At 43.6% G+C, this 425836-nt stretch overlaps 1 protein-coding gene across 1 annotated transcript; it reads left to right on the forward strand.

The window, feature by feature from the left end:
* The first annotated feature begins 120613 nt into the window (after window positions 1-120613).
* LOC132335970 (receptor-type tyrosine-protein phosphatase T-like) lies at window positions 120614-356731 on the forward strand. Its single transcript, XM_059863005.1, has 8 exons — window positions 120614-120773; window positions 251540-251665; window positions 302050-302321; window positions 306958-307039; window positions 310103-310218; window positions 312923-313097; window positions 356249-356542; window positions 356652-356731. The coding sequence occupies exons 1-8, from the start codon at window positions 120704-120706 to the stop codon at window positions 356729-356731; spliced, it is 1215 nt and encodes a 404-aa protein (XP_059718988.1). The 5' UTR covers window positions 120614-120703.
* Window positions 356732-425836: the final 69105 nt, after the last annotated feature.

The raw sequence follows: 425836 nt of genomic DNA on the forward strand, positions 1-425836 counted from the left end.
TGATCCATCTCCTTCCCCTTGTCTTGATTTGTGTGGCATTTTCCAGCATTGCTCTTTGTTTAATGAAGGATTTATTCTGCTGCTTTTGTGAGGATGTTTTGGAGAAGCTGATAGTGCTGTTTGAAGCCTCTCACACACTCTCTGGATGACCTCACCTACCCTGACTTTAGGTTCATTTACCTGGAAACTGGCAGAGGCTGGTGCTGCTCGATAACATCCTGCAGGAAGATGTGAGACCTGTAAATCAAAGCCTTGTAGCAGCTGATTTATTCTTCAGTTCAAATTGAAATTGATCCTGTGCTTGTCTTACAGCTTTCACTGTCAGTCTGGTTAATGAATTAGGATTTTATTTGGGTCTGTAGTTTAGTCCCATACCTTTCCATGCAAATTCTGGTTCCCTCTCCCCTCACTCAGTCCATACCAGTGGTGGCAGTGCAGCTGCAGCTGATAGTGGGGTAAATGTCACCAATCTCTCACCGTTTGCATTTTCATAATCAGCTATTTGATTGCTTTTCCTCACACTGCTTGATTTTTCTCAGCAGAAATCTCCCATTGTTTAGAGGAAGTCATGCCTGGGTTTTCATTAGAGTCTGGAGACACCTACAGACCTGACCCTGCCTCCCCTCCCCATGGCTCCTTGTAGGTGTGTGATGCTGGATAAATTACAATCAGCTCTCTGGAAACCTGGCTATAAGCAATTCTTCTGACATGCAAATTGCTGAAAATTATTGGTTGTGCTCTCCTAACACCAAAGCATCCACATGACCTAAACATTTAAAACTCAGTGCAAACTGCTGCAGGGGCATTGCTGCTTCCAGCAGGGCTGTGCTGCTGGAAAGGAGTGCAGCAACAGATATATTCTATTTATTGTTTTATGGATCTTAAGGCTCAGCATAGGTCCTGTAAGTTTATCCAGTGCAACTTCCTTGGTATTTTCCTGCCTGCTGGGATCACAGGAATTGTGCCTCTCCCTGGGATGTCTCTCACTTCACGTTCTCCTTGGTGGTGTCTCCAGAGCTCAGGCAGCTCCACACCTCCAGCTGGGAGGTCTAGTTTGTCTGTTTAGCCCTTGCAAGAGTCTCAAGAACTGAACCTGTGACACAAACCTTTAAAATTCTCCACAATCAAAGACATTCTTTCTGTGACTTCATGAATTCTCAGGAGGAATTGCTGCCTAAAATAACCTAGCCAGGAGCACATAGTACAAATCAAGTCTCATTACCTCATGTTAGAGGAATAGAATGAATTCCAGAAGGGTTTGGGTTGGAAGGGACCTTAAAGCCCAACTCATTCTACCCCATGCCATGGGCAGGGATGCCTTTCACATCCCAGGCTGCTCCAAACCCTGTCCAGCCTGGCCTTGGGCACTTCCAGGGAACCAGGAGCAGCCACAGCTTCTCTGGGCACCCTCACAGGGAAGGATTTCCTTCTAATATTTAATCTATTTTCAGTTTGAAGCCATTCCCCTTGTCCTTTAACTACCTGTAGAAAAAACCACTCTCCCTCTTTATGGCCTTCAGGGAAACTCAGTCATCTACAGAAACTGTAAAGCAGAGGCAATGTCCTAAAAGAGTTATAAAAAAAGGGTGAAAGCTGAAAGTTGTGTTGGGATTGATACTGAAACTTGCTAACTTCTGTTTTGCTCTGGGGCCAAAGTTCCACAATGAGCTGGTGAGGATGTTGGATTTCCTGCAGATTTCCAGTAAACATCCACAGGGAAGAGCAGCATCCTTGTCAGCCTCCTCCTTCAGAGCACTGATTGAAAGGCTAAAATGGACCAAGTATGGGGCTGTTCCCAGGGGTCCCAGGACGAGGGAAGAGATGAGAATCTTGACTCCATATTTCAGAAGGCTGAATTATTATTTTATGATATATATTATATTAAAAGAAAATGATAAATTAAATTATACTAAAGAACAGAAGAAAGGAGACATCACAAGGCTTGAAAAGAAAAGGAATGGAATGATAATAAAATCTTGTGACTGACCAGAGTCCGAGACAGCCGGACTGAGATTGGCCATTAATTAAAAACAACCACATGAGACAAAGCAAAGATTCACCTGTTGCATTCCACAGCAGCAGATAATTATTGTTTACATTTAATTTCTGAGGCCTCTCAGCTTCTCAGGAGAAAAATCCTGTCAAAAGGATTTTTCATAAAATATGTCTGTGACAGACTGAGTCTAAGGGTGGACCAAGGCTAAGGGTGGACCAGGTCTAAGGGTGGACCAAGGCTAAGGATGGACCAGGTCTAAGGGTGGACCAGGTCTAAGGGTGGACCAAGGCTAAGAGTGGACCAAGGCTAAGGGTGGACCAAGTCTAAGGGTGGACCAAGGCTAAGGATGGACCAAGGCTAAGGGTGGACCAAGGCTAAGGGTGGACCAAGGCTAAGGGTGGACCAGGTCTAAGGGTGGACCAAGGCTAAGGGTGGACCAAGGCTAAGGATGGACCAAGGCTAAGGATGGACCAAGGCTAAGGGTGGACCAAGGCTAAGGGTGGACCAAGGCTAAGGGTGGACCAAGGCTAAGGGTGGACCAGGTCTAAGGGTGGACCAAGGCTAAGGGTGGACCAGGTCTAAGGGTGGACCAAGGCTAAGGGTGGACCCGCTGCTGAACCTCAGTGTCAGATGCTGTAAGAGCAGCAGAAAGGCTTTACCTGGCTGCCTGTGCTGCAGCCCTTCTGCTGGTAATTTTCTTTCCCACAGTTTTGGAAGTGCCCCCTTCCCCCAGCCCTCCCTGAGTGTTAAATCCTGACATTGCAGCTGAAGCTGTGTGTGCAGCATCTGCTCTCCTCCCCCTTGGATCACATGCACGGCCTCTATTTATAGCAGGAACAAAGTTTTGTTCTTATGCATCATTCCAGCCAGAAGAAAGCAAAACAGAAGGAGAAGCTGATGCAGGAAAATGTTCCCTCAAGTCAGATTTTCAACAGAGAAAGGAGCAACAGCCTCCTGCCCTTTGCAGTGCCCTCACAGCCCAGAGTGTCCATCCAGGATCCCCCACTGGCCACTGTGCCTTGGCCAGGTTCCTCCTGGAGGCCACCACACCACAGTAATGAGCACATTCAAATGGAGCCAAGTGTATTTAGTTTTTAGAAGACTGGCATAAGTCATCTTTATTGAATATAATTTAGTTTTAACAGATTGCTCTGTGCTTGAGTTATTATCTTCACTGTGCTTGGAGAAATAAATTACATTGAAGCCTTTATTTTTGACCTGTGACATCAATACATGCCATGGACAGATTCCAAAATCTTATCAGCTTTGGCATGGCTATTAAATTACAGTGGTGAACAAACCTCTTTAGAAATGAAAAATGCTTTTGGAGCTTTGACCTTTTACATTTCAATTCGTAAAGAGCCCAGTGCAAATGGGAAATGCTGATCAAAATCCAGTTACTTTAATCTTCCGGGGTGTCCTTTCTGCAGAAGAAAAGAACAAAATGTATCTTCTTGCTTTGTAGCCCTTCAGATCTTGACACCAAACTTTGCCTGCATCTCTGAGATTTGGTGTTGGAAGCAGAGCTTGAAAGCACAGAACATGGCAAATCAGCCAGAGTCACAGAATTTCCACAAAGAAACCTACTGCAAGATAAAGATATTAATAAAAATTGGACAAAGGCACACAGCTGTTCTGCTGCACAAGGGCTGTGTTTGTTGGTGTTCCAAGAGGATGTGTGAGGATCTGCAATATTTTTACCTCTGCTCCTCTTCCCTGAGAATGCACCGAGGCTTTGCCTGCCTGAAAGATGAGGAATTGTACCCAAACTGGTATTTTATGTACTCTTAACCCAAGTATTTCAGCATTCTGAAGCCAGCACACCAAGATTTGGGCTGTTTTCTCACTTCTCCCACTGTCTGCACAGAGCCCTTTTCCATTTTTTAAAAAGTTCTGCCTGGTCCTTGTGCAGCACATGGTAATGCCCAGTGGGACAGGGAGGGACACTGGGGTCCAAGGACACATTTTAGGAGCAATATTGCAGAGCTCTGGGTCTCACTTGGCTGAGGGAGATGTAGGGACAGGTCTATAGTAAAATAAAGCAGGTTACAGAAATATTATTCACCTTCCCCACGGTTTTTACCTTCCCTTGCTCTTTTCCACATGAAGCACAAGGTTTGGCTGCCTGTGCTCATGGGGGAAGGATGAGGGGGTTCCCAAATCTCCACAGTGCAAGTGGAGATTTAACCCAAGTATTTCAGCATTCTGAAGCCAGCACACCAAGATTTGGGCTGTTTTCTCACCTCTCCCACTGTCTGCACAGAGCCCTTTTCCATTTTTCAAAAAGTTCTGCCTGGTCCTTGTGCAGCACATGGTGATGCCCAGTGGGATGGGGAGGGACACTGAGGTCCAAGGACACATTTTAGGAGCAATATTACAGAGCTCTGGGTCTCACTTGGCTGAGGGAGCTGTAGGGACAGATCTATAACAAAATAAAGCAGGTTACAGAAAAGTAATTCACATTCCCCACGGTTTTTACCTTCCCTTGAGGGTTTGGCTGCCTGTGCTCATGGGGGAAGGATGAGGGGGTTCCCAAATCTCCACAGTGCACAGCTCTGAGGCAGCTTCAGGGTGGTGAAAATTCATTCCTTTCTCATCAGTCCTCTGGCTGTGCTTGCTTTCAGTGTTATTTAACAGGGCTTTCTGTATTTCTTACAGCTTTTGGAGAGAGATATTTTTTCCAGTGCTGATGAGAACAAAACCACAAGTTACACTGAAATTAATGAATACAGCTGGACAAAGACCCAGTTGCTCCTTATTAAGCTTTAATTAAGCTGCAGCATTATGGAGAGGCAGAGGAGTTTCTGGGTTGTTTGTGATGTTTCAAGTGAGTAATTCCACCCTAGGACATCCATCAGCAATGCTCATTTAAATTCCACTTTAATCCTACACTACCTTTTCAGAGCCAGGGAAAATCTTGACATCCCAAAGAAGAGACAAGCCAGTTTCTTTTATTGAATCAGAAAACAAGGATGGCCCCAACAGCCTGGGGCACAGAAAGGTCCCTAGAGTTGGGAACACAGAGAAGATAATTGAGTTTACTGATGCACCAAATGGGATTTACATTTCTAAATGAGTAATTATGGTCAGTAAATTCACCAGGAGCAAGATGATGTTAATTTTTTGGTTTTGCTATGTTCTAGGTACCATGTTGGACCTAAATTATGGACAGCAAGTGGTTAACAAGTCTGCAAGGCTGGTCTGTTGGACAGAGAGCTAAAATAAAGCACCGTGCTGCAGGAAAAACCTAATGTATGTAAATTGAATGCCAATTGATTAAACATATTCATTGAGGTTTCACATCTAGGTCATAAGTAATGTATCTATTACATACTTGTTAAACCTCATTAAATAATTGCCTAGTGGTATTTAACATGCAATAAGTATCCCCTGAAATTCAGCTAAAATGTATTCCTGCATTTGCTTAGGAACTTGCACGAGTGAATTGATTGGAGATTTGAATAAAAGGGATCTGCTGAGTGGTGGGGTGAGATATCCCAGTAAATCTGCTAGGAGACACACAATATCTGCACAATTATCCATGTAATTCCATGCAGAGGGAAGGATTAGTCTCTACAAAGCTGAGCTCAGGGGTGGAGAGCTGGAGCCTGCAGGACAGAAGCAGAACAGGAGACCTTGGAAGAGTTTTCCAGGGTATATGGACTTGGAGCTGCAAATTTTACTTTTATTTTCATAGGTGAAAAATGTTTGCTACAAATCTAAATGTTTATGCCCAGGTACAGGGCTCACTTGTTGCTGGTGAATTATTAGCAACGTTACAGGCTCTGGAGCAAAGCAGCTCCAGTCACCTCACCAACATAAATTAAAGACTCATGGGGTCTGTGGGAGGCAGCCACTTTATATCATCCATTGCTCATCGAAGGCATAAGCAAACTCAGGCACTGAGTTTAAATTATTTGCTCAGGCTGTCTCAGGAAAATCGATGGGGAACATCGGGCAGAAAATTCAGACACATCTGCCTCTCACCTAGGGCTGTGCCAGGTAACCCCAGTGGGTGCTTCAGCCTGGCTGTGCAAATCCTCTGCCCCTGCTCCTGCAGAACAGCCTGGAAACCTCCCCTTCCCCTCAGCCCAATGCACCTGGGCTCCTCTGCACACAGAACTAATCATGAGCAGCAAAATAAAAACAAAAATAAAGCAAAAAATCCCCCCAAACCAACAAAAGTAAAAAGATGTTTATCAGCTACAGCCTAATTTTTGATGGATCACTGAGATGTCTGTCTGCTTGTGGCACAAATGACCAGCCTGTGCAATGGATGGTCCTTCCATCCTGCTCAGGATGTTGGCCAGGCCCTTGGCAGGATTATTCTTCACAGGGTCTTCCTGGAGAGCCCCACCGAGCCCCAAGGAAAGGGGAAAATTCCCCTTTTCCTCCTCACTCCTCTGAGCTCTTTCCAGTCACCAGAGAGTCCTGGGGACATCCAGCTGGAGATGAATTCCCATTAGCACCTCTCCCATCCCACACAGACCCGATCTTGTAATTAAACCACTTTAATCATCCCGTGGAGCAATTCAGACTGATTCCTGGGAGACCAGAGAGACAGAAGTGTGACAATGACTAAGAATCTTAAATATCTAAGTTGCTTTTTCTTTTTTTTTCTGTGATATTTTATAGACATGAGTTAGAAATGTTGCTGAAACCTGCTGATTTTGCCCCCTACAGCTTTATCTAATTTTTTTAAGCTTGTAGGGAATTTCTAGCCAAAACTCTAGGAGAAGGATGAGAGCAAACACACGGGGGAGCACTTAGACTGTAACATCTGGAGTCCTCCATACACCCAGCTCGTGTACCTGAAATGCCCATTTCAGTGGAAAACCTGCCTTTTCAAAACCCCCCATTTGTTCTGAAGAGTTCACATTTCCCAGAAACCAAAAGCACCACGTGGAATTTTCTAAATGCCAGGACCACAGGGTGACCCACTCTGTCTCTCTGTGCAAGCAAGGAGGAGCATTTTTACAAAGTCTCAGTATCCTCAACAACAAAGAAATGCTGAATTTTGAAGCCTGTTTCCACTAAATGCCTATTTAAAAAAAAAAAAAAAAATTTACTCTCAGCTCTATAGCTGGAAATGTCTTTCAACAAGCTTTGCATTTATATTGGGTTGCCAGTTTGCCTAATCTTTAATGTCCAGCTCAGCAAACTCCTCTGTTTGGAAAGGTATCTCCCAAAATGCAGATTTGAGACTTAAAAGAGGGTATTTAGTGCGTCCACCATGAGTGAAGCACTTGGCCCCCACAATAAATTCCCTGCATTTGCAGAATTTTTGTCATGTTTGCACAGCAAACATTTGTGAAATCGATTTAATGGTTTAATTTTTCCAGGGCTTGTGAAGATAGGTACTTCAGGAACATTGCTTAATACACAGCCAAAGCATAAACCCAGCCACTAAACAGTATTATATAATTAAATTTCTATTTAATGGTGTTTATGCTTCTGTTTGGAAGCTGGAAATGTGATATATGCACACACTTCATAACAGGTGTGTTGCAATGTTATTAGCAGGTGATGATGCTAACGCTCCGAGTTCCTTTAATTTGTGCATTATTAAAGAATCCTTGCCTCATTCTCACATAACAAATTCCAGAATTACCTTCACAGAGGTAAATACCACAATGCTGGAATAACTATTGCCTCTTTGCAGCCATCAGCTGTGCCACAAAGCTCTCTGTAAGACACAGATGTGGCACTTCTCCATCCTCCCCAGCCTTGCCCACAACTCAGTTTGGGTTTAACAGGACCCAAGAGAGAGAAGAGATGTGGAAAAAAAGGGGTTTTATGCACATACTCATAAATACAGCAAGGAAATAGCACAGGAAATAACATTCCTCTGGCTCTTTCCTGGAACAACAAAGGAAGAGTGTGGCTGAAGGGAGAGGAAGGCAGGCATTTTTATTACCTGGGACAGTGAGGAGTTAATTGAAAGGAGCAACACATTTCTATTATTTATATATTAGGTTGTATTTTAATGTTAATATGTTTGGTAACACTCCAGAAATGGGATAAACATCTTATAGAGAGCAACCTCAGGCACCAGGGACATAGAACTTTTAGCATATGTAGGATTATGCAGGTGATGAGTTCTGGGCTCCTTGGAATCATGGAATATTGTGGTGGAAAAAGCCCTCTGAGATCACCAGGTCCATCCACTGACCCTGCACTGCCATGTTCACACATCTGTTGAACACTTCCTTGGAAGTCCACAGGCAGGCTCTTGTGTTTCAACACCTCTGGATGCTCCTAAAGCTGTGTTTATGAAGGTTTCCAAATGGAAAATAAAAATATCTCTCTTTCTTTGCGCTGATGCTTATTTACAGTCAGCAGGGTTAATGGAAAATTGTTATCGTGATGATTTAAGAATGGATTTTACAGAAAAACAGAAAGATCTGGTGGCTTTTTCATCACATGGTTAGAGAAAAAGATCTTTACATTATTTCTGCTGTGGATGGGTTCAATATCCTTAACAAAACAAGGTCGATATCGTGATCTGCATTTTTAAAATGTGGAAACAGAGGCAAAGTGTGCTGCTTCTCTGGGGTTATGTACACTGCAGTGCCACGGGCTGCTGATGGGGTGGAAGGTACATCACAGGTGTAAATTTCTCCTTAGGAAATACCTGGAAAGCAAAGAGAAATGGTACTCACTTTAATCAAATAAATGAGCTAAAAATATGGTGAGGATAAAATGCTGCTTAATCTGATCTCATGGACAAAACTGCTCCGTGCTGTAAAAAATAATAATCATTTCTCTCCAGCCTATTACACTTCTTTGTGTTCCTGCAGCAGAGCGGAGAGAGCAGGAGCTTTCAAAAATTTCCATCTGCAAGGAAGTTTTAAATAGTCTCATGCAAACCCTTCCTGCAGAGCAGGGGCAGAGGTCCCTTGTGAGGGGAAGGGGAATAACACAGACAGGGCAGGGCTGGAGGTGGGATGCTCCAGGACCAGCGAGCCAAAATAAGGATTTCAACAGGCAAAGGCGTCAGTGGAATGATAAATCATTTCAGGAGTCTCTAAAAGAGCTGGGTGGAGTGCATTCCAGGGATCAGCTCAGCTCAAGTAAGCAGAAGGTGAAGCGTAGTGAAAGGAAAAAGGAAACAATTTAAACTGCTCACGTGTGGTAAATTAACTGTAGGGAGGCAGGAGAGCAACAAGGTGTCACTGCCAACAAGGCATCCCTTCAGTGAGCAGTGGTGGCCAGAAAAGCAAACAAAACGTTTGTTTGCATTAAGAAAAAGCTCGAGGAAAGCACAGAATTATTCCCTATCTGTAATATGAAGTGACACCACACTATGGATCCTTTGCTCAGCTTTGCTCTCCAGTCTTACGGAAGGAGAGAGCAGAAATAAAGCAGGTCTGGGGAAGGCAATGAAAATGATTAAGTGAACAGAAAGTTGAAGTGTGTGGAAAGATTAAAATATTAGAACTATATATCTTAGACATTAGAGGAATAAGGGGCCATGACAGAGAGAAATAAAAAAATAGCAAAGTGATGATAGAGATATAAAAAATAGCAGAAGGTTTAAAAAAGGTAAGTCAAGCACTCCTCTTCCTTGAGCAGGAGGTGTATAAGATGAAACTAAAAATCAATAGTTTAGACCTTCTTTACACACTGAGTGATGCTCAGGAGAAGACTGATGTGGTATTTTTGGGGTCCCCTATTGTGGGGAGGAAAGATGGATCTGACTCCATGTTCTTAGAAGGCTAATTTATTATTATATTCTATTAATTCTATTAATTCTATTCTATTCTATTCCATTCTATTAATTATATTATATTATATTATATTATATTATATTATATTATATTATATTATATTATATTATATTATATTATATTATATTATATTATATTCTATTCTATTCCATTCTATTAATTATATTATATTATATTATATTATATTATATTATATTATATTATATTATATTATATTATATTATATTATATTAATTATATTTTATTTTATTTTATTTTATTTATTTTATTTTATTTTATTTTATTTATTATATTTTATTATATTATTCTATACTAAAGAATAGAGAGAGGATACTTACAGAAGGCTACAAAGAATGATAATTAAAAACTCGTGACCAATTCAGAGTCTGATGCAGCTGGCTGTGATTGGTCATTAAGTCAAAACAATCCACATGTTGGATAAACAATCTCCAAACCACATTCCAAAGCAGCAAAACACAGGAGAAGCATATCAGATCATTATTGTTTTCATTTTTCTCTGAGGCTTCTCAGTTTCCCAGGAGAAGAATCCTGGGCAAAGGGATTTTTCAGAAAACGTGACAGTGACAGACTGACATCTGTATAAATGGTGTCCAAGTGTACATTTGGACAGTAACCTGGAACAGGTAAGAACCCTCACGGTCCTGGGCTCAGCCCAGCTGGGGGTTCCTGAATTCTGAATGATCAGAAGGCGTCTTAGCTCATGAATGGATTTACTGCCTCTGCCCCTGGATCAGCAGGCAGAATGAATTTCAGAGAAAAATACAATATTATGTATCTCTGCACTGAGATAGAGATCAGGGTTGGTGTTTTTTTTATTCTTTGGAATTAATGAAGTAGAAACCTCTCTGTGTGAAATCTGCAGCAACAGGAATTATGCTCAGTGCGTGAGCCAGTAGATATCTGAGACATGTCCCAGACAGACACCACACCTTTCCCAGCAGACTGTTCTAAATGCTACAAGATAACAAAGAGCAGATTTCTAAAACACTCCAGAGCTGTCCAGAGCAAAATCAAATGGCTGTGTGTGGATCAGTGCTGGGAGAGGTGAGCTCACATCACAACCGGTACCCCGGCCAGGATCTGAGCCAGGAGAAGCCTTGGCTTCCCAGGAACACCACAGGAAATCCTGCGCTCAGCCTCATCCCAAAGGCCCTGGCAGCTGCCCTGACTCTTTGGCATGATGAAAGAGAGATAGGAGACCGATGGGAGGCACTGCCATTATCTCAGAATGTCCTGGTCCTACTCTTTGGCATTTATTGCAAAGTGTATTTCACTGCACCAATAGTGCTCTGGGCTGGGCATTTCCAGGGAATTGTTGCACTTCTCCAATGGTTAATCACTTGGTCTTTGGCCTCCTGCCTTATAACTCTGTTTGACATGTCCTATAATTACTACTTGGAGAGTTTTATTACTTAATTATGCAATCAGCTATTGCTATTTAACATGCCATCAATCCCTCCCCATAAGCCCCCAAACAAGTTTTCCCTTTTCAATCCCATTTCTCAAATATTTTCCAAAAAGCAATGAACTACTGAATTTGGGCTTTGATGAATAAGGTGTAAGATTTTCCCATGCACAAAATCCTTGCTGATTTTCAGTCCTCTCCCACTCCTCCACTCCTGAGCCCTTTGATTTCAGGCTGTGATAATATATGTAGTCACATTTACCAATGCTGGCAGAAAGCAGAAAGAGCACCTCATCCTTTTTACTACATCTCCTAAAAACAAATTAAGACTCCACCAGACCAGCTGTTGGCATGTGTGAACATCTGCCTGGCACTTCGTGGGCTGCTTGCAGAACAATCCCAACCCCTGAACTGTGTCCTCTCACTGGTTGGTGGCCCAGCTCTTTCCACCCAGGGCACGTTTGCTGCATGAACCATTCCAGCACACTTTATAGACCAGGTTTGCTGCTGTTGTGTCACTGGAAGAAGAAGAGAACGTTGCCATGCCATTTAGGAGGGTTTGGATTTGGGGAAGAGCTCTCAGCCACTCCTTATTCCATGGTCCTCCCATCAGCAGAAGCAAGGCTGAGGTTCTGCAGTGGTTCCTGGAGGCAAAAAAACCACACTGAAAAATAATTTTAAACCAACTTGGTTGTCATGCCCAGTCCCCAGTGCAGGGTGTGCTGATTTATGACAACCTCCCAAAGCTGCCCCCAGACTGTTTGACAGCCCAGACAGACAGAGATTCTTAATAGCAGGAAGGGCAGACCCGTCCCCTTCCACCTCCAACATCTCCCCTGCACCAGGACCTCAGCTCCACATAAATCTGCCGTGTCTGTGCCAGGGGAATTGTCTCCTGGCCTCCTGCAGCTTGTAAGGGCTGTTTCAGGAGATAGAATTAGTACCTTGATGCTTGGTATTGATCTCTGTTTGATTTATATTCCCCTGATCTGATTTTCTCCCCGGCGTCATGAGTATAAATCAAAAGTAATGCCCACAAGAGTCAGAAGTTATGCTGGCTTTAGACTTGTGCAAGTGAAATTGAGGTTCCTCAACTCCAGGCTGTTCTGGTGAAAAGGGAGGGCAGCGTAAAAAGATCAGCTGCCTGACTCATGGGAACACAAAACAGCCAGTCAGTGTAGGGTATAGTCTTCAGCCATTCCTTTATTTTACTTCCTGAACCTGGATTTCAGGTGAAAGAATTCCTGGAGTTTTTTTCCTGTCCTAGTTTGGACACATCCTTGTCTGCAATAGCCAGCAATCCTTCCTTTTGGACCTCCCTATGGGAGCTGAGTTAAAATTCCTTGTGGGATGTGAGGAGGGATCCAAGGAGAGACAAGAAATGTCCCTTTGCAGTGTGATTTCCAATGTGTGACCATTTTGTGTTGTGTCACTTGGATAAAAACCTACAAAGACACCAAAACTCTGTCATCATTTTTATTTCCAAGGCAGTCTTTGATGCTCATTCATGGTCATATCCAAGGGACTGGAGACTCTCTCTACAAAATTTGATGCATCTTTCTAAGACCACTCTTCAGATGTCCTAAAATATCCATTAATTCATCCTGAAGCTCTCCCTTACGTGCTGAAGAGCTGCTGAGTAATGGAAAAAGGAGGAAGAGTGGTCTGCATACACTATAATTCTTCATTGTGGCAGGTGCAGAGAGGGTTGAGAGAGGTCTGGGGGGATCAGGCTGCACCCTCACAGAGTGAAAGTCCACTCCAGGTAATAGAACTGGTGTGAAAAATTTATAAAGCAGAAAGCTTCCAGGGGGTCCCCTGGCAGCAGCCCGCAGGTTCTGATGTGACTGATGGAAAAGTAAATGTATCTGAGCAAAGGCCAGGGACCATAAAAGGCTTTGTAGAGAAAATGGACCCTCTTAATTAAGTTCTCTGTGTGTTTTTGCATAGCTGGAGGCAGAAGTGCTGGACTGTCAGGAGGAGCCATACAACCTCCTCCTCTTTATTTCTCCTTCATGCCCAGGTATTCTTCAGCACCTTCCTCTCAGCCCTGTCTGACAAGGCACAGAGTGAAATTTTAGTAGAAGCATTGAAAGGTTTTTTTAAAAATTTTATTTATTTTTAAACCCAACAGTTAAGAAGCAAGTACCTGTGGGTGTAGAGCCAATTATTCATATAGGATCAGTATTGCCATAGCTTGCTTAAATTTAATTTAAATATAAATGGTCTACATGTACAATACTTGCTTGGGGAATAATCCCAGCCTCTTTCAGTCCTTTGCCTTTAAATTATTGACTGTCATGCTTTGGCCTCAAGTGAAGGAATAAAGCTGTTAAAGGAATGCATTTGCATGCCAATGGTCTGAGACTACATCAAACCCAGCTCAACAGATTATTCTGAGGTTTTGTCTGATTTTATATTTGTTACACCACGCTTTGAGAGAGCCCTGCTGTTGGGCTTCAACACGCCCTGGGGGAAGGCTCTCGACACTCAAAGATCACCTCGGGGCAGGAGGCAGCAAACCAGGGAGCACCTGCACGAGATTTTTGCAATATAATGCTGCAAGTATCATCTCATAGCCTTGGGGAGAGAGAAGGGAATCAATGCAGGCAAAGCAATGCCTTCTCTGTTTGTTGTCAACACCCTGCCAGCTCTTTCTTGTACTCCCTGTCTCCTGTTAATGACAAAGGGAAAGGGAAGTGATGAGGGATGGGGTGTTTTGGGTTTAAGCCTTGCTGCAGCTCCTGTGAGCAAACACACACACACAGAGCACTGCGAGAGGGGCGTCAGCAATGGGATCTTTCATTTCAACGAGGCCTCATTTCTTAGGGTAAACAAGAAACACGTCTGGTGAAATTCCAAAGAGCTTCTGGGATTAGCTGTAGTCTCTGCTGGGAAACCAATTACTCTCAAGCTCCAAAGCTGTTTCAGATTGCCACACTTGCTAAATTGGGTTCAGGGAGTGCTGGGTGGACACAAAGGTGTGTGTTTTTGTTATTCTATATCAGAGTGCTGGGTGGACACAAAGGTGTGTGGTTTTGTTATTCCATATCAGAGTGCTGGGTGGACACAAAGGTGTGTGGTTTTGTTATTCCATATCAGAGTGCTGGGTGGACACAAAGGTGTGTGGTTTTGTTATTCCATATCAGAGTGCTGGGTGGACACAAAGGTGTGTGGTTTTGTTATTCCATATCAGAGTGCTCCTGTGCGGGTTCTGTCCCTGACATATTTTATGAAAATCTTTTCATTAGGATTTTTCTCCTGAGCAGCTGAGAAGCCTCAGAAAAGAAATGTAAACAATAACTATCTGATGGCTGTGGAATGTGGTCTGGAGATGGTTTACCAACAGGTGCATCTCTGATTGGTTCCATGTGGATTGTTTTTGCTTGATGACCAGTCTTGGTCCAGCTGTGTCAGAGTCTCTGGCCAGTCACGAGATTTTATTTTTCATTCCTTTCTGGCTTTCTGATGGCTTCTTTCTCTTTCTTTAGTATAGTTTTACTGTAGCATTTCTAATATAATATAATATCATAAAATAATAAATCAGCCTTCTGAAACATGGAGTCAAGATTCTCATCTCTTCCCTCCTCCTGGGGACCCTCAAACACCACCACAGTGTTCAAACAAAGAGGGGGGGACAGAAAAAAGCCATTTCCCTCCAAACACCAGCCTCCATCTCCGAGTGACATCAGGCAGAACAGAAAGAGATCCAGGGACTGGAGGAGATTTGAGATGAGTTTGGCTCGTGGCTGCAGGATGGAAACAGGAACAGCTGCCTTTGATTAATGTATGCCCAAGGTCACACATGCAACTGGAGCAGTCAATAGCAATCAGATTAGTGTAATGTATTATTCAGTGTTTATGATGGTGAATTTGTATAGCGCCCGTGAGGCGGCTTTGATCCCCTTGAAATGTTTCCTGAATGCCATTTGGGAATGCCACAGAGCCCAGGCAGCTGTGTGGCCTCTCCAGCTCACCTTCCTCCTGTCAGCAATGCAGAATTACCCACCCCTGCTGCTCCTGCGTGGACACACACTCACAGTTAATTGGTCTGCAGTTGGTTACCTGTAAGAGCCTAAGTGAAGGATATGGGACTCCAGGGGCTCTCCAAAATGCAGTTTATTCCATCCAAGAGTTACAGCAGTCCAGGGCTGTGGGTGACAGAGCTGGGCCTACAGCTGTCAGCTCCAGCTGCAGGCAGGCCTGGAGACCCTTTGGTTTTGGTCACAATGCATTATATACTTTTCTTTGCTGAGCATCTTCATACAGTAGCACCAATCTATCCCTTAGCTATTATCTATAGCCTATCATAACTACTGTAATCACCATATTCATGGTACCATTCTCCAATCACTACAAGTCAGTACATTACAGTTTAAGCTAGAAATTGTTTTTCAGTTTTCTTGCAGTGGAAAGTTCTGAGACCTTTTTTCTACTTGCAACATCAGCAGGCTTGTTTGCCTGTGCTATCTTCCTGCTTGGCAAAAACATCTTCTTGTTTGAGGTGGGTTTATCCTTTCCTCTAAGTCATAAAACCCCCTCTAACTAACACACCCTTTGGCTCCTTGGTTATCCAGTAAAGCTGGCTCAGCAATTCTTTTCTTCTATATCAAAACTTGCTTCCATCTCTATTCCTTCATCAGACTCACATTTAAAAATGTTTCTGCCAAGCATACATATCTGTGAGACTTTCTTGTCAAACTTTCATCCTTCCCAACAGTTACCAGCCTGACTTTTTTTTTTTTTTTTGTTTTTTGCCCCTAGGTGTTAGGGAAATAAGGGAAATAATAAAAAGTAATGCATTTAATTGAAGGTCCCAAGTGCTTTCCAAATACTGCTCCATTAGGCTTTGCTATAAATTGGTGATAGATTTATCCATATGCAGTCCTGGCCCATGGATGAGCATGCAGTGCCCTGTGGGATGCAGCACCACTCTGTGGGATAGGTAGATAATGGAGCATAATTTATACTCTGTTTATCAATCTTGCTCTATGGAGTCTTGAAATCATTTTCAGCTCCCTCCATATTTTGAAAAGATTTTTCTGAACGATTCTACAAATAATTTTTTGGGTTGTTTTGTTCTGTTTTTCTCAGTTCTTTGCAAAGGGATTGAGGAACTGAAGAGAATTTACTCACATATAGGACATCTCTTTGAAAACGAACACCAACATTTTGACAGAAATACCTTGTTAGTGAGCAAATTGTTGGGGAGTGGGATGTAAGGCTCGTTCTGTTCAGTTTTATTGCACTCAGTCCACCTCAGGACTGAACCAAATCTGGTGGTGTGGATGCACCATTGGGGTGGCTTTGCCATAGGCTGGGCTGCACTTCTGCAGGAGAAACCCAGCATTGCCCTTCAGCCAAAAGTGCTGCTGCTCCCAGATAGACCAGACAGGGCAGGATGCTGACAGGAATGGGAAATCTTGAAAAGACCTGGTAGGAGCTGGCATTCCCTCTGGAAGGGATTTGGAATTATTTGGTTGTTATGATCTTTCCAACCCAAAGCATTTTGTGATTCATTCAGGTAAATGATGCCCAGTCCATAAAGGGACCTGCATAAATCCCAGAGGAGAGAAGGATACAGAAGGGAGAGCAGCTGATGTTTCTAACTGAAAGGAGCTTGTTGGGTTAGTTGTTTTATTAAATTTGGATGTCAAACCTTTATTTTGTCATTTTGGACTCCAGTAAATAATTTTATAGAGTGATTTACAAACCCTTACTCAAAAACCAGCTCGGTCTAATTCCTTGGAGTCATTCCACATGGGTTGAGCATTCCCAGGAAGCTGTTAGCTGTGCCACATCAGCCTGCAAGGCCTAGCTAGGGGAAGCTGTGCTAAGGCTACCTCAGGGACTCCTATTATGTCCAGTCTTGCTCTAATTCACAGTTACTGACCTGGAAAAGCAGGCAGAAAACACAGTAATTGAATTCCCAGGTGATGCCCAAATGGGAAGGCATAGCTAACAACAATGGGAAAACCATTCTGGGGAAAACACCGAGGGACCAAGAGAGAAAAGAAATGAGGCAAGGTGCAGTGAGATGAATCCAGTGGAGGGATGGGTTGTAGGTGGGATTGACTGGTGTTGGTAGGTGGGACACTCTCAGCAGGGGGAGGAAATATGGAAACCCCAAATATCTGAAATTTCAGAATATGTTTTTGGCAATGTAGCACAGCTGCAAATAAGGCCACCAGACAGTTAGGTCTGAAAGAGCTGAGGCTTGAAAGGGAGGAAAGATGTGAATATTGTCCATAAAAGAGCAGCTGGGTATATGTAGAAAATTGTACTCTGTTATGACCACTTCAACACCAGGAAGAAGCCAACAAATGAGAAGCAATTAAGAAGGAGTGACAGAGAGTTATGTGATAAATAAAAGCTGTATTATGGCAGTGTTGCTGAGCTAAAATTTGAATGGAGGAGGGAGAATTTTAGTGAGCAACAAGTATTTAAGATGTAGATAGAAGCATTAGCATGTAGATAGAGAAAAAGGAGATATTTCTGGTGGCAGCCAGATAGTGCCCACTGGGGAGCAGAGGGAAATATTGGCTGAACATCAGCATCAGTTCCCTATTATCTGAGTAATTAGTCCTGTGGGATGAGCTCTGGAGAAAAGTGCTGACTGATTTTAAACTGGTACAGTCAGAACTGGAAAACAAACCAGCCAGCAGCAAACAGCCTTCCACTGGCACAGGGATTCAAAAAATCCTCCTTTCCTAGAAGTTTTGTTCCCAGCTCTTGACAGTTAAACCATCCTGACATCCAACATTGTGACTGTGAAGAGCAAGGTGAGTAAAAGAGTGTAAAGAGTGGTAAAGAGTGCTACTGAGCAAGGACTGGAAAGAGTGGTAAAGAGCAAGGACTTTGCTCTTTGCCACTTTTATTTTAACACATAGGAGGGCAGCAGTTAATAAGGAAAAACCTCCCAGAGTGGATGAAGGACCTTTCCTATTCATTTTTGGTAAAACAATATGAACTGAAGATTAAACCAACTTTCATCTAACTTTGTGATGCTCTGAGTTGGTGGGGACATTTCTGCAGCTCCCTGGTGTCCTGCTGCCATCCCCTGCAGCCCAGGCACCCCTGGGATTATTTGTTATAAAGCTGCAGGACAAAGCAAGACATATTTCAGCTGACTCTTGTCAGTCTTTGGTTAAAATGACATAAAAATGGTGCCTACTTGCTATGCAGAGTGAAACTATGGTGTAAGATATTCCTTTGTGAAAAGGGAGAAGGGTTTCTCCAGCTCTCCTTTTTGTTCCCTCCCAGGGATTACGAAAAACTGAGCACTTAAATCAAGCCCTATGTCTTGTTTCAGCAGGAGGAGATGCTAGGTGCTGAAAATGGGGACTTCAAATGGGGATATATTTGTGTGGAAAGAGTCAGCTGTGAATGCAACACCCATTTTCAGAGCTGCAGGAGAGAAAAGGCTGGTTAGATACAGGAACAGCTTTTAGCCTGAGACAGAACAGAGCCAGATAATAAGGTCCTGGAGCTCATGCAAATTTGCTTCTTTTTGAATTTGTGCTTTGAAGCTAGCCCAGCTGTGAGAAGTGGGTTGGACAGGGTGACCTCTAAAGTCTCTTCCAACCTGAATTATTCTGGATTTGTCATTGTAATTCTGCACTTTCATCTCACAAAGAAGTGTCTGCCTGCCCAAGGAGGATCGGGACTGCTCCCAAAGCATGTCCTGCTGACCATCTCATGCTGGGGAAAGGACAAATCTGCTCCTGAGGCTTCCAGACATTTTTAGGGAGCTCATTATGTTCTAGATAAATTCACAGCATTTAGCATTCGTCTGCCAGTGCAATCTGTTGGGTTTGGATCGGAATGAGAATTTGACCAAAATGAAACTTGGAGTTTCATGAGAACATTCACAAGTGAGTGTTAAGATCTGCCTGCTGATGCAAGGCTCAGACTTCCCAGCACCAATCCTGCCCTGAAGGCTGGATCAGGGTGCTGAACCACAGACTGGTGCTTCCAGCCACCCACAAGCCACGGAACCGCCTTGCACAGGGCAGGTGTGTGCCCAGCCTCTGGCCAGCCCCTCCTGCCCTCCATGTGCCACCCACTGTCCCCATCCAGGGCTGCTCCCTCCCCCAGGACTGGTGCTGGACCAAGTGTCAGCGAGCACCAGCAGCAAGAAGTGCTCCTGCAATCATTTCATTGCTTACACAATGATTGTACTGCTCTGCAGGATGAAAAGGTTCTTTCATATCCAGTGCAGGAGCCAACCTCAATCCCTATTGTACCTTCTCACTCACTTTATTAAGTTTACTTCATTTCTGCTCTGCCTCTGTACCTCTGTGCCCTCTGCTGTGTGTACCAAATCTTATTGACATTTTAATATTAAATTATTATGACAAGAAGATATTCCACTTGCTAAGTAATTTGTTTTATTCGGAGGAAAATTGGAAGCTGCAGAAAAACCATTATGAAAGATTAAGACAATGGAGTGATACTGACTGATACAATATAAATTATTATTTTGTCGGCAGCACACCCAAAACCTCTACTAAAATTTTAAGCAATAAAGCCAACAAGTTAGAAAATTAAATTTGGAGGATGAAAAGAATACTATGCACACAGACAGAAAAAAAACCCAAAAAAACAACCAAAACATCAGACAGACATTATAGAAAAACACATCCCAGAGAAATCTGCAGGAGCCAGAAGGGAATCAAGAGATGAGCCCCTGGCCTGAACTGGGCTCATCCAGGCTGGGGTTGTTGGAATTGCCACTGACTTTGGGAGACAATGGATTTTCACAAAAACAGATTACTAAGGATAAGGAATTTCCTTAAGGGATTGTTGAAAGGTGTATCTTTGTTCTGTCATCCCCCCTTGTCCTGCTGAGGGCCTGAGCATCGGCCCTGATGGAGGAACCTGCAGTTCCTGCCCCTTATTTCTCTCTGTCTTCCATCTCCAAAAGCTCTTGAGATGCTCCAAGAGCTAAAATAAGCTCTTGCCTCCTGCACTGGGACAGTCAAACATCAAATATTGGAAAGGAGGTGACTTCAAAAGTGCCATGTCATGGTTCACAGGCAGCCTGGGGAGTGCAGCACATGTCCTGTTCCTGTGCTCCCTGCTCAGCAAGGGAAGCAGCTGGCAGGGATCATGCTCTGGCACTAAGCAAAGCTCCTGACTCTTGGAAATGCCTTCCTGCTTCTGGGGTAGACCCAAGCTCACAGGAAATCTGGGAAATAAGGAACCAGGGAACATGGCTGTTAAAGAAGGGATAATTTTACATGCAACTTGTGGTCCTGCACCTGGGGTTTCAGTTAAGATGTGCCACCTTTTGGGTGAACAACAATCAACCAAAAAATTGCTCCCACCTGACAATTAACCTCAAAAGCAGTAGAACTGTGATTTAAAGAAATATAACTCGTTCTTTGTCATGATATTTTCTAGAGTGAGGTTGCTGTTGGCTTTCTGGACACTCCTGATTTGACATCACCACGTGTGTTCAGCTTAGATACATTTTCCTTTGTTTGAGCAACCTTGATAACACACGAGGGGAGCAGAGGTTTTTTATGACTGTGTGAAATGATTGTGCATTGCAGACACACCCAGGAATGAAATGCCAGGACTCTTCCCACCTCTCAGGGGTCTGGGATGGGTAAAACTGGAAAAGCCTCTGACCTTGTACAGAAGCCAATGTTGTGGTGTTGTGAGGGTCCCCAGGATGAGGTGAGAGATGAGAATTTGACTGCAAGTTCTCAGAAGGCTGATTTATTATTTTATGATATTATATTAAAAGAAATTATATACTAAAACTATACTAAAGAAAGAGGAAGGAGATATCAGAAGGCTTAACAAGAATGAATAATAAAATCCTGTGAGTGACCAGAATCCTAACACAGCTGGACTGGGATTGGTCATTAAGTTAAAACAATTCACATGCTGGGTAAACAATTCTCCAAATCACATTCCAGAGGAGCAAAACAGGGAGAAGCTGAGGCTTCTCATCTTGCCAGGAGGAGAAATCCTGGTGAAGGGAATTTTTCAGAAAATACCAAGGTGACAAGCCAAGGATACATATCCTCCTGATGTAACTTTGGCTGGGGAAGCCTAAAGGCTGTAGGTTTTCAGGGCAGCCAGTGGAGCAGGCTGGGGAGAGACAAACATCAGCCCCTAAATCCAGTCAGGCTTGTACTGGAAATCAGAACAAGCTGCAGAGCTCAGTGCCTGTGTGGGTATCACTGTCCCACACAGCCTAGTGTTCCACACCTCCAGAGAAACCTGAGGATTACCTGTACACAGCTGCTCAAAGAATGGCCTATAAAAAGCCTTCCCAGAGGGCACAAGTTAAGGCAGATACATTTTTTGAACCCAACAGGTCATGGCTCACGTGGCTGCAGTCTGTTCAAGGAGGGTGAGCTGATACCAGAGCCATGACCTGACTCCTGGCTCTGCTGGGATTTATTTTTTCAGATGACTGCAGCAGCTATGTGACTACAGGTCAGTGCATAAGCAGCTTTATCCTCTACTAGCTGGATTTGTTCATAAACTCACTCCAGATTAGAAATGAGCCCTCACTACTCACACTCACTGTCTGGAGGTTTGTTTATTCAAAACCAATGGAAACATTCCTGCTGCAAATCTGAGAAGGATGGGGCTGTGCAGAATTTTTGGGTCTCTGGAGTGTTTCATTCCAGGGTTTACTTGCTAGCTAGAGAAAAGTAACTATTGCTTGGGAAGTAATCAGTTCTTTAGCTAGAAAAGAGGAGCTGCTGCCAAACTGGAATTGTGGCCAGTATGCTTCCAAACTGGAAGTGTGTCCTTTCTTGTGAGAGAGCTGAGGCCCTGGCACAGGGTGCCCAGAGCAGCTGGGGCTGCCCCTGGATCCCTGGAAGTGCCCAAGGCCAGGCTGGACTGGGCTTGGGACACCCTGGGATGGTGGAAGGTGTCCCTGCCCTTGGCAGGGGGTGGGTGATCTTTAAGGTCCCTTCCATCCCAAACCATCCTGTGATTTTATGATTCTTTAAGCTCTTCAGAGTTTGTGGTGCAAGATTTTACCTTGCATTATGTCAAGACACCAGAAAGGAGGTTGTGGATGGAGCTCTCTCAGTTCCCAAAATGAGCCTCGTGTCTGAGAGCAGAACTTGATGTCACCTCCCCTAGGGAAGGAAGACCACCCAACAGCTGGAGCTGCCTCCTTCCACCTCTGCTTCTTGGAACACCAGGGCTTGCACCAGGGTAAGGTGACATTTTCACACTGAGTCACTTTGGCATCTTGTTCTTCTTTCCTCTGGGCAGCTTGGAGTTGTAGCATTCTCCCTTCCTTTGCTGTTTAAGGCAGGAGGAGAAAAGGCAAAGTCGTGATTTGTTGGGAAATATAAATTTTTACAGCAGCTGTAAAACAGGGGAAGGATTTGGATCATGGGCCTCTCGTAGGTAATATCAGACTCTGAGCATGTGAAGTATTTGACTGACATTTGGAAAAAAAAAGATTCATTAACTAACTGGGAAGTTGATGTATTTCTTGAAGATCTTTCAGAAATTCCTATTATAAGGACAGCATTCTCATGTACTAGACATGGAGTCCCTAGACACTTAACAGATGGAATTAGATCACAGTCTCTTTTTAATCTTTCAATGATGACCTCAATTGCAAAGGTACTGCTTCTCATCTTGTCCTGGCACTGATCTGGCTCCTCCTAGCATTTCACACTTGATGCTCAGTGGTACTGAATATAAGCTGAAGAGAAAATAGAGAATTAAAAGTGTTAGCTCATTTTTTAGGAGCACCATCACTGCCAGTGGGAGACAGCGAGGGAATTCAGGAATCCCTGTGTCCATAAAGTATTGTTATCTTACTGAAGGCTAACTTTTGTAGGTCTGTGCTGATCAAGTTTTGAAGATAAAAGATTGGCCTGTAGAAATTACATTATAGAACAGACATTAAATATTAATCTTTGGGTATCAGAGAGATTTCAGATTAAAATTTATGATCTAGGAACATCTCCCTGTTCCCTCCACATAAAAACACCGATTGTCTTGGTAAATGCAATATTTTAGAGGAGAGAAAACGATCCAGGTTGAGAGCCAAGCCAAACATCTCCGTGCAAAGCCAGGGATTCTTAGTCGAGTACCAGTGACTGTGGTCATGGCATGTCCACGGGAGGGCAGCAGGGAAACGTCCTCATCTCCTCTCTGGATTTTCCACCGGGATCCCTGGGCTCTGCCAAAGTCAAGGTGGGACTGCCTCTGATGGGGACAGCCTGCTGGGGAGCAGGGAGGGACTCAGAGGAGCTGCTTCTGCTCTGCAGGCGCTCTGAGATGTCTTAAGACACAAAAGCTGTAGAATAGGTGATTTCTTGGCTGAGTTTGCAAAGTGGAGCAGAATAATCATCTGGGGTGAAGCTGTAATTAAAGGTGTGCCTGTGTTCTCAGTGAATGAGAGCAGAGGAAAAAACATCACTTTGGGCTGGAAGGTTAATTTAAATGCCAAGTTTCCCTTCATCTTTTGAAATAAAATTGGAATTAATCTGGAGATTAAATGTCACTTTGAGTACGTGTTAAAAAATGAGCCAAACTTGCCACTGCTATTGTGTAACTGAGCCAGTGCTTTCAGAGTGGTTTGCTCTGCCCTTGGTTGGTTTTTATTATGGCCATTTTTCCCAAGTAAAACCTGGATTCCTGGGTTATTCCTGGAATATTCCTGGCTTCTGTAAACTCCCCATGAATCAGGAGCATGAGAGCACCTGGAGCACCATTCCAAACCCAGCCCCTGCTGGTTTCTCTCTCAAAGCCTTGCCTGGGTCAGTACCTGCACATGGCACAATTGTCCCCTGTCCCCTCCCAGGGTGGGGACCCCTCATGGAGCCCCAGTTCCATGTGCAGGGAAGGTGCTGCAGGCACAGCCCTGCTGACTGGCAGGCAGTCTCCTGGGGTAAGTGTCAGACCCTTCCAGGCAGCAGCTCTGAGCAGAGCTGAAGCAGGAGGAGAGCTTTCCAGAAGTGACAGAAGCTTGGCAATTAGGCACGAGGGCTGAGTGGAGAGAGATGTTCAATAGGGCTCCAGTGGAACAGAAATCATGGGCCATATGAATATTATTTTTTTCATTTTATATCGATCTCAAAGCTTCCACCCAGAAAAAAAAAAAAATAAAAAAGAGACTGCAGACTTAACAATAACTTAGCCTTATCTTAATTGAACATTAGGAGATGCTCCTGTGGCCAGCTCGGGGCTTCTGCTGGTTCAGCACTCAGGATGGTATCTCCCAATTACTGCCATTAGCACTGTACTTAAGAGAAACGTTTTAACCTTTCCCAGGGAGGCTGAGCACCTGGAGGTGTCAGTGTGGATGAGCGAGGCTGCAGAACTGCAATTTGTACTCCTCTATTTTAAGTGCCCTTGTACCGGCTTTTAACCTCTCCTAAATGCGATGTAGCTCACTTTTATTTTATTTTTTTTTTTAATCTGTCGAGTAAAATGCGTGAAATTCCTTCAGAGAAAACCGCAGGATTAGAGATTCTTTATTGAGGAGGGGGGAGAGGTTCTGGCACAGGTTGCCCAGAGAAGCTGTGGCTGCCCATGGATCCCTGGAAGTCTCCCAGGCCAGGCTGGACAGGGCTTGGAGCATCCTGGCATAGTGGAAGGTATCCCTGCCCATGGAAGGGAAGTGGAACTGGTTGAGTTTTAAGATCCTTCCAACCCAAACCATTCTGGGATCCTGTGGTTCTGTGTGCAGGCAGCCTCTTAAGTTACTATGGAGAAGAGAGCAGCTGTAAATTCACAGCCACTGGGGCTGCCGTGGTGGCTGCACTACTGAGAGCCAGCAGGCTCAGGAGTGATTTTCTGCAGGCAATTTCTGGCTATTTGCACACAGGAGTTTTGCTGGTTTATTGATTTACCCATTTCTTCCAGCCAGATTCATTCCAATACCAGAAATCCTGTTTGTCACATTACAATTTTCCCTTCAGAAATGATTTGTGACAAGAGCACTACAAAAGTATATATTGACTGCAGGGTTGTAAAATTATAGAATGGTTTGGGTTTGAAGGAACCTGAAATCTCCTCTTATTCCAACCCCACCTCAGTTTGCCCAGTGCCCCATCTACCCAGGCCTTGAACAGTGCCTGGGAAACATCTGTTTAAAAATATGGATTTTTTCACCATCCAGAGCTTAGAGAGATGATTTTTCATTCATCCTCTCCCTTCCCTGCTGGTGGAAGTGCAGTGGTACCGGAGATGTCTTACATTATGCACAGACTTGAGGAAAGCAACACGTACATTTTCCTGGTAACTTCACCCTTCTTTCTGGGTTTTTGGGGATGTTCCAGTGTGTAGTAACTCTCTCCAGCTTTGTTTTCAGAATGCAGACTGCTCCAGATGAAGTTTGGAGTGTGCTGCAGGGAGTTTCTGCTGCCAGGTTACGCCGTGCAGAGCCGCAGAGATTTTTGTTTATCGTGTGCTTTCTTTACCAAAACACCCAAGATCGTGTTTTTCTCACTTCTCTTCCAAAGACATCACAAAGTGAGAGATGATTGTCGTTTTGCATAGCTGATTGCTATCCCAGGGCCTCAAGTGATTGCTGGAGCTTTTTGGAGAGCTCTGCCAGCCATCGCTGCCTGGGCGAGCAGAGTGACACGTCTCAGAGGAAAGTTGAACATGACAGAGGAGAAAATGCCCCTAAAGTCCTTCCAGGAAGGACATGAGAATGTAGGAAGCAAGAAAAAAACCAAAATCCTTTTTATTTTTAATCTGGGTTTCCCCAACACCCAGGAACAGGCAGTGCAGGCTTTGCTGGGAGATCTCAGGGGAGGGAGCTCTTTCCTCTGTCAAGTGTTCTGCAGGCAGAGCCAACTTGGTGCTAATTATATGGTGTTCATCTACCACCAGGGCCAAGAGTTATCCAAGGAGACTTTTTATCCTGTTGTTCAGCTTTAATTGACTGTGCCTAACTGAAATTTGCCTTTGGAAGCCTCTCCATGCTTCCAGTGTCTTGGAAACAGAACCTTTTCAAGGAAGAAGCCTAATAATATATTTTCCTTTTCCCAGCCAGAACTTAGCTTAACAGACAAAAATTATTAACATCCAAGTTCTAAGCATTTACAATCAGTCAAGATGTGGAAGCTGTTCCAATACAAGTTTTGTGTGTCTTTTTGCTTTTACACAAATTCCCTCTGCTCTCTCTCCAGACTTTAAAGATTTAAGCAATCAAGTTCCCTGTTTTCTCTTAATGCTCTGCATTTTTAGGCACCAATAACTCTGGATCGTGCTTTCCCAGCAAATGTTTCCAAGAATAGAAATAGTTATAATTTTAATTATGGGGAAAAAAGGGCTGAGTTGCTTAAGGAAAATGAATGGAAGCAATTTATCCTGTGATTCCAACAGAGGTTGGTATGGCCCATGCTCATGGAGTATTGGACAAATATTGAGTTCCTGAACAGCTTCTCTTGTTCTGTTTTAATTTTCAATTAGAGCTGAACACAGGTGGCAGAAGAGAAGAGGAAACACTTGGAGTTTGAAAGGATCTGTTCCCATCAGAAATCTCTCTACTCTTCCTTTCCTTCCACTGACAGCATTCCTCATGCTGATGAGGAGCTGCATAAATCCCTCCCAGCTCTCTTCCTTATTTTCAGGTAATTCCAGTTTTGCTGGAACTTTTCTGCCATTCCCATCTTCCATTTGGGATATTTTCCTTAGTTTCTCTTCACACCTGGTATTGTGCAGTATTCAATAATCTCTCAGGGTCCCAAACATTTCAAACATATTGTCTGTATGCACTGCCACGTGCAACTGCTTCTGTTTCAAGGAGCATGAATTTCCCCAGCATGTTCAAATCCCTGTTTCTGAGAACCTTTCATAGTTACAGTCCCCAGTGCTGTAGTTTCTGCCTTTAATAATTGTCTTTCTCCATTTTTATGGTGGGGAGTTCTTTTTAAGGCTCTCCTGGGGGGAACAAAAAGGCCATAAAATTCTTTAGTCTCAGGGTCATTTCAGATCAGGTACAAATTTTGTAGGCACCAGACTGGTGCCTTATTGCTCCATCTGCAGAAATTCACTGAGGTAATGGGAATAGCTCAGCCTGTCCCCATGAGATCAGCTGAATGTCCTACAGAGCTCTGTGTGACACTGCCAGGAGGAGCTGGGAGCTGGCCATGGGGTGGCAAAGCTGCCCTGCATCCATCCCATCCCCTCTGGGCTGCTGCAGGTACAGCCCCAGCCGCCTCCCTGGGCTCTGCTGGGATTGCTGAGGTCATTCCAGAGGCTGGGATGACACAAGAGGTGGGAGGTGCTGGTCACCACCTGGCTGCCCTGGGGCTCAGATCCCTTGTGCTCCCTCCCCAGTGCAGCTCCCAGGGAGGGACAGCTTGGCTTTGCTCCCTGTGAGCTCTCCATGGAGCAAGAACCAGCACAGGGCATCTGGGATCCCCTGATGGAACCCAAATTATTCATCCATGACTTCTGGAGGCCACAGGGCTGGTGAATCCAGGCTGTGAGGGAGCTGAGAGAATCACAGAAACACTGAATGGTTTGGGATGAAAGGAACCTCAAAGCTGATCCAGTTCCTCCTCCTGCCATGGCAGGGACACCTTTCACTATCCCAGGGTGCTCCAAGCCCTGTCCAGCCTGGCCTTGGGCCCTTCCAGGGATGGAGATAAACCATTCATTGCATTCCAGCTGCCTTCTTTGTGCCTTTAACAAAGCCTCATCCTTGGAAATAGCTTCCACCCCTGAATCCTCACAAAGCTCTGGTTGCACACAGGGTTTTATCCAGCAGAGCTGGAGAGCCAGACAGTCTCTTGCCTTGCTCTGCATGGGCTTGGGAGTAATGGAATGAGTCATCAGCTGGGAGCTTAAAATTATGATGTGTGGCACCGCTTGTGAAAACCTGAAGAGATTAATATTAAAAAAAAAAAAAAACGGATCCAGTTCACTCAGTGCTGTAATGAAGAGGTATTATACACACCAGGCACCTGTGTGAAGGTATCCCTGTAACAATCTATTACCATTTGAATGCAGACAGATTAAATACACACTAGAAACTGAGCACTGGGGAATTTATAATGTTTTCTCCAGGATTGCACCGTGAGAGAGAAGAAGCAGCAAGGAAAAATGTAAAAAAAACCCCAAAATGCTTAAAAGGATATTGCTGCCCTATATTTTGTGTCTCCCTGCTGCTCTCAGCACCAGGAATTTTCATGTAAAAACCAAAATACTTATGCCAGTAGGAGTTGGGTCCAGAGTCCTCCTTGCACATGCAGGGACTGTTTCTAATGATCCTTAATGGAGATGCTCCCAAATGAATTTCCAAAATCCTTCTCCATATCACTGATGGTCATGTTTTGTTGGAAACAGCATTCAGAAGGGAGTTCTGTAACAAATAAATGGCTGCCAAACTCCATGAAACCAATACTTCACACACAAAGTCATCTTAGCACACACTTTCAAGCAAGTACTTCACTTGCATTTTCCTTCCCATCACTGCTGATAAATAAAATAATGTTACTTTTATCTGCTGCCTTTGTGAAGTGCTGCACATGTTATTTGTGCAAGGGGAATGCCAATGAACTCATTCTTTTTTCCTTTACTTTCATGAGAATAAAGCTCAATTTCTCAATAGAGGCAGCATCAGATTTCCAGTTGCTAGATGAGGCAGACCAGATTTTTTTGTTGTTGTTTTTTAATTTCTTTACTTAAAATTTAGCAGAGCTGAATTTTCTAACACCAAACAACAAAGCTTTTGGGACAGATCAGTGACCTAAGGGAGTGCTGCCATTCCTCAAGTGCCCTGCAGACCCCCCACAGTCCCACTACTCCCCCACATATTGATGTACCTGCAGCTCAAAATAGGTTTTACTGGTGGTTCTTTAGGTTCTGCTTCTGTTGGTGTTGTGCCTGACCCACCAGAAGGTATTTCAAAGGAAGCTCTTGGTGCCTTTAATGTGTTTGTCCTACCTGATGCTCCTTTGACTGCCAAATTATAGGGGGGTCATCTCTGGAGCACAAAAAATTTTGTCACATCTCTGTTTTGCTTAGAAGCTGTGGATGCCAATCCAAGCTGAACTGTGGCACTAGGTGAGGCAGAAGCTTGGGCTCACAGCTATTTCTTGACCCCTTCTACACCTCTACTTTCTTTTATGCCCCCTTGTCTCGAGTTCTCTTTGTACAGCAGAGTTTTATCAGGATATCCCCAAGCTCTCCTGCAGGTTTGATTTGTTGCTTTATTTTCATCAAGAAAAATGGGTGGGTGAAGAGGGAGGATGTTGATTTCTCCTGCATTAAAGCTGGCAAAGAAAAGCAGAAAGGATCTGAAACCTAAGGAAATTGCACCACTAATCATATTTTCGTAAAGCCGTCCTCTGTAGCATTACAGTCACAGAGTATATTTATAATTTGGTTTATATGAGCAACAGTTTAAGTTAAGGGAAATTGGTTTCCTTTTCAAAATGTCATGTTTCTCATTTCCCCACCGAATCTTGGGCTGCTCTGAGCTCGTATCAGACTTTAAATCATTCAAAACCACACTCCATAATTAAAACGCCGTAAATCCTCATTAATCAATTTAGCGGGTTTGGTTTGCTCTAAAACACATTCAAACCAAGCTGAAAGCTCACTAAAATTCTGGGTAGCACATACACAAGTGCAAAGCAAAGGAAAGCTAAATCCACCACTACAGGAAGGCTGCACAGTGGTGGGATTGGATTTGGAATTTTTTTATGCTCTGTCCTGACTAACCCTGGGTTAAAGGCTTCAGTTCTCAACTTTGTGGGGTTTGTTTTGCTTTGGAATTGAGCTTTTCTTTCTGGAATATTTAATGCTTTCTGTAGCACTCACAGTGTCCAAGCACTCTCCTGACTCCTCAAATTTCCCCGTGGACCATATTTTAGTCCCTATTTCAATCAAAACCTTTGTCTTGATGGTTGAGGGCTCTGGGATTCTTTGTTGGGTGGAAATGGATCCAGTTCTGCCACAGGTCACAGATGTGAAATAGATATTTTGGATGTGAGAGCCAGAAACAAATCACTGATTAACACAAGAATCTTGCACAGCCTTGTGACATTTGGTCTGGGGTTTGGACTTGTCCCGTTAGTAATTATAAGAATGTGATAAAATCACAGCATATGAGAAGACATGGAGACAAAAATCCGTTGATTCATGGATCAAAAATTCTGAGTTTCACATTGCAGTGTTGGTCAGCTGCCTCTTCCTTAAACCTGCTTTATGTGAAAATGAAAATAGGTGGGTTTACAGTGTTATAGAAGTCCCTGCTGAGGCTATATCCAACTACTGGTAATGGTATTTAGATTTATTCAACCAGAATAGTTGCCTTCAGATCTCCATAAGTGTTAGAGTAAAGGAAAATAAATTAAAATTAAACCAAAGAGAAATGAAATAGGAAAGAACTGACCCCTGGGCCCAGGAACATATTTGCTCACTGCAGGCCTCATTGCAGAGGCAGGTACAGTAACAAACTGGTTGCATTAGAAACAGCAAATAAAGGTGCCACCCTAGAGGGAACAAACATTAATATTTCAGAAAGGGTATCTCCAGAAAAAAAAATGATATTGGGCCTTTTTGTTCAGAGTTTTCACCTTTGTTGTTAATGCAGGTAGAGCCAAAGCCAATAATTACACCTCATGTAAAGATTTAATGCTTTTGCTAGAAATTTAACATCAAGAAAATGTGGCAAGGGAGAAGCAGGTTGTTGAGGATGAACACTATTAATACAACACTTCACGGAAGAGAAAAATGAAGTTTTCTTGGAAAGGCAGGGAGATCAGGGTCCTTATATGTTTCTATTAAACAGTGATGAAGCCCTGCTCTCCCAGGTTGTGGGACTTTGGCAGGCTCCTTGCATATAGATTTCCCTTTTCCTGCCAGCACTCAGCTGGATGAAAGCCCAGCAGTGCATTCTGTTAAGGAGCTTATTCATACAATTAAGTTTAATTGTCAGCAGTTTTGATACTTCAAAGTAAAATGAAACCTGGCTCCCTTTCTGCAGCTTAGATTCACCTGCAGCCTGGGAGAATTCTGATGGTATTAGAATTAGAGTCTTGTATTGCTAAAATACCAGCCAGCTGCAGGGATGAATTCTGAACAAACAGGTTGTTTCCTCCCAGGCCTGGGGAACAGAGCAGCAGGTCTTCAACAGAGTCTATTTATTTTTCTTAAGCAACAGTTTCTCAGGTGCTGGAGCACAGGGAGGGTGTCTTCCCTGCTCATGTTGGCTGTGTGGTCCTTGGTCCTCCCCCAGCCCCAAGGGCTTCAGGACAGGTTTTTAAAAGATAGTCATACAGACCATATTTCATCTTTTCCACAGGCTGAAGGATGTGACCTCCTGCCATTATCACCAGACTCATCACAATGTGCTAATGAGCCTGAACCTCTGCTCTGCCCCAGAGTAGAACAGAAAATCTGAGGAATGCTCTACTTCTGCTGTTGCTTCCTCTGACACTTGACCTTCCTGATCTCTAACTCAAGAATTCCTGTGCTTTGTTTCTCTCTCATACCTGAAAGTGTTCCAGGCCAGGTTGGACAGGGCTTGGAGCAACCTGGGATAGTTAAAGATGTCCCTGCCCATGGCAGGGGGTGGAACGAGGTGGTCTTTAAAGTCCTTTTCAATCCAAATGATTTGGGGATTCTGTGTTTCTGCGATTCCTTTTAAATCAGGGTCACAACAAATCAATGTCTGTGGTTCTCCAATGTCAGTTTTTGCTTTAGGAATCTTGCTTGTGCACATTCTGAGCTGCCTGGGATGAGGATTTTGCACTGTTAAAAACAGTCCTGGCTCCCACGCCAAAACAAGTGGGTGTGGTGACACCATCTAAGCTTTACTTTCATGGAGGCATCAGGGAATTCATTATCTAGCCTGGCCTGGGTCTAGGGTGAGGTTGTGACCATGACTGGGCTGTTTGGCCTGGAGGATAAAAGCTGACTTAGATGTTCTTTATTTGAACATTGATTTGAACCAAAATGCACTTTCTGTACATGAGTGCCCAGCCCCCAGGCTGGAGCCATGGATGGTGAGAGGCACAGAACTGTGGCACAGGGTTTGTCAGTCTCATGACTGGGATACTCATAAAAAGCAGGATTCTTTGGGTAAAATTGCTGCCTTAAGACGGCGCAAAGGAGGATTTGAGCCTGAAATTCTGCAATTTTGGATGAGGCTTTTATTTGGTATGTAAGACAAGGAGAGTTGCATTCTACTTTCCCTCCTGCTTTGTAAATGGTGGCAAGGTCCTTTTCTAGCTCCACCACTCTCCTTCTATTTTTCCTTCACCTTTTAAAGTACTCAAAATCAAAACACGGTATTTTGCTTCATTTAAATCAGTTTCACATGTTCATACAAATTGCTTTAAATGCTGTCTCCAGGTGATCTTAATGGACTGTTCCCTTTTTCCCCAGATCTCTCATTACAATCACCTACCACAGCAGTGATCGTTTCCTTGTGCTTTACTCAACATCCACAGGAATACTTCAAAGAGCAAGAGTTTGGTGCACAGCCCAAGCCATGTTTCTGTGACATGAGCAGTGATTTGCAGAAGCAGGATAGCCACAACAAATCACATTTTGCAATTCATGGAAATTGTGACATTACTTAATTAGCTGCTGCCACAAACACCAAAACCTCTGTCCTCTTTTAGAAACCAAATTACATGAGAAGGAATTTCATCCGAGCTTTACCTGTCTGTTACAGTGCTGCTGGATCATTAGAGAGAGTAATTAAACATCAAGCAGAAATAATTATTGTAATTATAGGACGTTTGAGATTTCATTTGCTTTCATGAAATATGAGTTACATAAACCAATTCCTTTTGTAAGGTCCTCTCATAATAGCAGTGAATGTCCAAACAGCTCCAGTCTTTGCCTGCTGATTTTGGCAGCACTATTGGGCCAACCTTATAGCAGCTTTTAAAAACTCAAAAATTACCAACTATTATGATACCAGGATAGCCAAATGGCCTCTGTGTAGTTAGAAAATAGGAAATTACCATAGTAATTGTACTCGTTCTTTCTGTTCCTGCTTTCAGAGTGAGAAACTCTGGGAACAGTCCAGTATTTTCTCTACCACACTGATTACAACAGAAAATGTTCAGTTCCTGATGGCAACAGCCACTGCTAATTTTTTTCTTTATATATTGTATTTTATAATTTGTTTACAGCTGGAATTTGGTGCTGTTGTGACTTTGTGAGGGTACTGAGCTAATTCAGCACCCAAGCCCTGCAGCATCCTCTCCTCTGCCTCCTCAGGAGCAGCTTGCTCTCAGACTCTAGCTGAGCTGTCTTCACTCCAGGATCTTGGCCAGCATGGCTGAGGCAATCTAAAGCAGCACCACTGAAATATTTGACAGTGAAATACTCCTTCCTGGTGAAGGTTTTGAGAGAAGTGACCTGGCTCCTAGTGAAGTGCAGGGCAGCTTCCTGAGGGACTCTCATGAGCATGTTCTTCTGCAGCTAATCATGAGATGGCTCTGACATGCTGGACTAGCTTGAAAGCAAACCAGTGAGAGATTCCAAGTCAGAACTATGATTTAATAGGAAAATTAAAATTAAGGCAGAAAATACTGGCTTAAACTGACAGAGTCAGGATACAACCTGGCACCCTGTGGGTCAGGGTGGAGGCAGCAGTCCCATTAAATGGTGGCTGCAGCCCTGTTGGAGTGATAGATGTGGGTCTGTTGCAGCAGGCATCCTGGAGAAGGGTTGGGTCTTCCTCTGAAGGTCCAGTGGTGGTTATGTGGTTCTTGCCCTCTGGGAATCCAGTGGCTGCCCATGGTGTTCCAAACTTCAGATTATATCCAGGAAGGAATGCTTGGCCCCTCCCTCTGGGCGGTGCATCTCCCAATGAGATGATGGAATTTCATCAGTCATGCAGTGAGAACTGATGGCCCATTAGCAGAATATATCCCCTGGGGGTGTTATCAGGGATGAGTCATGGAGGAGATAAAGATCACTGCCCCAGCTGTTTTTAACAGCTTGTGAAGATGGTGACAGGATACATAGTTTTGGGTACATCTTACGTTGAAACCTAAGACACACGTGTACAGAAAAATAGAGATTTTGCCAAAAGACTGCAAAGTTAGGTCTGGGCACTCACACTTAAACATGTTACTTATCTCTCTATTTACTTCATACACCAGGTGATGATGTACTGGACCAGGCATCTCATTCACAGAGCCCTGCCCTATAAGGGCACTCCTGGTGCAATAGCAAGGGGTGTGTGTAGTAACAAAAAGTGGAAGAAGTCATACGAATATCAAAACCACCATTTTAATGCTATCTTATAATTGAATTTCTCCAACAAACAGAATATGTCAGATTAGTGGGGCAATGTAAATGATAGAAATAACCCAGAGAGATTGCATTTATGAAAAAAGGTTCAAATAGGGCTGTGTCTTGGCTAAACAAATGCTTTGGACCTACATCCAGAGCACTTGCAAGCAGACATTGCAATTATTTCCTTTAAACCCCCCTCCATCAGTTTGTGACTGGCAAGTATTTTACATTCAGGGTACAGGGAGAAAGACACCAGCTTGAAAAAACAGCCAGAAAACACCACCAGCAACAAGGTAAAGTGACTTTATGTTGTTTAATTTCTGCTGGACACATTTGCAGCAAATGTCCCCAAACTCTGCAGGATTTCCTTCCTAATTTTGAAGCAGCAGAGCAGAGCTCCAGGGCAGGAGTAAAGGTGTCTCCCCGTGAGCTGTGGCAAACTGGGCAGGCTGGGCAGTGCCAGGGGGCACAGCTGGGGATGCAGGAGGTTTTCTCTTCCCTCCTCCCCCTCACCCACGAGCCTGGATACCTGGAATGCATTTTCAGTTTGAACCAGCTTTCCCACCTCTTCCCTTTTTTCCTTTTTATGACCGAAACTCAAACCAGCCGTGGCCACCCCACGGAGCTGCTCCAGCCAGGACTTGCACCAGCTGCCCTTTCAAATGGAAATGAGTACAGAGTGGCCTGAGAATACAGACTTCTTGAAAAGGTTCCAGGATTACATTAAAGTGGGCGATTTGGGCACAGAAGATCAAAAAGAAAGTCACAGCCAAAGTTTACCCAGGTTTCCAGGGACCAACCTAATAAAGAAAAATGAATAATACCCAACGAGAGGCTATGACTCCTATTAATTCATTTGTTTGCTCAGCTCCCAGAGAGGTTCCTGCCACATTATCCTGCAAAGGAGGCTCAGGTGGCTTTCTATTTGCTTATTTAAACACCTTCCCCACCTTGTGCCAAGTCCCAGTGGGTTGTGACTATTCCAGGCTGATTCTGCTACTGTTAGTCCCTGGAGTGTCTGAGTTTATTCAGTTCTCCACGGGATTATCAGGCAAGGAAGGAGATAACAAAGAGATCTATTGTCTACCGGTAGGAGAAGAGACACATTTGAAATGAATCCAGCATCTCCACAAAAATATTTGGCTAAATGTATTCCTTCCCCTCACATAATGAAACAGGAATTAGAAATCATCATTGAAAAACCAAATCAATGCAACAAGTTACTGTTAATGCATAAACTCAGCAAGCTATTTGCCTTGTTTCCTCTATTCAGTTTCAAATGTACGCAATTAATTATTGCACTTAATTTCTGTTCTCCCTCCAGTCTGCAGCATCAAACCAGCACTTGTTGGTGTCAAAGCTGATGTCAACCTGAGGAAAAAAATACATGAGACCTTGCTGTTCAGCTTCTAGAACTCTTTGGTATAGCAATTAAGATGTAAATGGAAGGGAATTAATTGATATAGGTAAGTTATTATAATCACCATCGATTAAGTATAATCAAAGTCAGTGTCTACACGAGCTATTGATTGCCACTTGCTTTTGTAAGTGTAATTGTTGCATGAATTTTCTGTGCATGGCTGGGCCTTTCACTGTTGTAAATATCCAGGCAATGCAAGAGAATAAATTCTGTACAAGCTCTGAAGCACCTGCTCTAAGTGTGAAACCTTTGCTTTCATTCGTTTCCGTGAAGATTTCAATAGAGTATGAAGGAATAGTTTTCAGTTCCTTCAATTGGATTACAGGTCTTGTCACATTTGTGTAAGGATAACAATCTCTAGGCTGTGAGGTAGCTTTATAACCAGACCCAAACCAGTCTGCAGTCCCTCAGGCCAAATCTGGCATTGTCCACCAGCCTGGGCTGCTACAGAGGAAGCCAATTCTGAAAAACAGATGGGCAATGGCATATGCAAAATTTAACTTCTTGTGAATATCCTCCAATTTGACCACAGGATTTATCCGATTTCTAATACAGTAGGATTTCAGTCCAGTAAATTTGGAAGTGCTTCAAGTGCAAAATCACTGCATTTCATTGTTGCTTATGGCACATTTTGGCAGCTGTGATCAGTATTGAGCCTTTTCAGTCACGTTACTTGAAAATCTGACTCTGTGTCTCATCTGGGGTATTTATGCCATGAGGAAAACAAAGACCTGATTGTGCTGATTCACCCCTTTGAAGGCAATACCAAGAATTCTGATATAAATAGCAGAATACAGTAGGTGATCACAATGGTTGATTAGAAAAATTACCTAATTACACTTTTTTTTTTTCTAATTTGTTATTTAATATCTGCTTCTGCTTTTCCTGCTTTGCACGCAGTGTGGGGCCTTGCTTTACTTTCCCTTTGCAAACTCCATGAGAGGATGGGAAGAAGTGGGGGCTGGCAGTTTTAGGTGGGTTTTCAGTACCAGATTATAATCTGGAATTATTCCAGCGTGACCAAAGGCTCCATAATTCCATGGCTGAGCTGCTCCACTTCACCCAACCACTGAGCCACATTCTGCAGTGAGAAAATTAGGAGCAAATATCAGGATTCCAGACAGGTAACATCGCTCTCAGATGGTTTATTAGCCACACTAGAAGATAATTTTGGAACCTTTTATCTTCAGTATTGGTTTTCAAATGACAGCTGAAGTTCACTGGAGAGGCAAGGCAAGGAAATCTGCCCAGCTCCTGTGGGTGCTGCCTGCTCTGTGCATGGGGGATTTCATTCTCCTGCTCCACCACTGCTCAATCCTCCTGCTTAATTTTAATTAAACTAACTTTAGGTACTTATTTGCCTTGATGATGTTGCTCTTATCCATAGCTAGTACCAGAGAGGCAATCATTTAAGCTGGAAGGGGATGGACACTTGTTTTTAACTTTTTTTTGGGGTGCTGGTTCCTGTCAGTCCAAGCTGGACTGAGCTTCACAAGCAAAGAACAAATGTAGGTTGTCTGAGAAGGGTTTCCAAAGCTGTTTCTTCACCCTCATCAGCAAATTTAGAAAGAAATTTGAACCGAATGTGCTCAGCTCTGGGAGTTGCCATGGTTGCAACACAGACGATCTAAATGTGGGAGATTATATAATCAGACAGAATGACTATTTATACAAAGAGTTTAATTTAAACAAAAAAAAAGGGAGAGAAAAGCAAATGTGCTGCACAATACCTGACTCTGTCCCTATACCAGGGCTGCAGGAGCACCAAGGTGTTAAATCCCAGTGCTCACACTCCCCTTCTTGGCAAGGTGTTTGTAATGTGCACTAAATCTAAAATAAAAACAAGGAAAGCATGAAGCAAAAGTAGTGTAAATTACAAAGATCCATCCAGGCCAGAAGGAAGCTGTTTATTACACCTGGGTCAAAGGCAGTATCTTCTTTATGGAAAGTCCTGTAAGGTTTTAAAGCACAGTGGTGTGGATCTCCTCCTTTGGAAGGATTATCCTGTGTAATTCTGTAAATCTGAGGGAGTGATTTACCTTCCCTAGAAGTGATTAAACACATGGGAGCAGACTCTGTGGCTCATTAGATGTTACCTATATGTGGTCATGTAATTCTTTCTGGGTCAGCCCTTGTGCTGCTCCCTCAAGGCTTCTTCCTTGCAATTCCCTCTCCTGCACATCCTGGGTTCATCCCCACATCACAGACTGGCTGGAGTGGGATTTCCCCCTATAGATTTCATTTTAAACAGATCCTTGGGCTCTACAGAAATGCTGGAGCTCAGTGGGGATGTCCCCACACTGTGCTGTTACCCACAGTGAGGTGAGGAGCAAGGTGATAATCAACATTAACTGCAGGCAGTGAGGGCAAAGAGCTGCAGCCCAGGTGTGAGGAGAGTTGTTTTCCTGGAGCTCAGTCTCACCTTTGCTGGTTACAGATTAGACAGATGGGAACAGATTGCTTTCATATTTTAACATTATAGGACAAGTGCTCCCACAAGATCCCCCTAATGCCCACTGATGGGAGGCTGGAAGGAGAGTGTATTTATAAAATAACTTTTTGGAGTGGGGGAACTTTCTGCCCAGTGACAGCAAATGCTGAAGCAACCAAACCAAGCTGATGCTGCATTCTGGCATCAATCAGCTGAGCCATTAGTCTTTACAGTGGGTGTTTCTCCTCCCTGCCTTTTACTTTCTGTGATGATAAACTTTCCATGGAAGTTTAGTTCTGCTCAAATGACAATGAGAAATGGGCTGGGGAACTGCAGGGAGCAAGGACAGAAGAAAATCTCTATTGCAGACACAAAAATGTTAAGGTTGCACAAGTAAATCCAGTAAGAGGAGAGAGATATACAGCAGAACCCATCTGTTCATCAGACCATGGAGGAAAGGGCAGATCTTTTTTCATCTTTTACTGATTTTCCAGGTTTTTAATTACCTTGTAGTGTAGTGTGGATATACAAAGACTGTGGTTTGAGTATGAATTGAACTCTTTTCAGTTTTTTGGTGTGGTTGGCTGATCCCAAAACCCAGTTCTGGGGCTGACATAACTTCCCATGATGGGCAGTACTGAGCTCTGGCTTGCAGAGGGAGGGTTGAGCTCCCCATGGGTGCAGGGAAGGTGACAACTTCTGTCACTGCAGGGGTCTCTGGGGAGATGGCTCTGAGGGGAACACACAGTCCTGCAAGGTAAACAACATTGGTGTCAGGCAGTTTTCTCTCATGACTTGGGCTGTTGTGGGAGCTGGATCTTGTCTCACTGCTGAGAGAGACCTTGGGTGGCTGCAGAGTACAGAACACACACAGTCCCTTTGGTGGTACACCCTGCTTTTTTCTCTTCACTTCAAATCCCATAGTGTGTGTCTCTTACCATTGTAGGGCTCACCTCTTCCATCTTCCAGAGTGAAAAAAGGCTTGCCTACGTTGGCCCACTTCTGGGAAATTCTTTATTTTCATTTTAGAGGAGTAGAAAGAGAAAACTTATATTTATAAATCAAACAGTGCTCTGTGCTTCTAAACTGAAAGCAAGGTGTGAGAGAGGCCTTGCAGCAGCCTGGAGCAGGTTCCTGCTGCTCTGCTATAAATCTCAGCAAACAGGGATGCTGCAGCCAGAGCTCTGCTTTTGCACAGGTTGTTGTCACTAGAAAATATGCAGATTTTTCAAAGGTCATTAATGCTGCTCTCCCACACCCTAAGGAGCCCCCATCCTGCTGCCTGCAAGGCTCATTCCAAAGGAGGGGATAGGTGAGAGCTGGAGGAGGTTCTCAGGGGAGCGGGGCACAAGCATCTTCCCATGGTCAGAGAGCTGGAGGTGTGCAGAACCCCTGTCCAAGTTAAATATCTGCTGCTTTCATCTCCTGTGGAGACTCTTAGCTGAGAGCTTTAAACACTGCTGCTGCAGGGCTCTGCCCACCCTTCTGCCACCTCCTTCTGGGTGGATAGCCATGGGCCACCATAAATGTGAGAACTGGGCTTTCAGAGAGGTGGAAAGGGTGTGGGAAGCATTTCCCATTCACTTTTGTCTCTTGGGCCTCTTAACTCTCAGTCTGGACACAGTCAGAGGAGAATGTCCTTGCTGTGTGTGCTCTCTGGTCACAGTCTGCATGGGGATGGTTTTGTGTTGCTGTGTCTCTGTACATCCTGAAGCACAGACAGCCCCTGCTTCCTGCAAACCCTGTCTTACAGGAGGATGACTCTGGTGCTGCTCCTCTGCCTTCCAGCCTCTCTTGAACAGCAGCTATGGCTCTAGAAAGGGGAAAGGACAGATGAGACAGTTTTAAAACTCAGGGAGGCTTGTGAGCTTGTCCCACCTCCTGTTCAGATCCCTATGGTCTTTGACAAGGAGTGGGATGGTCATTTGGGGGGATCCCCCCTCTGAGCTTCAGAGTCCTTTTGCATCTTCCTGGACTGAGTGAGCCCTGGTTCCCTAGGGAGGATTGGGTGCTTTTCCAGGCTGATTCACCTCTCTGCTGTGTTAGCACCCTAAAAATAATTATTTCTTTCCCTTGACTTCGAGGTGGCTCACAGAAATGGAGACATTTACTTTTTGGCAAAGAGTCCTACCCTGATGATCCACAGGTCCCTGAATCTGATCTGTGAGTGTCAGAAATTTACACACTGAGATCCCAGGTTCAGTTATTTGAAGGTGTTTTGGTATGGAGATCTAAGGCAGTAGGCCTGGCATTGATTTAATTTCAGGCATTCTTTTTCATTGGGAATCTTCCCTACAAGCTGTCATGTTTATTTCACCACTCCCTAAATCCTATTCACTTATACATGTTTCCTTAGTGGCATTTCTGGGATGACATGGGATTGTACTGAGGCCTTAAAAGGTCTTTTTTCATCTAGCCTTTTATCTTTCTAAAGCTCCATGTTTTCTGAGAAGTACTTCAAACTGAATCTCACTGTCCTCTCATGTCTTCTAAGTAAAAAGTATGAAATAAGCTTAGTCCAAATCTCTGGGGGAATTTTTTTCTGATTGACAAGTCCTTGCAAATATGTCCTGGGACCTGTCTGTTCTGCCTAATAAATCATCATTAACTCTCAGCAGATGAAGAGAGATTCTCATCATCTGACAGGGTATCAATTCACTTGCCTTAATGTATGGAAGGTTTTAGGTCTCTCCCCCAGCGCTCTCCAAGAGAGGCTTTCTGTCAAGTGAAAAAATGGGATCTGGGCAGCAGAACTGAGCTGCCAGGTTTGCCAGTGATGGACGAGGCAGGTGGGAATGAGGCTCTTTCCTCCTCTGCTTTATTGATCCTGTGGCTCTGGCCAGTGTAGCAAAGTTTCCACAGCACTAAAACCAAGCAGGAAATGAAGAAGGGAGAGATGATGGCCTGGAGTCAGAGTCAAAGGCTGGCTGCCCTTGGGGAGAGCTTTTGGGAGCCCATCAGCAATGTCACCTCTGACCTGGCCCACTGCATGACTCACAGGACAGAAAGTGGCAGTCTGGCACCAGCCTGTTGCAGTAGGACATGAAATGAATGATACGCACAAGCTGGAATGTCTAAGGTAAAAATAACACAGTTTATTTTTGAACTCTAATATTTATAGACTTTTGTCTTGGTTTGGAAAGCCAGGTGCCTGCTAAGGAAGGCAGGAGCCTCCCCTGAAATGGAGAAAATGAACCCGTCCCCCCTTCGAATTGCTATAAATTTTAAATTAAGGGGCTCTCAGGCAAAAATATGGGAGCAGGAAATAACAGTTCTTTATTAGGGAAGAAAATAAAAGGATAAAATAAACAATGCAGTAAACTAAAATAATACTGACAGAACTCAACCTGACACCCTGTGGGTCAGGGTGCTGGCAGCAGTCCCATTGGGATTGTGGCTCAGCCCTCCTGCAGTGCCAGGGGTGGTTCTGCTGGAGCAGGGATCCTGCAGAAAGGTGCAGTCTTCCTCTGAAGATCCAGGGGAAGAAGAGGCAGCTGCTGTTCCTCTGGGAAATCCAGTGGAGAAGCTGTGCTGGTGTTCCAGAACCTCCAGATTATATCCAGGTAGGAATGCTTGGCTCCTCCCTCTGGGCTCACATCTCCCAGTGGGATGCTGTAGTTCTTATCAGCCATGCAGGGACATTCAATAGCCTGTTATCAGCAGGGGTCTCCCTGAGGGAGGAGTGGGTGTGATCTCTCAGAGAGAGATAAGGAAAACTGCCCCCTGAACAGAAGACAGCTGCCATACAGATGGCAAAGAGAACACAGCTTGTCTTGCAATCTGGAACAACTTTTCAAAGCGACCGTGGATTGGAGGATCAAACTGCCGCTTCTCCAGCTACACTAGTCAAACTAACAGTCTATTAATTTTCTCTTCCACTAGAAAGGAATGCAATAATTATTTACATGAAAAGTGCATGAGAAACAATAATTATTTACATGAAAAGTGCATGAGAAACAATAATTATTTACATGAAAAGTGCATGAGAAACTCCATCACAGAAATGTAAACATCAGAAGGCTTAGAAGAACTTAGAACAGGGTGACACCATCCCACTGATGGCAACGCCACGTGGAAAGCAGTTTTCCATTTTCTTGATCATCATCTTATTTAGGCACATCAACAAAGAGCTTTTCACAGGCAAATAAAGAAACTAAAATATGCCAGGCAAGCCATGGTTTCAGTGTCCAGTGTTGGCCAAACCTTCTCATGCTGGAATTGAGAGGCTTGCTCTGGTTGAAGGGATGTGCTTCACTTTATTTGCCATTCTCTCCTGGACTTCCTCACTTCTGCTGTCCAAAGCTAAAAAAAAACCTAAAACCCCAACCCATCACATTACCCTCCTCTGCCTTGGCCATTATTCTGAGGGAGACTTTTTTATGTGCTAATAAATTGGAAGTAATCCCCCAAATGTGCTGGGGTTTTATTTATTATAAAATATTTTATTTATTATGAAATGTACTATAGAATAATAAAAACTAGAATAGTTACAGAGTGCACAAATTCCTGCTAACATTAAACACAATCCAGTATTTCACTAAGGCCTTCGTTTTCTTTCCTTATCTTTCTCTTTCTTAGCTATTTGTAGATTAAAAAAAATACTGCTATGTATAACTGCAGCTTATATTCTTCTGCATTTTTCCACATAAATACCAAGATTTAAAAAAAGAGAAAGATTTAAGGATTTTTTAGCTAATCTTTTCCCTGCAAGAGCTCAGCTATAAAGAAATACACCAGACTGAAGTGTTTTAATGCACTCAGAGAAGTGGCAGTACTGAAATCTCTGCAGTTTTTTAGTCATTGTGTTTAAATACCAGGATCCTGCTTAGGAAAAAAAGCAGTTTATTGTCTTTTGTTGGCTGAGTTGCTGTGGCAGAGAGTTCAACATGAGTGGCTCTGTGGGGAGGCAAACACCTCCTGGTATCTGAGACTGGGCTGTGGCCCTGGAGGAACACAACAGGGTTTGTGCTGCCCATCAAAGGAGTTGTGCAGGGAATATTCTAAAAGAGTCCAGGGCATTCCCAGCATTCCAATATCCCAGCAGAATGTTAGTGCTCCCAGATCCACCATGAGGGCACCAGGGAAGTCTGATAAACATGCTGAGGTTGTTGAAATGAATTGTCTGGAATCAAGTAGACACAAGTCTGTGTCTTTGCCCAGCTGGGGGAAGAAGTTGGGGTGGGGAACAAAATTCCAAAGAAACATGTAGCAGATGCCACCTACCAGCTGAAGGAAAGAGGAAGAAAGGAAAATTATTGTGGTTGAGGCTGTTATGAAAACAGTCTGAGTGTCCAGATAAAGGAATGTACTGAAAAGTAAAAATCCCAGAATAGTTGGGATTGGAATGGACCTTAAAGATCATCTCCTTCTCAACCTCTGTCATGGCCAGAGGGACTTTTCACCAGAGCAGGTTTCTCCAAGCCCTGTCCAACCTGGCCTTGGAATAAGTAGTTTTGTTCTGTTAATCACTAAAGTTTGTGTCATAGATTGCAAACAAGGTAAAAATATCTACTCAAATATTTCCACTCTGAATATGCAACTATTTAAAAAGTCACCTTCTTAAGATTGTCCTAGAGGTGAATCAGGTCCTTTTAAATACACAGCTTGCTTTTCTGTCTTCTCCATTCCACAGGAAAGCTGAACTTTTGAGTCTGTTCTCCTTCGCAGCCTTGACTCTATAAAAAAAGAAGATTATTTTTGTTGTCTGGTCCAAATTTTCAAGTTTTTGACAAGGCTTTTGAAAATAACACAGAAAAGAATAGTAAAACACCTATAGCCCTCAAGATTTTGCCCTGTGTTTAAGTCGTGAGAGCACAACCATGTGAAGGTGGCATCTGGGAACTGCCTCTGGGGAATTGAAGGAAAAACAGGGGTTGGGGCATGGAGCAAAAGACCAAAATGTGCAGCAGAAGAAAAGATGAAGGAAGGAAAAATCAGCTACTCATGTGGTTTAGGCTGTGCTACAAAGAGTCTGGGTGCCCAGACAAAGGAGACATCAATGGAAAGTTAAAATAAGCAGTAGAATCAGCCATCACTAAAGCATCAGTGTCAAGAGGCACCAAACAAAGAGCAGAGTCCTTTTCTTTCTGATGTCTGGCAAGGAAAGGAGGTGTTGGATTATAAAAAGGAAATTTCTTAGAATGCCTTCCAGCACTCAGCCCTGAACCACTCAGTGCTTGGCACTCCTGCAGCACCTCTCACCTGGGGAAACACTGAGGGAGAGAACTTGCAAGACTTTTGTGGTGTGAGGTAAATCACATCATCCTGGACATCATGAGCGTGCCCCTCGTGTTGGATGGACTCCGAGCTGCTGGAGTGCCAGAGCACTGGGGTTGATTCAACTCCTCAGTCAGAAAAAGCAGAAGGAAACAACCCTGTGGAATAGGAAATCTGGAGTTCTGCTGCTTTTTTTCTTTATTATGGCATGTGTCATAAATTTACAAAGGGTTCCCAACACCACAAGCACTGTCAGGCTTGTTACAGCATCAGGGTTTGTTTATGGCTTGGTTAACTTCACACACACATAAAAATCTACCACAGTTGTGTGGAATCCACAGCAGAAACTGACATTAGTTGCCTCGTGAGCTTTGGTTTATTGTGATCCTAAATTCGGCCTCTTTCTGTGGGTAAGTAATATTGAGTAATTTGCAGTGTTCTGGAAGAGGTTAACCAAGTGTTGGTGTGTCAGTGCAAGCAGGGGCTGTGTTTTCTCATGGCCTGTTACTGAAATCCTGCATCTGTTACCTTTCTGTTGATGGCAAATTCAGAAAACCTGGCCAGTTTCCAGAGCAGTGCCTTTTTTTCATCACTGTCAACTTCTGTCAGTTCATCTCTCAGTCATAAAATTTTTAAAACAAAGTCTACTGTCTGTTGTCTAATATTCCTTCCATTAGCCATGCCCTGCACTTTCATTGCAGGCATCTGACATTAACTTTTGGCACAGACAGTGTTTCACAAATCTAAAATACCTTGCTGACACTACCTGACCCTCTGAGCACGCTTAGGAAATTGCCATAACTATCTCTATTTTATAGAAAAGCTTGAAAGGAGTCTCAGACAGAAGTGATACCACAATTTTCGTTCAGGGACGGTAATTTAGGTGTCTTGTTAGTTGTGCTCTCAGCACTTCAGCCTGAATTTCACTGCTGTTAAATAATCAGCTCTAACAGGATATGTGTTTGGTTTATTCTCCTGGAAACAAGGCATTGTGAGCAGAATGCCCTAAAAGGATGTGCACACAATAGACATTTTAGCCCCTTTAAAAACTGAAGTTTCTGTCTTGAACAATAGACAAGGACTTAAGGAGCCTTGCAGATCTTCTGCAGGAATTTCAATGTGCTTACAACTTCTTTATTATCTGGCCTTCATTTTTTTTCCCCCTGTCCTTCATCTGTGCTGTTTTCCTGCAGTAATTTCACGACTTTCTGTTGAGGTATGATGTGTCCCAGCTAGTGGAGGTCTTGTTCCTTGGTGTTGACTGTGCTGCATTACTGGAAACCTGTGGTTCAGTTTATAACCCACCATATTGTCCCTGGTTCTCTCCAGAGGAAAAGTGCTTCTGATTAATTTTATTAGTGGGTTTATTTCAGTTCAAAATGAGGCGTGGGTTTCCAAGTGACAGAAAATAGTCCTTTTCTTAGAGTATAACAATGTAGTTCAGAGAGGTATTATCCAGAGAAAATGAGAAGATTTTAAAGGTTTCTTTAAAAGAAGAAAATTTCAGGCTTGATTAAAAACAGAACTAAAGGGGGAAAGAAAGGTTCAGCAGTAATTTCTAAACAGGAGTTGCAAAGATTTCTGCCATGGGTGACTGCTGTCATCTATTACCCTCACAGCAACACAGTGCTGAACACTGGGTGGCAAAATTTTCATTAGGCTAGGAGCTAGTGCACAAAATTTAGAAATTTCCAGATAAAAGAAAGGGACTGACTGAGGAACTAAACCTTAATACAAGAAGAAAAGGGAGGAACCACAAATTGTGTGTCAGTCTCTGGATCCAAAGGCACCAAATGAGGTGGATTTCATGACCTTTTCATGAGTAAGATTATTTGTCTTAATTTCTTCCCCTTGGCTTGCAAATATCTGATGCAACTGATAGACAATGACCAGTTCTGGAATTCTCTCTTGTTCTCCCAAGACAGGCAGCATTCTTCCTCCACTGAGGACCACGTTCTTCACAAAACATTTCCTGGTTTTTATTCCAGCTTCCCACCTTTACAGCCGAGCTCCTTTCTCACCTGTGAATCATCTGCCTTGCCTCTTGATACCAGAAGTGAAGTGAATACTACATTTTGCTTAAATCCAATGATCTTCTCTCCCAGCCCATCTCTTTTTAAAGCATTCATCAAGCACATTATGGAGTCTCGAGAGAATGAAGCCTTCCTGTTCAACTCTTTCCTCCCATTTAAAGCAGTGAAGGCAGGGAGCAGAAATTAATGTAACTTTTGTCTCTGCCTTGACTTGAGAGCTCTTTGAACAGAGCATTTCCTTTTATTAAAAGCTCTCTCCAAGGTGGGGCTCACTTGTTCAGAGCCTGTGTGCATTCATCTTCCCCCATGCTTCATTAATCACACAGGGGAGGTCTGTTGGGAGGATCCTGGCTGAAATTCCACCTGTGTTCTGGTTTAAACTGGGGGTTAATGGTTTGTAGAACAAGACCCTGTGGTGCTCTGGGAGGACTGGGAGCTCAGCCCATGGTTGTTGACTCTTCTCACCCCTTCCCACTGGGGCTTTCCAGTTGAGTTTTTCAGTGTTAGAAAGTCCAGCATTGCTTGATTCTAATGTCCTTTATTGTGCCAACAGCAGTGACTTACTTTTCCTGGCTGACATTTCTATACTTTTGTAAATGAGTGATTGCACTGCCTGGTGCATGGTTATGCACTTGTTGACAGCTACAAGTTTGACTTCATTTTTATGAGTTATTTACAAGGGCAGAGTTAATTACAATTGCTTTTTACCCAGTTTGCATAGAGAGTACATACAATTCATATGAAATATTTGAGATATCTGTGATTTTTTTCCTGGAATGGCAAAGGCTGAACTATTGCAGAACATTAAAACCAAACAAGTAACCCCTTTCCCCAGGAGCTCTAATTTAGAATAAGCTTCCAGCCCAGCACTTACAAATCAAATAAAGATTTGTTGTGACAGTATTTTGTACTTCCAGGTGTCTTTATATTCCTGGTATGCCCATTTCCCCTGTATAAGATATTCAAATTTTCATCCTTTACGTAAAAGCCATTTCATTTTACGTCACTTGTTGTGGCACAGAGTAAATCTACAGAGGTTGATGGTTTTTAGCAAATTTATTTATCCTGTAAGTCTCCTCAGCAGATCATTGGTGAGCCAACATATCAAGACACACCTTGAAAAGCAGAAGGAGAAATTGAGAAAAGGAGAGGAAGATAATTAGGTTCAGAGCTGGTCATGGTTTAAAAAGGTTTGAAAGCACTGAAAGGAAAAGGAGAGGCTGATGGAATTCCAGAGCTGGCACAAAGATAGGCCTTGCTCCACCTTACCCCACTACCCATGGAAAGGAATAATGCAAATCCTCAGTGCTGAAAAATTACTTTGAGTCAGTCCCAAATAAGGAGAAGTCTGACCTCATCATGAGACATTCTGTGTTCTCATTTCTTTTGGTTTTAATTTTTTAGGATCCAGAATGCAAACCTTCTTAACACAGGCTAACAGACAGAAATTCCATCTGTGAACTCCAGTTGAATTGGAAGTCATTGGGAGTGGCCCAATTATTTTCCTTGAAAAGAGGGCTGAAATAAGGATGTCAGCATGACCCTCACAGTATTGCACACTAACTACTTACACACACATTTGGGATTTGAATTAGTAGACCCCAGGCTCCTTAATCCCATGGCAACAATCAGCCTTAAGGATCTTACAACCTGTCATTGCAGATATAGGGAAAAGAAAAAGTAGTTAAAGAATGGAAGATGTTAGGTAGGAAGTAAGGTTTTCATTTTAACAATATTCCTTAATCCTTTTTCCTTTAGCTCTTTCTAAGGACAAGTCAGGTTTGGATACTTTCAGGTGGTGCAAGAAAAACCCCCCCAAACCCCCCCCCCAAAAAAAAAAAACCCAGAGATATATTTAGGAGAAAAGAGCCCTTAGTGGAGATAAGGGAGCTGATGTTACTGCTGCTGCTATTGTTCCTGTTGAAATCTAATTCTAATGCCTGAGGGGAAAAAAAAAAAAAAAAAAAAAAAAGGAAAAAACCCGAGATACTCACACCAGGAGCAAGAAGAGATTAGCAAATAAAAGATGCATCCTCTGTCTTTTGTGGGACAGATTGTCCCTGGCAGTGATACTTGTAGAGAAGCAGAGAGAGCCTGTGATCTGATCAGCTTCTCCAGCACTGATTGTGGTACTGAAACTTTGCTTTTAGCTTCATTTCCAGCAGCAAACAGCCGTGTTGCAAAGAGATAGTGAAGTCTTGCCTGGCTGACCCTGCCTTCTTTGTTCTAATAGAAGAAGAAAATAGAGGAGGAGAATAGAAAATATAAGTAGATCTGTGAGGAGTACAAATTACTGAAGCCTTGTTTTCTACAGATGTGTGTCCAGTGGCTGACTGGATTTCCTCCCTGAGAAGATCACAGTGGAAATTCTTGTCCCCTTATCTTGGGGCTCTGAGCAACCTGGTCCAGTGGGAAGTTTCCCTGCCCATGGCAGGGGGGTGGAATAAGATTTAAAGTTCCTTCCAACCCAAACCATTCTGTGACCTACAGGTACTGCCTACTGTCAGAACTCAGGACATTCCTCTGGCTGCCCGGGGTGATTCCAGACCCTGGCAGGGGCTCAGAGACCTTGGCATGGAGTCAAAGACACCTGTGCCTTCCATTTTAGTCCATGGAAACAATTCCCAACTTTGTGTGAGGAGTTACAAGCCACGAGATTTTAAGTGGAATGATAGTTAGTTTGTCACAAGGTAGAAAAGTAGAATTTTGGGGATTTAGAATGGGGGTTCAAGAGGGAAGAGGGAGGAATCTGGGTGTGCCTTGTCCTTCTTTTTTCTTCTTCTTGTCCTCCATCTTCTGCTGTGATTGTGGCACTTCTGGATTGGTTTAGAGTAGAGACAGACTGTCTAACATAGGTGATAGGTATTGGAAAATGATTGTAAATAAAGTACACGTAGTTCTTAGTATAAAAAGCTAACACCACCTCAAGGGCAGGGACTGTGCCACAACCTGACCTGCTGGACAGATCTCAGCAGGGCAGAGAGAGAATGTGAGAGATAAGAGAGAATAAACAACCTTGAAAACCACAGCTGAGGAATCCTGACTCCTCCTTCAATCTCGGGGCTGTGTAAAAAGAGACTTTCCAACACCTTGGTGTCATCTCGACCACAGAGACTCCGAGAGCCTTCCATTCCTAGGGGCATTATTGTGTTTGTATTTCTCCTTGCCCCTCTCCCAGCTGCCCATCCTCAGCACACTCGTGAGGATCCAGTTGTCTTTGAGCTTTCCACTGTCAGCTCTGCTCAAGACAGAGCTGCAGGCTGAGGAGCTGTGTGTGAGGTGAAGGGATGAGAAAGACAGCAGGATCACATGAGCCTTGTTTCCATAGTAAATGAGGCTGAGAAGGTGGAGGAAGAAAGAGGAGCCATATGGCAAGTGGTGATGGCAGGAACCAGAGCTCTCTTCTGAGGGTGGCTTCAGGGTTTAGTCATGTGTTGGAGCCAGAGATATAATTTCTCTCAATCAGCCAAGATGCTTTAGAGGATCACATGGAGTTGCAAGAGCATCAGGGATCCAGGAAATAAGATTTGTTGTTATGGTAAACACAGTTCTTCTTCTTCATGTCCTTCTATCCAATGTCACAATAGTTGGTCGCATTCCCTTTTAGACTATTTATTTGTTTATTCATTTTATTTGACTAAATACCCAAATTCTGATGGCTCACATTGGTTTCAGGCCATTTTTTCCCTTCTACTAGGCCTGGTTTCTTCTACCTAGCCTGGCAGGAGCCTCTGTTGGGGGCTCCCCAGATCCCACCACATCTCTTAGAGCTGGCAGTTTCCATCTTATCTGTAATTCCTGACTCCTCTACATCCATCCCCAGCATCAGCTCAGACCAGGGGGCATGTGGAGCTGGTGCCAATTAATAGAACAAGAGGAAAGGGCAGGAACTAATGCACAGCAAGTTCTACCTAAGCATGAGGAAAAACTTCTTTGCTGTGAGGGCTGGAAGAGATTTTCCAGAGAGGATGTGGAGTCTCCCTTCATGCCTTGGGTTTTAGCTTTGATATTTTTCAGATTCTCTGCTGCCTGGTATGTAACTCTGAAACTTCATATTAGGTGTTACAGGGTAGTTAGACAAAACAATCCTTTCCCAGCTGGAGAATCAAGGACAGCCTTTACCCAAAGAGCACAAACAATGCAAAGACAGGGGGGCAAGGCAGGGGGCCGAGACTTCATGACCTGGAACTGCAATTGGACAATATGCAGATGAACCACAAATGGTAAAAGTGTAAAAACTCCTGACAATGATCCATCTTAAATTCAGTCTGGGTGCAGCCCTGGCCAGGCTCCTCTGCTGCCCAAGGTGTGTCCTTTTAAGGCCTTTCAATAAATACCTAGCTTGTCCATTTAGCTCTGTCTAGTCTCTGTTGCAGATCAGTCTCTCAAGACATCACCCTCACTGGAGACATTCCAGACCCATCTGGACCCAGTCCTGTGCTCTGAGCAGTGAGTTTGGCCTAAGTGACACACCGAGGTCCCTTCCATGCTAAGCCATTCTGGGATTCTGCAATCCTGGGGTGGAAGAATTCAGTGGCACCTTCCCCACGTGCTTGGAAGGCCATCAGCTCAGGAGGTGTGCTCTTGGTAGGACAGGCAGAGTCCCCAGCAGTGGTGACAACATCACCGTGGCTCCTTCAAAGCAGCTGCACGTGATCCTCGTGCCAGGAATTGTGCCACCGCCTCTGGATGGCTGATTGAATGCAACTTGTTTGCCTCTGCCTGTCTCCTTCCCTCGTGCTCTGAATGATTCACTGTCAGAGTGAGGATGAAAGAAAGCAGATCACAAAGGCACCTTTGTCTGCATCCCTGCTCTCCGCGGAGCGCGGCCGTGCGGGGACCCAGCTCCGCGCTCCAGCCTGGAAGATGCTGCTCTGGGGGGCTGCTGGAAATTGGGGGCACTTCTGCACCTTATGTTGGGTCAAATCCAAGCTGTCCTTGTCCCCTTGGGCTGTGCTCAGCCCCTGGGCTGCAGGGCAGAGAGGGAGGGCGAGGCTGTCCTTTGCCAAAGTGGCAAAGAGTGAATTAACGCAGCGGGTGACGTTTCGTTGCTTTTAAGTAATTGTCAAACATAATGGCAGTTACCTGCCTGTTTTCTTGAGGGATTTGTACTGAACAAGGGGAAGAGCTGCTAACAGGATCCCAGGGTTGAGGAGAGATTTGAGAGGAAGGATCAGAAGAATTAAATATGTGACATGTAGCGAGGAAAGATGATAATGAATGGGTATATCTGCCTGTGCTGCTCAGTGCCAGCCACTTGAATGAATTTATTTAGGGAACAGAAGCAAAATAGCTGAATTGCCATGGTTCTCCATCCAGAAACATCCTTTTTTTCCCCTCAAAAATGTCAGCTTAAGGAAAACCTTCTTTCCAGTCGCATGGGGCTGAATTGTTCCCATAGGCACATTTTTTGGGATGATCCAATTGCCATTCAAATCTATGGAAACCCTTTCTTGGACCAAGATTTTAAATCCAGCTGTTTGAGGAGGAAGGGATGTGATAGAGCTCTGTATATTTTGGAGGCTCTAAATGCTGAGGTGAGAGGAAGGGGTTATTTCATGTAGCACAAAGAGATCTATTTAAGCACAGAGTTGCACTAAAATAGGAATTTTTATATGAGCCATAAGAGTGTCAGATGGCTCAGATAATAATAATATCACATAAAATAAAGTAATTGTATTGTATAAAGGTTGTCAGTTTATTTGCAACACATCTAGTCATAAAGCTGATCATTTTCTGTTAAATTAAAGTTGCACAACTTGCCTCTGAGCAAGAAATAAAGGCCTGGTGCTCTTTATTCCATTTTTGTAATTTGGCTTGCTCTGTTTATTGGATTTTTTTAGTCATTAAGTGAAAGAGGGCCAGACATCGACTCACTCAGATCTAGTCCATTTCAAGTGAAAAAGTGAAGTCAGCCTTGGAATATTGCTTTTATAAAAGCACTTGGATGATGGAGAGTGTCTCTAGGAAGGCAAAATGAGCATCAGGACTCGGCAGGGTTAAACCAGGCAGGACAGGGCAGCAGGAGAATGTTGCATTGAGTGCACTCAGGAGCATGGACTGGAACCTAATGGGGATCTTACCTTGCCTGGAAACCACTTGTAGCAGAAAACTCTCTGTTGCAGAAAAGCACAGGGTAGGAAAAATTAGGATGGAAGCTCAGGTTTTTATGAAGAGTGCCAAAGTGGTTCCAATTCTGTATTCTCAGCAGCAAGTCTTGTACATCTTCCATCACAGGGCATCAGTTTGGTGGCCTGCATTAAGTGGCACAGCAAATAGCACTCATATTTTATTTACTCTCTGGAATGGGACATATATAATTGTCAAAACTCATCATAAAACCCCTTTTTTTTTGGTCCTTGATAAATGAGTTTAAAACTCCAACCCTTCAGATCAGTGAGTAAGGAAGATGAAGTAGTAAAGCAGAGAAGATACTTATTGCCAAATGGATTAGGAATTTGAGAACTCCCTCTATATAGGCTATAAGTCCCAAATCAGATTTGATAAATCAAGTGATATTAGAAGAGATCTTCAGGGCTCAGTAGACTTAAATATTGCAAGGAACTATTACTGTCATATCCATCTCAACACACAACAGTGCTGTATATTAAATGACAATGGATCAGCTTCCCTCTGCCTCTTAAATATTCCAAAGACAATAGATCAGTAACTTAATTAAATAATATAAAAAAAGAGGTCCAAGTGGAACTGCATGAAGGATGATTTCTGGCTATCAATTTATTTGCACATTACTTCTGTGCAGCAAAATATGCTTCCCCTCCATGGGGGCAGTACAGCCACAGCTGGATATACCAGAGACGTGGCTCAGATCTCTCAGGCTTGAATGTGATTTTCAATTTTTTATTAAACTTATTCCAGCTAGCAGTGAAAACAGGGTTAGAGAGTGGTCTCCACCTCTTACATGTTTGGACAGCACAGTCAGGGAATTTACACTAGACTTTTAATCCCTTCTGTTCCTGAGCCACATCCCAGTTCTGTCCAGAGTCATGATGAACAGTTTGCTAGGAGTCCAACTCCTTTTGCTGGTGGAGAGTCCCTTCAGGTCCAGGTCAGTTCAAGAGTGGCACAGGTGCTGTATAAGGAGCTCCTGGGTGTCTGACATGCTGTACTAAAAGGACAAACCCTGGGAAAATGACTCAGTTAAGGTACCAAGGTGCTGTTCCAACACACTCAGAGTTTACAACACACAGCCTATTGTATTTGCTGGGAATGTCCCAATGAAGGCAGGAATGGTGAATCTGACTCCATGTTCTCAGAAGGCTCATTTATTACTTTATGATACTATATTATATTAAAGAATACTATACTACACTAAAGAATACAGAAAGGATACAGACAGAAGGCTAAAAAGATAACAATGGAAACTGGTGACTCTCTCCAGAGCCCTGACACAGCTCGGCCCTGACTGGCCAAAGAGTGAAAACAACTCCCAGCAGAATGCAATGGAACAATCACCTGTGGGTAAACAATCTCCAAACACATTCCACATGTGAGCACAACACAGGAGAAGCAAATGGGATAAGAATTGTTTTCCTTTTCTCTGAGGCTTCTCAGCTTCCCAGGAGAAAATCCTGGGCAAAGGGATTTTCTGGAGAATGTGAATGCCACAACAGCTCTAGTTTAACATGCTCTGGGTAAGACTTTGGAGCAGTAGGGAAGGCATCTTTGTTCTCACCTGGTTTAGTGTCTGGTGCTTCACAGAAATAAACCAAGTTTCATAAATCTGCTGTGCTTTGTGCCAGCCTGTCACCTCCAGGGCTGGAGGCAGCAGCTGAGCAGGGGAACAAAGGGTGCCTCCAAGGGATCCACCTGTGCCAGGACATTCCCCTAGCACAGCAGAGCTCACCTGCTCTGTCCATCAGCTGGTGCTGTTCAGGACATTCTCCCCTCACATGAACTGATGAGATAACCCAGGCCAGCTCACTAGTCTCACGAGGAAGTCCTCATAGGCTACTGAGTTATTTCTCTCTCTGGTGCCAGGGGTGGAATTCCCAATAAACAACTGGCCCTGAGAACAAGATATGGGGCAATAAGCTGGAACTTCTGACCGAGAGACACGACTTTTACAAACTATAGAAACTACACAAACTTTCATGAAGACAGAAGCCTCCTACACACATCCAGAAAACATGTAGGACTTCTCCTGTGGAGTTTGGGCACAAATTCTGTGGATACTTTCCTGGGAGCTGAGTGAAAGAATTCTATGTGTACTCCATAAATTTGGTGGTAAATTACATTGAATCCTCATCTATACTATTTCTTCACTAGCTGTAATATAAGTATCTTTATTTTCTGTAATTTCTCAACAGTATTTTACCTACTAGTAGTTATTTTTGTTTTATCCTGTGCAGTGAGTAGTCTGTTCAAAGTCTCTTTGTCTAATTAATAAATAATTCATTTTGCAATAGACCTAATCAGCCATTATAAAAAACTTGTGAATGAGAGCAATCTGGGGCACAAGCTGCCTCAAACAGAGCTGCTGCCAGAAATCTGAGTCAAGTCTTGCCCAAGCTCTCATCTCCATTTTTAACACCACATCCATATCTCTGCACTCCTCCTGCCCTCAGCTGCCATGTGACCTCACTCCTGGGGAGCTCCTGGAGAGCCCAGGAATGTCATTCAGCTGCTGGGGATGGCACGAGCCAGCACAGAGACAGAGCTGAGCCCAAGCACCTGCCACGTGTGATGGGTTCCTCTCCCACAGAAGCACTTCCACAAGGTGGAAGTTCCTTCCCAGCCACCAGGCTTCTTCCAGAAGATTTTGAATCAATGCAAAAGTCTTTCAGAGCAAGTAAAGGGAAATGGGTAATTTTGAGGACATTAATGAGGTTTGTAGAATAGTTACTCAGAGCAGTTCTCTGCAGGTGTCTCTCGGTTTGGAAAGCCAGGAGTCTGCTAAGGAAGACAGGAGCCTCCCCTGAAATGGAAAATGCAAACCCCCTCCCTCTGAATTGTTATATATTTTAAATTAAGGGGCTCTCAGGCAAAAAAATATGTGAGCAGGAATAAAAGTTCTTTATTAGGGAAGAAAATAAAAGGATAAAATAAACAATGCAGTAAACTAAACCAACACTGCCAGAGTCAGAACACAACCTGACACCCTGTGGGTCAGGGTGCTGGCAGCAGTCCCATTGGAATTGTGGCTCAGCCCTCCTGCAGTGCCAGGGGTGGTTCTGCTGGAGCAGGGATCCTGCAGAAAGGTGAAGTCTGCCTCTGGAGATCCAGGGGAAGAGGCAGCTGCTGTTCCTCTGGGAAATGCAGGGGAGAAGCTGTGCTGGTGTTCCAGAACCTCCAGATTATATCCAGGTAGGAATGCTTGACTCCTCCCTCTGGGCTCACATCTCCCAATGGGATGCTGTAGTTCTTATCAGCCATGCAGGCACATTCAATAGCCTGTTATCAGCAGGTGTCTACCTGAGGGAGGAGTGGGTGTGGAAGGGATAAGGAAAACTGCCCCCTGAGCAGAAGACAGCTGCCATACAGATGGCAAAGAGAACAAATTTGCTTGGCCATCCAGGACAAGGTGTCCACATTTCTTGGTAGGCAGATTGGTGCTCTAAATTTCAGCTGGGGTACCCACAGAGTGCTAAAGCTGTGGCTGTTAATACCATTCTATTTTCTGTGTCTTCACAGCCAGTTCACTTTTTCCTTTAACTGGGGTCTGACAGCTCCAGTCCTGGTAACTCCTGTACAGATATCAAAATAATAGTACTTATCCCTGAAAAACTGAGGATTATTTCACATCCACTTTTTTTTTTTTTTTTTTCTTCCAGCCTCCTGTGAAGTGTAAAAGTGGCTGCTAGGGAGTCAGCTCAAAAAAAAAAAAAAAAAAAGAGGTAAAACCACTTCTTTCATTGACTTACTCTATAACCTACCTTAAAAGGCTGGGTTGAATTCCACAGACAGAATATTTCTCCCTGGTAATTATGGTCATTTTTCATTATTATCACAACCAGGATCCATTTAATAGAAGAGATTCTCTTTAGTAATTCCTTTTCATGCTATTTGCCAGTGCTCATGCATTGCCAGCACCTATTTTTGCATGTCCAGGTTATGGAATGACAAGCAGAGATTGGCCAGGTGCAAAATAGGTGTGTGTGCAAAAAGGTGAATTACTCAGATTTGGAAAGGAACCCTCCATAAAATCATCTGAGACAGGGAGATGGTGGTGTGATGTCCAATATAATTGAGCAGTAGGGCTGGAAGGGCTTGTCAGAGGACTTGGATGAGGCTCCAAGGGAAGGGAATTCTGTCCAATTGGACAGGCACCCTTGGCTCTGAAAATCAGGCCTGGACGTGTACAAATGTGTAGATTTGATGAGCCTATTTAAAGGGAAACTAATTAGAAATATAGACAATCCACCTTTCTTAGATGGAGTTATTGTAGTCTCTGATCCATAAATCTGACATTTATACACATTTATATGCTATTGCTTAATGAATACCTGATTAAGGAATACAGCTGCCAAGTGAATAAATTTGTTGTTAATCAAATGATCCCGTAAAGACAGATCATCAGACCTATTAGAATACATTCATTTGGCAGATAAATCTGCTTGCTGCAGCCTGTTAGTGCAATGTGTAATGCAAATCAAATTGTTCTTTAGAGCTAAACCTTCATCTTTGCCAGAATAAAAAAGACTTTGCACGGAGCAGATGAGATGAAATCCTATATTTTTATGGAGGGTGTGAAAGCCCTTGGCATTATGTCTTGTATTGAAAGTAAATTTCACCCTAATTGAACACTAAAGACTGAGAAATGCTTAAGACTGTGCACTGAAGATTTTACTGTGGTATATAATTGCCTCCCTCTTTTGTTGCTGTATCTAATTCAGCAGTATAAATTACCAGCTTAATTTTTGTCTTATTGTGTGATGTACTTATACTATTATTTTGTACTACCAAGAATTAGCAACTGGCATTTGTGTTTATAGATCCTTTCATCCAGGGAAAATCTAATAACAACATTGGTCTAAATATTACATTAAAGGGCTGAAGCATGTTGGAGATGAAAAGATAGCCTGAGGTAACTGTGAAATGGCCACAGTGTTTACAGGGATCTGTCAAAACACTACAGTGACTCTCAGCAGCTTTGCAATGGTGGCACGTTTTTGAATGCAGATTTGAAGTGCTGTTTGCAGGGCTGGATTTCATGCTGAACCATGAAAAGTGTATTTATGTTTCAGCTATGAAAGGAGGGCAGACACAGGGCCTCTGGTGTGTGCTGGGAGCTGCCCACCCTCCTCCAGCAGGCACCGATTCTCTCAGAGTCAGCTCGAGGAGCTGTCTGTGAATTCCCCTCATAAGGAACCTGCTGATGCCTTTCCTCCAGCCCCTTGCCAAGGCTGGGCAATATTTTGAAGGGAAATGCTGCACCTGCACACACCTGAAGTGTTCAGGGCAGGTTTATATCCAGCCCAACCCTTTTTACCCTGATCAACATGCAAAACTCCTGCCTTGAATAAAACACTGAATCAGACACTTGCTCCGTTTTTCCACCTCCAGCCAAGTTTTACTGCCCCAGCTACTTCTCCTCTTCAGCCTACTTTTCACCTGAGGAGTATTTGCTGGTGATAGTAAATATAATAGTTCATGTTCAGTTGAAATTATTCCTACTAGGTTCATTAGTGTCTGTGAAGGAATAAAGGACATGAGCAAAAAGTTCAAGAAGAAGGGGAAAACTTTTTGAGAGGTTCTGGTTTGGGATTACTTGGTCCAGACTGTCATTTCCCCATATTGTTTTGCTTCCTCTTGCTGTGGATAACTTGCTGGGAAAGTGGAAGAGCAGGAGGAGGCTGGGCTGCAGTTTCCCCCCAGGCCACTACCAAAGGAGCTGGGCTGAGGCAAGGCAGAGGCAAGAGAAGACAGTGTGTCCAGGGAAAGGCTGTCCTTATCCTGGAGCTAACTCCAGAGCAGAGGAAAGGAAAGCACCACGACTGCCCCTTGTTTGCTGGTTGGCTCCTGGCACAGAACAGCTTCCCACTCTATCTACTGAAGATTGCATGTCAAAATGTGCAAGATTGAATGTCAAAATCTAATCTAGTGCCTTATTAATTACATTTATTGTGTACTTTGACCATCTCACAGGAAACTTACCCATTAATTTGTCTCTGATGGCTTGACTTGCTCTTAAGGAGCCTTTGGAGCTGCTTTAGAAAATGTTTTTCCAGACAGATATTCTGGGTAATTTCTGTTTAAAACCCAATTAAATCTCCTCAGGCTGCTCCAAGCATGGCCAGTGTAAGTGTATGGAATGCAGCTCAGTCTGCTTGTTTGTGCTGGGAATGTTGTCCTGGGCATGGACTAGCCAGTGGGCAAACACAACTAGTCAGGAATGCAGAGCTTGAGCCAAATGATCCAAAAAATGCAACAAAGAAAATGAAGACTCAAGTGGAATGGAGATTTGTCCTTTATTTGCATTGTTACCCTTGTTTACAGATGTGTACAGATGTGTGCACGCTGCAGTGCTTGGAGCTGCTCCTGGTGGTTTCCTGCTTTTGGTGGGGAATGGTGTGCCCAGAAAGATGTGGATGCTCAAACCCTGGAAGTGTCCAAGGCCAGGTTGGATGGTGTTGCCCTGATTTTTTAAGATTTTCTAAGCCTTCTAATGTTTACATTCTTGTAATGAACTTTCTCACAGGTTTTCTGTAAATAACTGATTGTTTTGCATTCTTTTATGGAGGAAGAGAAATTTGATGGACTGTTGGTTTGTCCAGTGCCACTGGAGACGTGGCACTGTCACCCTCCAATCCACTGTCACTTTTGGAAATCTGTAAATGTTGGAGTCAGAAATTAAAAGCCCCTTTTTTACCTTAAAAAGAGCAGCGAGTCCGTGTTGTGCTGTTTTGTGTCCTATAGCGACAGGACAGGGCTTGGAGCACCCTGGGACAGTGGAAGATGTCCCTGCCCATGGCAGGGGTGGCAGTGGATGAGTGGGATCAGATGAGATTTATGGTTCCTTCCAACCCAAGCCATTCCACAATTCCATAATTCTATGATTTCTCATTCTACTCCCAAGCAAACTCCATGTCCATAACTAAGCAGCTTCCCAGTGTGATTAATGGGCCAGATGAAGGCCTCAGATATTCCCTTTCTTCCTAACACACAGTGTATTATTCTTTCCTCTAGTATGAGTTCAGAAGGAGTCTTGATGGTTTTTATTCTGGAATTTTTGTACAGAATTTTTCTTCACTGTGAGAAGTCTCAAGTGAAGTTTCAACTGAGATTTTTGCACTCATCAGCATTTCTCAGGTTTGTCTTGAATAACTGAAATGTTGCTGAGAACAACAAATATTGGTTTTGACAGAGTCCCAGAAGTTTTGCACACAGTGGAATCCACGCTTATGTCTCAGTTGTGTCAAAAGGTCATTTAAAATTATTTTTTAAAATGTTTTTTGAAGTTGACAAAACAAACTGAGCACACAGAGACTCAGCAGTAAGAAATTTGGAAGTCTATGTTGAGAAGCAACAAATGTGCATAACCCTAGAAAAAAATGAGGATTCACCTGAAAGTAGTAAGACACAATGGGATAAGGGGATAAGTGTGACTTTTTTTTTCTTTTCTGTTTTGCAGGTTGCATATCAGGAGGGAGAGATTGGTAAAAATACCTATTCAATTCAGAACAGACAGCAGAGGAAAGATTAAGCAGTGATTTTAAGCATGCTGTCTGAAGAATCAGGTCGTGCATATGCTTAGGGTATGCACAGCTCTGTCATCCCACATCACTCCCATCCATTTCCCTTCCTGTTTGTTCCCTTCCTTTGTGTCATCCAGAGCTAAATGGCAGGAAATCTGTGAAAAGGTCTGTCTGCCTTGCATTTATATAGCAACCAATGCAAAGGGTTTCAATAGTGACAAGTTTCTGAATAGTGCTGTAATAGAAGCTCAGCCCTCCTTCTCCCTGTCCCAGAGTCAATATGCATAGAGATGAGTGCTCCAGCTCTTCACCAAAGCACACACACTCTGAGAGGTTTGATAATTCAATTTTCAATTTCATTTCAGTCCTTGTCAGAGGGTCCTTTGCGCTGAGCAGGGCTATTGTATTTGTTGAGAAATGTCCTGACAAAGGCAGGAAGGATGCATCTGACTCCATGTTCTCAGAAGGCTAATTTATTACTATTCTATTCTATTCTATTCTATTCTATTCTATTCTATTCTATTCTACTAAACTAAACTAAACTAAACTAAACTAAACTAAACTAAACTAAACTAAACTAAACTAAACTACACTAGAGAATACAGAAGGGATTCTTACAGAAGGCTAAAAAGATAACAATGAAAACTGGTGACTCTCTCCAGAGCCCTGACACAGCTTGGCCCTGACTGGCCAAAGAGTGAAAACAACTCCCAGCAGAATGCAATGGAACAATCACCTGTGGGTGAACAATCTCCAAACACATTGCACATGTGAGCACAGCACAGGAGAAGCAAATGGGATCAGAATTGTTTTCCTTTTCTCTGAGGCTCCTCAGCTTCCCAGGAGAAAAGCCCTGGGTGAAGGGATTTTTGCAGAGAATGTGAGTGCCACACAGGGCAGATCAGGAGCTGGGCAGGGATTTGTAGCAGCTGGTGCAGGTCCTGGCTGGGCAGAGCAGGTGCCCTGCTTCATTTAGCCCAGCTCCTCAAGGCTGTCCCCATCCATCCCACCCCAAGGTCAAAGCAGTGCTGTCCCTTTCTGCCTCACTTGGACAAGAAGGATGTGTGGAAAAGCCTCTGAAACTGCACCAGCAGCGAGTTGGAGGGGATGATTGAACCCACAGTGATGGTAATTGTAGATTTAGCCAAGTGACTGGAATTAATGCACCATCTGAACAGCTCTGTGAGGTCTGCCTTGATGTTCCTCATTTCAAATGAATCTCTCCAGACCTGAAGGCTGTTTGAACACAGCTGATGGTGCCCATAATGAGGATTCCAATCTTCAAGTCTCCAAACTGAAATTAGACATATGTCCTGACATGTTGACATTAATTTGAGCTGTTATAGCTATAATGGGTTTATTTGACTGGCATTTTTAATAGAATTTCAAGGGAGACAGGCTTTGCTTCATGAGTCAGGTTGGGGAAAGGCCATGAGCAGCCATAATTTCAAAGGTTAATTTGAAAATGCTTTTCTCAACAGGACTTTTCTGAATTGCAAGGTTACTTGAAAATGTGGTATCATAATAGCTGGCGCTATGGCTGGAAAAAACAGGCTGGGGAATTTCCAGTGGGAATTTCCAGGTATCAGTTTTCAATCCCATTTTGACTCAAAGTGAAAGGCAATAATAAGTAAATGCAATAGAGTAAAAGTGATAGATTCTATTTCCTGTATACAGTATTGAGGTACAGACCACGAAGCCACCACCAAACTTGAGGTTTCTACTATGAAAGTTTGTGTTGGCTGGAATAAACTGGCTGAATGTGTTCACCCCACACAGGAGGGCTCTGTGCCTGGTTTATGTGATTTTTTTAAACCCATGAAGTAGCTGGGTGGGGCTCTGAGCAGCCAGGAGGTGCCCATGGCAGGGGGTTGGATGGGGATGATCTCTCAGGTCACTTCCAACCCCACCCAGTGTGGGACTCCCTGGTGGTTATCTGGGGTGGTTATCACCTCTGTGAGGTGACAGGCCATGGTGACCCTTGTCTCCTGCAGGCAGCAGGGCTGAGTAGAGATGATGATGATGAGGGGCTTTTGGAGGCCATGGAGGGCAGAGGTGTGTGTACCCCCATGGGGACAGTCATCCTGTGGGCACCTCAGTCCCACAGCTCTGTCACCAACCACCTCAGCTTCCCCAGGGCAGTCACTTCCAAACACCAGCTGCTTTGGGCAAAACTGCAGATGAGAGGCAAATTCAGGCATGAACAAGGCTGAGTTCAAGCTCTGTGTTTGAATTCAGGTGAAATGGAGACGTTTTCTGGGCTGTGATGCTCTGGGGCTGGCAAATAATTGCTCACTTGAGACAGAATGTTTTAGTGATCTCATGTGCAGCAGCAGGGGTGGAGGAGAAGGCCCATCAGGGAGGGAGAACCCTTGTCCTCTGACAGTTTCCTTTGGGCAGAACTGTTCTGCCTCCTCCACAAACCCCCCTCCCACTGCAGGGACCCCCACAGTGATGGTGAGCCCATCTGCCGCCCCACACCCCACAGAATGTCCCACAATGAGCCACAGCTGAGCCAAAATTATTTGGTTTATTAGATCTCATTGAAATCTCACAGTCTTTCCAAGGCCATTCTGTGGAGGGGCTGTCTGCCACCATTAAAAGAAACTCCATTTAGGAGAATGCTGGTTTTGAAGGGTAAAATGTCACTGATGGCAGATTTTTTAACTCAGTGCAATTTAGCAGATATTCAATACTTTTATTTCCTTCTGCTGACTTTATACAGTGGAACAGGAGGCAATTTGCAGAGATTAAACAATATTCTGCTCACAAATTAAAATCAATAACTTATTTATAGGGCTGCTGATGCTCCCAGAACAAAACAGGCCTGCCAAGAGGCTGTGAAAGTCCTGAATCAAATGTCATGTACCTCCAGCCCATCTACACACTTGGCTGTCTGTGGCTGCAGATATAACACAACCCACCCAGCCATTCCATCACTTGATAATCACAGTACATAAATAAATATCATTCCTGAACCAAGCAGCGCTGGTGGTTGCTTTCAGATCTATACACTGCCTGGTTATTTCTCCCATATATCATTGATAAATTTAATATTATTCAGTGGGATTTTTCAGGAATCCATTTCTTTTCATCAAAGGGGGTTGGCCAGATGCTACACTGGGTTTTAAATTTCTGTGGAAGCTCAAAAGAGCAAATCACACAGTGATAAAAAGGGAGCATGACAGAAGATCGAAGCTCTATAATTATTTTATTCCTATTCCTTTCAGCAAACCACATTCGTGTGACTTGACACTGAGTCCCTAATTCATTATTTTGCATGTTATTTCTGGTGACCATTCCTTTTCCTCGGGGTGCTTTGGCTCAGAGTGATCTTTGTTGGGTCACTGGCACCTCTGGGAGTGTTCACCACAAATCTGCTGGGGCTCTGGCCTCTGAAGGCAAATCGTTACATCAGAATTGTTTGGAACAATTTTGTCTCTGAGCTGTGACAGGAATACCTTGGAAAGGGGAGCTGTGTCTTCAGAGAAGCTGTTTCAAATAAGAATCATATATTGAGGTGATGCTCTGTATGGGCTTGATGAGATTTTTATACCTGCAAAAAGTTCATATTTCTTAAAGACAGAAATCTGTGTTTTATTGGCCTGAAGAAGTGATAAGTGCTTGAGCATGCAGGCTGTGGTGGGATATAAAAGTCCAAGATTTTAAACTTTTTCTCCCTCTTTCAGTCTGGAACCCCCATAGCCAACACTTTCTGTGAGTTGTAGCTGAAGTAGGCACATATGCAGGTTCTTGTGCATCAGTCTTTTATTCCCTTTATCTCTGAATATATGAGACCTTCAGGTTCACAAGTCTGTTCAGAGACTGGTAAAATAGAGTCATTTTCCCATCCTGTTTTCTGCAGAGCCCTGCAGGTTTCTGCCCTTTCCTTTACTCCTTTGGAGCACTGGGCAGCCCTGGCACCCTCTCCTTCAGCAGCAGCAGGGCAGGGATGCAGAAATCTCCCTTCTCCTACTGAGAAAATCGAGGGAAAGGGAATGGGAGGAGAGGTGGAAATAGATGCGACGCAAATTGTCATTTTGCAAAATGGCTTTTTACACAGGCACTGCTCTGAATGCACAGTGACACTGTACAGATGATTCTTGGCCTGTTAAATAACAGTTTTTCCCATATTTATTGCTCTCGAGCTGTGCCTGACAGCTTTATTGCATGCAGGCTGGCACATTATGAAAAGAAAAGTAAATAGGTCTGTGCAATCATGGCTGCAGTATTCCTGTTTAAGGGGAAAACAACTCTTTGGTTTTACATGTTTGAAAAGAGGAGACAGCTCTCCCTCAGTGTTTTATGGCAGCTCCCCCTCTCGCCTCCCCCTTCTACCTTAAACAGTCTGGGTTTGTTTTGCTTGTATAATTAGGCAATAGCAGCTGATTGGCTTGGAATCCATGGCATTATATCATCCCAGGATGCCTCAAGTGATGGACAAGAGAGGCAACAGTCTGTTTGCTTGCGAAGGCTCCAAACGGGCCTGCCTGAGCCATGCACACAGGGAAGTGCATTAGTGCAGCTTTTTAAGAATTCTTTGAGAGCAGATCTACTGCTAAGGCACTTGAACTCTATTATGATGTCAAGCTTCTGCTATTTTCTATTATCCTTAGAAAGAAAGCAGAAGAAATCCCCTGTATGGTTTCATGAAAGAGAGTCTATAATTTGTGAATAATTGTGCCCACAGCCCTTAATGCACCGTCCAACCTATACAAATTAAAAGAACCATTATCGAAGTCAGTGCAGTATTTATACACTCAACCCTCTCTTTGCTAAATAATTGCAATAATGGTGCACAGCAGCAGTGCTGAAAATGTGTTTTACTGACTTATTTCCTTCCTGCAAGAAAAGATACAGCTATCTTCTTCTATCAGCCAAGATTTGGATTTAATGACTTGCCCTCTTTCCTCCCAGCCTTCTCTGTCTGGTCAGTTAAGAGCTGCAACTCTTATTTCCCATATATCCCACCCTATTTTTGCCCTCAATTGCTTGTCATTATCTCCTGCTGGGAACATTTTCTGCATAAAGTTGCTTGGTACAGCTGGCACTGTGAGGCACCCCAAGGATGGCTGTACGTGAGGATGCTAAAAAACCCAGGGGGGAAATATCCCACAGAGCCAGGAGTTTTTTCACTGATTTAATTGAGACTTTGAGACTTCACTGGTTGCCTGTAAAGCTGTGCTTGCTAGTTCAACCATACCCTTTCCAGCAAAGTAGTTTAAATTTTCTGCAGTAACTCCTGTGGAATTAGAGTTGAATAATTCCATGAGTGCTGATTCAGATTAGAAATTAGAAAGAAGTTGTTCCCTGTGAGGGTGGGCAGGCCCTGGCACAGGGTGCCCAGAGAAGCTGGGGCTGCCCCTGGATCCCTGGGAGTGTCCAAGGCCAGCCTAGACCTGGTCTAGTGGACAGGGCCTGGAACTGGGTGATTTTTAAAGTCTCTTCCAACCCAAACCATTCCGTACTTCTATGACTCCGTGATATTTGCACAACAGGACATAAACTAATGTACCCATGCATTTGTTCCCAGCCAGATCAATTTGCCACCATACTTCAAAACCTCTCCTTCCTTTTGAAGTGGAAAAGTAAAATGGAGTTTTCCTGGTGCCTAAGCACTACCACAAATGTTTCAGTGTCCCTGCAGCCTTGTATTGAGTCCCTCTGTGGTTTGGTGACAGGGCAGTGAGGGTGGCCTGAGCTCCCACCAGCCCTGGTGGCCCAGGAGGGGCAGCTCAGGCTCTCCTGGTGAGGATCCCCTGGTGCCTGACAGGAACTGAACTCCAGATGCTTCAGCCTCAGTTGAGCTGCTTGGGGATGCATTTCCTCACCCTGACTCCCTGTCTTCATGTATGATTTAGGAACTAATGGGAGCTTGTCCCCCTGGGTGAGGTGGTCGAAGGTCTTGAAAGGTTGGGTGTGGGGAGGGGTCAGTGCTGGACAGGAGGATCACAGGAACTTGTTTGCTTAAGCACCTCTCCTGGAAACAGGAGTCTCAGAATCTTTGCTGGTCAGAGTGAGCTTGAGATGCATTGGAAAGTCTCTTTTCTTAGCTTGGCAGTCGAAGAAGGAGTCAGAGCTCTTCTATTTTCATTCTTAGGGTTGTTTATTGTTTCTTATCTATACAATTCTTTCTTTGACTTGCTGAGGTCTGTCTGGCAGGTCGGGTTGAGCCACACTGGCCGCCCCCAGGGCAGTGTTATCTTTTTATACTAAAAACTACGTGTACACTATTTGCCATAACTTCCCAATACCTATCACCTATGGTAGACAGTGAACTTCTACTCTAAACCAATCCAGAAGTGCCAACAGCACCCAGAACATGGAGGTGACGAAGAAGAAAGAGGAAGCACAGGGCACACCCAAATTCCTCCATCTTGGGACCCCAAGCCCCCATTCTAAAAACTTCAAAAATCTATTTTTCACCCCATGAAAAACTAACTTATTCTACTTAAACTCTCTTGATTTGTAACTCTTCATATAAAGGTGGTAATTTGCTCCATGGGTCGAAATCAAAGTCACAGGTGCCTTGGGCTCTGTGCCAAGGTCTCTGAGCCCCCTGGGCAGGGTCTCGAGTCCTCCAGGGCAGCCAAAGGAATGTCCTGGGTTCTGACACAGGAGAACTGAAAACTCCTGAAAACTTCTCTCCTCCCTTTGATTCTCCTTGCTCTTCTATCTGTTGTGCAGCCACCCAGGAGCTGAAATGAGACAAGGCATGAAATGTGTATTTGAATGAAAATTTCTGTAGCCACTCAAGTGCCACAGGTCGCTGTGGTTCCCACCTTCAAAGGCTGCTCAGGTCTCTATTAAAAAGCAGTTTATTTGCCTCTCAGAAGATACTTTTAGCCCCATCTGAGGCAGCAGAGCTGTGCAGGCTGTGCTGGGAAGGGGCTGCAGGGCTCTGCTGGCTGCTGTGTCTCGGAGCAGGGACAGAGCTGATGGAGAGAGATGTGCAGGAAGATTAAATTTCCTTGGGAGAAGCTGTGCCTGGCCTGGCTGGGGCTCTCAGGCTCATTTTCATAAATACCAGATTTATTGTGACATTACAGGGAGTATTTTTCTCTTGCCTGAGATGGGGGAATGAACCAAAGAGCAGCACTTGGCTAAACAGGTCCTTTCCACTCAGCTGTGTAAAAGGTGCCTGCCTTTTACACTTGTAAATATGAGAGAGAAAATGGTGTCATCAGCTTGTAATAAAGTATTCCAGTCTCAGATTGCCATCTGTCAATGATATTTTAGCTCATTTTCTTTCAGAGAAGAAAGTGAGCTTGTTTTCTTTAATCTCCTGTTAAAATTCCAGTTATTTACAGCATTGGATTTTCCTAAAAAAAAAAAAAAAAACTATGCTGCAGCCAAGGGAGTTATTTGACCAAATAGGTTTTTTGCCTTTGTTTCACTGCATTAGTTTATTTCAAAGGAGGAAAGAAAAGCTTAGTTGGTGCTTTGTGGAGGCTGCTAAAAGTTTTTTACTTGCCAGCTCTTCTGTCTCTGCAAAGAAACCCACAAAACAACAAACCCATGATACAGAATTATCAAGCTCACACCCTTTAGAAGTTATAAAACCCAGACAACCCAGGACTGATTTTTTTTTAAAGTTAATTTTTACACCATGTTTTCAGGCTTTTATTTGCTCTCTGCTTTGAGCCTCAGCTCATTGAAAATGCTCTGTCATTGGGATGCCATCAGGATGGAAACTTTCTGAGGGAAAACAGAGCTTTGCTATCACCTCCAAGAACAGAGACTCCAAATGAACCCTTGAGCAGGTACCAGTGATGGTCCTGGCTTTGGGACAGATGCCAGGAACAGGAGTGGAGAAAGGAAAAGCAGTTATGGGGAAGAAGAGGGATCCTATTTTGCCTTCTGATGGTCAGGGATCTCAGCAAGTGACAAGGGGGGTGTGAGTAAATAAAAACATGTGGAGTGGGCACATTCCTGTCCATCATTTCCAAGCCCTTCTCAAGGAGGGTGATCCTCACCCCACACACACAACCTGCTTTTAGCCAGCTGAGGCAGGAGCAGGAATTCAGCATTTTAATTAAACTCCAGGGACTCTGGTGAGATCAAATCCCATCTCCTGGAAGGAGGCAGGGAATGCACCTGGGGGCAGCCACGCGCAGCTACTGATGTGCAGATTTGAAAAGTGGGAAACAGTTCCCCCTGGAATCACTCTTTCCTAAATATTGCAAATTCCATTTACTAAAGCAGCTGGTGCTGGAAAGAATTGGCTCTAAAGCCCATTATTCTTTTCACTACCAGCTAATGAATTTTCCCTCTGCCCTTCTACATCAGTTTTCTTTTAGCAAGAGACTTTTTTTTCATATTACTTTCAGCTGTCTCTGGTGTTGGAGCTTTGATATCTCGTTAGTACAATCTGTAAATACGACTCTGCAGACATTGCTCAAGGGCAGACTTTGACCCTGAGCACTCCAGCAGCTCCTGCTTTAGAAAATCCATCTACAAAGAGCTGCTTAAAGCTGGGGCTGCAGCAAAGAGTTAAATGTGAGAAGTGAGAAGTGGAATGTGATGGTGGCCAAGTTTATCCCTGTCACACACAGTTGTTTTGGCATAAAAATACTCTATTATGTCAAAGTGTTGCCAACTCTTGCAGTTTTAATACGGTTCACACGTTATATTTGTTTGGGCTTTTTCCCTCAAAGTCCTGGTTCCTGGAGTTCTGCCAGCACAAGAAATTCAGCTTTTTTTCCCCCTAAAAGTAAGTTTCTACTTCATGGTGAAGAACAAAGCCTTGAAAAGATGATTTAAATTCATTTCAACGACTCAGAAAAGCAGAAGATAAATAACTGAACACATAATATTTTTCTGAAAGATAATACCTCATGTTTTTGTGAGGGCTGACTTTTAAATACCGCTGGCTGGCAGCACTGTTGTTATAATTTATGACTAAGTTTGATTTTTTTTGGTTTTGTTGTTGTAATCAGTCATATCTATGTCTACATACTATATACATCCTAAAATAAATGCATGTAATCCATGTTAGTGCTGCAGGAAGGGGTTTCTGTTTACCTGTGTAGAGAGATATATAGTTCATGGAATAATTAACATTGGAAAAGGTCAACCACATCCAAACTTTGGCCATCCAAGACCATCACATCCAAACTTTGGCTGAGTTCTACAGTGTTCACTGAACCATGTTGGGAAGTGCCACATCTCCTTGTTTTGTGAACAATTCCAGGGATTGTGACTCCACCACTGCTTGGTTTTTGAACAATTCCAGGGATTGTGACTCCACCACTGCTTGGTTTTTGAACAATTCCAGGGATTGTGACTCCACCACTGCTTGGTTTTTGAACAATTCCAGGGATTGTGACTCCACCACTTCCCTGGGCAGCTTGTTCCCAATTTCCACCACTTTTTCAGTGAAGAAATTGTTCCCAATACCCAACTTGAGTCTCCCCTGATGCAGCTTGAGGCTGTTTCCTCTTGTCCTACCACTTGGGAGAAAAGACATCCCCCACCTGGCTCCAACCTCCCTTCAGGTGATTGTAGAGGGTGATAAGGACCACCTGAGCCTCCTTTTCTCCAAGGTAAACAACCCCACTTCCCTCAACTTCTCCTCATAGCTCTTATGCTCCATAAAATATCCAGATATATCCCAATATCCAGTCCAGATACAGTGTGAATTTCAGGAAGAGTTAAAAACAGCACAACAGAGGTGCAGTTTTGATTTGAGAGTGGTGTCTCTGTAAGTGTGTGGAAAAGATGGGAGACCCAGCAAACATCTTGCTCCTCCCCACATCAAGCTGATCTATTTCACACTTGCCAAGGGGGGTTTTGGCCCTCCTCATAGTAATTTAAAGATTTACCTCATTTGGAGTTGGGGATGTGCTCGTGCAGAAGGGATGCCCCCTCTGGCACACACCAGGGGCTGATGAGCAGCTCTGGAAAAAGCAGGCAGAGCTCCTCAGTCTGTCACTGTAGGACACAAAATAACATGACATGGACATGCAGCTCTCCCAAGGTAAAAAGAGAATTTTTAATTTCTGACCCCAAGATTTATAGATTTTCAAAAGAGGCAGTGGATTGGAGGGTGACAGTGCCACCTCTCCAATGACACTGGACAAACCAACAGCCCATCAAATTTCTCCTCCTCCATAAAAGAATGTAAAACCATGAGTTATTTACAGAAAGTGTGAGAGAAAGTTACAAGAATGTAAACATCAGAAGGGTTAGAGAATCTTAAAAAATCAGGGCAACATCAGTCCCAACATCTACCTCCAGGACTGGGTGTTCTTACACTTTTTAAAAATTAAATTACCTTGTAAAATCAGGTGTTGTGCTGAAGGAGGTGCCTTCATTATAAAACCTAACTCTTGATATTCTCTGCTCCAGGCCAGGTTGGGCAGGGCTTGGAGCAACCTGGTCTGGTGGAAGGTTCCCTGCTCATGGCAGGGGGTGGAATGAGATGAACTTTAGGATCCTTTCCCACCCAAAGCAGTCTTGGATGCTAAGATTATAGGGTTGCTTTAGCCTTAACTGCCCCAATCCCCAGGCAGCCATTCCAGAGGGATGGTGCTGCAGGGGTGTCACCCTGATTTTTTAAGATTTTCTAAGCCTTCTGATGTTTACATTCTTGTAACAAACTTTCTCACACACTTTCTGTAAATAACTGATTGTTTTGCATTCTTTTATGGAGGAGGAAAAATTTGATGGGCTGTTGGTTTGTCCAGTGTCATTGGAGAGATGGCACTGTCACCCTCCAATCCACTGTCACTTTTGGAAATCTGTAAATGTTGGAGTCAGAAAATAAACTTCCCTTTTTCTCTTCACCTTGAGAACAGTGGTGTGTGCCTGTGTTCTTTCGTGTCCTATAGAGACAGAGGGGTCTCTGGTTTGGGAAACCCTCCCTGCTCAGGCTCCACTCCTCCTGCCATCCTGGCTGAAAAGGCACCCAAACAAGAGAGTTGGTAGAAGAAAAATAGGATTCAGTCTTGGTTTTCCATTTCTCAGCTTCTCCTTCGTTCAGCTCCAGGAACTTCCCTCCTCCCCTTAAAAAATCCCAAACAAACCCAAATGTATCATTGACATATTTATTTACTGATGCTACTGCAAAGCAGGACATTCTATAATAAAATATATTCCAGAAAATTGCATTCTGAGCAGGATGTTTAACACAGAGTCTCTTCCATGCTGAAAATGAAGATTTCCTGTGTGAGTGAATCTCTTGCTCAATACAACACTTTAGTGAGGGGCTTGATTTCAGCAAAGCCTTGGCATTGCAGCAAAAATCTACCCAGGAATCTGTTCAGTGAGCAAAACCCATTCAGGAAGCACAAGAAAATGTATAGAAATAGGAACATCTTACCCCCAAACATGCTGAACAGGCAGGGCAAAGCAGCATTTATCTCACTGAGAACTTTCTGTGAGTGGCCACAGGGAGAATAAAATGGCTACAGAAAGTCCCTTGGCCCAGGATATTTCACCCTGCCCACCCCAGCAGTCCCAATTTCAGGTGGGACCAGGCTGGGAAACGGCTTGGAGTGTGTCTTACAGACCCACTCTGCAATTAGCCCCTTGTTGTATTTTCTAATCACACAGCTCTCAGTCACACCTTCCATTTTCAGGGCTCCTTCCTGCAGCTCAACTCCAATATTTGCCTGGCTTTCAAATCTCCTGAGAGTGCCCCCTTTCCAACCCTGCTGGCACGTGATCCATCAGCTCTCCACGTGCTCCTCAAACAGGGAGCTGGTCCAGTGCTAATAAACACCCTGCAAGAGCCAGGAGAGGCTGTTGGAGTGCCTGCAGAAATAATATTGGAAATTTGATTTACAGTTTTCAGAGCCTCCTAAGGATTACGTCTCAAAATTAAGAAGGGAAAACTTATTTTTAACATCTTGGAGGATGAATAGAAGGCAGGGAGTGCTTGCTTTTGCTGCTTAACTTACACCTTTGCTCCTCTCTGTCTAAACATAGGCTTGGTACTTCATTATTTCAGCCTGGAAAATTCCTGAAGGTGGACTAGCTGGAAAAATCTGGGGTAACATTTAGTTTAAGCTTTCAGACTGAAAGGTATTTGCATTGATTTCATCCTACACAAGTAACACACTTTTCACTGATGCTCTTCCTTTGTTTTGCTAAAACTGCACAAATTTAACCTGTCTGTATGTAAAATTTGGGGCCAATAAAGAATGATTTCAATTAAGTCATTTCCTCATTTTCCCATTAGAGGCATTTGGGTTTTGTTTTCTTTTTTTTCAGATTTATTTTCATGTAAACATCTCGATAAAAAGTGTTACATAATGTCAGTCCTGAAAGGTAAAAAGGAATTATGTTAATTGTGTTTCAGTCCTGGAGACCCCCATGAAAGAACCAGAGCTGGTTCCCTACATCAAACACCCAGCTGGAAAATCAATGTACAGGCTGCCCAACATAAATATTTGCACTTTAGCTGTTTTCTTTGAGGGTTTTATTTTTAAGAAATGTTAAAAATTTTAAGAGTCTTAAGGACTGTTGGTCTGCTGGTGTTAAAAGCATAAAACCAGAGACTCAGGCCCTTTATTTGTCTGATAGGATCTGTAATACATGTGTGAATACTGAAGGTAAGTAACTGTGTCCAGCTCCATTCCAAGAGAAATTCATTGCTGCAGCAAAGGTTTTCCATCATATTGCTGTGATTTGATAATTTCAGTGCTGCTGGTCAGGGAGTCTGAGGCAAAAAGCTCAGAGAATTATCAGCTAATAGCTCCTGAAGGCCTGCAGCTGATATTAAACTTGAACTTTTATGAAACCGGATTTTCTGCTACAGAGAGGCAAAAAGCACATTGAATCTGGGCTAAATGAGAAAACATTTTTTCCTCTTTGCCCGGGGAGGAGGTGATTCCCTGCTGCCACACTTGCCCTGGGCCAGCAACAAGCAGTGCTTGGCCAGTCCAGATTGCAGAGCTGGTGCTGCTGAGGCTGTGTGAGGTGAGGAGAGGGGGGAACCTCTGTGCTTGGCTTCCTAACTGGTGGATGCAACCAGGAAATCCCAGAATTATTTGCATTAGAGAAAAAATATAAAAGACATTTCTCCACCCCTGCCATGGGCAAGGACACCTTCCACCATCCCAGGGTGCTCCAAGCCCTGTCCAACCTGGCCTTGGGCACTGCCAGGGATCCAGGGGAAGCCCCAGCTGCTCTGGGTGTGGGTGTCAGGGTGGCTGAATAGAAAAAGTTCTGGAAAAAATGTGACATCTACAAGTGCTGTGGGCCAGAGTTAAAATTAGTAATGGTGTACCCACAGTGGCTGAGGGGAAAAGAAATTCTTGGAACACAGAGCCTCAATTCAAGGTTTGTAGATGTGAATGAGAGGTTTATCACTTCTTGCAGAAGGCTCAAGGGCAGAACTTGTAATAATAAACAATTTAATAAAGAAATGACAATTGGGCAAGCATGGAGAAATAAAGAGGGTAAGGAAATATTCAAGAAGTAAAAAGCTGATGGTTTATGACCTGCACTGGCACATTCTTGCACTGAGCAGACAGTGGGAACAGAGAGAGGAACTCCAGCCAATGTCTTGTGGGGTACATAGAACCGTGGGATGGTTTGGGTTAAAAGAGACCTTAAAGCCCATCCAGTGCCACCCCTGCCATGGCAGGGACACATTTCACTGTCCCAGGCTGCTCCAAGCCCTGTCCAGCCTGGCCTTGGGCACTGCCAGGGATCCAGGGGCAGCCCCAGCTGCTCTGGGCACCCTGTGCCAGGGCCTGCCCAGCCTCACAGGGAACAATTCCTGTGTAAATCAAACCTAAATTTCACCAGTCTCAGTCTGAACCCATGTCCCTGTCCTGTCCCAGCAGCTCCTGGTGCAGGGTCCCTCTCCAGCCTCCTTGGAAGGCTGCTCTGAGGCCTCCACACAACCTTCTCTCCTCCAGGCTTGAGACTGAGGCAAAGAAAAAGTGACATTCTTGCTATCTTTTAGGCAAACCTGAATTTCTGAGAACCCACCCAAAACCAGGTGAGAAATAATAATGGATGTTTTGACTGACCTTTTTAAATATATCTGTGGTATGTGAAAGGCTGCTTCATGGAAGTGTCCCACTGCAAACTCGATTATTTCAGTGCCACAGTTGTGCCCACTGGCATTTTGTGCTCTCTCTGTGGCTGGCACGAGGAGGATAAATCACACCCCACACGAGCCTCTAATCACCCACATTGTCCAGAAGAGCTCCTAGCCAGGCAAATGAAGCACAGTGACCAGGATTTTAGCCTGCTCAGCCTGCAGGTAGGTGCTGGAGTGAGAGAGTTTGAGTGCAGAATGAGCAAATCTGGACCAGCTGCCTGCAGAACCTCCACCTCACCCTGTCCTGTGGGGACTCCCAGGTCCTGGAAGTGGGGAGTGACCCTGAATTTGCAGTATTTGCTCCCAGGAGACAAAGCTTCAAGGAGTAAATTTAGATGGCAAAGTGTGGGCATTCTGGCAGCAGGGTCCAAAAATCTAATAAAATATGAGTATGAAATAAAAATATGACCGTAAAATAAAATATGACTATAAAATAAAGTAGGAATAAAATAAAACATTACTCAAAAATAAATTATTGTATTATATTTTTGAAATATGACTATAAAGTAGAATTTATATTATATTATATTATATTATATTATATTGCATTATATTATATTATATTGCATTATATTATATTATATTGCATTATATTATATTATATGTCATTATATGACAATATATTATATTATATTATATTATATTATATTATATTATATTATATTATATTATATTATATTATATTATATTATATTATATTATATTATATTAACAAAATATGACTAGTAAATAAAATATTATATTTATTAATGATCATGTGTTTGTCCACTCTGTTCAAAAATACAATTAAAAGCACAGTCAGGAAATCCCCAGAGTGCCATGAACCAAGAGGCATCTGAGGACTGGAAAACACCTGGTTTGTCAGTCTGCAGAGCAGAGGAAGGAGGAGGAAACCTCCCAGGTTTGCTGCTTTCTGAAAGGTCTGTGTGAATAAAAAGGGAAATTCTGTGAGTGAGGGCAGAGCTTTGTGGACAGAAGCAATGGCCTCTATTATCCATTTATGTCCCAATTAATGTGCTTGTGTAAAAAGGCCTGGTGAGATGTTAATTAAGCAGAGAGGCCTTTAGGGTGAGATGATGTCTCAGGATGCAGCCCTTTCACAGGGTGGCCATTATCCCCCAGCACCTGGGATGTTTTCTCTCAGAAATCCCAGTTAACCAAAGCAGTTTGAGGGCTGCAGGTTGCAGCAATGTCATGGCACACCTCTCTTGTGGTTTACAGATAATCTCTTAATTGCTCCCAGGCAGAGAAGAGAAACTCAGAAGCTTTCAGTTGTGGTTAGAAAAAAACTATTGGATTATATAAAAGACAAATTAGGCTCATATTTTTTCTTAATGTATTAGCTTTTTTCTTAAGTTTCTCTGATTGCTGTGAAAAAAATAAAATAAAAAAAGAAACAAATCCTCTTGTTGTCTTGCTTGTGTTTCTGAAGAGTGCCAGGTGGATTATAGGGACCAGCTGGGCAGGGCTGGGGGAGGCAGTTTGCAGGGTGCAGAGAGGGAATTGGATTCAGGTGAGAGCAGGAGCCAAGTGTTTGTGATTATGGAAACAATAAATTCCCAGAGGGGTGGGCACTGTGTGGATTTGGTTGTAGGAGCTTTGGGAGGAGGACTCACCTGGCTGAGCAGGGGAAGCTGGTGAGGAAATATCTAAAATTTGCTAAAATTCTGGATTTAGTTTGATATTTTGTGTTTTTTCTGTTGTAAGAAAGTTAATTAGTCTGACTTCCCTGCTGCTGAAACCTGCCTCTTTCAGCTCAAAAGCTGGTTTAGTTTTGTGTGGTGCCCTGCTCCAAGGGAGAGGTGTAGGCAAGTTTGCCTCAAAGCCATGAGGATTCCTCATCCTGGGTAGCCCTCCCTACCTTTGTGGGCATGTACCTGGTGGTATTTGCCCTTCTATTCTTTGAATTTTATCAAAAGGAAAGAGTGCTGGAAGGAAATTAAGGATAATTGAACTTACTCCAGGTCGGCTTGGTTAATTAAAGAGAAAATCCAGCCTGCAGCAGAGTCCAGTGGGGTCTAAAGCACAGAGAACAAGGTAAGAAATAGATTTAAAAATAACATTTTCTGATCATCACAAAGTTCCTGTTTTCAAGTGAAATCTTTTTGTCTGCCTCCCCAAACAAATCCTGCCACTTCCTGGGGGGTTTGGAGCTGCTGGGACAGGGGGTGCTTCCCTGCCTGCCTGGTTGGGTGGTGCTGCCTGGGGTTTGGGCTCTTTGCTCTTAGGGCAGAGGGAACCCCTTGGACAAAGGGAGGGGATGTTCTGCACAGGGTGGGCAGGGGAAGGTGCTGAGATGAGGCTCAAAAAGTGCTTCTCCAGGAGGTGTGGGGACTGTGTGGGGTCGGCAGCAACACAGAAACTTCTTAACCAGGATTTTTCACGGAAGGGGGCTGGAAGTGGCTGATCTTTAAGGTCCCACCCAAACCATTCTGAGATTCTCTGATAAAAGCAAACTTGCAAAGACCTTGGGGGGGGGGGGGGGGGAAGTGGTAGGAAAGAGGCCTCTCTCAAAATCTCCTCTCAGTTCTGTTGCTTTTGTTTCCTCTCTTTTACATTTGTGTCTGTGTAGTGTTTGCTCAAAGAAAAGGTGTTGTTTTTCTTTTAAGCTTCAATCCTCTCAGGGGATCTAGGTGCATCTACCTGAAAGCTGTGCCTCACCACAAATCCTACTGTGTCTGTTTTGTTGGGAAGGTGATTCTGAGCCTTGTTAGTCATGAAAAAACAGAGTTGGCTAAAAAAAATACAAAAATATCGAAGTTATCCTTTGAACTCGTGTTTTGACTTGAGGGATTTCTTCTTCCTTCTAAGCCTGCTTGCTGTTTTTTTTCTTCATTTCTGATGATCTTTCTAGTAATGAGAATGCAAGTTATTCCAAAGGGTTTATAAAGGTTGACAGTGAATTATTATTGGTCCATTGGGTGTTTAAATTGCAAATATTATACTCAAAATCAAGCTTTAGAAGCAAGCTCTTCTTGAAAGATTTATGGCTACAGTCACAGAGGGTGTGATAAATTTAACATGGCATACAAAGCTGTATCAGTCATGGCTTTCCTTACTGGATTCCTCCTTGCATTGGATGTGATAGCTGTTCTTGTGTGCTCAGCAAAAGTGTGAGTGCATGACCCTGGCAGGAAAAGCCTTTGGGATGCTGTGGAAATCATCACCTGCTGTAGGAAGAGAGAAAAATGATATCTGTGTGTCTGGGGCTCTGCTGGTGGCAGCAGCTCTCCTCTGTGCCCACCCAAAGGGGTGAAGTCAGAAGGGAGTTCCATCCCTGAGAAATCAGGAAGGTTGGAGAAGACATCCAGGATCATCAAGTCCAACCTCTTAATGGTGCCCTTCACACCTGCTCCCAGTTACACTTATGGCAGCAAAACCAGAGAGAAAACTAATCCCACCTCCAACTAATGCAAGCTCCATTATCAGCTGTGTGGGTGGCAATTTATTTTTACTACAAACTGCTGTGCTTTTGGGGCTGTGCTTTTCAGGACTTGGTTGAATTTGCTAAATGTTCCTCACCTGGAATTCATTGCTCCTTGTGATTTTCTTGATGCTGCGGTGGCAGGGGCTGAAACTTGCTGCAGCTGAAACTTGTTCCACACCCCATCCAAATCCTGAACTACCTAAAATCCCACCTGCCCTGAGTCAGTGGCTCAGTAGAGATACACTTCATATGTTCCATTATTCATACAGAGCAAAAGTAATCAAAGTTACCTTTCCATCCCTTTGGTTTTGTGCATTTTGAGGTGTCATTTACAACACATCTCTGGTGCTCTGCTCCTCTCTGAAATAATTAGGAGATTATTTTGGTCAATATGACTGAATGATGATTTAGTGCTTTTCAATGGTGAGCTGCCTTAGTGACTCTTTAAGGATTAGAGGCTTAATGAAATGCACACATCAGGGTGGTGATTTAATCTTTTTCTCATAAAAATCTTCACAACAAGATAATAAACCGTAAGAATAAAAATCATTTTGACAAACCTGTCTAGCTTCCAGGCTGTGAAAAGTCTGAGTTAATTACCTGTGGGCCCCTTCTGTTATACTGAGGATTATTGAAAGGGCATCTTCCAGGAAAGGTGTAAAGTTCCCAGGTAGGCAATTGCAGTTCCAGGCTGGGAATGGAGGGCAGGAAATCTCCTTTCCTTCCCCACCAAGGCGTGGATCCTTAAATGTATCCCTGGGTGTGTTTGCCAGCAAGTGATTTGAAATTTTCTGGTGTTTAATTTTAAAAGAAATCCTCAAATGTTGTACTGGAAGCCATCTCTTTATGGATCGAGTAACTTTCCAAAATTTAACAGGACAGCTGCTCATTAGCAGCTTGTCTGGGCTGGCAACTCTTGTTTTTTGAGACAGTCTTGTCTTGTTTGTTGGTCAAAATTTCTCTCTCTGGGTTATCAAGCTGAGCTTCTCCAAGGCTGGCAGAGCAGTGGAAGGTTTGAGTTTGACAGCTGCCCAAAGGCCTGGGTGAAAAGTTTGGTGTCTCAGTCCAGTTTGCAGCACACAGAGGTATTTTTGTCCTGGGCATGGGTTTTTAGCTTTGTGCCTGCACTGGGAGCCCTTTTTTTTCTCCCCCTTGAGTGGGGGACACAGCTAAATGATGGAGAACATCCCTCTTGGAAGGAACCAATTCCTGAATGGTGCTGGAGAAGGAACACACGAAAAAAGGAAATAAATATAGTGTTACTCATTTTTAACTTGAAAAAAAATTCTGAACTCAGGCAGGTACTCCTGTGCTGATCTCTTGCAAGCTGTGCTGTCCCACTCCTGGTTTTCCCCCTTCTCCCTCATCCCCCCTTTCATTTGGTGTAGAGGGGGTTGGTCTCCCATTTCCATAAGAAATGCCAGCAGCTCCCCAGAATATCCTTCAGGTAAGGTAGGGAAATGGCTGGAGACATTGCAGCCATGGCTTACACTGGGTTTGGAAGCACAGAAGAAAAAGATATTCCAGTACAAATGTAAATGCTTCATTGTGTGTAGCAAAGTGGAATTTAAATGCAACAAACTTTCAATTTCTTAGAAATAGACTCAAAGAGGAATAGGAGCATAGCTGAGGTTTTTTCCTCATTAAATAATGTTCTGTGCTTTTCATATTGTCACTTTTTTCCTTTGAGGGTTTTTTGAGAGCCAATGAATTGCTTTGTAAATGGTTACAAAGTGGAAAGTGCCCCTTAAATGGGAAGATTCTTGCCAGAAGTAACACAGCCCAGTGGCTTAGGGTGAGCACAGTAAGCTTCTATAATTCCATCTCTTTTGTCTATCTCTTGTTCTCCCCCTCCCCAGCTCTAAAATTTTGGGGTGGCACAGGGAGCAGCATCTCCTCTGTTAGATTTAAATAACTGCTCAGGGAGGAACAGAATCTGCACAGGGGAAATCTCATTTTTCAGTGGCACTGCTTCTAAACTTGGACTTCTAAGACAGATGTGAGGAGGATGAACAAGACTCCAGGGAGGTTGAAATGTATTTTCTTAGGGATAATGGCAAGTCTTCCTAGAGAACTCTCTCTTGTTTCTGTAGACTGCATGCCCTGGAGCTGCTATCCTGACACCTCTCTCCATATTTCTGTCTTCCTGGTAATCAAAGCTGAAATGATTCTCAGAATTACTACATTTAAATGAACTGCTTGCTGGTACTGTGATTCAAGGATGATTTAAAAAAAATAGTAATTTTGAGGCTGAAGTCTGTTCTGGGCTGGAGTGTAATATGAAATAATCTGCTGGCTATCCAAGTAAATTCTTGTTCATTATTTAAACATTTACTTGGCTTTGATTTTGTGGCTAAAACTAAGATAATCAGGTTTTGAAATCTGATTTAGAAAAGGCAAAATATTTTTTGGTATCATTTGAAAGCAGACAGAACATGAATAGACCCCTTTTATCAGAGATCTGTACCAAAGCAAAAAAAACTCAGGGGCTGTTTTTCAACTCTGCTGCCATAAAAAGCAAATGCCACTGCTTGTTTAATGTTTTCTTACTAATGAACCCAAATGTTGTGACCTGGGTCTGTGAATGTGCTTGATTTGTAATCAACTTCATCTGACAAGCTGTACTGCTGCCTTTTTTGTTGTTTATTTTTGAGGGGATGGGATGCTTGAAATGGTTCTTTTCATCTTTGGGAGACTCCCAGCAACTGTGTGTGCTCTGCTAAGGAGCCAGGCTGCCCCTGCCTCTGTGTGTGCTCACTCCAGAGCTGCCAGCCTGATGTATGGAGCAGAGCAGCCACCTCCAAGGGTGCTCTGAGCCCAAATCCGTGCCTTGGGTGGGAACTGAAGGGTTGCACGGATGGGATCTGATGAACAGGCAGGATGACAAGGATGCTGAAGTGATGCCATGTGGTCTGGGAAGGGTAGGGAGCAGTGTGGTGTTTTCTGAGACCCCCATTGAGGGGAGGAATGAGTGAATCTGACTCCATGTTTTTAGAAGGCTCATTTATTATTTTTTGATATTATATAAAAGAATGCAGAACTATACTAAAGAATACAGAAAGGATACAGATAGAAGGTCAGAAAGATAATAATGGGAACTCATGACTCTCTCCAGAGTCTGACACAGCTTGAGTGTTTATTCAACATGTGAATTGTTTTTACTTATTGGTCAATGACAATCTCCAACTGCATTCCAAAGCAGCAAAACACAGGAGAAGCAAATGAGATAAGAATTGTTTTCCTTTTACTCTGATGCTTCTCAGCTTCCCAGGAGAGAAATCCTGGGCAAAGGGATTTTTCAGAAATTGTGGTGACAGAGGGAGAGGCAAGAGGATGATGTTTTTTACATTTGTGGTATGATCAATAGCCAATGAAGCTGCTGGTAATGAGGAAAACCCAGCCATGGGAGAATCCTGATCTCAGTGTGGCTTGGTTATCAGGAGTGGGTAATCACCTGCTGCTTTAGTCTCAGGTTGCTGGAGAAGGAAATAATGACAAACAGAAATGAGCTTTTCCTCAGCACGTCTGGCAATAAAAGCTGTTTCCTCTTCAGAAGTGCAGCAACCCCAGACATCAGGAGATGAAAGTGCAGACCTGTGAAGGATCTTGAGAGCAGTGCCTGACTGACAGGCTGCACTGGGGGATGTTTCAGGTCTGGTTTCAGGTGAGCAGGCAAGGGGAGACCGAAGCTCTGTGTGCAGGGGAGTTTATTTAAAGAGTAGCAGCACAAATCTAATTATGGGGGGAGCTGCAGGATAGACCCATCTGTGGCATTAATAATGAAAATTCAGAGGTGATTGCTGGCAGAAAGCAACTTTGTGCCACAAGTACTGAAGAAATTCATTCCAGCAGAAGCAAAAAAATCTTGAGCAAGGCTTATGAATAGACAGAATTTAATAAGCTAAAAGTGCCCCTTAAAAGGTGCTCGAGTTCCTAGGGGGAGTTTGCAGTGTCATAAGATTTTAGTGATCTTTTCTCACCAACCTGAGAAGCTGTAAGAGGCCTGGTGCTATAAATACTTCCAAATTGGACACTTGTAAAAGCCAAAACTTTGCATTTTCAAATTAATGCAAATAAGCTGGAAGTGAAAAGAAAAGAGAATAGTTTGCCTTGGAGGCAGGTGGACTCCTGTGAAGGGGGAGTATAAAGGGTTGGTATGGGGACTTCCCTTGCTGAAATGAGGTAATGCACTTTGCAGGGCTGCAGAGCAGAGCTGAACACCCTGGTGAGTGCAGGGCTGTGTGTGCCAGCAGAGGATAAGCCACAGCTGGTCCCTGTGGAGAGGATTTAGCACTGACAAAAGAAACAAATTGCTGAGTCTGATGGTCCTGGGCCAAAGACAAAGTCTGGTTACAAGGAACTAAAACTGCTGTTGGGAAAAGCTTTACAAACAGGTTGCAGCCAAATGCCAGGGCTTTAGGAACCCTTGGCTTCCAACCAGGCACTTATAAAGCAAGTTTGCTGTATTTAGCAACTACTTCATGGCTAAGATAAAGATCCACAGTGGGAGTTTGGAGGTAAAATCCTAGAAAGGAGAACATTCCAGATCTGCAGGGAATGCTGAGAGTTAAGGATGTCTGAAATTGAGGGCAGAGTGTCTTAGCAGAAGAGTTTGCTGAATGAATAATTGATAGATCATCTGCTGATGGATGATTGATAGATGTGACTTGGAATGTAGGGATGTGGAGGAAGATCCCCTCTGTTGATGCAGGGACTAAATTATTTTGTCTGCTTAAAAAGGTAAAAAGCCTAGAAGTTAGTCTCCCAGTTTGGTGCAAAGGACACCTCATGGGACCTTTGGTACTTCACTTCAGACCTAGGGTTACCCAAATGGACAGAGGCCAAGAGGTCCCACCTAGGTAATTCACTAGAAAAAGAAGAGACCAAAGGGAATAAGGACTTTTGTGGGGTGTTTTAGCAGGAGCAAGACCTCCTGCCCCTGACTCAGTTTTTCTCTGTGGGAGCTTTGTTATTTTGTCTTCTATTAAACTTTCTCCTGTTTCCCACACTACCTCAGAAGCCATCCTGCTAACTTGGAGCCATTTGGGGCAGCTGGGCTATCTCAGGTGTGATAGGTTCTCTGAGAGCTCATGTCACCGACATGTTTTATGAAAAATCCTTTCCTTGGGATTTTTTCCTCCTGAGGAGCTGAGAGGCCTCAGGAACAAACTGCAAACAAGGATTCTCTGCTGCTGTGGGATGCACCAGGTGGATCTGGGATTGGTCTCACCTGGTTGTTTCTCATTAATGGCCAATCCCAGCCCAGCTGTCCAGACTGTCTCAGTCAGAGACAAACCTTTGTTATTCATTCCTTTTCTATTCTTAGCTAAGCCTTCTGATGAAATCCTTTCTTCTGCTCTTTTAGTATAGTTTTAACATAGTATATATCATAAAATAATAAATCAAGCCTTCTAAACATAGAGTTGAGATTCTCATCTCTTCCCTCATCCTGGAACCCCTGTGAACATTGTCACAAGCTCATAACACCTGGCTTGAGGAGAAATCCATCAGGGTGGTAAAACTATGAATGAATTTCTCATTTGAAATAATTCCTCTGCTCTGTACAGACCTGGCTTGCTGTTTGTGCTGTGCATTGGTGTCTGTGTGGCTGGGGGAAGGATCTGGTGGTCAGGTGAACACCTCCCATGTGAGCAGCAGGACAGGGATAATGGAGGTTAAATGCTATAAGTGAGGTGGCTTTTCCTAGAGGAAGCCTGGACTTTTCTGAGATGAGCAAAATTTGTTGAAAGACACATTTTTGTAGTGAGGATTGACAGGCTTTCCATACTGCAGGAAATAAACCTGAACACTTGTCAGTGTTGGAAAAGGTGTTTCAAAGTGTGTTTTTGCTGCCTCTTTTCCTCCTGGAGCCAGCTGTGAGATGTTTGAGATGGGAAGGGTGTGTTTGGTGAGAAAATGATGGGTAGTGGATGTGTTACCCTGAGTGCCAGTGTCCCACAGGTTTGTCAGGCACAGCTGGGCTGTTATTGCAGATTTCTGCTCCATTTTCAACATGTTCAGCATGGGTGGTGCCTCATGTTGAGCAAAGAGGATTTGCCCAAAATCTGAAGCTTTTAAGGTCCCTGGAACTGTTGGGGCAGTTCTTTGTCAGCATCATGTTGATGCCAACCAAGATCTCAGGTGAAGCAGCTTCCTTTTTCTCCCAGAAAGTGAAATTTATTGGCAAACACTCAACTTGCTGCATATGCATCAAGGTCAGCCCCCACAGAGGAACAGGCTGTCTCCTAGCTCTTACAATAAACACTTTTTTCTTTTGTTTTAATTTATATGCCAGTAATACTCATCTGGAAAGCTTTTTATTTTTCTATCAGAAATTGTGCAGATAACAAAGAACAGCTTCAACAACTTCATTTCTTAAAAAGCCTAAAATGCATGAAAAAACAAAGCTCTTTTTTTTTTAATTAAAAGAAAACAAACACGAAAATGAAAATGGAAGAATCAAATGGCCTGTGAAATTAAGTAAATGAGAGGAAGTTTGAGAGGAGGAGGTGCCTGACCAAAGAACACAACCAACCTAGCATGTCTCAATGTTTTTACTGTGGTGCAGAGCTCCCACAAATAACTTGGAGGAGGTGTCATTGAGGTTATTTTGTCACCCATCCCTTGCAAGAGGGTTGTATTGAGAAGTTTTGTTATATTTGGGAAGGGCCCTGACTCTCCACACGTGGCTTTGCCCTTGCTGTGTGCTCCAGCACTTGCTCTGATATGGAGAAGAATTTTTCCTGTGCATTCCCTTCCTTCAGGACAATGACTAAAAAAGTTTTGTACATTGATTGATTTCTCTGCTCTGAGACATTGATTTGGTTTGTGGAAAATGGTCAAATAAAATCAAGCAGTGTTTGGTGCAGACTGAAAACCATCTTTTCCAGGCTCTTAGTGATTAGATCACACTGGGCTTTTTTCTTTGCACATCCTGCTCTGGCTGGCACTAAAAGCCCTTGTGACAGTTTGGCTGCAAGACCTCAGTAAATAGCAGTTGTGTTTCTGAAGGTCTTTAAAACAAACAAAAATCTTCCTGTTCAACAAAGAAGGTGACCTGACCCTTTGTTCATCCTACTTCTGGCAGGTGAGACTGACAGTTTTCAGGCAAATTTAACTCAATGTCCCAGATATTAAGGGCTGTGAATTTATTTTTCTTCTACCAAAAATCTCCTCAAACCCCCAACAAAAAAATCCCTCCCCCTCAAACAAAAAAAATCTCCTAAAAACAACAAAATTTCCCCCCGACAGACCCCTTGTACTTTTATTTTAGCTGTGCAGCTGGTTACTGTCATCACTGGAGATCAGAATTTTGATAAGAATTCCTGACCTGCCAGATGAATTGTGTTAATGCCTTTCAGTTTATTAAATTGAATTTGGCAACTTGAAAGAATTCCACAAAACCTGAAGAAGTCAAACTGAAACCCAAACCCTGTTCAGCCTGACAGAGAGGAAGTTTAGGTTGGATCTACAGAAGGGGAATCCCTCCCTGTGAGGGTGGGCAGGCCCTGGCACAGGGTGCCCAGAGCAGCTGGGGCTGCCCCTGGATCCCTGGGAGTGCCCAAGGCCAGGCTGGACAGGGCTTGGAGCACCCTGGGATGGTGGAAGGTGTCCCTGCCATGGCAGGGGTGGGATGGGATGAGATTTAAGGTCCCTTCCTACCCAAACCATCCCGTGGTTCTGTGATTGTCTCTGGACACCTCTGAAGGCTACAAGAATTTCAAACTCAGCGTGGCAAAATTTTCTTCCCCAGGAACGTGGCCATACAACCCCTCCTGATACACCAAGAGCCTTTTTGGAGCCAACTTCTGGGGTCTGAAAGCCCCAAGAGAAGCTGGGCAGTGACACCCAGGGAGGGAAGGCTGGCAGCTCCAGGTGATACATGGTCAGGCACTTGGGGCTTGTCTGCAGAGAGCACCAGGTGAGGGGCTGTTGGGGAAGATGAAACTGGAAAACCTTATATTGTCTGGCAAAAGATTTTGAGAATATGGAAACTATAAGTGAGATTGAAATGAAAGCAGCTTTGAGATCCCTCAGTTACTGAACAACTGGAAAACAATGGCATGGCCAGCTGAAGGCAATCCCCTTTGGATCAAACGACACCCTCTGCTTGCAGGCAGCTCCAAGGGTCAGAGCAGACCCTGCTGGCTTGGCAGAAGGGCCCAAAGAGGAGTTTTTGGGGTTTAAAATGTAACACAGTGTGGTGATGTAATGATTCTTACAGGCTGTATGTAAATGCTGTAGGATTTGTATCTTGTATTAGATTGGCTGCTGAGAATTAGAATATTCAGCACAGAAGATTTATGGCATTGTAACAGGAACCTCGTGCTCTTACGCTCTTATCCTCTCATCCTTTCTCTTTCTCTCTCATCCTCTTTACCTCTCTCTCCCTCTTTGGGGCTGCTCTGAGCTGTGGCTGGCAGCTCCCAGCAGGTCCCTGCCCCCAGGCCCTTTGCAGTGAACCCCAAGTTCCTGACCTGCCTTCAGAGATCTCTCGTGTCCGTCTGTCCCCACCATCTTACCCCTGGTGCTCCTACAGGGGGTGAAGCAACACTTGGCTCCTGAAGGGCACTGCAGGACAAGGGAGAAATGGGGAATGATGGAAAATGTTTTTATCTGCTGGTCAAAGCACTGAGAGGAGCAAGAGCTCACACTGGAGGACTCTTTTTTTTCCTCTGAGGGGCAGAGGGAAGGTTTAAATAACTTTGTTGATGGCAGCTGTGCCCTCTGTGCTGGGGGCCACTTCCTCAGGGCAGAACTCAGAGTGCACTGAGCAGCCCTGAAGCCTGCCCTTGCCTCCTAAGACTTTGGAGGGCCTGTGATGCCCCTCATGCTGCTCCACAGGAACCTTGGGCAGTGAGTGCTCTTACCCTTGTTGTCCCTGCTGGCTGCAGGTGATGTTCCTGCCACTCCAGTCCCATTTATTTTGTGCCTGCCCATTTGGAGCCAGGAATTTCAGTCATTGTCTAAGACATGAATGGTTCTTCTGCTGCACTGTCAGCTCAGTGACTCCTGCTCTGTTCCTTCCTTGCTTCAATGTAAGAAAACCTCTTAAGGGGATTAAAGATTTATTATAGGACCAGTTGATTTGGCTCTCACTATAACATTAAATGCACTTATTCTGTGTTCTGTGAAATAATTTGTTTCCTTTTGTTGTCTGCTGAAAGTATTTCAACAACTTGGTGGAAGAATAAACAGACACAATTTCAAAATAACTCCAAGTAGAAAGAATTTTTTTAAAATTAAGAGGAGAAAACAGGTGGGGGGGAAGCTATTATTTAACACTTTGCTGCAATGATGAATTGCCTGCTTCTGATGTTTTTATTGCTGCTCATGTGACATCAGCTTGCTTCCTGAAGTCACCAGGTGAAAGAAAAATGAGGGTTCCTTATGAATCACGTAGTAATCTCTGCTTCATGTAATATAAACTACTTTGGTCAGTGCATTAGCATTGAAAAAAATGAGTAGATTTAAAGCAAGGCTATGTTTAATTTGGAAGCTTTAGTCCTGAATGCTTCTCTGTGGAGCAGAGTAATTTCTATGTTGTAAGCATGAATGTCAGTGGTCAGCACATGGTGCTGCCACAACTCTGTCAGAAAACAATTGTTTTATTCAGCACTGCTGTAGGAATGCTTGAGTTTCTGTGGGTAAAAGGTGGAGGGATGCAGATGTGATCCAAACAGAGAATGCTTGCTAAATGTGGTTGTTTAGCTTTGTCCTAACAACGGGAGAATTGCTAATGCCAGTGTCCTTGGTGCTGCAATCACTCTTCAGATCCAAGGAGCTCGTGGAAAGAGAAACAGGAGTTCTTACATCAGACAGAAATATACATCAGAAAAATATCAGTGCTGGAGAGAAACCCCTGGTGGGCTGTTGGGCTGGGTGGGCTGGAAAAAGAGTTGTGTGTTCACCTCTTATGCCCCATCAAGGCAAAAAGGAGCACAGGAATAACCAGTTGAACATTGTTATTCCCATCTTCAGGCATCCCCTTATCGAAATGCTGCCTCTGAACAGCCATAAATGCTGAGATTTTTCCTGGATAGTTGGTTCTGCTCTGGCTCCCTATGGCTGCACTTTGATCTGCTCCTGGATCATGTGTGATGTATTAGGAAGCAACTTCCCAGCCCTGATTTTTCAGAGTTTTCATTCTGTGGTTTGTTTTATTGGGGTTTTTAAGTCTGTAGGAGCAGGACTTAAATATTGCCACAGCAGTTTGTGGGTGAGCTAAATCATATTTTCAGAGCGTGCTTAGAATTTTTTTGAACTTAATTATTTTTAAAAATTATTAATTAGCCCAGCTTCCCTAAGGCAGAATTCAAGGTAAATTAATTACTTCACATGTGGATTAAGGTACCTTGGGAGCTACAGGTTGGGCAGGAGCTCCTCACTACATTTTGGCACCTGCTGCCACTTTGCACTTCTGGTGTGTGAGGTGCAGGTTCTGCATGAGGAACTCCTGTGGCAAATGCAGCCCTGTGCTCTGGAATGTGGCTTTAGCTGATAACCCATTTTCTCCTGGATCCTTTGCTTCACCCCAGGCTGTGGAATTAAATGGATTGATGGGTGCCAACCAACTGGGCTGCAGGTCTGTCCACAGCTGTGCTGAAAAAATGGGGCAGGTAGAAAACATCAGAAAATCTAGGTGGGAGAGCACTATAAATAATCCATGTGAGTGCTTTTGGTAGGGCTGTTGAGATAGATGGAGCTGTACTTTGTGCAAGTATCTCTTGGTGTATTTTCTCATTGTAGGGCTCTTCTAAGTATTGCTAAAGTGCTGTTTCCCTGCTATAAATTTCTGGAGTGAAAACCAGGGAAGCAGGCAGAGCCACCTCTCCAAGAGACCCTGTAATTACATTTTTGACGACTCAAGGCTGGTGTTTGTCTTTTTGTTTGATGCTGGCAGGAGCTGTGTAGCAAAAAGCCTTTTGAAGTTAATACCTAATTAAGATGGATGGGGAAGGTCACAGCCCCTGGTAGTGCTGCTGGTTCAGGCTGTTGGCTGCCTCAGGAAGGCATCAGCAGGGAGATTTACTGGGAGCCATTCTGTGCATCCAGGTTGGGAAATGTTATTTAAAAATCAATGGGTAAACAGGAGTTCTGCACACAGACAGAGAGGGAATTTTGTCAGATGGGGGAACTGAGATACTTAACTCACTTTGCTGTCAGAACATCCTTGATTCTCCTCTGATTGAACACAACAGGAGAGGGGTTGGAGTCACATGGAGGAACTGGAAGTGCTGGGGCTCAGTCCCTGGGGTGGGATGTTGTCACCATGATATTTTCTGAAAAATCCCTTCGCCAGGATTTCTTCTCCTGGGAAGCTGAGAAGCCTCAGCTTCTCCATGTTTTGCTCCTCTGGAATGTGGTCTGGAGACTGTCTGTTTATCCAAACATGTGAATTGTTTTTAAATAATGGCCAATCCCAGCTAGCTGTGTTGGACTCTGAGGAGTCAGTCATGAGCTTTCATGATCATTCTTGTCCAGCCTTCTGATTTCTCCTTTCTCTTTCTTTAGGATAGTTTTAGTATATAATTTCTTTTATTATAATACCATAAAATAATAAATCAGCCTTCTGAGAACATGGAATCAGATTCTCATCTCTCACCTCATCCTGGGGACCTCACAAGCACCACAAGATGTAGCTGCACCCAGGGTTTGGTTGTCAGGCTGGAAATGGAGCTGTGGCTGCTGTGTGATCTGCAGCACTGCTGGTTCTCATGGCAGTACCACACTGCATCTAACTGCAGGATGTGAGCACCAAAATAAGGATTTGGGATGAGTTCTTAAGAATGCTCCCAATCCTGAGCTGATGCTGGTGTTTCAGTGTAGGAGCATACAGTGAAAAACCAAGTGAAACCAAAAAGGGAATGAACCTCAGACCCCACTGCACAGGGGCAAGGGAAGCAAGACAAAGTTTGGATGACACTGAACTAGTTCACAGATCTCAGAGCCCAGCCCTATTCATTGTGCTCTGTAGATTTGGGACTCTGAGAGAGATGCTGAGATTATTTGATCTGTTTTACAATAACAACAAGTGAACAAGCCAGCCAGATCAATTCCTAAAGGTGTTTTGTGTGACTAAAGCAGACACGGCCTAACGAGTGCCTGAGTTAAGGCAATTCCCACTGCTGCTAGGCTGGATGCAGAAAAGCAAATTAAAATGTAGCCTCTTTAAGTCTGCTGTGTGCACCTCTGAGTTTTGGAGAGCAAAAGTCTACCCAGTCTTCTTTCTGACTGGAGTCCCAGCTTGGTTATGTTTGCAGCCTTGCTGCTCTTTATTTGCTGCCTCTGCTCAGCCAGCTGAAGGCTTTTCCAGCCTCAGATGAGGTGTTGTTGCTAAATTACAGAAATCTGGCCTGATGGTGAAAAGCTAGAAAGGAGGTGGTGCTGTTAGGTAAGCCATAATTTAGTGTATTCACACAGGCCCCAGTAAATGTTTTGCCCTACTTGAAAATTCAGGATGTCTGGTGAGAAAGGACTGTTGGATAATAACAATACAGAAACTAGCTTCATCCTGGATCATTTCTGCCAGCTGGAAATGAGGCCTTGCTGGTGGCTGCTGAAGAATAAAAGCACTTTTCAGCAGAGCTCTGCTAACCCAGATTCAAGCCCCCTTTGCACAGCGTGGCTTGGTCATGACAGAGGGATGGGAGGCATATCTGGTGGTGGGTGGGGTGGCACGTTAGATCAGAGAGAAACCCCCCAGACTTCTCCACAGAGCTCCATTTGTTCCAGCTCCAGCCTTATTTCTTCGTGTCAGTTTGTGACTGCTGCCTCCTACACGTTCCTCAGCACGCTGGCCCTGCCGTGGTCCCTCCTGCTGCTTCAGAGTTGGGAAAATGTCTCCTCGTGCCTGCACTCAGAGTATGAGGATGAGCAGGGGGGCTTTGGAGGTGTGTTTGTAAAAGATGGCTGGCTGAACTGTGTGAAGGTGTGTGGGGGTTATAATTGGGCTCTGTACCAGCTCAGGTAGCTCAGAATGGGTGTTTTCTGCAGATAATTTCAATTAAATTTACTTTGTCTCACTGTCCAAGGAAATGGTTACCACAGGAAAAAGGCAAGATTGGTTTGTTGCATATATTTCTTGTTAAAAGCTAATGAAGAAGCTGTTCAGTAGCTCTGAAAGGGAAAAAAAGGGAAAAAGGTGATAATAATAATGGTTCAATAATGTTGTAAGTATTACTAATTTTGGAGGAATTTCAGCTAGGATTAAATTAGTCCCTTTGTTTTAATTAGTCCCTTTGTTTTACTTAGTCCAGCAGCACCTTGGATTAATTATGGGGAGAAAAATTGCAATTTGGCTGTGCTAGAAAAGATTACTAAATATCTAGATCAGTAGACCACCAGAGCAGAGATAAGTGGAGAGCAAAAATCTGAGTGTTTCAATAACCATTAGGGATGCATCGTTTCTTTAGTTTTCTGAGGCTCTTTAGGGATGGGAGCTCAGCCTCAAGTGACACAGGGAGAAGACCCCTGGTCTAATGGCATTAATGGTTGGGTGTGTTTAAAAGTCTGTGCCACAGGCCAGTGGCACTTTGGAAACATTTTAAAGGAATTATTTGCAGCAGATCTGAGGATTTCCTCCAGTTTGAAGTCCTGGGAAACAGTGCTGAGGGCTCCTGTGCCTGCCTAGTTTTTGCTGAGCTGACCACCTTGGCATCAGAGCTGCAGATGAGTGGGAGGGGATGCCTGTGGGGACCTGGGGAGAATATTGCATCTATTGCCCTGTGTGCTCAGCTGGGGAAGCTGCCAGGAGGCCAGGGAGGGAGGAGGAGGAGGGTCTTTGGGATCAGCACCCAGGGAATATGTTGGTTTTCTGCTAGCTGCTTCGGGGGATGGATCATTGTTGCCTCCATCTGCTGCACTGAATGCTCAGCTCTTGCCCTATATTTTTTCCCTCCTTTCCCCACGAGTGCTGCTGATTCATTTGGAGAGCAGGGAGCCACACATATGTCAGCACTCAGAAAAGGCAGTGGGAGTGTTTGCTGAGATTGCTTTGGACATTTAACCTTCCAGGTGAAGCTGTTGGCAGCTTGCTGAAGAGTGAGAGCACCTCCTCTGGCCCGTCATCCTTCTCCTCCTTTTCCACCTTCCAAGCACACACCCTGTGTCTATCCACCCAGGGCACTCCTTAGGCCTGAGATGATTGCTCTGCCCCTGCTGTGTTAATTGGGAATTAATCTCAGACCAGTGATGGTTATTGGAAGTGGATATTAAATATTTGGTGATGACTCTGGAGTGCTGCAGAGGAGTGATGTCTGTCAGGGTGTTGTGAAGTTTGCAGGGAGTATCTGAGTGAATGCTGGGGTGGGAGAATTGTTTGTTTATTCTGAGATGAGTCAGGATGTGGCAGGGTCAGGCCACCAGAGAAATGTCTGGGGGTGACTGAGAACATGTAGGAATAAAGTAGGCTGTGAAGAAGAAACAGAACTAGGAGATTCTGGAGGGCTAAGGAACAGAAGAATTTAAGGGAGAAGACAGAATGGAGTTGAAAAGTGTGTGAGGAAGAAGAGTGGAGGAAAGTGTTTTGGAGCAAAAATAACATTTGCTAAACTGCTTAAGAATTAAAATTATGTGGAGTGACTGAAGAAGCTGCTATAAAACTAAGCAGTCATGAAATTGAGGAAGTAGTTACCACAAATATCATACAAAGGCAGCCATGGAGGGCTTGAGGACTTGGGAAGATGTTATTTGGCAAGAATTTTCCTTAAATTTAATCATGTGTGTAATATTTCCCACAGGAGTGATGAAATCTTTATGTTCCCGGGCTGAGGAGTCTCTTGAGGACTTGGGCATCCCTGGTGAGGGATGAGGCAGAGCTCTGTCTCGGAGCTCCCCTGAGCCCTGATGTGTGCCAGAGCTGGGTTTGGGGGCAGGAGGAGCTGTGGGGCTGAGGCTGTTTGTGTCTCCTCCTGCTGCCATGGATTTGGGGTGGCTGGAGGAGAGTTCCTGAAGTGTTCAGCCTGCTGTAAAAGAAGTTGTTTTTCAGCTGGTCCAGTGTAGTTGTCCAATGGCCTCATGTTGAGCAATGGGATAACTTGAGCTTAGGGTCATTGTTCTTGATACTCACCTTGCCTTTAGAGCCTTCTCAGTTTGAAATAGTTATTTTTAATCAGGTTATTCCTTGGGATGTTTATCACCTCTGTGTGGTCTTTTGCTTTGCTGTTTGTAGCTTAAGCAGGAAGGTTGTTTCTGCATTTGGTCAGAGGATACCACATGGTCACAATCCTCTGCCTAACACCCCTCCAACCAGGCATAAATGAGATGTGAATTGCTGATATTTATGAGCATGCTGCACTACAAAGTACTTTATAGCCTTTCTGTCATATGTTTCAAATGATTCCACTTCAACCAAACAAATTGTCCCAGCTTAATTTCCAAGAAATCATTGTCAAAATTGCTGAACCAGTTTAATTCTAAAGCACATATTTATACTGAGCTGCACAAAGCACGCCACCATGTGAGATTACAAATGGCAGAGAGGAGAGTGTAATCAGAAATGAGATTAAATTTGAAAATGTGGAGTGTTAGTGATTGCTGCTGAGGCTCAGACAGGGTGTAAAGCCATAGATTTTTCTTAGCAGGGCTCAGAATAGCACACTTGAGGAAGCTGAGGAGCACATATGCCCTGGTGCTGACAGTGGAAGAACGTGGAGCTGGCCTCAGAGCAGGGGGCTGGGGTTGGGAGTGGGGTGCTGCAATGTTGTGTTGTGAAATGAGGTGGAAGAAGGAGGAAGAAAACCCAAGTGGAGATGGGAGACAGGAAATAAATGAGTTGGTGTGACCTGCCTGGCACCAGCACCTCTGAGGGGCTGGGAGCACCAACCCTGTGAGGAACCCCTGAGGGAGCTGGGGGTGCTCAGCCTGGAGAAAAGGAGACTCAGGGCTGCCCTCATCACTCTCACAGCTCCTGAAAGGTGCCTGTGCTCACCTGGGGCTGGGCTCTGTCTCCAGCAGCACTGACACAACCAGAGCTCACAGCCTCAGGCTGCACCAAGGGAAATACAGGCTGGAGATTGGGAAAAAGTTCTTTCCAGAAAGAGTGATAAAGTTGTGGAATGGCTGCCCAGGGAGGTGGTGGAGTCCCCATCCCTGGGTGTGTTTAACAAAGCCTGGATGTGGCACTGGGTGCCAGGGTTGAGTTGAGCTGTTGGGGCTGGGTTTTACTGGATGATCCTGGAGGTCTCTCCCAACCCGGTGGTTCTGTCCTGGCTGTGAGGGCAGCTGGTTTGTCTTGAGTTTTTGGGCAAGCTCTGTGTGTTTGAGAGGAGGTTTCTAAGGCTGCATTTCCCCATGGATGCAGGGTCTCCCCTGTGCTCTGGCAGTGAATGCCATGGTGCCTGTTGATACCAGGGTCAGTTTAAAATGCTGCCCACCCCAGCCTGCTCCAAAAGTGGGCTCTTTGTGCCATTCCTTATTGCATTACAGTTGGATGGAGTGTCCCTGATCGGACAGAAAAGACTTGTGTAAATGTTATGTTTGTATCCAGAGCTGTTGTCCTGCACCTCCAAGCCCTGGCTCTCTGTATGAAGGAGCACTGGTTGGGTGTGTGGAGGAGCAGGAGGAGACACAGTGTTGTCTGAATCTGTTTTTCAGGAAAATGTGCACTTGGCACAACTTCCCTCTTTTTGTATTGCAGGATGAACGTTTCATGCTGATCATTTCAGCTGTAGGAGGAATTCTGAACCTCAAAATGGGATGTTTTGCCTTGGGGAAAGTTTTTTTTTTAATTTAAACACTTTGGTAGTTTGTATTTTTTTTTTTTTTTTTTTGAGTCATCCCTTGAGCACTCCTAAATAGGGAAGTATGGTACAAACCTGCTGTTGTTGCCACATTCCCCCTACAGAAATCTGAAAAAAATCCCCTCATTGAGAAGTGAGCAGATCCCTGCCCCCCAACACTTAGAGATTATGTGCTGTTTTATAATCACTACAGGGAGAAGCAAGGCATAGTAACTTTTGTTACAGATGAGCCAGGATGTGCTCAGCAATCTCCCAGGCCTGTATTAAATCTGGGCCACCTCTCCAAATTGCAGGTTGATGAGAAGTACAGCCCAGGAGCAGCGTTCATGTTTTGATGTGTAACACAGATTACAGCAGCTGCTCAGATGCTTGTGTTCCCTGCACTCTGAAGTGCACATCTCCAGGCCACCAAGGGGGTCCTGATTGTCCTTATTTATTTTTTATAAAGCACTAATGAGACAATTTAAGCCTTGCATTTCTGTGACCAGTTATTTCTCAGCTCTGTCCGTACTACCTTCTGTTTTTTCTTGTAGCTCTTTAGTTTTGTGTTTCCTTCTAAAATTTATTCGATGGATAGTTCTTTTTTGCTGATCCATATTTTAGTGTACAACAGGGTTTAAATTGGAGGTGGTGGTTGGGTTAAAAAGCTTATGACCCTTGTTTAGGGGATCTAACTAGCACCAAGGACTGTTGACTGTTTGTGGTGCACACTTGCTTTGAGGGGAGAATGGGGAGGGATTTATTCTTTGTTGAACAATGTCCTCATGGAATACTGACCCAAAAGTGCCAAATGGCACCAACACAGAGAGGGCATAAATCATAGGAGAGACCTTGATGACTTACCTGGATTAACATGTCAGGGGTGACAAATTCTGTGCCCCTGTGTAAGGAGTGATGGTGAATAATCCACCTAAGGAACAGCCTACCTTGAGTTTTAGCATTCAAAACTCTTCTGCTTTTGCATTATCTCTGAAGCTGACTGAATATACACTGCATAAAAGTATTTGTCCTGAGAATGGGGTGGAACACCCTAGGAACTGGGAGAAAAGCTCGAGCTCCTCTTCATGCTTCTCTGGTGCCTTGAAGGATGTGGTGTTGCTGGGTCTGTGGCTGCAGGTGGGATTTCATTTGCAGGTGCTGTGGCAGTGTTTCAAGAACTAGAAAACTGTGGGGGCTGGAAGCCAGGTTCTCAGCAGGTGCTGCAGAGATGCCCATAATGTGGTGCTCAATTGGTTAAGAAAAGGTCAGGAATTATAGTGTTATAATTCAAGAATATCAATGTTTTGCATGGAGGCATGGCCAGTTTTCTGAAATGTCTCCCTTTTGCAAGAATTGTGTGAGCTGATAGTCAAAATTTTTAAAGAAATCATAAAGCAAAAGCTCCACAAAACTTCCTGACATGCCAACACCTGACTAACTCGCTTCATATTCTGATTTTACTTCATTTAGTCTGTGTCAATCAACAACAAATTAGATTGTACTGCTGCTATTAAGAGCAAGTGTTGTGTTTTGGTCTTTAAAATGCTGGACAAGCACTTTAAAAACCTTTACTGAATTTCAAATATGGCCATGGTAAAATTGGACCAAGGATTATATTGTCACCTCTCCCTAATATAGAATTATTAAAGCACATGAAGAGAGGAGCAGAGCTGGAGGCCAATACATCATGTGATAGACTTTGTGTCAGGCACTGAGGGAATGCTGCTCACGGAGGATGGGGCAGAAGTGTTCCCTCCCAAGGAAACAAACTGGGCAAAGTGGCAGAAAACTGGGCAGGAATTAAAGAGTGGCCTCCAATTAGGGCAGAGGTTTGGTGGCTGCCAGCAAAGGGAGCTGGCAGCACAGCACAGCACCAGCCATGGGGAGGGGAGGGCTGTGCTGATGAAATAACAACTTTGTGCTGTGGAGAAATCCATGAGCATCCCAAGGGACCCATTAGGGCAGTAAACAGTGGATGTGTCCTGCCCTGGGAGGGCTGTGGGGAGTGGGGGATGGAGAACACAAGGGGGGTTAAGCTGTTCTACAGAATGTCCTTAAGTGTAATGATTGCTGCAGTGCCAAAATGCCATGAATAAAATGGGATCTGATGCACTGAATGCATTTTCTGTGTAACTCTTAAGAGGTGGCTTTGTCTGTGTATAACTAGAAAATGAAAATGTCAAGAAACATTTCGAGTGCCATTGCTTCTTAGGGAAATTATTAGCTTTGCATTGACTGAAAGGAGAGTTCTTCACCTGCCTGAGCCTGGATCCTCTCCTTGGGTTTATGTGGTGCCTTCCAGGAGCTCCAGAGCAGCAAGGTACACATTTATCTGTAACCTGAGCTGGGGCTTTTACACCAGGAGTGAGCCTGAGTCATTTGTGTAGTGCCAGCACAGACTGAAGGGTCTGAAAGAGCTGGGCTGCACGTGGGTGAACAGAGCCATCAAAGCACAGCTTTTTGTTGTGCTGCAAGCATCCTAAGAAGGACACTTATTCAATTATTTTCTTTCCCTCCACTCTCCCCTGGAGGAGGGATACAAAAGGAAACAAAGACTGAAGAGTGAGACTATAATTTTGTGGCATTACAAGGACACTTACTTTGTTCAATTCCTTGCTTTTTTCTCCTCATATTGTTTCACACTACTTTTATTTCGAGTTGGTGCTTTAGCTCCGTGCAGATTGCAGCCCTGAAAGGCTGACCTGGGTGAGTTGTGTGTAGTATGAGTTAAATATGGCAATCAGCAAGAAGCAAACTCTGCCAAGAGACGGAAAACTTTGCCTGCACACACCAAGTTTATGAAAAGTCCACATGAAAAAATAGCACTTGGATCTCAAGAGTTTTATCAACTATTGGAGGAATTATCCTTATTCCAAGCACAGGAATTGGTGACAGAGACAACAGCTGCCTGACAGCTGCTGGGGAGTGTGTGTGAGCCAGTCCTGTAGTCAGGAAACCGAAGGTGTGGGGACTGATTTGAAGCCCCCAGAGGAAGCTGTTACAGTTTTTAGCCTATAAATCAGTGTGACACTGGGTTGTTCTGCCTTAAAGGACACGGTGCCAAACAGATCCTGTAGAGTTCTGAACTCACAGCCCCATCAAGGGTGCTCTTTAAAAAGGAGTCCACCTGACCAAGGCTTGGGACTTCTGCTGCTCACAGTGACCCCCAGATGAGTTAGAAAGTCTCTTTTCCCAGCCTGGCTGTCAGAGAAGGAGTCAGAACTCTTCAGTTCTCGTTCTCAAGGTTGTTTATTGTTTCTTATCTATAAAATTCTTTCTCTGGCTGCTGAGGTCCGTTCAGCAGGTCAGACAGAGGCACTCTGCCTGCCCCCAGAGCAGTGTTATCTTTTTATACTAAAAACTACGTGTACAATATTTACCATAACTCCCCAATACCTATCACCTGTGTTAGACAGTGAGCTTCTACTCTAAACCAATCTAAAAGTGCCAACATCACCCAGAAGATGGAGGCCAAGAAGAAGGAGAAAGGCTGGACATGCCCAGATTCCTCCATCTTGCCCCCTGAACCCCCATTCTAAAAACACCAAAAATCTATTTTTCACCCCATGACAAACTAACTATTATTCTACTTAGACTTGTGTGGCTCATATAAGCTTGGTAACTTGCTCCATGGGCCATAATCAAAGTCACAGGTGTCTTGGGCTCTGTGCCAGGGTCTCTGAGCCCCCTGGCAGGGGTCCTGGCAATCCAGGACAGCCAGAGGGATGGCCTGAATTCTGACAACTCAGCAGCAAGCATGAGGGCAGTCAGCTTAGTGTGAGTTACCACCTGACTCCTATGGAGAGATGTGGGTTTGTGGTGCAGATTCTTGCTGGCTTCTGCCAGCCAGCCAGAAGTGGATTATTCTGGAGGAGCAAGAGACAGACCCTGGCCTTTGTCAGCTGCAGGGCTGTTTTTCTCTGGTTGGCAGCCAGCAACTTGCTGTGCTCCTATCCTGTTCCTCAGACAAATGAAACAGCAGTGATGGTGGAGAAAGAAGTGTCAGCAGCACTGGAAGGAGATGCCCCTCAGATTCACATTTGCTTGGTGAGCCAGAAGATCCTGCAGAGTCTTCTGGGGATGGAAGTGGCAGTGCTTAGCTCTGCCATGACAGGAGATGCATTCCCTCCTTTCTGTGGCGTCTGAAGTGGGAGCTGGGCTGTGTGCCAGACCTCTAGCCTGTGGCATTGGGCTGAAGAGATAAGAATTCACAGAAATGTAGAGCACCATAAAGTGTACGAGAAAAATCGAAATGACAAAGTTCTTCCAGTAGAACTTCCATAACTGGAAGCATTTCAAACTGTTCCATCCTCCCCGATAACTGCAGGCAGCTTTCATGCTCCCTTATCTTCTCCTGCCATGTACACAATTATCAGAAGTGTTTGTTGGAAAAACTTCCCTTGGTTGGGTTTTCTGTTCTGTGTGAAATCCTTACAGCCAAACTGAGTGTGCACATGGGTGTTTTCTCCCAGAGGTTTGAGCACTGATGCCTCCTGTCTCCATATCAAACACTGGCTGTAAATGGAGCAAGGTTTGGGGTTTACAGGCACCCAGAGGCCAGGCAAGCTGTGGTCAGTGTGCACCCACAAAAGCCACACAGTTGGTCTAAAAAGCAAGATATTGCTTGTTTGCAAATGCCTGATGCAGAGTTTTGCATATGCAAAGTGTTTTTGAAGGCATTCTGTCCTGCTGAAGAACAGCTTGGGTGCTGAAATACAGCTACTACTTTGTTGGCAGAGTTTTCTGATGTATGAGGAAAACTTAAGACGAGCTGGGAAAACATCATTTGCCTCCTGTGATCCTCCCCCCATGCTTGCTTTTCATGGTATCATTCTGTCTTGTAGTGAGCTGAGCATTTTGGGGCAGGAAGTGGCACAGAGAGGTCCTGAATCCTTCAGTGGGGCCGTTGTGACTTCAGCAGGGATGAGGATTTAGGATTTCCCTGGTACCCAGCAAGAGGGATGGTGCTGCTTGGCTGTGGTGCTGTGGCACTCCTGCTGCTCAGGAGCCAAACCTCTAGATTTGTACTCTTTGAAAGCCATCAGTTGCTCCCCTTTGCCAATGGATAAGTTATTTGACTTATTAGGCCATTAAAAATGATCTTAGTGTCATTTGTCACAATTTTGAAAGAGCACTGCTAATCAACAGGCCCTTCCTTCAAAATTTACCTGTCTAAGCAGCAGGAGGGATGACCAAGGTGTGATCTTCACCCTAGCACCATATATCATAATTCTCATTCCTTCTTCCCATTCCTAGACAGCAGGATCGTTGTTCACAACCAGAATTTGGGGATGTGTTGCTGGAACAGAATCAAATTTCTATGACAATCCTTTTACCACAGTTTTTCTTGTTCTTGATGCTGTGGGTAGGATAAGAGGAGCTTGGGAGTAAATGTGTGTGTGTGTGTCTGCTCTCCATCCCTCCTCGTGCTCCTCTGCCAGCAGAAGGAAAGAAAAAGGATGAAGCATAAATTTGCCAGATCAGGCTGATCTGATGAGTGTCATCAAGCTGACAGAGCTCTTCAGGACAATTCAATAGGTGGAATGGGTTCAGTAAATTTTCCAAGCCCTGTAGTTCAGAATGCATTCTACACTCCTCTGGTGCTGGACTTGGGCATTGTGGCACTGCCAGCTGGGGAAGCCTGAGCAGCTCTGTAATTTCCATTCCATGGAGGTGTGTCACTGTCATGTTTTCTGAAAAACCCCTTCACCAGGATTTCTTCTCCTGGGAAGATGAGAAGCCACAGAGAAATAATATTATCTTATTTGCTGCTCCCTGTTTTGCTGCTTTGGAATGTGGCTGGAGATTGTTTACCAACAGGTGCATGTTTGATTGGATTCATGTGAATTGTTTTAAATTAATGACCAATCCCAGCCAGCTGTGTCAGACTCTGAGGAGTCAGTCATGTGTTTTCATGATTATTCTTGTTAAGCCTTCTGTTTTTATCTTTTCTCTTTCTTTAGTATAGTTTTAGTATAGCATTCTTTTATACCACTAGATGATAAAATAATAAATTAGCCTTCTAAGAACATGGAGTCAGCTTCTCAATTCCTCCTTCATCCTGGGGACCCTAGCAAATACCTCAGTGGTGGGATTTACATTCCCAGGTGTAAGTGGTGTATCTGTTAGAAACACAATGCAATTTTTTGTTTTTATTCTGTAATAGGAATAAATCTAACCCTCACAAAGACTTCTGTATTACACATGGCCTGTTTTCTATAATGTATGCATGCACACTGGTGTGTTTTTCCTTTGCACTGCAGGATGTTAGAGGACTCTGCCTTATTTAAGTCTCCAGCAGTAGAAAAATCACACTAGGTTCATTAGGAAAGGCCATAAATATACTTTTTTTTGGAGTGGGGATGCAAAGGGATGCGGAAGAATGGGAGGGTGAAACAACGTTGACATTTATGAGTGAATGGATGGTAATAAATGAATGTTGTAGCAAGAGCCAGAGTGATACATTTCTCTTCTTACTGACATTCTGTGATGCTTTGAAGACAGCAGGAAGCTTTGCTTTGAAACCTGAGCATATCAAAATTAGATAATTTAAATTTATTTTTTTATAGATTTACCTTATCCTGGAGCAGTTTTTATTAAAGATGCTAATTGCCCAGACCCTGACTAATTCAGGCTGCACTGTGCTGCTAGATTATTCTCCTCTGTGCCTTCTGAAACAAGGCAAGGCAAAAATGAAAGCAGGAGATGTAAGTACCCTTTTAGTGCTTTAATACTGCAAATGCCATTGCAAGTGGAATTTAGCCTGAAGCCAGGGCACCATGGGCAGCTTGCACAGAGCTCTATTCCCTATTAGCACATCTGAACCAACCGTGGTGGACACAACATCCTTCATCAAGGGTATTGTGTCCACAAAGACTGCAACTTTTTGTTCTGTCTGGAACAGATGTGGAGCTGCACACTGGATTTTATAGATGGGTATCTGTATGTGTGAACTGGGTCACGATATCCTGGCATCATTGATCGATCAGCTTTATTAATGACATAATTAATGGCAGAGTATGGGCTGGGGTTGCTGTCCTGCAGCTGATGGCTGTGTGTTTGTGCCCTTCACATTTGTGGGGATGATGCCTCCAGCCCATCCCACAGCAGCAGCTGTTTGGCCATGTCAGTGTTGCATCTGGGATAAAAGGGACTTGAAAGTCTCAGTGACAGCCTGCTGCACGCTTCCTCCTTTGTTGCTTCAAGGCAGCCTTCAGTTTTTCCTTTTAATTTTCTTGCATAAATCGAACGTCTTAAAATATCAACACTTCCTAATGACTTTTTTTTTTTCCTCAAACTGAGCCTTATTTCCCTCTAACCATTTTTAAAAATCCTCATACTTGTCAGATTTATCTCTTTCAAGTATTTAGATGCCTCTTTAATAGATTAACTGTTTGACTATTTTCTTTTATGCTTCCTTTATTGGTGAGGAAAGAAACTATAGTTTTGTTTTTTTTTTTTCCCAGGCAAAAATAAGTCTATGGGGCAGCAGTGTTGATGCTGGATGAGAGCCTGGGAATCTTAACTGCTTTCTTCACAGACTGTAAGCACAACCAACTTAATGTCTCTTTATGGATTACATTGAATTGTAACTCCTCAGTGTTCCTGATGCTTATTTAGATGGTTTTTTTAAGGATGCTGAATGATTCCGTGTACCATGCACGGTATATTTTCATTGTCCTTATAATTTATATTTTAATGTACTTTTACTTTTTATAAGCTCTGCCAGTTTAACTGATGACTTATCTTGCTGCTTTTTATGTGGGGAGAAAAATTAAAGATGCAGCAGCTCTGGTGGAGCCCTGAGTCTTGCCCACATTGCACAGAGAGATTTTTCTCCCTGGATTCACCCAGCATTCCCATTTTACTGTTGTGCCCCCTGAATCCTGTATTTGCTGGCTGTTTCTTTGCTGGCACAGGGGTGACCTGGGAGAAGCAGACTGTGTGCAGTGTCCTTTGCTGGGTTTTCCAGAAGGAGCAGCTGGCTCTGGAAGGATCCTGCTTGCCCTGGCTGGTGGGACTGTGTGAATCCATCACTGGGCTCAATCAGATTAAACTCGGCTCAAGTGGGAGCTCAGGAAGTCAGCACAAGTTCGGGTGGCTGGGCTTTATCCCAGAATAATTGTCTGTCTCATCCTCCTCTAATTCAATCGTTTACTGCTCATCTTTCAAGGTTCAGGGCCAGACCAGCGGTTTTAAGGGAGTGTCCCTCAACTTGCTGAGCTCAGGCACAGCTCTGGCTCCAAGAAGGTTTGGAAGGAGTGCTTTCACTCACAGCACCTTAGCTCTGGGTGCTGGGAGTGGTGAGGGTGTCTGAAATGCAAATTTTCAGAGGAAATGGGATCACTCAAGTACTGACCAAAGTGCAAATTTGCTTCCCAGAGCAATTGGAAATGTGAATTGGCTTTTCTAAGGCAATTACTGTTAATTTGGGTGGCTTAAATGGCTAATGGCAAGCAGAACTTTTTGTACCCCTGGTGAGGTGAGTAGCTGTTGAAAGAGTGGTGGATTTTTATGGGGTTCTAAAAAGAATTCAGAAATATTATTTTTATTTCTTGACTGTACATTGAAGTGTACCATACTCAAGTCTAAGTGCCTGAGCTGCCACAGGGACTGTTCCCATGTTTGTCACTAATTTGCCAGGTATTTTAACTTATATATCTGTCACCTCTTGCAGTAGCAGTGCCTGTGATAGCAGGCATGTTAAACTGTGTTTTAGAGATGCATCTGAAATACTCTGTGGCTCTGGAGAGCCCCACAAAGCAGCTGGAAACCAAATTGTTCCTCACTGGTGATTCCAGCTCTGTGGAAAGCAGGGGCCTTACAGGTGCAGGCTCAGGTGTTTGCACGTTGTTTTTAAAGAGTTTTTAGGAATGAATCAAGTCTCTGCAGGTCAGTGCTGACATTCTGGGAACTTTCTTCAGCAATAAAAACTGTTGGGTCTCACCGACATTAATGACTTGCCCTTACCTGGAACTTGGTTTGTGCAACATCCCAGCTGAAGGCAGAGAGAGAGAGAGAGAGGAAGGAATGATTGATCAAGGCTCAGTTCTGGTGAGAGGAGCTTGTATCCTGCCAAAATGTGTTCCTAGAATTGCAATCTCTTTCCTCAGTCCCGGTTTGAATAGAGGGAATTTGGAGAACAAAGGTACATTAATGGCTATCTCTGGGCTTATTCATTGCCATTTATCTTGAGTCTTTCAGATGAAAGATGCTGTGAAAGACTCAAAATACCCTGTAAAATAAAACAAGACCTGCCTGGAAGATGTAACAGACCTAAGTGAGTTAACATGTGCTCTACGGGCTCAGCTGAAGCCTCCAGGGCAGATCTCAGCTCCCAGAAAGCTGAGCTGGCTTTGGGGGAGATGGGTGAGGGGAAGCAGAGCTGTGCAGGCTCTGCAGTGAGCCAGGTGAGCACTGAGGAGTGAGCTTTTATGTTCTGGTTGCTCTTTATCACCTGCCATTTCTGGGGAGCCTTCCCACTGGGTTGGTATCAGCTGTATAAAATATGTCTGTCACATTCCCATTCTCTGAAAAATCCCTTTGCCCAGGACTTTCCCCTGGGAAGCTGAGAAGCCTCAGAGAAAAGGAAAACAATTCTGATCTCATTTGCTTCTCCTGTGCTGTGCTCACATGTGCAATGTGTTTGGAGATTGTTCACCCACAGGTGATTGTTCCATTGCATTCTGCTGGGAGTTGTTTTCACTCTTTGGCCAATCAGGGCCAAGCTGTGTCAGGGCTCTGGAGAGAGACACCAGTTTTCATTGTTATCTTTTTAGCCTTCTGTAAGTATCCTTTCTGCATTCTTTAGTATAGTTTATTATTCTTTAATATAATATAGAATTATAAAGCAATAAATGAGCCTTCTGAGAACATGGAGTCAGATTCATCATTCCTTCATCTGGGGGCAACACAAATACAATCTATGTCTTCAGGAAGGTGTAGAAATGTCATGGGCTCCTTTTGGTTTTGCCTCTGAGAAAGCTGCATACTGGGCAAGGGAAGACAAGGAAGTGTGTGCTTACAAACTGTGGCAGAGAAGAGAATAAACCCATATACAGAATTAAAAGATCCTGTTTAGCTTCTTAAGAGAAAATTATTTGTGGTAATCAAGGTGACACGCCCTGTGCTGTCATTTTTGTGGCACTGTTTCAGTAGACAGGTGTCACTGTCATATTTTCTGGAAAAATCCCCTTGCCCAGGATTCTTTTCCTGGGAACCTGAGAAGCCTCAGAGAAAAAGGAAAACAATATTATCTCATTTGCTTCTCCTGTGTTTTGCTGCTTTGGAATGTGGTTGGAGATTGTTTATCCAAGATGTGAATTGTTTTGACTTAGTGACCAATCTCCATCCAGCTGTTCTGGGCTCTGGAAGGAGTCACAAGTTTTCATTATTATCTTTTTGCCTTCTGTCTGTATCCTGTACCTATTCTTTAGTATAGTTTAGTATAGCATTCTTTAATACAATATAGATCATAAAATAATAAATTAGCCTTCTGAGAACGTGGAGTCAGATTGATCACTTCCTCCCCCTGACAGGGGTCTCAGAAAACACCACAGACAGGTATCTTTATAAATTCAGCACTATGCCATATTCAAGAGCTCAGCCATGTGAGTTTGGTCTTCAGCATCCCCAGTGATTATTTCACTGCTTCGTGTGGTGTAACTTTTTATTAAGGGTGGTGGTAATAGAAATCATGTTGCTGAGGTTTTGTGGTTTGCTTCATTTTTTTTTTTTCTCCTCATTGTGGTTGGGCAGAGGAGAAAACTTGCCAAGTTCTTCAGCTTGTCTGGTTTAGCCTTGCAGACATTGCTCCTTGTTTTGCTGTTCTCTATTACATTAAGAAGCTCTTTAGGAGCTGGTATCTTTTCCCCAAGGACACACTCATCCTCAAGTCCTTTTCAATCTTTTTGATAAAATAACCAGAGTGATCTTTTGCCTACTCTCCGTTATGAGACACTTTCTGGCCCTAAAACAAATATTCTTCTGCTTTCCATAGCATCTTGACTTCTCTTTACTGTTTTTTCCAATATTGTCAGTGAATGTGAGCATTGGTTTTAAAGGTACCAGTATCTGTCATGTGCAGTGGTGGGAAGAGCTGCTGTTCCTGTCTCATAAATCCAAGAAAGCCTTAAAATTGCACAGGTCATTAGTGCTTTATTACTGGTTTTGTGCTTCATTATTGGTATTGTTACTGAGAGTATGAACCATTAATCTCCCTTGACTTCTCTCCTTAACAAAATTTCCCAATCCACAAATAGCCCTGCCCTTTCTAGAGCAGCCCTGCCTGGAATTGCACTGAAATCCCTGTTGTGGGAGTGGATGTGTCCCTGTGGAAGCCCTCCAGGCTGCTGGGTGGGACAGACCTTGCTGATCAGCATCTCCCAGTTCACAAAACCCTAGTGCTGGAGGTGCTGAGCTTCACCCCAGCTGCTGATAAACACGGTGATATCTGATACACTGAGCTGCTCCTTGCTGGAGAGCTCATGACAAAACTCAGATCACAGCTCCTGACCACCACTGTGGAGCAGTCAACTCCCTGTTCCTTACTCTGCTTTAATTTCCTTATAGCTTACAGTATCTATTAGGGAATTGTGTGCATTATTAAATCAAACACCTTAAAGCCCTCAAAACCTCACATCTACCAAGGTCAGCCTGATGAAGGGATATCAACCCAACCTTCTATAAATTCCTGCCCCTTAATTTTCCCTCAATCACATAGCTGGACATGTTTTTTTTCCTTTTTTGCCTAAGATTTAGCCCAGAGCAAACCAGTGTTTGTGCAGCTGAGTCACTTCCCTTGCCTTGCATGGATATTGGTATGATATTATCAGTCTTCAGAGATGTATTAAAATTAGCACCAGCATGTCAACCATGTCCCAGGGTGCTTTCAGCGAGTTCCTGTTGTTATCCTTTGAGTTGCTCTTGATTGCAGCTGCAGCATGAAGTACTTTGTCTTTCTCAAGTGATACAAGTATATCCTCCTCCTTCACTCAAAATGCAAATGCAAAAATATTTGTTGAACTTTTCTGTCATTATTAATAATTCTGCCCTTCTTCTGCAGCAATGGGCCCATGCCAATGATAAAAATCTCATGACACTTTAAAACAACACCTCTTTGTCATCCTTAGCCCTTCTGCTGTGGGTTTTCCCTGGTGCCTTTTGATTGTTCTATCAGTTATTCTCCATTTTACAGTCTCGTGTCCATTGACTGTCCTCTATTAGTTTGTAATAATCTGAGTTTCCCATCTCCTGCTGTGGGGAATGTTGGCTCCTTGTTAACCCCATCAGAGGTGATAAGGATGAACCTCCTCAGATACCTGAGCATTGGAGCAGCTCTGGGACTGACCTATTGCATGTGAGCCACCTGTGGTTCAGCCAATGAAATCTGATGCTTATTTTAGAGCAAATCAACTTTTAAATTTTTTTTCTAGTGCCTCCTAAGGGAATTAATTTTAAATTCACTGGGATTTATTGGAAGCTTAATGCTACCTTTGAGTCTCTTTAAACTCCCAGCCTGATTTCTTTTTTTTCTGAGTGTCATGAATATATGTGTAAGTGCTCTTGACTTTGTAAGAGAAACTGCCTTTGGTATTTCTAACAAGATTGTAACAATCCACTAATAGAAATTGTTGGGTTTTGGTGCTGAAGTGGAATTGTGTAACACCCAACACCATGGAGCACAAAACGTGTGCCAGGCAGAACAGGATTTGTTCTAGGCCTGATGCTGTGTCCTTCTTATTTTCAGGGACATGGTTATTTAGGATTTGGAGGGGGACAGACAGTAAATATTGCAGAGAGCTCAGGTTGCACCAACCTGTGGTCACTGGCAGTGCTTAATTTGATGTTCTTGCTGAGTGAACTGGATTTTTATAAACTTTGCTATGGTTGTGCCCTCAAGTTCAGAGGAAATCTTGTCTGTTTATCTGCAGAGGGAAGCAGAGCTGAAGACTTCTGCCTTGTATCAGCTGTGCTGTTGCTGTATGACATGGACAGTGAAATTTAATCTTTGCTTTGCCTAAGCTTTAAAGCTAAAAGTAGTTCACCTGTCATGTAAGGGACACTTCAATAGTATCAGCCAGTACCTGGGGAAGGCTGTGGGAGGGTGTAATGGGAGTGTCATGTACATGAGTGCTGGACTACATCCACCTGCATTTCATTTTTTCCCCCATTTCCCCAGGACAGCTCTGCTTAGAGGGCTGAAGGAGGGAAATTCCAGTCCTGGCCCAAGCAACGAGGGTGAGGAGAAACACTTCCTAACTGGAAGCCACTTGTCTTGCAGTTAGTAAACCCTTCCCATGTGAGATTTCCCTGATTACAAAGATTTTGGAAGTTGTGCTTTTACAATTTCACTTCTTAAGCTATTGCTTTTACTGCAGACTGAGCAGGTTTATTTCTGGCCCTAGCAGAAAGCAATTATTGCAGCTACAAAAACATTGAGTATTGAACTAGAATTCTCAGCCTGAGAATTTTTGGACCAATCTTTTTTTACTTCTGGTGAAGCAGACTTTGGTGGTGCTACACCAAGAGGAATTGGATAGATGCTGTTTTGATTTTAAAACAACAAAAAGCACCCCTAAATTCCCCAGCCCTATAAAAATCTAAACTATGGTTTGAGATTTAATGCATATCAAGGTGGGTTTTGTTGGTATGGTGGTTTTTTGTGATATGTTTTTATGATCTTGATTTTAGTAAAATGGTGTCTTACATTGATTTTTTTTTTTTTTTAAATATATGAGGGCTGGCTGGAGATTTGGTGGTAGGCTTCTTTATTTTAAATTAAAAGTGAGGTGAAATCTTGGCTGAGGATGTTTCCTGTCTAGGTGCCAGTCTGAATTCAGTCCTGCATCCACCCAAGCTGGTGGCAATCCTGTGTCAGCTTCCTGGGCTCAGAACTGGGGGGCTTCAAACAGCAGCATAGCCTTTGGTTGCTTACAGGAATAGAAAAAGAGCAACAAACACTGAATGAATTCTCAAATCTTTGTGCAAACACTGATTTTTATATGTATTTGTGGAGTTCTTGCCTCCATTTAGCTCCTTTATGTGCCTCTGGTTCTGTGGGGTTTCCAAGGGTTTTGTTTAGTGAGATATTTCAGCGGGGCATGGCTATCTCAGATAAACCTGAATGAGCTGGTTTCATGCAATTCTTGCTCAGGGCTAATGGAAAGCCAATTTTGGCACTGCAGTCTGGGTGGTTTGAAGCCAGGGTGGGCATCCAGCTCTGGAATAAACTCCTCCTGGGAGGTGGCAGGAGTGCTGCACAAACCCATTGCTGTAGCAAGTGAATCAAGCACCTGGGACTCTGTCTGAAGCTGGTTTAAACAAATACTTGAAACTTTTCCATCTATTTTTACTAAAAGCTGGGCTTTTGAAAAGAAGCTCTGATTATTCACTAAGTTTCCCATCCATGGGTTTTGTTTGACTGCTGTAAGCCATAAGGATACTGATAACAGGGCATTAATTCCATGGTTTAGTTCTAAAACTAGTTCTGCTCTGCACCTCTTCAGTGTGTTGGCAGAACCTGACCCCTGTTTTCCTGTCTGTCAAATGAAGATAAAGATGCTGCTCTGTTCAGCCCAGTTGGCATGAGGTACTTGAATGCTGAGGTCTCTGGTGTCGAGATGACCCCAAGGTGTCAGAAAGTCTCTTTTTTCCCAGCCCCACAACCAAAGAAGAAGACAGGATTCCTTGGCTCTCATTCTCATGGTTGCTTATTTTCTCTTATCCATCACACTCTTTCTCTGACCTGCTGAGATCAGTCCAGCAGGTCAGGCTGTGGCACAGTCCCTGTCCCTGGGGTAGTGTTGGCTTTTTATACTAAGAACTACGTGTACTTTATTTACAATAATTTTCCAATGCCTATCACCTGTGTTAGACAGTCTGTCTCTGCTCTAAACCAATCCAGAAGTGTCACCATCACAGCAGAAGATGGAGGACAAGAAGAAGAAGAGGACACGCCCAGATTCCTCCATCTTCCCTCTTGAACCCCCATTCTAAACCCCAAAAATCTACATTTTCACCCTGTGACCAATTCACTATTATTCTACTCAAACTCTTGTGGCTTTTACATCTTCATACAAAGCTGGTAGTTTTTTCCATGGGTTAAAATCAAAGGCACAGGTGTCTTTGACTCCGTGCCAAGGTCTCTGAGCCCCTGCCAAGGTCTGGAATCACCCAGGGCAGCCAGAGGAATGTCCTGGGTTCTGACACTTCAATATGTACAAAAAGATGGCAGCTGAAAAAGAAGCTTTAAAAAGTTTAGGTGTGCCTACATGTCCTGTAGATAGTCAGGAGAGTTTGTGCACTTGGTTTGAGTGGGAGTGTGATAGCCACACCTGCCATAGCAGGAGGGCTGGAATGAGGTGAGTTCTCTGCTTTCAGAGAGTTCTCTCAAGTGCTGTTTTCTATTAGGTGGTACAGCTGATGGTTTGGGCACTGAGAGCCTTGCCAGGTTCCCAGTAGGGGACTGATTCTTCACACAGCTTTGAGTGCACAGCCACTTAGTAACTTCCCAGGCTAAAATGCTTTCTCCCATCAAAAGCTTAGAGCTTTGTGTTGTTGGTTTTTTTTTTAATTTTTTTTTTTTTAAGAGACTCTGTGTAAGTGAGCTGGAAATATCATCAGTAGCTGTGATTCAAGTGAAATTCCTGCTGCTAATTACACAGGCTTTTTGCTAAAGGTAGTAAATAGAAATCATTCATGGGTCCTTAGAGGCCTCAAAATCATTCAGTATTCAGGGTAAATATATCAGGGAGCTTCATAAGAGAATAATTTTAAAACAAAGCCTGGTCAGCTCTTTAATAATTTACTGATTGTGATAGGAAGGAGAATATCTAATAACCAGCAAGATTGGCTTTCAAGTAGAAAATAAATTAGTGTTAGAGGAGCGTTTTTTCAAAGAATCATAATTACTATTAGAGAAACATTTGGTTATCATATCAGTGCTTGATTGCTTTACAAGCACTTACCGAGGCAAAGGCACTTTCTGTGATTGTTTAGGAAGCTGCAAAGACAGATTTATTCACATGACACTGGTCTGAAACAGGGAGCTCTCAGCAGCCTTATCAAGGCCAGTCTTAAAATACTGCGAGGGGTGCTCTGAAAGGTTTTGGTATCTGATGGCCACCTCTGCTCACTGGTCTGCCATGGGACACTCCTGGACTCACTAAGATGCTCCAAGGACTGAAACACCTCTGCTATGAGGCCTGGGGTCACTCAGTCTGAACAAGAGAAGGTTCCAGAAGCCATCAGAGCCCCTCTGGTGTCTAAGGGGGCTCCAAGAGAGCTGGAGAGGGGCTCTGGAGGGACAGGACAAGGGGGAATGGCTTAAACTGAAAGAAGTTAGATTTAGATGGAATACTGGGAAGGAATTCCTCCCTGGGAGGGTGCTGAGGCCCTGGCACAGGGTGTCCAGAGCAGCTGTGGCTGCCCCTGGATCCCTGGCAGTGCCCAAGGCCAGGCTGGATGTGGCTGAGAGCACCCTGGTGTTGCTATAGACACGAAATAAAATGACACAGACACTGAAACCTCCAGGGTAAAAAGAAGGGCAGTGTAATTTCTGACTCCAACATTTATAGATTTGTAAAGGTGACAGTGGATTGGAGGGTGACAGTGCCACCTCTCCAATGACACTGGACAAACCAAGGGTCCATCAAATTTCTCCTCCTTCATAAAAGAATGTAAAACAGTAATTATTTACATAAAAGTGTGTGAGAAACTTTGTTACAAGAATGTAAACATCAGAAGGCTTAGAAAAACTTGGAAGAACAGGGCTTGGAGCACCCTGGGACAGTGGAAGGTGTCCCTGCCCATGGCAAGGGGATGGAATGAGATGAACTGTAAGTTTCCTTCCATCCCAAACCATTCTGGGATTCTGTGACTTTGGCCAGCTGTCAGCTATTGAGTTTTATTTCTAAAAGCTGAATTTAGGATAGCCATAGGAATTCAGTGGGGAATGCAGGCTTGCACAGAAAGGCAAGTCCTTGCTGTAGGATATCTTGCACCTGCTGATGGTGCTGACTATGGCAAACCCAGATTACAGCCTGCAGGAGAAGGTTAATGGAAGAGAGGAATAGGAGCAGTCCCTGCCTCTACCCCCCCAGGCTTTGGGTCTGTTTTGGTCCAAGGGGCCCAAGGGGTTGGCCACTGAAATGGCAGGGCCAGGGGGGTTGGTGAACTTGGCTTTGTGGGAGGTTTCAGGCTCCTGAATAGGGAAGATGAAGAACCATCATGTGGGAAATGTAGAGGTGTCACAACATGACACAAAATGAAGGACACTCACACTGAGATGTCCAAGGTTAAAAAAGGCACATTTATTTCCAGACCTCGATATTTATAGGACTCCAAAAGTGACCATGGATTGGAGGATGACAGTGCCACCTCCCCAACCACACTGGTCAAACCAACAGTCCATCAGTTCTCTCCTCCTCCAGAAAGGAATGCAAAACAATCATTATTTACATGACAAGTGTGTGAGAAACTCCATTACAAAAATGTAAATATCAGCAGGCTTAGAAGAACTTCAGAGGAACAGGGTGACATGGAGGGGAGGCCTTGCACCCTTATGCAAGTCTTGAGGGTGTCTACAAATGTTAATTGTTCACCTAAACACTTTTAGATGGACTGTGCCATGGGATGTCAAAGGAGGAGGGAAATTTGAATGAAATAGTGGAGGAAGGAGTGGCTGGGTTTTGTTTTCTACAAGCCCTTTGTCCCTAGCACCACCTTGGCCTGAGGAGGAGATTGCTCCTTTGCTCCCCAAGCTGCTGGAGCTCTGCTGTGTGACTCTGTGTTCCTGCCTCCTCTGCTAATGACTGCTAATGACACAGCACTGAGAGGAAAATATGGCCTTAATGAACCCTGATGAATGGCTGTGTCTTAAAGAGGAATTAAGTGATATTTTTTGAGGGGGGGGGGAGAGTGAAGATACATTAATTCTAATTACTTTTATTTTATGGCACTCTATATTTTTCCAAATAACTGATAAAGTTTATGCTTGGCTGTAACACTGCAGCAAATTCCTAGCAAAAAATATTTGCTATCATTATGTTACCTTATAAATTTCTCTGTAGATTTTATTAGATAAGCTTCATGAGCAATCCATTAAAAATGGGAGTTGTGGAATTTGCAAGTTTTCCATGGAGTTTACTTGAAAACATCCACGTTTTCCTGAATGAGGAGTGCATAATGGATGTGACTCTTTAGTCACAAGTCCTTGGCACATTGCAGGGGCTGTTGCTCTGTGTGCTGTGCAGGAAGAAGAAAGGTTTCCACCTCCTGCCAATGCTCAGCTGCTTCCTTTATGTGGGCTCAAATCCCCTGGGTACAGCTCAGAGAAAATAGGGGGACAATTTATGGTTTACTCTGAGCTAATGCACCTTGTCATAAAATTTAACAGAACTGGTTTGCTTTTAAAGTGATTCCCAATGTTCTAGGCCTCCTGCACTTTCTGGAGAAGTTGCAATCACTGAATTGCTGAGGTTGGAGGTGACCTTTAAAGGTTATAAAGTCCAACTGTGTCACCACAGCAGCACCACCACCTTCAACTAATCCTCATCCTCAGAGCCACATCCACGGGGGTTTGGGGCACTTGCAGGGATGGTGACTCCCAACGTCCTGGGCAGCCCTTCCAGTGCCTGGTGACCCAATCAATGTAGACATTTTTCCTGCTTATCTCTAATCTACCTCCGGGGTACATCCATGTAGTGACAGGTTGGGATTTTTTTTTTTTGTTTGGTTTTTTTTTTTTTTTGGGGGGGGGGGGTGAGGGGTTGGGGTTTTTGAGTTTTATTTTGATTTTTGGGTGGGTTTTTTTTAATTTATTTTATTTTTTAGGTTTTAGATTTTTAGGGTTTTTTGTTTGTTTGTTTTCTGGTTTTTTCCTTGATTTTTGTGAGGTTTTTTGTGGGTTTTTTTGGGGTTATTTTATTTGGGATTTTTTTGGTGGTGGTTTTTTTTTTTGGTGGTTTTTTTTTATTTTTGGTGGTGGTTTTTTGTGGGTTTTTTTGTGTTTTTTTGTGGTAGTGGGTTTTTTTGTTTGGGGTTTTTTGTTTTTTTGTTTTTTGGTTTTTTTTTTTTTTTTTTTTTTTTTTTTTTTGTGGTGTTTTTTTTTGTGTGAAATATACATTGTAGCACCTTAGCTTCCCAATCAGGATCCTGCAATTTCTGGGAAGGAAGACAGAGTGAGGCAGTGCAAGAAGTGTCTGTGATCTGTCATACTGTCCTTGATGTATGTGAGGAAAAATTTACTTTTAGATATACTAGCTGGAGTTAAACTTGTCATGGTTGTTTATTCTTCCTTCTACCCCCTAAAAAGAAATCAAGAGACTTCTGAAAGTTTTTAGAATTAGTCATTTTCTCATTCATGCTATTGCCTGTTCCAGAAGCTGGGCTTGGAGTAATCTTTAACTGGAATGCTCCCTTTTTTAGAGCTGTCAAATACAGCAGCTATTTCTGAACCCCAGTAGACACAAAGACAGAACATCACTTGCAGCTGTTCCACTGAATTTCCTATTGCAAGAGGAATCTCTGAGTTAGGTAGCAACAAATTCATGTCCCCTGCCTGGAGGAGCTGTCCTGCTCCTTGTGGCTGTTGCAAAGGCCCTTGGCTCCTTTTTCCCTGGCAGCATCCTCTGGAAAGCTGTGCAGAGCCCCTGCTTGATGATGCAAATGTCATCCAGATCCCCACTTCACAGTGTTAATTCAGGTTAATTTTATATCAAACAAAACTTGAGTGGAAGCTTTCAATGAGAAAAGTGAGCACTAGAACCTGGGATGTGTCATGGTACATGATGGCACTTGGGTGAAACAGGAATTTTACCTGCTCAGTGAGCCCAGAGGGGGAATTGTGGGAATCCATAAAATCAGAGGGTTTTGGGAAAGCTGCAAAAGGCAGGCTCAGAGACAGCAGAACTGTGGTTAGAGCTGAGCAGTGGCCATGAGATAGGTCAGCAGAAAAATTATGTAAGAAGTAGAAAAACAAGGACAAATAGAACAATGGTCTGTGTATTAACGCTTGTCTAGAATAACTCCCTGAACTGCAGAAAAGTTTATCTAGTGAGATATTAGGGAGTTCTAAGCTTGATACTGGAGCTCTGTGCATTGTGTTTAAGGCTCACAAGCAGGTGTTGGATTTGAAATAAGCAAGCATTGTTTAACCAAAGGTACCTGTGCTTACAGTGGTGGGATGGAACCACTGTCAGTGTGCTTCTGCTGTGTGTGATTGGTCAGAAAACTTATAAAGTGAGCTGTAACATTGAGTTCTTGGTCTGCTGCCTGGGATGTGAGCTGCTGGCATCTTCCCATTGTCATAACCATGTACTGAGAGTGATGCTGGGAAACCAAACAGCCCAAGGCACGTTCCCAGCAGTCCTGTCCCATTTGTGATTTGTACAGAGACCCCAGGCAGCAATATGTACATGAGGGAACATGGGTAAAGCACAAGGTTTACCTGCTCAGTGCTTTGGAAGCAGCTAAAAAGGATAGGATTAGTGGGGAAATATTCCATGCAGGGAAATGCACTTGAGGTCTCAGTGAGTCAGAAGGTGGCAGCAATGACACTGACATCCCTCTGTTGTGCTTTGCCTTGACAATAACTTACAGCTGGCACTGCAAGAACTGCAAACTTTGGATAATGGTGAAGAGCTCAGAGTGATCTTAAAAATACTGAATAAAAATAAAAGGTTGGCTAAGCAATCTGTCCGTGCCCAGCCTGTCCTCTCATGGAACAGCACAGTGCAAACTCTGCACCAGCCATTCCTGCTGCTCAGAAAATCCTCTCTGCTCCTCCAAGGCCTGCAGTGGATCTGCAGTGCTGCTGGCCCAGGCTCCCTTCTGGCTGGCTCTGGTTTCTCTGTCCCTGCCATCTCAGGCTGCACATGAGAGCTTTCCCCACGGAGCACAATCAGGTGTTTTCCAGAGGGAATATCCCCTCTCCCAGGGCTGGTTCCACCCACCCTGAGCCTGCAGCCAGCCCAGGGAGCCAGGTGCTGCCCCTTCTGCTCTTCAGCCAGCTGTAGTGAAGCAGAGCCAGGCAAGCTAAACACTGGGTGTTACAGTTGTCTCTGGAATTTCATTAATTGTGATCCATCAATTCAGCTACACCCATGGAAAGCTGGGCTTTCTTTTAGAAAAGTGTTTATCAAGGTCCTCTGACTCTTATTCTGTTATATGGCAAGATAAAGTTTAAATACAAGATTTGCTGCTAATGAAGAGCAACTGCTGGGCTGTTTGACATTTTCAGACTGTTTTGATGCTGCCTCCTTGCTGTACCTTTCTATTTACATGTATCTGCCTATGGTATTAATAGATTGCTTTTCCATGATCCAGCATTGTTCAAATAAACTGCTGGATCCAGGGCCTTTTAGCATTTCCCAGAAGGTGTCATTGTGCTTGTGTCTAAAGGTGAACTTGTATTTCTGAATAATTGATGGCTGGTAGTTAATTTCTTTATCTTCAGAAAGGAGGAAACTTATTAATGAGGATAATGCATGAGAGATCAATGCCAATGTGTGTGACATCGATTAATGATTTCAACTTGTAACCAGGTTAGGAAAAGCAGCTGGGCTCTGTATTTGAGCACATAATTATCTGTAATTGTGCTGATTACTTGGTGGGGGTGGGAAAACAGCTAAGGCACCACTTACAGGGCACAGAGAACTGGGCAGAGGTCTTCTCCCTGATGCTTACTGAGCTGGCTTATTATTAACTCCTCATTGGTGAAGTTTATGCACAGATGTGGTGTGGGTTTGTTTTTCCTGTGGTGATGGCATGTCTGGATGTGCACACAAATATCTATAAAAGTGGATGAATCTGCACAAAGAAGTGAAACTAGTACTAGAGAGACAGTTTGTTTCTAATAATAAAAAATTGTAATCAGGAAGGCAGATGGTGAAGTTGCAAATGGTATCAGGAGAATGACCTGAGGTGTTAAGTTTTCTTTCTTTAACACCATGACAACAAAAGCTCAACAGATCATATTCTAGACCCAAACTTTCAGTGTATAATAGAAGGAAGTGAAAACTTTTAATCTACCCGTTGAAGTTTACCCAAAACTTTCACCCATCAATCCTGTTTTTTAACCAGATGCTGCCTAATAGGAAGCTCTGTAATGAAAGCTGTAAGTTGTGTGAGTATTTATTTGCAAGTACATATTTACTGCTTGCCTCTGGGGAGAAAAGAGAGTTTGCTGTATTGAGCTGACTGATCTTGGTGTGTATTGAACTTGTCAAAGCTGAGGTTCTCTTTAAGCACCCACGGGTGTGTGGAATGAAGCTTCTCCTGCACCTCTAGGACTCTGCCTAGAGCCAGACTTGAGTGAAAGCTGTGTTTGGGGACCTGTGTACCCTCAAAGAATCCTGCAGAACTGTGAAAAGATATTTTCCTACCCTTCAAAAAAAGCACATGGGCTGTGGAGTACTCATTTCCAGGCAGAGGAGCTGTGGTGTCTGGAGCAGAGGCAGGCTGGCTCTGGTCTGTGAGTCAGCTTTCTGCTGGAGCTGTGGGATGCTGTACACACTGCAGGGGACTGGAGGAGTTCCTCTAACTTCCCATTCCAGCCTGGTAGTAGGACTGGGTATTTACACACTAACTTTTTTTGTTACATACTTCAAAAACATATGTATTGATTCAGTTTGGTGAGCTGATCTTGTTTAATGTGTTTCCTTGATTAAATACATCTGCTGTCCTAACGTGACAGTGCCTTCAGTTGTTTAGCAATTCATTTGCCCCACCACAAATAGTACAGATTGTCCCTGGAAACCAAAGAATTTCATTTTTTTTGTCTCATCTGACCCAGTGAGGGAACAGTTTTACAGAGTCAAGAAGCCTCAAGCAACAAGCTCAAGAAAACTTCAGAGTATGTCAATGTTTTCTTTTTTAAGCCACTTGAGAGTTATTAGTAACAGCAAAATCAGCTGTGGTGTTGTACACCAGGATGAGATCAGGCTTAGAACTTTTCTTTACCATTTTCAGAAAATAATATAATGTAATACATACTAGCCTTGAAATGCAGATGTCTAACAAATTCCTTTTGTAGGGGTTTTAATTCTTCATGCCAGCTCCAAAGCCACCTATTATAAAAGCTTTTGTGTGCATTACTGCTTTGTGAACACCTGAGTTGTAGAGCACAACTTGTCCCTGTCTTGCTTGATGGTTTATGAACCAACATTATGGCTCTGTTTGAATTTCAGGAGCTCCCTTAGCTGTAAATGAGTTATACTGATGGCATGGCTCTTTATTTTTAAATTACACATTCCTTATCTGCAGCATGTTTTCTCATTTCCCTTCTCCAGCCTTACAACTTCTTTTAATAGCTGGATTTCATCCCACCACTATATATCTAGTCCTCAAAGATGTTGTTGTTTGTCTGGAAGACTATTTCAATCCTCCTGGGTTACAAATATCTATTGACTTTGCCATTAGCTGAAATAATTTCAGACTTTGGGATTTTGTGCTTACATCTGCCTAATTTTAGTTTATCCTGCTCTTGCTGCAGTCATCCTGCACCTTATATTTTTTGTTTTCCTTTCTCACAAGACTTTTTGAGTTCAGACAATCCTTCATAAGGTTTTAGCCTGATTTTAGTTCAGCCTAATGTTTGCCTTTGCACTATTTGATGTCCAAGACAGTTGTCTCTCGTCAGGTTTTTTCCTAGATTCTTGCAGGCAATTTATTTCTAACCTTTCTTCTCTATCTAGATCTTCCCTCCCACCCTTCACCTCGCTTATGATGCAGGCTTCTTGGTTTGAAAAGCTCCCCTGTAAGGAGTATTAACTTTCTCTCCTTTTCACTCCCTGAGCTCCTTGGACCTCAGGAAGTCATTTAGTCTGCCAATTTTTTGTCATTCTGAACATGAATGCCAGACTTGCTTCTGTTTCTTCCCTTTTCTTTAGCTTATATGAAAACAACTTAATTTAGAGTTTGTTTTTTACAGCTGTTCTTTGCTACTGTTTTATTCACTTCTCACCAGCACCATCCCTGTGTTTCAAGATTTTCTGTTCTTATTGCCCAGGCAATTTGCACTGATCTAAGAATTATTCCAGTGGTTTCTATGTCTGCTGTGCTGGCTGGATCCTTTCTGCTGCCTAGCAGATTTAGTGAGCTTTTCTTCCTGTTGTTCTATTCTCTGCATCTACAGTTGTACTGGTTTGTGATTGTCCTTGTGCTGAATGAAAGATAGAGGCATGCCTTAATTCCTGAAGTGATGCTGACACCTAAAGAGAGGGTCACACATCACTGATTGTGGGGGCGTTTTAGGGCTGGGCATAGGATTTGGTTCTCAGGGAAGCCATGGCTGCCCCTGGATCCCTGGAAGTGTCTGAGGCCAGGCTTGGAGCCCCCTGGGACAGTGGAAGGTGTCCCTGCCCATGGCAAGGGGGCCACTGGATGATCTGTTAGGTCCTTCCAACCCAAACCTTTCTCTGTTGAGATACAGGGACCTCTCAAGCTCATTTCTGGCTCAGGCTGTGAACAGCTGAGGGGAATATTTGCTGTATAGCAAGCTGATGCTGTCTCTGTTGGCTCCCAGGGTGGTGCTCCTGCAGTCAAGGACTGCAATGTGCAATTCTTCAGTGGTTACTCCAGAACCATAGCACAGTTCAGGATGGAAAAGACCTCTAAGATCATTAACCCAGCAGTGCCAAGCCCACCACCAACCCATGCCCCAAGTGCCACATCCACCTGCCTTTTAAATCCCCCAAGCCAACCTCCTCCAGTGCTTGACCACTCTTTCAGTGAAGAAATTTCTGATTATCCCACCAGGCTGGCACCTAAGAAACTTCCATACACTGTGGGATTCACATTCTCTGAACCTGAGAGGAGCAGGAAAAGAAGGATCAAAACAGTTCTTATCTCATTGGCTGCTCCTGTGTTGTGCCAAAGCAGAATGCAAGGTGGAGATTGTTTGCCCAGAGTGAGGGTGTTTGGTTTCCTTGGCCTGTCAGTGCCAGGTGTGTGCAGACTGTGGGTCAGCAGGCACTCATCAGATTTTGGGCAGCTGAGTTGGGTGCTTGTGCAGATTCAGTTTAGATGTAGTGTAATATAGCATAGAATAATATAGTATAATAAAGTAATTATTAGCCTTCTGATTATCAACGGAGTCAGATGCATCATTCCTCCCGGACGTCGGGCAAAAATATCACCGATACTAGTCCCATCATTCTAAGTCTCCGGCGCTCCCGCAGTGTCTGAAATGAATCGCCAGGCGCTTGTTTTAAACGCACAGCGGTGCTCCTGCCGTGGTTGGGAGCGGGAGCGCCGTCCGCGCCCGGGGCAGCCCCGGGAGCGCCGCGGCCGCCGCCGGTCCAACACCGCCCCCTTCGGGCCCGGCAGCGCCGGAGCCGCCAGCGGGGCCGGGCAGGAGCGGCGGGAGGGAGAGGGAACGGGAGGGAGCAGGGCTCGGCTGCCGCCGGCAGTGACAGCCCGCCCGCCCCGCTGCCATCCCCGCTGCAGTCCCTGCCCAAGGCTGGCCGCACAGGTGCTCTGTCCGGGTGGTCACTGCTCTCCTTTTCCTGTGCGAATCCAGCCCCTGTGCCTGATCCAGACTGATCGGATCCCTATTTAGGGCCTTGGGTTTCATCTCACCCCCCCCCCCCCCCCCCCCGAAATTTTGGGTCAAGAAGTTAACTGTGAACAGCAATTCTTAGAATTGTGCCCGGAATTGTCTCCCTGCCTGCGCCTAAGCCCTAGGAGTGCCCAGGGCGCGGTGTGACTCGCTGCTCAGCAGTGAACTCCCGAAAGTAAAGTGAATAAGGATGGAAATGACTATTTTTCATCTGTAGGTGCCCGTGAGCTGCTCGTAGCGGCTGCCCCATCAAACAGCAGGGCTCGGGGGGCCTATCTCCTCCTTGGCTCCAGCAGAGGGTCGCTCCCTCCAACCCATCCCATCCCATCCCCGCGCCGCTCCCGGCCCCAATCCCACCCCCAATCCCAGCCCTCCGTTTAGCGCCAGCCCCTCGCTGCTCGCCATCCCCGCCGGAGCCAGGGCAGTGGCAGCAAACCTGCCTGCGCCGCGCGATGCTGCGCTCCAGCCGCTACCGCGGGGCGCTGTGCGTGCGCGCAGCCGGCCTTGAATAAGCACCGAGCACCCCGAACCCTGCGCTCCGCTCGGCTGCCGCTCCCCCGGCGGTGCCCGCGGGGCAGCGGGGCCGGCTCTGCGCGGGCGCGGCCGGCGCTGGGCTCGGGGGGCACCTCCCGCCCGCCCCCCGCCCGCCCCGCTGCGCTCCCCGCCCGCCGCCGCTCCGAGCAGCACCGCGGCTCCGGCTGCCGGGGCCGCCGCCGCGCACGGCCACCAATGCGGGGAATAGCGGCGGGCAGGCAGCGGCTCCGCGGCAGCGGGGAGGGCAGGTGAACTCCGGGGAAGGATGACCGGCGTGGCCGCGATCGTCTTTTTCTTGCAGCTCTTGCTCAGGGCGGACGGACAGGTCTTCCCAGGTGAGTGATGCCCGCCCGGCCGGTGCCCCGTTCTTGCATCCCCCCGGTACCCCCGGCGGTGGGCGGCTCTCCCAGCAGCCCGAACTCCGCGCCTCGTCCGTGCCTCCAGCCCCGCGGCCTCGCAGGGAGCTCCCGGTGCCACCCGGGGAGCGGCAGGGGATGGAGGCGCCTCGGAAGGCGCTGGCCAGCGGCAGCGAGCAGCCTCGGTACCCGCCGGTACCCGCGGAGGCGCCGGGGAAGGGATGCGAGGGGCTCTGCCCGGCCGTGCAGGGGTCCCGCCGGGGCTGGGGCCGGGGGAGACTCGCTCCTGCCAAAGTTGCGTGTGGCAAGAGGTGACAGCATCGCCTGTACTCTGGGATTCGCGACACGCGAGGCGTTTTTTGGTGGTTTGCGAGCCCAAGGCAGGAGCCGGCTCCTGCGGGATGTGCGGCGCGGGGGGAGCCGCTGCCTTTCCCCTCCGGTCAGGGGAAGGGGTCTGGGCTTGCTCTGGGAAGTTTAGGGGCAGCTGTTTCAGCACTTGCATGTCACAGCTCCGGGAACTTTCTCGGGGGGCTCAGCCACTCGGGTCGGCTCCTTCCCAATTGTCACTTTGTCTGTCGCTGATGTTTAGGAGTACTTTGCTCCCTGGCATGTGTACAGTAATAGTAGCCGGCTGTTTTCCCACTCCTACGAGTTCCTTTAGGCATAGTTTGAATTACTTGAAGATGGCAGGTGCTTATAGAGCTGGCTTTCTCCTTCTTGTGCTATTCTGTAGGTAATCCAAAGCTACATGGGTCTTGTTTTTCTCCTGGATCTTGCAATACATTAATTTTCTCACTGCAGTTTGTGCTCATGCTAAAATATAAGCAGTTATAGCTTTCTTCTCTCTTGACTTGGGAAAAAAAAAGTATTTTAAAACTACCTGTATGTTTAAGACGAGTAAAATTTCCCTGTGTTGTGTGGCTTAACATAGGGATACATCTCATTGCCCGTGACTTAGGCATGCTGGAGGCACGAAACTAAGTTGAGTTCATCTCAAACACAAGAAGGTTTTTGTGACTCGAAGCAGCAGCTCGGATGACTCCGTCTCGCTGTTTTAAAGCAGCAGTAGTGGCGTGTCGGAGGTGCTGAACACCGAGCCCACCTTCCCCCGAGCCCCTGGGCACAGGCTGGGCTCAGGCACGGGGCTGGCTGGCAAGGGCCGGGCAGACCCTCGCCCGAGGAGGTGTTGTCACCAACCCGGCTGGCTTTGACACCACCGGGATCGTGTTTACATTGCTAGGCAACTGCACAAAGCTCAGATTTATTAGAGAGGCTGGGAAATCTAACCTAGTTAAATAACTGCTTCCTTGAGTAAGCAATATGTGGAGCTATTTATTTCCCCCCCTTCTTCTCTCTCCCTTCCAACTGTTTTCGTGTTCTTGACACTTGTCATATCAATTGTGATTAGATCCCGGGCTTTTGATGAATCATTTAGCCAGATGCTTGGAAAGAAGAGTGTTCTGGGAAAATAGCAAAGTTTCAAGGGGGCAGAAGACACTTTGTGTTTGAGGGAGATAACGTAATATAAGCTAAATGCATGAAAATTTAACATATTTCAATTATTTTTAGGAATGCCATGAAATATTTTAATTATCAGTTAAGTGGAAATAGTAACTGTGAGGGTTTTTAAAAAATCATTAGAATCCCCTTCTCCCTCCTTTTTGAGCGTGCATCCTACCATCCAAAGTAAGAGGCACCGATTTTAATAACTGTTTTCTGAGCTGCTTGTGGTACTGAAATTAGAGAAAAGCTTTCTACTCTTAAAATAAATATCTGCTGTGAAGTGTACCGGTCTGGACTGTGTCCCTGTGGCTGATTTTTTTTTTTTTTTTTTTTTTTTTTTTGAATGGTAAAAAGCAAAATTTTGCAGGTGCACTTAGTACCTGAAAATTCCGTGAAGTTTGGAGTGGCTCCAGTTAAAGCCGTCGGTGTCTTTCCGCATCTTCCATCAGGTGGTGCTCTCTCCATAACTTTTAGGATGCAAATACCTCCCGTCTCCGATTATTTTTTCAAAGACTACTGCGTTTATACAGCAGCCTTTTGTTAAACATCCCGAAAAATCACTGTGCAAGTTGTTGGCTGTTACTTATTTTTTTTTTTAAACTTATTTTCTTAAGTGATCGCTGGACTAGGAAACAGGAAAGGCACAAGTCAAGAGGAAATGTAGTCGGTTCCTCTCCGATTTGCACAGCTGCTGCTGCTTTGTGTTATTCCCAATGTAAAATTAGGAATACTACAAAGAGACAGCAGAATGCTCATGGCTTCTCCCTGGCATACCTCACTTCATCCTGAGGGAGCTGGCTACCACTCATTTCTTTATGTAATTTCTCTATCACTCTATTTATAACCCTTCTCCCCAGCAATTACTTCCCCTTCCCTGCAGTCTCCGTATTTATTTGTAACTCAACATATGCTTTTCGAGGTTCTAAACTTTTTGTCGGCTCTAGGGTCAGCTGCTAATTAAATGCTTTACTTTTCCGTGCCAGACACAGAAGTAGCACCAGGTAATGATAGCGGTACCCAGTTCTTTCAGGATTTTGGAACAGCATTACTTAGAGAGAAGTTCTTCTCCTGAAAGTCCGTGTGTGTTTTTTCTCCCACCAGAACATGTGGGGTATTCCTGCAGTTGCCGCACACTTTGCTATTGTCTGTTTTGTGAGGATTTTTAGCACGACAGGGGGATAAATAGAGATATTAAAGTCATTTGCAGCTGTGAAAAAGCATCGGGGGCGGGGGGGAAGTAGGACAGAGGGTTTACATGGGAGCTGTTGACCTGAACATCAGATTATTTAACACTTGTTTTTCTTCTGATGGCAGTGCTTAATTTAATTTTCCCCCTGTCCTGCTCCTCGTTGTGCTGGCAGAGCTCGAACGCTCCCAAGGGCTGCTGCCACAGCGCGAAGTTGCGGCAGCTGAGAGTTCATTACACAAGGCTCGTCCAGCCAGGAGAGAAGATGAAAAGGGAGCAAACTGCAAGGAAATTTTTGGGGGAAGCCTTAATTTAGTAGGAGTTCATTGGCTCAGGTTTTGCTGTCAGTAAATTGGCGGTGAAAAACGGGCCTTTCTGAGCGAGCTGCTCTGTGTGGCAGTTGTTAACAATGCAGCCATTTAACTCAATAATCACTTTTCTCTCCCTCTGGGGAGCTGTTAGCGCCACAATTCCACTTTCTTTTTATCCCCGGCTGGCTCGATTTGTTTTCTAATACATAAACAATTAATCCTAAGAAGGTGATGTTGTGAAACTGCCTCTTTCGACAGCGGCAACGAAAGGTCACTGTGTGTATGAAGGCGTTTGTGAATCTCCGAGGGATAATCCTTCTCTTTTACAAATGCAGAGCCCTTTTTAACCATCCACCCTCCTGCAAGTCCCTGAGCTCTGCTTCTCTTGTTTAATTGCACTTTTAAAGTCTGTTATGCTCTGCGTGCAGGCCCACGTGCTCCAGTTTTCATTAATATTACGGGAGTGATTTGGGGCACTTACTGCAGAATATTAAAGTATATTTTTTTTCAGAAGGCACCACCATCTGTTGCCATGGAAACCCGAATAGTAGTCAAGATGTAGGTCTGAGGCTTTGAACCTCGAAAGCCACGGACAAGGGTTGTTTCTTATAGGAACAATTACTTTTGTACATGAAATCCAGTTAAGTGGGGAGAAGAAAGAGAAATAAATTGATCTGTTCAGCATTGCTCTGACAATCCTCTTGAATAACATTCAGCACAGAAGGATCAGTGTCTCTGATTCTCTCGGTGTGTATGGTGTGGGTTTTTTCAAGCTCATTATTTATCATAATAGTTGTTTTATGCCTCTGGTAATTTTCACTGTGATTTTATAAGTGAGGTGCACGAATGTGTATTGGCAGGTATTGTTCTTTGCTTGAATGGGAAGCACTGAATGTACAATGGAGAGGTGTGCATTGGAACTTAAATATTTTGGCAGTGGGAAGATTTGAGACTGATTTACCGTGGCCCTAATTAAGAAAAAGAATAAAAATAGCAGATGTTGTCTGAAATCCACCGACCAAAATCTGATTGTATACATGGGTTTGCTCAGTGATGAGAGTGATAACACTTCTGCTTTGCCACAGCAATCCTGCAGCCTGGTTGACATCCCCAGGAACCCTTACGGTGTTTGGGTGACGAGCAGCAGGATGTGTGTGTGTGTGCATTGCTATATAAAGCCCTCTGTCTTTCTAGAGAGACATCCCTTAATTTTTTATGGAAACTGCTGCAGTCTGTTTCCTCGATGTCTTGTAAGGCACAGATTAAAAATGTAGCTGAGCTTCCAAAAAAATGCTCATAGGAACATCCAGAGATGAGACTTTGCTTACATGTATTTGAAATAGCAGCAGCATGCAGGGGTGAACCTGCACCTGCTGCTGTGAACAAGTTGTAGTCCAGGTTCCCATCTGTGAAGGAGGAAACCTTCTGTGTCTCCCCTTGCCCCAGTAGCAGAGGGCTCCACTCCCCTGAGGAAGGGCTTGTGGGTTGCCATTCCTTGGCACTGTGCTCATATTCTTGATAAGAAGGTGGTATATGGCTCTTCTGGTATTTCTGGAAGGTTTTATGGAGCAGCATTACTTGGCTCATTGAAGCCAATGTATTTGGCCTGGAGTCACTTTTTTCATACCACTCACAGTTCCTGGTTTTCTTATTTTTCTTTAGCTGGTGCTCTCCCCTGTTTGTGCTGGATGGTACTACTTGGATGTACCTTCATTTAGAGGGTCTCTGCTTTTTTTTGAGACATCCTTACCTACCTCCTACCCTGCCACCTTCCTGGCCTGGTGCTGTCCCTTACTTTGAATGCCATTGCAAGCAAAAGCAGAGAAAAAGAGCAGGCACATAAAGGTGGTGGATGTTGTTGATAGCATCAATGAGGACTTCTCACAGCCTGGTCCTATTTTTCTGTGCACTTGTCATTACATAACAAAAAGGGGTTCATTATTGTGAGCTCTAAAGATCATACATCTTCATGGTAAAGGAGACAATTACTGTCTTAATCAGACTATGCATCATTTAATCAGTCCTGCTTGTTTTTTAATATCCAATAAATACATCCCATCTATCACTGCAGTTCAGAGATGTCAAATGCTTCGTAAACTGGATGGCAGGACATTGCACGTTCCAGAGGAAAATGCTAATAGGAAATAAATTTCAGCTAAAGAACACAAGGATCTCTGGAGAAAGGAGGCTGTTAAGGTGTTGTTTAATGCCCCAGTTAAAGATGATGTAATTCTAGGAAGTCCTGGTAAAACAGGACAAGAAACCCCAGGAAGAAAGAACCTACTTAGTGCTTGGTCTCCTCTGGTTATCTTGTTTTCTTTTAAGTAGTGCTTGTAAATCAATCCAAGGCCAGTTGCTTGATTTCTTTTCTCCAGCTGGATCCCCCTGGGAGTGCAGCCTTGGGAATTCAAACCGACTTGGTGAATTCTGCTGCCGTTTGAAGCCGTGCTGCTGATGTAGTTGAAGAATGATTGAGCTGCTTATGAATTTTGGGAGGATGGGACCTGGCTCTTATTCCTTGATATTTTTGAGTTCATCTCTCAGGAAGGCTGTGGGGTTTGACAGCTGATGATGTTGTGTGGGCACAGATCAGTGCTGCAGCCTGAGCAACCTCCGGTTACGCAAAGCTCTTTGTTCAGCCATGCTGCTCCCTTTGTGCTGGAAGTGCTCAAAGTGTCCCATATCTCATGTTTTCTTTGCTGAAACGGCTTCAGATCTGGCTTTACAGAGGAAACAGAGTTTATCACTTTTTTTTCCACATATATCCTTGTCAATCTCAGCTTCGTTCCCGGTAGTGACTGTGTTGAATCACTGGGAAGCAGCTCCTGGCTGTGAATTCAGCTGTGGAGTGAAGGAGGGCTGCTCCACTCTTCTCCTCTGCCATGCTGTAAAGAACAACAAAATCAAGAGTATTGCCACTTCAGCCAGAGTTTATCCTTTTTTTTTTTTTTTTTTTTTTTTTTTTTTTTTTTTTTGTTGAGAATCAATCCTTCCCTCTTTGAATTTGAAGAAAGTATCATTACCTGTGTGAGCAGAAGTAGGGCTTCAGGCTGTGCTGGGGATGTTATTGGAATATTGTGCTTTGACTCCAGCACTGCAGAATTCTTTCTGCTACCTTAATCTGAACATGTGTGAATCTTCCTCCCCTCAGTACTGATTCAAAGATCAGCCTTCAATAGCAGAGAGGAGAAAATAAATCCTAAATAGGCAAATATACCAACTTTGAAGTAAGCTTTCAGGGTCTTTTATTTAATGACAAAGTGTGGAGTCGGGGATGGTAATGGTGCCACGTGGTTTTGTTTATTTGAAAAGATAATGATGATTTGTAGGAGTCAAAAGCAGTGTGTGATTGTGACCAACTAGTAGAAGTAGGGCACAAAGCAGGGGAGGAAGAAGGGAATTAAAGCAGTCTGCTCTATAATGGGCCTTTCTTCCTTTAGAAATGTTTACTGGAAGTGCAGGAGCATTTGCTGGATAAGCAGAAGAGCACTTCTGTCAGCAGGATGGGAAGCTGCTGAGCTTGATGGTTCGTTTCTCCAGAAAAGGGATTTGCTGTCAACATGTACCCACTTAGGTGGGGGCAGCCCAAATCTCATTCTGCATTCCTAGGTGGGAATTCAGTGCTCTAATGGGAACAGTTGTTGCTGAAAGGGTAAAGTGCAGTGTATTTCTACCACAGTCAGTCATTCTCAGGGAAATATTTTGTAGTTTTGATGTTTCTGCAGAGGTCTGTGGCTGAGAGGTAGATTTAAAAAGCCCCAACCAGTTGAGGCAAGAGGCTGTCTGTGTAACTCTGCCACTGCTTTCAGCTGCTACCAAGAATTTTTTAGTAACTTGTTCTTAAGAAAAGCAGCAAGATAAACAAGAATGAGCTATTTCTGGTGTTTTCCATTCACACCCACCTGTTTAAAAGGGGTGAATCTCTCTAGAAAGGCTGTTCCGGGCTGTCTCTGGTCTCTGGCTTGGGTGTGATTGTCAAGTGGCTGGGCAGAAGTGCTTGTGACCTCCTCATTGTTTCTCCTTGTTACCTTCTCATCCCGGACTCCAGAGGCAATTGCCAGTTTTGCAATGGTTACCAACTCCTCTCCTAATGAGCCTCTTTAATAGAAACTCCCTTTCCCCTCTCAGTTGTTTATTAAACCTGAAGGGATGGCTTTGTTGTGTAGTAACTTTGGAATGCTTGAAGAGCCAGCTGCTAACTGCTTTAGAGGCACAAATTGCTGGGGCTTTTTGATGTCCTGAAGAATGTTTTCTCTGCCGTTGTATCAGGGGGAAACAGAAACAGCAGCAGAAACATGAGCAGTGCCACAGTCAAGCAAGAAGGGTGGCAGCTGACAGGATCCTGGTGTCGGGTGGGATTAGTGATGGAGATTGTGATGGGAAGGACAATGGCAAATTTATAGCAGAAGGAAGAGAAATAGAAAAGGGGACTTTGCCAGAACAGAAACAGTGAGGAAGCAGACATAAAGTAAAGTTCTGAAGTGGGCTGCTGGATGCTCTCAGGCTGGGAGGGTGGCTGGCACTGATAGAATCTCCCTTTCTTTCAGCTAAATGTCCACCAGAGTCATTGTGAGATAGCTCATGGCTGCAAATTTTGCTCCTTAGCCTGAAATGTGGGGTACAGCACCTAGCTCTTATCTTTAATTTCAGTGATTGAGCATCTCCCTTCACAAACCAAACTGATGTGCATATTTTGAATTTACCAGCCACCCATTCTAGGTTTGCTTAGAAAAGCATCTATTTATCTGTTATATTTGCCAGTTGCTAATATTTTAAGAGCCTTAACCATGCCAGCAGCAGTTCTCCCTGGTGTTCCTCCAGCTCAGCTGGTATCTCACAGCTCTGCTCGTGTGCTCACACGACAGTTGCACACTGTTTATTCCAGAAATGGGAAGGAATAAGCATGTGAGAGGAAAAGCCTGTTATATTTACACTCTGCAGAACACTGCTGCTGTACCTCAGTGGCTGATCACTGTGGCATTCACATTCCCTGGACATGATTCCTTTGCCCAGGGTTTTTCTCCTGGGAAGCTGAAGGGCACAGAGAGGCCTCAGAGAAAAGGAAAACAATTCTGATCTCATTTGCTTCTCCTGTGCTGTGCTCACATGTGCAATGTGTTTGGAGATTGTTCACCCACAGGTGATTGTTCCATTGCATTCTGTGTGAGTTGTTTTCACTCTTTGGCCAATCAGGGCCAGGCTGTGTCAGGACTCTGGAGAGAGTCACCAGTTTTCATTGTTATCTTTTAGCACTCAGTCGGTATCCTTTCTGTATTCTTTAGTGTAGTATAGCATTCTTTAATATAATATAGTATCATAAAGTAATAAATGAGCCTTCTGAGAAGGTGGAGTCAGATTCATCATTCCTGCCTTCATCAGTGGCCCTGCACTTACAATAGATCAGGATATTTTGGGTACCTCAGTGGACCTCTGGGCCTGGGTCAGAGCCTGTGCCAGACAGCCCAGATGTGCTTCAATTTGTGCAGCAGCCAACCCTAATTAAACATCCAGGAGCCATCACCCACCTACATAAAACCAGTCACTCATCTTTGCCCCTTCTCTTCAAAGATCTGGTTTTGAGCCTTTCACCTGAGACTGATTTTTTGTGTTGCCTTGCTGGCTCTGGCTGCTCAGGGCACAATCAGCTGATGGATTTGACTTTCAGAGGGGTGGCTGGGAGCTCCTGTGGTCTGGCTGCTGGGCCAGCACTGACTCATTCCCTCTCTGGAAGGTGCCCTGGAGCCTCTGCTGCTCTCCTGCCTGGCAAGGCAGGTACAGAGAGCAGGGCTGGATGGCTGCCAGCACTCCCCTGACTCCATGGCACAAGCAGTGCATTTGGAACTTACCAGGGATGCTGCATTGCACCCACTGTTTCATTTTGGGTAGTGGGAATTTACTTGTTTGTATAAATTAAATCTAGGCCCACTTGGACTTTGCAATAAATACAATCTGAATAATTATTTTGTTGAAAAAATAGCTGCTCTAAACCAGGCACTTCGCTGCAGTTCTTGAGGTTCAAACATTCCACCAGGGAGCATGAATCCATGTGATCCAGTAAAAAATAATAGGTTTCAGAAAAAAAAAAAATAAATCTCATTTTAAAAGAGATTTTTGCTATGCAAATGTTGGTCAAAACATTTCCCCATCTTCCTGAATAAATTTTTTGTTGGCCAAAGGGTTTCCTACGCAAACAGTAAATATTTTTATGATTAAAACATGGGAGATGCTGTATGTACTAACAGCTATCAGCACGTGGCAGGAATGATCAGAGAAGTGGAAAGCTTGGAAATAAACACAGTGTCTCTGTTGGCACAGGGATAACCCTGGAGACTGCCAAGGCCAGAGCCTGCAAAAATATGAAAGTATAATTAATTGTCCTTAAATGAACTTACCAAGCAAAAATAACCCTTTTAAAGTAAACACCCAACTTTGCATCTTTTGTAATAAAGCTTTTCCATGTGCATAAGATTTCCATGTTCTATAAGGTGTTTATTAAGATTTCTGTGCTTGTTTATTGTAAAAGAAAATCAACAAACAGAGTACAGCTGCACTGGACATCTGCTTTACACTTGCACTTTGATTTTCTAGTAATAATACAAAACCATTTCTGATAATGGCTGGGAAGAAATGTTTTGGAATGTTACTTGGTGATTTCTGAAGGTCACTTGGCACTTCTCTATACTGAATCACTCCTGGGTTTTGGTGTGATTTTTTTGGTGTGGGTTTTTTTGATGGTGTGGTTTTGGTTGGTTTTTTTTTCAGTTTTGTGGGGTTTTTTGTTGGTTTTTTTTCTGGGTTTTTGTTTGTTTGTTTGTTTCTTGTTTAGTTTTGTTTGAGTTTTTAAAGAGGTTTTGCTTCCATGCTGACGAGCTGCTCCTGCTAACAGAATGCTCAATAAATGAGCATTTCAGTGAAAGAAATATTAAATTTCCTTGTGTCCTTTAGTGTAATTCCCAGTGGTCATTGACTTCAGGGTGACTTGCAGATCTATAAAACATGAAACAGCAGCAGCATTAAAATACATAACCCCCAAAACTGTAACATCCTGCTTGCCAGTGTAATTCATGCTAGAATTGCTGCAGAAAATACAGGAGAGTTTTTGGATTATTCACTTTGGATTACCCACAGAGTTCTTCCTCATAGGGGATGGCAGGGGGATCACTCATCACATTCAGACTTCAGATGCAATTTCCATTCAAGTTGAGAACATTTAGAAGTAGTTCCTTTACAAGTTTTTGCTTAGTGATGGTAAACTTTCACATTTTTGGTTCTTATAAAAAAAGCCAGAGTTGAGCATCTCAAACAGAAATTTAGCAGAAATCCTGAGTAGTATTACAATGTAAATCCAGAGTGAAGGTGCATACAAAGTGATTTTTGAGTGGAGGAGAGAGCTCTGGGGGTGATTAATGCTGAGATGGTTGAGAGGACTGACTGGCAATTGGTGCCATATTTGCATCAAACTGAACGTGGGTTTGAAAAGCAGCAAGTGCACAAGGGCAGAATGTGCCACCTGCTGTGCTTGTATTTTAAAAAGTATATGTCAGGGTGTTTTTTCTGCCTGGAATATTCCCCCTGAGCATCCTCTTATTTCCAGGAGTGACAAATTAACATATTGAGGGTACACACAAGTGACAGCAATTTCTCCTCTTTTGAACAGAGATTTACAGTATCTAAATCCATTTAATTTCTGGATCTCTAGCTGAGAATGGAGCTGTGAAGGGGAGAGTACCTCAGAGGGAAGGAAGGGGAATAAGGGAGAAATATTTAATGTACAGTGAAAGGAATAGAATGAGATAAAAACAAGCAAATAATTACTTTGGGCATTATGAAAATCTTACTGCAGATCCACGAGGCTGTGGAATTGTCCCAGAGGAAATGGTGGGAACTCTGTCTGAGTCACTTTAATTTAGACAGGACAAAAAAATTGAACAATCCACTGCTGGCTTTTTTTCCTCTAAGACTTCTGACTTTATTATAATGCTGTTGAAGAGGGAACAGAAGAGGAGGTAGAGTGAGGAAAAAAAAAAGGTGTGATAATGCTGTATTTAGCATAAGTGATAACACTTACTAATGCTTCTCTGCTGTTTCTTAATTAATCTGATTATCTGTTAAATATCAACAGCACCATGGTGAAGGCAAGATTGTATCATGTGCCCCTCCAAATCCCCCTCACCCCCAAATCTGCATTTAGATTCACCTAACCTGGGGCAAATAGTGAGTGTGGGATTAAAAAGCCCAACCAGCAGAGCACACCACAAACAAACAAACAACCCCACCAAAAGCCTCACCCAAACCCCCCAAGCAAACAGAAAACCAGCCCAAACAAAACCCAATTAGAAGTGCAATATATCGTTTGTAGGTGCTGAAGAAGCACATAATGTACCAGTCAGAGAGAGGAGGAGTGTTAAGCATGTGATGCTTTATTTCTGTAGCAGAATTCCTGAGTGCTCGTGGGTGAGTTTTGGAGAGCTGAGGCAGGGGAGCATCAGCTCTTACCCTGGGGGGCTGAGGTGGGACCCCAAAAAGGGCTCTAGATGTCACATCACAGCTGCACTCAGTGCTGCTGTGTGAGGGGTCCATGCAGGACCCTGAGCACCCTAAAAATCCCTGAGCTGCCAATGGGGAATGTGAAAAATGCTTATTTTATGATTGGCTTTTCTCAAATATTAAAATGAATATTATATGTGTTATGTTAGAAAGTTATGCTATGTTAATTCTCTTAAGTAGTGTGTCAAATATAGTTTTAGGTTATAACATAAGTTTAAAATAGAAACTATGCTATGTAAGATACTTTTTTTAAAGAAAGGACTCCAAGATAGCAGCCACAGGACACCTGAATCTTTGAGATAAAGAATTTATTGCTCTCTTGTCGAGTACTTCCTGCCTTGCTCAGCCCTGCAGACGCCGTCAGGATTCAGAGGAAGAAGCTGACACTGCCCAGACAGAATCCTGTGTGTGAATGGAATTGATGCATCATGGATGAGGTGTATGAATATGCAACAGGCTGTTGCTTTTAAGGCTTAATCCTCTGTTAAAGTGAGGCCTTTTTTGGGCTTATTTTGCCCAGGAAAAAGGTACCAGGACCATCCATAACTCTTTGTTTGTATTGCCTTGTATTGTCCTAATCCAAATTGTCCAAATTATTATTACTCTAATTATATTACTTTTCATAACCATTTTATTACTATTAAACTTTTAAAATTTTAAAAACAAGTGATTGGCATTTTTCACAATGGGAACATCACATTATGTTAATGTGGGTTAATCCTCAATCTCTGAGTGCCTGAAAGGACAGGGTTGAACACAGAGCTCTGAGGTGGGCTGGTGAGTGTGTCTGAATGCTGGTCAAAGTCCAGAAATGCTATAGCTGTGGAGAAACCTGAGAGGAAATTAATAATTCTCTCTGTGGAGCTCAGTTTGCATAGTGTGCAGTAAATAATTCATGGGCCCACGGAGCTAACAGTAAGAATAAAACAAAATATTGAGTAGCTGCCCCTCCAGTCAGGGCCATCCATCTTTTGCACAAACAACTAAAGGTCCCGTGGCAGAAGTGTGTGCTCAGGAGATTTTTTTCAGTCAAACCTGCAAGAAGACTGGCACAGGTTTTTGTGGGTAACCTTTTACTATTGCAGCTAATACCCTTGGGAAAGGTTGATTATTTATTGATGGTAATATTTCTCTTTTCTTAGTGTGCATTTGTGGCAGGCAAGCCCATCACCTGAGTGGTCAGGAGTTTGTTGGCTTCTCTTTTTGGCTGCATGGATGTACAGAGGGGTTTGCTGCTCTGTGTGTAACTCTGCAACACCCTCAACTTTTTTTATATCACCCCAGAACTGATAAAGCAGGGATATGAACAGAAGTTTGGGCATTTGGGCAGAGCAAAGCACTTTTCCAGTCTAAACAATTTGTGGTTCTATGTTGTGAAAGAAGCTCTTGACAAGCCACTGGAATCTTAGGGAAATGTGTTGGAATTAATAGATTTGCTTTTTGCTGTCATAGATTTAAATTCCACTGGCACCTAATTCATGCAGGAAGGCAGAGCTGTCACTTCTCAGGCTCTGTCTGTGTCAGGATGGTGGCTTAGATAATTGTTCAGAACTAGATGGCACTGGAAATTTTTCTTTTATGAGAATTCAGGACAAAATGGGAGCCTGGAAACTTAACCTGTATTTTATTGGTAGTACAGGTCCATAGAGCTGTGCAGGCAGCTCCTCTGTGAGGTGATCATGAGGGGCTGCCAGGAATTTTACTGTGGTTTACACTTGCAAGGAGGCAGTTGGACTGCAATGAATTGGGATTTGAGCCTCTGTGGGTTTGTTTAAATTTGTATTTGCCACGTGGTGCACTCATACTTCTTGTTTGAACCAAAATCAGCATCATGTACACAATTAAGGTCACCCTGTGCTTCACTGGAGTATGGAAAGCTGGGTGGGGAAACCAGTGCTGTTGCAATTAAATGGAATCATTTGAATCCCATTAAAGACAAAAAGGAGGAGAGAAATCACTGTTATTTATCAGTCAACTTGAGGGAATTAATATCTTCTGAAAATTAGCTTCAACCCTGTTTTTTTTTTTGCTATTGTTCTCAGCATTGATATTACTGTAGAGTTAAAGAGAACAAATTATAATGAGTTTTTTCCAAACTTTCCCTTTTCTTTGTGCCCCTAGGTTTCCAATCCATTTTCCTTACTCTGCTCTCTCCTTTTGCAAGGCATTTAGTGGCTGTTCATTCCTGCTGTGCTCCTGCAATGCCCATCCATGTTAAATGATATTCTAGGAATTTAGAGAGGCACAGCAGCAGGTGTTTGTCTGTGTGCTCATAGTGTGTGCCCAGTAAATCTGCAGATCCTTTCCTGTTCTGAGCCTGTCAGGGTGACTGGAGTTATTTAGGAAACCTCTAGATCTTCCCCTGTGACAACTCTGTCAAGAGAAGTGAAAAGGTAAAAGATAGCAGTGGTTGAAAATGTTTTAGCAGGTTTTTCTTAGTCTTTGGTCTTGAGTTTGACTTTCACCCATGTTTGCTAGATGGAGGGAAGGCAGGAGAATGGTCTCCTGGTTCTTGGCATGAACTTGGTTCATGCCAAGCTGCTGGTGCAGGGAGGGAAGCCCTGCTGGAGGGGATCTTCCTGTGCTGCTGGGCTCTGCTTTTCTCCTCCTTGGGCTCATCCCACCCAGCCACCAGTGCTTCACCTCACTTCTCCAGGGCTGCTGCCTGCTGGGGAGTTGTGTTGAGAATGCAACGCTCAGCAAGGGTCTGGAAACCTCTGAAAAGTCCAGCAGGACCAGGGCAGGGATTGTCCCCCTGTGCTGGGCACTGGGGAGACCCCACCTCGAATCCCAGGGTCGGTTCTGGGACCTCGTGACAAAGACCTGGAGGGACTGGAGAGCGTCCAGGGAAGGGTCTGGAGCTCCAGGAGGGGCTGAGGGAGCTGGAGAGGGGCTCAGCCTGGAGAAAAGGAGGCTCAGGGGGGACCTTGTGGTTTTGCACAACTCCTGCCAGGAGGGGACAGCCAGGTGTGGGTTGGGCTGTGCTCCAGGGAACAGGGACAGGAGGAGAGGGAACATTCTCAGGCTGGGCCAGGGGAGGTTTGGGTTGGATATTAAGGAAAATTTCTTCATAGAATGGGTTGTCAAACACTGGCACAGCTGCCAAGGGCAGTGGTGGAGTCACCACCCACGGGGGAAATTAAAAGGTGTGTGGATGTGGCATCTGGGGACATGGTTTAGACATGGCTTGGTCAGTGCTGGGTTAACAGTCTGACTCAGTGATTTTAGAGGTATTTTCCAGCCTAAACAATTCCATGATTCAGCATTGTGGGAGAAGCTTGTGGCAAGTTGCAAAAATCTGGGAGAAGCATGGTGGAATTAAGAAGTTTGCTTTTTGCAAAATTGCAATTTTCTCTTTGTCATGGAGAGAGATTCTAGTGGCATGGAATTCATGCAGGAGGAATTCATGCCACTTCCTAGCCTGTCTGTCAGAACAGGAATTTAGCTAATTGTTCAGGAATAGATGGAACTTGGAATTTCTCTTTTATGGGAACTCAGTACGAAATAAAAGCCTGGAAACTTAAACTGCAGTTTACTGGCAGTGCATGTCCTTAGGACACAGTAATAAAAGAGTACAAAGTAATGGAAGCAGGAATTGCATCTCCAAGCTAAATATTTATGTATGAATTGACCTTGGCTCTTTCTACTCCCTTCCTTGCACTTTAATATTTTAAAGAGGAAGTAAATGCCAATTGAAAATTATTTGTTGTATTGAATACTGTTCCCCTGGATACCTCTCATCAGATGATAACTTTGATTCCAAAGATATTAGGGAGGAGGAAAATGTTTATGTTGCTGTTTTACAGCAAGGCAAATCGAGTACAAGAACATTATCTGTAATATATGAGTAATTGCACAAGGAAATGATTTAAAGAAAATGTATTTAAAGATGAACATGAATCAAGGTTTCCCTCCCCCAGCCCCTTATGATACTGCACTGTTAATTAATTCTTTCAGACTCAAGGATATCACAGCTCTCTGTCTGCTCCTGGTTTACCAGGAAAATCAAAGTACTCTGACTCACCACTCTTGTATTTGGTAATCTCACAGGTGAGAATGAGATCTTGCCTATTTTAGCTAACTTCAGCTTTCCTAGGGGGCAAAGCAGCCCAGTGAATGTTGCACTGAAATCGTGCAGCCTGTGAGAGCTGGGCTCCCTTCACAGCACTCTTCATGCTCCATCAGGGAGCAGGTGGAGCTTTGGTATTGTGTTACTGTCATATTTTTTGAAAAATACCTTTGTCAGGATTTTTTCTCTTGGGAAGCTGAGAAGCCTCAGAGAAAATGAAACCAATAATTATTTGATTGCTTCTCTTGTGTTTTGTTGCTTTAGAATGTAGTTGGAGACTCTTTATTCAACATGGGAATTGTTTTTCCTTGATGACCAGTCACAGCCAGCTGTGTCAGACTCTGAGGAGTCAGTCAGGAGTTTTTCATTAGTAACTTGTTAAGCCTTCAGTCTGTATCCTTTCTGTGTTCTTTAGTATAGTTTAGTATAGCATTAAATATAACATAACATTAACATACCATAATGCAATGCAATGCAATGCAATGCAATATAATATAATATAATATAATATAATATAATATAATATAATATAATATAATATAATATAATATAATATAATATAATATAATATAATATAATATAATATAATATAATATAATATAATATGCAATATTATGCAATATAATATAATATAATATAATATAATATAATATAATTAATATATTCCTTCTAAGAACATGGAGTCAGATTCATAATTTCCTCCCTCCCACAGGAGACCCCAAAATACCACATGTTTAGATCAGGGATTTGGAGGCTCAGCTTCCCTGGTCCAAACTCTGTCCCCATCTTGTTTGATAACCTCAAGCAAGTGAATTGTTTCCATGTCTCACATGAGTCTGTTGTAAGGAGCATCCTTGGTTCTTTTCCATCTCTCAGGAGTTTGGGGGTGTTTAATGAGCACTGGGGAGTTATTTGAAGGTCTCCTGATGGAAGGTGCCACGGGGGTGTGTGTTTTCAGGTTAGCTGCTATTTCTCAGTAGTACCAAAGGATAACCTCTCAAGAAGGTTTGTTTGGATCTTGGCTGTCAGCCATGAACACGTGTTCAATAAAATCAGTGGAGCTACTTCTTGTTCACCTTCCAAAAACCTCAAGAACACTGCGTGGTGCCAGCTCTTCCTTGGAGGAAGAGATCATGGAATCATGGAATGGTTTGGGTTGGAAGGGGCCTTAAAGACCTCATCCCACCCCTGCCATGGCAGGGACACCTTCCACTGCCCCAGGGTGCTCCAAGCCCTGCCCAGCCTGGCCTTGGGCAATGCCAGGGATCCAGGGGCAGCCATGGCTGCTCTGGGTATCTCCTTTACTCCTTCCCATGGACATGGATAATCCACATGAACCTTCCTGAGGCTGAGCTTTCCCAGCTCTCCTTGTGTGTCATCTGCTGCAATCCCTTCATTGTTGCCTTCTGCTGGATTTGCACCAGGCCATCATGTAATAATTGTGTCTGTGTGTCTGCTTTAATCCTCTCTGCACACATCAACCCTAATGCAAAACCTCTTTGTACTGTCACATTTTCCTCTGTGTGTATTTTACACATACATGTATATTTTAGGGTTTATTTGGAGGTAGCTGATGCACAGGGTAGGATTTCCCAGGTGATTCTAGCTTGATTAAATTTCAGTGTGTGCTTGCTCAAATATTTGGCTTTGCTGAATAAATTGGTGTATTATGTTCATCCTGATTTACTGTCTCAGTGCTGTCCACTTGGTACAGAAAGCTAATAATCAGAGTGTCAGCAGCTGTTATATTTTCATTTAAGGGAAAACATACTAATTCTTTTTGGAGACAATGTACAAGAGGAGAAATTTATTTTTTGTGTCACATTGACTTGTCTATAATTTTTTTTGCTAGATGCTGAGTTTTTTTTTTTTTTTTTTTTTAAGAGCTTCTTGAACAATTTATTTGGTTCTTTTGGAGAGCTGAAAATGCTTCTAGTACTTGGCCTCATTAAAGTGTGGATATCCCTGATGTCTTGTGGCTTGGGCACTAGGACTAAACCTAGCTAAGAAGCAAGCTAAAGTGTGTTTTAACTTTGTAAATTATAAAAAACCAAGTCGGTTTTGTCTCCTGTGGTGGGTTGGGTGGCTGGGGCTGTTTGTGGTTTAACTCACATTCATAGGGAGTGGTTTGTGGTTTAACTCACATTCATAGGGAGTGGTGCTACCAAGTGTAGTGCTGCATATTTGACACCTCCAAAATCCCTTTTCTGCCAGCACTCTCTTTGAGAATTATTTTTGATCACATCTTAATATAGCAGAGCAGTCTTTGTAGGAGAAAGAGGGCTGTTTCTTTTTTCATTGATGGAGCTGAAGTAGAGAGAGCTCTCAGTGGAGGCAGACTCCTGCTGTGCTGTGGGTGAGGGCTGTGTGCCCAAACCACCCTGGCTAGCCTGGCTTTGCTCCTGTGGCTCCACTGGCACCTCTAGTTCCCATTACAGCTTTGACAGCCCTGCTGTCTGTCTGCTTGGAGCAGTCTTGTTAAATTTAATGATTTCTGAACTCTTCCCCTGCCTGCCTGTGGTAGTGTGTGAACTGCAAGCACTGCAAGTATTCCTGGAAAAAAAGCAGGTTGGAGAGTATTTTAAATGTGTGTATTAAACAGAGTAAGGGAGAGCTCCTGTGCTCTGAACCCCCCTGTTTTGGTGAGGAAAGGTGTGGGCATTTGTCTGGACTTGTGCACGTCCACGAGCTCAGCAGCGTGGTTGGTGTAGCTCTCACCTTGCCTGAGTCTGAAGGAACTCCTAAATTGTTCTTAACAGATGGAAAGGATGGTTTAGGATGAGGCTTTGCTGTCTGAGCTGATTGCTGAGGCTGTGCAGACTCCTGTGGCTGCAGAGAGCCTTTGGTTGGTGTTGGAGAGCCCCCAAGGAGACAGGGTGAGCCTCAGTCCTGTCTGCAGCTGTGCAAGTGGGGGCAAAACTAGCTCATTTACCTCTATCCCAGCAGTGTCAGCAAGACAGGAAGAAAATGTGTCAGTTTTCACTGTATTCTTGCAGCATTGCTTACTTTTTGGGGGGAAATTTTCAAGTTTTATATTACACGATGTAGGAATTGCAATGGAGTAATTTATTGATGAGTGAAATCAAAATCAATACTCCAGCACTTGTTGAGGAGCAATCCTTGGCAGAAAGCATGGAAACTCTGCTTCAGTTCAGAACAAAACAGTCCTTTGGAATGAACAATTAAAATCTATTGATTTTTAACTTGGAGGTATTAAAGGAGGGAAGTTTAGTGTCAGCTGCTAAATTGCTTTCTTTGAGCACTGTTTCCTCACCCAGATAAAGCCTTGCATGTAGAGCTGACTGCTTCTTTCCTTTCCCCCTGGCACCTTCCTCCAAATCTCTTTCCACATCTGTGCTGAGCTGTGGATAAGCACGGGCTGAAAATTGTCAGAATTACCAATGGGAGTAGAAATATTTCTGAATTGGGTTGTAAAACAAGTGTTTTTGTGAAACCTCTGCTGGCTGTGGGAACCAGGTGAACTTTGGCAGGATGTTTTTCAGGTTTCCCTGCTCCATGTGTGTCCCATCCCTGCCCTGTGCATTTTGTACTGGGCAAAAATGCTAAATTGTGAATTCTCTCCCAAACCAGACGTTGAGTCAAATGATTCTCTTGGGGTTTTTCTATGAGTTAAAGGATACCAGTCTGCACAAAATCTCTCCACACAAGCTGGTGATTCTTAGCAAACCTGGGAATAACCCTCTTGTTCCCACAAATCCATGTGGCAAATATTTTACCTAAAAAAAAGGAACCATATGAACAAATTTTGGGTCTTGGAGTTGATTTTATCCTCCTTCCCCACTCATTTTTTAGGGTTTAACACTCAAAATGATGGAGCTGCCTGTAATTGAAACAGTCTGCTCTGCACTTTTTTATTTTCCTCTAAACGTTGCAGATTCTTATGTCTGTTTTGCAGTCCTAAAGGTTTAAGAGTAGGTATTTATATCCACTTGTGCACATTATTCTTATGCAGAAGAGGGGACAGAGGCTTCAGGGGGGGCCTTGAAGGCAGTTCTATTAATTCTAACAAAGCTGGAAAGTTGATTAGCAGTCCCATAAGCAAATGTTGTGGTTTTGTTTTGTTTGAATTTCTCTGCTGTCAATAATTAAAGGTAAATTACAGTGTTTAAAAAAAAGTTTGTGGAAAGATTGTAATTTGCATATATGGGCCAAAGTCTTCTCAGGTTTGGTAATTTCCAGTGCAGCAGGAAGGGTGCTTAAGGAAAGGCTTGGGGAGGAGATGAAATTCAGATTTGAAAAGGAAAACCCTGGGTGTCTGATGTATCTGACTTTCATTGGTGCTGCTCAGAGATAAAATACAAGCAGCACAATTTTGCCTGTGCCTTCAGCTGTATGGAGGAGACATTAGAGCATTCTTTGAATTGATGTGAAGGTTTGTGCTTTAACAGCTGGGCAGCTGTGCTCAAGGGTCTGCTTCAAAGCCCACGTGTGGGAAAACTCCTGGGCACTCCTTGGAGCTGACCCTTGGCCATCTCCTCCTTCCAGCTTTGCTTGCCCAGATGAATCTGGGGGTTTTTAAGTGATCTTTCTCTGTGAGTGTGGCATCTCTGTTTGCAGACCTCTGACAGGATTATTACCCACACTTCAGCTGGCAGAGGGTTCCCCTCCAGGAGGGGAAGGGGCTCAGCTCAAGTCCCAGCAGGGACAGGGACCTTGACCTTGCTCTGTTCTGACTGAGGATCCTCGTGCTCTGTCAATATTTGGTGGTTCTGCTTCTCATCTGTTGGAATATTGCCCTTCTCAGGAAAGCAAACATTTGCTCTTCCCTCATTTTAATAGTGGGCTGTGAGAGAAAGGTGGTGATTACTGCTTCATACCAGGGGTCTAAAAGGCATCTGAGTGCTGCTGGTTTGTTTTCCTTAAAATGCCAACTTGTTTTTCTGCTTGGATTGCTGAAAACAATGTGTGTGTGTGTGTAGCTGTTGTGTACCATGTGCAGATGGAGGCCCTGACTAACTGTGAGGTTTGGGGAGTATCTTGGCCCTGAATTAGGAAGGGTTAATCACATGTAGGAAGTTATTCCTGTAGTTCCACTTTTGCCAAATTTAAAGCTTCTCTGGCACATGCAGTATCATATTTGGGCTGATGTCCAAAAATAAAAAATGGTCAATAAGGATTGCCAGTTATTCTGGCAAGGAACCAATTATCCCATTCTGTTTGCATCCCTCTGTGCACATGTCAATAAATAATCACTCACCCGTGATCCCAATCAACTCTCTGAATAAACATATGTGTGCTGGAAGCTTGGAAACTCTAAGTGGTAGCAAATATCAAAATGCCTTTACCCATTTGGATTTCTTTCCATCTGTTAAAATACCCATTGAGGCCTTAAATTGTTTGATTACACTTAAGGTTGACTATGGAAAATCAGTTGCCCATTGCATGGACTGATCCATATTGACACAAATACTCATGCACTGTGTGAGCTGTGTGATAGCACTGGGAGAGTGTCTCAGTGCTGAATAATGGGATGCTGGCTGCAGTAATGGGATTTCTGTCCATTTTAGAGCTGCTCAACTTTGAAAGTTGTACAAAGTGACTTTGCAGTTGTCCTTGTTTGTGAGATTTATAATAAGCTGTTCTGCATGTCAATTCTGCAGGCTCAAGACTTTCAGATAGATCCAATATTAGAAGAATTATTTTACAAACAGTCAATAGATGTAGTAATGGGTGCTGAGAGAGAGATATTTTTGAGGCTGGAAGTTCTAGTGGTAGTTCTGTGGGCAGCATGTTCCCAGAGCTGCCTGTGCACTCCCCAGCCTGCAGTGATGCTCCAGAGTAATGCTGACTTTGACCTGGCTCCATATCACCTGCAGCAGGCAGCATCAGATGGGCTCCAGGGCTCTGGAAAAGAGAGAAATTCTGTGCCTGCATGACTTCAAACATCAGTGGGATTTCTGTTTTTCCATGTGCATGGCCTGTACTGCAGGAACACTCAGGGACAGCTCTGGTGACAGCAGTGTGGGTGTTTGCAGGGAGCCCTTGTCCTGGGTCACTGTGGCATTCACATTCTCTGGAAAATCCCTTTGCCCAGGATTTTCTCCTGGGAAGCTGAGAAGCCTCAGAGAAAAGGAAAACAATTCTGATCTCATTTGCTTCTCCTGTGCTGTGCTCACATGTGCAATGTGTTTGGAGATTGTTCACCCACAGGTGATTGTTCCATTGCATTCTGTGTGAGTTGTTTTCACTCTTTGGCCAGTCAGGGCCAAGCTGTGTCAGGGCTCTGGAGAGAGTCACCAGTTTTCATTGTCATCTTTTTAGCACTCAGTGAGTATCCTTTCTGTATTCTTGAGTATAGTATAGTATTCTTTAATATAATATAGTATCATAAAGTAATAAATTTGCCTTCTGAGAACATGGAGTCAGATTCACCATTCCTGCCTTCATCGGGAGGCAGTACAAATACATTAGTTCACCCCTGCTGCACACACACAGAACCACCAGGCAGGGAGAAACCTTCAAGACCATCGAGTCCCACATGCTGGGACATCAAACACTGTGCCACACAGCTTTACTGTTGGTGACAAGTTTTCCTTGAGTGTCCCTTTAGGTTAGGAGTCATCATGTGGATGTTGGGAGTGTCCGAGGCTGAGGCTCTGGAGGCTGAGCCTGAAGTTTGCCAGGAGCACAATATGAAATGAAAATGCAGGGCTGCAGATGGCATCCTTGGGTTTCAGGCACGTGAGTTCAAGCTGCTGCTGAGCTGGGTTTGAATTCTCTGCCACCATGGAAAAGCTGGAGCTGCACGAGTTGGACTTTGGGTTTGTCTTTCTTCAGAGGAGAACAGATTGCTCATTTCATGACTGACAGCATTTTGCACTGAAAAAACCTCAAGTTCTCACAAAGTTCCAGGTGCAAGGTGCCTGGGCTGTGACAGATTTTTCCTGTCTTACTGCTTTGTTTACTTGATTGCAGCCATGTTATATGTCATGCATCAGTAATCCTTTAATTTGTAATGATCCTGCACTTCCATGATCTTTCTATGCTCAACCAAACAAAACCTGTCTCTTTTTCAAAAGAAGTTCTGCTTTCTATTGATTCTCTCAGAAAAAAAAAAAAAAGATATAACTAGCAGTATTCTACCTATTTACATTTAGTTCTTTCTGTTGGATGTGCTGTTTTTTTTTCAGTCCTTGCTCCAAATTGTTGCTGGGCAGCATTAGCAGCTGTTCCTCCTGGCATGTGCTGTTTAGTACAGTATGACACCATCAATTAGTAAACCTTTTACTGGGATGAATAAAAAAATGGTAAATATGAAAGTTACAATATCCTAATTTGATGCTATCTTGAATTTAGTGAAATTCTCTTCCATGCTGCACTACAAGTTAGCTGTTGGTACTTATTTTACTGTCTTTTCTACTGCTTATATAATTGAGGTGAGTTCATATAAATCCATCATTGAGACTGTGTAATGTAGAAATTTCTGGGGTGTAAAAATGCCAAGGGAGGGGTGAAGCTCCTGTGGCAGATTTTCTAGCCCAAACCCCTTGGATCTACATTGTGTGTCACTGACATGTTCTATGAAAAATCCTTTCCTTAGGATTTTTTCCTCCTGAGAAGCTGAGAGGCCTCAGGAACAAAATGCAAACAATGATTCTCTGCTGCTGTGGGATGCACCAGGTGGATCTGGGATTGGTCTCACCTGGTTGTTTCTCATTAATGGCCAATCCCAGCCCAGCTGTCCAGACTGTCTCTGTCAGAGACAAACCTTTGTTATTCATTCCTTTTCTATTCTTAGCCAGCCTTCTGATGAAATCCTTTATTCTGTTCTTTTAGTATAGTTTTAATATAATATATATAATAAAATAATAAACCCAGCCTTCTGAACATGGAGTCAACTTTCTCATTTCTCCCCTCATCCTGGGACCCCTGGGAACATTGTCACAATTGTGCTGTTACTCAGAGATCATTTCCTACAATTTACAGCTCTGTTTAGACCCTGATCTCAATGCCAAGGAAGTTCAGCTCACTTGACTTCAGTAGGAGTGAGCTTGAATATGTAAGTTCTGTGCAAAGTGAGTAATAGTTATCAAATATTATTCAAGGCTCATGTTTCACTATGTATGGTGCCTCCCCTGCTGCTCTTTTCTCTCCGTGTTTCTCCCTCTTTCAATTCATCTGGGGCTCCTGCCTGTGCAGAATTGAAGTTACTTAGGAATAGCCTGGCTGCTTGCAGGTGCTCTCTGCAGATTGGTCTTAGCCTGAGCTGCAGAACCTTTTGATCTGTCTGGCACAGGACACCCTTTTCACTCTAAGAAGCTGCAAAGCATCAGCTTTCACCTTGCCCTGCTGTGCTGCCAGAGCTGAGCAAGGGATCCCTGGGAAGGAGCCCTGCCCCCAGCACCTCTGTGCAGCCAAGGCACAGCTCAATTCCACCCTGGCAGAAAGAATGCATTTAAACTCTGTTTTCTTGTAAAGAATAATTAATTTTCAGTGCCTGGACTCTGAGAACTGGTGTTCAAGTCAGGCTTCCTCACAGGGCACAGTTGTTTCCCCTCTGGTACAAGGGGTGTGTAAGGGCACAAATGTCAGGTGACAAGTGTTGATTCCTTATTACACCAAAAACTTTCTTAGTTACTGCTCTGTTGTTTCTATAGTGAAAACCTTCCACATAACAGAATTTGAGAATAAGAATTTCTAGAAACAACTTTCTTTTATTGGAAGAAGCTAACAGGGCAGCTAGATTTGTGGTTTTGTTCTTTAGCTCCCTGAAAGTTGTTTAGGAGTTCAACAGGAGTTATTTTCAAATTAAGGTTAAGCAAGATGTGTGAATGATTCTTAAAGCCCCCTCTGTGGTTCATAAAGGCATAAAGCATTTTCATGTGTGTCATTTGGCTCCTGAATTTTGCAAACCAACTCCTCTTTTTGGGGTGCTGTGTTTGGGGAGAGTTCACTGGCCATCCTGTGAGACTGGACAAATTGCTGCAGTTCACAAGATGTCCCCAGCCTAACCAGGAGAAATGATTTGTGTGTGCTAGAATGTGTGTGTCCAGAGGGTGATGTACAGAACAGTCAGGAATTCAACTTTTATCACTTTGGGGCAGGTCAGTGGCAGATGTCAGTGCCCTGAGCAGGGAAAATTGCACCATGTGAATGTACTCGGTGCCAAAGGAAACTTGATGGGGCCGTGCATGACATGATCACTAGAAAAAGAAATATGAACAGATCAATACCTTCAGATAGCTCTTCTAATTCAGAGAGAGGCACAGCATTGATTTGCAAAATAAGAGTATGGATGCAGCAGTTAAAGCACCCTGTGTGAGCATGTACTAGATAATAAAATAATGTGCAATGCCCTCAGCCTCAATCAAAGGCAGAGAGTAAATCAGCAGCCCTGTGTCCCCTCTGAAGCAGGAGGCTGTGGAGCATGGAAATGAACAAACTGCCTCAGAGAGGGAAAACTGCACCCACAGAGGATGTTCATCAATCAGGAAGATGAACAGTCCTTGCTGCACGTTGTGCAGTTGTCCTGCAGGATGCCATGAGTGAATTAGAGGTGTCTGGAGGATCCCACAATGTGAAAATCTGCATTTCCTACTCTGGACATCTCTAAATCTCTCACTTTTGGGCTGTTTTGGGAATTAACTTAATATCTAAAATCAAGGAAAATTCATTTTTCTCTGCTGAAGGATCCTGCATCATGCCAATGTAGATATGCAAAGAGAAGTGCTGACTTTACCTGGGACTCATTGATGCACCAAAAATTTTAAGTTTGTTTTGTTCTTACACTTCTGTTTATGGCTGAAGGGCTGTGACCCTTCCTAGCCTCAGTTTCCTAAGTGGGTACCTGTTTTTATGGACAGATGTTGCACATAAATCCCTGTTAGGAGTGTGTGAAGTGGGGAAATCCAACAAGGTGGCAGAATCAGATTCAGTCCAATAACAGCCCAGAGGGGAACAGCAAAAATTCCTCACCTGGATGAGAAAAAGTTACCATTGAACAAAAGTTACCATTAAAGGAATGGCATTGTTAAAAAATACCATTTTTTATCCTGTGTTTTAGACCACTTTTTTCAGTGTCCCTTCCACACTTTTTCCAAGCTTTTACCACTGAGTTTTCCTGTGGCTGTGTTTGAGGTGAGCCTGGCAGCTCTATCATGTGATGAATTACATTCCTTCAGGTTTGGGTGGGTGTAAAGCTAAACTAGCCAGGGTTTGGGTGTGCTATGGGTATGTGCAAAGGTGAGATATGAACTACCTTTATAAATTTCACCTGATTGAAATTGGGTATCTGAGGGCTGTGTGACACAAAATGGCTCAGAATTTAATATTGCAGATTTTCTGGCAGTTCTCATTTCAGGTAGGCAGTGGCAATTAATAATTAAGAGCCATATGTGAAGTTGTGTCTTTAATATTATTACAGTTGCTTTCATTTGTGGTTTTTGAAAGTGGGGGGTTGTCTTCCCAAGTGTGTTGAGCTGAGTGTGCTCCTCACTTGCCTTAGGGAAAGTTTATAATATTAGTGAGAATGAAAAGCTGCAGCTTTCCAGCTCTCCAATGCCTTTGCTGCAGAGGTGGAGGGAAAAACTTTCCTTGAAAGGGCAGATTTTGCACAATCCTTTATTCTCTATCAGAAATGCTGCAAGGTGAGTGACTGCAGGTGTTTGTGCTGCACAGGTGTTGGCTCTGGCTGTGTGCTGGGAGGGGAAACCCTTCAGATGCCAAAATCACATGGATGTAAAGCTTTTCTTGTCCAGCCATGCAGGACCTGTCTGTGTTTAGGCTCAAAGGTCACACAACAGCTGCTGCTATGTTTGTGTAACTTCACAGGACAGAGCAAGCTGCTGAGCTGGGCTCCTCTGTGCAGGCAGGGATGATTTCCTGAGCCTTTGCAGTGGTGGAAATCAGTCTGTAAGTGAGGTCTTTGCAGTGCAAACACCTGTGTGAAACCCCTGGGTGACTCCTCGGAGCAGAAACCCTGCTTGAGGAGTGCCTGTGCTGGGTTGGGAAAGCCTAAAACAAAAGAATCCTTGCAGAACCACTTCTAAATGAGCAGCTTTGGTTCTTCAGCCTTCCTGTGCCTGTGAGTGATGTGTTGTCAGAGATAATGTTGCAGAGAGATGCTGGAGTATTATAAAAATGTTATTGAATTAAAATGTGAGCACGATCCAGCCCAAGCCATTCTATAAATATCTTATTATGAAAGGCTCAGAGATGTTTCTCTTAGCAAATTTAAAATAATCATTAGAATCCTTCAGCAGATTGCCGTTAATTGGATTGAGAATTAAACAGCTTTGTATGAGTGCAAAGTTAATTAATAGCTCATTACTTTTTAATAAGGCAAATTCATTTGGAAATAAAAGAGATGCCATGGAGTTTACCACAGATTTGAGATGAGATTGGGAATATCAGCTATTCTTTGTGAGAGAAAAGATTTCTAATTCTGTTGCCAAGGTTGGCTGGTGGTGAGGGAGGTGGAAGTGAGCAGAGCTGGGATTTGGCTCCTCTGGGAACTGCAGCCCTGGAGGTCCCTTGGGATGGCCTGTGCTGGGGTGGAGCAGCAGCCACAGCCTCCTGACCCTCCATCTCTGGGAAGCTCTGGAGAAGGGAGGCATTGTGGAGCAAGAATCTAAGGATCTAAGGTGTCCCAGAGCATTGTGAAGTTCACTTAAATGTCTGGGGGGAAAAAAAAAAAGTTCTATTCCAAAGTGCCTCCAACATAAAATATTTGTGGCTTTTTTCCCCTTTCCTTTACAGCTATTTACTGTTGCAGTTTTCTGTGTGGAACTTTCTGTCACTTACCTCTGCAACATTTTGGCAAAAAGTTAGATCAATGGAAGTTTGATTCTGAAGGTATAAATATATCTATCTATCTATCTATCTATCTATCTATCTATCTATCTATCTATCTATATCTATATATATATAGATATATATACATAGATAGAAATATATCTATTCATATCTATCTATCTAGATATCTATCTATCTATATCTATATATATAGATATATATACATAGATAGAAATATATCTATTCATATCTATCTATCTAGATATCCATCTATATAGATATATCTATATATCTATGTAGTTATATCTATATATCAATGTAGTTATATCTCTATATATCTAATAGATATAAATATATCTATATCTATCTGGATATATTTCTTAGAAAAGATAAAGATAGCAAAGAGGAATTTGGGATAAAACGAAGAAAAAAACCAAACAGCAGTAAAACCCCAAATATTTTTAAATTACCAGATTATTTTGAAACAATAAAGAAATCATTACAACTTCTTACAATCACAAAATGGTTTGGGCTGGAATCTTCTGATAGATTGAAAGGAAATGGCCTCAAGTGGTAACAGGGAAACAAGTATTTTGTTAAGAAAAATTTCTTGACTGAAAGGGTTATCAAGCACTAGAACAGGGTGACCAGGGAGGTGCTGGAGTCTCCATCCCTCTTCAGTAGAGCCAGCCCCTGGCTGTCCCTGTTGCTCCTTCCTTTCTCATGTCTCACATCCTCTGCCTGCCTCCTGCTGCCCCCCTTGTCCTGTCCATGGAACCCCCCCAGACCTCTCATGGCTCACATCTGCTGGTTTCCCTCCACACCAGCAAACTGGGGCATTCAGGAGCTGCCTCATTTTCTTCTCTGGCTCCTCATGTGTGTGCCTTGTCAGCTGTACCAAGGGGATGTTTTGTGCCAGTGACCCCAGGGGAGGAATGGAAAGCCCAAATTGCTCAGTGTTGGAGAGGGAGAGGATGTCTTCTCCATGAAGGAGATGTGGGAAAGGTCCTGCCCAGTGCTGCTGCAGCAGCTGGTGAATGGAGCAGGTGCCACCTCATGCCAAGGGAAATGCCCCGAGGAAGTTTGGAGTAACCTTATCAGCCCTCCCCCTACTGGCATTCCAGAAGTTTTCATGGAAGGGATCCTGTTACTATATCAAGGGCTGTTATTTCAGTCAACATGGATTTATGGATCAATTAGTTTAATTCTTTATTAATTGATTTCTGTATCAGCTATTCAATTCTTTTTCCTGGGGTTGATGCCAAGCTGATAACTCTGTAGTTGCTCAGGTCATTTAAGTTGTCCTTTAAAACTTAAAAATAAAAAATCCTCCACTGCAAATAAAAATCCCTCCCCTGCACTTCTCCTTTAGGCTAAGTCACAGTATCTGGTTTTACTCAGTGCATAGAAGTAAATAATAACTTCTTTATTTCTCTTCCTCTGCCAACACAGCACAGATTTTGGAGCTCCTTGTGCTCTAGAGCTGTTTCTCCCCCATTCCCCATTTGCAGGGGCAGCAGGGTTCATCCCATTCAGTGGATGAATTTCAGTCTCAGTTTTCTCTATGCATAAATCCAGAACTCTGTTTTTTAACCTCTCTCTTTATTTTCTTGTTTGGCTGCAGTTAGCAAAGTGTCTTCCAGCCATGTGGAAAGAGGATGATATTTTGCACCATTCATTAAACCAGCTTGGTTTTGAAAATCATTCTTTTCCCTTTTTTCCTCTGAGGTCAGGGTACAGTCACCATCTGCTCTCCTCCCTTCCATCTTTTTGCCCTCCCCTATAAAATACTTGGCCAGGTGAGGGTCAGTTACAGGGGCTGTGAAGAAATCTTTGTTTCCTGACACTTCTGAGGGAAGGAGATGCCCTTTGTGTCACTGTGCCATGGCCAGTCCTGCAGGCTGCTGAGCCAGAGCAGCCCCTGGGTTAACAAGGTGCTTTCACAATTACTGGAAATGAATCAACAACAGGAGCTGATTAATTCTGTGGCTTCTTGAACTATGACTTTTGGGATGAGGTGGGGGACTTGATCTGGATTAATAAACCCCAAAGATGGTACCAAGTCTGGGCTGGCCTCACATGGAATCTTTGGGGTGTGCCACAGCTCCTGATAAAAGCTGAGCACTACAGGAGCTTCTTTTAGGGTAAGAACAAGGAAAGTAATTTCAACATTCAGAAGCAGTTTTGTTCCTGAATGTAAGAAAGCTTCACCAGCATCCCCCTGTGACCTGGCGTGCCAGGTAAGGAGTTCCAGCCCCTGGGAAATACCTGCCTGGGCATCTCTGCCTGCATCCATCTCTCAAATCCTCAGCACTTACTGTGCACAGGATGTCCCTTGCAGATGGACCCATCTGTGCACTGACCCCTGTGGGAAACAGTAAAGGTGAGAAGATTTTTAGAAAGTTGGAAAAGTAGGTCTTAGAAAGAGCAGAGAAACTGAGAACTAGCTGTAGTTGCAGAGTCTGAAAGTAGAAAAAATTACAATAGTACAGCAAACAATGAAACAATAGCTTGAGTTTTAGGCTTGGCTAAGATAGACCATAAGACTGCAGGAAAATATGCTTAGCAAGATAGGAGAAGGTTTTTAAGCTTAATAATGAAGGATTGTGAATAATAATAATAATAATAATAATAATAATAATAATAATAATAATAATAATAATAATAATAATAATATGGTAATGGTATTGGTAATAACAATGTAATAATGGTAATGGTGTAACAATGGTATATTGTATGTTAATAGAAGGCATACAAACAAGCACTGTGTGCAGCAGGTGTACATGTGCTTTTAATAATTGGCTAAAACAATTGTCTGTAAGCTTTAGCAATGTGCTTTTGGCTAGAAAGCTTTCAAAATGCTCTATAACAAAGAAATCTTTGGCTGCTGCTGGTTGTAGGTGAGCTTTTGTCATCTTTCTGTTGTCTCAACCCTGTCATGAGGCTGATGCTGCAGTGAAAGCTCAAGGAACAAATCCCAGCAGTTCTGTCCTGTTGGTGGAAAAAAAAACCTCCCCAACAAGCCCAGAGGTCTCCAGAAATCACAAAAGTGATTTGTCTTTTGAAATCTCTGCTGGAAAAAACACCAGGGAATACTCAGGCCCTTGTTCATCCCATCTCAGGTATCTGTTAGTAATGTTTTGAGGAGAGTTATTGAAATCACTGGCTGAGAAATGGAGCTGAGAATTTGCAGTATTACCTGGAGAGAAGGGAGGGGGCAAATACCCCAACCCCCTCTGGGCTTATTTAGAAATAATTAGGTCAGAACAAATGCCTGGAACACACAGCTGATGTTTCAGCTGTTCCTGGGCTGTGGTTTCAGCTGTATCCAGACTTATTCCCAGGACAGAGCACTCTGCTCCTGGGAGCTCTCTAAAGTGATGTGGAGGGTACAGGTGAGGTGATGGTCACTGTGATGGTGACCAGGTGTCCAAGGCCAGGCTGGACAGGGCTTGGAGCACCCTGGCATAGTGGAAGGTGTCCCTGCCTATGGCAGGGATTGGAACAAGATGATCTTTAAGGTCCCTTCCAGCCCAGACCTTTCTGTGGTCCTGTGATCCAGCCAAAATTTCGTGTTAACAAATGCTTTGAGTGGAGAAGTTCTCCTGTTGAACCTGCAGCCTTGTAGGCAGAAATCAGCTTGGCCTGGGTGGCAGCAGGGTTGGGTGGTTTTGCCTTTGACATTGGAATTTCACTGACCTGGGCAGGGTAAATCCTTTTCCATGAGCACTCCCAGCATTTTTCCCTGCCCTCTTTACAGCCAGGAGAGCTGCACTACAGCCTGGGGTGATGATCCACAGCTCTGTGACTGCCATCCAAGGCAGCCCCTTCTGTTTTTACCTCCTGACATGTTGTGGTGCTGCAGTGGTGGGGAGAGATGATAATTCAAAGAATGAGGATGCACCTTCAGGTGTCTAATTAGAGCAGGAAGGAGTTGAGGAGCTGCACTTTGGGATTAAAGAACCCAACGTGATCCTGCTGAGTGCTGCAGGCACTGAGGAGGTGCTTTAGTGCAGCTTTTACCACTTAATCAAGAAAAAGACATTGTCTGGGCATCACTGTCATTGTGGGCTCCCAGAGGCATCAAACCTGGCCTTTCTCTAAGCTTTTTTTTTGTTTGTTTGTTTAATTTCAAGATCTTTTTGAAATAAGGTGAACTGATGCTTTTAGTTCAGATGTTGTGCCCCAAGCTTTAGTGAAGGAATGGTTTTAAAAGGGCCTGAATTAAGGATGTGTTTATCATGATATGGTGAGAAAAATGTGTGTCTTGAGGTGTGTGAAGGCCTTAAAGACCCAGAAGTTTGTTTAATCTAAGAAAACTAATAAATAAAAGTCCCTGAAAACTATGACTGAAGCTATTTGTTAGCAATTATTTCTGGCTTTTCAGAGAAAAAGCCTTTTTTCTGTGTGAGCATCAGGAATGGTAAAAAAAAGACATTCAGGTGTGAAGAAGGCTGAGCATTCTTTGACAGAACAGCCTGGGATTTAAAATTTGGGTTGCCATCCAAATAACCTCTCAGTTTAGAGGTCAACAAGAGTTTTTTTCCTTGGTGATATGTTTTAAAAACCTGGTAAATTCCCAATATATGGAAATAAGTTCCTTTCTCTCCTATTGTGTAGAGTATCTAATATTTGCTGTAGGATTGGGTTTTCCCTGGCTTTTTTGACCTGTTTATTTTCTTTTGTGGTTTTGTGATTTGTGATAAATGTTAAAGTAATGATAAATTTGGCTCATCTTTCATTTTGCAATCTTAATTGCAATTCTTACTACAGGTAGTAGGAACTTAATCCATGTTAAACTCTCTGAAGAACTCAAATTTAAACTATTATTGTAAACTAAACCATTGATCATCCTGCAGGAAAATGAACAGGAATTGCAATAGCAGATGGTTCTGACAAGGAAGAAGAAAAGACTTGTTTTGATTTTATTTTTTTGAAGTTTCTGTAATTTTTGTTACATTTTGAATACAGGCAGCAGCCACGAGTTGTGCATGTAAAATGTGTTTTGCATTGGGTGCAGATAACCCTGCCTTTATTTAACCTTTTTTTTGGAAAATGACACCATCCTGGAACATTTTTCAAGAGGAAGCTGTAACAAATTTGCAATATGTCTCTCTGCCCAAAGCAAGTGTCTCCTGAGGTGATGAAGAGCTGGGAAGATGAAATTTGCACCTTCTGCAGGCTGTTTTCTACCACTTACCTCCAGATGTGTGTAAATCTTCCAGCATTTTCCCCTCCAGCCTTGCTGTGAGATGTCTCAGGGTTTTTTTGGCATTTTCATGATGTTCCAGGAATGCTGGAGAACATTTGTGCTTTATCCTGGTGGATGCAGCCAGGAGATGGGCTTGGCCACTGCTCCCTTCAGGGGTCAGCCTGTGCATTTCTGGTCTTTTCCATAAAATACCAGTTTCCATTCCCTTAAATCTGTATTAAAGAAAATCTGCTCTCATGGATCCCCAGGTCACAAACTTCTTTTTTTGTATGTGGTCAGTCCTGAAGGGAAACTCCAAGTGCAAGACCCAGCTATCCCAGGGAGATGTAGGTGATGCTGGGTGTCAGTTTGGCTTGTCCATAATTTTGGTGGTGTTTGTGTCAAGGTGCCAACCACAGGCTTAATTTCCACAACTTTTTTTTTTTTTTTTTTTATTTTACAGCTTGAAGGTGAAGCACAATCCCTAGTGATGAGTAATATTCATGGTATGAAGCTGGCACTTGAGGTCCATTAGATAATGGGAGCTTAAAGCCATAGAATCTTAAAATATTTCATGTTGGAAGGCAAAAGAGGCTCATCTGTGCTAGAGGATGGTCAAAGGGAGCCCAAATCTGGCCACAGATTGTTGTCTTCCCATTGGAGCTGGGCCAGGGACCACAAATACCACAAATACCAAATCCAGCTGACCAACACCCCTAAATCCCAGGCTGCTTCCAGGGCTGAGCCCCAAGGTGATGTATGGATTTCTTGATTGCTGGGGACTCCCCTGTTGGGGGAGGCCCTCCTGGGGTGGTTCTGTGTCAGGAAAGAGAGACACACTGGATTTTTTTCAGTCTTCAGCTTCTGGTTTATTATTGCCTTATCTAAAGTTTTGCATGCTGCCCACACCAGGCTCAGGAACTGGAAAAGCACCACAAAAATGGCCAACAATCTCTTGTTCCAAGGTCTTTTAAGACTAAACTGTCCAATTAAGAACTGACACCTGGATTATTTCCCTTTTAACCCAATAACTGATCCCACAGAGCTGCAATGGGGACTTTTCTGCCCAATGACAAAATTCCACCCAAACCCATGGAGAAGGAGGAAGAAGAAGCAGGAAGAAGCAGCCCGGGATGACACCCTGTGCCCTCCATCCTGCTTCCATCCACAACACACTAAAAACCCCAAACCCTCAATTTCTCACCCAGTGACACACCTGCACTGCTCTCTATAATCTATTTCACACTTTTGTGGATTCCAGTCTGTCTTGAAGTCTGGGAAACTTTCTCCATGGATGAGAGTCAAAGTCAGTGCTGCCCTGGGGGTCAGGGCACCCCAGAGCAGACAGAGAAATATTGCCAGTGCCCTGGGTTTCCACTGTGATGGGTAGGACAAGGACAGAGTGGGGGAGAGGCAGGAAGTGAGATGAAGGTTTAAGATCTGCTCTTGCCTTCCCATCGAGCCTGCTGTCCAAAAGAGGGAAATAAGATGAATGTTGCTCTCAAAGAGTGATGGTACTGGAGATGTTTTGCCTCAAGCAAATACATTTGAATAGGTGCTGGCTTAAGCAAGTGAATAATTTATTTTGAGAATAAGGCATAACTTTGTGTGTTTCATGTGTATAATTTTAGCCTTTTTCTTATTTGCTTGAATAGTCATAAATTTTTTTTAAAAGGAATTAAAGGCAACATTAGGGTTGGGTAATGCAGTGTTAGTTGTCAAAAGGCTTAATTGATTTCTGCTCTCTATTTATTAGCTCAGATTGTTTTCACACAGGGGCATTTAAAGAAGGAAGCATGAGACAGATACCCACATGCAGTATCAGACTTCAGGTCCTGATTTAAGCATCTGCCCAGCCAATTTATGTTTCTCTTTTGAGATACTTCTGTGTCAAACACTTGTATTTGTGTCGAGTCTTGATGTGTGAGCTTCAGCTCTGTTCTTAAGGGTGTGTATTTAAATAAAATAATGGGTTTCTTGTATTGCTTAGTGTGTTTTGGAGAGGCAAAATGCAAGGCCCTTGATAGCTGCCCCCAAAGAGCAGCAGAATCCCCCCAGCAAATCTGATTCAAAATCACTTTCTCAGGATGAGATTTCCTGGGATGCCCTGGGATTGTGGGTGAGGCATGGTTTGTGCTTTTGGTCAGTCATTGTAGGGAAAAGGGATTGTTTAACATTTTGTGGATGAATTTTGAACAAATAATTGTCTTCTGTGATGCCTGTAACTGCTGCAAGTGCATGGGTATGCAGCAAGAGCACAGAGACAGATTTGGGGGGACAATTCCAGGTATAAATGAACTTTACCTGTGTGCTGGCAGAGCTGCTGCTCTGCTGTGCAGGGCTTCTCCCACTTCCCTTCTGGAATGCTGCACCACTCAGCAGCAGCTGGGATACAGGGATGCTTCAGACCCAGCTGCTGTCATTTCTTTTTTTTATTTATTTTTTAAATTTTGCTGGGCAGGGCAGATAATTGGTGATTCACAGGACAGAAACTGTGCCCTTAAATTTTAAAACAGCAAGATCAGGAGTCAAGGGGCTCATTAAATTTTGCACCAGGATTGAGCAGAGATGCTTCATGAGGAACTTGCACAACTAAAGCAGTTGGTTTTATAAACCAGAGGTTTGGATTCAAAATGTGCAAGGACAAACAGGGGGCAGTGTCCAAGTTGGGAAGGAATGTCACAATTCTTGTGACTCTTGCCCAGATGTGCTGTTTGATGTGACATGTCCTTCTGTCTGTCTCAGGCAGACTGGTGACTTTTTCTTAAGCTGCATTTAGGCATTCAAGGCTGAGAACAAAGCAGATGCTGAACTTATCCCATCTGGAAGGGGAGCTGCTCCCTCCTCCTCCTCCCTGGCTGAGCTCCCCACAGGGCTGTCTCTGCCTGGCTGAACATGTCCATTTATACCTATTTAGCACCACTGATGAGAGCTAACCTGCCTTTGATAGGTTTTTGGCATTTCCATGGCATCTTATTTCCTCTCTGTTGAAGCTTTTAACTGTTTAAAGGGTTTTATTTGCCTCTCCTCTCCGTGCAGAGCAGTTTTATCAGCACTGCTGATGCCCTCTGTGCTGTTGCCCATGGGAACTGTGGTGCCAAAGGCCACAGATCAGCCAGGTGACCAAGGCAGGGTGGCTGGGGTGGGCTGGGTTTGCCAACAGCATCTCAGAAATACTGATTATTGCAGCAGGTTTGATCTCATGATTCCTAAACAGAATGCCTTGGCTGTGCTGCTGCTGTGTGAGTCCTCTCAGCTTTGCAGGAACTTTGGAGAGGGGAGGGGAAGCTCTTGGTCCTGAGCTTGCTCTGCAGCCCACTCCAGTGCCTCACTTGGTGCTGGGTCACTGTAGGACATGAAACAACACCAGTGCACACTGCTGCTCTCACGGTGAAAAAAGGGAAGTTTATTTTCTGACTTTAATATTTCTAGGTTTCCAAAACTGACAGTGGGTGGGAGGGTGACAGCACCACCTCTCCAATGACACTGGACAAAGTAACAATCTATTAATTTTTTTTTTCTTTTATAAAAGAATGCAGACCAATAGGTTATTTACAGAAAGTGTGTGAGAAAGTTCGTTACAAGAATGCAAAATTCAGAAAAATCTTAAAAATCAGGGTGGCAGTGCTGTGTGCCAGAGCTTCCCAAGGAAAAGAGCTGCTGGATCCTCTCCAGTGGCTGCAATGAAGGACATGAGACCTGAGCAGGACCCCTGGGAGGGAGAACTTCCCCAGGACTCTGGTCCTTCCCTCAGACAGCTAAACCCAGCAGCCCAGCCCATCTTTCCTGCTGCTCCTCTCCCACCACTCCACTCTCCTCTCTATCCTAGCCTTGAATTTTTGCTGGGAGCAAAACAGTAGCTGTGCCACAAGAAACATCTCATTGCCACTTGTTGCAGATAATTCAGGAGGGGTGCTCTGCTGAACAGGCTTGTAATGTTCCTTCCCAAATGGCATTTACTGGTTTTGCTTGCACTGGGAAAAGAACCATGAAAAGATTTAGCATAGAGAGCTTGCTGATGTGTGTTAAGGGGCGGGGATTAAATTAATGATCCTAAATTTAAGGATGCTACTTATCTTTCAGCTTCTATTGCAGTCTTCAAATAAATGAAATTCATGAGGTTTATTGGCTCATAGTTATAAAGCATCAATAATGTTCCCCTTGGCAGGCTTTTATATGTGTGTGTGTGTGTGGTGAATAGAGGGAAATGTAATCTCCAAGTTATCAAACTGTTTTACAGTGTTCTCCTGAACTGCAGAAACCCTTGGGAATATTTATGCCTCTCCTGGGTCTTATTACCACAAAAATTATATGTGTATTTTATGGGATAGGAAATATATTGTACTCCTTTCTGATAATAAACAAAACAGAAATATGAGCTCTAACACAGAAAAAAAAAAAAAAGTAGTGGATGCTTTGGGGCTAGTTTCAGTTGTTATATCTCTTTGGGATGCTTTTCCAGGGTTCTGACATCCCTGAAGATGGTTCTTGGGTTCATGTGGCTCCTCCATCTTGGGGCTTCTGCTGCTCGCAGTGACCCCCAGATGAGTTAGAAAGTCTCTTTTCCCAGCCTGGCTGTCAAAGGAGGAGTCAGAACTCTTCAGTTCTCATTCTCAAGGTTGTTTATTGTTTTTTATCTATAAAATTTTTTCTCTGGCTGCCGAGGTCTGTTCAGCAGGTCAGACAGAGGCACTCTGCCTGCCCCTGGGGTGGTGTTATCTTTTTATACTAAAAACTATGTGTACAATATTTACCATAACTCCCCAATGCCTATCACCTATGTTAGACAGTGAGCTTCTTCTCTAAACCAATCCAAAAGTGTCACCATCACAGCAGAAGATGGAGACCAAGAAGAAGAAGGAAAAAGACAGAACACACCCAGATTCCTCCATCTTGTCCCCTGAACCCCCATTCTAAAAACCCCAAAAAATCTATTTTTCACCCCATGACAAACTAATTATTATTCCACTTAGACTTTTGTGGCTTGCAGATCCTCATATAAGATTGGTAACTTGCTCCATGGGCCATAATCAGTCACAGGTGTCCTGGGCTCTGTGCCAGGGTCTCTGAGCCCCCTGGCAGAGGTCCTGGCAATCCAGGACAGCCAGAGGGATGTCCTGAATTCTGATACCTCCCCTTTTAATTCCGTGGTGTGAGCTGGGTGTTGCTGCTCCCAGGCTGTGTGAGCACAGGCAGCTGCCCTGGACCCTCCAAACAAACTCAGGGCTGAGCAGGGTGAGGGTGTCTGTCTGAGACAGACAAAGCCAGATAATGATTTGAGTTTTATTTCTCCTCCAACTAAACTGGTGCAGCACATGGGAAGTGTCTGCAGATCACCTGGACTTCCCTGGGAAGGGAAAATCCTTACTGGGATTCAAGACCAAGCAGTTGTGCCATGCATTTTTTCCTCTGAGCTCCTCCTTGGGTTGTGTTTATGCTGCCTCTGCCTGTGAAAGGATGGTTTCAGGGTGTGAGGCTGCACTGTGGACTGGGCTTCTTGTGCCCTTTTTCACCACCTTATTGCTCAGTCCTGGATAACTGAGGCCTCTTGGATCTGTTGGAAATGTGCTGGGTTCAGGCACCTGTTTATCCTGACAAATGTGAGCCCTGGCTCTTGTGATTTATTTGTAGATTCCCTGAGGGAGCACAGCTCCTCTCTTGTCCAGAGATCCAAGCCAATTAATAAAAGGACTTCATGTGCCCAGGAGTTGCAGAAATGGGCCTACATAATTAATGTAGATGTAGCAGCCTTCTGGCATCCCAGGTGACTCTGAGGACCAGGGTTTGGATGTTTGTGTCTTTGAATTTTATCCCTGTGAGAGTTAAATCCTGTGTGAGGAGTAAGGGCAGGGTAGAAGAAACCTGCTCAAGTGGTTCCTCTCCATCTGCCACAGGCCTTGCCAGGTGTGTGACCACAAAAAGCAGTGGGGTCACTTTCTCCATAAGTAATAAATATGAGCACGTGAAAGGAGGCTTCAAAAATAATATTCTTTTTTTAGCTGTATTTGACCTGCACTCTGCCTTTTCAGAGAGACTCAGAGAATTGTTTTGCCTTAAGATGGTAATTATCAATTGCTCTCAAGACTTGCACTCACTTGGAGGTTAGGAAAAAGTGGAAACAAGGGATGAGCCCTCATAGGCTGAGACCAATTTGCTTTAGATGCACCTTTTATTAAGGAGCTCACTTGGTTTCTGCTCTAATACTGTGCACCAAGGGCTGCTCTTTTTTTTCCTCCCAGCTGAGTTTCTCTATAAATATTGCTGAAACTTCTTTCTTCCCAAGAGACCCTAATTATTTTTAGGAATTTCTCAGTGCTTTCCACACTGGAGGTGCAGCTTCACAGAGTGTGAAATGCAGTTCTTGCTCTGTCAGTGTAGAGCTACTCTGCTTCTACCCTTGTTCCCCCTGCCCTTGGGCTCCCCAGCCAGCTCTGGCTGCTCCTGCTGGTGACAGTGCCATTGAAGTTGCAGGGGAGTGGAGCAGGAATAGTTTGCAGATGCCAATGGGAAATTCAGCAGGGGCCCAGGGCAGAGCTGTTACCCTGAAAATTTGCTGGGGAAGTTTTCTCAGTGACCATCAGAAGGCAGGACTGTTTTATTAAAATTATGGATATTGATCTATTACTGATATCCAAGGGTGACAGACAAAGACTCTCTAACAGTTTAAAGTTAGAAAGTGTGTGTTTATTGTGGGATAACTCCCAAATACACACCACGATTTACAGGTGATTGCAGAATCCTTTTATCCATACAGGTATTGAATACCCAAAATACAAATGTATATCCAGAACTTTGGCACATCCCACTCCCCACTTCCTATGGTAATTAGTTCAAAAGCTTTAAGCATGAGTAGTTTGTTCCTTGAAATGGGTCTGTGGTCCTTTTCATGGGGAGGGGACCCAAAATGAGGAAGTAAATGAAGTCTTCCTCATTCTGACCTTTCTTCCTTTTCAATGCAGATATGACAAATGAACCCTTGGTAGGACTCCCATTCCCTGCCTTCAGTTGGGTTCAGAACAGAGGAGGCCCACAATTGTCTTATGTTCCTGAGAGCTATTTATCAGTTTCTATATTCTTCATTAGAAACCCAGCTAATCAAACATTGTGTTGACACGCAATCAGTTATTAGCTAACTCTTAACTTCATCGAGGCCTACTCATTTATTTTGATTAACTCTAATAAAGCTTATCTCTAGCTAAAACCTCAGTTCCTCTAAAATCTTAACTAAAACCTCAGTTCCTCTAAAATCTCTAAATTCTTTAAAGTTTGTGTCTCAGGACCTTTGCCGAATTTTTCATCAGTTTTGGATTTGCTTTTCCCTTCTGATGGATCCTGCATCCTCTTGCAGCACTCCTGCTCTGTCCCAGCTGCTGTGCTGGCTGTCCTGACCCCTGGTGTCCCCAGCTGTCCCCACAGCCCCTCCTGCCCAGTCCCAGGGGCTGCGTGGCACACGGGGGGCTGTGGGTGTGGGGGAGCTGGATGCAAGTCTGGGAATTCAGCACTAATTAAGCTCCTGGACATGAACTGCTTCACCAGCTCCACTTAGAGGATTTGTCTAATTGACTGAGGAAATAGTTTGAAGTGGAGGAACATTTCTTTCCATTAATGTTCAAATGAGCTGCAAATGACTGAACTTGGAAGCCTCCATATTTATTGAAGATAAAAAGCTTTTTCAAAAATGGGAATTGAACTTTATTTTAAATCAGAAACAGATGCATTTGTATGGGGGGGATGCATTGTAAGTAATTTTCTGCATGAATTATTTGAAAGCTGCTGATGACCAGTAAAGACAGGCTGTAACTGTTCCCAGTCTGAGACTGGGCAATAGTTTTTTTTTTTTTTTTTTCTCTTCTGAAATGGGAAGTGATTGGGAGAGAGCAAAGACTTAGCAAATATCTCATCATCTCAGCTGTCACTGGAGCAGAGTTATTCCCTTTATGCAGCTGCCAAGATTCACAGTATCTAGGATGCACCTTTCTGTCATCATGGAGGAGCAGAATTAAGGAGGGAATTGCAGAACCCAGATGTTTTCCCTCTGGGATGGAATATCAGAAGAGGCTCAGAGTGGGAGGGAGGGGGCAGAAGCACCAGACTAAGCATTTGACTTGAAAACAGAGGCAGGTGGGTGCTGTGGAATTAGTCATGGACTGATGCAAGAGCAGACCACCATCACAACAGGCTCACTTTATTTTCCATGACCTTTTTGCTTCGTGATGGATTAACTCTTGAAAAAGCCCACAAAAACTACTGCTGTTTTCCTGCATTTCCCTTTTAAAAAAATTCAGAATACAGCTGTGGAACATTTTAAGGGGAAATGTTGTTGTTCTACACTAAAGGAACCTTAAGATTGATTCTATGAAAATGCTAAATTTCCAGAGGCTGCAGCACTCTGGAAACCCCTCCCTGCTCTGCTGTAATTATGTAAGGAACAGAACCATTCCTTATAATGTGAGTTTGTCCTAATAATATCCTTGTATTGTTTTCCCCATCTGTTCTGCAGCCATTATATTCCTGAGCAGAGCAGTGCAGGAGGAGCAGAGTTTTTATGCACAGCTAATGTGGGTACTCTGGGGGATATAAATATCATGACTCTTCCTCTGGATAGGGGAGCAGATGGCACCTAGCCACACACACACACTGGGATTTTCTGCACTCTGCTTTGGTGCTGTCTCAGGGGGAAAGGGAAGAAAAGAAACTTTACTATTGAGCCTGATGCCTTTTGGGGCTGCCTAAACACAGAGGTCAGACAAAGTTAAGTGTGAAAAATGCCAAGCACTTGTTTTTAGAGTTTTAAAATAGTAATGAAATTAAAATAGTAATAAAATGGTTATAAAAATAGTAATATAATTAGAGTAATTATAATTTGGACAATTTGGATTAGGACAATATGAGACAATAGCAACAAAGTGTTAGGGACAGTCCGGGTGCCTTTTTCTGGGCAAAATAAGCCCAAAAAAGGACCCACATTAACAGAGGATTAACCCTTAAAAGCAACAGCCTGTTGCATATCCATACACCTCATCCATGATGCATCAATTCCATTCACACACAGGATTCTGTCTGGGCAGTGTCAGCTTCTTCCTCTGAATCCTGATGGAGTCTTCAGGGCTGAGTGAGGCAGGAAGAAGTTCATTTCTTCTGATAATGGAGCAATAAATTCTTTTTGTCTGAAAGATTGAGGTGTCCTGTGGCTGCTATCTCAATATGAGTACCTCATTCCTTTCTTTAAAAAAATATCCCACATACAAAGTTTCTATTTTAACTACAAAAGGTACATTTGACCTACAAAACTACATTTACCACACTATTAAGTGTTCATACAGCACTACTAATCATACAGCATAATACATATAGTAAATATCTGTGTAGAGCCATATAATATGCACTTTTCACACAAAGGGACTAAAAAGCAGGTTTATTTATTGAAGGGCCTTCAGGTACATCCAGGGCAGATGAAACCTCTCAGGGGCTACACCCATAAAATGGATCACAGGTCACAGGTTTCACATTTTTATAAACTTTGGTCCATTTGCATATTGGGGGTTAATCTGCCAATTACAGCTTCAGCTAATGAAGTCATTTACCCCAAGTTTGCTCCCCAGCTCAGTTTTGTTTCCATCTCTGGGCCCTGAGGCAGTGAGGTGTCCTTGACTGCCAGGCCTGGAGAGGAATTGTTGTGTGTGCCCAAACTGGGAAAGCTGCAGCTCACCCTGTGTGTGGGGTTTAGAGTTCTACACTAAAGAACTGCAGGGCTACAAATATATGGAAAATAGAAAATCTCAAGTCCTGAAGCATCAAGCCCTTCTTGCTGCCCTCAGCAGCCAGGGCTGGTGCTGAGCTCTGTGAGCAGGGGCAGGGGTGACAGGGGGGTCCCTGCACAGGTTTTATCTTGGGCAGGGAGGCTGCCCTTGCAGCTCTCATGACCACATCAGCCCTTCCCCAGCCCTAAACCAAAGATGAAAGGTGTTTCCTAGGGAGAGCAGTGATGCAATATTTACTGGGAAGACGGAGATGTAGATAAAAGGAGCTGCTTGGTTCTTCCCCTGCTCAGAGTGATGAGGTTTGTCTTGAAGGATGTTAAAGGAAACTCACTATTCAAAACAAAGCCTAAAGAAGAAAGATAACAGGGATTGGCTTCTGGGGGGTTTCATTCAGCTTCTTACATCTGCATCTCCTTTTTATTATGGCAAAATAATATCTGCTTGGGATGAAGCTAATGCAGATCTACACTCTTAGCTTAATTCTAAATTAAAGCATATTTGATATCCTATCATACATATTTGATCTAGCTTTCAAAATATTTCACTTTGGATGCTAATTCAGGTTTATAACCCTGTTTTTAACCCTGAACCTGGATGTGATCAATAGTCTTTGACCCCAGAGTGTTGCTGGTGGGAGCTGTCCCACCTCTGTGGGAGCTGGTGGAATGGGATGAAAACCTGTGTGCCATTGAAAGAAATTCTGCACATGCTGAAGAAATTCCCTGGTTTAGATTGTAGTTTAAGTTTTCTGAGCATTGAGTAATTCCAGGTAACTGCCATTACTGAAGTTAATCTGCTCTTTTTTATTTTTTCCCAGCCATTTCCCTTTGACCATTTCCTACAGCAGGCTCTGCCTCGTGCTCAGGGTGGGTTTTGTTCAGTTAGGCAGCAATTACAGCTCTTGAAAGCCCTTGCCTGACTCTGTAATGAGGAGCTGGGAGCTCAGAGCCACGGGAGAAGCCCAACAGCACAGATTTTATGTGTATATAGTGCTTAGCAGAGGTAGTTTTAGAGGCTTTTATCATTTGTCAAGGAAGAGTTAGGAAGGAGAAAAACACCTCAGAATGAATGGGTCCTGTCAGAAATGTCTCAGGCTCTGTGGTGAAGAGGATGCATTCAGCATTCCCTGCCATGCAGGGTCAGTGTGATCTGGGATATTTCTCCCCTGGGCCAAAACAATCCCGGGTATGAGGTGGTCTGGGAGGTGTGTGAGGGATAAACTGTGTGTGAGCATTTTCTTGTCAAACTGAGCTGCTGGACAGACCCCAGATGGGCCCCTGGGCTCTCTGGGGTGGATGCAGCCTTGGGCACTGGGGCTGTGCTTCAGCAGCACCCTGGGCTCTGGCAGCTTGGAGCTTGAGTCACTAAACCAGGCTCTGACTCTGCTCTTTTATTTAAACCCTAAATTAGGATTGGAATCAAAACTCTAATTCCAAAGGCTTGGAATTTATTTAGTGCCATGCCTGAGACGTTCTGTAAGAGCATCACTTGGCCAAGAGCAGAGGGGGAGCTGGTGGTGGGAGCCCTTGTGTGGCTGGGGTTTGCAGGGCAATCCCTGTAGGCAGTGATGCCTTGGAGAGGCTGCCTAAAGCAGAGGCTGGACAGAACTAAGAGAATAAAAAGTGGGTATTTATTAAAGTGGTATTTATTAAATTATTTATTAAAGGACTTCAAGAGGTACACCTTGGGCAGTCAAAACCCTCCAAGATGGACCATGATCACAAGTTTTTCATACAGGTTTGGTCCATTTACATATCAGGGGTTAATCCTCCAATTACAGCTGCAGGTTATGAAGTGATTTACCCCCAACTCACTTTTGTTTCCATCTCTCAGGGCCTGAGGCAGTGAGGTGTCCTTGGTTCCCAGGCTACAGAGCAAGTGTTGTGTCTGCCCAAAATGTGAAGTTATTGGTGGTAGTAGGTATATTAGTGCCTGTATTATATTAGACAAGTAGGTACATAGAAGTTATTATCTACCACTGGATATGGAGTTTAGAGTTATACCCTAAAGAATGACAGGATCTGAAAAATATAAAAGCTAAATGCCAAGGCATCAGCAGCAGGGCAGAGTTTGATGCTGAGGAAGGGATCCTGGCTGTCCTCTCTGGGGCTGAAGCACAGCTGAGAGCCCCCAGAGGGTCAGACCTGGCCCCTGCTGGAGATGGAGAACATCCCTTGGCACATCCCTTAGCAGGGTGAGGTGCCACCAGCTCTGCTGTGGAAACTTCTCTTGGAGACTTCTGGGCAGCCCCTAGAGCTCCAGAGGTTACCCAGCCAGCTGGAACATAATGTATAGGGAGCATTCTATTGAAAATTAGTTTTCTTCATGCCTAATGTCCTCAGTTCATTCATCTGTTGAAAGGAAATGATTGCAATAGCAGCTCTAAATGCCTTTAAGAGACTTTTTGTAGTTCCTGTGCAGTCACACACATCTCTCATTTTCCCCTCAAGGCTGCTAAGGAAAAGCCCAAATGACAAATCTGTGAAGACAACTAATGGGAAATTATATTGATTGTTCTTTCAGAGTGTTACTTTTTATGCCTGTGGTCTGTGTGTCAACTGCTCAGGTTGGGGGGGTTTATTTTTTTCAAAAGGTTCTGCTGAGGGACCTTAGGGATGTTTGGAATGGCAGCAGGGTGGGCAGGGAGTTGGTAGGAGCTTGTTTTAATTGACTTTAAATGCCATGTTTGTGAGAAATAACAGATGATATCCAATTCCTGAGTGTCTCATTCCTGCCTGCTAACTATCTCCAGTGTAAGGTTTTTTTCTGGCCCTGAGAGGACAACTTTTAGCACTCCTGATTTCAGCCTTTTGTGTTGATGGAAGGAATATTTTCTGATGAGCAGCTCCTGCACAGCCAAAGCTGTGATATCCATCCATACAGTACAACTCAGAGTAGATTCTGTTGAAAAAAATTCAGCTTTTATTCTGTTTCACTGTGGCTCTTGCATGACACTGACCCCAGCAGGGTGGGCCCAAGGCTCTCTCTGAATTCAGGCTTTGTCAATATGTCACAGTCCTCAGCATGGACAGCTGCTCTCCAGAATAAGTGTGAGAGCTGAAAGTTTGGGTGTAACAACAGCAAATTCCTGCCTTGCACGTTTGCAAATGAATTAAAATAAAACCATATTACACCTTAATAAACCCACTAAATATCTCCTTAGGATTTTCCAGCTGTCACAGCCAGTTTGCAGGGCCATCTGCAGCAGCCCAGCAGCAGTGAGCTGTGCTCCTGATGGCAGCAAGCAGACAGGTTTGATCTCCAGCCTGGCTTGGCTGCACTGCCATCCACAGGTGCCCTTACAGAATTTCCTGTGTGCCTCTAAACCAGCTCCTCCCCTAAACTCATGTTCAGCAGCCTTCATCTACCTCAGATGCAGCCACAATACCAGCAGTAAATGACCTTTTGCTGTATTTTTGTTGCTGCCAATGCACCAGAAAATCCCCAATTTTCCCTACCCTTTGTCAGAGAGTTTCCTAAACTGCTCAAGAAAATATTGTGCTATTGCACAATTAGCATAAATGTGTCCAGGTCTCCTGGAATAGAAATCCTACATCTACTTTCTGGAATAAAAATGAAGTTTGTTGCCACGGGCTGCCCAGAGAGAGTAAATCTCTTCCTGGGAGTGCTGAGAAGAGATCACACAGCACTTTGTTGGCTCCTTGCAATGTCATCTTTAACAAACCCCAGCCCATAACTCCAGATGATGTGCTGTGCAGCCACTAACACTGAAAAGTTGGTGCTTCTTCACAGCCTCAGATGTTTGTCTTGAACATATGTGCTGAGAAAGGAAAAGAAGAAGAAGAAACCCATTTCCCTTCCTCTGCAGGGAAGGAAGAGTCGAGGCTGTTCTGGGTGGGCTGAAGATGTCAGCTTGGTTTCACTTTGGGAAATGTCAGAAGCATTGCTGGAGCGTGGGAGAAGTCACAATATTTGGTTCAGGGTTTTGAGGTGCTTTTTTTTTTCCCCTTCAAATTTCTTCTCCCTTCACCATGTGTTCCTGTGGAAGTGTCAGCTGATGTTATTACACTTGGCATCCTGAACCCTAAGGTTGCTAAAAGAGAAATGTGAAGTGTGCATTTGTTTTCTCTTCAATAAAGCAGAGTTTTTTGATGTTGTAGGATCTTCAGGGCAGGTTCAGCAGTGTTTGCTCACTGCCTGCTACAGGCAGTGCTGCAGCCTTTTCCCTGCCACCAAAATACAAATGCACCACCAGCAGCACATTATTCTGAAGGGGAAAAAAAAACCTGAAAGAAAATCAGTCCAATCTTATGGCTTCCCATGTGCTTGACCTCTGCAGGAGCAGTTTAATTTCTGGTGTCACCTTTTTGCTGTGCTTTGAGACAGGGTCTCACTCTGTTTATTGTGCCATGCACAGCAGTGTGGGTGAGGGCTCAGCCACAGCAGCCCTGGGGCTCTGGCACCCTCTTGGCTCTCTTGGCTCATGCAGGAGACATTCCCTTCCTGCTGGAGCCCTTGGTGCAGCAAGTGGGGAAAATGAGAAATGGGGAAGGGTCTGGAGGGGCTGCACGAGGAGTGGCTGAAGTGTCTGGTTCAGCTGGAGGAGAGGAGCCTGAGCTCAGATCCCAGCAGGGTCTGCAGCTCCTCCTGAGAGGCAGCACCAGTCTCTGCTCTGTGACAGGGACAGGACCCAGGGCATGGCTGGAGCTGTGCCAGGGAGGGTCAGGCTGGAGATCAGGAAAGGTTCTTCCCCAGAGGGTGCTGGCACTGCCCAGGGAATGGGCACGGCCCCGAGGCTGCCAGAGCTCCAGGAGCTGCCAGGGATGCCCAGGGTGGGGCTATTGGGGGGTCTGTGCAGGGCTGGGGCTGCCCTGGGTGATCCTGGGGGTCCCTCCCAGCCCAGGATATTCTGTGAGGCTACAAATATCCATAACCTGCACAATTTGTGTGTGAGCATATCTCTGTCTTTACCCATGTACAGTAACATCTCTGCAAAGGCAGAATGAATTTCAGGGTAAAAAAATGGGTGAATGTTAAACACCTAAAAACAAATTCAAATTGTCTAATTGCCTTAAAAGCCAATGAACCCAGGAACTGAAGGCAGAGGTGCCCTGGAGGGCTGCAGTGTGCAGATGTTGTGGGTGCAGTTGTCTGGCTGGGGCTGGGGGCTGCATCTGGCCGGGGTGGGCTGTGAGAGCCCCAGTGTTCCCCAGCAGGCTGCCCAGACAGGCAGGCTGTGTTCCCAGCCCCAGCTGCTCAATGCCAGCATTGTTGAGGAGGAGCAGTGGCAGGGATCCAGGGGAAACCTTCCTGGGGCAGCCAGAGCTGCTGGGATGGCTCCTGCCAGCCTCCTGCATGCAGCTGGGGGGCACTGGGGGCTGCAGGCTGTGCCCCAGGGGTGCTGTGTGCAGATCCCTGATGCTCTCAGAGGTTTGGGGTGAATGTTCTCATCCTCACTAGATGCAGCATTTCTGTTCTCTGAGTTTAATGGTATGTTGTGTGTGCTTATGGTTTTTTGGTAGTGTGAAAAACGCCAATCACTTGTTTTTAAAATTTTAAAAGTTTAATAGTAATAAAATGGTTATAAAAAGAGTAATATAGTTAGAGTAATAAAAATTTAGGACAATATGAGACAATAGAAACAAAGAGTTATGGATGGTCCTGGTACCTCTCTCTGGGCAAAATAAGCCCGAAAAAGGCCCCACTTTGTGAACAGAGGATTAACCCTTAAAAACAACAGCCTGTTGCATATTCACACACCTCATCCATGATGCATCAGTCCCATTCAAACACAGGATTCTGTCTGGGCAGTGTCAGCTTCTTCCTCTGAATCCTGACTTCGAGGAGGCAGGAAGAAGTTAATTTCTTCTGATAATGGGGCAATAAATTCTCTTTCTCTGAAAGATTTAGGTGTCCTGTGGCTGCTGTCTGGTGTGAGTCCTTTCTTTAAAAAAGTATCTCACATAGCATACTTTCTATTTTAACCTTATGTTATAACCTAAAACTAGATTTAACACACTACTTAAGAAAATTAACACAGCATAACTTTCTAACATAACACATATAATATTCATTTAAATATTTGCAAAAAGCCAATCATAAAATACCCATTTTTCCACAGCAGGGATTTGTTTCTTTTCCTCTTGCCTTGAAACTTCATAACCTTCCTTTTTGTTATGTGGTATCAAACCCCCTCTTTCATTTAAAACTATGAACATAAAGTAATTATAATCTGTTTTATCCCATTACAGATTTGTGAGCGCTATGCTAATGGTGCAGAATGTCCTTTTAATCTCTTGTTTAAAGTTTGAGTTAATCTTCTATTTATATATGTACAGATTCAAAAACCCTAAGCTATTCCAACACCCCTCTCTCTGTAGCAAGCACTGTTGAATTTCTTTTTGCATGCAGCGTGTGTAGCTGCAGATCTGTGTGATCATCACTGCAAAGCAGCTAAATGACTTAAGGGAGGTTTCCTGCCTCAGCAACGTGGGTTTACCTTGTGTGCTGCATAGAGAGAGTGTCTGCCAGCCCTTCCTTCCAGTGCTTCGTGGCTTCTTGTCACAGTTTAACCCCACAGAACAAGCAAGGCCCACACAGATGCTCACTCAGCCACCAGTGGGGTGGGGGAGACACTCAGAATGGGAACTGTGGCAGCTTCTGAGGTAACTGAAGGCAGCTTAATGGGGAAAGCAGAAGGTGTAGACACAAAGCCAACAAGGAGCTCACTCCCATGGCTGGGCAGGTGTTCAGCCCTCCCCATCCAGGGCAGCAGGGTTCCAGCACACTCAGGGGTGACTCCAGATGTCCCCCTCTTCTTTCTTCTTCCCCCAGTTTATCTACAGAGTATGATGTACACAGTCTGGAACATCCCTGGGGTCACTTGTGGTCACCTGTCCTGGCTGTGTCCCCCCCAGCCCCTCCCCAGCATGGCCAGAGGAGGGGCAGGAAAGCCCTTGGCTCTGTGCAAGCCCTGCTCAGCAATAACAAAATCATCTGTAGTTATCAACCTGTCAACAGATATCTGTAATATCTATTTTTACAGATGTTTTACAGAGCAGATGTTTGCAATATCTGCATTATCTCTTTGTTCAGCACAAACCCAAACCCCAGCCCCAAACCAGCCTCTGGGAAGGGAAATAACTCAACCCCAGCTGAGACCAGCACACTTCAGTGTAGGAATCCATCACTGACCATGAGCAGGGTGTGCTCAGCTGTGTTAAACCAGTGACACTGTTAAAGTCAGTGCTTTAATTGGTGCTCCTCTTTCTGCAAAGGATCTGGGCACTGTGTGCTGTGCCCCTGGGTAAGGGGAGGATTTCAGCAGCCTGGGCTTTGGGGTGCTCTTCTTCCTCCTGCTGTAGGATTGCTGTGCCACTCAGTTTATTTCTAGTGGAAACTGTAAAATGGGAATGGGAAAAGATCCTGAGAATAGGCTGGGGAGAGGAGGGAACCTTTGGAGGCAAGGAGAGCTCTCAGGGAGAAGCCAGACATTTTTCCCTGATAAGCTGGCAGGCAGAGGGATGTGCAGTTGTGCATCTGCTGTGCCTCTCAGTCAAGTTGAAGAATTAGCAAGCAGGGGAGCTGTAGGTGATATTTTTTAGCTGACTTGTGAAATGTCTGGTTTTACACCCGGTTTTTGGAACCACGAGAGAGGAGTTTGTAGCAGAGATTGTAGCCTGTGAATGGTTAATCTCATCTCCTTTTAAACTTGAACTTTAAAATTGAAACAGACTGTAATAATGCTGAGATTGGGCTCTGCTGAGTTTATAGCCAAAGTGAGTTAATGATGTAGTCCTTTTCTGCCTCCTCATCACTGCCCTCATTCCCAGAACACTTCATGTGCCTGTTTTGATTTTCTTTCCAAATCAAAGACATCCATACTGGGCGGCACTATGAAGTCTCCACAATAAACAACCACTAAGGGCTGACACAAAGTCATTTTCTGTTGTGAGAAAAGTCAGGGTCCGTAGCAACCTTGTGACAAAAGCAAATCTAGCATCAGCCATTCAATTTAGCAACAGCCAGCAAATTGGAAATGTGCAACAAAAGGAAAAAAAAGGTGACTGACTCTGGCAAGGAGGGTGGGAGCAGAGGAGTAAATGGCAGATGTTAGAGTTGTGGGTTGACAAACATGGGATGGCCTCTGTGCTCCTGGGGATGGCTCCTTTGGAAGTGATGCTTTCCCAAACTGGTGGGATCACCAAGTCACAGGAGGAGAGGAGATGGGAATTGGGCATCCCCACAGCAGAGAGGGGCACAGGGATTTCCCCTGTTACACAGAGAGAGCTCCTGGCTGAAATACTGGTTTGGGTGGAAGTAAACACTTCAGAACACGCAAATCTTGCTGTCTGAGGGGAATTTATCAAGAGCTCTCTGCAGTGTAATCGGGTTGTTAATGTTCAGTGGGTCCTGACACATCAAAGGGACTTGTGTGTCTGAATGCATCTTAGTGCAAAGCAAAGACTTTCCAGGGAAAACTCAACAGGGAAATTCTTCAAAAGGGGGAACGTCAGCCCAGGTCAGCCTGGCACAAACACCCAAGGGTGTTACAGCTTTTCCTGGTCTTGGGCTCAGGTTTTAAGACTTGCATTTCTGCTCTGGCAAGCCAATCATTTGCTTTTAAAATTTTAAAAGTTTAGTAGTAGTAAAATTGTTATAAAAAGAGTAATATAGTTAGAGTAATAAAAATTTAGGACAATACGAGACAATAGAAACAAAGAGTTATGGATGGTCCTGGTACCTCTTTCTGGACAAAATAAGCCTGAAAAAGGACCCACTTTGTTAACAGAGGATTAACCCTTAAAAGGAACAGCCTGTTGCATATTCACACACCTCATCCATGATGCATCAGTTCCATTCACACACAGGATTCTGTCTGGGCAGTGTCAGCTTCTTCCTCTGAATCCTGATGGCATCTTCAGGACTGAGGAGGCAGGAAGAAGTTCATTTCTTCTGATAATGGGGCAATAAATTCTCTTTCTCTGAAAGATTCAGGTGTCCTGTGGCTGCTGTCTCACTGCGAGTCCTCTCTTAAAAAAACTATCTCACATAGCATAGTTTCTATTTTAACCTTATGTTATAACCTAAAACTACATTTAACACACTACTTAAGAAAATTAACGCAGCATAACTTTCTAAAATAACACATATAATATTCATTTAAATATTTGCAAAAAGCCAATCATAAAATACCTGTTTTTCACACCCATCAATGCTGTCATGCTGGGATAAGTCTGTAATATCAGTGAGGTCATGATTTCTCCTGAAAAAAAATCCTGGTTATTCCCTCCCCTTTATTGGGGGGGCTGTGTTGGTTCTCTTGGGGTGGCCCTGTGGGAGTGTGCCAGGAGCTGGGGGAGGCTCCACTGTCCCAGTGTGACATGAAATGAACAACACTTACACACTGAGATGTCTAAGGTGAAAAAGTGGGTTTTTGGTTTTGGACTTTGATGTTTATAGAATTTTAGAAGCAACCATGGATTGGAGGATGAAATTGTTACTTCTCCAACCACGCTGGTCAAACCAACAGTTTATTAATTTTCTCCTCTGCTAGAAAGGAATGTGAAACAATCATTATTTACATGAAAAGTGTGTGAGAAACTCCATTAGAAAAGTGTAAACATCAGAAGGCTTAGAAGAACTTTAGAAGAACAGGGTGACCCTGCAGTGCCCATCTGCTCTGTGGCTCTGGAGCCCCCCTGTTGCAGCTGCTTCCAAAAGTTCCTGAGTGGGTCTCAGGAGGAAGCACTCTGAAAAGGTTTAGTGAGACAAGGGTGGGAGGACAAGTGATCCTCCTGTGGAAGTGGCTTCTTGGCCAGTTCCCTGGAGAGCTCAGGAAGTTGGGCACCAGGGTCTTCCCTGGGGTGAATTGGTGGGAAATCTCACTTTGAGGGGCTCCATGGTGAGGCCTTAGCATTTGAGCTTTTCTATTTTTTATATATTTATAATCCTGCAGTTCTTTAGTGCAGAGCTCTAAACCCCACACACAGGGTGAGCTGCTGCTTTCCCAGTTTGGGCACACACAACAATTCCTCTCCAGGCCTGGCAGTCAAGGACACCTCACTGCCTCAGGGCCAGAGATGGAAACAAAACTGAGCTGGGGGAGCAAACTTGGGGTAAATGACTTCATTAGCTGAAGCTGTAATTGGCAGATTAACCCCCAATATGCAAATGGACCAAACTTATAAAAGTGTGAAACCCGTGACCTGTGATCCATTTTTTGGCTGGACCTGGGGGGGGTTTGTCTGCCTGAAATGCACCTGAAGGCCCTTCAATAAATATATTTGCTTTTTATTCCCTTAATTCTGTCTGGCCTCTGTTTTTAGGTAGTCCCAAAAAGACATCAGTGGTCTTTAGGGTAGAAAAAGTGGGGCTGGAATGGGGTTTTTAAGTTGTTTTTTTTTTATTATAATTAACAGATGGCATTTCTAGGAGAAAGGTTAACAGGAGATAATTTGAGCTTTCTTTTCAAAGGCAGAGAAATCTCATGTCCCACGCAGAATAAGTGCAAGGAAGATGGACAGAAAGATTTAGAAAAGCTTTCACAGCATTAATGTCTGATACATCTATTTATTATGCTTATTACTCGACTTTGTCAAGTGGCAAAGACAGTAAAAATTCTTTATCAAGCATTTCCAGCACACCATTAACTTCTTTAGACCTTGTGAGTGTTGTGCAGCACTTATGGCAGAGCCACTCTGTAAATCACCATAAAAAGAACACTAAGTCTGGAGGTGGATAAGCATGATTATTCAAATAGGAAATAATTTTGGTCAAGTAAAATGCTAAGTTTTTTTTTTTCTTTTTAAGAAACAAATTCTCTAGAGAATATTCTGTCTCCTGTATAAATTTAGCAGAGAAGATTATCAGTTGATTTGCCTCTGCTTCATGCTCAAGTATGCAAAGCTGCTAAAGAGTTTTTGCCTTAAACTTCCTTGGGCTTTTTTGTCCTAATTTTTTCTGTATTTCCAATTAAGCTGCATGTTGGTAAAAAGAAAAGAAGTTGCGTATTTTTCCTTTTTTTTTTTTTTTTTTATTCTGAAAAATAAGTTTCTCTTCTAGTGGAATAAATCCCCAGTGGAATCTTCCTGCAGCCTTTATTGAGACAAAATTACAATCATTTTTCTGGAAGTATTTTTCACTCTGGAGTTAATGTGGCCTCTGCAGATGTCAAGGATACACACTTGATGTGATTATTACAGCATTCTTCTGCCTAAAAATTCAAACGTGGAACACTTACAAGAGTCTAGAGTGTAAGAAAACAATGTATTTATGTTTTATTTTGGATTTGGGGGGTAATTTCACTGCAGTTAAACACAGCTGCAGCACTGGGTGCTGGGTCAGGGTGTAGATGGTTTTCCTCTTGTCAGGAATGACTGGAGAGCAGTGCCCAGCACCCCAAGCAGGCACTGAAGGGCTGTTTGGGGTCAGGGATGGTGTTATCCCTCAGGTCTGGTGCTGCTCTGCAGGATCTCAACATCTCAGTCAATTTGTTGGGTTTTTTCCCTCAACCTGCCATTGACACCAGAACTGCAGGAGCTGGGAAATCACCTCTGAAACAGCTTTATTGCTGATCTCTAGGGCTGAAGAAAGGGTGGATGGAAGGGTTAATTGTGCATCAGTGTCATTATTGAGGAGAAAGTGGGGGTGGACAGGGCTGAGCTGCCTGGACATGGCAGAGGGGCAAGGCTCAAGCTGTGCTTGAACTGAGGAGATTTACCAGGTGATGGTTCCCTGTTCCCCTCCAGGTACAGCTTTAGCTCCCAGGTGTGGGTATTTCCCATAAACCTGGAGTTTATCTGTACCTGGGGATGGTAAAGCTCATCTCTGGCAAGAAAGGAGGAGAACTGCTCTTTTATAATGCACATTTTCAATTTGGCCTGGGCTGCCTGGGTGGCAGGATGGTGAGAGTCCTTCAAAGACTGAGCCAAGGGATATTTTCTCACTGTGGGACTTGTGTCAGCTCTGTCCCCTGGCAGAAACTGCATCATCCTCAGTGTCAGCCCCCCTGCCTGGGTGTCCCTGGGGCTCTCTCTCACCAGCACTCCAGGGTAACCAGAATTTCCCTGCCACCATTGAGCACTTGGATTTTTAGACTCTCAGGCTGGAACTTTTGAACCTCTTGACTGCAATGAGCGTGGGGAAAAGCAGGGCTGCAGTTTCAGGTGTTGGCACCATCAGATTTTTACCTGCAGCCTGCTTTAAGACACATAAGGACACTGCATTTCTATGTTCATGCAACTCCCTAATGTTCTTTTAAGATGCTTTCAAGAGTGTGACAGTAGATATATTTCATTAGCTATCTGCAGCAAACAGTGATTTACATATTACTATCAAACATCAGTATGCAGAGGAAAATTAATTACTGCACACAGCACTTACAGGCAAAGGCAGGGCACTTTCTTGATAATTAGAGTATCACTGCAGAGGAAATGCATCGCTCTTCATCTGACAATGTAATTTATAGCATCTCTGGAGCAGTTTGACTGCTGTACTTCTGTTCCCAGGATGATTTTCCTGGTGCTGAGCAGCTGTGGCTCCTCAGAGCTGTTTGCTCAGAGTCCCTGGAAACCACACCAGCAGTACCTGCAGTTTGTGTTTCTCTTTGATTGATGAGCTCCTGAATTTTGAGAGTTGGGAATAAAGCAAATTTGGGGTTTTTGGTTAAATTCCCTGCTCAGCTGAGAGAGAGAACGACAGACAACATAAAATCCAGAAATAAAACCCCCCAGTGCAAATTTCTGGTGCCAGGTCTTTTGACAGGTTAGTCACAAGAGTCATAAATCTGAACATTTTGGCAGAACCTCTGCTGAGGACACACAGCTTTAGCCTTTCTGCTCTGACAGGATGTGCCATGAGGATTAAATATTAAATGTGCCACTGAAGGAACAATGTCTCTCTCTCTCTGTTTTGGCTGTCCACCCTCTGTCTCTGGCTGGTGCAGTGTCCAGGTCTGCAGCTCCTGAACCTTTTACCAGCCTGTCCCATTGGTGGTCATCAACCTTTGGCTACTAAAGCAACATCAGGAGGGAGCTTGGTGATTGCTTCAGTGCTTAGAAAACAAAAAATTAAAAAAAAAAAAAAAAAATCCAAACAGATGGGACCTTGATCAAAGCTTGAGTGTTTTGGACAAACTTCCATGTTTGTCTGAATTCCTGGGGGAGTTACTTTGCTCTTAGTTTAATTCTCTGCTTTTATAACTCCCACTTTTCTGCTCCTGTTTATCAGGGGCATTACTTTACCAACAAAAATTACCAACTAACCAACCAACCAACCAAAAAATTCCTTCCAAAGCACACTTGATAAGCTTTGTTGGTCAGATCTGTGAAATTTTAAAGTCATGGCACTATTAATTAGTGCCATTAAGATTATGTAGTCTCATCATATTTAAAGCTAAGCCTCAGGTAATAGTTAATGGTGCTGCAAAGTATATTAATAAAATTACTTGTAGTAATTAAGGGAGAAATGGAGGAGTGGGAGAGAGGTTTGGAGTGTTAGGTTGGGAAGGAATGGGAATGCAGCCCAAGGGGCTTCTGGCTGCTGGGCCCATCCTCCCCACTGTGTGTGGCTGGTCAGGGGGGACCCTGGGCTTCTGGAGCTGGGGGGGAGCATCCTCTGCTCCTCACTGTGCTGGGCACAGCATCCTGTGCTCCTCAGTCTGCTGGGAGAGCATCCTGTGCTCCTCACTGTGCTGGGAGAGCATCCTCTGCTCCTCACTGTGCTGGGAGAGCATCCTCTGCTCCTCACTGTGCTGGGAGAGCATCCTCTGCTCCTCACTGTGCTGGGAGAGCATCCTGTGCTCCTCAGTGTGCTGGGAGAGCATCCTGTGCTCCTCAGTGTGCTGGGCACAGCATCCTGTGCTACTCAGTGTGCTGGGAGAGCATCCTGTGCTCCTCACTGTGCTGGGCACAGCATCCTGTGCTACTCAGTGTGCTGGGAGAGCATCCTCTGCTCCTCAGTGTGCTGGGAGAGCATCCTCTGCTCCTCAGTCTGCTGGGAGAGCATCCTCTGCTCCTCAGTGTGCTGGGCACAGCATCCTGTGCTCCTCAGTCTGCTGGGAGAGCATCCTGTGCTCCTCAGTGTGCTGGGAGAGCATCCTGTGCTCCTCAGTGTGCTGGGAGAGCATCCTCTGCTCCTCACTGTGCTGGGAGAGCATCCTGTGCTCCTCAGTGTGCTGGGAGAGCATCCTGTGCTCCTCAGTGTGCTGGGAGAGCATCCTGTGCTCCTCAGTCTGCTGGGAGAGCATCCTGTGCTCCTCAGTGTGCTGGGAGAGCATCCTGTGCTCCTCAGTCTGCTGGGAGAGCATCCTGTGCTCCTCAGTCTGCTGGGAGAGCATCCTGTGCTCCTCAGTGTGCTGGGAGAGCATCCTCTGCTCCTCAGTGTGCTGGGAGAGCATCCTGTGCTCCTCAGTGTGCTGGGCACAGCATCCTCTGCTCCTCAGTGTGCTGGGAGAGCATCCTCTGCTCCTCACTGTGCTGGGAGAGCATCCTCTGCTCCTCACTGTGCTGGGCTGGGAGAGCATCCTGTGCTCCTCAGTGTGCTGGGCTGGGAGAGCATCCTGTGCTCCTCAGTGCCTGTCCTGGGCACAGCATCCTCTGCTCCTCAGTGCCTGAGCTGAGGATGATGCCTTGGTGTGGCTACCTAGAGGCTAGACAGAGTTAAATAATTAAGTAGGTATTTATTGAAGTCTTTCAGAAGATACACCTTGGGCAGTGCAAGAGCCTGGCAGAGGCTACACCCAAAGTGGATAAAAGTCACGAGTTTTTCACACAGATATAAGTTTGGTCTAATTGCATATCAGGGGTTAATTGTCCAATTACAGCTTCAGGTAATGAAGTCACATTCCCTCAGTTTGCTCCCCCCAATTCACTTTTGTTTTTACTTTTTGGGCCTGAGGCTGCAATGATGCCCTTGGTTCCCATCTGGAAAAGCATTGTTCTGTCTGACAGAACAATGTGAAGAGAGCTTACTGACACTCCACATGGAGTTCAGAGTATGACACTAATGCAGGACCTGGAAAATATAAAAGCTAAAAACTTCAGGCATCAGGGAGAGCATCCTCTGCTCCTCACTGCCTGTGCTGGGCACACAGAGGCAGCTCAGGGGTGGACTGACCCCTAAGTGTAAAGAAAGTAAGAAAGGATGGATTTAATGCTCTTCATTAACTCAGAAGAATTAGTCATGGATCATTTGCAGTGCTTCTGCTGCCGTAGAGATGCAGTGTAAAGACCTGAAGATTGATTCCTGCTGCTGCTTTGAAGGAAGCATCTCAAGGAATTGTGTTCTCAAAGCAGCTCCAGGTTTGGACATTTGTGTTATCAGCAACCTCTGGCACCTCAAGTCACACGTGTATGAACTTTGACTTGGAGCACAGCTGACTGTCACTGCTCCATTTTGTGCCCATTCTCCCTTCTGTGCACGCAGTTGGGTGCTCATTTGCAGCTAATCACTGAGATCAAAGGGGTTTTATCGACCATGGCAAGGTTGCACACCTTGCCAGTCTGTTTGTTTATATAATTGATTATATCACATGTAATTTATTGCATCAGCTAAAGGTGGAATTTGGCAGAGTGGAGATGAAAAAACACCTCTGTGCCCTGCTGCCTCCCCTTGTAAAGCCCAAAGCATTCCCTCCCAGCCCTGTGGGCATTTCTGCCCCTTACAAACATCCCTGCACCTGCTCATCCTCCCCTCAGCTCTGAGTGCTGTAAGGAAGAAAAGCTGGTACCTGTTCTGTGCTTTTCTCTCCCTGGCTTCAAGCTGTGGCACTAATTGCACTCCTGTAATTAAAAGTTAATAGAAAAGGTAAAATATTGTCTTAGGCTCTCTCCATTTGAGAGAAAAGGAGAATTGAATGGTGGTTAATGGTTTGAGAAGCTGCATGGCCCCTTTGCAGTCCCCTGCCAAGCACAGGACTGCTAAATACCAAAACCTCAACACTGCAGCTTTTTCCATTCCTTTTGGAAGTCCTTCTCTGTATTTAAATGAATTTGATCTTTCCTCCTGATACAATAGGAGCAGTGAATAAAAGCAAGTCTCCCTGACAGTACATGAATATCTATGCTTGCTGAATTTCCAAGCCAGGTTCCTCTGCTCTGTTGCTTGTTGGTATTTGTAGCTTCTTCAGATAATTTTGTTGTTTTTTTTTTTTTAGCTGTCTGCTTCTGAACAGACAGAAAAAAAACCAACAAAACCAAACCAAACCAAAACAAAACAAAAAAAAACCCCACCCAACCAATCCCAAAAAAAGGTAATTGAAAGGTTAATGACAATTGGAATTAGTTCCAATGCCCCATCAACCACTGCTCAGCCTTAAAGGAACACTAAGGGGAAAAGAAGTTTCAATGAACAGTTCAAATATGAATTAAATCACAGTTTTAAATAAAAACTGTTTGGAAATTATGAATCAATTATTTTATGGCAGAAAGTGTGTTAACTTCTAAGTGGGTTTCTGAGTGGAAATTTGAGGACAAGTTTGAAGACAAGCAAGAAGCTTCCCTCTTGCACTTTAAAGGAAACAGAGGATGCTTTTCTCATGGCCCATAAAAAAATACTGGTACTTGGATTGCAGTGTCTGAACTGTCTTCCAGTGTTTTCCTTTTGAATTGGAGAAATTGTGGCTTTAATTTGCTCTGGACTCCTCCCTGCCTGGGCCTTGGGAAGCTGCTGAGTTTATGGATAAAAGGCTTGAGCTGCATCTCCTGCATTCCCAAATTCTGATGGATCCTCAGAGCTGGAATGGGGCATCCACAAAGGGCTGCTCCTGCCAGGAGAGGGGAGCTCAGGAGAACATTTCTCCATATCAGGCTGACTTGCAGCTTTGAGGACTCAGAGAAGTGATTCTGAAATAGCCAAATGTGTCATTTTGATTAAAAAGATGATCAAAATAGAGCCTGACAAGTCCTATTTCAGAGGTTAAAAGAAATTCAGCTCTTTACTCTGATTTGGAATGCAAATATTTTCATGTTAGAATTTTTTTCTGACCCAGAAATTTTGAACTTAATTCAACTTCTATTATAGCCTGGCAGAAATCTCCAGTGCCTTTGATTCTTCTGTTTGTTACAGCAAAATGTTAAATTAAAATGAGAATGGCTTTGGTTTATCCAAATGAGAAATTCTTCATCAAAGTTTGGTCTCAGAGCAAACCACCAGTGTGAGGGCTTCCCAATATAGATCCATTGCCTCTTTGGAGATGCAGTTAGAGCAGAAAACATCATGCAGATTGTGTTATCCTTCCCCTGCAGTGGGCAGGGAGAGCCTGGCTGCTCAGCAGGCACAGGAGCAGCAGATGGAGAGGCTCTGGGCTGTGTATTCACTTGGGTCCTTGTCTGCCTGATGGCTTTGGGGCAAATAAATCCCTTCGACTTTCTTCATCTGCAGAGTGCAAGGATAGACCTTGGCTCTGAAGTATTTAATGTTTCTGCAGACATTTGCTGCTACCACAGAAAGAGAGAAGGCAGTAATGTGCAAAGCCAGATTTCAGCTTGTTTTCCTTAAGCTTGTTAGTTTTAGGGTGGAATTTAAAAACTACTTGATGTGGTTTAGGTTTTATTTCCCCATGGAAGGCTGTGCCAGCTTGATCCCAACTGGAGCTGAACTTTGCCTGTTAGAAATCTCCACTCTTCATTCCCTTTAGTTACATAAAGAAAAAAAAAGGTATTTAACAAGTAAACAGTAGAAAGCAGTTTCCTTTTGATGTTTCCAGTAGTATTATGTAAGAATAGATGTTAAAAAGAATTATTTCTCCACTTTTTTGGGAGGGCTGACTTGGGCAGTGGGTGGCAGAGGAAGGTCTGTGCATCAGGGGATTGCTGACTGGGCATTTCAGTAGCTGATTCATGGCACTGGGAGAAACATCCATGGTACCTCCTGCAGATAATGCAGGGAGCATGGGAAGGCTGGCCCAGGCAGAGCCTCCTCAGACACCCTGAGTTAACAGGAATTTGTCTGAGATCAGCAGAAAGATGGAAAAAAATTAGAGAAGTGGTGAACAGAGGGATCATTGCTTTCTCTCTGCTCTGCCCACAACTTGTGAGGCTGTTCTTACTGGGCAGAGTAAAGTTTGGGATGAGGATTTCATTAGGAAGGTTAGAAAAATGCCAGTTTGCTGGGTCTCTCCAAAGTGACTGCTATGCATCATAAAGAATGGAAATTAGGAGCCTGCTGCCTCTGTTCCTGCCACCACAGCTGCTCCATGTGCAGAATTACTCTGGATGGAGGAGAGGGCTTCTGGCTTTTAAATTCCAAGTTGCTGTTTTGATCCTGGATAACCTCTGAAAGGTTCTGCCCTCTGCCAGCTCTCCTGTGGTTATGTGGGAATGATTTACTGGCTCCTTTATCCTCATTTCAAAATAAACACACCTGTTCAGTGCAGCCCTGCATTCAGACCTGGGATTTTACCTCTGGAGATGGGCTTTTTGCTTTTCAAAGTGGGTGTTCCACCTTAATTTCCTGCTGTTTCTGCCCCTACAGAGGGATGGCTGTGTTCAGCACAGGCACTTTGTGCTTCTGTGTGGCCACAGGTCTCTTCACAGAGAGCAGCAGGAACAACTTTCCCGAGGACTTCTCCTGGGGAAAGGCAGTGAGAAAACTCAGAAAAGAAGAGAAAACAATTCTTATCTCCATTTTCTGCTCCTGTTGTCTGGCACACGTGGAATGTGTTATGGAGATTATCTATCACCAGCTGGGGGCTCTGTACAAATCACAAATGGGACAGGACTGCTGAGGAACGTGCCTTGAGCTGTTTGGTTTCCCAGCATCAGCCTCAGTACATGGCTATGACAATGGGAAGATGCCAGCAGCTCACATCCCAGGCAGCAGACCAAGAACTCAATGTTACAACTCACTTTATAAGTTCTCTGACCAATCACACACAGCAGAAGCACACTGACAGTGGTTCCATCCCACCACTGTAAGCCCAGGTACCTTTGGTTAAACAATGCCTGCTTATTTCAAATCCAACACCTGCTTGTGAGCCTTAAACACAATGCACAGAGCTCCATTATCAAGCTTAGAACTCCCTAATATCTCACTAGATAAACTTTTCTGCAGTTCAGGGAGTTATTCTAGACAAGCATTAATACACAGACCACTGTTCTATTTGTCCTTTTCTACTTCTTACATAATTTTTCTGCTGACCAATCTCATGGCCACTGCTCAGCTCTAATCACAGTTCTGCTGTCTTTGAGCCTGCCTTTTGCAGCTTTCCCAAACCCCTCTGATTTTATGGATTCCCACAATTGTTCACCCAAAGTGATTTGTTAATTGGACCCTGCTGATGTTTGGATTGATTGGCCACTTGGGTCCAAGCTGTGTCGTGGCTCTCTGCAGACAGTCACGGGTTTGGCTGGAGTATCTTTTTAGTATAGTTCTAATATAATATTAGTGTAATATAAACTGGGTTAATAAAGCAATTGTTCAGCCTTCTGAAATCATGGAGTCAGAGCACTTTATTCCCTACCTTGGGGTCACCTTCTGGAGCCCCATGGAAATCTGTGCCTGGGGCTGCCCTTGGTGCCTGCCAGGCAGCAGGTGACAGCCAGCCCATTCCAGCTCTGGCCAGGGACTTGCAATGACTTTGTGTGGCTGGTTTTTTTTCCTTCAGGTGAAACAAAATGCAGCTGAAGCAGTGAGAAAGGCATTTTTCCTTGTGTGCAGGAGCTAATGCAAACAAGTGGCTGTGTGGTGAGAGTGAGCAGGAGCCATCAGTCTCAGGGAGGAGATGTGGGCTGAGAGACCTGAGCTGAGCTCTGACCTAGCTGGGGTGAGGTGTGAGGTGGAAATATGTCTGTAATGCACCACAGGAAGTTTTCTGTTGCAATTTGCAGCTTGCAAACTTTTTCTTGGATTATTTGGAAGAGGACTAGGCCAGACACTCATTCCAGCTGCTTCTGAGCTCTGAATTTCACTCAAGAGCTCAAAACAACCTTGTGTTTCCTTGAAATCACTGCCCTGTATGGGAATTCACTCCCTCACCAGCATCTCACCAGCTGCCACCAGGAAAATCAGGTTTCAGACACAGGGAATGCCTGCTCTTTATTCTGCTTGCACTTCCAAGAACTTCCCCCTTTTAATGGTCAGCTTGGGCATTATGAGATCCATATGTTTCTGCAGACTGTGTAGGAGCTTTTAGACTTGTGAGGAGAAGCTCATGAGCTAAATGGGGAGCCATTAAACCACAGCTCTTCTCCTGAGAGAAATTTTCGTGAAACAAAAATTGGATTTGATCAAGATGTTCCTGTTTGCATTGCAGCTTTCATTCCCTGGAGGGTTATTTCATTAACATGTGACATCTGCTGTGGATTTGGAGAGGTGATATTGAAAATAGAGGTAAAGGAAATAAGGCAGATATAACATTCCTGTATGGGCTGGGAAGGAATTGGGCATGAAAGGGCTCTAAAAGATGGAGAGGAGCTTGGTGGGGTTACAGTGAGAGAGAGGAAGCAGTTCATGTTTGGAGCATCCTGTACCTGGAAGGCATCTTGAGTCCTTTCCTCTGATTTTGGGACATTGAATTGGGAGGAGCTGGTTTTGAGGGTTCCAAGGTCCTTTCCTTCCAGATGGTTTTGAATAACAGAATTGCTGAGGTTAGATGGTGTCTCTGGAGATCACTAAATGTTTTCTCTGTCCTCAAAGCAGGGTCAGCTGGAGCAGGTTGTTCTGGGCCTTGTCTAATTTTAAATATCTCCAAGGGTGGAAACTCCACAGCTTTTATGGGCAAATCTGCTTTAGAGTTCAATCAAGGTTGTGTAAAATTTAATTTTTATGTTTAATGAGAACAACAGCATTTCACCTTTTCCTCCTCCTGTCCTTTCACAGGACACCAGTGAGGAGAGAGTCCCTCCATCAGCTCTGCTCTCTCTTTTAGGTGAGCCAGCTGTACCTGTGACACTGCTGCTCACACCAGCTCCTGTAGCACAACTTGGCCTCTTCATCCTTTCTTGATATTTTGCCTAAATCTGTCATTTCCCCCCTTAGCTGTTGTCACACTCATGGGCTCTCAGGCTTTCTCTCACCATTAGCTCACCTTTGATTTCTTGCTGCCTGCTGTTGGCACAGGCTCCTCTATCTCCCTCATACACACCCCCTCCTTTTGGTCAAACTGTGGGCAAGCCCCAAAGCAGATTCAAGTAAATCCATGGCAGTTGGCCTGTTAATGACTGAAAGTGTGGGTGGGGATCAGTCACACCTGGATGAAAGTCAGGAGCCAGTTTATAATGGGAATTAAAGGCCATTTTAATGCTGCAACAACAATCAGAGTGGCTGGGATCCTAAAGCTCATCCTTCAGGGAGATAGGAGAGAATTCCCACAGAAGATTTTCTGCTTAACAAAAATCCTTTTATTAGCATCTATGTGAAAAGATTAAAGTTGCATTTTAAATAATAATCCAAATTCAAATCTATATCTCCTTTAGAAGCACTGTCTAAACAAACCTGGCTGTTTTAGAGCTGTGACATTACTGGGTGCATTATCTTGGTAACCTTTGTGAGCTGTTATTAACAGAGCTGCACAGATTCCCAAAGGAGCATCTCCAGTTCAGGGGAGGGTTAAGATGAGGACACAAATCACAGGGCTCCAACCCCTCAGTCAAAATAGGTGGAGATATTTAGAGAGGAATTGGTAAATAAAATAACTACTCAGAACAAAGAAGGAGGGGGAAAGCTCTCCCATCTTTATTTTCACTACAAAGTGCAAAATCAGTGTTTTCTTGCGTGTCACAGCACATCCAAAGCATCTGAGAGTGATTAACCCTTGCTGTCCCTGGCAGGTCAGGAGGCTCAGGAGTGTTTTGTACAGCTAGAAGGGCAGGTTCACACCTCTGACCTGCCAGGTCTAACCTGGGGAATGGCCCAAAAGGGCAGAAGTGCTGCACTTCTGTAGATCCCTTCCTGTGCATGATACACCTATTCCCTGTGAAATCTGGTCCTTCACCAGGATATATAAATTGGTGGTAGAGTAATTTTTATTGGCCAGATGTGCCCAAACAGCTGGAGCTGCCTCACTGCTGCTAAATCAATGCCTTTCCTACTGACTGGGTTTTTTCCCATTTAATATTCCCATTATGGCATATTTTTAGCTTAATTAGCAGCACTCCTAATCTGCCTTTATTTTCTTTTTTTTTCTTAGCATTTTGAGGCTGCAGGGGAGGCATTGGGAAGGGTAATGTGTGCACTGAATAGTCATGGAAAGTAACTCTGTAAATCATTTCCTTTGCTCCTCAGGGCAGGCTTTCCCTATTTTCCAGGTATTTTCTTAGCTGTGCATAGCCTGTGCACTTCTGGAGTCAGGAACAGCAAAATCAACAGACTCCAACTTTGGTAAAAGAAACCTAAATCAAAGACACTGCATTTTCCATCTTGATTTACAGCTGTTACCTGTCATCCTTGGTGCCTTATTTCCAGCTGTGCCCAACACCCAGTCCTTAAGAGAAAGGCAGTGTTCCTCCCACCAAGGTAATTCTTTGGATAAAATAACCCTGGAATGATCTGCTTCCTCCAAGTGCAAGTCTGAGTGTGAATCTGTTTTTCTGTCTATCTACTATGAGAAAAAAAAAATGACAATTATGCCACTCTACTTTGTCAGTGTTAGGTGCAACCAATTATTTCAGCTGATGGATCTGCTTCGTCTCTAGGAGCTCTTTGATATCTAGTGAGAGTATTTGCCACTTTCAGTGCTTTACATCTTCAAAGCACTGCATAAACACTTAATTTAGTACAGAACCCACTAGGGATGGTAAATGAATGAAAAATGTACAAACTTCCACTTAGAGGACTAAAAGGCCTTTCAGGGAGTTGATGGAAAGTTACTCTTGCTCTACACAGTGTGTGGTTTGTGCCAGTGCTGGTTTGCAGCTGCACATTGCCTGCAAGGGACATCTCTGCTCAGATGAGGAGATGAAAACCTCCTCCACCCTCCTTCACCTTATTTTCAGCCATTCCTTTTATCCATGCAAAACCCCACATTGATCCCCTGATCAATAAAGTTATTCCAGGAAGGGATTTTGCTGGCCCACAAAATTCCAGCTGAACCAAGCAGAGCAGCTGGACTTGATGCTTTTAAAGGCTCCTTCCAACCTAAATGATTTTAGGATTCAATGAAAAACCAAATTTTCATCTTTGAAAATTTCCCTGCTGATCTTGTACCCTATTTCATTGTCCTGAGTAACTTTTCCCTGGTTTTTCCAATGCCAAGGAATCTCGTTCATGGGGTTTTGTTCCTGTGCTGAGTGGGAGGTCCTAAGGAGCCTGTGGCTTATTCCCAGTAGATCTCCAGTGCAGAGCAAATACTTTTTCACAGTCAGACCTCAGAGCAAGTCTGGGCATCTGGAGTAACAGTTCTCTCCTGTCCCTGCTTGCCTCTCCTTTGCCCTCAGTCAGTGTTCTCAGCCTTTTCTCAACACTGAGTCTGCTCCACCCAAAACAGAGTTTATTCCAGCTGTTGGTATCATTACTGCTACCAAAGAAATCACAAAGCTTAATAAAGGGGGGGTGATGAATGAGCTTAATTTGTTGCAATTAAAACAGCTGATTCCCAGGCAGTTATGGGGACTGGGAATGTTAAACCAACTCACACTGAACTTCCAGAGAGATTCTTTTATCTTAATCCAAGCAGGGACATGGAGGGGTGGGTCTGTCTCCCATGGCCCAGGATATTTTGTGTGGTGCTCTCTGCTGTGTTTTCAGATCACTTTGGGCCATTTCTCTGCTATAGCTTCCAAGAAATGGATACCCACAGAGGCACAATCAGAGCTGGGGCTCTGGGTGGTCACTGCTGTGTCACAGCACAGCTTTGGTGTCAGCTGGGCTGCCCAGGGATGGCACTCAGAGTCCTGTGAGCTGAAACTCGTCACTGCCTCTCTGCCACTGTCCAGAGGCAGCACTGGCAGCTGCTGAGCACATCCAGCTCCCAGGCACACAGCTGCACTTTAAATCAATGAAAGGCTCAGGGCAAGCAGCTTTGAGCTCGTGCCCAGCAGACATGATACACAGCAGGATATATTTTTGCTTTATGACTTTTGATTCTCAGAGGTGTTTCCATCCTGCTCCAAGTGTTGGGTTTGACATGGTTTAGACATTAGTGTCTCCAAGCAGCTGTTTCCCATTGCTGTGCTCTGCATCCCTCATGGGTTTTGTAGTGAAAATCTAACACAAATTACCTTGCTAATCTGTCTTTTGCAAATACCACTGCAAAAGAGGCAAACTTTGCATTCATGCATCCTTTCATTATTATGATAATTAATTTCAATTTATAACTAATTAATGCTGTTCTATGGCTTACCTGCCCCCTATTGATGGCAGCAAGTGGGAATCAGTGAGTGTATGAATTGCAGAGGCTGGAATTGAGAGGAAAACCCCTGGCAGCAGCCCCTTTGCAGGGGCAGGGATGCTGCAAGGAGCAGCTCTCCCTCCTGTCCCACTTCCCAGTGCTGCAAACCATGATGGATATGCTGGGTTTTCATCTCTGTGAGGTGTGAGGAGGAAGGGGAGAAGTGAGAATGCCTTGTAATTAAAAGTAACAATTTAGCTGACAGTGTGATCAGAAATACAAACCTGTCTGGTGGAGCAAAGAGAGGGGAGGAGGAAATCAAAATCTTTCTGTGCACAGGTGCTCTTTGATCTCAGCTCTAATTCAGAGCAGCCCAGTCCTGCTGCAGGTGGCATTAGATAAGAGGATGAATTCCCTGGGCAGATTTTGCTGGCACTCTGAAGCAATTAACTTTTGCTTGTTTGTAAAGTGAACATAACCAGGTACTCCCCATCTTCCCAAAAAAGGGTTTGAGACATCCCCATCTCCCAAATGGATTAATTATGGTTTCATCTCCCTCCTGGATCAATTATAGAAGTCTATGCTACTGGGTTTGCTAGGGGGGTTTCTTGTTCCCTTTCTTTCTTTCTCTTCTTTTTCTTTTCTCCCCTGAAAGGTGCTCCAGAACTGAAATCCCTCTTAACAGGGATTTCAAAAAGATCAGAAACTCTCTAACATTCAACTGAGACCCAGATAGTTTTAGTTCAAGGGCCAGGAATTTCCTGGCTGGCATGTGATGGCACTCCTGAAGGAATGCAGGAATGGGGCAAGATGCAAGAGTGCCTGGGGGAAGCAGAGCTGCCCTTCAGGGCTGGGATGCTGCACATCCTGCTGGGTGATCCTCTGGTATTTTCCAGGCTGCCTTGATAACAGAATACAAATCTCTGTGGCTGCTTTTCTGCTTTGTCCTAACTTTGTGCCGAATGGCCCCTGCAAGGAATGATGATGGGCACTAGGAGCTGCAGGAGGCTGCTCTGGCTCTGTAGAGCAGGACAGGCAGGTGTGACCCTGCTCAGGAAGGTAAACCTGAAACCCAGGCCCAGAGGGGGCAACGAGGCTGGAGAGGGGCTGGGAGCACAAACCCTGTGAGGAAGCCCTGAGGGAGCTGGGGGTGCTCAGCCTGGAGAAAAGGAGACTCAGGGCTGCCCTCATCACTCTCACAGCTCCTGAAAGGTGCCTGTGCTCAGCTGGGGCTGGGCTCTGTCTCCAGCAGCACTGACACAACCAGAGCACACAGCCTCAGGCTGCACCCAGGGAAATACAGGCTGGAGATTGGGAAAAAGTTCTTTCCAGAAAGAGTGATAGAGTTGTGGAATGGCTGCCCAGGGAGGTGGTGGAGTCCCCATCCCTGGGTGTGTTTAACAAAGCCTGGATGTGGCACTGGGTGCCAGGGTTGATTTGAGGGGCTGGGGCTGGGTTGGACTCAATGATCTTGGAGGTCTCTTCCAAGCCAGTGACTTTGTGATTCTGTGAACCCTGTGCTAAAGCCTCACCTGAACAGGTATTTTCTTGCTGGTGATCTGTAGGCTGGGCTGAACACAGCCTGGGAGGCAGAGGAGAGGTCCCAGTTTGGGAGAGAGATGCTGCTCCATCAGGGATCAGCTCCTAGGGCTGGAGGAAAGCTCCTGCTGCAGCTCCCAAAATGCACATTTTCCACAAAGCTCCTTCCTCTGTGAAGAAACTCATAGGCAAGGAGAGGAGAGAGTTCAGGCTACTTTCTCATCTATTTTGTGCTCATTTGGTACATTTTTCAAGGCAGATCCAAGGACCCTTCTGGAGAGTGCCCTGGGAAGGGCTGGCATTGCATTTGGAGCCATGGCTCACCCCAGTCCTTACCTCCAGCAATTAGTTTAACAAATCAGCTTTCTCAAGATCCTCAGCCATGTGCTGCCTCACAGTGTAATTGTGCGTGACTGTTCCTCATTAGACAGCAATATTTACCTCCAGGGAACGAGGATTTCAGCCTGGGATGAATCAAACTTTGGCAAATGTCACTGCTTTTGTCAGGGCTGAGATAAATGAGCACACGCAGCTTTCAGCACCTGGGTGTTGTGTCAGGGGCTGCCAGGGGGGGAGGCAGGGCAGCTGTGCCAGAGCTGATGCTTGGAGAGCCTGTTCCTTGCCCGTGGAGCAGGAATTCAGAACCTGAGCGAGGCTGGAGAGTGTTTTATTGTGCTCAGTTGGGCTGCACTGGGGACCAATTGGCAGGGAAGCCTTGCTCCTACCAACACTGCACAGGCTGCCAAGCTTGTTAGCAGTTGTGTTTTAGGGGATGCACATCTGTGATCCTGACTGGGATCCAAGCTATTTAGCCTATTTGTGCAGGAATGCAAGAGGTAAATTCCAGCTTTGAGGTCCCAGCTCTCCCTTAGTTTCATCAGGATTGCTTTTGAAATGTTGGGTAACACTCATGGATTGGATGACATTCTTACTGAACTCAGAAGTATGGAACAGTTTTTCTTTCCCTGGGAGGTAAACATTGCTGAGATTATATATATATATATGTATAACAAAATAAGTGCCAGAGAGGTTAAGTAGTCATTTCCAGATTAAAAAAATAACAGCTTGGGTTCAAAGAAGGCAATAAATAAGATTACTCCACCAGCTCCTGCTTTCTGTCTATGAATTCTATTTTCCCCTTAAAAACCTGATACTCTTGCACCCCATCTGTGTGAGTGGTGTCTAGAAAAGACTTTTTTAGGACTGTGTTTTACAAGTAGCTCTCTGCCTGTGGGAGAATTAATATCTAAAAGAATACAGAAAGGAAGGGCTCACCAATCTCAGGGAGTTCTGCTGTCTTTGTGCCCTAGAACATTCTTCAAATAGAGCAAAGCCACATGTGTGAGCTTTCTTTTTCTCCAAGGGAAGGTGGGGATTTCTCTCTGTGTAGGGTTTTACAGAAGGGGGTAAAGCCCTGCTTTCTCACTTTGTCATATCGTATATGGTAATTTTAGTTATCTTTTGTTGCCTTCATGCAAATCTGTTCCAGACAGTGGAGTCTGATCTCCAGGGTCTGAGCACAAGAAGTTAATGAACTGTTTGAACTGCAGCACCCACTGACCTCTGTAAGCTGAATAACCTGGGCTGCAGCTGCCTGAGCTCCCCTGGGTGCTGCACAGGACTGAGGGGCAGGCAAGGAGAGGAGAAAATAAGGGACTTCAGAAAAGCAAACTGGCCTGAAACTTTTTTTTTTTAACTTATTTTACCAGTTGTTCAAACTTCAGGGTTGGTGCCTTGCATGGCAGCAGAAAGCAGGGAAAGCAGAAGAAAATTTGTCCCTACAGGAGGAATTTGTTTTTTTTGAGCTTGGAGGGTATTGATCAGGAGGTGTCAGAATGTGGCTGAGGCTGCCTGGTGACTGCTGGAATTCTTTCTGTAAATCTCTGGACGTGCTGTTTTGGGATAGATCAGGGGCTGGAGTTGCCATGCACAGCCTGGGTGCTCGCTGTGCCTGTGTGCTCCTGGGGATGGGTGCCTGGTGTTGGGGTCAGGCCAGCACAGCCTCTGCCTGCCAGTGCCCTGGCTTTTCTCACAGGCTGCTGCAATTGCCATGCCATTCTCTGCTGTCTGTTTTACATTATCAGCATTAAACAGAAAATGGATTTTTTTCCACATGGACTGGAGGTTTCCAAACACAGAAAAGAGCAGACAGGTATTTCTGTTAGGATACCAAGAGGGCTCAGCCCATGCTCCTTGGTGGTAAAACTTGGGGCAATAAAAACTTCAACTTTGCTGTGGTTATGAGCTAAAAAACCTAAACAAAACACAGCAGAAGAAAAGGAAAAAGGGAACAACAAAACATCAAAACTAAAAAGTACTGAAAAGTTTATTTACAAGAGCATGGCTTCCCACAGCCACAGGGCAGGGATGGATGGGATATTGGGAGGGAATTCTTCCCTGTGAGGGTGGGGAGGCTCTGGAATGGAATTCCCAGAGCAGCTGGGGCTGCCCCTGGATCCCTGGCAGTGCCCAAGGCCAGGTTGGACAGGGCTTGGAGCAGCCTGGGACAGTGGAAGGTGTCCCTGCCATGGCAGGGGTGGAATGAATGAACCTTTAAGCTTCCTTCCAGCCCAAGCCATTCCATGTTTTTGGTGGAGCTCTGTCAGGTCAGGATGGCCAAGCAAAGGGAGTCTGGTCATGGCTGTTCTAAGGATTGAGCTGGTACTCTCAAATTTTGGTCAGATTTCAGTGTATGGGTGGGGTTTGTTTGGCTTCTGGCCCCTGAGGAGTGAGATCCAGCTGTGTGAGGTGTCTGTGTCACTGACAGCTGCCCTGCAGTGATCCCTCAGCTCCCTCTGAGCCTCTGGAGAGGAATGGGTGTTCTCAATCACTGTCATATTTTCTGAAAAATCCCTTCACCACGATTTCTTCTCCTGGCAAGATGAGAAGCCTCAGCTTCTCCATGTTTTGCTGCTTTGGAATGTGATTTGGAGAATTGTGTACCCAGCATGTGAATGTTTTTAATTTAATGACCAATTCCAGTGCAGCTGTGTTGGGACTCTGATCTGTCACAGGTTTTAATTATTTATTCTTGTTTAGCCTTCTGATGTCTCCTTTCTCTTTCTTTAGTGTAGTTTTAGTATATAATTTTCATATAATATAATATAATATAATATAATATAATATAATATAATATAATATAATATAATATAATATAATATAATATAATATAATATAATATAATATAATATAATATAATATAATATAATATAATATAATATAATATATATAATATATAATATAATATAATGATAATATAATAACAAATCAGCCTTCTGAGAACTTGGAGACAAATTCTCATCTCTCACCTCATCCTGGGACCCTCAAAAACACCCCAACAGTTGGTGACCACAATTGGTGACCACACTCAAGGGTGATCCATCTCACCAAGGCATCTCCAGGAGGCTGGGATGAATTCAAAATACAAGGATCTCAGTTTCTCTTCACTGACTGCAAAGAGAGCAGAGCTGATGTGGGTGTCTGTGATAAACATCTGGGATCTGGGCAAATCCCACCTGATGTGATTTCTGCTCCTTGCTGAAGCTGGTGGGACTTTAAACCATTCAGTTTGATGTGAGGGATGTTCAGCCTCACCAAGTCAAGCTTGAACTGCCTGTGTCAGATGTGGAAGCTGTTCCACTTTTGTCCTAAACTTTTCTGGATGGTGAATGTGTCGCTTTCATGTGCCAGGTGAAACACCACTGCTGTTTGAATTATGACAGTAAGGAAAAATCCCCCATATTCTTTTGATCTTTACAATAAAACAGATTGTGGAGATTTGGAATAAGCTACTGTCCAGTGGTATTTGAGCACATCTCACTGTATCAGCTTAAAAGCTGGACAGATCCAGATATTTAGAATTCTCAAAGATCTTACTTTGTTACACTCATTTTAATGCTTTTCCAGGGCACCCCAGTTCATTCTCTTCCTTGCATTTCACATGCAAAGCATCGGGTTTAAATACAAATTAGTCTGAAAACAATCCTCTCTTTACTTTAAATTTTAAAAGCTTGGATTTAGCTTTTAGGCTCATTAATATTCACAAACATTGCTTAGTTAAGCTTGCTTTAATTTTTCTGTGTGCTTTGTTAAAAGGGATTATAGTGATGTTTGCATTCGCATGGGAGACTTTTAGTATTGTGCAAATTTTGGTCATTATTATGGAAAAAAATGTTGAAAATCTGCCTCAGTCTCTCCTGTACTTTCTCTAACTCTTGTACTTCTTGACAGTTTAGTGAGAGTGTTCCTTTCCATATGTATTAGGTGGATTTTGCATTTCTCTTTGAAAGGTGTTTGAGTTTCAGAACCCCGGAGGAGAAGGAGACTTTTGGTCTCCGGGTACGACAGGGGAATGCACCCCTTCAGATTTGGGAAGCCCACCAGCCTTGGGGCAGCCCAGATTTTCACAGCCTTTCCTCAGGCAGTGGCACCCTGTCAGTGTTTGCCACCAGCCTTGGCCAAACGAGCTGGAAAGAACAGCAGCCTCTTCCTGATGGTGTTCTGGAGCCAGGGCCAGCTAAACCCCTGGATCTGCAGTGCTCACAGAAGGATGGAGAATCCCTGCTGCTTTTCTCCCTGCTTGGCTCCAGCCCTGCTCAGAGGTGTTGAGAAGCAGCAGATGAGTGGCTCAAGCAGCTGCAGGGCTGCAGTGCTGGGAGCTGCTCAGCCTGAGCAGCTCTGGCTGCTCCAGGGGAGCCCAGGGCTGCAGCCAGGGGTGGGCAGAGCTCCTGCAGCCCTGGCCAGAGGGGCAGGGAGTGCACAGTTTATTTTCTTCCCCTGTCCTGTCAGCCTGACTTGGAGCAGCTCTGTGGCACAGCTTTCCTGCTAACTTTGGCCTGGATCTTGTAGAGAAGCAGTTTTTGGCAGAGGTTGTCCACAGAGACCTCTCCTTCCTGTATTAATGACCCAGACAGCTCTGTCAGTCTTTGCAGGACCTCAGGTCATGTTTTTTTTGTCACATCTTTGCTAGCAGGAACATCCAGGTGTGTGCCTGACTAACATTCACACAGGCTGCTTCTGGTTTAAGCCATACAGAACAACCAGAGGTTGTGTCAGAGCACCAGGGCAAAGCTGAGCTGAGCAAAGCTGCTCTGCCTTCCTCTGGGCTTTTCAGCTGGAATTGGTGCAAGTGGCTCTTGGAAAGTGTGAGAGATGGGGGAAGAAGAGAATAATTGGCCATGTCCTATAGCCAGCTTCCCTTGCAGAGGAAGGACACAGACTGCTAAACCCTAAAATCTCACAAATCAGCAGCCAAGCGAAATTTGTACACCCAGGAACTAGTCATGCAAGGGGAACTTCTTTTTCTGGCTTGTTTTGTCTGCATCTTGTAATGCTGCATCTTCCCCTGGGATCTTTGATGTTCCCCCAGTCTGTAATTTCATGCACCCCTGTAATTTATCACTCAAATAGTTTTGGCTTGTGTAGCAGGAGATGCAGCAGTATCTATAAATCAAATAAAACCTTACTTTGATCACACAATAAGTGAAACTTTCATTTCATATAATGTCTTCTGTGGCTCTTGGGTGTTTTTTGAGGCGTGCAGGGTGTTAAGGGGAAAAATGGAATGGAATTCCCTGAGAGCACCTTTTGTATTTGGATTTGGCAGGAAAAGATTCATTCATTGAATACCAGCTGTGAGCCCAGCCCCATTGCTGTGGGATGCATCAGAGGAGCATGGAAGAAACACCAGGGCAAAGTCCTGGTGTATCTCTTAGGGATGTTCTCTGTCCCACTTCAGCTAGGAAGGTGCAGAGGGTTAAATGTGTCTTAGGATTTGTTTATTTATTTATTCAAATTCAATCTGATGGATTTAGGGGTTTCTGTTATCCATGCCAATGTCTAATCCTTTGCTGAATCAGTAGTAGAGGGATGCAGCTCTTTGTTTGCTCCAATTTAATAAACCACGGCAAAGGTTGGCAGGGGGGATAACAGTTTTTGTACCTTTGGAGTGCTTCACCCAAAGTCTCATTAAACTAATCTGTCCTGCTCAGAGAACCTGAAGGTAACTGAGAAAATAATAATGCCTTTATTTAGTAGAAATACCAATTAAAACTTAGGTGTTTGACAGTTCCTTTTGTAGTTTTGGACACTCTTCTAAATTTATGCAGGAGATGCACATATGTTTTTCTTGCTCTTGCTAATTTATCTGCTTTATGAAGTCAAGTAATGGTGAATATTACTTTGGAGAGTCTTGTAAATTTGTGTGATATCTGTCCCTCTAAGTGAGGATTGTAAACTTGGGAGGCACACCTTGAAAACTATTGGTTGTTACCAGTTGTTCTCTGTTAAATTTCTTGCTAAGGATTTGCTTTTCTGCTTTTACTCTCTATTTGTTGCTTCCTTAGTGCAGTTCCTGCTGACCCTGACCCCCACCACTGATCACAGCTGGATTTCATGAGGTCTCTGGAGAGCCCTAGTGAATGTGCTCCTACAGACCAGCATGGAGTGGTTTGGGTTAGAAAGGATCTTAAAACTCACCCAGTGCCACCCCTGCCACGGCAGGGACACCTTCCACCATCCCAGGCTGCTCCCAGCCCCATCCAGCCTGGCCTTGGACACTGCCAGGGATCCAGGGGCAGCCCCAGCTGCTCTGGGCACCCTGTGCCAGGCACTCAGCTCCCTCCCAGGGCAGAGTTTCCTCCTCATATCCCATCTAAATCTCTCCTCTTTTAGCTTAAACCCACTCTCCCTTGTGCTATCACTATCAGTCCCTGACAAAGGTCACTCTCCAGCTTTCTAATGAGCTGCCTTTAAGCACTGGGGCCTCAGAGAGGTGTCCCTGGAGCCTTCCCTTCTCTGCACGTGTCACATGGAGTGGGTTTGGGCTGGGATTTGTGTATTCAAGTGGATAAACAGATGCAAAACCCAGTTCTCTGCTTCTATTTCGAGCCATCAAAACTTTTGGGGACAATATTACACTAAGAAATCATTGCTGGCTGTGGTGTTGGAGTTTCTGGCTTTCAGATCCTGATTCATTTGGGGTTTTTTGGTTTAGTTTTGTCACTTGAGTAGCTCCAGCAGAGTAGTGGTTGGAGATCAGTGCTGCAAGAGGCAGAACAATTTATCCTGTCTAATACATGCATGTGTGTTTTTGAGTCCTGCTGACTCAGATCAGAGTGCTTTAGATTACATAAGGGCATATCAATAGAGTTTAAAAGACTTGAATTAAAACAGAGAATTTGTCACTCCAAGATAAAGTAAAATAATGACATTTTGAGATTTAGTTTTAAGTATTAACAAAGTAAGGTTGTTGGAAGTGCAAAATCACAGAGCATCACCAATATGGAAGTAATGGAAGAGGTAGAATCTTTAAATCTTCCACAATTTGTTTTGATGGGGCAAGCCCTGCCTTGCTGGATCAAACTGAAATAAAGGGTGGTCTGAGAAGTGGCTGTTGAGGCTGTGGAAAAACCTTTTTCATGTGTGCTTCATTCCCTTTCCCTGTGCACCCAAAAAAGCTGTTCATATATCTTATCTAAATATAAATTAATCTTCGAATAACTGACAGAAATGTTAACTCCCTTTCATTTAGGGTCAATGAGTCTTTGGATAGTTTTTGTTGTGGCATTATGGGGGTGACAAAAACATCTATATAGTCCCAGTAGTAAGGGATTTAATTACCTGAAACTTCACTGCTGCAGAGATTCTCTTTGTTTTGATTTAAACATTTAAGTTTTATCGAAGCTACAAGGTATTATTTGCATGCAGAACATCTGAACACAGGAATGATTTTGAGCCTGAGGCTTAAGGGATGTTTGTGCTTCTGTGTGAGGCTTAATGTAGCGTTGAGATTTAAGAATTGTTGTGTATGTGACACATTAATTTATTATTGTGAGAGAAAAGCAGGGATCTAAGGAAAAGAGAATAAAGATCCCATAAGAACAATGAAGACATCCAGTTGCACAGATGTGTGAATTGTAAAGCTTAGCACTGGTAAAGATGGGATTATTGTTTCTGGAAACATGTTGCAATTATGCACTCTGCTTTGGAGGCCATAAGTCCTTTCATAGCCTTTCTCACTTTGAGATGAAAACTGCTAAGCAACAGAAGAGTTGAGCTGTGCACTAACAGGATTTCTCTGATTACCTAGAAAGGTAAATGCAAAATCAGGGTTTTTTTTTAAAGGAACAATGATAAAACATCCTTCCAAAGCAAAATCACCACTTTCAAGATTTACTAAAGTTCTGAAATATTTTGCTCTAGCTAAATCTTTTCATTCACATTGTTTAGATCTTCACATTTATGGTATCCCATGCAGGGATCAGTGGTGCCAGACATGTTCTTATGAACCTGGGGTTACTCTGGAGGAGGGGAGATTTAGATATTTAGAAGAAATTCTTCCCCATGAGCCCCTGGCACAGGGTGCCCAGAGCAGCTGTGGCTGCCCCTGGATCCCTGGGAATGTCCAAGGCCAGGCTGGAGCAACCTGGGATAGTGGGAGGTGTCCCTGCCCATGGCAGGGGGTGAAACTGGATTAATTTTAAGGTATCCTCCAACCCAAACCATTTTCTATTTCTACCTTGAACTGGTTTTCTTAAGACAGCTGGGAATACTGGCCAGGTTAGAAATACAAACCTTCAAGCCTAAATTGAACTGGAAATGAGATTCTTGTGTGGATTGTGGTGAAATCTGGAGCTGTGAGATTGAAATGTTTATCTGTTTTCCCCTTGTCTTTGGGTTAAGTTCTTACAGTTCAGGACATTTGAAATGTTGTAGAGCAGACAGAAAAGATTACCCAGTTTATTGAATCCTCTTTGCTTTTTGCCACAGTAATCACTTTTACTTGAAACAAAGCAATAGCTCAAACTATGGATTATTATGCTATCATAAGAAAATGCTTGTTAAGAATGGAAGAATTATGTTATCTAAAGTAAAGCCATTTTAATATTCCATGGCTCTGCAGGCTTGAAATCTGAAGTTATTGCCTTAAAATCCTCTCACATAAACTCCATAATCTCGCTGAAGAAAGGGTTCTTGTTTCAGTCCTCTCAGAAGTGGGTGGCCCCTTGTGCTCCACTCCAGCCTGTCACCATCCTGAGGAAAAGCTTTGGGAGTGAATCATGGATGGGCCATGTCCCACCTCGGGGACCTCACTTTTCTAAGCAGAATAAGTTTTTGCAGAATGATGTGTGAGAACAGTCCCTAAAACTCAGTCACAGGAATTAGGCACAGGAGGGCCCATCCAGTGGTACTGCATCTTCTGGTAGCCAAACTACTGATTTTCACTGATTTTCCTTCTCTCAGAGCCACAAAAAGCACTGCAGCTCTTAGAAAACCTAGCTTATGTTTTGTCTAAATGTGTCTTTAGGAAACTTTTCATCTCAAACATCAAGAAATGGCAGCTCCAATCCTCCCCTTCGCTGTTTGCACCAGTGGTTAATCACCCATATACTGTAAAAAATGTGTCCCTTCCTCCTAATTTGAAATTGTCTGAGAGTCTGTGGAACAGCAGCTGTGAATCTGACAGAACAGTGTTTCATGTTCTTTCCCTGAAGTGATCTAATAATATTTAACATCTGTGGACCACTCGGGCTGCCAGGATGTTAAAAGCCTGCAGTGAGAGAGTTTGCATTATGGAGGACACCCCACTTTTCTATTGCTCTCATACATGCTCACTTGATGACTTTTTTAGTAGCAATTTTGTGGGCTTGCAGGTTTGCTGCACATTTATTGAGCTCTTATCAGTGTAAACATGTATTTGCTGTGTATCTTCATCTTCCATCCCTGGATGCGTTCTGCATTCTCTGTGCTGTCCTAGAAAAAAGAAAACTAGCTTGGGCAGAAATAGTAACTAGGTTTGGGCAAATGTTGGGCATGTTTTTCAGTCCTAGAAAACTCAAAATTAAAACCTGGAGGGTGCACTAGTTTGTGCTTGAATTCAGGACTGGTTTAAAAAACTCCAAACAAATGAACAAATAAAATAAGAGGCTTGTACTCTGAACAAAGATTTGCAGCAGGTATGTTTGTGCTGCTTCATTTTGCTTTTCATAAATGAGAGGTTTGCTGGTACAGGAAATCAGAGCTTGTTTTTTACTGGAACACATGTATTTGGAGGCAGGACAGAGGATTTGTGCCTGGAGGTTCCACCTTGTCTCTTCCTGGGTTTGTGAGATGCCCCAAAGAGCCTGGGAGGCAGCAGAGCTCCTGGGAGAGCAGAGTGGCTCTGGGGAAGTGCTGAGGGATGCGAGCAGTGTCTGAGCTCATCAGCACAAAGCCCTGGGAGCCCCAGAGCTCAGTCAGGGCTGGGATGCTGGAGGAGAGAGCAGGGGATGAGAGCTGGGTACCTGGGCTGCTGCAAAGGCCAATGGGGCTGCTGGCTCCTGTGCTGACCAAATTAATTTCCTCTTTGTGGGGCTTTGCTCTGCTTTGGCAAAACATTGATGTTGGGATGCTCAAGCATGTCCAGAGGGGACAATGAGGCTGGAGAGGGGCTGGGAGCACCAACCCTGTGAGGAACCCCTGAGGGAGCTGGGGGTGCTCAGCCTGGAGAAAAGGAGACTCAGGGCTGCCCTCATCACTCTCACAGCTCCTGAAAGGTGCCTGTGCTCAGCTGGGGCTGGGCTCTGTCTCCAGCAGCACTGACACAACCAGAGCTCACAGCCTCAGGCTGCACCAGGGGAAATACAGGCTGGATATTGGGAAAAAGTTCTTTACAGCAAGAGTGATAAAGTTGTGGAATGGCTGCCCAGGGAGGTGGTGGAGTCCCCATCCCTGGGTGTGTTTAACAAAGCCTGGATTTGGCACTGGGTGCCAGGGTTGAGTAGAGGGGTTGGGGCTGGGTTGGACTGGATGGTCTTGGAGGTCTCTCCCAACCCAGTGATTCTGTGAATTCTGTGAGTTCTGTGCACATCAGATATTGGGGGGTTGTTTTTGTGGGTCACAGCACAGGCTGCTTCAGAATCCCTAAGAATGAAAAGGACAATATTGCTTGCACTGGAAGCTGCTGAGGTTGAGCACTGTGCTCTCTATTTGCCTCTTTAAACTCTTTTTATATACTGGTGTGCTCTCTTGGGTCTCTTGTAACAAGTGTAGGAATGTACTGAGAGCTGGAAATGAGACAAGGTTCCCAGTCCTGGAATTTCACTGCTTGAGAAATTCACATCTCTGCTACTCCTAGGGCTTCCACTTGAACATTAGCTTCTCCTCTAGAGGCTTGACTTCTCTGGGGCTTTCATGTCAGTGGCACAGTGGGCTGGAACAAGAGGTTACAGAGGTCCCTTCTGACCCAAACCATTCTGTGGTTCCATGAAATGCTGAGCATTTGGACTGTGTTGAGCCATCCTTGTCCGGCCAGGTGTCAAAGCTACAACCCAGCACTCATCCCTCGTCTTCTCCAGGCATTTTGGGACAAGAATAAACTACCTTCTGGTCGAGAGCCTGGGTGTAAAGTGTCTGGATTCAGCTCTTTGGTGTCCTCCAGAGGTTTTGTGCAAGTTTGACACAGATTTCCATGGTGTTAAGGACATGGGAGCTACGCAGGAGCCTAATGCCAGTTTGAAAAAGGTGTTAAGTGATTAGTTCCCACTGGTTTTCAGTAGGAGTTATGTGCCTGGCTGCTGCTTTCAGCCTTGCTAATTGCCATCTTACAGCTTTAGGTACATTGCTACACATAAAAGTGCATCCTGTGGTGCTTATATGACAGTTTTTCACTCACACAATAGGGACAATGTTCCTTCCTTTCTCAGTAATGAAGAGCATGTGAAAATTTGTTAGATTCCTGATTTGAGTGGAATCATGGGCTAAACATGTAAATGTTTAAATGTTGCTAATCCTTGATCATAAGCAGTTCACTGCTCATAACCTCAGTCACTTCATTTCTCCGCAACACCTGAAAGATTTTGGTTTTCATTTGAAAGCTGAGTTTTGTCTGAAAAAAATTCCAAGTTTAGTCCTTAGTTTACCTCTGGAGCAAGGGGCTAGGAGCACAAAACACTGGGGCAGAGGGATTGCAGGGAAGTGCAGCTGACACAGAGGATGTTGGAAGGGGAGGGGATGCCTGAGTTAGTTTCCTCTTGTTGCAGAATTCTCAACAGCCTCTGTTCTGCATGGCTGCAATCCCACTGTGCTCCCAGGGGCTTTGGAAGGGATGGGATTAGAGGAGCAGTGATTAAGATTATCCCTTCCTTTTAATGCTGTGTTGTGTCTGTGTTGGAGTAGTCACTGTGATTATCCCCATACCCTGAGATTGACTTCTTGTCCTCAGATGATGGAGTAGGAGTGTGGCTTTTATGCAAACATTCTGTGAGTGTTGAACAAACTCAATATTGGTTCTGAGCTCAGAGGATCTTTCTCTAGGCATTGGTGTGATATAAAATCTTCTTTTACTTTGACTTTACATGAAAGATCTGCCTCTGGCCTTCAAATACAATATTTTGGTCCATTCCTGCTCTGGGCCTCCCGTGGAATTAGTTTTTTTCAGGTTTGAAGTGCTGTTTTGTTGGGTACCAGTCTGTAATGCATTTAGCTTCAAATTATGTTATATTAAAGTTCAGTGAAGCTGAATCTGTTTTTATTTCTCTGCCAGTCAAATCAATATCCTTCATCTATTTGCCAATGAGAGGCAGAAAAAAGAGAATAGTTTATGTGGGTGGCAGTGCCTTGATTGGCACACGAGAGGAACAAACAGAAGCAGAGAAATTGTTTTACATTTTTCGTGTTTCTTTGTTTCCCAAGTTCCAGGGGCTCTTTTCAGGAGGGTTTTAAGCAGCTCTCAAAACGATGGAATTTCAACTTGTGAGGGACACACGCTCTGTCAGTGCAGGGTTTGTTGTCAGCTCTTCCCTAGTGAAATCTTTGAGGACCCACCCATGTGCTGCTGCAGGTGCTCCTCCTGCTGACACAGTTTATTTCCCCAATGACACCTGGATCCTCACTAAAAGGTTGAGTTTACTTGGAAGGACTTCACAGAATGACCAGGTTGGAAGAGACCTTCAAGATCACTGAGTCCAACCCAGCCCCAACCCCTCAACTCAACCCTGGCACCCAGTGCCACATCCAGGCTTTGTTAAACACACCCAGGGATGGGGACTCCACCACCTCCCCGGGCAGCCATTCCACAACTTTATCACTCTTTCTGTAAAGAACTTTTTCCCAATCTCCAGCCTGTATTTCCCTTGGTGCAGCCTGAGGCTGTGTGCTCTGGTTGTGTCAGGGCTGCTGGAGACAGAGCCCAGCCCCAGCTGAGCACAGGCACCTTTCAGGAGCTGTGAGAGTGGTGAGGGCAGCCCTGAGTCTCCTTTTCTCCAGGCTGAGCACCCCCAGCTCCCTCAGGGCTTCCTCACAGGGTTTGTGCTCCCAGCCCCTCTCCAGCCTCGTTGTCCCCTCTGGATGGGCTCAAGCATGAGGGAAAAGCATGAAAAACATGAATATGACCAACTGCTTAAACCCATTCCTACCTGGAAGAAAGGCTAACAAAGTCTCTTTCATTCTTAAAATAGCAGAGTCGTAGCATTTTGTTATTGCTCTTTTTGAGTCAGTTAAAGCTGAAATGCCACTTCAGGAGGCTGTGACCAGAGAGCAGAGATGAGAGAAAGCTGTGCCATGAGTGGTGGCTGCAGCCATGGCACCCAGTGCAAGGATTAGTGCAGGTTAAGGATTTCAGGAACACGCCCATGGTGCCTTGATTCTGCTGCTGCCAGGGTCAGTGGGGAAAGGCTCCCTGGCACCTCTGAGAGCCAGTGTGAGCTGATGAGAGCACTCTGACAACTCCATCCCTGCAAAAACTGCTGGCTGCTCTTGGGCCCTGACATCTCCAAAGTCAGATGACATCTGACATCTCTTGTGCTCGAGTAGCTCTGGAGTGCCTTGGACTTTTGTTGTGTTTTCTGGGACCACTGTCGTTGGGAGGAATGGTGAATCTGACTCCATCTTTTCAGAAGGCTCATTTATTATTTTATGATCTATATTATATTAAAGAATACTAAACTATACTAAAGAATTCAGAAAGGATACAGATAGGAGGCCAGAAAGATAAGAATGAAAACTGGTAACTCTCTCCAGAGTCCAACACAGCTTGGCCCCAGTTGGCCAATAAGTCAAAATTATTCACAGCAGAAGCCAATAAACAATCACCTGTTGGTACACAATGTCCAAACACATTCCAAAGCAGCAAAACACAGGAGAGGCAAATCAGATAATGATTGTTTTCCTTTTTCTCTGAGGCTTCTCATGTTCCCAGGAGAAGAATCCTGGACAAGGGGATTTTTCCAGAAAATATGATGGTGACAGTCTCTTAAGTTTTAATTTAACATTTCAGTTTCTAATAATAGATGTAAAACTGGAAAGCAGGATGTAGCCATATTTTGCTTTTTTTCCTGGTTATTTTCCCAGGTAAAGTTCTCAATGGATGATAAATCCATTTAAAGCTTAATGCAGAGTCTATTCTTAGAGCTGAGTTTTTAGTGCTAAGCCTGCAATGTTTAAGCTATAAACACTTATTTCAGCAGGTTTACAGATGGATGTGGATATGGGTTCTTGGTTTTCTCTATGTTTCTGTCACTGGGTGAATCAAGTGTTATTTTCATTAGGCTTGGCTGTTACTTTTGATTTGTCTGTGTGCATTTGAATTGAAATTGGGAAAAAATGGTGTTTCAGGATGATTAAATACATAAAGCAGTTAAACTTACTGTCTGCAGAAGGAGAAAATAAGCTTATAAGATTTTTTTTTTACATTAAAATTGATTTACTAAAGTAACTTGGTAGATATAAAGTTGAAATGGCTGTAATATGAGCCATGTAGAAACTTCCATTTCCTTGCCTTGAGTGTGACTTAGAAGCAGTGGGGGTGTTTCTGGCTCTCTGGGTGGGAGAAGGCCAAGAAGGAGCAGGAGCTGAGGTTCCTGTGCTGGGCACAGCCCTGCCCTGCCTGGTGCAGGCCATTTCCCTGGACTGAGCAGCTTCATCCTGCTCTGGGATCAAGGGCTGTTTTCCTTTCCACTTCTCTCTCAAGTCACTAAGCTTTTTCCTAGCAAGCCATAATACCTTGCTAGTCCTCTCTGAAATGTTCTTTTGGGTGAATGCACACTCCAGAATTTTACTTAATTCCCACATTTTCACTCTGCTGGCCTCCTGATCACCGCAAATCCTCTTTATCCTGGCGAATTGTGAATATGGAAAACTTCTTTTAAATAATGCTCCCTATGAGCAGGAGATAATTATGTTTATCTATGTCGTGCAAGCCCAGCTTTCACACCACATTAAGTCTGAGAAGTCAAGCATTTAGAAAAGAGCAGCACCACAGCTGAGCAGCAAATCTATGGGCTGTTAGCACCACTTGAGAAGGATGCTCCTGCCAGCTCCCCCTCTCCCTTGCTGCTTCCTGTGATTTTGGTCAGCAGAATTCCTCCAAGGGTGGGATGAAAACTGAAAACTCTCTTTTCCAGCAGGAGCAAAGTTGGCTTCCTTTACTGCAGTGTCTGGACTCTTCCCATTGTTTGGATTCACCTGTGGGGGCTGTTTGAGAGCCAGGGAGTGGGGCTTGCTAACACTTTGCTTTCCAAACCTGTATTTCTGTCTGACTCTGTGCAAACTCCACTTTTTTTTCATTCTGGGTAAATGCAGATGTGCAAATTCTACTTTTTTTTTCATTCTGGGTAAATGCAGAGTTTCGTCAGGCCTTCAAATAAAGCAGAAATATCTATTGGTGAACTTGGCTACTGATCAGGAACAAAATTTATGTGCTTTTTTTATTAACACAAGGCTTAAGATTGCAGCTGCCATGCCATAAATTTTAAGTAAGGCTGCTGAAGTGGATTATTTTATACTTTGTGAAACAGCATAGAATGCAAACACTTGACAAGATTGGACCCAGCAGACACATCAGGCAGCAGCTTTACAGAGCTGGCATGCACACACTGGGGCAAAAATGAACATGGAAAGGCCTGATATGCTTTTGAGACACATAAACCAACACTTTTTCCCAAAATAGGTACCTTCAAGTGTTGGGATGAGCATCCAGACAGGTGTAGGCTGTGCCTGATGAAGAACCTTCATTGATAAATATGCATTTGATAACTCAGTTCACTTCTGTTCCAGAAATCAATCACAAGGTTTTTACTTTTTGGTGACTTCCTGCTCCTTATGAGCAAGGTAGCTCTGCTCTCAGGCCAGGGCTGTAACTCTGGATAAGAATCCTCTCTAACAGTGCTTGGTTTCCACCTGTTCCATGTGGTGATAATTCAGAAAGGTAAATGTGACAGTGTTCACAGGGGTCCCAGGATGAGGGGAGAAATGAGAAAGTTGACTCCATGTTTCAGAAGGCTGGGTTTATTATTTTATGATAAATATTATATTAAAACTATTCTAAAAGAACAGAAGAAAGGATTTCATCAGAAGGCTGGCTAAGAATAGAAAAGGAATGAATAACAAAGGTTTGTCTCTGACCAAGACAGTCTGGACAGCTGGGCTGGGATTGGCCATTAATGAGAAACAACCAGGTGAGACCAATCCCAGATCCACCTGTTGCATCCCACAGCAGCAGAGAATCATTGTTTGCAGTTTGTTCCTGAGGCCTCTCAGCTTCTCAGGAGGGAAAAATCCCAAGGAAAGGATTTTTCATAGAACATGTTGGTGACAGGTAAATTTTGTGATGTGTGATACAAGCACAGTCAAGAGAATCTGTGCCCCAAAGTGGAACGGAGGGTGGGAGAGCCTGTGAGTTCTGATGATGTGCAGAAGGATATTGTGGACCAGAGCTGCTTCAGTGTTGTCTTGGAGGAGGGAATGTGGGGATTGAGACATTCTTTTGGTGTCAGCAGGCCAAATTTTTCCCGCTCTCTGTACAGATGTAAAATCACTGTTTAAAAAAAGCAATTAAAAATGAAGGCACTTGGACTTGTGCTGCTGTGACAAAGTAGAACATTCCTCTCTCCATTCTGTGCACTGACCAGACAGAGGCTCAAACACTTGGAATATTGAAACTGCATTGCTTTTTTCAAGGTGCCCATTTGCTAAAAACTAACAAGGAAAATATGGGAAGTTCTCCTGCCTTTCCATGCATCTCCAGGGGAGAGAATCCATCTTTATGTGCAAGGAGAGCAGCTCAGCTGGGGACTTGGCAGCTCAGTGGAATGTGTCCCTTTCCAAAAGGCTTCCTCTGGACTGGCAGAACTATTGTAATTCATCCTTCTGAAGTCCAAGACTGAGAGCTGCTGCTATTTCTGAGATATTTTTGAAATCTTGCCTCACATTTTGATTTGATCTGATGCACTTAGTTCCATTTTCTCATATGCTGCATTATCAAGGAATAAAGCAGAGTTTGCATTGTGTTCTTTGTCTGCTGTAGGGTTTATTGGAATTCATAATCTAAATTGTGTATTAAAAATAATGGTAAGTGTTGATACAGCATCTTCCCTTTTAATTTCCTGCCTTTTCCCAGGACTTCAGCATCAATTGGTTTTTTTTCAAGCACTGCCACAGCAGCCCTGACCTGAAGACCATTCCAAATGATGTTCCCTCTGTTCTGCCAAGTCAATATTTCCTGTCTGCTCTTCTGTAAATACCTCACGTTATTAAGTCCCTGTCCTTTATTACATCTCACTGTGGCCTCCCTCCTGGGACAGGACAAATATTTGCCTCCTTGGAAATGGAGAGAGAGACAAATACAAAGAAGGATCTGAGGAAGGGATATAAAGTGGTTTTTCCTTGTGCCTAATTAAGGTGACTATTTGGATGTGTGTTTTAAAGCAGTGTAATTGGCCACATCACCCTGCACAACATCAGTTTTTCTGTAATTGTGCAGTTCATCTCTCTGCTGGAGTAGAGCTGTCCTCTTTGGCAGGCTGTTCTTTCTGTGTCTGCTCACTGATGTGCATTTTTTGCTTGTGGCTGAGTGGTTTAGGTGTGTGACAGCATTTGGGCTCCGTTTTTGAGAACATGTGTGTTGTGTGGCATTTCCAGGGTGTATTCCTGCCCTGGAATGAGGATGGACACTGTGGGGATCAGCCCAGGCCAGCTCTTGTATTTACTGGAAGCAGGAGGCAGCAGGAAAGCAGTGCAGACACAGCTGGGCAGGGAAAATGCAATAAAATTACTTCTCCCCACGTCCTTGTTCTGCAGCCTCACCTCTGCTTCCCAACAGGGAATAAATAGAAAGAAATTAAGTATTTGATGTCCTTAAAATGTCAATGCTATTGAAATCTCAGCTCTAATATCAGAGGAGACTCGAGTGAGTTCTGCCATTTTAAGTGGCTTTGTCACCAGGATGCTGAGAACAAACCTTCATTGTCACCTGGTGGCCTCAGCACTGATGGGATCAGGCACCTCTTTCATGGTGCAGCCTACCTGAGCATCTCAGAGCTCACTCCCTGTGAGCCACTGTGAGTTTTAGGTGTCTTGGGGGTGTGACAGATTTCTCTGCTGCTCTGCCCAAATCCAAGGATCCTCCTGGGGATTTGGTGAATATTATTTGCCTTGGTCACAATGTCTGCTCCTTTCTTCTGAGTCAGAGATGGTCTTTGGCTTCCTCTGCCTTTCTTCAGAGGACACAGTCTCACACTCTGTCAGGGAAGGTACAGGCTGGATATTAGGAAGAAATCTTTCACCAAAAGAATAATAATGAAGTACTGGAATGCTCTTCCCAGGGAGGTGGTAGAATCACCATCTGTGGATGTGTTTAAAAACAGACTGGCCATGGCACTGGGTGCTATGGTCTGGTTGAGGTGTGAGGGCACAGGTTGGACTCAGTGATCTTAGAGGTCTCTTCCAACCTCATCATTCTGTGACTCTGAGATTCAGTTATTTTCTGTGCACTCCAAAGACAGAGCAAGGGGGGAAAAAGTTAATTTACAAACTTTTCAACCGAGTTTGAAACCAGCTCCAAAGTTCAAGATGCAATGTTTAACAATTAGCAACAGGTGCTGTGGAACACCTCCTTTCAGAGTAGCTTTGCTGCTGAAGATGTGCTGGGCAATGAATTGTTTGGTTCCCTGATTCCAGTGCACAGATAAAGTTGAACATGGACTTATGGCTATCCTTTAAAGCTTGGTATATCTAAAGCTGGTTCAAAAGGAATTATTAATGTCTATGTTGAGTGGGAGGACTGACCTTTTTTCTTTTTTTTTTAACATAATTTCTATTACCCCCTTTGAAAACCTCAATGTAACTCAGAGTGCAAGACCAAGAATTTCCTTTGGGCAGGCACTAAGGCTCTCCCACTCATGCTGGTTGGAGCTGTCAGCTGCCAAGAGTGGAAGAGACTTCAGGCATTAGCTAAATGCTTTCATATTATTTGATGTGTGGAGCTTCAGCTGAGAGAAATTTGCATATGAACAAAGTTTTACCTTCTGGTTCTTGTGTAGTTTGGGGGTTTCAGAACTTGAATTGGGTTTTTTCCTGGTTTTCCCAGCAGTTTTCTTGTATTTATCAAACATTGATAAGTTTGGTTCGAGTGTGTTTGCTTTGCTGTTTGCTTTGCAGCACTCCAGGTTACAAGTCTGAACCTTTTGGCAGCTTCCTGAGGCAGATGTGTGTAACCAAAGCCATCAAGGATTTCCCTGTGTCTGCTGACACACGGCTGGGCCAGGCCACTGGCTTAGGCAGGGAAAATGATTTTGCACTCAGTTAGCATTTTTCATTTCCTTTTGGTGATTTTTTAAAAGTGGCAGACAGAGCACCCATGACAAAGTCCCACTGTTCATGGGGTGGTCAAGAGAGAGTTTGTGTGGCACTGAGTCAGTGTGGAGAGAAGAGAGCTGCAGGGAGTTCTGCTGGGCCATTGTGCTCTGGGGAGAAGAGTCTGACAAAGGAGAGGAGGACGTGGAGGAGCATTCCTGAATAAAATGTCACCTGTGAAAGTCAGCATTGTCTTCCTGCACTCTGTGGCACAGAACTCTCAGCAGTGTTGGGTGGATGGGAGCTCCCCTGTTAAGTGGACAAGGGAACAGGGGGTTTGTTCCCTTTTAATTATACATAGGACAGAAAAATGTTGTATTCTCATCACTAACTAAAGAACTTGGGTTTTTTTTTAAGTTCCTTGTTCTTTCTCAAGTGAGATTGTACACATCAGCAACTTGTATGTCAATTTTCATACCTCTCATATTTGAATTACAATCATGTCTCTCTTTCTGGACCTGTTCTTGCAGGAACAATTTATTACAAACTACTTGAATCTGATATTCTGAGTTTAGAACTCAGAAGACACTGTGTATTTCTGGGAGTTATCCACCCTATTTGCAGTCACCATCACTCAGTGTTTTTCCCTTGCTTGAGTGCTGGGCATCTGCTGCAAATCTAAACTCCAGCAAGAGCCTTCTCCATCCTGAGCCTGTGGGAGCTGTCCTTGGTCAGCTCCTCAGTGCTGAATTTGAATTGACTTGAGCAATGGGGCTCCTGAACTTTTATCTTAGTGGTGTTACCTTAAAATATGCACTGTTCACTTTCTTAAGCTCTCTGCCTCTTTCCTGATAGTTATATAAAAAGCAAAGCACTGTCTTGGGCAGAATGTGTTTCAAGGTGAAGATGAAAAACTAAAATTCAAGTGACAGGTTTCAGATTTTGGCTGAAATCTCTGCTGGAAACAGAGCTCTGGCAGAGCTGGATGAGACCCCACAACTGCTGACACCCTGCTCATTATCACAGAGGGCTCAAGGAGTGTGCAGGTAATTAATGTCAGCAGAGTGCCTCTGCTCTGATTTACACTGATGTTACTGAGCTAAACACCGTGCCCTTCATCATATTTGAAGTCTGGAAAACTGAGAATTTTTCTTGCAAAGTGTTGTTGTAACACTTAAAGCAAAATCATAAATTTTTCTTGCCCCTGCTGTTCTTGCTGCCCTGTCCTTTCAGGTTTCTTAGGAGCCTGAGGGGGCCCCTTTCATCTCCTAATTGAGGTAAAGGGGGGTACTTTTTCTGCTGAATTCTGGTTTTACTTGCTTAAAAGCTCTTCCTTCAGGCAAGAGGCTGTGCAGCACTCCATTAATGCCAAGTGGCAGGGGTTTTCCTCCCCCTTCACTTGGGAGAAATCACAGAAAAAGGGAAATGAGCAACTTCTGTACAACTCTAGAAGAGAAAGATAACTTTTCCATTTTCATCTAAACCTTGGATGCATGCAGGAATTTCAAAAAAGTTGGGTTTTTTTTGTCTAAATTACAGAGAATTCCAGGGAATTCTGGAGCTGGATGTGTTCCCATGGAGTGGATTTTGTTGTGCCCTCACTGTCCATCTGCTCTCTGCTGCTGTCCCAGGGTGTCAGCAGAGAAACTCAGCAGTTTTAGCTGCTCCCAGGAGATAACTCTAGTTTTCCTTCAAAAAGCCAAAATGCTTTTTTTTCCCCTAAAACTTTAGAGCACTGCGGACTTTAATTTACAGAAATTTCTTTCTTAAACTAATTGAAATCCATGAATTTTGCAGAACTTGGGGAAGTCATAGTGCACAAATAAATCAACAACCCTGAGCTGAAAGAGTTGAATTGAGAGCACCTGGCTGTCTACAGAACTTTTGGGTTCTGGTCTTTTTTGAATGGAATAATTTAGCAGCACAGAGCAGGTTCATATTGAAAGTGCCTTGCTCATGTTCCCTGCTAAATCTCTTTTTATGGATTCAGAAAAGTGTAGATTTCTTCCAATGTGATAGATGGGGAAATGGTGTTGCAAAATTACTTGTTTAAAATTGTAAGGGGCTGATTTACAGTTAATTAAAAATGTGAGTATTTAAAAATTCATTGACCTTGGCTTAGATTTCCAGAAACCAATCTGAAGGGGTGACTGGCATCCTGCCTTGGACTTTGTTGCAAATGCTGTTGTTGATGTCAGTGAATTTTGCACCAGGCCAAAGGGTTTTGTGATCTAATACCTTGAATTTTCATTAGTTTTGCTTTTGAAAATGTATTCTGGAGATGCACAAATGTTTTGTGCCTGTCTGGAAAGGAATTTTTGTATGCAATATCTTCTTGGAAGCTAATTCAGGTAACATTTTTAATAGGAAACAGCTTGGGTTTGCAGTGCTGGTTCTGAGAGCAGTTTTGTACAGATCAGGCCCTGGACATTTCTTGTAACTTTGTGCTGTTACCTAAATGAGGGAGGCAAAAAAGCCCAGGATTTTTCTTCCATAGATGACAGTGGGATTTTTCAAGCTCCTAACAATAAAAAGATCTTAGCACCCTGATCCCTTCTTATAACAGTGGTGTCCTAACCAAACAGAAGATTGTGTGCTGCAGATATTTGTATTCACTTTTATTGCCTGCTCATCATCTTCAGATCCTGTTCCCAGTCTCAGTACAAGAACTTTGAGGAAAAGTAATTTTTTGATCTACAAGTGTCCTTCCACATCCCTGTTTACCTCCCTGTGCTCCTTGTGTTCACCAAGCCTCCTCTCTTCCCTGGTTCTCTTTTCCAAGCTAATTTCTTCTGTGCTTTTTTTAGTGTGCAATTGATCAATTAACTCATCTGGAATGAAAATACAAGTCAGTGATCTTTAATTTTTGTGTCTTGTAATGCACAAAAAATCCATCAGATAGAAAGCAACATCTGTGCAGTTCTTTTTAACAGCTATTTGCCACTCTGGTAATGTGGGAACAAAAGGACATCCAAGAAATTTGGAAGGTAATGTATTTAAAACTGAATAAAAAGGAGCACATATTTTACTTGTGCCACTCTGTCTCGAGGCATTTCAGGAAAACAACTGAGCTGGCTTGGCAAAAGATGAGACGTTCACTTGAAAATCCACAACTAAATTATGTAGGATGAAGTTTTAGAAGAGAGATAAAGCTGTCTGCTTTAAGACATGAGCCAAGCACTCATGGCCTGGGGTTAGGCACTGCCTTCCTCCCCAGGAGCCTTGTTACTGCCTATAATGATCTTTTCTGCTGCTTTTCTGCACCTTCTGTCAGAGCTCGAGCCCTGGACAAGCTGCTTTGCTGTCCCAACCCAAGTTGTTCCTCTTCCTTTAGTTTACCTCAGTGCAAGCAATGAATTGCCCATAAAGTTGGTCAGGCTTTTGCTGACGAGGTGCTGTGAGTGATTGAGGAGCTGCAGGAATGATGTGGCAGGGCTGGGCTCTGCTCTACTCTGTGCTTACACCTCGTGCATAGCAAAGAGCTGAGTGCAGCCATTGGTATTCAAGCAGTGTTGTCCAAACAGAATTAAAAAAAAAATATTTAAAATAATTTAAAAAAATTATTTAAAATAATTTTCTTCCCCTCTTCCCTCGAAGTTTTCCCCTGTGCTGGTTTTGAGGGTGGCACAGGGCTCCCTCCCCCTGCCCCATGTGCTTGGGCTGGCTGCTGCTGTACTGAAGGGAGGCTGGGGCTGTCACAGGGAGGGAGGTTATCAGCTCAGAGCCCTCAGAAACACCAGATCAAACCACTGGGAAGGGATTTAGGTTGGGAGTAAGTGACACAAAGCCCTGTGTTGGTTTTACACGTGTGGGGGGAGATGTAAACAATCAATCTCTCTGTGCTGACAATTAAGTATTTCTTCCTTTTGCTTTACTATGGTATTTCTGTTTCTATAGCAACCAGGGGTTTTTCTAGGCTGGCAAACTCTCCCACAGCAAATCCAAGGAAACAGGTGTTGGCCAAAGCTTTTAGATTTGCCAGTTGAAGTCCCCAGAGGAGGATTTGGCCCCAGGATTTGCTGCTTGCCAGGGATGCTGTGCCACTGCACCCAGAGGTCAGCGCAGCTCACAGTGTGTGAAGGTGGGAATTCCATTATTGGGACTCCACTTTTACAGTATAAGGCCATACAGAAAGGGTCAGAAAGCTTTGACTTGGGTTCCAGTCACACAATCTTGAGGTGTTGTGGTATTTTAAGAAGCTGTTGTTTCTCCCTCAGATTAAATGTGGTCACTGTGGTTGCAAGTTCAGTCACCTTCTCACCTTATGCCCAGGTGGAGCACTGATCCACATTGCTCCAAATAAGCTGCATGAACTAACACATTATCTTTGGTTGCTAAGGAGTGCAAAAACTTGCCTTAATAAATTAGATCCAGAAATTGCCTCTGGAATCAATGGTCTGGGTGAGTAAAGTCAGAACTGTGCCAGTTCCTTTCTGCATGTTCTCTGCTAAGAAAGACAAAGAGGTGTCAGCTTTTCTCAGCCCTGTTTCTGCAGGCAGTGAGATCTTGTACCAGGGGAAGGAGAATTGTAAAATCAGCCCTGTGAACTCGTGTCTCTAAAGGACTTTGAGGTTTCTTTGTCTCTGTCACACATTGGTAAGGAGCTATATTGTATTTATGCTATGATTCCAGTTTTCTGCTCTGCACATGAGTTCCTTACTGCTGGATGTGTTGCTGGAGGAGGGGAACTGGGTGAAAGAAATGTTCATTTTCTTAGTGAGTTTCTGTTGCATTAACAGCAAGAAGTGAGGTGTAAAATAGTCACTAAAGAAAAGGCTGGTTTGGTACAACATGATGCACTTTTCTTGTTGATGAAAGAAGGGAGGATAAAACAACCAGGGACTGGAAATGGTTTGTTTTCCTCCCAGCAGAACAGTCAGTAACAGGAAGGTGTGAGCTGCAAAGCATGAACTGCTGTGTGGAACATTCAGGAAAAGCAGACTTGGCTCCCCCCATGTGCTATCCCCTGTAAAGTGCCTTGGGAGAGACAGGTGAAATTAAGAAATATTGGTTTTTAGTGAGGCATACGAATTGCTAATGTGTGCCCAAATCTCTGTAGGCTTATTCTGGAAGTGCCACTGGACATCAGGCTGCTGAGGCAGGACTGAAAATGCCCTGAACAGCCCTAACAGGTGAATTTGTACATACCTGTGTCAGCTCCTAGGCAGGCTCTGGAGGCAGAGGCCAAGTCTTGGAGGAAACAAGAGACAGAACCTGGAGCTTTAAGGTGTTTGGTAGCAGCTTAGATGTGAGTGCTCTATGCTCATATCTCATGGAAAGGAGAAGCCAAATCTCCAACTACCCAAGTATAAATGTGCTTTACAAGCAAATGTAATGGGGTTTTTATTGAACCCCTTGGGGAAAGTTTTTCTCTCTCACAGCAAGGCTGAGATTGTGAACAGTTTGTACTTCCTGTGGTTCCCTTTAAAGAAGTGCATCTCTCTGGTGACCATGGTGTGGGAGCAGGGTTTATTTCTGCTGGGCTGGGGGAAGGGGCAGGGTGGAATCCCCAGCACTGGGATCTGAGCTCTTTGGACAGGGATGGTTTGATTGTGACCCTTGTGGCTGCTGTCACTCTGCCCGTGCCCCTGGGACAAGGATGGGAGCTGAGGGGCTGGACAAGCTCTGAGCTGAGCCCATGTGCTGCTTGGACAGAGGAGAAGGGGCTGTGGTCTCTCTCTGCTGGGTAGAAAAGAGATTGATGCATGTTCTGTGCTGGGCACTTGCATTCCTCATGCTGTCAAAGATGTAAAGAAATGTTCTTTTCTCCCTGTGCCCTGCAGAGATTCGAGAGTCCCAACATTTACCCAATCTGAGCACTTAGAGTTGCAGGAGGATCCAGTTGCTGGTTTTGCTGGCAAAACCTTGAGTTGATATAATCATAGAACTGTGTAGGAAAATGTCAGAACCCAGGACATTCCTCTGGCTGCCCTGGGTGATTCCAGACCCTGGCAGGGGCTCAGAGACCTTGGCATGGAGTCAAAGACACCTGTACCTTTGATTTTAGCCCATGGAAACAATTACCAACTTTGTGTGAGGATTTACAAGCCACAAGAGTTTGAATAGAATGACAGTGAATTTGTCACAGGGTGAAAATGTAGAATTTTGGGGATTTAGAATGGGGGTTCAAGAAGCAAGATGGAGGAATCTGGGCATGTCCTGTCCTTCTCCTTCTTCTTGTCCTCCATCTTCTGCTGGGATGGTGACACTTTTGGATTGGTTTAGAGACAGACTGTCTAACACAGGTGATAGGTGTTGAAAAATTATTGTAAATAAATTACCCATAGTTCTTAGTATAAAAAGCCAACACCACCCCAAGGGCAGGGACTGTGCCACAACCTGACCTGCTGGACAGATCTCAGCAGGGCAGAGACAGAATGTGAGAGATAAGAGAAAATAAACAACCTTGAAAAGCAGAACCGACAAATCTCGACTCCTTCTTTGGTCATGGAGCTGGGAAAAAAGAGACTTTCTGACACCTCGGGGGTCATCTCAACCACAGAAACCTGAGAGGAAAAGACCTCTAAGATCCTCAAGCCCAGCCATTGACCAGGCACTGCCAAGGCTATCACTTGTGGCATTTAGCCCCTGTGTGGGGAGGCACTGGGGGTGTTACTGACTAGCACTGCTGAAACATTTCTGAGTGATTGGAAAATGAAAGCTGGAAGTTCAGCAAGGCAGTTTCCCAGATTCTCTGACAAAAAAAGTCTGGTGCTGGAGATCCTGTACCTATTGGTCCCTGACTCTCCTTTAAATGAGAGATTTGTCAATATCTTCCTTCTGCTGTGGGTCCTCCACCCCAAGAAAGCACTTCCAGGTGCTTCCAGAGCTTCCAGCATCGTGCTAGGCTGCAGTTTGCTGTGTAGCTCTGATCTTTCATTAGCAATTTGGCTTATTCTTGGGAAATGGATGTTTTTACAAAGTGTTAAATAAAGGGGCATCTCTAAAATGAGACAGTTTCATAAACAGTTTAGAAGTCTGTCTGGTGAGACAGTGACAAAATCCTCACTGGAGTCTAAATATCTAACTTCTGTTATTCCTTGGCTGTGGAAAAAACATTGGATTGATCCATGACAATTGTTGGCTGTTGCTCATTTCCTTGGCATCCCAACAGATAAGGGTGATTTGTCTGTAAGGATGTGCTATTGCTCTGTTGAGGAATTTGAAGTTTAGCCAAACTGGACTGGAATTAGCACTTTTTTTTGTCATGTACCACATTCACCTTTGTATATACTCTAAATTCTCAACAATCCTCTTAATTTTATTGAAAAGAAACAATGAAGCCACCAGTTGTGAGAATTTCATCCAAGTTACAGATATCTGACATTTGTAGAAATCTGTGGATTGTTCAGCTGTCTTCCCCCATGTTTTATCTGTTACCACAATAGTGTTTTCTTACTGGCTTCTGTGGTGTTGCTTCTTTATTTTAGTCCAGGGATTTCTTGACAGGTTTTACAATATTGTTTTAGCAATTTCTGTGCCACTGGCCTGATCTCCATCTGCTCCTGATGGGAGCTCACTGAAGGAATATTGTCCATTTTCAGTGTGTTCAGTCTTCCTGCTTGCACATGAAGTTGTTGGAGAAATTGTGATTCAGTTCCTTTAGTTTCTCAGTGCTGCCCATTTTCTGTGCCATGAAAGGTTGCTTTAAAGAACTGCAAGCTTTCCTCATCTTTCCATTGCTGTTAAATTTGCCCAGAAGATGGAATAAGTTTTGCTAAGCTGTGAGTGCTCTAGATGACATGTGATAACAACATTAGGCAATGAATTTTGGGGAAACTTTCCTCCTGCAGGTGAAATTCTGTAGCCACCTGCCCTCCAAAGAATAAATCTCAAACAGCACCAGTGTACATAAGTGGTTCCTGATGGTGTGGTGTGAGCTAAAATAAGGGAATTTAGCTTTAGGGAGCTGTAAGTGAGGCTGGAATGACTGATGGACTTGGCCCACCATTATCCAGAGCTGGATTTCCAAAATGGAACTGAGGGATTCAACCTAATACAAATGAGAGGAAATGCCCTGCAAATAGTGGGGGTTGGAAATACCTCTCCTGTTTCAGCACTGGCAGAGGTTTCATGAATAAACATTTCTCTCTTACTGATTGAAGTTTAATTTTCTTGGGTTCCTTCCAGAAGGAGCTTGTGCCTTCTGATTCTGGCTCTCTGCACCTCATCCTCACAGGAGAGGAAGCAGCTAATTAAATTTCATGTTCCCACCTAGGAACAACCTCTGCTTTTGGCTGCCACTTGACAAAACCACAGCGAGAGGGTGGGGGGGAGATGAGAGAAAATAGCAATTCAGGAAGATGTTACAACTTCACAAAAAGGAGGGAAGAAATGGGAACACCTTCTTTTCCTCTAATTATTGCTGCAGTGCTTAATGCCTCACTTTTCTGGGGGGCATGCAGCAGCTCTGGGGTACTTGGGGCTTTGATTTCAGGGTAAAGATGAACATCCTTATTCTCAGGAGTGTAGAGCTCTCTGTGCCTTCTCAAGGCAGGGATGGGATATGTGCAGGAAATTTAGAGCTAAAGGTGGAGCACTTCAGGCTGCTTGAGGAGATGGAAGGTATTCAGCTCTATTTTCACCTTTTCCTTCACATAATGGTCCCAGTGTGCTCTTTGATCCTCTGGCAGCTGGGAAGTGAAGCCATTGCTGCCTGTTAAAAGTGACATCTTGGTGGCATTACAGGAAATTCATTTCAATTCTTGGCTGAGAAATAATGAACAGTGAGTTTAGGGAAAACCTGAGTAATAAGAGACCTTAAGCAATGTGGGGTTTTAAAGCTGTGTTATGTACCTTTAATCTTTCTGAAGATTATAGGGTGACAGGATTTTCTGGAAATGGGCAGGCTTGTTAAAACAGTGTGTGGAGATCAGCTGTGAAATAACTACTTTTATCATAACCCCTCAAAGAGATCTCTCTTCGTGCAGTTGGGAGATAAGCGTAGGTTGTACCTGGGAAGTTATAATAAATGCTAATTGTGTTTAAGAACTACTTCTAAAACTGCTGCTTTTTCCATTTCATGGGAGGAAAGAAGGGGAAGAGGGTAGGATGGTGACTCCTTTGAACAGTGACTGAGCTAATTGACAAAACATGTTATTAGACTCTGTGTGTAAAAATATTTTTCTGTGCTTTGTAATGGATTCCTCGAGTTTACAGGAATGCTCTTTGTTTGGGAACAGCTATGGTTACAGTAGAACTTGCCTTACCCACCCACATGGCTGAAAACACAAATACACCACAGTGAGGAAAGTGCCACCACTCTTCATGTCATTGCTTTCACAATACCTGCTGAGGTACACCTTCCCTCTGCTTGCAGCAGGCACCAAACCCCAAATGTGGCTCCTGCTGCCACCCCATATGCACAACTTTCACAGGTCTGCAGTGAGTGACATTGTTCTGGCAGGGGGCTGAGATGTTTTCTCACAACTGACAGTGCAGCTTTGTGGATCTCTGGTGGTGACATCTCAGAATTTTCCTGCTTTTTAATTTGGATCTGGGCAGCAAGATGAGTCTTCTGGCTGACCAGTTGAGGTCTGCTGCCTGAGAAGCTTTGTTCTCTCTCACAGTGATTGGGGTGTGTTGTGAAAAACACCAATCACTTGTTTTTAAAATTGTAAAAGTTTAATAGTAATAAAATGGGTAAAAAAATAGTAATATAATTAGAGTAATAATAATTTGGACAATTAGGATTTAGGACAATATGAGACAATAGAAACAAAGAGTTATGGACAGTCCAGGTACCTTTTTTGGGCAAAATAAGCCCAAAAAAGGCCCCATGTTAACAGAGGATTAACCCTTAAAAGCAACAGCCTGTTGCATATTCCTACACCTCATCCATGATGCATCAATTCCATTCACACACAGGATTCTGTCTGGGCAGTGTCAGCTTCTTCCTCTGAATCCTGATGGTGTCTTCAGGACTGAGGAGGCAGGAAGAAGTTCGTTTCTTCTGATAATGGAGCAATAAATTCTCTTTCTCTGAAAGATTCAGGTGTCTTGTGGCTGCTATCTGGTGGAAGTACCTCACTCCTTTCCTTAAAAAAATATCCCACATGCATACTTTCTATTTTAACCTCATGTCATAACTTAAAACTATGTTTAACACACTACTTAAGAAAATTCACACAGAATAACTTTCTAACAGAACACATACAATATTCATTTTAATATTTGTGAAAAAACAGTCATAAAATAGGCATTTTTCACAGTGTGATGGACATGTAGGATATGTAGACAGACTTGAGAAAGGCATTAAGAAGAATAAAAGTTTGGGTCACCTTGTGACATGAGAGGTCACAGATCAAGGCAATGGCTTGTTCACAAATTCTGTAAGGTTTACAGGACAGCAGCCTGACAGAGTGGCCTGAGGTGCTTTGTCTCAGCCTGCTGTCTTGAAACAGGCTTGTCAGCACAATCCAGAGAAACCTTTGCATTCCTATCCCAGGTCCTCAGCTGGGACACAGCACATCCTCCCTTTCCTAGAACCAAGGTGAGTTTGTCCTTCCCAACGTGCAGCTGAATCTGTTACATCTTTGGGACCCTCAGAGTGTTATGTTGGAGGAATATTTTTGCTGCTTTTTACTTCCTTGGCCCTGTAATTAATTCTGCTCATGAGACACCCAGTGCCAGAACAGAGTATTCAGAATGTAGGTTAGTATTAAGCTGTTGGGAAATTGGTCTCCCTCCTCTCATTTTTTTCAGGCTGGATGGATGTGAGTGCCAGGAACTCTGTCCAAATTCTTACCTTTTGGTTGTGTGGCTTTCCCAGGAGCAGGTCGTGTTCCTGTTCATGCTCTCCCATGCTGGGTGGAGGGAAGGAAAATGCACACTGAAGCCTATTTTGGATGAAAGGAGCAGCATCTATGACAGCTAAATGTTCCCTGTGGGCCTTTCACACTGTCAGGGAGAAAACTGTGTGTTTTTTCATGAAAATTCTACTTCAAGCATGTGCAACATCAATGGTGCTCCTGCTCCTGTCCCTCCCCTGTGTCACTGTGCCATCTGAGGAGCTCAGTGAGGCTGAGATGTGGCTGTCAGCATGCCCAAAGTGGACCTCTGCTGGAGCAGTGATGGCAGGAAAGGGGAGTGTTGCCTGTTTCACTTCCTGTTTGGTGGTTTATTTTACAGATTCACAGAATCACGGGGTTGGAAGAGACCTTCAAGACCATCGAGTCCAACCCAGCCCCAACCCCTCAACTCAACCCTGGCACCCAGTGCCACATCCAGGCTTTGTTAAACACACCCAGGGATGGGGACTCCACCACCTCCCCAGACAGCCATTCCACAACTTTATCACTCTTTCTGTAAAGAACTTTTTCCCAATCTCCATCCTGTATTTCCCCTGGTGCAGCCTGAGGCTGTGAGCTCTGGTTGTGTCAGTGCTGCTGGAGACAGAGCCCAGCCCCAGCTGAGCACAGGCACCTTTCAGGAGCTGTGAGAGTGGTGAGGGCAGCCCTGAGTCTCCTTTTCTCCAGGCTGAGCACCCCCAGCTCCCTCAGGGGTTCCTCACAGGGTTTGTGCTCCCAGCCCCTCTCCAGCCTCGTTGTCCCCTCTGGATGTGCTCCAGCCCCTCAACATCCTTCCCAAACTGAGGGGCCAGAGCTGGACACATCCCCTGGGATTTGTGCTCTTTCTTCACTGCAAGCTGTCCATGACACCTTTGCCCCCAGCACTGGAGCCCCTCTGCAGCTCTCGGTGTCTGCAGGAGCAGTGGTGCCTGTGGAAGGTGAGAGCTGCTGCTGCCTTTGACCTACTTGTGAAACTTGTCTTGGAAATCCATCCCATAGTACTCATTCCCCCGGAGCAGACTTGAAGCAGAATGTCACTGTGCATAAAGCAGCTGCTGGGGAAGGCAGGAAATGTGGTGTGTTGGGGAGTTTTGACTTCTCACCAACAGGACAGAACTGCTGGGATCTGTTCCTCGAGCTTTTATTGCAGCATCAGCCTCATGACAGGATTGAGACAACAGAAAGATGGCAAAAGCTCACCTACAACCAGCAGCTGCCAAAGATTTCTTTGTTACAGAGCATTTTCAAAACTTTCTAGCCAACAGCACATTGCTCAATCTTACAGACAATTCTTCTAGCCAACTCTAAAAGTACATGTACACCTGCTGCACACAGTGCTTGCTTGTCTTCTTTCTAATAACAACACACAATACCTCATTATTAAGCTTAAAACCTTCTCCTATCTTGCTAAGCATATTTTCCTGCAGTCTTATGGTCTATCTCAGCCAAGCCTAAAGCTCAAGCTGTGGTGTCACGTCTTTGCTTGCTGTACTATTGTAACTTTTTCTACTTTCTGACTTTGCAGCTGTAGCTGGTTCTGAGTTCTCTGTTCTTTCTAAGTGTGGAGGGATAGAATGTAAGGGAATAGTGCAGAAGGCAATCTCAGCCCTGAGGAGCTGCAGCTGCACTAATCACCAAAGATTAGGAACAGGGCTGCCCTTAACAGGCCACAGCTGTGTCAAATAAGGACGTGTGCTATAAAAGGGTGGGTTAGCTGGCCCAGTGCTGGGGTCTCTCTTTCTAGCTGGTCAGAGTGACCCCGACTAAAGTTCGAAAGTTTCTTTTCCCAGCTCGGTGCTTGAAGAAAAAGTCAGGGCTCTTCATTTTTTCGGTCTCAAGATTGTTTATTGCATCTTATCTATAAAGTTCTTTCTCCCTGTCCAGCCGAGATCCGTTTGGCAGGACAGCCAGAGGCACTCCCCCCTCCTCCAGGGCGGTGTTATCTTTATATACTACAAACTACGTGTACAATATTTACAGTTATTTTCCAATACCTACCATCTATATTAGACAGTGAGTTTCTACTTTAGACCAATCTAAAAGTGCCAACATCACCAGACAAGATGGAGGTAGAGAAGAAGAAGAAAGGCTAGACACGCCCAAATCCCTCCATCTTGTCACCAGAAACCCCTATACCAAAAATCCTAAAACCTACATTTAGACTCTGTAATTATTTTATTCATACACTATTTACACTATTGTGGCTTTTATCTCTTTCTATAAAGGTGACAAGTTATTCCGTGGTTCATAATCGAACCCACTGGTGTTCTGGGCTGTGTGCCAGGGTCTCCGAGCCCCCTGGCAAGGGTCCCAGGAAACTCCGGACTCCCAAAGGAATGTCCTGAGTTCCGACAGCCCAGGAGGGAGCTGGGGTTTGTGGGTTGTGCTGTGAAGAAGGGGCAGTCAGTGCTGCGAGGAGCTGCCCATGAGAAATCTCTGAGAAGGTATGGAACTTTTGTGATGAGATGACAACATCTAAGCTTTCCCAGCTTTCTGGAACTCTTCTTACCTTTGCTATTTCCCACAATGTGGGGGAGCTGATGTTGATGCACAATGCAAAGTGCCATAGAAATTTCAGTGTGGGGACCTTATCCTGTGCTCCCAGCAGCAGCTCCTGGCTCTGGGCTTGGAAGAGCTGGGTGATTTGTAGGGAATAATCCCTGCCAGCCTGGCCAGGGAGACTGGAAAGTAGAAAGGGAGAACTGGTGGAGTAGAGGTTACAGGCTCCTTTTAGGTGGGGAAGGCTTGAGTTGTTTTGTGAGATAAAAGAAGGAATTACTTAATCTGACTGCTTCATTCTCTGGAAACTGCAAGTGTTTGTCATTTGTGGAAGGGAGGGGATGTTCAAATTGTAGGGCAGCCTTCAAACTTTCTGAACTTGTGCCAGACAAAGAGAGAAATCTTGCAGCAGTAAACATGACTTTATTATTAGTTTGTTGCAGGATTGTTGTTTGGGGTCCTGCTCTGGGCAGTTGCAGCTGCAGCATGTCAGCAGTGCCACCAGTTAATCATGACAGTGGTATCACAGCTCTTACACATCAGAAACCATGAAAATCATCACCATTTAGCAATATCTGTTGTAACTTGCAAGAGCTTTGGTACAGGAACACTCACTCTGTGCAATCCTTTGGGCTTCTGTCTTCTATACTGAGGTCTCCATGGGAAAAAAACCCCAAAACCAACCAACCAAACCAGAAAAAATTGCAGCTGATGAAAGCAGCCATGTTTAGCTGGTGCTTTTTCAATGCAAAAAGGAGAAAAAAAAAAGGGCAAAGTTTTTCAATAAACACATTATTTTGATGCACAGGCTCAGAGTTCATTTGAGCTTTTTAATGTCATTATAGTAGAAATCCTGAGCAGCCCTGACTCTACAAGAGGAAACTACTCATTACTAGCAGGAACACAGAAATACAGCAGGGAAATTCTCTCAGCTCTTGAGAGAAAGATAAGTGGCTTACAGGGAATGTGAGAGAGGGAAGTCCAATTTTCCTGCTTTTTCTCTCTTCCCTGTTCATGTGAAGCAAATAATAGGGCAAAATTCTTCAGATGTAATTCAGAGTGTGCTCTGATGCCCAGAGGGCAGTGGCAACTATGGGACCAGAAATGTAGTGCTTTGAAACCTAGAACCCCTCCAAAAGAAAAAGGGAAATTTGAGACCTCCATATATTCATACTTTGGATACAGCATGTAGAAATAATTTGTGGTTTCACACTTCAAAGCCCCATCCATTTCAGCACACAATGAGAACTATGGCTGTGTTTTGTTCTTCTGCAATCTCAGACATCTTTGCTGTCCCCACTCCCAGCCTGGGGCAGGCAGGGCTGGCAGGGAGCCATGCACTTCTCTGGGGTGCCTTTTGAGGTTTTGGAGAATTTGGGGCAGCTCTGCAGATGCTTTTAGCTGGCCAGATCAGCCTCTGTGACCTACTTGTCATGGCTGGGATCCACACAGAGCCTGTGATCTGCCCTCCTGTTTGCAGTGCAGCTGCTGCTGAAGGGTGCCTGACAGCAATGATGGAAAGCATTTTCAGCCCCAAACTTCTCTTCCTTGCCATGTTATCTTCACTAGCTGCTCTCTGTTCCTTTTCCCTGGTGGTTTTTACAGCAAACAGCCAAATTCAGGTGAATTCCAAGCAGGATTTATTCCTGGGTAACATTTTGCAGGGGTGGAGGGGGAAGTGGGTAGGGAGTAGTACCAGATTTTGTAGTAGGTACCAGGTTAGTGGGCACCCAGCTGGGCTCAGCCCTGCTCTGCCTGGCTCAGGTCAGCAGGAGGGGAGAGGGAGGTGCTGTAGTCAAGTTGTGGGCCTGTGAGGAGATACAAGGAACAACACTTCAGGAAGTTTATTTCTGCTCAATATCATATCAGAGTTCTAGTGGTCAATTGTTGCTGTTTTGGTGTGTTTTAATGATGCCATTTCATTTATATTAATTAACTTTGCTTCACAAAACTTTATTTTATTATAGCACCCCTTTTCACTAAGGCCTTTTTGTGGCAGCAGTCTCCTGGTTCAGCAGCCATGGGTGTGCATTTGTGCTCTTCTATTTCTGTACTTGTTCAGTTCTAAAGAACAGGAAGGTATTTGCCCTGTCCTGGCTTGAAGTCTTAAGTGGCAAACACTTTTTTTACCAGACTCCAAAAGTTTAAGTCTAGCTCTAAAACTGCTTTTATGTCAATGTCCTTTCAAATTCAAGCACTAATTAGCATCCCCTTCAGATGTTTGGCTTCACCTGTGCAGAGGGTTTGAGCAGGGCACACTCATCCTCACCATGGCTTCTACCCAGCTGCTCCAAAAGTTCATTTTGGCTCCAGACTTCAGTTGAAAGTGCTGGTTGTGAGTGTGTGGAGCCAGCAATTTATATTATATAAATAATATATTGTTATATATTATTTTTATTGTATATTATTTGAATCTTTCCAGCACAGAGACCTCCAGCCTGGCTTTGGCTTCCTGACTGAGCAATGCTTGTCTTGACCTATGATTCCTTTTTTGCCTTTATTTAAGGCCATCAAAATTAATGCTGTGGGTGAATTTTTCATACCTGCTGCTTCTCTGAAGTCCTGTTGAACCACGTTAGTATTTGGCATCAGCCAAATTGGGGATAAAGAAATCACCAGAGAACTGCTCTGGGTTATGCTGTGTATTTTGGCTCCCAGCTTCAGCCTGGTGAAGTCTGCTTGAAGTTGGTATTTTTTCAATGGCTTCAGAGAACTATTGCAAAAGAGTCTTTGCTTTCTCTCTCTCATCTGAGTGGAACTGGTTTTGTCAGCTCCTTAAATAGTTTAGTGTTTGTACTTTTTTAGAATTTAGGACTGCTGATGCTGCTTTGGTTTCTGAGATATGGCTTGCCTCTAATAACATGTTTTAAAAACACAGAACACAACACAAACCCCTAGTTCTCTTTTCCTGTCTGTTTTCTACACACAAACAAAAACACCCCAAATAAACAAAACAAACAAAACCCAGCTAAACACCAACAAGTAATTCCAGCTTGAGTTAAGTGCTGTCTGGGTCTCATTAGGATTTCCTTTTACACTTTTGGGTGTGTGTGGTTAGAGACACCTAAATGAGAACAGCTCTGCTTTGACAGCCACATGCTTTGGAACAAACCTAGTTTTAACTTCTGCATTTTTAGCTGTAGTTGTCTACAGGATTTTTGCTTCAGAATATATATATGTTTCCAATCTTGTGCTTATTTGCAATCCTAGATTTGTAAGCAACTGATTATTTCCTACCTGGTTGAAAATCATCCTAGGCAGTCCTACAGATGCAATTTATTTTTTTTTATTGCAAGACAGTGTGCATTTGTGAACATATTTTCAGTGCATATTTGTACACAGAGTTTAATGTTTTCTTTTTACAGAGTGTGTGCCAGGAATTACTGTATTTTTAAATTATACACCTGGCATTGGTGTGATTAGATTGCTTCCCAGTTTTTGAAGGAGTTTTTGCTGTTTGCTGCCTTGTTGCCAAGGTGGCAGTAGCTTTGTCTCTGGAAATTGAGACTGTGCTTTCTTTGTGAGGGCCCTATCAGTGCTAAATTGACTGCTTAGAGTACAGATTGGTTAAAGAGGCAGGTCCAAACATCTTGCACATGTGTTGGGAAGGATGAAAGTTTGACAAGAAAGTCTCACAGATATGTGTGCTTAGCAGAATGATTTTTAAATGTAGAGTCTGATGAAGGAATAGAGATGGGAGCAAGTTTTGATAGAGAAGAAAAGAATTGCTGAGCCAGTCTGACTGGATAACCAAGGAGGCAAAGTGTGTGTTAGTTAGAAGGGGGTTTTATGGCTTAGAGCAAAGGATAAACCCGCCCCAAACAAGAAGATGTTTTTGCCAAGCAGGAAGATAGCACAGGCAAACAAGGCAGCAAATGTGGCAAGTAGAAAAAAGGTCTCAGAATTTTCCACTGCAAGAAAACTGAAAAACAATTTCTAGCTTAAACTGTAATGTACTGACTTGCAGTGATTGGAGAATAGTAACAAGAATATGGTAATTATAGTAGTTATGATAGGCTAGAGATAATAGCTAAGGGATAGATTGGTGCTACTGTATGAAGATTCTCAGCAAAGAAAAGTATATAATGCATTGTGACCAAAACCAAAGGGTCTCCAGGCCTGCCTGCAGCTGGAGCTGACAGCTGTGGGCACAGCTCTGTCACCCACAGCCCTGGACTGCTGTAACTCTTGGATACAATAAACTGCATTTTGGAGAGCCCCTGGAGTCCCACATCCTTCATTTAGGCTCTTACACACATAGAATTGTACAGAATAGTTGTACATAAATAAGTGTTTAATTGATTTGCCAGAAAATTGCTGTACCTGATTTGAAGTCAGTGTTTCAGAATTGTATTATTGGCCATTCAGGGTTTATTTTTCTTTGATTTAAACAAGCAAGGGTAACGAGTGGAGGTCCTGTTGTCATCAGAAGAGCAGAGAGCTGTGTGCTTTTCTCCTGTTCTGTGTGTTAGGCAATAAAGAAAGCCAGAAAATGTTCTCTCCATCCTTTCTGTCCTCCCCCTTCCAGCAGCTGCATCATTTGACTGAAATGGGCCATGTGTCTCCTGGAGGTAACTCATCTCCTGCTTATAGCTCCCATGGAGGAGGTGTTGGGGCAGCTGAGAAGTTTGGGCTGAGTTGAAGGCTGTGGAGTGAGTGTGAAGCAAACCTGCACGTGGCTGCTCGGCCCACTGCTAACACCTTTAGAAGGTTGGGTTTGTGACAGAGGGTGAGGCAGAGCTCAGCTTTGTGTGAAACCTCCACAAGGAAAGTGCTAATTCCTGCCTGGTTGTGATGTGCTAATGATAGCAGTGCTTTTTGCTCTCTTCTGCTGTCAGCTGAGCCTGCAAATCAAGGTCACCTGGGTCGGTGATGTTTTCTGCAGCACTGGGGGAAATGTTCTCAGAAATGTTCTCCTTCCTACTGGCTGTGCCTCAGGGTCTGCTCAGGTCTTCAGAGCTCGAGGGCTTGGCTTGGTTTGCTGTGTGCAAATTAGGAAAAAAACCCCCACCAAGTGATGATACTGATCTGTGCTCGTGGCACTGGTGAATAGGAAGAGTAACATTCATAATGAGACCTCCTCTCCTGTGGAGGATGTTTGAGCAGTAAAGTTCCCGTGAAAGAGAAGAAATTTTCTTTGCTCAACTGCAGTTTTCTTCTTCTGTGTATCATTCTTCACGTAGACAAACGTGAGGAGAAAAGGATCAAAGAAACAATTTAGATAATTTTTTTAGCTAATATAGAAGTACTTTGTGCTTCCAGTAAGACATTTCTCTAATACTAAGGCTTGCAGCACCTATTTATAAGTGGGAAAGTCAGGGACAGAAATCCCCAGTGTCACAAGCATCTAAATGCTCTTTGCTTCCAGGAGTTAATCCTGCAAATACATTTAGTTTGCCTTGTGATTTAAGACAAACTTCAGATTTCTCACACCTTAGATTTTGAGAACCTGAGTATTGTACTCTGATTGCCACTTGGATTCAGTACATGAACCAGCTGATCCCAATTCCCTCCTTTTGCTTTCCACTTGAAGCTGCAGGAGGTTTGGATGGTGATTTTTCTGAATATTGAACATTCTCTAAGTGTTTCAGGGCAGTGAAACAATAGATTTTATGACTCCTGAGTTCACCAGATCTTTACTGGCTTAGAGGCTTTGGAAAAATCATTAAGAATTAAGATTTGATTTGCACTTTCACTTGCAGGGTCACAGCTATGAGTATAAAATTATCAAAGAAAGTTCAATGTGTGCAAAGCTCAGGGCATTCAACAGTAATTCACTATTTGCTCTTGTTTCTCTCTTGCACTGTTGCTTCTTCACATGTAGAAATGTGAACTCAAGTTGTGCTGGGGAGGTTTAGGACAAGTTTGTTGTTTTTTTTTTTTTTTGAAAGGGTTGTCAAGCTCTGGCACAGCTGCCCAGGGCAGCGGTGGGGTTGCCATGCCTGGGGGGATTTAAGAGGTGTGTAGATGTGGCACTTGGGGACATGGGTTAGTGGTGGCCTTGGCAGTGCTGAGGAATGGTTGGATTCAATCATCTTGGATGGCTTTTCCAACCTAAATGAGTCTGACTTTGAGATGGAACATGACTTTGCATTTCAACGTGGGGACCCTTGGATGTCACCCTGTTCCTCTGAAGTTCTTCTAAGCCTTCTGATGTTTGCACTTCTGTGATGGAGTTTCTCACACACTTTTCATGTAAATAATGATTGTTTTGCATTCCTTTCTGGAGGAGGAGCGAATTGATAGACTATTGGTTTGACCAGTGTGGTTGGGGAGGTGGCACTGTCATCCTCCAATCCATGGTCACTTTTGGAATTCTATAAATATCAAAGTCCGGAAATAAATGTGCCTTTTTTACCTTAAACATCTCAGGGTGTGAGTGCTGTTCATTTTGTGTCATGTTGTGACCCTTGGATTTGTGGGAAACATCAGGAAAATGGAGGATTTTCCATTTCCTGCTGGTGGAATTTCCTCCCAGGGAACAACAGTCACAGCAATCTCTGTGTTGTAAAGCAGACATATCTAACTCATCCTCTGAGGGGAACTGATGCTGTTTAATTTGAAAGACAGTTTAAAGTCACTTGTGTTCTTCTAGAACAACCAAACACTCTGAGGAATTCCTAGATTACAAGATCGTGTCATTGCTTGAATGGGCTGAGCAGAAGGATTCTTTGAGGAGCAAAAGCTGCTTGGGTTCCTCTATTGTGTGAATGCAGAAGGGCTCCTGGCTCTCTTAAGTGCAGCTCAGGTAACAGAGAAGGTGATCTGAGTTCCTGATGGGCTTCTCCATGCCTGTGGTGGCTGCAGGAGTGGCTGTGGTTATTTTCCCACCTCGTGTTCTTTTCCAGATGATGCTCAGAGCTGCAGGTGGTGCTGGCATACGGGAAGCTCCCATTGCAAACTGCAGCAAAGCAAATGAGTTTTGCTGCCCTGCTGTTTCCTTCCCTCCCAGTACCCCGTGGTGGTCTGTCTCCAGAGTGCTGCTTGTGAGCAGCAGCTGCTGGTTGGAATTTTTATCAGGCTTTTGGTATCTTAAATTCAAGGATCTTCAGTTATTTGAGGTCTGTTTATAAGGGGAAAAAAAAACCCCACAAAAGCAAGAAACTGAAGAAACAACTCAAAGACCCCAAAATCAGGAATATAGCAGATGCTTGATGCAGGGTGGGATGTGGAGAAAAGAGCATTGAAACTTTCAGTAAACAAATGCTGTGTGAATATCAGAGTCATAAAATAGTTTGGGTTGGAAGGGACCTTAACATTTATCTATTCACAGGGCAGGGACACCTTCCTCTAGCCCAGGGTGCTCCAAGCCCTGTCCAGCCTGGCCTTGGGCACTGCCAGGGACCCAGGGGCAGCCCCAGCTGCTCTGGGCACCCTGTGCCAGTGTCCTTCCACACTCACAGGGAAACATTTCTTCTTAAGATCCCAATATCTGTTTGGAGACTTGATGAGGTGTCTTTAGGACATTTATATTTCTGTTATACTCCCCTGTAGCCCCAAAATTTTCTGTAGTCAGTCCTTGACTGCTCAGCAGGGAGGGCTTTGTGGGGTAACTGTTCAGAGTGGCAGATGGTTTGTTTTCAAGTTACTCCTCAGTAGGGTTAATGTGGAGTTTTTGTGGGCAGGTGCACAAGCAAAAGCTTTCCACTGAGTTCAAGTTTTTGCACCTACTCAAGCTCTGCCATTTAAATTGTGTTTGTGGGAGAGGTTATTGCTGTTCCACAGTGTGCCAGCATTGTCAGAGGGATAAAACCACCAGGAGATCGTGGAACACTGGCACAATGGGATGAAATTGAGTTTGGCACTTCTGGGCTCTCTTTCATGTGGCTGGCAACTGTCTACTGGAGAGCTCTTCATCCTTAGCCATCTTTTATAAAACAATTTACCAAGGGATTAAGTGTGGTGTTTTTGAGGTCTCCCATTGTGGGGAGGAAAGATGAATCTGACCCCATGTTCTTAGAAGGCTGACTTGTTATTTTATAATATATTATATTAAAGAATGTTATACCACAACTATACTAAAGAATAGAGAGAGGGTGTTTACAGAAGGCTTAACAAGATACTAATTAAAAAACCTGTGACTCACCAGAGTCCTGACACAGCTGGCTGTGATTGATTGTTAAGCAAAAACAATTCACATGTTGGGTAAACAATGTCCAAACCACATCCCAAAGCAGCAAGACATGGAGAAGCAAGTGAGAGAATATTGTTTTCCTTTTTCTATGAGGCTCTGAGGCTTCTCAGGAGAAGAATTCCTGGTGAAGGGATTTTTCAGAAAATATGATGATAACAATTAAGTGACATTTCTGCTTGTGCTGGATTAAAGCTGGGGACTTGCAGGGGCTCTCATGCAATGCCATGACAGGTTCAAGTCCCAACATCTCATCAGCTCTGCTGCATGACACTAATTGGAAGCAGGGGACACTGTCTTACATAGTCATGAAAAAATTGCTGTTTGGTTTATTTTGTTTTGGTTCAACCCCTTGCCCCCAGATTTCTGAAACCTCTCAGGTAGAGGTCAAGGGTTTTGCTCTTGGAAGAAGGAGGGAAAGGGTCTATACCAAAAAAAAAAAGCAGGATGCTACATTTTGGATCTGTGAACAGCCCTCATGAGCATTTGTATGGATCAGCAGTGTCAGTGGAAAGGGTGATAAAGCTTGGAAGAGCTCTGGGATGCTTTGATAAGTGAAAGTTGGAAGGGAGGGAGAGAGGGAGCTCACACTGTAGTATTTTGCTTTTTAAGTACCAGCTGTCTTTTCTGCAGCCCTAGAAGATTTATCAAATTAACTCCCCTCTCTCCCCATGCTTAGTTTTAATATGTCCACTTGTACCACAGAAAAAATGCAATTAAACTTTGCTTTCACTCAGGCATTGGTACAGTGAGAACATTTGCTCATTTACAGCGGTGGCAAGGTCATGAGCTGCACACTTATTTCTATCTAATTTTTGTGATTCTGTAGTTGACTTCTTAACTGAGATTTTCAGCTTCATTAATTAAATTTAAGCAGTCTTTTTTTTTTTTTTTTTCCACCTAAGATTATCAGTTAAAAGGGAAAATGAGTGGGGAAAGCACAAACATGGCTTTCTGTTCCTGCACCTTGATTTGAACTCTGTGCTGCTACTGCCGGATGAAAACATGAAAGAGTCAGAGATGAAACCCAGAGCTGCTGGTGACAAAGGAGGGGAGGTCACACAGCTCGTGCCAGGTTTAGTACAGCAGGGGCAGAAAGGAGAGACAATGCAGTTGAGTCAGAGGAAGGCAATCTTTTCAAGCAGCTTTAATTCAACCCAGAGTTTTAAGAGTAGTGTTGAAGTTGTTATTCAGAAAGTCCATTTTCAGAGGCCACTGCTGGAGCTAAACCACATTTTCCTAATAGACTGAGCAGCTGCCAAGTGAGATTTTCAAACCCTTGTGTGTCCTGCTCCTACTTTCATTTTCTTGCCTGGCTAACTCTTCCTGTGTGCAATGTTAGGGAGGTCTGCAAACAAGCCCACATTGAAAGTTTCTCAGTATTTAAGTTTCTTTAGTAAAAGGAATGCAGCATTATCCTTAATGCTAGAAAATTGTATTAGAAGGTCAATAAAGTAACACTTGAACACTTTCTCACATAATCTAAAGTGATGGTGAGTACTGACCTATAAAACATTGTCTTTTCCAGAAATATTGCTTTTTCTGGGAGAGTAATATGATTATTCTTCTATCTAGCTTTCTTTTCCAAGGTAGAATTTGAAAGGGAAATGCTTGACCTGCTAATTGATAGATCTTAGTCATTATTTTAATGCAGTCCCATCAAGATGCATTTGAATTGTTTGTTGATGTGTCTATCCTGCAACCCCACATTAAGAAAGTGTTTTGATGCTGTTTGCCTTTTAGGGAATTTTAAACCTCAGTTGTAGGTGAAGGCTTTACAGTCACTGGTGTTAAGTTTGCTCACTGCTGAGTGTGAGTGTGAGCATGGCAGCAGTGTGTGCCTGGGAATTCCAGCCTGGCATGGGGAATGAGCTCTGCTGCTGCCCCTGTGCTCAGCCTGAGCAGGGCTGGGCTCTCCAAACCAGGGCTTTGTGTGTGTGGAGCCAGAGGAGCTGCTGGGACCCACCTGTCGGGACCCAGGACATTCCTCTGGCTGCCCTGGGTGATTCCAGACCTTGGCACAGAGTCAAAGACACCTGTGCCTTTGATTTTAGCCCATGGAAACAATTACCAACTTTGTGTGAGGAGTTACAAGCCACGAGAGTTTGAGTAGAATAATAATTAATCTGTCACAGGGTGAAAAAGTAGAATTTTGGGGATTTAGAATGCTCCATCTTGCCTCTTGAATCTCCAATCTGAGTGTGTCCTGTCCTTCTTTTGTCCTCCATCTTCTGCTGTGATGGTGACACTTTTGGATTGGTTCAGAGCAGAGACAGACTGTCTAACATAGGTGATAGGCATTGGAAAATTATTGTAAATAAAGTACACGTAGCTCTTAGTATAAAAAGCCAACACCAGCCCAAGGGCAGGGACTGTGGCACAACCTGACCTGCTGGACAGATCTCAGCAGGGCAGAGAAAGAAAGTGATGGATGAGAAAAAATAAAAGCAGAGCTGAGGAATCTCGACTTTTTCTTTGGTCATGGGGCTGGGAAAAAAGAGACTTTCTGACACCTTGGGGGTCATCTCAACCACAGAACCCTGAGATCCACCCAGGGCAGGCTGGCTCTGTGGGGAGCCCAGAGAGGCTGTGAGCAGCTGGCACCTTGCACAGGGAGCTGGGCACAGCTGGGGAGGGACACAGGGGTACACAGTGTGGGAAGGACATGGAGCTGTTGGACAGAGGCCAGAGGAGGGCACCAAACTGATTAAAGGGCTGGAACACCTCTTGGAGACAGGCTGGGAGAGCTGGGTTTGTTCAGCCTGAGCAAAAAAAGCCTCCATGGAGGCCTCAGAGCCCTTCCAGTGCTTGGGGGCTCAAAGAGAGCTGGAGAGGGACTGGGGACAAGGGATGGAGGGACAGGATGAGGGAATGACTACAAACTGAAATCAGTAGTTTTAGATTACATATTAGAGGGAAATTGTTCCCTGTGAGTGTGCTGAGGCCCTGGCACAGGGTGCCCAGAGCAGCTGGGGCTGCCCCTGGATCCCTGGCAGTGTCCAAGGCCAGGATGGACAGGGATGGGAGCAGCCTGGGATGGTGGAAGGTGTCCCTGCCATGGCAGGGATGGAACAAGATGAATTTTTAAGGTCCCTTCTAACTCAAACTATTCCTTGATTCTGGGGTTAACTGCCAGGAAGTTTTGGAGTCTGCAAAAATGCTCACAGGTGGAAATCCCTGCCCTCTTTCTTTCTGCAGAAAAATCCTGTCTGAAATAAAAGTAAACAAATGATACAGGGTCAGAGCATTTGATTTATTTGAATGCTGTGTTTCACATCTCAGGGAGGAAGAAAAGAAACAGCAATTTTTTCCTTAAAAAGTATTTTTTGGATTGAAAATGAGATTTAAACTTTGTTGATGATCTGAGATCTCAGAAGAAATTAGAGATCCATTACTTTGTAGTTTTCCAGGGCAGCACAAGAACAAGCCACCATTCCTGGACACTCTCTCTTTGTAGGGGGTAGGGTGGAGTTGGTGGTTCAGGTTTTCAGTCCAGCTTTTGTTAAGGCTTTTGGATCTTTCAGGCAGAGCAAGTGGGATATTTGGGTGACAGCAGCAGTGTGATTGTTTTGAGGAGTAATAAAAACACCTGATTACATGTTTTCACTTTAATTAGGTAAAGACTGTGTGGTCTCTGTGAGGACAGGAGGTAAAAATGAATTCAAGCCTGAAGATTTCTCTATTTTTCCTAATCTGTAGTTGTCAGTGTCTGTAATGTGCCTTGCAGTGCCATGAAGGAGTCAAGTCAGAAGGAATCAGAGCAAACAGCTGGAATTTAATTTGAATTTAAAAGCTTGTGACCCCTTCCTGAAGGGCAGTGGCTTGCTGGTGAGCTGGCAACTCAGAATTGGATGAATTGATGCCAACTGCTTCTGATTTGCTTAGGAATAAGTAGGTGTAAATTTGGGGGGTTCTCAGATGGGGAATCAAGGTACCAGGCTGTTAAAAGCAGGGCATGGATTACCCCCTGAATGTATCCTGCCAACCTAACTCTTGTGTGTTGGGCTGGAACTGCAGCAGAGAGCTTCTCTGGTATGTGTACCCAAGATTTCCCACAAATCTTTGCATCCCTGTGCTGGAGACACAAGGAAAACTCAAAAAGAAAGCAGAGTTATCTTCAAATGCCTTGGGCATCATTATTGGCCAGTGCAGCTTCTAAGCTGTGTTTTAGGAAACAAATTACAGCAAAAGTTAGATGGTTTATGATCCTGCAGCTTTCCCCTCCAGAGTTCCCCTGTCCCAAGGACTGCTGGCAGTGGCCCTTTGCTCAGGCCCAGGAAAGCAGAGTTTCAGCAGGTAAATCAGGCTGTGCTGCACATCTTGGACTCCTACATTAACCCCAAACTTCTGCTCCCCCAGCATTTTATGATTGCCCTGTTTAATTAGTACCAGCATGTTAGTGCACTGCCAGCATCTCATCCATCCAGGGGATCCATTACTGAGGGCTCCAGAGCATGGAGTGCAACAGAGATCCCCAGGAAGGGAAGGGTTTAGCTCAATAACCTGCATTTGATCACATTCTGGCCCTCTCTCAGGTCTCTGGGGTGCTATGATAATACAAGTAATGGGAAATTGCATATTCAGCTGGGTATATCGTGTTCACCTCTGGCAGAAGGAAAAAGGATGAATATCCTTTCCAGGGGACATTTTTAGGAAAGGCTTGTGATTGATATCTGAGCTAAAGAGATTTAAAACTCTTAGAAAACACTTTATAATTGCCTCAAAATGCTGGTACTGAGTGGCAGCAAATTTAATAATTTAAAGATTAAAATAAGAATATTATAGTTTAATGAAGTCTCTTTATGTGCCTGTGGTGTGTAGGGTTTCAGGCAGATCATGGGTTTGTAAAAGTCACATAGGAAAGGAACATAGTTTAAAAACTTAATAATAATTAAAAAATGTAAAAAAATAGTTCATTCAGTAAACTGCTTCCTGTATTTCCTAGAAACCTTTTCCTGTTGGAGTACCTGAAGTCCACAAAGCTCATTGAAATAAGCAAAGGCTGTTTTTAAGCTCTTGTAGAAAATCATGGATTAATGGATGGAATGATGTGACCTTTGTAGGAGCCTAGAAATTTGCTGAGTTAACTGAAAAATCAAACAATATTTTAAATAAACTAAATTCCTTGGTAGACTGGGAATGGATGTGTTCAGAGCAGCTGGGGCTGCCCCTGGATCCCTGGAAATGTCCAAGGCCAGGTTGGATGGGGTTGGTTGGGGATGGTAGAAGGTGTCCCTGGCATGGCAGGAGTGAGGCTGGATGGGCTTTAAGGTCATTTCCAACCCGATCCATTCTGTGTTTCTATCATTTTCATGTGTTCAGATCTCTTATTTTTGAGAATGAGTAAAGGTATTACAAAATGTTGGGAGGCTGGTGTTTTTTGTTGTTGTTAGTGGTTTTTTTTTGGGTTTTTTTTCTAATTTTTTTATTTTGTTTGTTTTTGTCTGGTGTTTTTTTCCTCTTTTAAAATTTTTTTTATTTTATTAAAATCTGAGCATTCTCTCAGGAAAATTTAAGTTCATTGCTGTGGGTGACATCTCTTTCACTCCAACATAAATACACTGGGCACCAGTAGAGGGAAACAGCCATGGTGCATAAATTAAACTCCTCATTGCCACGTCCCAGTTCAGTCAGTAATCACATCCCTGTTCAATCAGTAATAAGCTTTATGATGGTCTGGTCCAATGGGATTCATCACAATCACCTCAAAAAGGACTTGAGTTATGTTTCTGTGCTTTGACAGCTTTTTTGATCATATCCCAAAGATTGTAGAGCACCACCTTATTGTTCTATAAAACAAGGGACAGACTCAATGCTTTCATCAACTTTCCAGGGCTTCTTTCCTGCCCAAGCACTCTCAGCTGCTGTGCTCAGTGTGAGTTACCTGTTGCCCTCATGTTTGTACACAGATTTTTTGCACTATGAAGGCAAATAACTGTTGGCACCAGGATTCATGCAGATCACCTCCCTGAATGTGGCAGCAGAAAGAGGGTAGGATCTTTCACTAGGTCTGTATATGAATAGACTTGTTATATGTATATAAAAATTAAACTTGCAAAGTCGGGGTAAGAACCAGAATTTCTGCTCAGTGTGTGCTTGGAATTCTCCCAAAATTCAATAAGGCAAAAATCTAACTTTGTAGTAACTAGTAAAGATACTTGTGAGTTACTGATTCTAGTTTATTCAAAATCATATCAGAACAGTAATGGCAAGTTTGGGGAAGTCGAGTGGGTCTTGTTAAATGAAGGGTTTTAGAGCCACTCTTCTTGGTTTTGTGTTTCTCATTTTCACCTTCTCACCTGTGAAACACTGTCAGTTTGCCAGGACTGGAAGTCAGGCTCCATTTTATAATTGCCCTGTTTAATTAGTACCAGCATGTTAGTGCACTGACTTTATCTAAGGTATTAAATCACATAATTGACAATTAAATACTGTAAAGTGTGGAACTGAATCATGGAGGATTGGTCCAACAGGGTATAAATTCTTTTATTCACTACTGAATCTTTTAATGTTGATTACTAAAGCTAGAATGGTTTAAATTAAAGTGTAGGTTTTTGGAAATACTAACACAGATCCTAAAAGACAGACTTTCCAAGGGAACTGGAACATGGATGCTCTGCTGTCCTGGATGATACCAGGAGATTATTTGTGTGCTTGAAATGCAGTGGCCAGGGATGGGCAGCCTGGTTCAGTGGAAGGTGACCCTGCCCAGGGATGCTGGACCTGGATGAGCTTAAAGGTCCCTTTCAACCCAAACCATGCCAGGACTCTGTGACTGGTTTGGAAAACATAGTGTAGCAAATTTAACTCAAGTTTAATAGCAGTGCTACAGACAAATGAGCTGAATGTGTGAGTCTAGGACTACCCTGGGCTTTTTGTATTGTAAGCTTTATTTACACCTTTCCACTGGACCAGGCTGGAGGAATCCTAACTGAGGTTGAATGATGATTTTTGAAATCTTAGTTTATTTCACTGCTGCTCTGAACATAAAAACAAGGAATGTGCTGTTATAGGTAGTCCTCACACACAGCTGGAGGAGGATAAAATTATCAGACAGGAGGAATTAGGATTTTGAAGTGTGATGACATTAAAGAAAAGGGATGTAATTTAGCAGTACAGAATGCAAGGTCATGCATCTCAGGACTAATTAGATTTTTGGTTTAAGATTTGAAATCAGTTGGAAGTGACAAGAAGCTGTTGGAGCAGGAGATTGAGATGAGTCTGAGATGTGCTTCTGCAAAGAGAATGTCTTTGTGTAAGGGCAAGATGGCAAAACAGGAATGTGTTAAATAGATCAGCAAATATTTTATCTGGAATATTCAGTAATACCCATCTGGACAGCACAGGTACTCCTCCAGAGGAGAGATGAGCCCAGCACACCTCTGCCATGGGGAGGCTGGAATCTGTATCTCCCTTAATGCAGCAAAGCAGATCCTGGGAAGTGCAGAGAAGGAAAGCATGGAATGCTCCAGCCACTCCAGGCTGGAAAAGAATGAATTGAGCAGGCTTTCAGTGGCTGTGAGGACCCAGCAATGTCATCACAGGGCTTCTAGTTGCCAAGAATAAATAGCAGAGTGTGCAGGAGCAGGAGGCAGTGGTTGGAACCTTAGCACCCCCTCAGACTGTGTGGTTTGGGTGAGATTTCTGTGCTGTGGGAGCCTCAATCGAGAACAATCAAACTTTTGCTACAGAAACTATGGTTTCACAAACTGCTGGTGCAAAATTGGCATCAAAACTCTTCCAGAATGAAATGATTTTCTTTTCCTAGATAGCAATAAACAGCGCTTCACTTCTGTCCTCACCACAATGTCTTCCAGAGATCTCAAGAAAGCTTTGGTGACATGGGCAAGAAAATAATATTGTCATTGGTCATTTTCCTCTTGAGGACACCTCATTATTGCCTCCATCATTCAATGTAGGTTAAAAAATAAAACCAGATCATTGAGCTGAGGATCTGCTAATAACTGTTGTAGTTGTGACTTGAGGCACCCAGCCTGTGCTGTTGCCAGGAGTTCAGTGCTCCCAGGGCTGCTCTCAGGGCTGGGCAAAGAGGTCACTTTCTAACAGCTCATTTCCTTGTTTTCAGCTTGGAGTGCCATCCAATCCCATGTTTGTGGTAGTTCCTCCTCAGCAGAAGTGCTGTGGCAGTTAGCTGTGGATAGGTGAGGATTCTCCCAGCACAGCTGGCTGGGAGCTCTGGTGCTTGTGTGAGGAGTGGGGCCAGTGAAAGTGTTGGGAAAGTTGGTGCTGTGACTGGGATTTGGGTCAAGTGTGCTCAGAAAGTCTCTGCTCACACTTGTGCTGCAGCTGGGTGGAGATGATCAGTGGTTGTATCATCTCCACCTCTGAGGAAAAAGAATATTAATCCAAAACCTGATTGGCACAACTCTGGTATAATCTTTATATCTGAAACCAAGTCCACTCACTTGGATTGTTTTTAGTCTCTGTGTTAATAAAATTATATCTGCTGGTTAAATAATGCTTTTTTTTTAAAAAAAATCCATATTAATTATAGTCTCTGCTCTGGGAAATTCTATTAGTTTTCGCCACAGATGAGTGTTTTCAGATAAACAACATCTTTATTCCAGCTGGGACTTCATCATCAAGTTTATCTTAATTATCTAATCTTAAAATAGTCTTAAACTGCTAGAAAGGATGCAGTATAGTCAAGTATCACAATTATTTCCTCCCTGTGAGACAGTGCTTTAGAATTGAAAAAAAAAAGAAAACAAACAAACCAAAGCTGATATTGATAGTCTGGTGAGAAGTCTGTCTTGTATGAAGTGAAAATGTGATGGAAAACAGTTGTGCCTCCAGGCACAGTCATTTCCATGGAAAAATAATATCCTGCAGTCCCTGTCTCCTCCCTGGGGTGTTGGTTCAGCACGTGGCAGATGCTCTCTCTGCAGTGTCACTGCCCACGCCAGTCCTGGCACGAGCACCCCTGTCCCTCTGTTTCCAGCTGAGCCCCTGAAGGTGACAGACAGGTGTCAGGCTGTGCCAAAGGTGCACAAGTTATCCTGGGAGATTACAAATTCCACAGAGATCCTGAATGTGTATCAGTGAAGCTGGTCCATGGAATCAGAGAGGATCCTGAGCTGGGAGGGACCCCCAGGATCACCCAGGGCAGCTCCTGGTCCTGCCCAGACCCCCCAAGAGCCCCACCCTGGGCATCCCTGGGGATGGTGTCCAAGCTCTCCTGGAGCTCTGGCAGCCTCAGGGCCATGCCCATTCCCTGGGCAGCCTGGGCAGTGCCAGCACCACTGGAAGGTGGGAAGTTGTTGGAGGCTGGGAATGTGTTCTGAGGAAGATTTTGGGACTCAGTGGGTGCTTATCCTGTTTGTGAGTGTTTCCAGGTAAGCCCTGGTAGGTGTCTGACCTGACCCAGCTGTTCTGGTTTTAAACTGGCTGTGTGGAATTCCCTGTGTTCTTTCCCTTTGCCAGTCACAAGTTTGTGTTGGTGAGGGGACTGGGGGAGGACTCAGGGGTAAAAAAAGGTGGATTGATGCCATGGTTGTTACAACAGGCTACAAAGTGCATAGATAACACAAGGAGATGCCTGATTAGCTCATTTTATTATTGTTTTTATCTTACTTTAGCTTTCAGCTACAAGGCTTAGCACACTGAATAAAGATCAACAGAGAGGCCATAGGACCACGGGATGGTTTGGGTTGGAAGGGATCTTAAAGAGGGAGGGCAGGGACACCTTCCACTGTCCCAGGTTGTTCCAAGCCCCATCCAACCTGGCCTAGACACCTGCAGGGATCCAGGGGCAGCCCCAGCTTCTCTGGGTACCCTGTGCCAGGGCTTCTGGCCATCTGAGTAAAGAATTTCCTCTTAAATGCTAATCTGAATATCTTCCCCTTTATTTTAAAAATGTGCTTTCAAACATTCTTTCACTCCATCTCTCTTACATTTTTGGCTGCAGTGCCTAATGTGCAGTTAGCTCAAGTATCAGTATAATTGCACTCTGGTTATAATTGGATAAGTATATTTAATACCAATTCAGCTGATCAGAAACTGAATCTAATTTCTGAATGACTTAATGTCATGATCATAATCTTTTGAAGAATCATATATTTAATAAATCAGGTTCTCACACAGGCATCTTAAAATTTAAATGACTTGTATAAAAATGGACAATGAATTTATTAGAAATTTTATACTTAGTTAAGCTGCAGAGCTGAAATCTTGAGGAGGACACTTATTAAAAATCTTTGCTGCTGAGTAGCTGCACTTTCACCTGGAGCTCTGGGAATGCATTACATTTTAATGGAGTTTCCTGGGCTGTTAAATACTGTATGCAGCTATGCTCACAAATACCCTTTCATCTGCCAAAATCAAATGGAAAGGTGCTCTACAGGGCATGGCAAGGAGGTGGATAAAGCAATATCATACACAAGGTGTTTGTCTTATTTCTGGAGATGGCATCATTCAATTTCAAGTGTAAAGAGAAGTCTTTAAAGCCAAGACAATTATTTTCTTAAATTGCTGGTAAGACCTTCTTTCCAGATGGAAATATCCAGTAAAGGGGCTTTTTGTGCCTCTGAATAGCACTTAGGAACTTGGACTATTTGAGTCTAAGAACAGCAATAAAGTTTGTCTGCAGTACGACCAAAAGTGTGGGGTTTTACAAAATCCTCCAAGATTCCTGAAAGGAAATATTGATGTACTGCCAGTGAAACAGCTTTGAAGCTTGCTTCAGTTTTAGATTTTTAGGATCTGCCCTTTACTGGGCCATCTCTGCTGCATGTCCATCCTGACTGAACCCCCAAGGGGTGCTGAGGTTGGGATAAAAAGCTCAGAGCTCTTGGTTCACATGTCTCAATGGACCAGGGATTAAAAGCTGATTGAAACCATGGTTCATGTGACAGAAAAGGGCTTCTTATTCCAAGCTGGTCATTCATTATCCTGAGAAGTGATTGCTTTTAGATTTTCACCTTGTGCCTTTCAAGTCTCAGAAAGAAATGTTTTAAGGATTTAATGCTTCCCAGCAGAGTTCAGGTTTGATGCTGCTTAAAAGGAATAGGAGCTGTGGAGTTCAGAAAATCTGTCTTGAAAAATATTTTCCCTTGGAAATGTATTATTCTAAGTTTCAGCCTTAAACTGGAGGTTATCCATAGCAAAGGCAAGAATGAGGCCTTAGATGATGGAATAGGAATATTTTTCTCAGTGTTCATTACTGGTTTTGTATAATGGGGATAGCACTGCCTGAAACTGTTCCAAAGAGAAGTGCAGAGTGAAAATAAGATGTTGAAATTTCATCCATTTTCAAGTTTGGAATTCCTCTAAAATCAAGAACCTCAGCAGATACTGAGCTGTTATTAACAAATCACTTCCCCCATCAGTGGATGCAGACTGCAGTGGCTCGTGGGCACTCCTTCAGCAGCTCGTGGCTGAGGGACATTTTTGGGCTCACCTGTGACTTGTCATGGGCTGCAGGTGGCCAAAGATGTGCCAGGATAACACCCAGGGGGATGAGAGAGGCTGTGATGGCCCCTTAACAAAATCTGAGCTGTCTGTGGAGATAACTGAGCTCGTGCTGAAGTTACTCTGGATTTTCTCCTCTTTGCCACACTGCCCCTCTAACACAGAGTTTGGAATGCTGCAGCTCTGCTGAATGCACAATCTGGGTCAGGGACTGGGAGAGGAAGATTCATGGCTGTAATTAGAGAGGCACTTTGCACATATGCTTATGTAGTAGTAGGAAATTTGGTTAAACAGAAGAGGAGCTCTGTATATTTTCAAGAACTCACAACTGCTGTGAGGCAGAGACCCATTTATTCCTGGCACGTATTTGCTCTGTGTTTTTCTCTTTGGGCAATGAATTTACACAGAGGAGGCTGGAGGATAAAAGCAAGCACATCTTTTTTTTTTTTTTTTTTTTTTTTTTTTTTTTTTTTTCCCCCCTCACGCTGTTTCCAGTGTGCTGCAGAGGACAGAGGGGCTTCCAGGGCTTGGTGTTTGCCCCACTGCACTGGGATTCTGAACAGCATCCTGGGTATTGCACTGCCCTGGTACATCAAGGGAGAAAACGTGGATAAAAACGTAGAGGTAGAATAAATACCCTGAAAAAAAAATTAAAAGTCAGGTTAAAAGTTACTGAAATTCAAATCTGCAGCTGACTGTCAGTGCCTCAGCCATCAGTCAGCTGATGGAACTTTACACTCTTGTGTACAGAGTCCAGGATTTGCCCTCCTGTTCCCAGCCTGACTCCAGGGCAGCTGGAAGCAGAGCAGCTGGAGAGCCACTGTCACTTCTGGGGCTGACTTGCTCCTGACACATAGAATGAAGATCATAGTTTGACTGAAAACAATTTAAAATACATGTCTTTAAATATCCTTGACATTGCACTTTAACTGTAATTTGAGCCAGTAACTGCCAGCAACAAGTGAAAGGGCATTTGGAAGAGAGAACCTTGATCTGAGAGAAGTATGAAGTTGGAGCTATAGGAATTGTTAGAACTCAATAAAAGTTATTTACACAGCCATTCTCTGGGAGTAGCTTCCAATAACAAAGTTATTAAATTTAGCATGATATATCAGTGGCAAGACTCATTGCAAGTTATTACCACTGCATTATTAGCAAATTATTTTTTATTTGCTGATACTCAATAACAGATGCTAGCTGTCCTTTTATCTAAATCTGATATTTAACCAGGCTGAGTTGAGCTAATACTTGTCAAGCACGGTAGCTCAAATATCAAGGAGCTTTTGGAGTCCTGCACAGTGCTGCTTCTTTAATTGCATGTGTTCAGAAGCAATTTAAACAAAACATCAGTACTGTTCATCAAGAATCAACCCACTTCATTAGAATCTTCTCCAGGAAAACATCTAAACTACTGGCAGTTTTTTTTGGAACTGTTTAGAAAGATGGGCTGTGTCTGTGTGTGCACATGGACATTTCTGCCCTTATGAAGACTGTGGGTAGTTTTCTGTGAGTGCAAAAGTAAGATGCATTTTGGAAGTTCAGCACTGAGCTAATTTACTTCCCTTGGCCTCATTTGGGAAGCTAATGGAATGATTATAAAAATGCCAGTCCAATAAAAACTTAAATCCTTCTCTGAAAAGAAGGATCCTTCTCTGCTGTTCTAGTTATATTTGATGGCAGCCAGATTGTGTTTAATTCTATTCTGTGGTGGTGTGGCAAGAAACCAGACTTCCTACCCTTATTTAAGCCAAGCCTTGTGTTTTATGACCATGAACTTCCAATGGAACATCTCTGTTGGGAGGAGATCTTCCTCCAAAACAGGAGCCTGAACAGCAGAACAGGGAAAGGAGAAGGATTGGAGGTTTTGTAGCTGCTGTTGGAATTCCTGGAATGGTGTCTGTTGAGACAAGATTTTATTCATCGCCAAAGATAATGTGAGTCGGTCAACGGCTGCTGCTTGCTTGAAGTTCAAACACATTAATTTGAAGTTTGTATAAAAGCTTATTGAGAATGAGAGGCTTGCTAATGGAATATAAAACAAGTGAGAAACAGCTACTTCCAGGCAGGTTTTTCTGCCTTGTAGAGTAAAAGAAGGGTGTAATTTAAGTGTGCAGCTTGAACAGGTATCCCCGTGACAGATAAATGCTGGAAGGAAGCAGGCCCATAGAGAGCTCTGACTGATCAACTCTCCAGTGGAGCAGCTGAGGTAGAATTTAGTGGAAATGCACTATAAATACAATATTGGACAAGCCTGTTAGGATCCACTGAATAATTAGCCCTAAGAATTTTCAGATACTGGAAGAAAAGAAAAGCAATGTTCCTTTTTATTTTTAAGAAACAATGAACACCCACAAATAGCTTTTACTGACAAATATAACTAAGCACATCTTCAACAGTTGTGGCTAACAATTGAAAGTGAATTTTTGGAATACAAAACAGGATAATTTTAGGAAAGAAAAAAATTCCTGTGACTAAATAAGTGACTTGAAGCAAAGTAAAGGGTTTTTTTATATTCAGTCTACAAGTATAGCAGCAAGTGTGTGCTACAAATCTGTGGTTTTAAAAAGAAATCTTCATTCTGTCATACTATGACTAAAGCAGGAGTCTGCTTCAATGGTGGAAAGCCATTAAATTTATAGATTGAAAGATTATTAGTTAGAATCTTGAGAAGTTGGTGGGGAATGTCTGTTGAAGGATCTTTTATGGGTTTGATAACCTGTGTTAATTTTAAAAGTTTCATTTCCTTGGGACAGGCAAGTCTGAACATTCTTAGCATAAATCTTGGTGTGATGCAGCAGACTGGAACTAACTGAACTTGGAAAGTCAGGGTTCTCTGAAAAGGTGCAGGGTATTAACTGACTGTTTTAGCAGCTTGAAAAAAAAAAAAATTCAATCAGATTAGGGATATGTACAGATCTCTAATATTAAACCTATGCTTAAAGCAATAAAATGTTAATATTGAGCCATTGGAATAGTGACAGCTCAGCTGTCAGTGGCAAAAATGTATTCCTGGTATTAAATAAAGGACATACATTTGTGCAAGGCAAGTTAGATGAGTCATCCTTGATTTGGACATATAAATTGAAACAAATGACATTTAGTGTTAGTTTTAGTCCTGGGATACTTCAAAGTGGTTCCACTGATCCGTGGTGGATTATGAAGCACAGAATTAGTAATGAGTGTTTGAGCAGGGCTGGGGCTCAGTGATGAGACACAGAGGGAAAATTCAGCAAAGAGAAACCTGTACTGAAGAGTTTAAGCTGAAAACTCAGCCTAAACTGACAAGTTCAGGGCATGGAGCTTAAACGCTGTTCCATGCAGGTCAGGATCCACGAGGCTTGCTCTGCTCCACTGGGATTGGGAGCAGAGCTATAAACTCTGTGGGGCTCTGCTGCACATTTGGGACCAACACTTCTGCAGGGAAGTGCTGGGAGAAAAGCTTGTTCTTCCTGGGAGGGCACTTGAGGTGTTCACATGGCAAAGCTTCACCTGTCTGTTACTGCTGATGCTCCTCATGGACACCACGTGTGATCCCTTAAGCAATATTTTGGGTGTAGCAGGGCTCCTGTGCAAGGAACCTCCAGCTATTGATTTTATCCCTGCATGGGGGATGTGTGTGCATGGAAACTGTGCTCAGAGCTGCTTCAAAACATGTGGGAATAGACAGGCAACACTGAACCTGCAAAGACAGCTAGGTCCCAGGGTGTATAATTCCAAAAAGCATTAGAAAATATATAAATATATGCTGGTAGTATGAGTGTCTTCCTTAATGGCTTGATAGCACTTGGAATCTCAATTCCACTTTTGAACCAAGGAGAGCTTTTCTAAACTGCATTCAGGATTTTTAAGGATTACATTGATTTAGGGAAAAACCCCCAAAACCCTATACATATATATTTTAATTCTGAAGATAAATAATTTTCATTGTTGTTTTTAAAAATAAAGACAAGCTTTCTGTATGCTTCCCCTGTAATCTGGATTGCCAGGGTACAGAACATGCAAAAAGAATGAATGAAATTTAGTCAGCTCCAACAGGAATGCTTCAAACCTTGGCCAGGCAGTTGTTACTGCTATCTCAGAGAGCTGTCACCTTCCAGAGCATAGATAAAACATGTAAATTTACATGTAAATTTAGCAAGACTATGTCAAGAGTGAGATGTCAAGGCAAGGAACAGAACTGTCTTGTGGTGGGTGAATCACTCCTTGACCATGGGGACTTGCAGCAGAAACCAAACCAGGTGGGGGATGTATTAGAGAAATCACTGATGGTTGTTTCTGAACCTCAAACTTCTGGGTGCCCAAGAGAAGCCCTTCTGTCAGCACCAGCAGCTGAGAAGCCTGGGAGTTGTGCTTAATGGTTGAGTGACTCACCTGAATCTGTGCAAGGTCAGAGCCCAGCTCTTAAAGAGCTGACATCAGAAAAAGAAGTTATGAATGCTTTACTTCAGAGTTTATTCCTTCTTACACACTGGAGAGTCTATTCCACTTTCTCCTGGTGTGGATCCTCTGTTAGCTAATGAGGCATTAAAATTGATCAAGTTTTCCCTGCAGTTTGAGGAGTCAGAGCATCTTTGTCTCCCCTGTAGAGTCTGAGTTTAAACACACCCTGAACACATGGTGCCCTCTGACTCTGTCAAGATGACTCTTTTTTTTTCTCTGCAGAAACCTGTTCTTTGAAAATCTGTGGCTATAGGACAAACATTTGGCTGGGATAATAAAGTACTCATTGAAATTGGCCAGTTGCAAGAGCAGGTTGATATTCACTTGTCTGGTGTCTGTCTTCATCTTTCTGGAAGGACTAAAATACACATAAAGGACTTACTGCTCTTCCTGAGTGAGGAAATTCCAATGTTCCTTGATTTATCCCATCTTAAACTCAGCACAAGCTTTACATGCACATTTTCATTCTCCATTCTCTCCCACTTCCAGAAGAATATACACTAAGATTTCTCAGGAATTTGCTATATGAATTCTACAGTCTGAAAAATAAGTTACAAATGGATTTTTATACAATAAGTCCCACGCTAGGAGTTACTTTAATGAGCCAAATGCATCTTTTCCAGCCCTGGTAAACAAGAATGTCTCTGGAAGGGATGAGAATGGATGATCAGAAACAGTGGTGGTTTAATTTGTAGAGTTGTATAGTTCATAAGCACTGCCTCATCCTAACAGCATTTTTCTTCCTTTACTTGCTTTGCATTTTGTGGGTTTAAGATGAAAATTGATAGACTAAATCTCAGCTCTCATGAAAGTTTCCAAAGGGATGTTTACTAAAAAGTGTTCATGCTTTCTTAGCTTTTGCCCATTTTGTTGCTGTTTGGGGGTTATTGGTTTTGTTGTTAGTAAATGAGAGAAGTAACTGCTTCTTTTTGTAGGAATGGTGGAGTGGATCAATGAGACTGATGTTCTCATTGTCTCTGTCCCTTTCCCACTCTGGGATTGCTGTAAATGCCTGATCAAATTCTATCTGCTGCTCTGTTTCCTGTGTGTGTTTAGAACCACAGGATAACCAATGAGGCTTCTCACATCACTGTGTTTCTTTATCCCCTTTTAGAAGTATTGTGTTTTTTATCTGGTGAGTCTGTGAGAGTTTGACATTGGATGACTTTATAAAACATTCAACTAATTGGATTTGTTAAAATAAATAAATCAAACACTAATTGGAATGTGCCCTGCCATTATTTTTGCTTACTGAATTAGATATTATGGCGTGAAGTTCTTTTTATCATATTTGTGCACTTATTTAAATGCCCCCCTGGCGCACACTTCTGCAAATTCAATTATATATTCAAAGGAGCCATTCAATTTATGCAAGGCTGGTTTACATATAATCCAGGGGCAAGTCTCAGTAACTGATGATAGGTCTGCTCAAGATTAATTAGCATCACTCAGATGAGCAGTGGCATTGTTACAAGCCCGCAGTGTACAACAAGGGATATTTTATCCTTCTTATGTGAGCCATTATTTGCTTCAATATGACCCTTTTCAGGAAGGGAAAAGCTTTCTTGTTTAGATTTCATTTTGTGAAAAGGGTTTAACACCACCTGTGTTATCCAAAGCCATCTCCATTCCCTCATCAGCCCCACTGAGCAACTGTATTTGTTTAATTTGTAGCCAAGCAGGAACAAGGCTCCTAACATCCCAGTATCTTTCCCAAAAGTCCTCATTCTTGGTAACAATTTATGAAGACCCAGCACCCCACTTTGGTGATTGTGTAAATGTTGTCATTTCCTCCAGCTACTCTGTTTTTGTGACTGAAATGATAACTTGCAGACCTGGTAACTAAATTCATCCAGTGGCTGGTCTTCCTTTCCCTTCAACTAAAGGATCATTTTGTCAAGGTTAATGAATAGCCCTGTTCTGCTCTAAGCAGTCAGATTTCAGCCATGGATGACTTTCTTTGGGGATGGATCTAACTTGTTCCTGTCTGTGTTCCATCCTGTTTGGGTGTAGCTCACATAAAGTATCTGCATGGGTGGGGTGTCTTTGGAATATTGACTATTAAGCTTATGCTGACATCAGTGAAAGCAACATGTCTGCTTGTAACTATTCCTACTTTAGTGAACTCCTAAAATCTCCAATTTTCTGAACCTGGCTGCCTGGAAGGGAAGCTGCAATGTCACACCTGCCAGCTTCTGCAGAAAGTGGGGCCACCACTGCTGTCCTTGCTTGGCCAACATGAACTCAAGTCACTGTGGCTACATGGCTTTACCAAGGACTGGATATAAGGAAGATTTTATTGTGAGGGTGGGCAGGCCCTGGCACAGGTGCCCAGAGCAGCTGTGGCTGCCCCTGGATCCCTGGAAGTGCCCAAGGCCAGGCTGGACAGGGCTGGGAGCAGCCTGGGACAGTGGAAGGTGTCCCTGCCCATGGCAGGGGTGGCACTAGATGATCTTTCAGATACCTTCCAACCCCAACCATCCTGTGACTCTGTGACTGTTGAAGTAACCCCAAAATCTGTGATGTTCTGATATATTGTGCTACTTTCCTGTCACTTCCTGAAGTTTCCTTCCTGTTCCATAATACACAACAGTGTGAAGAGAGGAGTTGTTGATTTTTGGCTCACTGTGGCTCTGGTTCCCAGCTGAGCCTTTATTTCATTTTTAATTCTGCTCTCAGTGGACACAGCAGAGCAAGGAGCTGGTGGGCACTGCCCCCCCCTTGGCACCCAGGATTCACACAGGCAATCTGCTCGTCTGAGCCCTTAAAATCAACTCCAGCTTTTTCTCCTTGTCCTCATTTCCTGCAAATTCACCTCCCCATTCCAATGCTGCTGCCTCTAGTGAATTAATCCTCCTGGCTTATTGCCCTGTCACTCTGTTTGGAGGTTTCTCCCCTAACCTTTTCTTTCTCTGAAATGTAGGTGTCTGGCTGCTGCTGCTTGTAAGGCTCTCCATGGTTTATCCTTTCCTTTCCTATTCAGCTGTACTACAAGGTTAGCTTTGACTTTCAGGCAAGGCCCTTTAAAGCATCCTCAGGTGTTGTCTTGTATCAGCAGATGCTCCCAATTAATTTCCACAAGTTCTCACTGTGTCCCTTTTTAAGCTCCTCACACTCCATCTTGCTCAGAGAGGATAAAACCACCTGTTCAGCTGATTATGCCAGGCTATTGACAATTACATTCCCACTTCAAGGAGCATGGCTGCCCCATATTTTGCTACTTATTGCTTGTTTTTCTTCTGGGACTTTAGCAGCAGCTCCTGTGCCATTTTCTCTGTGTACAGGAGTTGGGCTGGAGCAGAGGAAGTGTTTACAATTCCTCCAAAGGAACAGCTCCCAGACAGCCCCATCCCTGTGTGCTGAGCAGGGGGGTGGGGATGCTTGGTGCCTGAATTAAAGGGAATCCATCAAAATGAGAATGCCCCATGCAGGCTGAGAGCACAGGATTGGATTTTGCCTCTCATTCTGCTTGCTGGGATAAAGATGACTTTGACTGCTCACTCCCACACAGTCCAGGCTGCCTGGATCTTCCCTTAGATAATTTTTAATGAGCCTGTTCAATATTGTAATTTTGAACTTTTCCACCTAAATTAATTAAAAAAAATTAGGGAGACAGGAGACAGTTACACAGATAGGTGTAATCCTGCTTGTTTTGACAGCTGGGAAGGCTTCACAATGCGATAAATTAAAGGCAAGGATTATTTAAATATTATAAAATCATGACAACTCAGAAATGTTTGCAGAAGCTACTGAAACAGGCAAGTTTTCAAGGGTCATAAAATCTATTAACAGATGAAAATATGTAATATATACAAGTTTTAATTTTTTAGGGCAAGCTTGATCTCTTGAAACCTTTTTATTTTCAGCAACACAGTATTTTGGGGTGTCAGGTTCTCTATCCAACAAACCTTCCTAGAATATACTTGACTAGAAATGCTTGGTGAGGTTTTATAGAACCACTTAAAGAACCAGTTGCAGTTGGAGTGGACAGAGCAGAATTTAACAGAGTAAGGAATTGAGAAATACTAATGACATGAAATATATTTGCAATTTGTGAGGAGTACCATAGGAACTGCGATGAAGTTTGGGCTGGAATAATTTGGGTGAAAATTAAAGAAGGCTTTTATGTCTTCAGTGTTGGGTAGCCCTTTATTGCAGAGGAACACAGGTCAGTGATGTGCCAGGTGTTTATTGTGTGAGTGCAGCTGTGGAAGGAGGGAGGATTCAGGAAGATTTCTGTCTGTGCAGCTCTGGTTTGGTGTCAGTGATGCCTTGTGAGGGCTGCCCTAGAGCAGAGGCTGGACAGAGCTAAAGAATAAAGCAGGGATTTATCAAAAGGCCTCCATGGATGCACCTTGGGCAGCACCAGAGCCCAGCCAGGGCTGCACCCAAGATGAACCAAAATGGCCCCAAAATGCACGGCCGGGCACGGGGTCTCTCCCTGGGATCAGCTCTGCTCCATTTGCACCTTGCAGTTCATTGTCCCAGCCCAGCTTTAGCCCAGGCACTCCCACCCTGCTTGTTTTTCTCTCTCCAGCCCACGGGGTTTGTGCTCCTGGGCTGAGATTTGGCTCATTTGTCCTTGGTGCCCAGCTGGAGCAGGAATTGTTTTGTGCACAGAGCTCACCATCCCCTCATATGAAGCCCAGACCTACACACTAAAGCAGCACAGAAACTGAAAAATATAAAAGCTGAACCTGAGGCATCATCAGGAGCCATTGGTGCTTGGCTGGCAGAGCAAGGGAGCATTGCCCTGAGCACTGTGCAGCCCTGGTGTGTCACATGGGCCCAGCTCCTTTGGAGGACTGGGATCTGCAGAGAACAGTGATCCTTTCTTCCCTAGGAGGAAACCAGATATTTATAGACACACCTTGGGCATGATTCAAGTCCAAACTGAGTTACCCAGATCCCTGATCCAGTGGATCCAGTAGTGAAATACTTTGGCAGGCTGGGCTGGGTGCAGGTGAAGGGTGCATGAGATTGTGTTCCAGTGTAGGAACATCCTAGGGAATAAACGATGTCTGTTCCTCTGTGTGACCCAAGTTTCAAAGATCTGTACTGGAATACAACATTTCATTCCACAGTTCCTGAATTTCCCTTGATTCACAGGTGTTCAGGCAGCTGCCAATGTATTTATGAGAGTTAACTTCTTCCAAGTATTTCAGGAATTGAAGTAAAGATCTTTCAGTCAGCAGGCTGGAAGGTGTGAATGCCAGTTGACATCTGCTGCTTCTCATCCTCTTGCTCAGAAACTGCAGGGCCATGCTCAAAAGTATTGATTTGAAAAACTTTGAGGAAACTCTGTGTGTTCATGGACTACACAGAAATTTGTGTTGTTAAGTTTAGGAGATGGTTAAAGCCAGGTTAAATATAATCAAGGCTTAAAAGGAAAAAAGAAGTGAGGCCTTGCTGTAGGAACAGTGATGCTGTGCTTGTTTGTCATTTCTATTCCTCCTTCCTTTTCCTGATTTTTAAATAAATATCTTTCTTGGAGGTTCATGCAAATACTCCTGCACGGGGGAATCCTGTAGAATTGTCCTTGAAAATAACAGGTTGAAATGAAGGGGAGTGATCTTCGAAACAGTAGTGTGGATGGAAGAAAACAAGGGCTTCCAGTGGATATAAATCATGGAAATTACAAAGATATTTTTTGGACATCATCTTTGGAGCTGCATGAAAAACACTATTTAGGAAATTAGTTTTATTTATTTTTATTTCCTGTGTAAGCTTGGGTACAAAATATCTAAATAAATGGCCTACCACAAAGAGAGAGAGAGAAAATTAACCCAGGAATGTTTTCATTTTTCTTGGTTTTAGGTGGTTGCTCATTTGATGAGCACTACAGTAACTGTGGTTACAGCGTCGCCTTGGGAACCAATGGATTTACCTGGGAGCAGATCAACACCTGGGAAAAGCCAACAATGGATCCTGCTGTCCCAACTGGTGAGTGAGGGGCCTCATCAGCAGTGATGAGCTGCAGTTCTTGGAGAGAATCAGATGTTAATGCTGTGTGTGTGTGTGTGCTGGCTCTGGGAACACACAACAGCAGAGCAGGATTTTACTCTGTGGTAAAATGTCAATTTTGTGTTCAAAATATTCTGGCAAGAGAATTCATAGATGTGAGGTGGCTTTTTTGCAACATTTGCTACTGGATGCGTTTGCTGAATTGTTTCATGTTTCTTATTCTTATTTTGTTTCTCATTTAGCAGAGAGGGAATGTTTTGGATATAAAACTCTAAGGTTCAGCCAGCTTTTGGCATGTTTCTGGATGAGAGAGTTATCTGGGGAGGTTCATGTTGGACAGGCCAGAAGTAAAGCCTTGAAATGTGTGGAAATATTGGACATTGCAGTTACCATTTAGCTCTCAACTGCTGGTTTGAAATTCCAATTTTGAGAAAGACAAGAAAGTTCTAGAGAATTAGTTGTGGTAGCTAATGCTTGATTAGGCTGGGACTTGAGACAGGAGAATTTTCATATGCAAGAGAAACATTTCCAGCAGTGAGACTTACCAGAGTTTCTAATTTACTGAAATGTACTGAGTATAGTGTAGACTTCCATGTGATAGTTGGAATATTCTTAGCAGAGCTCACGGTGGTGATAATTTCCAAGTTTTGTTTTCCACTGGAAGTTACCATTAAGCTTTACATGGGAATGAATTCTCTAGCCTTAAATGCTTTGTCTACATTGAAAAAGAACTTGATTTAAGAAAACACTTTAAAGTTCACTAAAAATGCTACTTTGCCCGTGTTGGTTGCCACCTAAAATAGCAGTACAAGTCTCTTTCAGGCACACAGTGGCAAAAAGACTTCATCAGCCAGTTAAGACTTTGATTTCATTCCTAAAAAAAAGAAATATTCGTTGTGGTTAGTGCATTGCACTGTGAGAGCATGAGCTGTGTGGAAGAACAGAATATAATGTCGTTCAAGACATATTCTTATGCCTGTAATTATTGGGATAAGAGACTTGTAATTGCTGGCTGCCTGGAAGGACACGGTGAGGAGCTGGGACAGCAATAGCTCCCTGCCACAGCCACTGACAGACAGCCCAGACCCCAGTCCTGGGGGCCTGTCAGTAAAAAAACAGCTCAGGAGACACCAGCCTGGCTGGGCTTCCTCCAGCACTGAAAGCTGTGTAAGTTCTGTGGGTCCTAAATCATTTATCTTTGGTAGTTGTCCAGAATAGGAGGCTTCAGAGTGTGTCACACCTGGTACTCGTTGGTTTGGCTGTGGCATGCCCAAAGGAGTGAATTGTGGAGGCTGCAGGTTTTTGGTCCTGCCTCTAAGAGAGTATTTCATGATTCTGGGCGTTGTGTTTTAAATGATGGCAATGTTATCTCTGGGGCTCTTCAGATGTTGGTTCGTTGTTGTGTCCTTATTTTGTGTCCTTGCTAAAGACCAAGCTGGAGAGACACAGCAAATCTTTGAGTTAACTGATCCCAGAAGGGAAAATGTAGGAATTTACACAGTTTTGGTGCAGTTAAGAATCTGGAACAAATGGGAAGGTTTATATGGCTTGCACTGGATGAGTTCAATGCTTTGATAACTCCAAATGTCCAAGTTAACCCTTCCTAGCCTCCTTTGGAGGTGTATTGTCATCTGAAATGCCCTGGAACCATGGAGGGGTCAGCAGAAATCCCAGAGCTGGGAAAGGCCTCTGAGGTTATTGACTCCAACCATTATCCCATCCCCAAACCATGCTCCCACATCTCTGTTTTATGGCCACATGTGCCACATCTCCTCATTTTATGAATTCTTCCAGGGCCCTGGGCAGCTGTTCCAGTGCTTGACAGCCCTTCCAACAAAGAAATTTTCCTAATGTCCAATCTAAACAACAAAAGACAAGCAACAGCCTGGAATGGCATGATTTAAAAAAAAAACCAAAAGCAACAAAACTACCCAAAAAGCCCCAACCTCAAACAAACCACTCCATATGCACAAAAAACCCCCCCTGCCAACCCCAGAACATCACAGTGTAGTTTCTCCAAATACTTGTGGTTTCCCCCTTTCCTTGCTATCTGGTACAATGAAAAAAAAATATCTAGAGATACTCCTGCCGCTGCAAATTTAATAAAGGTTAGACCTGAAACAAAAAATGCAGAAAATTTCATTGAAGTTAAAAGGCAAAGGTAAAGCAGCCATCAAGGGGGAATGTGCTGATAAAGAAATACTGTGAAAGAAGTCTTGAAAGAGCACGAGGAGAATTGAGTCAGTTCCTGATGTGACTGATTGATGTCACAGGACTGTTCACACAGAACAAAGGGCAAAATCAGATGGAAGATCATGGACCACAGCAAATGTGTGCAGAAGGGCCTGGTGTAACAAACCCCAGGGTTTCAGGAGCTGTCCCAGTCGTGCTAACCTTGGAGCAAATTGCAGAGTTCAGTCAGACCCCCTGAAGCTGGTGAGACTTGTGGAGCTATTATTGAGAGTCTGTTGCTGGCTAGAATTGTGCTGTTTGTGTTGGTTACTCCTTGAAAAGCTGTTTGGTGGGAATAAAAGCTGTTTACTTAATATTCCTGTGGAGGCAAAGCCAGGTGGCCGAAGTGAAGAACAGCATGTTCCACTCCTACAGGCAGGGACATCTTTAAAGCTGGAGTCCTAGAACATGTGATGATTGACTTCTCATTCCATTGCACTTCTCCACAGCAACTGAGAGAAGCAGGGTGTAAATCTGCTGAGCTGCAGGGTGTAAGAGGTGGTAACAAAGAGGTGTTCACCCCAGAGGCACGACAGAGCACAGGCAGTGGTGGCAGGAGTGCCAGCAGGGCTCTGGGGGACAGTAATGCAGGTTTTTATGTTGGGACTCTATTTTAAACACTGCCTTACTTTTATAGCTGGAAATAGGTTAAAATTGTACATTGTAGAAGTGGTGAAAACAAAAAAGGGAGCAGGAATGAGGTTGGTTCAATGACCCTGAGTCAGCCTGCAGTGCTGGAAGCATGGCCAACCCCCAGCTGCTCAGCCCTTTCCTCTGGAAAACGTTTTGGCTTTCCCAAGTACCAGCAGATCCCTTTGAATTCAACCAAACCACAGAACTGTGTCCTCCTGAATACTAATGATGCTGTCTAGCACTTTTTAAAGTCCTTTTCACTGCTAGATCTCAGAGTGCTCTTCAAAGGAGGTCAGTACCATGAATGAGAGCCCGAGTCCCCAGAGCTGTGTAATTCTCTGCTGACACACTGCTGCAAAGGTCTCTGCCCAGGGATGTCATTCTGGTCTTTATTTTTTTAATTAAAATGTCAAAAAAAGAAAAAAAAAAGCCAATTAAACTGCTCCATTAGCAATGTAGAAGTTTGTAGGCAATTTGTTTTACTCCGTTGCCAGCAAATAAAGTGTTTCCCATGAATTCTGTGATTAATTCCTTAGGGCTAGAAACAGTGTTAATTGGGGGATTAAGAACCAGATGTTTGTTGTTCTGAATAAACGTTTCAAAAAGGCAGAACACATGAATCGTAGGTATCCAACCCCCAGATTTCAGTGGGACTTGGGTTCCACCTCCTTGCACAATAGCAGGAGTGATTATAACAAAATATTCTCTAACAGATGGGTGTTTACTTAAGCCTGAATACCCTCAGTGATGAGTATTCTGCAGCTTTGGGGCTGTTTGTTCCACTGCTTGAATTGTAGAGGTTCTCAAACCTTCATTTTCCTTTCTGTGGCTTCAACTCTTTTTTTTGTTTTTTCCATTTTTGAATAGGGAAAATAATCAGTTGTTGCTCTTATAACCTCTCCTATATAGTAGTATGCAGTTAAATCTTTATTCTGCAGGAATGTGAACCAGTCCTTTTAACCTTTGTTAATTGTCTTGTTTCCTTCCCTGTGCCTTCAGTAATTATTTTCTCACCTTTTGGGGGTATTTGTCTGAAGTTGTGTTGCCAAGCAAGGATTCAGCACTCTGCATGGCAGTGCTGGAAGGCACAAGACCAACCAAGCCAGTCTGGGATCCTGTGAGAGCAGGACTTGGGCTCTTTTGTGGGTCTTCTTTGAGGCAGATGCTTGGTTAGAACAACAAAGAAATATGTTTATATCAACTAGGCAAAAGTACTGCTCTTATTCACTGTGTCACCACTTTGCAGCATGGGACCTGGCTGCTCTGGCAGCAGTTGCAAGAATAATATTAATAATGAAAGTATTTAACATTTAAAGTTCAAAGTATTTTACTATCATTTGCTAATTAACTCCAATGGAGACTTAACCAGGGCTGACTAGACTGAAGTAATTACTTTAATTGTATTAAATATGATTCTATTTGAATGCAAAGGCATCATGGCTTGTGCATTTGTGCAGCTGCAATTTTGCTGCTGGATTTTAATCCCACCTTTACTTTGTGAAATTTTCCTGTTCCAGCTTAGCAGATAAATAATCAGCACACAGAGGCTGAATTTCTGGCCCCATCTGCCTGACTGCTCCCTTGCTTTCATCTCTGTAGCACCTGGAGCAAGTGCTACTTTGCTTTCACAGAAATAAACAATAATTCTTCCAAAAGAAATGGAGTATGTGTGTATATAAACGTAGATCTGCATCTCTGAGTGCTCCACTGTTTTCCAGCTGGGCATTGTCTAGGAAACAGAGTGTGGGTATGAAGAATGTATGGATTAGCAAAATGTTTGGAATAATGATAATATTCAGAATGACATCACTTGTAGGTTATCAAGTGAGTGCAAATGGCCTCACTTTGCATCCTGATTCCACAAAACATCTTCTGCAAAGAGCAACAGGACCTGTTATTGTTGAAGGGTGGTTTTGTGATAGAAATTGGTGCATTTTTACCTCCCATGGAGTAATTTAGGTTGGAAAAGCCCTCTAGGATCATCAAGTCCAACCCTTATCCCAGCACTGCCAAGGCCACCACTAAAGCATGGTCCTGAGCATTCCATGACACATTTTTGAATGTTTCCAGGGATGATGATTCTACTGCTGCCCTGGGTGGCCTGTTCCAATATCTGACCACCATTCCATGACACATTTTTGAATGTTTCCAGGGATGATGATTCTACTGCTGCCCTGGGCGGCCTGTTCTGATATCTGACCACCCTTTTGGTGAAGAAATGTTTCCTGAGAACTGATCTAAACCTCTGTCTAAGTGGTGGGTGTTTTGAGATGGTATTTTCAGGCCCAAATGAGTTCTGGGTGTGGCCGTAGAGAGCCTGCATCCTGTGTCCCTGTGGGTGAGCCCAGCTCAGAGCTGTCCAGGGTGTGCAGGGCATCACCTCCCCTGGATGTGATGGATCCCCCACCATGGCACCACCTCACTGAGAAATCACAGCAGAATCTCTGTCTTTCCTCTTGCAGCAGAGATGAGGGATGGGGGACCCTTCCCACACCTAAATGAGTCTGTTCCTTTGTTCCAGGAGCTGGAGGAGTCTCTGAGCTTCTCACTGGAAGAACAGAAGGGTCATCATCATTAGTGTTGCTCTGTGAAATACTCATTTAGCAGGCAAGCATGGAGATATATCCAGGAATTCCAGATGGCCAAATTCCACTTGGGCTGCCCTGAACTGAGTGAGGTTTTATGGGATTCTAACAGGCCAAATGCTTTCCTGTGTCACCTTTGTCTTTTTGTGAGGGGCACCATGGAGTTAGAGCAGGAATGGATAATTATCCAACAGCTTTCCTTCTGGAAGGTGATAACCCACACTGGATGGGCAGGATGCTTTCATTCTCTTCAGGAGGTGGGAGATGTGAAGCTTCTGCTGACCTCCAGAAAGGCCAGAGACCCTCTGTGCATAGGTCAGGCATTTGTCTCTTCTCCCTGCAGGCCAGAATGGTGCCAGCAGGAATTAGACTCAACACTTGTAAATCTGAAAGGCGAGGCAGTAAAATTAACATTTCCCCCTGTCTGAGTGTATTAATTCTTGCTTACAAGAAAATACAAAAAGAAACTTGTTAAAGGAATAAATTAAAATTCATCTGTGTATATGATGAATCATGATTCAGTTTTGTCTGAGAGGGAGAAAAAAAATTGGCTCAGCTGCCTGTATATTTTTTTTTCCCTCCAAAAATATTTTATGCAGGGGAAATCACTAAGAATGAGTCAAATATGTTTCTCCCCACTCTTTCACTTTCATACAAGTAAATAGATTAGTCTGTGGCTCTTTAATGAGCTCCAAGTAATTTCTCAGCTGTTAGGGTCTAAAGAGAAAGGGATCTCTGAAAAGTTTCTCCAATGCCTTTTTATTTTGCTATTTACCCTGCAGCCTCCTGTCTGTGCTTTGGGATTTTTTTCTTGTAGTTGTAAATAATTCTTCCCCATTTCCAGAATTCCATCCGTGCTTGATGCTAACCTGAGTTTTTTTGGGATTGACTGCAGGTGTTGGGTTTATTTTAGTGGCTGTGCATGCCAATGTTGAGGTTCCCAGAAAAGTGCACACGTTTAACTTATTCATGAATGCAGCTTTGGGAGGAATGTAACCTTGCAAGCAACAAGAGAGAGTTTTTTCTGTCCTTCCAGCCTCCAATTGCTCTGTTTTTTCTCTCTCCAAGCCTGAAGCCACCCCTCAAATTCATTCTGTGATGCTGCTCACAGCCCAGCACCAGGATTTGGGTGTCTCTTGGAGGAATATGTTGTTTCCCATATGTTTTCACTACCTTGTGTTAGGTCTGGGCTGTCAGTAACTAAATCCCACCTGTGAACATGTAGAAAATCTTGCTTATTCAGCAATGAAGACCATGACCATGAACTGATTTCAGACAGGTAGCAATTTAAATCCATGAGTTTTAAGAGTGATTCTTACCAAATATTTGCTCTGTCTCGTGTTCCTGTGTTCTAACACCCAGTAAAACCTTTCCTTTGGGATGGGGTGTACTGCTTTTGGATGAAATAGAAACAGTGGGGAGTCGACTGTTTGACCTAAGTCTGTGGGGAAATTGCAGACCTTTAAGTCTATCACACTTAGCTGACTAAGGACTTGCTTTTAATGATGTAAAAAGTAGATTTCATTAAGAACATTTACCTCTCTAGAAGATTTTTGCTGAGAGGAAGTTACATCCCATGTTTTAATTCTGGGTCATTCCCATTGTAAAGGTGAGAGAGAATTTCTCCTCATGTGCTGTTGTCAGAGGTCAGCAGAACCACTTAGAGGGAGGAGGAGTTTTGGTGCTGAAATCAAGATCAGCAAGGATGTGCAGCCTTCAGTGAGCTCACAGGGTAGAAAGAAATGATACCAAAGAACAGAATGGCTTCTAGGAAGTGTTTTAATAACCCTGAAGGGATTGCTGTCTGCTGGAGCACACACAGTTCTGCACCTTGATGTGCTAAATGGTACATTTGAGCTGTTGTCAGTCTCTTTCTGAGCCTTTCCTGCCAGAGCTTCCCCAAACAGAGCTGTTGGAGTGTCAGGACCTTTCCATTATCACCATTAGTGGGATCATGGCACTGCCACAACATGACTCAGCATCACCCTGGGAGGAAGGACAAGCAAAAGCTGCTGGTGAACTTGTCCCTCCTGCATGGTTTCAGCACAGAAACATTAATTTCTCTCAGCACCTGTTGGCTCTAGCAGGAGCTGATGCCTCTCAGCATCTGAGCACACAGCCTGTATTTTCTGTAATGTGTTATTTGGAGCTCTGGTAGGACATGCTGTCCAGATGCCAACGTGTTAAAACTGGCTTTTGTTTGAGGGAATTTTATAACCACACCAGTGGAAAAATATTTCTCATGAACACCTTCAAAATCTTCAGGAGATGGGAAATAGAAGAAAGAGAGGTTTTTTCCACAGAGATGAAATTTAATATAAGTTCTATTGAAATAAATGTGGTTGCAGGAGTAAACAAGGTGCATATGTAGAATGAGGGATGGAAAAGTCTTTCTGACAAAAATTAAAAACTAAAATTGATAAATGTGAAGTCAGTGGATATTAAGGAAGAAGCAAAGCAGTGAGTAAAGAGGAGCAGAAGTTTGAGGAGGAAGAGATAAATTTGAGTGCTTTTGAAGGAACTGATTAGGGATATTGCAGGTCTAGTGAGGGCTGAGATTTGTAACAACATTTGAAGAGTGAATTTTTGAGTAGACAGGATTCTGCCTTTTGGGTTTTTTCCTCCTCTCAAACTGTGAACCTGCTCTGCATTGGGTATTTTTCCTTTTTTCTGCAAGGTTTGTGAACAGCCTAGAGATGGACAGGTCTAACAGGAAAGAAGTTCCCAAAGAAGAGTGACCTGAGAACCTGCATGGGGCAGGGTCAGACAGACCAGATTTGAAAGAGGGAAGGAGGAGGCCATGAATGAACAGACAAATACTGACAGATGAGGATTTACAAAAGGAAGTTTTGGGGAAATCAGAGGCAAAATTACTCCTCAGCATGATCCAAGAAAGCAACTGAGGCTTAAGTAGGGATTCAAGGCAGAGGGTGAGCAAAATACAGGAAGGGTAGGAAGTATCACTAAGGCTGTTGCTCAGCCCTTCTGAGCCCTGGGAGCTCTGAGGGAATTTTCAGCTTTTTGGAGCTGTTTAACATAGAGTCAGTGGAATTCTCCTGACATCCCTTAAATTTGGTGGGAGCTGGGTGTAATCTCTCAGAGGGACTCTGCTGCAGTGCATTGTCTGGCTAATGCACTTCCCCCCCCATCATTTGTCTCTTTTGCCCAGTGAACTCTCTTCTTTCTTGCTTTTTCCTTTAGTTTGTTGCTTCTGTCACCAACCACCACACCTCTTAACAGACTCCCAGCACCTGAGTACAAAGCTATGGAAGAACATCCAAGATTGCAGTGTTAAGAATTGTTTAACTAATGCAGTTTCTTTACCACAAGCCCTATTCAGTGTACAGTAAACCAACTGTAAGTCTTTCTGCCAGCTTCCAAATAAACAGGATGGAGACTCATAATGAGCAGATTTTCAGATGCTTTACTATTTAATTAGAAGGATACAGATTGTTTGATGGAATGATAATAACCTCTGATCACTGGTTCCAATGAGAACTGTTGCTATTGAGAACTTGTGGGGGAAAGAGTTCATTTTTCATGCTTAGGAAATATTAGCATTTGCTATTGCCAGTATCAGATATTTAGTGTGTGTAATTTGGCACACGAAAAATGCTGGCTTTTAAAAGTCTTTTCCAAAAGTCATTTATATATGTACAAAAGCTAGTTGATAGCAACAATATTAATATATCCTCATGGAGGAAAAAAATAATGTAAGCTTCTCCTACACAGGCAATCCAACCTCCTCCATGTCATTCACCTCCTTTAGAAGGGACTGGAAACTGTTGTGCTTGTGTTCCTTTGAGATGTAAAGTTGTTATATTACAAATTATCACTTGTTTTCAGTATTGACTAGATAAATAAATGCAATTATGTTTATCAATGTTGAAAATTAAGCAACAGAAAGCAATTGTGTGTGTTTGAGGATCTTTTCAAATGAAAAGCTGTATTCACTGAATTCTCATCGGCTCTTTTTCTCCCTGACATGTTTCATGATGTGAGCTCTCAATTGAATGAACAGCTGCAGTAAAAATGGCACCAGCCAAGTCACAGGGAATTCACAGGAAATTGAGATGTTCCAGGCTTCAACATAAGCCACTTGGGCCCTCATTTACCTTGAGAAATGCTTGGCTTTTCCTTAGTAAAATGTCTATAAACATCGAAAGGTGCCAAGCCCTTTGGGTAAACCTCGTATGGCTAGGACAAAGACACTTTGCTGGGTGGGTTTGTCTGTCTTAGGGTGGAAAAAGCTCTTCCTCAGGTCTTCTACTTTGGATTTACTTACAGTGCATGCATGAGGGAGTAATATGAAAGAAATGCCAGTGTTGATGAGAAGGATGCAGTAAGGAAAGCAGAATAAGAAACCCTCATCACAGCTCAGGTGTCTAAGAACCTCCTTGATTAATCTCATTCTTGTAAAACAAGACCACCCTTCATGCTGGAGATCTGAACCCATCCCTTAGATCTTTGGAAATGCCTTGTAGGGATGCTGGCAGAGTCAGGATGCTTTGTCCCAGCTTCCCACCCTGGCCCACACAGCAAAGGTGGCAGCACGAGGAAAGCACCAGCTTGGAGGCAGCAAGTGGCTCAGTGTCCTCAGAGCCATGAAACAGCAGAGCTGTTTCTGATTAATCTTAAATGCTTTAGAACAAATGTTTTATGTCCTCAAAGTTTATGCAGTGCTTCCATTTTTTGATTTACTTCTGTGCCACTCTTGTTTAACAGTAAAGCTTTAAGCAGTGAGATGAACACTGTGGGATAACAGTTCCTGATGCCTCCTCAAGAGTCAGTCTGCCCCATAAATGAACCCACCATTCATAAGCATAAACCCTTCAAAATCTTCCTTTCCCTCCATCCCTCTTGTTTTCCATGTATATGAGACTTGCATTTCTTTTTTTCCTGCAATACCATCTTCATCTTCTAAGTTCCTCTAGTAATGGCACTGAAGATCAAGCTGTGAAGAAATCTGGCAATAAACCCCAAATCACCTTCTCCATCAACGCCAGCCTAATAGGAGATAATCAAAGTATTAAAAACAAACAAACAAGCTATAGGCTAAATTAACTTCTTGCTAAATTTGTTGCAGTCTAGGGTGACTGAGTGAAGATGTGCCATGGATATTGCTGTGCTTTCTCCTGGCCAGTTTTACTACTCCATCTGTCCACAGCAGAAGATTCTCTTTGCCTGTTTCAGTTTTATAGGTCTGAGCTGTTTAGCAGTACAGTTATGGGAATATTCAAAGGAGGAATCATAACCAGAGAGAAGTGGTTTAGCTTAGTTCTCATTAGCTGTTCATCTAGAACAGATTGCCTAGGATGGACTTCTGGAGTGTGTCTGATTGCTGCAGCATGGTGACTTAATGGGGAGAGGTTTTTATCAGCTTAAGTGAGCCTGTGCCAACTGACCTCCCAGCTTGGTGTGCAGTGAACGAGATCTAGAAACTATGGTTTCAGTCTAGGATCTCGTTTGTGTGTCCTCCTTTGAACTTGACTTGCTGTTGTGTATTTGTTTGGTTTGAATTTGCCATCTGACATTGCTGATCTGAGCTAAACCTCCACCATCCATCCATAAACATTTGTTGTTCTTCAGTCCAGCTTTCTAGGCCAAAAAATCCTGCTCCCTACATGTTTCCTTCTGTTTCCTTATGCTCTAAGCCTTTCTTCTGATGTAACATTCCTGTTCCTAATCCTGTTGTTTCTAGAAACTAGGTTTTACTCCTTTACCCAGGAGTGTTTTTACATAGCAACAAACCAAGAAGGTTTCAAGCCTCACTACTGCAGCTCTTATTAAACCATCAGGGCCAGGTTGGATGGGGCTTGGAGCAGCCTGGTCTGGTGGAAGGTGTCCCTGTCCATGGCAGGGGGTGGATTAAGATGAGCTTTAAGGTTCCTTCCAACCCAAACCATTCTGTGATTCTGTGATTTCTGCATGTCTCAATTCCCAAGACTTTGTGTCCATTACCTTTCCCCCTCTGTTCCCTTCTTTGCCTTCCTCCCTCAGGATCTGCCACTCGCAGCCTCAAGCCTGGGGAGAGACAAATCTGCAAAACTCTCTTCCAGCTCACCAGGGGAACAGCACAACCCCACTCCTGCAGCAGAGCTGAACTGGTGCAGAGAGCATTTCTCAGCCTTGTAGCCTTAAAGTGAGAGACAGGATTTCAAAAGCTAATTTGCTTGTTTTCCTAGCGCGATCTTAATTCTACAAGGGAGAGAAGATGATCTAATCTAATTTAATTTTGCTCTTTGAGGAGAAGGGAGATCACTTGGCCAGCTGCTGCTCTGAGCAAACAGGAGCGTGCAGGCTACAAGATAAGCTTTGAACTTTATCAAGTCTCTTGGCAGTATATGCTAATGTGTGCTGTTGGGAGAGTTCTGAAACTTTCGCCTCTGATTGTATTAATTAGTTTGCTGCTCTAAATGAGCCGTATCTCCCTCTAAAATAAGGAGTGTTACACATCAGGCTTTCCCTTTCCCTGATGCTTTAGTGTTTGGGCAGAGTGGACATAATTTCAAAATCAGGCCGAGCCCATGTCCTCACAGCACTGCTGCTGTTTTGATTTCTTTTTGAAACTTGAGGCATAATCTAATCAAGCTGTTCATTTATTACAAGAGGGAAAAGCATGGTCTCCAATCCTGTGTTTGAAGAGGAAGACTTTTCCTCCCCAAGCATTGTAACTTTTCAAACCCGAGGTAAGGAAGCACCTCAGAGCTTCTGTGGTCATTTTGTCTAGACAGTGACAAACTCCTTCAAAAAACCAACCCACTGTGATTTAAAGGTTCTCAAAGTCAATGCTGTCTCTGAAGTGGATTTGTTGCATTCTTAAAGCTGTGGTTTCTAGATGAGTTAAATTTACCAGCATGTTTAGGTATGTTTCCATGTCCATCACTTTTACAACAGCCTGACACCTCCCACCAGCTGGCAGTGCCCCAGACCCTCCAAACCTTCCACTGACTGGGGACTGCCACCTCTGCTTCCACCCCTGCTCTGCATTCCCAGCATGAGCTCTGGCTTCCTGTGAAATCCACAGGGCTCTATCACAAGGGGCAGAGTGCTGGCAGGTGTGTGTTTCAGACAGGTACAGTAATAGAGAAGTCATAAATGCTTTGGAAAAAAATTGGAGTTTTGTTGTGATGATCATCTTAGCTCTTCTTGCTGATGAGCTCATCGAGGTAATTAGCAGTGCCCTGACTCTGATCCTGTATGTCCCAGTATTGTCCCAGGCTGTTTGACAGAGCCATCCCTGTCTTCAGGAAAATAAAACTAACCAGGGGTTCAGTTCCAGGGCTTCTCAATTTTCAGGCTTTCTTGGTGGTACAGCAGAAGTCCATGACTGTTCAAGAGAAGTCAGGGTTCCAGTGCATGGGAGACTTCTCTGCAGCCTGGATAACCTGGGCTGAGAACCAACACCCTGTGAGGTGACACAGAGTGACACAGAGCCCCAAAACTGCTCAGCCAGCCTGGGAGGTCCTGCCTGTCTGAAGCTGGTGACTCCAGCCTGTCTCACCCCCTGCATTCCAGAGGTTCTCCTGTCAGCATGCTCATTTTTACAGCTTTGCTGTCTGTTAGGACTGAAAGCTGAACTTTCTCTTCATTGTATCATCTTAAAGATGATATAATTGCCTCATGCGTGTGGTTTAAGTGAAATAATTGACTTTTTCATGGCTTTTTGTGAGCAAGCACAGGTCCAGCCTACAGCTTCACAGCCAGGCTTGCCTGTTGCTACCCTTGATACACCAAATGCCTGCAGGTTCTTTGTGCTTAGACCCCTCAGCCACCTCTCTAAGCAAAGAGATCTAAACATTTGGCTAAAATCTCACTTTTGGCTCAAAGATAAATGTGAACTGTTCAGAAATCCATTTGGACCAAGGCACAGCTCTGTGAGAGCCTTTCCAACACAGGTAATACACTCCTATCAGCTATCTCTTTAGATTTCTTTTTCCATTTGTCTGAGAAAGACTTAAGGAGTAGATGAATCACCAACATCCTTCTTGTGAAATAGTGCTCATAGCTTCCATAATAATGGTAAAACTTCATCTCAAGTCCTTCATAAAGACTTCCCTCAGTCTCCACATTATTGTGGAAAAAGAGAGGGTACTGATGTTTCTATCTGAAATTAACTCTGCTCAAATTGCAGAGAACCCAGTGATTTTCCCTTAGTTTTAGTTACAGGAATGTGACCAACAGTAGGGGTTTTTTAGGCAGCCTAAAAACTCTGCCTGCCTTTTTATTTCTTTTCTTTTTTTTAGCTCATGAGATAGCAGACTTAATACTCCCACCTGCTTTTCCTGAATACTTTTTCATTATTCCAAAAGCAAAGGCAATAAGCATTATCTCACTCAATGATAGTTATATTTAAAGCTTTCTTAAACTGAGGTCAGATAAAAAACATGAGCAGCACAAGCTGGGGTTGTGAATGTACATTGCAGAGCCTGGATAGGATTCAGTGGGTTGTGCAAATTTTCTACAAGGACAAATTTTTTATTCTGTGCATTTGATATGTGTATTCACATAACTCTACTTGAACTTAAAGAAAGTGATAAAACCCTTCAAACTTCAGCTTGGATGGGGCTTGGAGAGCCTGGGGTAGTGGAAGGTGTCTCTGCCCACGGCAGGGGATGGAACAAGATGAATTTTAAGATTCCTTCCAACCCAAACCATTCTGTGATTCTATAAAGAATTAAGTTTATTCAATATTCTATTTAATAGGGGGGTTTGGGTAGTACTGAGGCATTTTCATTCTGTTTGTAGATATTTATTCCTGGAGACTGGCTGGCTGTGCAGGTGTCTCCTTGCTAGAGGGGAGGGATGGAGCCCTTCCTCTCTGTCCCTCTCTCTGCCAGGTGCTTGGAGCAAGGCTGAGCACCTTCTCCACCTCTGTCCAGGTGTGTTCCTGCAGTGGGATGGGCCTGTCAAATGTGTGCCCCATTTGCTATTAAATGGGGTTTTTTTTCATTATCTCATCCTCCAGCCTGTGATCCAAACACACAACCTGCATTTCCCCCTGCTTATTTACATCCCTGTAACTAATAATGCTTTCACAAACCAATTATGCTTTCCCAAACTGATTATGCTTTTACAAATACATGCATCATCACTGATTGTCTCTAATTGAAAGTTTGCTGCAAAGACTCCATTATCCAGGCCAGTGTAACAATTTCTGTTGGGTTTGTCCTGCTTAGCTGGGGTTGCTGAGGCAGTGCTGTGCTGCCCTCTGCACTGATTTCATTCCAGCGAAATCAGGAAATCCCTGCACACAAATAAAAACTTCTGCATCCTTTCATGTCAGCAGAGCTACAGCTGTGCCAAGAGAGGGCAAGGGCTCAGGTGCATAGGTGAAAGCTGAAGGTTTGGATACCATCTCTACTAATTAGTTCAGGCGTGTAAGATAATTCCGCTAATTTTTGGTTAGTTAAAAGTAAGTGGAGGATGGTGCAGAAGGGAAGGAAATTATTTCAGCTTCAGTTAACACACAGTTAAAACTACCTTTTCCAGCCTTTCCACTGCAGACTTACTTGAGAATATTAACAGTTCAAAGTACTTAGCTCTAAAAATCTCATAATGAACATTAGAATTTTTTTTATTTCAGGATACTGGTCTAACTGCAGCAGCAGTTCAATCAACCTTGCAGTAGTGCAATCTTATTGAATTTCTGCCAGGAATGTAAATGAGAAGCCATTCCTCTTTAAAAGGTTCAGCTAATATAATTAATTGCATTCATTTTCAAGGTGATGTCTTGCTTGTTTGGGCCAGTGAGCAGTGGGGATAAAAAAAAAATGGAAATTTCATCAGTGATTACAAAAGAGATAGTGATTTACTAATTGCCTTTCACCTTTTCCTGACAGTTGGTATCTCTTACCAATCTGCCTCCAGCCACTGGAAGCTGTTCTGTGGTGAGAGATGAGGATAAATACACTGTGAAGAACTCTTTAGTGGTGAATTTGTTTTTCCTTCATGGGGAACTACATTTGTCTCCTGTGCTTTGTAGCAAGTGCAGCCATTTAGCCTGTGACCCCTGTGCTTTAGGTTAAAACGTGTTCCAGCAGAGAGCATTGTACTTTGGAACAATCCTCCTTTGCAGGGTGCTGTGGGCCTTGTTTCCAGCTCCAGAAACATAAAATAAAGAGTGATTTACATCAGTTCACTAAGGTGCCACGGGGTGCTGCAGATGCTGCCCACTTCCTCATATTGCTGCCTTGTCAAAACTCAGTCTCCCACAAATGTCTCAGGTTCTGTGTTGCTGAAATGGCTCCCCAGGTGTCAGAAAGTCTCTTTTTTCCCAGCCCCATGACCAAAGAAGAAGTTGAGATTCCTCAGCTCTGCTTTTCAAGGTTGTTTATTTTCTCTTATCTCTCACATTCTGTCTCTGCCCTGCTGAGATCTGTCCAGCAGGTCAGGCTGTGGCACAGTCCCTGCCCTTGGGCTGGTGTTGGCTTTTTATACTAAGAACTACGTGTACTTTATTTACAATAATTTTCCAATGCCTATCACCTGTGTTAGACAGTCTGTCTCTGCTCTAAACCAATCCAGAAGTGTCACCATCCCAGCAGAAGATGGAGGACAAGAAGGAGAAGGACAGGACACACCCAGATTCCTCCATCTTGCCTCTTGAACCCCCATTCTAAAACCCCAAAATTCTACTTTTTCACCCTGTGACAAATTCACTATCATTCTACTCAAACTCTTGTGGCTTGTAACTCCTCACACAAAGTTGGTAATTGTTTCCATGGACTAAAATGGAAGGCACAGGTGTCTTTGACTCCATGCCAAGGTCCCTGAGCCCCTGCCAGTGTCTCAAGTCCTCCAGGACAGCCAGAGGAATCTCCTGGGTTCTGACAAAATGAAAAGCCCAAAATCAGATTTCACAGCCTGGTGGGGGTGCTGGATATCAAGCAGGGCAGCAGCTCAGCTGCTGGGATCACTCCTGTCCCTTGGTTTCCTGGCTGCTGTGCAGTGCCAGTGTGCAGTGACCTGTGCTGGGGCAAGGTAAGAGCTGCTGACAGGTGTGGAGAAACAGATGTTTTTCTTGCAATCCACGGTTCTAGAGTGATGTGCATTTAAGGAAACATTGCTCTTATATGAATATAAATACAGCTGGATCTCCCCTGCCCCAGTTCAAGGCTGGGAATCTGGCTTAGCTTTTACCAGAAAAAAGTTAAAAAGGAAAAGCTTCAGAGAACCCTGAGAACAGACATGGTAGCACATTGAGGAAACTGTTAAAAGCTATTTAAGCCTTTGATGCAAAATACATTTATACTCCTGACAGTTTCACTTCTTACTCTTCCATTTAAATGTCAGATCTTTCATATCTACAGGAAATCACAGTGATATGGCTCAGGGAACCACCTGCACGAGAAGAAGAGCACCAGAGTTCCATTTGAATCCCACCTGTGTGAGGAAAGGCAGGAGCCATCCACACAGGCTTTGCCAGTGCTGTGGGGCTCAGGGGCTCTGTGGTTCCCAGTTCTAGACAGCAGGATGAGAGGGGACACTCCCAGGAGTTTCTTTATTTCAGACCAAAGGGAAGCCATGGGATGCTCCAGCAAATCCTCTGTTGCTGAAGGAGAACTGGAGAAACCTTGAGTCAAGGTTCAGGGCTGTCAGGTGTGCCCAAATCCATTTGTCTCCTAACAGAAACAGAGCTTCTGTGGCAAAACTGTCTGTGAGCAACGTTTCAAAACAGTTTTAACTCCCCTCATCTGCTCTTAATTTGCAGTTGCAATTTAGACAGATTAAAAAGTATCAATTAGAATTTAGGAAGGTTTTCCCAATCTCTTTTGCTATTACTTATTTGTTTTGTTAAAAGCAGGATTAGAGCTTGTTCCAGCCCAGAGGTTGGCCAGTGTAAGGTTTGGGAGTTGCAGATAAATGGGATTTTGTGGGTCAGGTGGCTGCAGCTGTGCCATGAATGAGGGCAGTGGTTCCTGCAGCCTCCCTGGGCTGCACTCTGGTCCAGCCCTGCTGGCAGCATGCAGAGAGCTCATTAAATCAATCTGTGGAGTGAGATCTGTTTGACTCCGTTTCATTTCCTATTGAATGCAGATGGGATCAGGGAGGTGCCTCCTCTGACAAATCTCTGGGCTGTGCTGGGGTGCCTTGGGGCACTTCCAAGGTTCACTTGCCCATGGAAAAGGTGCCAACTTTGACCCCAGTGAACTGGCAGAACCAAACCCATCAGCCTGTGGATCCAGTGAGGCCGAGCCCCTGCTGGTGCCAGCAGATTCCCATTCCAGGGCTTTAACAAACCACAACTGGAGCCTCCAAAAACCATCAGCAGATAAACAGAGACTATCAGAAGCTGAACAAACACTGAGGGGTTGGACAGCATGGTGAAAAAGATCACAAACAATGTTTGCTGCTTCACTGAGGCTTAAGTAATTCCCCCGTAGCCAGTTCTGTTTGGAAATGCATAAATAAATACTTTGTACTGAAAGAATAGCTGCTTCTCTAGGAAAAACAAGCTGACAGTTGTTCTTGGGTTTTATTCCGAAAATACTTTTGTTCTGGGCAAAATCAATGCAAAAGAGCAGACAAACCTGGAAGTAACAAAAGCAACAAGGTGGTAAAGGCCTGCCTCTCCTATGGCTGTGAATGCAATATCATTCTGTGACTTTTCCTCGTGGCTTTGCACTTATCCTGGAGTACTTTGCCTGCTGGTTCTGGTGTAAATTTCCTTTGTTTACTCCTGGTTTATCTTCCTGAGGGTAAAGCAGGGCAGGGAGGAGTGAAATGGAGTTCTCCTGCTGCCTGTGCAGGATCCCTGTCCCTGCAGGTACAGGTTGTGCATTGCCCATGTAGCCTCAAATGATGGCAGAAACCTTAAAATACTTGAGGCACTCATTGAACTCCGAATTCAGCATTTGCTCCTTTCCACCCCAGCAGTTGTTGCTGGCATTCCAAGCCCCTGGGCCCAGTTGAGTTAACTGTGGTGGCCATCACCCAGTTGTTCTTCTTTCCTGCCTAAATGAGATGTCTCCCCTGAAAATAACACAAGTCTGGCATGCAGGTGGCACAGCTTTCAAATGGTAAACCAGACAGCAATTATCCTGACTTAGTCACTCATTTGCAATACCCCCAAGTTTTGGAGTTGGATTTTTTATTTTTTTTTAAAGCAGTTGTGGTTGCTGTTTGATATTTAAAGGCTTGTTTGCTTTTAACTGGTTGCTAAAGTCATGGACTGCTCTCATACATGGGAAAGGCAGTGAGATGCTCCCAGGCCAGACCTGTGGCACAGAGGGACAGGAGGAACCAAGCTGGAGACTCTCACCTGTTCCCACTCAGAAAATCAGCATTAGTTCCATTTAAATGCTGCATTTGCCATGTATCATATTTCTTTTTTTTTTTTTTTTGGAGCTTTCTTTAAAAAATTGCCTTTAAAGCTGTAACTTAGAATACAAAACAAGGCACGAAACCCTCCAAAAAACTGATTTAACTTCAAGTTATTGAGCCTGAAGAGCCTCTTTGCTCTGGAAATGCCCATCAGAAAGCTTTGGTCCCTCTCCCTCCTCCTGACAGGAGAGACAGTTCTCCAGGTAGATGTGAAGATGCAGAACGACTTTATTTTCATTTTACAGGATTTTAAAACAAAATAACTTTGCATCAATTAGAAGAACAATGTGGATTTTTAAAAATTGAATACTGATTTCAGAAATTTAGAAATGGGGTGATATTGTATAATTTCTGTGTAAGAAAGGAAATGATCTCACCTGGAAAGGGGAAATGTAGGAGAACTTTGCTGCCTCCACAGAATCATTCTGCCTCTTGTAGCTGCTCTTTGATCAGTGTGGAGGGTGGGCTGCAAAGTGGAAAAGAAGTGGTCAGGATTGTTTAGTTTCAGTACCTTCAGGAAGATTGTTTCCAGTCTGTAAAACACATGGGTACTTCTCATACCTTCTGTTTTGTAAATTCAGTTTATGGTTCGTGTCCTGGCACAACCCCTAAGAATCCAGTTGGATTGAGTAGTCAGTGGAAATAAAAAGTGGATTATAACTTGTGAAGAAGGGATAAAAGAATAATGAGTGTGATCTAAAGTAGAAGAAGGGATTGCACCATCCTCCAGAATTAAGGATGACGTTTGTATACATTAAATAAACTAAGGAGACATATTTATCAAGGGAATCTATCAAGGATCCAAAATCTGTGTTTGAGCTGGCCTTAAGTACCTATTATATCCCTTTATGAGGTAGTAAATTGTCAAAATAAAAACTCCTAGAAGTGGCCTGTGGACTTTCTTACAGGAATGAGTGGGAAGTCTATAGCAAGATGTTGAAAATACAAAGTTTAGGGTTTGTATAAAGGTTATTTATAATCAAAGGAATAAAAAAAGTAATAGAATTTGTTCTAGCCCAGGGGTTAAGACAACCTTTGGTTTGGGAGTTGTAAGAAAACATAAGGCAATGAAGCTGTAAAAGCTGAAGAGAAGGGGAATATAAATAATCATACAGTTGAAAGAGAAAAACAAGGCAACAATAGAAAAAAGGGTTTTAAAGGCTAGGGCTGATGCTTTTAATGCATAGCTCAGCAGCATTAAATGCCCAATAAAAAGCAAACAAGTTCTGGACTGAATGAGCAGAGTGAGGGAAAATTGCAGCTGCTGGGGGGGTGGAGCTCCCCTCTCGTGGAAGGGCTGCTCCAAAAGAGATCAGGGCACAGCCAAGGCCAGACTGGGCTGGTCTGGGGTCCTGAGGATGCAACAGGACTATGGGACACTTGAGAAACTGGAGTTTATTAGCCCTTGGTAAGACAGAGGTGGAAAAGGATTAATGGGGGCTCCTTGGTGGATAAAGGTGTTGTTGTGCTGGGAATAAAATGGGAGATGCTCCAGGAATGTCTGAGCTGGTGAGGCCAAGGCACTGAGAACTGGTGAGAGCAAGGGATTGATCAGCATTCCTTGGAATAAAGAGAAGTACACCAGAGGCTTTCAGGGAGAAGAGTGGGATAAAGGCTCTGAGGACTTCTAAAACACATAACTCAGTGGGAGGAGGGAAAGGGAAGCAGCTTTCCACCAGATTTTCTTTGCAAGAGTGTTCTATGCATCCAGACTCTTAGCATGCTGTTGGAGTAGTGCTGGAGAGTGGAGATTATTGAGCTCACGTGGCTACTGGGATCAGTGCTGAAAAGTGAAAGAAGAGGGGAGAGATGCTCTGAAAATTGGGCATTGCTGAGATTTAGCTGTTAAAATGGACCTTCCCCAAAGTGTGTGCCAGTGCTAGAGGTGTAGCATTCTGACATGAATTTATTTCAGTAGATGTGGCATCACCTATTGTACTGCTGTGGTTTTCTAGTCTCTTATCTCTTGGATTGACTGCTTTAATTATACATTAATCATCCATTTAGACTGCAGTCATAGCCAAAACAGTGTGTTTGTACATTCTGTGTTTTCCAAACGTGACATTTGGCCAGGCTCTGTGTTTTTCCAGTGGACAAGTATTTCATGGATTTTCTCTGCTAGTTTTAAGAGACATTCTGTTTATTAGTTTGTCTAGCTGCTTATTGTTTATATGTCAAAATTTTCAACACTTCACTTGTACTGATGATGTTTTTCTGGCTGTGAAGATGTTGCTTTGTCCTGAAGGAATGATTGTTGTTTGTCTTGGTGGATAAGAGTTAACTTCAGTATCTTCATAAACAGTAAATATAACAAAGCCATAAATATTGATTCTTTTATTAAAGAAACATTTAGGTTTTTTACTCTGTTTTTAAACTAGCTCTTGCAGGCAAAAAGGAAACATTTAAGCATTATTTTGGTTCATAAAACTGTAAACTTTCCCAGAAGGTGGGCTTCAGGTTCCTGGGTTGATTTTGACATCTGTACACAAGAATGAAATTACTGCAAAATAAAATTGTCTGGTAATATTTGAAAGCAGAGAAAAACCAGCCCTGTCTATGACCCTGTTCTTTGGTTGCTGGCAATGGGAATCCTTTTCCATCTCTTTGTCCTGCCTCATCCATGTCTGACTGGATATTTTTGCAATTCCCATGAAGTATCTCCAGTGGCAAGCAGACCGTGGCAACACTTCTCATAGGAAGTTGACTTTCCTTTGAGAAAACATTGTACATTATCCAGCACTTTCTTTATTGGATTAGCTGTATCTCTTTGGGAGATTGTTTTACTGAAGGAAATTAAATAATTTCCTGTATCAGGTGATTTTTTTCTCAATGTTATTTACAAATGGCTGCTGTTACCTGGAGCTGTGGAGTTAGAAGAGAGTAGAAGAGGCTCAGTTTGGAGAAGTCTCTTTGCCTTGCAGTGTGTTTCCAGCTGGCCTCCAAAGAGTGTTGTGAGGAGTAACCTGCAGCCTGGTCCCTTGCAGACCTTGTTTCCATGGGCTGTTTCCTCTTCCAGTAAGGGATCCCCTTGGGAAAGGTGGAGATGGTCACCCAGAAACTCTTGGTCATCAGTACAGAGCTGGCTTGGGTGGCTTCTGGTGAAATCCAGGGTAATATTTGAGCCTCTGAGATATTTTTTAAGGAAGAGATGGGTTCTTCACTGTCTCAGGACAATCCTAGCACAAACTTTGCCACATCTATCTGGCATTTGAGGTTTACCCCTTGGGAGAAGATCTTGGATCCCAGTAGCAACTGAGGAATTGCAATTGAGAAACATCAAAGATCTGTGCTGATTTTATGATCTTTGCAAATAACCAAATCACCATTGTCTCCTCGTGCCCAACTAAAGCTAAATGGACCTTTAGGGGCTTTTCTGTCTGGTTTTTGGGGTTTTTATGTGGCATTTCTCTTTCCCATTCCCACATGGTGGACTGAGTTCATCTCTTACCTCTCTCATCTTTCCTGGAGCTTGGCCAGTTTGCAGTAGTTGAGGATTTAATTTTTTTTCTTGAAGGTCTCTCTATCAATTGCAGTTGTTTTCTCAGGGTGGGGAAGTATCTTTTCCCATTCTGCAACCTGTCTTTCTCATTCATGGTGCTTTTCAAGTCATAGTATCTTAGCACATTCCAAATGTCACAAAGGATTTGAATAACTTCAACATATGGTGTGGATCAGCTGTGAATTCCACTACAAACACCAGGAGCAGAAAGCAAACTGCATGAGAGAGGCAAGGCAGAAAGCAAATTAGGTGGGGAAAAAATAAAAGATGTGGAATTAGTGGAACAATGAGATGAATCATACACTCATTTAAAATATTTGGGTAAAATAATGTGCTTCAAATCCAAGGAGAAATTACTGGCTCATCTCATCTATGCCCATATTTATTTAATGTTTTCTGCCTACTTGTAATATCCTTTTAAAAATAATTATCTCCCACATTTGGCATAATTTTAAGTATTGACAGAAATGGGGACTTGCAATTTAAAAGTAAATGCCTTTATTAATTAAGATCCAGAGATGAGCCAGCTTGAACTCGTTTGTGGTCACACAGGGTCTGTAGACAACTCATGAAGGAAGGAGCATTTCCTTTCATGGCCCCAAAAAACCCCATGAAACACAAATTATTTATCAAGATCACCAAGGTCAGAGGGTGACCTGCTACTTAATGGTGTTTTGTGGGAATTTTTTCTTTTTCTTGCAGTCATTTCCAGTTGATGAAGTGCTCCATTATGCATTAGTGTACAGTGAGTATATATATATATATATATATATATATAAATGCTGTGTGTATATATAGTCTTTGCACACTCATGAATAAAATATACATGTGTACAGATATATACAGGCATTTTCTGCTGAGAAGGATGGAACAGGCAGGATTATATTAATGAATTTCCATGTAGGCTGTTCTGAATTCCACTTTTCCTGTTGACTCTGTGGCAGTGGGTGACTCCAGCCTCCCTCAAGTGACCTGGTGTGATTGACTCTCCAGAATCTCCAGTGGCACCCTGCAGGGTTCAGCTGTGCATTCCCAGGCTGCCCCAGTCTTGGCACATGGCTGGATGCCTTTCCAGAGCTGCTGTTTTAAACACAAATTTCTATATCCCAAAATATAAAAAAAAGCAGCTGCAGTGCCCTGGAATAGCATTGAGACAATTTGTGGAGGTAACTTGTAGGAGGTTAATTCTCCTCCACTTCTAACTGAAGTCAGAATCACAGAATGGTGTGGGTTGGAAGGGACTTTAAGCTCATCTCATTCCACTCCCTGCCATGGCAGGGACACCTTCCACTGTCCCAGGGTGCCCCAAGCCCTGTCCAGCCTGGCCTTGGGCAGTGCCAGGGATCCAGGGGCAGCCCCAGCTGCTCTGGGCACCCTGTGCCAGGGCCTCAGCACCCTCACAGAAAATTTATTTTTCCTGATATCCAATCTAACCCTGCCTTCTGTCGATTTGAAGCCATTCCCTCTTGTCCTGTCACTTCAGGCTCTTGTTAACAGTCTCCACCTTCCTTCAGGTGCTGGAAAGCCACAATGGGGTCACCCTGAAGCCTTTTCTTGTCCAGGTGAGCAATGCCAGCTGTGCCAGCCTTTCCTCCCAGCAGAGCTGCTCCATCCCTCTGATCCCCCTGGTGCCTCCCCTGGGCTCTCTCCACAGCTCCAGCTCCTCCCTGTGCTGGGCCAGGGCTGGGGCAGCTCTGCAGGTGGGAAATCACCTGTTGGGGCAGAGGGGCAGGATCCCCCGTCTCCTGCTGCCCTTGCTGGGGCTTAGCCCAGGACAAGCTTTCTTCCTTTTAAAATTCCTTCTTGCAGCACATTCTGCATTCATATGTGAGAGACAAAGCTCATTTTTGGTGTCACCTCATTTTATTCTGTCACCTCGTGTTTGGTGGAAAACCACGGTCCCACTGAGGGCTTTTGATCTCATTGTGTGTTTCTGGTGCAGGGAGTCATGGAGCAAAGGGAATGCCAGGGAATTGCTCTCTGGGATTCTTACATCCCTGTGGAAATGGCTTCATTTAACTTGTGGCTCTTCCTTCTGCTCTGGACTGAGCAATGTTCAATGTTGACTTGTTTGGTTTTGCACAAAAGGCAGAAATACTGTGGGCAGTTTGTCTGCATCACCTCAGGCTTTGACTTCAGCCCTTGGAGCAGCCCCAGCCCCTCGGGGGCTGAAATCCTCCTCCAGCAGCAGAGCTGGGACTCTTTAGAAGGTCACAGTTCATCCCATGCACTTACAATGCATTCTACTTCCCTACATTTAACTGATCTGAGATGCTGTTGGAAGTGTTTGCTGCTGGTGGGTCTCACTTTATTGGTTATCCAAAACAGATAATCTAAAAAGCAAATTAAAGCTGAGTGAGAAAGTGCTGGGAAATGAAGTGTAATAGCAGGCAGATATCACTATATGTTTTACTGAAATAGACCTGTCAGAGGTATTTGTTGGTGACTTTACAGCTGAAATTGAATTTTCTAAACCATGTCAAAAACTAAAAAATGACACAGTGTAAAGACTTAAAGATGTAGATAAACACAGAGCTTCTGTGTGGAAGCACAGAGAGGATCTGTGGTAATTGTAGGAATAAATCCCCTGGTGTGAGTGACTTATGTAACTCCAAAAATCCCCTCACCAGTGACATACATAACTCTAACAGCCTTGTCTTTCTCCTGTCCTCAGCTGTGCTCTCGAGGCACAGGCTGCACCACACTCCTGGAGATTGGAACAGCTATTTAGAAGTCTGTCAGAATTTTTAAAAAAACAAACAAACTTGAGATCCCCATGTTTTGAAACAGCAGCTGCAGTATAGGCTGGCACTTGCTTCCCAATGGTTATTACAGAAAACTTTGGTGTGTGTTTCCATGCCTGGGTGTGGTGGGGTTTGAGGGTCCCAGGACAAGCTGAGAGATGAGAATCTTGACTCCATGTTTCAGAAGGATGATTTATTATTTTGTGATATATATTATATTAAAAGAAAATGATAGATTATACTAAAAGAATAGAAGAAAGGATTTCATCAGAAGGCTTGAAAGGAATAGAAAGGACAGGAATGGAATAATAAAATTTTGTGACTGCTCACAGCCTCAACACAGCTGGCTGTCATTGGTCATCAAGTAAAAACAATTCACATGCTGGGTAAACAATTCTCCAAATCACATTCCAGAGCAGCAAAACATGGAGAAGCTGAAGCTTCTCAGCTTCTCAGGAGAAAAGGTTCTGGCAAAAAGGGTTTTTCATAAAATATGTCGGTGACACCTGGGTGCTCTTTTGTGGCAGCACAAATGTTTTCCATGCCTATGTGAGATGCTGCTGGTGGAGACACTTGCAGTGCAGACCTGCTGCTGTCCCAGACCCCTGTGGATGGTGAGGCACAGCTGAGTGTCCCATCCCAGCCAGCCAGGGGATGATTTGTGAGGTGAACACATTGGTGCAGGATGCCAGCTGAAGCCACGAGCTGTTCTGTGTTATTGCAATGATATTGGGCACCTTCCTGTTCATGCTCCAGTAAGTTCAAGATCATCTCTTTTAACAGGGTAAAATAGGCTTGGAGAGTTCAGCAACAGGACACTTGTGCACCTCTGGGCGATGCCATGGGCTGTGCTGGTGCAAAAAGGTCAGAATAGAATGAAAAGCTGAAGGATTCCTGGGAGGAGCACAGGGCTCAACAGTGCAGTTCAGCCTCCAGCTGAAACATTCCTTAAAAGAAGCTTGGAATTGGGCACTTTAATTAAAGATTTGTTATCAGTGGCATTGAGAACCACAGTGGAAGGTGTCCCATGGGCAGGGACACCTTCCACTGTCCCAGGCTGCTCCAAGCCCTGTCCAGCCTGGCCTTGGACACTTCCAGGGATCCAGGGGCAGCCCCAGCTGCTCTGGGCACCCTGTGCCAGATTTTTTCATTTTCCTTTGTATTTCAGACCCCCCAGTCCATTAAGGACAAATACTTTTAAGGTGATTGATACTGCATCTTTCAAATGCAAAATATTAAGAAGCAAAATAAAATGTTACATTTATTCAATTTTTTTAAAAAATTAAAACTCTTGCAAGGCTTTCCTTTTCCCATATGATGTTTTGGTTGTAGGGTCTTTCCTCCTTGTGTATCCATCAGTAGTTATAGGGTTTTTACAGATTAGTTCTACCACTAAAACCAGATTGGTGTTTCTTTCTGCCACTGAAGGCTCAGCAGTTGGAAAACCAGGTTTTTTATTCTGTAAATACTTCCCCAGCCCCCAAAGCTGCTCAGTTCATTCAAAATCAGTGTATGTGCTCCCTCTGGCACCCTTCTGACCCTGCTGAGGCTGATGGTTCTCATGTCTTTCTGAGGATGTTCATCTTATTCTCTTGATCAAGGACAAATAAAAATTAAATTGGACAGAGCAAGAGAGATATTGGGAAATCAATCACAACGTGAGTAGGTTTGGGGTTTTAGGAGATGGGAAACATAGAAATTTGGGCAAATGGCTATTACTGACAATTTCAGTCTGCCTGGGAAAAATGCATCTGATATTTGCTATTTGTTGTGGGAGCAGTTGTTTCTCACTTGTAAAAGGCTCAGTGATCCAATCCAGGAATAGAAGCAGTGCTTTTGTTGCTTGGAGGCACATGTTGTGATGAGCAGAACTGAATAGTGAGCAACCCATCAGCTGAAAAATGCCACAGCCAGGATTTAGGCTATTACAGAGCCCAAACAATTTCCAAGGTGTCAAGCTGGGGTGGTGAATAATTCATAAATGAGAGAATTGCCCATGTTGCCAGGTAAAGCATTTGTACAGGGTTTTGCTGAGCCCCTTCTCATGGTGGTGACTTATGAGCTTGTGTAATGTTCTCTACACCCCCACAATAAACCTTTTTTATTCCATTTATTTCATAGCTGGATCAGGAATTCAACTGGCATCCCAGCCCCTCTGCCAGAATTTCACAGGGCCCTCAGACATTGCCCTCCATGGCCTTTTCTTCAACAGATGGCCTGGTGGGCTGAAAACCTCCCAGTTTACAGCAGGGTGGCCACCTCCATGACTTCCCCAGGATCCTGCTCCCATGAGAGCAGAACCAGAAATGCAAAGCATGTGCTGGTGCATTCCTTCCAGGGCATGGAAAGCTGATCCTGCATGGAATGCTGGAGTGAAGAGCTGGGTGTTTGCAGTGCTTTTACATTTTTCCTGTGGATTTTTTTCCCTCTCTAAGAGACAGTTCATAGCAGCAAAGTGTGAGAATATCAGTGATTTATTCATTTTGCTGAGCATAACATCACCCTCGCTGAGATGAAATCTTCCAGGGAGTTACAGTTCCATGTTTGTTTGGTTTTTGATGTAGCAATAAGCAGGAAAACTCTGGCCTTAAGGGTGAGGAAGGCAGCTGGCACATGAATGGCAGAAGCAGCTGAACCCCTGAGATGTCTGAATAATTTCCAGTGTATTATCACCTCCTTTTTCATTACTGCATTAGAGTTCATTTAAAAAAATGCTTCTTTGAACTGGCTGACACGGTGTCCACAGAAAAATTTTGCCCAGCTCCCACCACTGGCTTGCATGTTAATAAGTGAAGCTCAAAGTCTGACCCTTGGTTTTGAAATCCTCTGGTGGCATGTCAGGACTGGGGAATAGGCTTGTAATTGGATTTTTAACAGCTACGAGTGTGTTTTAAGCCCTCCTTGAACTCTGTGAGTAGAACTGATGGAATATGCCAGTAAATAGAGAAAAGGCAAGTAAACACAGGATTTGGAGCACAGTGACCACTCTGTATCCCTGAATTTCTGAAGGAATCTCTGGGATGCTCTTTTACCAAGTGCAAATAAAAAAGATCAAACAGCTGCTCTAAATAATACTGATGGTCACTTAAAATGAAGATTCAAGAGAGAGTTAAAGTTATTCTGTGTTTTTTTTTCTTTTCTATTTCATTATTCAGCATAGATAATCAATGTATGTATGCATGCTGCATGCATTAACAAGGTGTTATTTGTAGCACCTGGATGCCTTGAGAGGAAAAAGCCCCAGAGAAAATAAAAAATAAAATTTATGAGTTAATATATTGAGATTAGACAACATCAGCCTTGAAAGGCCTTGTTATGAGTGGAGTAGGGCTTGGCAATTGTTATCCTAATGACTTATTCATTAAAGAGAAGAAAATCTATATGGAAAGAGCAAGAGAAATCCATGTTTCTTCACAAACATATGCCTCAGCACAGACTCCACAAGTGCTCTGGAAGTGTGTACTCCTCCCTGTGCCCATCACAGGGACTGAATTATGCTGCCACTCTCTGTGCTGAGCTATTAGATCTGAGCAATGCTGACTTTAGAACACTAAGGACGTGTGTCTCCATTAATTAGGGAGCACATTTTGTGCTTGCCATTATCCAGGGAAGCTGTGCTGGTCGGGCTCTTTGGGGGAGAAGGACAGACTCTTTCCCTTTCCCACTTTTTGTGTCTGTGCTCAAATTTGAGACTTTTTCAGGGCAGAAAGAGGCAACTCCCCAATGCAGCTGAGATAGCAGGGCAATAAAACATCAGGAACGTGTCTATTGATTTAGGAAGGAAAGGCAGTTCTGAATTTGATGGTGTTGGAGATGCCCTTCAGATCCTTGACTTAAAATTTGTCTTAGCAACAAATTCTCTGGCAGCACATCTTTGGGCAGCAGCAACCCTGCTGTGGTTCTCAGTAGCTGAACAGAATTTGCTTTCCTTGTGATTTTCCTCTGTATAATAAGCCTAAAACATCTTCAGTTTAAAGGTTTCAAGGTTGCTAACTAATTACCCAGACTCAGAAGGCTTTCTCTGGAAGGTGTTGTGCTGCAACTGCTCAGTACAAGATTTCTTGTACTATTTTATTTGAAAGCATAGCTGAATCTAAAGAGAAAATACCAGACTAATTAGTTGCTTATCAAGTGGGATCTGTCAATTTTTATATTCTTTATCTGAAGTAAAACCCACAGTTTCATGCTGGTGAAATATAAAACAATTGGACTAATTTCAGGTTGACCTTATTGTTCACTGTCTTTGCTTTGAAGGAAGAACTGTTCTCCCAGTATTTACATTTATTAGGAAAGTGTTGATTTTAAAGAGTCTCTGGGAGATTTGCAGGATGAGGCAGCAGCAGAACTGATTTTATGGATTAAATCCTGTTTCAGCCTTTGGAGCCACTCCTGGCTCTGCACTGAGAGGCTCGAGGCCAAAGCCAGGTTGTGGTTTATTCTGTGGCCCTCTTGGCTGTGTAAATGGCATTTCACACCTTCTGTCTGGCTGTGATAAATGTGATAAATGTGAGGAATGAGTCCTAAGAATCCTGCCCTGGCTCAGGGAGCCTTGGCTCAGGGAGCCTTGGCTCTGGTTTCACTGGGAGCTTCAGCAAGGGCAAGGTCCAAGCTGGGACAGCTGAGAAGTTCAGTGAAAAAGTGGAATAAAAATAATTTTTCTTGTGATTTGTCCCTGTATAATAAATCTAAAACTTATTCAATTGTGCTTTGTTGTCAGTGTCATCAGCTTTCAGGGCTGCCACGGTGCTGGTCAGAATACTTGGAATTCCATCTGTGTGGTTTGAATGCTTGTGAAGGCTTTGGTTTTTTGGGAGGTGTTTGGCATGGGAAAGATGAGTGAGCAGCTGGTCCCCAACTGGCCAACAGCTCCCTGGAACTGGCTGTTGTCTTGGTTTGAATAGACAGGGGTCTGCTAAGGAAGGCAGGAGCCCCCCCTGAAATGGAAAATGCAAACCCCTTCCCTCTGAATTATTGTTATTTTGAAATTAAGGGGCTCTCAGGCAAAGATATGGGAACAGGAATAACAGTTCTTTACTAGGGAAATTAAAAATACAAATGCAATAGTACAAAAACAAACCACAGCCAAAGTGAGAGCAGGCCCTGGCCCCTGTGTGTCAGGGTGGTGGCACAGTCCCATCCCAGGGGGGCTCAGGGTGGTGGCACAGTCCCATCCCAGGGGGCTCAGCCCTCCTGCAGTGCCAGCTGTGGTTCTGCTGGAGCAGGGATCCTGCACAAGGGGGGAGTTTTCCTCTGCAGCTCCAGGGCTGCTGGAGATGGGCCTGCTCTCCCTCTGGGAATGCAGGGCAGGAGAAAGCTGCTCCTCTGGGAATGCAGTGGGCAAAGGCTGCTGGGCTGTTCCCAGGTCAGATTGGATCCAGGTAGGAATGCTTGGCTCCTCCCCTGGGTGGAGCATCTCCCCATGGGATGCTGGAATTTGATCAGCCCTGCAGGGACACTCAGTGGCCATGGCCAGCAGAGATCTCCTGGAGGGAGGATGGGCTGTGGGAGAGATAAAGAAAACTGCCCCATGGACAGCAGAGAACTGCCCAGCTCTGACAGATAGGGATAGAATGCACAGCCCCAGCCACATCTTGCAGCCTAAGACAATCATGCAGCCCTGAGCATCCTTGTCTGGAAATTCCCCTGGCATGCTGCTTGTGATGCTGAGGAGGGAAACCCAGACACTGTGGCTTGACTTACTGGTGGAACATCTTAGACATCAAAGCTGTGTTGTAATAATGACATCTCTGAGAGCTTGATGAGTAATTAAACTCATTTCAAAGTTACAGGTGAGCAGTGCTTCACATTTTAACACATCCTGTAAGACTTAGGCTGTAAAATTGTGGGGTTGAGTACATGGAATTTTAAAATCATGTAAAGGCTTGGTTTGGAAGGGACCTTAAGGATCATGTAGCTCCAAAAAAAAAAAAAGCCCCAAAACCTATAAAATACTTCAGAACATGGTGCTGTGTGGTGTTTAAGATGCCTTTTGGTGCTTGATTCCTAGCACCACTGTGTATGAAGGAGACTTGTTCAGTAGTTTCCTAAATAACAAATGGTTTAACAATCTTTTACACTGAAGTGTAGGAAAAATATGTCAGTGAAAAACAAGTATGTTAAAGAGCCAGAGAATTCCAGGGGGGTTAAGGATATACTCTTTAGAAATACAGCTCTTAACAAACTGATGGGGAAATGGTTGCATGCTGGGTCTGACTGATTCTGGAAACAGGAAGAAATTACACTCCACTGTTCTTCCCAATTAGTCCCCTTGATAGAGGCTGTATGAGTACAGAATAGAAACTGAGCCAAATGGGGCAAATTATCTTAATTTTTGTTAATTCGTTTATGCGCTGTCACAATAGACTGACTAAAAAAAATCTTGAACTGTTTAAAATGGTGCAATAATAGATCCAATATTTTAGAAGAAAAGAAGGGTAAGATTCCTAAGGATGATTTATTTTTTTTGAGGAAGGATTACATTTAGCATGTGCTACCTATAAAATCAAAATTTCATCAAGATATCTGTGTTTCAAAAGGAAATCTAGGGCATGTTACCAGTTTGTGGTGGAGTATGCTGAGCCTTTGCCTTACAAGGGTGAAATGTATTTGTGTCTCAGGAAAGCACAAGCTGCAAGTGGTACGTGTTCCAAATGGAAAGGTGTGTTTTAAATGGACTGCCTGGAGATTTGGAAATTGGATTCTTCCTTCTAGCATAACTAGGCAAATCTGCAAAGCAGTTGCCAGGTGGCAGGACTGCTCAATCTGGGTTCCTCTGGTGGCTCACATCATGGGGCTCTGTGCTGGAGAGCACTGAACAAATGGAAAGGAGCTTTGTTTTGCCACAGCTAGGTTCTACATTTGCATCCCAATCTGAAGTGTTTCATCTCAGGTACATTTCTTACTCAGCCACTGAAAATGGTGTGTGCAGAACTGGTTTGAGCAGAGCATTAAGCAGACTATCTTAAGATTTTTACTGTTTGTTTTTTTTAACAAAGTGTTTGTTTTAATGTTGCATCTTTCTGGAGTTGGGAAGGAAACAATTCTATGTGTGGAGCAGCACTAAGTTTGAAGCATCAGTGCATCTCAGTACTTTATCAAAAAAAAAAAAAAAAAAAGAAGAAGAGGCAGGCTAAATGCCCTTGCTTTTTTTTTTGGTGGTTTTTTTTTTTTTTAGAGAAATGTTGGTAGCTTGAGAACTACTCAGGTTGTCCAAGATCTGATATCATTGCTCCTGACAAATCAATTATCCTGGCAGTACAGTTGGCTGTGTGTATGCACACTCCCATTTAAAGGAAAGATCCTGGGTTTTGTGAGGTTACTCCTCAGTGAATTTATGATGGCAGTGATCTCTGTGAATGACAGTCATGAGCAACTTCTGCAGGTTGTTCTGGTGGTGTGTCAGCACAACCTCCAAGGCAAAAACTGCTGTTGCCCACCTGTTGTGGCCAAGGAGTTTGGAATGAGATGATCCCTAAGGTCCTTTCCAACACAACCTGTTCTGTGATAAACATGCAGATCATTTTCAGCAGTTGTTTTTCAGGAGTATAGACTTCCTAATTTAGTCTTTATTAGGGTTTAATCTGTGAGTGGAGTGTCATTCTAGCCCTGTGCATGGAGGATGTGCAGCACCAGTAGCAGCCAATCTGTGGAAGGGTCCTCTGGAACGGGAGCTGTAAAAGATCTGTCCCAGGTTTTTGCTGTTAACACTGCTGCATTTTTAGCTGCCTATTTTTTGGACTGTTGCAAGCTTAAGTAATGCTAATAAAGAAGATTTTGTAATGATCTGTTTTATGCTGAACTATTGGAGGAAGAAATCTTATTCATTTTTGCATTTGAAGATGTTTTCTTCTTTCTCCAGTGATTTTTTTTCACCACATCTGTCTGGTTGAGTGCAATCTGAAGGACAACAGGGACACTCAGTTTTCTTTTGGAGTTGCCTTCTTAAGCCAAGATGGTTTAGGTTGAAGTATCCTGCTGATTCTCATGCTACCTGTGTTCTGCACAGATCAGAAAAGAGTTCTGAACACTTACTTGACAAATACTTTGAAGATTTGGGGATGTATCTGTAAAAGATAAAGTTACCAGGGTAGTTTTCTTGCATGAAGAGATCTGAGAGCTTTAATCACTTCAGGGAAGTATCAGCAACTTGTGACTATGACATGCAGAGACACACATGTGTATCAAGAGATATTGCTGAATTTCCTTACAAGCCAGGCATCTCTTTAATGCTTGGTGTGGTATTGTCAAGACAACCAAAGGAATAAGTGACACCAAGTGGCATTTCTAGTGGCAGAAGCACAGTGAATATCTGTCACACTGTGTATGGTTTGGGTAAATCTAATGTACATCCCAAATCACACTATTATTGTCCGTGGATTAAAAACTCTCATGTCCAGTAGAGGCTGACAGGAATCTGGGGTGTGTGTTTGTGTGTCTGTGTGTGGGGGATGGTGTCCAAATTCTATTCTTTCAACTCAGTTGGAGTTTACAAGTGGAAAGCTGAATGAAAAACATTCTGGTTTGCTAGAACTGTTTAAATCAGGTTCTAAAAATGAGCAGGATGTGGATGATGGGAAAATCTCCATCCCCAAATTCATATCAGAACTGTCACCAACTTGTCTTATGAAAAATCCTTTCCTTAGGATTTTTTTCCTCCTGAGAAGCTGAGAGGCCTCAGGAACAAAATGCAAACAATGATTCTCTGCTGCTGTGGGATGCAGCAGGTGGGTCTGGGATTGGTCTCACCTGGTTGTTTCTCATTAATGGCCAATCCCAGTCCAGCTGTCCAGACTGTCTCAGTCAGAGACAAACCTTTGTTATTAATTTCTTTTCTATTCTTAGCTAAGCCTTCTGCTGAAATCCTTTCTTCTGTTCTTTTAGTATAGTTTTTAATATAATATATATCATAAAGTAATAAATCAAGCCTTCTGAACCATGGAGTCAACTTTCTCATCTCTTCCCTCATCCTGGGACCCCTGTGAACACGGTCACAAATGGTGACCCTGAGGAAAGAACCACCACAAGAACAATGTTGATGCTTGGAACTGTCTAGAACACAACTCTTCAGTAAGAGTAGAATTTGATGTATTAAGCTGGGAGGAGTAGGAATATGATCCTGGATTAGATTTGTGTAGCAGAGATTAATGAGAAAACTGCAAGCTTAACTGTGTCTGCATGCTCAGAAGGTCAGGCTGTGTGTAGGAATTTGTGAGCTAACTCAGTGTAAATCCTCCATAAATGCCTTGTTTGTTTGCAAGGCCGTGAGGGGTAATTATTTTTCAGGGACAGATAATCCTACTGAGAAAATGCTTGTTAATAATTTGGCACTGATGCTTATCCTGCTGAGTTCAGGGGGAGGTTCATTTGTCTGGGTCATTTAGAGCAGGATCAGAACCCCAGAGAACTGCTCAAGTGTGTTTTAATTTGAGTTCCTTCTACTCAAGGTGTTTACAACCTATTTCAACTGCAAAGTGTTGGAATTGTAGGATAAGCCTTGCCTGTGGAAAAATCTCAGTTCCCTTTTGAAGTCCTGCCAGGACTGAAGCTGCATTCAGGTTCTAAAACATGACAGAAGTTTCTACTTTACCTCTTGGCCATCTGAAATGCTCTGCTGTAATTGCCTAACATCCAATCAAGCCACAATGTTTTATATTGTTCCAAGATGTTTAATTTAGAATTTTAGTTTTTATTCCTATTTATGCCAGGAACACCTTTTGGTATTCTTTGTCTGTTAATGAGCAAAATGTGTAATCCCCCCAAATGTTTTACACCTGCTTAAATTACAGCAATTTTGATAAATAGAATTAGTGAATTGAAAGTGTGTCAGAGAGCTGCTTTTTTACTGAAGTGTCTGCAGATCTTGCCATTGCTTCCAGTGGAAGAATTAAGATGAGTCTGTACACAGGAAACTACTGCCAGCTGTAGTGTGGATCTGAGTGTGTTTCAAACACAGAATCGTGGTAGTTGGGTTGGTTTGGGTTGGAAGAGACTGCAGAGATCTCATTCCACCCCTTACCAGGGGCAGAGACACCTTCCATTGTCCCAGGCTGCTCCAAGCCCTGTCCAGCCTGGCCTTGGAACTTCCAGGGACCCAGGGGCAGCCCCAGCTGCTCTGGGCACCCTGTGCCAGGGCCTGCCCACCCTCAGAGGGAGGAATTTCCTCCTAAAATCCATCTAACCCTGCCCTCTGACAGTTTAAAACTATTCCCCCTGTTTGCAGGACCCTTTCCAGCTCTCCTGGAGCCCCTTTAGGCTCTGGAAGGGGCTGTAAGGTCCACCTAGGACCTTCTCTTCTCCAGGCTGAGTAGCCCCAAAACTCTCAGCCTTTCAAATAACTGTAAACTTTGAGGATAAAAATGGCATTCAACTCTCCAAAACGATAAGGAGTCTACTAAGAATAATTTCAAATCGTAGTGTAGGGACTTGAAACTGCAGTGAAGAAGAGAGGCTGAGAATAAGAATAGCAGATTCCAGGTTTATTTAAATCTCCTAGTTGCAGGAAATGGGAACTGGTGAGTCAGTGAGAATAGCAGTAATTAGCTGCTTCACTTGGAGAAAATGCACGCTTCAGAGGCTCCAAATGATTGCTTTGCACTGGTGTTAATTCTAGAAATTGCTGTGTCTTTTTGTGGACCTTTCTGGTGGATGTCAGAGTGAGGAAGTGTTGGGCAAACGACTGGTTATCCTTTTGGTGAGGAACAACAAGTCTTGGATCATCTGAGGAGATTTTGGAGGGAAGTGGCTGCTTTGCTGATGTATTTCTTTCATAGCTGTTTAATTGAGCAGTAAATAGAAAAGCAGCGGGAATTTTTTCTTTGAAGAAGAGAAAATGGGGATGATTCCAGGAAGTTTGGAGAGAAAATGATCAAAACAATAATAAAAAGATGGATCCATTTAGGGTGGGTCCAGCACGGCAGACTCACCACCAGAACCTTTGCAGAAGAAAACTCTGACTTTCTATTGTGCAGAAATTACTGTGCCAGTGTAATAATGGATTTAAACTGGATTTATTTCAGAGCTTTTGAAACACCTTTCAGAGTTTATTATCTAAAGCAATCCTCAGGGGAAAAAAACTCACTGTGGGTTTTGAAGGTGAGTGCAGACAGTAAATAGTCAAAAGTGTCAGAGGGTTCACAGCTGATGGCCCAAATGTCCTCCCTAATAAAGCATTAAATTCCATTCTGTGAGAAAACATGAACAATTGGATAACTAGAGTAGCACAGAGAGAAAAAGGTGTGGGGAGCTGTGAGGAGGTCGAGACAGGCTAACAGCTCATCAGCTTGGGGTAGGCTGGGGGCAGTTTTTCCTAAATAACTTCTGATTTTTGGTGAACACCATGAACTCTGCTTACTCCACAAACTCGATGTATTCCTGGCCACCTGAACCAATCATTTGGCTGTGGCAGGAACCACGGGGAAAAGGTGGATTTAGATGGATCAAGGAGCTCAGCAGTTACAATGTTTGAAGCTCCCATCCAAGCAGTGCTATCTGGTCCATCTGCCATGGCCTGCAGAGCTCAGAATGACTCTGGTAGTGTCCTGCCCTGTTGGTTTTCAGCAGGAAAATCTGGACCAGAAAATGTGATTCAGTAGATACCATTAATTTCTAATAAAAATTTAACAACATGCACATAACACTGTTTATTTCTAAATGAACTGCAGTCCACAGGAAATAAATCTCTCTGTAGTTTTGGGCAATTTAGTAAGAAATGTTTACACAGGCATCCAGCTCAAAAAGCACATGGGACTAACAGCCTTTGTAGATATTGGTAATCCTATTTCTGCCTAATATCAAAAAGACCAAGAAGTGAAACATGATAAAATATTGCAAATTATGTGTCCTTTTAGTGTACTGAGGCTATTTGATTAAAACAGGGGCACGTGTGCAGTGGCTCAAAGGCAGCATGTCTCAAGCCACTCCAAAAATTCTTTGTTACTAAACACAAATGTCAAGATATTTGAGCAAAAATACTTGTCAAGTTTCAGTACTATCAGATGTTTCCTTAAATAATGATTAGACTTTGGTGTAGTGATGGATATAGTCAAACAATCTTTAATTATAACTGTGTGTTTTCAGATTTCTTTAAGCACAAATACTGTGTTGTGGTGTGAACCAGTCACCAAATTAATTATTTGATGCAGAAATAGCTGCTATTTGGATTAAATTAGTCTGGTATCACAGAGACTTAGGTACCTTCTGTGAACACCAGGACCAGCCACTGTGGGCAACCAAGCTGCTTCAAGATTTCCTTCTCTCTTTTTTTTTTTGAAACATTCAGCTGGACAATGCCCCCCTGCATGGTACAATCCCCTGGAAAAGAGGGTGCAGGTAGCAGCCCCCTGTTTAGGCTGATGCAGTTCTAACAGGAGTTAGGATAAGCAAACACTGAGTTGAGAAGAAACCTCTGGTGTGATTTAGTTCCCATGGGAATGAGCAAATGCTGGTGATCACAGCTGGGAAAGCCGTGGCTCCTTCCCCTGTGCCAGCACAGCCCCACTGGGGCCTGCACCAGCCTCTGCTCTGGCACTTTGAGCTGCTCCTTTTGACAAACTGCTGTGCTGCCATCCTCTGTGGTGGCTTGTGAGATGGCCTTAATTATTTTTGAGCCCACTCTGCCAAATTCCACCCTTGGCTACGTGGCAGTGCTCCCAGAATAGCAGCAGTGACTTCAGCAGCACCCAGTGCTCAGAAACTGAGCTCATCAAAGTTGCAAATTTGGTGCAGAAATAGCTCAGCCTTTGACCTTTAACATATTCTGAGTTTGGAGCTGTAGTGTTGATTTCTTAGATGTACACAGAAGTGACCATATGGGTAGAGCAGAGTTATGTAAGATTGAAGACACAATTCCTCTTCAGACATCCTTTGCTCTGGTTGCCTTTTGGCATTACATTGAATATGTGCTTTCTGTCACAAATAGAAAAGGTAATAATCCCTCTGCAGTTCCCTAGAAAATGTTACATATACAAAACATATGGAAATGCTAGCTGAGTTGCAGAGAACATAAATGTTGGCTGGCAATGGAGCTGCATGCCTGCTAATGAGACATTTAATTCTGTCTGACATGGAAACCACTCCTAATAGTCTAGAATTATGTAATAAAATATATTTAGCTATTTGTCTTTAATGATTAAGCAAACAGAGAGCCCAGTGTATTGAAAAATAAATATGTGCCTGAGCTGTGGAGCTCAGTGCTGCCCAGGAAAGTGATGTTTGCACCAAAATACTTCTGGCAGCTGCCTGGCTGATGCCAAAGGCAATTCAAGAGTGGTTTCCACAAAGCCTTTGTTGGTTCAACCTTTAGGGTCCAACTGGCCCAGCAGTTTAGATTTGATGTCAGTTTTAATTAACCAGAGCAGCACAAAGATAAGCACAGTTTATTAACTTGCCACGAGCAGGAAGCTCTGGGTAGAGCTGTCTCAGCTGATGGCCTTGCTAGGCTTTGGAGACACACAGGCTTTTTTTAGACACTGGAGCCTGAGAACCTTGAACAACACCAGGGTAACCACCTGAGAGCATTCTCAGGCTTTAGAGTAGCCAAATTAAATAAATTCAATTATGAATTATTATTATAATTGTGATTCCTTGTTGTGAACCTGGAACCATTCATCCATGCACCTCTCACAAACGAGGCTGCAGCCAACAGCTGCTGCATCTTTGGGAGGGGAGAAGGAGGCAGAATGGAGTTTGTAGTCTGTCCTTCATCTTTTAAAGTGTTGTTAGGGGAGAGGATTAGGCAAAAATAAAAGTATGTGTTCAAGAAAAAAACAAGTTGGAAAATAAGAGCAACACAAAATAAAAGTCGAGAACAAAGGCTGCCCTGGCAAAGGACTGTTGTTAAATTTGTCATGGCTTAATTGATCAGCCACTGGATCTGGTGATGCAGAGCAGTCTATGAGGATAATCATGTGTTGTTAGAAGCTGCTTTCTGTGTCTTTTCACCATTACATAAATCAGACCTTCATGGGATAGGGAGCACTGGAAACCTGACTTTTTAATCCAAATTTTGTGCATGTCATGTACATTTAAGCATATCAGATCCTGTTTCTGGAGAGAGGTTTTACACTGGGAAACAACAGATTTTTTTGGCTTGCTGCCCCCTCCAAGGAGAGCTGATGTTTCAGTGGCTGAGAGGCAGTGATTTAATTATTCAGTTGCTTGTAGTCACCAACCTAAAACATGTGTTCTTTGCATCTGTATCCACCTGGTTGGAGAGATTTTTATTTTTAACCATAGGGTTTTGACAGGATACAGAATTTAATTTTTAAAATAAGCACTGTGTTTGAATACAAAGCTGAGGCACGCAGAAAAAGCAGCAATTACTTGTTCAAAAAGCACTGACCATTTCCTCTCAACTCCTCTCCTGTTAGTACTGAGAGAGAGAGGTGCATTTGGCAGCAGGGTATGCCTCAGGTTAAACCAGGTGAGGAAGGGATGGTGAATTCTGCTGAATCCAGAGCCTTCTTGAGCAACATCTGTGGGAGAGCCTTTGAGCAGAGGTTGTGACTCCTGTCCCCACACTGTCTCTGGGGCTTCACTTTCAAGGTTCAGCTGCAATAAAAGCTCTTGGGTGTTAAGAACAGGAATTTTGATGCCATTAAATGAAGATATTATGTTGGATAATGGCTATTAACCCTATTTTTTTATTTGCCAATTTGATTCCATAAATATTATTAGCTGTTTAAATGAATTGCCTGTATTTTACCAAAGTGGTAAGCCAGTGATTGGTAGGATAAGTAGTTGTCAGGCTACTGGAACTGAAAAGCAAATCAACCTCTTCCATTTGCAAGGTTGAGTGTACATTTTCATCAGTTTTGAAAGGCAATCACATACCAAAATTAAATTTGCAGAGAATTCTTGACTGTTGTTCACAGTGAATTGTATGGTTTTTATTACAAATGCCATTACCTGATAGACTGTTGTAACTCCATTGTTAATGGACTCTTCTTTTAAATATCCCTGCCAAACCATTTACACCATGTTTGTAAATAATAGAATAAGGACACTGCTGAATCAAACTACTGCAGTGACCTTTGCAATAGTGAACGCTGGTAATGAGTCTATTAAAAAGGTTTTTCACTGCTGAGATTTATAGAATTGTTTCTGATTCTACAGCACACATAAGTTTTTGCTTCTCAGTGAACCCAGGCTCTCAGCTGTGCCAATTGGGCTTTTATCAAAGAAAAGTTTATAAAATGTGGGAGGAAAATTCTTGAAATAGCAGTGGAGTCCAGAAAGAAGCACGAGATGCATTGTGCATGTGGACACCACATCTCTGGAAGTGTCCAAGGCCAGGCTGGAGGGGGCTTGGAGCAACCTGGGGTAGTGGAAGGGGTCCCTTCCCATGGCAGGGGGTGGAATTAAAGGTTTTTTAAGGTTCCTTCCAACCCAAATTATTCTGGGATTCTCTGACACACAGAAGAGCTGCCCCATGGCTGTAGCTGTAGAGCAGAGCAAAGGTGTTCTCCTGAATTCTCATGGACAATGATTTGTGTGCTGAATAAAAATGTGAGTTTGTTGGTGGAGAGGAAAATGTGATTGGAGTTCTGATGCTATTCTGGCTGCAGCTCTCCATGGTGATTTTCAAGGAGGAAAGGACTGTGCTCTGGAGATGCAGGTGGAAAGCCATGCTGGATCACCTTGCACCACTGAAGTGAGAAATGCTGTCATGAATCTTTGTGATGAACTGTGCAGTGCTTGTTGTAGACTAGAGATGTTTGATGTCAATGCCTTCAGGAGCTCACTGACTCAACAAATGTCCTAAGAACAAATGTCTGGAAGTGCAGTGAAGTATCATTGCTGTGTTTGTGTCCACAGCAATGAGCATTCATTTTTTTGAGCTGATTTTCCACACTGTATCCAACAGGTTTCTGTATTGAGTACAGACTACTGGAGACCACTCTGGCCTGTAGCTGGGGCCAGAAACAGGCAATAGAGAAAGAGCTATTATTTCTTTTCTCTGCCTTGTCACTTCTGAGGTGTTGCAGTCAGTTTTCTTGCACTTCTAGATCATGCCATGGTGAAAACCTGAGGCAATAAGTCCCTCCTGGGCTTAAAAATTTCCTCGTCTCTTCTGTGCTGGACACTCTCACTCTCCCAAGTGCTGCTTTCCATTGCTATTCTTAAGAATTCTGTCTTCATGTTTCAGTTGCATTTTCTTCAGGCCAAAAAAGAATCAAAACCTGTGTCACTGAGGAAATGATGAAGTCAGAACCTGAGTCCTGAACTTTCTTTCTATTGCAAATCTCTCAGTCTGTGTCGTTGGCTGTCCTTGTCAAGGCCACAGAATGATGTTATCAAAAGTTGCACAAAATGTTACACTGCTGGAAGAATGCTTTTAACAACAGAAGCAGCTATTTTTATTATTGATTTAAATAATCTTGCAAGGCTAAAAGAACATCCCATTAACAAATGGAGTCCTTCCCAAGTCCCTGCTTCACAGCCTCTTGCTGGAATCCCATTATCCCCCTTAAAGCCCTCTGCTAATTAGGCATTTGTTGGCTTATTTGTCACTTCATCACCCCTCCCATATGGATTTTGTAGAGGGTGTGGTGACTCTGAACCACCAGAAAGTCATTAAAATGTGATTTTATTTTTTTTTCTTTGTAATCCATGATGTAGTTTTGCCTTGTTCCTTCTGTCAGGGGTAGTTTAATCTTGCCCATGCAGGCTGGTGAAGCCTCTGCAGCAGATGCTCCTTTCTTCAGCATTAACTTCAGGGGGGAATAAAGGGCAGCTGCCACTTGGCTGGAGACAATTCTGATGCTTGAGGTTCTAGCTTTTCTACTTTTCACATTCTGTGCTGCTTTAGTGTGTGGGTCTGAGCTTCACATTATGGGATGGTGAGCTCTCTGCACAGAGCAGGGAGACAAAACAATTCCTGCTCCAGCTGGGCACCAAGGACAAATGATCCAAATCTCAGCCCAGGAGCGCAAACCCCGTGGGCTGGAGAGAGAAAAACGAAAAATCAGACTGCCTGGGCTAAAGCTGGGCTGGGACAATGAACTGCAAGGTGCAAATGGAGCAGAGCTGATCCCAGGGGAGACCCTGTGACCGCTTGTCCATTTTTTGTCCATTTTGGGTTCTTCTTGGGTGTAGCCTTCATAAGGTATCAATTCTGGGTTGTGAGCATCTTTCAGGGTCTGTGGATCACCACGATTCAGGCTTTGGACAGCATTTGTAAGAGGAGTGTGGTTTGATACCAAAGCACTCGTGTCTGTGGGCAGCAGTGTACACACTGAAATGCAGCAGTCATGCATGGCTCAGTCATTCCATGGCTCAGGCCGTGCCATCAGTGGAAAAGTCTGCAGCTGGCATTTATAGACCTGTGGGAAACCTGCTTTTCCTCATTCTGAGCATGGTCCCACAATTCTTTGGTTTTATGTATAAAGCAAAGGCTGTGACCGTGTTCACAGGGGTCCCAGGATGAGGGAAGAGATGAGAAAGTTGACTCCATGGTTCAGAAGGCTGATTTATTATTTTATTATATATATTATATTAAAAACTATACTAAAAGAACAAAAGAAAGGATTTCATCAGAAGGGTTAGCTAAGAATAGAAAAGGAATGAATAACAAAGGTTTGATTCTGACTGAGACAGTCTGGACAGCTGGGCTGGGATTGGCCATTAATGAGAAACAACCAGGTGAGACCAATCCCAGACCCACCTGCTGCATCCCACAGCAGCAGAGAATCATTGTTTGCATTTTGTTCCTGAGGCCTCTCAGCTTCTCAGGAGGAAAAAAATCCTAAGGAAAGGATTTTTCATAAAACATGTCAGTGACAAAAGGCATTGCAAGCTTCTCCCCTCCCAAGGCCTTTTGGAAATGGGCAAAGCAGAGCCCCTTTTGCACTCATCTCAGGGAGGACTGGGAAACTGTTTATGTCACAGTCTTTATTTTAAATATCTACAGCAAATATTTGAGGTAATATGAGACCAGTCTCATTCTGAGAAGATTTTTCTTACAGAAATCCCCCAAAATCATACTTCTTTTCAGAACATTCATTTCCAGAAGAAAAACTTTTTACAAATAGTAGACTGTCACTTTAAAAGATTCTTTCCTATTATCCAACAATTTCCCAAGTGAATGAATTGTCCTCATGAATGATACTGAACTCAACCTGCCATTTATATTCATACTTATCAGCAAATCAAGCAATTTCATAGCTAAATTAATTCAGTATGACTCACATTTAAGAATTAAACCCCATGGGTTTGATTTTGCCCTAATACATGGAAAAGGGATGTGCTTATGAGATTTAGAATTTCTGGGTTTGTACAAACGCTGCTGCCTGTAGTACATCAGTGAGGGGAAGAGATTTCTGAGCCTTTTTCCAGTGCTATGCACAAAAATGGATGTAAAAATGTGGGAAGTGTGCAGCAGGTAGGTATTCATAAATTTCATAAAATAAGAACTACAAATTAACTTACAGAATCTTAAAGTGCATGGAAATATTCATTTATTTTCCCCAGCACAATGTATAATCAAACTCCAGAGCTCATTGACAGAGCCTTACTCCTGACTCAACAAAAATGATGAGGCAAAGATCATTCTGTGGCTAATTAATAAATGGGGTTAATGCAGCTCTTGACTTCAAAAAAAAAAAACCAACAACTTTCTATTACTGATTATCAGAAGATTGGAATGGTAAATTCTGCTTCACAGCACCCTGTGAAGAATTCTTGTATTCTGCTTAAAGTGGCTGCTTTGCCACTGCTGGAAACCTACTGTGGAGGTAGATGGACTTTTGTTTTATTTCCACAAGCATGTTTTGTCATACTTTACATATGGAATGTTCAGGGTCTGTTCTGTGGCCTTCAGAGTGACTTCAGGGTAGTTCAGAGACCCCTTGCTCTGATCTGTGCTTCTGCAGCCATCCCTGTGATAAAGGTGTGAAAAATGGGTATTTTATGATTGGCTTTTTGCAAATATTAAAATGAATATTATCTGTGTTGTGCTAGAAATGTGTATTAATTCTCTTAAGTAGTGTGTTAAATATAGTTTTAGGTTATAAAAAAAATGTTAAAATAGAAACTATGCTATGTGAGATACTTTTTCTAAAGAAAGGACTCGCAGTGAGACAGCAGCCACAGGACACCTGAATCTTTCAGAGAAAAAGAATTTATTGCTCTCTTATCAGAAGAAGTGAACTTGAGGAAGAAGCTGACACTGCCCAGACAGAATCCTGTGTTTGAATGGAATTGATGCATCATGGATGAGGTGTATGAATATGCAACAGGCTGTTGCTTTTAAGGGTTAATCCTCTGTTAATGTGGGGCCTTTTTCAGGCTTGTGCTGCCCAGAAAGAGGTACCCAGACCTGTCCATACCTCTTTGTTTCTATTGTCTCATATTGTCCTAATCCCAATTGTCCAAATTATTATTACTCTAATTGTATTACTATTTTTATAACTACTTTATTACTATTAAGCCTTTAAAATTTTAAAAAACAAGTGATTGGTGTTTTTCACAAAGGGATGGCTAAAGGGAAAGGATCCCATGCTCTGGCTTAGTGTATGAGGTAGTGAAGTGACCCTAGTCCTGTCCCCTGGGAATGGGACACTGGGAAAGGGTCAGAGCACTCCTGCAAAGCAAAGCCTTGCCTCACAAATCCTCTCCTACCAGGAGGGATCAGGAGCACTGAGTTAGTTTGTACCACAGCAGGTGCCTGGAGCATGAGAGACAAAGGATCTCACTGGAAATGAGAGGTTTTGGACTGAATAAAAGGGAAAAAAATATGAGGGTAGTCAAGCAGTGGAGGAGGTTTTCCAGAGGAGATGGACACTCCTCTGGGGAGGGGTGGAAGACTCCATGGTAAGCTCAGGGCTGATCCTGCTTTGAGCAGGGGCTTGGCCTGAGGCCCCTTCAGCCCAGATTATGCCATGTTGCTTTGTTCTGCCTTAACAAGGACAGGTGTCAGACTCACTTTCCGGGAGATAGAGTTGTTCTTTGGCCACAAACACACCAGTGTCTGAAAACAGGCTGGTGCACCTGCTGGAAACCTGCATCGTTGTCTCAGGAGGAGTCTGCTCTTTAAAACAACACCCTACACCTGGGTTGGGTGCTCAGCCTTTTAGAAGCCTCATTTTGCAGTGGAGCATTTTGACAGCTTCTTTTTCAAGTCTTTCCTGGTTGCTGTAATTTGACTTTTGAAGCAGCTCAGCTCTTGAAAGCCAGCAGTGAGACAGCACCAGCCCAGGTCTGCCGGGCCTCGCTCCTTCAGCTGTCATTTGTCAGAGCACACTGGTGTAAACTTAATGAACAATGTGCAAAGCCATTAAAAACTCAATTACAGCCCTCTCTTTCCTGCAGACGTGAGAGAAGGCAAACATAAAGTGCTGATGTGTAAACACAATAGCCACCATCTGCTGCAGAGCGCCGCTTCGGCTCCGCGAGCGGGAGCTGGGCTGCAGATGCATCAATAATAGGACGCTTATCAAGGCATCATTATCCACCAAGCAGGGGAAAAATTGAAATTTATGGCCAGCTAGAGAGCACTTCATGGTTTAATTCCCCAATTTTCAGTGGTATGTTTAATAACTAGGAGAGAGTGGCGTTTTATGTTCCTGCCGTTGGAAAGGATTTTTGAAAATGAATTTATTTACAGTCGCCCTGTCCTCCTTGCTTCTGACTGATCTGAGCATAACACATTCATTTCTACATAGTCAGGATAAAACCAGCAAGATATTAATTAATTTAACCTGTTGATGCAAGAACACCATGTTTAATTGACCTTATGCTCAATTTGCTTGAATGAACTTATACTTTTCTGTCAAATAAGCATAAAAAAGAACTTGTATCCAGCACAGATAATTTTTTCCTCCAAATTTAATTTTTTTTCAGTTTAGTGTAGTGTTGGAAACTTGAACTTTTGTAAGAAAGTACAAAACAATGAAACTCAATGATATTTTTTGTTTCTTTTTTCCCCAATTGGATATGCAACAGTCTAAACAAGAATTTCTCCAAGATGTATTTTCTTTTATTCATATTCTTGCCTGGAGACATTCGGGAGGCTTTCAGTCATCTATTAGTCAATAATTTCCATTTGTGACATGTTAATTCATTCCTTAGTCCTTTGTATGAGTGGAAAGTGTGACAAGTGATTTGTTGGTGCCAGAGCAGGTTTTATCTCTTTTATTTGCACATACAGGCCTATAAATTGAGAATAAGTCCCATCAGCTTCAGCTCTGTGCTCAGCCTAAAGAAGGCTGTCAGACCTTAAATCACAATATGTCAATTTTCATTAAGGATAATGAGGAAAACCACATTTGTCTTTAAAAAGCTTGCTTGTCTTTTATTTCTTTTCTCCTGGTGGGAGCTGTTTTCATGATCTCTCACCTACTCCTAGATGATGGATCTTGCCCACACAAGTTTCATAGATAAATTTGGAAATTTGGAAATAGGACAGTGGGTCTCAGCTGTTGATCTTGGAGCATGGAGAGCAACTTTGGGAAGGCCTTGGAGGATGGGATACCTGTTCAAGTTCACACTGTAAAAATAAAATAAAATAAAATAAAGTCTATTTGGGGTCAATTCATAGGATATAGGGTATCATTTATTCACAGTTGAAATTTATCTTAAATATTATTATATTTATATATTTATAATAAATAACATACATACATACATATACATATATATATATATATATATATATATATATATATATATATATATATATATATATATATATATATATATATGTTATATATTATTGATATCAGTGATTACCTTGATGGAATTACAAGTTGTCAGCCCCTAGGATGGCCAGGCTTGAGGTTTTTCTCTGGATCCTGTGGGGTGAGCTGTGCCTGGGGTACCCCAGGGAAGGGTTTGAGGGGGAAGCTGCCCCTCCAAGGCTCTGCAGAAAGAAAGGACTGTGGCAGAGTTCCTAGGGAATAAATCCCTTTAAACAAGGCTCTTTTCTCTGCAGAGATGCCTCTGTAAGTGTTATTTTTAGTCTTTTCTATTTCCATAAAATAATACCTCTTTTCAGGACTTTTCTTGAGAAAGTTGTGTTTCTTATAGGATTTCCTCCTGTATCTCTACACACATTGAATTAAACAAAATCAGATGGTATAAATAGGAAGCTGGGAATAATTTATCCATGACAATTGTTTGCAAGGTGATTTTTTTAGTAATTAGGACATATTATTTTGATGAGTGCTTTTTGGTGGATAGGTATTCTTCTTGTTGGTGTTGTCAGTTGCTGGATTCGGGTTCCCCACTCTCCCCAGAACTGTCAGCACTTGCACAAAAGGCCATGAATAGCTTGTGATTCATTATTTTGTGGGTGGCAAAAAATAAAATTGTAATTATTGCTTGGAACTTTTTTATAAAAGCTGATGTTTTTTCTCGCAGAGGAAAGCTTGTTATTTTTATATATGGATCTGTAAAAGTGAAATACTCCCTAACTTTTGCTGTCATTGAAGCACTTACCTCCCCCAGTGCAGTTCAGGGCTGCGTTGTGTCAGACACAGCACAGACCAGAGCAGCTCTTTAGGGCAGGATAATCTACATACTGTCCAAATTAAAAAGAGAAAAGTTGAGAGGCATGCCCAGAAGTGGAATGCTGTGCCAGGTGCAGTCAATTATGGTGTAAAAATCCCTTTTCCTGGGTGCCTCCCGGTGTGGGAGGCACTTGGTCCAAATCCTTGTGAATGCACAGGAGCTCTGCTGTTCTTGGAGTGATTCTGGGCTGCACCTGCCTCCTCCAGGGTGGCATCTGGCACGGGGAGAACTTGTCTGCACTGTTCTCCAGTGGCTCTGAACTGCTTCAGGCAGAGCATTTCACAGCAGCTGCTGCACTCCTGCAGACCATGGCGCCCTTACTCTGCAGTTTTACAGGGTCCTCCCTCCCAAATTCTCTGCACAAAAGTGGGTCTTGCAACTCTGTACTGACAGAGATCCTGGAATCCCACAGTGGGTTGGCTTGGAAGGGACCTTAAAGCCAAATCAGTGCCACCCCTGCCATGGCAGGGACACCTCCCACTGTCCCAGGCTGCTCCCAGCCCTGTCCAGCCTGGCCTTGGGCACTGCCAGGGATCCAGGGGCAGCCACAGCTGCTCTGGGCACCCTGTGCCAGGGCCTGCCCACCCTCACAGGGAGCAATTCCTTCCCAGTTTCCAATCGAAATCTCCCCTCCTTCAGCTTAAAGCCATTCCCTGTGTCCTGTCCCTCCATGCCTTGTCCCAAGGCACTCTCCAGCCCTCCTGGAGCCCCTTTAGGCACTGGAAGGTGCTCTGAGGTCTCTCTGGAACCTTCTCTCCTCCAGGCGAGCCCCCCAGCTCTCCCAGCCTGGCTCAGAGCAGAGGGGCTCCAGCCCTGGTGGATCTGTGTCACACTCAGCCTGCCCAAGCCTGGCTGGGTCAGGTTCCCTGTGCTCCCTCTCCAGGCCTGCTGGCACCTGTGGGTGCTGATCTAAATGTTCTCAGCTCACAGGAACTGCACCCAAATTTCAGTTTCTCAAAAGTTTAGTTTAGATGAGTAGATTTTTCAGAGTAGTGTGTGTACATTACATGCTGAAGAAGAGGATTTTATGGCTGACTGGGAGCAGAGCAAGGGGCATTTGTCAGGATCCTAAGTTTTAGACTGAAACCAGAAAGTTTGGATTCAGCTCTAACATTTCTCCAGGTTCTTTCTGAAAATCTGGAATTTTTTGAATTGGGACCATTTTATTTTTTGTTTTTCCTTCATTTCCTCTGAAAGGCAGCATTGCCAGAGACCATCTTGCCTATAAATTTTCTTAGAGTCTCTTCCTTTTCCTGTGCTTGCATTGCACTGGAATTTTCCAAGGTCTTTAGAGTGTATAACTTTAATAATTTTTTTTTTTTTTAAGGATTGACTTCCTCCTGTTGGTCCTTTTCAAAATGAATATATATCATATAAACACAGGGGGAAAAAAATCTTCTGATAGAAAGTTGCTTGTAGCTGTTATAAATTCATAATATATGACTGTTCAGAGCACAGAATTGTTTCAGAGGTTTGCCTGGCTCACCTGAGTCACCAGCTATGGCGAGGAAAAAGGAAAGTCAGTAGGTCAGGAGTGAGACAGGGCTTTTCAAACTCAATCTTCTGTGAACTGCAAGAGGCCAGCAGACAAACACATCTGCAGTGTGGCTTGGCAGCAGCATCAGAGCCAGCAGTGTCAAGAGGGCTGTGTTTGATTAAAAATTATCATGCCTGGCTGCTGACACACAGATTCCCCCTGCCCCATCCCAGTGTTTTCTTTAGCCCTTTCTGAGTGTGTCTGCACCCACATAAAGGAGATCCTGTAACCAGAACTGAATCAAATAACTCTCATCATGTTCTCCCTTATTGCTGACATTTGTCACCTTGATGCATCTGTGAGGAGATGAGTGGAGACACAATGTGCTATAAAATAACTGCTTGATGAATCCAACTGTGAGTTCAACATCGAGTGCCATGGTAAATATGATGCTGACTTCCAGGTTAACAAACTCATAAATTGCCTCAGTATACATTTCCCTCCCTAAATTCAGCCTACCCTTCCCTCCCACCAGAATTATTGTCCTGTTGTATTATTACAAGGAAAGATGTTGCTGTTATGTTGACAGCCCTCACTTGGTTGGGCTCTGAAAATTGGGCTTTTCTCAACATGACCTTCAGATACTCAGATGCCAGGGTTCACAAATATGGACTGGAATTTAGGGTGTTGGTTGATGCAAGCAAATATCAGCTGAGAGCTTGCTCTGTTGTAGTTTTTGTGTTGAATCATAGAATTGTTAAGGTTGGAAATTACTTTTATAGATCATCAAATCCAGCCATCGACCCAACACCACTAAACCACACCCTCAAACACCACATACACACATTCCTTGAAAACTTCCAGCAATGGTTGCTCCTCAGTCCTTTCCAACACTTCCTATGAAGATTTTTTCCCCCTAATATCCAATCTAAACCTCCCCTGCTGCAACTTGGGGCTGTTTCCTCTCATCCCATCACTTGTTACCTGGTACTGAATGTGCCCTTGGGGCATGGTGTGCAGCAGGAGAACCTGGTTGTTGCTTGAAGTGGGAATGTGCTTTTGTTTAGAGTGACTGTGTGATCACAAGGTGATAAAACAATACAAGCAAGCCATTTCTATTTGGATTTGCAAGTTATTTAATTAAAGTGGTTCTAGCTAGCCCTGAATCTACTGGTGTATGTACCCTGCAATTTTAATATCCTTTCTCTCCCTAACAACTGGCCCCAAACAGCTGCTTCCTTCAGAGGAAACTTTGGTTTGTGGCTCACGAGGGACCCGCTGGCTTTTCCAACGGAGCTGTTTATGCCAAAAATCCAAGCATGCAAACCCACTCCTTGTTCTCATTTTCCTTTGCCCTGCAGGCTCCTTCATGATGGTAAACAGCTCTGGGAGAGCATCAGGGCAGAAAGCTCACCTGCTGCTGCCCACTCTGAAGGAGAATGACACCCACTGCATCGACTTCCACTATTACCTGTCCAGCCGCGACCGCTCCAGCCCCGGCTCCCTCAACGTCTACGTCAAGGTCAACGGGGGCCCCCAGGGCAACCCCATCTGGAACGTGTCAGGAGTGGTGACTGAAGGCTGGGTGAAGGCAGAGCTGGCCATCAGCACCTTCTGGCCACATTTCTATCAGGTAGGGGTTTGTAATATTTTTCCCTTTCTCCCCTTTGGATGTGCATTGTTAGTTTTGAAAATTGTCACCTCCCTCGCTGAATTTTTCTCCCAGAATAAATTCACCTATAGTGGATATATAAGCAGCTTGACATATTTCTTTCCTCCTCACTTTTTTCTTTCGTTGTTGGCAAGCCACAGACTGATGGATGGGAGGCAATTATTGACAAGGCCCACTTGTTCATGGTGAAATTGCCACTTGTGTTGGCACTTTCCATGGCACTGTGTAACTGCAAACAAAACAGTTTCTGGATGTGTATCTGTACTCTGCATAAATCTCCCTGGATTATTTTTGGACCTTGGTTGGTTCCATAAGAAGGAACATTTTTTGATTTGGCTTTGTATCTTGTGCCCATACAAGGAGTAAAAGGACATAAGGTACTAATAAATTCTTGTACCATACATGGATATTCTTCACTAGATCCTCAGCTCCTCCTCTTTCTAGCACAGCTTTATTTATTCTGTTAGAAGATAATTTTTTTTTAGAAAAGGACAAAGCCAAGGAAAGTAATGGCTATGCTATTTTTTTGGTTACATTAGTTTCACATCAACTTATTAGTTGTCTTCTTCAAACTTCATGGGGCGACTTTGCAGCCATTGTTTTAATTTCAGCTAGATAATTCACACTCAATGGACTCACATACTGCTTTTTACTGGTTGGAGGGGCACTTTTTTCTTGTTTTATTTTCAAGACACACACCAAAAAAAAAAAGAAAAGAAAGCCTGGGAGGTAATTGCATCCTAAACCTTGCAGGAGATTTGATGTCCATGTGATACTAATAAAAGCCATGAGTAAGACAGGCACTGGGATAGAATGAACTATGAAAAGGCAGCAAATAGTCTGTGTATAAAAACCAGCAGGTAGAAAAGCCTCTCTTTTTCTTGCTTCTAATAACTGGGTAGGAGGTCTGTAAAATCTGAGCTGGAGGAAGATGCTTTAATGTTCTGCCTCAGAAAGAGTTGTGGCTACCAGCAGAATCCACGGAGTGCACCAGGCGGGTGAGAGAGAAGGATAAAGAGATGCAAATGTGTGGAAAATGGTGCTTTAAGGGCAGTGCACAACTTGTGACTGTTCTGAAGGCACACTGGAGTGCTCCTGCTCCATTCATATTAACATGATCCTGGGCATGAAGCAGAATTTGCTTCATCCTTGGTGCTCCACAGAGATAACAGAAATGATCTTTCACCCAGAAAATCGCTGCTTGAAAAACCTGAAAAAGGCAGTCTGATCTCACACTAAGAGGGATCCTGCTCTCAGATATATCAATAGGAGGCTTCCTGAGCCTCACTTAGGTCTTTTACAAGTACTTTGGCAGGTCAAGTTTGCTTTTCTTGAGCAAAAGAATCCTTTAAATCCAACAAGAATTTTCTACTGAAGCACAAACCTGAATGGATTGCAAGGCAGCAGTACCTGCCCAGGAGTAGTTCTTTCCTAGAAAATGCAAGGGCCTTCTTTTTAAATTTGTGATGAGTGAGAGTGATGGTTCCTTCTGGTCATCCTTGTATTTTTGTTCCTTAAGCATGGCTTTTAAAATTTGAGATCTGTCCTGGACATTTTGGGGGTCTAGTAGATTTCAGCCTCTGGCTTTATAAATCATCTTGCTGGTGGTCTGTAGTCCTGTGAGTTTCTACATTTAAGCAAGGTTTAAGAAAAAGTAAAAACAAGAAAAAAAGAGAACTTGAAGCTTCAAAAATTGAAGAGGAAAATTATTGGTATTTGCCAGCCTAAAGTAACACTTCTGCCTAAATAAGTCCAGAGGTGGGAGGATGACAAAACTTGGGTGTGCTGCTGCCTGAGAAGTGTCTTGTTTTTCACACTCATGATCTAGAATGTGCCATTCCAGTGTTATTTAATAAAATCCTAGGAGGGCTTGGGTTGGAAGGGACCCAAAGATCATCTCATTCCATCCTCTGCCATGGGCAGGGACACCTTCCACTGTCCCAGGCTGCTCCAAACCCTGTCCAGCCTGGCCTTGGGCACTTCCAGGGATCCAGGGACAGCCCCAGCTGCTCTGGGCACCCTGTGCCAGGGCCTGCCCACCCTCACACTTGCCATTTCTTTGTCAGCTTTAAATCAAAATTGCATTCCTGGAGAACTGTCTGCACACAAGAAGCCTGACAGCTTGTTCTATATTTTGAAAAGACCATACAAAACTAACATTTTCCCTAAATACTGAACTCTGCATCAGGCAAAATGTCAATGATCCTCCTAATGCACAGAAACCACACCATCCTGGACTGGGCAGGGCACCAAAAATTCAGCCAGGCAGAACAATCTGAAGCTCTCTGCCCTGGTCTGAGGCTTTGTCAAGTGCTTTGAACTTTGGGGATGTGGCTAGTGGAAAACTGGTGTCCAAAGCAGCTGCCAGAGGTCGTGTTTAAGTCTGTGCAAGTGTCATAGGAGTCATCTGGCTGCAGAAGCACTTAGCTGAGATAGAAACATGGGGAGATTTATCATGTCTACCCTGGAGTTACTTGTACTTGGATTCTCAGCTGCAAATGTTTTCCAGCGTAGCGAGCAAAAGCTCTAATGGTTCTTGGAGAAAGGTAATACGTGTAATCTTGAATTACTGCTTGCCATGAGGATGAACTCAGTCCCAGAATGCACCAAGGGCAGCACTAGAGCCTGCCAGGAAGGTGTTTTTTTGATGTATAGCAAGGAATGTTATTGATCCATGCCTGGAGAAAAGTGTTGTAGCACAACAGATGAGCTGGGCAAGGCTGCTAACACAGACATTGTTGGTAAATCACAGCTGCAACGGGGGCTTGTGCAGTGGGAGGGAAACATGAAATGGCTTCGGGTTTGCAGAGCTCAGGAGCATTTAAGAGTGCTCTTTTCAGAGTGAAGGTTTGTGTTTTGTCAACTGTATTAATTTCTGTGGAGTTCTTTAAATGCAAAGCATTATTAATTGCAAAGCATTGCCTGTCTCAACCATCATGCTGCATTTCCAACTGAATTGAAAAGGACATGAGGGACACTGAGCATGAGATTTGCAGAAATGGGCACCATGAACATTTATTCCTGCCTTTGTCCCATGCTGGGTCTCAGCTCCCAGTTTTTAGGAACACCTGGGTGCTTCCATGCTTCTCTCTTTGATAGGGATAAGATGCTTCAAAATACACAAAAAGACAATAATGTGTAACTTTGAGCTGGGAAAGGGCTGGGAATATCTGAGTGTAAAGCAGAACAGAATGAAATAGTCAAACAATATTGCTTGAATTGAGAGGAGTCCTCTACCCAGAGGATTCTGCACCAGTGGACAGGGATTTTTTAGAGGCTGAGTTGGTTGTTATTAAGTCAGACTGTGCTGTATTAAAGACCCTGCACATGCTGGTAATTAACCAAAGCCAATTCTCTCTGTGTTGGTGCTTACTTTTGCCATCCACTCATACCTGATACCAGTGCCTTGGAGAACTTATCAAGTTCTTGACTTGCAGATAATTGAGAGTTACTTTGTTGTGGCTTATGACTTTTCACAAGTGTAAAACTAAAATAAGATTTTGTAGCTGAAATGTTGCACTTGAATTCAGGTCTGAAGGGAGTTGCACTAGAGCCTTGCATGACCTTCCCAGTCAATGTAATTTTTATCATGAATGATATTTAATTGCTAAAGTAATTATAATTTCCACGCTAAAGACTCCTGTTTTATACTCTTTGTTTTTACAGTCCCTAAAAAGCCTGTCAAGGACCTTGATAACATAAAACACTTGCTAATGGTTTTTGGATTATTTTATCTTCCAGTGGTTTTCTTCTTCCTAGTATTTCCTGGGCAGCCCAATTGCTGTCCAGTCCCCTCTGGAGGAGAACTTTGTTTCTGCATTTTATTAGCTCCTGAGCTTTTCTTAGCTTGTCTTTGCCTGGTTTTATGCCTTTTTTTCCTTATGGATGTATTTCAGGAGATCTCACATCTGACTGTGTTTTGAATTGGAGGAAGAGATCTTAGGAAGTCATGAAAACATAAGAAATCATGTTCTGGAAGCCCAAACGCAAAGAGAAATGAACAGTAGCAATTCTGTGGTTAGAAAGGATATTTTTGGTCTATTTTTAATCCAGGGCAATATTTGGACAGTTGAACCTTTTACTGTAATAAATCTTTTGATGAAGGAGATAAAGAAGAGGCTGAACAGTGACAGGCTGGGAATGCCAGCTCTTATTGAGAACAACAAGAACAGTTGAAAACTGGTTTTAAGTAGTTAACTCTGTGTTCTAGTAGTGAATTTTAGAAGTTACTAATGACTGGAATGCATGGTCACTGATTCAGGAAAAGAATTCCTTCTCATGTAGTGCTTTCTCCAATTTTCCAAGGCATACTGAGAACAAGGTATCAAATTTATTTTCCACTTAATGATCTTTTTTGCTTTTCCAAATCAGAGATGCACAGATTGTTTTTAATCCTCTTGAACCTTGCTCTAATCCTTTGTTCTGCTTCCCCTCCAGATTTGGTGCTGCATTCACACACTGAATTGCCCTGGTATCCCTTCATTGTTAATAAAATGCCTTGAATGACTCAGACTTGGAATGACAGCAGAATGTGGCGACTGCTGAAATTACTGATGCAAATGTTCTTTCTCAGAATTCTTTTTCTTTTGTATTTCAGGTGATATTTGAATCTGTCTCTTTGAAAGGACACCCTGGGTACATAGCTGTGGATGAAGTCAGAGTCCTCGCCCATCCCTGCAGTGAGCACTCTTGATTTTTCTGACTCTACCAGTGTGGTGTAGGCCCCAGTTTGTGTCTAAAGGAGAGATTGACCCAGCTGGGTCAGCACTAAAATGTCTTTTCTCCCTCCAAGGCCCCTAAGGACAGTCAGCCTTGCTTAATTACCTACTTTGCAAGTTGTACAAAAGGCCAAGCTGCTCTCAGTTTATGGCTAGTGGAATTCTATCTTCTTTACTTGCTAATAAACTGATGGTTTTATTGTTTCTTAATCTTATTGCAGAAGCAAACAATCTAAAAAGCATCTCGTAATTACTAGTGTGGTTACCTTCTGAAAAGAACAACCAAACAAATTATTTCAGTGTTTCCTTGGTAAGAGGCCTGTCCCAAAGGTTGGTTTCAGCATATTAGATCTGCTCAGAAAGCTGTGCAGAGATTAGAAATTAATCTTATTCAGACTCTGCACTTATACAGGAGTAGAAACTAATGCAGGTTCATTACACTGTTCAAAAATGTTAGTGCTGCATTTCTTCTATTGCAGGCACAACAATAAGCTGAGGTTTATTTACTTTTTTATGTTTAAAGAAACATTGTGCCTCAGTCTTTGAGCCTAAACTTGTTTGGTTCCTTTACCCACCTTCAGTGGGGCTTGAGGACATGGTATATTTTAATGTACAGTTACATGTAAAGATCTTTTTTAACAGCCCTTCCTTCTGGCTCGTGGTTTCAGTAAGTCAGTGACAGCTGCTCACAAATAAAATGATGGACCTTATAGATGGAGTGGAATCAACTGGTTTTGCTGTGATCAGAATGCCAAAAAACATCTGCCATTCAATGTGACAGACATGGTTCTTCTCAAGTTTAACAGGACATTTCTGATAACTGCAGTATGCTTAATTGCTGCTTAAGTAAATTATATTTGCATTTACCATGTGCTCATTGCTCAGGCCTTTGGGTGCATTTACTTCATTAAGGAATACTTACAGTCTGTATTAACCAGATGTTGCTGATATCTGGCAGCATCCAGACAAATCCCCAAATGGTCTGTGCCTTCCACAGTGTGTTGGGTGATTGCTGGTCCCTTCACTGGGATAGAGGCCACTAAACAAACCCTGGGGCAGAGCCTCTACAGAAAAATGAGGGGATTTAAAGCAGTTAGGCAGGATGCTGTGTTGTATCCCTGCTTAATTAAGAAAACTGATTTTGAATCCATTTCTTCAAGTATATACAGGTCCTTGTCAAAATTAAATGTATTCTTGGTGACTCAGCAACCAAATGTTTGAGACAGAGGTGGTTGGTTGGGGTTTTTTCAATGTGTTTGCAACCCCCAGCAAGCAGAGCTCATTGCAAGCTGAAGTTCTCTGCAGTCTCTGTAAATGCTGCTCCTGTCTGGCTCCCAGTGCTGCTCTTGTTGTGCAGCAGTGTCAGTCACCAGGGTGAACATCACCCACATGTTCCCTTCCCTTGCAGAGCCTTTGCCCCTCAGATTCCTTTTACAATTGTTGTAAATCAAAACATGGGGACTCTGAAGCTCCTGGTGACCCTGGAGGTTCCTGAAATCATTGCTCTCATTTCTTCATTTCTGCTTTACCTTCACAGATGACAAAGGCAGGCAAACCAAAGTCAGCAAAAAGCAGTGAAATGCCCCTAATGACACAGTAATACAGAAAAATAAAAGTATTGCTGGTGCTGCCTCTTGCTTTCCTTTGTCCTGTGAAGCAATACACTGGAATATCCATTTTTTTAATGCTGAAAACTCATTGGCTCTGTGTGCATGAGCCTTGCCATCACAGCACAGCCCATGCCCCAGGAGCTGGGCAGACCCAAGGACCAGGATGTTGGCATTGGAGGGACTCTACAACTTTGTAGCTGAATTACAGCTGCACACTTTAGACTGCTGGCACAAATATGAAAATCATCCTGAAATACCCTGTAGACCGTTCTGACTGTCACCCAGAGGGAGTTTGCCTGTAAACCTTGATGCAAACCCCAGAAAGCAGGATGGTACAGAGTCCCTGTCCTTCAGGAGTGTCAGTGAGCTGTGCTGGATGGGGCACAGGAGCAGATAAAAACATTTGACATGGTGTATGAGCACGTGTTCTCTGTTCACATGTCAAACACTTGTACATCAAGTTTCAGCCATGCATGGCCACAGATGCCCACTTCCCTTTAAAGCTGTTTCCTCCAACAGAGGAGAGGTTATATTGTCCTCTAAAATTATGTATTTCAGTGTCTAATCATACTAGAAAATGTGCAGATATTGTTGAGAAACGCTGACCTTTTTAGGTGTTTTTTCAGAGTATCATACTAAAATTTTTCAAATGATGCACAAACCTTTTTCTGCAGGAAAATAGTTCACTTAAAGGTGTTGCATTCGCTGCTGTAATCTTGTTTATACTTTTAGTTAAAAAGAGACCTAACTCAGTCTGATATTTAATCAGAAAGATAATCCTCTCATCTAGTTTCTTTGTGGAAAAAAATGATGTCTGCATTTTTAATATCACTGATTTAATTTGAACTAATGCTGAATTTAGTGTCAGCAAAACATTGATATCAGTGATCTTAAACTAAGCCAGTGATACAATACTGCCAGTTAAATGAATATTTCATTTCATATCTGATTTGATATTGATGATGCATTATTCTAAAGGTCTAGGACATATTTGATAGTCAAGAAAAGAAAAAGAATAAAAGACTCTTGTGAGAATGGGGTTTGGGTCAGTCATGCTTGACAAGCACAAAAGCATTTGACTTTTTTTGACCTTTTTAGAAACACAGTTTTCAGAAAAGAAGAGATGACTCAATTACTCTTTATAGCAGGCATTAAGAAATTGTGCCAGTGACCATGAACTTGTGATTTGATCCAAATCTGTATTTTCAGAGGTTCCAGACCTCTCTGAGATCCCTCAGGTCACCTTTTCCCATCTCCATCCCCACTTCTCCCTGCAAGGAGCAGTTCAACACCCAAGGGCAGCTTTGTTTTGCAAAGCCACTTCTGCATAGGCTTTGCTGGGTGTTTGGGTGGGTGCACCAGGGGGTGGTTCCTGCCTGGCTCTACCCCTGCCATCCTCTGCCTCTTTTGTCAGGAAAAGCCCCCCATTTCCTGCGGCTGCAGAACGTGGAGGTGAACGTGGGGCAGAACGCCACCTTCCAGTGCATCGCCGGGGGGAAGTGGTCACAGCACGACAAGCTCTGGCTCCAGGTAAAGCAGTGGCTTTTTGTGGTCCATCTGGGGCTTTCTGTGCTTTTGCAAGTGAAATAAATAGCTAGAGAAAGATTGGTGGTGAGGCAAAATCTTCTCATCAAGCTGCTTTGAAGAGCTGCCGTAAGTCGCTTATAGGTGAGAGTTGAGGTGACAAAGTATGGAATTAGGAGACAGAAAAAGGGAAAAATGGCCAGGGACAGCAAAATTCTGGTTTCAAACAAATGCCCATGTACCTGTAAACACTCAACCATAAAGCAGAAGAGGGAGGAAGTGGAACAGTTCTCTTCTGCTTTATTATGCCATGTGCTTTCCTTTCACCCTAAAAATGTTCTCAGCCTGGAGTCAGGGACAATTGTTAAGAAGGAAATCTCCAAGGCCTGAAATTGCTTACCTGGGTGGGTAAAATAGGCAAACCCAGTTTGCACCCTGTACCTCTTGCTCCCAGTTTCCCTTGGCTGCACTGACAGCAGATTTGGTCTTGCTCCTTTTAGTCACTCACTGAAAGACCAAAACATCCCTCCCTGGATGTTTTACTTGCAGCCTACTGATCCAACTGGGTCCTGCTTTTGTGGTGGGTGCAGCAAAAACCTTGGGAATTCACTGTCAGTTTTTCAATTGACATCAACCCCAATATCAGCACATGGGGTGTGTGCTTCCCACTGAAGGACACAATAAATTCTCCTGCCCCTTGATTTTCTCTGATACATGGACTCCCAGCATTTCCATTCCAGAAGCTTTTAAAATCATTGAGTTCCTAAATGTTTAATTCCTAAACAGGTCAGGAGGATCCTTGTTGCATGTACACAAGGCCAACATAATTTGGAGAACACTAAAGCCAGTCCAAAAGTTTTATTCTCAGCTTGGAATGATGTGCCAGAGGGTTTGATCACCCCATAGTTGTAACATCTGGGGCAGATAGGAAGGGCCTTTGCAGTCAAATAATTACCAGACTTTATCCAATTTTATAATTGACTTCAGGCATTTTAATAACATTTAAAACTAACATTTTCAAATCTAGCTTAAATCAAGGAATTGGCTTATCTAATCACAAAAATTAAAAATAGTACTGGGAAAAAGGCTTAAGTTGGTGAGACATGTAGTTGGCATTATATAAAAATGATTTTATATTCAGTGACTATGTTCTCATCATGGCTGTACTTCTAAAAATTACATTTTTAACCTAAATTTATTTACCTGTGGTGTATGTCTAGCACCCACTGAGATATATTTTTAACTTATTTTCTCTTTTCTGGGTTCTTTCATTAAAATATTTTCCCAGTTACAATTAGATGTGTGTGAAAACAATTCTGACCTGCAGCAATATGAACTGTGAGAAGCAGAGTTAGGGAGGAAAGAATTGCTATTGTTAATGAAAACCTGCTTTCCATTCTCTGAAACTGCAACATTTAATGAAAATAGCCTTGGAAACACCCCTGAAACTGTTGAGTAGAAACTGCCAAAACAGCAATGTGCTTTTCGTTAAAATTCCTAATAAACTGGACAAATGAGCAAGTTGAGGTGTTTAAACTGTGGAGAACAATTTCCAGCTAATTCTTTGTCTGTCCCTTTTCCAGTTGGAAAAATGTGGTCTGGCATTGGTTGAGAGGTTTATTGGGGAGTGCTGGATATACAAGGATGTCTGCTCATCCAACCAATTTATTTAAATTGGTCCAGAATCATAGTTTTGCATCTGAAAAGGCCAAATTTACAGAGTCTGTTCATTTGTAGCGCTTTCCCAGGTGAACACAAAGCCTTCAGCTGCTGTGTTTTCACATCCAAGCCAGGCTTCTAATTACACTGGGTGGAAGTGCACAGTGGCAGTCAGAGCTGCCCCTCTGCAGCCTTTGCAGGAGCTAACCTTAGAGTCAGAGAATGTCCTGAGTTGGGAGGGACCCCCAGCATCACCCAGCCCAGCCCCAGCCCTGCCCAGACCCCCAACAGCCCCACCCTGGGCATCCCTGGCAGTGCTGTCCCAACGCTCCTGCAGCTCTGGCAGCCTCGGGGCCGTGCCCATTCCCTGGGCAGCCTGGGCAGTGCCAGCACCCTCTGGGGAAGAACCTTTCCCTGATCTCCAGCCTGAGCCTCCCCTGGCACAGCTCCAGCCATGCCCTGGCTCCTGTCCTTGTCACAGAGTTCCTACTCTGACCAAGCCAAGTGTCCTCAGTGTCCTGCCCCTCCTATGGGTTCCCTTCCAGACACTTTACCCTCTTTGTATCCTTAGAACAGACCAAAAGCCCAGATATATCTCAAATATTAAATAGAAATGCAAACTTAAATATATCATAGAATCACAGGTTTGGGTTTGAAAGGGACCTTAAAGTGGTCCACCTTAAAGCTCATCCAGTGCCACACCCTGCCATGGCAGGGACACCTTCCACTATCCCGGGGTGCTCACAGCCCTGTCCAGCCTGGCCTTGGACACTTCCAGGGATCCAGGGGCAGCCCCAGCTGCTCTGGGCACCCTGTGCCAGGGCCTCAGCACCCTCATATTTAGGGCCCAGCTCACACGGCCCTGTGGATTTCCTGAGGGAATGGCTGAATTCTTCCCTTGAGAAGCTGTGCTTGCCCAAAACCTCTCCCAGCAACACGAACACAGAGCTCTGACCGTGTTAATCACCCCAAGGAGCCACTGACACACAGAACACACCAGCACATAACCTACCTGTCTCCATGATGGCATTGTTTCTCTCTGCCTCTGCAGCAGTGGAACGGGAGGGACACAGCCCTGATGGTCACTCGAGTGGTCAACCACAGGCGTTTCTCAGCCACGGTCAGCGTGGCCGACACGTCGCAGCGCAGCATCAGCAAGTACCGCTGCGTCATCCGCTCCGACGGCGGCTCCGGCGTCTCCAACTACGCCGAGCTCATCGTCAAAGGTAGGAGCAGCAAACCCTGTTCCTGCACAAGGAGTGTTTCATCACTCTCTTGTTTTCTGAAAAAATCTCTTGGCCCAGGGTTTCTTCTCCCGGCCGGCTGAGAAACCTCAAAGGAAAATGAAAACTGTAATTGTTTGATTCGCTTCTCCTGTGTTGTGCTGCTTTGGGATGTGGTTTGGATGTTGTTTACCAAGTGGTTGGGTTCATGTGAGTTGGTTTAACTTAATGACCAATCACAGCCAGCTGTGTTCCTTAGACCTCTGTGTCTCCAGGGCTCAGCCAGCCCTGCCTTCACCTGCAGGACGTCCCCATGGTTTTTGCACCTCCACTAGTGTTCCTTAGCCCCAAGAGCACCTTCCCATTTTACCAGCCCGTCCTGTACTGACTCCAGGGGAGTCGACATCCTCCCTAAGATTTCCACCAGTATTTATATTATAATTGTTCAAGCTTCATGCCACTCATTAATCAACCTTGAGCTTTATGCTGGGGCTCTTTCTGTGTGTGAATTTACTCTGAACAAGCAATTCCATCCCCACTCCCCGTGATGGGTGGTCCCAGCCATCCCACAAATCTGGCAGTCCTTTAAGCCCTGCCAACAGGAACATGCCAAGAGAGGTTACACATGTCAAGCAAACTGGAGTGGCCTCATGTTGCTTTGCTGGGCATGCTGGAGCCCATGGCAATGTGCCAGCCCATGGGAGACACCCAGCAAGCCCTGGCACAGGTGGGAAAGGGACTCTGGTGATGCAGGCTGCAATGGAGAGCTGCTGGACCTGGCACTGCTGTATCAGCTGTGTTGAGGCTCTGGTGAGAGTCACAAGTTTTTCATTAGTATCTTGTTAAGCCTTTTTTAAGTATCCTTCCTCTACTCTTTAGTGTAGTTTTAGTATAGCATTCTTTAACATAATATCATAACATAATAAATTAGCCTTCTAAGAACACAGAGTCAGATTCTCAATTCCTCCTCCATCCTGGGAAGCCAGAAAATACCACAGATAACTGTCTACAGACACTGGCATTCTGTTGGACCTTCTTTTGTTTGTGTTAAAATAAGGAAAAAGGGCGAAAGTGACGTGAGTTAAGTCGGTATCTTGGGTATTTGAATTTAAGCTGTGGACACAGCCCTCATTGGAAAGTTTTGTAGTAAAATATGGTGGCTATGGAGGTTTTCACTGTAGTCAGCTGAATAGTTTGGCTGTCAGTCAGCTTCGCAAGCTGCTTTCCTTTCCAGTATTTTATCAGGCAGAAATAATCTTGTGGTGGAGCATTGCATGTCAGCAGAGAGTGTTCAGGGCTGCTGGCAGTAAATGCTGGGATTGATTCTGCTGACGCCCTGAAGTCCAGAGCAGAAGCATCAGTAGTTCTTGAAGGGTGTTTGGATTTTAGCCATGTTAATTACCATGATTCAAGAGCCTGACACATGCAAGGTGTGCCTTAACCTCCCCTTCCTGAGGCAGGGGGTGAAGTGCTATCCTCTATGCTGGATTCTTTTTGAACCTACCTTGAGCTGCACCACAGGAGTGCTCACTGACTCTTAGGTGGAGAGTTGAGAAAGTGGCTGAGTTGGTCCTGAGGTATTCTGTGTTTGGGGTGAGAGGAATTTGAAGTCTGGGTCTGCTCACAGGTATAATTTACTGATCTAAATGGAGGGTATGAAAACAGAGGGCAGCTGTAGGAACGAGATCAGGCTGTCCTCTGTGCTGCTTTCTGCCAACTGATCTGTCCTTTGGTGATCAGATGTCTTTGTTACGCCTTGGAGTGTTGTGTGGTGCAGATGTTTGGACCATACAGATCATGAGGAGAATGCTTGGGCTGGATGCCAAGTGCTTTTCATTCCCACCCAGTGATCTTGTATCTTGTTCAAATCTGGGGGAATTAATTCACAATTAAAAGGGGCTTGAGCTGCCAGGAGTGGCACACCTAGGATTGTACCATAGCTAAATAGAGGGAAGGCAGCCTTCCAGGGCAAGCAGCTATCAGAGCATTCCAGGCTTAGTTAGGTGCCTGGAATTCCCAGAATCACCAGGTTGGAAGAGACCTCCAAGATCATCGAGTCCAACCCAGTCCCAACCCCTCAACTCACCCCTGGCACCCAGTGCCACATCCAGGCTTTGTTAAACACACCCAGGGATGGGGACTCCACCACCTCCCTGGGCAGATATTCCACAACTTCATCACTCTTTCCATGAAAAACTTTTTCCTAATATCCAGCCTGTATTTCCCTTGGTGCAGCTTGAGAACTTCATGTTTATTGATGCAAAAAGGGAAAAAAATTGAAGACTAAATTAAAGCCATGAATGGCTGGGTGTCCAGCAGGAAAGATGCTGATGCCTTCATTGCTGGGTTGCTAAGCAATGCACCCACCTGGAAGGAACTCTAACAGGATCAAATTGTTGTGAGAAGGTCCCATCCTGCTCCTCATCCCTGATTAGGAAGCAGGGGAGGTTAAGTGGCTCATTTGAGGTCAGTTTGGTGCCACCCTGTGACACACTGGGCTTCCAACCAGCCTGACTAATTTTAGTGTGAATAATAGCAAATTTGTAATGCATGTGCACAGGCGGAAATGAAAGCAAATTGGAATTGTTTAATTCTGAAGAGATGATTATTGAATTGTAATAATGTACTTGAGCATACATTCAATTAGCCTGTAATTGAGGTTTTGCTCAGTTGATAGTCCTGCTCCTAAACCAGCTAAATCCAAGGTAAATCTCTGCTTTTCATGTGCTTTCTCTTGATGGGGGGGTCATAAAATCACAGGGTGTTCCTTCCACAAAGATTAAGATTTAAAAGTGTGTCTATGTAATCTTTTTAATTGAAAGATGTGTTTGCTTCCCTATTCATAAGAAGTTTTATTGGAGTATTTAGAACAGAAAGTAGTTTGCATTTCTCAATATTGAATGAAAAAGTTTGGTAGGTACCAGAAGAAAGGTTTTACCTTGAAATGTGCATACTCCTAAAGCCCAAATTGGACAGTAAATACCTGTTTCAGCAAACAGAATGATCAATGAAATTAAACACACCACCTTGATTGTCTCTGGGCACCTTCACTAAGAGCAATGTATTATTGAAAAGAAATTACTGGCAATTTTATACAAAAGAATATAACAGTATTAGTTCCCAAATTATTCCAGTGTGTTTAGTGGCAGGAGATACATTTGTAATCCTGTGAAAATGCTGTCCTCTGGGCAGCTATTTGCTGTACGTGCTAATGCTTCTCTGTCTTCTGGCTTGAATAAATGACAATACATTTATTCTTCTCTTTGTACTCTCCAATCATAATAGCCAGGCCAGAAAAACCTATCGATTCCATCTGCTCCAGTGGAAATAGCTCTTCTCTATTTCTTCTCTCTCACTGGTGCACATACAGTAATTTAATACAATTTTGTACGTGGCAGTTTAAAAAAAACCCCATAGATTCTGTGTCTCACTACACTGCTCACACCTGAATGGAACATTTCCTGCCTGTAATTTTCTTTTGAGTAAAAGCTGTGTGGCCGTTCCTCGCATTCTGAGCAAAATGTAGGCCTTGCTTGTATAAAGATTGTTTAAAATACTGTGGAAATTGGCTAGCATTTTATCATTTAAGGTCTGTATTAATGCTGGTGTCCTTCCAGGACACTTGTCACATTAGGTAAGGCTGTGGATAACATTTTAAACTCTGTGGGGGTGTATGGAGGACTGTTTGCAGCTAGTTTTTTATCCCTTGATCCCTTTCAGGATCTCTGGATGCCCAAATTAATCACTCAATATATGACAGGAACCTGAGCAGAGCTGATAAACAGGGAATATTACAGCATCTATATCCTACTTTTATGGGCCAGTTTTTCTGAGGTTTTCACTCTCCAGAAGCCTCTCAAAATGAGTTTCCTGCTACCTTTTGCTACCTTAACCCCTTTTAAGGCTCCTGAGATTTGTGTAGGGTCTGTTCTGCTCTTACAAGGGTAGGAAGAGCCTGTTGAGCCTCAGCCCAGCCTCTCACAGACCTCCAAGGGGATGTTCTGGCTCTCTTCAATTTTGTCTTAGTGGATTTTCAAAGTGTTTGGCTGGAAAAATAACCTGTCTCTTACCTGAGAGGCTTTCTGCCATCACTGTGGTGTTTGGGACAGCTCACTTTTGCTTTTATCAGGCTTTCATCAGTCACAGGAGGAGCTGATGCCTTGAGTGACACCAGAGGGAGAGGTGGGCTCCCTGTCAGAGTTGTTTATCATTCTCTCTCTGGGTCTCTTCTGGTGTGATGCTCATCACTGTAATTCCACCATCTGTTTATTAACTCACCAGGTACACACTGAAATCTGCTCCAGTGATTGAGTCTCTTCCTAAAAGCAGACACCAGAATTTACCAAATAAAACTAACCCCAAACCACAAAACAAAGGAAAACAACATAGACAAAAGCACTAAGCAATGAAATGAATAATAAAAAAAAACCCTGTCAAATTGTTGGAGTTGAGATACTCAGGTGTGAAAAACATGATAAATACTTTCCCTTTAAAATAAATCCATATATGGAAGCTTCTCCAGTATGAAATACACTGTGAAAGTTTCAGATTTACAGTTCTAAGACAGAATCATCAAGGAAAAGCTCTACAGGTATTTTGCTGTCCCAGTATTTATTACCAGAACTGACTCCAGAGCAGTTTCAGTTAAATATTCAACAGCAGGAAGTCCTACTAGGAGAAAGAATATTCTGCAGCTTTAAAATCATAAGAAATGAAAACATCTTTGCTCTTGAGCTGAGGCTGATCCTGGGCTGGATCAGGTTCTAGAAATGTCACATCAGGCTCTCCACTGATTTCCTTGCAAACACAAAGTTCAGTGTGGGTGTGGAAGTGTGTGATTCATTTGTGTGTAACCCACTCTGGAATGTGTTCCTGGGATGAAGAGATGCTTCCATGGAATCACAGAGGAGACTCACCAACTCCAAAGTTTTTCACTTCCTACAGAGCTGTTATGGAGAGATCTGATGAATGTGAAGACCCTTTAAATATTTCCTGTATTGGTTTCAGTTTTTTGGGATTTTTTTTTTTAATTTTCATGCCTGATACACAGATAGTTCTATACCCTAAGATATGAATGCCAAATGTGCTCATGGAGTAAAATATTGCCCCCTTGCCATCATGGGGTAATGTAACCTCTGCTGGTGATGCTCAGGTCCCCATACTTCACCCAGGAGATGGGGTGTGGATATGAAAAATAGGTTCTGTATGGGAACTGTCCTCTTTTGCCATCAGGGTGGCTGAAAGACCACGTCCCATGTCCTTAGACCATGTCCCATGTCCTTAGAACTCTTTGGAAGACAAGCTCAGCTGTGGAAAATCTGATTTTTATATTTTACTGTTAAAAAAAGCATTTTTTCCATGTGCATTAATAAGCAGCTGGCAGGTGTGCAGATTCCTATCTGAATTTATCAGGTTCATCCAGATCACAGAAGTTTCTGGGCACGTTTGAGTTCATCTGCCTCAGTTCTGCACATTAATCAAGGCCCTCAAAGCTATCAGCTTGTGAGCAGGAGTCAGTCCCTGGCTGGTGCTCCCAGCAGTGTCAGGACACTGATAATGAGGGTTCCCTCAGGCTGCCTGCTCTCTCTTTGCCTGTTTTCTCCCAGTTTATACAAGAAGAGTGACTGTTCAGTGTCCAGGGTGAGAAGCTGAGTACAGATCTGCTAAAACACCTAATGACTGTCCTAGGGTGACGTTGTGATGCTTCCATCCCCAGTCATTGCTCTGTTCATGCTGGATATTATGTTCTGTGCCTTCAAGACTGGCTCTGAAGAGTGAAAGTTTTGTTTTGTTTTGTTATCAGCCGCTCCCCCACGGCTGGTGGGACACAGAGACAGGGCAGTACATAGTGCTGCTTTGGCTTTTGGCTTTGCTCTTGCCCCTGCTCCTGCTCATTAGTCAGTTTAGCCAAGCAATCCGAATTTTCCCTGGACTGTTTTTCCTTTCCCTTTTTTGGAACCACTCGAGCCTGCTCTGGACTGGGACCTGGCAAACACCAAGAGAGAGAGTTTGCACCTTGTGGCTGCAGCAGCTGCCCCAGAGCCAGGGGCTGATAACAGAGCCACCACCCCAGGAGAGACTTTCTGAATTTGTCATCTTTTTCAGAGCGGTGACAGAGTGTTCTCATCTGGTATTGTTCACTTTGTGTGCTGGGGCTGCTGTGCCTGTTAAATAAACAGGTTCTTTCCTCTTCTCTCTGAGGAATCCTTCCTGAACCAGTTGGGGGGAGGGACTGTGTGGGTTTGCTTTCTGGAGGGGCCCCTGTGGAGGGTTTCTCCCAAACCTGCCCTAAACCAGGACACGATGCAGCTCTAAGCACTACACCCAGGCTGGGAGGTGCATGCAGGCTGTTTGTGAGGGTTGTGCTGCTTGTGAAATATCTGAAGGAGGGACAGTGGCTCTGTCATTAATAGAGGCTCTGAAAAAGCCACTTCTTCCTTTATTTCTTTGCAGTCATAGTGGTGTAGGGAATGTAACAATCCCTTTGTTGGTGTTGGCTGGTAATTACCTGTACTTGTCACTGCTCTGTTTAATTCAGTGCAGCTCAGCAGCTGTTACTTTAACTCAGTTTTAATCACGGGGTGGGTGTGTGGTAAGAAAAGAGGAGGTAAAGAAATTACAAGCACTTCAATTTCTCTTCTTTCCACCCAACTTCATATCTGTGAAGCCAATGAAGGAGACGGAAGACAAAGCTGTTGTGATGTAGATGTTCAGTAGTTTGAAACATGAGTCCTCTCAAAAGGAATTATTTCCCTCTCCTTATGTTTAACTTCCAAAACAGAGCTGGGAAATGAAGCCATTTCCTTGAGGAGTGATAAATGTGCAGTTTATAGAAAGGATCCAGTTGTCAACATTGCATCCAGTGCCACACAGACTTGCAGTAGTGGTCCAGAGTTGTTTCCTGGTTTCTCTTGTTTATATTAATCAACAGGGTGTAAACAAACATATTCAGGAGGAATGCAAAGCCACTAGAGGTACAAGACAAGTTCATAAACTAATAATGTATTCTCAATTCAATTTATATTTTCCCCAACTTTTTTTGTTTCTCTCTTCAGCAGCCTTTTTTTTTTTTGTTGTTCCTCTGTAATTTGAGCAGGGAGTACTCAGGGTTTAAACTCAGCCTTGTTTCTAACAACCTGTGAAATGATAACTGCTCTCTATCATACCACTAAATACATGATACACATGCAAACCTTTTAGTTTCTAGTTAGAATTATTAAGGAGGCTTAATGCAACTGCATAGAAATTAGCTCAGGACTGATGATGCTCAGAAAAGAACATACAACACCAAGAACACAGCCCCGTGCCTTTGGTGCCTGGAAGTGTCCTTGCAATGAATGACCACCAAATTTGAGCCATCATCAAACAAACCTGGCAGCTTTTCATTCTTTGTTCCTTTTTAAAGTACAGGGTTTCATGCAGATTGATTGTTAATGATGCTCACGTGACATTAAAATTCAAAATTACACTTTTTTTTTTTTTTTTGCTTATGACTGAACTTAGACTTAGCAGGAGAGATGAGTCACATTCATTGTTAACTCTCTTCTGCTCATCCTTCCTCTGCCTGCTTAATTCTAGGGAAGTTATTAATGGGCTTCTCCTGAAAAATAGGATCTAAAGCTGTTGCTAATTTATCCACCCTGTGGTTAAAATGTTGTTAACTGCTTTCCATTCAAGAAAACTCCCTTGAAATGTCATCTGTCACCATTCGTGGTTGTTGGTGAAGATTTTGGGATGGTTCAGGCAGATTTGGGCACTTATGGGATGTAATTGTGGAGCATGAGCTGTTATCTCAGCAGGGCAGGGATACCCCTTTTGGACCAAAATATATTTATTTTGCAGAAAAACAAAACAAAACACAACAACAACAACAAAAAAAAAACCACCAAAAAAGTAATGTTTTACTTGATGTGAAATGCAAGCTAAGATGCACCAGATTTCTTAGTAAGAATGGATGATTGTTAGTATGAGAATCTTTAATAATAAACCTGCAGAAAAAAAGGGTGTATTTGCAACACAGTGAGACCTGTAGATCCCATGTGTGGGGGAGAAACCAATTAATTTCCAAAGAAAAGAGAAAACTGTTCCTGTAGATGCAAATACCTAAAGCCAATGTGGTTACTGGAACTTTTAAAGATTTTGCAGCACCAGGTGCTGAAGAAGCTCAGGTACTGATCTCTTTCAGACATGCAGTAATTCCTCCAGCTAACAGGCCTGGTACAAAATCCTGCATTTGCTGTAGGACACTGAACTAAGGAGTTGGACATCACCTGTGGAAGGGACAACTGCCCTGAGCCAGGTGCTGATGAATTCCCAGCTGTCTTTGCTTTGGTTTGAGCTTTCATTTTTTGCTGGCAGCATCCTGTGAGTCTGCATAGTGCACAGTTGGTTTTCTTAGGATGTGTGAAACATGTGCCCAGAGTTTATCTTTATTGTTTTTAAACAAACTGCAAGGCAAGATATAAAACAGTTAAAATTATTTGTTGTTTCTTTGCATTGCCCTGACTGACTGAACTCAGATTTCTTTTGTTTTGTACATCTTGGAGCGCTTTGGACTGTGGTGGGGTTTAACCCTTCCTTAAACAATCTCTTCTTGAGGGTGTTCAGCCTTCAGAGATGGCAGGTCTGGTGCCACACACACTCCTCTCCCTCCTTCCAACACCACAGACTCTGCAAGGTTAAGCTCCTCTGCTGGTTTAGAGGTTGGCATTTGCAAGCTGAGCCTCTAATTCTGAAGTAAAAAAGGTTGAAAGTTCATGAGGAAACAAATGATGGAGCGCTGTAAACTCTCGACTGATGATGGGGCTAAGGATGCTGGCATTAGGGCAGCTCCAGAATCTTCTCAGCTTGCAGTCTGGGAGCTGGCAGAAGGCTTTTGGAGTCTGTGAGTGGTGCTGAATGGAGACCATTGCAAGAGTTTGTGTCAGGAATTCAGGTGAATGGGATTTTCAATGTTTGCACAGCATTTAGCTCTGGATGCTGGAGCTGAGCTGGTTTGCTTTTTGAGCCAGTGTGACTGAACTGCAGGGAGCAGCTGATGGTGATGATTGCATTTCTGTCTGAATGAAGAGACTGAAGAGCCTGTTGCAGTGTTAAGGAAAGAATGGTCACCTGGAAGTTAATTCAGTGAGATTGTGAGACCAGGAAAGAGCCAGAACTGCAGTTTGGGGTGGAGATGTTGCAGCCCTCTTTTTCCATCTCTACCCAACTGAAGAATGCTTCATTTTCCAAAGTAAATAATTTCCCAGCATCCATTCTAGCTGCAAGCTGATGAAATACTCTTCTCATAGAACCACCCCCTCAAACCTGTTGCACTGCTTTCCAGCTCTGCTCTGATGTGCTGATTTTCTGCCATGGTAAATTCTTCCTCTGGTACTGGGAGAGTGCTACAGGTCACACCCTCCCCATCACCCCTGTCCAGCTCTTTTTTGTGACTTTTAAAGGTGCTTTAGATCCAAGACCAGAAACCTGCTGAGCAACAGGGTGATGGTTATAGCAAGGCCTGTTACTATTTTATTAATTGGCCTAGGAATTTGAGAAGAAAAACCCGTAATATGATGTTTCCTAGCTCCCAAAAGTCCACACTGCCCATTAACAGCTGCACTGTTACACCTTCAAGGTGAGCAGAAATGGTTTCAAACTAAAAGGGAAGAGATTTAGATTAGGTGCTGGGATGAAATTCTTTACTCAGAATGTGCTGAGGCCCTGGCACAGGGTGCCCAGAGCAGCTGGGGCTGCCCCTGGATCCCTGGCAGTGCCCAAGGCCAGGCTGGGCAGGGCTGGGAGCACCCTGGGATGGTGGAAGGTGTCCCTGCCATGGCTGGGGGTTGGAATGAGGTGAATTTTAAGGTCCTTTCCAACCCAAACCCTCTGTGATTCTGTGATTGTGCTCTGCTCAGGTGCCAAGATACACAAAACCCCTGGCTAAAAAAATTATTCCAGCCCTCTTTCTCCTTTTTTCTTCTTAACAGGTTTCTCTCCAGTGCATCTCTTGCCTCTCTCTCCCTCTTTCTCAGCAGGAAACTTTCCATCAGTGCTTGTTTGCATGTGAGGAAGATGCAAATAGCTGCAAGACTTGGGCTCTCTCTGTTTGGATCCCATAAATCAGACTTTGCATATGCTTTACTGTCCTATTTATTACCCTGCAGCTACTACTGACTTACATGACAGACTACAACTTACAAACTGTTTGTTCCCTCAGCAGGGTACAGACACAAATTAAAATGGAAGAGGTTTGCATTACTTGCTTCTACAATTTTCTCTTCTCTATCCTTCACATTACACAAAACCTTCTTTTGCTGCTGCTGCTGTTCATGACTTTTTGACTGACCCCTGTGAGCACTGCTGACCATATCCTGCTGCCTTTTGATCAGCAGTGGGGTTTTACTGAGTCTTCTGACCCAGATTGCTCATCAAATAGTGATTTATCAGTGTTTCCCATGATTTTGATGTTGAAACTCTAAATATAAACACTTCTGTGCTTGCTCTTACATTGTTTTCTCCCACCTCCCTTTTACTTAACCTGTGCTTCACTTGAGGAGCTTTGTAGATAATTTGTTTTCACTTGTGCCAAGAATGTGGTGCTTCAAGGATGACCCAGGGTTTTGGTACATTGATTTATTTGCATTTTGGTGAGGCCTTTCAGAGCATGCAGCAATCACTCAGCTCGTGGAAGGTTTTATGCTCATTGTTGTAGTCACAAACCCAATTGCCCTTGAGAACTGAAGTTTTGTCAAAAACAAAAAAATTTTATATCAAATTTTATATATATATATATGTAACCACCATATATATATATATATATATATATATATATATATATATAAAACCACCAGGATTCCTTAAGACTGTTTCATTAATTTCTCTTACTGGATTTAAAATTGAATAATTAGGAAAAATACATTTTTTGTCTCCAAGAAAGGACTTTTTCCCCACATTCATGGTCCTCTCAAAGCCTGTCCAGTGAGATTTGATTCAGCATTAGTTGACACTGCATTTAGTCAAGGAGACTAAGGAAAATGATTCTGGTATTGAATTATCCTCAAATTCACCATAATGTCTTTATAGCTCATCTTTATGGAACCACAGTACTGTTAAAGCCTTTAGAGTGGGATTATTGGTGTTTCCTGAGCAAAAAGGGAATTTTAATAGCCTTCATTAGAGCTGTGATAGTTTCAATAGGGACCAGACTATTCTCTCTTCCAGGATTTACCTTCAACAGAGAGGATGAGAATTTTCTGTGCAGCTCAGCCTCAGGTGTAGCAGCTCTGCACTCATAAGGAAGTTTTATTATTTTTCATATATCTCACTTCAATTACAGCTGTCATGACAGGAAGAAAAAAGTGTTTAATCTCATTGGACATTTTGTAAAATGCAGGCCACAGAATTCACAAGTCATTCTTGCATCATGAGCACTGCTGTATAAATAAAGCAGAAGAGTCTTCAAAAAAGATTGTGATTGAAAGGTTTTAAATTATAGAAAATCTCACCAGCCTCAGATAAGCTCTTTAAATACCTAATTATCTTCCCTGTGTATCATCTATACCTTATTTGAGTGGGATGTTTCCAGCTTTTGCAGCTAACAGATCTTAAGCCTTTCTTCCAAATATAATCAGTCTTGAAGTATTGAATGTGAACCCGTATTGATCACAATCTTGGCTTTGTTTGGTTAATTTATGTGTCTTAGGTGTCTCCCCAAGGTCCCTTGTCCTGCTGAAGAACTGCTGTCAGTTCTGGGGAAAATATCTCAATCTGGACTCTTGGGCATTTTGTGAAATATTTTCTTTTGTTTCCACAATGAATACATTTCCTAACCTGCTTTGTTCTCTTTCTGGCTGTGGAATGGGGAAACCTTTAAGCACATGGATTTTATTGATATTTCTTTCCCCAATTCTAAGACAAACCTCTTCAGCAGAGCCAAGGAAAGGCACTATAAACATGTCCTGCATGGTCAAGGAAAAGCACTTGTCCCATGAGCAGTGTTTCATGTGGCAGGAGATCATTGCCTACGTGGTGAACTTCTGCATCAAACAGAAACAAATCATTCATAAATTATTGAGGAAGTCTCCTGGAGACCTCACGAAAAGCTAATGGACACTTGATGATGGAAGTCAAGCTTTCAGTTCAGGTGTGGTTAAATGTAACATTATTTTTAATCTAACACCCTTTTGGTGTCAGTCCCAGAAGAAATCCCCTGAGCCCACCCCAGAAGGGATTTCTGTTTCACAGAAAAGCTTTCACAGCTGGGACATGCAGGATTTTTGTGTCTGCTCCTGCACCACATTTCCAACCCTGCACACACAAGGGCTGAACTTGTTCTGCAGCACCAAAATGTGTTCCCTGGCATGTTAAATTTTGGGTATTTTGAGGGAATATGGGATTCCTGCCGCACCTACTGTGCCAAGCCTCTGGATCAGTAGATGAGTGCCTTGGGAATCCTGTGCTGCTTTATCAACGCTGTCCAGCAAAAATGAAGGGTGAATGAAGGGATATTGTGTGTGACCTTGCTGTTCTGAGAGCTCTGAGCTCCAGCCCTGTCACCTTTGTTCTCAGCTGTGGAGTTCAGGAATTCATCCAGGAGGTGAAACTCCCAGATTTGCAGTGGGATTTCAGTATATTTTTTTTCAGAATTCCTTCTGTTGCTCTCCATATTTGTGTCTTTTAACTCTGTCAGGAATAAAGCACAGAAGGCATTTTGAGGTCTGGCCACCAGACTGTCACCAGCAGTGAGCTGAGCTGGTACTTTGGCCATTATACACATTCTTTTGGAGTAAATGAGTCTCAGATTTTGTTTGGTGCTGTCTCTCCCACCCTTTTCCTTTCCTTTTTTTCAGGAATAATGAATGGTAGTTTCAATCCTCCCCAATTTGTCTCTGGAGAATGCTTTTTGTGAAATCCCAGCACCTATCACCCATCACTGCAGCTCTCAGGGTGAACAGCTCACTGTGCAGCAGATTGGAATTTCTAGCATTTGTTACTGCCTCAAAATGCATTTTGTGAAAAGAGAAAGAGCTGATCTTTTGCTGTAATACTGTGGAGTCTCTCTGAGGGAACAGCCTAAATCAAGAAGTATGTTTCAAGGCTGAGTTTTAAACTGGAAATAAACAGAGATACAGCCCAGGAGAGGGAGAGCTGGAAGGAGTGCTGTGGCCTGCAGGGTATTGTGAAACTCTCTGTGTCATAAAAACCTGAAATAAAAAGAGAAGTATTGAGTGGTAAAGAAAGATTCACCTCAACTATTATCAGGCACTTCTGGTGTGTCTGTCTGCTCTATTACCAGAGCTGCTTGTGCTACTATTGCTGACTTTTTATGGGAGGTGTGGGGGATTTTTGGACCAGATCCTGATGTTTGCTTCATCCATGGGTTTTTTAGTGTGGGCAGGGAGAGGGAGGGCTCCTGTCACCAGAGGTGGCACCAATTATCACTGAAGGGGACAGATACAGGTGGTACAGAGACTCCATCATCAGAAGGCAGGAAAGGGCACTTTATTATTAGAAATTCACACTTCTTATAGAAACAGTGGTGGACCCAAGACCTGATTGGCCTTTAGGAGTCTTCTCTCACCTGTTGGTCAAGAAGGGACAACTCCTTCTTGTAAACATCTTTGACAAACAGAGATTGCCTGCCAGGTGCAGAGATTGAGATAATAATGGTTTTAATTCTTTCTCTGAGCTTTCTCACAGCTTCTGACATCTTCCCAGGAAAATCCTGGGAGAGCTGTGTCTCTCTCTTCTCAGAGGATCTGTGATTACCACAGGCTCCCAGCCAGAGTGATCCCTTCTGGTTAATAGCTTGCATTTCTATTTGGTTTGGTTAAGGGTTTTATACATCCAGAATTTATTGATGCTTAGCAAAGGCTCTGTTTTTATAATTTAAGTTTTATTTCTGTTGCATACATCTCAATAGGTTGCCAGCCTTAGCTGTGAGTTGATTCTTTTTTTTTTCCTGTCAAGTTTGCCTTAATCATTTGGGTAAGTGAACCTACAACCTGACCTTAATGTGAGGGCTTTTTCTGTGCCTCACAGTGCTTGAGACAGAGCCTCCCTGCTTGTTCCAGCTAGAAGATATTCAGATGGAGTGAAACTGGGAGGGGGAAGAGCTGAACAGATGTATTTACTTGGAAAATACAACTTAGTGCTCACCATCCCAGCTGGCATATGAATAGACATATGTAACCACAGAGTGTCTGTGACCTCTAAGCACATGAAAAACACCCCAGAATATTTTTACACTGTGTGCTCATAGGATTTGCTTAACTCTCTGAAGCCTAAGGAGCCTCAGAGCCATCTTTGTGGCAGCTGAACTTACTTTAGGAACCTGCATTTTACTCCTGGCGTTTTTGGGGTGGGGGATGTTGTAGAGGTTTAGCAGAGAGCTCTATTTCTGCTCCAAAAGCAGGAATGAGTGGCACAGATGGATCAGATTTATCTGAGGTGTGAGCAGGAAAAAATAAATTATAGAAATGATAATCAGCAATGCACTTGCTGCTTAGCTGAGCGTGGCTTCCACAATGATGCTGCCAGGAACTACAGGAAAATAAACTTTCCAACACAAAGCATGACCTGAATGCCACGTGAGAGCATGAAGAAACAGCCCCCTGAAGTTCATACTGTGCAGCTGGGGAGGTGTTTCTAATGAAAGCTATTTTGAGTGGCTGTGTACAGTAAATTAGCAGGCTCCTGTATTTACTGCACTCAGTGGTATGTACTCTACTGCCTGCTTGAAAAGCTGTAAAAAAGCAAGGGTTCTGTCTTGGGTAAAACCATTGTAGGTATTTGTGTCAGCTCTGAGGTTTTTATAGGCACCTGTTCCTTGCCTGTCTCATTAGCTGCTCTCCAGGGCAGCAGCTGGAGTGACAGCTCTAACGTTATCCACTCACAGACTCCTCTGCCCACATCAAAATGTTTTGCTGCAGGTGAGGTGATAATTTTCCTTGCATCAATCAAACTTCTGTCAGTAAGATCAGACAAATGGCCCTCTGGTTCCTGCAGCATGTATTTATGCTGTTTTCAATCTGAACAGGAGAAAATACAGCAGGTAATTCTGGTGGAAGGGAATGGAGGAAATGACTAATAATTGGCCAGTAAGACACTTGCACTGATAGGGTTATTCCACAGTAGTGGAGGTTTATTTGCAATCCCAGCAGTGTGAGTCCTTGCAGGGAGGCTGCACTATTGATACCTGTGGCTTTAGATGTGTTTTTGTGGAAAGCAGGAGAGGAAAGGCAGTTTATTTCAAATTTAATGTTAATATTGTATGTAAAACATGTATATTTTTAAATTTGTTTCTTCATTAGGTTACAGTCTCTGCCACGTGCTTTCTCTAACCATTTGTGTCTATAAACCAAACCAATGTTCCAGGCAGCTGTGTCACAAACCAAGAGCAAAAAGAAGTTCAGCTTGTTGTTGGATATGTGAGATACTGTGTTTATATCCTTGGGGAGAAATGGGTCGACTTTTATTATCCAACTGTGAAGTGCTTTGTGACAAAGTGTCTTTAAGTAACACAGCCAAAACAAAGCCCAGCTCTGTACCAGAACAAAGCACAAAAGCACCAGTGTGGCACAACTTTGATTACATCCCCGTGTTCTCCTTGTCCCATTGACCCCTGCAGACACCACCAGGCTTTGCTTCTCCTAGGAGCTCATTTTAGGAGAAAAAGCCAGCTACCCTTGCCACAGCTGGGCAGTGTGTGTAGGGATTGGCTGCTGGAGCTTTGTGCTGGTGAAGGAACAGAACACTGAGCTCTTCCTTCTGTTTTCTCCCAGGTTATCTATATATTGAATAACCTGTGGTTGTTCAAACAAGGCTTGTCTTAGTTAGACTCCTGGTTGGAAAAGCCCCCCAGGGTCATCAAGCCCAGCCTGTGCCCAATCCCACCCCAGAACACTGAATGCCCCATCCAGGATCTCTGAACACTCCAGGGAGGGCTTATAGGGCTTCTGAAAGGAAAAAAATCCTTTTGTGTGCACAGCAGAGACTCAAACTGGGTATTTGCTGAACTCCTGTAAATAGATGGAGATGGGAGACAAACTAAAAGGCAGCAATTATGGCAGTGATTGCAGTTCTCCAAACAAACAGAAATTTGCTGGTTAGTTGGCAGAATGAGACATCCCCCTGCCAGAGCTGAGCAGAGCAGGCCTTCCCTGGAGAACTCCAGACTCCTGCTTTCATTGTCTGTTGAAGTGACTGAGGACTTGCTCTCTGAGGCTACTAAAGGAATGCTCAAAATAGCAGTACTTGAGGTCACTTCATGGGATTATTTCTGATTATTTCTGGAGTGGCTGTAGCTCTGTGCCAGGGTAAACTTTAAATCACAGTGTATTTGCCAGTGGCTGCAGTTACTCAGGGAGATCCTGCCATGCTCTCTGTCATGTGGGAGAGCAAACATGCACTCTAAGCCTGTATTTGTTAACTTTTGTGAAGAACTGAACCCAGGGGACTTAATGTGATATTTAACTAAATGACTGTGATTGAGGCCCTGAGGCCAATGGCATAAAATGTGTCAGTGTGTTAGGATCACTTGCCTGAAATTATACCTCAAACAATTTATGTTAAAGGAATTGTCTGATACCTTGAGAGGGTCTGCAGCCTGCTTTCTATTGCAGGGGTTGGTATGCTCCTGTTTGGAAGCCTCCCTTGGAGAGAGAAAAAAAGAAAAGCATTCAGCAAAACCCTCCTGGATTCCATTTTCAGGAAAATTTAAAACTTCAAATGTAATTAGAGGAATAAAATCATGAAGGATAGGGAGTGGTAAATCTTACCTGAAATCAATGTTCAGGAAGAAAACAATATTTTGTGGGATGTACACAAACATGCTGGTCAAATATCTGCTATATCAAATACAAATACCAAATGCATTGCTCTGTGATCCCAGCAGGTAACCCAGTGCAGCAGCTACACACGTGGATGATTTGCTTGAATATGTGGCTCAGGCACCCCCTACCCCTGTGATAACAGGAAAATTCACTTTTTTGTTTAGTTCTCTGTGGTTCATTTGCACTGAGGGTTGTTTTGGGGTGAGACCTCAATGAATGTCAGAGGACTTGGTTGGATTTCTCAAATTTAGCTGTCAGTGGTCACCTTCTACCATCTGCAGGAGTGGTGGCCATTCCTGTTTCTGTCTGTGCACTTAAATCCACCCTTTCTTGCATTTTTTTTGCCCATTCACCAAAACAGAACTTCCCACTCTACATGTCCTGTCCTGTCCTGTCCTATCCCGTCCCGTCCCATCCCATCCCACCCATCTCTCCTTTGTTTCCCAGTTCTCCCATCCCATCCCATCCCATCCCATCCCACCCCACCCCACCCATCTCTCCTTTGTTTCCCAGTTCATTCCTGCTTCACTGTTTTGATGCTGTTCCCCTATCCAGACCAGGAAATGGGTTTCTAATTCAGGGCTAAAAGGATGAGACTTGGAGCTGAGAGTCCTTGATGTCCTTAGGGAGGAATTGCTCTGTCTGGAGCTTTGTGCAGTCATATGATTAACTGTGTGAGGGAAGAATAAGTTCCTCTCCCCTGGCACAACTTGTGCAAAAATAAGCCATTATATCTCTACCTGAATCCCAAAGTTTCTGTGGAGTGGGTGACCCAAAAGGAGCCATTTTTTCAGTGAAGATTGCTGCCTGTTGAAGTCCCTGTATCATCAAGCCACAGACTAAAACTGCTGGGCTGAAAAGGAGGTTTGTATTCTGTTTTTCCAAGTAAAGGACAGGCAGATGATTAGCACAGTGCCTGGGATATCTATCTGGAGGTCACATCAGTTAGAACCAATTAGTGTTTTATTAATCAGTTGAAAAAAAACCCCAGTGATTTCAAATGTAATTAGTAAACAAAAGCATTTCATGTTCTTTCAACCCCAGGGAGTGCTGGTTTTGGACATGACAAAGCCAGTTCGTTTTTCAGATGATCATTGGGAACATGGCAACAAAGATTATTTTAGTGCAAGACACTTTACTATTCAGTGGTTAAAAAGAAACTTCTTGAAAACAGCTTTTTTTTTGTGGATTTGTGGTGCAAAAGAACCCACAGTAAACACCACTGCCATCTGTTTCAAAGAAGAAATGTTGGGCTATGAATGTCCTTGCAAAAGCTGAAAAGCTTTTTTACTAGCTAAAAATGCATAATTTTAGAATTTTTGTTTGATTTTTCATTGATTTGATTGCATTGAACCAGATGGGTTTTTTTTTATGAAAAGCCTTCACCACATCCATGTGTACAATGCTTTGAGAAAACATATGGCTGGCAAATTTGGAGCTGATGATGAGGAGTGATGCTGTTGAGTCAGGGATGGAATGAAAGGCTCCAGTCTTCAGGTGCATCAGAAGGCTCAAGAAGAATCTTTATTAGCAAGAAGTTTTATAGTCTCACTAGCTAAGTGGGACCTGATTGGTCTCCAAGCAGAAACATCTCACATTATTGGTGACCATGAGTAGCACACTGTGGAGAACCATAACTACAAACAATGGTTACAGAAAGAGAGAGAATAATTGCTTGAATTAAATTGCTTGAATTATTTTGTCTAAGATTCCCAGGCTCAGCCTGGGGAGAAATTGTCTCTGTCCTTTCTTTGACTGAACTGAGGATATCCACAGAGCAGATTTGAAGATGCAGTGTCTCCCAGTTTTCTTAGCACTTGAGGAAGAACGTGAACCTGCTCTCCAACCTATGATGGATGAGCTTGTTTGGCCAAACAGATTTTCTATGTGCAATGCTCATTATTGCATCTGTCCACTCCCTTTCTTGTGTGTTCACAGGAAAGTAAAGGAACTTCACTTGATACCCAAAAGTCTTTTTTTTTCCCCCAGGGAATGGGCACGGCCCCGAGGCTGCCAGAGCTCCAGGAGAGTTTGAGCACCACTCCCAGGGATGCCCAGGGTGGGGTTGTTGGGGTGTCTGGGCAGGGTCAAGAGCTGCCCTGGATGATCCTGTGGGTCCCTTCCACCTCAGGGTATTCTGTGATTCCATAGTTTTTCTCTCTGAAGGAGAATTCCTCACCAAGATTTGCCATGTGAATGGAGCAAAAGCTGTGTATAGGCCAGAGCAAGTGAAACTTCTGCATGAGTTGGGAACTGCAGATATAATCAGGAATGCTTTTATGGATCTGGAAACAGTGTGTTCCTCTAAAAGCTTGCTAATTTTATTTTTAAAAGGGAACATAAATATCTGAGTCACTCTCCCATACGTCTGCTGTTCTTCTATAGAAAATGCCTTTGCTAACAACACTTACATGTGGCTTGTCTTTTTAATGACTAAACAAGGATCTCTGAATAACAACCATCAAGCAAATTAGCAGAGATCATAAACATCCATTTTATTAATCCTGATAAAATATGCTGTGATTTCCCTCTCTGATGCAACCTTTTCTTTTATTGATAATTTCTGAGGAGGCTGTGCTCACAGATCTGCCTGACCTCTCTAATCTTCTCTCCCAGACTGACATGTCACACTCCTTTGGGGAAGGATTTGAGTTCTCATTCTGTGAGGTGGATTAAATAAGTGTCACTGGGTTTCTGAGTTCCTTCCAGGAATTTGAGTGAACCTTAAGTACTCTGTTTGTCAAGAACTGCAGTTCCTGTAGCTGCCAGATTTGGACTCCAGTCCTCCCAGTTGGAGCCTGCCAGTGGCAGGGTTCAGCACTCGTTTATATTCATGGTGCACCTCCAGCCATTGCTCCTCTGAGCAGCACCCCAGGCTCTCCCAAAGCCTTGGGCCAGGTGTGTTCTGCATTGTTCCCTCTGCATTTCATCTGATTTGGCTCCCTGATCCCATTCCTTTATTTGTTTCTTGTCACCAGTTGCCTCCCAAAGTTTGTTCCTGCTTTTCTTGGACCTCCTCCCCCTTGGTAACGTGGAGAGCTGGTTTGTGGGTAGCCCTTAATATTAATTCATACTTGGAGTCAGATGAGGTTGTAAATACACCCAGAAACCACCTTTTCTTTTCTTTTTAAGAGCTATATGTGCCATTATTTAACATGTAAGAAACAATGAAATATTGGGTACTCTCTTGCTGTTACATTAATTTTACCTCAGCATTGTTTTCTGTATAAATAAGGACTGCACCTGGACTTGGAATAGTTTCCTGTCTTATCCCAGTGGCAGAACAATTGGTGCATCTCTTGCTGGCTGCTGACTGGGAACCACACATGGTGATAGTCACAAGCCATCGCTGCTGCTCTCTAATATATCCAGTTCACAGGCAAATAAAATATGCCATCTTTCAGGATTGAATTACAGAATGGAAATGAAAGGAAAAAAAAGATTAGTAAAAAAAGTAATGCCTGAAGAGTAGCCATATTCTTCAGGGAGAAAATAAAATACCTGCTGACAGCTCTTACCTTAATGATGTTCTTGTTTCTGTCAAAACATCAGACGCCCCATCATTTTCACTGGCATTTGCAAGACTCTTTTAAGAGATGCAGAGGAAAGCAGAGTGTTTTGATGGGTGGGTTTTTTTTCAGCTGGAATCCCTTTCCACAGCCAGTTTTTTTTTTTGTGAAAAGAATATTTTATTTTTTTTCCCCATCTGTCCCCTCTCAGGTTGATTTGAGACGGATTTGGGAGCAAGAGGAAGTAAAGGGCAGATAAGGTATAAAATATAGCCAGGGCACAAGTTTGTCTCCTGTAAGGTAATTCATGGTGGGAATTGCTGCTGCACAATATCTGCAATGGGGGCAAAAAGATATGTGTAACATGGGCAAGCTGGCAGTGGGACCTGGGACACTCTGCCAAAACCAAGCACTCTGGTGGGTTGGTATTTACAAGGTATGGGAATAAATTACACACACTCCATTTTCTTCATGGTGGAAAAAGCCCCTTCTTTATTCACATAACTCCTTTTATCCAGTTTTACAGAGCTCGTGTGGGACTCCAGTTGGGTAGGAGCTTTCTTGCTAATTATTTTATAGGTAATTAATGAGTTGTTATTCTGTATTGATTGGTCACTCAAACCCCTGGTGTGTACATGCAGGGAAAGTTGTTTGTGAGAGATATTTTCATTTTTCTATCTAAGGTGCAGTTTATAGAGGTGCTGGTTGCTCTTCACCCAGGAATAGATTGTTCTGTTAATGAACCACTCACACCAGGATTGCTTTCACATGGGAACTTGCAAAGGGCTACCTTGCCAAGGCCAGGGACTGATTCCAGGAGAGCAGGCTTGATTTTGTGAAGCCTTTCTTTGTGATTTTTCTACCTTACTACAACAACAAGGGACTGCAGTTCCCCCTGTGCACAGGTGTAATGTCTTCAAAGAAGACCTTGGAGAAGAAACTTGACCAAAATTTCTCTCTCTTCCTTTATAGAAGCATCACCAAACAGGAGGAGTGGTTGTATCTGTCTTTGAGGGTGCCTCCAACTGCTCTGTTGTGGGACAGGACACCACAGAGAGACACCACAAACCCCTGAGAGCTGGGGATTTATGGAGTGCTGGGGGAAAGGATGGCACACTCACACATTAGTGACCAGTTTGCTTCTTACTGCCTTCAGCAAACACTCTGGCAGTCTGATTTTTCTTTTTTGTCCACTCAGATGACAGAGAGGGGATGAAACCACAGAGAAACAGAATCATGGAGCTTGGGCAGTGGGGATGAAGAAGGGATTCCCTGTGCAATTCCCCTTTTTCCACACAGTCCCTGGGCGTGACTGACAGGCAGGGAGGTGTGGCAAAGATGAGAAGGACTCCTCTGCAGCATTTGGACAGCATTTTCTCTCCTGCAAAGCTTGTTCAGCACTAAGCTGCCTCTCCCAAAGTGGAATCAGTTTGTTCTTTACCTCAGGTGTTCTGTATTGATCTCATCTCCTCCCTCACTGTTCTCCTGTCAGAGTTTGGGAACCAGAAGCATTTAAAATTGATGTGCCATTGAAAGCAGATCTATTCCAGCTGACACAGAGTGGATTCTAACACTGATTTTGATTCATACCCTAGCGTGTGCTGCTTCCCACAGGTAGCATTGCTGCTTTAATTATCTGTCTCTCAGGACCTTGCTGAATCTATTCTGAAAAATTTCAAACTCTGCTGCTGCTGGGAATTAAGATGCTCTCAGCATTCATGTTTCATGGAAAGACAAGATCTTAATGTGAAAATTATCTGCTTCTCTTTTCTTGAGCAAGTTTTCTCTACTGGAGGGTTCATGCAGGGATGTGGTGAACAAACAGCTCATTGTAAGATGTATGGCTCTTGATTCACTCAAAGTTTTCACTTAAATTACAGCTCTATGAAAAGTGCTTTTCTCCTTTAATTGTTTTTTACTTTCTTTCTCTATCTTCTTCCTTGACCAGATGGAGAAAATTCAAATATAGGCAACTCTCCATTCATTCTAAGGGGCTTTTAAAGGAAAAAACAGATCATGAGAAATTATATTCTTCCTCATCTCCACTCCTCAGAGCAGATTTAGATTGCCTCATTACAAGTCCTATTTTCTTTACTCTCAGAAATTTGCCTTCAAAGCTTTGTTTTCCCTTTTAGACCTCTAGAGAGTGGCAGTTGCCTTTCTACTTTTTGCTTTTTTTTGGTATTTTTAACAAGAAAAGTTAATAGGGATGATAATTTAGAATGCACACTTAGGAAATGCATTTGAGAGCTCCTCTGAAAGTAGGAGTCTGTCTAAAACAAGCTTTTCCAACACTTTTTCCTTCTTGTTGTTAAATGAGCAATTTTCAACAGCTGCCCCTCAGCTGAAAATTCTGCCCCATTCTGGAACCCACCTTAAAGGCTGAGGACCTTGATCCTTCAGGCCAGCACCTGTGAAAATATTGATGAAGAACATGTCTTTATGTAAAGACAAAGTTTGCTCCAGCAGAACTATTGGATACTGGAGGAGAACTGTTGCTGCTGCATCAAATTCTGATATTCTGCTCCCACAGCTCCTCTGCTGGTATCTGTTCATCTGATTAAAGGGAATAAAACAAGCAATCCTTTAAGGCACCACATTGTACAAAAGGGACACAGAGCTCTGTCAGACAACCAGAAAAGAAAACCTGATAAGCAAACTGGCCTGCAAACTGCATATTGCAGGCATAAATCCTGGGGGCTCCTGTCACCCCCTAATGCCACAGGTGGAATCACAGGATGCTTTGGGTTGGAAGGGACCTCAAAGGTCATCTTGTTTCAATCCCCTGCTGTGGAAAAATAAATAAAAAAGGAAGGAGTTGTGTTCTTGTGGTGGTCTGTTCAGGTCTTTATGCACTTCTGGTTTCTACCAGCTCTTCCCTGGTTGTATTTGGAAGTCTCTTGTGTGGTGAGCACACGTAGCATAATTTAGGGTGGGTAAATGGCTGTGTTTGTGGCCAGTAAAGCCTAAGCTCTGGCCATCTGTGCTCAGCTGTGAAGTGACTGGGCAGACAGCAGCACACAACCCTTTGGGAAGAGGGGCAGAACAGTTCCTATGGCCCCAGGAATGAGTCCCTGTCCCTTCTGACAACCTTGAAGGGAAAAAGAGAATGGAATCATGTGCTTAATAGAGGTGCAATGAATCATTTAGCAAGGCTGGATCCACTGGACACACTGCCATGGATTAATGAGAAACTCTAAAGTCCAGGTAAGGAGGAACAGCAGAATGTAGATCCCACCAGCTGTGCCCTTCTAGGCTAAAGCACCTCACAGAATTTACCACTGGAAGCAAGTTTGTGTTATCATCCAGTCCTGGTGGTGGAAAAAGAAGGGTTTGTAAGTGTGTTCCATATTCAGTTTGCAGATCTTACTTGTTCCATGGGTGGCTTGTCATCTGAACCACCAGAAATGATCCATGATCCCATTTTCCACTGCTATTCCCAACAAATGAAACAACAGCAGTAAATCCCATAATACAGATAATCTTGGGACAGAGGTAATGAGGAGATATTTTTCCCACTCTGAACCCTGCTGCAGCTCTTTAGTGCTTTCTATGTGTCAGATTACACCTGAGCCACGTTGGAAGGAGTATGTAGGGGGATGGAATATAAGGAAATAAAGATGGTGTAGAAAGTAATCTCACCCCTAAGGAGTTGCAGCTGGGCCAATTAGCAAAGATTAGGAACAGGCCTGACTTTAACAGGCCCCAGCTGTAAGCAATGAGAAGAAGAGTGCTGTAAAAGAGTGGGGTGGCTGGGTGAGAAGGGAACTGGAGTCAGTTGGCTGCTGTGTGAGGAAGAAAGAGTCAGTGCTCTGAGGAGCTGCCCACAAGAAACACCAAGGAGGTGTGGAACATTTGTGATAAGGAGACAGCAGTATGGAGCCCCTGTGATAGGATGACAGCAGGAGTAGGACTGCATTCAGCAGTTGTGCTTGTATGTTGTTCATCAAGATTCTCTGTAAGGTTTGCCATGAGATTGGCCCTGTGTGGGAGAGCTGTGATATCCAAGTGCTGGTTTGAGTGTTTGAGCCCCCTGTGTTCCACGAGGCTGCAGTTAATTCCACTGAAATCTGTTACAGTGACATCCTGAGGGATGTTTTTTAACCAGGAACACAAGAATCCCATAACTGCAAACTGTCTTCTCCTTGTGGGCAGGTACTTATCAGCCATGAAGAGAGACAGGGACTCCTGAGATGGTCAAAGAATCCCAATTTGTTGTGAAGAACAAATGTTTATACAGTATTTTAGGAAGGCTGGTAATGTTTTATCACAAGGATTGGATTAATGGCCACACAAACAAACTTCTGCATTTTAAACACCTCTTGCTTGCTTGTCTGATGCAATTTTCTTTTTCTGGCAAGTCAGTCTGATTGAAGCTTCTTGAAATCTTGACTTAATCCTTGAAGATCTGTTTGCTCTTGCCAAGCCTTTTGTCTATCAAATCTCTTACATTAACCAGGTCCAAAGTCCATCATCTGTCTTGTGTATCCTGATAGGTAGTGAGCATTTTTGTTTGTTTTTGTGTAAGAAGACAATGCCTTTAGATTTATTTCACACCTAATTGTGAGATGCAGGTGCTGCTATCATCCACAAAAATCACTTCTCGTTGAAAAACCTTGTCTGCAAACACAATTGAGTTTAACACCCAGGCACTTCAACTGAGCCAGGAAGAAATATGCCCCAGTGTGACATCAGCTTAAGCAAAAGAATTCATTCTCTCTTAATTCCAGTGAAATTGAACACAAGACAGGCTGCTCAGACACAAATTGGTGCTGCTGCCCTACCTCAGCTCACCTGCAGGAGTTTGTTGTCCTAAAAAAGGGTGAGGTGTGTCTTGGTTGCCATCACTGGGTATTTTGCTGTCTGAACACTACAACTCCTTTAGAAAATGTTGGTTCACAGGCTTAGAATCTACATCTGTACTGTGATTTTTGGGGATAGGAATTGGGTGCAATTCAGAGGCGAATTAATGCAGCTGATTAATTAATCCTGTGAGATGAAACTTCTCAGATCTCCACTTTGGTGTGCCTGTGCTCCTTTCACGTGGTTTCCTTGGGTCTCTGAGGGATCCTGCTGATTGGAGAGGCAGATACTGCTGGTGCTGAACACGTGAAGGAGATTGAACTTAATGAGTCAAAGAAATCAAGGAGTTTGTAACATGCAATTCAAGTGAAAAACCACTTGAAAGATACTTGAAAAGGGCCATGTGGGTCAAGTTAGCTAATTGTGCATGCCAATTTGTGGATTCTCTTCTGGCCACTGAACACAGGCACAGCTGGGGATACCTGTGGGACTGAGCCATGGGAGCAGAGTGTGTGCTGCTCTCTGTTATGCTGCCTGCTGTCTTCACACAATCAAAGCCCTGCAAAAGCCTGTGTGCACCTTATGTTGGTAAGACAAACTGCACCACAGCCTAGTTTTAGTTCTTTCATGTGTTTTCCTTCCTTGTGTTGAATAATGCAAAGTTTTTTTTTTTTTTTTTGTTTGGCATGTTTCTGTTTTGTTTTTTATCTAATGGTTTTTTTCAGGCAGCTGGGGACGTGCTCTTAGTTGTTGAGGGTTCTTTTTGGCAGGTGTTACAGGTAGATCTTTAAAAGTCCAGATCTTTAACAATCAAACCCTTGTTTATGCCTGCAGTGAAAACAGGCTTAAACATATAAGTGTAAATTACAGCAGCAGCTCCGATGAACACGTGCACAAAACCTTTATGAAAATATTGGTTTTCTGATGAAGAGAATCTTCAGTATGCTGCAAGCACAAAATTGACAGTCTGTTTGTGGAACTGCCAGCAACTCCCCCCACCTGCTTTGACCCCTCTCTGGCTTTACAAGGACAGTGTTTCCCTAGTCCTGAGCCTGTTCCAGGCTGCTGTTGAGTACATGAACTTTGGAGCTGTGTGTGTCATCGTGAGCTGAGTGTGCCCTGCAGAGCCCTGGAACCAGCTCCAGAAATTCTGTTCTCAGTGGGCAGAGCTCAGGGAGCACTGAGCTTTGACAGGGTGCTCCTTGGAAATCCAGCAGTTCTCCTGGACCACTCTTCTGTCCAGGACCTTGAACAACCCAAAGTCTCCTTTCCTGGTGCCTGGGGCTGTGATCCTGCTCAGTTCCCTGTTCCTGCCTCTCAGGACCATGAACTACTGGGGGGTATCCAGCTTCACCTACAGCTCTTACAGAGGCATTGTGCTGGATTTCCCAGCTAAAGGATCACTTCTCTCTGCAGCAGGGGACATTGCCTGCTGACCTTCCTCCTGTCCCTGATCACCCTCTGGAATTGTCATTTCAATGAATAAGATGGAAGAGGCAGCAGTATATATTTTTTTTTTCTTGTCTGTTCCTACCTGCTGTGGTAATGCCTCATAAATAAGGGCCTTAAACTCATGGTTAAATTTAATAACTATCTGTAAAAGTCATTTCAGTACTGAAACCCTTTGTTGTGGGACAGAGCTCACTCACAGCCTCTCTTGTGTTTGTGTTTCCTTCACAAAACCCTGGCAGTGTTCCAGCACAAGCACCCCTGATTTGGGAGCTGTGATGAAATGTTAACAAAGTGATTTCCACAGATCCACAAGATTCTCTGAGTGTAAGAACTGGGATCCAGACCTGGTGCCACAGGCAGTTAGGAGCTGTAAGTTAAAATTGCAGGGCTTGGTGTAATGGATTGGCAGTAATGCAGCACTTGGAATTCATTTGGCATTTACATGCTCAGTAAATTCCAAATGAGCTCCTAAGAACCCTATAAAAAGGAAAAAAGGGTGTATGTGAAGCACTTGTTTCTCCCTGTGACATATATCCTCTGTGTTCTAGGTTATACCCTGGCTTTGTATCATTGGGAAGATCTTTTAATTTATACAAAGAGGTGATTTACATTCCTAGATCAAGTCCAGGCATTTCCAATAACATCAGGATAAGTGGACCACTGTTTTCTTTGCAGCTGAAGCTTGGAGATTCTGTGTGAATTCATCTCAGTTTTACTGCCCATGTTTCAGGGCAGCTTGCTTTTATGCAGTGAATATTGGTAGATCTCAAAGAAATATAGCCCCAGATTTTATTGCCAATGAAGGGAATGCCTGCCAGTGGCGTGGCAGATCGTGTTCAACCTGGCAGCTGGTGACAGATGTGGATGTAATAGCTCTAAATCACTGTGTGGACTCACTGTATTCCATATTTTACTCAACTTCCAATAAGAGTCGTGCAAATAAATTAAAGTGCAGCTGTCAAGATCAGCAGCAGAGTTGAAGGCGTATGTATAATATAAAGTATTCAAGAGCTGATGCTTTTTCCTGGAAAAAATGTTGAAATGTGTTTTGTTAGATGAAAGCAGCAGATTTGTTTCCCCTGTTTGTTTTTCTTGTTTTGCTTTTAATAATCAAGAGCACTTGTAATCAAGTTTCAGCTCTCAGAGGGGTTTGTTGCAGTTTTGGGCTGGTTCTGTATCTGTTCCATTACTCCCAGTGCACCCTTTTCTGGTTATTCCATCACTTAAACTCTGCTGGAAATGAGATCCTGTAATGCTCTGCTTAGGGAGCAGAATACCTGTGCATGAACCAACCACAGCTGCTCAGAAGGTGCTGATGGGTTTAGCTCAGTTCTTGCCTATTTCTTAAAACCAGGGGTTTTGGATTCTTATCACAAGCCATCAGCACACAGCTCCATTTAAACCCCTGTTAATCCCTCTGTGCCCCAGAGAGGCCAGCTCTGGGTCTCACCTGGCTGTGCCTGGCAGACTGATGAGCCCCACACAATTCCATTTGTCTCTAGTCACTTTTCTAGTCACCCAGCTGGCACTGCCTGTTTTGTCTGTGAGCTGCTGGCTCTGCTCTTCCCTGGGTTTGAGAGGGATTTGAGGCACACTTGGAGGCAAGGCTTCACTCACCTCACAGCTCCTGTGTTGGCTGAGCAGTTCCTTTCTTGGCTTTTCCATCATTTCCTGATACCCTGGGATCTGATCAAATATTCCTGTTGTGGTGGAAGGTACAGGCAGCCATGCAGAGGTTTCTTTTCCCTCCCCTCCACATTTTGTCCCTGATCCTTGCAGAGTTTTTGGCACCTATCAGTTAATGGAATTAGGACTCTTGGATCTGTGCTCAGATCCACAGAGCTATTGTTGTTTAAACAATTTTAGAAAGCATTAAGTATCTCCACCTTGCATACAGTGCTCTTCCTTCAGCCACCTGTTCAATGAACTATATTAATCAAATCATTTTTAATCATGTTCATTGGACTATGGAGCTGTGCCAGGGTCCTAATAAGCAACAAATGGGTTCAGAGCAGGCAGAGAGCAGATTCTGTTAGAAAATGGTTTCCTGTGGTGCTGGTCCTTATCAGCTTGCCTGTGAAGGATAAGGAATCATCAACATTTCAGATTACTGAAGAACAAAAGAGCAGAAGCTTGGCTTATCTGCATCACAGTGGTAACTCTATTGATTTTGGACTTGTACCAGCATAAACTAGAGAAGAATTTGGCACAGAACCAAATAATCGTTGTATTTCTTAAATAATTAGGTGAATCTACAAGGAGCTAAGCTGGTGAATGGCTAACAAGCTATTCATTAAAGCCAAGCACTGCACCATAACCTGTGTCTGCCTGCTCTTAAATCCAGAGATGTTCTACTGTTCTCAAGGACACCTTGGAAAGAGGAACTCTGAGTCTAGTATGAAGAATTTGGCTTGAAGCAAAAAGAGTTTGTTTTTAGTAGCCTTACAAGCAGCAGAACTCTTTGGTGCAAATATTTTGGGCAAGATTTGACCTACAGTATTTATTATTCCTATGAAGGCAATGATTATGTCTAGCAATTCACTTCTGGAGTTTTGTACTTGAGACCCATGCAGGGAATGCAAATTTACAAGTTGGAGCAGCAAATGGTTTTCTGTGGCATTGAACCAAGGTCTCATCAGGTATTAACTGGAGCTCATTTGGACAATGGAGATTTCTGTGTGTAAAGGCAGGAAATAGGAGAAAAATGGAAGAACTGAACACTTTACTGTGCTTATTTGGGTCAGGTCCTTTCAGACAGTTGCACAAGACTCTTTGAGGTGTTTGTGCTGCTGTTCTTCCCTCAGGTGCTTTGATGCAATGAAAATCTGCAGTCCTGTTCCATGGGGAGATGTGTAGGGATTGAATGTTTCCCCAGGTACCTGACAGGGTGAAGGGTGAATTTTGACCCTATGCTTGATAATTGCATGGTGATAAAATCACTAACAGGCATTCCTGGTGGGAGAAGTGACAGCTGATACAGTGACTCCTCTGCTTAACATTTGCTTTGATCTGCATCAACAGGAATTCCACATGTACAAAGCAATGGTAAAATAAACCCTCATGTCCTAGCTCCATTTTATGTGTGTAACAAACATATAATCAGCTTGTGATAGTTTGCTTCAATGTGAAAGGTGCAGCTCTAGAACTGAAAACAAAGATTTCCACACTGTGGCATTTCCTTGCTGATCTTCCTTATCCATCAGTGCTTAAAGTCACAGAGTAATATAATCAGACATACTGAGTAAACACACACAGTCCTTGTACCCTCCTTCTCCCTTACAAGGGAGAAAAAATAATTTTCTAAATCATGATTTGAAACTCTAATGCAGGAAGAAAACTTCTTGTACCTACTCCTGTGCTGGTCACTTTGCATTTTTGCTGCTGATTCTTCATTTTTGCAGGATGACAAGTTGTTCAGGCTGCTGCTAATTATGTCCTCAGTGTTATGGTAATTGGCATCTCTCAATTTTGTTGTTATGACTACAAAGTCCTTGGTAACAGGCTGGTGATGGAGGAAGGCTGCAGCCTGTCCTGCTGGCTGACACTCATCTCTGCTGCTTTCTGCTCTGCCTGCCCACGTGGGCTGTTACAAACCTGTGCAGAGACTTTGCAGAGTGCTTAGCACCAGAACATCACAGAAATGCAAGTTCTGCAGGTCTGTCCATACATAAACACATTTCATCCATATTTCTCAGTCAGAAGTGACCTTAAATCCCACTCTGCACTCAGTGAAGTGCAGCATAAGGCTTGGCCTTATGCTTAGGTAATCTGCTGTCCTCATTTCACCAGACAACCTGAGCTGCTGTTCCTTGATGAACCTTGACTTGTTTGGGGGCCATCCTTAGGGAGAACAGGTACTGGGAATGGGCAGGTTGTATATCACATCTAGTATCATCCTGAAAGGGTTACCAGTCAGTATGATCTTTATACTGCTATGATTAATATTAAAAAAAAAAAGTTTCCCTTGTGTCCTGGTAGATTTTCCATCTTCTTTTCTCCTGTGTGTTTAGCTTTTGCAGCATATGCAGAATCTCAGGAATTTAGTCAATGTATGCCTCTAGGGGAGCAGACTATGTAAGGAACTCTCAGCTGATTAAATCAGTAAATCCAAATTGAATCTGGACCTTCTCAGGAAAGCCCAGGTTCAATTTGCATTGATTGGGGGAGTGATAATATACTGTGAGCAGAAAGCTCTGCACGGGGAAGTGCTCCAGTGAAGAAACCACCAGCACTCATATATTCAGATATTGCCTGGACATCTGCAGACTCTGCTTTAGGAAGATTTGTGGCACGGTAAATATTTGTTTTGCAGGTCCTTGAAAAAGCCTTTGAACATATAATTTCTACTTTTAGAACATAGATTTTGTAACAGGAGTTTTCTTTGAAGGAACCTGACTCGAGGCTTTGGTGGACCTGCATAAAATTTGGTATTATGGGAATGAAACACAGCTTCTCCTCTAGATGGATAGATTTTTCTTACATAACCCCAAATGCAGGAGGATCCAGACTGTGAAGGACCCAAAGCTGAATTAACACTGGTTTTGAAATAAAGACCCATTAAAAGTCACTTCAGTCCTGTAATTTTAACTCCATCAGCCACGATGCATCTCTTTCAAGCCCTTTGTCTGGTGGTAGATCTTGTTTTTATTAACTGTCCCAGGGGTGAGACAGCAGCAAACAAGAAAGAATAAAGAATTCATTAGCCAACTGCAGATATTCTTGGAAATATTGGCAGTCTTATAAAAAGAAGTAAAACTGGAACCTTCAGAATCCTGGATCTCTGGTGGCCCCTAAGTCTTTAGGGTTAATGGGATCAACTCTGAGGTGGTTTTGCACTTTGATTCAGAAGCAGAAGGTTTGTTCCTTCCATTGGGGAAATAAAGCAGTTGAAATACATCAGCCTAAGTGCAAACATTCCTTTTGGGAGTACATCTCTGTGTAGCAGGCAGGATTTCCCTGGAGATGCTGCTTCCTGCCTTAGAGGTGGAAGAGATCCCTTTGTGTTCTGGGAATTGCCATGGCACTTGAAGTTCTTCCTGGTGTTTAACTACCTGGACAAGGATTGTTTTTGCCACCACAAGCAAAGATTGTTGCCATGCAGACTTTGTGATAAATCCATAGGTTGCTTATGCATGTCTGTATACAGCATGGCTTTTGTGGCAGCAAAACAGTAATTGGTCCTGGACCTGGCTCTTTCTCACACTTTGTTCTCAATAAAAGGAAGGATTATTAGCCTTCATCTTGAATTTCTGGGATGAAATGTGCTGCTTTAGATGTAAACCACAGGACAATTTCTGTAGGTGGTATTTCTGGGAATGTTTTGGAACCTGCATGAGGAACATTTCAATATCCCTGACATCCAGTTATTCAGGTAGTTTCTCCAGGTTTCCAGGGGTGCCCATCTGCTCTTACCCCAGAGAAAGGAGTAAAGTGAGAAAACTTTTAAATTTGAATGAAGCATAGCTGTGATAACAGCAAATCCTGCTCTTCCCTTGGGCTGTGAATGTTCCCAGGTCTGTAATTTCAGCCAGTTAAGGGAGGAGGAATGACTGCCCAAAATGAGCCCTGGGCCAAGTACCTTGGCAAAGAGTCATGTCTGCTTCAGCCAAGCTAACACTGAGATCACAGCTGTGCTCCTGCTCAGGCTGATAGCCAGCAAACCTGCACTCAGGTGAGCACCCACTCTGACACTTGGTGGCCTGGATGTGGAAATGGACAAAGGTGTGCACAAGCTGATTGGTGTCACAGTCCTTTTCATGCTTGTGCCATGTCTGCTTTAGTGGATCCGATGGATGAGCCTGTCAAAGGAGTGGGTTTGGTTCAGAGAAGGGGGAGATGGGGAAACCCAGGGCACTGGGAATATTTCTCTGTCTGCTCTGGGGTGCCCTGACCCCCAGGGCAGCACTGACTTGGACCCTCATCCATGGAGAAAGTTTCCCAGACTTCAAGATAGACTGGAATCCACAAAAGTGTGAAACAGATTGTAGAGAGCAGTGCAGGTGTGTCACTGGGTGAGAAATTGAGGGTTTGGGGTTTTTAGTATGTTGTGGATGGCAGCAAGATGGAGGGCACAGGGTGTCATCCTGGGCTTCTTCTTCATGCTTCTTCCTCCTTCTCCATGGGTTTGGGTGGCATTTTGTGATTGGGCAGAAAAGTCCCCATTGCAGCTCTGTGGGATCAGTTATTGGGTTAAAAGGGGAAATAATCCAGGTGTCCGTTCTTAAAGGGATAGTTTAGCATTAAAAGACCTTGGAACAAGAGACTGTTGGCCATTTTGTGCCTTCTAATGAAAAGCTGCTGAACTCACAGCAGTGAGACTGTTTCACTGATAAGAAACAATAAACATCTGAGTCTGAACATGAACTGCTGTCTCAAGTGCCTTCAGTCCAGACCCAGAGAAAACAACAACTGGGACCCTGGCAACTGAGACCCCCCCACCTGGATAGTTTGCCAGCTGCTGCTTCAGGATATAGAGCTGAAAAGCTGGAAAGTTCCTTGGGGGTGTCTCCCTGAGATCCCTGTTGGCACATTTGTTATTTACAATACCAGCCTCAGCTTTCTTTGTGTTAAATTTGACTTGCCTCCTCATGGTCAAACATGATCCGTGTCTTTCACAGATCTATCACAGGAAAACAAATGCTTAAGTGAGAATGTTTTTCTTTATGGACTGAAAAACCCTAAATTTGTGTGTCAAGCCTGGCACACTCTTCTTTGTAGGAGGTCATAAAGTCTGTAGGCTGGAACACAAGTCTGCATTCAGTCTCTGGCCCTGCAGCCATCCATTAATCATTATTTCCAGTTATAAAATAATATATTCCTATTGTTTCACCAGAGTTTTGTGTGGATTATCTGTGGGCAGAGCCTGGAAGAGCCCTGAGTGGACCCAGCTCTGGGTACAGTTGTGTCTGAGAGAGAAGGGATCAGTGCCACTGCCTGGGGACATGATTGAGTCTGTGACTCACTGTCATGCTACTCTCTCCTGTTTAACTCCAGCCTGGCTGGTTCCTCAGTTTTCTGACTGCTCCCCATCAGTCCTGCACAGCCCAGGGATGTAAAGGACAATGGGATTTTTACTGCCCTGCTTTGCCTCAAATGAAGTGAAGCATCCTGCCTCAGGCTTTTCCTGCAAACCTAGCAGGTTGCTATGGATTAAGCTCCTTAATCAATCCAGGCAAACCATTCCATGCTGCTTCCTGGTGGTCAATACCTCCAATCACTTGCCATTTCAGCAGCTTAGAGACTAATGATCCTTCATTCTGCAGACAGGGATGTGCCAGAAAGCAGAACTTGCTAAATATCCACTCTAGGCAGAGCTATAAAATCCTTTTGCCTCTGTCCTTTCCCACCACCATCAGCTGGTAGCATAGCAACTGTTGAAGCTGCTTGAACTTGAGTTGACCTGAAATTACATGTTTCTCAGTTTACGTGTTTATTAACGCCTTTCTACTTTTTTTGGTGCTTGCTAAGATTACATTTTTCAGTCCCTGTGGGATATTAGCAGCTTGTTCATGCAGAAAGCAGAAATAGACTTAATAACACGTGATGGATGAGCTCAGAGGGACCCTGGGATTAGAAACGTGAGGGAGAGCTGAAGGTGGCCCTGAGCAGTGACTGGTGGAGAGACCCTTGGTTCTGGTAGGATGTGCATGCAGATTTCCATTTAATTGTACAGATTGAGAGGGGCCAGGAGGAGGAGCAGCAGCTCAGAGGCTGTTTTTTCAGACTGTAGAGATGGAGAAGTGGCTGTTCAAGGCAGCAGAGTGAGCTGGAGATCAGCAGAGATTGTAGCACCCTGGGATTTCTCACCTGGGGGAGAGACAACTCAGACACAGGTTCATGAGTAACATGCAGCTTGAAAGATTGTTGGTCCAGGTGCAGTTGCAGCAATTTCTAGAGGAGGAATCAGTGTTTTGATCAGAGTTTCTGCAAAGTTACTATACTTTCATCTCTCTTGTTAAAAGAGAGGAGATGCTTAGTTCTCTTAGTTTTGTAATTACTGTGTTCAGATATGTTAAAGCCTAGCTTGTATTTCTTCATGGGTCATTTGCAGGTTAACATGAAACCTTAGTCCACACTTAGCTGATATGCCTGTCATCAACTCCAAGAAATGAGGGAAGAAGCAAAAACTAAAAATTACTAATTGTAGTGTAAGGAATATACATCAAAGACAAGTCTGGAGAACAGGACTTGGTTCAAGCGTGCTGGACATGCTCCTTCTGGAGCAAAATGGAGCAGTTAGATGCTGCACAGAGGAAGTCATGGTCTCTTTATTTTTACTGGTTTTTTGGTCAAATGAAACCTGAACGATTTTTCTGTGTGTGACACAATCTCAGCAGATGGAAGTAAGATGCTCCATTCTCAGAACAGTTTTAGTAAGAGAATGAAATCCTTTCCCCAGCAGGCACTTTGAGCACTGAATGATTAAATCAAAGAGCATCACTGTCACCAGTGATTCTGTCATCACTGTCACATGTTCTGGCTGCATGGATAAAAGGAAAATGAGTTGGGCTCACCTTTCCCAGAGAAAGGCATCATCATTTATCTTCATGGAATGTGTTTAGACTGCAGCACCTCAGTTCTGCCCTGAGTGAGGGCTTTCAGAGAGGATTCAAGGGGCTTAGAGGTGCTCAGTATTATCTCTTGGCTTTCCCCCTAAGTGACTGATCCAGCACCTCTCTGTGTTTCACACTGAGGGCCATGTGCTGAGAGAATAAAGAGTAAGGAGGTAAAATGCATCTTACCTCTATTTTAATACCACTCAAAAGATGGGGGATCAGGGAGCAATTTATTTTATCTGTCTTAGATATATGCCTTAAGGTGAGCCCATTCTCTCCATTGACAATTAAGGGAACCTGAGATAATTAGTGCAGGCTGGAACATGGAGAAGCTACATAGTGAAAGTCAAGCTAATTGTAATCAGCTCCTGGATGGCCAGGAGTCCTTGTGTTGGGCCTTTCATGTTCCATGAAAGATCCCTGTAAAGAGAGAGGCATCCCTGAACCAACAAGAAGCACTGCTCTTCTCTGTCATGTGCTTTTGTTGCTTTTTTGCTGTTGACAAACTCAGAAAATTAAACATGCTTTAAAACTGAGAGTGATTTGTCTGTCCATGACTGCAGCCCTGGGGATCTTGTCATTCCTGGAGCTTGCCTCCAGAGCCAGCCTGGGCACTCTGCAGGGCAGCACTCCCATCCAGGGGGGAAAGGCTGCCTGCTGGCACTCACCCTGCACAAGGAATAGGTTTTGCTGCAAAAAACTGGAGGCTCCTACACATCAGTAGTGAGAGTCTATGGCCACCTTTTTAGCTCTGTTACAGTGCAAATGATGACTCAAAGAGAAGCATTCAGGTCTAATCTATGCGAGTCCTTGTAATAAGCTTTACAATTAGAGCACAGACTCTTCCACCTAATTCACTTAATTTACACTGGGAAATGAGATACTGTTCAACTAATCCAATGCTATTTTCTTTATTAGAGAATGAAAGCATCCTCTGAGGCTCTGGTGGGATTCAGGCTAAGCTTCTGAGGCACAAATAGTGTGAAATGCTAATGAATTAGCACGCTGCTGTAATTCCCTCTTAGGATCTGGTGCCCCTCTCCTTCAGCCTCTCACACCATTGGAAGGCTTGGCAGGAGGCACTGGCTCTGCACCAGCTCTTGGTGCACTCAGGGTGGCTCTGTAAACGTTTGATAAGATGACCCTGATACAGATGGACCTTCTTCAAGCAGGGTTTGTTCCAGCTGCCTTGCCTGGGGACTGCAGGGCTTTCAGGTGTTGTCTTGATTTTTTAGGTTTTTCTAAGCCTTCTGCTGTTTACATTCTTGTAACTTTCTCCCACGATTTCTGTAAATAACTGATTGTTTTGCATTCTGTTATGGAGGAGGAGAAATTTGGTGGACTGTTGGTTTGTTCAGTGTCATTGGAGAGGTGGCACTGTCACCCTCCAGTCCACTGTCACTTTTGGAAATCTGTAAATGCTGGAGTCAGAAAATAAACTTCCCTTTTTTACCTTGGAAAGATCAGTGAGTCCACATTGTGTTGTTTTGTGTCCGATGGTGACATTCAGGAAAGGGTTCAGAGGTTTTTCTCCTGCTTTGCAGCAGCTCCTGTGAAGGTTGTTGTGTTCTCTTTAATCCCTGACAGCCCAGTTGCTTAGTTCAGAGCACATGTTCAAGTCACTAAAGGGTATTTCCTCTTCTTCTTGAAGGGACAATACAGAAAGAATGTTTTCTCTCTTTTCATCAGGCTGATGGATCAAGTTCTCCCTTCATATCTGTGTACTGCACCTGTGCTGTTGGGAGATGTTGAGGGAATAGCCTGTAGTTTTTGAGTCTGGGGTTTTGAGGGGATGGTAGAAGACAAGCATCCTGCCAGATAATGGGTCTCTTGGTTTCTTTTTTGTTATTGATTGCTGTCCCCTGGGTTCTGCTCATCTCTTCTTTTCATTGTTGTGCTGATTCTGTGACCACTTTGCTCAATATTTCACATTTTCTGGCTCGTTTTTACTTTCTCCTTTGCTTTTTGTACGTTAAATATTGGTGAGTCCCCTGCAGAGAGAAGCAGCAGCTCTTGAGGGAAAAGCAAAAGGGAAAAAGCACATTGTAGTGGCAAATGAGTATTTTATATCACAGAGCACTAAGATCACTTATTTCTGTGTTGGGAAGAAGCACCAGATGCAGAGCAGTGACACAGAGTTTGTCCCAGGATCCAAAGAACAGAGCTCCATCCCACAGTACAGGAATGCCCACAGAGGAGAAGAGGTGGAAAGGTGATGTTTGCCTGCTGGGAATGATCTGTCCATAATGGGTGGTTTGAGTACAAACTCAAACAGTAAATGCTTTTCACATCTGAAATTTATAGATCTATGAAACCATTGCCCCTTGGTGTACGGGCTGTAGAAATCCCAAATCTTCCTCTACTCTCACTTTTCTGGATTTTGGCTTTAATTAAATATTGAGAATTGTTGATTTCAGGATTGGTTCTGGGCACTTTTCCTGGGGCTCAGACAGACCATATCATTCCCTGGTGCAATTTACCTGTCCAGGTGAATTAATGAATCATTTATTGCTGCTGCTGGCACACTCTTATAGCACTTGACACGTGCTGCTGCTGTCAGCCTGTTACAGTACTGAGAGACAGTCCTGGATGTCTCTCCTAGACAAAATCTATTAGTGCAGTGTCAGCACAGTGAAATCTTCCTAGGCTAAATATTGTAAAATCCAGGTGCCTTTTTCCTTCTGTGTAACAAATGGAACTTGAAGTTTGGACCATCACTAGAAAACAAAATTTACCTGCTGCATTTATGACAGTGGTAGGAAGTGTGGGAAAAAGCAATGCCAGTATAAATATTGACATTCAGAGCTCTGAAGGCTCATTGTTATTGTATGAAACTAGAAAAGCTGCCCACAGATGCTGCTCAGACAGTCTGGCTGTTGTGTAGAAAACTATATAATACTTTTTATTCTGTGTTTTCTGCATTAAAAGAGTTTTGAGAAGCTTAAAATTTAGTTTCCTTGCCTTTCAGTCCCATCCTGAACAGTTTGACAAGCACAGTCCACAGCTGCTTGTTAAGAACTTGGTGAGAAAAGCTTTTAGAATTCCCATGAGTAGGGGCATGATCAGGATCATGTTGGAAAACACAAATCCTGCTTGTCAGGGAAAGGTCTTTGTGCAGCAGGTCTCATCTCCACCTTTTCAACCCTCAAAGGATAAAAACCTCTGCATCACTTCTGATCTTATTTTCAGAACCTGTGCTCTGTCCTGTGCATGTGAGAAAACAAAACATGGAATTGCTGCACTTGGTGATACAGCAGATTTGTGACATTAAGGGTTCTTTTTGTCTTAAACAGCCACAGCCCATCCCCTGCCAATGAGAGTTTATGGTCACCTTATCTGTGCAGTTTATCAGATGGTTTTGCTAGGAAAAATTAAAAAAAATCATATAAAATTCATAGTTTAGGAGGTGTATCCAGCTGTTTTAAGATTGTGTTGTCTGTAATGTCTTTCTTTATTGATTATTTCACAGGAGAAAGTGGTAGAAGTTGTTGAGGATTTTTCTCTAGTTTTTCAGTCTTCCCAGTGGCATCCTAAGCATTCATGGAGCCAGTTATTCTTCCATCATGTAAAAATTGCTTAGAAAGCCAAGTAGAGAAATACTCCAGCAGCAGAATAGAAACACTCAGGAATATTTGCCAAAGAGTGAAATAGGTTTGTTTTCCTCAAGAGTTGGAAAGTATCATGTTAATGGTACTAGGAGTGTAAGAGCTGAGGAAGTGTCTGGGTGATGCTCCTTGTCACTGTAGAATCCCAGAATGGTTTGGGTTGGAAGGGACCTTAAAATTCATCTCAACCCACCCCCTGCCATGGCAAGGACACCTTCCACTGTCCCAGGGTCGTGTCCAACCTGGCCTGGGACACTCCCAGGGATCCAGGGGCAGCCCCAGCTGCTCTGGGCACCCTGTGCCAGGGCCTGCCCACCCTCACAGGGAGGAATTTCTAATATCCAATCTATCCCTGTCCTCTGCCAGTTTAAAGCCATCACCCCCTGCCCTGTCTCTGTGGATGATGGAATTTTAGGGGGTCCTGCAAGGAACAGATTTGGACTTGATCCTTGTGGGGCTTGAGATCCTCTGTGATTCTGTTTGGTTTATTCTGGTCCTTCATGTTAATTTTGTTTTCTCACACTCTTTGCATTACTAGAATTCATGTCATTTTCAAGTTGTAACAATGTTCAGCCCTCTGAGCTGCAGACAGGAGCTGTATCTTCTGTTCTAACAGGAGGGGAAAGGCACACCCCAATTCCCTTTGTGTCTGCACAGCTGGACCTGGTTTTAGATGCAATAAAATATTGAATTTTATTTAATATTGAATATGGTCAAAAACTCTCCTTTTTTTTGAGCCTGAACTGCATATATTGTTATTTTGGTTTGGGTTTGTTTGTTGTTTGGTTTTTTGTTTGGTCTTTTTTGTTGTTTTATGGGGGGGGGGTATTTTTGTGGGGTTTTTTGGTTGATTTTTTTTTTTTTGGTGGTGGGTTTTTTTGTGTGGGATTTTTTTTTTTTAGTGAGCACCCATAAGCACATTTTTCCACGTCATTCCCAAGTCTGGAGTTCAGTTGGGTATCCCAGGGGCAGCAATCCAGTTCCAGATGTGCTGGTTGTTGGGGAGCCTTTGGTTTCCTCCTCTCTGGAGGAGGTGGGAGAGTGGCTGAAAGGGAGCACCAGGCCAGGCAAAGCTTTTGATATAAAACAGTGTTGGGATGAAATGGGGCTTAAAATATGGCTGTTCACAATTACATGTGTGAGAGGCCAATCTGTCACCATGTTTGTTTAATCAAGGTCAAACAGAGATTTTAATTAAAATAGTGAGCTCATAACATCAGGCTGGTCATCTGTAACTGGCAAGTGGGTTTTGTAACAGAGAGAAAAAAATGTTCTCATTCATGTGCCAGTTTTGCTAAATAATGGGGAACTTGTTTAGATCACTTGCAGTAATTTGGCACAGAGTGATATTAAAAAAGTAAAAGCTTTTGCTCCAGTTGGTGCTAGTGAGAAATATTTAATTATTTTCAGTGAGGTGGGACTGATTCTTTAAAAACTACTGGAACAGCTGCTTATTCTTAGTTCCTTAAATTCAGAAGCAGGAGCAACAATTTAAATTCCTACTTTTATTACATATTACAGCACCTGTTTTTTCAGTGGTAGAGAAAGGGGAAAAGAAATGGGGGAAAGAAGGGACACCACCCTCACTTTTTTTGGTTTTTTCTTGGTGGGGATGATTTGGATTGGGACAAAAGTAGGGAAGGTGGGCGTGCTGGGTGGCATCATAATTTAAATCAGTTTGGCAACAGTGGTTACTAAACTCACTAGATGAGATCTTCGTGTCTGCCTAGCAGGATAAACTGCTCTATTAATTAAGCTCAATCCTATAAATCTCTTCTAAGTTGCCATGAAATCCCAGAGTAACCTGTATCATGTTGCTATTGAAATCTGCAGCCCAGGAGAATGGAGTTTAATATTTCATTTGTCTTGTGTTCAGCTATGATGTGACTTGTAAGATGTAGCTTTTGCATTGGGAATAAAAAGAACCAAATCTCTCTTTTAATTGCCTTGCACCAAGAAACAAGTAATAAACTGCTTGTGATCTATATTAATTTGATTTTTAATGAAAATGTATCCACACATGTTTCTTGAAAACAATTTTCCTGGAGAAATAACTTTGTAAGTCAAAACATAATCAGCCTGGTATTTCATATCAGAAAAAGATTCTGGCAGGAGTTATGGAATAGTGCAGAATTAAAGCAGAAACAGACATTCCACAGAAAATTTATCTGGCATCACTGATTTTTGTTCACATTGGATACCTGCTGCAATTACAATTCAGATTATTTTTTTCTCTGCACAACTCCTGCAGTCGGTCTCAAGGAGATAGAATGATTTGTTGTAAACAGTTAAAGAAAATTAAATCAAGCACAATTTCAGTTGATCCCTTTGTACAACAGTTTCTTTCTCTTCACTGAGCAGATCTTAACCGGCAAGAATTATCCTGAGGGGAAAATCCAATCTTCCTCCCATCATGTGGTACTCCAAGTCCTTTCTTCCACTTTTCCTTGGGCCCTGGATTCTTCCAGTTCTTTGAGGAATCACCCTCAGGAAAGAGGGGTTTACAATGACTCCCACTGAACTCTACATTTCTTATGTTGTAACATTTATGTGTTTCTTTTCCTGAGACAGAGATCACAGGATGGTTTGGGTTGGAAGGGACCTTGAAGCTCATCTGTTCCACACCTGCCATGGGCAGGGACACCTTCCACTATCCCTGGCTGCTCCAAGCCCCAGTGTCCAGCCTGGCCTTGGGCACTTCCAGGGATGGAGCAGCCACACCATCCCTGGGTACCATGTGCCATTGTTTTAAGCCCCTCTTGATAAAAATCTTTTTTGTCACCTGATTTTCACAAGAGAATAGAGTTTGTGTGCTCTGGGCTGAGGGCAAACCACATTAGAGTGTGGCAGAGGGAAGGCTGGGCAAGATTCAGGAAATTGCTCAGAATCTTGCAGAGTTCAGCTCAGGTTTTCAAAGCCACAAGGTGTATGCTATTCATGTGGTTTCCAGAAGGAAGGGTTATTTACACTGACAGAGAGGGGGAAAAGAATAATAAAAATCAGGCAGGCAGCCAGAGCTCTGTAGATTTTTTTTTTTTTTCTTTTTGGTAGTTCCATCAAAGGGAGCTGCTGAGATGTCTTTTATCAGCTTGCTTTGCTTTTTCTCACAGAGGTGGTACTCAGTAGCTGGTTTCTGCCTCCTTGTACTGCTTCTCAAACACCCAGGCACTCTTCAGGTGTCATGCAGACTTTCTGGAGTACCTTTTCCCATGAAGTTGAGCAAACTTTGCAATCAAACGCCATAGGAGGTGTTGATTCACTGTTGCCTTGGAGTTTTCTTTATTCTGAGCTACCAAGAGCCCCACTCAGAGTCAGTTCCAGGATGGGAGGATCACTGGTGTTTAAATTCGTTAATATTGTCTCAGGCGGTGCTTTGATTAGAAAATCAACATCCTCTTGTTTTTCTCTATTTTTGGGGGGTTAGGATCAGAAAATGAACAAGTGATTTGAGTTTTCCTCTTGCTGCTAATTGTGTCATGTTAAGCATTAGAATTTGGCTGAACCCCACAGCACCAGGACCAGTGACTGGGATATTCTGCTGTGCCAGGGCACAGGGCAGAGGAAGGGCTGTGCTGGAACCCTTTGATTCTTGGTGCATGCTAAGGGCACTCAGTTGTCTTTATTTAGGGTTTCTTGCCCTCACTCTCCAAGATGTTGAGTGCTGTCATTCACATGCTTAAAAGAGGGAAATGAGTATAAACCTCGTGATGAGGTTTATAAATGTTTATGAGGTTTATGAAGGCACTTTTAAACCAGAAAGATGTTTTGTGGTTCCTGTATTTTTACAGGTGTTTCTCAATCAGTAACACAACCTCCAGTGCAAGGGAGCTGAAATTTAGGCACAAAAAACCCAAGCCTGTGGTATTTTGTGAGACCCACGTCGTAGGGAGGAAATTATGAATCTGACTCATGTTCTCAGAAGGCTAATTTATTATTTTATGATTTATATTATATTAAAGAATACTATATTACTAAAGAGTACAGAAAGGATACAGACAAAAGGCTGAAAGATAATAAAGAAAACTTGTGATTCTCTTCTCCAGAGTCTGACACAGCTTGACTGTGATTGGCCATTAAGTCAAAACAATTCACTGCAGAAACCAATGAAACAATCACTGTTGGTAAACAATCTCCAAACACATTCCAAAGCAGCAAAACACAGGAGAAGCAAATCAGATCATTATTGGTTTCATTTTTCTCTGAGGCTTCTCAGCTCCCCAGGAGAAAAATCCTGGGCAAAGAGATTTTTCAGAAAATATGACAGTGACACAAGCCCAATTCTTTCCAGTAACAGATTAAATTCTCATAAAACATTTGGTAAATTAGATGGGGAAATCATGCCTTTGTTAAAAAAGGTTTTGGGATGGAAATTTGTACATTTTCTGACTCCTTGTGCTTTGTTTCTGTCCCCAGAGCCTCCCACCCCGATCGCGCCCCCGGAGCTGCTGGCCGTGGGAGCCACGTACCTGTGGATCAAGCCCAACGCCAACTCCATCATCGGGGACGGGCCCATCATCCTCAAGGAGGTGGAGTACAGGACCACCACGGGCAACTGGGCAGAGACCCACATCGTGGACTCCCCCAACTACAAGCTGTGGCACCTGGACCCCGACGTGGAGTACGAGATCCGCGTGCTGCTGACGCGCCCCGGGGAAGGGGGCACCGGGCCCCCCGGGCCCCCCCTGACCACCAGGACCAAGTGTGCAGGTGAGGGCTCTGCTGCTGCCACTCCCAAACAGGTGCTCTGTCAGTGCAGGGTGTAATTAGCCTCCTCTTGTGTGAGGCATGGGGGGAGCACCTGTGGCTGTGCATGCAGGGGGAAGGAGGGTGAAATGGCTGTACCTGCCACTGGTGACGCTGCAAATGGCATCGATGTACACATGTAGGGGGTATTAACAGAGGATGCAGAAAGGGTGTTGCCATCTTGTGTGGGAAAGGAGGTTTGAGGAAAATGTGCACTATGTTGTGTAGGAATTCCTGAGCACAGTCTCTGAACTGGAGGAAGAACTGTTATAAAAAGTCTTTTGAAAATGGGAAAACATGTGGGTGAATCATGGACTCCAAGATGCAGAAGGATGAACCATTGCTTCATTCTTCTGTCCTATATTATTACTCTATTCTTAAGAAACCCATAACCCCTTCCAGCCTGTCCAACACAGCTTTGACCTCACTGGTCAACCAACCAAAATACCATCACCCTTTGGTAAACAAATCTCCATAACACATTCCACATGTGCCTGGCAACAGGTGCAGCAAGAGGAGATAAGAATTGGTTTCATTCTTTCTCTGAGCTTTCTCACAGCTTCTCACAGCCTTCCCCAGGGAAAATGCCTGGGAATGCCTGTGCCTGCTCTCTGTGGCCAGAAAACTCTGCCACACAGCCCTGCTGCAGGTGCTTCGGCATGGCTCTGAGCTGATACTGGGAATTTGGGAGCATCCCAGAATGTTTTGTTTTGTTCTACAGGCAGATGTTTAAAAACTGTTGGTTTCATGCTTTTGGTTTGTCTGATAAACTCTAGCCACAGCGTGAGCCTGCTTTCTGTTGGAATAGGCAAAGAACTTCTTTTTTCCAACCAGTCCTGCAGTAGGAAAATTGTTCTTAAGACCAGGCTGTGATAACATTTTCAGCCCTAAGTGGACAACAAAATTTATCTTGTTTGATTGTGGATCTGCAGTGGATATTTACAAATTCACACTGTTATCGGTTTGAGTGCTTTGTGGTGAAGGAGGAAATTTTTAAAATAATAATTTCAATTATTATGATTAATTTAATTTAATAATTTCTAAGTAATTTATATTTATTTAATTGTAGTAGTAATTTTTTAAAATACATTTTTGTGTTCCTTTCCCCCCCTCATTTCTGACAAAGGAATGTGTTCAGACACTTGTAGCTCCCTCCTTTTCTCATTCATATTGGAATGGATCAGGGCTGATCCAGGGGCAGAAGTAGTCCATCTTTCTTTCTAAGCCATATTGGACTTCCTGTGAAAAACTGACAGATGATGTTGCTCATGTTTCAGATATATTGGCTATTCATCCTGTTGTCATACATTAATCATTAGCCATTAAGGGAAATCAACCCCTGTGCCTGGCAAGGGGATGAGCAAAGCATTTTTCTTCCTCACAGGCTTTTTTCCACCACACAACTTCATTTTCTAGCATTTCTGTAATTTTAGCAAGGTCCTTCCTGTGGTGGGAACAAAGAACAGGGATTAAAAGGCTTCTCTTCTTTTGCTACAAATCCTCCTTCCTCCCCACAAATTATTGGTTTACAACATGTGAATTTAAGAAGTGAAAACCTTTTAAGAACATTGTTTCCTGTTACTCTTTCTGATCAAACAGCAAATCTGAAATGGGAAGAAGGCATCCAGAACACCCAAAATCCTCCTAGGATGGGATTAAGCAGTACAATTTTAGTGCTCCTAATCCACTTCATGGCAGGAACATTTCCAGCAATATCCTCTTTACCAAGAGAGGAAACCTGGCAGGCTGGCTGTGTTCTGGGTGGCACATTTATTATGAAGGTTGTAAATTAGTGAAGGTTTAGTGCCCCTTTGAGAAGATTTGGTAAAAAATAAATAAATCTGAGCCCTGACATGGAGGTGTTTGCTTGGTTCAGCACCTGTCCTTTGGTAGAACACAGATGTTTTAGGCTTTGCAGCAGCTGTATGGAAAGCATGAGGTGACATGGATGATGTCCTGGTCTGTTTGGGAAGTTGCCACATGTTCTGCTGCTCACCTTCTGTCTTTCTTCTCCTTTCCTAGTGTGGTCAGATTCTCTGACCTCACCAGAAGTCACTGCAGGCCTGGCCTGGGACTGTGCATTTGCAGATGGAAACGTGTCGTGCTCAGATTTGCTCTGGGGTTGATGTGTTGTCACTTTGCAGTGTCACACTCTCTGCAGCAGCCAAACTTGCAAGGCTCTCTGCCTTACCTGTGGAAAATGCTGGGTTTGGCTTAATTCAGGAATTAAGATTAAAAAAACCTTGACTTTGTGCTTACTATTGTCTTGTCCTGTGCCCCAGACTGCTGAGTTTCCTGCCCAGTTCAGGTATTGACTGACTCCGAGAAGGATGACGTGGATAATTTGTTCAAATTGGCAAAGCTGAGGCACTTTCTGCTTTCCATCCTATTTTACTAATGAAAATCTAACTGGAGAAGGTCATTCAGTTAATGTTAGCTGTCATACAGGCCTTGTTGAGATTGATGGTGATGGCATTTATGTTTTGTTTAGGGCACTGGGTAGGAGAAATTGTAATGATCTTGGTCGAAGCGTGGACCAGGAGGAAGGGAGAGATTTAATAGCTAAAGATGTACAATTTCACCAGATGCCAACTGAAATGATAGACAAGAAAATGCAACTCATTATTCCAATTTCCATGCGTCGTGGAACTCCTTCAAAACACCATTTTGAGGGTAATTACACAAAACTTTCACGGTGAAGATTTTCAAAAATGTGCTGAACTGAGAAAACAGCTCTGCTGCCTTGATTTTCCTAAGAGTACCTAATGAATGACATCAGGGAAAATTGAGGGGTTTTAAAATAGTTGAGGGATGAGTGATGTTGATTTTTTTAATGTGAATTTTTTGGTTGTTTTATTATTTGCATTTACTTTTTCTGAGCAAGAGGGGAAGTACCAAACTCCTACACATTAGGATGCAACCAGCAGGTGATTGGAGCAGCCCAGTTTTACTGCACTGTTTGGTGTTGTGCTGTCTTTATTCAGACCACAAATAAAGTAAGAGCAGAGAATATCACCTGTACTGGAGAAGCATTTACTTATTTAAATTTCTAGAAATCAGTGTAACAATAAACAGAAGGTGGCTGCAACCCTCTAAGAGAGGGAAGTCAATATCCCTTGGACTGAATACTCTGCCCAGGCTCTTTTCACATCGAGACTGTATTTTTATAAATTTTTTTTTGTTGTTCTGAGTAAGTGCTGGCCTTCAGTTCAAGCACAAGTTGCAATGAGACTCTTATTTAGAGATGAAAATGAGAAGATTTGGGAAGGACCAGGCTTCTCTTTCACTTCAAGCAGCAGAAGTTCATTTACAAAGTTGCCCTTGCCTGTTTTGTTTCTTGACTGTGAGCTTTGCATCAGAGCAAAAGCGTGGCCAGGATGGTCCAGCATGAGCTCAGACATCAGGAAAACTCTGACAAAATCATCAATAAGTTTCAGATTTTGATCACACTGAATGGAAGGTGTCTATATGGACTTGAAAACTTGAAAGGGCTTTTTTTTTAATTAGATAAGACCAATAATGTGATTAGGGAATGTCCTGCTCTAAATGAGCATAAAGAAGTTTTATTAAACTGGATAATATCTATATTTCTATATCTAAATAGCAGTGTGTGCCCAGGCATGTTACCCCACTGGTGATGCTTTTGGTGTTCTACAGGACAGCATTACATGACTTAATTAATATTTGATCTATAGAAGATAATACTCAAAATTAAATCCCAGCTTACCTTTTTCAAGGGAAAGCCAACTGCCAGAAAATATGGCAAGCCCTGCACAAATGATTTGTTCATTTGTTTTTTGCAGGTTTTGTGTTTTGGATTTGAGTTTGTTTTTCCATGGGCTGTTCTAGGTTGTGACTTGGGACAGGAAAAGATGAAATGACCTTGAGGCATGACCCAGTCCAGTGTCAGTCAGAGGGAGGAGTTGTCAGCAGGGAATGGGGGAAAGAGAGAGATTGGTTAAGGTTAAGACCAGACATGGGGTTGAAGGCTGGCTAAAGGAAAGATAGATATAAAACATTAGTGTTTATCCCCAAAATAATAGGTTGAGGAGATAACAGGATTAGAATAAAGTGTTTGAACACAGTTCCCAATAGTGCCTGGTATTCAGCACTGGTTCTCTAAGTGTGGGGTCCTTTTAGCCATCCTCTGTAGATAAACAGAGCTTTTAAAATCCTTGCTCCATGGCCTTTGTTCACAAGTGTGTGCTTTGGGAAGCTTGAGGCTTATTTTCTTCTCTCTGCTTATTGACTATTCCTCTGCTTTTTTTGGTTTTTTTTTTTTCCTTTCTTCAGTTTCCACAGAAAGGAAGAATAGGGGGAAAGTTGTCTTTAGCTCTGGTGGATGGAAAAAAGGGAAAAGTTTGCCTTTGAGGTCATTATCCTGCAGGGAATCTTATCTGAAAACTGTTTGCTTCTAGTGGGGCAAACTCACATGAAAAACAAGGCCAAAGAGTAATATTTAAATGAATATTAATACAAGGACAGAGTAAATACTTTCTTTATGATCAATACTTACTCCTGATTAAAATATTGTCTGGACAGGCTGCCTTGAACATTTAGCTTCATTAGAACATTGTCTGATCTTCATTAGCTGTTGAGATTAAAGGAAGGGAGCCCCAGGGGGATCTTCTCTCTCTCTAAAACTCCCCAAAAAGAGATTGTGGCCAGGTGGGGATCGGGCTCTGCTCCCAGGGAGCACGCGACAGGAAGAGAGAAAACAGCTTCAGATTGTGTTAGGGGAGGTTAAAATTGGACATTAAGGAAAAACTCCATGCTGAAAGGGTTGTCAGGCATTGACACAGGCTGCTCAGGGCAGTCCTCCATCCCCAAAAGGTATGTGCACATGAACGTGGTGGTGCTGGGGGATCTAAGGGGGCTTTCCCAGCCTCAGTGACTCTATAGTTCTCTGCCTTTTTGGATGGACAACAGGTCACTTTGGGTTAATGGATGGATTCTGATCTTAGAGGGCTTTACCAGCCTTGGTGAGTTCATCATTCTCTGTGTTTTGGCAGAGAGTTGGATGTTGTTGTTGGAACTGTTGTTGGATGATGACAGCAGGTTATAAAATGATTTGTAAAATGGGGATAGTTTTACAGCCTTGAGGCTTGGAAGAAGGAAACTGTTCAGTCTGACAGGAGAATTGTTTGGTAGGGAATGGGAGGGGAGAAAAAGTCCTGAGAAACCCCAACATCTCCCCCAGAAAACACATGGCAGTGGTTCCTCATGGAACAGGCTCGTGTTCATGGGAAGTTTGTCCTCGTGTGAAAAGTCCCGTGGCTCACAGGCAGCCTCTCCCTCCAGATAAACTGATGGAGACTGCCTGAATCACCACAGGGTGATTTAGCTCCTGCAAAAAAGAGCAGTTGTCAAGAACAATGCTCCATTTTTGGTGTAGGCCTAGGGAAATAAAAGTTACTCTTAAATGATGGGGCTGAACTCGATACTGCCTTTAAAAATAGCCCAGATACAGTGGCTGATACAAATGCAAATGACCTGAGCATTCTGAGTTTGATATTGTGCTGCCAAGGAGCTGGAAAAATTTTCCTCTGGTGGTTGTTAACAGGTGACTTTGTTTGCCATGAAATCTAGTGAAGTTTACCAGTACTAAGCAGCTTTTGCCATTTTTTTGTTGGTTTAAGAGAATAGTTTGAAAGCTGTAAAAATATTTCTGGTTTTTGCTCTATTCCAGGTGTTAGAAAAAAGAAAGCATTTGCACACTGTTATGAAATGTATGAACTGAACAACCACGAGCATGTGCACTGAGTATGAGTTCAAAAACATTTCCTTGTGGTTTAATTTTAAGGTGATATCTCCCATTAAATGGGAAACTTCCACGTGTTAATGTGGAAAAATATGATTCAAGGTTGCTACACTGCTGCCTTCATTTTTTTTTCCTCCAGATTATAATAAAAAAAAAAATTAAAACTCGGATCTACGAGTCAAAGCATTGCACAAAAAACCTATCAAGTGACTTGAAAGAGTGTTCTGTGATTTTTTTGGTATTAATGAAATCACTGATTCTCAGACTTATTTAACTTGTAGCTACTCTAAACCTTGTGCTGAAAGACACATTCATTTCCACTATTAATATTAAATTTTAAATCTCGCCTCCAGTCTCCTGTAACTTTAAATGGAGAGGGTGGGGGAAATAGAGGCTTTTTTAGCAAGTGAAGGAAAACATTATCATAGAATTCTAGAATATTCCCGAGCTGGAAGAGACCCACAGGGATCATCCAGCCCTTGGCCCTGCACAGACACCCCAAACCCCCACCCTGGGCATCCCTGGGAGAGGTGTCCAACACTCCTGGAGCTCTGGCAGCCTCAGGGCTGAGGTTGGCTCTGTGCATCCCCCAAACCCATTCCAGGGACATTCCCTACCTTGATGATTGAAGCTCTGATTTCATTCCACCTCAAACAGCCCTTGGCATGTCAGCCAGAGGGATTAAGACTTACAGAAATACAATATTCCTTCATTTTGATCCCCAGTTTGTGCTTGGAACCAGCCTGATAGCATTGCTGAAAGACAGAAGCTTCATCCTAAGGGATTAAATCCCTTTGCGTGCAAGATCATGACCTTTCCCTGCAAAATTGATTAAATAGATAAATATACCTTGATTTTTGTTTTATTCTTTCCCCCTCCTCACTTTTTTTTTTTTTTTGGAGTAGAAAGACAGCATCTACCCTTTGATTAATAAGTGAAAAATGTGGGGGAAAAAGCAGAAGGGGATGTATTTCTGGATGACAAATGTACTGCTGGTTTCTCTCCAAAACTGCTGGTTTCACACCCAGAGGTGTGCCAGGCAAAAAGCATTTCTTTGAGGAACCAGCAGGATCAAGCTATGGCTGTGTTGTTTGTAGCAAGGTGGTTGCCCTGGAAAGCCACCTTTCAAAGAATAGAGGATAGGTTGGATCTGTGAATTATTTCCTGGGAAAGAATTGAAAGAAGGAGCAGCTCTGTTGGCTGTGGTATAACAACAGTGACAACCTGAATGGGACAGGGAGAATCTGGGAGGAGATGGAGTGGTGAAAGGGGAGCAGAGAGCTTTGGTGCCTTTGGGGGGGCCGAGGGAAGGCAGGACTGCTGAAAGCCAGACTGTTGGAGCTGACAGGATCCTTGGCTGTCAGGTACCTGCTGCCAATGCCCCAACTTGTGAGCCTCAGGCTGGGCCCTCCCTGGGGGCTCCCCTGTCAGGAGAAACCCTCCTGGGGTGGTTCTGTGTCAGGAAAGAGAGACACACTGGATTTTTTTCAGTCTTCAGCTTCTGGTTTATTATTGTCATATCAAAAGTTTTGCACACTGCCCACACCAGGCTCAGGAACTGGAAAAGCACCACAAAGTGGCCAACAATCTCTTGTTCCAAGGTCTTTTAAAGCTCAACTATCCAATTAAGAACTGACACTGGATTATTTCCCTTTTAACCCAGTAACTGATCCCACAGAGCTGCAATGTGGATTTTTCCACCCAATTACAAAATGCCACCCAAACCCATGGAGAAGGAGGAAGAAGCATGAAGGAGAAGCCCGGGATGACACCCTGTGCCCTCCGTCTTGCTTCCATCCACAACACACTAAAAACCCCAAACCCTCACTTTCTCACCCAGTGACACACCTGCACTGATCTCTATAATCCATTTCACACTTTTGTGGATTCCAGTCTGTCTTGAAGTCTGGGAAACTTTCTCCATGGATGAGAGTCAAAGTCAGAGCTCCCCTGGGGGTCAGGGCACCCCAGAGCAGACAGAGAAATATTCCCAGTGCCCTGGGTTTCCACACTTGGTTTGGCATGGGGCTGTGATCCATCCAGAGCTCAGGCTCTAAATTCCACATGTGGGAAAGCAGCAACATGCAGAGGCAAGGCTGGGATTTACTGCTGGAGCACATCAGTGTGCTGTAAATCTGATATTTGTTTCCAGCACTGACCAATCCCCAAACACTCCTGAGTCTCCCAAAGCATGCCTCCTATTGCCTTTAACCATGGGACATATGGTGAGGAATTTTCTTTATCCTGATCCTTGCAGAAGATCAGCTTTTTGTCCTGGGGCCTGGGGATTGATTGCCCTTATCTTAGTCTGCATAAATACAGTTCTGAATATAAATCCAGCCACAATACTGCTTTGGTCTGGATTTTTATTTTTTCCAGAGGGATTTTGCTCATGATGGATTTAAATTCTAGGGATTTACTTTTTTTATCTGTGATGGCAGTTTGTTATCCATAAATGTTTTATTTTTATTTTTATTAGGAGGAAGTCTAATTATTCATTTCCACATCACACTGTTTCTGCCTGGTGCTGTTGCTGTTTAATTTAATTTTTTTCCAGAATGTGGTTTGAATTTAGTATTATTTTTGGAGTGGGCAGGCTGGTCAGGAAGATGACAACTTCCAGAAAGGCATAAGGCTCTTATGCCAAGAACTGTTCTCACTAATGGTGGGATTTCACAACTTCTCCCAAAAGCAGGGAACCTTCCCAGCTCTTGCTTTCACACCAGCTGAATTTAGGACACTGTTCTTTTTGATGTCTCTTGTCTCCTGAGTTCTGTCCAGGCTTCCTCCCAAACAGCTATTCTTAATCTGAAGAGGCAAAAATAGAAAAGGAGAGTGGAGAAAACAAAACAGAAAGGCCTAAAACAAAACCAACAGAACCCCATTCTGGTTTTTTTGGACTCAGAGAAATCCTCAAGCACGGCTTGACTTTGTGGTGAGGCAGCTGAACATCTGCTCTTCCAAGGGAAAAGTGGGATTGAATCAAATTTGGAGGGAATACAAACCACCTGGATTGTTGCTGCAGTTTTTCAAGGATGTATTTCTGCAGCTTGAGGTGCTTGAGAGTGTCCAGGGAAGGGGCTGGAGAATACTGAGGGAGCTGGGAAAGGGGCTCAGCCTGGAGAAAAGGAGGCTCAGAGGGAGCTTCTGGCTCTGCACAACTCCTGGCAGGAGGGGGCAGCCAGGTGAGGGTTGGGCTCTGCTCCAGGGAGCAGGGACAGGAGGAGATGGAACAGCCTCAGGCTGGGCCAGGGGAGGGCCAGGTTGGACAGCAGCAGGAGGAATTTCCCCATGGAAAGGATGGTTCAGGCACTGGCAGGGGCTGACCAAGGAGTGGTGGAGTCCCCAGCCCTGGAGGTGTCCAAGGAGCCCCTGGGTGCAGCACTCAGTGCTCTGGACTGGGTGTTGGGGTGGGGGTAAATCACAGGCTGGACTTGATGAACTTGGAGGTCTTTTCCAACCTCGGTTATTTGTGATTCTGTGTGAATATGCTGGGCTCACATGAAGGTTCTGTACGAGGTCACTGACAGGACAGGCCTGTATTGTATTTGCAGGGAACATCCTGACAAAGGCAGGGATGGTGAATCTGACTCCATGTTCTCAGAAGGCTCATTTATTACTTTATAATTCTATATTATATTAAAGAATACTATTCTATACTAAAAAAATACAGAAAGGATACTTACTGAGTGCTAAAAGATAACAGTGAAAACTGGTGACTCTCTCCAGAGCCCTGACACAGCTTGGCCCTGACTGGCCAAAGAGTGAAAACAACTCACACAGAATGCAATGGAACAATCACCTGTGGGTAAACAATTCCCAAACACATTCCTCATGTGAGCACAGCACAGGAGAAGCAAATGAGATCAGTATTGTTTTCCTTTTCTCTGAGGCTTCTCAGCTTCCCAGGAGAAAAATCCTGGGTGAAGGAATTTCCCAGAGAACGGGAATGCCACAGGCCCGTGGATGATTCTGGATACTCAGGACTGCAGTCTGGACACAAGCGGTGCCCAGAGACACCAAACCAAAATTGCCTGAGCTGCTGTGTTACCCAGCCAGCCTGGGTTAAGCAGGGAGCTGGGTTCTTTGTGCACAACACAGTGGTGGCTGAGTTTTCTTGTGTGCTTTTGGATAATTGTGTGATTCCTCTTTTCAGCTCGCTTAACAAAATTGTGCAGGGAGGGAAGCAACATAAGCAGATATTTGATGTGTTAATAACTTCTTCCCTGCTTGCTTGTGCAGCTTCATTTCAGCATTCTCAGTTTAAGGATTTCTCCAGTGTGGGCCCAAAAATGTGACTCCTTGGCTCGGGCAAACCTGGCACTGCTTTGCCCAAGTCAGCATTTCATACCCACCAACAATCTGCCCCACCACTTGCAAAAACAGGCCAAGCATTTTTCCTCAATTGTCACTCAGTCCCCTGCTAAAAGCAATTTTATTTAAATTGCATGGTGTCTTTTAGTCTTCAGTTAAGAGGCATCTTTCATCACCTCTCATCCCTCGTTACCATGTTATTACTGCCTCTGTTGGCTCGCCGAGGGTGCGCGAGATGATCGCTTCCAGCTGTGGCTTTATCCCAGCCTGAAAAGCACAGCCAGGGGAGGGAGCTGGGGAAGGAGGATGCTGTGGATGTGTTCCCATTGAGCTGGGACTCAGGAGGACCAGAGGGAGGTGCCTTAGCCTCCTCTGTGCCATAACTCATCCTGGGAATCGATGACAGCCCCGTCCTTGCAAAGCACCCATTCAGGGCTTGCATAGTCATGATTCCATCTTTGTCCTGGGACAAGTGCTGCTTCCTGCTTGTGTTTCTCTTGTTGCTTTTCCAAAAGCAGCAGAAATATAAATGACTTTCATTTTCTAACATGGTTTTAATACACGCAAGTCTGCATTGAAAAGCACTCAAATAACAAGAGAAGCTGAGACTTTATAGGCTGGAAGTGGCCAATTTTAAACGTTTCAAAGAATAAAATGCACATTAATTGGCTTTCATGGATGCTTTAACATAGAGTACAAAAGCCAGGCAGAGGCAAAATGGAAGAGAGCACTACATTTTTACCATGCTAAAGCTTTTAACCCTGAGGCATTTGCAAGACATTTAGGAACAGAGCTCTTCCTCACACGTTTAGCTGTTCTACATTTTGTCATAAATATTTTACCCTTTTATTTTTCCCCAGTGGACTCTGAAATGTTGAGATGAACATGACTTCTTGTTTACCACTTGGCAGTTCACCCAGATGAGCAGGGGTTCTGCACAGCTGGGCGACAAAAGGAAAAGGCAGCTTGGTGTCTTAAATCGTGATGCAGAACCAGCAGATGGAGCATGAGAGTGCAAAACCCAGATGGCAGTGCTGTGTCTGTCTGTCTGCACCACCACGTTGCACTTTCATATTGTTTGAGCTGGAAAATGGACTTTTAAAAGTGATTTTATCCACCCATTCTGTCTGCAAGCATTTCTGCTGCCTGTTGAAGGCAGTGCCTGAGGATGACAAACCCAGAGCAGAGCTCTCATTCCCTTTGGGGAGTTCTGGGGTCCCTTCACAGCTCCCATTACAGAGGTGAAAAGCAAAGAGCCCCAGTCTGTCCAGGCTGTGGGTTTGTGATCCAGCTGATTGCCATGAGCCTGGATTGAAGTTTTTAGACTTGGCCACCCTTTTAATTATTTGTTATTCAGCTGAGTGTAGTGAGGAAAAGGAAATGCTTTCAACTCCTTTTATTTTTGTTTTTTAGTTTCATAAGCTAAAAGCTTAAAAGCTTTGGACTTTTATTTATTTAATTTGTTTTTCTTTAGTTTGTTTTTTTTTTTTTTAATGTGAAGCAGTGGGATATTTTAGGGCTTCAGAAATAATACTGAAGTACAAACCATAGCTGTGACTGCATCAAAGTACTCCAATATTGCTGGGGAGACTTTAGAGGCCTGAGCATCCAAATCAGCCTGACAGTTGTGATTATAATGTATTTTGCTCAAGATCCACAAATCCTCATTTCAGCTGCCAATAATCCTTCAAATTTCTGAACTAAAATCTTGGTGCAGAGACCATCAGAAGGGGCTGAAAGCGAGACCACGACTCACAAGATAACAAAATCTGAAAGCCTGAACATCATCATTTCCTCCCTGTGGCACTTGGAGATGTTTCCTAGCATTCCCTAGAGAATAAAAAAACAACCAGGAGGGAAGTAGGTCTTACAAATAGATCCAAACCACCAGAAATTGATTTGTCCATTAATGAAGTTTAACAGAAATCTTTGGTGAGCCTGGAAGATTAGATCATATATCAAGGAACTCCACCACTTGGAAGATAAAGCCTTCAAGTGATAACTGTATTTAGGAACATTTTTAATAAGAAGATAAGCTGTTGGCATGAAGTTGGCTGTTTTAACAGAGGAGGGACTGAGGCAGAGGAGTGGGAAGCTGAATTTAGGACAAGAAATGCTGCATCAAATGCAGTGCTATGTATGAACTTCTGCATGTGTACAAAAACAGTTCTTCACAGCTGGTTTTATCCCCTTCAGATGGATTAGTTTTTAACCTATTATAGGGATAAATCTTTCCACTTGCTGTTCTATAGGTCCCTTTGGTAGAGTGTTTATGTTTACATTCATAACACATTCCTCTGTATAAAGATCCACACAATTCTTTTTCCTGGACAGAAAGAATCCTATTTCATTAGAGAAACTGTGCCTGAAAGCAGCTCTAGAGCTGTGATGGTTTTTCATTTCATATGGAATTAAAACTGTCTTTTGGCAGCTCAGACAAAGAAGTTGCTCCTCTAAGATTGCATAAATGTCTTTTGAGTTGTTGTCTGAGAGGTGTCATAGATTAAAATCCATGTCTGAAATGCTGAATTTTCATTCTATAATTTGCTCTGTGGTGATGGAAGGGGTTTCAGGTGATAAGAGTTAAGTTTCTTGTAAACACTGATTCCCATCACATCTCAGAGAGTGCATCTTCTTTTCCTTCAAAATCAGACAAGGCACAAGTTTCAGGTATAAATTCTAGAAATGCCTTTGTGAAAACTCAACTTTTCTGATTGTGCTTTTAATCTTATTCTTCTAAAAAACCCAGCAACCACAGAGTTAAAAGATGAACTTTGCAGTACCTGACATAAAATCTGCAGAGCGAAAATGAATTTTATATCTACTTTTGTTGTTCCCATTTCTGTTCTGAAGCTGTTTTCAATACTTGTTGCTTCCAATTAATGTTGTGTTTGTGAACTCCAGACAGGCACCTTCTGCCAGCCTTCTCCTGTCTAGGAGAGGCAATTCAGAGCTTTCCCCTGATCCAGCTGGCACAGCAGAGCAAATATTTACTTATTTTCAAACAGAAGCAAATAGCTCAGTGTAAAAGAGTTGGAAGCAGGCTCTGTGCAAACAGGTGCTTCATATTCTATTGGTGTGTTCTGCTGCAACCCATCAGGCTTTTAGAGAGAATTTTCCCCTGGCACTCGTGGGATTGAGACTCAGGTTGGTGTCAGCACTCCTGGGCTTTCAGGCTTGGTTAATTAATTTGTATGAGTGATAGTTTCTATGTCCCTATTTGTCTCTGCCTGTCCCAGTGTAAAAGATGCTTATAATGTGAAATAATCTCCAAACTTGTGTGTGGTGGCCTGTGCTAGAGGGAACATTGCCTTGTTCAAGTCCTCTTTAGGTGTAGGAGTGTACCTGTGTGCTGAATGCTCAGTTCTGGCCTTTTGTCTGTCCCAGGGGTGTCCCTTGGCAGTGAAATACTGAGGAGTTCTAAAGACAAGTGCTGGTCACAGAGAGAGGGGAGGGCAGAGCACTGTCTGTGCTCCAGGTGTGTTAAGCAAAGGTAACAGAATTTAAGGTACAATGTCAGAACATAAAAAAAAAAAAGAAGAGGTGGGGTGTTTTTATTCTATAGCAAAATCTCTCAAATTCTTTTCAAGCAGTGCTGTTTGTTGGGGTGTGTGTTTTCTGTTCTAAATTGCTTTAATGCTGTTCAGTTTCTTTGTTTGGGAAAAAAGGTCTGGGTTTTGTGTGGGGTGTTTTTTTGTTGTTGTTTTTCTGATTAGAGCAATTTGGGCTAAAATATTTGCGCTGCATCACCTTAATTTTGAGTAATGAAGAAACATGTTGGTTCTTAAACCACAATATTCCAGCAGCAATCATGTCCTGTGGCCACCTCCTCTTATTTGTACCACAGGACTCTGAAATATCCACCTTTTGCCTTATTTATCACAGGATGGGTTGGGCTGGAAGGGGCCTTAAAGCTCCTCTTATTCCACCCCCTGCTATAGCAGGGACACCTTCCGCTATCCCAGGGTGCTCCAAACCCCATCCAGCCTGGCCCTGGACTCTCCCAGGGATGGGGCAGCCACCAAAAAGACCCAAAAATCCCAGTGTGAATTTGTGTCTGAGAGCTTTGTCCACACACTTCTGGAACTCTGGTGGTCTTTTATTTATTCATATTTATTCACCTTGTCAGGGTTGTGTCTGCCATGAAGAATCTCGAGTGTGACTGGCACAGAATCCTTTTTTTTAATCTTTACACAATGTTCTGTTTTTCATGGCAGCTGTCTAGAGGCTCATCCTCTACAACTGTCCCCTAGAATTTGTTCCACTTAGAAGCTGATGATGTTAAGGGGAAGCAGGAGGAGTTGTAGGAACTCAGAATATACCTGGATCTCAATTTTTCAATGACAAGATAATTATTAGATTCTATATAGGTCCTGTGCAATGTACTCTTTGTCCACCAAAGATAACTGAAGGCTCTCTGACCTGCCTGTGACACAGCCATGCTGAACATTGCTTTTGTGCAAAAATGGAATTTTCTGCTCAGAAGTTCTTTCCTGTGAAGTCATCACTTGATGAGGTTGGTGGGAAAGGGATGAATCTTTATTTAAATTTCAACAGAGTACTCAGGCTCCAGAACCAGCAATATTTGGAAGAACATGTAGAGAGGTTTGTTCTTTTTTTATTTTTTCCCAGCACACTACTCTCATTCATGGTATGAAAAAGGAGCTCACAAATAATTCAGTTTCTTTGTAGAAGGTGTCCCCACCCAAGGCAGGGGGCTGGAGTGAGATGAGTGTTGAGGTCCCTTCCCTCCTAAGCTGTGCTGGGGTCCTTTGCCTCAGCTCTGTAACCTCTGTAAAACAGCTTTTCCTCCCTCTGGGGTGTATTTCCCTCTCTGCAGCACCATCCCCCTGGGTACAATCATTTTTATCCCTTCAACCCTTTCCAACTGGATTGCTCCAATCTTTTCAGTTGTCAGCAAATCCTACCAGTGCCTCCCTTAACCCAGCCATTCCCACCCAGACAGATGTGTTTGTGTGGCCCCACCAGAGGGAAATAACTCAAAGAAGAGGTTAGGTGAGAAAAGCAGGATGGGGTTAAATTACTGCCTGAGTCCCAGACTTAGGGACATCATGTAGAAATGCCTTGTATTCAGCACAGGAGGACAAACCCTGGAGCCTGTGCAGAGATTTGCAGAGGAGTCACAGAGTGGCATTGCCTCTGATCATGCACTTGAACGTGTTGACAGACAGAAATGCTTTTAAACTCAAATGCCTTTAAGACTTTAGGAAACAAATCCTACCTCGGGTTGTCCCCAGGGTTAAGGACCAGGGTACTAATGGTGTGTCACCTTCAGCATTTCCTTCAAATTTGTCTTCCTTGAAGGAGCTGGGCTGCAGTGGCAAAGCGCAGCCTGCAGCACTCCATCTGCTCCCTCCTGAGGGCACCAGGGATGCCCTGGGCCCCTCCAGCCACTGCAGGTTTAATTCCTGTGTATTCAGAGCACAGGAACAGCAGTGAAGTGGTCACATTCTGGACAGCAAAGCTGAGTGATTTCCAGACTGTGCTGACAGGTCTGTCCTTAAAAATCCTTCCTGCTTGGCTTTTGTGATATTTATGAGATGAACAGTGGTGTTGGTCCAAAGAACTGAAAAACCCTGAGTCAGAAGCTAACCCTCTCCCCACTCTGTATTCGTGGACTCTCATGAAATGTGGTCTGGTGTTTTTTGTGTTTTTAAACTTCATCTTGCTTTTCCTTTCATGAGGAAGTGTCAGGCACACATCACTCATTCATTCTCCATGCAAAACTGCAGGCAGTGACCCCCTGCAGTTCCAGGCTGCTGTCTGTGTTCTCCTGTCTGCTGCATCCCTCCTCCTCAGGATGGAAAACCTTTCTGGAGTGCCAAAGCTGGCAGCTTTCCCTGTTACACCCTGGCACAGGAAAATGGGAGTTTATTTTAGCTGGGTGGTGGCTCCATGTCTGCTTCAGGCACCAAGGAGATGAAGGTGGGGGCAGGTTGCTAAAACAACTCTGTGGGATCTGTTCCTTGTTCTCCCTCATGCCCAGCTCCAAGAGAGTCAACAGAGAGTGGAATGTGGAGACAGAGCTTTGAGGCTGGCTGAGAACCTGGCTGGAAGCTGCTGAGAAAGAAGCTGCCCTCACTGTCTGCATTTAGTCTCCTTGCTGTGCTGCAGGGGAGGTGGAAGAATCTCTGGTGCCTCTTCCAGAGGTCCCCATGGAGCACCAGGAATGCCTTTGCTGCTGCAGGAAACACACAGAGCTGTGGCTCCTTCTGCTCACACTTAGCTCAAACAATTCCTCTGAGCTTCCTGGGTTTCTTTCTGAGGTACCCACCAAATCATACAGCTTGCTATAATTTTAGCTTTGCTTACACTAAAATACCACTCTAGACTATCTAGGGAGCCCTGCTCTGTGTTGTCTGCTGGAAGGGAAGCGTGGGAGCCTCAGGATCTGTGCCAGTCTGTGTGATGTGCAGAGCTTTACATGTCCTACACTGCTGAGGATGCACCACGCTGCAGACATCCACCAGGGGAGCTTTGACAGGACTTCCAGCAAGCACTGCTCCCTGGCAGCCTGGTTTTTTGGTGTATGGGGTTTTTTGGGGGGGTTTTCATGTGAACAGCTCAATTTAGAGGGGAGCAGCAGTGGATGTTGGGAATGCTGTCAAGATCACTGTGGATATAGCAGAGCTGGGTTGAGTGCTGTTCAACTTTTACATTATCATCTCTCACTTCTGTTTCCTCTATTTCCTTGAAATGTTATTATCTCTCATCTGGTGAAAAAGCAGTGTTTGCATTTCAGAGCTGAGCTGGTGCTCTGTCCTGTGGGAATAAGAGCTCAGCTTCTCCTCCCTCAAAGCAGAGTCTCAGATCTCTGTTTCCTTGAAGTGCTGTCCCAGCTTTAGCTGTCGAGTGCCTGTTTGCTTTGGACTGGGGTGTGAGGTGGGTGGTGAGTCCTGCTGCCTTCAGATTCTAGGAATTGTCCTAGGAGGATCAGGCACTGTGCAACAGGATTTTTTTCATCCTATAAATTGTGTTGTCTGGGTAAGACTTTTTGGTTTTAATTAATGTTTTTAGAAATTTGCAGGGTGAGTCAAACAAGCCATTTTCAAGCAATAACTCAGCCATGATATCATTCCTTAGACACAATTTCTTCACTGGGGGGAAAATTGCCTGAAGATGTACATTTGAAAAGTTGTTTGTAGGGAGAGGGAAGTAACCTCTGAATAGAATGCATGGCAATTATATCATGAAGTCAGGTCACTTGCTTGGAAGCAGCTTTGAGGAGGGTTTCATTATTTTATCCTATCTAATTTATATTTTATAATAATGTGAGTTGGTGATATTTTGTCTCTGCAGTACCTTGCAGGATGGTTTTAAACTGAAAGAGGACAGGTTTGGTTAGATGCTGAGGAGAAATTCTTCCCTGGAAGTGTCCAAGACCAGGCTGGACAGGGATTGTAGCAACCTGGGATAGTGGAAGGTGCCCCTGCCCATGGCAGGGGGTTGGTATGAGATGGTCTTTGAGGTCCCTTCCAGCCCAAACCATCCTGGGGTTCTATGATTCTAAACACACAAACATGCATTAAACATTTCAAGATCATTGTTTTGTCATTGCAATAAAATCTGGAGGAGAGGATCCAAGCCCCAGATATCACAGTTCACTTCAGCTGCATTTCTAACCCCTGCCTCCTCAGAGAATCACTGTCAAATACATACAGACACTGTGTAAATATTTATTTATTTATGCACTGAAATTGCCAGCTAAAACTGAAGTGTGAAGATGGTTACTGTGTTCAGTGTGGCTGAGGCTGAAGCAGCAGATGAAAGAGGAGGAATCACCTAATTATTGCCTAATTCTAAGCACTGGTGTTCAAGTGGGAAGTGCTACTGTAATTAAAGTGTAGAAGAAGCAGTGCAACTTTGCTATTTTCAAAATGTTCAGCTTGACACACAACGTGGAAAACAGAAGAACTTCTTTAAGCTTTCAAGTTAATCAGTGCTGAGGAGCTATTTTCTTCCTAATACCATCTGCAAGTCTCCATCAATACTGTGCAAGTGTTGATTGTGTGTTACAATACTTCATTTTAATTAGGCTCCATAGGAGATAGCTGAAGGGCTGATGGGGGAAGATATTGTAGCAGTAAATATTATGGCACATTTGGAAATGGAGAGGGGAAGAAGAAGGCGTTGGCTCCAGTGTTGACAGAAGTGACACTCTGCACCCAGGGACACACTCGTCACTGCTGGGGGCTGCAGGTACTCAGTGATACATTGCATTTCAGCCTGGCAAATCTTCCTCAGGGGGCTGCTTTGTCACTGCAACACCCCGTGGGGAGATGCAGCAGCTGTGGCTGTGTTAATCAGCAATTGCTGGGTCACCCTGGCAGGTGAAAAATGGCCATGGCAGGGGAGGGATGGACATGGCAGGGGAGTGGTGGCCATGGCAGAGGAGTGGTGGCCATGGCATGTCAGGTGTGGCCATGGCAGGTGAGGTATGGCCATGGCAGGTGAGGTATGGCCATGGCAGGGAAGGGGTGGCTGTGGCAGGGGAAGTATGGCCATGGCAGGGGAGAGATGGCCATGGCATGTGAGACGTGGCCATGGCAGGGGAGGAATGGCCATGGCAGGTGAGGGGGGGCCATGGCAGGGGAGTGGTGGCCCTGACAGGTGGCTGGTGGCCATGGAAGGTGAGAGGTGGCCCTGGCAGGTGGCTGGTGGCCAGGGCAGGTGAGGGATGGCCCTGGCAGGTGGCTGGTGGCCGTGTGGGTCACAGAGCAGAGCAGACCCAGCTGGATGCTGATCCACAACCCGTACACCTGGATGGGGTCAGGGCTCAGTCTCAACATTCTCTGACTGAGGAGGTTCCTCCCAGAAGGACACGAGGAGCAGCTGGAGGGGACAGCAGAGTCCTCTGCAAAGCAAAGATGCACTCAAGTGACTGTCCCAATCCTCTAGGCCCAGGATCAGGCAGTGATGCTTTTATTGCCATTTTGCTTCTATTTATTGATCAGGCTTTTCTGGCCCAGAGGACCTTTAGCCCTTTGCCTTGCGTTTCATTGAATTCAGAGTTCTTTTTCTGGTTCTTTGGCTGTAACTCATGGCAGGGTCAGCAGGTTGTGGCATTTATTCACCCTAAATACTGAACAGACACTAAAACCTAGTGAGAAAACAGAGCAGCTTCCTCCCTATCCCTTGCACAGGACTGGGAAAGTCATTTCAGGGAAATTAAGTAACCTGGCCTAGCTTCTAAACATAGAGACATAAATAAAACCTGTGGCAAATGTGGATTTCAGTGTGACTCCTGGGCCAAGCAGTAACTATCACATTTCTGATGCAGTGCAGGTTCTCACATGGATTCTCAGTTACTGGTTCTGCCATCACTAGATGAGACAAAATGAGGTTTCCTTGTGTAGTAGGTGGCAGTTTGAAGCATTAACTGCTGTGGAAGAAGATTTGAAAGGCAATTTCCCATCTCAATTTTCTCTTCAGTCATTAAAATTCATCTTCAGTTCTTGAAGTATCCAAATTTCTGTTCTGCTTAGGTATCTGGGTTGGAGATTTTCCTGCACTGAATATCCCTAAAATTTATGGCAAACTTCTCAACAGCATTTTACAAGCCATCCATGATTCTCCAGATTTATCTTTAGAAGAATAATTTTTCCCTCCTCACAAAATTGATGCTAATCTTGCTATGAACCGAGTTTAAAACTATTTAAACCTGAAGTTACTTCTTTGCTCTTTACTTGTGAGAGTTTAGCACTGCTCAGCTCCTTCCTTGCCACTTGTCCACAGGTTGTTGTCATTCTTTGGTTCTTCAGTGTGTTCTCCTGTGGCACTGATCACTGTGGGATCACTCAGGTGAGTGGTGTGAGGAGCTGAGTGTGCTCCTTCCTCCTGCATGCATCAAAAACATCTACTTGGGAAGTGAGGGGGCTCAGTGTTTGTCCTAGAAGTGCACAAGAGGATAAAAATAACCTAATAACTGTGCCACCTTATTTGAATTTAAAATAGCTCTCTTTTTAATTCATAAAAAGAGAGTTGTCAGGCTCTGGGTGACAGAGGGTGATGAATTTGTGTGGGAGTGTGGACTTCCTGCGCTCCCTTTCTTTAGGAAGCTCGTGGAAGGGGAATAACCTTTTGTCATGCTCATGTCACATTTTATTTTGGCTTAAGTCTGATGAGAGGAGAGAAATCTGGCTGTCAAGAACAGCCTGTCTCCTCCGTGTGTCTTTTTTGCTCCTCTGATCCTCAGCTTCTGCTGCTCCTTGGCGTGCAGGGGAGGCAGAGCTCCAGCTAATCCCAGCAGAAGCATCCGTGGGGCTTTTCCTCTGGCCTCTGCTCCATCCCTGAGGGCTTTACTCTCCTCTCTCCTTAGAGCTGGCTCCACTCCACACCTGAGTCTATAATTATGTTTAACTCCACAGCCAGGTTAACTGTGTGCACTCGTGCTGTGTTAAATCACCTGGGATGTGGGAGCTGTGTGGGGCTTTTTTGTCCAGGCAATAACCCTCAGAAATGGCAATTTCAAAGATGGAGGGCTAATTACAACCCTCCTGCCAAAGTGCTCTGATAGAATTGCTGGGGAGGGAAACATGGATACAGAGAGGATTTGTTTCTATCCCAGCCATGATTTTTGGCTCTTCTGGAAGGCACACGAGGGTGTGAGGACGTTCATGTTGTTGTTCTCTGACATTCTGTGGTGTTTAAAGGCAGACACTGAAGAAAAAGGTTAAATGAATGGTGAGAACCTCTTCTTTTTTCCTTATTTTTTTTTCTTTGATTGTGCCCATAATTGTGTGCCAGTCATTAAGTAGCCAAAGGCCTTTTGAAATGTCCTTTCATTTGAGAAAGATGCCAGGCAGAGCTGCTTGTGAAATAATTACAGAAAATGAGTGTTGATGCATGTTTTGACTCTGCTGTAGAAGTAATTCTGTCTTCTCTAGCTGAAGTAATTACATTTGTTTCTAAATAGAAGAAGAGAAATGGCAATTGTAAAAAAAAAAGCATAGATCTCACTTCTACATTTATGTAGTGGCAGATAGATGGGTACCAAAAAATTAATTATGATATTAGAGTAGTCATTATTGTGTGTTATTTATTGAAGTGAGGTACCATTATTAAACACATGGAGTCATGGAAGATTTGTGGGACTTACAGACTCCTTTGCTTGATGGTTACTTTCTTTAGCACTGAGGAGCAGAAACACTTCTGCAGTGTGTTAAGGTAATAATTAATTTAGGATAGATATCTGCAAGGACTCACTAGCTATTAATTACTTTTTGTTTTTTCAGAGAGAAAAGGTTTTCAGTCATTACAATCCAGAGTGCTCACATCAGGGAGAGCTGAGTGCTTGTATTTTATGTATGGGAAGTCTCTCCTCAGTTCAGATGGCCGGGGTGTAAAATTGTGCAGCAGCTGGGATGATGCCTTTGCTGCCTTTGGAGTGGGATGGATCTGCTGTGCCTTGTGTGGATCAGGAAGCAGCCACGAGACACCACCACTGCTGTCATCCCAGGCAGCAAGGACCTGAGAATCTGCCAGTCAATTCCCATTTCACCCTCTTTTATTTTTAGGAAATCAACTTTTGTGTTATGCTGAAAAGGTGACCTTACCTGGAAAGTAACCTTTGCTGAAATTTGGATTAAACATTTTTGGAATAAACCCTGGATACATTCTGGCCCAGAGTACTAAAGTCTTATTGGCCTCTATGTGAAAGCAGAATTTGGCACCTGTGTGCTTATGTGAGTTGTTTGGTGATAGATTATTAATTACTGAGTGTATTGTTAAAGAGAGAAGTGAAAGTGAAAGGAATGAAGTGGAAAGATGTTTTGAGTTCTTGATGAGCTGCCTGATTCTCTGTTTAGTATCAGTTCATCTACATATTTCCTGGAGAGGCTTCTTATCTCTGTCTTCCTAATGCTTTCACTCACCTGACAAGAATAATTTGCATTTCCATTACTTGATATTGAACGGATGTACCTTGATTTCAAACTGAAAGAGCAGAAATTTAGAGTAAATATAGGAAAGAAATTCTTTCCTATAAGGGGAGGTCCTGGCACAGGGTGCCCAGAGCAGCTGTGGCTGGCCCTGCATCCCTGGAAACGTCCAAGGCCAGGTTGGATGGGGTTTGGAGCGCCCTGGGACAGTGGAAGGTGTCCCTACCATGGCAGGGGGTGAATTTAAGATCCCTTGCAACCCAAACTGTTCCATGATTCCATCTCAGTGTGGTGTCATGAGCTCAAGGTTGGTCACAGGTTTGACCTGGCACTTTGGCATTTCTGAGGTCTCTGCTGATTGGGAACATTCTGAATCACTCTGCTGGCCACTGAGCATGGAAAACCTGCCTGTGTGAAACCACTCACAGGGTTCCAGGATTAATCCCACGAGTTTGCTTTGTTTTCCCAAGAGGACAAAGTGTTCAGCTGCAAGCTGCCCTCTGTGTGGTGAAGGGAGCAGCCCCAGAGACAGCAAACCTCTCTGCTCCAAACCAGGCCCATATTAGATTTTAAACAAAAAAATAAAACCTCTCTTAATTCCCAAGGTGTTTTATCATCCTTTGGAATTGAATTCTATTTGCAAGGCAGTTCTTTCAATTTCTAAGGGAGGGCTGTCAAAAAGTGAGTCAAGAACCCTCCCTACTTTTGCAGAGCAGAAGGTCAGAGTCCTGAGAGTTTTGCTTTGGCATAAAAGTTTGATGAGTTGGCCAAACCACTGCGCAGAGTTGCATACAAATTACTCCATAGTGAGTCACAAAATAATACTCCTCTTCCATTTTTTTGTTATTTTTTCTTGCTTGTGCTGGAAAGTCTTGGAAGACACATGATGCTGTCAAGCCTGTCAAAACTTCATACAGGCAATTTCAGGTCTAAAAAAAAAAAAGTTATATAAAAAAATGCAACTTGTGTGAATGGGAACAGGGAGAATCTGGCAATCTCACTGACATCAAGGAATGAGGAGAGTGTTGAGAGATTCCCCCTCTCCAAAATCATGAGCACCATATGTTCAGCTTGGATTCTCTTGGTTTCTTGGGGAGTAAAACAAAAAGGCCATCTTCCCCCCTCCTCCCCCCACATGCCTGTGAAAGAAAACAGAGTATGTTACATTTGTGTGCTAGCACAGCACAAATGAGGAGGAAGGTCTGTCTCTGGCTGGTTTCAGGTCATGGCATAGCACTGGGCTGGGACTGGCAGGTGTGAAGGCTGGTTTGGGGGTCTCCTGGGGGCCTGTGAGTGACTGGAGCTCCTTGGAAAAGCTATTTCCATGCAGAAAGTGAATCACCAGTGCATGGCAGGATCCAAGCACTCCAGGAGCTTTTGGAGTGCAGCAAGAATCCTTGCAGGTTCTGAATGAGCCAAAAAGGGGATTCTCAGCTGGAGCTGCTGCTCCTGAGCACTTTGGACTCTGGAGGGTGGTGGCAGCTTTGGCTGCTGGGACCATGAGATGCTGGGATGTGAGACCCTGAGGGAACTGAGGAGGGTGATGGTTGTGAAAAAGAGGAAGGAGCCACATCATTTTGGAGATGTGTAGTGAGAGCACTAGAGAGAAAATGCATCTGTTTGAGTTTCAGGATTGAATGTAACTTGGAAGCTGGCCTTGCTTTTGGTAGGGAGTTGAATCAGATGACTTGGAAATGTCTCCTCCAACCTGAATTATTCAGTGACTGATTTTACTCATTTGTCATGGCCCTCAGTGGGGTATATCACAGGTTATTGTCTTCCAACAGGAATCTTTCATTGTCTGTACCTCTTCCTCAAAAACCTCATTCTTCTGCCCAGGAGTCTGAGTTCCTTCATCCTTGCTTTTTAAGGCTGCAGTATCAGCTGTTGGTGTGCATTGGAGGGGGAGTGGTGAGGGAAGGAGTTGCAGAATAAATCAAGGATTCTTAGCCAGGGGATGAGGAGAAATGGGGTAAAAACCAGGACTTTATGGTCATCCTGTTAGGGATTGTTGTTCCTAGGGACATCCTGCAGGAAGAACTGCCCCAGAGATATTCATGAAAATACTTTTCTCTAGGCTGTTCTTCATGAACTTCCCCTGTGCAATTTTAACTTTTGGGGACACACATTTTTTATTAATTCTATTGTGCAGCCTTGGTGAACTGCCTGAGCTCCCAGGTGGATCACACACAACTGAGGAGCAGTGTGTGAGGAGTGAGGTCCTTTTACTCAATGGCGAGCTGCATACACTGAATTTTGAAATATTCCATTTAAGGGAAAATAAGAGATCCTCAAAGCTGGCATTTTCCAAGTAAATAGCTCCTTAGCTTTGATATACTTGCTTCATGCTGCCTTGTCAGTGGAGAGGAAAGATGTGCCTTAAATCAAAGAGGACAACTAAGAATGAAAGCTAATAAAATATTACAATAAAAGAAAGGAATCCCTACCACAAAAATCATATAAGACATGGGCTTGTATCCATTGCAGGAAACATTCATAGGAATGAATAGTTTAAGTGTATCCTGGCCTCAGAGACTATTTGTAAAGTTTTATCAGGTTCTTTAAGTTCTGCAGAGGGATGTGAAAAATAATAATAGGAAAGTATCCCCAGCCACTTGGTTTTTCAGTCACCTTGCAGACTTTCCTAATGTTGCCATTAGAAAAGAAGAATCTCTAATGGGATAATATCAGTTTTGCTGAGCAGGCAGCATTCCTTAGCCTTGTATTTCACACCTGAAATCATCCTGACTAATGTTCAGGAGGGCAGTAGCCCACTGACCCTGAGCAGCCCTGCAGAGACCAGTCATCATTACAGACCAGCCGTGCAGGAGGCACCTGCCTGTTGGTATAATTGAGAGCATTCATCACTTTTAAGGAAATTTGAGCTCCTGGACTTGAGGGAGTGTTTCAAATGAGTGGTGGCTGCTGAGAACAGGGTACACCACTTGAGTTTGCTGTAAAACTTTACCATCCTGCTGTCTTTGACAGGCTAAATTGCACCTCCTGTTTCCAGAGAGCTGGGTGTGTTCAGCACTTGCAGGGCTCTTCAAATGGAGTTTGTTCCTTTCCTAATTTCAGTAGTACTGCTGGACCAGGCTTGCATGAGAAAGATTTAGTGTCTCTGCTGCTGATGGCAATTAAAATTATTGAGGAAAGGGAGGAACCAGAAGAGCAAAACCCCAAAGAAAACAAAAAAGAAAAAACAAGGGCAAGAGAAAGGAAAGGTCTTAGTGACCAGCTGGAAGGAGAAGTGATGAAATTCTCCCTCCAATACCTCTGCAGTGAAATTCTACAACACTTTGATAAAGGAACCATGAACTTGCCATCAGGACCTTCTCAAACTCCTGGTGGGTTGCAGCAGCCTGAGTCAGGGCTTGTGCTGGCTGGAGCACGTTTTGGGCAGGGTTGAGCCATGGGAAGCCTCGGGACCACAGGGACTGAGGCACTGGAGACATATCATTGTCACTGCTAGCAGTGAAGGGATGGGACTGGTTTTGGGCTAAGAATGATTTATTGCTCAGATAAACATCAGTCTCAGGGGCTGTGAGATTTTAAAGGAGTAAGAACTTGGCCATAGCTCAGAGTAGTCACAAGTTTTTTTGTTACAAGGCAAAATATAACTTTATAATCCAATGAAGAGATGCCACAAGGTTTATTTTGCTTTTCTGACCTATCACCTTTACTTAATTTTGCTGCACTGTGGATACTTTTGCCCAATAGGCTTGTGTCTCACATGCACACAGAGGGCTCTATTATAACTTCTGAACTCTTAGCTTACTTTATACAATTTCACCTCTACATTATAAACCCTTCACCATCTTATCAATGCAATTTCTCACTTACTTAAGGCATGTTCTTACTTACAACTATAGAAACATAAGTTTATTATTTTTCTGCTTAATGTCTGTGTATTTTACATCAATCCAAGCTTCTTCCACAGCACAAATCAAACTCTTCAGTATCTGTGGAAGTCTCTGTTTTTCCAGAGAAAAACAGAATTCTGCCTGGAGCTGCCTGACCAGCACCTTGTAATAGTTGATTATCACTGCTCCACTTTCCTTTCCAGGAATTCTTCAGGAGAAGGTGGTAGTATGGAAAAATCTTTAAATAACCACGTTATTCTTCCAGATAAACACCTCTGTGCTTTGACAGGGAAAACTGGATGTGCAGTTCTGAAGCAGAAGGCACATAGTACTGTGATGAGTAGGATTTTGGCTGACTCTCAAAATAGTGCTGGTGTTTCTATCTTTTATAGGGAAGAATTGCAACAAGTTTCACTGCTTCAGGCATGGGCCCTGCAACGAAGAAGGATCTGAAAAAGCAGTAAAGCAATAGTACCAGCACATCCCTCTGCCACTAACATCCTGCTGTTGTACACATCCTAGAAAACCATTCTCCCAGTGTGTAAAATCATCAAAGATTTCCAGGGTACTTCATGCCAAACTGCACCAGAACTGAGCTGCTCAGTCCTCTCTGAACGTCACCACTTGTTTTGTTTTCACAGTCAATGTAAATGAATTAGTAATGGTTTGCCACTTACTATAAATAATGCCCTATTTCCTGCCTGTAGCTGTGCAGATCCTGCAGAAAAGGATGTTTTTGACAGCCCATAGGCCTGACAGAGCTGCTTCTCTGCAGACAGTTTGGACTGGTAGCAATGATGTGTGCATGGTTTTAGGCATTGCAGATCTGGGAGCAGCTGGTTTTGACTTCCATTTTTCCTGTGGTATATCCTACTCCATTAAAAAAAAACAACAGTCAAGTGATCAAATTGTGCTTGACAGAGCTTCAGGTCTGGAAAAGTGAAAAGCTTGGAATTTCAACAGGAAATGAACATTGAACAGAGTCTGGGATTCAGCTGATGGGGAAGGGACAGATGGGGGGGTAAAAGGGAGCAGCTTCATTAGGGAGAAATAGCAACAGATGCAACATGATATATGGAAAATATGTTATTTGATGTCAATATTCCTGTTTCTCTCTGTGTATCAGGGGATTTCCCTGAGCAGAAACTTGGCATGAACAGGGTTCTGTCCAAGTCCATGGAGTTCTGTTCAAGTCAGGTTCATGTGATTAGATCCCATGGAAGTTTGAGGTGAAAATCTATAAGGATGGCTTTTAGTAAATTCTGAGCATCACATAAATAATTTCAAATCACAGAATCTATTATAGGTAATGAATCTTTCCTAGAAAGACAGGCAGAGAGACTTGGGGTTGTTCTGCTCTGAGGTGTCTCCAGAGTCACTTCCAGACCTAAAGGGAGCTTATAAAAAGATGGAGAGCAAGTTTTACATAGGTAGATAGTGACAGGACAAGGAGGAATGGCATTGAGTGGAAAGAGGGGAGATTTAGATTATATACTGGAAACTCTTGACTGTGAGGGTGGGCAGGCCCTGGCACAGGTGCCCAGAGCAGCTGTGCCTGCCCCTGGATCCCTGGCAGTGCCCAAGGCCAGGCTGGACACGGCTTGGAGCACCCTGGGATGGTGGAAGGTGTCTCTGCCATGGCAGGGGGTAGGATGAGATGATCTGTAATGTTCCTTTCAAACCAAATCATTCTGGGATTCTCTGCTCATTGTGATGCTGCAAAGCAGTAAAATTGAGCCTACCCAGGATAAAACTGGGGAAATAAACTGTGTCCCTGTTGTGCCTCACTAGTCATCCCTGGCTTGTTAGAGCAGGCAGGGGAAACTCTGCTCTGTGCTGAGAGAGCAGCCTGGCTGAGCAATGGAGACAGCAGCAACACCAGCTCAAGGTGCTCCCACCATCAGAGATTTGCAGGCTCCTGAGCTCTCCTGTGAGAGCAATGAATCACATGGAGTGCAGTGACTCTGGGAGTCACATGGGATTGGGATAACAACCCTGAAACTGCCTCAAGCAGCCCATAACTTCTTAACCTGGCTCTGTGGTGCCTCAAGGTTTATTTTGAGAGGGCTGGATTCACCGGGAGTGATGTGGTGTTTTTAAATCTGTTGTTCTTAGTGTGGAAGGATCTTAAACCAGAGTAGGCTCAGCGCTGCAGCAAACTGTGTGCAGTGATATCTGAGGGAATGTGTGGGTTGTGATGTGTTTGTAAATGTTTTACTTAATTTTAGAAAAAACATGTGGTAGAGAAGAGATAAATAGGGAAAGAGAGGCTGAAGCAGCTATAACAGTCTTTAATGGAAAACTGACAAGTTTAAATGTCAAGGCCATAATAGCAATTAATTGCAAATGCTTAATTATCATTTTATAGCCAAGATTTGATCTACGTTCCACAAAGCCAAATACAAATTAAATTGCCTTCTGCTGAAATATGGCCACTGAGAGACTAAGACCTAGCAAGTGTTTTACTCCAGGAACATTATGTAATGACCCATAATTTTGGTGAAAATGAGGTGGAAATGTCTCTTAAGGCTCTATTTTAGCACACAAAAAGACAACATCTAGGAATATCTCACATTGCTGTGTTTTGTATTGGCCAGAATGGCTCAGGACTCACCTCAGAAATGCTGGATGTCACACTGGGAATGAATTTTTGTGCTTAGCTACGTTTACAGAGGCACACAAATGCTTCCCTGCCCTGGGCTTTCATGTTTTGAGAGAGAAGAGAGTTTGTCAGCAAACAATGCAGCACATTCTGGGAGAGCTGGGAAAGCAATTATCCTCCCTGGCACCCTGGGCTCAGAACCAGGCAATATTGTGGGGCTGGGAGCTAATTGCTCCATCTGCTGCTCGGGGCCTCTCAGAGGGACAGGCTCTGTGCTGCCCAGCACGCTGGACGTGCAGGGCTGTCTGTCCAGAGCAGGCAGCAGCAGGCTCTCTTTGGAAATTTTAAGTGCAATTTCTCCCTTATTCCACTGGCTTTGTGTCTTGGTTTGGAAAGCCAGGTGTCTGCTAAGGAAGGCAGGAGCCTCCCCTGAAATGGAAAATGTGAACCCTCCCCACCCCTCTGAATTACTATAAATTTTAAATTAAGGGGGTCTCAGGCAAAAAATATGTGAGCAGGAATAACAGTTCTTTAATAGGGAAGAAAATTAAAAGATAAAATAAACAATGCAGGACACTAAAACAACCCTGCCAGAGTCAGAACACAACCTGACACCCTGTGGGTCAGGGTGCTGGCAGCAGTCCCACTGGAATTGTGGCTCAGCCCTCCTGCAGTGCCAGGGGTGGTTCTGCTGGAGCAGGGATCCTGCAGAAAGGTGCAGTCTTCCTCTGAAGATCCAGGGGAAGAGGCAGCTGCTGTTCCTCTGGGAAATGCAGTGGAGAAGCTGTGCTGGTGTTCCAGAACCTCCAGATTATATCCAGGCAGGAATGCTTGGCTCCTCCCTCTGGGCTCACATCTCCCAGTGGGATGCTGTAGTTCTTATCAGCCATGCAGGCACATTCAATAGCCTGTTATCAGCAGGTGTCTCCCTGAGGGAGGAGTGGGTGTGGAAGAGATAAGGAAAACTGCCCCCTGAACAGAAGACAGCTGCCATACAGATGGTAATAGATTGCATCTCGCCTTGCAATCTGGGACACTTTGTTACACCCTCAGTGATTTTCAGTGCATTGTTGCAGTAGCCAGAGTCCTTGTGTGCCTGCAATCAATGAGGTTCCTTGTTTGCTACCCCAACTTGTGCTGGGCACATTTTTCTGCCCACTGGTTCAGTAGGAGCCTGATAAAAAGTGGGGAATATCACAGGTTATTGTCTTCTTGTTCAACAGGAATCTTTACTAAAGCTCTTTGTGGTGCAAACTGCTGGGCAAAAATGTATTTTGCTGCCATGGCCCAATATTCCAGCTCCATTTGCAGAGCAGTGAACACCAGTTTGTATTGATGGGCTGCTTTACTTGGTGTGAAAAAGGCCTATTGGCTTTTCCATCCTCAGCCTTTCCTGCAGTGTCTTTATGTCCTTATCCATATGGATGATGTTCTGATACATATTAGCATTGCTTTGTAATCTCACTCTCTGAACTGCTTGGGGATTCTGCAATGGCACTCACAAGATATTTGTGAATAAAAATTACAGACTGAGCTGTTTCCTCCTTCATGCTCTTTGTTGCTGTTCACACTGCAGCTTGAAGAGGAAAAAGGCCTTAATGCACCTCTGTCAGCTCATGTGCAGGCAGTGCTTTGGGCATCTCCTATTATGGTTTTAGGAGCTTAAAATAATAAGGAAAAAAAAAAACTCCAACAAAATTCAAGTCCCAACAGGGAGAATTTTTGATTATTCAGAGTTCATATCAATGTCAGTTGGTAATTTTTACTGATGAGCACCTTCCATTCTATAAAATTCTTATGAGGATAGAATCATAAAATTAGTGAGGTTGGAAAAGAGCTCAGAGAACAAGTCCAGCCCTTGACCCACACTGCAAAGCCCATCACTAATCGATGTTTCTAAGCACCACATTTGGTTTTTCTGAATGCTTTCAGGGATGGTGATTTGGTGATTTCACTACTTCCCTGTTCAGCCTGTTGCAATGCCTAAAAACCCTTTCAGTGGAGAAATTTTTCCTGATATTCTGCTTTAGGTTCCTGCTGTCTCAGGTAATGACTGAAAAGTGATGAGAGGGTGGATTTGTATCACCTGATACAAACAGCATTCATATCTCCATGGCATTCACATTTCTTCCTGGGAGCTTCTTGGTTTGAGAAAAATCATAACACCTAGTTTTGTCCTGTTTATGAATGGCAAAGTTTGTTAGTCACTGCAGAGTGGACAGGAGAGGAATGAGAGGAAATTATTACTATTAAAATATGATTTGCTGCCTGGATGGCTTGGATAGGACAGTGTGAGCTGTGGTTACACACCTCTGGGTGAGTCACCTGGCCAGGTTCAGGTGAAGATGTGTTTAAGCAGATATATCCCAAAAATTCTGGGGGCATGGTAGTGGGACTTCCTTCTCAAAATGACAATGTCTTGTGGCTACGCTTGTAAATATTGGCATTGGCCTGGTTAGGCAGGTTTTATTAAGGAATGTGGCTGGAAGGAAGATCTTCTCAGCCTCTTGGACATGACCAAGGGATGTGGGAGACCTCATTCATTGTAGCAGACTTAGGTCTCTGTGCTGTGTCTCCTGTGAGAAAAGAGAGATCCTGCAGGCTGGAATAATTAATTATGGGCAGAGTGGTGTTGAAAGAAGCAGAGATGCAGAGCCCTGGAAGGGTTGCTCTGCTGCTGACAGTGCTCTCTGCTTTGTGGAGGGAGCTCCTCAGCTGTGCCCTGCTCAGGTTTAGATTAACAGAACAAGGAGGTGCTCACAAGGTGCTTGTAGAGTGTGGTTTTAGTTGCCTTTTGCCTTTGTTTCTTGCATTATGCAAACCCCAAAAACTCGAGTCAATTCTGCTGATTAGCTCATCAAACAGACGAGCTCCTCAGCACCCAACTTTGATCTTTGCTGTGTTAGAGATTTAAATGATAAAGCGAGCCTGTGATTTTCTGTTGAGGAGTCAGAAATAAAAAAAAGTACAAATTTAAAGAGCCCAGGAGGTTTCTTAGCAGTCTAAAATTCTATTTATGGTAATTTATTTTTCAAGATGCTCCACTAAAGCCTCTCTTCTTCTCTACATACCATCACCAAGCCTTCCAGCTGTGGCTGCCCCATCCCTGGGAGTGTCCAAGGCCAGGCTGGACAGGCCTTGCAGCACCCTGGGATAGGGAAAGGTGTCCCTGCCCATGGCAGAGGTGGAACAAAATGATATTTAAGGTCCCCAGACCATCCTATGATACTTCTCTGCCCCTTTCTGGTGGTAGCAGCAACAATTTAAAGAGTGACATTGCACATCTTTGGCTTAAAAGTTCCATGGTCAAAGGCAGCTGAACACAAGGAGCTGTGACCAGCAGGTCCCATGTGTAGGGACATGTCTGCAGCACACCCTGGACTGGGGAAAGGGGCCTGTTGCTAAGAAGAAATCATTTCCCTGAGCCATGTTCAGTGAAGACACTGTGAATCAGGCCATGGTGAAAAGGTGGATTTTGCTTTATTGAACTCCTTCAATTTTTATGGTCTGAGATTGAGAAAAGAATGAGTTCCATTCCTAATTTATGAGGTTAATTTTTAGAATTTATAATTTATGTGAGCGTGCTTTTAGATGGATTTTTGTACTTTTAACTGAAACTTATAAAGATCAAAAACTTAGAGTTGGGGGAGGTTAATTTTCAGTCTAAAGTTAAAAACAACTGAATTGGCTACAGGACAAATACCAGGTTTGCATTTAAGGCTGATTTTTTGAGGGATTGTTGGCTGTAGTAAGTAATATTTATCTGGTTTGGGAGATGCTACAGTTCAGAAAGAGCATGATTTATCCAGTGCCTGGAGCTGCAGTTACACAAACAAAACTATGAAAAATATTTTTTTTTTCTCCTCCTATTTTCAATACCCAGGTACATAACTTAGAGTCATCTGTCCAGCTAAGTGACATGGCTGCAACATCTTGGCCCCTGCAATAGTGGATGCAGGATATTCTCTCCAAAAGTCTCAGACCAACAAGTTCCTGATCATAAATTTGAGTTTGTTTAAAATGTAACAAATATCTACTGCCTGAAATACTAAACAGTCTGCAAGAAAATGTATTTAAACTTAGCCCAAAGCAAGCTAAGTGCCCCAAAGGGTTAAAATATAAAAAAAAACCCCAAACAAACAGGTTTAGGACTCAAAGAACAAAACAAAAAACAATCCAAGTCTGCAGATATTGAGAAAAATTACCTCCCACATGAAAAGAGTTTGATGATTTGGATAGTATTTATGTTTAAAGACCCCTGACTGTGTGTGAACAGAAGGTCCCTGGGGAGCAGGTTCCTGAGGCTGAAATCCCAGGTGCTTTCCAGAGCTGCATCCAAGGAAAGCTGGAGCATCCCACCAAGGCCCGCAGGGCAGAGGAGGGTTTTTGCCAGGATTGTTGCTTTGTTGACACCATTTTCCACAAGAGTCAGAACTGAAGCCTCTCCTGTCACCTCCACAGATCAGAAGAAAGTAAAATCTGGGCAACCACAACCCTTGGTTTGATTTTTGTAGCTCAGCCTAGAGCAAACATGACAGGAACAAGCTTGCTCTCTTTTTTTTTCTTTTAAATCAAACAAAACTTTAAGTGCTTGGGTGTTGTCTGAAGATTTATTTCCTGTGCAATAAGACATCCAACCTAAGGAACCAGGATTCTTGTGGAGCATGGATCACAGGGGAGAGAAACCAGGCAGACACAGGCACAGACAGGGCACCCATGTGGCTTTAGGATTTGGTTTTATAGACATGAAGGTCAATGGCATGGAGTAAATGGGACCTGATAAACTTTAAATAACTTTGTGATTTGCTGGTGTTCCATGTTCATAAATGTGGAAGATTTTAAATGTGGATGATCCAGGCAGAGCAAACCTGACTCTGGGACTGGCTCAGGGAATTTTGCCAGCAAAGGGATAAAGGGAATAGCATAAAGACAATGTTCAGTTCCTGGAAGAGACTTGGATAATATAAAGGTGCAGATAATCTGACATTCATGTATTTTGAATTTTGATTCACTTCTGTGGATGCTCTGTTGATGGAAGTGGGTGTGTGTGTGTGTTCTGTGTATAAAGTGTGAATTTCCAGAGCTTTCAGGGCACCTTGGGCACCAGGCAAACAGGATGAGGGCACAGCCAGGCAGCTCTGGTGGTGAGGAGTTGTGCTCTTGGCTCTCCTTCCTCCCACATCACACCCTGCCTGTCTGCATGGACCTGCAGAAACCTTTCCCCCCTGCTTTTTAGCACTTGTGCACATAATTCCAGGAACAGCATTTTGCCTTTTTTTTAAGTCCCCATATGCACACAGCTTAAAGAATTAGGCCATATTTGCATCTCAGGCCACAGAGGATGCAGAGCAAAATATAGAAATCCTTTTAACAGCAATATTTAACAACAAAACAGCATCTGTTTTGTCATAACCAGACACAGAATAGCAGCTAATTATCTTTCTTAAAAAGAAAATCCTGAATGATCCTGGATCAGTGACCCTGAATCCATGGCTGCTCTTTGAGATCCAGCCTGAGGATTTAAATGGGAAACAAATACAGTGGTAGATGATATGTAGGTAGGTGAAAGAGGATGAAAAAAAAGTGGCAGAAGGACAAAATGTATGTGTCAGTCCAGGCAAATGTACAACTCTGCAGCATTTCTGTAGTGCAGGGATGGGGCTGATGGTAATGGGAATCCACTGAGAAACAAGTCTGGGAGACAGCAGGGGTCTTTTCCACTATTAAGCCAATGAACCTTCAGGCTACTCTCTATTAAGGGCATACAATAAAACACTCTCAGGGGTTTCCAGACCACATTTTATGTCACTGACCACAACAATGTAGTGAAAGCATTGCCTGCGTTTTGTGGAGGCTTCTGGAAGCGTGAAGTACTTGAGAAATATTTTGGAGAAGTGTCTGAAAACACTCTGGGTCTGCCCCCAGGCCACTGCTGTAATGCTGGGCTGCCTTCTTGTATTGTCAGTCTCTCCTCTTTCTGTGCACTGGCTTCCAGGCCAGTCCTGTACAGAAAATCAACCTGTCAGCCATGACAAAGATGTTTGAGGAGTGGCTGTGCTGGCAGGGAGCTGCTGATGGCAGTGGGTGGTGGGAGGTGGGTGCTCACCTCCCTCTCAGCACCACCCTATCTCTGTCACTGAAGATCATCAGTAAAATAAATTTAGCAATACATTTGCCTTCATTCTGTGGGTGGCTGAAGCTGACTGTGTTTTGATGCAGGACTCCAACTGGGCTGCTCTTTAAAAATCCTTCATTGAGCATTTATTTAATTTAATAACAGGTATTTAATTTAATAATGTGTATAATTTAATAGGTATTTAATTGTCCCTGTGGGTGAGTGTTACCACTAATCTTCCCCATCCATGCCTTGAAGTGATTGCTGGATTTTCAGCAAGGTGTCCCTTCTGCCCTAGTGCTGTATATTGAATTATGGGGCCCATTGTGGTCTATCTTCATACCAAGTATTAGGTTTCTTCTGGCAGCTGCATTTCAAACCATACATAACTGAAAGGGGCACATCAAAGGAATTGGCACTGGGTGGGAAAAGAATTTGATGTAAATTCATTGTTTGACAGTTTTGGCCCTTCCTTGCTGTCCTTGTGGCCCCTCAACAAATGCCATAAGTAGTAAATGATTTGTTTTGGCTGAAGAGTCTTCTGCTTCCTAGACATAAACTGAGCACTTTGCATGTTTTTTGAATGTTTGGAAATCTGGTGATTGGATTTGGAAATTTTAAATGCTAAGATGAGCTCCGTTCATTGGACCCTTGTTTTCCTTTGCCCCCAGTAATCCTGGTTTAAAACTGCTATTTGTCATGGAAGTTGATAGCTTTTGATCCCTTGTGATCACAGTATTCATGAAAACAAGATCACTGAAAATGCAATTCCTTCCACATGGTGCAGATCATGAACTTGGATGTTGTTGGAAACAAGATGCAGAGTGACAAACACAATTCCTCAGAGGACTCAAAAAGGACACAATTCAATGCATCATGCCCAAGAACAACTGAACTCTTTCTGAGCATGGGGTAAAATAACTGGCATGAAAAGGTTACAGAACCACAGGATGGTTTGGCTTGGAAGGGACCTTAGAGATCATCTCATCCCACCCCTGCCATGGCAGAGACACCTCCCACTGTCCCAGGCTGTTCCCAGCCCTGTCCAGCCTGGCCTTGGGCACTGCCAGGGATCCAGGGGCAGCCCCAGCTGCTCTGGGCACCCTGAGCCAGTGTCTGGTCACTTTTTTTTTTTGTGGAGTCATTGATATTTATTCAGCCATTGTTGATGGGAAGCAGCATCTCAAGTCTCTTGGTGGAGGGATAATATTTGTTCTGAGAAGCAAAGCTCATTTCACATATTTTTGTGCTGGCTGAAGAAGCTGGAGCTGAACAGCAGCATTGGCTCCTGTTTGTAAATAGAGAAATAATTGAGTGACCCCTGGCAGCTGAACTCAAATTGTTCCACCTCAGAGTGGAAACAAAAGCCAAGCTCTGTATCCTCTGCACGTGCTCAGACAACCTCTGTGAACTATATCTGAAGAATTTATGAAGAATGAAAGCAAAGAGGTCCTGCAGGAATTACTTTTAAAAACCAGTAGAAATTAATAAAGAATTATGTCTAGTCCTAAAGATTTTTAAGGTCTCCCTATAAAATTCTATAGCAGGAATAAAATTAAGTATTAGGTTCTATACAATGGTATGAAAACACTGCATATGGAATGTAATAGAAAATTAAGTATTTTTTAGGATACTTTCTCATAAGGGATGACTAAATAGTCTGCCTGGACCTTTAATCAATACAAAATTCAATTTGAAAAGGGAATAAAAGTGGTGACAACTTTCCTGCAAAAAGAAAATCACAATCTATCACAGTCCTGGGAGCATAAGCAGTTCTGAAGCAGAGCAGAAATGTTTCAGCAGCAGAAAATGACAGGGGAAAATGTCCCCTGAATGGTATTTGCACACCAGGGAAGAGCTGCTGTCACAGTGCTCCTGTGTTTCATGGGGAGACTGAAGTCATGGAGGATACAGAATGTGAAATGAGGGAAGGGCAGGCTCCAGGCTCTGCAGTGTCACACAGAGGTGACTTCATCTCTTCTTTTGTGAATAGCCTCAGTAATTTTACCTGTGTTCTTTACACAGCTGTAGAGCAGTGACTGGAATTCCAGGTGACTGCAGCCAGGCAGAGCTGGGGACAGGTAACAATTCAAATCTCAGAAAGGCTCTGACTGCAGGGGTGGAAGATCCCATTTAAGCACACATTAAAGTTATTTTTTTGTGGAGAAGAACACTGGTTATTTTTGGAGGCCACAGACTGTACCTGTCTGGGTTCTCAGTTACCTCAGCCCATGAGGTGTTATTTTACCTGTTACTGCATAAACCCCAGAAAATGTGTTAGAAACACCATCCAAGTTCATGACCCGTGTTGTGTGGAAGGAATTGCATTTTCAGTGATATTTTCTGTGAAATATTCACCATCAGATGGTTGGTTTCTTCAGCTGCTTTGTGAAATGACCAAAAAAACCTTCCTCTCTTTTGGGCATTTAGTACAAAAACCACTTTTTTTTTTTCAGCTTTCTGACCTTTTCCAGTTCTCTTTACCATAAATGCAGCTAATGTTCGAGTTTCTTTTAGAGTTACAATAAAAAGAAATGTCAATGGCATCTTACAGCTGATTTGATGCTTTAAAAGAGATATATAAGAAAGGAAGAAATAAAGGGGAGAAAACAGATGATTTAATGGGAAAGTGGGCACTTGGAGAGGGGCCTCTTATCTGCACATGTCATTGTAGCACAGCCATACTGATAGATTTTGGTGTTCTGTTTTGCTTGTACTTCATCAGGGACGTGTTAGATGAGATGTATTTACTCCAAGATATTTCAAATCACTTGATCCTATTTTAAAAACTAATTTTTGATGCTGATGCATTGAAACACCACAAAGGTGTTCAAACATAAGGGCTCTCAAATGTCCTTGTGCTATTGACCATATCTTAACAGTACCTCAGGCTTGCCTCGCATCACATTAAAGTCACATAAATCATTTCTGCCTGCACCCTGTCCCTCTCCCATATCAGAAATGAGATTGCTGTGTACCTGCAAGACATTTTTTTCCTTGGAAAATGAAAGCAGAAGGATTCAGTAGCCAGTGCTTCAGAAGGAGCCAGCAGCATGGTTTCAAGTAGTTCTTTTAGATGGAAAGTGACTTCTGAGCAAAATCCACAAGTTTTTAACATTAAGGTCAGTACTGTGAAGTAGAAAATGGCAAAAGAAAAGAAACTATTTTATTCTTTGGGCTGTGTGTGTAGCTGTAAATATTTTATAAAGCCAAGGCTAGCCAACAGGTAAATATTCAGTTTCCCCATTGTGACTAATTAGGAGATATCTGAGCTTTCTGCTGCCACAGTGCCTTCAAACACCAATGGCCAGGAGCACTGCAAAGACATATTCCTTATTGACTGGGGCTGGTTTATGTTTTACCTTGATGCTGTGCTGCTGCAGACAACATCAGATATCTGTCTGCTCAGCCCAAAATCTAATTGAGCTTCCTGCTCTTGTCCTAATAATGTTAGAATGAATGGACTCAAACTTTGGTTTCCCTCCCTGTGTATTTAAAATTAAACAATAAGGAGCAAGCAGAATATCTGTATTTTATGGCTGTAGCTGCTGGCAAGAGCAGTGTTTGTGTCTACAAATTCTGTTTGATATTGTTGGATCTCCTTTGTGACAGCAAGGTTGAAATGAAAGTATTGCTGCAGAGAATCCAGGCAGGAACAACACATCAGCCTAGTGGTGCTCAGATGTGGGAAGGTGGCCACAGCTTGGAAACCAAGAGTTTGTGCTTTGTTTTCCTTTCTCCTTCCTCAAAGACTGGGAAAAACATTTTTGAATGTAACTTGGTTGTTCATGCAACCTTCACCGTGTGGTTTTTTTTCTTTTCCTTCTACAAATAACTTGCTAGAAGAAAGTGTGGCTGGAGAAGATGTTTTTTAGATGCCTTTGAAGATGTAAGAACAGCAAATGGAGCCTGCAGTGGCATAAACTTCAAAGATCAGCCCAAGGAAAATCAAAGCATTTCTTTCAGTATATCAGCTTGCCCAAAAATTGAAATTTTTCAACTCCTGGATGTATCCTCCATAGCGGGCACCTTACTGTTGATTTTGATGCCACCCAAAGATAAAAGGATTTGCAGTACTAAAAATCTGCTTTTTCTGTAGAATTCTACATCTCCATTCTAAAACAGCAGATTTGCTGAACTGTCAAACTTTTTCCCTTAACAGCCCATTTTTAAAAGTTTGGGGGCACAGGCAGCAACCTTCCTGCTGAGAAATGAAGAAACCAGTTGCTGTCATCCCAAAACTGGCATTGGGTGATGATGATTGGAAAACCAAATTGGTTTGGTTGGTTGAATTATATTTATTGGTCTTGGTACTACAACCTTTTGTTATCAAATGTTAAATGGCACTATTCTTACATAGAGGGTGTGTGATATATAATAAATAGTTCAGGATTAAATGCACAGCAGTGGTGCTGAGTCCTCTGGGCTGCTGATTTCTGTTAATGTGCAGCAGATGTGAGCATGGCTTTGCTGAGGGGGGAGAAGGAAAGAGGAATATCCAACCTTGAGCTGGATGTGGTTGTCAATGGCATAAAAATCCACCACTGGGTCCTGTAACTCAGTCTTTGTCTCCTACAGATTTACTCCTGAATCAGGGATTGATTGATTGATTGATGGATGGATGCCAGTGGCACATGCACATTATAGGTTTAGGAACAGAACTTTAGAAAAACACTTTCTTTGCTTTGCTAGGAAAAAAAAAAAGTGTGCACTTTTTTTGTCCTGGTGCAAGAAATAAGACAGAGAAGTGAGAGGTCTTAGGGCCAGAGAGCCTTGAACCATGGGGGTGGATGTGCACATGGGGGCAGAGGAGCCAAATGAACCCAAATCTGCCTCCAGGCCTCTCAGGAGTCTGCAGGGGAGGGTTCAGGGTGTGTAGCAGGTTAATATTGTATCAGAGGTTGCTGAGTTATTTGGTATAGATAAAACCTTCTAAAAGAAGGGCCTTGTTACCCTTAATGGCTCAGGCCTGCTCCTTTGGCTAAGCAGAAAAGGGCTATGAAGAACAAGTTCTAGAACCATCACGGGCTCCCTTCATGGTTTATTGGGGTGGGTTGAATCACATTTGTTGTGCTTAAATGGGATGTAGCTGATTACAGAGTAACTTCTTAGAAAGGCCTGATTTTTGCAATAAAGGGCTCTCCTTGGCACCTGCCTGGGGGCTCTGCATCCTTCTGCTTTGTCACATTCAGTGGAGATTTCTCTGATTTTGTCCTACAAGGGTGGTGCTTTGCTTTCTCACTGTTTTTTCCCTACACCTGTGTTTGCTGTGCTGGGGGGTCCCTGGGGGCTGAACTGGGGTCAGCTCTGGAGCCTCAGTCACAGTGGGGTCACTCACAGGCACAGCAGTGCTTGGCTTAAGCTGCTGCTAGAGCATGACTAAAACACAACTAAAATCTGAAATAGCTGAGGAAGCATCAACTTTTCTAATGACATACATCCACAAGCTCCTCATGAGTGCTGTGTTAACCTGGCATTACAGGCATCCAGCCCTTTTCCACAGCTTCATGTCCAAGGGTATCTCTGCATTTTTGTGCCTGAGGATGGGAAAAGTTCGTGTAAGATTCCATAACTGTTAAATGACAATTAAAAATCTTCCATTCTCTAATTGTATGCCTCATGGCTTGACAGGATTGAAGAATGCAATTTCATATAAGGAAAAAAAAAAGAAAAAAATATTTATTTTTATTGTTTGTGGTGTCTCTGTGTAGGAGAGGTCTTTATATTAGATAGCAGCTGGTCTGCTTTTGAAGTGGGCAAAATACAGCAGGACCCAGTGAGAACTTCTTTTTGTTTTTTCTTTTTTGAATATTCCTGTGTTTTGTCTCTGACCTGGAAGAGGTTGTTTATTGCCAGGTTCCTCTTTTTGTTCTCCTCTTTCTTCCATGAGGGGGAATGTGCATTCACAAATGAATCTGCAGAGATGTGAGTGTCCCTGGCAATGCTCACAACAACCCTCAGTGAAATTCTTGGGGAGAATACAGAGTTTGTGCAAAGCCTGTTTCACAGAATGTCCACTGGGTCAGAAACAAGGGATCACACATCCTAAAGCAGCACAAGGATTACATGTGTGATTGCTGGCAGATCAAACTCACTGTCCTCTATGGCAAAGTGAAACATCTGAGCTGTTCAAAGGGTTCCTTTCTTATCACCCATGCTGGCTGCAGGGCTTTGAACAAAAAACCTCTTTTGAAAAGTCTTTCCCAAGATGACATTTGTTTCACTGTTGCACGTTAAAAATGTGTGTACAGTGTGTTTTGGGAAGAGAGAAGTGTGGAATTAGGAAGGGCACTGTTATTTTAAGGGCAAAACACATTTTATATGCAATTCAAGAGTTGCCTTAATTAAACCATGTCACAAAGATCTTGAAGATCTGTTTCACTGGAAAATATTTGGAAACTCCACCACACGAGTAAGTCCAGGGCTGGTGGAGTTCACTGAGGTTCAGTCAATTTCTCCTGTGCCCTCACAGTCTCTTTAATCTGCTTTTGCAATTACTCTGCCCTGTCACTGCAGAAATACATGTGATGCCACTACTTCAGACAAGACCTTTGGATTTAGGGACCATTTTTGATCACTGGTGCAAGTTCAGAGGTCATTCCATGCAAAATCCAGGTGGTCAGACAATTAATACAATAATACTGGTTTTCTCTCCTCCACAAATGTAAATGTTCTTGGGGTAATTGGCAAAAAAACCCCACACACAAACAGAAAAGGGGAATCTGTGGATGTCACAGCCCCTGGTTTGAGGTGAAAATTGTTGCCCCCAAGGTAACAGCCTCATTTGCAGCTCTCTAGTTCAACTTGCCATAAACTTTGAAGAGAAAATCACTTTTGTTTCCTCAGCAAGTGCAGGCCCTGAAGTATCTGGAGAAAGGAAGGAAGGAATTAAAATGTTTTTTGTAGGCTTTAGACAGTTTGGTTCAGTGTCAAGTTAGAAATTTGAAGTGTAGATGTGGAGATGATTCTTTCTAATGACCTCAGGTGATCTTTTGGGTGGGGCTTGCAGAAGGTTCTGTGTGGCATGGAAGTGCCCTGTTTTGGTTTGCTGGGTCTAGCAGAGATGTGGCATCTTGAACAGGAGGAAATGTGAGTTTCCTGGTGTAATCTGTACCTGTGGTGGCTGAAGGGATGTAGGAGGAGACGAAGGGGCAGTACAAAGGAACTGCATTGATGTCAGGAGTGGATTGGTCACATCCTTCAGGGCTTGGATAAACCCACTGTGATTTATGTCCTCTGAAAAATGCTCCTGCTTCATCCAGCATGTGAAAAAAAGGCTTGGGATTGTTTCTCTCATACAGTGCTGTCAGATATTTGGGTTATTTTCTTTCCAAATGTGTCAACTTCCCATATTTTTGAGCAGTAAAACATTTGTGTTTCTCTTTCATTACAAAGTCCCTGCTCCTTTTTCACTGAGTCTATCATGAATCTTGCAAATATTCCAGAGTGGACCATGACACCACAGACTGAGGGCTGAGGCTCTCCTCTTCCTGCTGCTCTCCTGATATTCCACAGAAACAGCAGTCCCTTCTGACTCATTCTGTGTTGTGGGCCTGCCTTGCTCTGGCTTTGGTTAAATGAGACATTAAATAAATGAGAATCTTATTTCAGTGTCACGTTACCTGGCAGCCCATTCCTTGGAATATGTTCTTTATTCTGTACCTGAAAGTCTGAAATGACCAACCTGAGCTCTCTTTCAGGAGAGAGATCCATTGACAAGGAAGGAAGGAAATGAGCAAAGTGAAAAGCCCCAAAACCAAAGAACTCCACACCCACTGGGTACATTTCTGGCTGTGTGTGCTTTATACAGATTTCTTACAGCAAACTCTTAGAGCTCCTCCAGCAGGTTTCCCCTGCCCTGCCTGGATCTGTGGCTGAGTTAGGTCCTGGAGAGGTGGCCTTGCCCACTGTAGACCATCTTTGGAATGCTCTGTGCAAACCTGGCCTGCAGGTATTTTGGGAACAACACAAACTATAAAATTGACTGAGTGTTCTCCCAAGGTTTTCTCCTTGCCACTGCTGTCCTGTCACTCGTGCTCCAAGGCAAGCTGGAGATGTTCCAATCACTGTTTAAGAGGCTCTGGAAGTGTTGCAGTACAATGAGCCTTGGGTTGAATCTGTCTGGAACGTGCTGAAAGAGAAACTGCCTCTGTCCTCACCCTTTTCACCCAATAAAATGTGTTTCCTGGTGCTCTGGAGGAGGTGTGGCTGAAGAGCTACCAGATCCCTGTATGCTTGGTTGTCCTGTCCTCTGACAGGGAGTTTTGCATTGTTTCAGGTTTTCTTTGGGATGTGAAGCTGTTGAGGAGAGTTTTTCTTAACACAGTTATTCTTGACTGTAATAAGATTTTAGTAATGCTTCAAATGAAGAAGCTAATCCAGTTTTGGACACTGCAGAGTTACATGTGGAAAGCAACAGAAAAAGCCTGAAGGAAAACAGTAAGAGCAACATGGGAGGCAAGATTTAGTCATTACAACAGTTTTGTTGGGATGACAGCACTTAAAGAACATAATATTCTTTAAGAAAGAAGAGAGTAATCTCTTCCTTCTGTCTGTAGCAGACAGGAATAGAAATTAATGGGGTTAAATAGCAGCAAGAAAAATTCAGTTTGGACTTTAAGGAAAAGCTTTTTAACATCAGGACTAGTGAAGCACTCAGCTGGCTTGTGTGAGGAGGTTGTGCCACATCACTGAAGGAGAACTGAGGCAGTCACCTGTCAGGAATGACACAGCTACAGATAATTACAGTGCATGTAACACACCAGGGCTGGTTCCCATCTGTTGTCTCCGTGCCTCTTCTCACACTGTGCTCACAGGCACGTGGAGCCTGTTGATTAATGAAGTGGCAGTTCTTTTGCCAAGTGGGTTGTTTTATAGGAGCTGATAAACCATGGGAGGGGAGGGCTTGAGGGGGCACATCTCACCTGCTCACAGCTGCAGGACAGACCCACATTTCCCTGTGCTTGAGCAGTGACAGCCCAGCTGGTGCAGGACAGAATTCCCAGAATGACCAGGTTGGGAGAGACCTCCAAGATCATCGAGTCCATCCCAGCCCCAACCCCTCAACTCAACCCTGGCCCCCAGTGCCACATCCAGGCTTTGTTAAACACACCCAGGGATGGGGACTCCACCACCTCCCTGGGCAGCCATTCCACAACTTTATCACTCTTGCTGTAAAAGCTTTTCCCAATCTCCAGCCTGTATTTCCCTTGGTGCAGCCTGAGGCTGTGTGCTCTGGTTGTGTCAGTGCTGCTGGAGACAGAGCCCAGCCCCAGCTGAGCACAGGCACCTTTCAGGAGCTGTGAGAGTGGTGAGGGCAGCCCTGAGTCTCCTTTTCTCCAGGCTGAGCACCCCCAGCTCCCTCAGGGCTTCCTCACAGGGTTTGTGCTCCCAGCCCCTCCCCAGCCTCGTTGTCCCCTCTGGATGGGCTCCAGCCCCTCCATGTCCTTCCCAACCTGAGGGGCTCAACACACAGCAGGGGTTTAGAGGAAAGGTTTTCCTTCTCACACCCAAAGAGATTTGGATTTAGCCCCACTGGGCAGGGCTGTGATCACCTTGCTTTGATAAGAGTTGACTTCACAGAAAAACTCCTGGAGGAGAGCTCTGCAATTAGGCCTGGTATTAACACAGGAAAGGCAAAGCTTGGTCTGTAATTTCTGCTGCAACACCCATTTGGCACTTTTAAAACTATGCTCTGAAATATAATTTACTGTCATGCAAGAATTAAATAACATCAGTGGGGAAAAAAGATAAATTATATTCTTTACCTAGGGAAATCTTTTGGTGGTAGTGCTCGGAGATGTGTGTGCCTGTAATTAAATGCCCAATTTAATATGAGCATCTCACCTTGATAATTAAGCAATAAAGTCACATCAGAATGCATTTCTGGGTGCTTAGAACCTGACTTGGGTGGTGCTATAAGGCATGAGGCCAAGGATTAAGTGGCTTAAACCACCTGAGAAATTCATTAATTCCTAGAAATTTGCTGCCTGCAGTGTTTTGTTGCCACTGGGACCCAGACTTGTACATAAAAGGGAGGAAAATGGATGGTGTTACTGGGAACTTCACACAATGGGGCTGAAAGCTTTAGGATTCTTCAGCAGTGGCTATATCAAGTGCTATCAGAGGATCATTTCAGGCTTTAGTGTACTAATTTAGGATGAAAATCTAAAGGGACAGCGCTGCTTTTAAGGGCATGGGAACAATACTGAGTACAACAATTTTTCTCCACTTCACCTTGTTCCATGTGTTCCTTTCTTGTATTTCCCTTCACTTTTTTTTCCAAAACTCAAAGAATTTTGTGTACAATCCACCCAATAATATGCTTCTCATATATAGCAGCAAAATCTAGGTGAGTGCACATGCATTTTATTCCAGTTTTTATCTCTAACTCTATAAAACTTCTCTCAATATACCCCAAGTGAGGGATTTAACCTGGAGCATCACCCAGCTCTGTGCACATGTTGGTGCTCACTTGGAGAGAAGCCTTGGGCAGTGCAGCATCCTGGGCTGGCACTGAGCAGAGGAGAGTGCTGAATGTTTAATTAATGCTTTTGTCATTCTCTGGGTTCACCTCATCAAACAACCAGCTCGAGTCTTTTCTCTGGCATCCAGCTTTCACCAGAGCTCTGAAGGTAATGGATTTACACTGGATTTACAGGCATGTAGGGAATCTAAAAAAAAAAAATCAAGCCATTGGAGTATATTTTGACAAATGAAACCATTATACATTTTGGTGGGGTTTTTTTTTTTTTTCCTCCTTTGATTCATTCAAGATTTATGTTCATTTTCCTCTGTTTCCATGCACATGCCCAGAATATCTCTCTAAAATTTTGTTTTCTGATTACTGCAAGGCAATGGATTCCTAGAACTAGCACACATACCCTTGTACAATTTTATGTCAGTGGGGACTTGATGAGAACTGTAGAGATGATAGTTTTAGCTGTCATCAAAGATGTGATGCCTGTCTGTTTATTTTTGGTTGGATGAGATATAATTGCTCTTCTGGTTGACATTAATAAATGGTGTTGACTGGAGTGCATTCTTCTGATTGCTTCAATGAGTGACACGTATCATGTGCTGATTTTTGACTATGAAACAAATATCAGGAGAAAGGAGAGTATTAGCTTCTTGCAATGATGTGAGAATTAGACCCTATAAAATGGAGTAAAGAAGGGTCTCATGCTCCTTGGTGTTTAGTGAAGTAACATCAACAGGAAACTATTAATTCTCTCTCAATTCATGCTCTCAGGATAGGATATGTGCTTATTTTTAAATTCTAAACAGGTTCTTAAAAACTGAAACTAAGATATAATGTACAACACCACAGGAACTTTTGAATTGAGTCAAATTTATTCAGAAATCTCTGTTCCACTTTTTTTTTTTTTAATGCAAAACTGACATATCTCAGCAGAGATGTGTTTGCAGTTCCAGAATTAGAACTGAGATTTGGGATGCACTAAATGTCTTTGGTTACATTTTGGCCCAAGTTCTGTTTCATTTGAATAAACAAACTTTGGAAGGGCTTGGGGGGAAGTGATTGAAAGGGAGAGATTAGATTTTCCTTCCCATTTGAAAAAAGGAATGTATTCCAGGCTCTCTGTACTTCTGCAGTGTCTGAAACATTCCCCTCTCTCTTGTGGCTCTGCAAATGTTCTGCCTGGCACCCATCTCCTCTCCCTCTGTGTTGGATTTCTAAATTTATTTCCTAATGATTTATTTGTGACATTTTTCTATGCTTACTCATATTCCTATGATGTGATGCCTAAACTTGTGCACTAAAATTCATCTTCAAGTACATTTTGTCAGAGAATTTTGTGATACTGAGTTGAAAATTAGGGCAAATGTCTGTTTCTCAATATAATGCAGTACCTGCTACCTTCCTTTGGAATATAGAGAAATATTTCTCACAGACTCATCTCCTGTGTGTAAAAATTTGCCAAAAGACAGCAAAACCCTTGCTTGATAGGAATTGAGTTTTATCCATCATTTACATAATCTCCCTTAAGTTGTTTTATAACTTATTAAGATGATTTTATGTGTTGCATTTGTTGTACTGCAGGATTTAGGGAATGCTGCAGATCCAATACAATGGTAGTAATCAGGAACAATGCATTTTTTGCCAGCTGATATTTTTCTTGTGCTACTTTTAGAATATTTTTTTCACATTTATTTCACAAATACAACTTCTGGACCCACCCATCTTATGAGTTAGGAGGATTATTTAAGGCTCTGGTTCAAAGCATGGAGAAGGGGAGGAGAAACATTCCTGAGCATATAATCATCATCATCATCATCAGTAATTATCTTTGATGATGAAAAAGTGGAAGGCTTTGAAATAATAGCACTCAGAATGCTCAGGGAAATAAAAGGAGATGCTGTGGGTTTAAATGGATGATGAGACATACAAATTGTTCCTCTACTGGGCAGCATCTGGGCAGAGAGCACAAAATAAGGATGGTAATACAGGCACTTGTAAACACTTAGGGGGAAGAATGCAGGCTGATATAGCAAATATAACTATGAATAGCTGAATGGGAATTCTAAAAGGAAAAAAATGAACTAATTCTATTAAAGCTGGGAAATGTATTAGAATGAGTCTCCTCTTTGCCTGGGGCGTTCTAGCCTGGCATGGAAATTGCAGTGCCAGATCATTTCCTGCAGTGTGCTATCCAAAGGCAGGGGGGATTATCCTAATGATCTGTGGTCCTGAGGCGTTTCTGAGCTCAACCTCCTGGTCCATGTAAACATAATGCTTGGGAGAAGTTGAATGATATTATTTTTCCATCTCCTCTGCTGCTGTTTGTTGCTGTTCAAGGCCCCATAGCAATATGAGTACTTCTGTTGGATAGGATCCCATAAGATTGTGACACCAAAAGGTGTTCCTTTAGGAATTGTGCTGCTGAACCCCTTGCATGGAGGTGTAGTGGGTGGGACACATAATTTGAGCTGTGTGTGGTGACACCTGCCTTTGTTCGTTGAGTAGCTGTACCATCCACTTGAGCTGCTTTAGGTCAGAGCAGCTTTTGAGTTAAAAGTCTTTGGTTAACAGGTGGCCAACAAAAATTCTCAGGAAAAGCTGCATTTAAAGGTAGATGTGTTGTAACCTGTGGTTTGAGGACTGCAGAGCTTGATGTGATTGATCTCACTGGTACCCTTCCCAGGAATTTCCACCTTTAGTCTGATCTCTTCTGGTGCTATCTGTGCTATTGATCTCACAGTACAGGTCGATCACAGATCAGTAGCTGCTGATTTACAGATGTGCTTTCAGCCTCCAGAGCTGCTGCCACACTAAAGAGAAACCCGAGTGTCATTAGTGACTGCACTGCCCAATATCCAAGGCATTGTCCAGGGACCACTGGAAAACAGCCACATCAGTGCCAGCAAACTTCCTTGTGTAACTGCTTGCATGGACTCTGAAGGGCCCTTTTAAAAGGCAATTTTGAATGTATTGCTTCCTCTCTCTGAGGTTTTTTGTTCTTCACTGTGTTTCTGCTGGAACAATCCTGGTACTCTCCTCAGAGTGCACATCTGGGCTACAGAGTTTTCTGCTGCCTTGGGAGAAAAGTGAGACCTTTAGATGCAATCCTTGCTTTAGTTGCTCTGTCTGTTCCAACATGCACCTGTTTGTATTGTTCAGTCTGTAGCATCATGTACCTACAAATTCCTATAACTTGAATGTAGAACGACCTGTGAAAGTAGAGAGAAAAAATATCTTCAGTTTGCATTTGGATGCAGAGGGAAAGCATTCAAGACAAATTCCATGCTGCAGATTGCACACAAGCAATCCAGTTGGAAAGGGAGATTCCAGTGCTTTTGTAGCTGGCTGCCAGAGCAGGGCAATTGCACAGCATCCACCCAGCCCTGAGCCCTGTGCCAGGAGCCTGAGCATGTAATGGAACAGCCACAGGTACACTGACCTGCCACCTGTTTCCTCTCAGGATTACAGAAGGATGTAAATATCACACTTCAGAAAATCTTAAGAACACGTGCAGGTTTTTCCTGACTCATGAAGAATTTATCTCCAAGGTTACCCACCCTGTGCCACAGGTGGAATCAAACACAGGCTAAAATATTTTGTAAATGGTGTGAGAACCTCAGAAAGCTGACAGTGGCTCTCCCTTTGGAGCACAGCATGTGCTTCATCTCTCACACAGGCATTTCCTTCCTCAGGATTCCCTGCCCTGCCCTTCCTCACTGCATATGAAAATCCATCAAGATTGAAGACACCTTACAATGGGCACGTTCAAATCTGAAGGGCTGAAGATACTCAACTTTAAATTTCTTCTTGAGCAGACGAACAGAATGGTTGTCCTCTGAGCTGGGGGTGAAATGTGTTTTCACAGTGAACTATTGAAAAATTGGAGAGCAGCTATTTTGGAAGGAGTTTGCCTCAGTCTGCTTTGTGTCCTAGGACTCTGCTAAAGGGCACACTGGCATTTTTGACAAATGGGACCATTATGCTTTTTGAATAATGCTTCTGAAAACAGCCTTTTAAAAATCTTCCTATCCTATTAAAACCATTTGAGATTTTAAATAGGTCAATATAAATACATCAACATCTGTGATTATCAGCTGACAAAAGCTTTGCCTGCTTTGGACAAAATAACATCTGAAGTTCAGACCTTCCTATTAAAGGAGCAAACTAAACAAACATTTGCTGAAAATTCAAAGGCAACAAAAAGCAATATGGAAGTGCTGAATGATAAGACTACTGTTTTATTAATATAAAGGCTTGCCTTAATCTCAGAATTCAATGGCAAAAACAGAAATATTCAGGGATTTGCAGCAGAGGGCTGCTCCATGAGGGTGGATGAGCTGGGAGCTCTGGCAGAAATTAAGCAGCAACTTCCCTTCCAGTGCAGGATTCCATTCATAAGAACACCCCTTTGAGGACTGACAGAGAGGAGAGCTCCAAATGCCAGTGTCTGTTAATGTTTGTGGCTCTTGTCTACACAGAGAACTTCTGCTGCCTTTCATCAGCATGACATGCTCATCAAAGAAAACTTCTTTTATTCCCATTTGATTACTGTTACAGTTTTGGACTAGGAAAAGCAAGTACAGAGATAAAAGCAGACTGTCAGCAGTGACTGGGAGTTGTTTCCTTCTATTTCTGGCTGGCTGGAGACAGATCTCTGTGAGCACTGATGACAAATTCAATCCATGGGCCAGGCTTGTTGTGTCACTTCATGTTCCTGAACTCAGCTTTGTGGGGCACAAGTTCTTGGGATGGCTCCTGCAGAGGGGCCACTTCATTCCTGCTGTTGCTGTGTAACAATTTTTGGTAAAATTGGAGTTATTCCAGTTCCTGAGTCAGCTCTGGCATGGTTCAGGGCCTGGAAGGGGAGCAGATCCCCCCAGAAATCCAGTGTGCATTCAGGGGTGGGATTTTGCCAATTCCCTGACCTTTCACAGGAATTGTAGATGAAAGAGAAATGCATGAAGTTAGAGCACTTGTGGTGTGAGTTGGAAGCTTCCAAGCATGAAGCAGGGTGGCTGTCTGTAATGCAATGATTACAATATTTATTGTATCAAAGCCAACCCTTTTTTCCTGTTCTACCTGAGGAGCATTTTCCCTACTGGATACAGGTAGAAATTGAAATCTGAGACCATTTAGGTCTTCCCATTTCACATGTCAAGCTCACTTGGTGCTATTGATGGATAGCAGACTTAAGATTTTAGTATTTAGCAGTACTCTGGTTTAAAGTTCTAGGAGAAAAATCAAAACACTCCCCCAACAAAACCAAAACCACCCAAAACCCACAAAACCACACAAAAAACAAACAAGCAAGCAAGCAAACAAACAAAAACCCCATAAAACAAACAAACAAAACCCCCCCCAAAAAAAAACCCAACGGGATGAGGATTTTTACTTTGCTCTCTGTTCTGAGGAAAAAAAATTGTTCTCCAGAGCATCAGCTTCTGAGTGTGCAGCCTTCATCTCTGTCTCTTTACTCTGTACAACTTACTTGGTGTGTTTTTTTATTCTTTTGAAGCGTTAGGCACAAAACGTGGAAAAAAGACAGTTACAGACTTTTTATCTAATATGTTTAGATTTGTGCCTCTATTCAAACCGCAGACATCAATTTTCTTAGTTCCTTTTGCAACAGTGTTTTGTAGGAAAAGTACAGTTATAATTGCAGCAGTTATCTTCCATGGGAGGCTCTTATCATATTAACCTATTGAAGCAGTTCTGATCTGTTTTCTCTCTGAATTCTATGCATCTTTATGCACATGTAATGATTACTTGCATAAGAAAATCCATAGCATTCTTGAATCAGGCTTCAGCTGCTGAGTGCTGCATTTGGTCTGCTTCACCATCAAGTTCCTCACTGTCGGTATATTTGATTTTGGAGCTGGCATCTCAGGAGCCTGGCACTTTCCAGTTTAATTCAGGGCATGGAAGAACAGAATGGTTTGGGTTGGAAGGAACCTTAAAGCACATCCCATCCTACCCCTGCCATGGCAGGGACACCTTCCACCATCCCAGGTTGCTCCAAGCCCCATCCAGCCTGGCCTTAAGCACTTCCAGGGATCCAGGGGCAGCCACAGCTGCTCTGGGCACCCTGTGCCAGGGCCTGCCCACCCTCACAGGGAAGGATTTCTCCCCAATATCCAACTTAAATCTCTGCTCTTTTAGTTTCAAACATGGGGTTTGTTTGTTGGCTCATGCCCCACACTGCAGAAAGAAAGACTCTGCAAAGGTCAAGACTGTTCTACCAAGAAGGCTGAGGAGCTGATGAACATTCCCAGTGCAGAGAGCAGAATGGATTTTATCTACAAAAATTCCCCAGGACAACTTGAGACCACTTGCTTCTTAAACTTTGAGGAACTTCTGGGTTCAAACAAGCAAGCAAACAAAGCCTCAAGAACTGGAATTATTCACCAAAGAATATCAAGTTATTGCACTGCTGTTCAGCTCTATTTTATGACAGAAAGCTGTCATAACTTCCTATTTCCTAATCCCTGTTTGCTGTGGCAGCCTGGGCACATCCTTTTCAGCTCCCTTTTCAGCTCATTAGCATAGCAAAGCAAGCGATCGGCACCCAGCTACCACCTTACAAGAGGAATAGCAGGATTTAATGAAGTCATGGAAGTCTCTCACAAGGGACAGGAGCTGTGTGTACCCCCACAGACTTCCCAGGTCCTCCTCACACAGCCACCTCTGCCTGAGGAGCACCCGCAGCTCCCTCAGAGCATGGACTGGAGTGCCATGAGCACATTCCCTGCAGTCTCTTCCAAAGGGAAAACGATGAAGGAGGTGATAAAGATCATTAACCCTGCAAAGTGTGTTGCTGTTCCATTTCTAAGCTTTCCCACAGAGTCCTACATGGATACATTCTTCTAGGAACTAAAAAATTCATAGGATCACAGAATATCCTGAGTAGAAAGGACCAAAAAGGATCATCCAGTTCAGCTCCTGGCTCCACACAAGACAACCCCAAGGATCCCACCATGTTCCCCTGGAGCTCTGGCAGCCTCGGGGCCATGCCCATTCCCTGGGCAGCTGGGCAGTGCCAGCACCCTCTGGGGAAGAACCTTTCCTGATCTCCAGCCTGACCCTCTGGAGGAGCTGCAGCCCCCAGCGAGGTCTGACCTCAGTCTCATCTTATCCAGAGCCCTTAATAAATTTGGGTCTTGGTTTTAATGAGCACAGCCAGGAAGGTCACCCCTAATGGACCTAAAAGTACACCCAGAGGATTGTTTATATAGCAGAAAACAGTCACAAAATCTTTGAGGTTAGAAAAGCCCTCTAAGATCCTGAAGCCCAACCTTTGACTGAACACCATCATGTCCAATAAATCACATCAGGGAGCCCTGTGACTGCTGATGTTCTCACTTACAGGAATGCAGAGGTTTATTTACAGCCCTGCCTGCTTCCACCATACCCCATAGGCAGGAGCAGGGGAGTGGTTGTCCATCAGCTGGGAAATCTGGATCTGGAATCTGGAAATTTGGATCTGGAAATTTGGATCACCACAGGCACAGAGCTCTGTGTTACTGCACCAAACAACTCCAACACACAGCCACAGCAGCCCATGGAAAGGCTTGGATTACCTGCATGCACATGGATCACAGCTGGATGAAGCTGGATTGACAGGAGGCACTTCTGCACTGCCCTCACCTGTGGCTCATCAAACAGATGATAAAACCACAGTTTACAGTGCTACTTAAAATTACACTGCTAATGAGGACGTTAGTCATGCCCTAAAAGTTAGGGAAAAGCTCATTTGTCCACATCAAGATCTGTTTTAGTTTAGAATGGTTTTTTTCTGCATGAATAGAGTTTCTTCCACTGGCTGTTTCTTACTGTGTATAAATAAATAAATAACTGGAAAGAGCTGAAGTGGAAAAAAAAGCAGTGTGTTCTGTTTTCGGCAGCTATGACTTGATTCTTTGCTGCCATGGCTTCAGCAAGGCTAGAAGGAAGTAGATGGGCATTCATGTGTGAGAAAAAGCCTATGTTTTTAACAGAATTAGGCAGCTGAGCTCATTTCCACCCCATTAGGATCCCTCTATGAGACAGTGCTGCCAATGAAAGTGCCAGAGATTAGTTTTCTCCTCAGTAGCTTAAGCAATGCTCTGGGCACCAAATACAGATCATGACACTTTTCAGGGATATTGCAAAGCTCATGCAGGGAACTGATCCAGATCCTACCTTTCAATTTCTCAGCAAAGCCATTTCCACACAAACACACCACTGTGCCCTGAAAGAGTTTATTTGGAAATGGAAAGAAGAGAAAGGAGCTAGATGCTTATTGGAAATCCATTTGCTGGAAGTGTGTTAAAGAAAGCTAAGGGTTTTAAGAAAAGGTCTGTTAATAGGTTACTGAAACATTCCAATAACTACTGCCACAGCTTGGCACCACAGGTCTGCAAGTTGTAACGACATTTATGGTGAGACACACTTTTTTTTTTCATTTACTATGCCACTGAATTTATATAAAGAGCATATCTTATTCCTAACCTCATTTTCCTCTAATATTCCTACCTACAACAAGTGCTGAAAAAGTCAGTTGGCTTGTTGGTTGTTTTCCAGCTGTTAATGATTTCCTCCTGTTCAGAGTAAAGGGCAAGAAAGAAGGGCAGAGAAAAAAATAATTATTGCTTGGCTATTAAAATAACAATATTCCTACCGGAGATGTGTTAGCATTTGCTCCCTAGGTGGTTATAACTTATCCTGAGAAGAAGATTAGAAATATCCTGGATCTCCAAGTGGTATCCATTCATTTCCACTCAAGATTTACAGATACAACCACTTTCTCTTCCCTCCTCATCTTCAGAAAATCTCCTGTGAAATTTAAAACTCAAGAGCGCCACAGCTGCAAAGTGAAATGGGTCTGGATAAAGTGAAGACAGAACCATTCTGTGAGAACTGTCCGTTTTTCTCAGGATTCAGGAGTAGCAGCCACTCCTTTGGTCACCAGCTGTGGATACTCACAAGGAATCTCTGTAAGATGGGGATGATCTGATTCCCTGGCCATCTGGAGGGATTTGCTCTCTACACCATTTCATATTGGCAGAAAACAATAACAATAATTACAGGAGAAAAAAAACCCCAGCAATAATAATGAAAACCCAGTAACAACAATCCCAAAATCTCCAATTTCTAAGGCTGGAAAATTGCTTAGAGCAACGTAGAAGGTGCCACAACCATAATAATGATAAGGTTAAGCAAATGGGGAGTCCTCAGGAATGTGGTTGGAAATTGAGCAGGGGGAAAAGAGGACAGAGATGCCAACAGGTTCCTTTCCCCAGTTATTGCCTTAACCAGACCAAGAGATATTGAAATTCCTGCAGCTGAACTATGGCTGCAATGCACTCCAGCAACACGTGTTTATGGAGGGTCTAGATAGAATTTATGAGCAGCTGTTTAATTCTAATTTCATGCTCATGTCCTCCTTCCACCAGGGTGTTGCAGTCAGCAGTGCGGTGCCATTAAGGCCATGGATGGTTAGCTCTTATGGGAATGTACATATTTGAACAAATGTGCATTTCCAAATGCTAGAGACACTTGTTGGGGTAGTGGAGGACAGATAAGAGTTTGCTCTGAACAAAATCAATGTCCTGCATTTAGCCCAGTAATTGCCCTTTTCCCAGGATGTGCTTGCATTTTAGCTCAAACAAAATAAACAAAACAATTTTCTGCCCGAGGGAAGTATGAGCAGAGCACAGTGGGAGGGGCAAGGTCAGCACTCCTTTAAGACCATTTTTATCTGATCAGCCTGACACTAAGAAAAGACCCTTAAAGGATTTTAATAGAGGCATTATGTGGGAGAAAATACAAATAAAACAGCTCTTCAGACACATTGTCAAGCCTATAAAAAGTGTAGCTGCTAACCCAGCCAGGGCTCTCAGTGTAATCTGAACATGCAGCAGTGTCAGGATTACAGCAGTCTGGTTAATACCCCCCAGCAGACATTTTTTTAAATCTTTTTGAAATCCAAGCTGTTTTCTCAGTCTATGAATAACTCTTTAAATACAGCAGTCTTTTTTTTAATTATTACTGTTTAAATGCAGCTGGATTAATTGTCTGCTCAGTGTCTCGATACAAACCAATACCAAACTGTTCTTAATACCTGTAATCTCCCTGCTGGATCTCACTGCACATCCACAGGTTTCTATCATCACACACAGAATCATGGGATGGTTTGGGTTGGATGGGACCTTAAAGCACATCCAGTGCCACCCCTTCCATGGGCAGGGACACATTTCACTGTCCCAGGGTGCTCCAAGCCCTGTCCAGCCTGGCCTTGGGCACTGCCAGGGATCCAGGGGCAGCCCCAACTGCTCTGGGCACCCTGTGCCAGGGCCTGCCCACCCTCACAGGGAAGAATTTCTTTAGGCACTGGCAGTCTGAGGTCTCCCTGGAGCCTTCTCTTCTCCAGGTGAACACTTCTAGGTCTCCCAGCCTGGCTCCAGTCCTTGGGGCACCTCTGTGGCCTCCTCTGGACCTGCTACAAGAGGCCCAAGTTTTCCTTGTGCTGGGAGCCTCTGAGCTGGATGCAGTGCTCACAGAGTGCTCCTTCTCCTTCCCAGCACCAGAGCTGGCCAGGAATATCCCTGTGCTGGGCAGAACATCTCCCCTTGTGCTGGCAGAGGAGACACTGAGCAGTTGGATGCAAGCTCCACTCTCAGCTTCCCTCCCTGCCCCATCAGCAGTCCAGGATTAAGTGACAAGTCTGGTTTTTTGTCACAAAGAAGTGTAAGATTGGAAATGCCAAAAATGCATTCTTAAGTGAAGGCTGGCATTTCGGCTGATGAACTAAATAAGTCTGATTTAGGGTTATTTCTACCTGGGTATTAATTTGTGCTTATAATAGAAGCACCAGACATGTGCTGTCCAGTGCAGCTGAATGCAGCTTTATTTTATGTCTCAAAGCCATCTCCTAGCAAGTTGGATTTGTCACATCCTGGACAGGAGGATTATCCTCACAAGAGTATTACCCTTGTAGCTGAAAATTTCTGGTTCTTAAGTTCTGTTTCTTCTTTCTTCATACCTTCCTTATTTTCTGGCTGATGGACTGCACACACACACAGTGGTTTTTTATACACTCTGTTTTTTAGCTGTTTGATGTTATTGCCTCCTGTTTGTGAAGACATGCTCAGGCTAGCTTTAAACTGCCTGTTGGAAGCACATCCCAAAGAAAAATGGGATCCAACAGGAAAAAAATCCCTGTATTTAATGAATTTATTCAGTGCCACTTGCAGCATTTATGGAGTTTCAGTGGCTGCACTGCTAAGGATGCACAGTCCCTGCTTTGAGAGCTAGGCTGGTATAGGAATAAAGCAGGCTGGAGAGGTGACAAGCACGTTGCTTTGCACCCTCATTCCTGGAGATTAAAAACTTCCCTTAGGAAGGAACAGAAAAGAAAGAATCCCTTTTAGTAAGTGATTAGGTGTGTGTTTGCTTTGACAGTGGGGAAACTCTTCATGGCTTTGTAGTTTCACCAAATTATCCCCTAAGTCTCTTGTGGTTCCAGTGCCACATTTTTGTGCCACTTTGCTTTAGATATAAATGGATTAAACAATAATGTTAATTGATATATTCATGCATGGGCTTGTAAAACAGGATTTCACACTTTCTGAGACTGAACTGCTGGGATGTCAGGCCATCTAAAGCTTGGAATTCTGCATGAACCTGAGCTTAGATGTGGCACCTGGGGCATGTTTCAGTGGTGGGCTTGGCCGTGCTGGGTCAACTCTTGGACTCAATGATCTTAGAGGGCTTTTCCAACCTTAGTGATTCTGTGATTCTAAGATTCTACAACAACATTTCTGGTACCACACCTGACACAGGGCCCCCTTTGTTTGTGGGGTCAGCACTAGGGTGCTCCCAGTATTATTATTTATTGATCTGCAGCCCCTAATATCAATGGTTTGAAGGAATTCAGTAAGATGGGAGACCCTGCATGGTTCCAGGGTTGTTGTTTTGCTCTCTGGAGTTTGATCACATTCCTCTGATGAGGCAGCCTGTGAAGGCATGGCTTATTCAAACTGACTCTGATGAATTTATCCCAGCCAACTGCAAGTCTTGTTGCAGTAATACCTTTGACAAAAACTGAAGTTAAAGTGCTCTGAGTTGGTACAGAAATCTCCTTGTGCTGCTCCCTGTATAATAACATTAACTTGGGCTGGAGTTGCTAGGGGAGTGTATAAAGAGATTTGTGCTCTGTGGGTAGTCTATAACTTAGAACTGTTCTCAGGATTTTCAGCTCCTTAATTAACTCTAATGTGCCCAGTTAAATACACATTCCTGGGATCACCTTTATCATGCCCAGGCAGCACAGTCATGAGTACAAAGTGTGAAAATCAAACTCTGACATCCCATCACAGTCCCAGTGTGAGAAAGAACCACTCTTTCTGTTTTGTTTTAATTTCCAACTAGTTGATGCTCAGCATGGTTATTTACCATAAGTCTCTTTTGTGTCAGTGTAATGACAAAGGTCCTCTTCTGAGCCAAATTTATAAATTTTGGTTCTCATTTAAAGTGAGTGTCTTGGGCCCCATGGTTTCCTTTCTGGTATATTGGGGTGGGAGCCTCTGGCTTTCCCTCTGCAGCATCACAAATCACTGCAAACCTAAAAAATGGAGGGTTCTAATGTGGAACAAGAAGCCAGAAAAAAGTTCATCAGAACTTAGAATGTCTGAGCTGTGCCTGATGCACCTGCTATGGATTAGAACTTGCTTCAAGCTGTTCTGTCAGGGTTTTCTTTAACATTTGCATGTCAATTCATGCAATTGGAAACTCTCTCTGACACTATCAAGTCTCATTGCCTCATATTGCTACCCATTATTACATAAAATCTTTTCATACAACTACTTAGGTTGACTTTGAAAACTAAAGAGCCTTTTTTTTAGCTACACTTAGAAGATTATTTTTTGCTGGCATTTGGAAATACAAGAGTGTATTTTTATTCTTTACTGGATGTTATTTGGCCTTCATTTTCCGATGGAAATAAGAAAATAAAGGTAGACAGCTCTTTCTCCATCCATCAGCCATTTTCCTCCAGGATCTGATCTCTGCATTATATCATGTTTGCTTTTAGACAAGGTGCTTCAGCAGCACTGGCTGATGTGGATTAATTACCTCTCACCCAGCTGAAATTGTGAGACCATTGGGGGAAGAAATGAAATTTATGATTCTTGATTGATCTTATACACTGCCTGTCTTCCATGTGGAAAGTACCACCACTACTCTGTGGCTCCAGGAAAAAAATCTTTCCTGTCTGGAAGTGCTGGAGGTAAAACAAACAGAAGGCATGAACATGAACAGAGAACACCTGAGCAGAGATGGAGGGCAGTGAGATTTGCTGAATTCAGTCACTCTTGTGCCTGAAAGCCACCAGTGCCATTTATCTTGTGACTATATTAAATATGTGAAATATGTTGAATATGCCTTGTTGGGCTAATGGGATGTCAGCAGGACAGAAGGAATTCCAAAGCTCTAATTTTCTTCAGTGCAGAGGGCAGAATGTGCTGTGCCATTGATGTGAGTTAAACTGGTGTACAAGGATGCTCCAGCTGCCTTACAAGGATGCTCCAGAGCAGGATTTCTGACTGGAGTAGCTGGGCTTGGCCTGTTTTCCATATGGATTCATGAAGATATTGGAAAATTTACCTGGGGAAGAACACAACAGCACAAATGGAGATGCAGGCTAAGCCTGCTGACACACTGCAGCTGGCACAGGCTGGATTTGCCCCTTGTGTGTGGTGGTACCCACTGAGCTGTGCCCAGGCACCTGCTGTTCCCTGCAAATTCCCAGGCACTACTCATGGGACAGATCACAAATTAAAACCCCAAACCTTGTTCTACTACAGAAAAAAATCCCCAGTGTGTTCTGCAATTCATCATCCTGTAGAGCAGACACAAAGAGTGGGCTGCTCCTTACTTCACAAGAAGCCTGTTCAGTTGCTTAAGTTACAGCATAAAGTTATTCTACATTTTTACTGCTTTTTGCTACTTTCTCTTCACATCATTTCTGAGTGAAATAATTCCATTTGGCTGATTGATTCAGGAATTTGACTGTCACATTCGAGGCATGACATTTGAAAGCTCATGGTAATGGACTTGAAATGTGTTGCTGTAAGTTTTAAAGTGATTTTTTGTAATGTTGAGGTGGAGCACTAATATCCCTTTGGGTAAAATCTATTGCCCCTAGAAACAATATTTCAAAGTTCACTAATATTCATGACTGCCTTCCCCTTGTAATTGCATCACTGAAAGAAAACCAATGTACTTTACAGGCTGGTTGGAAACAGCTTTGCAAAGATTTTTACAACACTCTGTGACAAAAGACAAAATTCCAGAGCAGATGGATGGCTCTAATGCAGTAAAGATCCAGCTGCAATGGGCTGGATCTCCTGTGCTCCATCTCTGCCTGGTGGCTTTCTGGTCCCACCTCAGAGTGGCTTTCTGGTCCCATCTCTGGCTAACCCTGATGTCCCTGAGCGTTCAAAGCCCAGCCTTGCTGACATCTGTGCAGAGCTGCCCTCAGAGTGCAGAGAGCAGCTGGATTGCCCCCCTGACCTGTTTGTGTCAGGACAGCTCCTCTTAGAGCTGAGCAAACAGCAACTGGTCAAAAATGCAAACTGGGAGTGCAATTATTTATTTAAATTAATCATTTTACTTTGTGCTGAGCTGTAACAAAGCTCATGTTCATGCTGGTAGTGGGGCTATGGCTGTGACTGAGGTCACCTCTGATGAGTTTTTAGTCTGTGCTGAACTGTGGTCTGAACGTCCCTGCCACACAGAGCACAGGAACCAGTATCCCACTTTATAATTTATACATTTATAAATTTTGCCAATTATACATGATAAAATTACCCAGCTGGGATTCTAAGCTTGCAGTAGTGTGCCTTTCCATGTTTGAGGAACTGAGGCCAGTTTTGCCTGGTGACTGCCCAGCCAAGCTCACCTTGTGAATGAGAGGAGCACCAGGCAACTGCTGGCTGCAGCTGCCTCTCAAAGGGGCAGCAAGAACCTGATTCCAGCTGCTGCACTACTTATGAGATGCAGCAAATTAAAATGATGTGAGTCTGTGTCCCAAAGTGAAAAAAGAGGGTTGGCAATCAAAAATATCTTTGGGTTTTTTGGTTTTGGTTTGGTTTTGTTATGGGTTGGTTTTTTTGGTTGGTTGGTTTGGTTTGGTTTTTCCTTTTTTTTTTTTTTTGAGTTTTTTCTGTTTGTTTGTTTTTTGGTTTTTGTTGTTTTTTCTTGCAAGCAGAGCATGAAAAACCTGTAGTGAGGAATGAATGCAGACCAGCAAAATGAGACTTTCACCATCTCTTCACCACCACTACCACCACCATGTTTTAACCTCAACAGGACTAGAGGTGGAAATTGTGTGTTTGCAATTTTAAGTGGTGATAAATCACTAATCATATCAAAAATTAGCAAGCAGCTCACCTGATAAAGAGGACAGAGTTTCTGCAGACTGTCACTTCTCAAGGATAAATAATGTGTTTTACAGGGAATATGCTTCAGCCAGAATAATTAGGGGAACTACAGATGAGAGCTTATGTCTGATGGAGTTACCCTCTCAGAGGACCCTCTTGAAAATCGTATCTGTAATGGATGTTATGGAGATGTGAAAGAAAATTTGAAACATGCGACTTTTTATCTGCTTTTGATGTTACATTCAGCTGCTTTCATCTCAAAGGATGAAAGTAATTGAACAATAATCCCAAAGAGAGTCAAATACACAAATCAATAAACTGCTCTCAGAGGAGAATTTATTTTGATGAGCACACTGGTACCTCACACTTCCCCAGGCTGTGAGGTTTCCATTCAGTGGCTCGTTCTCTTTAATACAGATAGTGTGCCCTGATTGGGAACATAAGCAATGAATGAGGCAGATCTGCTCACTGAGTATCACCAGACAAAAACAGCTTTCTGCCTCCTTTGAGTGACATCCTAAATCTTAATTGAGTGTTGAAAGCTTGGCACTGTGTTTTTATTTTTGTGTTCTTTTGGGAAGTACAATGAAAGCCAAGGGCTAGTGCTTGCATTAGACACAGTGACAATGCAGGCTGCTGTTAGCCAGGATCCCTCTGTTGAGTGTTTTCCTACCTTGTCTCTGATGTACAGAGGAATTTTTCATCCTTTGTATTCCTGTTCTCTGCAGTGCTTTCCAGGAATTTTGGAATTTTTTTAATCTATTATGATTTATTCTTCTGATTTGTTTTATGCATTCTTTAATAAATCCCAGGGTGGGTCAGGCTGGAAGGGACCACAGTGGGCTCATCTGGTGGCACCTCCCTGCTCAGGCAGGGCCATCCCAGAGCCCAGGGCACAGCAGAGTGTCCATGTGGCTCTGGAATATCCCAGGGAGGAGCCCCCAGAGCCCCTCTGGGCTCTGCTCAGGACTGGCTCTGCCCAGGGCAGCAGCTCTGCCTCCTGGGCAGGGGAATTGCTGGGCTCAGCCCTGCCCGGGGCTCTGGGGCCATGGGGAGGGACAGGGACAGACAGACAGGGACAGACTGGGACAGACAGGGACAGACAGACTGGGGCAGACAGGGACAGACAGACAGGGACACACAGACAGGGACAGACAGGGACAGACTGGGCTGGGCTCAGCCCTGCCCGGGGCTCTGGGGCCATGGGGCACACAGGGACAGACAGGGACAGACAGACAGGGACAGACAGGGACAGACAGGGACAGACAGACTGGGGCAGACAGACAGGAACAGACAGACAGGGACAGACAGGGACAGACTGGGCTGGGCTCAGCCCTGCCCGGGGCTCTGGGGCCATGGGGAGGGACAGGGACAGACAGGGACAGACTGGGACAGACAGGGACAGACAGACTGGGGCAGACAGACAGGAACAGACAGACAGGGACAGACAGGGACAGACTGGGCTGGGCTCAGCCCTGCCTGGGCTCTGGGGCCGTGGCTGGGCCTGGGGCACACAGGGATGGACAGGGACAGACAGACAGGGGTGGACAGGGACAGACAGGGATGGACAGGGACAGACAGACAGGGGTGGACAGGGACAGACAGGGATGGACAGGGACAGACAGACAGGGATGGACAGGGACAGACAGCCAGGGCCAGCCAGGGCCAGCCAGGGCTGAGGCCCCTCTCCCTGGGGCTCCTCTCCAGGCTGAGCAGCCCCAGCTCCCTCAGCCTTTCCTGGGCACCGAGCTGCTCCAGGCCCTGCCCCAGCTCCAGGAGCTCCTGGCCCTGCTGTGCTGAGGAGCCACAGCTGGGCACAGCACCCAGAGGTGCCCCCATAGCTGGGCACAGCACCCAGAGGTGCCCCCATAGCTGGGCACAGCACCCAGAGGTGCCCCCACGGCTGGGCACAGCACCCAGAGGTGCCCCCATAGCTGGGCACAGCACCCAGAGGTGCCTCCACAGCTGGGCACAGCACCCAGAGGTGCACCCAGGGCTGGGCACAGCACCCAGAGGTGCACCATAGCTGGGCACAGCACCCAGAGGTGCCCCCACAGCTGGGCACAGCACCCAGAGGTGCCCCCAGGGCTGGGCACAGCACCCAGAGGTGCCCCCACAGCTGGGCACAGCACCCAGAGGTGCTCCCACAGCTGGATCACCTCCCTGGATGTGCTGACGAGAGCTCAAGAGGTTTAGGACAGTTTGGCTCTTCCAGCAGAGCTCTCAAAGCCAGTTTCATCAACTTTAGAAGCTCCTTCTGCCAGATCAACAAGCAGAAGCAGGGATATTTTAATTCTTTAATATATTTGTTGTTGAAGAGCATGATTCTGAAGGAATACTGAGAATTTCTCTTGCAGCTTGCAGAGACATTAAAAGAACCCACAGTTCCAAATGAGAGAAAACATGTCTTAAAAAAGAATTACTTTTTCTGCTGCTCAGAATAACTGAACAGCCTGTGTAGAGGAAGACTCTCTTTTACTCACTATTTTGATCACCTTATTTATTTTATAGAGATAATTTATGTTTTGGCAGGATCTGTGTTACTCTGAGTCTCCTCCACTTAGTCCATTTGAGGATAACAGCAAAGCACACAGAGGAAGAGATAATAAAAATAAATGCATGTACGTGTTAGTATAACAAACAGTTAAAATAAATATTGTATTGATGCATAATGAAATAAATTTGTAAAATCTGGGGTCTTTTACATTTGGTTGGCAAAAAACCAGTGGCTTACCTGCTTTCTAATCTCACATTCATTAGCATATTTAATTAAGCTGTTGTATTTAATCATCAAAATGCTCAGTAATGTACATTTTGTTCCCAGCCATGGAATGCCACTGCTATGTGTATCCATGATAGATATTTTTAATAAAATCAGTAATTACCCTTTATTGTTCTTTTAAATTGTTATTTTTTAAGTGTGTTAGGGCACTACAGGTTTGGGGTATAAAAGAAAGCAAGCTCTCGTTTTGCCATTTCATAATATAATGAAAAAAAATTCCCTTTAAATAGATGCTAATAAACCTTTTTTTAAAAAGCAGTGCTTAATTATCTTGAAGTTGTTTACAAGTGGAGCTTTGGCAGCTCAGCTCTGGCTGCAGCAGTGCTGGGAAGGCTGTGCTGTCAGCTCAGGTCCTGCTCTGCACAGCCTCTGTTTCCCTGTGGCCTTGGCCAGCCCCTGGCTTTGGTCTGGGAGTGTCACAGGCACATTTGGTAACAAATGGAGGGGTCCAGATAGATCTGAGACCCATTTAAGGGCATTGGGGTTGTTTTAAATTGGTTTTGTTTGGTTCTGTTTAGCAAAGTAGAAGTCTGAGATTAAAGGATGTTTTATGGGATTTGTAACGTATCAGATGTTTTCCTTTTTTATATATATTTTCAAATCTTGGGTGTCTTTCAAGTAAAATTTGCAACTTAAACAAAACCAGATCAATAAAAAAATGAAGAGGATTTGCAGTGAACTGAATTAAAATGATCATGTTAGTTGTGGAGAGAGCTCAGTCCCTGGCTTGCCTAACCACATACTCCATTATCTAACTTATTTCCTATTTCTTTTAGAATACTGTGGCAGCATTCCTCCTTCTTTATTGCTCAGAGGATGCCCTAAAATAGCCTGCTTTAGTTTATCAGCTGTAATGACACCTCTTTCTTTGTACATGATTTGGGCTGCAGTGATTGAAGGCCTCACAAACAGATTGTTTGTTCTCTGGTGATTTCATTGTGTCAGTCTCACTCCTTTCTTCTCTTTTCTCTGTTGCAAGTCTTTCAGAACACCCCTTTCTGTATAATTGCCTACTTTCAGCTCTGTCTGCGCTGCCTTTGGACCAGTGATGATATCTGAAGTGGTTTAAAAGAAAGCAAATTTAGATCCAAATATTAGGGAGATGTTCTTTCCTCAGAGAAGGGCCAAGCCAAAGCACTTTCACAGCACTGCAAGACTGGTGAACTCTGTTTAGTCAGTGCTTTCATCTGTCATGTCTGCAAAGGTATTTATCCCCCATTTTGGCTCAGAGGCATTGAAAAGTGCTGGGCAGCAGCTGGGGGCTCAGCAGAGGAGCTGTCACAGGACACCTTGCACTTGGGCATGGACAGAGCTGTCCATCCCTCAGAGATGGCTGTGCCTGGGACAAGGCTGAGGGAGGTGCTCGTGGGACAATTCCTCTGGCAGGATCTCTTTGATGAGATCAGCAGCACACACTGTGGAGGGGCTGGGCTTACCCTGAGCCACCACACACCTGTGAATTTTGCATTTCAGGTAAACCTCTGGATTATTTTTGCTCTGTTTGCTTTGCTGCATTTTTTGATAGTAGGCATGTTTCCCTAGACTTGTTTCATCCTGTGGGAATTAAGGGAGGAAGATGAGGGGTGGGGAATAAAGGGGAGGGAGAGAAGGCCTCAGCTTTTATCTAACACCCTGAATAAAATCATTGTTGGACACATTTCAGTTTGGTTTTCCATCCATAGACCAAGAACTCTGTATTTAAAAAGCACGAAGGAAACCTTCTAACTGCTGGTTGCACACCAGGTTGGGTAGGACTTGCAGCACCCTGCTCCAGAGGAAGGTGTCCCTGCTCATGACAGGGGTGTTGGAATGAGATTATCCTCAAGGTCCCTGCCAACCCAAGCCTTTTAGAGAGTCTGTGATTATGAGTTTTGTTGCTGTTGCTTGAGAAATGGCCACTGTTTCAATTTATTGTGGGAGTGAAATATTCTGTGTGCTTCACTCTGTGATGCTGCCCAATTTATACTTTGTAAATAAAAACGAATTTAAATTTTTCCTGGGCTACATAGGGAGGCTGTGCCGTGCTGATGGGTGGGAGAACACAGGTTTTGGTGGCATTACCAGCTCCCAGTGCACCCAGTTTTCTCCTTGTCTCCTCCCAGTCTGCCAGAGGAAGGGCTGGGGACTTCACTGGGGTGCCCAGATTCAGTGCTGGTTGGGGTGATGGACTCAGTGTGGATGTGCAGAGGGGAGGACACAATTCACAGTTAAACCTGTTTTCTCTATTTCTGTATATGAAAGTATCAGTTCAGGATTCCCACAAAGCTGCTGCTCGTGGCACGCTCCTTTGTCTTCCCTTTGTGCATTCTCAGTCTCTGTAACCTGCTGCTGGGAAACAGAATTTAATCAGTGCTCTGCTAATAAACTCTGCCTGCTGCTCTCCACAGGGTCAGGGGACACGGGCACAGGGCCCCAGATGAGGAGGGACATCTCCACTCGCTGTCCTGTCTTTACTGACAGCAGCAATTTCTTGCAATTAGGCTCCTGCAGCAGGTGCTTAACCCTGGGGCAGCAGCTGATTGTCTGTGTTTAACTTCACTGCTGACTTGAGCTCTGTGCTCAAACCCCAGTGTCCCCCCACGGCTTCCTTTCCTCTCTGTTCTTCCCCTGGTGGAGGGTAACAGAGCTCTGCCAATTGTTATTGATAATCTAAACTACCCTTTTCTCTTCTGTGCCTCACCTTGAGAGAGAGGAGGGCTGAGAACAAAATGAGCTCCGTGACACTCAATAAGGAATGAGCAGAACTGGCCTTAAAAGTCAGCTTTTCTGTGAAATTCTGATGGCAGGAAAAGCAGCCTCTGGACATTGTTTGCTCAACAATGGACTGAGAACACAGATTCCACTGAAGGATTGCTGGAAAATTTGTTTCATTCAGGCCACTAGAATCATCAAATCATTTAGGTGGGGAAGCCCTTAAAGACTGAGTCCAAGTGCTGGCCCAGCCCTGCCAAGCCCCCTGTTAAGCCATGTCCCCAGATGCTCTACCCCCACATGTCTTTTAAATCCCTCCAGTGGCTGTGACTCTAAAAGCTCCCTGGCCACCCTTTCTGTGAAGAATTTTTCCTCATATCCAATCTTAACATCCCCTGGTGCACCTTGAGGCTGTTCCCTCTCCTCCTGTCCCTGTTCCCTGGAGCACAGCCTGACCCCTCCTGGCTGTCCCCTCCTGTCAGGAGCTGTGCAGAGCCACCAGGTCCCCCTGAGCCTCCTTTGCTCCAGGCTGAGCCCCTTCCCAGCTCCCTCAGTCACTCCTCATAGGACTTGAGCTCCAGGCCCCTCCAGACTTGCACACCCCAAGGATCCCAGAAAGGCTCCTGGCTGCTGAGTGTTTGCTGCAGCCCACCAGAGTAATGAAAGGTAGCAAAGCATCAGTGGGTGATGAGGTATTAAAAAACACTGTTCAGTCCTTGACTTTGATGTGAACGTTCCAAATGTAATTAATGGTTCAACCAGGCTGAAATAAAAATACAGCATTTGCACAGTGAAATCCCAGAGACTGCAATTTTCCTTGTGTGGGTTCAAGACTCGTTTCAGATCTGTGGCAGCTGTTTCATTGTTTAAGCTTCTTAAGAATTTCCTTTTTTTTTTTTCCCCAAACTCTTTGGACACATAGAAAATTTTACTTCAGGGTACATAGTTTACACCAATACCTGATATCTTAGGTATTCAAATTGGACTGGTCTGTTTCTATTTTGCTTTAGTGGGTATCTTTGTATAGTTGAAGCTGAGATATGTATTAGCAGCTTTTATTGCACTAGCCAAGTGCAAAGTTACTACTTCTCAGAGATTTTCTTGCATTATTTGGAAGATATCATCTCAAGAATACAAAAAATGGAGACATTTGTCCAGTTTCAAATATCAGCACTACCATTATACATGAATTATAAATTTTCCTTATCTTTTGGAAGAAAACATTATGAAAAAGGTGATGTTAGACAGGTCCCAGGAATAGCTACAGACCTTTTGAGACTGAATGCTCACAGGGCTAATAGACAGAAGGAACTATACAGAGAGGACAGTAGGACCACTGCCCTTTAAAAACAACAATACAAAATCTCATCCTGGAAAAAGAGCTTTCAATGGCTTCTGCTGTGGAGGAAATCAGTGTGGCAACAGGAAAACCTTTTCAAAATTATATAGCCTCAGTATTCAGAAAAAAAGGAGATTGAAACCAAGAGAAGAAAACTGGAGAGAATATAAAGCTTTTCAGGGCCAGCTTCTGTTTGTTGATTTAATTCCAGTTTGGTTTCTCCCTCTCTGAAACTAAAATTTAAGTAGTTTTTACTCATTTATTCTCCCTCTACTTAAAGATCTAGACAGCCACCAGATGTCTATCTCTCCACTTTCAGGGACACTTCAGGACATGGGTATTTGAGACTGGTTTAGGACTGTCAGCCTGAGAACAGATGGTTCTTGGGAAAAGTGTGGTGTAGTGGGGTCTGCACTGTGGATTTTTACCTTCCTGGTTTGTAACCAAACTCATCTGTGGTTCACAGGCTGCTTACTCAATCCAGAGACTGTTTCAAACTCTGTGTGGTGGAGCTTACAGCATTTACAGCAAAGTTTTGAGCAGATTTAGAAGCTGGTTAGGAGAAGCTTCTAACTCTTAGGGTTTGGGGTAGGAAAGGAAAGGGCAAATGTGGACAGGATGAGAAAGGAAGGTAAAAACTGCAGGAAATCTTCCCTAACCCAGCTTTGGGCAGGTGACTTGCTGAGGTGATGATCAGATTGTTCCTTACTCAAAGGTGCAGCCAGCACATCTGACTCCCATTAACCAAACACCCTCTAATTGCTGATTCACTCCATAACATGACTGATTTAAGGCCAATAATTGTAATTTAAAAAATAAAATAGAGGTGGTGTAACATTGCCATGGTGGTGAATTGCCATTTTCAGCTGCCTTACTGCATTTTTGTGGAAAGTTTTTGCCTCATCTCAGCCACCTTCTGAGTTGGTCTCTGCAGCTGAGTGCTTGGTGTAATGCAGATTTCAGCAGGGCAATATCTGCATTTGCTTTTGCTTTTCTTTCCTTTAGATGCATCTTGGAATGAGGCTTGGGATTACCTTTACTGTTTCAGAAGGTGAAAATTTTCAGAGAACCATTCTTTTGTTGACCTAATTTATCTCTTCAATTCATCTGCAGAAACATAAATTTCAGGGATTTATAGAAAATGGTACGTTTAGCACCTCATGCTAAGCATATATGTGCATATTCATGCACAAAAGCTTCCTAATTTCTAAATTAATCCTTTTTTGTTTGACACACAGAGTTAAGGACTCACTTTTAAGAGGTGTTTTCTGGATGCTGAGGAATTGACATGATTTGTAGGGAAACCTAAAACATTTGCTAGCTTTAGACCCCTGGTCTTTTAATATCCATCCCATTGCCAAAGTGTCTGCACATGTGAATATCTATAAAAAGATGCAAATACTTTCCCACTGCCAGTCCTTAGGGGATTTTTAGCAGTAATACAGAATGTGCAGGTTGTTAAAATGTATTTTCTGCTTATGCATGAGTAGATTGAAGTCAGGGTGGCTGGTGCATGCTTTACTTTCAAGAATTACTAGAAGGGTTTTTTTACACTTTAATTATCTCTCAAAGAGGTGTGACTGGTATTCAGGAATCCTTCCAACTTTTTTGTTCCCATGAAAACATTTTTTTTTGTAGGTTGAAGTCGTGAGAGACTATGAGAAGAGGGAAGCACCCTGAATTGTGCTATAAATTAAGAAATTTTATGTGAAATTATGTATTTTCTGATTACCTTGTTCAGATATGTATTGAGCAAAAGAGCAAATACAAGTTGGAGAAATGTCAGATAAACAAACCCTGACATCTGTAGAATTTTTATGGTCTGACTTATCTCAAACACTGATTTTACTCAGTCATCCTTCATTCTTTATATCTGCATGTCTAGTGGCACATGCATTTATATTTTATATAAAGGGCAGAGTCTAGTCAGAGCATTTGAGTTAGGCTGTTAAAAATAAATTAAGGAACAGCAGGTGAAAATGATTCCTCCAC

The sequence above is a fragment of the Haemorhous mexicanus genome, chromosome 18 (genome assembly GCF_027477595.1).
Source record: "Haemorhous mexicanus isolate bHaeMex1 chromosome 18, bHaeMex1.pri, whole genome shotgun sequence".
Lineage (NCBI taxonomy): Eukaryota > Metazoa > Chordata > Aves > Passeriformes > Fringillidae > Haemorhous > Haemorhous mexicanus.

Coding starts and splice junctions, on each gene's coding strand:
- LOC132335970 (XM_059863005.1), top strand. CDS start 120,704: ATGACCGGCGTGGCCGCGATCGTCTTTTTCTTGCAGCTCTTGCTCAGG. Junction 120,774..251,539: donor GGACGGACAGGTCTTCCCAG/GTGAGTGATGCC, acceptor TCTTGGTTTTAG/GTGGTTGCTCATTTGATGAG. Junction 251,666..302,049: donor GGATCCTGCTGTCCCAACTG/GTGAGTGAGGGG, acceptor TTTGCCCTGCAG/GCTCCTTCATGATGGTAAAC.